Source organism: Pteronotus mesoamericanus, unplaced genomic scaffold (assembly GCF_021234165.1).
Source record: "Pteronotus mesoamericanus isolate MK-2021 breed Mesoamerican mustached bat unplaced genomic scaffold, CSHL_Meso_final contig_173, whole genome shotgun sequence".
Lineage (NCBI taxonomy): Eukaryota > Metazoa > Chordata > Mammalia > Chiroptera > Mormoopidae > Pteronotus > Pteronotus mesoamericanus.
Genome location: NW_026555072.1, coordinates 2,935,073 through 3,511,788, shown reverse-complemented (window position 1 = coordinate 3,511,788; position 576,716 = coordinate 2,935,073). Strand labels below are relative to the sequence as shown.

Sequence of the window (576,716 nt, the reverse complement as noted above, 5' to 3'; positions counted from 1 at the left end):
TCTGCCCCGCCCTGAGCTGTCTAAGGAGGCCTGCTGACTGCAGAGTGACTAGATTAACAGCTGAAGAAGACAGCCACAGACAGTAGACTACTGGAAGTCTTGAACAGACTGCCTAAGGTCAGACAGGGACAACATCTGACATCATCAGAGACAGATCCAGAAAGTAAAAACAGTGGTCTCCTACCATAGAAATTCACATCACAAAGTCAGGAGACCAAGACAGATCAATTTAAGAAACAGAAGCAAAAAGGAAGAGTCTCACAAATAATGGGAAGACAAATACACCCTACTGGAAGGGAAAGGAGAAATCCCCAGGAAGAGTACTAAATGAAATAGAGGCAAATCAAGGATCAGATATTGAGTTCCAAACAACGGTTCTAAGGAAGCTTCATGAGCTCAGTGAGCTCTGAGACAATAACAAAAAACTACAGGGAAACTATGAGGAACTTACTGCAAACTATATCAGCATGATAAAGTACACAGAAATTATCAATGAGAGACAAGAGGAAATGAAGAATACAATTTCTGAATTGAAGAACACAGTAAAAGGAATCAAAAGCAGGCTAGATGAAGCTGAGGACCAAATCAGCAAGCTGGAGGATAAAGTAGAAAAAAAGCTCCCAGAAAGAGCAAGAAAATGAAAAAAGACTCAAAAAGAATGAAGAGGTATTTAGGGAAATGCAGGACAACCTGAAATGTAATAATATCCGTATAATAGGGATACCAGAAGGAGAAGAAGAGGAAGAAGAGATAGAGAACCTGTTTGAAAATGTAATGATGGAAGACTTCCCTAATTTGGAGAAAAAGCCACAAAAGTCCAGGAAGCACAGAGGGTCCCATTCAAGAGGAACCCAATGAGGTCCACTCCAAAACACATCATCATTAAATTGCAAATATGAAAGACAAGGAGAGAATCCTAAAGGAAGCAAGGGAGAGAGAGGTAGTAACATATAAGGGAGCCCCAATATGGCTAGCTGCTGACTTCTCAACAGAAACATTGCAAGCCAGAAGGGAATGGCAAGAAATATTCCAAGTCATGAAAAGCAAAGGCCTGCTACCAAGACTGCTCTACCCAGAAAGGGTCTCAATTAAAATGGAAGGCAAAATGAGAACTATCCCAGACAAAAGACGGCTAAAAGAATACACCTCCACCAAACCAGCACTACAAAATATGCTAAAGGGACTGCTTTAAGATGAAGAAAGAGTCTATGAATACCCAGTTTCTTTCAGAGTTGCCAAAGCTTGATATTACCAATATTTTTAATACTCATTAATCTGATTGTGACAATGATGTTATTTTAATTGTTCCTTTACTATTTGTTGAAACTCAACCTGTCTTTGTATATTTCTTGCCTCTTTCTATTATTTTTACAAAGCTTTAAATGACTTTTTGGTATTCTTTATCCGTTTATTGATTAAAGGTTTGTAGAACTTTTTTCCCTAAAAAAAAAAAAATCCCTATTAACCATGTTTTAGATGTGTTGCAAATACTTTCCTATTCTATTCCTGTCCTTTAACTTTTTTATATGTATAGTTAAAAGTTTAATATAGTCATATTGTCAATATTTACTTTATAGCTTCTGGATTTGAATATTTTACTTCAGGTCATGAAAAATATTAGTTCTATTTTCTTCTAAAACTCCTTTGATTGTACATATTGATTTTTAACTCATCTGAATATTTCTTGTATAATGTGTGAAATAGGACTCTATATTTGTTTTATTTTAATAGTGGTCCATGCACCTTATTTACTGAATAAGCCTTATTTTACCTATTGATTTGAAGTATCAACATAATCATATATTATATTGTTAGACAGATATATATGTTTGTCTCTGACTCTATTCAACAAAATAAACTAATGAACGAAATAAACCTCAGGCATGGAAACATGGAGCAGAGTGAAAGTGACCAGAGGGGATGGGGAAAGAGGACAATGGTGGAAAGAAGGGGAAGGGACTAGACAAAGAACATGTATGAATGACCCATGGACATGGACAACGGAGTGGGAATTGACTGTGGGATTGGGGGGTGGGGGTGGGATGGGTGGAGGGGGGGAAAGGGGTAAAAATTGAGACAACAGTAATAGAATAAACATGATTTATAAATTTAAAAAATTAAAAATTAAAAAATTAAAATTATAATTTAAAAAAAAGAACAAAACAAAATGAAAAATAAAAATAAAAAATAAAATATATTGACTAGTGTTCTATACATTACATTTACATAATGATGTTGATTTTACCTTCCCCAGAGCAGTTGCCCATAAAGGAGGAAAGGCAACCTGTAGAGTTCCTGGGGCTCGCACTGCCTGTGGGTTCCCTGGCAGAGCAAAGAATCAAGAGCAGAAGCAAGCATCCCCTCCCCACCCCTCTCACCTTTGTTTTTATTTAAAACATTTCTGAATAATGAATGCAAAAATTAGATTTGGATATAAAAAGCTAGATGACCGTCCCAGTTTGGGATTGTTTCATTAGGATACCTGGTACAGAAAGGACATGAATGACCCCCTATCACAAGGACATGGTGACAGAAGGCAAAGGTCACATATAAGTCATTTGTGATCTCTGAGCAAAGGCGTAGTGAGGATAAACTCATCTGTAAAATGAGGGGACTTGACCAGGTGGCCTGCCGTGTCCCATGTGATCTAAGCTCAGATGGTCTGTGCTGGGAGGACTTCCCTATCTGCTGTAGTGGATGCCAGAAGGAAGATCTGTTATACTGTGGCACCAACCTTCCAATATCCTTACCATGCTTGTGGGATGAATTCACAGTCAATAGTGTGAAATTTCTCTATGCTGTTAAACTGGCAAACTACAACCTTAAACAAATAAGCCAAAGGCCTTTCTGTGGCATATACAGTTTGAGAGTGAGTCCTGCAAGCTCCTATCCAAGTCCTGGGCCTGCACCCATGACAGCTTGTTCAAGGTCAGCTGGATGAGGGCATTTCTTATCCCATGGAGGATCTGAAATGCCTTTTTAATAAAAATCATCAAGAAATTATGATTCAAGGATCTGAAACCCTAACATTATATAGGCAAAGCCTCATTTTTACGGAATACAAAACACTGTTTCTTCCACTTCTAATAGGTTGTTAAGAGAAGACACCACTAAATCATGGTCCTGCAGCATTTCCAGGTAGTGGGACACTGCTTGCTTGATCCTTGCCCAATGCTGTACAGGAGTGATTGGCTTCATGTCCTGCACTTCCAGCATTCCACTTATTCTGGATGTTGGAGTGACCTGTAGTTTGATACCAGGGTGATGATCCTGTTCTGCTCTAGTTATTTGGGGTGTTGCTGGAAACTCTTCTCTGTTTCTTGGAGAAAGACAAGACTTTCTTCCAGATTCTATGTCCCTAGCCAGCTCTTCTGTGGATGTTATATTAGTTTCAGCAACCAAATACTCAGAGGTAATTCTATTTTGAGTTCTGTTTGGGTCTTGCAAAATATTAAGAACAGCCTCCGTAATTCTTGTATTGGTGTAGTCCTATTTCTAATGGCTTCTTTGTACAGTCCGATAACGTCAAATGTGCCTTTACTTGCCAAGAGCTTTGCTTTGCAGATCCAGAATTTAGCAAATTTTTCAGCCTCAGGAATATTAGACAATATGGTACATACTTCATTAGAAAGCATACCCTCTTTGATGAACTATAGACACTCGGTCAGAGTACTGTTAATTTTATTGGACAGTTCAAGTTGTGCTTTCCTTTCTTCCTTTTCTTTTTCCATGCTTTTCCAGAATGAAATATTCATTCCTCTATTATTTTTCTTTTTGTTTTAAGTTCCATCGGAGGCTGCTTATACATTTTCCCCTTAGATTTCTGCCATTCTTCCAGCTGTTTCCTTCAATCCTCTGCTGTGATCTTCTTAATATCTGGGTTAGTCTGGGTTCTATTTAGGGCTCCTCTTCCATTTATGGCTGTGCCACCAGCTTGAGTTTTGGGAGCTGTCTTGTTTAGAAAATGATTCTGGAGAAGAGTCCCTTTCCACTTGGAGTCTAGAGTCTGTGCTTTCTGTTAACAGCTGCTGCTGTATTTATTCCCCTTGGCTCTACTTGCTCTTATGCTTGGGGTGTTGGGAATGACTGAAGTAAAGCTGCCAACTGCCACGTTAGGCCTTTGGCTCACAGTTTTGGATTTCTGATGCACACATGATGTCTGGGGTCTAGAACAAGGTTGAGTGTGTTTCTGGTCTTGCTTACTGTTGAGACATATGTGCTTGAGTCCTCCCTAAAGTAGACTGGGGCATGTCCTCGGTCTGGTATATCCTACTTTTTGTTTAGTAACAGCATGTGACTGTAACTTAGCTCCACCTGGTCTTTCATATTTACCATTATTAACCTTTATATCCTTCATGTCTTTGACCCTTGGTTTCTCTGATGCTTGATTCCTATTAGGGGCTTGAACAAAGTGAGAGTGAACTATTTTGGACGCTTTTCTCCTGGTTTTGCGAGAGATGATCATTTAGGCAGCTGCTGTGACTTTACTGGTTGAATCCTGGTTTGTGTTTCCCCAACAAACTGTTTATTCTGTCTTTCAGAACAGCATGATTCAATGAACTTTTACCCAAAGCTTGCTTAGGAGCCAAACTGCTTTTGGTTTGATTAAAAGAGCTAGTTTTTGTTTTACTTTTGGCCCATACTTTAGAATGTGGCATCTCCTTGGAGTAAGGTTTTCACCAGTAAGGTTTGGGGCAAATTCTCTTTGTTCACCTGTTTTAGAAAGTTGTGTAAGGACTCACCCTCACTACAGACATTGTCCACAGAGTCTGTATGTGCATCATTTCCTTGATCTGTCACCTGCTGCTTTGCAGCTTTCAGTTCCTGTATATTAAGTGACCCCACAGTCTTCCTTGACAGCTCTCCAGGGCAAGATCCAGCTTTGTGCTGCCGTTGATGACTGCTGGAAGGCTTACAGTTTGAGTTAGAAGAAACATATCCTGAAGTCAGCCTTTTGTCCAGAAGTTTTGGTGGCTCCAATTTTGGCTTCTGGGACTATGGGATATTGTCAGGTCTGGGCTGAAGTTTAATGCTGATGGATCTTGTAGCTTTGACAGGCAAAGCAACATTTTTGGGGGTCCAATAATAGATTTCGAAGGCAGAGGATTTGAGCAATTATTCTTGGCTTTTCGATAAGGCTTGCTGTTTTGGCACTTCAGTTTTCCCTTGGCTGCCAGATAATCTTGGAGCTTTCTCTGCCACTCTTCTGCAGCGAAAGTGAGCGCAGACCGCACCATGATGGCTCTTCTGCGACAGTTGATCTTCCTTTTTTAATTTTTTTTAAAAATCATATTTGTTCTATTACAGTTATCTCACATTTTCCCCCTTTTACCTCCTCCACCTATCCCATCCCATTCCCTCCTCCCACAGTCAATTCCCACACTGCTGTCCATGTCCATAGGTCATTCATACATGTTCTTTGTCTAGTCCCTTCTCCTTCTTTCCACCATTGTCCTCCTTCACATCCCCTCTGGTCACTTTCAGGCTGCTCCATGTTTCCATGCCTGTGGTTTATTTTGTTTGTTAGTTTATTTTATTGAATACATTCCATTTATTGTTGAGATCATATAGTATTTGTCTTTCACCAATTGGCTTATTTCACTTAGCATAATATTCTCCAGTTCCATCCATGTTGGCACAAAAGGTAGGAGTTCCTTCTTCCTTCATTCTTTTCTTTATAATGCAGATTGATTTTATTTATCTAATCTTTAAATGTCAAAATCCATTATAAAATATTAAAAAATTTAAATCCATTATAAATTCTCAGCAATCATGACATCTGCACAGAAATAATCAAGTAGATCAATGAAATAAAATGAACATTCTAGAAACATTCTTTGACAGAAAGATATATGTATATACATATACAAGATATATATACATATATCTTTCTGTCAAAGTAATATATGATTAAATTGATATTTCAAATCAATGGGGAAAATAAGGCTTATTCAACATAGAAGGTGCATGGACCACTATTACTTGAAATAAAAGAAATATAGAGCCCTATTTCACACATTATACAAAAAATATTCAGGTGAGTTAAAAATCAATATGTACAATCAAAGGAGTTTTAGGAGAAAATACACGATAATATTTTTCTTACCCTGAAGTAACATATTCAAACCCAGAAGCTATAAAGTAAAATATTGACAATATGACTATATTAAACATTTAACACTATATAGTAATATACATATAAAAGTCAAAGGACAAGTAATAGAGTAAGAAAGTTTTTGCAACACATCTAAAATTGGGTTAATAGGGTTTTTTGTTTAATTTTAGGGAAAAAATTCTACAAACATTTAATCAAAAAATGCATGAAGATTACTAGTCATGTAAAACTTTTTTAAAATAACAGAAATAGGCAAGAAATATACAAAAACAACTTTAGTTTCAGCAAATAAAAAAGAAACAATTAAAATAACACGTTGTCACAATCAGATTAATAAGTATTAAAAATATTGGTAATATCAAGCATTGGTGACTGTGAAAGAAACTGGGTATTCACAGGCTCTTTTTCTTCATCTTAAAGCAGTCCATTTAGCATACGTTGCAATGCTGGTTTACAAGAGGTGTATTCTTTTAGCCTTCTTTTGTCTGGGAAATTCCTTGTTTCACCTTCCATTTTAATTGAGAGCCTTGCTGGGTAGAGCAGTCTTGGTTGCAAGCCTTTGTTTTGAATACTTGGAGTATTTCCTGCCATTCCCTTCTGGCTTGTAGTGCTTCTGTTGAGAAGTCAGCTGCTATCTGTACTGGGGCTCCCTTGTATGTTACTACTGTTTTCTCCCTTGCTTCCTTTAGGATTCTCTGTTTTTCTTTGATATTTGCCATTTTAATGATGATGTGTCTTGGAGTGGGCCTCACTGAGTTCCTCTTGAATGGGACCCTCCATGCTTCCTGGACTTGTGTGAATTTTTCTCTCCTCACATTAGGGAATTTTTTCATCATTACTTTTTCAAACAGGTTCTCTATCCCTTGCTCCTCTTCTTCTCCTTCTGGTATCCTTATTATATGGATATGATTACGTTTCAGGTTGTCCTGCATTTCCCTAAATGCCTCTTCATTCTTTTTGAGTCTTTTTTTCATTTTCTTGCTCTTTCTGGGAGCTTTTTTCTACCTTATCCTCCAGCTTGCTGATTTGTTCCTCTACTTCATCTAGTCAGCTTTTGATTCCTTCTATTGTGTTATTCAATTCAGAAATTGTATTCTTCATTTCCTCTTGTCTCTTAATGATCTCTTAATGATTGTTTCTATGTCCTTTTTCATACTTATATGGTTTGCAGTAAGTTCCTCATAATTTCCCTGTAGTTTTTGGTAATTCTCTCTGAGCTCACTGATCTCATTGAGCTTCTTTAGAACCATTGTTTTGAACTCAGTATCTGATAGTTTACTTGCCTCTATTTCATTGAGTTCTCTTTCTGGGGATTCGTCCTTTCCCTTGCAGTGGGGCGTATTTCTTCGTCTTCCCATTATTTGTAAGACTCTTCTTTTTTGCTTTTGCCTCTTAGGTTTATCTGTCTTGATATTCTGACTTTGTGGTGTGAACTTCTATGGTAGGAGACCGCTGTTTTTTCTTTCTGGTTCTGCCTCTGTTGATGTCAGATGTCGTCCTTGTCTGACATTAGGCTGTCTGTTCGAGTCTTCCAGGAATGTACTGTCTGTGGCTGTGTCCTTCAGTTGTTACTCTAGTCACTTGCACTCAATAGGCCTGCTTAGACACCACCGGGTGGGGTAGGGTCCCTCCTGGGGGTGGGGATATTCGTTCCTCTTACACTGCTGCCACTCAGGGGAGTGGTCTGCCTGAGCCAGATGGCTGCTGCCTCATGCACCAGGTTTCCATCAGCTACTCTTTCTGTTCTCTCTCCAAAGCCTCCCTCCCTAGCCTCTCCTCAGGCGTCTCTAGCTCACTCTGCCCCTACCTTTGCCGGAGCCCAGGGGAAGTGGCTGCCAATAAAAATTTATGCGTTGGCCCTTTAAATGCCTCTCTGCATCTCCAGCCACCCATCTCTAGCAGAGAGCAACTTTGCCACTTTTCACAGCTGGCTGTTATCTTTGTAATTTTTGGGCTCTGGGGCTGTAGCCTGGAGATAACCGCTTATGGTTTAGACCCTGCTCATCTCAGGGGGATCCAATTGGCCATTTCAATATCACTCTAGTTCTGCCACGTGTGGGCACCCCACCCCCCCTTCTTGAGTCTCTACCATAGTCCTTACCAGTTAGGTTGTGCTAAAGCTGATTCTTCTATCTCCGAGGTTACAAGGCTCTTCTCTTGCTATTTTTCAGTTGTTTCTTCCACGTGATTTCTCCACAATTTAGTTGTAATTCCAGATTTGTCCTGAGAGGAGGTCATTGTGACTTCCACTCACTCCTCTGCCACCTTGATTCTACCTATCTAACATTCTTGAAATGACAAAATTATATAAATGAAGAGACTAGTTGTTGCCATGAGTCAGGCTGAAGGATGAAGCTGTGACTATATAAGGGCAACACAAGGGACTTCTATGGTGATGCAATTGTTCCTTATCTTGACTATTGATGTCACTATACTGATAGCAATATTGTACCATAAATTTGTGTTAGTCTGCTTGGGCCTATATAACAAAATACTACAGACCAGTGTTTAAGCAACAGTCATTTATTTTCCATGGTTCTGGAGGCTGGGAAGTTCAAAATCAAGGTGCTGGCTGATTTAGCCCCTCCTTCTGGCTTTCTGATGGGTGCCTTCTTGTATCTTCACACGATAAAGAAAGCTCTGTTGTCTCTTCCACTTCTTATAAGGTCAGCAATTTCACTACAGGAGCCTCACTCTTACGACCTCATCTAAACCTAATTAACTCATAAAGGCCCACCTCCAAATGCCACCACATTGGGTGGTAGTGTTTCAACATAGGAATTTTGGGAGGACACAACTATTCGGTCCATGACAAAGTTTTCTGTCTTTTTTTAAAGATGTTATTTATTTATTTTTTAGACAGAGGGGAAGGGAGGGAGAAAGAAAGGGAAAGAAATATCAATGTGTGGTTGCCTCTTGTGTGCCCCCTTCTGGAGACATGGGCTGTAACCCAGGCATGTGGCCTGACTGGGAATCAAACCCGCGACCTTTTGGTTAGCAAGCCAGTGCTCAATCCACTGAGCCACACCAGCCAGAGCCAAGGCATTCTTTATTATTGTGATAAAATATACATAGCATGAAGTTTATGATTTTGATCATTTTAAGTGCACAATTAAGTGGCATTAAGCATATTCACAACATGGTATAACCATCACCAATATCTATTTCCAAAACTTTTGCAATGGTCAAAACAAAAACTTTATAACTGTTAAGTTATAACTCCCTTTACCCCTCCCCCTCACTCAGCCCCTGGTAACCTCCCTTCTATTCGGTCTCCATAAGTGTGCCTATTTAGTCTTTTCACTGTCTCTCATTACCACTTTCTACCCCTTGACCATTTTAGTTAATGTACCCAGGAGATAGTATATCTTTGAAGGAAAGATAGAAATTGCCACAGCCGCAAAAAAAACCATAACACTAATAAATATCAACTACAATGACAATGTTAAGAAAAAACAATGATTTACTGACTTCTAGGAGTTTTAAGTAATTATATGATTTAATGTTTATATCAAGATTGCAGGAAAGAAATTATTAGTACCGCATTATAAATGAAAAAATTTAATCTTGGAGAGGTTAAATACCTAAGCCAAAATCATGCTTTTATTAAAATTATGGAGTAGCTATAATAGTGCAACTACATTTGGCACTAGAACTTATGCACTTTCCTGTATGAAAAACTGAATTAAATTCAGGAACTCTCATTTATAAAGAGGTAAAACATTCCCTTGGCCCAGGCCTTTTCTTGTCCCAGGTCCAAGAAATAAAATATCAGACTCTAGTCCTGTATTAGTTTCCTAGGACTGCCACAAAAAGTGCCACAAACTGGGTGGCTTATAAAAGAAATTCATTTTCTCACACTTCCGGGGACCAGAATTCTAAGATCAAGATATCAGTAGGTTTGATTTCTCCTGAGGCTCCTTTCCTCATCTTGCATGTCTGCCATTTCCCTGTGTCCTCACATTGTCTGTCATCTGTGAATGAACATCCCAGGTGTCTCTTTTCATGTTAAAATTTTCCTCTGACACCAGTCAGATTAGATTAGGGCCCACCCTAATGGACACATTTCAACTTAATCACCTCCTTAAAGGCCCTATCTCCAAATTCAGCCACATTCTGAGGTGCTGGGGATTAGGGATTCAATATGTGAATTTTGAGGGGGGGGACACACAATTTAGCCCATAACAGGTCCTGAGACTGGGAAAAAAGGAAGTTTATAACCAAGATAGACACCTCCACAAAATCATATGTGATTCAAGTAGGTACATTCCATCTGCCCACTTATGTTTCATCTTGTACAGTGTCTTTCAAATTTTTTAGACCACACCCATGAAAAAAATTTTAAATACATTTTTATAAAACCAAACAAGTTTCATAAATTAATACTGATCTTACTATGTGAAGTGCATTCTGGCATTTTCTGTTTTGTAATTTTCTATTTTATTCTGTTCTTTTTAATTTAAAAAAATGCTAGTTGCCCCTCACTGCATTGATTTTAGATTCTTTACAGGATCTTTACAACCTGCTGTTTGAAAATTAATATTCTAATTTGTGCTATCCGCTGTGATTATCAATTTTTTGTTCTATCACTGCTGTCAAAGCTCTGATTCCCTTCTCCCACCACACCACACATGTATTAGATCAATTGGAATTCGTGTTTTTCAAAGTCTTTATCCACTCATTCATTAGTTTCAGTCTCTTATTCCTTCGTTTCTGTCAACTGCCCAGGAAATGGGTGCATTTTTCTCTAACAGATAGAAAATTGCCATCTAATGGTGGAGGAAAGACAATGCAGGTCTACATTTAGCATCCTTCCTCCAAATTCTTTCTTTCTTTCTTTCTCTGTTCTCCTCCATCCCTCTTTTCTGATATAATTTTCACAAACACTTAACAGCACTTTAGCAGGAATTCTACCCTTTCAGACAAGATTAATATATCTTCCTGAAATGATATTGCATTCTGTAAATTTAGCTACTCCTTTCATAGAAGTTTGAGGATCTAGGTGCTAGATGCAGCTCTATTGTATACTAGCTGTGTGACCTTGAACATGCCACCTACCTCTCTGAGTCTCAGTTGTCTTAACCACAAAATGAACCTGATAAAACCTGCCCTGACAACTTCCTTGTGTGGTCTTGTGGTTTAGCAAAGAAAATACAGCTTGTTTCTGCTCCTTTTCCCTTCTGTATATTCTCAACTCACCAGTTAGATCCTGTAAAAACTAAATCAGGTCACATCACTCCCTCTTCAAAACCCTCTGCTAGTTTCTCAGAGTAAAAACCCAAGTCCTTAGAATCACCAAAAAGGTCCTACATTATTGTAATCTGCTCAACTCCCTAGCACCATAGGGTAGGGGCATTGGAATACCATTGCCAGCTTCCATGGGGCTTGGGATGGAATGGAAGGTCAGCATCTCGCTTGGCCCTCTTGGAACCTTGGTGGGAGTTACGATGTGATTGGCTGTAGTAGGGTGGGTATTTTCTAAAAAATTTTGTGCCCCATAAGGCCACTTGTTTTCTGTTCCTTTGACTAGGGGAAATAACCTTTCTCGAGGCATTTTGTTTTCCTATCTGTGCCTGTTGACAGTGCCAGGTTGGAGGATCCTACAGCCCATTGTTCAAGATGTATGGGAGGCAATAAAGAAGCAGAGTAAATTTACTACCATGTTATCCCTCAAGTTCTGAGATCCCTGGGCTGTCTGCCTTTTTTTTTTCTACCTTCCTGTGCTTATTTATATGTTACTTCCTAGTTTTGCTTTTTTTTTATTGTAAGAGGTAGGACCTCGAGGAATGGGGCTACTCCATCTTGCACAGAGCTGAAGGTGAATATTAGATTTGAGAGCCTTTGAGAAGGGCCTCGATGTTAAAAACAGAATGTTTTTATGTGCTGCCTTAGAGAACCCTTTCCACACAGCACTGAAGAACCACCTTCTCTAGGAAGGGCAGAGGAACTACTTTATACCTATCTTGCAAAAGAACTAAAAAAGAAAAAAAGCAGGGCAACCAGCTAAAGTTGTGAAGGTATAACCCTGAACAGAGGTATCCCACTGAGCTAGTGAGCAGGGCTGAAATTCAGTCACATATCCCTTTCAAAGCTCTGTGTCCTGGTATGGGCAAATTCATGAGGAAGATATGTCATTTTGTAATTCACTTTCTAAAAAGAGGGCACTATTTTCTATGCACAAAGGTGCTATATGAACTAGGAGGCACTGAATATGCTAGTTATATCTTCACTAGAATACCTCCCTACTACAATAATGAACCCACTCTTCCTCTACTGTGCTTGTGGACTCAAAGCTTGGTCTTTGGGTTTCTGAGAAAAAAGAGGGTTTCTTTCAGGCATCTGTCCTCTTTTGATTTCCACACCAGTATGAACCTTTCCACTTTCCATCTTCCAAAATGTACTTTAATTTTTTCATCCACATCCAGCACCCTTCTTTTTTCAGAGCTTTTATGGATATTTTTAAAAATATCTATTTGAGCAGTAGACTATGATTTGGAAGAAAGGCAAGGCAAATACAAGTGTTGGTTTCTCATCTTGTCCTTGAAATCTGATAGTGACCTTTGAAAAACTTGTCCAGCATGCATGTGACCTATCAATCCTAAAATAATAAAAAAATCAGCACAATAAAGTGAAAAAATTTACAATGTAACTTAATTCTAAACAATACTGATATCAGCAGTTTATAAAAGAGGAAACAATAGAAAAAGACTTTGTAGCTCTCCTCCCATATTGCCTAGCAACCAAAATGGAACAGAAAACTAAACACGTAAATGACTACAATACAATCTGGGGTATTATTACTATAATTTCAGTCTGTCCCTACCCATTTCCTCTCTTTCTCTACACACACATACACATACCATACTATGGAGTTTTAGTGAAAAGTTAACTATTTTTTTAATAGAAGAAAAATTCAGGTTTCTGAATGTGAACTGATATAATGCATTACAAAATATTAAGTTTTTTATTGTATAGTAAAGAGTTAACCTCACCCAAAGAGAAGTCTGGCTTGTGTCCTTGGTTCCTAGACTAGATAGTCTAACAGTCTGATTTATGGTTGGGGTTTTGTCATGTAGTTTCAGCTCTCCCACATAGGCAGTCAACCACGTCTATGTGACTGAGCCCCAATAAAACCTCTGGATACTAAGGCTCGGGTGAAGTTCCCTAGTTGGCAATACTCCGTGTATTATTACACATCATTGCCAGAGGAGTTAGCTCCGTCCATAATTGGACTGGGAGAGGACAACTGGAAGATTATCACCTGGAATTCCCATGGACTCTGCCTTATACACCTCTTCCTTAGATTGATTTTCAAGTGCATCATTTACTGTAATAAATTATAACCATGAGTTTTAAGTTCTGAACCCTTATAGTAAACTATTGAACATAAGGGTAGTCTTAGGGACCCCCCTAACAATAATACCAAACACTGTAAAGGATACAGAGTAATCCTTTACAGTATTTGGATTGTATCCAGAGTAACAGGAATCTCATTTATTGTTAGTGAAAATGCAAATGGTACAGCCACTTTGAAAGAGAATTTGAAAAAAAGAAAATCAATTTGGTATTTTCTTATAAATGTAAACATATGTAATAGACTTATATGACCCAGCAATCCTGTTCCTAGGTATTTCAATGAACTACGTCAACACACACACACACACACACACACACACACACACACACACACAAATCCTATATGCTAACGTTTAAAGCTGTTTTGCTTATAATCACTTCAAACTGGAAACAGCCAAGATGTCTGTCAAACAGATGATTGTTAAAAAAAAAAAGAAAAACACTTATATTTATACAATGGAATACTACCTGGCAATGAAAAGAGCATACTTGATTCACGCAACAATATGGATGAATCACAAATGTATTTTGACAAGTGAGAGAAGCCAGATCCAAAAAGCTACGTATTATCTAATTCTACCTATATGACATTATGCAAAAGGTAAAACACTAGGGATGGAAAACAGATCAATAGTTACCAAAGGCTGGGGTACAGGACTAGTTAACTACCGATGGATTGCACAGAATTTTTGTATGATGAGACCGACTATTCAGAATGGTACTGGGGTGATTAATATATGATTTTATGTATTTTTAAAAACCCACAGAATTGTATAACACAGAGAGTGAACTTTATTTACTATATGCAAATTTTCAAAAGGTGACCAAGATGTCAGGGCATTTCAGGATGGAATGGAATCTGTGACAAATGAATTTCTGTATATTAAAAAAGTATGACATAAACTCACTGAAGGTTGAGAGGAAAAAAGTAATTGACCTTATTAACTTATTTCAGGGGCTGGGTGAAGGCTGGCAAAAGGAGGGAAAGTGGGGGCAATAGTAAGAGCATAAATAATAAAATACAATTTTAAAGAGAATGTTCAAAAGGAAAAAATAAAAATTAAAAAAAAATTATTTTGGAACAATTTTATGTTTGCATAAAAGTTATAAAAATAGTACAGAGAGTGCCTATATAGCCTTCACTCAATTTTCCCCATAATTTACATCTTTCATATCCATGGTGCCCTTGTCAATTAAGAAACCAACATTAGTACGTTACTATTAACATAACTCCAGAATTTTTTTTGATATCACTAGCTTTTCCCTTAACATTCTTTTTCCTGATACAGGATCCAATCTAGGATACTGCAGTGCATTTAGTTGTTATGTCTCCCCAGTTATTCCTGGCCTGTGATGGTTTCTCAGTCTTTCCTTGTTTTCATGACCTTGACATGCTTGAGGAATGCTGGCTTTATATCCTATACAATGTTCCTCAGTCTGGGTTTGTCTGATGTTCTTCTCAGGATTATACTGGTGTTATGAGTTTTGGGGGAAAATACCACATAGGTGGAGAGCCCTTCTTATCACATCATATCTGGTAGCATACGTTATCAACATCACTTATTACTAATGATGTTAACCTTTATTACTTGGTTAATGTAGCGTTTGCCAGGTCTCTCCACTGTAAAGTCACTATTTTTCCTTTTTTTCTACTCTACTTTGAATATGAGTCACTAAACTAGCTGGTCCTAGGGGAGGGAAGATTAGGCTCTACCTCCTGGAGTACAAAGTATCTACATGTATTATTTAGAATTCTTTTGTAACCAAAATTTGTCTCTTCTCCCATATTTTACTTATTTAAGCACTTCTGATTAACTTGTGAAACAGTGTTTTGTCTGGATAATCTAAGACTAAATACAAAATAACTGTACATAAACAACTCTATTCTAGTTGATAAATTTGTTTCTCATAAGGGTTTAGCATTTCTTCCAATTTTATATAGAATTAATAGATATACATAATTGTATAAGTTTATGTACTGCATGATGGCTTGATTTACATATATTATAAATTAATTACCACAATATGTTTAGATACAATGAAAAGAAAAATCCTTTATCCTTGTGACTAAAAAGAGGTTTAGTGATTCTAAAACTACTTTACACGTATATACTGGTGTTGAACAAGTAAGTAAACAAGATGTGGATAATAGGACCCAGATTTCTCCCTATCAGAGAGAATATACAAATAAGAATGAATTCTGAAATGCTGGATTAGAATCAGAATGAGTGTATAGATATGGATAGATAGATAAATAATTGTAGATATTTGTCTATGCAAGAGTTAATACACACACATATATTAACATTTTCTTGCTCTCCCTGCTGAGTGTGGAATCAATGACACCTAGTACGAATGAGCACACCCTATTTCCAGATTTCAGTTTTTAAATACTATTTTCTTTTTTTAATTGTTGTTTAATTACAGTTGCCCCCACTCGCCCCCATTACTCTCCCCTCCCTTACCCACTTCCACCACCCACATTCAATCCTCCCCCTGCCCCATTGTCTCTATCCATGTGTCCTTTATACATGTTCCTTGAACAATCCTTCCCCTTCTACTATTTTCTAATAAAAAGAACCAGGGTTCCTTTGAGAAATGGCCAAATCTAGTACTGGATTCTGCTACTAGTGAACAGTAATATGCTGATATCCAGATTATTATGTGAAATCTGATGTTAAATACTGGTAACAAATTCATTGGAAAAATACTCTCCATGCAAGCCATTGGCATAAGTACTAAATACCACTAGTAGCTGAATAGAGACTATGGTTCATAGCCTTTGTATATCGTTGTATAGGCTGTATACTGCAGAAACCTATAAGCATCATTCATATAGACCACAATAAATTTCAAAATAACAATGAATCTCAAATTGACCCATTCTTTCCCAACATACAATAAAATTAGACATTAACCACAAAAGCCAAAAGTCTTAAGCATTTAGAAACTATAAATAATTTTTTTATTTTTAAATCATGTTTATTCTATTACAGTTGTCTCAATTTTCCCTCTTTGCTCTTCCCACACATCCCACCCCGCCCCCTTCTCCCATAGTCAATTCCCACACTGCTGTCCATGTCCATAGGTCATTCATACATGTTCTTTCTTTAGTCCCTTCTCCTTCTTTCCACCATTGTCTTACTTCGCCATCCCCTCTGGTCACTATCAGTCTACTCCAAGTTTCCAGGCCTGTGGTTTATTTTGTTCGTTATTTTGTTGAATAGATTCCACTTATAGTTGAGATCATATGGTATTTGTCTTTCACCAACTGGCTTATTTCACTTAGCATAGTATTCTCAAGTTCCATCCATGTTGTCGTAAAAGGTAGGAGTTCGTTCTTTCTTTCATTCTTTTTTTTTTTTGCAGATTGATTTTATTTATCTATTTTTAATAACAAAATCCATTATAAAATATTAAAAAATTTCAATCCCTTATAAAATCTCAGCGATAAAAACAACATGACACCAGCACAGAAATAATCAAGTACATCAGTGAAATATAATGAGCATTCTAGAAACAAATGTATATATCTTTCTATCAAAGTAATATATGATTAAATTGATATTTCAAATCAATGGGGAAAATAAGTCTTATTCAACGTATAAGGTGCATGGACTACTATTACTTGAAATGAAAGAAATATAGAGCTCTATTTCACACATTATACAAAAAATATTCAGGTGAGTTAAAAATCAATATGTACAATCAAAGGAGTTTTAGGGGAAAATACACAATATTTTTCTTACCCTGAAGTAAAATATTCAAACCTAGAAGCTATCAAGTAAAATATTAACAATATGATTATATTAAACATTTAACACTATACAGTAATATACATATAAAAAAGTTAAAGGACAAGTAATAGAATAGGAAAGCATTTGCAACACATCTAAAAAACTGTTAATGGTCAGTTTTGCTGTTTATGGGGGAAAAATTCTACAAACATTTAATCAAAAAATAGATGAAAAATACTAGTCATTTAAAACTTATTAAAAATAACAGAAATAGGCAAGAAATATACAAAAACAAGTTTAGTTTCAACAAATAGTAAAGGGACAATTAAAATAACACATCATTGACACAATCAGATAATTAAGTATTAAAAATATTGGTAATATCCAGTATTGGTGATTGTGAAAGGAACTGGGTAATCATAGACTGTTCATCTTCTTGAAGCAGTCTCCAGCCGCCAATCTCTGGCAGAGAGTAACCCTGCCACCTTTAGCAGCTGGCTGTTCTCTGTGTACATTTTGGGCTCTGGAGCTGTAGGCTAGAGAGCCCTGCTCTTCTCAGGGGGATCCTACTGGCTGTTTCAACATCCTTATGGTGCTACAGGCTGTGGGTGCCCTGCCCACCTTCTCGAGTCTCTACCACACTCCTTACCAGTTAGATTGTGTTAAGGCTGATTCTTCTGTCTCCGAGATTACAAGACTCCTCTCTCGCTCTTGTTCAGTTATTTGTTCCAGGTGATTCTCCACAATTTAGTTGTAATTCCAGATTGGTCTTAGGAGGAGGTCAATGTGACTTCCACTCACTCCTCCGCCATCTTGATTCGGTCTCCATAATAATCATTATTTTAAAAATTCCTGACATTCATAGGAATCCTTATAACATTTATTCCACCACTAATTGCAATGCTTACTGTTGCTTTCTTATATAAACTTTTTCTTTAAGTTGAGGAAGTTTCTCTTTATTATTTGCTAATAAGTTTAACAAAAATGAGCATTGAATTTTACTATATGCTTTTTGGTAACTTTTAATGCCAACATAAGATTTTTTTCTCATTTAATCTCTTTATGTGGACTATTAGGTTAATTTTTTGATGCTGAGAACACTCCCACTTTCATGGGATAAGTCCTTTTTGGTCAGAGTGGATTAATTCTGGAATGTATTTGGTAATGTGATCTACATTGTTGTCTATATTTATTAGTAAAGTTGGTGCATAATTTGTGTGTATGTTATGTGCTCACCTTAACTGGTTTTCATGTCAGAGTTATAATAACCACAGAAAATGAGTTATACAACTTTCGGTGTGTTTCTTTCCAGATTTAAATTGGAGACTTAAATAACTCTTGAAGTTTTGATAGAACTTTACCCAAAAATCATTTTTGTGTTGCTCTTGTTTTAAAGAAGGTAGCACTTTCAGTAACTTCAAATTTTCTTTTTTCTTTTTAAATTTTAAATTTATTTTATTTTTAAATGATTTTATTTATTTATTTTTAGAGAGAGGGGAAGAGAGGGAGAAAGAGAAGGAGAGAAACATCAATGTGTGGTTGTCCCTTGTGCACCCCCCATGGGGTACCTGGCCTGCAACCCAGGTATGTGACCTGACTGGGAATCAAACCCATGATGTTTTCCTTTGCAGTCCAGCACTCAATCCACTGAGCCTCACCAGCCAGGGCCAATTTTCTTATAGTCATTAGATAATGTGTTCTGCCTCATCTTCAGTGAATATTTGTGATACGAATGGGAAAGAATATTTGTAAGCATATAAAATAGAAAAAAAGATTGGTAGCTAAAATATATAAAGAATGCTTATTTTCTTGAATAAAGTTTTTTTAAAGACTTTATTTAGTTTTAGAGAGGGGGGAAGGGAAGGAGAAAGAAACAGAAACATCAATGTGTGGTTGTGTGTTGCGTGCCCCCTACTGGGGACCTGGCATGTAACCCAGGCATGTGCCCAGACTGGGAATTGCACTGGTGACCTATTGGTTCTCAGGCTGGCACTCAATCCACTGAGCCACACCAGCCAGGACAATTTCTTCTTTAGCCTGAGTTATTTAGTAGAGTTTTAAAATTATATATAGTTTCTAGAGGAATCAAGATGGCGGAGGAGTGAGTGGAAGTCACACTGGCCTCCTCTCAGGACTAATCTGAAATTACAACGAAATTGCAGAGAAATCATCTGGAACAAACAACTGAACAATAGCGAGAGAGGAGCCTTATAATCTCGGATAGACAAAAGAATCAGCTTTAGCACAACCTAACTGGTAAGGACTGTGGTAGAGACTCGAGAACGTTGGTGGGGCACCCACATTGGGAGCACCGAGGGATACTGAAACAGCCGGTTGGATCCCACTGAGGTGAGCCGGGGGGTGGGGTCTAAATCATAAGTGGGGATCTCCAGCCTACAGCACCAGAGCCCCAAAACTACACAGATAACAGCCCGCTTCCAAAAGTGGCAGGGTTGCTCTGTGCCAGAGATGGGTCACTGGAGATGCAAAGAGCCGTTTAAAGTGCCAACGCATAAATTTTTATTTGAAGTCACTTACCCTGGGCTTTGGCAAAGGCAGGGGCAGAGTGGGCTAGAGACACCTGAGGAGAGACTGGGGAAGGAGACTTTGGGGAGAGAACTGAGAGAGTAGCCGGCGGGATCTCAGTGCTGACTCATCCCCCATGTGGCAGCAGCCATCTTACTCAGGCAGAGACCACGGCCCCTGAGCAGCAGAAGTGTCAAATGACCCAATAGCCCCACCCCCAGGTAGGATTCCACTCCTCCCTGTGCTGTTTAAGCTGCCTGCTGACTGCAAAGTGTCAGCTTCAGATAGTAGATCCCTAGATAAAGGGGGCACTGAGAGGTCTGGAGACACTTGGAGAGAGACTCTGGACGTAAGCTTTGAGGAGAGACCAGAGACAGTTTTCCGTGGGATCCCAGTGCTGATTCCTCCCCCATACGGAAGCAGCATCGGAGGACCCAATAAACCCACCACCAGGAGGGACTCTGCCCCATCCTGAGCTGTCTAAGGCAGCCTGCTGAATGCAGAGCGACTATGTTAACAGCTGAAGGAGACAGCCACAGACAGTAGATTCCTGGAAATCTCGAACAGACTGCCAAAGGTCAGACAGGGACAACATCTGACATCATCAGACACAGATCCACAAAGTAAAAACAGCTGTCTCCTACCATAGAAGTTCACACCACAAAATCAGGAAATCAAGACAGATCAACTTAAGAAGCAGAAGCAAAAGAGAAGAGTCTCACAAATAATGGGAAGACAAAGAACACCCTGCCAGTCGAAGGGAAAGGAGGAATCCCCAGAAAGAGAACTCAATGAAATAGAGCCAAGTATACTATCAGATATTGAGTTCCAAACTATGGTTCTAAGGAAGCTCAATGAGCTTAGTGAGCTCAGAGAGAATTACCAAATTACAGGGAAACTCCAAGGAACTTAATGCAAACTATATCAGCATGAAAAAGAATATAGAAACTATCCATAAGAGAGAAGAAGAAATGAAGACTACAATTTCTGAATTGAAGAACACAGTAGAAGGAATCAAAAGCAGGCTAGACGAAGCTGAGGATCGATTCAGTGAGCTGTAGGATAAGGTAAAAGAAACCTCCCAGAAAGAGCAAGAAAATGAAAAAAAGACTCAAAGAGAATGAAGAGGCATTTAGGGAAATGCAGGAGAACCTGAACAAACATAATATCCATATAATGATACCAAAAGGAGAAGAGGATGAGGAAAGGATAGTGAACCTTTTTGAAAAAGTAATGATGGAAAACTTCCCTAATTGGAGAAGAGAGACATTCACAGAAGTCCAGGAAGCATAGAGGGTCCCACTCAAGAGGAACCCATTGAGGCCCACTCCAAGACACATCACAATCAAAATGGCAAATAGCAAAGACAAACAGATAATGCTAAAGGCAGCAAGGGAGAAAGAGGTGGTAACATATAAGGGAGCCCCAATATGGCTAGCAGCTGACTTCTCAACAGAAACACTGCAAGCCAGAAGGTAATGGCAAGAAATATTCCAAGTCATGAAAAGCAAAGGCCTGAAACCAAGGCTGCTCTACCCAGCAAGGTTCTCAATTAAAATGGAAGGTCAAATAAGGAGTTTCCCAGACAAAAGAAGGCTAAAAGGATATACCTCCACCAAACCAACACTGCCAAATATGCAAAAGGGACTGCTTTAAGAAGAAAAAGAGTCTATGAATACCCAGTTCCTTTCAGTCACCAATACTTGATATTATCAATATTTTTAATACCTATTAATCTAATTGTGACAATGATGCATTATTTTAATTGCTCCTTTACTATTTGTTGAAACTAAAGTTGTTTTTGTATATTTCTTGCTTATTTCTATTATTTTTAAAAGCTCTAATGACTTTTTGTATTCTTTATCCATTTTTTGAATAATGTTTCTAGATTTTTTCTCCAAAAAAAAATAACCCAACAAACCATTAACCCTTTTTTGATGTGTTCCAAGTGCTTTCCTATTCTATTACTTGTCCTTTAACTCTTTTTATATGTATATTACTCTATTGTCTTAAATGTTTAATATCATCATATTGTCAATATTTTTCTTGATAGCTTCTATGTTTGAATATTTTACTTCAGGGTAAGAAAAATATTAGTTTGTATTTTGTCCTAAAACTCTTTAGATTCTACATATTGATTTTTAACTCACCTGAATATTTCTAGTATAGTGTGTGAAATTGGGCTCTATATATTTTTAATTCAAGTACTAGTGATCCATGCACCTTGTTTGTTGAATAAACCTTATTTTACCCATTGAGTTGAAGAATCAACTTAATCATATATTACATTGTTAGAAAGATATATACCTTTGTCTCTGGAATGCTCATTATATTTCATTGATCTACTTGATTATTTCTGTGCTGGTATCATGTTGGTTTAATTGCTAAGAGTTGATAATGGTTTTAAATTTTCGAATGTATTATAATTAACTTTGACATTTAAAAAATAAAAATCAATCTGCATTAGAAGGAAGGAAGGAAGGAGGGAAGGAAGGAAAGAAAGAAAGAAGGAAGAAAAGAAAGAAAGAAAGATAGAAAGAAAGGAAGGAAGGAAGAAAGAAAGAAAGAAAGAAAGAAAGAAAGAAAGAAAGAAAGAAAGAAAGAAAGAAAGAGAGAGAGAGAGGGAGGGAAAGAGAGAAAGAGAGAGAAGTCCTACCTTTTGCAACAACATGGATGAAACTGGAAAATACTAAGCTAAGTGAAATATACCAATTGATGAAAGACAAATACCATATGATCTTCAAAATAAGCTAATGAACATAATAAACCACAGGCATGGAAACATGGAGCAGACTGAAAGTGACCAAAGAGGATGAGGAAAGTGGACAATGGTGGAAAGAAGGGGAAGGGACTAGACAAAGAACATGTATGAATGACCCATGGACATGGACAACAGAGTGGGAATTGACTGTGGGAGCAGGGTGTGGGGATGGGATGGATGGAAGAGGTAAAGGGAGAAAAATTGAGACAACTGTAATAGAATAAACATGATTTATAAATTTAAAAAAATTTTAAAAGATTAAAAATAATGATTATTTTGACTGGCATTATTCCATATTGCCCTAGAGGACATAGCTAACGCAATTTTTATTTTATTTTTTTATTGCTGTCCAGTTAAAGTTGTCCCAATTTTCCCTCCATTGCTCTCCTTTGCTCCATCCTACCCCTTCCCCCAAAGACAACCCCCACCCCATTGTCCTTGTCCATAGGTCATTTCTACAAGTTCCTTGACCTTTACCCTTCTTTCCTCCATTATCCCTCTCCCCCCTCTCCTCTGGTCACTGTACATTTGCTCTTTATTTCCATGTCTCTGATTCTATTTTGCTCATTTGTTTGTTTTGTTGATTATGTTCCACTTATAGTTGAGATTTTATGGTATTTGTCTTTCACCCCCTGGCTTGTTTCACTTAGTAGAATGCTCTCCAGTTCCATCCATGCTGTTGAGAAAGGTAGTAGCTCCTTCTTTCTTTCTTCTGCATAGTATTACATTGTGTAAATGTACCACAGTTTTTTGATCTACTCATCTACTGATGGGCACTTACGCTCTTTCAAGTACTTGGCTATTGTAAATAATGCTGCTATGAACATAGGGGTGCATGGGTTCTTTTGAATTGGTGCTAACAGTTTTTTAAAATAAAGTGAGTCCTGGCTGGTGTAGCTCAGTGGATTGAGTGCTGGCCTGTGAACCAAAGGGTCACTGGTTTGATTCCCAGTCAGGTCACAAGCCTGGGTTGCAAGCTAAGTCCCCAGTGGGTGGAGCGCATGAGAGACAAACACACTCTGATGCTTCTCTCTCTCTCTCTTTCTCCTTCCTTTCCCCTCTCTCTAAAAATATATAAATAAAATCTTTAAAAAGTTAAAAATAAAAAGAAGTGATATGATTGTCTCTTCCCAAAACAGACCTAATAAGTTCAGTATCTTGTATAAGATATATGATACAAGATAAACATAAAAATTATTAATAGCTTTCCTATGCTAACTATAATCAGACATAAACTAATGACAAAACATTCCATTTATAATGGAAGCAAACCTATTTTTAAAACCTAAGAATAATTTTCACAAGAAATAGATTAAGACCTATATGAAAGTATGAAACTTCACTGAAAAAAATACGATTGAGTGTCATGATGTACTAAGTTACTGGAGGGGAGTATTAAAATGCTTTGGCCCTCCACAATATGATCATGAAATGTTCAATAAAAGTTTCATAATTCTATGTCGTCCATGTCAAATGTAACCACTTCAAAGAAGTGTTCCCTCACCTCCCTATCAAATATTATCCTTTCCCCCTCTTTTGTAAAATACTCTACCCCCTCAATTTTATCTAGTGTTTATAAAGAAATAATATAAAGTTCTAACCTTATATTACATACATATTGGCTTTCTCTTTTACTTGTCTCTAGTAGATGTAAGCTTCATGAGAGTACATTCTTTTTCTTATTCACCACTATTTCCCCAGATCCAAGAACAGTTCCTTGCACGTACTAAGTGCTCAATAAACATTTGTTGGTGAAATGAATAAATGAACAAATGAAAGACAGGACATATTACTTTCAAGTAATTTAGCTATATTAACAAAGTGTTGAGTAAGAAAATCTTTAGGGGCTCTACTTCAAGGATTAGATAATATATATTTGTAATTTCAACATCCCTAATAAGCAATTAAAATATTCGACATTTTTCATTCTCTTGAGTATTCAATCTCTCACTCTCTAGTATCATAAAAATTTTAATAGTGGCATCCAATTTAATAAAATTGTATTCTACATGTATAAAACCCATAACTATTTACTTTCAGATTTTTCAAAGATGAATGAATTTATGGCTCAATTCATGTTGCCAAATCTACATAGCGATTTCATTAACTTAGTGATTGCAAAATTATTGATTCAAAGAATGGCTAAATTTTTCAAACCCCATGTTTCTCCTAATCCTACAATGCATAAGTGTTAACTATTCTAAACAGTCCATCGGCATTCTTCATCATGGTGCTCAAGGCAAGAGGAAAATAAAACTTCATGCCCTCTTTTGATACTATGAAAACTCTTATTTTCCCAGTAGGAATGGATGGAAGAGATTGTTTACTGGTCAATAATTGTTTCTATGTTCTGTGTGCTTTTAACTAGAACTTGACACCTCTTCTAGGATATGTTATTCAAAGGACTTTTTATCATCATGAGAGGGTCATTTCTAGTTTTTCCTGTGGTAAAATGGTAGAACTTTAAATCTCTTATCTAATAGTTTAAGTAAATCTCTTACCTAATGGTTTAAGTAGATAATCCTTTAAATCAGGACAGGGAAAAAAGTTAGGGAAAAAGGTATGTACCAGAAAAGTTAAATAGAGCAGAGCCTGTCTTATAAGAAGAAAATCAGTTAATGAGAAATAGATGCATGGGACATCACTTGTTCTGCACCATTTTTGGATGGTTAAATATTCTACAGTGTGCTTCAGGGGCTAATACACCAGTATGCTTTATAACTCATCCATCTCCTTGACAAGCTTTAACAGTTTCAAGTGCATATACATTTCTGTTTGATGCATTCTAAGTCCTCAATTTCACTCATACTTGCCCTCCAATCAATACCCTTTTGAAATATGATCTTCACCATCTCTCTTTACCTAAATCTTGTCTACTCTTTTAAGTACAGATCAAATCTCACCTCCTTGAACTCTTCTCTGACATCCCTAGAGATCACCATCTTCCCTGAATTCTTAAATAACTTCTCAAGAGCAATGCACTTCGAGTAAGTTGCTGTGAAGAATATAAATATAAGGCATTGTCCTTGTCCTTCACTTCACACTGCCCAAGGAGATTGTTATTTATTTAGGCAAATGAAACAAAACAAAAATATACCACAGTGGAAGATATGTTGCCAGTAATTAATTAATTGCTCAAGAATTTAGAGAAAGGATAAATTACTGAGCCCTGAAGTAGTTTAGGAATGATTTGGCAAGAACACACTTGACCTAGGTCTGCAGGGATGGGTAGGATATAGATATATAGAGAAGCGGGCATTATAGGTGGTCAGGACAGAAGTAAATGAAGAATTGAGACAGAAAAGAACAGGAGGAAGAAACAAGAAAAACTTCTGAACTGTATTATTTTTTTAAAGATTTTATTTATTTATTTTCAGAGAAAAGGAGGGAGAAAGAGAGGGAGAGAAACATCAATGTGTGATTGTCTCTTGTGCGCCCCCAACTGGGTACCTGGCCTGCAACCCAGGCATGTGCCCTGCACTGGGAAACAAACCAGCAACCGTTTGGTTTGCAGGCCGGTACTCAATCCACTGAGCCACACCAGCCAGGACTGAACTGTATTCTTTAATGTACTGACTATAGTAGGTGCTCAGAAAGTATCATTGATTGATGAAATGAACTGAGAAAGGTACTAATATTTTTGCCAGGTAATAATCTGTCATTCTGTGAATACATGATTGAAGATAATTTCGTTTCAAGGAAGTATAAGAGCATTAAGTTCCCATGAATATAAAATATTAATTATCTGGTTATCACATCTTACTGATAGACAGTATTATTAAGATAAGCTAAAGAGAACTCATCTTTAAAAATTTAGTTAAAATTAATAATAGAAATATAAATATGATCTCAATTAATAATATTGCCAATGGTTGTTCTCTATATGTGGTCATCCAAAATGTTAATATTTAAGTTAAATATCTATAAAAATATGTGCAAGGGATTTTAGCATAGTTCCCTTTTATTACATAGTTAACCTTTTCTATTTTTGAAAATACCTCTTTTGAGAGAATGCTTCATGATGTCTTCTGCAAATAAAGACTTATGTACTCAAGTAAATATTGAATGTATTGTTTCTGTAGAGCAATAAATGACTACAAAAAGGAACATATCTATTTCTGGTTCCCAGAACAACCATTCCACAGTTGCTTGAGGCATTATCACAGTCCTTGAGGAAAGGCTTTCTCTTGCTGAAATCTGCAACATGTATCAACAGGAGTTAGGATGTCTGATATGGACTTGTAGGACCTGCTCTCTCATGCCTAGCTTTGAGCAACAAACTAATCACATAACTGCTTTTCCCCACTAAGCGTCAGACAACCTGACTCAACTTTGAAAAACCTAACTGTCCAATTGCTTAATTTCATTAACCAAATAAACTGTTTTGTGTTCTGTGAGTGTGTACATATATGTGTTATGTATGCGTGAGCTGAGATGGTCTTTTACAGAATGTAAAAATTCAAACTTAAAAGCAAAACAAGAAAACTAGGTCTTAGGGCACATAAACCAATATATCTAAACCATAACTACATGTGGGGAAGATGTCACATTTCCTCCATCAAAGAATCTTTGACAAGGTCAGTTTTTTCACTCCCATGAATAACTTTTTGTGGGTCATTAATTAGGCTCTTACATAATAACAAAGAAATTAATAGAAAAGTTTAATTAAGTCAAAGAGATGAGAAAAGAATTATTCCTCACTAAGAAAGAGAAACCTATTTTCATACAGCTAGACAAATGAACTGGAGTGTTTTGTTGAGTTAAACACAGGTTTAGTTCATTTATACAAAGCTACCTGGGAAGATAAGGAGTTTTTAGTAGAGACGTTATTCTCAAAGAATACTCATAAGAGAGAAAAAAGGAAATGAAATCAAGTTGGAAGAGAAAATTACTACATACAATTGTTACAATAGACCAGCTAATGTTGGTCTTAAAATTCAGTTATGAGAATAATATAAAAGTTGAACAAACCTTTATTAATACAAGTGAGAATGGACAGTTACTTTCTGTCCCTAGCTGTACCAATAATTCCTAGTTTTTAAAAGATTTTATTTATTTATCTTTTTCAGAGAGGGGAGAAGAAGGAGAAAGAAAGGGAGAGAAACATCAATTTGTGGTTGCCTCTCCTGCGCCCCCTACTGGAGACCTGGCCCGCAACCCAGGCATGTTCCCTGACTGGGAATTAAACACTTAGTCCTTTGGTTCACAGGCCCACACTCAATCCAATGAGCTACACCAGACAGGGCACATCTGGAAGAGCATGCTCAAAATAATAGAGTTAAGACATGGGCAGGAAGCAGTTTACAACTTCCCCCTCATAGCTAACATCCTCAAACATACTGAGTTCTAAATTCAAAGTAGGCAAGAGACATGAAAATTCCTCTAGTCTTACTTTAGACACATCTTTGTATTTATCACAAAGGCTGATGTTCCCCAGAATGGTAGAATTTGCCATTTCTCTGAAAACGTGATGAGGAGAACACATAGGTAACAACTTTGGTCTGAGAGTCAACTGACACATAGATGGATTGTTCATGTCAATTATTTCTCCAATTCTGGAAAAATGATTAATGATTAATTTTAGTGGAAGATATAGTTCTGGCATTCAGAGTCATTTTGTTCTTTTAATTTTTTGTCTTGGACCAGAGTTATCCAGCATTCAATGACATGACTTGCAGGACTGCAGTCCTTGATCTGCTCTCCCACACTCCTCATATGATAAGGCCAAGAATACAAGTTACCTGCCCATAGCAAATAGCTCGAACATGTTTGCTCACAAGTCCTTAAATACCATGGAAACCAGGTCACAAGAACCCAGGAAAGTAGAAGAGAATGCATTCTAAAACAACTTAACAAAACAGATTCCTTTTTCTTACATATTTTACCGCCACTTTTCTTGCACTGATGGAAGTAGTGAGGGGATGACAAAAGGCCTTATTTTCTATATTGACAATTAGCTACTTGGTTTAAGGAAAATCTTGCTCAAAAAACACACTGAAAGTGGACAATCCTTCACATAGATGGCCAATTGTGATAGTTAATTTGGTGTCATCTTGACTGGGCTTAGGGATGCCCAGATACCTGGCGAAACATTATTTCTGGGTGTGTCTGTGAAGGTGTTTCCAAAGAGGCTAAAGTTTGAACCAGTAGTCTGAGTAAAGAAAATCACCCTCACCAATGTAGGTGAGTTTCATCCAATTGTTGAGGTTCAGGGTTAGAATGAAAAGGTGGAGGAAAGGCAAGTATGCTCTTTGCTTGAGCAGAGACATCTATCTTCTACTGCCCTTGGACATCAGTGCTCCTGGTTCTCAGGCCTTTTTACTCAGACTGAATTGCACCACTAGCTCTCCTGGTTCTCCAGCTTGCAAACTGCAGGTCATGGGACTTCTTGGCTTCCATAACCATAGAGCCAATTCCAGCAATAAGACTCCCCATATATATTTATATACATATACCTATTCAATAAGTTTTTGTGAAATTTGGAAAGCATGCCTTTTTGTATCACCTGGTGATATAAATACTCTTAGAAGGTTAACCCCAAACTTCCAAGGTAGAAAGTGACATTGGGATGGGATGACCATATTCAAACTGTTAAAATATCCATAGGGAAGCATATAAGCTCGCCACAGAGTGTTATGAAGCATCAGTCATTAGCTATCTCATCCTGACAGTAGCCTCAAATTCACTATCTGAATACCTGGGCTTAAGCAACAGTAATTAGCTATACTTGGAAATATGGAAACAGAATCCTCCTGGGAAGTAAAAATCATAGTTGTCAAGAAAAAAAACAACTTTTCTTAACATACCTAAACACTTTCCCCAAAAGAAACAAAAGAATTAAGAGTATCCTTAAAAGAGGAAATGAGAATATAAAGGATAACATCTCTAAAAGGAATTTTCCACTTGCACACTAAGATTCTGCTTCATTACACTAATGATGTGCAGAAAACAAAAATAGGAATCCTCTGTGTTCACTGAGCAGAAAGAGGTACACAGGGTACCAGTCTTCATCAAAAGCAGCCCTGCTCATGGACCAAGGGCTCAGCATACCCCATAGAAATATACCATAGCTGATGTTGACTATAGGCCAGGCTCAACATCAGCTGCTTTACCTGCATTTTATCATTTAATTCTCATGGCAACCATCTGAGATAGGTATCTTTACTTCTATTTTAAAATAAGGAGACAAAGGCACCAAGGGGGTAACTAACCTGCCAAGTTAACTGTATAGAGGCTAACATGACTAGCAACTTACAGAGTCAGGAGTTAGCCTATGTCTTCCTGAGTCCTTCCTTTAAGCAACTCTGACTCTTTACGCCCAAGCTTTCACAGCCTAGCCTCTTCTTTCACAGATATTCAAAAGACAACATCATGGCAGCATCCAGCTCATCCAGTACGGAAAATGTCATAAAAATCACAGAGGCTCTCTCTGAGCTAGAGAAAGCCAAAATATCAGTATGAAAAATAAAATTAAGTCAATCCAACATTAATTTACCAAGTCTTAAAAACTGAGTGCTACATTTTTTATTTGCTAATCTATCCCATTCTTAAAAGTGTGTTGTATAGCTGATATTTCTGTTTTAAATTAAAATGGAAAAATATAGGTTTCAAAACTATTAAAGATATCATGACAGTGCTTAAAATTATTTTTTTTGACTGTGAAGTTTCAAAACCAGAGCTGAGAACAGCTGATTTGAATCATTTAAAAAGTAATTATTTTAACAGACTTACCCAGATGAAGATCACACCTTGGAACTGTGAAGTCCTGGACTGTCTCTTGGCAGAGGGAAGCAGGGAAGTAATCTATTATAACCCACACCTCAACTTCCCCCTTCCATGCTTCCAGTCTGCCTAAAAGCAGAGCTTCCCAAAAGAACTAAATTGTAATAAATCCCTCCCCAGGAGCAACTTTAATCTTCACTTCTCTAGGAAAGAAGTTGATACCACACCCAAACACACATTATCAGAAAAGTATCATAACTCCCATTTATTCTCCTAAGGACCCATTTATATTTCCAAAATGCCATTTGTGTTTTCATTAGTGCTCTCTCTCCTTCCCCTTCTAAGAGGTCATTTGTCTTCCCAGAAATACCCCTCTGCCCTTCCCCATTCCCTATTGAAATGATATATAAGCTCCAAGTTCTAACCCCCTGCTTTGGCCACATTTTTCTGTGAACTACTGAATACCTATGTGAATAAAAATCTCTTTTTTCTTGCTAATCTGTCTTTTGTCAGTTTAATTTGCAGGCCTCCAAGCACTGGACATAAGAGAGTAGAGAAAAACGGTTTTTTTCCTCCCCAAAAGTTGGATTTGGCCCAAGGGGCATAGTTTTCTAACCCTGTATTGAATCATAACATCAAATTAGTAGGAACAATGGCTACTGTGTTTCTTCAGCTTCTCCTTTCACTGAGGCAGACAAAACTCTGTTTCCAATTAGGATCAAAACACACTCATTCCTATACTTCAATGAAAGGCTTCTCAGAGCTGATGTCTACTTTCCTACTCGATGGATGCAAAAATAAGTGTGTGAAAATTCACTTATGAAGGTCCAGTAGAGAAATATTTGGCCTTTTATAGTATCATTTTCTTTCTTTTTTTAAAAAAACATTTGGTATGTGTTTGAATTGTTTTTTTCAATTGCTTTTTCCAGTTGTTTTATTTTTTTTAAGATTTTATTTATTTTTAGCCCTGGCTGGTGTGGCTCAGTGGCTTGAGTACCGGCCTGCTTCCCCTCTCTAAAGATAGATTTTAAAATCTTTAAAAATAATTTAAGATTTTATTTATTTTGAGACAGAAGGGAAAGGCAGAAGACAGGGAAAGAAACATCTATATGTGGTTGCCTCTCGCATGCCCCCTACTGTGGACCTGGCCCTCAACCAAGGCATGTGCCCTGACTGGCAATCGAACTGGTGACCCTTGGTTCCCAGGCTGGTGCTCAATCCATAGAGCCACACCAGCCAAGGCTCATTTCCTTTCTATTTTCCAGTTTATATCCTGTTGATTTTTAAAATTCGCTAATACTTTGCATTGAAAATAGATTATGTTTTCAAAATGATGTACCATTCTCCACATATATAACATTTTTCCCTTCTAAAGAATTCCTTTTCAGCCCCAGCTGGTATGGCTCAGTGGATTGAGTGCCAGCCTGCGAACCAAATGGTCACCGGTTTGATTCCCAGTGTAGGACACAAGCCTGCGTTGTGGGCCAGGTACCCACCAGGGGCGTGGGAAATGCAACCACACATTGGTGTTTCTCTTGCTCTTTATCCCTCCCTTCTCCTCTCTAAAAATAAATAAAATCTTTAAAAAAAGAATTCCGAGGGATAGAAGATGGCAGACGAGTGAATGGGAGTCACGTTGACCTCCTCCCAAAACCAAACTGGAATTGCAACTAAATAAGGGAGTAATCACCTGGAAAGCAGTGGAGCGATAGTGGGAGAGGAGCCTCGGTGCTGCGGACAGTGGATTCTACTCTCACACATCCCAACGGGTAAGAAGAGCAGTGGAGGCTCGAGAGGGTGGGCTGGATGCCTACGGGCACTGGCACCAGAGGGACATTGAAACGGCCAGTTAGCTTCCCTTGAGAAGAACAGAGTCTGAATCATAAACAGGAACCCCTAAACTACAGCAGCTAAAGCCAAGAAAATACAGACAAAACGCAACCCCAAAAAGCTTAGGGGTGCTCTCTGCCAGAGACAGGTGGCTGGGGATGCAAAGAGACATTTAAAGGGCAAACGCAAAAGTTGCAGCGGCAGCCACCCTCCTTGATCGCTGGGTAGAGGCGGCAGCAGGGTGGGCTGGTGCCTGGGAAAAGACTGGTGAGGAAAACTTTGTGAAGATAACTGACACAGCGGCCGGTGGAGCCCGGGTGATAACGCACCTCCCACTCTGCAGCTACCATCTCACTCAGGCATAAGGGAATCAATTAACCTGCCTTTTGTGCACTCCGCACACAGCTTGTACGCCTGTGAGCTGCGGGGCTGAGTGCAGACTGGCTGGGAGAGCCTTGAAGAGACACTGGAGATGGAGGAGTTGAAGAAAGAACGGGAGGAGGAACCGGGGAGTCCTGACTCCCTCCCCGTCCTGTAGTCTCCATTGTGGGCTGGAAAGGCGCGACCCCAAAGAGGCAGAAGCGGGGCGCGCATGAACCAGACTGCCTGCGATTGAAACGCAGTCTGCACAGGGGGTGGATCCTTGGCCAAAGGGGTCAAAGAACTGCCCAGAGACCCCTGAGAAGAGACTAAAAACTGAGGCGTTGGGGAAAGAACAGGAGGAGGAACCGGGGAGTCCCGACTCCTTCTCCTTTCCGTAGTCTCCATTGCGCGGGAAGAAGCCACACACCCAAAGAGCCAAAAGCCAAAAAGCACACACAGACACTCCCAAAACACCCAGTGCAGGCACTCACACTTGCTCCGAGTGACCGGCAAGGGTTGGCGAGCATGTGTGTGACCCGCGCGGGCTGGCGAATGCTTGCACCAGCCGGCAAGGCCTCCCACAGATTGGCACTGATCTGGCCTGCAAGGGAGTGCACAGAACGGCAAGGGCAGGCGTAAATTGACCGGCCCACCCACGATTGCGGAGCAGCCCACAAAATTAGTAGAGCTGCCCAGAGTCCCTAGAGGAGAGAACAGAGACAAGATTAACTGGAGAGTCCTGGAGCTGACTTCCTCCCATTCCTGTAGTCCCCATTAGGCGAGTGCAAGCAATGCACCCAAAGAGCCAAAAGCGGGGAAAATACACAGTAGAAGACCCTAAACTGACCAGAGCCGCGGAGCTCGCCGGCCAGGGGGGCCAGATGAGTACACGAGGTTGCGAATAAGCCCCCTGATCTGGGGCAAGCACATGCGAGCTCAGGCAGGCGGGGGATCCAGCCACGCCGAGAGCGCACTCAAGGAGCTCGCGTGACAGTGCAGAGAGATCCAAAAAAATAGCCCAGCCCTGACCGAAGGGGTCACAGAGCTGCCCCCAAGCAGGAGTCAGACACAGGCATTAGACTCCTGGAAGGCTCAACAAACAACCCAAGGTCCTATAGGGTCAACAACTGACATCATCAGAGGCAGGTCCAGAAAGAAAAGTAAAGGACAAAAATACTTAACAGACTCTCACAAAAATGGGAAGAAAAAGAAGTTCCCCCCAAATGAGTGGAAAAGGGGACTCTCCACAGAGAGAGCTAAATGAAATAGAGGCCAGGGAACTATCAGATACTGAATTCAAAACAATGGTTCTAAGGAAGCTCAATGAGCTCAGCCAGCTCAAAGAGAACTATGAGAAACTGCAGAGAAACGATCAGGATCTTACAGCAAACTATATCAGCCTGGAAAAGCACATAGAAACTATCAAGAAGACACAAGAGGATATGAAGAATACCATTTCTGAATTGAAGAACACAGTAGAAGAAATCCAAAGCAGGCTGGATGAAGCTGAGGATCAAATCACTGAGATGGAGGACAAAGTAGAAAGAAGCTCCCAGAAAGAACAAGAAATGGAAAAACGGCTCAAAAAAAGGAAGAGGCATTTAGGGAAATGCAGGACAACCTGAAATGCAATAATATCCGCATAATAGGGATCCCAGAAGGAGAAGAAGAGGAGCAAGGGATAGAGAACCTCCTCGAAGAAGTAATGATGGAAAATTTCCCTAATTTGAGGAGAGAAAGGCTCTCATGGATCCAGGAGGCACGGAGGACCCCACTCAAGAGGGACTCAAGGAAGTCCACTCCAAGACACATCATCATTAAAATGGCAAATGTCAAAGACAAAGAGAGAATCCTCAAGGCATCAAGGGAGAAGGAGAAAGTAACATACATGGGGGCCCCGATACGCCTAGGAGCTGACTTCTCAACAGAAACACTACAAGCCAGAAGGGAATGGCAACAAATATTACAAGCCATGAAAAGCAAGGGCCTACAGCCAAGGCTGCTCTACCCAGCTAGGCTCTCCATTAAAATACAAGGGGAAATACGGAGTTTCCCAGACAAAACAAGACTAAAAGAATACGTCTCTACCAAACCAGCACTCCAAGATATGCTAAGGGGACTGGTTTAAGCAGATGAAGGAAAAGAATGAGAGAGAGAGGAACACAGGTACAAAGAGAAAAGATGAGTAAGTTTCTATCAGTAATATCTCTCAATGTGAATGGACTAAATGCCTCAATCAAAAGATACAGGGTAGCTGAATGGATAAGAAAACATGACCCACACATATGCTGCCTACAAGAGACCCACCTCAGAGCAAAAGACCTACACAGATTGAAAGTAAAGGGATGGAAAATAATATTCCAAGCAAATGGGCATGAGAAAAAGGCCGGCGTTGCCATACTTGTATCAGACAAAGTAGATTTCAAAACAAAGGCCAAAAAGAGAGACCCAAAGGGGCACTTTATAATACTTAAAGGAAGAGTCTATCAAGAAGACATCAACATTGTAAACTTACATGTTCCCAATATAGGAGCCCCCAAGTTTACAGGGAATTGTTGGATGACTTCAAAAAAGATATAGACAGCAACACACTGATAGTAGGGGATTTCAACACCCCACTGTCAAAAATGGACAGATCTTCCAAACAAAACATTAATAAACATATTGTGGCGCTGAATGACACACTGAATCAAACAGACTTAACGGACATATATAGAACCTTACATCCCAAAGAAGAAAAATACACATTCTTTTCAAATGCTCATGGCAGTTTTTCAAAGATAGACCACATGATACGAAACAAAGCAAGCCTCAGTAAATTCAGGAAAACTGAAATATTACCAAACTTTTTCTCAGACCACAAGGCCTTGAAACACGAAATCAACCTCAAACAGAAACTTCAAAAACTTGCAGATTCATGGAGACTGAACAGTAGACTATTAAACAATGAATGGGTCAATAATGAGATAAGAGAAGACATAAAAAATTTCTGGAAACAAATGAAAATGAACAGACAACTGTCCAAAACCTGTGGGACACAGCAAAGTCGGGCCTGAGAAGGAAGTTCATAACAATACAGGCTTACCTAAAAAAGATAGAAACATTTCAAATAAAAGATCTAACACTACAACTTCAAGAACTGGAGAAACAACAACAAAAATCCCAGAGCAAGTAGAAGGAAGGAAATAGTCAAGATTAGAGCAGAACTGAATGACATAGAGATAAAAAGAACAATTCAGAGGATCAACCAATCCAGAAGCTGGTTCTTTCAAAAGATAAATAAAATTGACAAGCCTTTAGGCAGACTCATCAAGAATAAAAGGGAGAGGACCCAAATTAATAATATCAGAAATGAAAGAGGAGAAATAACAGCTGATACCACAGAAATACAAAGGATCACCAGAAACTATTATGAACAATTATATGGCAAGGAATTTGAAAATCTTGATGAAATGGACAAATTTTTAGAAAAGTATAATCTTCCAACACTGAAGGAGGAAGAAACAGAAAGCCTGAACAGACCGATAACAGCTGGGGACATTGAAGCAGTAATCAAGAAACTCCCAGCACACAAAAGCCCAGGGCTGGATGGTTTCCCAGGAGAATTTTACAAAACATTTAAGGAAGAGCTAACCCCTGTCCTTCTCAGACTATTCCAAAAAATGCAAGAGGAGGGAAGACTCCCAGACTCTTTCTATGAGGCCAGCATCACCCTGATCCCAAAACCAGATAAAGACCCTACAAAGAAAGAAAACTACAGGCCAATTTTGCTGATGAACATAGATGCTAAAATCCTCAACAAAATACTGGCAAACCGCATCCAGCAATACATTCAAAAGATTATCCACCATGATCAAGTGGGATTCATCCCAGGCATGCAGGGATGGTTCAATATACGCAAATCAGTAAACGTGATACATCACATAAATCAAAGAAAAGACAAAAACTACATGACCATCTCGATAGATGCAGAAAAAGCATTCGATGTGGTGCAGCACCCATTTATGATCAAAACACTCAGCAAAATGAGAATAAATGGGGCATTCCTCAACGTAATAAAGGCCATATATGAAAAACCTACAGCCGATGTCATACTCAACGGGCAAAAACTGAAAGCTTTCCCACTAAGATCGGGAACACAACAAGGATGTCCGCTCTCACCGCTTCTTTTCATCATCATATTGGAAGTCCTGGCCACAGCGGTCAGACACGAGAAACAGATAAAAGGCATCCAAATAGGAAAGGGGGAAGTAAAGCTATCGTTGTTTGCAGATTACATGATACTGTACATAGAAAACCCTGTAGACTCTACCAAAAAACTGCTCAACGTAATAGGTGAATTTGGCAAAACAGCAGGATACAAAGTCAACATTCAGAAATCAAAGGCATTTTTGTACACCAGCAATGCAATAGAAGAAGAAGAAATCAGAGAAAAATTACCATTCGATATAGCAAGAAGCAAAATAAAGTACCTGGGCATAAATTTAACCAAAGACATAAAAGACCTGTACGCAGAGAACTATACAACATTGAAAAAAGAAATTAAGGAAGACACAAATAAATGGAAGCATATACCGTGCTCATGGATTGGAAGAATTAATATCATCAAAATGTCCATACTACCCAAAGCAATTTATAGATTCAATGCAATCCCTATTAAGATACCAATGACGTATTTCACAGAAATAGAAAGACATTTCAAAAATTTATATGGAACCATAAACGACCCCGAATAGCCGCAGCAATTTTGAGAAAGAAATACAAAGTAGGAGGGATCACAATACCGGACATCAAACTCTACTACAAAGCCACTATACTCAAAACAATCTGGTACTGGCAGAAGAACAGACCCATAGACCATTGGAACAGAATAGAAAGCCCAGAAATAAGCCCAGGTCTCTATGGACATCTAATATTTGACAAAGAGGGCAGAAGCATAAAATAGAGCAATAATAGCCTCTTCAACAAATGGTGTGGTGAGAGCTGGACGGCTACATGCAAAAAATTTAAAATTGGATCATCAGCTGACACCATACACAAAGATAAACTAAGATGGATAAAAGACTGAATTATAAGTTGCAACAACATCAAACTCCTAGAGGAGAACATTGGCAGGAAACTCTCAGATATCCCATGCAGCAATTTTTTCACCGATATGTCTCCTAAAGCAAGGAACATAAAGGAAAGAATAAACAAGTGGGACCTCATCAAAATAAGAAGCTTCTGCACGGCTAAAGAAAACATCAGCAAAATGAAAAGGGAGCCAACAATATGGGAAAATATATTCGCTAATGATACATCAGATAGAGGTTTGATCTCCAAGATATATAAAGAACTCACTCGACTCCACTGCAAGAAGACAAACGATCCAATCAAAAAATGGGCAAAGGACCTGGTCAGATGCTTTTCCAAGGAGGAGATACAGAGACAAACTCTGTATTATAATCTCTGTATGCTCAGAGGCATTTGAAAGGATGCTCAGCATCACTAGCCATCAGAGAAATGCAGATCAAAACCACAATGAAATACCACCTCACACCAGTCAGAATGGCCATCATAAACAGATCAACAAACAACAGGTGCTGGTGAGGCTGTGGAGGAAAGGGAACCCTAGTACACTGTTGGTGGGAATGCAGACTGGTGCAGCCACTGTGGAAAGCAGTGTGGAATGTCCTCAAAAAGCTGAAAATGGAACTGCCTTTTGATCCAGGGATACCCCTGCTGGGACTATACTCTAAGAACACCAAAACGCCAATACAAAAGAACCTATGCACCCCAATGTTCATAGCAGCACAATTCAAAATAGCCAAGTGTTGGAAGCAACGTAAATGCCCATCCGTAGATGATTGGATCAAAAAACCATGGTACATATACACAATGGAATACTACGCAGCAGAAAGAAAAAAAGAACTACTGAACTTCGCGACAGCATGGATGGAACTGGAGAACATTATGCTAAGCGAAATAAGCCAGTGGGCGAAAGACAAATACCATATGATCTCACCTAGAAGCGGAACCTAACCAACAATACAAAGATGCAAGGAAAATATGACCAGCAACACTGAAAGGAAAAGAAATCAACAGAGACAAGAGGGAAGTGGGGGGGCAGGGAAAGGGAAGGGAAGGGGAAAGTCAAGGAACATATAGCAAAGACTCATGGACAAAACCAAAGGGGAAGAGCTGAGGGAGGGAAGGAGGGAGGGGGCAAGGGAAAGTGGTGGGGGTGAGGCAGAGACAAATGTATTTTAAAAAGAAATAAATAAATAAAGGGGGAAAAAGAGAATTCCTTTTCAATTGAGGGGGAAATCACATAAAAATAAATCAGAGTATTGAATTGAATGTTCAGTATAATCTCAGCTACATAACAAATGTTCACAGTGTTCGTAAGTGAATACGTTTGAGTATTGCAGAGAAAAATTTTGCTTCAGTGGAGAACTCTGATTGTTTTATAGCACACCCTTCTGGGTTATCAGTTTCTGATCCTGTTCAATGTCTTTGAACTATGTTACATTTCTTTATAAATTTCAGGTAACTGATACATATACAAACTCTACTTGTCTGACTGAGATTTGATTGACTTCCACTCCCTCTGGAAAAACCAGTTTTGGTTCCTTCCTGCAAATTAGACTGGATCCTGTTACTTTGTCCAGATTGTTTATTCTTCTCAAATTGTTGATTCTTCCAGTTTATTTAATATTAATATTTGGAGGGTCCTCAACAATCCTCCAAGCTACCATATCTAATTTTCTCCCTGTTGCCTTACTCAGCATCACCAAGAACTAAAACCTAACTGTTCGTATCCTTGTTGAGATTCTGGGCTCTCTTGCAGCTGGACTTTTCCCCCAGGACCTGAATAAATCTTGTAAGCTGAGTCTCATAGACTTAATATAAACATTGAAGAACTCACTACGGCAGCAGACCAGACATGGGCTGGAATTCAGCTGGGGCAAACTACTGTGTGGACCACTATGGAAATCCAGTGAAATGCTCAAGTCATGCATCCCGTATATGAGAGGTAGTCAAGGCTGTGGACAACATGACCAAGAGCACGCACATACTAACTTGAGAGCTTCAAGAAAGTCAATGCGCTGTGCTACCTCGCCAACTCATGCTAACATAATTCTGGCCTCCAGAGAAGGTGAATGCTCAGTGATCAGAAGCAACTGCTATACATTTTCTTCCCCAAAACTTCTGTTACATCTTTAAGTCAATAATCACAGACAAGATGCCAAGAAAAAAATTTGTCAAATATTTACAATTCTCCTTATTCCTGAGCTGAAGATTTTTCTCCCCATTTTGTGGAATCTAGTAGATGGTTTACCCTCCTTGTTAACCTCCTGGGTCTTAAGTAATTTTTATTTTTATATCAATATTTCTCTTTTTCACTCCAGGCATCCCTTTTTTGAAATGCTTGATCTCTGGGATCCTAAAACAACTTACCTTGCCAGCAAATCTCAACAGATGGTTTAACTGGTTTTACAGGTAAAATGCCAACAAGAGTCCTAGGGAAACTATTTCTAGACCCAATTTCCTCCACTCGGAAGGTTTATGATCACCTCAGATTTGTTAAATGACTCATGATCTTTGTCTTGAACAAAAAGAGGGACTGAATATATTGACTTGCATCTGAGCCCTGTGTTCCTAGAAAACAACAATGGTTAAGAAACCCCCCAGCCCTTTCCAGGAAAGATTAGATGCAAAGAATCACTCTGCCCTTGGTACATAGGGATAAGACCCACCTCCACCCTTCGCTGGGGTTCCTCTAGATTCCCTGTCCACCCTACCCCATGACTCTCTTGTTTACTTACCTCTATAAAACCTCAGGGGTTCTCTTTCTTCTTTGAGGTGTTCCTCATTAATGAACGTTGTCTTTATTTCAAAAGCCTGAACAAAATCATCTCCTTAATTGTGCAGCGCATTTTATCTTTGATAGAATTTTTACAATCAACATTTATCATTATAGGGGAGGAAAAATTTAAGTTTTTTCTCTACCCTTCTAAGTTCTCCAGTTGGTCCCCTACAAATTACCTTGACAAAAGACAAATTAACAAGAGATAAACAGAATTTATTAACATATTCATTGTGCATAAACACAGGAATACTCAGAGATGAATAATTCAAAGGGGTGGTTAAAACTTGGACTTATATATCATCTTAACAAAAAAAACAATAAATTTTAGAGAAGTGACAAGACACAGAACAAGGACTTTGAGTTTTGATGGCTGGGAAATTGTGGGAAGGCAAACATATGGAGAAACTAATGGAAAATAAGAGCTAGTTAGTAAAATTTGTTATATAGATTCCTCTGGTGTCTACAGTTGTCTCCAGTAATTAAGAATCTTTTTGCCTTTCTGGTAGAAATGGAGAGGGCAGAGATTTTCTAGTGTCTCCTTTTCAATTGCCTTCAGCTCAAAATATTCCTTATGCCAGAGTAACATTTTTGTGGTGGCATACACTGAATTTTATTTTTTTATTGTTGCTCAAACACAGTTGTTCCCCCTTTTTGCCCATTACTCTCCCCCATTACTCTCCCCTGCCCTGCCCACCCCCCTCCCATGTTAGCACAACAGTTCAAAAACGTATTTTGGTTTTCCATGATTGATAATTGTTTAGTGGGAGAAAACGTTTTTGAACTTTGTGGGCAGTTACTTTGCATACATTATTTTGGTGATATCTGTAGTTGTGGATATTATCATCTCTACTTCACTGATGATGTCAGAGGCTCAATGATATAATGCTTTGTTGTGTCAGACATAGACTGCACTGGCATTCAGCATTCTTGCACCTCCTTCTATGCTTCTCCTGGTTTTCAGAGGTTAGAAGTCTGGGAACCAAATTTCCAAGACTTCCTTGCCAACAGGATTCTGGATTCATTTTATATTCTCCTAATAAAATAAATATGAACAAAATTTGGAAGGTAAAAAAAAAGCACCCGTAGATAAACCTAGATATGTCAAGAGATACGAATTTTTTTCATTAGCCTCCAGGTATTTCTCTGTTAATCACCCTCCCTGATGCTGCTGGCAGCTGTGACCATTGATGGCAGTCCCTGCAATTCCTTCTCTGGAGATTCGAAGCAATGAAGCAACTTCCTGAGTCTCTGAAAGCTAGCAGTAAACCTGAGAGCTAGCAGTGGCTTTCCCTGACCTTAGCTTCTCCAGCCTTTCCAACAAGTCATATAAATGTCTAAGTCTTTGTATTGTCTGTCACCCTTTTTGACTGCAATACCAAAAGCAGTTTCTGTTTTGTTGTCCTAATCTTGACTGATACGGGGCACCTAACATTACAGACCTTTTAAGCACAGACCTAAAGTTTGTGATCTAGCTGTATTTGATTCTGTTGACCAACTTCTTGTCTACTAACCTCCCTGGTTTGCCAGCAATACCTGCATTGCAAATTTTTCACCCTGGGATGACCTCTTTCATGGAGGCAGACTTGATGAAGTTTTGAGAGAAGGCAAGGAGAGGAGGCATGAAGAGAATGAGTCCTCCAGTACAATGTCCTAGAGAGGGAAAAAACACATTCGGTAGCTGTTGAACACATGAGAGAAATGTTAATAAAACATATTAGGAAGGTATTTATTCTATAGAGTGCAAAACAAACAAAAAAATTGTTTCATCAAGATGGCACCACAATGAAGCCAGTTGCTAGCCTAAGTAACCTGAATTATACCCAAAACTCTGTCTAAAAATAAATAAATGAAATCTTTTTTAAAAAAAGAACAAAAGAAGAGCGAACTTTTTTTACACCCAAGCATTTATTTATTTATTTATTTATTTATTTATTTATTTATTAAATACATTTGTCTCTGCCTCCCCCCCGCCCCGACCACTTTCCCTTGCCCCCTCCCACTTTTCCTCCGTCAGCTCTTCCCCTTTGGTTTTGTCCATGAGTCCTGGCTATATGTTCCTTGACTTTCCCCTTCCCTTCCCTTTCCCTGCCCCCCTCCCCCCTTCCCTCTTATCTGTGTTGATTTCTTTTCCTTTCAGTGTTGCTGGTCATATTTTCCTTGCATCTTTGTATTGTTGGTTAGGTTCCGCTTCTAGGTGAGATCATATGGTATTTGTCTTTTGCCCCCTGGCTTATTTCGCTTAGCATAATGCTCTCCAGTTCCATGATGCTGTCGCGAAGTTTAGTAGTTCTTTTTTTCTTTCTGCTGCATAGTATTCCACTGTGTATATGTACCATGACGTTTTGATCCAATCATCTACGGATGGGCATTTACGTTGCTTCTAACACTTGGCTATTGTAAATTGTGCTGCTATGAACATTGGGGTGCATAGGTTCTTTTGTATTGGCGTTTTGGTGTTCTCAGGGTATAGTCCCAGCAGGGGTATCCCTGGATCAAAAGGCAGTTCCATTTTCAGCTTTTTGAGGACATTCCACACTGCTTTCCACAGTGGCTGCACCAGTCTGCATTCCCACCAACAGTGTACTAGGGTTCCCTTTTCTCCACAGCCTTGCCAGCACCTGTTGTTTGTTGATCTGTTTATGATGGCCATTCTGACTGGTGTGAGGTGGTATTTCATTGTGGTTTTGACCTGCATTTCTCTGATGGCTAGTGATGCTGAGCATCCTTTCAAATGCCTCTGGGCCCTCTGTATCTCCTCCTTGGAAAAGCATCTGCCCAGATCCTTTGCCCATTTTTTGATTGGATCATTTGTCTTCTTGCAGTGGAGTCGAGTGAGTTCTTTATATATCTTGGAGAGCAAACCTCTATCTGATGTATCATTAGCAAATATATTTTCCCATATTGTTGGCTCCCTTTTCATTTTGCTGATGTTTTCTTTAGCCGTGCAGAAGCTTCTTATTTTGATGAGGTCCCACTTGTTTATTCTTTCCTTTATGTCCCTTGAGAAGAGCGAACTTTTATTCTTGCAGGGAGTGCAAAGAGGTTCCACACTTGAGATAGAAAAACGTTTCTGTGATAAATTTGTATGTGATCCTGGATTGAGAAAGATGGTGGAGGAGTGAATGGGAGTCACGCCAACCTCCTCCCAAGACCATACTGGAATTGTGACTAAATAGTGGAGAAATCATCTGGAAAACAACAGAACAATAGAGGGAGAAGAGCTTTGGAGCTGCGGACAGGCAGTGGAATCGACTTTCACACATCCTAATGGGCGAGAAATGTGGTAGAGGCTCGAGAGGGTGGGCTGGGAGCCCACGGGGACCAGCACCAGAGGGACATTGAAACGGACAGTTGGATCCCCTTGAGAAGAACATCGTCTGAATCATAAACAGGGACCCCTAGACTACAGCAGCTGAAACCAGGAAAACACACAGACAAAACGCAACCTTGAAAAGCTTAGGGGCACTCTCTGCCAGAGACAAGTGGCTGGAGATGCAAAGAAACATTTAAAGGGCCAACGCAAAAATTCGCAGTGGCAGCTGTCTTCCTTGATCTCTGGGTAGAGGCGGCAGGAGAGTGGGCCAGTGCCTGAGGAAAGATTGGTGAGGACAACTTTGTGAAGATAACAGATGGTAGCCAGTGGGACCCTGGTGATTACTCACCTCCCACTCTGCAGCTACTACCTCGCCCAGGCATAAAAGAATCAATTAATCTGCCTTTTGCATGCCCTGCACACAGCTTGAGCGTGTGTGGGCTGGGGGCTGAGTGTAGACTGGCTGGAAGAAATAGAGGATCCCTGGCCAAAGGGGACACATAGCTGTCTAGAGACCCTTGAGGAGACACTGGAGATGGAGGCCTTGGGGAAACAACTGAAGGATTAGCCGGAATTCTTGGGGCTGACTCCCTCCTCGTTCCGTGGTCTCCATTTTGCTCAGATAGCCCACGCCCCCAAAGAGGCAAAAGCGGGCATCAGAGCCGGTTGGTGCGCGATTGCGACGCAGGCCACAGAAATCATGGAGCACTGGCTGAAGGGGTCAAAGAGCTGCCCAGAGACCCTAAAGAAGAGACTGGAGACAGAGGCCTTGGGGAAAGAACTGGAGGACTAAACGGAGAGTCCCAGTGCTGAATCCTACCCCAGTCCACATTCTCCATCTTGATCAGGCGGATTAATCCCGTGAGTGCCAGCAGACTATAAGGACATGATAGGCCTGCCAACAGGAGGCACTACTCCGCCCTGTGGTGCCTAAGCCTGACTGATGAGGCAGGGTGACCAGACTGACAGTTACAGGAGACAGACACAGACAGTAGATTCCTGGAAGACTCAAACAAATGACCTATGGTCAGATAGGGTGAACAACTGACATTATCAGAGGCAGACACAGAAAAAAAAGAAAAGAAAAAATAAATAAATGAAAATACCTGCCTACTAACATAGAAGTTTAATCCACAAAGGAAATCTGGATGGATCAATTGTAGCAGAAGCCAAAAAAAAAAAAAGGCTCTCACAAAAATGGGGAGAAAAAGAAGTACTCCCCAAGCAAGGGAAAAGTATGAATCCCCACTGAGAAAGGTAAATGAAATAGAGGCAAGAGAACTATCAGATATTGAATTCAAAACAATTGCTCTAAGGAAGCTCAATGAGCTCAGCCAGCTCACAGATAACTATGAGAAACTGCAGGGAAACTATCAGGATCTTATGGCAAACTATATCCACCTGGAAAAGGACGTAGAAAATATCAAGAAGACACAGAGGTTATGAAAAATACCATTTCTGAATTGAAGAACACAGTAGAAGGAATCAAAATAAGACTAGATGAGGCAGAGGATCGAATCAGTGATCTGGATGACAAGATAGAAAAAAGCTCCCAGAAAGAAGAAATGGAAAAAACACTCAAAAAGAATGAAGAGGCATTGAGGGAAATGCAGGACAACCTGAAACGCAATAATATCTGCATAATAGGGATACCAGAAAGAGAAGAAGAGAGGCACATGATAAAGAAACTCTTTGAAAAACTAAGGATGGAAAATTTCCTCAATTTGAGGAGAGAAAAGGTCTCACAGGTCCAGGAAGCACAGAGGTCCCCATTCAAAAGGAACCCAAGGAGGCTGACTCCAAGACACATCATTATTAAAATGGCAAATATCAAAGACAAAGAAAGAATCCTAAAGGCAGCAAGGGAGAAACAGGTAGTAAAATATAAGGGAGCACCGATAAGACTAGCAGCTGACTTCTCAACAGAAACACTACAAGCCAGAAGGGAATGGCAAGTAATATTCCAAGTAATGAAAAGCAAGGGCCTACAACCAAGGCTGCTCTACCCAGCAAGGCTCTCAATTAAAAGAGAAGGGGAAATAAGGAATTTCCCAGACAAAAGAAGGCTAAAAGAATATGTCTCTAATAAACCAGCACTACAAGATATGCTAAAGCAACTGGTTTAAGAGGATTAAGAAAAAGAATAAGAGAAAAACACAGGTATAAAGGGAAAAAAATGAATAAGTTTCTATCAATAATAACTTTCAATGTAAATGGACTAAATGCCACAATTAAAAGACACAGGATAGCTGAATGGATAAGAAAACATGACCTACACATATGCTGCCTACAAGAGACCCATCTCAGAACAAAAGACATACACAGATTGGAAGTAAAGGGATGGAAAAAAAATATTCCAGGCAAATGGGCAAGAAAAAAAGGCATGGGTAGCAATACTTATATCAGACAAAAGAGATTTAAAAACAAGGCCATATAAAAGGACCCAGAGGGACATTTTATAATACTTAAATAGAAGAATCCATCAAGAAGACATAAACATTGTAAACTTATATGCACTCAACATAGGAGCACCCAAACATATAAGGACAATCTTGGACGACTTCATAAAAGTTATAGACAGCAACACACTAATAATAGGGGATTTTAACGCCCCACTGTCAAAAATGGACAGATCTTCCAAACAAAACATCAACTAGGATATTGAGGAGCTGAATGACGCACTGAGTCAAATGGGCTTAACTGACATATATAGAACCTTACAGCCCAAAGAAGCAAAATACAGATTATTTTCAAATGCACATGGAACTTTCTCAAATATAGACCACATGATAGGACACAAAGCAAGCCTGAGTAAACTCAGGAAAATTGAAGTAATACCAAGCATTTTCTCGCGACAATGGCTAGAAACTGGAAATCAACCTCAAAGAGAAACCTCAAAAACTGGCAAACTCATGGAGACTGAAGAGTACACTACTAAACAATGAATGGGTCAATAATGAGATAAGAGAATAAATCAAAAAATTTGTGGAAACAAATGAAAATGAACAGACAACATATGGGACACAGCAAAGGCGGGCCTGAGAGGGAAGTTCATAGCAATACAGGCTTACCTAAAAAAGATAGAAACATTTCAAATAAAAGACCTAACACTACAACTTCAAGAATAAGAGAAACAACAACAAATAAATCCCAGAGCAAGTAGAAGGAAGGAAATAGTCAAGATTAGAGCAGAACTGAATGACAGAGAGACAAAAAGAACAATTCAGAGGATCAACCAATCCAGAAGCTGGTTCTTTGAAAAGATAAATAAAATCTACAAGCCTTTAAGCAGACTCATCAATAAAAAAAGGGAGAGGACCCAAATAAAGAATATCAGAAATGAGGAGGAGAGATAACAAATGATACAACAGAAATACAAAGGTTGTAGGAAACAACTATGCACAATTATATGCCAAGAAATTTGAACACCTTGATGAAATGGACAAATTTCTTTCAGCACTGAAGGAGGAAGAAGTAGAAAGCTTGAAGAGACCAATAATAGTCGGGGAAATTGATGCAGTAATCAAGAAACTTCCGGCACAAAAAAGTCTTGGGCCGGACGGTTTCACAGGAGAGTTTTACAAAATATTTAAGGAAGAGCTAACCCGTGACCTTCTCAGACTATTCCAAAAAATCCCAGAGGAGGGAAGACTCCCAGACTCTTTCTATGAGGCCAGCATCACCCTGATCCCAAAACCAGATAAAGACCCTACAAAGAAAGAAAACTACAGGCCAATATCACTGATGAACATAGATGCTAAAATCCTCAACAAAATATTGTCAAACTGCATCCAGCAATACATTCAAAAGATTATCCACCATGATCAAGTGGGATTCATCCAAGGCATGCAGGGATGGTTCAATATACGCAGATCAATAAACATAATACATCACATAAACAAAAGGAAAGACAAAAACAACATGATCACCTCAATAGATGCAGAATAAATATTCAGTAAGGTGCAGCACCAATTTATCATAAAACCCTCAGCAAAATGGGAAAAAATGGGGCATTCCTCAATGTAATGAAGGCCACATATAAAAAAACCTACAGCCAATATCATACTCAATGGGTAAAAACTAAAGGCTTTCCCACTAATATTGGGAACACAACAAGGATGTCCGCTTTCACTTCTATTCAACATTGTATTGTGACTCCTAGCCACAGAGGTCAGACAAGAAAAAGAAATAAAAGGCATCCAAACAGGAAAGGAGGAAGTAAAACTATCATTGTTTGCAGATGACATAATAGTGTACATAGAAAACCCTGTAGTCTCCACCAAAAAACTACTCAACCGAATAAGTGAATTTGGCGAAACAGTGGGCTATAAAGTCAGTATTTTGAAATCAAAGGCATTTTTCTACACCAGCAATGCAATAGAAGAAGAGGAAATCAGAAAAAAATAATAACATTCAATATAGCAAGAAGAAAAATAAAGTACCCAGTAATAAATTTAACCTAGGAGGTAAAAGACCTGTATGCAGAAAACTATACAACATTGAGGAAAGTAATTCAGGAATACACAAATAAGTGGAAGCATACAATGTGTTCATGGATTGGAAGAATTAATATCATCAAAATGTCCATACTACCCAAAGCAATTTATAAATTCAACGCAATCCCTATAAAAATACCAGTGATGTATTTCACAGACATAGAAGTGACATTTCAAATATTTATATGGAACCATAAATGACCCTGAATAGGCGCAGCAACTTTGAGAAAGAAAAACAAAGCAGGAGGGATCACAGTACCCAATATCAAACTATATTACAAAGCCAGTATACTCAAAACAATCTGGTACTGGCACAAAAACAGACCCATAGACCATTGGAACAGAATAGAAAGCCCAGAAATAAGCCCAGGTCTATATGGGCAACTAATATTTGACAAAGGGGGCAGAGGCATAAAGTGGAGTAAAAATAGCCTCTTCAACAAATGTGGTTGTGAGAGCTGGACACCTACATGCAAAAAATTGAAATTGGATCATCAGCTGACACCATACACAAAAATAAACTCAAGATGGATAAAAGACTTAAATATTAGTCTCAACACCATCACAGTCTTACTGGAGAACATTGGCAGGAAACTCTCAGATATCCCATGTAGCAATTTTTTCACTGATATGTCACCTAAAGCAAGGGCCATGAAAGAAAGAATAAACAAGTGGGACCTCATCAAAGTAAGAAGCTTCTCCACGGCAAAAGAAAACATCAGCAAAATGAAAAGGGAGCCAACCGTATGGGAAAATACATTTTCTAATGATACATCAGATAGAAGTTTGATCTCCAAAATATATAAAGAACTCATACGACTCCACTCCAAGAAGAGAAATTATCTCATCAAAAAATGGGCGAAGGACCTGGGCAGATGCTTTTTCAAGTAAGAGTTACAGAGGGCCCAGAGGCATTTGAAAGGATGCTCAGCATCACTAACCATCAGAGAAATGCAGATCAAAACCACAATGAAATTCCACATCACATCGGTCCGAATGGCCATCATCAACAAATCAACAAACAACAGGTGCTGGTGAAGCTGTGGAGAAAAGGGAACCCTAGTACACTGTTGGTGGGAATGCAGACTGGTACAGCCATTGTGGAAAGCAGTGTGGAATGTCCTCAAAAAGCTGAAAATGGAACTGCCTTTTGATCCAGTGATTCCTCTGTTGGGACTATACCCTAAGAATCCCAAAACGCCAATACAAAAGAACCTATGCACCCCAATGTTCATAGCAGCACAATTTACAATAGCCAAGTGTTCTTGGAAGTAACCTAAATGCCCATCAGTAGATGATTAGATCAAAAAATTATGCTACATTTACAAAGTGGAATACTATTTAGAAGAAAGAAAAAAGGAACTACTACACTTCGCTACAGCATGGATGGAACTAGAGAGCATTATGCAAAGCGAAATAAGCCAGGGGGTGAAAGACAAATACGATATGATCTCACCTATAAGCGGAACCTAACCAACAAAACAAAGATGCAAGGAAAATAAGACCAGCAACACTGAAAGAAAAAAGAAACCAACAGAGACACGAGGGAAGGAGGGAGGGGTGTGCGGGGTAAAAGGAATGGAAGGGGCAAGTGAAGGAACATATAGCTAGGACTCATGGAGAAAGCTAAGTTGGGGAAGGATTGAAGGAGGGAGAAGGGAGAGGGGGCATGGGAAAGTGGTGGGGAGAAGGTGGAGATAAATATATTTGAAAAAGTAAATCAATTAATAAAAATAGTATATTTAAAAAAAGAACAGATCAAAACTCCAGAAAAAGTGCATAATGAAATGGAGATAAGCAATCTATCAGATGCAGAGTTCAAAACACTGTTTATAAGGCCCTGGCTGGTGTAGCTTAGTGGATTGAGTGCTGGCCTGTGAACTAAAGGGTCACCGGTTCGATTCCCAGTCAGGGCACAAGCATGGGTTATGGGTCAGGTCCTCAGTAGTGGGTGCTCAAGAGACAACTGCACATTGATGTTTCTCTAAAGCTCTTTCTTCTTCCCTTCCCCTCTTTCAAAAATAAATAAACAAATAAATATGTAAATATCTTTAAAAAATCACAGTGTTTATAAGGACACTAAAGGAACTTAGTGAGGACCTCAACAGCATAAAAAAGACTCAGTCAGAAATGAAGGACAGTTTTTGAAGTAAAGGACAATTTACAGGGAAACAACAATAGAATGGATAAAGCCGAGAATCAAATCAATTTGTAATATAAGGAACTAAATAACAACCACACAAAACAAGAAGAAAAAAGAATCCAAAGAAAAATAAAGATAGTATAAACAGCCTCTGGGACAACTTCAAGAGGTCCAACATTCATATTATAGGGGTGCCAGAAGGACAAGAGAAAGAGCAAGAAATGGAAATCTATCTGAAAAAATAGTGAAAGAAAACTTCCCTAATTCAGCAAAGGAAATAGACATGCAAGTCCAGGAATCTCAGAGAGTCCCAATTATGATGGATGCAAAGAGGCCCAGGCCAAGACACATCATTATTAGAAGACTAAAGGTCAAAGATAAAGAGAGACTCTTAAAAGCAAGAGAAAGAAGTTAGTTATTAGAAGGTTGCCAGATGGGAAGGGGGGAGAATGGGTGGAGGTGAGGAGATTAAGAAATACAAATAGGTAGTTACAGAATAGCATTGCAGATATAAAGTACAGTGTAGGAACCTGAAAGCCAAAGAACTTATACGCATAACCCATGGACATGAACAAGGGTGGGGGCATTGCCTGAGGGAGTGTTGGGTGCTCAGTGGAGGGGGCAAAGGGGGAAAATAAGGACAACTATAATAGCATAATCAATAAAATATAATTAAAAAATAAAAACTACCTAGGGTGTTAAATAATCTCATATATGTGCTAGAACTGGGAAAATTTTAAGTCTTATGATTGTTAACAAAGATTACATTTATGGATTTTCAAAAATGGATACCCCAAATACAGTTGTGGATGTAGTAAGTGAAAAGACACAAGTAAAGAAGGAGGAGGCATGGAGAGTTGCAGGCAAATACTATTTTTAAAAATTAAATTGAAGTTTAAAATTTGTTAAATTGAGATCCAACATAGGCCAATGTTTAGATTTTTAGAATGAACTTGAATACCTTAATTTTTAATTCATTTATCTGTGGAATTGTGACTTTGATCTTTTAAGAAATAAAACATTCCGTTAAAGCCTCAAAAGACTTTTGTCAGAGGAGACTAGTAAGCAAACTTATAATCTTTTTGAAGGGGAAATGATTCGAACCTCCCATTGGGGAGAGGGTTTGGTGAGGCTCATCCGAGGGCTGTCTTTGACTATACCCTTAATGCTGATAACAGCTAAGAATTTAATCAAAAGGCATTTAAACATAATGTGTGTTTTTGAGAAGAGTCAATACTTAGTTGTTGATAACACAACTGGGGAAGGGGTGGAATAGAGGTAGGTGTGGAATGTGTGTGTGTGTGTGTGTGTGTGTGTGTGTGTGTGTTTACATTTATGCAGGATTCTTTTGTTTCCAGTCTGATACCAGTCAGAAGAAATCTACTTAATCTATAGAGAAGTGGAAGAAGAGGGTGATAGTGAAAGCACTCCTGTTTTCTTAAATGCCATGAGGACACCAATCCTCACGCATTCCAGAGACAGAGAAAGACCAACAACCTTACAGTTTTATCTTTAGGAAATCCTTCTCTGTCTTGATTTGGTAGGAGCTTAGTAGTAACTTCTGAGTGTTTTATATTTGAACTGTTTGAATCTATAACTTGATAGCAAAGGGACTTTGTCTGAAGATTTCTAAGGAAAGGGTAAACTATCTTATAGGGATAGTGTCCATATCATGCTTTGTGGATGTGGGCTAAATCAAGGTTTCAGGATATATCCAAAGTGACCTGTCAAATCCTCCTCTACTCATGTTCTCAAGAGAAGGGACAGGGTTAGGGAGGGAGAAAGAGAGGGAAAGAGACATCAATGTATGGTTGTATCTCGTGCATCCCTGCTGGGGACCTGGCTGCAACTCAGGCACGTGCCCTACACTGGGAATTGAACTGACGATCCTTTCATTCTCCCCCTAGTGCTCAATCCACTGAGCCACACCATCTGGGGCTGTTCTTTCATTTGTGACATGTTTCTTAGTTCCTCATTTTGGCAGCCTCCCTGTTTTTGTTTCTATGTATTATGTAAAGCTACTTTGACTCCGTGTCTTGGTAGTGTGGCCTAATGTAATAGGTGCCCTGTAGTGTACAGTGGCACAGCTTCCCCTATCACCCAAGCTTGGTCCTCAAGGAGTGCCCTTCATGTGGGCTTAGTACACCCTCCTCTTGTAGTTGAGACTCGGTCACTATGGGCAGATCAATGGGAGGGATTTACCCAGGCCAGTCAGCTGCAAGAACTGGCTGTGACCACTTAGCACCAACCTCCACCTTCCGTGGAATATCAGCTATGCAGGGGTAGGTTGGTGGTTCTACAATGTGCTCTGTAGCTGTCCACTGGGTATGCTGGCCCTAGGGTTTCCCAGGTGTGCAGGCCAAGGTCAGCCTCCACCTATGTTTTGCCTGGGTCACCCTGCCTGTGCTGTAAAGCAATCTAAGATGGCTGCTCCTTGTGCTGAGCTTGGAGATTCCCAGGTGAAGCCAGGTCGTGACTCTAATCTGGCTGCCACTAGGACTCACTGAAGAAAGCTGCTGCTTGTTTGATAGAATTTAGGAGCCAAGACAGGCCACTCTTATGAAAAAGCAACTTGGGTGGGCCAGTAAGTTGGGTGGGGTGGAGCCTCTGTGGATCTCCTAGGTGGGTCATACATTGTTAGCGACGTTGATGGAGCCTCAGATATCACATCAGCCTTCCAGCTTTGTAGGGGGAGGGCTCAGCCAAAGGACAATGACCTCTACTTGCCCCGATGCCAGACACTTCAGTCTCTTTGGGTATACCATTGGTGCCCTTCAAGCTGCCACCCTGGTGCTGGAGCTTAGAGGGAATGAGTCAGTAGGTGAGTCCATGTGTGCGTTTCCCAAGAGGAACTCTTAGGGCTCCAGCAGCCTCTTCTGCCGACTCAATCCCCACTGGTTTTCACAGCTAGAAGTTATGGGGACTTATCTTCCTGGCACTGGAACCCTCGGCTGGGGAGCCTGGTGTGGGGCTGGGACTCCTCACTCCCAAGATACCCCTTCTGAATTTTTATCCATGTGGATGTGGGACCAGCCCATTTTGCATCCATGCCCCTCAAAGCAGTCCGCATGGTTGTTGTTTATTCAATTCTGTAATTGTCAGACTTCTATTCAACTCGATTTCTGACATTCCTGAGTGATGGCTGTTCTATATTTTAGTTGTAATTTTGATGTGGTTGCGCAAAGAGGCGAGCCACATCTGCCTACATCGCCATTTTGACTGGAAGTGGAAGTTTTTATGTTGAATATTCAAGTAAGAAATTGAAGCTCAGTGACATTAATGGTTTCATTCAAGTAGTAGCAATGTAGGATAAGAACTCAGATCATTCCAAGATGCAAATTCTTGGATCCACTCCAAATCCCCAGAATCGGAACCTCCAGGAATGGGTTCCAAGAAGCTATACTTCAACAGACCCTTCAGCTGATTCTCAAGTTTGGAAACTATTGGCCTGTAAGATCCCACACAGTCTGGCCCTTCTCAACATTTCTGACCTCATCTAGTTCAACTCTTTCCTTTGTCCATTCTGTTCCAGCCACCCTGGCCTCCTTTCTGTCTGTTGAATACTCCAGGCTATCTAACTCAGGAATTTTTTACTTGCTATTCTCTCTGCTTGCAATGCATTTCATGAGATGTTGGTATGGTCTGTGTCTTTTTATCTTACTAAAATGTCATCTGCTCAGCAGAGCCTTCCCTAACTACCTTATCAAAGTCACCTTCCTCAATTCCCTATCTTATTACTTTCTTTTATTTTCTTCATAATACTTACTATCACTATAGAGGAAAAAACTTTTCCTCTCCCCTTTTAGGTTCAGTACCTGGAGCCTGTGAATTGAACAGACAAAAGGCAGTGTACAAGAGAAACAGCTGCGCACATTTAATTGATATATTTAATTTTACGTGTGGCAGGAGAAGCTATACCAAAAAACAAATAAATAAATAAGTGAAAAATCCTAAGTGGTGGTTAGACCCAGGACTTATATACCATTTTAACAACAAAAAAATGTGGTAAATTGTGGGAAAGTGACTAGACAAAGGAAAAGGGATTTGGGCTTCTAGGGCCAGTAAACTACGGGACATGTTACCTTCCCAAATTATGGGAAGGTAAGTATATGGGGGGAAATAATGGTAGATAAGGGTTGTTTAATAAGATTTATTATGCAGGTTTAAGTCAGTGTCATCTACAGTGATAAGAGTCATCTCTGTTAATGAGGTCATTCTCCTGCTCTGTAAACTAGTATAGTACCTTCCTCACTTCTCCTTAGCAGAATCAGCAAAAAAACATTGTCTTCACTATTTCTGAGCCAGCCCTCCAGAGTGAAGAACCTAATATCAGTTTTCTATTGTTGGGTAAGAAATTACTACAAATGTAGTAGCTTGAAACTACACAAATTTAGTATCTCATAGTTCTGTAGCTAAGAAGTCAGGCACAGCATGGCTAATTCTCTGCTCAGGGTATATCGTTATTGCAATCAAGGTGTTGGCCTGGCTGGGTTTTTGTCTAAAGGTTCTAGGGAGAAAATTCACTCCAAGCTCACTCAAACTGTTGGAAGAACTCAGTTCCTTACAGATGTAGGACTTGGGTCCCCATTTTTTGTTGGTTCTCAATCAGGGGCTATGCTCTGCTCTTAGAAATGCATTCACATTCTTTCTCACGCCTCCCCCTTGATCTCCAAGTTAACAACAGTGCATTGAATCTTTTTTGTGCTTCAAATCTCTGTCCTCCTCTTCTGCAGCCAGCCAGAGGATACACTTTGCTTTTAAAGGGCTCAACTGATTATGTCAGGCCCACCCAGGATAATCTTCCTTTTGCTATATAACATAACATCAGCACAAGAATAATATCTTGTCATATTTGCAGGTTCCAACCACACTCACAGGGAGAGGATTATATAAAGGTGAGGCTCATTGGGAGCCATCTTAGGATTCTTCCTACCATAGCCAAAGGGATAAAAGTGACAGAAACAGCAAATATAATCAAATAGAAGTTATAGCAGGCCTCCACAGTCATTTCAAAGGCACAAAACCTTCAGCCCCCTCATTCTTCCAAGCCTGCATACCACCCATTTTAGAGGACAAATTTGACTCAGAGCGCAGTGTAGTTACCAATACTTTCTCTAAAAATTATGCTTCCTATGAAAGCTTCCCCAAGCTCCCAAAATTCAGGATATCTTCTCATGTTTACCTTGTCACACAGAGTATCTCAAGGGACTCTGATAGGCTTTTGTTGTGTTCTGTACAAGATTCCAACTTACAGGTAAGACTGTGTCTTATTCACTGCCGTATCCCCACAGTGCCTGTAGACAGTAAGTTCTAAATGCATGCCTGCTTAATGGATCACGTAAGATAATGATAAAACTGTCTTGAGATTCCTCCATGACATAGTGCTGATTGATTATGTTTGTTGGCTTCAATAAGCATTGTTTTTGCCAATCTGCATGGTATTTATAAAACTCCATTCAGGTCAACCAGCATGTATCAAATGTCTATTATGTGTAAAGCATAATGGAAGATACCAAAAATAATGAAAATAAAATCCCTCACAAGGAACTTGATCTTAGATAGAAAAGACTGACATATGAACAAGTAGAATATCCCTGGCTGGCTAGCTAAGTTGGTTAGAGCATTGTCCTGATACACCAACATTGCAGGTTCAATCGCCAGTCAGGGCACATACAAGAAACAAGCAATGAATGCACAAATAAGTGGAACAACAAATCTCTCTCTCTCTCTCTCTCTCTCTAATAAATGAAAATTTAAAAAAAAAACAACTAGAATAATAATACAAATCTGACCCTTCCATTGTCCTGACTAAAACCCCCAGATAGCCTGCAGGCACATTTAAGTTAAAATTCAAAATCCTTATTGTGATCTTCAAGGTCCTGTCTGGCTCGGCCTGGACTTATCCTCAAGCCACACTTTATTATGGCCCAACCATACTAGACACATCTCTTTTTGGACTCAAGACCTTCAAACCAGTGGTGTGTTGGTGGAATGTTTAACAATTGTTTTTCCAGAAGAAATATAGACAAACCTGATTTGTACCATTTGCCAATTTCATGGTATAAATAGTCCCATCATGGCCAATTTCAAGCTACCAGTGTAAAGTTAACCATATAGCAAAATTGCTGAAAATTTAATAATTGGTTCCTGAGAATAGGTTCAAGCAAGTTCCAGAACACCACTGCTTCAAACATAGTATTTCTTCTGCTCATCCCCGGTAGTGGGTTAAATAGTGTCCCCCCAAAATTCAAACCATCTCATAACCTTAGAATGTGAGCTTATTTGAAAATAGGGTCTTTGCAGATCTAATTAGTTAAGAACCTTGAGATAAAACCATTGTTAGATTTAGGGTGGGTGAGGTCAGTGGGACCTAAATTCAGTGACTAGGGTCTTTATAAGAAGAGAGGACACAGGCACATACACACAAAGAAGAAGGCCATGTAAATACTGGGACAAATATTGAAGTAATGCAACCACAAGCCAATAAACACTTGGGCTACTAGAAGCTGGAAGAGACAAGAAAGTGTTCTTCCCTAGAGCCTTCAGAAGGAACATGGCCTTGTTGTAAATATATAATTTTTTTAAAAATATAATATCATTATTTCTCAATAATGAAAAAGCCATGGGGATACATAAAGAAAAACTAATAGAACATGGAGAACTGGAAAAATCCACTCTTGGTGGGAGCTTTGAGTACATTTCTCATGGTAACTAGGATAATAAAGAGACTGTGAAAATTCAAATATACAATATATGAAAGGCACAATTAACAACATTAGCCACACTACAGAGCCACACCTGCCTGGACTAACTATGGCAGCCAAGTAAGGACTTCTTTTTCACTGTTTTTAGAGAGGAAAGGAGAGAGAGAAGAGCATTGATGCGAGAGAGTAACATTGATCAGTTGTCTACTGCATGCACATGAACCTGGGATCATATGTGTCAGGACCAGGGATCAAACCCACAACCCAGAGTGGGGGAAAACCACAATAGAGCAATAGCAAGAGAGGAGCGTTAAAACCTTGGACAGACAAAGGAATTGGCTTTCGAACAACCTAACTGGTAAGAAGTGCAGTGGAGGCTCAAGAAGGTGGGCTGGGTGTCCACGGGTGGCAGCGCCAGAAGGATACTGAAACAGCCAGTTGGATCCCCTGAAAAGAACAGGGTCTGAATCATAAGCAGGGATCTCCAGCCTACAGCACCAAAGCCCAAAAAGTGCACGGACAACAGACAGCTGCAAAAAGCATAGTGGTGTTCTCTGCCAGAGACAGGCAGCTGGAGAGAGGCAGCAAAGAGCCATTTAAAGGGCCAACACAAAAATTTGCAGTGGCAGCCACTTACCTTGGTCTCAGGGCAAAGGCGGGGGCAGAGTGAGCTGGAGTCGCCTGAGGAGAGATTGGTGAGGAAACCTATGGGGAGAGAACTGAGACAGTGGCCAGCAGGGCCCCAGTGCTGACTCACCTCCCACTCTGCAGCTTCCATCTTGCTCAGGCATAAAGGACACAATAGCCTAGCCCCTAGGACGCTCTTCCCCAGCCAGGTGATGCACACAGGCCTGGGTGCAGAGTACCGAGGGGCAGTCACAGATAGAAGATCCCTGGCTACAGGGGATGCAGAGTGGTCTAGAGACACTTGAGGAGAGACTGCAGACAGTAACACTGGGGAGAGAAATGAGGGAGTAGTGTGGTGGGGAGATCCCAGTGCTGACTCCTCCCCCACTCCTCAGCATCCATGTTGCTCAGACAGACAACTCCCCTGAGGACAGCAGCCTGAAAGGACACAATAGCCCCGCCCTAAGGAGACCCTGCCCTGCCATGTGGTGCCTAAACCTTACAGCTGAGGACAGAGTGACAGTAGACTAAAAATTGCAGGAGACAGACACACACAGTAGATTCCTGGAAGTCTCAAACAGAATGCCGAAGGTCAGACAGGGTCAATATCTGACATCATCAAAGGCAAACCCTGAAAGAAACAAAAAGAGCCGACTATTACCATATAAGTAAACACCACAAAATCAGGAAATCAAGGCAGATAAATTTAAGAAGCAGAAGCAAAAAAGAAGAGTCTCACAAATAATGGGAACACAAAGAAACACCCCGCAATCGAAGGCAAAGGAGGAATCCCCCACAAAGAGAACTAAATGAAATAGAGTCAAGTAAACTATCAGATATTGAATTCAAATAATGGTTCTAAGGAAACTCAATGAACTTAATGAACTCAATGAGAATTACCAAATATTACAGGGAAACTATGAGGAACTTACTGCAAACTATATCAGCATGAAAAAGGACATACAAACTATCAATAAGAGAGAAGAGGAAATGAAAACAACAATGCCTGAATTGAAGAACACAGTAGAAGGAAACAAAAGCAGGCTAGATGAAGGTAAGGACAGAATCAGTGAGCTGGAGGACAAGATAGAAAAAAGCTAACAAAAAGAGCAAGAAATTGAAAGAAGACTCAAAATGAATGAAGAGGCATTGAGGGAAATGCAGGACAACCTGAACCATAATAATATCCATGTAATAGGGATACCAGAAGGAGAAGAAGAGGAACAAGGGTTAGAGAACCTCTTTGAAAAAGTAATGATGGAAATCTTCCCTAACTGGAGAAGAGGAAAACGTCACACAAGTCCAGGAAGCACAGAGGGTCCTATTCAAGAAGAACCCAAAAAGGCCCACTCCAAGACACATCATAATTAAAATGGCAAATATCAAAGACAGGGAGAGAATCCTAAAGGCAGCAAGGGAGAGAGAGGTAGTAACATACAAGGGAGCCCCATACAGCCAGCAGATTACTTTTCAACAGAAACACTGCAAGCTAGAAGGGAATGGCAAGAAATACTCCAAGTAATGAAAAGCAAATGCATAAAACCAAGACTACTCTACCCAGCAAGGCTCTCAATTAAAATGAAGGGTGAAATAAGGATTTTGCCATACAAAAGAAGGCTAAGAGAATACATCTCCACTAACCAACACAACAAGATATGTTATAGGGACTGGTTTAGGAATATGAGAAAGAGAAGAACACAGGTACAAAGGTAAAAAATGAATAAGTCCCTATCAATAATAACTTTAAATGTAAAGGGACTTAAGTCACAATCAAAAGACACAGGATAGTTGAATGGATAAGAAAACATGACTAACACATATGCTGCATACAAGAGACCCACCTAAGAACAAAGGACCTACACAGACTGAAATAAAGGGATGGAAAAAAATATTCCAAGCAAATGGACTAGAAAAAAAAAGCAGGGGTAGCAATACTTATATCAGAAAAATAGATTTCAAAACAAAGGACATTCAAAGAGTCACCGAAGGACACTTCAAAATACTCAAGGGAAGAATCCATCAAGAAGACATAAACATTGTAAACTTATATGCACCCAACATAGGAGCACCCAGATATATAAGGAAAATTTTGGAGAACTTCAAGAAAGATATAGAGGAGAATCAAGATGGCGGAGGAGAGAGTGGAAGTTACACTGACCTCCTCCCAGGACCAACTTGGAATTACAACTAAATTGTGGAGAAATCACCTGGAACAAACAACTGAACAAGAGCAAGAGAGGAGCCTTGTAACCTCGGAGACAGAAGAATCAGCTTTAGAGCAATCTAACTGGTAAGGAGTGCAGCACAGACTTGAGAAGGCACACGGGGCACCCAAGGGCCACAGTACCAGAAGGATATTGAAATGGCCAGTTGTATTCCCCTGAGAAGAGCGGGGTCTAAACTAAAAGTGGGGATATCTAGCCCACAACACCACAGCCCAAAAAGTACACAAAAAACAACCAGCTTAGAAAAGCAGTAGGGTTACTCTCTACCAGAAGCAGGTGGCTGAAGACGCAAAGAACTGTTTAAAGAGCCAACGCATACATTTTCATTTGCAGCCACATACCGTAGTCTCAGAAAAGGTGGCAGCAGAGTGTGCTAGGGATGCCTAAGGGGAGACTGGGAAAGGAGGCTTTGGGGAGAGAACTGAGAGAGTGGCCAGCGGGATCCTGGTGCTGACTCTTCTGCCATGCAGCAGCAGCCATCTTACTCAGGCAGAGATCACACCCCCTGATTGGCTCCAGCAGTCAAAGGACCCAATAGCCCCACCCCAAGTTAAATTCCACCCTACCCTGTGCTGTCTAAGCCACCTGCTGAGTGCAGAGTGGCAGCCACAGACAGTAGATCTCTGGCTAAAGGGGGTGCAGAGAGGGCTGGTGGAGGAGACACTGGGGACGGAGGCTTTGCAGAGAGAACAGAGAGAGTAGCTAGCAAAATCCCAGAGCAGACTCCTCCTCCATAGGCAGCAGTGTGAGAAGACCCAATAACCCCACCCCCGGAAAGACTCTGCCCCGCCCTGAGCTGTCTAAGGTGCCCTGCTCAGTGCAAAGTGAATAGATTAACAGCTGAAGGAGACAGCCACAAACAGTAGATTACCGGAAGCCTCTAACAGACTGCCTAAGGTCAGAAAGAGTCAACATCTGATATTATCAGAGGCAGATCCAGAAAATTAAACAGCAGTCTCCAACCATAGAAGTTCATACCACTAAGTCAGGAAATCAAGACAGATCAACTTAAGAAGCAGAAGCAAAAGACAAGAGTCTCACAAAAGATGGGAGGACAAAGAAATACACCCCACTCGAAGGGAAAGGAAGAATCCCCACTAAAAGAACTTAATGAAATAGAGGCAAGTAAACTATCAGATATTGACTTCCAAACAAGGGTTCTAAGGAAGCTCAATGAGCTCAGTGAGCTCAAAATGAATTACAAAAAACTACAGGGAAACTACGGGGAACGTACTGCAAACTATATCAGAATGAAAAAGGACATAGAACTATCCATAAGAGACAAGAGGAAATGAAGAATACAATTTCTGAATTGAAGAACACAGGAGAAGGAATCAAAAGCAGGCTAGACGAAGCTGAGGACCAAATCAGTGAGGTGGAGGATAAGGTAGAAAAAAGCTCCAAGAAAGAGCAAGGAAATGAGAAAAGACTCAAAAAGAATGAAGAGGCATTTAGGGAAATGCAGGACAACTTGAAACGTAATAATATCCATATAATATGGATACCAGAAGGAGAGGAGGAAGAGGAAGGAATAGAGAACCTAGAAAAAGTAATGATGGAAGACTTCCCTAATGTGAGGAGAGAAAAAGTCACACAAGTCCAGGAAGCACAGAGAGTCCTATTCAAGAGGAACCCAATGAGGCCCACTCTAAGACACATCATTAAAAAGACAAATATCAAAGACAAACAGAGAATCTTAAAGCAAGAGATAAAGAGGTAATAACATATAAGGGAGTCCCGATACGGCTAGCATCTGACTTCTCAACAGAAAGACTGCAAGCCAGAAGGGAATTACAAGAAATATTCCAAGTCATGAAAAGCAAAGGCCTGCAACCAAGACTGCTCTACCCAGCAAGGATCTCAATTAAAATGGAAGGCAAAATAAGGAGTTTCCCAGACAAAAGAAGGCTGAAAGAATACACCTCCAGCAAACCAGCACTGCAAAATATGCTAAAGGGACTGCTTTAAAATGAAGAAAAAGTTTCTATGAATACCCAGTTCCTTTCAGTTTCCAATACTTGATATTACCAATATTTTTAATACTCATTAATCTGATTGTGACAATGAACTTATTTTAATTGTTCCTTTACTATTTGTTGAAACTAAACTTGTTTTAATGTACTTCTTGCCTATTTCTATTATTTCTTTAAAGAAAACTTTTAAATGACTTTTTGGTATTCTTTATCCATTTATTGATTAAAGGTTTGTAGAACTTTTTTCCCTAAAAAAAAAACAAAAAACCTATTAACCATGTTTTAGATGTGTTGCAAATACTTTTCTATTCTATTCCTTGTCCTTTAACTTTTTTTATATGTATATTATGATATAGTTAAATGTTTAATATAGTCATATTGTCAGTATTTATTTTATAGCTTCTGGGTTCGAATACTTTACTTCAGGTCATGAAAAATATTAGTTCTATTTTCTTCTAAAACTCCTTAGATTCTACATATTGATTTTTAACTCACCTGAATATTTCTTGTATAATGTGTGAAATAGGGCTCTATATTTTTTTAATTTCAAATAATACTGGTCCATGCACTTCATTTGTTGAATAATCCTTATTTTACCCATTATTTGAAATATCAACTTAATCATATATTACATTGTTAGACAGATATATACATTTGTCTCTAGAATGTTCATTATATTTCATTGATCTACTTGATTATTTCTGTGCTGGTGTCATGTTGGCATAATTGCAGAGACTTTATAATGGTTTTAAATTTTTTTAATATTTCATAATTAACACTGACATTTTATAAAATCAATAAAATCCATCTGCATTTAAGAAGGAAAGAAAGAGAGAGAGATGGAACTCCTACCTTTTGCAACGACATGGATGGAACTGGAGAATATTAAGCTAAGTGAAATAAGCCAGCTGATGAAAGACAAATACCATATGATCTCAACTATAAGTGGACTCTATTCAACAAAATAAACTAACAAACAAAATAAACCACAGGCACGGAAACATGGAGCAGGCTGAAAGTGACAAGAGGGGAGGGGAAAGAGAACAATGGTGGAAAGAAGAAAAAGGGACTAGACAAAAAATATGTATGAATGACCCATGGACATGGACAAAGAGTAGGAATTTACTGTGGGAGGGGGGTAGGGACAGGATGGGTGGAGGGGGATAAAGGGGTAAAAGTTGAGAAAACTTTAATAGAATAAGCATGATTTATAAATTTTTTTAAAAAGTTAAAAAAAGAAAAGAAAAGAAAGATATAGACAGCAACACACTGATGGTAGGGGATTTTAACACCCCACTGTAACAGTTGATAGATCTTCAAAACAAAACATCAACAAGGATATTGTGGAACTGAACCATGCATTAGATCAAATTGACTTAACTAACTTATATAGAACCTTCCATCCCAAAGAAGAAAAATACACATTCTTTTCAAATGCACATGGAACACTTTCAAAGTTAGACAAAATGATAAGACACAAAACAAGCTCAACAAATAAGAAAATTGAAATAATACCAAGCATTTTCTCGGACCACAACTTGAAACTGGAGAGCAACTTCAAGGAAAAACCTCAAAAACATTCAAACTCATGGTGACTGAATAGCACACTATTAAACAATGAATGGGTCAATAATGAGATAAGAGAAGAAATCAAAAAGTTTCTGGAAAGAAATGAAAATAAACACACAACAGTCCAAAACCTATGTGACACAAGAAAGGGAGTCCTGAGAGGGAAGTTCATAGCAACACAGTCCTACCTAAAAAAGATAGAAACATTTCAAAAAATGACCTAACCCTAGAGCTTCAAATGGGAGAAACAAAAACAAACAAATCCCCAAGCAAGTAGAAGGAAGAAAATAATAAAGATCAGAGCAGAATGGAACGACTAAAAGACAAAAAATACAATTCAAAAGATCAACCAATCCCATCGCTAGTTCTTTGAAACAATAAACAAAATTGACAAGCCTTTAAGCAGACTCATCAAGAAAAAAACGGAGAGGACCAAATAAATAATGTCCGAAATAAAAGAGGAGAAATAACAACAGATATGACAGAAATACAAAGGATTGTAAGAAATTCTATGAAAAACTGTATGCCAAGAAATTCAAAAATGTCAATAAAATGGACAAATTTCTGGAAAAGTATAACCTTCCAACACTGAATGAAGAAGAAGCAGAAAGCCTGAACAGACTGATAACAGCTGGTGAAATTGAAGCAGTAATCAAAAAACTTCCAGCACACAAAATCCCTGGACTGGACAGTTTCACAGGAGAATTTTACAAAACCATTTAAGGAAGAGCTAACCCCTGTCCTTCTCAGACTCTTCCAAAAAATCCAAGAAGAGGAAAGACCCCCAAACTCTTTGTATGAGGCCAGCATCATCCTAATCCCCAAACCAGTTAAAGACACAACAAAGAAAACTATAGGCCAATATCAGTGATGAACATAGACTCTCAAATCCTGAACAAAATATTGGCAAACCACATCCACCAGTACATTAAAAAAATCATCCATCATGATCAAATGGGATTCATCCCAGGGATGCAAGGGTGGTTCAATATTAGCAAATCAATAAACGTGATACATCACATAAATAAAAGGAAAGACAAAAACCACAGGATCATCTCAATAGATGAGGAAAAAGCATTTGATAAGGTACAGCACCCATTTATGTTAAAAACACTCAGCAAAATGTGAATAAAGGGGTCATACCTCAACATAATAAAGGTTGTATATGAAAAACCTACAGCCAACATCATACTCAATGGGTAAAAACTAAAAGCTTTCCCACTAAGATTGGGGACAAGACAAGGATGTCTGCTTTCACGCTTCTATTCAACATAGTATTGGAAATCGTAGCCACAGCGGTCAGACAAGGAAAAGAAATAAAAGGCATCGAAATTGGAAATGAGGAAGTAAAACTATCCTTCTTTGCAGATGACATAATAGTGTACATAGAAAACCCTATAGACTCCACCAGAAAACTACTTGACCTAATAAGTAAATTTGGCAAAACAACAGAACACAAAGTCAATATTCAGACATCGAAGGCATTTTTGTACCAAACAATGAAATAGCAGACGCAGAAATCAGGAAAAAAATCCCATTTGCTATAGCAACAAGAAAAATAAAGTACCTAGGAATAAATTTAACCAAGGAGGTAAAAGACTCATATGCAGAAAACTGCACAATACTGAAGAAAGAAATTAAGGAAGACACAAATAAATGGAAGCAGATACCATGTTCATGGATTGGAAGAATTAACATCATTAAAATGTCCTTACTACCCAAAGCAATTTATACATTCAATGCAATTGTATTAAAATACCAGTGACATATTTCACAGAAATAGAACAGACATCTCAAAAAAATTATATGGAACCATAGACAACCCCCAATAGCCTCAACAATTTTGAAAAAAAAGAACAAAGTAGGAGGGATCACAATACCAGATATCAAACTATATTACAAGGCCACTGCCATCAAAGCAGTCTGGTACTGACACAAGAACAGATACATAAATCAGTGGAACAGAATAGAAAGCCCAGAAATAAACCCATGTCTCTATGGTCCATTAGTATTTGACAAAGGAGGCAGAAGCATAAAGTGGAGTAAAAATAGCCTCTTCAACAAATGCTGTTGGAAGAGCTGGACAGCTACATGCAAACAATTGAAATTTGACCACCAACTGAAACCATACACAAAAATAAACTCAAAATGGATAAAAGACTTAAATATAAGTCACAACTCCATAAAAGTCCTAGAGAAGAACATAGGAAGGAAAATTCCAGATATTCCATGCAGCAATATTTTCACTCAAATGTCCCCTAGAGCAAGTGACATAAAGGAAAGAATAAACAAGTGGGACCTCATCAAAGTAAGATGCTTCTGCATGGCTAAAGAAAACATCAACAAAATGAAAAGGGAATCAACCGTATGGGAAAATATATTTGCCAAAGATACATCAGATAGGGGTTTGATCTCCAAAATACATAAAGAACTCATAGGACTCCACTGCAAGAAGACAAAAAATTCAATTTAAAAAATGGGCAAAGGACATCAACAGACCTATCTCCAAGAAGGACATACACATGGCCCAGAGACAGAGAAAGGATGCTCAGCATCACTAGTCATCAGAGAAATGCAAATTAAAACCACAATGAGATACCACTTCACACCGGTCAGAATCGCCATCATAAACAGATCAACAAACAACAGGTGCTGGCAAGGCTGTGGAGAAAAGGAAACCCTAGTACACTGTTGGTGGGAATGCAGACTGGTGCAGCCACTGTGGAAAACAGTGTGGAATTTCCTCAAAAAGCTAAAAATGGAACTGCGTTTTGACCCAGCAATTCCACTGCTGGGATTATACTGTAAGAATCCCAAAACACCAATTCAAAAGAACCTATGCACCCCAATGTTCACAGCAGCACAATTTACAATATCCAAGTACTGGAAGCAACCAAAGTGCCCTTCAGTAAATGAGTGGATTAAAAAACTGGTACATTTACACAATGGAATACTATGCAGCAGAAAAAAGAAATATCTACTACCCTTCGCAACAGCATGGATGGAACTCGAGAACATTATGCTAAGTGAAATAAGCCAGGGGACAAAAGCCAAATACTACATGATATCACCTACAAGTGGAACCTAATCAACAAAATAAAGAAGCAAGTAAAATATAACCAGCAACATTGAAAGAAAAAGGAAACCAATAGAATCAAGGGGGAAGGAAGGAGGGGGGCAGGGAAAGGGAAAGGAAGGGTCATGTGAAGGAACATGCATAAAGGATCCATGGACAAAGCAAAAGAATTCAGGGAGGGAGGTGGGAGGAGGGCAGGGGAAAGTGGTGGCAGGAAAATGGAGACAGATGTATTTGATCAATTAAAAAAAAAACAATATTAACTTGACATATATAGAAGATTACATTCATTACTTGCAGAGAACATATCCTTTGCATGAACTCAAGGAAATTGTGCAAAATTTGCTCATTTACTGAGCCATAACTGTTTATGGCACTTTTTCATGGCAGCCCTAACAAATTATACGACCCTCAATTTTTATCTTGGAAAAATCCCTTTTCGTCCTTCAAGCTTCAACTTAAGTATCTCTTCCTCCAAAAAATCATTCCTAAATAAATCAGTTCCCCCCATAACTATTTTAATTATGTTTTTCCTTTACAGCCTATATTTTACTTCATATTGAGATATGTGATATATAGATGATGATGATAGTTGATAGATTAGATAGATGATAGATAGATAGATGATAGATTTTTGTTTATCTGTCTGTATACCCCACTTGACATAAGCTCAGGAGGCTAGAGACATGGTTGATCCTGTTAGCTGTTTTATTCCCAATACTTAGCAGAGTTCCTATACTTAGTAGGTGATCTTTCTTTCTTCTCATTCTCTTGGGTTTCCTCCTACTTCATTGTCTGCTCCTTCTCAATCTCCTTTGCTGTATCCTCTTCATCTTTCCAGTCATTAAATGTTAAGAGTTCCCCCAGACCTCTTCTCCATTCACAAGTAGTTCCTATGTGATTTCATCTCATCTTATGGTTTTTAACAACCATGTATATGCTGACAAGTTTCAAATTTATATCTCCTCTGAAGTACAGACTTGTATATTCAAATGCCTACTTAAAATTTCTACCTCTGTGTCTGATACAGTGTTTAATTTTTTGAGCTTGATGCAGGTTACAGGTGTGGTCACTATGAGAAAATTTAATGAGCATTTTTCTGTTAGAATATGATATTTAAATTTAACCTTATTTTTATTTTTTAACTTTTTTATTGTATTTTTTCCATTACCATTTTGAGCCCTTATACCTCCAACCCCCTAATCCCCACACTGTTGACCATGCCCACAGTGAAAAATAGTTAACAAGTCCAAAACAAAATTTCTGATCTTGTCTCCCTTACCTGCTCCTTGTTCCATCTCCCTCACTTTGGTATATGACAACTCCATTTTCCAGCTGTTAAAGGGAGAAACATTGAAGTCATCCCCAATTTCTGATATCCCCATGTCTAATCCATTAATTCTGCAATTCTGTTCTACCTTTAAAATATATCCAGAATATGACCACTTCTCACTACTTCCAGTACAAGCCAACATGATCTCCTCTTCTCCCCTTGCCTGCTAATGGTCTATTCTAAATACTGCAGCCCTGTCACTCCTCAGCTCAACACCTTCCAGTGACTTTACCTCCCACCCAACGTAAAAATGCAAGTCCTTTTCAAAGCCATATCTTATCTCCTTCTGCTTTCTCCCTCACTTACTCCATATCACCATACTAGTTGCTATTCCTCAAACATGCCAAATACAATCCTACCTTAGGGCCTTTGTACTTGTTCTTCCCTCTGCTTGGAATGCTCTTCCCCACAATATCTGCTTAGCTCACTCCCTCCCTTGCTAAAGATTTTGCTCAAATTTTGCTCACATTCCCAGCAAAGCATTCCTCCTCCTCAACCACCCAATTAAAAATAGAAACCCATCTCTCCCCAGCACTCTCTAACTCCCTTAACTTGTTTTCTCTTCCTCTCAATACTTATTGATTCATTGTCTGTCTACATCTACAAGAATATAATCTCCACGAGACTGGAAACTTTGTCTGTTTAGCTGACGCCTTTATCCCCAAGTCTTGACCAGCGCCAGGCACATGCAGGTGCTTCACAAATAAATTCAGAAAGCAGATTTAAATTAAATGCTGGAATAGATGTATAATGAAACAGCTTTGAGAATTTTAAAAAAGGGATTTATTCTTTTATCTGTGGAGGGGTAGAAATCAATAATGTCTCACAAAAGAACTAATATTCAGCCTAGTCAGGGAACATGAGTAGAATATCCATTCTCTGTGAAAAGATATAGGGCATTACACAATTCCTATACAATGAAAAACAAAATATTATTACTTGAAAATAAAATTCAAAAATAAATTTAAAAAGTAAAAGGGACTGTTTTATATTATAAATCAGGAACTTTTCCTATCAATTATGAGACCCGTTAGAAAACATAGGGCAAAACTTATGCTGGAATAAACAATCTCATGTAACATATCATTCTTAATAGAATCTGTTTAAGGATAAAGAGTTCATTAACTTCACTGTCAAAATAGAAACTTGTTAAAATCAGATCTACAATGCCTCTTGAACTTTCGTTGATAAGTCTGCCTCAATCTGGTTTCAGCTTATTATAGGCCAATGCCTATAGGAAAAGAAATTTTTTTGACTACTGACTTGAATAGTAGTATCTTATAATAAAACTAGATTTATTCAACAAATTCAAGAATGTTTATAAACATGTCTATTTTTACTAAGATTTCTAAACCTCACACTATAAAATCACACAAAAGTAACATTTTCAATTTTGCATTTGTTTCATGTGATGTAACATGTATATAAAGCAGAAAGTGCAATATCAACATTTCTTTGCTGTACTACTATTTGTGAGTAAAGGAGTAAAATTTAAGACTGAATAAGTCTGAAATAGAATCCATTGGATAAATGTATCACCTCAAATAGCACTGTTTGGGTGGCCAAAGGTAAAATAAAGGGAATCTTGCTCAGAAAACAAAGCCCTGTATTCTGATATTCTGGTTTTGGTTTTGTCCCTTATTAGCTTGGGCAAGTCACTAAATCCCATTTGATTTATACTATTTACAAAGTCAATTCCTGCTCTCGTGTTCTATCTGTAGGAGGAAATGCATTTGGAATTAAATCAAGGAGGCATTAAGGAAGCTTAAATGTTTTGAAATACTGGTACAGAAAATCATACACTTTCCCAAGGTAATCTAAGATTCAAGGGGGAGTTATTTTAATTGATATGTATTCTGATTTTGATGTGCCTATGGCCTTAGACCACAGGTCTTTGTTTCCTCTTCTAAATTCTCTGCACAATGAATCATGGAATGTTACCAGTAATGATCAAGTTTTAAAATAATCAATTCACAAAACAGGTAAGTCAGTTGTGAATTTGAGAAGCCCTATCAGATCTAAATAAATTAAATGATACCAGCCTACACTCAATAAAGTTAAGTAAAATTATGACCTTTTCTATTTTTCTCCTAGTTTATTCTCATGTGACAGAAGAAAGGGGAAAAAAGTTTCATCTTATGCCCCTACAAATTCCTTCTTAACTGGTGTTTAATCGTGGATGGGGGTTTATTCAATTTGACACTTACCACTTTGCTTTCTGTCTGCTTAAAGACAGCACATGTAGCAGACTGAAACCTGACCTGAGACACTGGTCTCTATGTGACCCCATGAACCTTGCCTGGGACAATTTGGTTATACACATTCATGAATCATGTGGCTATCACTTTCCCCTGTCACAGCTGGTTAACCTCAGGGAATTACCATGGGAATCCATCAAGCACTAACGAGATCCAATGTAGATATTATGTACCTGCCCGACCTGAGTTTCCTGAAAAGTGCTTCTCTTTTCTTCCCTGGCCTCTGTCTCAGTGAGAGAAGGACTTTATGTGGCCCCATATACCCCAAGACTTGCACATCTGTAATGAATTCTAAACCCAGAAGACTTATTTCCTACATTTCCCAATGTTTAGATTTGAACTGGGATCTTTAAAACTTAGAGGTTTCCTCATTATTATATTAGCTTAGGAATTCTAAATATTTTAGCCAAGGGGTATTACAGGGATAACTTCAGCATAGAGAAAATTACTTTCCTGGATGTCAGTGAACGTAGGGCCATGCTAGTGGCTTCAGTATGCTGAGGCCTCATTCTGGAAAGCCTTGTGGTGCTTCTGGAAAGCTGCTAGTGTTAGAGAACATCCCAAAGACCTAGAGTTCACTGACAAATTGCCTCGGTCTGGAAATACTCAGTACACTTGCAGTCTTTTGTTGTTAGAGTTAAGAATATGCTTGGAAAAGTGCATCATTCAACTTTCAAACAGAATGAATGTAGGCTCTGAATAGCTCCCATGTCAGTCTGTCTCATAAAAGAATGTATTTCACAGACATCTTCAGGGATTTCCATTTAAAAGACTTATTTTAAGCCAGTAAGAACTGCACACATAAGATGTTAGCAAGAAAAAAATACGTGGACAAAGTTCCTTTAAAATGCACTCCTAAGAAACACAATTTGAGATTCTTAAAAAAAAAATCACCATCATCATTGCAACAAGAGGTTTGCTGGAGAAGAGATCAGGCTTAGGAGGAAATTCAATCAACTTTATAAACATAACACAATCATCAATATCAGTAACACAGGTATTTGCTTAAGCTCACAGGCATCAATTGGTGTAACCATTACTGAGAATTAAATGCTCACAACAAATGTTCAGTGGCAACTTTTTCAGCAAGTGGGACCAAATAAGATCCTTGGGATCCAGCTACCATTCTCACACTCAGGACAATTCCAAAAAGACTCAGCCAAAAGTTCAGGCAATTGCTGAATTCATAGACTTTCAGTTCTACCTGGATCAACAAGGCTTTTTGATAACCAGAAAAATAAAAGCCAAGTCAGTGGAGAGGTCTTTGTCTACAGACAAGTGTCCAATTTCTACTATAGATCACCAGGGATGGTAGATGGTGAAGGACTATGAACTTCTCTGTTCACAGAGAAGACAGCAAACATAATCATTTTTCTTCCCCCATGATGCAGACTTTAAGAACAATAACTTGCAGTCACGCTTAAAATGCCAGTGAAAAACTAGTAATTCAAGTTCATAGGTAAGGATGAGGTTTGAGGTGAGAAAAAGAAGATATGAATACAGATACCAGAACAAGAAAACAAAGAAGCATTACATATTCCAGAAACTTTTTCACTTTTGTCAAGTTTCTTAACTCCAAAGGTAGGCATGTGAGAATTCATTTAAAAGTAGAAAACGACCTATTCTCCACCTTATCATAAATTCCAGGAAATGCCCAGTGCTTTGATTATTATGGCCCATATGCCACGAATTCATTAAAACACAGACCTATTTAAGTTACAGGAAGTACCGCTTTGTGGAATGAGCACCGGAGTGTGTCCTGACTTGACTGTTCTCTTTTAAGTGATGCTGCATAATTTGCTTAGGTCTTTTTCTGTGTTCTAACTCTGCAACTGGAAAAAGCAAAAGGAGGGGAGGGGAGACGGACAGAGGGGTAAGAAAGGAAAGAAAGAAATTCTCCATTTCTTCTGCTTATCATTCAGAAATGCTGTGAGAATCAACAAACAGCACCCTTAGAACATTGAGAGGCTTCTGAAAGCCAAACATGGGGCACCTCCCAGCATTGTATGCCCCAAGCTTAGCCCATAACCCTGTGGAACTTCACAGTGGGATGTTGAGAGGTTCATACTATAAATGTCCTCCTTCAGCAAGTCCCACTTGTAAATTTTCTAAGAAGGATCTTTTTAAAGAATGTCAAGACATTTTGATTGGGGAAAGGAAGTTAAAGGAAACATCTCATTCAGTGACAAATGATTGATTCATTTAATCATTTCACAAACATGTATGGAGAAGCTCCAGTGGGCCAGAAACTCTGCTAGATTCTGGGAATGCAAAGCCAAATGAGGCAGGGCTCTGGCCTCAGGGAGCTTATGATCTCATAGGAGAGGAAGACAAATGAGCCTTTGTACTAGTACTGTGCTAAGGGTAAGACTGGGTGCTAGCACAGTCCTTTGAGGTCATATCTAAATTGCACTATGGTTTCCAGAACAGGGCATGCCTTGGGCTGGACTGTAAATACACATAGGAATTAGATTGAAAACAAGGAAAGGGTATTCTGGGCAGAAAGAGTAGCACCTGCAAAAATAGGCATGTACCAGCTTTCCTACAATGTAGAGAAATACTAAATGAGATATGTGTGAGGAGCACCTAAGGAAGAGTAGACATTGAACAAACTGGTGAAAAAATGAAACAAATAGGGTAACAATGTGAAACAATGAAACAAATAGGGTAGAGCCAGTGAAAGAGCTAAAGTGCTTATGGTGGTGTTGGCATAAGTGCCTCACCTCATCCATGAGGCTCTGGAATTAATGGCTGGTAGGGGAAACAGACTGGACAATCAAAGTGGTACACACAGGATCCCAACCTTGACCCTACCACCCTGATCTTCCACCCTCAAACCTCCAACTGTAGTTCATGTACTGACACCATGTAAAGAGAAAGTTACCATGTCAGATTAAATTTTCTCAGAATCACTAATTTTATAAGGTGCCTTGAGATGCTGGGGACTAAATCATATCTAGGTTCATGACTGTAGAATTGTAGAAAATATGCAGATCTGCTAGCCAGTGTGAACAACCTTAATATGCAGCTCTCTCTGGATGCAGTGATCTGAGAGCTTAAAGATTATGTTTTGATGTGTTGGACCAATTATCTTCTAAAATCACTATTGACAACCAACATTTATTGAGCTCTCACTAGATGCCAGGCAAGAAACAATCAAAAAACAAACTCTAGCCCAATCCCTACAACCTCTAATTAACACATGAGGTTTCTGTTGTTCATATTTTAATGATAGTCATTCTCTCAATTCGGCAGTCTGGAAGAATTTTGGTGTCAAAGAGAATCATAAAGTCTCCATTTATCGCAGTTCCAGGAGAGAAAGCTAGAAAAGCCAAGTGTCTGCTGCCCCCATGTGGCCATAGTTCATATATTGCTTTCAGCAATTGAGGAAAATACATTTCATACACAATCAGTAGAGGTGTGAAATTAAGAATTTGGGAGAATAAGGCTACAGCCTTGTGTAAAAGGTTTCTCCTTTTCTGTGTCCCAAGGAAAATCCAATGATAAAAACTGAAAAATATTTAAACCTCTTCAGGACAGCTTAAAAGACCCAGGTAGTAAATTCTGGTTTATCCTTTTTAAAACATTTTTTAAATTATAGTTGGCATACAATATTATATTAGTTCCAGGTGTATGATATAGTGATTCAATGTTTATATATCTTACAATGTGACTACCACAATAAGTCTAGTAATCATCTGTCACTGTGCAAATTATCACACTATTATTGATATTCCTTGTGCTGTGTACTACATACCCATGGTTTCTTTATTTTATAAATGGAAGTTTGTACCTCTTAATCCCCTTCACCTTTTCCATCAGTCCTCCCACGGCCCCCTCTGGCAACCCTCAGTTTGTTTCCGTGCATCTGTTTCTGTTTTCTTTTGTTTGTTTCTTTAGTTCTTTAAATTCCACATATAAGTGAAATCATACAATATATGTATTTCTCTGTATGACTTATTTCATTTAGCATAATACCCTCTAGATCCACCCATTTTGTTGCAAATGGCAAGATTTCATTCTTTTTCATTGCTTATTCTGGTATTCTAAATTCCATAAGTTTCTGTAATGTCCTAACTGTTAAAAAAACAAAAAACAGTTTATGTCCAAGAATTCAGTAAAAAAAAAAAAAATCTGGAAGCTATTTCAAAGAATGCCTTAACTATGTGCTATAAGACTTATGAAGAATTTCAACAAGATTTCAAATGTATTACTTTCAGGTCTTCTTCAACTAACCTCTCCGTCCTACAGCTACTCCTTAGAAATCTTTTATGGAATAAATTTAACAAGCAAATACATTTGTTCTTCTCCACACATAGGCCAACAACTTTTGAATCAAATTGTTCTCCCATATTTATTTCCCTTTTGTGAAATACTTACTTTATTCTTTACACCACATCGATTCCTTCCACTTTAGGAAATTTCTACCCATAAATTCAGCTTTTCTTCAAAATGTTCCAAGGCTCCACTCAGAATATTTAGTCAAGCCAATAATTTCAGCATCTTTCACCTGGAGGAAAACACAGATGAAGACAAAGAAAGAATGACTAGGAAACCTTTGTTGATTGTGTACTTAACATGCAAACTACTCAAAAATAAGGACTGCCTCTAGTCTTTCTATTTTGTCTTTTTCTGCACTATTACAATGGTAGGTAGGTAGGTAGATAAAGATGATAGATATAGATAGATAGATGATAGATAGATAGATGATAGATATATAGATAGATAGATACATAGATATATGAAGGAAGAGAGGCTTAATAATGAGAAGAGAGTTCAGGATATTACTTAAACTCACATTTTCCAAGAAGAATTTTGGACTTTGAGGTCAGGTGTGAAATATAATGAGAAATAAAAACATAGTACATTGAATACAGTTCTATAAATAAAATTACCTCAAATTATTATATTTGCAGATATGTCTGCCTCCTCTGTTAAATGTCAGGCACCTTGCATCTTGTGGGTAAGAACCATGGTTGCTTTGACGCTTTTTATTTTTTAACTTTTTAAAAAAAGATTTTTATTAAAATAGCTTTATTGATGAATAATTTATGTGCCACAAAATTCTTTCATTTTGAATGAACAGTTCAACGATTATTTGGAAATTTATGGAGCTGGGAGACCATCAGCAGAATCCAATTTAAGAGCATATCCATCACTCCAAAAAGATCCTGCATGATGTTTGCAATCCCACTCCCACTGCCAGCCTCAGGCAATCATTAAACTGCTTTCTATCCCTACAGATTTATCTTTTCTAGACATTTTATATAAATGGAATCAAACAATATGTGTCTACTGTTTCTGGCTTCTTAGCATAATGTTTTTGAGATTCATCCATGTTATACCATGTATCAGTATTTCATTTCTTTTTATTGTCAATAGAGTGAATATAACACATTTTGTTTATTCATATATCATTTGATGGACATTTTAATTCTTTCTGCTATTTGGCTGTTATGAACAATGTTGCATGAACATTGGCATGTAAGTTTTTGTGTGTTATGTTTTCATTTCTATTGAGTAAGGTACATTAAGAATTGATAGATTTTATTGAAACTTTATTTGAGAAACTGCCAAACTGCTTTTCCAAAGTGGCTGTCCCACTTTACCTTCCCACCAGCAATACATGAGGATTTCAATTTCTCAACAATTTCACCAACATTATAATGGATATGAAGTGGGTTTTTTTTTTCCATTGTTGTTCAACTATAGCTGTCTCCATTTTCTCCCTACCACTCCCCCATCCCACTGATCCCTACCTCCAACCTCAAAGTGGTTTCTGGTAGTTTATATTTCCATTTCCCTAAAGATAAATGATATAGAGCATATTTTCATGTGCTTATTGATCATTTATACATTGTCTTTGTTAAAATATGTATTCAAAATTTTGCCCATTTTTATTTTATTTTTTGAAGTCTGAAGTATTTTTTCTTTCTCCACTTTTTATTGTTATTTTATTGCAGTTGTCCCAATTTTCCCCCTTTTCCTCCTCCACCAAGCCCACCCCCACTCCCACAGTCAATCTCCATGGCATTGTCCATGTCCATGGGTCATTCACACATGTTCTTTGACTAGTCCCTTTCCCCTCTTTCCACCATTATGCCACTCCTGCCTCTCCTCTGGTCACTGTCAGTCTGTTCCTTATTTCCATGTCTCTGGTTCTATTTTGCTCATTAGTTCATTTTATTCATTAGACTCCTCTATTTTTATTTTTTTTATTGTTCAAATACATTTGCCTCCACCTTCCCGCCACCACTTTCCCCTGCTTCCCTCCCACACCTCCCTCCCTCAATCCTTTCCCACTTTGGCTTTGTCCATGGATCCTTTATGCATATTCTTTCACTTGACTCTTCCCTTCCCTTTCCCCACCCCCCATTCTCTCTTGATTCTAGTGGTTTCTTTTTTCTTTCATTGTTGCTGGTTATATTTTCCTTGCTTGTTTGTTTTGTTGGTTAGGTTACACTTGTACGTGAGATCATACAGTATTTGTCTTTCACCACCTGGCTCATTTCACTTAGCATAAGACTATCCAGTTCCATCCATGCTGTCACAAAAGGTAGGAACTCCTTCTTTCTTTCTGCTGTGTAGAATTCCATTGTGAAAATGGATCACAGTTTTTTGATCCACTCATTTACTGATGGGCACTTAGTGGGTTTCCAGCACTCAGCTATTGTAAATAGCACTGCTATAAACACAGTGGTGCATTAGTTCTTTTATTAGTGATTCAGGATTCTTAGGGTATAGGGTGGAATCGCTGGGTCAAAACACAGTTACATTTTTAATTTTTTGAGGAAATTCCGTACTGTTTTTCACAGTAGCTGCACCCATCTGCATTCCCACCAACAGTGCACTAGGGTTCCCTTTTCTCCACATCCTTGCCAGCACTTGTTACTTTATTAGTAATAGCCATTCGGACAGGAGTGAGGTGATATCTCATAGTGATTTTAATTTGCATATCTCTGATGGCTAGTGATGTTGGGCACCTTTTCATATGTCTATGGGCCCTCTGTATGTATCCCGAGGAGAAGTGTGTATTCAGGTCCTTCGCCCATTTTTATTGGATTTTTGTCTTCCTGGTGATGAGTCATAAGAGCTCTTTATATAATTTGGAGATTAAACCATTGTCCAATGTATCATTGGCAAATATGTCCTCCCATATCGTCAGTTTCCTTTTCATTTCAATGATGGTTTCTTTAGCCATGCAGAAGCTTTCTAATTTGATGTAGTCTCATTTATTTTTTTTTCCTTTATTTCCCTTGCCCTAGGAAATATATTGGCAAAAGACTACTAAGTAGGATATCTGAAATTTTACTGCCTATGTTTTCTGCTAGAACTTTCATGGTATCATGACTTATATTTAAGTATTTTATCAATTTTGAGTTTATTCTGGTATATAGTGTGAGTTGGTGGTCTAATTTCATTTTTTTTGTATGTACCAGTTCAGTTCTCCCAACACTACTTATTGAAGAGACTATTTTTACTCCATTGTATACTCATTCCCCCTTTGTCAAATATTAATTGACCATAGAGACATGGGTTTATTTCTGGGCTCTATATTCTGTTCCATTGATCTCTGTGTCTGTTCTTAGCCAGTACCAGGCTGTTTTGATTACAGTGGCATTGTAGTAGTTTGATATCAGGTATTGTGATCCTTCTAACTTTGTTCTTCTTTCTCAAGATTGCTGTGGTTATTTGGGATCTCTTTTGGTTCCACATAAATTTTGGAGGTACTTCTTCTAGATCAGTGAATTATGCAATTGGTGTTTTAAGAGGATTATGTTGACTCTATAGATTGCTTTGCACAGTATAGACATTTGAATGATGTTAATTCTTCTAATCCATGAACACGGTATATGCTTCCATTGATTTGTATGTTTCTCAATTTCTTTCTTGAGTGTTCTATCATTTTCTGAGTATAGGATGGTTAACATCACTAGCCATCAGAGAAATGCCAATTAAAACCACAATGAGATACCACTTCACACCAGTCAGAATGGTCATCACAAACAAATTAACAAACCACAAGTGCAGGCAAGGTTGTGGAGAAAAGGGAACCCTAGTACACTGTTGGTGGGAATGCAGACTGGTGCAACCACTGTGGAAAACTATGGAATTTTCTTTAAAAAAAAACTAGTAATGGAATTGCCCTTTGACCTGGCAATTCCACTCCTGGGATTTTACCCTAAGAATCCTGAAGCACCAATTCAAAAGAGCCTGTGCACCCTTATAGCCAAGTGCTGGAAACAGCCTTAGTGCCCATCAATAAATGAGTGGATCAAAAATGGTGGAACATTTATACAATGGAATGCTATGCAGCAGAAAGAAAGAAGGAACTCCTACCCTTCGTGACACCATGCATAGAACTGGAGAGAATTATGCTAAGTGAAATAAGCCAGGGTATGAAAGACTAATACCATATGATCTTACCTATGAGTGGAACTTAATCAACAAAACAAACAAACAAGCAAAACAGAACCAGAGACATCGAAATAGAGAACAAGCTGACAGTAACCCGAGGGGAGCAGAGAGGGCGATAATGGGGGAAAAAAGTGGAAGGGTCAAGACTAGGAGCAGGTATAAAGGACCCATGGACAAAGATAATGGGGGGATTGAATGTAGGAAATGGGGTTGGGCAGGGCAGGGGAGAGTAATGGCAGAAAATGGGAACAAGTGTAATTGAACAATAAAACAATTAAAAATTAAAAAATTATAAAGAAAGTGTTTGAGATTCTTCCCTCTTCTTAAAATTTTTGGAATAGTTTGAGAAGAGTAGGAGTTAGTTCTTGTTTGAATGTTTGGTAAAATTCACCTGTGAAGCCACCTGTCCAGGGCCGTTGTGTGCCGGGAGTTTTTTGATTATTGCTTCAATTTCACTAGTTATCAGTCTTCAGGCTTTCTGCTTCTTCTTGATTCAGTTTTGGAAAATTGTATGTTTCTAGACATTTTTCCATATATCCCAGGTTGTCCGATTTCTTGGCATATGGTTTTTCGTAATAATTTCTTACAATCCTTTGTATTTCTGTAGTATCACTTATTACTTCTCCTTTTTTGTTTTTGAGTTTACTTATTTGTGTTTTCTACCTCTCTTTCTTGATGAATCTGGTTAAAGGTTTGTCAGTTTTTTTTTTATCTTTTCAAAGAACCAGCTCCAGGATTCATTGATCCTTTGAATTGTTGTTTTTCTTTTAAGTCTCCATATCATTTAATTCTGCCCTGACCTTGTTTATTTTCTGCCTTCTACTCATTCTGGGCTTCATTTTTTGTTGGTTTTTGTTGTTGTTGGGATTTTGTTGTTGTTGTTGTTTTTCTCTTGTTCTTTCAGATGTAGGCTTACGTTATTTATTTGAGATTTTTCTATCTTCTTTATGTGGGCCTGTATTGGCATGAATTTTCCTCTTAGGACTGCCTTCACTGTGTCCCATAAGTTTTGGATGATTGTGTGTTGATTTTCATTTGTTTCGAGGTACTTTTCAATTTCTTCCTTGATTTCATTGTTAACCCATTCATTATTTAATAACATGTTATTCAGTCTCCATGTATTTGAGTGTTTTTTACTTTTTTCCTTGAGGTTGGTTTCTAGTTTCAAGCCATTGTGATCCAAGATACTTGATATGATTTCTTGAGTTTGTTAATATGATTTCTCAATTTTCTTGAGTTTGCTGAGGCTTGTTTTGTGTCCTACCATGTGCCCTATCTTTGAAAATGATCCATGTGCATTTGAAAAATATATATATACTTTGCTTCTTTGGGGTGAAATGCTCTGTAAATATCAATAAAGTCCAGTTCACTTGATCCAAGGAGTCATTCAATGCCACAATATCCTTGTTGAGTATTTTTATTTGGACTATCTATTGTTGACAGCAGGGTGTTAAAATCCTGTTCAAAGACTAAATTTCTGTTGATCTCCTTTTTAAAGTCTTCCAAGATTTTCCTTATGTATTTAGGTGCTCCTATGTTGGATGCATATATGAGGTCTGTCCAGAAGGTATCCAGCCATGTGCTATGAAAAATAGAGATATTTATTGAAGAAGATACAAGATACAAGAAATACTGTACGTAAGACAATGATGCCTCACTCCTCTTCAAAGTAGACACCTTGGAACCTTACACAGTTTTTCCAGTTCCCATCAGTTGCCTTATTGTATTTTCTTGAATCTCATCAACAGTATGAAATCTCTTTCCTTTCAAAGGTGATTTTAGTTTTGGGAAAAGCCAAAAGTCACATAGCACCTAATCTGGGCTGTAGCAGGGCTGAGTCACCTGGGTGATTTGATGTTTTGCCAAAAAAATCCTGCAGAGACATGGTGCATGAGCAGATGCATTGTCATAATGAAGCTGCCTATCATCAGTTGCCCATAACTGTGGCCTTCTGATACAACCAAATAGTTTCCATGGAGGAATGTTCAAGCTTAACCAAAATTTTATACAGATTCATTGCTCTACTTGCTCAGCCATTTTTTTTTATTTTATTTATTGACTTTCAGAGAGAGGGGAAGAGAGGGAAAGAGAGGGAGAGAAACATCAATGTGTGGTTGCCTCTCATGCACCCCCTATTGGGGACCTGGCCCACAACCCAGGCATGTGCCCTGATTAGGAATCAAACAAGTGACATTTTGGTTACAGGGTGGTGCTCAATCCACTGAGCCACAGCAGCCAGGGCCAGTTATTTTTTTTATTGTTGTCTAATTACAGTTGTCCCCATTTTCTCTCCATTACTCTCCTCTGCCCTACCTGCCCCCACCTGCCACATTTAATCCTCACCCACCCACGTTGTCTTTGTCCATGAGTCCTTTATACATGTTCCTTGATGACCTTTCCCCTTCTTTCCCCCATTATCCCCTCCATCTCCCCTCTGGTCACTGTCAGTTTGTTCTTTATTTCCATGTCTTTGGTCCTATTTTGCTCGCTTGTTTGTTTTGTTGATTAGGTTCCACTTATAGGTGAGATCATATGGTATTTGTCTTTCACCAAATGGCTTATTTCACTTAGCATAATACTGTCCAATTCCATCCATGCTGTTACAAAGGGTTGGAGTTTCTTCTTTCTTTCTGCATCATAGTATTCCATTGTGTAAATATACCACAGTTGTGTGTGTTTTTTAATGTAATGGCCACACAGTACACATCCTCAGTCAATGGCATCTACTGCTTCTACTGATTAGTACAGAGAAGTCATCATTGTTCATGCACATGTATTCCAATCCACTCCTTGACTGCCAGGTCACATCGATTTCGCACACACCGTTCTCATTGTATTAACAATGGCTGAACTTTTTCCAGACAGATCTCGTGTGTTTGCAATGGTTATATCCTCTTTTTGGGCAATTCCCTTAATATTACGTAGTGGTCTTCTTTGTTTCCTGTTAATGGCCTTTGTTTTGAAGTCTATTTTGTCTGCTCTAAGTATTGCTACCCCAGCTTTTTTTTATGCCCATTTTCCTGGAATAGTTTTTCCATCCTTTCACTTTCAGCTTGTGAAATCTTTTATCCTGAGGTGAGATATTGTAGATAGCATATATGCAGGTCATGTTTTCTTATCCATTCAGGTATCCTATGTATTTTGATTGGAGCATTTAATCCACCTACATTTAAGGGTACTCTTGATAAGTGTTTGTTCATTACCATTCTTTCCCCTTTGTGCCTGTGTTTTCCTCTCTCTTTCCCTCTCTTTTTCTTCATCTTCTTAAAGCAGTCCCTTTAGCATCTCCTGCAATGCTGGAGATGTACTATTTTAGCCTTTTTTTTTGTTGAGAAGCTCCTTAGTTCACCTTCCATTTTAAGTGAAAGCCTTGCTGGGTAAAGTAGTCCTGGTTGCAGATCCTTACTTTCATTACTTGGGATATTCCACGCCATTCCCTTCTGGCTTGCAGTGTTTCTGTTGAGAAACCAGGTGATTGTTTTTTGGAGCTCCCTTGTATGTTACTATCTCTTTCTCCCTTGCTGCCTTTAAGATTCTCTCTTTGTCTTTAAATTTTGCCATTTTAATTATATGTCTTGGGGTGGGCCTCTTTGGGTTCATCTTGATTGGGGCCTTTTGTGCTTCCTTAATTTGCATGACTATTTCCCTCACCAAGTTAAGGAAGTTTTCTGTCTTTATTTTTTCAAACAGGTTTTCTATCCCTTGCTCCTTTTCTCCTCCTGGAATCCCTAAATGCAAACATTGTTACTTTTCATGTTGTCCTGCAGCTCCCTTAAACCATCTTTGTTCTTTTTGAGTCTTTTTAAATTTTTTTCCAGTCGGTGGTTTGTTTTACCATGTTTCCCAACTCATTTATTCAATCTTTTCCTTCATCTAGCCTGCTTTTAATTCCTTCTAGTTTATTCTTCATTTCAGATATTGTATTCTTCATTTCCTCCTGGTTGTTATTCATAGTTTCTATGGTTTCTATATCATTTTTCATGCTGATGTACTTCCCACTAAGTTCCTTGTAGTTCTCATTGAGTTTCTTTAGAATCCTTATAACCATTACTTTGAAATCTATGTCTGATAGATCGCTTGCCTCAATTTCATTTAGTATGATTTCTGGAGATTCTTCCTTTCCTTTCCATTGGAGCTTGTTTCTTTGTCTCCTCATTTTTGGCAGCTCTTTTTGTTTGTTTCTTCATATTAAATTGGTCTGCTTTGACTCCCTGTCTTCATGGGGTAGTCTTCTGTGGTAGGAGTCCTGTGGGACAGAGTGGTGCAGTCTCCCTGAACTTCTGAGCTGGATACTCTAGGGAAGCCCTTCATGCAGTTTTTGTGGGTTCTCTTGTTGTAATTTTGTCTTGGGTTTGTTTTTTTCCTGGTCCTCCTTTGTGGGTTATCCCCCTTTGGCCAGCCTACCTATAGTCAAAACCCCAACCACATCTTATATGCTGTTGTACAGGGTATGCCAGAACAAAACAAAATAGCCCAGCAAACAAAACCCGCACCAGAAAAAATACTCCCCAACTACTTCCATGATATCAACAAGAAATGAGCTAAGATTTATAAAAGTGTAAAGAGAATAACAATATTACATGAAAGGAAAAAAGATTATGAGCTTACTAATGGGAAGAAAAATGATTTTGAAAAGGTAGGAAGAGGAGAAATAATAAGCATCAGGAAGAAAAACAAGGTGAAGAAAAGGAGAACATAAAACTTACCACATAAATAAAATAGGGAGGGTATAAGGCAAACTGAAATAAGAGAAGGGAATAGTATGATATGAGGTTTGGGGAAAAAATAATGAAAAAATAAGAACCAAACTGCAGTAAAACAACCACCTTAGTGATATCCACAACAAAGGAGAAAATATTGGTAAAGGTAGAAAGAGAATAATAATATTACAAGAAAGAAAAAAGGAGAAAAGGATTGTGAGATGTCTAAAGAAAAGAAAACTAATTTTGATAGGATAGAAAGAGAAGAAATGTAAGTATAAGTGTTAGATATCAGGCTAAGAAAGGAAGAAGATAAAATTTAAAACAAAAATAAGACAGAGGAGAAGGAAGGCAAAATAGGGTAAGACAGGGGAACAGTAAAATATGAGATTTAAAAATAAAAATTAAAAATAGTGAACACCTAGAGATAGAATTGAGGAAATGCAACAACTCCAATATGAATGACAATTGAGCAAATATTAATAAAGATGGAACAATGACAAATATAAGAAAGGGAAAAAAAGGATGTGAGATGACTAATGCAAAGAAAGATGGTTTTAGAGGATGGAGGGAGAAGAAATAGTAAGAGTGAGAAATGGAAACAAAGCATAGAAAGAGAAAAAATAAAATTTAAAACAGCAATAAGAGAAAGATGAAGGGAAAATGGAGTAAGGGAAGGGAAGAGTAAAATATGAGATTGGAATTGAAACTAAAATAAAAATATATAAAAAATAAAATAAAAAATAGTAGGAACAAAGTTGAAGACAAAGAAATAATGTTTAAAAGCTATGCAGGAAAAAAAAGATAGTGCAAATAATAAAAAAAAATGGGGTGTAATTCATCTCAGCAGAGCCTATTGTTTGTTGGCCTACTGTCTTCTCCTTCAGTATCCATCCCTGATGTCAGCTGGTGTCCCAGTTTAGCTTTAGGCAGCCTGTTCAAGACTATAAGCAATCCACAGTCTGTGGCTGTCTCCTTCAGGCTTGGCTGGTCGCCACCGTTCTGACTGTTCTTGGTTGGTCCCCACCGTTCTGACTGTTCTTGGCTGGTCCCCACCGTTCTGACTTCATCAGCACAAGGTCCAGGCGTGGTTCATCTAATGTCCAACAGCATCGCATGTACCACCTCCACCTGCTTCCAGAAGTGTGATGGGGAGGATGTAGTTCCTGAATCACCCCTATGAGTCGCTGTTCAGTCTTCAGGGAAGACAGTGAGTGAGTTCCCCACCCCTGCATGACCTGTCTTGGTCTCTTCCAGATTATTTCTGCTAATGTATAGTTTCTGATGAACCAGCTGTGTTTCTTTTTTTTAATTTTATTTATTTATTTTTATTTTTAAATCATGTTTATTCTATTACAGTTGTTTCACTTTTTCCCCCTTTGCCCTCCGCCACCTATCCCACCCCACCCCCCTCTCTCACAGTCAATTCCCACTCTTGTCCATGTTCATGGTTCTTTCATACATGTTATTTGCCTGGTACCTTCTCCTTCTTTCCACAATTGTCTTCTTTCACCATCTCCTGTGGTCACTTTCAATCTGCTCCACGTTTCTATGCCTGTGGTTTATTTTGTTTGTTAGTTATTTTGTTGAATAGATTCCACTTATAGGTGAGATCATATGGTATTTGTCTTTCACCAACTGGCTTATTTCACTTAGCATAATATTCTCCAGTTCCATCCATGATGTCACAAAAGGTAGGAGATCCTTCTTTCTTCCATTCTTTTTTTAAAATGCAGATTGATTTTATTTTCTTTAAATGTCAAGATCCAATATAAAATATTAAAAAATGTAAAACCATTATAGAGTCTCAGCAATTAAAACAACATGGCACCAGTAAAGAAATAATCAAGTACATCAGTGAAATAAAATGAGCATTGTAGAAACAAATGTGTGTGTGTGTGTGTGTGTGTATAGATATATATATATATATCTATATATATATATCTGTCTTACAATATAATATATGATTAATTTGATATTTCAAATCAATGGCTAAAATAAGGCTTATTCAGCAAATAAGGTGCATGTACCACTATTACTTGAAATAAAACAAATATAGAGCCCTATTTCACACATTATACAAGAAATATTCAAGTGAGTTAAAAATCAATATGTAAAATCTAAGGAGTTTTTGGAAAAATTCAAAATAATATTTTTTTTACCCTGAAGTCACATATTCAAACCCAGAAGCTATAAAGTAAAATATTGACAATGTGACTATATTAAGTGTTTAAGAATACATAGTAATATACATATAAAAAAGTTAAAGGACAAGTAATAGAATAGGAAGATATTTGCAACACATCTAAAAAAGGGTTAATAGGTTTTTTTTTTATTTTACAGCAAAAAATTCTACAAACATTTAATAAAAAAAATGGATAAAGAATACCAAAAAATCATTTAAAAGTTTTTAAAAAATAATAGAAATAGGCAAAAAATATACAAAAACAGGTTTAGTTTCAAAAAATAATAAAGGAACACTTAAAATAATACATCATTGTCACAATCAGATTAATAAGTACTAAAAATATTGGTAATATCAAGGTATTGATGACTGTGAAAGGAACTAAGTATTCATAAAGTCTTTTTATCTTCTTAAAGCAGTCCCTTTAGGATATTTTGCAATGCTGCTTTGTAGGAGATGAATACTTTTAGCCTTCTTTTGTCAGGGAACCTCCTTATTTCGTCTTCCATTTTAATTGAGAACCTTGCTGAGTAGAGCAGTCTTGGTTGCAGGCCTTTGCTTTTCATAACTTGGAAAATTTCTTGCCATTTCCTTCTGGCTTGTAGTGTTTCTGTTGAGAATTCAGCTGCTAGCTGGGGCTCCTTTATATGTTACTACTTCTTTCTCCCTTGCTGCCTTGAGGATTCTCTGCTTGTCTTTGCCATTTGCCATTTTAATGTCGATGTGTCTTGGGATGGGCCTCATTGGGTTCCTCTTGAATGAGACCCTCTGTGCTTCCTGGATTTGTGTGACTTTCTCTTCAAATTAGAAAACTTTTTCATCATTACTTTTTCAGACAGGTTTTCTATCCCTTCCTCCTCTTCTCCTTCTGGTATACCTATTATACGGATACTATTACATTTCAAGTTGTCTTGCATTTCCCTCAATGCCTCTTCATTCTTTTTGAGTCTTTTCTCATTTTCTTGCACTTTCTGGGAGCTTTTTTCTACCTTATCTTCCAGCTCCAGCTCACTGATTAGATTCTCTGCTTCATTGAGTCTGCTTTTGATTCCTTCTACTGTGCCTTTCAGTTCAGAAATTGTATTCTTCATTTCCTCTTGTCTCTTACTGATAGTTTCTCTGTCCTTTTCATGCTGATATAGTTTGCAGTCAGTTCCTGGTAGTTTCTCTGTAGTTTTTGGTAATTCTCTCTGAGCTCACTGAGCTCATTGAGCTTCTTCGGAACTGCTGTTTTGTACTCAATATCTGATAGTTTACCTGCCTCTATTTCATTTAATTCTCTTTCTGGGGATTCCTCCTTTCCCTTCAACTGGGTGATATTTCTTTGCATTCCCATTATTTGTGAGGTTCTTGTTTTTTGCTTCTGCTTCTTAAATTGATCTGCCTTGATATCCTGATTTGTGGTGTGAACTTCTATGGTAGGAGACCGCTGTGGTTTTTTTTTTTTTCTTTCTGGATCTGCCTCTGATGATGTCAGATGTTTACTCTGTCTGACCTTAGGCAATCTGTTCAAGACTTCCAGGAATATCCTCTCTCCTTCAGCTGTTAATCCAGTCCCTGTGCACTCAGCAAGCTGGCTTAGAGACACCACAGGGCAGGGCCAAGGGCCTCCTAGGAGCAGAGTTATTGGGTCCCCTCACGCTGCTGCTGCTCAGGGGAGTGGTCTGCCTGAGCCAGATGGCTGCTGCTGTATGGGAGAGGAGTCAGCACTGGGATCACGCCAGCTACTCTTTCAGTTCTTTTCCCAAAGCCTCCTTCCCCAATCTCTCCTCAGGCATCTCCAGCCCACTCTACCCGCCCCCTTTGCCAGAGACCAGGGTAAGTGGCTGCAAATAAAAATTTTGCATTGGCCCTTTAAATGGTTCTTTGCATCTCCAGCTGCCTGTCTCTGGCAGAGAGCAACCCTGCTGCTTTTCACAGCTGGCTGTTATCTGTGTACTTTTTGGGATCTGGTGCTGTAGGCTGGATATCCCCACTTATGGTTTAGACCCCACTCTTCTCAGGGGGATCCAACTGGTCATTTCAATATCCCTCTGGTGCTCCCACCTTTGGGCACCCTGCCCCCCTTCTCGAGTCTCTACCACAATCTTACCAATTAGGTTGTGCTAAAGCTTATTCTTCTGTCTGTCCGAGGTTATAAGGCTCCTCTCTCACTATTGTTCAGTTGTTTGTTCCAGGTGATTTCTCCACAATTTAGTTGTAATTGCAGGTTGGTCCTGGGAGGAGGTCAGTGTGACTTCCACTCACTCCTCCGCCATTTGATTCTCCACCAGCTGTATTTCATGTGTGGGACCAATCTAAAAGTGTCAGGTCTTTTCTTCTTGCTGGTGATGGTAGTTCTGTGTGAGAGCCAAGGCTGGGAGGGGTCCTGAAACCACATTTTGCTGTGTATAACATATACCCACGTTTTTGGCCCAAACTTGCAGGAAAAAAATCTTCTGTTTTAATTTTTAATTCCATTTTTATTTATTTATATTTAAATATTTGTTTTTGCATTATAAAGGAATTTTAGCATTTATTTTTAACATATTATAGTACAAGAAATTTCATGTAACAAATAATTACAAAACACAAGAAGAGATACAAGGTACAAGAAATTTTGTGTACAGGAACAAATTTACGACATGTATGCATCTTAGAAGGCCAAGAACTCTTTGTCACTGTCAATATCAGAAGTATTAAGAAGTATCAAAGTGATCACTGTTCTGCACATGTTACAAGTGAGAGCTGTGGCTAAGAGATTTCAGCAGTCTTATGTGGTCACAGAAAGTTCAGAACATGCCAATGCAGAGAGCCCTTTATAAACACCTCAATATTTTAACTGGAGTGTGAACTGAGATAGTTCATTCCCAGGAATGAAACACAGGTTTAAATTAGCTCAATACCTGATTGTATTAAGGTGACAAGTCACAAATAAATTAATATCAAGAGTGAAAAATGACACATGACCATAGACCTCATAGACACTAAAAGCTCATTAGAAAACAGTATGAAAAACTTTTACTAAAAAATATGAAACTAAGATGCATTGAACTAAATCTAAGGAAAGTGGTAATAAACTGACATATGAGTAGAAAAATCTAAATTGTCCTGTATGTATTATAAATGTTTAACCCATAATTTTAAACTTTTCCATAAAGCAAACTCAAGGTGCACTTGACTTACCTGATTAATTTTATCAAGTAGCTGAGACATAACTAACAGCAATATTACACAAACTATTCCAAAGAAAAGAAGGAAACCTTTTCCATCTTGTTTTATGAGGTCAGCATTAATTTGATCCAAAAGCTGACAGAAACATTACAAGAAAGGAAAATTCAGTTCACAACCTTTGCTGTGGCATTATGAATGAAACATTAGTACATTTAATCCATATATATATTAAAAGATAATAGGTTATTGCTAAAGTGGACTTATACTGGAAATGCAGTATTTGTAAATCAATGAATACAACACGTTGCATTGATAGACTAAAGGAGAAGATCACATTTCAATAGAAATTGAAAATCACATTTCTGTATCTAAGAAAAGGCATTTAATGAATGTAACATTCATTCATATTAAAGCCTCTTTGCAGACCAGGGATAGAAGCAACCTTTCTTAAACTGATAACTGATATATATAGAAGTTCTACAACAAAGATTTCTTCCAAATATGTCAGGTTATCTTCTCTCATACGAATTCTGGTGGATAGAAACTATAAAAACTAGATAAAATATCAAAAGAGCACAGATTTTTAAAGACATAAGAGATAAACTAAGGAAACCAGCATTAGGGAGTTCTAGATGATTAAGTAAAGGGAAACACACTGAGGTGAGCTCCTTCTTTTTCCCTTCAGGCATTTGTCAATTTGTAAGCTGTGCAGTGCCAAGGTGAAGAGCAGGAAATGGTGATTCAGACATTTGAGAAACTCATAAAGTAGGGAACAAAACCTGGATTCACTGCTTGCTACTAAGACAGCCAGGACTGGAAGGTCAAGATCCAGCAAAAAATGAACCACAGAAAACTGAGCTGCAAATTGCAGGAATAGTTCAATTTCCAAACTACACAAGACAAGATGTCAAGAAGTCAGGCAGAAAGCAGCAACTAAGAGGCTAAAAATTCAAATAGAGCTTTTAGAAATCCCTAGTGATAGACAAAAATTAGAGATCAGGGTTTGTCAGGCTTTCAGATAAAAATCCTGAATGACTTCGTCCTAGGAGGACTAAACCAGATATAGATCAGTCCTCATGAAAATGAAATAAAGCCTCAAATCATCTTAATCCTCGATGGGGTCAAAGTTATCTACTTCTACTATATCTGGCTGCCAGAAGAAAAATAAATTATTTCTGGGGGACGATTACATCATCCAGAGAAAAATTTTTAACTTTTCATATACAATTTCTGGCATTTGAAAAAAGCTCAGGTTGTCATGAAGGAAACCAAGATAAAAAGAGATGATCCAAATAAACCCAACAGATATACAAATATTTGAGTTATCTGACACAAATTGTTTTAAAACTATGATTACTATGTTCAAGAAATTAGGTGACAAAATGATTGATATACATATTAGAAAGAATCAAATGGAAATTCAAGAACTGAAAAAAAAACACAGCTTAAATTAAGCACTACATAGATGTTAGGTACATCATAACAAACTTAGTAAACTAGAAAAGAGTTAGTAGAGAATGTCCAAGCTGAGGAATTGTGGAGAAAAAAAAAGAAGAAAAATAATGAAAAGAATGGAAGGGACATGGAACATGGTAGAAAGGTTCAGTATGTTTAATTGGAAGGGATATCTATTTCGAGAGATATCAAAATTGACAAAAGATATCAAGCACTGATTTAAGAAGCTCTACTAATCTCAAGCAGAATGAATACAAATGACATCAGTTGGCACATCACAAACTGCTGAAAACAAAAGAAAAGGAAAATTTAATTGCAACCAGAAAAAAAAAGGCACATTACCTTCAAAGGAAAAATAATAACAATGACAGCTGACTTTTCAAAAACATATAATAAAAACCTGAACACAATGAAATAATATCTTTAAAGGGCTGAAATGAAATCACTGAAAACCTAGAAGTTTACTCTTAGGGAAAACATACTTTTAAATGAAGATGAAATTAAGTTGGTTCAGAAAAAACAAAACTGATATAATTAAATGCCAGCAGACCTATACTAAAATAAATACTAAAGAGATTTCTTAAAGTTAGGAAATAATGATCTAAACAAAATAAAAGTGCAAAATGGAATGAAGAGTACTAAAAAAGGTGAATATGTGGGAAACTCTATATGAACACTTGGTTGTATTAAGCAATTATAACATCATTTTAGTATTGAAGAACCTTAAAATAAATGTAGAATTAAAATTCATATCAACAATAGTACAAAAGGTAAGAGGGGATTGAGCTACAGTATTTCATACCCATTGAATTGTGGAGGAAGCAGTAAAAGTACTAATCTGAATGAAACTGATAAATCAAGGATGTATGTCTTAATTTCTTGGATAACAACTAAAACAATAAATAAAGACTGCCAAACTAACAAGGTGATTGGGGGGATGGAATAATAAAAGTTAATTTATTGATCTAAAAGAAGATAGGAGACAAAATAATAAGAGACAAAATAGATAACAAATAGTTCAAATTAAGAAGCACAAATATGTAGTTACAGAATAGTCATGGAGACATAAAGTACAGCATAGAGAATAGAATAGTCAAAGAACTTATACACATGACCCATGGACATGGACAATGGTGTGGGATTTCCTGAGGGAGTGGGGAAAGTGGGTGGAAGGGGGCAAAGGGGGGAAAATTTGTACAACTGTAATAGTATAAACAATAAAATATAATTAAAAACAAATAAATAGTATGTTGAAACACAGATATATCAGGAGCAGGCTGGCTTGCGAGTACAACGCGGTCGGCAGAAATAGTGTATCCCTGGCCAAAAGGGTCAGAGAGCTGCCCAGAGACCCTCAAGGAGAGACTGGAGACAGAGGAGTTAGGGAAAGAATTGAAGGAGTAACCGTGGAGTCCCAGAGCTGACTCCTTCCCCATTCCGTAGTCTCCATTTTGCTCAGGCAGACCATGACCCAAAGAGGCAGCAGCTGGAAAAGAAATAATAGCCCTGCCCTCAGGACAGTCTGGCCCCAACAGGAGTTGCCTGCTGGCCTTGGTGCTGAGTGCAGAGCTACCTGCAGAGATAGTAGACCCCATGCTAACGGGGCACAAATATGCCTAGAGACTCTTGAGGAGAGACTGGAGGCGGAGGCATTGGGGAGAGAACTAAGGCAGTAGCCGGGGCGGGGTGGGGGTCGGGATCCCGGTGCTGAATCCTTCCCCAGTCCACGTTCTCCATCTTGCTCAGGCAGATTACTCCCGTGAGTGACAGCAGTCTATAAGGACAAGATAGTCCCACCATCAGGAGCCACTGCTCTGCCCTGAGGTGCCGAAGCTTGACAGATGAGGACAGAGTGACCAGATTGACAATTGCAAGAGACAGACACAGACAGTAGGTTCCTGGAAGGCTCAAACAAACAGACCAAGGTCATACAGGGTCAACAAGTGACATCATCAGAGGCAGATCCAGAAAAAAAGAAAAGAAAAAATAAATAAATATAAAGACCCGCCTACTAACATAGAAGTTTAATCCACAAAGTCAGGAAATCTAGACAGAACAATTGAAGCAGAAGCAAAAAAAAGACTCTCACAAATAATGGGAAGGAAAAGAAGTTCCCCCCAAAGGAGGGGAAAGGAGGAATCCCCACAGAGAGAACTAAATGAAATAGAGGCAAGTGAACTATCAGATATTGAATTCAAAACAACAGTTCTAAGGAAGCTCAATGAGCTCAGCCAGCTCAAAGATAACTATGAGAAACTACATGGAAACTATCAGGATCTTACCGCAAACTATATCAACCTGGAAAAGGACATAGAAACTATCAAGAAGACACAAGAGGATATAAAGAATACCATTTCTGAATTGAAGAACACAGTAGAAGGAATCAAAAGGAGGCTAGATGAAGCAGAGAATCGAATCAGCGAGCTGGAGGGCAAGACAGAAGAAAGCTCCCAGAAAGAACAAGAAATGGAAAAGACTCAAAAAGAATGAAGAGGCATTTAGGGAAATGCAGGACAACCTGAAACGCAATAATATCCATACAATAAGGATACCAGAAGGAGAAGAAGAGGAACAAGGGAAAGATAACCTCTTTGAAAAAGTAATGATGGAAAATTTCCTCAATTTGAGGAGAGAAAAGGTCTCACTGGTCCAGGAAGGACAGAGGGCCCCATTCAAGAGGAAACCAATGAGGCCCACTCCAAGACACGCCATCATTAAAATGGCAGCTATCAAACACAAAAAGAGAATCCTAAAGGCAGCAAGGGAGAAACAGGGAGTAACATACAAGAGAGCCCCGATGCGGCTAGCGGCTCACTTCTCAACTGAAACACTGTAAACCAGAAGGGAATGGCAAGATATATTCCAAGTAATGAAAAGCAAAAGCCTACAACGAAGGCTGCTCTACCCAGCAAGGATCTCAATTAAAAGAGAAGGGGAAATAAGGGCTTCCCCAGACAAAAGAAGACTAAAGAATATGTCTCCACTAAACCAGCACTACAAGATATGCTAAAGGGACTGGTTTAAGAAGATGAAGAAAAAGAGTGAGAAAAAGAAAAACACAGGTACAAAGAGAAAAAAGGAATAAGTTTCTATCAATAATAACTCTCAATGTAAATAGACTAAATACCCCAATCAAAAGACACAGGACAAATACCATATGATCTCACCTATAAGTGGAACCTAACCAACAATACAAAGATGCAAGGAAAATAAGACCAGCAACACTGAAATGAAAACAAAACCAACAGAGACAAGAGGGAAGGAGGGAGGGGGGGCAGGGAAAAAGAAGGGAAGGGGAAAGTCAAGGAACATATAGCAAGGACTCATGGACAAAACCAAAGGGGAAGAGCTGAGGGAGGGAAGGAGGGAGGGGGCAAGGGAAAGTGGTGGGGGGTAGGCAGAGACAAATGTATTTGGAAAAATAAAGAAAAGTTTAAAAAAAGACACAGGATAGCTGAATGGATAAGAAAACATGACCCACATATATGCTGCCTACAAGACACCCACCTCAGAACAAAGGACCTACAGAGATCGAAAATAAAGGGACGGAACAAACAATATTCCAAGCAAATGGGCAAGAAAAGAAAGCAGGGGTAGCAATACTTACATCAGACAAAATAGACTTCAAAACAAAGGCCATAAAAAGACCCCCCCCCCCAGAGGGACACTTTATAATACTTAAATGGAGGAATCCTTCAAGAAGACATAAACATTGTAAATGTCCCAACATAGGAGCACACAAATATATAAGGACAATCTTGGACGACTTCAAAAAAGACAGCAACACACTGATAGTAGGGGATTTTAACACCTCACTGTCAAAAATGGATAGATCTTCCAAACAAAACATCAACAAGGATATTGAGGAGCTGAATAACGCACTGAATCAAATGGACTTAACTGATATATATAGAACCTTAAATCCCAAAGAAGAAAAATACACATTCTTTTCAAATGTGCATGGATCTTTGTCAAAGATAGACCACATGATAGGACACAAGGCAAGCCTCAGCAAATTCAAGAAAATTGAAATAATACCAAGTATTTTCTCAGACCACAAGGGCTTGAAACTGGAAACCAACCTCAAAGAGAAACTTCAAAAACTTGCAAACTCATGGAGACTGAACAGTAGACTATTAAACAATGAATGGGTCAATAATCAGATAAGAGAAGAAATCAAAAAAATTCTGGGAACAAATGAAAATGAACAGACAACAGTGCAAAACCTATGGGACATAGCAAAGGCAGTTCTGAGAAGGAAGTTCATAGCAATATAGGCCTTCCTAAAAAAAATAGAAACATGTCAAATAAAAGAACAAACACTACAACTTCAAGAACTGGAGAAACAACAGCAAATAAATCCCAGAGCAAGTAGAAGGAAGGAAATAATCAAGATCAGAACAGAACTTAATGACATAGGGATGAAAAGAACAATTCAAAGGATCAACCAATCCAGGAGCTGGTTCTCTGAAAAGATAAATAAAATCGACAAGCCTTTAAGCGGACTCATCAAGAATAAAAGGGAGAGGACCCAAACAAATAATATCAGAACTGAAAGAGGGGAAATAACAACAGATACCAGAGAAATACAAAGGATTGTAAGAAATTATTACGAACAATTATATGCCACAAAATTTGAAAACCTCGATGAAATGGACAAATTTCTAAAAAAGTAAAACCTTCCAACACTAAATGAAGAAGAAGAAGGAGAAAGCCTGTACAGACTGTTAACAGCTGGGGAAATTGAAGCAGTCATCAAGAAACTCCCGGCACACAAAAGACCTGGGCCTGACGGTTTCACAGGAGAATTTTACAGAACATTTAAGGAAGAGCTAACCCCTGTCCTTCTCAGACTATTCCAAAAAATCCAAGAGGAGGGAAGACTCCTAGACTCTCTTTAGGAGGCCAGCATCACCCTAATCCCAAAAACAGATAAAGACCCTACAAAGAAAGAAAACTACAGGTCAATATAGCTGATGAATTTAGACGCTAAAATCCTCAACAAAATATTGTCAAACCGCATCCAGCAATACATTCAAAAGATTATGCACCATGATCAAGTGGGATTGATCCCAGGGACACAGGGATGGTTCAATATACATAAGTAAATAAACGTAATACATCACATAAACAAAAGGAAAGACAAAAACCACATGTTCATCTCAATAGATGCAGAAAAAGCATTCAATAAGGTGCAGCACCAATTTATGATCAAAACACTTAGGAAAATGGGAATAAGTAGAGCATACCTCAATGTAATAAAGGTCGTATATGAAAAACCTACAGCCAACACCATACTGAACATGCAAAAACTAAAAGCTTTCCCACTAAGATCAGAAACACAACAGGGATGTCCGCTTGCACCACTTCTATTCAACATAGTATTGGAAGTCCTAGCCACAGAGATCAGACAAGAAAAAGAAATAAAAAGCATCCAAATAGGAAATGAGGAAGTAAAAATGTCATTGTTTGCAGATGACAGGATAGTGTACATAGAAAACTCTCTAGACTCCACTAAAAAACTCAACCTAATAAGTGAATTTGGCAAAACAGCAGGATACAAAGTCAATATTCAGAAATCAAAGGCATTTTTGTACACCAACAATGAAATAGAAGAAGAAGAAATCAGAAAGAAAAATACCATTCAATATAGCAACAAGAAAAATAAAGTACCCAGGAATAAATTTAACCAAGGAGGTAAAAGATCTATATGCAGAAAACTATACAACATTGAAGAAAGAAATTAAGGAAGACACAAATAAATGGAAGCATATACCATGCTCATGGATTGGAAGAATTAATATCATCAAAATGTCCATACTACCCAAAGCAATTTATACATTCAATGGAATCCCTATTAAGATACCCATGACATATTTCACAGAAATAGAATAGACATTTCAAAAATGTATGGAACCACAAATGACATGAATAGCTGCAGCAATGTTGAGGGAAAAAAAACAAAGTAGGAGGGATCACAATACCGGACATTAAAATATACTACAAAGCCACTATACTCAAAACAATCTGGCCCTAGCACAAGAACAGATCCATAGACCAGCGGAACAGAATAGAAAGCTCCAAAATGAGCCCAGGTCTATATGGGCAACTAATATTTGATAAAGGGGGCAGAACCATAAAGTGGAGTAAAAATAGCCTCTTCAACAAATGGTGTCGGGAGAGCTGGACAGATACATGCAAAAAATTGAAATTTGATCATCAGCTGACACCATACACAAAAATAAACTCAATATGGGTAAAAGACTTAAATATAAGTCTCAACACCATAAAAGTCTTAGAGCGAACAGTGGCAGCAAACTCTCAGATATCCCCTACAGCAATTTTTTCACCGATATGTCTCCTAAAGCAAGGGACATAAAGGAAAGAATAAACAAGTGGGACCTCATCAAAATAAGAAGCTTCTGCATGGCTAAAGAAAACATCAGCAAAATGAAAAGAGAGCCAACTGTATGGGAAAATATATTTGCTAATAATACGTCAGATAGATGTTTGATTTCCAAAATGTATAAAGAACTCACTCGACTCCACTCCAAGAAGACAAACGATCCAATCAAAAAATGGGCAAAAGACCTGGGAAGACGCTTTTCCAAGGAAGAGATACAGAAGGTCCAGAGACATTTGAAAGGATGCACAGCATCACTAGCCATCAGAGAAATGCTGATCAAAACCACCATGAGATACCATATCACATCGGTCATAATGGCCATCATAAGCAGATCAACAAACTACAGGTGCTGGCGAGGCTGTGGAGAAAAGGGAACCCTAGTACACTGTTGGTGGGAATGCAGACAGGTGCAGCCATTGTGGAAAGCAGTGTGGAATGTCCTCAAAAAGCTGAAAATGGAACTGCCTTTTGATCCAGTGATTCTCCTGCTGGGACTATACCCTAAGAATCCCAAAACACCAATCAAAAGAACCTATGCACCCCAATGTTCATAGCAGCACTCTTTACAATATCCAAGTGTAGGAAGCAACCTAAATGCCCATCAGTAGATGATTAGATCAAAAAACTATGGTACATTTACACAATGGAATACTACACAGCAGAAAGAAAAAAAGAACTACTACCCTTCGCAACAGCATGGATGGAACTAGAGAGCATTATGCTAAGTGAAATAAGCCAGGGGGTGAAAGACAAACACCATATGATCTCACCTATAAGTGGAACCTAACCAACAAAACAAAGATGCAAGGAAAATAAGACCAGCAACACTGAAAGAAAAAGGAAACCAACAGAGACAAGAGGGAAGGATAGAGGGTTGGGTGGGGGAAAAGGAAGGGAAGGGGCAAGTATAGGAACATATAGGAAGGAGTCATGGACAAAGTCATAGTGGGGAAGGATTGAGGGAGGGAGAGTGGGGAGGGGGCAAGGGACAGTGGTGCGGGGTAGGCGCAGAGAAATGTATTTGAAAAATAAATAAATAAATATTTTTTTTAAAAAAAAAAACCTCAGAGTTATGCTCTGGATGTGGCAGCTATTACTAGGCATCTTTTAATACCTATTCTCCATTTTAAAAAAAGGAAAGAAACATAGATATATCAGTAATTACATTAAATTCAAATTGTCAGGATTTTAAAAAGCAGACTATCAGTGGTTTTCAATAAATATAAGGACATGGGTAAGAAGGAAACTGATGAAATATGATATATGATGAAATACTAGTTAACAGAAAACTGATGTGGCTGTATTAATGTAGTGGGTTGAATGGTGGTCCAAAAAAGGATATGTCCATATCTTAACCCCCAAAACCCATGAATGTGACCTTATTTGGGAAAGGGGTCTTTGCAGATGTAATTAAATTAAGGATTTTGAGATGAGATTATTCTGGATTACCCGGGTGGGCCCTAATTTCAGTGACAAGTGTCTTTATATGAGGCAGAAGTGGATAATACAGACAAGAGAAGGCCATGTGAAGATGGAAGCAGAGACTAGACTTATGCAGCCATGAGCCAAGGAATGCTTCGAGCCACCAGAAGCTGGAAGAGGAGGAAATATTCTCCCTTAGAACTTTTCTGGAAGGATTGCAGCCCTGCCAACACCTTATTTTTGGATTTCTGCCATCCAAAACTGTGAAAGAATAAATTTCTCTTCTTTTAAGCCACTCAATTAGTGATAGCTTGTTACAGTAGTCCGAGGAAATATAGATTTTGGTAATGGGCAGTGGGTTTACTTGTGTAGCAAATATCTAAAAATGTGGAAGTTTCTGTGGAATTGGGTAATGGGCAGAAGATGGAAGAATTTTGCAAAGCTTGATAGATAAAGTCCAGATTTCCTTCAATAGGCTGTTAGTAGAAATATGAACATCAGACACAATTCTGGTGGGAGCTCAGAAGGAAATAACAAGCATAATAAGTAAACTCTATATCATTTTAGATAATATATATATTATCATGGACAGAATATAGGTAGAAATATGAACAAGTCACTTCTAGTGAGAACTTAGGAGGAAACGGAGAGCATGTTATTCTTAAAGGGAGGAAAGGCAATCCTTGCTGTACAGTGACAGAAAATGGATGAATTTGCATTCTACAGTTGTATGGAAACCAGGACATGTAAGCAATAAACTTGTATATTTAGTTGAGGAGATTTCCAAGCAAAGTATTAAAGATGTGGCCTGATCTCTTCTTGCTGTTTATTGAAAAATGCAAGAGGAAAGAGATAAATTGAGGAAAGAAATGCTAAGCAAAAAGGAACCAGTATTTGATAATTTGGGAGGTTCTTAACCTACCCAGATTACAAAGGACACTAAAATTAGGAAATCTGCTGGAGGAACAACATGCTCTGGAGAAAGGGCCAAGGGTATAGCTGGATAAACTTTTGCTGAAGAGTTTGTGTGATTCATTGATCCACTCAATCATTTCAGCAGAAACCAGGAGTCAAGGTGTGGAAATGGTAGTAGCACCTCTGGTCCTTAGTAACCCAGCAAGATTTTTAATTCCTGTCCCTACAACCTTATGTTGTACTGGTCTAGAGATCTTAGTTCTGAAGGAAAGAATGCTTCCACCAAGAAACACAACAGTGATGCCACTGAACTGGAAGTTAAGTCTTAATTGGGTGGCAGTCTTAACTTAATAATATCTAACTTAACATCACAGTATTTAAGTAGCTAACTTAACATAACAGTATTTAAGTTACAGACTTATCAAGAAATGTGAATATCACCCAAGGACGTTGCATCCTCTTCTGGGGAAATGGGTTAGTGTATTTCTGGTTGTACACTGGATAGTTATATCATGTTAAATAAAAGTATACTTCATTATTGTTTTACTTTTGATATTAAGTATGGTTTATGGAGATGTGTATGTTACCAAGTTGACCAGGGGCGAACTGTGATGGTTAATTTTGTGTGTCAACTTAGCTAGGCAATAACATCCAGTTATTCAAACACTAACCTAGGTGTTGCTGCGAAGACATTCTGTAGATGTGGTTAACAAATACTGATTATTGACTTTAAGTAAATAAAATTTTTTTCAGTAATCTGTGTGTGTATCATCCAGTCAGTTGAAAGAACTTAAAAACAAAACTGAGCTTTCCCTGAGAAAGAAGAAATTCCACCTGTGGACTGCAATATCACCTCTTGTTCAAGGATTTCCAGCCTGCTGACCAGCCCTAAAAATTTGAGACTTGCTTAGCCAGCCCCAAAACACATAAGCCAATTCCTTATATATATCCTACTGAACTCTGATACCATTAATACTAGACAAACTAGATTTCAAAGCAAGAAGAATGTAGATAAAGATCAGTGTTTCAATAGAATAAAAGATCATTTTATCAGGATAATGTTACTAATATACACACACACATACACACTACAGGATAATATTATTTTAAATATATAAAGATACATATCTTTGAGCAGGAAGAAGCCATGTTGAAATCATGTTTAGGGAACATTGTGAGGGAAGCAATAATGCTCTCTACAACAAAAAAAATATACTCTGTACAACAGTAACAAAAATACATAGAACAGACACATGTCTGTTTTTGTCTCTAACTTCAGAGCAGGCTGTTCTGAAAGAAGCTTTTAAAAATTGTAACCATGCTTGCTGTTTGATCAAGGAAAGAAGAGAGCTTTCTTGGGTTGATGATATTTGTGCCCAACCAAACACTCTTTGTCATTCCACTTGGAAGAGCTAGGCTCTATTCTTTTCTCAGAGAAATAAGTTTCAGAGAGACCTAGGAGTTACCATTTCATCACCAAAGATGACTTCAGAAGATGTGTAATGTGGCTGCTAATGCAATGGATTTAAAACCAGATTGTAAATTCATGTCCTTAATCTAAGCAACATGAACCATTCTTCCCCCACACGCAGATGAGCATCCACTGGCCTGCTGTCAGGATAAATCTGGGCACATGATGGCAGCTTTAAGTGAAGAATAAGGCAGGGCTGACAGTGATGCACTTCAGAAGGGATACCAGACCTCCATCTGCCCTGCTAGCTTCAGGATGCAAGGACACCTCTTTGGGTGCCTCAGGCCCTTAGATTTTACACTGTCCCTGTAATTGACCTCTGCATGTGTGCCTCATCATATGGGGTTATGTGAGGCAGAAAAGGGTGAGATTTGGCTTCATCCTGACTCAGTGGGTACAGAGAGAAAGTCTTTGGGAATCCATGTAAGATGTGGGGGATAGGCACGATGGAGAGGGGAGTTTTGTTCCCCTTCCCCACCCTCTGACTCCTGTACCCCATGAGCTTTCCAAGAACAGAGAGGCCAGGAGTCACAACTGTTCCTTTGGCGGAATTTTAATCAACATTTCTGCCTGCAGTAAGTCACAAACCATCATAGAGGCCATTATCACAGGTCTAAATAAATGAGTCTAGTCTAGCCATACCTGGGTCAATTTTGGGGACCATATATCTTTTATTGCCCCCTAAGGCAGAGTATATGGACCAGCATAATGATTCCTGGTTCAAACAGCAAAGTTAGGAGCATCTTCCACTTAGAATGGCGCACCATATTCCAATTTACCATTCTGAGTCAAAGCGTATCATTAGATTCACAGGAACATTGACTCCCAGAATTCTCATTTAACTAGGATAAGATGGCAAGCTGTTTCAAAGCAATTCCAAACTCAATAGGAATATTCCCTTTATATTCAGGGATTCAGGAATGTCTCTCCTCCTTCTTCCTCCTCCTCCTCCTTATCAGTATTCTCTCTCTCTTTCTCTCTCTCTCTCTCTCTCTCTCTCTCTCTCTCTCTCTCTCTCATGTATGCACACGATTCCTCTGAGCCCTCATTTCAGGAATGCATTAGATATATCTCCTTCTTCCTGTTTGGTCAATGCCAACCAGAGTCCTTCTGCTACAGATTCCTGTATTGATCATCTATTATTCACCACTCACTTCACTCAACTGCACAAGATATTACACCTTTGTCATATAGACAAATAATCCAATCTCTCAGATTTCTGCCACCCTCATTGCATCAGTCTTAGGGGAAGCCTTATTATTATATCCATGCATTGTCACATTTTTACATGTACCTGACTTTCTCCAAAAGTCCTCTGTCTGGTACATTGTATAATAAAATGTGAGGAGTTGGGCTGTGTTAGTTGCCACAATGGTAACTGAATTTGGAGGGGCCCTCTCTTGCCTCTTTCTCTTCATCTTTAAAGCTGAAAAATAGAGTAGCTGAGAGAACTAACAATGAGCAGCCTTGTTTCTGAGCCTCATTTTTTCATAATGATACAGCCCAGTTATATGCCCATTCAGGTATGCATCTGTGGCCTCCAGATATTTTGACTACCCAGTGACTAGCCACTTTGAACCAAGTGAAATGCCAATTTGACAGTGTTTCTGGGACCAACAGACATTCTGGTCATACAATTATAAGGCCATAGGTTGACATGGCCTTCCAGTTCAGGAGCACTTGTGGCCCACAGAAAATGAGGCCATTCGATCATGAGCACTACTGGTGATTTGTCTTCAACCCCAGAGAGGATGCTGCCCACCACTCAAGTTAACTAGTTCAACTTTCCTGTAATGTTCACTCCATATTAAGCACCACAATCAAGCAAAGGGCTCAGTTAATCAACAGCAAGTATCATTGAAGCAGGCTAGGCCACAGACACATGGATCAGCAAAAAGCACAGGTCTCCCATTCTTTCATTATCCTGCAGGGAGACATGCTTGGGTTCCTTGCAGCTGGATGCACCAGGAAAGGGACTGCACCTCCTGCTGCTCTTTCTTTGCATAGCATGAGCATGAAAGTGCCATTGCAAGTGAGGGATAAATATTTGAATTTGGGTGCCAGTTGTTCAGGAGAATGGTGAAAATGATACCTGCCCAACAACTTTGTGGAAAGTTAAGATTATTACCAACCCTTCGCCTTATTTGGGGGATCAGGGAGCCACTTGGCCCACCTAGCTCATTGTCAGGCAACCTAGAGGAAGCCTCTCATTATTCAGTAAAAATCTTTTTTGTCTTTCTACATTTCTTTGGAAAGAGTTCTGTGGTGAAATGCATTTGGAAAATGCTGTATTCAGACCCGCTGGGAGATCTATAGAGCAAATTAGTATTCTAGGGGTTCTAGAAGTCCTGCCATAAAAAACATTCTAAACAGTGTTTCATGGAACATAGTCTGTGAAATGGTGACCTCAGGCAGGCATGGCAAGAATGTTTAAACACAACTGTCAACTCTTATTGGTAGAGGAAGGATTCTAAGAGACCTTAACTAGAAATAGTACAACTATTGACAAGCAATAGTTACCATCAACGTGGAAGAATATAACAGCACCAGAAAGGCAACAGGTATGCCAGTTTTGATCTAGGTCCTTTAGCTTCATTTTCTCTAGCAAAAGATTCTTGTAGGTCAGAATTGGTGACTTGAGAATTCCTCCAACAGGAACCTAATTTGGGAATGTGTTGAGTCATTATGATTTGCTCATGTTCACTGAGTCGTCACTGAGTAGACTGGTCCATAGGAGGGTAAAGAGGTTCTTTCTATGGACGGGAATGCACTCAGGGGTGCTATAGAAAATAAACCCTGAAAGCCATCTCCAAGCTCAGGACACAGGAAGATGCTCCATGCCAAAATGCCCCCAAAATAACTACAACTTTAGCCTCTGAAACCAGGGGCATTGAGGCAGAATCTAGAAATTTCTCCCAACTCATCTGAAGCCTCCTTTGCCCCATAGCCTGTGACTATTTTTGGCTCCTCCACAGTGAAGATGCTCAGGGCTTTGGAACCCAGTGCTCTGAATCAGGGGATTTGCTGCCTGAGATATGGGTTTATGTCTGTATGTACATGTACAGGTATAAGTACATACATGTACAAGGGTGTACAAAAATATTAGAGAGCACAAATTAGAGCTCACTTGATATCCAGAAGGCATAGGTACTAGAGAAGAAAAACATTCCATGACAGAAACCACTGTTGCTTCCTTCAGCAGCTGATACCTCAGTTTACAGAGTGACACTGGAAATTTATGCAGGTCTCAACTTCAGTCTGGAATAAAGGAAAAAGGGAGACAAATTTTTCTATTTCAATGAGATTTTCAAAGACATATCATGCAACTGTCTGTTGGCATTTTACAACATTCCCATTCCCATTTTCTGCCCTGTATTGCAGAGGTGGAAGTACTGAGACTATGTTTCTCAGACTCCTTTGCCAATGTGATCTCTTTGCATGAAATTTGGAAGGGAGAAGGAAGACACCATTTTTTTTTCCTTTAGCAGGGAGAGTAGACAAGTATCTTTTAACAGATGTGAGTTTTTGCAGCACCTGCTATGCCCATGGAGGGAACAGATGCTTCATGGAGTTGTTAGCAGGCTGGGACTAGGATTCATTCCACTCAACTGTTTCTCCCTCCCCTTTGCCTCCCACTTTGTACAGGGGGTTTTGGTGGAGGCAAATAATTGGATTAGTTATCCAACCACCCTGAGGCCATAGAACACCTATGCTGTCAACCATGGTTTTCTGACCTCTGTGTAGCAGAAAAAACTTCCTAACTTTCTGTACCATGGTGATCCTGAAAGCCAGCGGTGTCTGCTGACCTGTGCTCCATCATTTTCTTTTTGATTTCCAGTAATGATGGTGACCACAGTGTCTTGGAAACTATTTTGAAGAGGGCAGAGATGCCAACAACCTGGGTCTATATGACGGAATGCCACCTACCAATATGGAATACCCATGTTGATTCTTAGTTGAGCAAGAAAGAGATGGTGTCTAAGCCTTTATATTTCAGGTCTAATTATTCCAGTAGTTTGGCCAACTCAGACTAATATAAGTTATAGCATGTATCTGGTTACTAGTAGTACCTGGAATTTGTGGGCAGGCAACTGGACTTACAATTAGTGTCTAGGGATCTGAGAGGTCCCCGTGGCTCTGTTTTCCCCAGGGTGGTGCATGCATAGACATGTAGACATACGAAGGGAGCTGTTTTGACCTTTCTCCTGGGCTCAGTACAGACTGGGTCCTCCTGGGCAACTGAGTCTTTTATTTAGTACAGCATGGAGGACAAGGAGGCCTGGAATGAAAATAATCCTGGTTTTCCCTGTAAAAACTTAAATAATCTCACACCAAACAATACCCATTTCTTTACTCTTTGCCTCCACCAGAACCCCCTATACAAAGTGGGAGGCAAAGGGGAGGGAGAAACAGTTGAGTGGAATGAATCCTAGTCCCAGCCTGCTAACAACTCCATGAAGCATCTGTTCCCTCCATGGGCCTCAGAATCTTCAACCCCAGAAGGGAGTTGTTGAAGGGTCTCTGTACTGAGATTCAGACAGCAGCCCAGTCCTATTTCTCATTCCTTACTATCTGTGTCTCTGTGTATGTGTGTTTAAGGAACTTTTCCTGCTTGGAAGTCACAACTGCTAAACCAGAGGGTCCCTAGAACATCGTTTTGACTCAAAGTGGAGTCTGAGAATCAGCTCCACCTTTGTAATGCCTTTGAGCTTATTAGAAATGCACAATCTCAGGCCTACCACAGAACTACTGAATCAGAATATGTAACTTAACAACATAACTAGGAGACCTTTATGCAATTCAAGTTTGAGATGTACTGCTCCAGAGAACCAGAGATTAGAGAAATGTCAGCTTGAAAAAAGAATGGAATTTGGAATCAGAAGACCTAGGTTCTAGTTTGAGTTCTGCCACTTACTGGCTGTACAAAATTGACCAAATCATGTAACCACTGGATTCTTAAATGAGGGTGCTCTAATAATTGCAGAATGGCACAGAGGTCAATGGTGTGTGTCATCTAGCTAATTTGCCTAATCGTAAATCTTGATTTCCTTTACCAGCTGTGAAGTATATCATGGTGCACACACTTCTCAACTAATGGCCACAGTCACTCAAACACTGGAGTTCTAACCTCTGAGCCACCTGACAACCAAGGGATTGGCTTCAAGCTAGCAGTTTAGTTTATTTTTTAAAGATTTTATTTATTTTTTTCTAGGGAGAGGGGAAGGGTGGGAGAAAGAAAAACATCAATGTGTAGTTGGCTCTCATGTGCCCCCAGCTGGGGACCTGATCCGCAACCCAGGCATGTGCCCTGATTGGGAATCAAACCAGCGAGACTTTTGCTTGCAGGCTGGCACTCAATCCACTGAACCACACCAGCCAGGGCTCAAGCTAACATTTTAGAACCATCCACCAGTTCTCTGAGGCAGATTCCCATACCACCTATTTCAGTTCCACTTAACTCTGATTACTTTCCAGCCTGTGAAAGTCTTCAGGGGCAGCAGCAGAGAGAGCAATGCAGTCCAGCCAGGAGGATGCTTGCAACTGGCCTCTTCTTCCCTACAGGCGCTCACACAGTTCAAAGAGCAGAACTTCATCAAGGTATCAGTTGATAGGCTTGTCACCACAGTCATTGCAGGCAATGTCTCCAGGAAGAGGCAATACTCAAGACCCTCAAAAGAACACAACACCACAGCAGGAAAGTAAGCTCTCTCGGCTCCTGCCCACAGCAAGCACTCAGGACCTCTGGTCCTCAAAGGTGGGAGAAGCAAAGTTGTTCTCTCTGAGTTCTGCTGCTCAGGCCTGCAACTTCCTTACAAACACCAAGCAAGTACATTGCTGAGGGTAGAGTCAAAGTGGACTCAGAAAACCCACTCACTGGGATAGTTGAAACAAACTGTAGACTGTGTACCAATATGAGAATCTGTAGCAACAGTGTGTTAGGTATCCCCAAGTCTACCCTCAGGTGTGACAAGTCCCTAAGGACTCAGGACTCAGGAAACCTGCTATAATTTTCAAAGTCCAGGGAGTCCTTCTGAGCTATTCTATATGTGGTTATGATTTATTATAGTGAAAGTGTGCAGAGTAATATCAACAAATACAAAAGTTCATGAGTGAGGTCCAGTGGAAACCAGTTGTGAGATACCAATGATCCTCTCTCAAAGGAGTCACACAGACAATGTTTAATTCTCCCAGAAACAATGTGTAACAACACAAGCAAAGTGTTGCCAGCCAGGAGAAGCTCTCCCAAGCCTTGGTGTCCAGGGTTTTTATTGGAGGTCATCAGGCAGTCATGCAGCATCCATGTGACTGGCTCCAGTTACTTGCTCCAGTTACTCTGTTTACAGCCCCCAGATGTCAAACTAATAGAGTATGGCCCAGGGCAAACAGATGTTTGCCACAAGTCACACTGTTAGCATAAACTAGTTTGTCAAACTGGAACAATGATGCCTGGATACAAAACACTCCATTAGGCAAAATATGCCAGGGGCATAGTCGTGGTCTACCAGTAGCTGGAAAGGACTAGTCCCCTAGAGACAGAATTTTCTTTAGAATGTACAGGGCTTGAGCAACCTGGGCTTTCTGGGATTACCCTTTACAAGGAATTTAAACTTAATCAGAAGCCTAACTGCCATTTAAAAAATATTTTTGGTTGGATATGAATGGTGATCCTAGGCAAGGTTGGTGGTAGCCATAGGCACGAATGTGCAAGGAGTTGACAGAGAGGAAGCCCACAGAAAGGAAAGGGACAGCAATGGCATCAGTTTGTTCCTAATCTGGGAGAGGACAATGAAAAGTGCCACTCTTTACCAGGTATTTACAGTGAGCCCAGTCCTGGGCTTTGGAATCTAGAAATGTTCCTTTGAACAATCACGACAGCTGTTTGGACAGGTAGTCCTCAGCTATGACATGGAAGAGGGACTGAGGCCCAAGGGGTCAGTAAGTGGTGGAGCTGAGTGAGCCCTCTCAGTTTCCAAAAACCCAGGCAGAGTATGGGCTAGAAAAATACTTGACATGATTCTTGGTTCCTAGATGTCAAAGTCGTGATAGGAAATGTGGGTATTGCATAGGAAATGTGGGTATTGCATGGGCCCATCTGAACAATCAGCCCCTTCTCTTTCTGCGCAAGCACTTGTTCCTATAGAATCAGGATATGGAAAGAGTCTGACAAGGGCTGAAGACCAGGTCTTTCTGCAGCTGGGATTTCTCAACTATCCTCAAAACATTGTCATACTAATCTATTAACCTTTTCCTGCTTCCTGATAGTCATGACAGAAAAGAAGGTTATCTGGTCACCTCTCCTCTAGAAATAGATTAGTATCTCTGAACCTGGCCATCATTTAAAAATGCACGATTTCACAGTGGGGGGTAATTTCCCACTCACATTTCTGACAGAAAACTGATTCTTCTCCTGGGACTTCTACAGAAGGCTTGGGTAGTCACTTCCCAGGAGAACTCTGGGTTTCAGATTTGGTCTGAGTCATCCAAACCACCTGGGGAATGTTAGCTAACTGGTAGAGGGAAAAGGGAAAGAGAAAGAAAGCAGTGTGTTCAAACATAAGGTTAAATAAATGTATGATGAATCCCATGATTGGTTTTTGACAAATGCTTCTTTCAACAGTGCCTGGCACATGTTGGCTCTAGCACAGAAAGAATTGGGGTGTCTCTGAGCTGGGACCCTGTCGTGCCCCACCCAAGGAGTTCTTGGTGAACAGGTAGGTACAAGCACAAAGCATACAGCTGGTCTCTTTCCAGCAGACCCTGACAGGAAACAAAAAACTTTTTCCTCAAGGGCACTACAGGCCTTTTTAGCAGGCCATGGTGCCACAGACTGGCATTAGAGAGAATAGCTCTCTGGTACTTTATGCTGAGTTTTTGAAAGAGCAAAAGCCAGATTCCCCAGGATCCCGGGAATTGGGGCTGCTCGATTTATTTCAGGAGATCAGGCACAGAGTTTCTCCTTCATTTGTGCATGTTGCTGGCACTGGCGTCCAGGACACTTTCCGGTCTGACCCTGATCCCTGCCCTATGACCCCTGAGCCTGAGAGGACAGTCCAACTCTGACAGACCAGCCACACACCTATGCACACTGTGGACAACAGGTGCCGCTATTCTTATTCCGAGTAGCTTAACGAAGTGGAAAGCGTGGCTTGGGGAGGATAGAGGGACACACACTCCCCAGAGTGCACAGTGATGAGGAGGGCCAGCCGGTTAGGAGAAGGAAAAGGGAGAGAGAGCTTTGACCTCAGAGCAATGGGAAGGAGCAGCGGAAATAGCCCGCTTGCCTCATGCAGCCCGGGGGGGGGGGCCCTCCCCAACCTTTCGTGAGAGTCGCGGAAAATGGTCGCACGCTCTTGTCGCTCCATCTCTCCTCAGGCAGAATCACGTCAGACTCTTTGTCAGACTCATTGGCGCTATGTTGGTCATTGGTGGAGGGGGAAGAGGGAAGCACTGCTCCTGCGCGTGCGCCGCGCTCCGACCTCAGGCTCCGGCTTGACAGGGTAACGGAGCGGAAGTGCTCTGTTGCTCCCGAGGGCGGTGGGAGTCCCGCTGCTTGTTGTTCTCTGCCGTAAGATGTCGGTTCCTGGGAACAAAGTAAGGGAAGGCAGAGTTGGAGAAGCGTTCGATGGGGACAGTTTGAGGGTTATGGGGTGATAGGTTTGCGTTCCTGGGGGTAACAGGGAAGGGATGGGGTGACAGTGGCCGGGCGGTCTGCGGAGTTCAGCGAGTGATTGAAGGATTCATCGAGCGACTCTTACTGAGTACCTAGTAAATGCTAGGCACCACTGAGTTTCACATTAATTCTCATAATAATCCTGTGAGTAGATACTACAATTATCTTCATTTTATAGAGAAAAAGGAAAAAACAGAAAAGCTTGGGAACCTGTCCATAGTCACACAGCTAGTAAACCGGAGGACTCTTTTTTATCTCTTTTTTACTGTCTAGCACTTTGCCTTTCTAATATACCTAAATCTGTTTATCAAATTTGTTACTCTCTTGTCTCCTCTTCTAGAATATAGTTCCACAAGATCAGGAAACTCTGATACTTTGTTCTCTGATGTATCTCCAACATGAAGAAAGTAGAACAGGCACATAGTAGGCACTCGCCTTTTTAGTTAAATAAAAGTGGCAGAGCACGCAGTCAGTTTGGTTCCAGAGCCCAGACTGTTCTGAAGTAAGGCAGTGTTTAGCTCCTGGTCTGGTGATAATTGAGCGCTTACCAAATGTTAATACCTAAAACTAGAATGAGGTACTGTGCCTCCTGGTTTCCAGTAAAACACTTGGGTTTTCCTCAACTTTACTCCATCACAGAGGTTACTAATTGCATCTCTTGTGTGGTTGTCTTTCCAGGGTCAGGGTACATAAGTGAGACCACTGCTCACCAACTTCAGACTCCAATTTATCTGACCTGAGCTTCTTTAGTCTGAGGCCTTAGGAGTTGAGTTCCCCAGGTCAGAGACAGATAGATAATATGCTGCTGAAGTGATGGTCCCAGCTAAGATGTATTTGTCTTTGAACCCTTTGGTCCTGCCTCCTCAGGAACCAGAGAGGTCCTGTGAGGGGAATTAGAAGAGAAGCACCAGCAGAGAGCCCAGACCCAAATGCTCAGGGAAGAGAGAGGAGTCTCACAGGACAGCAGGTGGCCTCTGCCCCTCCCTCCAGCTGAGAGAGCATGATTGGCATTCTGGATCAACTTCCAGCCATACTGAAGGACTGGGCCATTGGACCGCTATTGGAGAGATAAAAGTTGGAGATGAATGGAGGGGTGCTGCCATAAAGGAGGTACCTTGCTGTAGTGCCTGTGAGGTCAGAATTAAGCTAGGAAGGATCACTACCAGCTTTACAGGGCTTTCTCCTCTCCTGACACACCTGTGCACACAGCATTATGCTCCCCTCTTTTGCCTTTCGCTATTTCTGGATTTGAGTCAGTCTGGTGGTATGAACATCCCACCTACCTCTAGCAGAAATGTTGATTCTCTTCTACCCTGCCTAAAGTGCAGAATAGGTTTTTTAAAATTTGTTTTCAATTCCTTTTTGCTTTCAATTTCAGACTCCTTGCTAGGTATGCTATCACCCAGTTCTGCTGCCTTCTGTTGATGCTACTGTATCTGAGCCTGACAACATGGCTTGTTAAACTACAGGTGCTAAACCCTTTTGTCTCAATGCTGCCACAGGGATTGCTACAGTAATAATGGTTACTCTGCACAAAAGTTCCTTTCCAAAACTTTCTTTTCAAAACTGCCCAACAAGGAAGAACATGGCAACCAAATGGAAATCACGGGAAAGGGGGAAAGGATGGGACGGGAACAGAACAGTGGTGGGCCAGTGAAGGGCAAGGTCAGTGGTTTCCAGCTCCATTGGAACTGACTGGTGCTGAGCTCCTCACTTCCTAGCCTTCTCAGCCCCGGTTTTTCTCTTTCCTCCAAACCACAACAAGATGTCCCTGTCCTCCAGACTTTTCTCAGGGTCTATCACCTATAGGGCTCAGTGTAATAATCAGTGATTTGTAATAATTTTAAATTTTTATTTGACTAGTAATTAATACTCATTGTCAAAAATGAGAAAATACAAGTAAACAAAAAGGAAAGGTGAGGTCACTGAAAGGTAACTGTCAACATTTTAGCAAATGCTCTTCCTGACTGATCTCCCTTAGAACATACATACTGTCTAACAAATGGGATCACACTGCAGTTGCTTTTTTGTATTCTGCTTTTAAACATGTTAAGAAGTGAAAACAAGATGCCACAGCATTTTTTAAACCCATGTGGTATTCCTATTTGTTTTTCTTACTTTTGAGTGGAGTCCCCTTTGCTAGAGGTTTATTTAGTTGATTCCAAATTTTTGAATGGTAGAAACACTTGTCTTTGCTTTTTTATGATAAGTTTCCAGGAATAGAATTATTGAGAGAAAGGAGGTACCAGATTATTAACAGCTTCTGAGTAGATGTTTTTAAGCACAAGTTATACATCTATCCAAGAAGCAAAATAAATAAATAAATAAAAATTCATGTACAAAACCCACATGTGCTTAGCAGCACCTCAAGGAAATAGGCTGGCATTACCAGACCATGTTTCCAGATCATTCTACCCAGGGTGCAAGGTGATTATTGTTATGTTGGTGATGATGGTCTCATGACTGTATGCATTGATCTTGACTCCTAATTCTGCCTTTGTAGATCTTCAGTCTTTGTCCAGGGAAGAACAGGATGGCCATGTCCCAGGTGAGTTCCTCATTTACCCCCTACTTTGTTTCTAGTGAGATTGAGGCAGCTTTGGTGAAACTATAATGTAACCTTGAAACATCTGTTAATACCCTCTGCTGTGGCTGTTTTCTGTTCAATCTATAATCCACCTCAGGTTTCTCCAATCCTTACCCTCCCCACAAAAAATGAATAAGAAAAGATAGCCCTGACTGGTGTGGCTCAGTGGGTTGGGTGTCACTCTGTGGACCAAAAGGTCACAGGTTTGACTCCCCATCAGGGCACATGCCTGGGCTGCAGGCCATGTCCCTAGTTGGAGTGTGCACAGGTAACCCATTGATGTTTCTCTCCTGCTCTTTCACCAACTTTCCCCTTTCTCTAAAAAGAAATAAGTAGATCTTTTAAAAAATAATAATAAAAAATAGAAAGACAGACTTTTCTCATCTGCTTCTTCTCTGGGAAATTCACCTCATCTTTGTTCTTTTTCTTTTCTAAGGACATTGTTTAAATACATAGACTCATCTTGCTTCTTCCATCTCCTCATTTCCCGTTCACTTTTGCTTTTTCATTATGTTTAAAATAATGAAAGTAGCCCCGGCTAGTGTCCCTCAGTGGAATGAGCGCCGGCCTGTGAACCAAAGGGTCACCGGTTCGATTCCCAGTCAGGGGACATGCCTGGGTTGTGGGCCAGGCCCCAGTAGGGGATGTACGTGAGGCACCCACACATTGATGTTTTCTCCCTTCCTTTCTCCCTCCCTTCCCCTCCTCTAAAACTAAATAAAATCTTTTTTAAAAAGTAATTAAAGTAAATTCATGCTTAATGTTTTAATATTCATGTAAAATTGTAGCCAAAGCATCCCCATTTCTTTTCCCTCACCCCCAGTACCACGTTCTTCCTCAAGATGCCCACTGTTAACAATTTGGTGATAGCATGGTGTGGATGCATTTTAACAGTTAAATTAACTAAAAACAGATACATATGTAATGTTGTCTGTGTTTTTGCACCAATGCCATCCTGCCACCATACCCATCTCGCTTTTTCCACCAGATTATATTCTGAGTGGTGCACCTCATCAGTACAGAAAGATTATTTCAGTTCCTATTTTGTGGCATGAATGTATCACTTAACCTTTTTTCTATTCATAGATACTTAGATTTTTAATTCTCTTTTTCTATTAGAAACAGTGCCTCTTGAACAACTTTCTATGTATCTATTTGTCCATTAGTGCAGGTATTTATGGAGAATACTCCTGGAAGTTGGAATTTTAAGACAAAGGTATTCACCCTTCAAGTACACCCTCCCAAATCGTAGATAATTACTACTTTCACAAAATTTTAAAGGCCAGGTCATTTGTATGTTCAACTTTTCCAGACTCTTGAAAGATGAAAAGGAATCCAATTCATTGTATGAAGCCACTTAACCTTAAATTTGAAGGAGATACTACGACATAAATTATAGGCTATTTTTCAGTTAAGAATATGCATACTAAAATTCTAAAAAACGTATTCTGAATAGAGCCTTAATAAGTTGAATTGAACATTTTAAAAAGTAATTTGTACACGATAAAAATTCATACAAAAATGTTGTTCAACAAATGGTGAAATATAATTCTCCCTCTCACCAATTGTCCCCGTCTCCTTCATTTTTATACATTCTTCCAGGGATCAAGTATGCATGTCTATCTATCTTGATATAAGAATCCCTTTTCCTTTTTATTTCTTTTTCACAGATTATAGCACATTCTGGTCCTTTTTATGATCATTCCTCTTCTCTGTGTATTTGGTCAGCCCCAGGTTTTCCCAAGTCAGGACTCTTGACATTTTAGGCCAGATAATGCTGTGTTGTGGAGGGCTTTCATGTACATTGGAGGATACTTAGCAACATCACTGGCTGCTATCCTCTTGATGTCAGCATCCCCACCATGTTCCCCTTGTCATGACAATGAAAATTTTTCGCAGACATTGCCAAAATATTCCCTGGAGGACGAAATCACTCAAGATTGTATCCCATTTACAAAGTGGCTGATTGATATCCCACTGGTTGGAAATACCATTATATGTGTATTTTCTTCCAGGGATGTACATTTAGGATATTTCTAGCCTTTTGATGCCATAAACAATATAGCAATACATATCCATGTACATTTCAGTTTGTATTCATATCTTATCTGGAAGATAACTTTTTAGAGGTGAGAATTCTAGGTGAAAGGCTGTGCATCTTGAATTTTGACAGCTTAGGGCTTCTAAGCCAGGTGGCTCCTTGTCCTTACCAGTATGATCATGATCCCTAGCACCTGAGCTGTCATTTGGGAGGGGTAAGAGAAAGGGGTCAGCTGCTCTGAGAACTCCTGCTGGCAATACATGCCAGTCAGTGCCCTTCTACACACTGTTTTCTGTCTCATAGCCTTCTGCAAAGCTGAGTAAAACTGATGTCATTTAATGCCTATTGCGTCTTTGTGAGTGCAAAATGTGTCCTTGAATTCAAGACCACCCAATGTCTGTGTGGCAAGATCAGATCCAGAGTGTAAATAAGTAGGTCATTGGTCTTTGATAGGAATTTCAGCACTTAAAAAGCAAATTTTTGTTTGATGGTGACAAGCCAAACATAGATTTTCCTTTTTTACCTCAATCTGCTGACCAGGCCAGACACATACCCTCTGGCTTCCTGTTGTGTGTCTCATGATTGATTAGGTAAGATTAGAACAATTGGTCGTTGTAAAGGAAAAACCCAGTTCAGTCTCCCTCTGTGTAGGGGAAAACCCAGTTCTTCCCCACTGTGTCTTTTTTTCCTATGTTTCTCCTATGTGTATTATTCACTACTCACACACAATACTTTACTTCTGACACTTCTGGTCACCAAATGGGTGGAGGTTTTTCCCCAAGCAAGCAATTCTCTGTCATTGTGTATCTTACAATTTAACTCAATTTTAACACTAGCTACCTGGAGATACTGTCCAATCCCACAAGTTAAGGGCTCAGTCCCATAAGACTGTCCCCTACATGTGTGCTTCTGACCAACTAGCTGTATATCCTGGAGGTTCCAGTAACTCCCCATCTTGGTTAATTTGCTAGAGTGGCTCACAGAACTCAGGTCAACATATAAAGGATATGATAAAGAGTACAGACGAACGTTCAAATGAAAAGATACATGCATTGAGGTCTGGTAGAGTCCTGAGTACAGAAGCTTCTGTCCTCATGGAGTTAGGGTGTGGCACTCTGCTGGTATATGGATATGTTCACTCACCTGGAAGCTTCCTGAATACTACTGTAGGAATTTCTTCAAAGCTTCCTCACATACGTATGATCAATTATTAGCACTATTTCCAACCCTGCTTCTCTCTCTGGATGATGATGGTTGGGGCTGAAAATTTCAAGCATCTAATCACGGCTTGGTCTTTCTGGTGACCAGCCCCCATTCAGGAGCCAATGAAAAGTAACCTCATTAAAACAAAAGATGTTCCTAGTGCTCTTATCACTTGGGAATTTACAAGGGTTGTAGGAGCTCTGTGCCAGGAATCAGGGGCAGAGACCAATATATATATATTTTCTCTTATGTCACAGTCATGATTGAGTAGCTGTGTTTAGAACTGTTTATTCTAGTTTTATATCTTCTGCAAAGTCTTCTTTGTCAACCCAAAGGAGAATTGACTTTTTCTTCCCCTCTATTCCTAGTCCTACCTCTGTCATTGCTGTCTGAAGATAGGCAGCCCTCCCTCTTTTCCTCCCTCCCTCCCTCTCATATATGAGTTCTAAGTGTTCTTTTGCCTCTGCTATTCTGAAGCTCCTTCAGTTCAGGAGGTCTTTGTTTTTATTAATCTTTACATCCTCAGAATTTAGCTTGGTCACTCTTCAATGAATATGTGTTGAAAGAATGAATTTCCAGGGTAAGATATTTCTAACACTTGATCAGATTTTTTCATAAAATTTAAAATAATTTTGATACATAAACAGTCTGGGTAATGAACAGTATAAGAACAATTATATAGAGAAAGGCAATGCAGTATCGTGTTTAAAAATGTGGGTGTGGATACCAAACCACATGGATTTTAATCCCTAATTTCTTGGTGTATGACCTTGGGTGAGTAACTTTACACTCTGTGTACCTTACTGTCTTCATCTGTCAGGGCTCTGGGTAGGGGCAAGAATCGAAATACTTAGGACGGACACAGAGTAGGCACTTGATATACATTACATATGTCCATTCCCCTGAGCCTATCACTTTGGGCTAAAGAAGAATGTGCTGTTGTAGGAATCATTGACCTTCAGGGATGTGTTTGTGGACTTCACCCTGGAGGAGTGGCAGCAACTGGACTTTACTCAGAAGAACCTTTACAGGGATGTCATGCTGGAGAACTACAGCCACCTAGTCTCTGTGGGTGAGGGACCGCTCCATGGTATGACTAGAACACCTCCCTTTCATGTCTCTCCCTTGGCTGCTGCACGCTCAGGGGTGTTTGAAGCCCTAAATTAGTTTGGGCCTAAGGCTCACTGTCAAGAATTCATAATCCCATTTGCCCCCTGTACAGTATGTTTGTGCTTTCACCTTCAATGTGAATATTCTACATGAGTGGCAAATAGCTGTGCACAGGGGACAGTCACTGAGGCCTGACTATCTTTAGCCTGCAAGGATGGGCCTCGGCTCTGGAATGCCTTCATCATTAATAAAGAAGTCCTGTGTCATTTTCCCTCCATAGGATACCTGATGGCTAAACCAGATGTGATCTTCAGGTTGGGACAAGGAGAAGAGGGCAAGAGGGCAGATGGAAGACCCACAATGCAGAGCGATCCAGGTGAGCATGTGCCAGCCAGCCAGGACAGGACAGAGGGAATCCAGCAGAGCAGTGAGAGCTTGGCATTGGGGGCATGCCCAGGAGCTTTTCTCAGAATCCCAACATGAAGGACACAACTCAGGTCTAGTGAAACAAGTTTCTGTGATATACATAGGATATCCCCACTTAATGCCCTTGTATAGGCCCCTTGTTCTTGTTGGGGGTTCAGACAGAGTGAAGTCACTGCTGTTTCTTAGAACCCATCTCTACCTCTGGCATCCTGGTTTGCTAGTGAGAAGTGCCAAGCCTTTTCTCCTGCCTTTTCCTTCCTTTCTGAAAGCTAGGGCTTTCCCCTTTCTTGGGTGTTTGCATTTTCATCAGAAGTGAAGTAGATGCAGGCATGATGTTTCCTGTTTATTTGCTATATGGTGAGCCCTTTAAGTCAAAACTTGGAGTCTTGTCTTCAAGCTCAAGGAAATGGTCCTATCTGGTTTATTAGAGTTGACGTGGACAAAAAAAGCTTTGTGAGTGACATTCAACTCTACCAGGCCCAGTACCCACATGTCCCTGTCTCCCCTCACAGTGTGAATGAACAGTGTCAGTATTCACACAGGTCTCTTTTCTCATTTCCTCTCAGACTCTTCCAAAGCTGACTTGATGCTGCCTGGTTTCAGATTCCTCCTCTTAGTACTTCCTTCCCATCAAATCTTTTTTTTTGTACTATCCATTTATTAAAAAAATAAATAAAAATAAATAATTCAGTGAGCCATCCCTCAGTCCTAGGCAGAGCTGTTCTTTTCCTTGTCTGTTTGGGGTTTTTTGTTCGTTTGTTTTTTGTTTTTGCTCTGTGCCCCTTATGGGTATTCAGACACTCTTTAGATGTTAGTCTTCCTCTTTTTCTCACCCACTCACAGTGGTTACTCAATGTGCCCATGCCAAAGAAGTCTATCTAGAATGTTGCTATTATTCTGTGTGGTTCATAGACCAGCAACATGAGCATGGCCCAAGCTCTAAGTAGAAATGCAGACTCCTGGGACAACCTCAGATTGAATGAACCGGAATCTGTTTTTCAACAGCTGTTAAAATTAGTGTCAGAGCTCCAGCTGTAGCCAGACACTGGCCCAGCTGATGCCAGGTGATTCCTAGGTGCCTTCCCCAGAGCCCGCGCCTACTGGGCAGAGGCATCCTCTCTCTCAGAGCCTCCCTGTGCAGGTGTGCACCCACCTTCCTGTAGCTACTCCCAGGGACATTTTGGACTTCAATTTCCTGTTTATTGCTCATTTATTCCCATATTTGCTGCCTTGTAAAGATCCGCCAGGATTTCTGGTCTGCTAGTGGCATGATTTTCCCTACTTCCAGTGTTTCCAGGGATTTTAAATGACCGTGAATCTCATTGTCATTTCAGTGGTATCCTGGAAGGAGGAAAAGCAAACTAGAGGCACAGTCCAGCTTTGGAGTCCCACTTCCCCTGTACAAAAACTACGATATTAAAAGTAATAGGGGCTCACGTTATGTAGTAGTGCAGAACAATATATTATTCAGAGTCATTCTACTGCATTCACAGTCACACCTCCAAGTGCAGCCTCTTCTCATGGTTTCTGTTTTTTAATTCTTCTGATGAGCCCCTCTCTAGGTTCGGGGAATACCGTCACACCTGGATTTCTGGAGCTTTCAGTTTTAGCTCCCTTCTATGAAAGATAAGGATTTAGCTCAAACATTGGCCCTCTGTTCCCCAGCTCTTTCACAATTTTTGTTAAATTTTTATTTTTATTGTCTTTATTTTACTGATTCTTTGTTATTCTGAATGATTATGGATTATATCCTAGATACTGGTGATTGTTTTGGTTTTTTTTTAATATTTGTTTATCATGAAATAAACCTGGTTAGATTCAAACTACTAGTCTTGTCTCACCTGTGGATGTTGATTCCAGTCAGTTTAGTTTTCAAAGCCTTTGCTCTGTTCCTTTGGATCTGTGTTGAGTATGTACCACTCAAGGGTTAATGGGACACTTGGGCGGTGGTTTAAGTCTTTGTGCACTTTTCAAAGCCTTTACTGTCCTGCTTCAGGTTTATCTCATGCACATGTCACTCAGATGTTACTCTCAGACATCATCTGTGGTTCGAATCTTAGTTAAGTTCAGTTCTTAAAGGTTTGTATGACCCTTTGCTTTCCTTGTATGCATAGCCCTGGATGAGCTCATATCTTATAGAGGTTCATATGCAATTGGGAGGTTCAGATTTCAATTTTCTTGAATTTTTTGAGGTTTGTTTTGTGTCCTATCATGTAGTCTATCTTTGAGAATGTTCCATATGCATTTGAACAAAATGTATGTTTTGCTTCTTTGGTGTGAGAGGATACACACACACACACACACATATGTATATGTGTATATATGTGTATACACACACACACACATATATATATCAGTTAAGCCCATTTAATCTAGTGTGTTGTTCAGTGACACAATATCTTTGTTGATATTTTGTTTGGAAGATCTATCCATTGTTGACAGTGGAGTGCTAAAATCCCCTACACTATATGTGCTGCTGTCTATCTCTTTCTTGAAATCCTCCAAGACTTTCCTTATATATTTGGGTGCTCCTATGTTGGGTGCATATAGGTTTACAATGTTTATGTCTTCTTGATGGATTCTTCCCTTGAGTATTTTGAAGTGTCCTTTGGTGACTCTTTTTATGGACTTTGTTTTGAAATCTATTTTGTCTGATATAAGTATCGCTGCCCCGGGGGCTTTTTCCTGTCCGTTTGCTTGCAATATTTTTTCCAACCCTTCACTTACAGTCTGTGTAGGTCTTTTGTTCTGAGTTGGGTCTTTTGTAGGCAGCATATATACGGATCATGTTTTCTTATCCATTCAGCTACCCTATGTCTTTTGATAGAAGCATTTAATCCATTTACATTTAAGGTTATCATTGATAGGAACTTATTCACTGCCATTTTCCCCCTTTGTGTCTGTGTTCCTCTCTCTCACTCTTTTTCTTCATCTTAAAGCAGTCCCTTTAGCGTATCTTGCACTGCTGGTTTGGTGGAGGTGTATTCTTTTAGCCTTCTTTTGTCTGGGAAACTCCTTATTTCACCTTCCATTTTAATTAAGAGCCTTGCTGGGTAGAGTAGTCTTGGTTGCAGGCCTTTGCATTCATTTCTTGCCATTCCTTTCTGGCTTGTAGTGTTTCTGTTGAGAAGTCAAATGCTAGCCTCATTGGAGCTCCCTTGTATGTTACTTCCTGTTTTTCCCTTGCTGCCTTTAAGATTCTCTTTTTGTATTTCAGTTTTGCCATTTTAATTATGATGTGTCTTGGAGTGGACCTCATTGGGTTCCTCGTGAATGGGACCCTCTGTGCTTCCTGGACTTGTGTGACTTTTTCACTCCTCAAATTAGGAAAGTTTTCCATCATTACTTTTTCAAACAGGTTTTCTATCCCTTGCTCCTCTTCTTCTCCTTCTGGTATCCCTATTATCCAGATATTATTACGTTTCATGTTGTCCTTCAGCTCCCTTAATGCATCTTCATTTTTTTTTCCTTTTCTTGCTCTTTCTGGGAATTTTTTTCTACCTTGTCCTCTAGCTTGCTGATTCAATGCTCTGCTTCATCTAGCCTGCTTTTAATTCCTTCTACTATGTTCTTTAATTCAGAAATTGTATTCTTCATTTCCTTCTGGCTCTTTTAAATAGTTTCTATGTTCTTTTTCATGCTGATGGAGTTCTCAGCAAGTTCCTTGTAGCTTCCCTGTAGTTTTTGGTAATTCTCACTGAACTCATTGAGCTTCCTTATAACCATTGTTTTGACTTCAATATCTGATAGTTTACTTTCATCTACTTAATTTAGCACTCTTTCTGAGGATTCCTCCTTTCCTTTTGATTGAGGGTTATTTCTTTGCCCTCCTATTTTTTGGGAGACTCTTCTTTTCTTCTTCTTTTTAAATTGATCTGCTTTGACTCCCTGTATTTGTGGTGTGAACTTCTATGGTAGGAGACCTGTGTGATTCAGTGGTGCAGTCTCCTTGATCTCCTGAACTTGATGCTCCTGGGATGTCCTTTATGCCATTTATGTTGTCTCTCTGGATGTAATTGGGTTTTGATTGGTGTTGGGTCTTTCTTTGAGGGGTCCTTCCCTCCAACTAGCTGACTGTGCACCAATCCGCCCACCATGTCTTATATGCTGTTGTGCAGGTGCTGCCAGAACAAAGCCCAGGAAACAAACTCACACTTGCAAAAATAACTCCCACCCACAATCCCAATATCAACAGCAAGTGAACCAGTATTAATAAAGGTGTAAAGAGATTAAGATGATTAAAAGAAAGGAGAGGGAATATGAGATGACCTACTGAAAGAAAAAATGATTTTGAGAGGATACAGGGAAGAGCACTAGTAAGAGTTGGGAATCAGAGAAAAGCAAACAGAGTAAGTAAAATTTACATCATTAATAAGAAAGGGAATGAAGAAGGCAAAATGGAGTAAGAGAAGGGAAGCATTAGGTTTAAACAGAAAACAAAATAAAATGAGAGAAAGAAAACATTAAAAAAGTAAATAAAAATAAAAAATAGGAACCAAATTGGAGAGAAAGATCCACTACAGCACTATCAACAACAAACAAGCTAAAATTAATATATGTGGGATGGGAATAAGAGGGGGGAAAAGAAAGAAAAGCTTAAGAAATGTCTAGAGGAAAGGGAAGTGATTTTGAGATGATAGAGGGAGAGAGAATACTAAGAGTGAGGAACGAAAACCAGGCTAAGACAGGGAAAAATTAAAATTTGAAGTTAAAAAAGAAAAAAGAAAAAAATGAGAAAAAGGGTAAAGTGAAAGATAAAAAAATAAGAAACAGGCTAAGACAGGGCAAAATTAAATTTTGAGACAAAAAGAGGGTAGAAGAGGGGAACAGTAAAATTTGAGATTCGAAATACAAAATTAGCAAAGATCTAGAGATAAAATTGAAAAAACACAACAACTACCCTACCTACAACCAATGAGTACAAATTGCTAAAGGTGGAGAGATAATACAGGTATTTTAAGAGCGGGAAAAAGAATGTGAGATGACTATTGTCAAGAAAATTAGTTCTGACAGGCTGGACAGGGGAGAAATAGTAAGAGTGCTGAATAGAAACAAGTTGTAGCAAGAGAGAAAACAAAATTTAAAATGAAAATAATAAGAGGAAAGAAGAAGGTGGGAGAAGAGAAAGGAGGGGCAAAATATGTGAATTGAAATAAACTATAGTATAAAATCTAGTGACTTAATATCCACAAAGTTGAAGAACAAGAATGTTAGAAAGCTTTACAGGAAAGAAAATATCGCAAATCATGGAGACCATGGTGGATTTCATCTCGGTAGCATCTAGTATTTACCACTGATTTTTCTTTCTTGATCTATCTCTGGTGATGTCAAATGATGACCACGTCTTACCTTAGGCAGTCTGTTATAGACTACCAGGGACCTACTGTCTGTGGCTAACTCTTTCAGTTGTTAATGTAGTCACTCTGCTCTCAGCAGTTAGGCTTATGCACAACAGGGTGGGGCAGAACCCCTCCTGGGGTCAAGGCTATTGTTTCCCCTCTGGCTGCTGCCACTCAGAGGGGAATAGTCTGCCTGAACAAGATGGCTCCTACAGTATGGGTGATGACTCAACACTGGGATCCTGGTGGCTACTGTCTCAGTTCTCTCCTCAAGCATCTCTAGTCCACTCTGACCGTCCCCTATTGCTGGAGCCCAGAGTAAGTGGCTGCAAGTGAAAATTTATGCATTGGCCTTTTAAATGTCTCTTTGTGACTCCAGCTGTCCACCTCTGGCAGAGAGCAGTGCTGCCATTTTTCACAGCTGGATGTTACCTGTGAACTTTTTTGATCTCTGGTATAATAGGCTGGGGATCCCAGCTTAGGATTGTGTGTGTGTGTGTGTGTGTGTGTGTGTGTTTATGAAATGCGTGTATTTTATTTTTTTTATTTTTCATTTTGTTTTTTATTTTTTCAAATACATTTGTCTCTGCCTACCCCCCACCACTTTCCCTTACCCCCTTCCCCCAACCCTTCCCCTTTGGTTTTATTCATGAGACCTTGCTATATGTTCCTTGACTTGCCCCTTCCCTTCCTTTTCCCCCACCCCCGCTCCTTCCCTGTTGGTTTCTTTTCCTTTCAGTGTTGCTGGTCTTATTTTCCTTGCCTCTTTATATTGTTGGTTAGGTTCCACTTATAGGTGAGATCATATGGAAATAAGCCAGGGGGCAAAAGACAAATACCAGCTTAGGATTTAAATCCTACACTTCTTGGGAGATCCAGCTGGCCACTTAAATATCCCTCCAGTTCTTCAGCTGCCGCCTGTAGGCACCCAACCAGCCCTCTTGCATTTCCACCACACTCCTACCAGTCACATTGTGCTGAAGCTAATTCTTCTGTCTGTCCGTGGTTATAAGGCTTCTCTTTCGCTATTGTTCAGTTGTTTGTTCCAGGTGATTTCTCCACAATTTAATTGTAATTCCAGATTGGTCCTGGGAGGAGGTTAGTGTGACTTCCCTTCACTTCTCCACCATCTTGGATGCCTAAAAGTATATTTTCGTTGTTTTCAGAGGGAAGAGGGTTTACTAATGTCCCCACTCCACTGTTCCAGAAGTCCTGCCTTAAGGCATTTCTCTTAAAATTACAGAAATGTACAGAAAATCATAACCATAACAAAAACACTATACTTACCTCCCCGAATTAACAAATATTAACACGTATATTTGGTGGTGGTGTTTGTTTTTAATAAAGGAAATAGAGGTTTGCAGATAAAAGTGAAGCCCTCTTTTTGCCCTCTTGAGTCCCACTCCCCTCATTCACTCCCCAGACAAACAATATCAAGAATGTGGTAAGTATGCTTCTAATTCTTGTTTTTATACATATATTTGTATCTGTAATGAATATAACATTTTTATTAATTTACCAAATTAGTGTCCTCAAACAGTAGGGGTATTTCCACAACTTGCTTTCTGCATTGAGCATTGCACTTTGAGATTTACCTATGCTGATATGTTACATTTAGTTCATTCATTTTAACTCTTGTATAGCATTCTAATGTCTGAGTTTCACAATTCATCAATCCATACCTCTATTGGTGAGCATTTGGTTGTTTCTAATACTTTGTTGCTGTTCTTGTGCATGTAACATGATTCACATTTGCAGAATTTCTCTATGATATAACTATAGTTGGAATACCTAGTAAGGTATGTACTAGTAATGTTGAAAATACATTAGTATAATGTATTTTATAGTATTATATTAGTAAAATTCATAACGTATTAGTATAATACAACTAGATGTATTATCTTTTCTCTCTCATAAATAGGATCAGTTTTCCTTGCATGTTTAAGTTTTGCATCTATGTAAGTGAAATTGCTTTATAATATTCTCACATTCTATCCTTACTTACTTTTGACATTTAGTGTGTTCTGTTTTGGATAACATTAAGCCTTGTTTTACCTTTTTTTTTTTTTTTTTTTTTTTTTTGGTTATTGAGTGTCAGGTATATGTTTTCCATAATTTTACTTTCAACATTTCTCTCTCATTTTCCTCTAATTGTTTTTTGAAAACAAAAAGCTGATTTTTAAAAAATATATAATCTTTATTATACATATTTATTTCCCATTACCATTTAGTCCCCTTATGTACTCCTACACCCAGCAATTATCACACCTTTGTCCATGTCCATGAGTCCTTTTTCTTTTTTGCTCACTCCCTCCATCCTCTAACCTCCCTTCCACTAGCTGTCATCTGTTCTCCATCTATGAGTCTGTCTCTGTTTTGTTTGTTACTTCAATTTGTTCATTATATTCCACATATGAGTGATATCATATGGTATTCATCCTTCTCTGACTGGCTTATTTCACTTAGCATAATGTTTTCCAGGTCCATCCATACTGTTGCAAAGGGTAAAATTTTCTCCTTTTTTTATGACCTAACAGAATTCCACTGTATAAATGTCCCATAGTTGTTTCATCCACTCACCTATCAATGGACACTCGGGCTGCTTCCATATCTTGGTGACTGTAAATAATGCTGCAATGAACATAGGGGTGCTTATGTTCTTTTGATTTAGTGTCTTGGCTTCCTTCGAACATACTGCCAGAAGTGGGATTGCAGGGTCAAAAGCCAGATCCATTTTTAATTTTCTGAGGAATCTCCATACTGCTTTGCACAGTGGCTGCACCAGTCTGTATTCCCACCAACAGTGCACAAGGGTTCCCCTTTCTCCACACCCTCACCAGGACTTGTTTTTTGATTTATTGATAATAGCCATGCTGACAGGTATGAGATGGTATCCCATCGTGGTTTTAATTTGCATTTCTCTGAGGATTTGTGGTGTTGAGCATCTCTATTGGCCATTTGTATGTCCTTTATGGAGAAGTGTCTGTTAAGGTCCTTTGCCCATTTTTTAATTGGCTTGTTTGATTTTGGTGTTGAGTTTTGTAATTTCTTTATAAATTTGTATATTAACCCCTTATCAGATATATCAGCAAATATGTTCTCCTATTCTGTGGGTTGTTTTTTTATTTTGTTGATGATTTCCTTTGCTGCAAAAAACTTTTTAATTTGATGAAGTCCCATTTGTTTCTTGTTTTTCTTTTGTTTCCCCTCTGTATGGAGATATATCTGATAAAAAATTTCTACGAGCAATGTCTGAGATTTTGCTGCCTATGTTTTCTTCTACAATTTTTACGGTTTCAGGTCTAACATTTAAGTCTGTGATCCATTTTTAATGTATTCTTCTGTGTGGTGTAAGAAGGTGGTATAGTTTCATTTTTCTGCATGCATCTGTCCAATTTTCCCAACACCATTTATTGAATAAACTATCCTTAGCCCATTGTATGTGCTTGCTTCCTCTGTCAAATATTAATTAATTGACTATAAAGGTGGAGATTTATTTGTGGGCTCTCTGTTCTGCTTCATTGATCTATGTGTTTGTTTTTATGCCAGTGCCAGGCTTTTTTGAGTACTATGGCCTTGTAGTATAGTTTGATATTAGGTAGCATGGTTGCTGTTGCTCTGTGGGGCCTTTTGTTGTTCCATATACATTTTTGAAATATTTGTTTTAGCTCCGTGAAATATGTCATTGGAATCTTGATAGGAATTGCATTGAATCTATAGATTGCTTTTGATAGCATGGACATTTTAATGATGTTAATTCTTCCTATGCAAGAACACAGTATGTGCTTCCACTTATTTGTATCTTCTTCAGTTTCTTTCTTCAGTGTCAAAATTTTCTGAATATAGGTTTTTTACATCCTTGATTAGGTTTATTCTAGATATTTTATTCTTTTTGAAGCAATTGTGAATGGGATTGTTTTCTTAATTTCCCTTCCCGTTAGTTCACTATCAGCATATAAAATGCAACTGAGTCTGAATATTAATTTCGTGTCCTACTACTTTGCGGAATTCATTGATCAGTTATAGCAGTTTCTTGGTGAGATCTTTGGGGTTCTCTACATACAGTATCATGTCATCTGCAAATAAAGATACTTTTCATTCTTCCTTTCCAATTTCAATGCCTTTTATTTCTTCTTCTTGTCTGATTGCTATGGCTAGGACTTCCAGTACTATGTTGAATAACAGAGATGAAAGCAGACATCCTTACCTTGTTCCCAATCTTAAAGGAAATGCTTGTAGTTTTTGCCCATTAAGTACAATGCTGGCAGTGGGTTTGTCATATGTGGCCTTTATTATGTTTAGGTGTGTTCCCTCTATTTCCCCTTTGTTGAGAGTTTTTAACATAAATGAGTGCTGGATTTTATGAAAAGCTTTTTCTGCTTCTATTGATATAATCATGTGGTTTTTATCCTTCATTTTGTTTATGTGGTGAATCACATTTATTGATTTGCAAATGTTGCATCATCCTTGAATTCCCCAAATAAATCCCCCTTGATGATGGTATATGATCTTTTAGATGTGGTTTGCTAATAGTTTGTTGAGAATTTTAGCATCTATGTTCATCAGTGATATTGGCCTATAATATTCTTCTTTGTAGAGTCTTTATCTGGTTTTGGAATTAGGATAATGCTGGCCTCATAAAATGAGTTTGGGGGTCTTTCCTCCTTTTGAATTTCATGAAATACTTTGAGAATGAGAGGTGTTAGTTCTTCTCAGAATCTTTGGTAAAATTCACCTGTGAAGCTATCTGGTCCAGGGCTTTTGTTTGTTAGGAGTCTTTTTATTACTGCTTCAATTTCACTAGGTGTAGTCTGTCTATTCAGATTCCCTGATTCTCCCTCATTTAGTTTTAGAAGGTTGTTTGTTTCTAGTAATTAATCCTTCATCCAGGTGGTCCAGTTTGTTGGCATATAGTTGTTCATAATATTTTCTTACAGTCCTTTGTATTTCCTTTTTGCCAGTTGTTATTTCTCCTCTTTAATTTCTGATTTTATTATTTATTTGGGTCTTTTACTTTTTTTCTTGATGAGTCTAGTTAAAGGTTTGTCCATCTTGTTTATCTTTTCAAAGAACCAGCTCTGGGATTCATTGATCTTTTGTATTGGTGTTTTAGACTCCATTTCATTTATTTCTGTTCTGATCTTGATTTCTTTCCTTATACTCACATTGGGCTGCCATTTTGTTCCTTTTCAAGTTCCTTTAAGTGTGAAGTTAGATTGTTTATTTGAGCTTTTTCTTGTTTTTCTGAGATAGGCTTGTAATGCTATGACTTTCCCTCTTAGGATTGCTTTCCCAATGTGGAATTGCTTTCCACAAATTTTGGATTGTTGTGTCCTCATTTTCATTTGTTTCAAAGTATCTTTTGATTTTTTCCCCTACTCTCATTGTTCATCCATTCATTGTTTAATAACATGTTGTTTAGCTTCCATGTCTTTGCATGGTTTTCAGTGTTCTTGTGGTTTATTTCTAGTTTCATGACATTGTGGTCAGAGAAGATGCTTGATATGAGTTCAGTCTTCTTAAATTTATTGGGATTTGTTTTGTTACCTAGCATGTGGTCTGTCCTAGAAAATGTTCCATGGGCACTTGAAAAGTATGTATATTCTGCTGCTTTTTTAAAATCCATTTGATCTAGTGTGTCATTTAAGGCTGCTGTCTTCCTGTTGATTTTCTGTCTAGAAGATATGTCCATTGATGTCAGTGGGGTGTTAAAATCCCCAACTATGACTGTGTTTCTGTCTGTCTCTCCTTTTAAATCCATCAATATTTGCTTTACATATTTAGGTGCTCCTATGTTGGGTGCATAAATGTTTATTAGGGTTATAGTCTTTTGTTGGATTGTTTCCTTTATCATTATGTGGTGTTCTTTGTCTCTTACTATAGCTTTGGTTTTAAAGTCTATTTTTTCAGATATAAGTACTGCTACCCCAGTTTTTTTCTTTTCCATTTCCCTGAAATATCTTTTTCCATCCCTTTACTTTTAGTCTGTGTGTATCTTTCAGTCTGAGGTGGGTCTCTTGGAGGCAGCATATATATAGGTCTTGTTTTCTTATCCGTTCAGCTACCCTCTGTCATTTGGTTGGAGCATTTAAGTCATTTCTATTTTAGGTGATTATTGTTAGATATGTATATAGTGCCATCTTTTTGTTAGGCTGTTTTCCTCTTTTTTTCCCCCCTCTTTTTCTTCTTCTTAAAGCCAGCCCTTTAATATTTGTTGCAGTGTCAGTGTGGTATTAACAAACTCATCTAGTTTTTTCTTGTCTGGGGAGCTCCTTATTTCTCCTTCAATTTTAAATGATAGCCCTGCTGGGTAAAGTAGCCTTGGTTGTAGGTCCTGGCTTTTCATCACCTTGAGTATTTTACGCCACTCCTTTTTAGCCTGAAGTGTTTCTGATGAGAAATCAGATGATAGTCTAATTGGTGCTCCCTTGTAGGTAACTACCTGCTTTTCTCTTGGGGCAGTTAGGATTCTCTCCTTATCTTTAAGCCTTGTCATTTTATTTTATTTTATAAATCATGTTTATTCTATTACAGTTGTCTCAATTTTTCCCTCTTTACCCCCTCCACCCATCCCACCCCCACCCCCCACTGCCACAGACAATTCCCACTCTGTTGTCCATGTCCATAGGTCATTCATACATGTTCTTTGTCTAGTCCTTTCCCCTTCTTTCCACCATTGTCCTCTTTCCCCCTCCCCTCTGGTCACTTTCAGTCGGCTCCATGTTTCCATGCCTATGGTTTGTTTTGTCCGTTAGTTTATTTTGTTGAATAGAGTCCACTCATAGGTGAGATCATATGGTATTTGTCTTTCATCAACTGGCTTATTTCGATTAGCTTAATATTCTCCAGTTCCATCCATCTTGTCACAAAAAGTAGGAGTTCCATCTCTCTTTCTTTCTTTCTTAAAGGCAGATTGATTTTATTTATTTTTTAAATGTCAAAGTTAATTATAAAATATTAAGAAAATTTAAAACCATTATAAAGTTTCAGCAATTAAACCAACATGACACCAGCACAGAAATAATCAAGTAGATCAATGAAATATAATGAGCATTCTAGAGACAAATGTATGTATCTGTCTAACAATATATGATTAAGTTGATATTTCAAATCAGTGGCTAAAATAAGGCTTATTCAACAAATAAAGTGCATGGACCATTATTACTTGAAATAAAAAAAAATAGAGAGAGCCCTATTTCACATATTACACAAGAAATACTCAGATGAGTTAAAAATCAATATGTAGAATCTAAGGAGTTTTAGAAGAAAATAGAACTAATATTTTTCATGACCTGAAGTAAAATATTCAAACCCAGAATCTATAAAGTAAATATTAACAATATGACTATATTAAACATTTACCTACATAGTAATATACATATAAAAAAAGTTAAATGACAAGGAATAAAATAGAAAAGTATTTGCAACACATCTAAAACATGGTTAATAGTATTTTGGGGGGTTTTCTTTTTTGGACAAAGTTCTACAAATCTTTACTCAATAAATGGATAAAGTCTACCAAAAAGTCGTTTAAAGTGTTTTCTAAATAATAGAAATAGGCAAGAAATATTCTAAAACACGTTTAGTTTCAAGAAATAGTAAAGGAACAATTAAATATCATCATTGTCACAATCAGATTAATGACTATTAAAAATACTGGTAATAGCAAGTATTGGCAACTCTGAAAGGAGCTGGGTATTCACAGAAACTTTTTCTTTATCTTAAAGCAGTCCCTTTTAGCATATTTTGCACTGCTGGTTTGGTGGAGGTGTATTCTTTTAGCCTTCTTTTGTCAGGGAAACTCCTTATTTCACCTTCCATTTTAATTAAGAGCCTTGCTGGGTAGAGTAGTCTTGGTTGCAGGCCTTTGCTTTCCATGACTTGGAATATTTCTTGCCACTCCCTTCTGGCTTGCAGTGTTTCTGTTGAGAAGTCAGATACTAGCCGTATTGGAGCTGCCTTATATGTTATTATCTCTTTCTCCCTTGCTTGCTTTAGGATTCTGTTTGTCTTTGATATTTGCCATTTTAATTATGATGTGTCTTGGAGTGGACCTCATTGGGTTCCTCGTGAATGGGACCCTCTGTGCTTCCTGGACTTGTGTGACTTTTTCTCTCCTCAAATTAGGGAAGTTTTCCATCATTATTTTTTCAAACAGGTTCTCTATCCCTTCCTCATCCTCTTCTCCTTCTGGTATCCCTATTATACGGACAGTATTATGTTTCATGTTGTCCTCCATTTTACTAAATGCCTCTTCATTCTTTTGGAGTCTTTTTTCGTTTTCTTGCTCTTTCTGGGAGCTTTTTTCTACCTTGTCCTCCAGCTTGCTGATTCGGCCCTCAGCTTCATCTAGCCTGCTTTTGGTTCCTTCTACTGTGTTTTTCAATTCAGAAATTGTATTCTTCATTTCCTCTTGTCTCTTATGGATAGTTTCTATGTCCTTTTTCATGCTGATATAGTTTGTAATAAGGTCCTCATAGTTTCTCTGTAGCTTTTTGTAATTTTCTCTGAGGTCACTGAGCTCATTAAGCTTTCTTAGAACCATTGTTTGGAGCTCAATATCTGATAGTTTACTTGCCTCTATTTCTTTTAGTTCTCTTTGTGGGGATTCCTCCTTTGCCCTGAGTGGGGCATATTTCTTTGTCTTCCCTTTATTTGTGAGACTCTTCTTTTTTGCTTGTGCTTCTTTAATTGATCTGTCTTGATTTCCTGATTTTGTGGTGTGAACTTATGTGGTTGGAGACTGCTGTTTTTACTTTCTGGATCTGCCCTCTGATCATGTCAGATGTTGACCCTGTCTAACCTTAGGCAGTTTGTTCAAGACTTCTGGTAATCTACTGTCTGTGCTATCTCCTTCAGCTGTTAATCTAGTCAATCTGCACTCAGCTGGCCTCCTTAGACAGCTCATGGCGGGGCGTAGTCCCTCCTGGGGACAGGGTTTTTGGGTCCTTTGACACTGGTGCGTATGGGGGAGGAATCCGCACTGGGATCTCGCCGGCTATTCTCTCAGTTCTCTCCCCAAAGCCTCCCTCCCCAGCCTCTCCTCAGGTACCTCTAGCCCACTCTGCCTCTGACTTTGCCGGAGACCAGCGCAAGTGGCTGCAGATAAAAATTTATGTGTTGGCCCTTTAAACAGTTCTTTGTGTCTCCAGCTGCCTGTCTCTGGCAGAGAGAAACCTTGCTGCTTTTCACAGCTGGCTGTTATCTGTGTACTTTTTGGGCTCTGGTGTTGTAGGCTAGATATCCCCACTTTTGGTTTAGACCCCGCTCTTCTCAGGGGGATCCAACTGGCCATTTCAATATCCTTCTGGTGCTGCCGCCCATGGGCGCCCCGCCTGCCTTCTCAGGTCTGTACTGCACTCCTTACCAGTTAGGTAAGAAGAATTTCGCTAAAGCTGATTCTTCTGTCTCCGAGGTTACAAGGCTCCTCTCTCGATCTTGTTCAGTTGTTTATTCCAGGTGATTTCTCCACAATTTAGTTGTAATTCCAGGTTGGTCCTGGGAGGAGGTCAGTGTGACTTCCATTCTCTCCTCTGCCATCTTGGTTCCTCAACCTTGTCATTTTAATTTTGATGTGTCTCGATGTAGGCCTCTTTGGGTCCAGCTTGTTTGGGACTCTCTGAGCTTCCTGGACTTGTGCAACTTTTTCCTTCACCAGATTATGGAAATGTTCAGTTATTATTTCTTTAAATAGGTTCTCCATCGCTTGCTCACTCTCTTCTTCTGGTATTCTCATGATGCAGATGTTATTATGCGTCATGTTGTCCAAGATATTTCTTAAGCTCTCCTCATTTTTTAAAATTCTTTTTTCTTTTTGTTGTTCTGCCTGATTGTTTTTTTCTACCTTGTCTTCCACAACACTGATTCGATCTTCTGCTTTATCTAACCTACTGTTTATTCCTTCCAGTGTATTATTTATCTCAGATATTGAGTTATTTATTTCTGACTGGTCCTTCTTTATGGTTTCTATGTCTTTTTTCATACTGTTGAGTATCCTTATACTCATTATTCTGAACGTTGTACCTGATAAATTGCTTGTCTCCATTTTATTTAGCTCTTTTTACGGAAAATTCTCTTGTTCTTTTATTTGGGGTCTGTTTGTTTGTCTTCCCATTTTGACTGCTTCTTTGTATTTACCACCTTAGATATTAAGCTAGTCAGCTTAAACTGATCAGTTGCTAATCTCATCAAACTGTAATCAGCAGTCAGGCTTAAGGACCACAGGGTATACCAGAGTATTTCCTGCAGGCAGGACTATTGCTTCCCCTCAGGCTGATACCATTCAGTGAGGAGTGCTCTGCCTGAGAGGGATATCTCCTGCAGTATGGGGAATTACTCAGCACGTGGACCCTGGAGGCTGTTCCCTCAATTCCCTCCCCAGAGCCACCAACCCCAGAGTCTCCATAACCTTCTGTAGTCCACTCTGCCCTCCCCTTGCCATCACCCAGGGTAAGTTATTGCAAACAAAATTTTGTGCTTTGGCTCTTTAAAAGGCTCTTGGCATCTCTAGTCATCTCTCCCTGGTCAACAGAACCCCTGCTGCTTTCACAGATGGATGTTATCTGGATTCCTTTCTAGCTCTGGTGCTGTAGGCTGGGAGCCCAGCTTGGGTTTTAGACCCCATACTGCTCAGAGGGAACCAAATGCTGAAATATCCCTCTGGCCTTCAAATGCCACCTGTGGGATCCCAGCCAGCCCTTTTGTGTCTTCTCCACACTCTCTACCAGTCACTTCGTGCTGAAGCATTTTCTTCTATCTGTCTATGGTTGTAAGGTTTCTCTCCGTCTAGTGTTCACTTGGTTATTCAAGATCATTTCTGTACAATTTAGTTGTAATTCCAGATTGGTCCTGGGAGGAGGTTAGCATAGCTTCCACTTATTCCTCTGCCATCATGGACCCAAGAGCTGACTTTTTAAAAATGTAATTTAATATGGTTGGCCTTTAGTTAATATTTATTTACTGTGCTATTACTATATTTGTATTTCTTCTTTTACTGTGTTTTGTATATATCCTGCTTTTTCTTTACCTCTTACCTCTTTTTTTGTCCTGCCTTTGTTGGATTTTCTTTTCTTCCTTTTTCCCCTTTGGCCATTTTCCTTGTGAATATTTCAGATACCAAGCATTATTCTTAGCCAGGCTGTAGAAAATTTTCTGTCTTTTCTTGTAAAAAAAAAAAAGTCTTCATTTGGCATCTTTCTTTGCAATTATTTATCTAGGGACAGAGTTTTAAGATGACAACTTCTCTCAGGCCTTTGAAAATATTCTTTTATCTTTTGGCTTTTTTTTTTTTTGCCTAGATCAGGGGTCCCCAAGGTCACTACCAGATTCAGAGATTCTTGAGGAGGAGTCAAGGGAATTAGCATAGAGTTGTATTTACCGCTAATATTTATTACAGTGATATAGTGAGTGTATACAACTAGATCATAAGGGAAAAAGACACACTAGGAAGTCATGCACAGGATTCCTTATGCTTTCCCCTCCCATAAAGGGTCACAATAGGGCACACTTCTCTTAACAGTGAAAATTCAACAACCTGTGTGATGTTTATGCCCAGGGAAGCCCTTTAGACTTACCACCATCAGTTTTTGTTGGAGGCTGGTCAGATAGACAAACTTGACCTAGCACATACCAAAATACCAGTCTCCCAGAAGGAAAGAAAATGTTCAGCATAAATCACATTGTTTGTACAAACAGCCATATCAGTTAGGGAATAAATGGGGACATTTCTGAACTCCAAATTCCCAGATGTCAGCCAAGGGCCAAACTTTCAAGCATGTCTTTCTAAGTGTAGCACTCTCAAGGCTTCTCTGTTAATCTATTTCTTGGCATATTGCCCCTCTCCTTTTTTCTCTATTCTTCCATTTGGATTTTACATTAAACCTATGTTGGAACTCATCATTTCTCTATTTCTCTTACCATATTTCCATTTTGTTCATTTTTATACTACATTTTGTGTGATTTCTCAAGATCTACGATCTAATTCATTAAATCTGTATGTATCTGTGACTAGTTTAACCTCTCTAGTGTTTTTAAACACCTGTATATTCACTTACATTTATATTTGCTTTTTCCAAAAACTTCCTGTTTTACATTCATACTCCAGTTCTTATCTGATTTCTTTGTATGCTTCAAATGTATTTATTTTAAAGTCCATATGGTTCTACTAGCTACACTTCTATGAATGTATGAGTATCTTTAAGTGTATCTGCTAATTCTGTCCCATGATGATTTATTTCCTTGTGAGGTTTTTAATTTCTTACTGGAGCTCTTCAGTGAGAATTGGTTTTTCATAGATGTTCTGTGAGCCCTAAGCTGTAAAAACATAAGAATATACCTTTTGGAAAGTTTACCATTGCTAGGAACATACCAATAATATTACCAACTTTTAGGTTAACTTTTCAGCTTGTTATCTCTGTACTACACTGACAATCATTTGGGTTGGGTAACAGAACTAGGTTTACAATCATATATATACATATATATATATATATGATTGCATATATTTATATATAATATAAATATATTATAATATATTATAATATATAATATAATATATTATATATTATATAATATATAATATAATATATATTATATATATTACAATCATATATATATATTATGATTATATATATTTCCAATTTCCTTGACTAATGGGGAGTCTTTCTAGTTCCTCTTAAACAAGCATGGGAACCTCTTGTGATTCCAGCTTTAAGTGTAATTTACATTACTGAACATTTGTGCCCTGTGCTCTGTATTTCTCTGCAAATTCTCAAGCTTCAGTTTTTGTTCATATCACCACGTTGAATGCCCAGTTCACATTTGGCACATAATGAATTTATTTTCTTGATTTTGAGCTTGACTATGTTTTAAATTATTTTTATTAAATATGAGCCAGCATTTCTTCTTATTTTCAGTTAGGGAAGGTGGTAGTGGTGGTGGTGGTTGTGGTGGTGGTGGTGGAGCATAAACAGGGTCCATCCACATCAGCTCATGTTTATTGATAGGAAGGAATTCTCAACAGGATGTTTGCGAATTAATTTTATCCCAGAACATTATAGTAAAAACATTTACAAGTTTGATGATTTATTTCTTTTTTCCCCTCTAGCATTCTGGCAACTTGATAACCAAAAAGATAGCCACAAGGAAAGCCAAGATAAACCTCTTTGGCAAGCTACATTTATAGACAAGGAAATACTGAAGGATGAAAGTGACCAAGAATTAAGAACATGCAGAAAAATTGTCTATCCCAGCACAGACTTTGTTTCAATAAAACAAAGACTTCTTAAATATTATTCATTTGAAAGATGTTCAAAACATAATTTAAACTTTCTTAGTCAAAATAAAAGCTATTTGAGAAAGAAACATCATGAATGTCACACATTGTGGAAATTATGCTTCCATTCTAATCTTGATAAAGCTCAACCTGGAGAAAAATTCTTTGAACCTAATCAATGTGGAAAAGCCATCCACCATAAGCAAGCCATTAAAAGTCAGAGAATTCAAATCAGGGAAAATCCCTATAAATGTTCTGACTGTGGAAAAGAATTTATCCAGAAAGCAAACCTTGTTGTACACCAGAGAACTCACACTGGACAGAAACCTTATGAATGCTGTGAATGTGCAAAAGCCTTCAGCCAGAAGTCAACCCTCATTGCACACCAGAGAACTCATACAGGGGAGAAGCCCTATGAATGCAATGAATGTGGGAAAACCTTTATCCAAAAGTCAACTCTGATAAAACATCAACGAACTCATACAGGAGAGAAACCATTTGTATGTGGTGAATGTTCAAGAGCTTTCAGGAGTTCATACCAACTTATTCGACATGAAAAAACACATATTAGACAAGCTTTTTATGATAGTATCAAATGCGGTAAGTCCAGCCTTATGCATCAAAGGACTCATATGGGTGAGAAACCTGAGTACAGTAAACATGGGAAGGCCTCTGATGAGAAGCCCACCCCCATTAAACATCAGAGAATGCATACAAAAGAGAAACCTTATGAGTGCAGTGAATGTGGAAAAAGCTTTAGGGGAAAGTCACACCTCTCTGTTCATCAGAAAATTCACACAGGAGAAAAACCTTATGAATGTAGCATATGTGGGAAGACTTTCAGTGGAAAATCACACCTCTCTGTCCATCATAGAACTCATACTGGAGAGAAACCTTATGAATGCAGAAGATGTGGGAAAGCCTTTGGTGAGAAATCAACCCTTATTGTACATCAGAGAACTCATACAGGAGAAAAACCCTACAAATGCAATGAATGTGAGAAAGCCTTCAGTGAGAAGTCTCCACTGATTAAACATCAGAGAATCCATACAGGAGAGAGACCCTATGCTTGCAGTGACTGTAGGAAAGCCTTCAGTAGGAAGTCAACTCTCATTAAACATCAGAGAATTCACACAGGGGAAAAACCCTATGAATGTAGTGAATGTGGGAAAGCCTTCAGTGTGAAATCAACTCTCATTGTTCATCATAGAACTCATACAGGAGAAAAACCCTATGAATGCAGAGAATGTGGCAAAGCCTTCAGTGGGAAATCAACTCTTATTAAACATCAGAGAAGTCACTCAGGAGATAAAACCTCTTAATACACTTGAGAGTGGAATGATATCACTAGTAGTTTGTACCTATCAATTCATCTTGGTAAGTAACACTTAAAGGCCAACAATGTCAGAAATTCTTAATATATTATTTAATGTTCATTTAACTTAAAGCACAAAAGTAGAATTGCAAAAGCATATAATAAATGTGATCAGAAATCTGATCACATTTATTATATGCTTTTGCACAGAAGTCTTACACGTGCATGGCAAATTGTATATAAAAGAATTCAAAAGGGACAGAACTGCAAATGTCTTGATTTGGGAAAACCTTTACAGAGAATTTAACATTGCTTATCAGAGTATTTATGCTGAGGAAAAACTAACAATTTAATGAGTTTATAAAACTGTATTATAAAGTATGAGAGAAATATGTTCCATGTTCTGTACCAAACATTTTGTGGGAAAGGTGCAGAGGTTACAAAGAAGCAGTCATTAATAACATTAAGATATATTTATTGTGGAATAGAATATGGCATTTTTAAAAGAAAAGTATAATAACACATAAAATATTAATCCTAGCTAGAGCAACTCCCAGTTTATTTCTTAAATAGAGAGAAGACAAATCAGCATGATCCCTGAAAGGAGCTCAAACAGGAGATCTCCAACATATGTATCATCTTCAGAGCAGAATTGCACCCCTTACAGAAAAGACATATATAGTAAGCTGTAACACAACTTGCTTAGGAACAGTGCTTACAACTTAATATTTTGTCTTTTAAGAAAGGATAATCATTTTATGGTTACATTTTATGCCTCATTGCATAAGGCAATAAAAGATTTTTAATTTTCAGTGTATCACAGCAATATTATTTAAAATAGCAAAACAAACAAAATTGAATATCCAATAATAGACCATTGATTAAAACTATATCAAAAAGGTGGAATAGTATGCACCAATTAAGAGTTATCCTTTTTTGGGTGGGAAATGTCATGGAAATCTGTTAAGTGAGGGGAAAAAAGATTATACAACAATGTACATTAGTTACATTGTAAAAAAAATACAGAGAGGATGGATATCAGTAATCCTGGATAATAGAAATATAACAGTTTTATGATGAGTAAAATTATATGCACATATATAAGTAAACATATTTGTATTATATGTATATCTACTTTTAGGGCTCTGTGTGTGTGTGTGTGTGTGTGTGTGTGTGTGTGTGTGTGTGTGTGTTTATGTAGGTAGACACAGAGAAAAAAAATCCAGGAAGGAAATACACCAAATTATTAAGCAAGTTATCATTTGGGTATTGGGATTATTGATGATTTTTAAATGTAGTCCCCAGAAACTACCAATAAAATTACCTGCTTAATTTTGTTTATACTTTATTCTACTTTCCATTGATTTTCCCATGTATCTTTGTCTTTTTAAAAGATTTTACTTACTTAATTTTAGAGAGAGAGGAAGGGAGGGAGAAAGAGAGAAACATCAATGTAAGAGAGAAACTGATCAGCTTCCTCTTGTATGATGCCTCTCCTATATGCCCTGACCAGGAACCAACCTGCAACCCAGGCATGTGCCCTAATCAATAATCAAACTGGCAACCTTTCGCTTTGTGGGATGACGCCCACCCAACTAAGGCACCTCGGTCAGGGTTCATCTTTGTCTTTAATATATGACATCATTCTCTTTAAAATGACTTCATTTTCATATACATGTATAAGAAGATGCATATATATATATATGTGTGTGTGTGTGTGTGTATATACACACACACACACACACACACACACACACACACACTCTATTCATTTTCCATGTGATTGTCTTAGCCTATGGTTTTAAGCATGTACTTTTGCATCTTGAGAATAGGTTTCCTGTGATTTTAGTATATGAGTGTTACTTTCTTGATAAAAATAAAAGCATCTCCATAGTTCTTTAATCTGTAACCACCAAATCCTGTGACATAGTTATCAGCTAACAAATTTTACAGGTGAGGAGAGATGTAGTGAATGGTCAAAAGTACCACAAAGTAATGAATCAAAACTGACTTCTGACACCAAATAGAAAGCTCTTTTCACTGTGATATTTGTGAATGCTTATATTCCCCTCTTCTCCTTGTCCTGTTGTCAGCAGTTGTACCAGGCACACCCTAGGTAACTCCAGTGATTTATGCCCTATATAATTCTATCTCCTTGAGTGTAGGCAGAGCTGACTTGCTCCTAGCCAATGGATTATAGGAAAGGTGACGGAATATGACTCCAATGACTATTTTACATTCTATGACTCCATCATATTAGACTGGAAAGAAAATTTCCTTGCTATCCTGATGAAGAAAGCTTGCCATGTTGAGGAAGCCTATGTGGCAAGAAACTGCAGCTGGCTTCTAGGACCCAAGGGAACCCTGAGCTAAGACAGTGGGACTTGAGTGGCAAGATTGTGGAGACAAGAGAAGTGAAGAGAAATAAGCCCAATAGGTGGAGTTAATTTTTCCCAGAAGGAGCTCACTTACTTGTAGAAGGCATGGGACAGATTCGGAGATGCACAGCAGCCAAGTGCCTCAGCTACTAAGCAGAGCTTTCAGAAGCTCTGTCAAGGAGATCAAAAAGTTCAGATCCCACAAGTGATGAAATACCACTGACTTTCTGTTGGAACCTCTAAAGACCTTTACTTAGGAAGTTTTAGGGAAGTAAATCTTTAAAAGAGTGATATCCCATTTTGAATTAGCTCATTAGCTAACTGAGTTAAGGTTATTTGCCCATACTATAATTTCAGGTCAGAAACTACAAGTCATCTAGAGCCTTTACAATTTCTCATGCACAGTAGTATTCAATCAAAAATTACTAGGCACACCCAGAGTCAAAACTAAAGGAAAAGTGGATGGTAGAAGCAGACCCACAGGTAATTCAAACATAGAAGTTAAAAGTCATGGTCTTGAAACTAACTGAATAATATGAACAAGACAATTTATAAAATGAGGAAATTCATAAGAAAGCAAATTATTTCCAATAATTATTTACTTTTTTACTTAGCTTTTTATTTTCCTGGAGTTTCAAATTGCCCCTTTTTTCTTGTTTGTTTTCCCATGGTCACACACATACCATCTAATCTATGGAATTCTCCTCTCTGATATTAGAATTCATGATAGTTATTAACTTTGAGGGGGAGGACTCAGAAAAGACCAAGTGAGGACCCTTAATTAGGGTCAATAGCAAGCTAGAAACTTTATCCAAAGACTAGTGATCTGCAGAAGGTGGTATAGCTATGCTCCAAAATGCTCATGGACTGTATACTATGACCCACAGACAAGGACCTTCCGAAGACTCCATGCATCATTTCTGTCTGCCACAGACTCTTCAAGCATCATATGATATGCTGAGGAGACAGTGTGTATGGTAGACCAGAGATATTTTAAAGGGTATTCTTGCTCTGGGAAAAAACTGACAGTTGGCAGTTGTGTGGGCTATTCAGTAATGGTCTGGAGCAGCATGTCAAAATGAGGTTAATGGTGCCTAACAGGGTCCTGTAACTCACCAATAATGTTTTGTTATTTTTTTTTTAAGTAATATAATTCTCTGTCTCAGATTCCATGGCCTTACTCTCAAATCCCAGAGACCTGATTCTCACACTGCATCCTTTCCCACCACAGACACCTTGGATGCCATAGATGAGACATCATATGGTCCAAGCAACAAGGCTGCTCACACAATAGCCTGGTATTGCTGCAGAGCCTTTCCTGCCCTAGGCCTCTTTCTAAGCTTGTTGCCTTCTCTGTCACCCTGTATATGGGACAGAGAAGTATTTCTAGGTGTGGAATATGTTACCTCCAGATCCCTAAGAGGTTCACGAAGTGCTGTTTCTCTTTCATGTGAAGTTAAACTTTGTGTGGTTGAGTTTGCAGAGATGTAAATTCATTCCCCAGGATCCAGCTGGTGTCTGCAGGGGCCGGAATGATGAATTAAACAGATATGATGAGGACCACCACTTCTTATCCCCTGCATATTTTAAGTCTTTAATGGTGCACTAACTCCATCATCCCCTAGGGTACTATTTGACTTTGATAACAGCCATCCCAGTGGGAATGAATTGGTATTCCGTTGGATTTTATTTCCCTGAGGGATAATGAGGTTGAGCATCTTTTCATGTGCTTATTGGACATTTCTATATCTTCTTTGGATGAACATCCATTCACATCCTTTATTCATTGCCTTTATTTTTGAAAGATAGTTTTGCTAAATATAGAATTGTTGTTGACATATTCTTTTCTTCTGGCACTTCGAATACATTCTTGGCACTCCTTACTCCTATAACTGTTTTCTGGCCTCCATTGTTTCTGATGAGAAGTCACTGTGATTCTTTTGTGTATAATGTGGTTCCCTTGTACCTGGTAAGTCATTTTTCTTTTGTGGCTTTTAGTATTTTCTTTGTGGCTTTCAATAGTTTGAATATGATATGTTTAGGTATAGATATCTTTGTGTTTATCCTAGAGGGAATTCATTAAAGTTATTGTATGTGTACATTAATGTTTTTCATCGTTTGTGATTGTTTTCACCATTATTTTCAATTTTTTTTCCTTCCCCTTTCTCTCTTTCTTTCTGGCCAATATCCAGAGTCCTGAAGTGATTTTTTTTTTGCAATTTTGTTCGTTTTGCCATTGCTTTTTTGAGGAAGGTATTTGTGGAGCTTCTCACTAAGCCATTTTGTAATTTCTACCTGTATAGTACCTAACACCTTTTAATACCTAATACTTCCATATCAAGGGCCAATTACAAATAGCTGAAAACAGGGGTAAGTGGTCCTGGGAAATGGCTCCTTGTTAAACCATTTTAAAGAATAGTTGATTTGAATTGCCCATTGGAAAAAGCATGCCGTCAAACAAAGCAGAGTAGTGAGTAATATTTGCCTATGTGATCTGGTAATTCTTCACTAGCTGAATAGTATAATTATCATGCTAAAAGTTCTATAGTTCTAAGTAGTTACACATGTTGACTAGAAAATATAACACTTCACACAAAGTTGAATTGTACATACTTTTTTTCTCCAGCAGGTGGTGACATTTTATACAATATGGATAAATTGTTCAGCTAGACTGGTAAGCTAAGTGACTAAAATAGAATTGTCTCTAGTTTTTTTATCTACATATTTTTAAAACATTTTTATTTATTGATTGTAGAGAGAGAAAGGAAGGAAGGAAGGGAGAAAGAAAGAGAGAGACATTGATTTGTTGTTCCACTTATTTATGCATTCCTTCTTTGATTCTTATTTGTGCCCTGACCAGAGATCAAACCAGCAACCTTGGTGAATCAGGACAATGCTCTAACCAACTGAGATATCCGGCCGGGGACCCTGTACATGTTGAAATTATTTTTAAAAAGGCATTCATTAGGAAGTTACATTTCTAAAAGAAGACTAATAACAAAAAAATCGTGACTAATATAGACAATAAAATTTTTCAATTTCTTCAATGCTTAGTTGCGTAGTATTTTTACCATATATTTTCTCATTTGGTATCATGTCATATCAGGCTGCGTATATACAAAAACAGAACAAGGACAAAATGCTAAAGTGGGCAAATTTGTCTTTCAATAATGTCCACATCTGATATATCTTCATTTTTTTCCCTTCCATGCAAGCTTCTCATTCCTCTCTGTTTCCCAAATTAGTTGTTTAGAATTACTTCTCCCTCCCTTTAAGCTCAACACATTAAAGTTTGTCTCCCTCATTTCTAAACTAAAGTACAGCATCTAATTAAAATTTATTCTTAGGTGTATGTAATCAATACTTTCAGCTTAACATGCTAACTATACCAGGGGTAGTAAATTCACTAGTTCAAACCAAATATCAAACATCTATTATACTTCAAGTTTTCTCCCTGAGCTCAGAGTCCATCTGGGTAGGGAAACATTCAAACAGTATGTAAAAGTTATTTTAATGCAGGTGTGCACAAGATTTCATGAGAACTCAGGAAAGGAATCATTACTTCTGTTGAAGGAACTTTATATGTGAGTTTCAAATCCAAGTGGGATTATAGACTGAGATGTGGGCAAAGGGCATTTCAGGCAGAGGAAACACTGTAAACTCAGATTTAGAAACATAAAACTATTTGGCATTTTTGCCAGACCCCAAACAGTCTGGCTAGAACACACAGCATCAAACACACAGTGTGCCAACTGAGCTAGATTGGAGGATACAAGATAAAGAGGAAGGAAGTGGTGTGAAATGAGGCTGTAGAGATAGGTTGGGGAAAGACTGTGAAAGCCTTAGAAGGCATGCTAAGGGGAAAGGGAAACACTGAAAAACCTTATGAGGTGTTCTAAAGAGTGTGGAGTTGACCTTGTGGGCTTCAAAGAGCTGTCTTATAAAGGTGTGAACACAGTAAAAGATGGAAGCAGGGAGACCAATTAAAAGATGATGGATCACACAATGCTGGAAAAGAAAAAAACAGTGTGGGTTGATGAAAGGTGACATTTTGCATGGAAAAGGGTTGACAATGGAAGCATATTTAAGAGGCATTTATATGGTAGATTTTATAAGCTAAGGCAAATGGCTGGATGTGATGCCTGAGAAAAGGGGAGGCATGCGCAAAGATGACTGTGAAGTTTCCAATTCCAACATGTTGTGTAATAATAGTATCATGTGAAACAAGAAATTCATGAGGAATATGAGATTCATAGAGTGTTGTAAAGGATTTGGTTTGGTATGAAATGAATTTGAGTTGTCTGGGGGACATACAGGTGGAGTTGCTGAGATAGAAATTGAATTATGAAACAAATTAGAATTTAAGAGAGAAATCTGGAAATGATATTTGAGTGAACAATGTAAACTTGCCAGGAAAGGCCATGGTAATTGAGTATGAGGTGGTTGAGTAAAATGAGAAGAGGGGCCCAAAGATGCAACTTTGGGGTTCCCAATATTTTTAGATTAGGTGGAGACTATGAAGAAGATTAAGAAGGAGCAGCTTGAGATGTAGTAAGGGAACCACAGGGAATGGGGCCATGTATGAAGAGGAAAGATTGTAAGTAACTTTCCTCCCTCATTCATGGGAAATGGAGTGATATATGGTAATATTGTAACAATATTTCTAGAATAATCCCTGCCTCACTTTAGCCAGAGCTTGGAAGCCTCTCCAGTCCTCAGCATGGTGGAAAGTCATCCTCTGAGGGATGTAAAAAAGTGGCAGTATTATGAAAGATGCCCTGACCTATATCATGTAATTAATTAACTTTTCCTTTTGTATGAGAAAAAGTTAAAATGAACAAACAACTAATTTCCATTTTACTTTATACCTCCTTCTCACAAAATAATTTATACATATTGTAACAAGGATGGAAAATGTGTAAAATTGGAAAAATTCCTGTGAGAAGACACTCTTTGCCCAGAAAATATGTATGTTTTCTGATTTATGTTCCTTTCAGAAAATACAAAGGGACCTGGTAAGTGAGTTGTAATTAAATTTTGACAGGAAATCACCATTTCTGCCCTTTTGGGAGGTATTAAAGAGGTTTGAAACATCTCCTCCTTTGAAGATGTCAGAGAGTTTAGTGGAAGCTGTCCAGATTCTCCCTCAGGAATAAAGGAAATGCTCCCCAGTTGTTGGGAGTAATGCCTGCAGAAAGCTGTCAGCTGTCAGCCTCTTCAAGGATTGCCTTGGGTGAAGGGAAAGTCACATATTTCTATGAGTCACTCTACATCTAATAACTAAATGACAGGGGGCCTGTTCCCTCAACTTGGAACAACTCAGAATAGCCATTCCATCTTCAAAGTCACTATGTCGTAGACCAAAAAGCTTCCTAATACAACCCATCTTCTCCCTCTGCCAAATCCTGCATCAATCCCTTCCCTTCAACAGGTGTTGATCCCAAGGGTTCTCTCTAATAAGTCTACATGCTGATATCCATTTCAGAGTCTGATTCAACAGAGAACTCAACCTAACAGTGGTGAAATCACACAGCTTAGGCATGGGTTGCAGGCAAAGCCTAAATCCAACTTTTCATCCATTTGTGCTCAGGAGCTCTGTTTCTTCATTGAAAGAAAGTAAGGCCAGGAATATCTGGAACTTTTAGTTTTTATTTTTTAAGTAACTACAAGAAAATTCACTCTTTTTGGTATACAGTTCCATGAGTTTTGACAAATGTACCAAGTCATGTAATTACCACCCCAGACAAGATATAGAATAGTCATAATTACTCCCCCGCCAATTTCCTCATTCTTCCCTTGATAGTCCATTTCTCTACTCTATCCTCAATCCCTGGCAATGACTCATCTGTTCTCTGTCAATATACTTATGCACATTCCAGAGTGTCACAGAAATAGAATCAAATATATTGTTGACTTCGGAGCCTGGTTTCTTTAATACAGAATACTTGTATTTGAGATTCATCCATGTTGTGTGTATCAATAGTGTGTTCCTTTTTATTGCTGAGTAGTACTTCATTTTATAGATCACCAAAGTTGTTTTTCCACCCACCAGTTGAATGACATTTAGGTTGTTTCCAATTTTTAGCAACTATAATAAAGCTGCTACAAACATTCACATATAGGATTTTGTTTGAACATACGTTTTCATTCTTTTTTTAAAAGATTTTTTTTAAAGAGGGCAAAGGACCTGAACAGATACTTCTCCAAGGAGGACATAAACAGGGCCCAAAGACATATGAAAGGATGCTCAGCAACACTAGCCATCAAAGAAATGCAAATTAAAATCACAATGAGATACCACTTTACACCGGTCAGAATGGCCATCATAAACAGATCAACAAACAACGGGTGCTTGGGAGGTTGTGGAGAAAAGGGAACCCTAGTACACTGTTGGTGGGAATGCAGACTGGTGCAGCCACTGTGGAAAACAGTATGGAATTTCCTCAGAAAACTACAAATGGAACTGCCTTTTGACCCAGTGATCCCACTGCTGGGAGTATACCCTGAGAATCCCAAAACACCAATTCAAAAGAACCTATGCACCCCAATGTTCATAGCAGCACAATTTACAATAGCCAAGTGGTGGAAGCAACCTAAATGCCCATCAGTAGATGAGTGGATCAAAAAATTATGGTACATTTACACATTGGAATACTACGCAGCAGAAAGAAAGGAAGAGCTACTACCCTTCACGATAGCATGGATGGAACTGGAGAGTCTTATGCTAAGTGAAATAAGCCAGGTGGTGAAAGACAAATACCATATGATCTCACCTATAAGTGGAACCTAATCAGCAAAGCAAGCAGGAAAGGAAAATATGACCAGCAACATTGAAAGAAAGAAGAAACCAACAGGGATGGGAGGGAGGGAGGGAGGGAGGGAGGGAGGGAGGGAGGGAGGGAGGGAGTGGGTATCCGGGAGGGGAAGGGGAAGGATCAGATCAAGGTACAGGTATGAAGGACAGATGGACAAAGCCAAGGTGCAGAAGGCTTGAGGGGGAGAGGTGGGTGTGGATGGGGCAGGATAAAGTGGTGGCAGGTAAATGGAGACAAGTGTATTTGAAAAATTTTTTTAAAAAAGAAAAAACAATAAAAAGATTTTTTTTTTAGATTTTATTTATTTACTTTTAGAGAGGGGGAGAGAGGGAGAAAAAGAGGGAGAGAAACATCAATGTGTGGTTGCCTCTTGCACGCCACCTATGGGGACCTGGCCTGAAAACCAAGCATGTGCCCTGACTGAGAATCAAACCAGCAAACCTTTGGGTCACAGGCTGGTGCTCAATCCACTGATCCACACCAACCAGAGCAGTTTTCATTCCTTTTGGATAAATACGTAGGCATGGAATTGATGGGTCATGTGGTAAGTGTATTTTTAACTTTATAAGAAACTGCCAGTTTTTCCAAAGTGACTGAACTATTTTTACATTCTCATCAGTAATATATTAGAGTCCCAATTGTGCTGCAACCTTGCCAGCAGCTGGTATTGTCAGATTATTTTAATCCATAGTAATCGGTGTTCAGTTGTATCTCATGGTTTTAATTTGCATTTTACTATGGACATCGAGCATCTTTTCTATAGGCATTGCAGTGGCATATTTTCTTTGGTGCAGTTTCTGTTCAAATCTTTTGCCCATTTTTATATTGGGTCATTTGTTTCTTTATTGTTGAGTTTTGAGAGTCCTTTGTACTCCTTGAGAGTTCTTTTCTCCCAGTATATACCTTGTATTTTTATCCTCCTAACAGTATCTTTTGCTGAGCAAAAACATTTATTTTTCATGAAATCCAACTTATCAATTTCTTCTTTTATAGATGGTGCTTTTGGTGTCATACGTAAGAATCATTTTCCTAACCCAAGGACACAAGGATTTTCTTTTCTTTTCTTCAAGAAGTTTTACATCTTACATTTAGGTCTATGATTGATTTTGAGGACATTTTTGTCAAAAGTGTCAGGCATGTGTCAAGGGCCAATTTTTATGTTTTTTATTTTTTTTAATTTTATTTTAATTTATTTTTCAAATACATTTGTCTCTGCCTACCCCCCACCACTTTCCCTTGCCCCCTCCCTCCTTCCCTCCCTCAGCTCTTCCCCTTTGGTTTTGTCCATGAGTCCTTGCTATATGTTCCTTGACTTTCCCCTTCCCTTCCTTTTCCCCTGCCCGCCCCCATCCCACCATCCCTTTTGTCTCTGTTGGTTTCTTTTCCTTTCAGTGTTGCTGGTCATATTTTCCTTGCATCTTTGTATTGTTGGTTAGGTTCCACTTACAGGTGAGATCATATGGTATTTGTCTTTCGCCCCCTGGCTTATTTCGCTTAGCATAATGCTCTCCAGTTCCATCCATGCTGTCGCGAAGTATAGTAGTTCTTTTTTTCTTTCTGCTGCATAGTATTCCATTGTGTATATGTACCATTCATCTACTGATGGGCATTTAGGTTGCTTCCAACACTTGGCTCTTGTAAATTGTGCTGCTATGAACACTGGGGTGCATAGGTTCTTTTGCATTGGCGTTTTGGTGTTCTTAGGGTATAGTCCCAGCAGGGGAATCACTGGATCAAAAGGCAGTTCCATTTTCAGCTTTTTGAGGCCATTCCACACTGCTTTCCACAGTGGCTGCACCAGTCTGCATTCCCACCAATAGTGAACTAGGGTTCCCTTTTCTCCACAGCCTCACCAGCACCTGTTATTTGTTGATCTGTTTATGATGGCCATTCTGACCGGTGTGAGGTGGTACCTCATGGTGGTTTTGATCTGCATTTCTCTGATGGCTAGTGATGCTGAGCATCCTTTCAAATGCCTCTGGGCCCTCTGTATCTCCTCCTTGGAAAAGCATCTGCCCAGATCCTTTGCCCATTTTTTGATTGGATCATTTGTCTTCTTGGAGCGGAGTCGAGTGAGTTCTTTATATATCTTGGAGATCAAACCTCTATCTGATGTATCATTAGCGAATATATTTTCCCATAGGGTTGGCTCCCTTTTCATTTTGCTGATGTTTTCTTTAGCCGTGCAGAAGCTTCTTATTTTGATGAGGTCCCACTTGTTTATTCTTTCCTTTATATCCCTTGCTTTAGGAGACATATCAGTGAAAAAATTGCTGCGTGGGGTATCTGAGAGTTTCCCACCAATGTTCTCCTCTAGGACTTTGATGGTGTTGAGACTTATATTTCAGTCTTTATCCATCTTGAGTTTATTTTTGTGTATGGTGTCAGCTGATGATCCAATTTCAATTTTTTGATGTAGCCATTCAGCTCTCCCAACACCATTTGTTGAAGAGGCTATTATTGCTCCATTTTATGTCAAATATTAGATGCCCATATAGACCTGGGCTTATTTCTGGGCTTTCTATTCTGTTCCACTGCTCTATGGGTCTGTTCTTGTGCCAGTACCAGATTGTTTTGAGTATAGTGGCTTTGTAGTAGAGTTTGATGTCCGGTATTGTGATCCCTCCTACTTTCTGTTTCTTTCTCAAAATTGCTGACACTATTCGGGGTGGTTTATGGTTCCATATAAAATTTTGAAATGTCTGTTATATTTCTGTGAAATACATCATTGGTATCTTAATAGGGATTGCGTTGAATCTATAAATTGCTTTGGGTAGTATGGACATTTTGATGATATTAATTCTTCCAATCCATGAGCATGGTATATGCTTCCATTTATTTGTGTCTTCCTTAATTTCTTTTTTCAATGTTGTTTAGTTTTCTGTGTACAGGTCTTTTACGTCTTTGGTTAAATTTATGCCTAGGTACTTTATTTTGCTTCTTGCTATATCGAATGGTATTTTTCCTGATTTCTTCTTCGTCTATTGCATTGCTGGTGTACAAAAATGCCTTTGATTTCTGAATGTTGACTTTGTATCCTGCTGTTTTGCCAAATTCACTTATTAGGTGGAGGAGGTTTTTGGTAGAGTCCACAGGGTTCTCTGTGTACACTATCATGTCATCTGCAAACAATGCTAGCTTTACTTCCTCCTTTCCTATTTGGATGCCTTTTATCTCTTTCTCTTGTCTTGTCTTTATCTCTTTCTTTTATCTCTTTCTCTAGGACTTCCAATATGATGTTGAAAAGAAGCGGTGAGAGCGGACATCCTTGTCATGTTCCCGATCTTAGTGGGAAAGCTTTCAGTTTTTGCCTGTTGAGTATGATATCGGCTGTAGGTGTTTCATATATGGCCTTTATTACTTTGAGGAATGCCCCATTTATTCCCATTTTGCTGAGTGTTTTGATCATAAATGGGTGCTGTACCTTATCAAATGCTTTTTCTGCATCTATCAAGATGATCATGTGGTTTTTGTCTTTTCTTTTATTTATGTGATGTATCACGTTTACTGATTTGCGTATATTGAACCATCCCTGCATGCCTGGGATGAATCCCACTTGATCATGGTGGATAATCTTTTGAATGTATTGCTGGATGCGGTTTGCCAATATTTTGTTGAGGATTTTAGCATCTTTGTTCATCAGCGAAATTGGCCTGTAGTTTTCTTTCTTTGTAGGGTCTTTATCTGGTTTTGGGATCAGGGTGATGCTGGCCTCATAGAAGGAGTCTGGGAGTCTTCCCTCCTCTTGAATTTTTTGGAAGAGTCTGAGAAGGACAGGGGTTAGCTCTTCCTTAAATGTTTTGTTAAATTCTCCTGTGAAACCGTCCGGCCTTGGGCTTTTGTGTGCCAGGAGTTTCTTGATGACTGCTTCAATTTCCCCAGCTGTTATCGGTCTGTTCAAGCTTTCTGTTTATTCCTCCTTCAGTGTTGGAAGATTATATGTTTCTAGAAATTTGTCCATTTCATCCAGGTTTTCAAATTTCTTGGCATATAATTGTTCATTGTAGTTTCTGACAATCATTTGTATTTCTGTGGTATCAGTTGTTATTTCTCCTCTTTCATTTCTGATATTATTAATATGGGTCCTCTCCCTTTTTGTCTTGATGAGTCTGCTTAAAGGCTTGTCAATTTTATTTATCTTTTCAAAGAACCAGCTTCTGGATTGGTTGATCCTCTGAATTGTTCTTTTTTTCTCTATGTTATTCAGTTCTGCTCTCATCTTGACTATTTCCTTCCTTCTCCTTGCTCTGGGATTTATTTCCTGTTGTTTCTCCAGTTCTTGAAGTTGCTGTGTTAGGTCTTTTATTTGAAATGTTTCTATCTTTTTTAGGTAAGCCTGTATTGCTATGAACTTCCTTCTCAGGACCGCCTTTGCTGTGTCTCATAGATTTTGGACTGTTGTCTGTTCATTTTCATTTGTTTCCAGGAATTTTTTGATTTATTCTCCTATGTCATTATTGACCCATTCATTGTTGAATAGTCTACTGTTCAGTCTCCATGAGTTTGCAAGTTTTTGAAGTTTCTCTTTGAGGTTGATTTCCCATTTCAATCCTCAAGGGCCATTTTTTACATGTGCATGTCCAATTGTTTCAGTACCATTTGTAGAGGAAATGATATTTTCTTCATTAAAGTACCTTGTACCTTGGTCAAAAATCTGTTTATAATATTTGTGTTGGTCAATTTCTGGACTCTCTATTCTATTCTATGTTTATCCTTTCACCAATACCACACTCTATAGCTAGTTTCAAAATAAAGTTGTTAAATCTTCCAATTCTGTTCTTTTTGAAAACTGTTTTAAATATTCTAATTCTTTTTTTTAAATAAATTTTCGAATCACCTTGCTGTTACCTACAAAGAACTCTGCTGGGACTTGGATTGGGATTGGGATCGGTATCTAGATAAATTTGCAGAAGATTTCCATTTTTACAATATTCAGTTATGGACAGACCTGGGGAATATTATGGTAAATGAAATAAGCCAGTCAGAGAAAGACAAGTAACATATGATTTCTCTTATATGTGGAATCCAATAAATAAAATAAACTAATAAAGTGGAGACACACATGGATATGGAGAACAGACTGACAATTGTCAGAGGGGAGAGGGTTGGGGGTGGGCAAGAAGGATGAAGAAATTAAGCAAAGAAGAAGAAAGACTCATGGCTCAGGGACACAGACAACAATGTGGTGATTACCAGAGAAAAGAGGGGTGGGCGGAGGTAGATGAGAGTAAAGGGGCTTCTATCATCATCTAATGGTGATAGAAGGAGACTAGACTTCGGGTGGTAAACACACAATACAATATACAGATGATGCAGAATTCCATACCTGTATATATTAACCAATGTCACCCCAATAAATTCAATTTTAAAATTAAAAAATAAAATAACATAGTAATTTGGAAAATACTGGGTTAAACAATATTGCATACATTTATTCACTGTACAATTTCTTCATTTCTCTGTATTTTATATATTCATATTTGTTTGAATGTCCAAGAAGGGAGTAAAATAGACAATATCCCCCCCCCAAGGAAAAACAATATTCAATCTTTCAACCTATGAACACAAGCTATCTCTCCATTCACTCAGATCTTTTGATTTCTTTCAGCATTGTTCTGTAGTTTTCAATACACAGATCCAGTATATATTTGTTAAATTTACACCTGAGTAATTCATATTTGGTGTTATTATAAATGGTGCTTGTGGTAGGCCCCTAAAGATATTCATGTCCTGATCCCTGCAACCTATGAATGTTACTTTATGTGGTAAAGTGTTTGCAGATCTTGAGATGAGATTATCCTGTATTATCTGTGTGGGCTCTAAATGACATCACATGAATCCTTATAGAGACACACATGGAGAGAGAGAGAGAGAGAGAGAGAGAGAGAGAGAGAGAGAGAGAGAGATGCAATCACAAGCCAAGGAAGGCCAATAGCCGCCAAGAGATGGAAGAGAAAAAGATTCCCCCTAGACCCTACAGAGACAGTGTGTCTTGCCTTTTGCGGGTGGAAGCTCCACTCAGTTCAGTTTTCAAAGCTTTTGCCATGCCTTTTTGTTGTGTTCTGTGTGTGCAGCTTGAGGTTGAACCTAGGACTCTGTGGTTTATAAACAGCATTAGGAGATTCCTTTCTCTGGCTCTCTTCATTTTGGGAGTTTTCCCACATTCTCTGGCCTTCATGGGCCTCCCAAAAGATGTGGTTATCTCAGAACTTATGCCCCCTTCATTGTCCAGCAGCTCCTCATGATTGGTGTTGTGTTCTTTTTGGTGTAAGAAAAAAAGTAAGAGGGATACCCTCATCATCTTCAGACAACAAGTTACGTAGGAGGGAAAAAAATATCTTTTGTAGACCCAAGCAAGATACAGTGCAAACAGCCACTCCCTGCTATGGTCTTTGACAATAGTAACCTAATTCAGCTGGGACAACTGCTCCAAGTGTTAAACATTGGCTTGAGAATTTACTTTCTAAAAGTAGTGATGTGGGGTCAATGCTATGATAATTCTATGCATTACTAGTCCTTTGAACTCTTTACTGCACCCTGTCACCTGGCAGACTTCAGATATTACCCTGCAGGAGTTTTATGAAGTAGCCTTCTCAGGATCAATACCAGTGAAAGGAAAGCAATGGGAAGGAAGCAGTATTGGGTCACAAGACAGGTGGAGCTATGATGCAGTCTCAGTTGTGTCTTGGCTGATCCTTCAGGCAGCTTTGAAGATGGCATGTCCATTTAGAGCTGTCTAAAGTTGAGATAAGGTTTGGTGTCTTACAATCCTGCATTGATCTGGCATTTGATGTAGGCCACCCCTGATAGAAGCATGGCTTTAGGCAAGGCCAGTCTGTTCAGTTTAGACAATCCTAAAGAGTGCTAGTATCTGAGGGCTATTTGCCAAAGATATTCTTAGCAGCTGAAGTAAAAAGTGTCTTGAAGAGGATATATGTGGGTCCTTATTATATCCACCATACTCCTTAAAAAGTGAGTAACCACAGCAATCCCCTTTTTGAAGCAAAAATTGCAGAACATGCAAGAAGAAATCTATATAAACTCAGTAAAGATAGCAAGATTTTAACAACACTTTCAATATAAGACAGATAAAATGGACAGAAAATAAATAAGAATATAAAAGTCCTGAGGTTGAAGATAGCAGCTGAGTAGGTGCAAGCTGAATCCACTTGCTTTTGCCCCCAACTTGGTTTTTTGGCTGATCTTCTGGCAATTAACCCCAACAGTCAACAGAATCTTAGCTGATATGAATTTTTGAGCCAAAGAGTACAGAAAACACTCTGTACCATCTCGTAAGGAGATATTATAAGTTAAAGGGGAAATACCCTGGTGTGTGGTGCCTGCAGCAGAGGAAAGAGCAGACAGAAATCGCAGCTTAGGAACTCCCTCCTGTCTCAGAGCAGGGGGCCCTAGTCCCACACAGGGATCCCTAACCCTAACCGGGAGAGACTTGGGAGGCGATATGAAGTCTGGGAGACCCAGGCTATACACACAGTAGTCCATAATGGTAGTGCCAAGCTGGAGAATTCCAAACAAGGACTCAGTCTCCTAAAATGATCAGGTTGCAACAACCTGGGTCTGTCAAAGACACTGGCAGGCTGCAGCCAGCCAGGACTGTAAGAGACACTGTTTTTTTGGAGAAAGAGAATACACTGAGAACCGTACAGCCACTCAATATTGCAGTATGGCTACTGCATAGAGTCTTTTTAAAAAGGAGCTGAAAAGTGGCTGGGCAAAGACCCCACACGCAGCTGCTCTTCTAGCAAAGAGAACAGATTTAAAGTGCAATTCATTCCCACTGAATCCATCTGGGTACAGAATTCAGAGTTGCACAACAGAAGATTTGCTGGACCCTGCCTAGCTTGGCTAGCAGGCTGGGGGCTTAGCAGAACACAGAGTTCTGGACTGCATCTCCTGTAAAGGCAGTGGACTAGGAATTAGAAGGGCAAGAGTTGAACACCAGATTTTTTTTTTTTTTTTTTTTTTTTTGCAGCCAGGCAGACTACCACCCCACGCCGAGTAAAAACAGGATGAGAAAGGTATGCCCATCGCCCTCCTGTGGAACATCCCAGCCAGGCCCAGGAGCCCCCTGCTCAATGCATATTAGCAGAGGGAAAAAAAGGAAATGCCAACGGGGGCCTTTATGAATTTTTCTCAGCCACAACACCCTGGCTCCTTGAGCCCTATTCCACTGAAACTAGCTGGGTAGAGAGTGCAGAAATTAGCACAAGGGGCATTCAGGGCCCCTCCCAGCCTCAGATCTTACACAGAGTTGACATCAGCACCATGTAGGAAAGAGCTGATCCTTTTACACGGATTGGCCTCGCACATTAAACTGACAGCTAACTGATCAGAAACTATACATTATTGGAAATAATCTGGGACAGACCAAGATGTGTGGCACAGGGGCAGGGGAACACACCCACCATCTTCCCTGAAGTCCGAACAATGTTTCCAAGGGGAGATTCAGGGGGCCCCATCCTCCTGATTGCACAAGAAGCCCTCTCAGAAACAGAGAGATCAGCAGCAAGGCTAAGACTAACAGCAGGACTGCAGATAGAGTCAAGTGGTGGTAGTACTTTCAGATGTTGGATGACCCACCCCTGGGTTTTACGCTGATGAAAAGCCAGCAGGGCAGAGAAGTGTGGAGCATCTCAGACACAGCCAAGCCTGAAGGAGACAACCACAGACTGTGGATCTCTTCTAGCCTCAAGCTGGCTGTCTGGAGCTAGATGGGGATAGCATCTGACATTGCCAGAGTCGGACCCAGAAGAAAAGGCCTGCAGCCAAGCACTGGACACTGCTGAGACAAATTGCACCTTATTCATTTTCATTGTTTGCATGTTTTTTTCTTTCATATAGCTTTTTAGCATTTTTTGTTTTTCTTCAAAATTTTTTTCCTATTAATTCACTACATTTTTATTTCAAAACTCATATTTTACTCTTCTCTGTTCAGATTTCATTTTGCCTTCTTCTTTCCCTTTCTTATGTTCTTATTTTAATTTTAAAATTTATTTCTCTTTTTCTTAACCTCATTCCTGTTCCTTACTCCAATTGTTTCTATCCCTCTATCCTCTCAAAATCATTTTTCTTTCCTTTAATCATCTCATATTCTTCTTCTCTTTCTTATAATAATCACATTCTCTTTCCTCCTTGATTAATCTTTGGTCATTTGTCATTGATGTTGTTGTAGATGATTATTCTTTATGTTTGTTCCTGTTTGTTCAATATATTTTTATATCAAATATCATATTTTGCTCTTCCCTTATCTTACTCCATTTTGCCTTCTTCCTTCCCTTCCTTACTTTTGCTTTAAATTTTACTTTTTCCCTTTCTTTGCCTTGTTTTTATTCCTTAATCTTGCTGTTTCTCCTCACTTTATCCTCAAAATCAATTTTTCTTTCCTTTGATCATCATATTCTTTTTTTTTTCTGTGTTATACTATTCCTATACTCTTTCCACCTCTGTGGACCTTTGTTCATTCGTCATTGATATTGCTGTGACTGTTGCTTTCCCTCAATTTTGTTCCTATTTTTCACTATTTTATTCTTAGTTATTATTATTTCAAACCTTTCCCTGGCTGGTGTGGCTCAGTGGACTGAGTGCTGGCCTGTGAACCAAAGGGTCACTGGTTCACTTCCCAGTCAGAGCACATGCCTGGATTGTGGGCCAAGTCCCCAGTAAGGAGCATGCAAGAGGCAACCAGACATTGATATTTCCCTTCCTCTCTATCTCCCTCCCTTCCCCTCTCTAAAAATAAATAAACAAAATCTTTTTTAAAAAACTCATTATTTTACTCTTCCCTTTTCTTGCTCTATTTTGTCTTCTTCCTTCCCTTTCTTATTTATGATTTAATTTTTTTATTTTTCCCTTACTTTGCCTTGTTTCTACTCCCTACTCTTATTATTGCTCCTCCCTCTATCCTCCCAAAATTTTTTTTCTTTCCTTTCATCATCTCATATTCTTTCTTACCTTTCTTAAAATATTCTTATTCATTTTCCACATTTATTAATCTCTGCTCATTTGTCATTGATACTGCTGTTGTTGCAGGAAGTGGTATTTGTGCTGGTGTGGGTTTTGTTTTCTGTGTTGTTTTGTTTTGTTCTCTCAGCACCTGTACAACACCATAGGAGATCAAAGAGATTGCACCACTGAATCCCACAGGACTCTTACCAAAGAAGGCCACCTCATGAAGCCAGGGAGTAAAAGAATATCAATCTAATATGTAGTAACAAATAAAAAGAGACAACCAAAATGAGGAGATAAATAAACAATCCCCAATCAAAAGGAAATGAGGAATCCCCAGGAAAAAAAGCAAAAACAACAGAAATTGAGGCAAGCAATTTATCACAGATAGACTCCAAAGTAATGGTTATAAGGATGCCCAAAGAACTTGGTGAGAACTACAAGGAACTTGGAACCACATCAGCATGAAAAAGACATAGAAACTATGAACAAGAACAAGGTGGAGATGAAGAATACAGTATCTGAAATAAATACACTACAAGGAATTAAAAGCAGGGTATACAAAGCAGAATCAGTGAATTGGAAGACAACTTATTAAAAAAGCACTGAACAGAGCAACAAAATAAATATTCACAAAGAACAAAGATAGTTTAAGGGAGCTTCAGAACAACATGAAATGTAACAATGTTCACATCATAGGGATATGAGAAGGAGAAGAAAATTCACAAGGGGTAGAAAACTGTCTGAAAAAATAATGACAGAAAACTCCCCTAACTTGGTAAGAGAAAAAGTCACGCAAGTTCAGGAAGCATAGAATATCCCATTCAAGATGAACCTAAAGAGGCCCGCTCCAAATCACATCACAATAAAAATGCAAAATGTAAAGACAAAAAGAGAATCTTAAAGGCATCAAGGGAGAAACAGCTAGTAATATACAAGGGAGCCCTGATAAGACTATAAACTGATTTTACAACAGAAACACTACAAGCCAGAAAGGAATGGCACAAAATAATCCAAGTAATGAGAAGCAAGGACCTGCAACCAAGACTACTGTACTCAGCAAGGCTCTCATTCAAAATGAAAGAAGAAATAGAGTTTTCCAAAAAAAAAAAAAAAAAAAAAAAGGCTAAAAGAGTACATCTCCACCAAGCCAGCAGTGCAAGAAGTGCTAAAGGGACTGCTTTAAGAAGATGAAGAAAAAGAGAGGTAGGGAACACAGACACGAAGGGAAAAAATAACAATGAACAAACACCTATCAATAATACCCTTAAATGTAAATGAATTAAATGTTCCAGTCAAAAGACATAGCGTAGCTTAATGGATAGGAAAACACGACCTGCATATATGCTGTCTACAAGAGATCCACCTCAGAACAAAATATTCACACAGGCTAAAAGTGAAGGGAGGAAAAAAAATATTCCACGCAAATGGACATGAAAAAAGTGGTGGGGAAACATTTCCTATATCAGACAACATAGACTTCAAAACAAGGACCAAAACAAGAGACAAAGAAGTTCCCTATATAATACTTAAGGGAGTAGTCCAACAGGAAGACATAACTCTTACAAACATTAATGCACCCAATATAGGAGCACCAGAATATATAAAGAAAATCCTGGAAGATTTTAAGAAAGGGATTGACAGCAATACACTATTGTAGGGGACTTTAACACCCGACTGTAAACAATGGATAGCTTTTCCAAACAAAAGATCAACAAGAATATTGTGGCATTGAACGACACTCTAGATCAAATGAACCTAATTGACATTTACAGAACATTTCATCCCAAAGAAGCAAAATACACATTCTTTTCAAACACACATGGATCATTTTCAGAAATAGACCATATGGTAGGACACAAAACAAACCTCACCAAAATCAAGAAAATTGAAATTACATCAAGTATCTTTGTGGATCACAAGGGCTTGAAATTAGAAACCAACCTCAAGGAAAAAAACTCAAACACATTCAAATACATTGAGGCTGAATAACATGTTAGTAATTAATGAATGGGTTAACAATGAGATCAAGGAATAAATCAAAAAAGTATCTGGAAACAAATAAAAATGAATGCACAACAACCCAAAACCTGTGGGACACAGCAAAGGCAGTCCTGAGAGGGAAAATTAGGGCAATTCAGGCCTCCTTAAAGAAGATAGAAAATTCTCAAATAAACAACCTAACCTTACATCTACAGGAACTAGGGAAACAACAACAAGCAAGGCTGAGAGCAAGTAGGAGAGAGGAAAAAAATCAAGATAAGAGCAGAATTAAATGACACAGAGGCATATATATATATATATATATATATATATATATATATATATGAATCGAGGAGCTGGATCTTTGGAAAAAATAAACAAAATAGACAAATTAAAAGAGAAATAACAAGTGGTACCACAGAAATACAAAAGATGGCAAGAAATTACTATGAACAATTAATTATATGCCAAGAAATTGGACAACCTGGGTGAAACTGATAAATTTCTAGAATCACACCATCTTCCAAAACTGAATCAAGAAGAAACAGAAAGCCTGAATAGACTGATAACAACCAGCAAAATTGAAGCAGCCATCAAAACACACCTGACACACAAAAGCCCTGGACCAGAAGCCATAAGAGGTGAATTTGAGCAATCATTCAAAGAACTAACACCTGTCTTTCTCAAAATATTCCAAAAAAATTCAAAAAGGGGAAAGATTCCCAAACTCATTTTATAAGGCCAATATTAATCATAATTCCAAAACCTGGTAAAGACACATCAAAGAAAGAAAATTACAGGTCAATACCTCTGATTAATATAGGCGCTAAAATCCTCAACAAAATATTAGCAAATTGGATTCAGCAATAGATTAAAAAGATCATACACCATGATCAAGTGGGTTATTCCAGGGATACAAGGATGGTACATTTGCAAATCAATAAACGTAATACATCACATAAACAAAATGAAGGAAAAAATTACACGATCATATCAATAGATGCTGAAAACATATTTGATAAAATCTAGCACCCATTTATGATAAAAACACTCAGCAAAGTGGGACTAGAGCGATCACACCTCAACATAAAAAAGGCCATATACAAAAAAACCTACTGCCAACATCATGTGTAATGGGCAAAAACTGAAAGTATTTCCATTAAGATCAAGAACAAGAAGAGAAGGTCCGCTTTCACCACTCTTTTCAACATAGTACTGAAATCTCTAGCCACAGTGATCAGACAAAAAGAAAAAATAAATGATATCCGAATCAGAAAAGAGTCAGTAAAACTGTCATTAGTTGTAGACAACATGATAGTATACATATAAAACCCTATAGACTCCACCAAAACACTACTCAACCTAATAAATGAATTCAACAAAGTAGCAGGATACAAAGTCAATATTCAGAAATCAATGACATTTTTGTACACCAACAATGAACTACCAGAAAGAGAAACTAAGAAAAAAATCCCACTTATCATAGCAACAACAACAACAACAAAATAATAAAGTACCTAGGAATAAGTTTAACCAAGGAGGTAAAAGATCTGTACTCAGAAAACTATAGGACACTGAAGAAAAAAATTGAGGAAGATACAAATAAGTGGAAGCATATACCATGTTCATGGATTGGAAGAATTAACATCATCAAAATGTCCATACTACCCAAAGCAATTTACAGATTCAATGCAATCCCTATTAAATACCAATGACGTATTTCACAGACATAGAACAAACATTTAAAAAATTTATATGGAACCATAAATGACCCCAAATACCAGCAGCAATTTTGAGAAAGAAAAACAAAGTAGGAGGGATCACAATACCTGACATCAAACTATATTACAAGGCCACTGTAATCAAAACAGCCTGGCACTGGCATAAGAACAGACACATAGATCAATGGAAAAGAACAGAGAGCTGAGAAATAAACCCATGTCTCTATGACAAATGGGTCATCAACATACAATGGAGTAAAAATAGTCTCTTCAATAAATGGTGTTGGGAGAACTGGACTAGTACATGCAAAAAAATCTAACAAGACCATCAACTGATACCATATACCAATAAATTCAAACTGGATAAGAGACTTAAATATAATTCATGATACCACAAAAATCCTAGCAGAAAACATACACTGTACAATCTTACATATCTCATGTAGCAATGTTTTTGCTGAGATATCTCTCAGGATAAGGGGAATAAAGGAAAAAAATAAACAAATTGCACTACATCAAATTAAAAAGCTTCTGTACTGCTAAGGAAGCCATCATCAAACTGAAAAGGAAAGAGACTGTATGGGAGAATATATTTGCCAATGATACATCAGACAAGGGTTTAATCTCCAAAATACATAAAGAACTCATACGACTCAAACCAGGAAAACAGACAATCCAATTAAAAAATGGGCAAAGGACCTGAATAGTCACTTCTCCAAAGAGGACATACAGATGGCCCATAGACATATGAAGAGATTCTCAACATCACTACCCATCAGAGAAATGCAAATTAAAACCACAATGACATACCACTTCACACCTGCCAAAATGGCTATCATTAATAAATCAACAAACAAGTACTGGCGAGGATGTGGAGAAAAGGGAACCCTAGTGTACTGCTGGAAGGAATGTAGACCAGTGCAGCCACTGTGGAAAACAGTATGGAATTTCCTCAAAAAACTAAAGATGGAACTGCCTTTTGACCTGGCAATTCCACTCTTGGGAATATACCCTAAGAATCCAGAAACACCAATTCAGAAAAACTTATGCACTCCTACATTCTTAGCAGCACCATTTACAATAGCCAAGAGTTAGAAAAAGTCTAAGTGCCCATCAATAGATGAGTTGATTAAAAAACTGTGGTATATTTACACAACAGAATAATATGCAGCAGAAAGAAAGAATTCCTGCCATTTGCGACAGTATGGATAGAACTGGAGACTATCATGCTAAGTGAAATAAGCCAGTCAGTGAAAGACAGATACAATATGATTTCACTTATGAGAGGAATCTAATGAACAAAATAAACTAATCATCGAAATAGAACCAGATGCATAGAATCACAGAATAGATTGACAGCAGTAAGAGGGAAGTCAGGAGGGGGGTACTGTTTTAAAGAAGGTAAAGGAATAAGTCAAGGAACATACACGAAGGACCCATGGATATTGATAATGGGGTGGGGATTGACTGTGGAAGTGGGACTGGGCTGGATTGGGGGGTAAAGGGGGAAATAATTGGAACATCTATAAAATATTTTTTAAAAATTTAAAAAGAATATAGAAGACCTAAATGACAAATGAATAAGGTAGAAAAGTATGGATGTATCAAGCTTTACACAAAGATTTCTTCTCAAGTGCACATGACACATACTAGTAGACATCGCTCATATATTAATTTACAAAGTGATCAGACAAAAAGAAAAAATAAGTGGTATCCAAATCAGAAAGGAGGCAGTAAAACTGTCATTAGTTGTAGGCATTCTCTGATCACTATACAATAAAACCGGAAATTGTACTTGGGAATTTAAAAATATTCTATTAAATAATTCTTGGGAGAGCCCTGGATGGTGTGGCTCAGTGGATTGCGCACTGGCCTATGAACCACAAGGTTGCCAGTTCGATACCCAGTCTGGGCACATGCCTGGGATTGGGCTAGGTTCCCAGTGGGGGACACACGAGAGACAACCACACATTGATATTTCTGTCACTCTCTTTCTATCTCTCTCCCTTTTGTCTACAAATAAATAAATAGGAATCAAGATGGTGGATGAGTTAGTGGAAGTCACACTAACCTCGACCCAGGACCAACCTGGAATTACAACTAAATTGTGGAGAAATCACCTGGAACAAACAACTGAACAATAGCGAGAGAGGAGCCTTGTAACCTCAGAGACAGAAGAATCAGCTTTAGCGCAATCTAACTGGTAAGAAGTGCGGTAGAGACTCGAGAAGGCGGGCAGGGCATCCACAGGCAGCAGCACAAGAAGGATATTGAAACAGCCAGTTGAATCCCCAGGAGAAGAGCAGGGTCTAAACCAAAAGTGGGGATATCTAGCTTATAGCACGATAGCCCAAAAAGTACACAGAAAACAGCCAGCTGTGAAAAGAAGCAGGGTTGCTCTCTGCCAGAGACAGGCAGCTGGAGACGCAAAGAACCGTTTAAAGGGCCAATGCATACACTTTTATTTGCAGCCATTTACCCTGGTCTCCGGCAAAGACAGGGGCAGAGTGGGCTAGAGACACCTGAGGAGACACTGGGGAAGGAGGCTTTGGGGAGACAACTGGGAGAGTAGCCAGTGAGATCTCGGTGCTGACTCATCCTCCATGCGGCAGCAGCCACCTTGCTCAGGCAGAGACCACTCCCCCTGACTGGCATCAGTGTCAGAGGACCCAATAACCCCACCCCCAGGTGGGATTCCACCCTGCCCTGTGCTGCCTAAGCCTCCTGCTGGGTACAGAGTGGCAGCCACAGAGAGTAGATCCCTGGCTAAAGGGGGTGCAGAGAGGTCTGGAGACACTTGAGGAGAGACTGGGGATGAAGGCTTTGAGGAGAGAATGGAGAGAGTAGCCGACGGGATCCCAGTGCTGACTCCTCCCCCATACGGCAGCAGCATGAGAGGACCCAATAACCCTGCCCCAGGAGGGACTCCACCCCACACTTAGCTGTCTAAGGCAGCCTGCTGAGTGCAGAGTGACTAGATTAAGAGCTGAAGGAGACAGCCACAGACAGTAGATTCCTGGAAATCTCGAACAAACTGCCTAAGGTCAGATGGGGATGACATATGACATCATTGGAGGCAGACCCAAAAGTAAAAACACTGGCCTCCTACCATAGAAGTTCACATCACAAAGTCAGGAAATCAAGACAGATCAATTAAACAAGCAGAAGGAAAAAAATAAGAGTATCACAAATAATCGAAAGACAAAGAAATACCCCCCAGTCAAAGAGAAAGGAGGAATCCCCAGAAAGTAAACTCAATGAAATAGAGGCAAGTAAACTATCAGATATTGAGTTCAAAATGACAGTTCCAAGCAAGCTCAATGAGCTCAGTGAGCTCAATGAGAATTACCAAAAACTTCAGGGAAACTATGAGGAACTTACTACAAACTTTATCAGCATGAAAAAGGACATAGAAACTATCAATAAAACAAAAGAGGAAATGAAGAATACAATTTCTGAATTGAAAAACACAGTAGGAGGAATCAAAAGCAGGCTAGATGAAGCCAAGGATCGAATCAGCAAGCTGGAGGACAAGGTAGGAAAAAGCTCCAAGAAAGAGCAAGAAAGTGAAAAAGGACTCAAACAGAATGAAGAGGCGTTTAGGGAAATGCAGGACAACCTAAAATGTAATAATATCTGTATAATAGGGATACCAGAAGGCGAAGAAGAGGAGGAAGGGATAGAGAACCTGTTTGAAAAAGTAATAATGGAAAATATCCCTATTTGGAGGACAGAACAAGTCACACAAGTCTAGGAAGCACAGAGGGTCCCACTCAAGTGGAACCCAATGAGGCCCACTCCAAGTCACATCATCATTAAAATGACAAACATCAAAGACCTACAGAGAATCCTAAAGCAAGCAAGAGAGAAAGAGGTAATAACATATAAGAGAGCCCCAACATGGCTAGCAGCTGACTTCTCAACAGAAACACTACACGTCAGAAGGGACTGGCAAGAAATATTCCAAGTCATGAAAAGCAAAGGCCTGCAACCAAGACTGCTCTACCCAGCAAGGCTCTCTATTAAAATGGAAGGCGAAATAAGGAGTTTCCCAGACGAAAGTAGGCTAAAAGAATACACCTCAACCAAAGCAGCACTGCAAAATATGCTAAAGGGACTGCTTTAAGATGAAGAAAAAGAGTCTATGAGTACCCAGTTCCTTTCGCAGTTGCCAATACTTGATATTACCAATATTTTTAATATGTATTAATCTGATTGTGACAATGATGTGTTATTTTAATTGTTCCTTTATTATTTGTTGAAACTAAACCTGTTTTTGTATGTTTCTTGCCTATTTCTATTATTTTCAAAAAGCTTTAATTGACTTTTTGTTATTCTTTATCCAATATTTGATTAAATGTTTGTATCTTTTTTTCCCTAAAAAAACAAAGCAAACCATTAACCCTTTTTAGATCTGTTGCAAATAATTTCCTATTCTATTCCTTGTCCTTTAACTTTTCTTATATGTATATTACTGTGTAGTCTTAAATGATTAATATAGTCATATTGTCAATAATTTACTTGATAGCTTCTGGGTTTGAATATTTTACTTCAGGGTAAGAAAAATATTAGTTTGTATTTTCTCCTAAACTCCTTATATTCTACATATTGATTTTTTAACTCTCCTGAATATTTCTTGTATAATGTGTGAAATAGGGCTCTATATTTGTTTTATTTCAAATAATAGTGGTCCATGCACCTTATTTGTTGAATAAACCTTATTTTAGCCATTGATTTGAAATATCAACTTAATCATATATTACATTGTTAGACAGATATATACATTTGTCTCTAGAATGCTCATTATATTTCACTGATGTACTTGATTATTTCTGTGCTGGTATCATGTTGTTTTAATTTCTGAGACATTATAACAGTTTTAAATTTTTTAATATTTTATAATTAACTTTGACATTTATAAAAATAAATAAAATCAATCTGCATTTAAGAAAGGAAGAAAGAAAGAAAGAAAGAAAGAAAGAAAGAAAGAAAGAAAGAAAGAAAGAAAGAAAGATGAAAGAAACTGAAGGAAGGAAGGAAGGAAGGAAGGAAAGAAGGAAGATGGAACTTCTACTTTTTGTGACAACATTGATGGAACTGGAGAATATTAAGCTAAGTGAAATAAGCCAGTTGGTGAAAGACAAATACCATATGATCTCACCTGTAAGTGGACCCTATTCAACAAAATAAACTAATGAACATAATAAACCACAGGCATGGAAACCTGGAGCAGACTGAAAGGGACCAGAGGGGATGGGGAAGGAGGATAATGGTGGAAAGAAGGAGAAGGGACTAGACAAAGAACATGTATGAATGACCCATGGACATGGACAACAGATTGGGAATTGACTGTGGGGGGGGGGGTTGGGGGTGGGATGGGTGGAGGAGGGTAAAGGGGGAAAAATAGAACTGTAAGAGAATAAACATAATTTATAAATTATAAATAAATAAATCTTTAAAAAATAATTCTTGGGAGAAAGGCAAAATAATGAAATTATGGAATTTTAAAAATATTTCTAATGAAAACACTACATGTCAGAAATTATTGGCTATAATATGTGATCAAAGGAAACTCCATACCTTTAATGTCAACAAATGAATAACATTAATATCAATAAAATTAAAAATAAAAGTGTGTGAATTAAATTCCCAATTCAGGAAATTAGAAACAGAACAACAAAGAAAATAAAAGCACAGGAGGAAAGAATATGTTGGGAACCATCCTGCCTGGTTTTAGGGACTGTAGCCTTGCCGGCAGGCAAGAGGGCCCCAAGTCTGGAAATAATCAAGGAAGCCTTGGGAGAACAAGCCACTGAGGAGACAAAACCTGTCCCCCTGGCAGGGGCACAGCCCCTGCCTCCCAGTCATCACCCTGCTTGGCCCTGTGATGGTCGGTTAGTCAGACGGGTAAGATTGCTCAGGAGGAGAGACAACCTAAGTCAGATACAGCCGGTATGGGCAGCAGACAAGGAGTTGAGGGACACGGAGAAAGCGCAAAAAGGACCGCACCCCTCAGCTCAGCTTGGACATGGCCTGGGTCCTCATTTTATCTGAAAGAAGTCTCCGTATCTTTTGGTCATTCTGTCCCACCCATCTGGCTCAGGCTTGAAACAAAACTAAAGGCAGGCACAGCCCTAAACTGGATCAGGTGGTTCCCAGGGGGAAATCAGGCCTAGAAGTAAGTTCCTCGAAGCATGCTTTGTTTTTCCCTCAAAAGCTATAATAACCGGCTCATACTGGGAAGGAGATTTACATTATTCATAGACCCAGACCTGAGGCAGATCTCTTGTGTTCCTTCAATTGTAATCTATGATATCTATTTGTTTTCTATAAACACAGCCTTTTGACATTGATTGATGAGCTTTGCTATATACCCCTGTGCATATGGCTCTCCATAAAAGCCTTTGGACCAAGGCACTTGGGGCCTTCTCCACTAGAGGGAAGAGCCATGTCCCCACTCCTGGCAAACAGAGAAGTGTTTGCAATGACTCGTGTTTATTCCCCCATCCAGGACAACCCCGGGACAGGCTCTGAGGGATTCAGAGCCCTGCTCCCTCCTCAGCTGGCTCCAGAAAACAACTCTCAGATCCAGGATCACCCCATGCAGCGCTCCCTGTGAGAAGAATACAGATAAATGCAGAAATTAATGAGATAAAAAATAGAAAACAGTATATTTTTACATCTAATCATAAATTAAAATCCTATTATCTTGAAAAAATTAATAAAATATACAAACTACTATTTACTAATACAACCAGTGTAATGTTAAACACTTGTGGAATGGGTATCATTACCTTGTTCCTGATGTTAGCAGAAATTTCTCTGGTGTTTCAAGAATGAAAGGAGTGGCAAACACGTACAAAATTGAAAATGACATGAGGGAAATAACCATTGGAACAATAATTTTTTTTAAATTATAAGATTTTTTGTAGGCCACTACACAAATAAATTTAAAACATATAGCAAGGACTCATGGACAAAACCAAAGGGGAAGAGCTGAGGGAGGGAAGGAGGAAGGGCACAAGGGAAAGTGGTGGGGGGTAGGCAGAGACAAATGTATTTGAAAAAATAAATTGAAATAAAATAAAATAAAAATAAAAATTATTTAAAAAATACATGGATAATTTCCTAGTAAAATAGATTTGTTAAAATTGACTACAGTCGAGAGATAAAGCTTAAACAAATCAATTTCTTTAAAGTTATAAAAGAACTATCCCACAAAAACACAGTTGGCCCAGGTGGTTTCACAGGAAAGTTTTGCCAAACATCCACAGAAAAGATTGTCTAAATGCTACCTAAAGTATTCCATAGCATGGAAATTGAAGGAAAACATTTACTTTCTATTTATAAAGTAAGTATAATCTTGATACCCAAACCTTATAAAGGCAGCACAAAAAAGAAAATTACAAAGTAAATTACTAATGAATATTTATGTAAAAATGGTAAATAAAAAGCAAACAGTACCTAACATGACATTAGGTAAATCATACTCCATGTCTCATTGGGATTTACTCCTAAAATGGAAGGTTCATTCAATATTATGAAATTCATTAATATAACAATATTAATACATCTGAGGAGAAAAGCCATATGGTGATTTCAACTGATGCTAAAAAAGCCTTTGACAAAATTTAATTTCCTTTCCTCATTTTAAAAACATTCAAGAAAATATAAAGTGATGGATACTTGCTTTATGTGATAACATATCTGTAGGTACATATATGAGTACTGACACCTTAATCCTCAACCCAGCATCTTACTTAATGGGAAACACTGAATGAATTTCTGCCAAGATCAGGAACAAGGTAAGGATAATCATCATCTCCACAAGTATTTAACATTACACTGGAGATATTAGCCAATAGAATTCGATAAGGAAAATTAATTAGAGGCATAAGAGTTTGAAAAACAAAAGTAAAACTATTTCTCTTTGCAGATGACAAGATAATAAATGTGGAGGTTCCTACAGAATCAATAACAAAAACTAACAAACAATCAAAGAATTCAGTAAGTTAGCAGGATATAAAATTAACATACAGGAATCAACTGCTCTGAGTACACAGTAACCAGTTAACAGGAGTAATCTCAGAAAAATCCATTTACAGTAGCAATAAAGAGGATGAAATACTTAAGAATAAATTGAAGAAATATGCTAATCTATAAATGAAAAATTTAAAACACTCCTAAAAGACATAAAAGTAATCTTGGACAAATGGAAAGACATTTCTTTTTTTCTTTTTCATTCTTTTTTTTTTTTTAGCATTTCTTTCTTCCTTTATTTTTCTTTTAAATACATTTGTCTCTGCCTCCCCCTCCACCACTATCCCTTGCCCCCTCCCTCCTTCCCTCCCTCAGCTCTTCCCCTTTGGTTTTGTCCATGAGTCCTGGCTATATGTTCCTTGACTTTCCCCTTCCCTTCCCTTTCCCTGCCCCCCCTCCCTCCTTCCCTCTTGTCTCTGTAGATTTCTTTTCCTTTCAGTGTTGCTGGTCTTATTTTCCTTGCATCTTTGTATTGTTGGTTAGGTTCCGCTTATAGGTGAGATCATATGGTATTTGTCTTTCGCCCACTGGCTTATTTCGCTTAGCATAATGCTCTCCAGTTCCATCCATGCTGTCGTGAAGTTTAGTAGTTCTTTTTTTCTTTCTGCTGCATAGTATTCCATTGTGTATATGTACCATGACTTTTTGATCCAATCATCTACTGATGGGCATTTAGGTTGCTTCCAACACTTGGCTATTGTAAATTGTGCTGCTATGAACATTGGGGTGCATAGGTTCTTTTGTATTGGCATTTTTGTGTTCTTAGGGTATACTCCCAGCAGGGCAATCACTGGATCAAAAGGCAATAACACTGCAAGGTAGATACTATTAGGATTACTATTTTTACAGTGCCCAGTCTCTTGAATACTGTGCTTTGGAAGGTGCAGCTCTGAAATAGAAGGAGAACCAGTGAGTGAGATGTCATAAATGTTTAATGAGTTTGAAGGCAGGAGCTGTCAACAGTGTTAAATGTTATTGAAAGGTCAAATAAGATGAGACGTTATAACGTCTTCCAGAAGCCATTGATAAGCTTAGAAAGAACTGCTTATGTAGCGATATGGGGATGGAATACACACTGGAGTGTGCTAAGGAATAAGTAGATGAGATCAGAGAGAAAACAAGTACAGACAACTACACCAAGAAGCTGGGCTGTGAGGAGTGGGCAGAGAAACCAGTGGCAGCAGAACAAGTGAGTGGCAAGGGTCCTAGCAGAGGGCTTAAAATATAGGCTGGAATCCAGCCAGGCTGTGCACTCAAGCTGTAAACTGTGGCCTGGAGTTGTGGCCTAAAGGAAGGAGTACTGCTTTCAATGTGGTCAGTCCACTTTCTGCAATTTATCTAGCTAGTGGGGGCACTTTCTGATTCCCATGAAAGCACTGTATGTGTAAGCAGGAGCTGTGCCAGAGGAGGATGTGAATCAATGAGGCTTTTTTAAAGAGAGAGACATATAAGTATGTTTAATTCTCACACTGGAGAGAACAATCTGGTTAAGAGGGTGTGGTTGGGTTCACAGAGGGAGAAGTAGTAAGCAGTAGAAAGAACTAGGCCTACTCTATTGTACCAGAACAAAAAAAAATGGGGGTAGGGGGCAGGAGGTAGGAAGTCCACTAACTTAAAAAAGTGATAAAAATCACTTTTATAGAAAACAACTTATATCTGATTAAGCTCTCTTTCTGCTGGGCTGACAATTTACCTTGGAGATTCCTTAGGTGTCTCTACTCCCAGGGCTACACCGTTGATCTGGAGTCTTCAGATCACTGGGTTTTGGTCCACATAGTTGCCCCTGAAATGACACCACCACTTTCTGTGACTCTTGTGCTGCCCTCAAGCTGTACCTGGGGCTTAGGAAGGTTTGGGACAGTGTCTCTGCTCAGATCACCTCTGTCAAGATGAATCATACAGACACTCCCCCTTGAGTCCTGCTCTTCCCTGATGCATTGAAAGAAAGAAGAGCTTAGATGGTCTCTGCTATGGAGCCCACAGAATTTTCTCTCTTCTTTCACCCACCTCTAGCTTAGAGGAAGAGCCAATGGATAGCTGCTCTTCCCCTGCTTCTCTAAGACATTTTGCCTAAGCCCTCACACCTTGCCTCTATCAGCTAGCTTTTCCTGCATAACACTCCCCAACTTAGTATCTTACAACCCACATCTCTTATTTCTCATAATTCTGTGGGCCAGCTAGGTGGTTCTTTTGGTTTGGGTCAACTCAATTGGGATGGAGGGAGTAGCATCTTTCTTTTCAAAGTGTGGTCCTGAGACTGGCAGCACCCAGAAACTTACTAGAAATGTAGACTCTCTGGCTCCACCCTAGACCTAAGGAGCCAACTTCTGCATTTTGACAGATCCCCAGGAGGTTTATGTATACATTAAAGTTTGACACACACTGGTCTAGGATTTCCCTTCTTACCTGTCTGATGGTTAGGAGGCTAGGTGGGCTGAGAAGCTTCAGCTGGGAAGGCTTATTCTCTGATTTATGTGGCTAGCCCAGGCTTCCTCACACAGCGACGTCAGGGTTCCCAAGAGTAGTAAGAGGGCAATCCCCACAGTGGAAGATTTTTTTCGAGCCTCTGCTTGTGTCATATTTGCTACTGTCCCACTGGTCGGTGTAACTCATGAGGCCATTCCAGAGTCACTGTGAGTAGGTATTGCCAAAGGGCATGAAGAGAGGAGGAAAAAACTTTGTCATTATTTTTACTTTTTTATTGGGTTTTTTCCATTACCATTTATCCCCCCTTATACCCTCCTCCCTCCTGCAATCACCACACTATTGTCCATGTCCCTGAGTCATTTTCCCTTTTTGCTCAATCCCTCCACCTCCTAACCACCTCCCCAGAGCTGTCAGCCTGCTCTCTATCTATGAGTCAGTCTCTATTTTGCTTGTTAGTTCAATTTGTTCATTAGATTCCACATATGAGTGGAATCATATGGTATTTGTCTTTCTCTGACTGGCTCATTTCACTTAGCATAATGTTCTCCAGATCCCTCATGTGGTTATATTTTAAAACCTACCACACTCTACTGGAGTTTAGGCTTTTGGAATAAAACACTAATGACGTTTTGCACTCTGCCCAGCCATATCTCTCCACTCAGTTGAGCACAGAGTCACCTACCTGCTTAAAAAAGGAGAGCAGGATGGAAGTGAAAACATAGGAAAATAAGTTATACATCAATATTAGAAAATAATATTCTTGCCACAAAGAGAAGCTAGATACGGACAAAAGTGGATATATGGGCCTGGTAATAGAAAAGTGAGAGATTGTTTATCAGTTTCAGTTTCTCTATGAAATTGGAGGTAAGGTCATCTGTTGAGATGGGGAGGGGTGATGGAGGGCAAAGAAGGGTATGAAAGGTCTAAATAGAGTAGACCTTTCCTCATAGAAAGTTTGAAATATCATAAATGAACTTGAGCCTGGAAGTTGACTTAGAAAGTATAGGACCTTAGGGACCATGTGAGATTGATGATTATGACTTTATCTTGATGACAATTTGTCCTGTGAGGAAACTTTTTGCAACAGTGTTTGCAGGCACAAAGAAAGCCAAAAGCAGGGTTTGAGAGATCTAGCTAAATAAGTGATGAAAAGGTAAAGGGCCACAGAGTGTAGGTTATTGGCAAAAGTGTTACTAAAATAATGATCTGGGGCCTCTTCCCTTCTCATATGAAAATGAGAACAAAGGTAGTAGTGGTCAATGAGGCTAGAGAGTAGACATAATTTGAGCAAGTGATTGAAAGGAGAGGGAATTGTGGACAGAAAGTCGGTGTTTGATTTCATAGGTGGAGTAGTTTCGGAAGAAAAAGACCAGAGGCAATCTTTGGAGATGTTCTGAGGTTTCCAATTTGAATACCATCCCCTAGTGATGAGATTTGCTCTATATCTTCCATTAACCTTACAACAACTTCTCTAAAGGGGTGTTTATATTTCTTGTTAATTATCCTGCTAAAACAAAGCAAAAATTATTCTTTTTAGTTTTCTTTTGCATTTCAGGAACTCTGAGCTTTATCTGCGTCTTGGACTTCCTGTCACTTTTTCATACATCCCTGAGTACATGTCTCTCCTTATGGGACCTTGTAAACACTGAGCTCCTGAGAAACTCCACCATCTTCCCACTCGGATTTTGTAAATGACTTTGCTCACATGTGTATGAACAGACTAGGTAATGCTGTAGTAACAAATGACCCTCAAATCTCACAACACCAGGAAGTAGAGGCACTAAAAAAATCATGGCATTTTAAAAATGAGTAAACAAATCCTCAGGATATCTGTAAGATGTGCATGCCCCTCGGGGGCAAAACCCTAAGGAATACAACACTTGACATTTCGCAAAGACTGCATCCTAATAACTAAATGTGTGACGTAAATGCAGTAGTGCCTGATTCTTCTGGACTGCCATGCAATGTGCAATTGTATTTATCTCAGTGAAGAAGTTCTCCATCCAAAACTCAGTATCACTCGTCCTGGGACTGATGGGGACACTGGATGTAGATAGTGACCAGGACCCCAATCTAAATAGTGTGGAAGCGAGTCTGCCTATGATACAGATGGCCAGGCAAGGGACATGTAACAAGAGAGGCAGTGAAGATTGGGTGGAGTCCACATCTCATCACTTGGGTACATTCCGTACACACGAACCCATCCCCTTGCCTGAAGTTAATTCATGAAGATTTGACTTCATTACGGAGTGATTGGGGAAAGGTGGAGTCTGGCTCGATGCGCCCTGGCCGGCGTCTTCACCCAGCTGCAACTCCGCCCAATCTGGCAGATCCGTGGGCGAACCCGGATGGGTAGAGAGGCGGGAAGAAGCTGTGAGGTTGAAGGCGGGGCAGGCGGCTGCTTCGGCGGCCAATAAGCGACTATTCAGCCGCTGAGCCGAGAAAGGGCGGTGGCGCCGCCACTTGCACCACCGCCTCCCAAGTTTCTACTTGTAGATGCACAGCCCTAGTGGCTTTGCCCCTCCCGGCGCAGAGGGGCCCAGAGGAGCCGGGGAAGCGGATTCGGGACGGGATTTCTAAGGAAAGGGAGAAGACGGGAGCCGCACCCTCTCTACTGGGTGTCGGTTAACGATGAAGGGCCGGCGGCGGCGGCGCCGGGAGTACTGCAAGTTCGCGCTGCTCTTGTTGCTGTACACACTGGTGCTGTTGCTGGTCCCCTCCGTACTGGACGGCAGCCGCGACAGGGACAAGGGCGCCGGGCACTGCCCGGGCCTGCAGCGCAGCCTGGGACTGTGGAGTCTGGAGGCGGCGGCGGCGGGAGAACGGGAGCAGGGCGCGGAGGCGCGGCCCGCCGCTGAGGGGCGCGCAGGCCAGTCCCCGGGACTCCCGAGCAACCTCAGCAGCGCTGTCGGGGAGACTGTGTCTGGTGAAAAGCAGCATATATATGTGCACGCCACCTGGCGCACCGGTTCGTCGTTCCTCGGCGAGCTCTTTAACCAGCACCCGGACGTTTTCTACTTGTATGAACCCATGTGGCATCTCTGGCAGGCGCTGTATCCAGGAGATGCTGAGAGCCTGCAAGGCGCGCTGCGTGACATGCTGCGCTCGCTTTTCCGTTGTGACTTCTCCGTGCTGCGTCTGTACACGCCGCCAGGAGACCCCGCCGCGCGCGCCCCGGACTCTGCCAATCTCACCACGGCCACTCTCTTTCGCTGGCGGACCAACAAGGTCATCTGCTCGCCGCCCTTGTGCCCCGGCGCGGCCCGTGCCCGGGCAGAGGTTGGCCTTGTCGAGGACGCCGCCTGCGAGCGCAGCTGCCCACCAGTGGCTCTGCGCGCCCTTGAGGCCGAGTGCCGCAAGTATCCGGTTGTGGTCATTAAGGATGTGCGCCTTCTCGATCTGGGCGTACTGGTGCCTCTGCTACGTGACCCGGGCCTCAACCTAAAGGTGGTGCAGCTTTTTCGAGACCCGCGGGCCGTTCACAATTCGCGCCTTAAATCCAGGCAGGGGCTGCTGCGCGAAAGCATCCAAGTGCTGCGCACCCGCCAGAGAGGAGACCGGTTCCACCGTGTGCTGCTGGCGCACGGCGTGGGCGCTCGCCCTGGGGTCCAGTCCCGTGCGCTGCCCGCTGCGCCGCGCACCGACTTCTTCCTGACCGGTGCGCTGGAGGTGATCTGTGAAGCCTGGCTGCGCGACCTGCTCTTCGCGCATGGGGCGCCCGCCTGGCTGCGGCGCCGCTACCTGAGGCTTCGCTATGAGGACCTGGTGCGGCAGCCGCGCGCCCAGCTGCGCCGCCTGCTGCGCTTCGCCGGGCTGCGCGCGCTGGCGGCGCTCGACACCTTCGCGCTCAACATGACGCGTGGCACAGCCTATGGCGCGGACCGGCCCTTCCACCTGTCGGCGCGCGACGCCCGCGAAGCCGTGCACGCCTGGCGCGAGCGCCTGAGCCAAGAGCAGGTGCGTCAGGTGGAGGCTGCCTGCGCTCCGGCCATGCGTCTGCTTGCCTATCCCCGCAGCGGAGAAGAGGGAGACGCAGAGCTGACCCTGGACGAGGAGACACCGCTGGAAATGGAGGCTGTCGGCGCCACGTAGCTTCCCACCCGCGTCCCAGGAGCAGATCTGGGTAAGGTGGCCCGGGGCAGGGAGGGGCAAGGAAGGGTCTTCAGGGAGCTTGGACCAGCCTGCAAGGAGAGTGGTAGGAATGCACTACAGGCAGAATTTTGGGAGTCGTCGGGATCACCAGCTTAGCCACCTGCCTCCTCAAGGGAAGACACTGAGATGAGAAAGGTTTAAGTATGGCTAAGTATGGGGAACCCAGGTCTCCATACTCCCAGTCCCGTCCGTGAAGTAGGAAGTATGGTCATCTGTTGAGAATTGGGAGGGGCGGGGAGAGAGATATCAGGTCTGGGGAGAGAAAAGATTTATTTCAAAGTCGTAATGGAACTTGAGACGGAATTGACATGAAAAGCATAGGATTTCGGAGACTACTTGAGGTTCATGATTATGACTTTATCTTGACGCCAATCTGTCCTATGAGGAAACTTTTTGCAACAGTGACTGCCTGCACAGAAAAAGCCAAAAGTAGGGTTTGGTGGAAAGTTATTGACTCTTACCTTACCCCCCCATCTGTTTCTTTTCTTCTGTGCTTCGGTTTCTCTGACGTGCAGACTCCAGGGCTTTCCTTTTGAGTTCCCAAGCGCACAGGCATAGTCAGGCCTCTCTTGAAACAGTTTTTGCACATGTGTGTCTCAGGCTCTGCTATAGTGGTGTAGAATGGACTTAGCTTTCCTCCTGGCTCATGTGGAGTCTCCCCCACCCCCATGACTGGTGTTTGCAGGGTATTTGACCATATCCCATTTACATCAGTTCCCAAAAGCTGCCTGGTCAGCTTCCTCCAGTGCTGACAAGACCTCAAGGCTGGGCTTCCCCCAACTTTGCCCCATGTGTTTGAGAGATGGAACCTTAGATTTGCAGTAGCAGCTTTGGCTGTAACTGCAAAAGGAGCTTTGTGAGAGGACACCATCCCATTATTTTGTTCTTTCTCTGTAAAGCATGTATCCTGAGATGCTAAAATTGTGCTTAAATGATCTCAAAATGTGTTGAGTGCCTAGGTTAGTGTATGGCCTGTACATTGGCTGAGGGGAAGACTTTGTTCTGCATGATGCAAACTAGTTAGTGGATGGGGATGGGTTTCCCCAAGCTCTGTGCGAGGTGGAAGGGTGCAAGCTTTCTGCACTGTGCAGTCCAGCAGAGGAGGAAAAGCAGTGCTGGGTGGGTGGAAGTGACTTAAGTTTCCATTCATTATTTTATAGAGTAACTCATGATTCCCCTGGGATGAAGCTCTGAAGACAAAGTTGAAGATGTTAATGAAGGTGGACTTTGTTGTTAATAGAGCTGTTTCAGAGAGATTTCAGAAGTTGGTTGATTTTTCTACCAGTGATCAAGTGTGTTTTTTTGGTCAGTTTCTATAATTACTAGGAAGTCTGTGTTCTTTCCTGATTTCTAGAGTAAAGGAAGGTAAAGCATAGAGTGAATTGTCACATCTCAACAAAAACATCCTTTCATCTGTTAATCTTGTATTTACAGATAGAAGTTAACGTAATGGCCCCTAACCCTCCTTCAGAGGCCAGAGGGAACCCCTCTCTAGGGAAATGCTACAGCATTTTATGGCTTTAGGAACAGACAATTTCCCAGAAACTTTCACATTTTTCTCATTTTCATTAATGTTTACTGAGTGCTGACTGGGATGGGGTAAGAAGAGAGAGGAGTCTTAGAAGGCAAGGCTTAGTCCTCTAGGAAGTTAGAGTCTGTGGGGGTGACTGTGGAGGAAGGCACTGGTGCTGCTGTTTGTAAGGCCTATAGGGCTTTCTCTGAAGGGCTGCAAGGACATCTAGTAGCCAGTTTTAGGGTCTTTCATACTTTGTTGACTAATCCCTTCCTCCCACATTTCTGCTGGAATTATTGGGCACTTACAATGTCATCACCAACCCGTGGATTTATTAAAATGTTGTATTTGTGAGTTTCTAAAAGTCTGTCACACTCTAGGGAAGGAAAGAGACTGGGAACGGAAGGTTAGAGGCCATTATGTGCCATGTGTTGAATTAAGCATTGTACATGTATCATTATTTTGACATATTATCAATTTTACAAATGAGGAACTGGAGACTTAGACAAGTCACATAATTTGCTCAAATACACACCTGGGTTGGTTACGGTGGAGCAGCTTTGGTGTTCAACTCCAGAGCTCTCCAATATGACACACTCTTACATGCGCCCCCCCCCCCATCCACTTAGCATGCCCTGGCAGCACCTTTGGTACTCCAGCCAGGTGGGAATTACATTTAACTTTATTACTAATATGCTCCAGCCACTGAACAAATCAATAAAATATCCCTGAGCGGCCAACCTACACAGAAAAGCTGGTAACTCTACAGCCATCTACCCCATGGCTGTCCTCACAGGGCATCTGAGCATGTCCTCAGCTCATCAGTGAAGAAGGGCTACACCTGAATTGACCCGAGTAACCTCTAGATGGTCCATACCTGACAACCAGGATTTGCCAGGGAGTCACTGCGATTTTTTTTTTAGGGTTAGCTGGTGACCTCAGCATCCTGAACCAAGTCACCAAGACCCAAGTCATTTCCATCTTTTATATCTTTTTGGATTTCATTCACTGTCACAAGATGGTAGCCTCAGCAGCAAACAGCACTTTCTCACGCAACTACGCAGGGTTATTAAAATGCAGAAAGGAAGGAAACTGGTTAGCAGGTAAAGAGTGGTGGAGTTTTCCCTTATGAGTGTGTGGCTCTCTTTCCTTCAGTCTGCTTATAGAAACCTTTCCCAGAACCCCCTGCCCCCAGCCTACTTCTTTTATGTTTCACTGGGTCACATGGTCTGCTCTAGCCAAAAAGTTGGTGAAAGGCACTAGGATTGTCATGATCGGCTCAGACCACATCACATTCATCTGAGGGGCTTTTATTTTTCATGTCAATACCTGAGTTCCACTCCTAGAGATACTGATGTAATTGATCTGGGGTGGGGTCCAGGCACTGGGATGGTTTAAAAGGCTCCCCAGGTGACTGTACTATAAGGTAAATTGAGGACCCCTGATTTGGACCAGTCATGATTCATCCCCTGACCTCAGTTGTTGCCACTTGGACAAGATCAGGATGGGGGCTGTTAATGAGCAGCAAACTGTGCTACAATAATTTATGTGAAATAACTTGGAACTGTGAAATTCCAAGCAGCTATAGGATGTTAATAAGGAAAGGGAAAAATGCCTTAAATTATTTACGGATCCACTTATCACCCTCTCACATTCCTTCAAATGCTTTGTTGTCTGTACTCCTTATCTAGTAATCCATCCTTTTACACTATCTATTGGAGTTCTGAGCAGACTGATATGCTGTCCTATCCTTTTCAGCATGTCTCCCTTTGACCTCTACCCTTGGCAGGACCCAGGGTTTCATTTCCATAGGCATTTCAGACACTCTGGCCTTTCTTTATTTGACAGTATGGATGGACTCTTTGAATGAAATTAGGAAAAGAGGTAAATGAACTGTGACCTAAGCCGCAGCAGTCAAAAAGATTTCTTTCTGCGGAAGTCATCCAAACAGAAAAATAAATGACCAGGCACCACCAAGTCCCTAACAAAGCATTTTGAAAGTCAAAGCACATCCACATCCAAATTCCTATTGCTCCCCTGTGAAGTTAGTGCTGCCTTTGACCAGGACATTCTTGGAGCTGCCTTCCCAGAGGACCCCATCATTTCACAGTGGATTTGGTGTTTAGGAAAAATCAAGATTCATGAAGTCTGGTGACCGGGCAGAGGAGGAAGCTCATCCTGCATAGTGATTTGTGGCCATAACGCAGTAACAGGGCCATTCCTTGGCTCATATGAAATCAGTTTTTATATTGGGATGGCAGGAACCCAGGCATCAGGGCCTGGCTTACCTGGTTACTACTTGATCTACCTTGGGCAAGTCCCTAAGCCTTTTTTTCTAAAGGTTTTATTTATTTATTTCTGGAGAGAGGGGAAGGGAGGGAGAAAGAGAGGGAAAGAAACATCAATGTCAGAGAGAAACATTGATTGCTTGCCTTTCATAGTTGCCCCGACAGGGCACACGCTCTGACCGGGAATGAAACTCAAGCAGCTATAGCAAGACCTTTTGCTTGCGGGATGACGCCCAACCAATTGAGCCACACTGGTCAGAGCCCTCAGCCTTTTTGGCGTTAGTGTTTTTCATAATAATAAGAGGTGGTTGAATTAAGAGGATTCGCAAGGTTTCTTACTTCTAAGGGGAGATGACATTTATTGAGTGCCTATTTTGTGCACTGTTACTTGTGTCTGAATTAGCTCTATCTTAGCTTTAAGAGGTAGACAGTACCCCATTTTATGAATGGTGAAACAAGCTGAGACAGTTTGGGCAATTGTCAAGGATAACACAGCCAGAGAGTAAAAATCAGGTGCTATGTTGGAAGTAGTGTTTTACAAATATTATAAAATACATGCATGTGGTGAAAAAAAGTTCAACATATGCAAAGATACAAAATACCTGCCAATCTCACTTCCTAGAAGCAACCACTACATTTCTTGTAATAAATGTCTAGAAATGTTTTATGCAAATTTAAACAGAAATATATAGCCTTTTAGGTAGCTAAATCTTTTTCTTTTTAATTCCTTAAAATTTAAAAAATTGAGATACAGGTAGGATGACCGTATGTAGAAAGGCTATATGCTTTGTACATTTTGAAGAAGTAAAGTCTTCAGAGTCGCACCAACTTTCACTCCCACAGGCTCTTTTTGGGGTGTCTGTTTCATACACTTTCAGCAGCATGGACTTTATCTAATTTTTTTCATACTGGCTAGTATGATGGATAGAAAATCCTTCTTCCCAGTACCCTGGTGCTGACCCTACAGTTCATCTCAGACAATGCATGATTGCTTCACATCTAAGGTTATTTGTGGGAACCAGGATGCAGAGATATCATCAACTTCTTAGTCCTTCTGCAGTCCACGTGTATTTGGAAAGTCATTTTTTTGTGATTCTTTTGAAGGACTGGATACATTTTGAAATATAAATGATCATCCCTTTTTAAAACCACAGTTATATATGCAGTTAGGTTTTAGCAAGGTTCTTGTTAAGATGCTCTTCTGGTACTTTTGCATTGGATTATACCTATTCACTTGAATTTCAACAATTGCAGGACACTATATGGGGAAAATTAGGCTGATTTTAAATAAGGTTTACCTCTTCATACATTTTCTCTCTGCTCTAGAGAGCTCTCCTTGTAGTCTAGGGGAGGGCAGAAGTGTCCATTTGCAGTTGCTGAGGCAGGATTTATAGAGTTTTCAAAGAGGGTTTTTTTGTTTGTTTTGTTTTTATCTAGGCAGAGATTTTCTTCCCATGAATACAAATGTAATATAAATAGTTGGGAAAGATGCTCTTAAAAAACTTATAAGCAGCTGGCTTAAAATTCCTCAGTATGTCTTTTCTCAGCCTGCTCACAGCATGAGCAACACAGAAAAGAATGAAACTAAAAAAACCTAAATTGGTCTTGCTTTCTTGTGTCTGACATTCTAGTCAAACAAGGTGACTTAACAAATGAACCTCTCTCTGTGTGAGGGCTTCCTGGCTCCTCATTCTCTTACTTCATAGTGGAAGTGAGGGAACTTGCTCTACTGAAAGAAACATTTCTGTTTAGGTGCAGTATAGAGGAAGAACAGTAAGGACTAAGAAACAACCCTGGCCCAAGTTCAAGAACACAGGGAAGTGAACTGTTTTGGAACTGAATAGGAAGCAGTTTCAATTGGAGAAAAGTTGCAGGGCTCAGTGATGTCTTTGTGAGAATTGGGGTCCTTCAGTTTTGCTCCCTGCCTGCCTTGGCCCATTGGTTTGGCGGGCCAGTTTGACATTTTTGTACCTGGCCTTGTTCACATTAAAGACCGTCATGCTGGATACTAAGAAGAAATTGGAGCATCATCTGATAGTGAATATTTAAAATTAGGAGATTAAGAGGCAGTGAAAAACAGCCATCATGTTTAACTTCCATGCTGACCCTTTTTGGAACAAATAGATTCTCCTCCCTGAAGAGTCACATGCCAAAAATAACCACTGAAGGAGACTTGTTTTTACTCATTGAATGAAAGCCCTTTCTGTTAACACTCCTATCACAGGAGTGTTAAAAGGAGCCCTAGAAGGCACAGGGAGAGTTGTGAGGGCCCAGGGAAGTCTCTGGGCCCTGCCATCAGGAAGCTTCTCATCTGACCTGAAATCCAAATGCCTAGTGGGATGCTTTGGAGAAATTAATATTCAGCAGACTGGAAGCAGAGAAAGTAGCCTAACTGAAGGTGATACAGACCATTACAGAAACTATTGTAAAGGATGGGGAGTCGGTAGGGGTGCAAGACTGAGTTCTTTTGTGAAGATGATAAACTGAAGAGAGCTGTGAGAAACCCCCAGCATGAACTGAGAAGCTAACTAAAGCAGTGCCTACATACATACAAATACAGTGACCATTAGGGAAAAATGTCCCAGGGCTTAGAAGTCACCTTCTCCATGATTAAGACCAGACTTTACCAAAAGGAATGTATTATTGCCTCAGAATTATGGGAACAGTGAGCCAAAAATACTAAGATGAAGATAATGTTTTAAAAATAGGACTTCCTTTCAGACACTGTGGAGTTTGACATATGGTAAATAGACAGATATTAGAAGCAATAAAAGCAGATGCTGTCTCTTGCTCTAATAAATCACCAACACAGATGTAATAAAGGGAAAAAAATACACATTCAGGTTCTGCAAACTACAAAAACGTTACATGTTTTTGCCTAAGGACAGCTAAGGATAGCAGAGGGGGCTATTTTGCAAAAATGAGATGGTTGGATGAAAATAAACACCCTTCCAAAGAACAACAAAACTCTTAACATGATTGAATGCCTTTTAAATTAATTCTATTTTTATTTCTCAATAGTCAAAGGGAAAGAGAAGTACTTTTAACCTCAGGAAAAAATCCATGTCCTGCTTCTAAGTATGGCAATCTCTGGCAATCCTACAGGCCCTGAGGAGGACTGGTTTACATGCTCCTCTGTCCTGTGCCAACATAAACCTACTCTCAGCCACGGGACCATTTTATCCCCACCAGCCTGTGGGCAGGTCTAAGAAAGGGTGGAACAGACACAGCTCCTCACTCTATAGGGAGAGCTATTTGAAGTGCTTGGCCTAGACTTGAGCTGATGCATAGAGTCTGTCCAGGGGTGTCCAACCTTTTGCCATCCCTGCACCACACTGTAAGAAGAGTTGTCTTGGGCCACACATTAAATACATTGCGACACGTAATCACAAAATATCTCATAATGTTTTAAGTAAATTTACGATTTTGTGTTAGGCCGCAATCACAGCCATCCTGAGCTGCATGCGCCCTGCAGGCCACAGATTGGACACCCCTGCCACTGACCAACCATCCTAAACTGTTAATCCTAAAGCTGATGAGGGCAGCAGCCTCAGTGCTCCCACCCCACCTTCAGCCACTCCATTGGCTGTCAGCTCCAGTGGAGGCCAAAGAGCTGCCTGAGGGGCAGGTGCAAGCTCTGGTCACTCCCTAGTCCCATTCTCTTGTTACATAGGATAGGTAATAGACTAAGGCAGGGAGGAGGTGGGAGAAATGTCTCACCTGTTGACTCAGCAGTCCTGAGCCTGGTCCAATAAGATTACTGGACATTCTGAACATCACAAGCAGGGATAGTACAGAAGGAGACTCGTGCTGGGAAAGGGAGCCTCTGTAGCAATTCCACTAAGACAAAGAGCCTTTACTAGCTGAGAAAGAGAGCTTTTGTTGCTGTACATTCTTCTCATAGGTCTAGAAGGGGAATACAGAGGGGGAACCTAGAAGCTGGCTAAGGTATATAACCCCTGAACCCCAATAGCCTGGGCACTCAGATTAGCTGAGTGCCCTCTAGTAGCCTCTGCTCAAGTGTATCGAACAAACTTACTAACAAATTTATTTCCACTATATGTGGGGCACCTAGACTAGCTGGGTGCCTGCTTGCATCTTCGTGCTCGTATGTGTTTCATAAATGAAGTTGCTATCTCGTTTCCACAATACCCATTTGTCTCTTGCTTGAATTCATCTTGCAAGTGAGGCAAGAACAGAGGAACAAGCTGGTGAGGGAAGGGCCCTGGCTCAGGTCTCAGCCTGGTAACATCCTCACTAACCCCTGCCACCCCCACTTGGTAGATGACAAACATGTGTCAGGTGGGAGATCAAATATGTATTATAAAATACTGACTCAGTTCCCTTATTTGACCTGGGAATGACCTTACTCACAAAAGCAATTATGTATGCCAATTAAAATTATATCTTGGAGCAGTTCAATGAAAGGAAAAAACAAAAGTCAAGTAGGCAAACTAGTTGTTTGCAAATTTTATTAATGATGATTTTGAGTGCATTATTTATTTTGTCCTCAAGAGAACTCAAGAACTTGGGAAATTTTTAGTTGGGGATGAGTATGATCAAATTGAAAACATTATTTAATTCTATAGGGGAAATATAATGGCCATTTAACTTTTGCACTGACCGACTGTGGGGCTTGACTAATGACTCATATGCATTGAGGTTTCACTCTGATTTCTGGAGCAGAAAAGTGGGTCTTTTCTTCCCACTGTGGGCAGGGAAGATGATAGGGAGGCAGCTCACCACTTAACATGGGCTGCCCATGTCCAAGCAAGTGATTTCCCCACAAAGTCCTAAGGCAAGAGTTTTGTTTGTTTATATCTTTGTATGTGTTTCCCTCAGTCCCTGTTTTCACTTGAAGCAAGAGTTGTTTCAGGTATTAAATACAACTGAAGCTATTATTGACTATTGATAAGTATTATAGCACCTTCTACAACTTAATTTTTCAGATTGAAAGACTGAAAATGATTTATTACATTTATGCTGTTTAAAGTGCATTTCTTGCTATTGGGCTATTGGGTGCACTTAGATTTTAACAAACTAAATATCCTATTACATTTTGCTTTAGAGTCACAATGAAAGAATGCTTGCACTTTGATATTTCTGATACTTCAGGTATTATTTTACCATTATCCCTCAACAGCCCCCATTTTAAAAAATCAGTAACTAAATGGCTCTATTGTTGTAAACATTGTCAGTCATTTCCGTTTTCCTCTGCACTGGGTTCCACTGATTGGAGGTGAAAACAGGAAGGTTATGAAAGCTTAACCCATGTTAACAGATAAGCTTTAGATGGTAACATCATCCACAGAAGGTGGTTCCAGGGTTAGATGCTTAGAGAAGGCACTACAGGAACACTTATCCATTGAAAAGGAGGCTAACAACGTCCTCAGCCCATTTGTTCTGGAGTGGGTTCAGGAGGAAGGCTGTTACAATGGGCTGGAAAATAATTCACCAGTGATAATGGGACCTGCTGAATACCCGGAAATCTCAGATCCCTCAGCCCAAGTGCCAAGTCCCAGCACCAACTTTCAGCATCTGTCAGGTCACTTTTGGTGGTAAATGCAGGATGCTGCACCTGGCACAAGCAAGTGGGCTGGGACAGGTGACCACTTCCTTAGGCAAAACCAAGAAAAACTTGAAGCGTGGGTAAACATCTACAAGTGCAGTTTAAGGAGGGAAGTAAGGTGCCCATGCAAGTTCCAGATCCAATCTGGAGGCCTAGGGCTCAGTACCTGATTTGAAAGGGGACAGGAAGGCCACAGAGAGGCAGAGCGGCAAGTTCATATGCTTGAATCTTCTCTTCTCAAACTTTAAAGCTAGCAGGAAGTTGCCTCTTCCTCCTCCCCCATCCCAGCTGAAAAAGTATGATTAAAATGCTGAGAGCGTGTCTTCCTGAGTTACTCTGCTGTTGCCCCCAGGAGGTTCAGCACAGCCAACTGCTTGCAATTGCAGTCCAGGCTCCTTAACCCAGAAAGAAGTTTCCCTTTGATGGCAGTGAGGCTATTAGTAGGTCAACCAACTGCATTTAGAGCCGCTCTGGCCATTTAAATACTCAGGGGAACTGTAGCAAAGGTGACAAAATGCACCCAGCTCATTAGAGTATGACCTTGAATCTTCAAGTAAACAAACCATTTTGTAAGAAGTGCAAGCAAATTTGTGAATTTAGTATTAAGGAAATGACTTCACATTTCAGTGCCATAAATTAAAAAACCCTTTTATGCATGATTTACAGAAATTGTTAAAGAATTCAGGGTGTTCCACAGCTTGGGGTACTCTATTGAAAAATGCAGCAGATTGTTGCAAGGTGGTTTTATTTACTTGCAGCAAGTAAAGGAGACAGGAGATTCATATCCAAAGCCCTGCCTTGCTGAAGCCAGGTTTAGCCATTGCTTTTGTGCACTGTTTGGTCAGTTACATGTTGATTCATCCTTTGCAGTTGGCTACTTTCATCAGTTGAGTTCCTGTCAGCTCATCCTGTTTACAGCTGTATCTGCAAAATACTGTGCTACTTTGCAACATTTAGTAAGAAATAACATTTAGAACTGCCTGGACCTTGAGATCTTTGTTCTAGCTTCACAAAATTTCTATGAATCTAAAAGTTAATTTTACTAAGACAATTTTTGAATTATCTATTTTTATTATCATACAAGGTAGGTTTTTAAATACTTTTGACTTAGGAATTACCAGAAGTATCTAGTGTCTACACTTGTTTCAGGTGGTTCAGGTGTAACAAACATTTTCATTCTCCCCAAATTCTAGGTAAGTAGAAATAGTTTGAACCAAAAAGTTCAGTAGTTTAACAGTTAATTCTTCATTGTCAAACATCTAATATTTAGAAGAAAGGGCAAGGCTAGCTCCTCGGGCACTGCAGCTGGCTGATAAACTGAGTATTTGGTTTTTAAATATGCACCCTAAGTTGAATATTTCTTAGCTCCAACTGAATAGGGCCCCCACAGCATTAAGAAGAGTAGGATCTGGAGTGAATTTCATTCTTAATCCTATGCCCAAAGCACTGGGGGCTTAAGAATTTGGGGGATCATCACACTAAGAATTCATGGGCATGTTTATATTCTAAATAAAACAGAAATACTGAAAATGTTAGGTGTTGGGAAACACCCAGCCTGGTTTCAGAAGCTGTAACCCTGCTGACACGCTGGAGGCCCCCAAGGCTGGAGATAATCAGGAGGCCTTGAAGAAACAGGCTCCTGAGGAGACTTGGCCTGTCCCCCACTGACAGGGGCATAGCCCCTGCCTCTCTGCTTTGCCATGGATGGTCAATTAGCCCATGACGGGTAAGGGACTTCACACTGAGGTTTTCAACCTAAGACAGGCGTTGGCCTGATTTTGGCAGCAGATGAGAAATTGGGGGACATGGAGAAGGGGCGAAAAGGCCCCCACACCCCTCGGCTTGGCTTGGACATGGCTGGAGTCCTCATTGCAGCTGAGAAGCAGTCTCCTTATCTCTTGGTGGTTCCTTCCCCCGCCTGGCTCAGGCTTGAAAAAATGCGTGCGGGGTGGGGGAAAGCAGCCCTAAATCAGATCTGGCAGATGCCGGGTAATCAGGCCTGAAAATAAATTCTATAGAGTGTGCTCTGTTCCTCCCTCAAATCTCTGGTCAGCTTATGCTGTGAAGGACATTCACATTATTTACATCCCTTTCCTTGTCAAGACATTTGCTTTATTTACACCTTTTACCCTATATCTTTAAGACACCTTTAAGTCTACTTCCCCCTTATCGATAGTCTCTATTGTTGATTCTTGTTCCCTCTCAGACCCATGTAAATCACTGATTTCCTGTCACTTGTTTTCCTAAAGGTATTCTCTGTGAAACTTACCTTGCGCATGTAATGAGTATTATACTTATGCTTTCCTGTTATACCCCACTGATAAGATTTTCAGTAAAAGCCTTGGAAGAAGGGGCAACGGGGCCTTTCCCATTAGGAGGATGTGCCAGGGCCTTCTCTGGTAGGAGAGAAGTGCCCCTGTCTGCTCTCCCAGCAAACAGAGAAGCGTTTGTACCTTTGTGTTTGTCCCCCTCATCCGTGACAACCCCGGGACGGGCTCTGCGGGTTTCAGAGCCCTGCTCCCACCTCAACTAGCCCCAGACGGTTTCCCTCAGGTTTCAGGGAGCGCTGTGCTCTCTGCGGCGCCCCACCACGCGGTGGTGTGTCCCCTATAGCCGGCCGTGCAAGTGCGACACTTAGGAAATTTGCTGATAGTTTTTTAGAGTCAACTTGGGAGCTACAGGCTCCATGGAGATATAAATCAGAACTGGAAGGTATAAGAAGATCCCTGTCCTGGTTCAGTGACATTCAGGAAATAGAGATTAAACTGGGAGGATAGGAACCCATTTCTATTCTGAAGAAAGGGCCTTGTGAGGTTCCCACCTGTACACTGCAGGCTTCCTAAACTGGATTACCAGGACTTTAGAACAGTACTTCAAATATCCCATAGGCAGTGATAGATCTTTCAGAGCTCCTGACTCTCTTCTCCTCTCATGTTATAATGCTAGAGATTTTATTTAAAAAATGAACTTGAGTGGAAAGAAGCTTTCCAGGTAGATTTTAAAATGGCAACTATCAAAGACAAAGAGAGAATCCTCAAGGCAGCAAGGGAGAAGGAAAACAAGGGGGCCCCTGATACGGCTAGGAGCTGACTTCTCAACAGAAACACTACAAGCCAGAAGGGATTGGCAACAAATATTCAAAGTCATGAAAAGCAAGGGCCTAGAGCCAAGGCTGCTCTAACCAGCAAGGCTCTCAATTAAAAAAGAAGGGGAAATACGGAGTTTCCCAGACAAGAGAGGGCTAAAAGAATACATCTCTACCAAACCAGCACTCCAAGATATGCTAAGGGGACTGGTTTAAGCAGATGAAGGAAAAGAATGAGAGAGACGAACACAGGTACAAGGAGAAAAGATGAGTAAGTTTCTATCAGTAATATCTCTCAATGTGAATGGACTAAATAGCCCAATCAAAAGACACAGGGTAGCTGAATGGATAAGAAAACATGACCCACACATATACTGCCTACAAGAGACCCACCTCAGAGCAAGAGACCTACACAGATTGAAAGCAAAGGGACGGAAAAAAATATTCCAAGCAAATGGGCATGAGAAAAAGGCCAGATTTGCCATACTTGTATCAGACAAAGTAGATTTCAAAACAAAGGCCATAAAAAGAGACCCAGAGGGGCACTTTATCATACTTAAAGGAAGAATCTATCAAGAAGACATCAACATTGTAACCTTATATGCTCCCAACATAGGAGCCCCCAAGTTTATGAGGAAATTGTTGGACGACATCAAAAAAGATACAGACAGCAACACACTGATAGTAGGGGATTTCAACACCGCACTGTCAAAAATGGACAGATCTTCCAAACAAAACATTAATAAACATATTCTGGTGCTGAATGATACACTGAATCAAAGAGACTTAACTGACATTTTTAGAACCTTACATCCCAAAGAAGAAAAATACATATTCTTTTTCAAATGCTCATGGCAGTTTTTCAAAGATAGACCACATGATAGGACACAAAGCAAACCTCAGCAAATTCAGGAAAATTGAAATAATGCCAAATTTTTTCTCAGAACACAAGGGATTGAAACTGGAAATCAACCTCAAAGAGAAACTTCAAAAACCTGCAAACTCATGGAGACTGAGCAGTACACTATTGAACAATGAATGGATCAATAATGAGATAAGAGAAGAAATCAAAAAATTTCTGGAAACAAATGAAAATGAAGAGACAACAGTCCAAAACCTATGGGACACAGCAAAGGCAGTCCTGAGAAGGAAGTTCATAACAATAAAGGCCTTTCTAAAAAAGATAGAAACATTTCAAATAAAAGACCTAACACTACAACTTCAAGAACTGGAGAAACAACAGCAAATAAATCCCAGAGCAAGGAGAAGGAAGGAAATAGTCAAGATGAGAGCAGAACTGAATGACATAGAGACGAAAAGAACAATTCAGAGGATCAACCAATCCAGAAGCTGGTTCTTTGAAAAGATAAATAAAATTGACAAGCCTTTAAGCAGACTCACCAAGAAAAAAAGAGAGAGGACCCAAACAAATAATATCAGAAATGAAAGTGGAGAAATAGCAACTGATACGACAGAAATACAAAGGATTATAAAAAACACTATGAACACGTATATGCCAAGAAACTTGAAAACCTGGATGAAATGGACAAATTTCTAGAAACATATAATCTTCCAACACTGAAGGAGGAATAAACAAAGCTTGAACAGACCGATAACAGCTGGGGAAATTGAAGCAGTCATCAAGAAACTCCCGGCACACAAAAGCCCAGGGCCGGACGGTTTCACAGGAGAATTTTACAAAACATTTAAGGAAGAGCTAACCCCTGTCCTTCTCAGACTATTCCAAAAAATCCAAGAGGAGGAAAGACTCCCAGACTCTTTCTATGAGGCCAGCATCACCCTCACCCCAAAACCAGATAAAGACCCTACAAAGAAAAAAAACTACAGGCCAATTTCGCTGATGAACATAGATGCTAAAATCCTCAACAAATATTGGCAAACATCATCCAGCAATACATTAAAAAGATTATCCACCATGATCAAGTGGGATTCATCTGAGGCATGCAGGGATGGTTCAATATACGCAAATCAGTAAATGTGATACATCACATGAATAAAAGAAAAGACAAAAAACACATGATCATCTCGATAGATACAGAAAAGCATTCGATAAGGTACAGCACCCATTTATAATCAAAACACTCAGAAAAATGGGAATAAATGGGGCATTCCTCAACGTAATAAAGGCCATATATGAAACACCTACAGCCGATATCATACTCAACAGGCAAAAACTGAAAGCTTTCCCACTAAGATGGGGAACACGAAAAGGATGTCCGCTCTCACCGATTCTTTTCATCATCGTATTGGAGGTCCTAGCCACAGCGGTCAGACAAGAGAAAGAGATAAAAGGCATCCAAATAGGAAAGGAGGAAATAAAGCTATCGTTGTTTGGAGATGACATTATAGTGTACATAGAGAACCCTGTAGACTCTACCAAAAAACTCCTCAACCTAATAAGTGAATTTGGCAAAACGGCAGGATACAAAGTCAACATTCAGAAATCAAAGGCATTTTTGTACACCAGCAATGCAATAGAAGAAGAAGAAATCAGAGAAAAAATACCATTCGATATAGCAGGAAGAAAACTAAAGTACCTAGGCATAAATTTAACCAAAGATGTAAAAGACCTGTACGCAGAAAACTATACAACATTGAAAAAGAAATTAAGGAAGCCACAAATAAATGGAAGCATATACCGTGCTCATGGATTGGAAGAATTAATATCATCAAAATGTCCATACTACCCAAAGCAATTTATAGATTCAACGCAATCCCTATTAAGATACCAATGACATATTTCACAGAAATAGAACAGACATTTCAAAAATTTATATGGAACCATAAACGACCCCAAATAGCCTCAGCAATTTAGAGAAAGAAATACAAAGTAGGAGGGATCACAATACCGGACATCAAACTCTACTACAAAGCCACTATACTCAAAACAATCTGGTACTGGCACAAGAACAGACCCATAGACCAGTGGAAGAGAATAGAAAGCCCAGAAATAAGCCCAGGTCTGTATGGGTAACTAATATTTGACAAAGGGGGCAGAAGCATAAAATGGAGCAGTAATAGCCTCTTCAACAAATGGTGTTGGGAGAACTGGATGGCTACATGCAAAAAATTGAAATTGGATCATCAGCTGACACCATACACAAAAATAAACTCAAGATGGATAAAATACTGAAATATAAGTCGCAACACCATCAAAGTCCTAGAGGAGAACATTGGCAGGAAACTCTCAGATAGCCTACACAGCAATTTTTTCACTGATCTTTCTCCTAGAGCAAGGGACATATAAGAAAGAATAAACAAGTGGGACCTCATCAAAATAAGAAGTTTCTGCACGGCCAAAGAAAACATCAGCAAAATGAAAAGGGAGCCAACTGTATGGGAAAATATATTCGCTAATGATACGTCAGATAGAGGTTTGATCTCCAAGATATATAAAGAACTCACTCGACTCCACTCCAAGAAGACAAACGATCCAATCAAAACATGGGCAAAGGACCTGGGCAGACGCTTTTCCAAGGAGGAGATACAGAGGGCCCAGAGACATTTGAAAGGATGCTCAGCATCACTAGCAATTAGAGAAATGCAGATCAAAACCACCATGAGGTACCACCTCACACCAGTCCGAATGGTCATTGTAAACAGATCAACAAACAACAGGTGCTGGCGAGGGTGTGGAGAAAAGGGAACCCTAGTCCACTGTTGTTGGGAATGCAGATTGGTGCAGCCACTGTGGAAAGCAGTGTGGAATTTCCTCAAAAAGCTGAAATGGAACTTCCTTTTGATCCAGTGATTCCCCTGCTGGGAGTATACCCTAAGAATACCAGAACGCCAATACAAAAGAACCTATGCACCCCAGTGTTCATAGCAGCAGAATTTACAATAGCCAAGTCTTGGAAGCAACCTAAATGCCCATCAGTAGATGATTTGGATCAAAAAACAATGGTACATATACACATTGGAATACTACGCAGCAGAAAGAAAAACAGAACTACTAAACTTCGCGACACATGGATGGAACTGGAGAGCATTATGCTAAGCGAAATAAGCCAGTGGGCGAAAGACAAATACCATATGATCTCACCTATAAGTGGAACCTAACTGACAATACAAAGTTGCAAGGAAAATAAGACCAGCAACACGAAAGGAAAAGAAATCAACAGAGACAAGAGGGAAGGAGGGAGGGCGGCGGGGAAAAGGAAGGGAAGGGGAAAGTCAAGGAACATATAACAAGGACTCATGGACAAAACCAAAGGGGAAGAGCTGAGGGAGGGAAGGAAGGGGAGGGGGCAAGGGAAAGTGGTGTGGGGGAGGCAGAGACAAATATATTTGAAAAAATAAAATAAAATTTAAAAAAAATTCTGTTTTCTTTTTCCTGCTCTGGCTGGGTGTTTTTTTCTACCTTGTCTTCCAAATCACTGATTCCATCCTCCACTTAACCTAACCTACTGTTTATTCCTTCCACTTTATTATTTACTTCAGATACTGCATTATTTATTTCTGACCAGTCCCTTTTTATGGTTTTTATGTCTTTTTTCGGGCTGTTTAGTATCCTTATAATCATTACTCTTAACTCTCTATCTGATGAATTGCTTGCCTCCATTTCATCTAGTTCTTCTGGAGAATTCTCCTGCATTTTCATTTGGGATCTGTTTCTTTGTCTTTGCGTTTTGGCCGCTTCTTTATATTTGCTTCTTTTTATTAGGTAGATCTGCAAAGATTCTGGTGTGTGCCTTTGTGAGACACTTCTTGTGACTGGCCCTGGTCTACCCGTATGGAGCTGTCAGCGATCTATAGCATGTGGCTCTCTCTGCTGGTATTCTTTATGTGCAGAAAGAACAAGACTGTGCCCAAAGGCTGGATTTTATCAGCACCAGGCCCTAGGGAGGGTCGGCTGAAGTCTCATAGAGCTCCCAGAGATCTGCCTTATTTGTTAAACTAATCAGTATATATCCTCCAGCTGTATTCAGCAGCCTTGCTTATGCTCCACAGGGTGGGGCAGAGTAATTCCTGCATTCAGGGCTATTGCTTCCCCTCAGGCTGATGCCATTCAGAGAGGAGTGTTTGGCCTGAGAGAGATAGCTCCTGCAGTATGGGAAATGACTCAGCACAGGGATCCTGGTGGCTGTTCCTTCATTTCTCTTCCCAGAGCCATCGTCCCCAGACTGTCCTCAAGCATCTCTAGTCCACTCTGCCCTCCCTCTGCCAGAACCCTGGGTAAGTGGCTGAAAACGAAATTTTGTGTGTTGGACTATTAAAGAGGCTTTCTGAGTCTCCAGTGGTCTCTCCCTGGCGGACAGAAACCCTGCTGTTTTTCACAGCTGCATGTTAACTGCATTCCTTTCTAGCTCTGGTGCCCATAGGCTGCAGAGCCCAGCTTGGGGTTTAGATTGTACACTTCTCAGGGAAAACCCTCAGGCCACTGAAATATCCCTCCAGGTCTTTAGCTGCCACTGGTGGGAGCCCAGCCAGCCCTTTTGTGTCTTCTCTGCACGCCATACCACTCACTTTGTGCTGAAGTGTTTTTTCTTCTGTCTGTCCGTGGTTGTAAGGCTTCTCTCCATCTAGTGTTCACTTGATCATTCAAGATGATTTCTCTACAGTTTAGTTGTAATTCCAGATTGGTCCTGTGAGGAGGTTAGTGTAGTTTCTACTTACTCCTCCACCATCTTATCTCTCTCCTAACTCCTATGTTTTCTTGTAATAGTTTAGTATTTTTTATTTTGTCTTACAAATTTTAAGATAAGCCTGTCTGTGACTTCATTTAATTCTATGCTTTATTTTGAGTTAATTTTCATACAAAGTGTGAGATTTCGGTAAAGGTTTATTTATTTATTTATTTTTGCCAGTGTGCGTGTAAAGACTGTTCTTTCTCCAATGAATTGCTTTTCCCCCTATGTCAATAATCAGCTGTTCACATAAGTATATCTGTTTTGAGGGATTTTCCTTCTCCATTGATCTATGAATCTGTCCTTCTAATACCACACTGTTTTAATTAATGTAGTTACATGTAGTTTAACAAGCATTTAATAGTGTAATTATTTACTACTTTATTCTTTTTTAAAAAAGATTTTAGCTATTCTAGTTTCTTTGATTTTCCATGTAAATTTTAGAATAACCTTGTCTCTACAAAAGGCATTGATGGACTTACATAGGAATTTCATTAAAGCTATAGATCAATTTGGGGAAAATTGACACCTTTACTATGTTGAGTCGTCTAATCCATGAACATATTTCTGTCTTTCTACTGTTTTATATCTTGTTTGATTTCTTTTATTGGTGTTTTGTAGTGTTCAATGTATCAGTCCTTTACTTGTTCAATTTATACCCAAATATTTAATTTCTTTTCAATGATTATACACAGTATAAGTTTTAAAATTTAGTTTCAAGATATTCATTTACAGTATATATAAATAATATTGATTTTTAAATATTAATTTTGTGTCCTGAAAACTTTCTCAATTCACGTGGGTTTTTGCTACATTTATCCTTGGGATTTCTATGTATATAATCATATCATCTGCAAACAGGGATTTTTTTTTAGTTAGATATATTTTAATTTTTAAATTTATTTTTTCAAATACATTTGTCTCCGCCTACCTCCCACCACATTCCCCCGCCCTACATTCTACCTCTCCCTCCCTGAATCCTTCCCCACTTTGGGTTTGTCCATGAGTCCTTGCTATATGTTCCTTGAATGGCCCCTTTGCTTCATTTTCCCTGCCTACCCCGTCTCCTTCCCTCTTTGTTGTTTTTTTTTTTTTTTCAGTGTTGCTGGTCTTCTTTTCCTTGCATCTTTTGTTGGTTAGGTTCCGCTTATAGGTGAGGTCATATGGTATTTGTCCTTCACCTCGTGACTTATTTCGCTTAGCATAATGCTCTCTAGTTTGGTACATGCTGTTATGAAGTGCAATACTTCTTTTTTCTTTCTGCTGCGTACTATTCCATTCTGTAAATATACCATAATTTTTGATCCGATCGTCTACTGATGGACATTTAGGTTGCTTCCAACACTGGGCTATTGTAAATTGTGCTGCTATGAATATTGAGGTGCATAGGTTCTTTTGAATTGGCATTTTGGGATTCTTAGGGTATAGTCCCAGCAGGGGAGTCACTGGGTCAAAGGGCAGTTCCATTTTTAGCTTTTTGAGGATGTTCCACACTGCTTTCCACAGTGGCTGCACCAGTCTGCATTCCCACCAAGAGTGGACTAGGGTTCCCTTTTCTCCACAGCCTCCCCAGCACCTGTTGTTTGTGGATCTGTTTATGGTGGCCATTCTGACCAGTATGAGGTGGTACCTCATGGTGGTTTTGATCTGCATTTCTCTGATGGCTAGTGATGCTGAGCATCCTTTCAAATGTCTATGGGCCCTCTGTATCTCCTCCTTGGAAAAGCGTCTGCCCAGGTCCTTTGCCCATGTTTTGATTGGATCGTTTGTCTTCTTGGAGTGGAGTCGAGTGAGTTCTTTATATATCTTGGAGATCAAACCTCTATCTGACGTATCATTAGCGAATATATTTTCCCATACAGTTGGCTCCCTTTTCATTTTGCTGATGTTTTCTTTTGCCGTGCAGAAACTTCTTATTTTGATGAGGTCCCACTTGTTTATTCTTTCTTATATGTCCCTTGCTCTAGGAGAAAGATCAGTGAAAAAATTGCTGCGTGGGATATCTGAGAGTTTCCTGCCAATGTTCTCCTCTAGGACTTTGATGGTGTTGCGACTTATATTTCAGTATTTTATCCATCTTGAGTTTATTTTTGTGTATGGTGTCAGCTGATGATCCAATTTCAATTTTTTGCATGAAGCCATCCAGTTCTCCCAACACCATTTGTTGAAGAGGCTATTACTGCTCCATTTTATGCTTCTGCCCCCTTTGTCAAATATTAGTTACCCATACAGACCTGGGCTTATTTCTGGGCTTCCTATTCTCTTCCACTGGTCTATGGGTCTGTTCTTGTGCCAGTACCAGATTGTTTTGAGTATAGTGGCTTTGTAGTAGAGTTTGATGTCCGGTATTGTGATCCCTCCTACTTTGTATTTCTTTCTCTAAATTGCTGAGGCTATTTGGGGTCGTTTATGGTTCCATATAAATTTTTAAAATGTCTCTTCTATTTCTGTGAGATATGTCATTGGTATCTTAATAGGGATTGCGTTGAATCTATAAATTGCTTTGGGTAGTATGGACATTTTGTTGATTTTAATTTTTCCAATCCATGAGCATGATATATGCTTCCATTTATTTGTGTCTTCCTTAATTTCTTTCTTCAATGTTGTACAGTTTTCTTCATATAGGTCTTTTACCTCTTTGTTAAGTTTATTCCTAGGTACTTCATTTTCTTCTTGCTATATCGAATGGTATATTTTTCCTGATTTCTTCTTCTATTTCATTGCTGGTGTACAAAAATGCCTTTGATTTCTGAATATTGACTTTGTATCCTGCTGTTTTGCCAAAATCACTTATTAGGTTGAGTAATTTTTTGGTAGAGTCTACAGGGTTTTCTATGTACACTATCATGTCATCTGCAAACAATGATAGCTTTATTTCCTCCTTTCCTATTTGGATGCTTTTTATTTCATTTTCTTGTCTGACCGCTGTGGCTAGGACTTCCAATACCATGTTGAAAAGAAGTGGTGAAAGCGGACATCCTTGTTGTGTTCCCAATCTAACTGGGAAAGCTTTTAGTTTTTGCCCGTTGAATATGAAGTTGGCTGTAGGTTTTTCATATATGGCCTTTATTATGTTGAGGAATGCCCCATTTATTCCCATTTTGCTGGGTGTTTTAATCATAAATGGGTGCTGTACCTTATCAAATGCTTTTTCTGTGTCTATCGATATGATCATGTGGTTTTTGTCTTGTCTTTTGTTTATGTGATGTATCACGTTTACTGATTTGTGTATATTGAACCATCCCTGCATCCCTGGGATGAATCCCACTTGATCATGGTGGATAATCTTTTTAATGTATTGCTGGATGCAGTTTGCCATTATTTTGTTGAGGATATTAGCGTCTATGTTCATGAGCGAATTTGGCCTGTAGTTTTCTTTCTTTGTAGGGTCTTTTTCTGGTTTTGGGGTGAGGGTGATGCTGGCCTCATAGAAAGAGTCTGGGAGTCTTCCCTCCTCTTGAATATTTTGGAAGAGTCTGAGAAGGACAGGGGTTAGCTCTTCCTTAAATGTTTTGTAAAATTCTCCTGTGAAACCGTCCGGCCCTGGGCTTTTGTGTGCCGGGAGTTTCTTGATGACTGCTTCAATTTCCCCAGCTGTTATCGGTCTGTTCAAGCTTTCTGTTTATTCCTCCTTCAGTGTTGGAAGATTATATGTTTCTAGAAATTTGTCCATTTCATCCAGGTTTTCAAGTGTCTTGGCATATACGTGTTCATAGTAGTTTTTTACAATCCTTTGTATTTCTGTCGTATCAGTTGCTATTTCTCCACTTTCATTTCTGATATTATTTGTTTGGGTCCTCTCTCTTTTTTTCTTGGTGAGTCTGCTTAAAGGCTTGTCAATTTTATTTATCTTTTCAAAGAACCAGCTTCTGGATTGGTTGATCCTCTGAATTGTTCTTTTCGTCTCTATGTCATTCAGTTCTGCTCTAATCTTGACTATTTCCTTCCTTCTACTTGCTCTGGGATTTATTTGCTGTTGTTTCTCCAGTTCTTGAAGTTGTAGTGTTAGGTCTTTTATTTGAAATGTTTCTATCTTTTTTAGAAAGGCCTTTATTGTTATGAACTTCCTTCTCAGGACTGCCTTTGCTGTGTCCCATAGATTTTGGATTGTTGTCTGTTCATTTTCATTTGTTTCGAGAAGCTTTTTGATTTCTTCTCTTATCTCATTATTGAACCTTTCATTGTTTAATAGTGTACTGCTTAGTCTCCATGAGTTTGCAGGTTTTTGAGGTTTCTCTTTGAGGTTGATTTCCTATTTCAAGCCATTGTGGTCTGAGGAAAAGCTTGGTATTATTTCAATTTTCCTGAATTTGTTGAGGCTTGCTTTGTGTCCTATCATGTGGTCTATCTTTGAAAAAGTTTCATGTGCATTTAAAAACAATGTGTATTTGGCTTCTTTGTGACATAAGGTTCTATATATGTCAGTGAAGTCCATATGATTCAGTGTGTCATTCAGCTCCACAATATCCTTGTTGATTTTTTGTTTGGAAGATCTGTCCATTTTTGACAGTGGGGTGTTGAAATCCCCTACTATCAGTGTGTTGCTGTCTATATCTTTTTTGAAGTTGTCCAAGATTTTCCTTATTTGGGTGCTCCTATGTTGGATGCATATAAGTTTACAATGTTTATGTCTTCTTGATGGACTCTTCCTTTAAGTATTATAAAGTGTCACTCTAGGTCTCTTTTTATGGCCTTTGTTTTGAAATCTATTTTGTCTGATATAAATATTGATACTCCTGCTTTCTTTTCTTGCCCGTTTGCCTGGAATATTATTTTCCATCCCTTTACTTTCAATCTGTGTATGTTTTTGCTCTGAGATGGGTCTCTTGTAGGCAGCTTATGTGTGGACTATGTTTTCTCATCCGTTTAGCTATCCTGCGTCTTTTGATTGGGGCATTTAGTCTATTTACATTGAGAGTTATTATTGATAGAAACTTATTCCTTTTTTCTTTTTGTACCTGTGTTTTTCTCTTTCTCTTTTCCTTTGTCTTCTTAAAGCAGTCCCTTTAGCATATCTTATAGTGCTAGTTTAGTGGAGATGTATTCTTTTTGCCTTCTCTTGTCTGGGAAAGTCCTTATTTCCCCTTCTCTTTTAATTGAGAGACTTGCTGGGTAGAGCAGCCTTCGTTGTAGGCTTTTGCTTTTCATTACTTGGAATATATCTTGCCATTCTCTTCTGGCTTGTAATGTTTCTGTTGAGAAATCAGCTGCTGGCCATATCAGGGCTCCCTTGTATGTTACTACTTGTTTCTCCCTTGCTGCCTTTAGGATTCTCTCTTTGTCTTTGATAGTTGCCATTTTAATGATGATGTATCTTCGAGTGGGCCTCATTGCGTTTCTCTTGAATGGGGCCCTCTATGCTTCCTGCCCCATGAGACCTTTTCTTTCCTCAGATTGGTGAAGTTTTCCATCATTACTTTTTCAAAGAGTTTCTCTATCCCTTGCTCCTCTTCTTCTCCTTCTGGTATCCCTATTATGCGGATATTATTGCATTTCAGGTTGTCCTGCATTTCCCTAAATGCCTCTTCATTATTTTTGAGTCTCTTTTCCATTTCTTACTCTTTCTGAGAGTTTTTTCTACCTTATCCTCTAGTTCCCTGATTCGATCTCCGGCTTCATCTAGCCTGATTTTGATTCCTTCTACTGTCTTCTTCAATTCAGAAGTGGTGTTCTTCATATCATCTTATGTCTTCTTGATAGTTTCTGTGTCCTTTTCAGGTTGATATTGTTTGCCATAGGTTCCTGATAGTTTCTCATAGTTATCTTTGAGCTGGCTGAGCTCATTGAGCTTCTTTAGAGCCATTGTTTTGAATTCAATATCTGATAGTTCCCTTTCCCCTATTTCATTTAGCTCTCTCTGTGAGGATTCCTCCTTTCCCCTCATTTGGGGGGAACTTCTTTTTCTTCCCATTTTTATGAGAGTCTATTTTTTTTTTTTTTACGTCTGTTTCAATTCATCCGTCTATATGTCCTGGCTTTGTAGATTAAACTTCTATGGTAGTAGGCAGGTCTTTTTATTTATTTGTTTTTTCTTTACTCTTATTTCTGGGTCTGCCTATGATGGTGTCAGTTGTTGACCGTATCTGACCTTGGACCATTTTTTTGAGCCGTCCAGGCATCTACTCTCTGTGTCTGTCTCCTGTGATTGTCAATCTGGTCACTCTGTCCTCATCTATCAGGCTTAGGTACCACAGGGTGGAGTAGTGTCTCCTGATGGTGGGACTATCGTCCCCTTACACTCAGAGAAGTGGTCCACCTGAAGAAGATTAAGATAGTGCAGTGGGGAAAGTCAATACCAGGACTCCCTAATGCCTCTGTCTCCAGTCTCTCCTCAAGGGTCTCTGGGCAGCTCGGTGACCCCTTTGGCCAGGGATCCACTATTTCTGCAGACTGCTCTGCACTCGCCGGCCTACCAGTCCGACCGCGCCCCGGCTGGCCCGCATTAGCCCTCACCCGCTCTGGTACCCTTACTGGCCTCTGGAGAGTGCACCCCTGCACTGGGTGGTTTTGGGCCATCTATTGTGTACTTACCTGCTTTTGGCTCTTTGGGGGCATGGCCTGCCTGTACACAATGGAGACTAAGGAAAGGGGAAGGAGTTGGGACTTCCCGGTTCCTCCTCCCTTTCCCCAACGCCTCCATCTCCAGTCTCTCCGCAGCTGTGTGTCCCCTTTGGCCAGGGATCCTCTATTTCTTCCAGCCAGTCTACACTCAGCCCTCAGCTCAGACACGCACAAGCTGGGTGCGGAGCAACAAAAGGCAGGTTTATTAATTCACTTATGCCTGAGCCAGACGGTAGCTGCAGAGTGGGAGGTGAGTTGTCACTGGGGTTCCTCTGGCCACCATCTCAGTTCTCTTCACAAAGTTTTCCTCACCAATCTTTCCTCAGGCACCGGCCCACTCAGCTGCCACCTCTACCCAGAGATCGACGAAGGTGGCTGCCACTGCAAATTTTTGCGTTGGCCCTTTAAATGTCTCTTTGCATCTTCAGCCGCCTGTCTCTGGCAGAGAGCACCCCTAAGCTTTTTGGGGTTGCATTTTTGTCTGTGTGTTTTTCTGGTTTCAGCTGCTGTAGTCTAGGGGTCCCTGTTTATGGGTCAGACCCTATTCTTCTCAAAGGGATCCATCTGGCCGTTTCAATGTCCCTCTGTTGTTGGTGCCCACGGGCGCCCCGCCCACCCTCTCGAGCCTCTACCACACTTCTCACCCGTTCAGATGTGTGAAAGTTGGTTCCACTGTCTGTCCGCAGCTCCAAGGCTCCTCTCCCTCTATCATTCTGTTGTTTTCCAGGTGATTTCTCCACTATTTAGTTGCAATTCCAGTTTGTTCTTGGGAGGAGGTCAGGATGACTCCCATTCACTCGTCCACCATATTTTTTCTCTCCTCGGGACAATTTTATATATTACTTTCTAATCAGTGTGGGTTTTATTTCCTTTTCTTGTCTTATTTAATTGGTTAGGACTTTTAGTACTATATTGAATAAGAATGGCAAGTGCAGACATTTTTGTCTTCCTGATATTCGAGGGAAAGCTTTCAGTCTTTCCATAAACAATGAGGTTTATATAGATTTTTAAAATCAAATTAAGGAAGTTCCCCTCTATTCTTAGTTGGCTGAGAATTTTTTTTTTATCATGAAGAGGTATGAAATTTTGTCAGATGCCTTTTCTGCATTGATTGATTTGATCATGTGGGGTTTTTTTTGTTAGCCTGTTAATATGATGGATTGCATGGATTGATTATTGAATATTGATCCTAAAATAAACCCCTCTTAGGACACTTAAATCTTTTCCTATATTGTTGAATTTGATATACAAATACTTTGTTGAGGATTTTGTACCTAAACTCATGAGAGATAGTAGTCAGTAGTTTTCTTTTTTCTACTTTATCTGGTTTTGGTAACAAGGTAATAATGGTGTCATAATTTCATGGAAGAGATTATGTAGAACTGGTGTTAATTCTACTTAAATGTTTGGTGGAATTATGCATTGAAAGTAGATGGGCCTGAAGATTTCCTTTTTTGGAAGTCTTAATGATTAATTCGATTTTTTAGTAATTTTGACTTTTCAAATTACCTACTTCATTTTGGCTGAATTATGGTTGTTTATGCTTTTTGAGGAATTGGTCCATTTCTTCTAAATTGTCAAGTTTATGTGTAGAATTCTATATTTTATCCTTTTACTGTCTTGAGTCTGTAGTGAGATACCCTATTTCAATGCTGATATTAGTAATTCGTGTATCTTTTTTTTGTTAATTTTGATAGAGGTTTATCAAATATTTAAACTTTTCAAAGAACCAGCTTCTTGTTTCATTGGTTTTCTTTATTGTTTTCCTGTTTTCAGTTTTACTAATTTCTGCTTGTATCTTAATTCTTTCTTTCTACTTGTTTTGTGTTTATTTTGATCTTCTAGTTTGTCAAGGTGGGTGCTTAGATTACTGATTTTAGACTTCTTTTCTAATGTATATATGTAATATACTATAAATATCCTTCTGAACACTGGTTTAGCTGTGTCATAAATTTTGATATGTTGCATTTTCATTTTCATTCAGTATATTTTTTAAATTTCCATGGATTATTTTGAAGTGTATTCTTTAATTTTGGAGATTATGGAGAATTTCCCTTTATGTTTCTGTCATAAATATCTAGTTTGTTTCCATTATGTATAGAGAACACACTATATTATTATTTCAATTCTTTTAAATTTGTTCAGGTTTATTTTAGGAACCAGGTTATGGTCTAGGTTGTGAATGTTCCATGTATACTTCAAAAGAGTGTGTTTCTGCTATTATTTAAGTAGAGTGTACTATATGTCAGTTCAATTTTATTTGTTTGATTGCATTGTTTAGTTAGCTCTCCTATATCATCATTGATTTTCTGCCTAGTAATTCTGTCAATTGTTAAGAGGAGGTATTGAAGTTTCCAACTCTAAAAGTGGACGTGACTATTTCTCGTTTTTGTTATTTCAGTTTTTCTTTAAGAAAATTTAGGTTCTGTGGTTGGCCTTTGGTTTGCAGGTCAGCACTCAGTCCACTGAGCCACACCAGCCAGAGCAAGTTTATTCTGGTATATGGTGTAAGAAGGTGCTCTAGTTTCATTTTTGCATGTAACTGTCCAATTTTCCCAACACCATTTATTGAATAGACTGTCTTTACCACATTGTATGTTCTTGCCTCTTTTATCAAATATTAATTGACTATATAGGCATGGGTTTATTTTTGGGCTCTGTATTCTGTTCCTTTGATCTGTATCTCAGAACCATGCTGTTTTGATTACTATGGATTCATAATGTTTGAAATCAGGTAGCATGATTCCTCCAACTGTGTTCTTTCTAAAGATGTCTGTGCCTATTTAGGGTCTTTTGTGGTTCCATGTAACTTTTTGGAGTATTTGTTATAGTTCTGTGAAAACACCATTTTTATTTTGATAGAAATTGCATTGAATCTATAGGTTGCTTTGGGTAGTATGGACACTTAACAATGCTAATCCTTGCTATCCATGAGCATGGTGTAAGCTTCCGTTTATTTGTATCTTCTTCAATTTCTTTCTTCAGCATCTTACAATTTTTTAAGTGCAGGTCTTTCACCTCCTTGGTTAAATGTATTTCTGGCTATTTTATTTTATTCGATGCAATTGTAAATTGGATTGTTTTCGTCTTTTCCCTTTGTGACAGTTCAGTATTGGTGTATGAAAGGCTATTGGTTTCTGGATATTCATTTTGTATCATGCTACTTTATTGAATTTATTCATTGTTTTAGTAGTTTTTTGGTGGAAAATTAGGACTGTCTATATACAGTATCATGTTATCTGCAAATAATGACAGTTTTACTTTTTCCTTTCCAATTTCGATGACTTTTATTTCTTCTTTTTGTTTGATTGCTGTACTAGGACTTCCAGTACTACGTTGAATAAGAGAGGTGAAAGTGGGCATTGCTTTCTTGTTTATGATGTTAAAGGAAATGCTTCTAGTTTTTTACCTATTGAATATGATGTTGGCTGTGGTTTTGTCAAATATGGCCTTCATTAGGTTGAGATATATTTCTTCTATTCCCACTTTGCTGAGAGTTTTTATCACAAATGGGTGGTGGGTTTTATAAAATACATTTTCTTTCTTATTTGATATGATTATATGATTTTTATCCTTCATTTTGTTTATGTGGTGTATTATTTTCATTGATTTATGGGATATTGCACTAACCTTGCATCCCAGGAACGATTCCCACTTGATCATGGTGTATGATGTTTTTAATGTATTGCTGAATTTGGGTTGCTAATATTTTCTTGAGGATTTTTGTATCTATGTTGATCAGGGATATAATTATAATTTTTGTAGTGTCTTTATCTGGTTTTTGAAATAGGATAATGCTGGCCTTGTAAAATTACATTAGGGTTATTCTTGAATGTTTGGTAAAATTTACCTGTGAAGCCATCTGGACCAGGACTTTTGTTTGTTCAAAGATTTTTGGTTACTGCTCTAATTTCATTAGTTGTAACCTGTTCAGATTTTGTTTTTTCACGATTCAGTTTTGGGAGATTGTATGTTTCTAGGAATTTATCCATTTCATCTACATTGTTCTATTTTTTGGCATATAAATGTTTATAATGTTTTCTTACAGTCCTTTGTATTTCTGTGGTGTCAGTTGTTATTTCTCCTCTTTCATTTCTGATTTTATTTATTTGGATTCTCTTTTTTTCTTGATAGTCTGATTAAAGATTTGTCACTCTTGTTTATGTTTTTGTTGCAGGAGATAGCATAGGAAGAATCCTGAGACTGCTCTGCTGTTGCTGGCCAGCATCCATAACCCAAGAGTAGTCCTGAGCCTGGTTTCATAAGGCTTCCAGGCATTCCAAACAACAAGTGAAACTATGATAGTGTAGGGGAGGTGGGGAGCCCTTGAAAGTCTGTGTGTATCAACTCCACTAGCTGGGAAAAGGAAAACCTTGAGACTGTGTGTTCATCCCAAGGCCTGGAAGGGGTAAAAAGGGAGGGGTCTACAGTGACCAGAGAAAAAGCCCATAAACAACTTTGGTTAACTGCCTGCCTCATGTCACATATGCAAAGTGAGTAAATAGTGTCTGGAGCAAGATAAGGATTTGGGCTAACAGACCCCCACCCATACCTACATTTAGGCAGTCACATCTTCCCCAGAAGAAAGCTGGCACCACCTTTACCCATCAGTCAAAATGTAACTCCCTCACCCCCATCCCACCAACTATACAAGTCCTCAGAACAGAGAACTCTCACTTTTCTCTTGGCTCATTGCTCTCTTGCCACATGCGGGGGGGCCTCTGGTCACCTGGGTGCTGGCCACCCTTGCTCTAGTCACTCTTGATTTTGCTCTCCCATTCACTAATAAACTTTGCTTACACACCAATAGGCTCACTGACTGACCTGTAATTCCTTACTACATCAGAGGGAAAAAGCAGGGTTTCTCTGGTAATGTTTTCAAAGAACCAGCACCTGGTTTCATTGATCTTTTATGTTTTATTTTCAGATTTTATTTCATTTGTTTATGCTTTGATCTTTATTAATTCCTTTCTTCTACTCACTTTGGGCTTAATTTGTTGTGCCTTTTCTAGTTACTTTAAGTGTACAGTTAGATTGTTTATTTGAGATCTTGTTTCTTGAGGTAGGTCTATAATGCTTTTACTTTCCCTCTTAGGACTGCTTTCACTGTGTTCCATAGATTTTGGGTTGCTGTGTCATTTGTCTCAAGGTATCTTTTGATTTCTTCTTTGATCTCATTGTTAACCCATTCATTGTTTAGTAACGTGATTTAGCCTCCATGTCTTTGTTTGCTTTTTTAGTTTGTTTCTTGTGATTGATTTTAAGTTTCATAGCATTATGGTCAGAGAAGATGCTTGATATGATTTCAAACTTCTTAAATTAATTGAGACCTGGTTTGTGTCCTAGTATGTGGTCTATCCTAGAAAATGTTCCATGTGCACTTGAAAAGAGTATATTTGCTGCTTTGGAGTGAAATACTCTGAAGATATCAATTAAATCCACTGGATCTGGCATGCTATTTAAGGCCGCTCTCTTCTTGTTGCTCTCTGTCTAGATGTATCGATGTCAATGAGATGTTAAAATCCCCTACTATGTGCCCTGGCTGGTGTGGCTCAGTGGATTTAGTGCCAGCCTGTGAACCAAAGGGTCTCAGGTTGGGTTCCCAGTCTACAGCACATACCTGGATTGTGGGCCAGGTCCCCAGTAAGGAGTGTGTGAGAAGCAGCCACACATTGATGTTTCTCTCCTCTTTCTCCCTCTATTCCCCTCTCTAAAAATAAATAAATAAAATCTTAAAAATTAAAAACAAATCCCCTACTATGTCTGCATTACTGTTAACCTCTCCCTTTATATCCATCAAAATTTGCCTTATATATTTAGATGCCCCTATGTTGGGTGCATAAATGTTTACAAGGTTTATATCCCTTGTTGGATTGATCACTTTATCATTATGTAATGTCCTTTGTCTCTTATTACATCCTTACTTTAGAGTCTAGTTTGTTAGATAAGTATTGGTACCCCAGCTTTTTTTCAATTCCAGTTCCATGAAATATCTTTTTCCATCTATTTACTTTTAGTCTGTATCTTTCGATCTGAGGTGAGTCTCTTGGAGGTGCATACATATGGATGGGTCTTGTTTTCTTATCCATTCAGCTACCCTATGTCTTTTGGTTGGAGCATTAAAGCCATTTACATTTAAAGTGATTACTGATTGGTATGTATTTATTGCAATTTTATTCTCTATTACTATGTTCCTTTTTTTTCTTCTTCTGAAGGAAGACTCTTTAACATTTCTTGTAATACTGGTTTGGTGGTAAGGAACTCCTTTTTTATTTTATTTATTTATTTATTTGACCTGGGAAGCTCTTTATTTCTCCTTCAGTTTTAAATGATAGCTTTCCTGGGTAAAATAGTCTTGGTTGTTGGCCCTTGCTTTTCATCATTTTGAATATTGTGTGCCAGTCCCTCTTGGGCTGAAATGTTTCTTTTGAGAAATCAGCTGATGGTCTTATGGGAGCTCCCTTTTATATAACTGTCTTTCTGGCTGCTTTTATAATTCTGTTTTTAATATTTCCTATTTTACTTATGACGAGTTTCGGTGTGGGCCTCTTCGGGTTCATCTTGTTTGGGACTCTGTGTTTCCTGGACTTATATGTCTCTTACTTTTACCAGGTTAAGGGAGTTTTCAGTCATTATTTATTCAAATAGTTTCTCAATCTCTGGCTGTCTCTCTTCTTCTGGGAGCCCTATGATGTGGATGTTGTTACACTTTATATTGTCCCAAAGGTCCCTTAAACAATCCGCATTTTTAAAATTGTGTGTTCTTTTTGCTGCTCTGATTGGGTATTTTCTGCAACCTTGTCTTCCAAATTACTGATTTGTTCCTCTGCTTCATCTAACCTACTGTTTATTCCTTCTAGTATAATCTCCATTTCAGGTATTCTTCATTTCTGACTGTTTCTTTTTTTTTATAGTTTCTATGTTCTTTTTTATGCTTGCTCTTTCTTTTTTGAAGATCTCTCTTTGAGCATCCTTAAGACCATTTTTTTTGAGCTCTATACCTGGTAGATTGCTTGCTTTCATTTCACTTATTAAATAATTCTTTGAGATTTCTCCTGTTTCCTTTGGGGCATGTTTCTTTGCCTCCCCATTTTGGCTACCTTCTGTGTTTGTTTGTGCGTATTAGGTAGATTTGCTGTGTCTCCCAGTCTTGGTAGGGTAGCCTTATGTAGTGGGTGTCCTGTGGGACCCAGTGGTATAGTCTACTTTATTACCTGAGCTGGGTGCTCCAGAAATGTCCTTTGTGTGAGCCTGCTTTTTGTAGTTGATTCTTGATTGCTCTTTGTGACCATGTGTGAGAACAACCCTCAAGCTGGCTGATTGTGAGGATCAACACCGACCCCACTGTACAAGTTGATGTGTTGGTGCTGACCACCCAAAATGGAATTTTCCCCTGCACGGTTTGGTGCTTGCCAAGATCTCCTTTTGGATGTGCCATTTGTGGAGATAATTGGATTCTGCTTTTATGTTGTCTGAAGCTTCACTGGATATGTTTGTTTATGGCGTCTTGGGAGGGACTCAGGTACAGGTCAATATCAGACATTGCCTGTGACTGGCCCTGGGTAACCTGTTTGGAGCTACAAAATTATTCAGTTTGTGGCTGCCTCTGCTGGGCCTGAATGTGTGTGAGAAGGCCAAGGTGCACACCAAGGTCACCTCGTACAAGCACCAAGCACAGGAGCAAGTCAGCGAAAGACCCATGCACCCTGGATTCACCTTTGCCTGCTGGCTACCTGTTCAACTCAGTCACTGAAAGAGCCTCTGGTGGTATGAGTTGCATGAGGTAGGTTCTCAGTGAGTCACCAGGCAGGTGTGAGTGGTATTGACCAGACTGATACAGATTCAAACCTGGTGGCAGTGCTGGGTGTGAGGCCACTCAGCAAAAGTCTCAGGGTAAACCAAGGCTCACTGCCACCCATTAGGTGCCTGCTGAACTTTGTGGTGGGGCAGGGTCTCAGGGAGTCTTCAGAGGGAGGCCAGCCAAGTTTTATCGGACCCAAACAAATCACAACTTGGCAGTGTGAGGGGAGGGCATGTGGGGAGTGGGATGGTAATGCCCCCCCCAGAGCCACAGAACTCAGTATGTCCTATATTCTGCTTGGACCTCCTGGAGAGCCCAATATTGGCAAGGTGAGGCCATCAGGAGCGGGGAGGTTGTGTCTAGTGGATATCCCATGAAGGGGAGGCACCTGTCAGGTTGGGAGAAAGTGGGGGAATGGTCCCTGCCTCCAAGCCACACAACTCAGTCACTGATACCCTCTGAGTCTGCCAGGATCTCTACACCTCAGCGCCAGGCATCTAACTCTTCCACAGGGCATGAGCTCCACAGGGCAGGGCAACATGGAGTTGTGGGGTTGTTCTATTGCATTCTCCCAGGTGTATGTCATATGGAGGGACATGATTGACCCCAGAAAGGCATTGCAGTGTGGGAGGAGGATTTAGCACAGGGACCCTGGAGGCTGTCCCTTGACCTCTCTCCCTGGACTTAAAAACTCCCAGTCTCTCCTCACAGGACTCTAGTCCACACTGCCCTCCTTCTGCTGGAGCCCAGGGTGAGTGGCTGTAAAGAAATTTTGTGTTGAACATTTAAGAGGGCTCCCGAGTTTCTAGAAGATGGCTGTCTCTCCCTGGCTGTCAGAATCACCACTGATTTTCACAGCCAGATGTTATGTGGCTGTCTCATGCTGGATCTCATGCTTTGGGCTGGGGAGTCTGGCTGCCCGTGAGGAGCCTTTGCAGCTGAGATACCCCTCCAGATCCTCAGCCTCTGCATGTGTGTGCTGGGCCAGCCCTTTTCCCATCTCCATCTTTCCTACTAGCCTCAATGTGGCTTCTTCTGTTAATCCTTGATTATAAGATTTATGTTCTGTTAGTGTTCAGTTGGTTTTTCTGGTTGATCTGTATTTTAGTTGTCATTGTAGTTTGGTCCTGGGAGGAGATGAGCGTAACTTCCACCTACTCTACTGCCATCTTAGATCTATTACTGAGCATGTTTTGATTTCACCTTCATTCCTAAAGGATATCAAGGAATATGTAAGCCTGAGGTGACAGTTATTTTCTTTCAGCACTTAAAAAATTTTGTGCCACTTTTTTTTCTAGTCTCTGTGGTTTCAGATATGAAATTTACTGACATTCAGATCACTTCAATAAGTAACATTATGTCAAAATTTATAAGACATACTTCCCATACAGTAACACAGAAATTTGTCTTAAAGCTGTATGGTGGTATAGATTTCTTTCGGTTTTTGTTTGGAGTTCCCTCAGCTTCTTGAACCTGGATGTTTATGTCTTTTTCTGAATTTGGGAACTTCTCAGCCATATTTATTCAAGTACCTCCCCATCCTCTGTTTTATCTCTTTCTGGAACTCCGAGGAAACGAAGAGTAGATCATTTATTGTAGTACCAGAGGTCTTGGAAGCTCTGTTCAACTTTTTTTTTACTCTATTTTCTCTCTGTTGCTCAGATTAGGTAATTTCTATAGTTTTAAGATTCACTAATTCTTCACTCTGTAATCTCTACTCTGCCATTGAACTTACTCAGTGAGCTTTTAAAATTCTGGTTATTTTATAGTTGTAAAATTTTACAGTTTTAAAATTTCCATTTGGCTCTTTTTTAATATTTATTTGCCAAGAAATTCTTTTCATTCATTTGTTCGTTTCAAGTGTATTTGTAATTGCTAATTGAAGCATTTTTTTTATGATAGTGGCTTAAAATCATTTTTGGGTATTTTCATTATTCAGTGTTTATACCTGTCAGTTGTTTTCTCATTCAAGTTGAAATTTCCCTTTTTCTTAGTTTGACAGGTTTTTTTTTTCATTGTAACCTGAACATTTGACCATATGGATCTCTTAATTTATCAGGCCTCCACTGACACTACACTGGTGAAGGAGGAGGTGCACCATCTGATTACTGACAGGTGGGGATGGTAATCCAGAAGTCCTGGCTTCCCCCTAGGCCTCTGCTGACAGGAGGGGGAATAATTTCTGTGGTGCTTGGTTTCTGTCTTTCTAGACTAGCCCTTTCCCTGCCTTTTGGCTAGAGATAACAGGATTTTCTTGAGGCTTTTTGATCTTTTACCATTGGCATTTCTGGCCTGCTGGCTTCCTTAGCACCCATTCCAGGATACAGAGGAGGTCAAAGGAAAACTCGGAACTCATAGCTATGTTTTTCCTCATTACCCAGGATCTCTAGTCAGTCCACCCCCCTTTCCCCACCCTTCAGAATCTTATCTTTGTTTTATATATTGTGTTTGACAATTTCAGTTACACTTTGTGGGGGAGTAAGGAGAAATGTATTTACTCCATCTTATCTGGAACCAGAGTTAGCCCATCTGGAAATTGATTTTTATTAAACTAAATTATAGTGTCATGGTAGCTCTCTTTATGCAAATAACCAGTACTGATAAAATACCAAAGGTTCATAGAAAGGCCTTTATGAAATTAGCTTTTCCTTAATGCTTAATTTGAATCTTTATTGCACTTTTTAAATCATGTTGAAAGTACTTCCTTCCAAAACTCGCATCAGTAGTTACATTGAGGTGATGAATAGTTTCAACACATTAGAAAATAATGTCAGATTTGGCATACATCCAGGATCAGAGGAAAGATCATAAACTGATAGTAGAACTGGTACGAACATACCCAGAGTCAGTCCATTCTCTGCTGTTCCCATACAGTCACACAAACAATGTGTTTTATTTTATTTTATTTTTTTAGATAGAGGGTAAGAGAGGGAGGAAGAGAAGGAAACATCAATGTGTGGTTGCCTCTCGTGTGCCCCCTACTGGGGACCTGGCCCCAAACCTAGGCATACTCCAAAACCAGGAATCAAACCTGCGACCCTTTGCTTCGCAGGCCGGACCTCAATCCACTGAGTCACACCAGCCATGGCAATGTGTTTTAATGAAAGAAGAAGAAAGTTCAGAGGAAGCTGAATCTGTTGCTTATGTAACATTCAATTGTTAGAATTTTTTTGAACATATGAACCAGTACACAAGTGAAGGATGGATAGTTACATGGTTGGTGCCTAAAGCTACAGCTTCAGTCCCAGCTCTTTCCCTGACTCTACGTAATAGGTCTCAGGAAATTCTATTCTCAATAGGGGCCCCACAATAATAGCTGCAGAAAGCATAGTCATACTAACAGAGGTGCCCCTGTCGTTTCCCTGCCTTCATTCTCACCAGACACCTCTTGGATCACATTTATCCCTAGCCTGCCTTCACAAAGTATAAATGATAGATACTGGTTTGGTAATGTATTTCCAGCATTGGATAATGCAACTTAGATAAGGAAGATTTTAAAAGTTCCATATTTAAGAGGTCTTACATTGCCTGGGTTCAGCAGGCTTTCTATTTGTGAATTTCTATGTTCTAACGTTCAAACGCACTTTGTTCCTTTCCTTCCAGGTCAGTCATCATGAACCGGGCACTCAGCATGTTGCCCCAGCACTGGAGAAGCCACACTGTGGAGGCAATCTATCACACTGACAGAGACTGGGACTTGATTTGGTACCAACTGCTGTGCAATTCTGCAGAGCAGGAATATCATGAGCTTATTAAATAATGACCAACGCATTGGATGAAGCAAAGTTTCCAGTGAGGAAGTGACAGTGCAATGTGGTAATTATGGCAATAAAGTAGGAAGAGCTTTAGTTTCCAGCCTGAACCTGCCTCAGCTGGAGTCATTTCAACAAGGCGTCCTCAAAACAAAGAAGAGACATGACTTGGTACCATTTCTCATCAGCAGATGTCTGGACAAAACATTAGTGTAAATAAGGACCAAGTGCAGTCCTGTGTATCTTGATTAAATTACTTAATATTAAGTGAAAGGTCTGGGTGATATTGTTTTAAACCTGACTCATCCAGCTCTTCTGATTTTTTAAAAAGTACTTTCTCTCTGTATGGTGGGAGAACTCTAATGAGCTGAAACAAATTTTTACTTTTAAATGGTTCTGGTTCTGGTGTTTTTGTAATTACACCATTAAATGACTGAAGTCATGCTAATGACAGGATTTGTTTTGTTTTGCTAGGAAGCTTCAGATTTTATGATGTGGTTCTGAGAAGAGCTAGTCTACATACAAAGAAATATGAAGACTGTAAAGGAAGCTGTATGATGGGTTCAAGATTCTTAGCATTATCCAGCATTCAAAACCTGTTAAAGACTGTTGCGAGCCAGGAAAAGTCACAGGCAGAGATCAAGTTTAAAGTGGTTCTTTAAACCCAAAATTTAATTTTTTTAAAAAAAATCTGTTGCTATGATTTTTAGACCCTGTTTAAAGCTGAAGTTTTTCCAGTATCTAAATCAGGGGTCTGCAAAAACAATTTCTGTAAAGAGCCAGACAGTAAATAGTTCAGGCTTTTTAAGCAAATAGTTGCTCATTTCTGTCACAACTCCTCAGTTCTGCATTAAATTAGTCACAGACAATATGCAAATGATGAGCATAGTATATGCCAATAAAACTTTATTTACAAATCAGGCAGTGGGCCAGATTTAATCCAAAAGCTGGCTGTAATTTGTCAACTCCTGGCCTTAAGCCAGAGAAGAATAGCTTCCACCCAAAAAAATAACCTCTAAGTGAGGGAAAGAGGCAAAGAATAAGATCATATTATACTCTTCTACTAACAGACAATATTTTTAACATACAAAACAAGATTAGTTCAGCCAATTAATCTTTTTATTTTGAATTTTATAAAAAAAATACAGAAAAAGCTTTGAGAAAAATGTGTTAGATATCAGCAAAGGCAGGAAAACGTGGCTAGCTTTACAATATCAATCTAAACATACACACAAAGGCAAACATTAAGTAGGATGCTAGGGAAAGAGAGCACTTTGGGGTCTTAACTTGTTTTCCTTATTGCACATAAAGGTTGCTGATAATTCCAAGTCTTCACTTTTTCACAGTTAAACATATTTTAACATTTTATATAACATACTATAATGTTAATTTTAGAAAACCACCAGTTTGCCACTGTTGAATATAGAAGACAAAATTCTCCTCAATTACAGTGTGTAAGCACTCTATAAAAAGAGGTCACATCATCCATGTTAAATTCATCTTAATTCTATTAAAAAATTTGCTTTTCAGCTATTAAATGAATATTGGTGGCCTTCCCATTTAATAATTTTAATGAACATAAAACTTGTAAGAAGTGCCAGATGTATTTTATGGAAAAAATAAAAAGACAACCTAGGAGGAAGTGACCCTATTATGAAGTCACACGTTGAATGAGTGGTTTCAGTAATAAATTCCAAATCTATAGACTTAACACCCACACACCCGAAAACCATTCCTTTGTTTCTCCAAAGCCCACAACTGGAATAATCACAACAAAAGTCAGCCTCCAAATGTCCATGTAGTTAGTCACCCAGTAACATTGGGATGTTAACTTTTTTTAAGTGCTTCAGACAGAGATGCAATGTTCTTCATGCTATTTACATGTCCTTTTCTATCTGAGCTCCTCCAACATATACAGGCCCAGATCATTTTCAACTGGCCAAGAATTGAGCTGATCATGATATTTGGCAATTCTCTTAACCCTTTTTAAAAGGTGGCCATCAGAATGAGACGGTCACGTCTCCCAAGCTCTCATGTCTGTTTCAGACCTTTTCAAAAGGCAGCAGAAAAGCAGACTTTCCTTCTCTCATTTTCTCCAAGGCTCAAGTAGCAGAAAACAGGCTGCATGTAGGCCATAGTTACAGTGTACCCTGTTTTACAAAAATAAAACCTACATCAAAAACTTTGGTTTTGCTCTTTACAATTTCTGCTAGCATTGGGTAACAATACAAGATGTGTTTGTTAATTTTTAAAATATTCTACTTCTGAAAATTGAAACTGGAAAATATGGTTTATTTCTAAATCCTGTTTTGAAAAGATTGTCAAAAATCCTACTTGACTTTCCTGGTTAGACACTCACATTGGCTTCTAGAGTGTTTCTCTATATTTTTTTATTTTGTTTTAGAAAGGGGGAAGGTCTTTTTGGGTACCAAGGTATTGGGTAAAAGTAGCATTCAGATGGGTTGTTTCGAAATTCTAACTCTTGGCCACTGGATTCCTTCAACTTTTACTGTCTCAGAACGTAGCAAATGACACAGGCAAATCAGATTCCCTCTTTAAAAACAACAGAAGAGATCAGAACTCAATTATACCAGTCTAAAATTTCTGACAGACTAGCTCTTACACTAACTCACCTACAGAATCAACACCAAAGGCAGGCACTAAACTTGTTCCCCATTTCTAAAGTGGAATAAGAAGTCCATTCACTGAATGAGCAAGCTAACTTTAACACTCATTCCAGATTATGTTTGACAACAGATGGTAAAATCAGCTTTCCGATTCACCTCTTAGAACTCACAATGGGTACTAAGGTAGATTTCCAATCAGATGATTTCCCCACTGATGAGTTGCTCAGCTGCCCTGCCACCAATCTCTTAAGTGTATCAGTGGTGTTTCTACATTTAGAAATGATGGTTCACATTAAATATCTGACGAATACAGTAACGACTATGGGCAGAGAAGGCGAGAGATGATGGAGGTAGGGGAAGGGCATGAAACAGACCTCTATTTTGGAAGGAACTGTTACTTCTTTGTCCTGGACTGAAAAGTTCCTAGATAGCTAAGAAAGCATTTTTGGTGTTTTCTAAAATTTCATTTGTCAACCAAACCACAGGGGACAATCTCTGGTGTAAGGGATAATAGCCTAAAGAGCTCCTTGCTGTTTATTTGGTGAAACACTTGATGTCACAGTGTGGTTTCTGGCTGCAAGGCATTAATGCTTATTTGGTCAACTCAGTATTCTAAATGGTCAGTGTCCATTTAATTACATGTGCCTTCCCTATACTTGCTTCTTGGCAGAAATGCAGCTTTATTTAAATTCTAAAGTTTCTTCTATAGAAATGAAATTTCAGTCTCCTGTTAGTTCCCAAAATGAATATTAAAAGGAATGGCAGAAGTTTGTATCTTCCCCTCTGTTGGTACTACACAGAAGTTTGCATGTCCCTAATTACCAGCTACCAACACCACCACCACCATGACAGCAAAGTGATCACAACCTTCCATTTAATGTGGGGCCTCTGCTCTGGCAGTATACAGACCCAGCCTTATTCTAAAGAATCCAGCATGGATTCAGGCTTGGGGACAAGCAAAGTGTGAAGAGAAAATTCACTTGACTGCAAAGGGGACTATTAATTTAATCCCAGGTTAAATTGAAAAGACACCTTCTTGAGAAACCTTCACATTTGGTTAATAAGCAGCTCAGTTAAGACAAAACCTCCCTTTTCCCGCAAAGGTGACAGGTTTTTAATCCTCTCTCCATACATAGACTCAAGTCATTCTTCTCTCCATTTCACACTCTTAAGGTTTTCAAATGGGACCTTTATTTCAGTTGTACTTTGTGGAGTAGTACATACTTGCATTCTGCAAACAGCATGAAATTCCCTCATAGCTATCCAATCAACACTCTGTTCCACATGACTAATAATTTTTAAAAAACTAAATTTGCTAGGCCATTCTTTAAGGTTTCAAGTAGGGTCCACTGCAAGTTCTAGACCAAAGGCTCTCAACCCTAGCTGCAGATTAGAATCCCTGAGGATACAAAACACAGCATGAAAGCCACGCCCCACTCTAAACCCACTGAATCTGGATCTTTGAGGGTAGGCCCTTATGTTGAAATTTTTTAATGAGCCAGGGATTTATAATGTGCATCCAAGGTTGAGAACCTCTGCTCTAAAACACCCAACTCTGCTGAACTGTAACCACTCCACCCCCCAACCTGAAACAAATATGTTCATAAAATGACTTGGGATTACCCTCTGAGAGGAACTTTGTTTAGTTGGGTTAAGTGTTACTCAGCAGTTTCAATCTGGTTTATGCCAGATTGACAGCAGATAGTCTTCAGTTACATAGTTTCTGGCCCTCATGGGACCCTATTTTTAACCACTCACCATAGGAATAATACTTCTAGAAGTGGAAGCATAGGATTATGTGTGTTTGGCTTTTTTTCCAAATTTAGAAAGCCCATGGATGACCATCAAATCAAAATGGACTTTAGATGAAAGACGAGGAGAAAAATTACTCAGTTCTATTATACTGAACCACATTAAGTTATGTCTCTTAAAAATGAATACCAGCAATTTCGTATGACTAATAAATTTTTCTTGGTTTACATAAATTATAGACTGAAAATCAAAGTGTGAAAGAGACAATGCTTTACTTAAAATGAACCATTAAAAATATGAGTTAAAAGGTTAAATGGCTGATTCATGATGGGAGCACTGGACTGGGTCACTACTTTGCCAAAATAAGAAAAATACCAACATTTAATTAAAGCACTTTTTAGAAATTGGGCTTTCAAATATAATAGCACTGAGGCATAGAGACACGGGGAGAATTTCAAACTTGGTGTCCAAGAGTTCCCTCAGTATTTCAGTTACTACAGGTATGGGCAGGTAGAATATCTCACTCACAAAAGAACCCATACTAAAAACCTAAATTGGAGACCACACTCCCACACTAAGCTGATGCAACCCTCCCCAAATACCAAGAAAATGACCTTTCTCTACATGGCACTCAGTGTCAAGACATCTAGATTCTTAATCTTAGAGTAGGCAGAACCTTCTACTGCACTGAATAAAGCTTAACTTTCCACTGGTTCACCTCTGATTCTTCAGGTGGCCACTGAAATCTCATGCATTTCTTAGCTTGAAGTTTGGAATTCTACTCAGTCTTTAGAATACTACCTTGTTTTTTCTTTGTAGCTATTTTTTTCACAGTGAGATTTCTTCCCTCTGAATACTAACCTATTGCCCTTAGGCTTCTTACTGCCTTTGCTTCCCCAGACCAAAGCAGTCCACAAATTTTGCTGTCATTTCTAAACCCACAGTAGATATCTCAGTGCTGTTCATCATTTTCCAGGCAGTCAGCTCATATGGCAGCTCTCAAGAATTGATTGATTTTTGTAGTGATATCATCATCATTTTCTAAACAGTTTCTCTTGCCTTCAGGTTAATTAAAAGACAACAGTATAACACTATTTTGCCTTTGGTTTTTAACATTTCAGTAACTTCTTTATGGAGCTTTCCAAAGAAGGAATTAAAATTCTTTTCCCCATGTTGAAATGTTGGTGGATATATTTTCCAATCTTCAGTCTAGAGGAAACAGGCAGCAAAAGAAGTCAGGAATCCTGAGATGAGGTTGGTATCACACAGCCCTCGTTGCCAGAGCCTCCACTCAAATTGCCTTCTCATGTTTTCTCTCCCATTTAACACCAGCTTCCCCTAAATCCTTGGACTTCTGATCTCACTTGCCTTCCTCCACAATCATTCTTCTGGTCTGTTCGCCCTTCCTGATATTCCTACATCCAACTGGACTCTCACTTTCGGGTGTGGATATGAAGCCTCTCCTGGGAGGGATACCCAGCACCTACCACACCTTGTTCAGGTACTGCAGGTGAATGAATTAAGAGACCAGTAAAGCATGCGATTGTTTTTTGTTCATTTAACTCTGAATAGCACACTACTATGTGAAGAAGTGGGAATAGGCCTGCATTTGTGTTGATTTAAGAGACACTTGAGCCCCACCATCTGTATCTTGGGTTAAATTTTAAATGTTAAGATATAGTCAGACCTCAATAAAATAGAAGCGTTAGTTCCAGTCAGTCACTGTCCCACCTGAAACAACACTGGAGCATGCAGCCAGCCCCACACCACTGGAGAGTCTACCCTATCGCTTCAGGGCTTGGAGGGAAAAGTCATGCATTATCCTCCAGGGGAAACACTAGGCGGGTGCCCCGGCTTGAGACCTTTTGTTCTCCCATTCCAAGGTCTCGTTCAAGCACCTCCTCGGAGCTGCCCTTTGTTCTCTGACTGCCATCAAGGCTCATGGAGGCCATGTGGGAGCCTGAGGAGCCATTGGCAGTCACTGTGCTGTCCCCGTAGGTCAAGGTGAGGTCACCCTCAGTCAGGATGAAATCAGAGTCTTCTTCTCTCAGTGGCTCTTGGTTCTGAAAAGTGCAACAAACAACAGTAACAACAAACAAGATTGGAATCTTCCAGAGTTCCAGCCAACCCCAACCTCAACTCCACATCAGAAACGGAGGATCATGAAACTTGCCTGCCTTGAGCCTCTGGCATGATAACTGGATGTAAACCATAGAGTGCGCTATTCAATGTATAGCACTGTTGCCTGAACTAGGACTTGGAAAATCAGAAAGCAGCTGTGATTTTAAATGCCCGACAGTTCATGACAAAAATGGAAGAAGGGGAAACCAGCCTGGATTTTCAGCTTCTCAACCCACAAAGAAAGGAAAGACTAACTTCATTGGGCAAACCTGCAAACAGGTTTCAGTTCCTCTCTTCTCTGAGAAGGTCTTCTGCGGGGGCGGGGGGGGGGTGCAGGCTCCTGCTCTACACAAACCATCCTAAACCCACCTGGTTTACATCTGAACTACTTCTTGCCCTAGTCAGCAATGGAGGGAAGAGGACAAACCATTATTAGGATTTCTTTTCTGTCCCCATAGAAAAACCCTGATGGGAAGTCCTCAAGTAGATAAAGCAAGTGATACAGAGGGAGGGTACATTTTCTTGAGCATATGTTATATGCCTGCCAGGAATCTCACATAAGCTCTCATTTGGTCCTTACCCCTCTCCTGTGAAGGGCGCAAACACATGTGTCACAAAGCAGAAAATCTGAGCTAAGAGAACCTATGAAATTTGCCCAAAGTCATCTAGCTGGTAAGAAGCAAGGTTTGGATTTATGCTGCCTCCAGACTGGTTGTACCCACATAAAGTATATGAAAAGTCACTCCACCAGGAAGAAGACTGGCATGGCATCTTATACTAAGCAGCAGTTGTAGCAAAACAGATCAGGCTGAGCAAGGCAGGCGTCAGCCAAGTGGCAGCCATTTGAAACTAAAAGATTGTTGGGGGCCACTTTGTGTGGTATCGGGAATTGTAGCCCTGTGCTAGCCAGGCCTTGAAAAGGGGCCTGTAAGTCTTGACCAGGAAACTGGGAATGCTGGGAGGCAGACATGATCTGATGCTAACACCGAGGGTTCCCATGGGAAATCTGGCCTAAAGAATGCATTGTATCTACTGAAGCTTGATGTGCTTTGCACTGCACTGATAAGGAAAAACCAGATGTTTAAGCTCCAAACAGAAGGAATGAATTCCTGAATTCAAGAGCCATACCTTAACACCATCAGACATCAACTTGACTAACAGACCCTGACCTGAGGCAAATCTCTGTGTTTCTTCAATTGCTATCTATTATCTCTATATGTTTTCTGTAAATACAGCTTTTAGGCATTGACTGATAAGCTTTGCATGCATGCTGTATATCCGCATATCACATATCGTTCTCAATAAAAGCCATTTCAGAGAAGGGCTCATTGTATTCTCCTCTAGAGAGAATTGCCTCCGCGGGGTCAGGGTCCACTACAAAAGATGGCAGGGAAAGAGAGTGTCAGGAAGCAGTGTGAGGTCAGAAACAACCTTTCACTTTCCAATGTGTTCAACGAGCCAAAAAACAAGGGGTGGTGTGCTCCCCAACTCTCCTACTGCATGGCTACCAAAAACTGTGGACTTCTTTCTAAAATGGCAAACAGTTTTAAAACTGCTCTTTCTCCTCTATTTCCTATCTATCCTTCAAAGCATATTTGAAGTCCTGCATCCTGTCTTCTACACAACAAGGTTTCCTTGGTGCAGGACCTGAACCTGCCTCCCTGACAGACTCAAGGCCTCCGCTCAGTCATGCTTCCCAAGGTCACAGGCAGATTCTCTGTGTCCATGCCTGGAATCCCCATCTAGATGAGGAATCACCAAAGGATACCGATCTCCTTCTCCTTATCTTGGCACATATTTCATTCTTTCAAACTTTGGAGCCTCACAGGGAAAGAGAAGAATCTGAGAAAACTGCATCTGAGGGTAATTCTGCAAGTATAGCCAAGCGTTCCCACCCCATCTCACACACGGCAGCACAGAGGAAACAGATGGAGCCCTGTGTGGCCCCCTCTGACCCCTTGCAGTGGGAAGCAGGGCAAAAATTCATCAACAGGAGAAAAGATAACATCAATTCATTCCATTACAAAATTCACAGGCCCATACAAATGGTACCCAAGGAAAGGTCATTCAGAAACAAAGACATAGTAAAATCCAGTGGAGAGGGATTTTCAAGAGCTGAATGAATTTTATATGCAGATGATGAAATCAGTCCACTCCCTCAAATTCTAGATAACAGGATCAACAAAAGTTTGGTTAAGCTGAAGGTTTGTAAAATTGTATAATTAGCTGTCCACTGCAGGCTGCTATGAAAATGCAGCCTGCAAACAAGTATATTGCGGGAACATACATTTTAAATAACCAGAGATTATTTTAGTAAGTGGATTACATTTTCTATGCAGATAACAAACCTAAGCAGTTTGGAGTTAGTGGAAATGGTGAATAATAAACATCTCAGATAGCTCCCAAATAAACTTGATGTACAAACACCATATAGATGATAAGTGAGGACCACACAACAGTAGGTCAAACAGCCATTACAGTGGCCCAGTCCAAAACAATCACCCAGCATTAAACTCTGCGGGGAGGCCCTCCACTATCTCCCCTTTGGGTTTCTTTTAAGTTTTTAAAGATCCTTTGTTCCCACTCTCTTTTTGGAGCTAACTGAGACTCTGGTTAGGACTCTAGGCACAAAGCAGCAGCAATAGTGTGAAGGGTAATTCTGGCTTGTAGCACAAGTCACTCCATTTTGGGCTGCTTGTGGGGAGTCACAGCCCAAACATTACCCCAGGAAGCAAACCTCAAGCAGATTCTCAAACTGGTGAGGGAAGTACTTTCAGTTTAAGTTTCTGAAAGATTACTGAGCTTATGATGAATTTAAACTAGAACAGATGTCCCTAATCAATGAGCAAAGGAATAGTTGGTAAGCTTCAGATTAAACAAGGTTTTTAGAAAGCTTTAATAGTGGGTTAGTTCTCATACTATTACATAGACATGAAAAGTGATCATTATAAAACCTAATTAAGATGGAAGGCTTTGGAAACTGTTTAAAAGAGACTAGAGCCAGGAGGCAAAGAAACATGCAAACCCAATGAAACAAGGTTGAAGGGTGCAATCAGTTGGAGCTTCAATAGTGCGACAAGTGGTGATTCCAGTTAATGCCCTTTGTTTCTGAAGATTTAAAAAAAAATCCAGATGACCCACAATGTCACTTTAGACACAGGTCCAAACTGAGCAAATTATTAGCACTCAGAAAAAAAACAGCTTTATTAAATAAGCTATCAGCAGGATTGGAAATAATTATACTAACTTTTAAATCTACTGATCTAATTGTTCTGATTCCAAATCCAGTGTTCTTTCTACCATATATTAGCTGCCGATGTTTAGGAGTCCCATAACCCTGGTAAAAGTTTTCTCTGTTGGTGTGAAAAATGTATTAAGCATATGTAAGCTGGGAATTTGTAATCATCTTATTGGATAAGCAAAGTCTGTGAAATTTGGAGACTGAACAGGAATGCAGCCCTGAATGTACTTACATCATACACTTGGGGACTGGTCAGACATCGAGCCAGCAAACCACACCATGCTGGGAGAGTAGTGGTTAATGGGGGGCCACTGTGTGTGAGGATGGGCTTCAAGTAACTTTAAAAAGAGAATTAAGGAAAAATGTCTGCAAAGAAAACAACACACCCAGCAAAATGTGTTTAGAAATCCCAACAACTAAATCACCTGACATTCTACCCACAGAAAGCCTCTTTCCCCCATTTTACCAGTACAATACAAAAAATATAGGCATACCTCAATCTATTACGCTTCTCTTTATTGCACTTCACAGACGTTGCACTTTTTACAAACTGAAGGCAAGTCCTTCCGCTGGCAAAAATATTATGACTTGCTTTATTGTAGTGGTCTGGAACTACAATATTTCTGAGGTATGAAAGTACTTGTAGTCTACAACAGTCTGAATCAAAGATTATTTTATTTATTTATTTATTTTAGAGAGAGGAAAATAGAGGGACAAAGAGAGGAACAGTAACATCAATGTGAGAGAGAAACATTGAACGGTTGTCTCTCATACATGCGCTGATCGGAAACAAACCCACAACCCAGGCATGTGCTCTGACCAGGAATTGGACCCAGGACCTTTCACTTTGCCAGTCAATGCCCAACCAACTGAGCCACATCAGTCAGGACCTGAATCACAGATTAAATTATACTCCATCAGCCTTTAGAGTTAACTGTTAATTCTCAGGTTGGTGATACCCAATTTTCAGTTAAAAAGAATATTTGATTAATTAAAATACCGCTCTCCCTTCTTTTATGTTCAATGAGAATTTTGGTTTCAATCAGCATTCCAGCTTTTGACACACAACCAGCTCCCATCTTTAAAACAGGAGATAGGTCACCTGGAATGAAGGAAGATGTTACAGCCCCTGTGTCCTCTCTGCCTGGGTTCTCTGTAAGGACTTTTGTTAAACCACTCTGCTCTGAAGTCACATGATGGAAACGGTCAAGGTGGATAGGACCTTAGATGTAACCTGGAGCTATACTACAAAGAAGGAAACTGAGACTTGGCAAAGTGAAATGATTTCACTAAGGGTGCGCAGACCTTAACTCCCAACTTCCGATACAGGACTATTCTTCACCATTGACATTTTGGGCCAGATCATTCTTTGTTATAAAGCGCTGTCCTGCATTGCAGGATGTCTAGCAGCATCCCTGGCCTCTACCCACAAGATACCAGTAGCACCCTCTCCAAGGTGTGACAATAAAAATGTCCCCAGACATTTCCAAATACCCCCTGAGAAGCAAACTCGCCCTTGGTTGAGATGCCTACTCTAACATGAAGGTCAGCTGTTATGCAGAGAGCTCAGGGTTTGTAAGTGTGTAGATATTCGTACTGCCAAATTCATGGCACTGGGTTGGAAGCACCGTGAAGCTGTGTCATATTTTGATAGAGCCAGGACCATTTCTGATACCGACAGCCTAAGCAATATATAGAAAAGGTGGAGACTCACATGGCCACCTCAAATGCAAGAATAGCCAAAAGACTTTAAAGGAAGGTGAGACTGTCTCACAACCATCCGTACCCAAGAGAATTACTACTTCAAGCACCATCGCTTCTTTCCTTCGTTTAGAACAGTACAAGAAAGAAAAGGCTTCTTGGGAGAGGAAAGATGGCGGAGGAGTGAATGGGAGTCACTCTGACCTCCTCCTCCCAAGACTAAACTGGAATTGCGACTAAATAGTGGAGTAATCACCTGGAAAACAATGGAACATAGTGGGAGAGGAGCCTTGGAGCCGCGGACAGACAGTGGATTCAACTCTCACACATCCCAACGGGTGAGAAGTGTGGTGGAGGCTCGAGAGGGTGGGCTGGGTGCCCACGGGCACTAGCACCAAAGGGACATTGAAACAGCCAGTTAGCTCCCGCCCCGGGGAAGAACGGGGTCTGAATCATAAACAGGGACCTCTAAACTACAGCAGCTAAAACCAGGAAAATACAGACAAAACGCAACCCCGAAAAGGTTAGGGGTGCTCTCTGCCAGAGACAGGTGGCTGGGGATGCAAAGAGACATTTAAAGGGCCAACGCAAAAATTGCAGTAGCAGCCACCCTCCTTGATCTCTGGGTAGAGGCGGCAGCGGGGTGGGCTGGTGCCTGGGAAAAGATTGGTGAGGAAAACTTTGTGAAGAGAACTGAGACGGCAGCCTGTGGAGCCCTGGTGATAACTCACCTCCCACTCTGCAGCTACCATCTCGCTCAGGCATAAGGGAATCAATTAACCTGCCTTTTGTGCCCTCCGCACACAGCTTGTGCACCTGTGAACTGGGGGGCTAAGTGCAGACTGGCTGGGAGAGCCTTGAGGAGAAACTGGAGACGGAGGAGTTGGGGAAAGAACGGGAGCAGGAACCGAGGAGTCCCGACTTCCTCCCCATTCTGTAGTCTCCATTTTGGGCAGGCAAAGCACACCCCCAAAGAGAAAGAAGCGGGGCACGCACAACCAGACTGCCCGCGATTGAAACACAGTCCGCACAGGTTGTGGATCCTTGGCCGAAGGGGTCACAGAACTGCCCAGAGACCCCTGAGGAGAGACTGGAAAAGGAGGCGTTGGGGAAAGAACGGGAGGAGGAACCGGGGAGTCCCGACTCCTTCTCCTTTCCCTAGTCTCCATTGTGCGGGAAAAGGACACACCCCCAAAGAGCCAAAAGCCGAAAAGCACACAATAGACACCCCAAAACCACCCAGTGCAGGCACGCACAATCGTGCAGAGTGGCCGGCGAGGCTTGGCAAGTGTGTGTATGTACCCGCGCGGGCTGGCGAGGGCTCACGCAGGCTGGCAAGGCCTCCCACAGGTTAGCACCAATGGGGCCTGCGAGGGAGTGCACAGATCGGCGAGGGCAGGTGTAAATCGACCCGCGTGGACCTACGCGTGCAGAGCAGTCCTCAGAAATAGTGGATCCCGGGAGGAAGGGGTCACAGATCTGCCCAGAGTCCCTGGAGGAGAGACTGGAGATAGGATTAACCAGAGAGTACTGTAGCTGACTTCCTCCCATTTCCATAGTCTCCATTTGGCAAGGGCAGGCAACGTATCCAAAGAGCCAAAAGCGGAGAACGCACACAATAGAAGACCCTAAAGGGACCAGTGCCGGGGTGCCCACCGGCCAAGGGGGCCAGACGAGTACACGAGGTCGCGAAGAAGCCCCCTGGGCTGGGGCAAGCACATGCGAGCCCAGGCGGGCGTGGGATCCTACCACGCCGGGGAGCACGACCAAGGAGCCCGCGTGAGAGTGCAGAGCGATTCACAGAAATACTGAATTCCTGGATGAAGGGGTCACACAGCTGCCCAAAGCAGGAGTCAGACACAGACAGTAGACTCCTGGAAGGTTCAAACAAACGACCCAAGGTCATATAGGCTCAACAAATGACAACATCAGAGGCAGGCCCAGAAATAAAAGTAAAGGAAATAAATACATATATACATACATACATAAATACATACATAAAAAGACCTGCCCACTAACATAGAAGTTTAACCCACAAAGTGAGGAAATCTAGACAGCCCAATTGAAGCAGAAGCAAAAATAAATAAATAAATTACTTAACAGACTCTCACAAAAATGGGAAGAAAAAGAAGTTCCCCCCAAATGAGTGGAAAAGGGGACTCCACACAGACAGAGCTAAATGAAATAGAGGCAAGGGAACTATCAGATATTGAATGCAAAACAATGGTTCTAAGGAAGCTCAATGAGCTCAGCCACCTCAAAGAGAACTATGAGAAACTGCAGAGAATCTATCAGGATCTTACAACAAACTATATCAACCTGGAAAAGGGCCTAGAAACTATCAAGAAGACACAAGAGGATGTGAAGAATACCATTTCTGAATTGAAGAACACAGTAGAAGGAATCCAAAGCAGGCTGGATGAAGCCAAGTATCTAATCAGTTAGATGGAGGATAAGGTAGAAAAAAGCTCCCAGAAAGAACAAGAAATGGAAAAAAGACTCAAAAAGAAGGAAGAGGCATTTAGGGAAATGCAGGACAACCTGAAACATAATAATATCCATACAATAGGGATACCAGAAGGAGAAGAGGATGAGCAAGGGATAGAGAACCTCCTCAAAAAAGAAATGATGGAAAATTTCCCTAATTTGAGGAGAGAAAAGGTCTCATGGATCCAGGAGGCACAGAGGACCCCACTCAAGAGGGACTCAGGAGGTCCACTCCAAGACACATCATCATTAAAATGGCAACTATCAAAGACAAAGAGAGAATCCTCAAGGCAGCAAGGGAGAAGGAGAAACTAACATACAAGGGGGCCCCGATACAGCTAGGAGCTGACTTCTCAACAGAAACACTACAAGCCAGAAGGGAATGGCAAGATATATTCCAAGTTATGAAAAGCAAAGTCCTACAACGAAGGCTGCTCTACACAGCAAGGTTCTCATTAAAATAGAAGGGGAAATAAGGAGTTTCCCAGAGAAAAAAAAAGGCTAAAAGAATTCGTCTCCACCAAACCAGCACTACAAAATATGTTTAAGGGACTTATTAAGAAGGTGAAGGAAAAGAGTGAGAAAGAGAAAAACACAGGTACAAAGAGAAGAAATGAATAGCTTTCTATCAGTAATAACTCTAAATGTAAATGGACTAAATGCCCCAATCAAAAGACACAGGATAGCGGAACAGATAAGAAAACAAGACCCACACATACGCTGTCTACAAGAGACCCACCTCAGCACAAAAGACCTACACAGATTGAAAGAAAAGGGATGGAAAAAAACATTCCAGGCAAATGGGCAAGAAAAGAAAGGAGGGGTAGCAATACTTACATAAGACAAAATAGATTTCAAAACAAAGGCCATAAAAAGAGACCCAGAGGGACATTTTATACTACTTAAAGGAAGACTCTATCAAGAAGACATAAACATTGTAAACTTATATGCACCCAACACAGAAGCACCGAAATATATAAGGAAAATTTTGGACGACTTCATAAAAGATATAGACACTAACACACTGATAGTAGGGGATTTCAACACCCCACTGTCAAAAATGGACAGATCTTCCAAACAAAACATTAATAAACATATTGTGGAGCTGAATGACACACTGAATCAAAGATACTTAACTGACATATATAGAACCTTGCATCCCAAAGAAGAAAAATACATATTCTTTTCAAATGCTCATGACAGTTTTTCAAAGATAGACCACATGATAGGACACAAAGCAAGCCTCAGCAAATTCAGGAAAATTGAAATAATACCAAACTTTTTCTCGGACCACAAGGGCTTGAAACTGGAAATCAACCTCAAAGAGAAACTTCAAAAACTTGCAAACTCATGGAGACTGAACAGTAGACTATTGAACAATGAGTGGGTTAATAATGAGATAAGAGAAGAAATAAAAAAATTTCTGGAAACAAATGAAAACGAACAGACAACAGTCCAAAACCTGTGGGACACAGCAAAGGCAGTTCTGAGAGGGAAGTACATAGCAATACAGGCTTACCTAAAAAAGATAGAAACATTTCAAATAAAAGACCTAACACTACAACTTCAAGAATTGGAGAAACCACAACAAATAAATCCCAGAGCAAGTAGAAGGAAGGAAATAGTCAAGATTAGAACAGAACTGAATGACATAGAGAAGAAAAGAACAATTCAAAGGATCAACCAATCCAGAAGCTGGTTCTTTGAAAAGATAAATAAAATTGACAAGCCTTTAAGCAGACTCATCAAGAAAAAAAGGGACAGGACCCAAATAAATGATATTGGAAATAAAAGAGGAGAAATAACAACTGATACCACAGAAATACAAAGGATTGTAAGAAAACATGGATGAAATGAACAAGTTTCTAGAAAAGAATAATCTTCCAACATGAAGGAGGAAGAAACAGAAAGCTTGAACAGACCAATAACAGCTGGGGAAATTGAAGCAGTCATCAAGAAACTCCCAGCACACAAAAGACCAGGGCCGGACGGTTTCACAGGAGAATTTAACAAAACATTTAAGGAAGAGCTAACCCCTGTCCTTCTCAGACTATTCCAAAAAATTCAAGAGGAGGGAAGACTCCCAGACTCTTTGTATGAGGCCAGCATCACCCTGATCCCAAAACCAGATAAAGACCCTACAAAGAAAGAAAACTACAGGCCAATTTCACTGATGAACATAGATGCTAAAATCCTCAACAAAATATTGGCAAACCTCATCCAGCGATACACTCAAAAGATTATCCACCAGGATCAAGTGGGATTCATCTGAGGCATGCAGGGATGGTTCAATATACGCAAATCAGTAAACGTGATACATCACATAAATAAAAGACAAGAGAAAAAACACATGATCATCTCGATAGATGCAGAAAAAGCATTCGATAAGGTACAGCACACATTTATGATCAAAACACTCAGCAAAATGGGAATAAATGGGGCATTCCTCAACGTAATAAAGGCCATATATGAAAAACCTACAGCCAACATCATACTCAACGGGCAAAAATTAAAAGCTTTCCCACTAAGATGGGGAACACGACAAGGATGTCCACTTTCACCGCTTCTTTTCAACATCATATTGGAAGTCTTAGCCAGAGTGGTCAGACAAGAAAAAGAAATAAAGGGCATCCAAATAGGAAAGGAGGAAATAAAGATATCATTGTTTGCAGATGACATGATAGTGTACATAGAAAACCCTGTAGACTCTACCACAAAACTCCTCAACCTAATAAGTGAATTTGGCAAAACAGCAGGATACAAAGTCAACATTCAGAAATCAAAGCCATTTTTGTACACCAACAATCAAATAGAAGAAGAAGAAATCAGAAAAAAAATACCATTCAATATAGGAGGAAGAAAAATAAAGTACCTAGGAATAAATTTAACCAAAGAGGTAAAAGACTTGTATGCATAAAACTACACAACACTAATGAAAGAAATTAAGGAAGACACAAATAAATGGAAGCATATATCATGCTCATGGATTGGAAGAATTAATATCATCAAAATGTCCATACTACCGAAAGCAATTTATAGATTCAACGCAATCCCTATTAAGATACCAATGACGTATTTCACAGAGATAGAACAGACATTGCAAAAATTTATATGGAACCATAAACCACCCCGAATAGCCTCAGCAATTTTGAGAAAGAAATACAAAGTAGGTGGGATCACAATACCGGACATCAAACTCTACTACAAAGCCACTATACTCAAAACAATCTGGTACTGGCACAAGAACAGACCCATAGACCAGTGGAACAGAATAGAAAGCCCAGAAATAAGCCCAGGTCTATATGGGCATCTAATATTTGACAAAAGGGGCAGAAGCATAAAATGGAGCAATAATAGCCTCATCAACAAATGGTGTTGGGAGAGCTGGACGGCTACATGCTAAAAATTGAAATTGGATCATCACCTGATACCATACACAAAAATAAATTAAAGATGGATAAAAAGACTTATATATAAGTCGCAACACCATCAAAGTCCTAGAGGAGTACATTGGCGGAAACTCTCAGATATCCCACGCAGCAATTTTTTCACTGATATGTCTCCTAAAGCAAGGGACATAAAGGAAAGAATAAACAAGTGGGACCTCATCAAAATAAGAAGCTTCTCCACGGCAAAAGAAAACATCAGCAAAATGAAAAGGGAGCCAACCGTATGGGAAAATGTATTCGCTAACAATACATCAGATAGAGGTTTAATCTCCAAGATATATAAAGAACTCACTCGACTCCACTCCAAGAAGACAAATGATCCAATCCAAAAATGAGCAAAGGACCTGGGCAGACGCTTTTCCAAGGAGGGGATACAGAGAGCCCAGGGACATTTGAAAGGATGCTCAGCATCACTAGCCATCAGAGAAATGCAGATCAAAACCACCATGAGGTACCATTTCACACCGGTCAGAATGGCCATCATAAACAGATCAACAAACAACAGGTGTTGGCGAGGCTGTGGAGAAAAGGGAATCCTAGTACACTGTTGGTGGGAATGCAGACTGGTGCAGCCATTGTGGAAAGCAGTGTGGAATTTCCTCAAAAAGCTGAAAATGGAACTTCCTTTTGATCCAGTGATTCCCCTGCTGGGACTATACCCTAAGAATCCCAAAACTCCAATTCAAAAGAACCTATGCACCGCAATGTTCTTAGCGGCACAATTAACAATAGCCAAGTGTTGGAAGTAACCTAAATGCCCATTAGTAGATGATTGGATCAAAAAACAATGGTACATATACACAATGGAGTACTATGCAGCAGAAAGAAGAAAAGAACTACTAAACTTCGCGACAGCATGGATGGAACTAGAGAGCATTATGCTAAGCGAAATAAGCCAGGGGGCGAAAGACAAATACCATATGATCTCACCTATAAGTGGAACCGAACTGACAATACAAAGATGCAAGGAAAATAAGACCAGCAACACTGAAAGGAAAGGAAACCAACAGAGACAAGAAGGAAGGAGGGAGGGGGGGCAGGGGAAAACGAAGGGTAGGGGAAAGTCAAGGAACATATAGCCAGGACTCATGGACAAAACCAAAGGGGAAGAGTTTAGGGAGGGAGGGAGGGACCGAGGGGGCAAGGGAAAGTGTTTGCGGGTAGGCAGAGACAAATGTATTTGAAAAAATAAATTAATTAATTAAAAAAAAGAAAAAAAGAAAAAGAAAAGGCTTCTTTACAGGAGGAGCTAGAAGGGAGACCCAGGGACACACTTCTAGTTGGGAATTACTCAACAAAGAAGGGTATGTGGGCTCTGGTGAAATTCTTTTTTTTTTTTTTTTTGATCCTCACCCAAGGATTTTATTGAATTTAGAGAGAGAAGAAAGGGGGGAGTGAGCGAGAGAGAGAGAAACATTGATTGGTTGCCTTCCATACGTGCCCCGACTGGAGACTGAACCCATAACTTTTAGTGTACAGTGTACAGGAAGATCCTCCAACCAACTGAACCACCCAGCCTGACGGCTGAAATTCTTTACAAACAGAAGAAACTCCCTTTGGCCTCTATCCTCTAACCGAATTCTTGGGAACAGCCTCTACAGGTCTATCAGTTCTCCTGTACCTTTCATTCAGAAGCTGATAAGCAGGTGGATTTCTAGAATGACTAATGCAAGAGTCACAGGGGAATTCAGAGGCTACCTTTCAGTTTCTTGCCTCAGGCAGTTCAAAGACAAGCTCTCTCTTCCCCAAATACAGAAAGGTCTCTAATAATACCTTTAAAAGAGAAAAAATATTTACATATAACTTTTTAAATGTTCAGATTTTTGGAAGACAAAAATGAAATACCAAGTCTCTCTCCCACTCAATGCTTTTGGTAATTACCATTACAGCTGTATAGAATACATTTTTCTCCTATTTCTTGATTTATAAACTTTAGTCAGGTGCTTTTAACTGCCTCCTGTGAAGGGTGGCAAATTTGATTAATTTACACTTCTGCTTCTTCAACTTTTATCCTTTCTAATTTTTATTATAATTAATTTTATACGGCAGATATATAAAATTTGCGTTCTATTTTCTAACTAATAAGTAAATCTTCTATGCTTTGTGTATGGATTGAGTCTAAGTGTTAAAAACCAATAAGCAGCATTTATAATAAGGTGGTTAGAACACTATTAAAGGAAGTGTAATATAATATCATTTAAGCTTTGTTGGTCAGAATAGAACATTTGAGTGTCTTCCTAAATAAAAGAACTTCTTTTAATTTCTTTTTGATCTTGCTCACTTCTTCTAGGTTATAACAAATCACTGCTTCTTCAACATTGTCCCCTTAGTTGGATTTTGTTTTGTTTGAACTTTGTTGTTTTTTCCTCCTTCTTACACTGTCTGCATGGTGCTAAACTTTCTGAATTCTTGCATGCCAAAAAGCCACCCTACTTTTTTTGGTTGTTGTTGCTCATTTTAGATTAGCAGTTTGGGCATAGAATTCCAGACTCAAACTTTCTCTTTTCATCCTAGAACTCTGATAATGCATGACAGTATGCTAACATTCAATTTTGCTATCCAAAATTGCAGTTCCCTTTCATTTTTAAACCTGAATAATACCCATTGTATTTACACACATTTTCTCTATCCATTCATGCATTGACTGACAGTTTGTTTTCCTGTCTTGATTACTATGAGTAATATTGCTATGAACATGTGAGTGCATGTAACAAAAGCAATTTATCCATGTCTTCTAGGTTGTCAGATTTTTTGGTGTATAATTACTTATAGCAGTCTCTTTTGACCCTTTGTATTTCTGTGGTATCAGTTGTAATGCCTCTTCTTTCATTTCGTATTTATTTATTTATTTATTTAATATGTTATTGATTATGCTATTTCAGTTGTCCCAAAATTCCCCCTTTCCCCCCCTCCACTCAGTACCTTCCATTCCCTCCAGCAATAACCCCCTTAGTTCATGTCTATGGGTCATGCATATAAGTTCTTTGGCTTCTCCATTTCCTATACTGTTGTTAACACCCCCATGGCTATTCTGTAGCTATCTATTTGTACTTCTTAATCCCTGCACCTGTCCTCCCATTCTCCCCTTTTCCTCTCTCAACTGATACCCTTCCAAATGATCTCTATATCTATGATTCTGTTTCTGTTCTGCTTATTTTCTCAGTTTGATTTTTAGATTCAATTGTTAGTAGTTGTGGATTTATTGCCATTTTAATGTTCATAGTTTTGATCATCTTCTTTTTCTTAAATATATCCTATGAACATTTCCTATAATAATGGCTTGGTGATGATGAACTCCTTTAGTTTTACCTTGTCTGGGAAGCACTTTACCTACCCTTCCACTCTAAATGATAGCTTTGCTGGGTAGAGTAATCTAAGTTGTAGGTCCTTGCTTTTCATCACCTTGAATGTTTCTTGCCAGTCCCTTCTTGTCCTGCAAAGTTCCTTTTGCGAAAGCAGCCAACAGTCTTATGCAGACTCTTTTGTAGATAACACTTTGCTCTCCTCATGCTGCTTTTAAGGTTCTCTCTTCCCCCCCCCCCAGCTTATACTGTTTTATTTCTGAGAATATATTGTCAAGACTTTATACTTTTTTTAAATTAATTAATTATTTTCAAATACGTTTGTCTCCGCCTTCCCCGCACCACTTTCCCCTCCCCTCCCTCTCCCTCCCTCAATCCTTCCCCACTTTGGCTTTGTCCATGAGTCCTTGCTATATGTTCCTTGATTTGCCTCTTCCCTTCCTTTTCCCCCACCCACCCCTCCCTCCTTCCGCCTTGTCTCTGTTGTTTTCTTTTTTTTTTCAGTGTTGCTGGTCTTATTTTCCTTGCATCTTTGTTTTGTTGGTTAGGTTCTGCTTATAGGTGAGATCATATGGTATCCGTCTTTTGGCCCCTGGCTTATTTCGCTTAGCATAATGCTCTCTAGTTCCATCCATGCTGTCGCGAAGGGTAGTAGTTCTTTTTATCTTTCTGCTGCGTAGTATTCCATTATGTAAATGTACCATAACTTTTTGATCCAATCATCCACTGATGGGCATTTAGGCTGCTTCCAGCACTTGGCTATTGTAAATTGTGCTGCTATGAACATTGGGGTGCATAGTATATTTAACCTTTGGCATTTTAATTATGATGTGTCTTGCTGTGGTCTTCTTTGTGCCCAAATCTTGTTTGGGACTCTATGCTTCCTGGACTTGTATGTCTTTTTACTTCAACAAATTAGGAAATTTTTTTTCATTATTTTTTTCAAATAAGTTTTCAATTTCTTGGTCTTTCTCTTCTTCTGGCAACCCTATGATTCGAATGTTGGTATGTTTGAAGTTGTCCCAGAGGCTTATTCTATCCCCGGTTTTTTGGATTCTTTTTCTTCTTGCTCTTCTGATTGAAGATTTTTTTTCTTGCTTAAGTTCCAAATCATTGATTTGATTCTTGGCTTCATCGACTCCACTGTTGGTTCCCTGTAAAATTTTCTTTATTTCACTTAGTGTAACCTTCATTTATGCCTGGGTCTTTTTTATGCTGTTGAAGACCCAATGAGTTCCTTGAGCATCCTAATAACCAGCATTTTGGCTTATCTCCATTTTGTTTAGTTCTTTTTCTTGAGTTTTGTTCTGTTCTTTCACTTGGGCCATAATTTTTTTTGTCTCCTCATTTTGGCAGCCTCCCCGTGTTTGTTTCTATGTATTAGGTAGAGCTGCTTTGACTCCCTGTGTTAGTAGTGTGGTCTATTGTGAAAAGTGTACTGCTAAGTTGGATGGGGCAGAGCCTTAGGTAATTACCAGGGCAGGGCAACCCATGTTAACCAGGCTGATGGAGTCTCAGACACAGTATCACTGCTCTGTATTGGGGAGGGTTCAGAAAGGGGACAATGTCGCTGCCTGGCCTCTGGAGTTTCGTCTGGGAGAGCTATCCCCCACTATGTGCTCTGATGCCAGATACTTTAGATTCTCCCCATATGCCAGCTGCTGCCCCAGTACTGAAGCCCAGAGGGAGTGAGTCTGCTTAAGTCCTAAATCCATCGTAGGCCCTTTAAGAGGAGATGCCTGAGAATCCTGCAGTTTCTTCTGCCTCCCCAATCCCCACTGGTTTTTACTGCCAGAAGTTATGGGGACCTAACTTCATGGAGGTGAAACTCTGGGGTGGGTGGTCTGGCGTGGGGCTGGGATCCCTTGCTCCCAAAGTATCCCTCCCGATTTTTATTTGCCACATGTGGGTATGGGACCACCTCTTCCACATCCCCGTGCATTTCTGCAGGTTTCTGCCCCTCCCACACATCTGGATGAATGTGACTTACTTAATTCCTTGGTTGTTGGACTTCCATACAGCTCAGTTTTCTGATGATTCTGCATGATATTTGTTTTTAGCCTAGTTGTAATTTTTGCTGTGGTTGTGCAAGGAGATGAGGCGTGTTTACCTACATCTCCATTTTGACTGGAAGTCTTCATTTCTGATTATTGAAGTCTTCTTTTTCTTCTTAAAGTCTTTTCAATTTCATTTATCTTTTCAAAAAACTCAGTATCATTGGTCTTTTCTATTGTATTCTAGTATGTTTCACTTATTTCTGATCTAATCTTTATTTCCTTCTGCTAACTTTGGGCTTAGTTTAAATTAGGCTGTTTATTTGGGATCTTTCTTTTTTAATGTAGTACTTAACACTATTAACTTCTCTCTTAGACCTGCTTTTGCTGTATCACATATTTTGTTATGTCATGTCTCCATTTTCATTTATCTCAAGATATTTTTTTTGATTTCCCATCTGATTTCTTCATTGATCCATTGATTACTGAAGAATGTACTGCTTAATGTTCATGATGGTTTTGTTCAGGAATGTGTTATTTAATGTACACGTATTTGTAAAGTTTCCAGTTTTCATGTTGTTAGTCGATTCTATTTTCATACCATTGTGGCCAGAAAAGATACTTGATATGACTTCAAACTTCTTAAATTTTCTAAGACTTGTTTTTTGATCTGACATACAGATCTATCCTGGAGAATGTTCCATGAGCACTTGAGAAGAATATACATTTTGCTGCTATTAGATGGAATGTTCTGAGAATGGCTGTTAGGTTAACTTGATCAAAAAAAGACTTCAAGTGAAGTGTTTCCTTATTGATTTTCTGTCTGGATATTCTTTCAACTGTTGAAAGTGGAATATTAAATGTTGACAGGAATCAACTTCTTATCACTTTAGCATTTTGTCATTCTCCTGTGAACTCTCTCCAATTTTCCCTACATCCTTTCTAAGCCCAGTGAGTAACATGCACTCTGGACTACAATGTAGATGAAGTTCACATGGCTTTAAGACATCCCTGTGGGTTCTCTTTCAGTTAATAGAAAATAATAGCAAACAGTAATTTAAACCACCCTTCCAACTGAGAACAAATAGAAAAACTGGGCAAAATAAAACAAGAAAGAACACAACAAAATCTTCTGCTTGTTGGCATGAGAAAGCTACCATGGCAATGAAGAGAGCCAGAATCGAGGAAGAAACTGAACAAGTGACACTGGCACTTGGTAAGCCACATTTTCCCTACGGGTACCTCAGCAGCTGAGCAGAGCATCTGGATGACTCAAAAAAGATAGTGCATCAAACAAAGACTGGTGTCCAGGGCCTTCTGAGGACAACTACGTAAACATCCTAGGCTCTAGGTCAGAAACCAAGAAAAAAGGCTAAACAAACAAACAAAAAAAAAACAGACTAACTCTTCTCAGAAACTGAAGCCCAGCTTCTAACCACCTGTTTCCTCACTGGCCTAAAGTGATCTGCAATTGTTAATGCCCCTAACCTAGTCGCTGACCCCATGTAAGTTAAATTATCACTAAAGAATGATGACCTCATCTTGAGCATCTCAAACTATATCTATACTTTTTCATTGTCCATGTCTGTCACAAAAAAAAAAAAAAAAACCCAGATGCAAAGAAAAAAGTAAGGCTTCTAAAAGATAACATAGGAAATTGGTTTCATGATTTTGGAGTAAACAAAGATTTCTAAAACAGGACACAAAAAGTACTAACCAGAACAAAAAAGATCAATAAATTGGGCGAAGATCTTTTGTTCATTAAAAAATTCTATTTAAAGTGAAAATTTGAGGAGTTTCAAGATGCTGGAGGAGTGAATAAAAGTCACACTGACCTCCTCCCAGGACGAATCTGGAATTACAACTAAATTGTGGAGAACTCACCCGGAATAAACAACTGAACAATAGCGAGACAGAAGACTTATAACCTCAGAAACACAGAAGAATCAGCTTCAGCACAACCTGACTGGTAAGGATTGCGGTAGAGACTTGAGAAGGTTGGCTGGGCACCCACAAGTGGCAAAGCCAGAGGGATATTTAAATGGCCAGTTGGATCTCCTGAGAGGAGTGGAGTCTGAACCATAAGCGGGGATCCCCAGCCTATAGAACCAGAGCTGAAAAAGTACACAGATAACAGATAGCTGCGAAAAGCGGCAGGATTGCTCTCTACCAGAGATGGGTGGCTGGAGACACAAAGAGACATTTAAAGGGCCAAAGCACAGATTTTTGTTTGCAGCCATTACCATAGTCTCTGGCAAAGGTAGGAGCACAGTGGGCTAGAGATACCTGAGGAGAGACTGGGGACAGAGGCTTTGCGGAGAGAACTGAGAGAGTAGCCGGGGGGATCCCGGTGCTAAATCATCCCGCATACAGCAGCAGCCATCTTGCTCAGGCAGACCACTCCGCTGAGCGGTGGCACCAAGACAGGAAATAATAGCCCTGCCTCAGGAGGGACTTTGCCCTGGCCCTGTAGTGCCTAATCCTGTCTGCTGAGTGCAGAGTGACTACATTACAACTTAAAGAGACAGCCACACACAGTAGACTCTGGAAAGTCTCAAACAGACTGCCTAAGGTGAGACGGGGTCAACATCTGTCAATATCAGAAGCACATCCAGAAAGAAAAAAAAACAGCGGTAAACACTAGACGATGTCAAGATGAAACCCACTGTGGTCTTCTCCATGACTGCTATATTTTCTTTACTACATAGCTTTTTACTGTCCATTTCAGATCCATCAAGTTTGCACGTATTAAAAAATTAGATTTTATACTAATAGTTTATTCAAGTTTATTCCTCTCTTTTTTTATAATAGTTCTAATTTCTTTATAGCCTTATGAATACTGGTTCATTTGCTGTTGATAGTGGGATTGAAAGGGAGAGTTATTTTTCCAGATATGGGTTGGTTCCCTGGAATTTGTGGTTTTGTTCTGGCAGAACCTGCACAAAAACACACAAGATGGGGTGGGCTGAGTGACCCTCAGTCAACCAGCTAGAGTGTAGGATCCACGAAAAAATGACCAAACAACAATCAAAACCCAATTACTTCCAGAGAGTCAACACAAAAGGCATAAAAGGCATCCAACCAGAGAGCTCAGGAGATCAAGGAGACTGCACCACTGAGTCTCACAGGTCTACTACCATCAAAGTTCACACCACAAAGTCAGTAAGTCAAGACAGATCAATTAAAGAAGCAGAAGCAAAAATAAGAGTCTCACAAATAATGGGAAGACAAAGAAACACCCCCCAATCAAAGGGAAAGGGGGAATCCCCAGAAAGAGAACTAAGTGAAACAGAGGCAAGTAACTATCAGATACTGAGTTCAAAACAATGGCTATAAGGAAGATCAATGAGCTCAGTGAGCTCAGAGAGAATTACAAAAAACTACAGGGAAACTATGAGGAGCTTACTGCAAACTTTATCAGCATGAAAAAGGACATAAAAACTATCAATAAGAGACAAGAGGAAATGAAGAATACAATCTCTGAATTGAAGAACACAGTAGAAGGAATCAAAAGCAGGCTCGATGAAGCAGAGGATCAAATCAGCGAGCTGGAGGACAAGGTAGAAAAAAGCTCCCAGAAAGAGCAAGAAAATGCAAGAAGACTCAAAAAGAATGAAGAGGAATTGAGAGAAATTCAGGACAACCTGAAATGTAATAATATCTGTAAAATAGGAATACCAGACGGAGAAGAGGATGAGCAAGGGATAGAGAAATTGTTTCAAAAAGTCATGGTGGAAAACTTCCCTAATTGGAGGAAAGAAAAAGTCACACAAGTCCAGGAAGCACAGAGGGTCCCATACAAGAGAAACCCAATGAGGCCCACTCCAAGACACATCATCATTCAAATGGCAAATATCAAAGACAAACAGAGACTCTTAAAGGCAGCAAGCAAGAAACAGGTAGTAACATACAAGGGAGCCCCCATACAGCTAAGCGGCTGACTTCTCAACAGAAACAGTACAAGTCAGAATGGAATGGCCAGAAATATTCTAAGTAATGGGAAGCAAAGGGCTGCAACCAAGACTGCTCTACTCAGCAAGGCCCTCCATTAAAATGGAAGGCAAAATAAGGAGTTTGGCAGACAAAAGAAGGCTAAAAGAATACACCTCCACCAAACCAGCACTGCAAGATATGCTAAAGGGACTGTTTTAAGAAGATGAAGAAAAAGAGTGAGAAAGAGAGAAACAGAAGTACAAAGGGAAAAAATGAATAAGTACCTATCAATAATAACTTTAAATGGAAATGGATTAAATGCCTCAATCAAGAGACATAGGGTGGCTGAATCGATTAGAAAACATGACCCTCCTCATATGCTGCCTACAAGAGGCCCCCCTAAGAACAAAGGACCTACACAGACTGAAGGTAAAGGGATGTAAAAAAATATTCCAAGAAAAGGGACAGGAAAAAAAGCCGGGATAGCAATACCTGTATCAGACAAAATAGATCTCAAAACAAAGGCCATAAAAAGAGACACAGAGGGACACTTTAAAATACTCAAGGGAACAACCCATTAAGAAGACAAAAATATTGTAAACATATATGCACCCAACATAGGAGCACCCAAATATATAAGGAAAATGTTAAAGGACTTTAGGGAAGATATAGACAGGAAGACGCTGTTAGTAGGGGATTTTAACATGACACTGTCAACAACGGATAGATCTTCCAAACAAAATATCAATAAGGGTATTGTGGAACTAAATGACACATTACATGAAATGGACTTGAATATATACAGAACCTTTCATCCCAAAGAAGCAAAATACGCATTCTTTTCAAATGCACATGGAACATTTTCAAAAATAGACCACATGAGAGCCACAGAAAAAACCTCAACAAATTCAAGAAAATTGAAATAATAACTAGCATTTTCTCAGAACACAAGAGCTTAAACTAGAAACCAATCTCAATGAAAAAACTTAAAAACATTCAAACTTATGGAGACTGAATAGCATGCTATTAAATAACAAATGGGTCAATAATGAAACCAAAAAGGAAATAAAAATTTCTCAAAACAAATGAAAATGAACAGACAACAATCCAAAACCTATGGGACACAGCAAAGGCAGTCCTGAGAGGGAGGTTGATAGCAACACAGGCTTACCTAAAAAAGATAGAAACATTTCAAATAAAAGACCTAACCCTACACCTTCAAGAACTGGAGAAATAACAACAAACAAAGCCCAGAGCAAGTAGAAGGGAGAAAATAATCAAGATCAGAGCAGAACTGAATAATTAAGAGACTAAAAGAACAATTCAAAGGATCAATAAATTCAGGATCTGGTTCTTTGAAAAGACAAACAAAATCAACAAGCCTTTAAGCAGACTCATGAAGAAAAAAAGGGAGAGGACCCAAATAAACAATATCAGAAATGAAAGAGGAGAAATATGAACTGATACCACAGAAATACAAAGAATTCTAAGAAACTACTATGAATAATTATATGCCAAGAAATTTGAAAACCTCAGTGAAATGGACAAATTTGTAGAAAAATATAACCTTCCAACACTGAAGGAAGAAGCAGCAGAAAGCCTGAACAGACTGAAAACAGCTGGTGACATTGAAACCATAATCAAAAAACACCCGGGACATCCTGGGCTGAATGATTTCAAAGGAGAATTTTACAAAACATTTAAGGAAGAGCTCACTCTATCCTTCTCAGACTATTCAAAAAAAAAAATCCAAGAAGAGGGAATACTCCCAAACTCCTTTTCTGAAGCCAGCATCATCCTAATCCCAAAACCAGATGAAGACACAAGAAAGAAAGAAAACTACAGGCCAATATTGCTGATGAACACAGATGCTGAAATCCTCAATTAAATATTAGCAAATTGCATCCATCAATACATTAAAAAGATCATCCACCATTATCAAGTGGGATTCATACAGGGATGCAACTATGGTTCAATATTTGTATATTAATAAACGTGATATATCACATAAACAAAAGGAAGGACAAAAATCACATGACCATATCAATTGATGCCCAAAAAGCATTTGATAAGGTACAGCATCCATTTATGATAAAAACACTCACTAAAGTGCAAATAAAGGGGGCATACCTCAACATAAGAAAGGCCATATATGCATTGTTGGTTAGGTTCCGCTTATAGGTGAGATCATATGGTATTTGTCTTTCGCCCCCTGGCTTATTTCGCTTAGCATGATGCTCTCCAGTTCCATCCATGCTGTCGCAAAGTTTAGTACTTCTTTTTTTCTTTCTGCTGCGTAGTATTCCATTGTGTATAAATTAATTTAAAAAAAAGTAAATAAATTAATAAAAAAAAAAAGAAAGAAACACATATTTACCTACAAGGGAGTTCCTCTAAGGCTATCAACTGATTTCTCAACAGAAACACTTCATTCCAGAAAGAAAAAAAAAAAAAAAAGAAAGGCCATATATGAAAAACCTACAGCCAACATCATAATCAATGGGCAAAAACTAAAAGCTTTCCCACTAAGATCAGGAATAACACAAGGTTGTCCACTTTCACCACTTCTTTTCAACATAGTATTGGAAGCCCTAGTCACAGCGATCAGACAATAAAAAGAAATAAAAGGAATCCAAACTGGAAAGGAGGAAGTACAACTATCATTGTTTGCAGATGTCATGATAGTGTACAGGGAAAACCCCATAGGCTCAACCAGAAAACTACTCGACCTAATCAGTGAATTTGGCAAAGCAGCAGGATACGAAGTCAATATTTAGAAATTGAAGACATTTTTGTGCATCAACAATGAAATATCAGAAGCAGAAATCAGAAAAAAAAATACCATTTGTTATAGCAACAAGAAAAATAAAGTAACTGGGAATAAACTTAACCAAGGAGTTAAAACACCTGTATTCAGAAAACTACACAACACTGAAGAAAGCAATTAAGGAAGACACAAATAAATGGAAGCACATACCATGTTCATGGATTGGAAGAAGTAACATCATCAAAATGTCCATATTACCCAAAGAAATGTATAGATTCAAGGCAATTCCTATTAAAATACTAATGACGTATTTCACAGACATAGAACAGACATTTCAAAAATGTATATGGAACCATAAACGAGCAAAATTGCTGCAGCAATATTGAGGAAGAGAAACAAAGTAGAAGGGATCACAATACTTGACATGAAACTATATTACAAAGCCACTATACTCAAAACAATCTGGTACTGGCACAAGAACAGACTCATAGAGCAGTGGAACAGAATAGAAAGCCCAGAAATAAGCCCAGGTCTCTATGGGCATCTAATATTTGACAAAGGGGGCAGAAGCATAAAATGGAGCAATAATAGCCTCTTCAACAAATGGTGTTGGGAGAGCTGGACGGCTACATGCAAAAAATTGAAATTTGATCACCAGCTGACACCACACACAAAAATAAACTCAAGATGGATAAAAAGACTTAAATATAAGTCACAACACCATCAAAGTCCTAGAGGAGAACATTGGCAGCAAACTCTCAGATATCCCACGCAGCAATATTTTCACCAATATGTCCCATAAAGCAAGAGATATAAAGGAAAGAATAAACAAGTGGGACCTCATCAAAATAAGAAGCTTCTTCACGGCTAAAGAAAACAGCAGCAAAATAAAAAGAGAGCCAACCGTATGGAAAAGTATATTTGCCAATGATATATCAGATAGAGGTTTGATCTCCAAAATATACAGAGAACTCACACGACTCCCCCCCAAGAAGACAAACAATCCAATTAAAAAATGGGCAAAGAACCTGGGCAGACACTTCTCCAAGGAAGAGATACAGAGGGCCCAGAAACATATGAAAGGATGCTCAGCATCAGTAGCCATCAGAGAAATGTAAATTAAAACAACCATGAGATACCACTTCACACTGGTCAGAATGGTCATCATAAACAGATCTACAAACAACAGATGCTGGCGAGGCTGTGAGAAAAGGGAACCCTAGTCCACTGTTGGTGGGAATGCAGACTGGTGCAGCCATTGTGGAAAGAAAGCAGTGTGGAATTTCCTCAGAAAGCTGAAAATGGAACTGCCTTTTGACCCAGTGATTTCACTGCTGGGATTATACCCTAAGAATCCCAAAACGCCAATTCAAAAGAACCTATGCCCCCAAATGTCCATAGCAGCAGTATTTACAGTAGCCTAGTGCTGGAAGCAACCTAAGTGCCCATCAGTAAATTAGTGGATCAAAAACTATAGTACATTTACACAATGAAATACACGCTGCAGAAATAAAGAAAAAGCTACTACTCTTGGAAACAGCATGGATGGAACTGGAGAGCATTATGCTAAGTGAAATAAGCCAGAAGGTGAAAGACAAATACCATATGATCTCACCTGTAAGTGGAACCTAATCAACAAAACAAACAAGCAACGAAAATATAACCAGCCACATTGAAAGAAAAAACTGTCAGTAAGGAGAGGGGAGGGGGGAGGGGGGTTAATGGGGAAAAGAAGGGGAAGGGTCAAACAAGGAACATGTATAAAGTACCCATGGACAAAGCCAAAGTGGGGAAGGATTGAGAGAGGGAGGTGGGGGTGGTTGTAGCAGGGGAAAGTGGTGGCGGGAAAATGGAAACAAATGTATTTCAACAGTAAAATAAATTAAAAACTATTAAAAAGGTGAAAACGCAAGAAAGAAAGTGAAAATTCAAGTCACAACTAGAGAAGTTATCTTTATCATATATAATTTGCAAAATACTAAGCCCAGCGAATATGATATATATATACCGAAAGACATGTACAAGAATGTTCATAGCATTATTTTTCAGTAGCTCCAAAGCAGAAACAATCTACATGTTCATCAACAATAGATACATAAATTATTATATACTCATACAATGAAATACCATATACCAATAAAAATAGATGAACTAGGGGTACATGTGACAGCATGGGTCAATCACACAAATGACATCAAGTTAAATAAACCAGACACTAATATATATTGTACATGCACACACATTCTATAATCCCATATGTAAAATTCAAAAAACAGGTAAAACTATTAAGTGTTGCTGGAAGTAAGGAGAGTGGCTACATTTAGGGAAGAGAACGGGGTAGTATCTGAGTAATGGCATGAGGGGACATGGTAATTTTGTGTTTCTTGACCTGTCTGGGGCTAAATAAGTGTTTATTTTGTGACAATTTACTGACATGATTTGTGTGCTTTTCTACATGTATCTTATACTTCAATAAAAAATATGAAACATTTTCCAAGTCTCCAAAGACCATGTGTAAGCTAGCTACATGTCCATTTGATCACTATGTTAACTTAAGAAACCATGAAAGTTTACCTTTTTGGTTTTTAATTCTCATCTGGGACCAAGCAAGTCTACTATAAGAGTCTGTCCTGCATGTTAAGACCTGGATCAGACCTGGCCAGAGTTGGTTCAGTCATTAAAAATTAGCCTCCCCACATTCTCCAAGCTCCACTTTCCTTCCTGACCACACCAATTCACATACAAAGGCATATTCCTCTTGTACACAAACCTCTGAAGAGCCACATGAGTCTACCAGGCTATGGGTTGACTAACTTAATGATGTACAGACATTCCTCTTGGACAGAGAGATGTTCACCAGGACTACCTGTGGTTGAATGGTCACTGCATGAGACCCAAGGGAGGACTGGTTACATTGTAGCAAACACATGTCTTTCCTTATCAGAAGTCATTCACTGGCAACTCAACAGGAGAGTTTCATCATCAATGTTTCAGGGAAACCACATAAAAGGATACTTGTGGTCAAAGCTGTACCACAGCCTGAATAGCCATGCACTCTCCTGCTTTGTCCGGTTTCCTCCAGTGGAATCTGGACCATCCTAGGAACAAACAAGAAGACGTGCTTAGTTGTACAACATGATTGAAATAAGATGGAAAATCTTTTTTTAAAACCATAGCTTTAAATTTTCAGCTCAGAATCAAAGATCCTGTATCCCTAGAGTATCATATTTATGAGGACCCCTCAAAAAATGGAATTTATTTATAAAAAATTGTGTATTTGTTCTTACATGTTTAAACTTCAGTCACCTTCAAAATACTCTCCATTTGATGCAATAACATATCAAGATGTTTTTCCCACTGCTCAAAACAGTTTTTGAACTTGCTAATTTTGATGCCTTTTAGTGCTTCTGCTGTTTTTTTTTTTTATTTGTTTCACCTCTTTTATATCTGCATTTTTCATCCAGGGAAACAAAAAAAGTCACTCAGGGCAAGATCAGGTGAATAGAGTGGGTGGGGCACAGAGTCATGCAGTTTTTGGTCAAAAAGTTTTGAATACTCAGTGCAGTGTGGGCAGGGGTGTGTAAACCACCCACCATGAAATGAACAAATGTATTGAAAGAGTCTTCAAAAAAATTTACAGAGGCCAAACGCAGCCTCTCACAACAATGCCAGCTGGTACACTGATACAGATGGGTTTCTAGAACACTCACCTAGCGGGGGGAGCCTGTACTACAAGGGGCCCATTCTCCAGAAGATAATTCCAGTTTTTGGGGGGGTCCTTCCTCGTATATTGAGAGGTAATATTTTTAAAGGAAATTGAATAAATCCAAAAGGCAGGCAAATCAATACCCAAAGTGAAACAGTTTGGTTATATCTGTGGGTAGATCAATTCAAAGTAATAAAATATTTCTTTTTTTTTTAAAGATTTTATTTATTTACTTTTAGAGAGGGGAAGGGAAGGAGAAAGAGAGGAAGAGAAACATCAATGTGTGATTGCATCTTATGCATCCCCTGCTGGGGACCTGGCCCGCAACCCAGGCATGTGCCCTGACTGGGAATCAAACCGACGACCCTTTGGTTTGCAGGCCAGTGCTCAGTCCACTGAGCCACACCAGCCAGGGCCAGAGTAATAAAAAATTTCTTTTGGCATTCTTATTGTAATTTTTCCCAAAGTCCCTTTCAGCAGATTAATTACCCTAAAGTAGTCTAGACCCTAACAGGACAAAATTGATTTATAGAGAATATTAAAGAAAGTTGGCTTCTGTAAAACCAACTTTCCATGTCCCCCAAAGCTGGTCTGGGGAAACCGCACTAGGTAGAGTTTCCTGACAAACCAGCCAAAGGCTCTTGGTGGTCCTGACCCAGGCACCTGCATTATGTTTCAGGTGGTGCAGTAACTTGTTGCCCTACCACCTTTAGGAAGATGGGGGTGATGAGTAGGGGAAATGGAACCAGAACTAGCATTTCTGTTCTTTTATCTATCCTCAAGTACTAGCTCCTTTACTCCTCCTCTCATGCCTCTTCAACTCAAACATCCCCATCACTTAGTTTTGAAAATAACTGGCAAAATCAAACATTCGCTTGAGGTTTAAGAAATCTGTTCTGTGCAAGTATTATAAGCAACACAATTAATACAAAAAGTGGGTTAATTGCAGCAATTTGAGAGCACTGCTGGGATTCTATATTGCTGGATGACAACCTCTGAGAGTACAGACTGCTTGGGAAGCTCAGTCATTTTTATCATCATCTTCTTGAATGGTACATGGAGAGGCAACTCTGCAAGTGAAAGACGATCAGCAATAACGAAATAAAAGTTGAGCCACAACTTTAAGTAGTTCTAAATCATAGTGTGTGTAAATTCCACCTGTAACAGAAATACATGTTCTAGGACTAGTTAGAGACCTCTGAGAAGCTAAAGCATATAGGCAAGTAGAGGGAGGGATATCAGCATGAACTATTTAAATTCCTATATTTCCAATGGTGAAGATTATTTTTAAAAATGAAGTCCTCATGTTATTTGAGGAATGTTTAGTGACAAATACATATGAACAGTTGTTCATATGAAAAATAATACAACAATTACTAATGCAAGAATATACTCTGTTTCACATACTCACAACTCTAAAGCTACTTTTGCCCCACCCTGTATGGAAATGGTTTAGTTAAATGGGACCTTCTGCGGTTGAGGAAATAAAAACAACAGATTCCACAGACTAACTTTATTTCACATTTTTATAACTTGTATGGAAGAAAGAGGGCACAGAAATGTCTCCATTTGCAGATAACAATCATTCCGTTCAGGTAATTAACTGCTAGCCCAATGACAACACTAGGGAAAGTGATAGGTTTTAAGCTCTTAGTTCTAAGTGCCTATAGAATGTTACTGAAGAAAAATGAAAAAGGTGATAAACATCATCAGGAAGGGTACCCTAAAATATCAGGCACAAGACAAATCTCCCCAAGGCCAGTTTCATCTGCTCCTCTGAAACAAGAAAAATGACAAACCCCTACTCTGTCATTCTCACCTCTATAAAACCAAAATTCATTGTCCATCAACTGGAACACTTAAGTTCTTGCCATCTCATGTCAAGAAAGCTACAGAAGACTTATATAAGCCCCAAGAGGGACAATTAAAATGAGTAAAGCAACTGAAATGCTTCTTTTTTGAAAGCAAACTAACAAAAGTTCTTCTTGGGCTACAAAGAGATATGCCTGGAGTCCACAAATAAGATCCAGTGACCTCAGAAATGTAAGAAACCAAGAGATAACCCTGAGTTATATGGGGGTAAATTCAGGGCAAATAAAAAGTGCAACATTGTAAGAGGGGTGTTGAGAGGTGGTGCCAGAAGCATGATTAGGTATAGGAAGAGCTTAGATAAATCCACATAGAGTGGCTTTGGGGAAATCGGGGAGGGTCTGTGAATAGGACTAATTTTGTAAGTTGACCCAGAGGACAACCCACTGCTTCACAACTGATTTAGGCTGTTATTTATCACAAACAAGCCAGTGGAGTCCTTCCTGTGGGATCTGAACAGCACAGGACTGAGCAGGTGTCAGTGTGGGTGCAGGCTGATTCTACAATCGCAGGGCCCCCCTTCCTGGCTACATTTGCAGAGTCGGATTTCCATTCAAGTGGTACCCACAGGAAAAGCAGGAGCTTGCTTTGTCACCATATCCCTTCTCAAAACCTGCATTCCCACCAGGAGGGTTCACACCCCCATATCTTTAGCTCAGGCTGTTTCTAGAACCTGGAACACCCTGTCATATTCTCACCTTCTGCCCACAACACCTACCTGGCTGATCCTATTCACTTTTTAAGGCTGTGCACAAGTCTGTCTTTTCTGAGAAATGTTTCAAAGGCAAGAGCACTCCAAGAGGTGTAAGTGTAAAAATCGCATTCTTTCTCAACAGATTGCCTGGTTCCAAATCCTAGCTCTGTCCATGAGTGTGTCAGTGCCTTGCTGTGTGACTCAGGACAAATTTAAATTGAAATATAATTGAAAGACAAATACCATATGACCTCACTTATAAGAGGAATCTAATGAACTAATAAACTAATAACTAATAAAGAAATAAACTAATAAGCAAAATAAAAGCGGAGGCATAGAATCATGGAAGAGACTGATAGCTGTATGAGGGGGGGGAGGAGGTGGGAACTAACTGAAAGAAGGTGAAAAGATTAGTTATAGAATATACATGTATGACTCATAGACATAGACAACGGTGAGAGAACTGATTATGGAAGTGGGGGGCAGGCTGGGTCCAGGGGGGCAAAGGGAGAAAATTGGGACAACTGTAACAGCATAAACAATAAAATATTTTTTAAAGTAAATTAAATCAAAATAAAGAAAGATAATTGATATATAACATCAGGTAAGTTTAAGGTATACAATGTGTTGATTTCATGTATTTGTATATTGCAGTATAATTACCACTGCAGTGTTATTTAATACCTATATCAACCCAATAATTATTTTTTTGTGGTAAGAACAATTAATACCTAGTCTCTTAGCAACTTTGTAGTTTATAATACAGTGTTGTTGATACTCACTATGCTGTGCATTAGATCTCCAGATGTTACTCACCTTTTAGCTACAAGTTTAAACCCTTAAACATCTCCCCAATTCCCCAAGACTCTGGTAACCACCATTCTATTCTCTGTTCTTATGAGTTACATGAGGTATTTTTTAAAACTTTTTACTGACAATATTAATGGGAAAACCCCTTCAAGAAAAAAAATACCACCAACTCTGTTTATTACGATTTTTCAGCATATAATATTGAGTATCTATTTATTCTTCATTTATTAAGCACTGACTGTGTGCCTGCCAGGCAACATGCTGGGTACTAGAAGCATAAAGAGGAATAAGACCCAGCTCATGCACCTTGAGCACATTTCCAGAGGGGGAGACAGAGAGATACCTATATGGTGACATATGTGATGAAGAAAAAGAAAGCAGATTAAAGAACTGAGGGGTGGCAAAAGGTTCTATTTTCAAAATAATTTTTCTAGAACTAGTGAATTTCTGGGTAGAACTGAACCTTATTCTATTCTTATTGTTGAAAGATTTTTTAAGTTAAGGTCATTACAATAATAAGAATGGCTTATGCTTTTCTCAGAGATAGAGCAGAATACCAGTTCCTGAAAGATTTTTCCATCCTAATCACTGGAGCCTGTGAGTATGTTATGTTACATAGCAAAAGGGGTTTTGTAGATGGACTGAAGGTTTTCCAGGTGGGTCCAATATAATCACATGGACCCTCAAAAGTGGACAAGGCAGGCAAAAGAGTTAGATGCAATAGAAGAAGATGCAGGAGAGATTCAAAGTGTGACAGGGACCTGCTTCACTATTCTTGGCTTTGAAGTTGGATGGGACTATGAACCAGAAAATGCAGGTGCTTCTAAGAGCTGAGCTTGACCCCCTGGCCAACAGCCAGTGAGGAAATGGGGCTTCAGCCCTACAAAAGCATGAATTCTGCCAATGACCTGGATGACCCTGGAAGTGGCAAAACCCAACCCTGAAGATAACTTGATTTCAGCTTTGAGGGACCTGAAAAAGAGAAATCAGTGGAGCCCCCTAGACATGTGACCTACGGGACTGTAAGATCGTCGTTTTAAGCTGCTAAATTTATGCTAATTTGTTACAGCAGGAAAACAGAACTAATGCAGAGCAAAAGAGTAAATAAATGATGCAACCAGATTTGGATCTTTTTCATGTTCCTGGGATGATGGGGCCAAGATTTCTCAAAAGGGAGTAATAAAAGGTCATGAAAACAGGGACTCAAAAGCTCCCCAGTGCTTACTGCAGTGTGTACACAAAACCCCTTAGGAGCCCTGTTCAAATGAAGATTCTGATTCAGTGGGTCAAAGTGGGACCTGAGAGTCTGCATTTCTAATGAACTCTGGTCATGCCCAGGCTGCTGGTCTGTGGGGGCCATTGGAGTAGTAGGAGGACAGGCCTACAGTCCATAGAATAAAAGCAGATGAGGCCCTCCAGAAGCTCACTTCTGCCACTCTCCACCCTTACCCTTCCATCACACTGTCACCAAACCCTTGAGGACAAAGATTCATCTGACTTGTTTGCAGATGTATTCGCAGAGCCCAAAAGAATGTCTGAAATATAACAGATGCTCAATAACAGGACAAAAGCCACTTTCTGAGACTCTCTTTCCCAGAGCTGGCTAGACCCCCAAGCATGACTGACCCTAATTTTTTTATGAGCCTTAATCCTCAGGACTAGAAAATTACAGGAAGCTCCCTGAAGGCATAGAGGCTCCAGGAACCCATGAAACAAGACATACCAGACCACAATGACCTGACAACAATGACCAGACCCCAGACCACAACAACTGGACGACTGGACCCTGCACCAAAGATACCATCGAAACAAGTTGCAGCATAACTGAAATGTCCTGCTCTACAACCACCCCATTACCTAATAAAAACTCATGGCCTGAACCCCTCAGAGCTGGTGCTGGCGCTGGTGCACATCTCCACACCTAGCCCTTTCCCTCTCTTGGGAAAGTAAAAATAAAACCTTTACTCTTTGTACTTTCTTCTCTTTGTGAATTCTTTCACAGTCCCTGTCACTGACCACCCTAACACTCAATAAATATTTGTTAAATGAATGAATAAATTAATGTTAATTTTGAACTTTAAGGAAAAAAAGAATAGCAGAAAGGGAAAACAGGGGGCCCAAGGCAGGCAAAAGGAACAAAAAGAAAAGCTTGGTGGTATGAGGATGAGAAAGTCAGCATTTGAGGAACAACATTTCAGCAACTGATGTTAAAGATATAAGTGACTGGGTATCAGATATCAGCCTAGGGGAACGCTGGAGGAGAACCTAGAAACAAACAAATCCAACTTGCCCAGAAACTTATATGTCAATGCAAGTAAGAACAGCTGATTTTCTGCAGTTTTCACACTTGTGTGCATGCACACACATACATACACACACAGGCACTGCAAGCACAGTGGTTTCCTTTCCTCCACATTCCACTAATATCCTGCTTGTGACCTTGTCCTGCTGAGATGATAAAGCCAGGAAAAATTCAGATTCGGGCTCCTAGCTAAGGCTCATCAATGAGTGCCCTACTATAAACTTGTGGAAGGAAGTGAATGATATGTCTGCATGTCCGGCCAACACAAATCTCAGCTGGGTCTGGCATGAAAAGTCCCCACTTGAATGGGGTGTGAGGCCATCTCCAGGCCTGGGCAGTTTGCCTCCAGCTGCGCTTGTTTTTGTTTTGGTTGCAAAGTCACCAGGACCTCCGAGAAACAAAGCAACGGAGGTTTTTGTTTTGTTTTGTTTTGTTCTAATGAGTCAAACCTGCCAGGAACATGAAGCTAAATTCTGCCCACAATATTCTTATACTTCCGTCACATAAAGCCAAAAAAGTTCTAGCCAACAGCTCCTTTCCTTCATCCACATAAGCTAATATTCTGTGGCCCTGTAGCCATGACTCTGATTATAACCTTGATCTTCTAGAACCAGAAAGGAAAATTGTGCTCTCTATAAAATATGCATTCCCATCAAATATCACTTTTTTGTTTGTTTTTAGAAAGATCATTTAGAAAATGAGGTAAAGAGAACTGCCCTTTCTTTTCTAATGGAGAACAAACATCTGGACTTTTTCCACCTCTGATTTCACTTTCATGACAACACTGTGTGTGATCTGGATCCATTTCAGGGGAAACTGCAAGAACCCAGGGTTTCACCCAAAAATGAGAAGCCCACTTATTTCTCTGTTTTACTGTTTCTCATGACCACTGAGTAATCACAGCACTGCTGATAGTGGTTCACTGTACCAAAAAGGTCAGGCCAGGAAGATTTAGAGAAATAAGGCCCTTTCTGCAGAAGGGCATGAGCCATTTTTAAGAAGGTATCCTGGGGAACCAAACTTGAAGTTCGTCTTTTTGTTTCCAGTCTGACAGAAATCTTGAAATGCCAATGGAACTGACTTTGGGGGCCCTTTGCATGCCTGTGTCTGAGACTTGGAAAAAGGGAAGTTAAAGGGAAGCTGTGACACAGTTCCTAGGTAGGTCTGGCCAACTGGGCACAACTGGGAGTGCAGCAAAAGTGGCTGTGAGTTTTTACAATTGGTCCAAAGTGTCCTCCAGGGAGCTGCCAGGAACACTGAGTCACTGAGTTTACCCATCCAGGAAGGTTTACCCACCTGGAGCAGGAGGCACTATCTTAGCTGTCACTACATGAAATAAATGCACTGTCAGAACCCTCAGCACTTAGGACCCACTGCTTTCTAAAACATTTCCATGCAAAAGTGACAGCAAGTGTGTTACTAAGTTTGGTTACAAGCCAACTGTGTCCATGTGCAGTTCCTATGAGATGTATAATAAGTTCAGCTGCATGAAACCTACCAATCTATTTCCTGTATTTGCTTTTATAGATGCTTGTGTCCAAAGGCAAGAGCAATGGCAAACAGCAAAAAGGGCTGGGAGGTGTGTGATTTTTAAGAACTGTCAAAATGAAATCTCTCTAAACCCTGGTTATCCAGTTGGAATTAGACTGTTTTTCTTATAAAATTTATTTTGATTGGCTGTTAGTCTGTGGAGAATACACTGGAATGGGGTAGTCATATCCTACCAGAGCCATTATTTTCCTCTCAGTGAAATGAAGACACCCATCACAATTTTCACCCAGGTTTGTCTTGGAGGTGAGTCTTAAGATCTCCCAAACTGTTATACTCTAAATTAGCTTCCAAGTGCACAATTTCTGAACCCTGTTTACTAAAGTCCTTAATCAAAGCTAGGGTCAAAGAGCAACTTTTCAAAAAAAGAACTCATTGAAACCACATGTTCCCAACTGGCATAATGGCCAATTCTATTATAATCACAAAGGTCTTCTGGAGCACCACTGAAGTGGGTACCAAATATCCAATGTAGTTCATTGAAAGCTCTTCCCAAAATACCCAGAACTTGCAGAGGGCATGGCTTTGTGTCCCTTAAGGGGCATCAACACCAAAAATGCCTTATCAGGCTGTGACCACCCTCAAAGAGAAAAAAATCAGAAAAGTATCCCCTGGGCCCCACACAGCACCACATTTTGCAACACTTGTTACATGTGATTTGGTAGATGAACTCATTTAGAAGATCCTATGGAATGTGAAATATGTAGACTGGATTTAGGATGAAGTGCAATGATGAGTATAATTCAAAGCTGGCTGGAAGAAAAAGAAACAATCAACATGGTTTAGCGGACAACACATGCATGTGGTCAGTGAAGCTTTCTTCTGCACTGGTGCATCATGCTTGCATCTGCCCATCAAATACCTATTGAGCTCCCCAGGTGCTAGACACTATGCTGAGCACTGGATATTCAATGCTGATCAAAATTGTTCTTGACTCCCGAGGGCAAAAAATAACATTTTGGAAAAAATTTCTGCTCTTATCAAAACTCTCCTTTCTACCACTTGGCCTGCCCAGGAAATGCCAGCCTGGAAAAAGAGCAAAACCTGGAGACAAAATCATCCTGCCATTTCCACAACAGGGGTGGTACGGCAGCATAAAAGCATGACATGTCTACCACTTTGACATGACATGTCCAGCTCCCTGAGGCCACATGGAGAAGCCACAAAGCAGCATTCTAATTGACTGTCCTTGTGTGAATCCTCCCAGCCCAGGAGCCAGACAGGAGCAAATCAACCTTCAGATGATTCCAGCCCCAGCTTCACGTTACCCCTGGCCTTCTTTATGGTGCAAAAGCAAGCCATGGTACTAGGCCCTTTCCAAATTCCTGACCTAGAGAATCCATGAGTAGAAGAAATCATTGTTCACTCTTCTACATTTGGGACAGTTTATTGTGCAACAATAGTAACTGGTGCAGATGGACATAACAACAACCATTAACATTCTCTGCTGGAACAGCCAGTCTTCCCTGTGGTCACTTTAAATGTTGCAATAGGGCTCTTCCACTCACTGTCTCTACAGCTTCCCTCCCCCGCCAATTACTGCTACTGCCCTGCCCAAGCCTTAACTGTTAACCTTGCTGTGACCTTCAGCCTATGTAGGGATAAGGGCTGCTGCTCTGCCATCAGTGGGCTGGAGGAAAACTCAGAGAGCTTTGAGGACCCCAGGCCCTAGAAGAACAGGAGAGCCTGCAATCACATACCTTTCCTTCCTTTGCCTGGGCACCACTGAGAGATCAGAACCAGTTACAATGAACCAATCACCAGTTTATCAAATATATCCATTGATGGAAGGTAGGGAGTTGGGGACTTAGCTTAAGCACTCTTTCTGGCTAGCCCACCCCCTTAATATGTTGTTTAAGAACACTATCTCTGTGATCAAATCCTGGCTCCATCACTTTCTAATTCTCTGGCCTTGTATAATTCACTGACACTCTCAAACTTCAGTTTCTAATTCATAAAATGGGATAATAGCAAATACCTCATTAAGTTCTTGTCAAGATCACAATGACAGAATTCATTTAAAGTGCCTGGTATATAGTAAATACTTAATAAATTTTAGCTATTTTTAATAATGTTTTCCCTGGGAAGAAGCATGTCTTGTGACTTACCCCTTGTAAGACTTGAAAGCTGTCGTTGTTGGGTGGTGGGTCTTGATCTGGGTCAACACCAACTCTGTAAGTCACCAGGTAAAAAGACAAGGAGAATAATGGAGAGTATTAGCTTGGGCCATGGCAACATTTCTGGCTGAAAGTTGGCAAGAGCTTGACCATCTTCCCAAAGCGGAAGGAATGGGTAGCTAAAAGAAGAGGAAGGCTGTCATGCAAAAGTTGTGTGAAAGAGGTTATATACCACATCAGATCCCAGGGGGTAGGAGAGGCAATAAATCCTGTGTGCTTATACCCTGAGCAAGGCCTCTAGGGAATAGCACCAGCTGGCAACTGTTGATCTGCTTTCCTGCAGCAGACTGTCCATAATAAAAATGTGGGTCCCACTGCACCAGGCCTTTTCCTCTCTATTGCTTCTCACTTCTGCCCTGACATCCATTTATTTCCTTGACCTTTTGTTATGAAACTTTTTATACATCCAAGGAAGTGCTGAAAGGATTTATAGTGAACACCTATATATCCACCACCTAGATCCTACCATTAACATTTTGCTGTATTTTCTGTTTTAAAAAATTTATATATTTTTTAATTTTTCAAATACATTTGTCTCATTTACCTACCACCACTTTCTCCTGTCCCAACCCCCACCAACCCCCCATCCTTCCCCACCTTGGATTCATCCATGTGTCTTTCACACCTGTTCCTTAATCTGACCCTTCCCCTTCCCCTCCCTGTATTTTCTTTATTACACATCTATACATCTCTCTATCACCCATATTATTTTTTGGATGAGTTCAAATAAAGTTGCAGGAATCAGTACATTTCCTCTAAATACTTCAGCATGCATATATCTTTAATTTTTTATCCTGGTGCCCCCATGTCCTCCTGTAGCAGAGATGACCTGAGAAGTCACACATCTGAGGTGAACTGAACACAAAAAACAAAAGCAAAGTGGCAAAATCCATTTATAACAAATTCCATAAAAGTGCTTTCTTGGCTCAGTAATATACCAATGGTTGCCATCTGTTAATTCTTTATTCCTGTGTTTTCCTGATTCTGATATAGGTGACATGGATAACATGGGACAATGAGGGAAAAAGCAAAGATGTCAGGAAAATTCTCTATCTTCCCTCACTCCTTCCAGTATCACAAAGAACATATGGTATTACACAAAGTAAACCAAGAACAGCATTCAGCAGATCTGATTTTAGCCTGAAGAGAGCTGCTGAATGGCCTTAGCAGGGTGTTATCTGCAGTCTGCTACCAGGGTTCTTACTCCAACGAGCAGACCAGCAGAAGCACAAATCCCTGTGTGTGCATACCTTACTTTTCCTCCTCTCCTTTCCTCTCCCTCACCTATGATGCCCAGGATATTTCTTGGGAAAAGATACTAATGGAAAACAGGAATAGAAGACAACATAGATGCACTTCTACCTCCAAAACCAACCTCTCCTCTTATTCCAGGTTTGTCAAGCACTAACCAAAAGTGCATGCCCCTGGACAGGGTGGGGTTATAGAAGGAAAGGGAGCAATTACCCCATATTTTGCCAGGCACTGTTCTGAGCACTTAGTTAAAACCCACAGTGTACCCAGTGCCCAATTTCCTCCCCATGGGCCTGAGGTTTAATGAGACCTTTGCGGTAAATTAGATAAACTTTCCTACGTGTCCATAAGCTGCTTCTAGGCAGGAGTTTCTGAGGGCTGGAGGCTTATCCTCACAACTGGACATGATCCAGGGGCTTTTAAGCAACATATTTCACAGATATTTTTTGACAGGAATTCCATATAATTCAGGGGCCCCAGTACTGCCCACAAAAGTCACACCAGAGCATCAGTGCACCCAAAGTGTCTAATGTACCAAAGTGGTAGAGAAGAGGTCACAAATTGAATTCCTCGATGTTGATCCTGAACACTCACCTGTTTTGAGAGTCTCTTAATGTGTATTACACAGAGAAAAGTCTTCTACAGGGCAGTTTTGAGAGCATTTGTAAAATCAGCAGCTAGGAGTCCAATGTTAGGCCTTGTTCTGTGGATTCTGTAACAGCTCAAAGCCACTTCATGACAGACTAATTGACTCAGATGAGCTCCCGGTGCACAGTTAGAGGCGGCACAGTGCCAGTTACCCCAACATCTCCCAGACAGCCTACCAGAATTCCAGGTGACCTGAAAGCCCTCAGCCTAAACACAGAGAGGCTATTGTAGGGCAGCAGCAACAAGTATATGAGATCTGAAGGATATAAAGTACATTATGGCCAAGAATATGGCCATTCAGATCTGGCACTAATAATCTCTCCTTTCTGTACCGTGAATTTTGAAACAGGTGTATTAGCCTTTGCATGTGGCTTTCATGTCAGTAGAGATAAAACCAATTGACTTTATCAGCCTAGGTGAAACAGCAAGCCTAAGGGTAAGAAAAAAGGCTGAAGAGTGTCCTGTACTACAATGAAGAAAATTAAGTCAAATACAGTAAAACCTGCCAAGTGAAATGTAGCACCTCTATTCTTTTAACTAATCTCTACTGGGAGGGAAAAATTGTTAAGCAAAAATTAAAATAAATTCCGTCTAACAAGAACTGCTTATAAACACTAGGTTTTGACTATTTTCACTCAAGTCCTGGCAACATCAGTGGAACACATCTATTCAGCCTGGGGCCACATGGCCAGGCTAGAATCAAAAGAACAAAACATGAAACAATGAAATAATTGGATAAACTCACAAAATTAGAGCCATCCAAACCTCATCCCCAACTCGGGATGTTCAACATTTTGTTTGGGGGAACTTAAGAGTGATTCTAGATCTATACTGTCCAATGGAACTTTTCTGCAATGATGGCAGTGTTCTAAATCTGTGCTGTTCAGAATGGTAGCCACTAGCCACATGTGGCCACTCAGCACTAGAAATGTGGTTAAGATGGCTGAGGAACTGCATTTTAAATTTTGTTTTTAATTTTTTTTTATTTTTAAAGCATGTTTATTCTATTACAGTTGTCTCAATTTTCCCCCTTTGTCCTCCTCCACTCATCCCACCCCACCCCCCACTCCCACAGTCAGTTCCCACTCTGTTGTCCATGTCCATGGGTCACTCATACATGTTCTTTGTTTAGTCCCTTCTCCTTCCTTCCACCATTGTCCTCTTTCCCCATTCCTTCTGGACACGTTCAGTCTGCTGCATGTTTTCACGCCTGTGGTTTATTTTGTTAGTTAGTTTACAAATTTTATTTAGTTTTAATTAATTAAAATTAAACTTAAATAACTACATGTGGCTGGTGGCTACCAAATTGGGCAGTGAAGTTTTTAGAAAGTACTCACTCCAGCCACATCTCTCTAGCATCATTCTTTTCTCAACTAAAAAAGTGACAACTGTCTCCTACTTTCTGCCTTCTCAGTAATAACACCCAAGATGCCTGCTGAGATCCTGCAGAGACACAATCCCAAGTGCCACAAACATGAAGTAACAGTTTGCTCAAACGGACACTTGGAGGGACTCCTGATTTCATCAATATATAAAATAAATTTTAAAACCCTCTGAAAGCTCCTCTTTACAGATAAATGTCATCTTATAAACATGAAAGGAATGACAGAATTAGAGAATCACTATTTTCCACTCCTAGTAAAATAACTATTTCAAGCAAGGGTCATCAGTGGATGATTTACAGTAGGTAAAATGTTGTTTGGAGTCTGGCTATTCATATGATGTCAAAGGATCACTCTATAGATAGTTTTTCTTTAAATTTTTGTTCTATGTGAAATAAGACAGGAAGTGAAAGACAAATACCATATAATCTCATGTATAACAGGAACCTAATGAACAAAACAAACAAAGGAGCAGAATAGAACCAGAGGCATGGAAACAAGGAACAGACTGAGTGACCAGAGAGGAGGTGGGGGAGCTAAGGGGGAAAAGAAGGCAAAGGATCACTAATCGTATGGGAAAATATATTTGCCAATGATACCTCGGATAAGGATTTGATCTCCAAAATACATAAAGAACTCACATGACTCCACTCCAGGAGGACAAACAATCCAATTAAAAAATGGGCAGCCCTGGCTGGTGTGGCTCAGTGGATTGAGCGCTGGTCTGCAAACCAAAGGGTCACCAGTTCAATTCCCAGTCAGAGTACATGCCTGGATTGCGGGCCAGATCCCCAGTAGGGGGCGCATGAGAGGCAACCACACATTGATGTTTCCCTCTTTCTCCCTCCCTTCCCCTCTCTCTAAAAATAAATAAATAAAATCTTTAAAAAATGGGCAAAGGACCTGAACAGACACTCCTCCAAGGAGGACATCCACAGGGCCCAAAGACCTATGAAAGGATGTTCAGCAACACGAGCCATCAGAGAAATGCAAATTAAAACCACAATGAGGTACCACTTCACACTGGTCAGAATAGCCATCATAAACAAATCAACAAACAACGCGTGCTGGCGAGGCTGTGGAGAAAAGGGAACCCTAGTGCACTGTTGGTGGGACTGCAGACTGGTGCAGCTACTGTGGAAAAGTTTGGAATTTCCTCAGAAGCTAAAATGGAACTGCCTTTTGACCCAGCAATTCCACTTCTGGGATTACACCCTAAGAATCCCAAAACACCAATTCAAAACAACCCATGCACCCCAGTGTTCACAGCAGCACAATTTACAATAGCCAAGTGCTGGAAGCAATCTAAGTGCCCATCAGTAAATGAGTGGATCAAAAACTATAGTACATTTATACAATGGAATACTATGCAGCAGAAAGAAGAGCTACTACCCTTGGCGACATCATGGATGGAACTGGAGAGCATTATGCTAAGTGAAGTAAGCCAGGTGGTGAAAGACAAATACCATATGATCTCACCTATAAGTGGAACCTAATCAACGAAACAAACAAGCAAGAAAAATACAACCAGCAACATTGAAAGAAAAAACAAACCTATAGTAACAAGAGGGAAGGAGGGAGGAGGGTAATGGGAAAAAGAAGAGGAAGGTTCAAATCAAGGAATATGTATAAAGGACCCATGGACAAAGTCAAAGTGGGAAAGGATGGAGGGTGGGAGGTGGGGCTGGGTGGGGCAGGGGAAAGTGGTGGCGGGAAAATGGAGACAAGTGTATTTGAACAATAAAATATATATATGTAAAATAAAAGAAAAGAAAGCAGGCTGACAGCTCTGGGGCAAGATGGGGAGAGCAAACAAGAAAGAAAAGAAAAAGAGAAAAAAGTCATGCACGCAAGCAACCATGTGGTGATTATTGGTGGGAGGGAGTGGGTGGAGCTGGAAGAGAGTATAGTGGGGAGAAATGATGATGGAAAAAATAAAATAAATATATATATATAGCTATTGAAAAAAAAGAAGGCAAAAGGTCCAGTCAAGGAACAGATATACAGATTATTTTTTAATTATGTAGGAAAAATGACACCTTTACAGGGGAGAGACCTAGGGTCTAAAGTGATCAAGTTTAGCATCATTAATAAAGGTCAGTCTGGCAATAAGCACCACATGATAAAGTGAAACAAGAAATGTGTGACATCAGCCCTGGCTGGTGTGGCCCAGTGAATTGAGTGCCGGCCTGCAAACCAAAGGGTCACTGGTTGGATTCCCAGTCAGAGTACATTCCTGGGTTGCAGGCTAGGCCCCCAGTAGGAGGCACGTGCAAGGCAACCACACACTGATGTTTCTCTCCATCTTTCCCTCCTTTCTTCTCTCTAAAATGAATAAATAAAATTAAGAAAAATTTATAACATCACCTCTACAGTTTTTTTTTTCTAAAAAAAAAATGATTACCTCAAGTCATGAGGAAAACAAATCATAAAAATTCAAATTGTGGAAACTTTGTAAGACAATTGTCCTGAGAACTTAAAAACACACAAAAAGGGAGGTTGAGTATTGTTGTAGACTAAAAGAGATTAGAGAGACATAACAACCAAAATAAACTTTGATTGTATCCTGGATCCAGTGTGTGTGTAAAATTCATGTTACTTTTTCTCAGGTGTGATAAAGGTATTGTGATTATGTCACAGACTGGATTCCTAGGAGATATATGTGAAATATTTAGGGTTAGAAAGTCATGATATCTGCAATGTACTATGAAGTACTCTGAAATGGCTGAGAGAGAGTGACAGAGTGAAAATGACCAGACAAATATGATAAAATGTTAACAATTGACTTATCCAGGTTAGAGCTTGGGTATTCATTGTCCCATCATTTCAATTTTTTTTACAGATAAAAATTTTTTTCACAACTAAAAAAGGCTATTTAATTATATCCTTGGTGAAAATGAAACAGGAATATTTAATTACATCCTTGTTGAAAATGTTTCAAAAACACATCACTATATTTTCTTGGCTCTCTAATGTACTATTATTGATGATTCAGTATCTTATATTATTTCAGGGTCTGAAAACCACAAATTGTTAAGATTCATGGACACAGGTGCTATAATAGGTAAATACAGGTAATAGATGAATAGGTAGATATAGATTCTAATAATTATGTAGTGTTCTTTTCCAGATAAATCCTGGAATATTTTGTTGAGATTCTCCTAAAAGGAAAGAGCAAGGGGAAAAATGCTAGTTAATCAAATTCCAACAAATACATCCATATTCTGATCTCATTGTACCCATCCCCAGGAAATCATCATTTCTAAGGTCATTGTTACCCAGCATCCACTTTTCTTGCTTTTATGTACCTCTGCTGTAGAAGTTCTGATCCTTGCTGTTACCACTTGCTATGAGCTACCTGTCTAAGATGCAGTTCAAACTCGACAGCATGGAGCCTAAAAGGACCTCCTGGGCCCTCCCACAGGCAGAGAAATGTGGGAGGACCCTGCTCCTGGTATAAGTGCTGATAGGAGATTTCTGAGCATGGAAACAAAGACCTACTTCCCAGATTGCTACTGATTTTTAAATAACAAAAGAAAACAGTCCAGGGGCCATGAGATTCTAATGGTGCTCTGTGATTTCTTTCCCCATTGAAGGCTGTTTACTTTAGGACAATTTAATCATTAATTTTCTGGCAGGGGTGAGGGCCCCTCTGACCAATCTCCAAGGATGACAGGACCACCACAAGGAATCTTGTTCTTGGGGCATAGCCCAGAATCAACCTGGTCTCCGGAGACAGGAGGTTAAGCAATGGGCCAGGGTGTTTGGTGGTGTTCTGGGCAGCAAGAAAGACTAGGCACAGTATTTTGGTATAATGCCTCAGAAGACTTAGGAGTTCCCTGACTTTTTGAAATTCCTAGTTTTAGGCAACTGTCCATAATACACATTTCTCTTCTGACTCACTGTAATGCTCTGAATCAATCTGGAACCTTGTGTGCTGTTTTACTCTATCATATTTTAACATTTCCCTGATACATCAGAGTTGAGCTCATCAGAGCACATACAACAGTCTTTTCTTCTGGAATAAACTGAATTATCCTTATTTTCATTAAGAATGAAACAAACATGAAAATCCCATACCAAATGAGAAAACGAAGCAATCAAACAGATGTGCTCATTGTGGAATGATTAAATACAAAAAAAAAAATGAATAATTTCCTTTCTGGTATAATATGTACATTCTGATTTAACTGCTATATAAAATGTCATAAAATTGAAGAAATTTTAGAACTTCTGAAACTTACAAATTTAGAACTATCTAGTTTAATTGATAGTTTTTTTTTAATTTGAATGGCAGAGGTCCTAAATAATTTGAGTACTATTAGACACACACATTCATACAAAACCTTGAACAACAGATCAGAATCTGAATCCTCTCATGTCCCAAGTTTAATAATCTGTGCTTTACCTGAAGAAACTTCCTTCTTGGAGTTGGAATATTTCAAAGGAGAGGGTTTCCTCTGCAACTTAACCAGTATCTAAAGTCAGATCTCCAAAAATGAATGTGTATGTGTGTATTTTAAACAGTAGAAAAAAGTTAAAACCTAGAAAACTTGCATGCTTCAATTAATTGTATGTGTGTCATTACAGAATGCATCTAGGGCCTACTGATATCCCAAGATACAGCTGCTTTCACACTGTGCTCAAAGAGTGAAATACTTTCACAATGCCAAGAACAAAGTTCAAGCCTATTTTGCACTTGAATTATTGACCAGAACCCAAAATCAGACCAGGAAGAAAGCATGCGAGTTAAAGATACAGAAAGGAAAGAACATTAAAGTCTTTATTCTGATTGCCCAACATCACCACCATTAAGCATAATCAAATCAAAAACTTGGATGTGCACTGAGGGAAAAAAATGCATTAGAAGTGCCTTTAATTATCTTCTGGCTTAAAAATGCCTGTTTTTTGTATCTTTTGATTCACCATGATAATGTGCAAATGCACAAAAACATATTTTAAAAACTAAAACTGTACTTAATTAAGATGGTGTGAGCCATACCCCAACCATGTCTGAAATATGAAATTCTAGTTCTCTTCATGAGTTGGAAGTCTTGTTTATTAGAAAATTAGCAGGATTTTGTAGGGAAAGTATTTGTGGCTCTGCAAATATGATGCTCTTAAGTTCAGTTGTACAAGAAGATATACGCCAGCATTGTCCAAAATGCAGGGTAATGGGACAGAATCTCAGGAACATTGATATATCAAGCAGCCCAGAGAAAGAGTGGAAGAATGATTAGAGTTGACCTGACCTCTTGCCTCTTTGCTAAAAGGGGCAAGGGGTTGGCACATGCAGGAAGAAAGAGACAAATAGCATAAAGAGAAACATCTCAGGTTAAAAAGCTGAGAAAAGCCAGGCCCAGTTAATTTGTTTCGGAGGATGCCCTTGTGTCACCTGAAGTATTGCCAGCGGTGTTCATTCTGGTCCTCCTCGAAGGGCTCTTCAACACCAACTCTGGGCAGCAGAAGAAGGGAACATGAGTGTGACAGGGACAATACGGGAGCCAGGAACTCTGGACATAAGGCCTGAACCATGTCCATCAAAGAACAGACTGTCTCACTTTAAACATAAATCCATACTCTCTCTTAAACTATTCCTACTCTCTAAAAGTCAGAGAGGCGGAGAGACTGCTAAATTCGCATTTAAAGCAACAATGTTAGGAGCCAGGTCAAAATCAGGCTCAATTAGGAATGAAGATAAGCCTCTCAAATATATAATGAAATGAAATCCAAGGAATAAATGCAACTCGCAGGAAATGAATTTATACATTTTTTTCAGGAATACATCTGTTTCATAGAGTAAGACACAGCGAAACAAAAATAGAAAACAAAGTTGTTACTGAACACATATTTGAAATGTTCACACACATTTTTACACACATTTAACAGAAAGAGCAAAAAGCACTATATTACTGAAAACAACAACAATACCTAAGATGCAAAGATGGCTTTTTTTCCCCCTAAACAAGCATATCACATTGTCCATGCGTTCAACCTGAAGGTCAGGAATCCAACTTCTGCTATTTTCTTTACCTTGTGGCCTTAAGAGTTCACGCTCATTTTTACCTTTCTTAATAATCGCTGGGACAAACTGACATTTCGAGCACTGGCCTCTATTCACATGATACCAGTAAGCACCCACCCACCCGAGTGCAATAAAAAATGTCTCCAGACATTGCCAAATGTCCCTTGGGAGGCAAAATTGCCCTCAGTTAGGAACAACTGCATTAAATCATGTATTCTCAATGGGGGGTGATATCGTCCCCATGGGTGTGAAAAAATGGTTCTTGTAGGACAAAAAATATATGGTTAGGTATTACAATGGTTTGTAGCTTCTAAAGCACCATAGTACATAAATAGACACATAGTAGGTCTTTGCTGTTTAAAGTTCTTAAAAAGAAAAATAACTGTAGTATTAAAATTTTACTGTGGTATTACAATTGGGGAAACATTTTTAAAAATATTTTTATTTATTTTATATATATATATATATATAATTGATAATGCTATTACAGTTGTCCCATTTTTTTCTCCCCTTTATTCCCCTCTGCCCTGTACTCCCCATCTCACCAGCATTCCCCCTCTTACTTCATGTCCATAGGTCATATATATAAGTTCTTTGGCTTCTCCATTTCCTATACTATTCTTCTATTTTGTACCTACCAATTATGCTGCTTATTCCGTGTACTTCCCCCCCCAATCTCCCTGCTCCCCCTCCCCTCTGATCTCCATTTCTGTGGTTCTGTTCCTGTTTTAGTTGTTTGCTTAGTTTGTTTTTGTTTAGGTTCAGTTGTTGACAATTGTGAGTTTGTTGTCATTTTATTGTTCATAGTTTTTGATCTTTTTTTAAGATAAATCCCCCTAACATTTCATATAATAAGGGCTTGGTGATGATGAACTCCTTTAACTTGACCTTATCTGGGAAGTACTTTATCTGCCCTTCCATTCTAAATGATAACTTTGCTGGATAGAGTAATCTTGGGTGTAGGGCCTTGTCTTTCATGACTTTGAATACTTCTTTCCAGCTCCTTCTTGCCTACAAGGTTTCTCCTGAGAAATCAGCTGACAGTCCCGTGGGCACTCTTCTGTAAGTAACTGTCCCCTTTACTCTTGCTGCTTGTAAGATGCTCTCCTTATCTTTAATCTTGGGTAAATTAATTATGATGTGCCTTGGTGTGTGCTTCCTTGGATCCAACTTGTTTGGGACTCTCTTAGCTTCCTGGATCTCCTGGAGTCTATTTCTTTTGCCAGGTTGAGGAAGTTCCTCCTTCATTATTTTTTCAAATAAATTTTCAAGTTCTTGCTCTTCCTCTTCTCCTTCTGGCACCCCTAAGATTTAGATGTTGGAACATTTAAAGTTGTCCCAGAGGTTCCTAAGCCTCTCCTCATTTTTTGAATTCTTGTTTCTTCATTCTGTACTGGTTGAATGTTTATCTCTTCCTTCTGCTCCAAATCATTGATTTGAGTCCTGGTTTCCTTCGCTTTACTGTTGGTTCCCAGTGTATTTTTCTCTATTTCACTTTGCATAGCCTTCACTTTTTCCTCCATTTTGCAACCATACTCAACCGTTTTTGTGAGCGTCCTGATTACCAGTGTTTCGAACTCTCCATCTAATAGGTTGGCTATCTCCTCGTCACTTAGTTATATTTTTGGAGCTTTGATCTGTTCTTTCATTTGGGCCATATTTCTTTGTCTCAGTGCACCTGTTACGTTGGAACAGGCAAAGCCTTAGGTTATCGCCAGGGCGGGGCAACCCAGGTCACTGAGTTCTGACGGATGTGGGGGAGGAGTCCGAGAGGGAACACTGCTGCTTGCTTGCTCTGGGCGGCTTTCAGTCACCTCCCCCACTAGCCACAAGCAAATTGGGCCCTTCTGGTGCTGATTCCCAGGTGGGTGGTTGAGTGTATGTTCTAGGACCCTGTGGGTCTCTCCAACAAACTCTCTTGTGAGGCTGGGAGTTTCTTCTGCCACCATATCCCCCACCGGTATTTACAGTCAGAATTTTTGAGGCTTTCTTTTCCCGCACTGGAACCCTGGATTGCGCGATCCATCTCATGCCCCAGCTATTCCTCCTGGTTTATCCACAGGGAAATGTGGGATCGCCCGGTCCACCAGCCATCACCTTGCTTCACATCCTCTTTTCCCTGGCTGCCTGCCTCTGTCCCTCTTACCGACCTGGATGAATGTTTCTTCTTTAACTCCTTGGTTGTGGGACTTCTATACAGTTCGATTTTCAGGCAGTTCTGGTTATTTTTTGTTTTTAAATTTGTTGTTGTCCTTCTTTTGGTTGTGCTAGGAGGCAAAGTGTACCTACAATGGACTATTTTAGGTGTTAAAGAAAGGGCAGTCAGTCATGTGACTTTATTATATGATGGTACATTTGCAGTAACTTTTCTGCCCCCAATTTTGGAGTGCCTTCCCTGGAGCTGTGGGGGATGACACAAAGGGTAGTAAAGGGGGGCGTGGAGGAGGAGGGACGGAAGAGGAGAGTGGGGAAGTGGCTGCTCTTGGGTGTAGTGAGATGTCTTCAGACAGGGCCAAGCAGCAACAGCAGCAGCAGCAGAGAAGGGTCTGTGTTGCTAAGAAATTTTTGGTCTCTTTCTCTCCTTTCTTGGCCAAAGAGGAGAGGGGTAGAGGAGACTTGGGAGGGGGGCTACTGGAGGAGTGAAGGGGTAGGAGTCATGGATGAGGGTTTTTGAAGAAGAAACCCCTTCTCCTCTCTCTCAGGTTCAATCCCCCTTTCAGGTCTCAGGGATAGAGGGTGGGGGAAGGAACTCAGCCTCCTTTCCCAACCCCCCTCATTTCAAGGTTGAAGTGGGGTAAAACTAGTGTCCTGTCCCTTTAAAAACAGAAATAAAAGGTGCCCCTCCTCTGCCACTGTCTCTCTCTTCATCAGCTGCTGCTACTGCTGCTTGGTCTCTCTAAAATTGGGGAAAACATTTTTAAAGGCTCCTTAGGGGGGAAATAATGAAAAAGTGATCAAGAAACACTGGGGTAGACATCCATAAATTCTCATGCTACTAATATCCCCTGAAATATGCAAGTGAGAAGGTGATGCTTCTTAAAGTGGTACTTTTAATTAGTCATGCATTCAGACCGTGATTTATCCAGACTCTATATTACCATAGTATTAAAAAGTTATAACAAATTCCAGAAAAGCAAGCTACATTCTGTTAATGTAAGATCCACTAATAATAATAATAGTAATTGTAGTAGTAGTGGTACTATGATTAGTAATGATAATATACTAGCTAAAATATACTAAATGTTTACCATGTGCCAGATGGTACATTTAATGAGAAAGTTCTTTATCACATTTATTAATTATCACATTTTGTCCTCACACTATGGTCATCCCTATTTAACCAGTGAGGAGACTGGGAGTTACAGAGGTTAAATAAGTTGTCCAAGATCACAAAGTTAGAAAACGGTGGAACCAATATTGCAACTGAGTCTGTTAGACATCAGAGCCCCAGCTCTTCATCTTCCAGGATACTGCCTTTGATTACAAAGTGCCATATTGAACCTATTTTAAAATATCAGTTACAAATGAAATTACATAAAGAGCTCAGGGCTTCTTATAGCTTTCATCCCTTAAGTTATCTTACAAAGAGCTTTATCATCAATTCTCAGCCTAATAGGATTATACAGCACAAAGTGTCCTAACTTGTCCTTGGGTGATTGTATTACTGCACTCTGGGGTAGGAAGGTTACCTGTTCATTTATCTATCTGGGTGTGCACCATTCCACCCTCTACCATAACCACTACTTCATCTGTGTGCCACTTAATCTGGGGACTGCAAGAAGACAGCTACCATGCCATGAGTTGTGCTCAGGACATATATAAGGCTTATCTGATGAAATAATCCTGTCATATTTTTAAGTTGCTCAACAATTTGCCCTTTGTGAATAACAACACTTGCTCAAGAGACTAAGAAAAATATTATGTAGTTTGTGCATTCACAGAAAACAATACGAGCCATCACGTTTTAAAATATCAATCACAAAATACCAAATTAAAAAGATAAGTTGGATTTCTGGAAAGCAATGACTTGGCTTTGGATTTGTGGTTATATTCATTTTTATTTTATACACAGGCCAGAAATCAGCCATCGTTAAAAATCACAGATAACTCCTCATTATTTATGGTGGAACGTTCAGTCATACCCTAGGCTTCTGACTTCTGATCGGGGCCACTGTCAGTAGCCTGAAGAAGTAAAAGACAAGCAGGTATTGATCCTACTGAGGTCACAGAGGTCAAAACACCATGCTGAATTTTAGGAAGTTTCTAAATCAATTTAGAATAAAAACCTGGTTTCTATAAATGATTTGTGATCCTTAAGTAACACAACAAGCCACAAGCCAGAAGAACCAATCAGTTTCATTACCTTATTTAGGAGGGAATTTCTTTTGTGTAATCTCTGTAAATGTCAGTTTCTACACTTACTATTTATATTTATTTATATATATATATATATATATATGCAGTGAACTGACACCATTTGTATTTTTTGTCGATAGCACACTTCATTTCATTATGTTGTCTGGGTAGGAGATAATAAAGATAGGAGCAGAAATCAATGAAATTGAAAACAAAAACAATACAGAAAATCAATGAAATAAAAAGCTAGTTCTTTAAAAAGATCAGTAAAATTGACAAACCTCTAGGAAGACAAAGAAAATCAGAGAAAAGGTACAAATTACAAATTAATAATATCAGAAATTACTAATTACCAAATTACCTATATCAGCGATATCCAGGGATAGCACCACACTCTCACAGACATCAAAAAGATAATAAGGTAATGTTATGAACAACATAAACATGACAACTTAGATAAAACAGACCAATCTCAGAAACTACCATAACTCACACAATGTGAAATAGATAATCTTAATAGGTATATTGAAAATATTGGCTTCAAAATTCTAAAATCCTTGGAAAGGAAGTCTCCAGGACCAGATGGTTTTACTGGAGAATTCTATAAAACTTTCAAGAGGAATTAACACCACTTCTACACAGTCTCTTCCAGAAAACAGAAGAGTAGGGAACATGTCTCACCTCATTTTGTGATGCCAGATACCCTGATACCAAAAACAGACACAGGCAGTATGAAAAAAGAAAACTATAGACCAGTATCTTTCATGAATACAGACACAAAAATCCTTAACAAAATATTAGCTAATAGAGTTCAGCAATATGTATAAAATTTAGACACAACAACCAAGTGGGGTTTATCTTAAAGAAGCGAGGCTGGTTTGATATTTGAAAATTAATCAATGTAACCCACCATATTAACAGGGTAAATGAGAAAAATAATATGATCATATCAATTTATACAGAAAAATCATTTGATAAAATTCAACATCTGTTTGTTATTTTTAAAAATCACAGAAAGCTAGCAATAGAGAGAAACTTCCTCAACTTGATGACAAACATCTACAAAAACCCTACAGATAACGTCTTACTTATAAGTGAAAGACAGAATGCTTTCCCTTTAAGAACAGGAACAGGGCAAAGATGTCCACTCACATCACTCTTATTCAACATAGTGCTGGAAGTCCTAGCCAGAGCAATAAATCAACAAAAGAAAATAAAAGACACACTGGTTGGTAAAAAAAAATAATAAAACTGTCTCTATTTGCAAATGACATGATGGCCTACATAGAAAATCTCAAATAATCTACAAAAAATAACAATAAAAACCCAAAATGAAGACAAACCTTCCTAGAACTAATAAGTGAGTTTGGCAATGTCACAGGATATCAGATCAATATACAAAAGCCAACTATATTTCTGTATCTTAGCAATGAACACATGGAAACTGAAATTAAAAATAGAATAACCTTTACAGTTACTCAGAAAAGGAGAAGAAACACTTAGGCATAAATATAACAAAACATTACAGGCATTGTATATTGAAAACTATAAAATACTGATGGAAGAAATCAAAGAAGATCTAAATAAATAGAGAAAAATGCCATGTTCATAGATTTGAAGACTCAACAAAGTAAAGATGTCAGTTCTTCCCAAATTGATACACAGGTTTAACACAATTCCTATGAAAATCCTAGCAAAATTCTTAAAAAGATACATACAAGCATAGTCTAAAATGTATATAGAAAGGAACTGGAAGAACTATAACAGTTTTTTAAAAAGAATAAAATGGAAGGACTTGCTCTACCTGATATATAATGATAGTTATCAGGATGAGGTGGTACTGGCGGAGAGATAGATGCATGAATCAATGGAGCAGAATAGAAACAGACCCACATGCACACAGCCAATTGATTTTTGGCAAAGGAGCAATAGTAATTCAATGGAGTAAGGACAGTCTTTCTAACAAATTGTGCTGACAACTGGATAGCCATAGCCACATAGTCACAATAAAATAAAATATACCCCAGTTCTTATATAAAAATTAAGTAAAAATGGATCATAGAGCTTAAAAGTAAAGCACTTTTATAAGATAGTACAGAAAGAAATCTTGGAGACATGACATCAAAAGCACAACCCATGAAAGAAAAAAAATGATAAATTGCACTTCATCAAAATTAACTTCTGCTCTGTGCCAGACACTTTTAAAATGATGAAAAGACAAGCTATAGACTAGGAGAAAATATCTGCAAACCACACACCTGACAAAAGACTGGTATCTAGAATAAATAAAAAACTCTCAAAACTCAATAATTAATAAAAATCCAATTAGAAAATGGATAAAAGGCAAAAGATTTATACGATCTGAAGAGAAATGGAATACTACGCAGCAGAAAGAAAAAAAGAACTACTAAACTTCGCGACAGCATGGATGGAACTGGAGAGCATTATGCTAAGCGAAATAAGCCAGGCGGCGAAAGACAAATACCATATGATCTCACCTATAAGCGGAACCTAACCAACAATACAAAGATGCAAGGCAAATAAGACCAGCAACTCTGAAAGGAAAAGAAATCAACAGAGACAAGAGGGAAGGGGAGGGCGGGGAAAAGGAAGGGAAGGGGCAAGTCAAGGAACATATAGCAAGGACTCATGGACAAAACCAAAGGGGAAGAGCTGAGGGAGGGAAAGAGGGAGGGGGCAAGGGAAAGTGGTGGCGGGGAGGCAGAGACAAATGTATTTGAAAAAATAAATTAAAATAAAATTTTTAAAAAACCAAAAAAAAGAAAAAGAAAAGAAAATGGATAAAAGACTAAAACAGATATTTTAGCATAAGAGATGTATCAGTGGCAAATAAGCACACAAAGAGACGTTCAACATCATTGGCCATGAGAGAAATGCAAATTAAGACCACAATTGAGGTATCCCACATACCTATTAGAATAGCTGAATTGAAAAAATTGTGATAACACCAAATGCTGGCAATAATGTAGACAAATTGAATCTCTCATACACACAGTCATGCACATAGTCATTTCTGACCCCTCACTATGTGCTAGCTACTATGTTCTAAGTGCTATCTATATATTACATTAATATTTTCACAGAAATCCAATTATTATATTATATTCATAGACATACAGCTTGTGTGCCTCAGGGAAAGCTGCCCATGCTCTCAGCTCTCGGCAGCATTATTTTAATGGCCCACTTCTTGAAAAGGGTTATGAGAAGTGCAAAATGTCACAAGTCAATTATCTACTCTCAGTGGAAAATTATTTGATCCTGCATATGTTGAGGGGGGCCACAAAGGATTTCTAAAATAGCATTAAACATAAACATGATTTAATCAGCTTCTAAGCATCCAGAGTACCAATGGGTGACCAAGTAGAAGCAGGAAACAATCTCAGAGGTCACTGAATGCAAAGATTCTCAACTATGCAATTCTTATTCTGCTACACAAAACAAAGATGGTGCCATCTTATGTCTCAGGTTTCAAGCCAAAAATCTGTATATTTTCTTCTTCAGGTTTATATTGCCACAGATTAATTGATTTTCTTAACATAACTCTTAAGTCATGCCAAGAAATTGAAATTCTAGTCCCAAAAAGACCCTACCACAGCAAGCCTTCTTACAGGCAATACAGCACAGTAGTAATTAAGAGTGTGGATTCTGTGGCAAGACTGCCTGGATTCATATCCCAACTTGTCCACTTAAAGGTTTGTGATCTTGGGCAAGTTATTGCTTTGTGCTTCAGTTTCCCCAACTCTAAAATAAAGACAATAGTGGTAACTCCCTTATAGGAACGTTATAAGAATTAGCTTAATATACATATGGCGTTTTAAACACCACCTGCAGCATATGTGTTAGCTGTTACATGACCATCACTGATAAGCCCCACATAGATTCTGCAGACCCACCCACTCTGAGGCTGAGACATGCCAGCCCAGAAATGGTAGAGTTGGCAGTGGTCAAATCCAGGAATCCCTGCCTGCTATCAATATAAAAGTTTTGAGGCTATTCTTTCCGATGACAGTTTTCTTCTTGACTCCAAGGATGACTGTGAGATCCTTGTTCATTTTTTCTCCTCTAAACTAGGTATGCTTTGCAGCTGTTAGTACCCACGTACTCTACACTCTAGAGAAGGAACTATAACCCAAAAGCCAACAGAGAATGGAACCAAAAGTATTGCCACCCTTTGGCTTTTCAGAGAATTCTTCACGTCTCTTGTACTATTGAAGTGTCTTCTCATTCTGATCACTTTCACCCTCTGCAGACCCAAAACTGACGCAAGTGACAAGAGCATCTCCAAGATGCAGGGTGCTCACTCACAGCTGAAGGTTACCTGGAGAAAATCTGACAATGTGCTTTTATTTATCATTGAGAGAAACTGAGGCCCAAAGGCATGAGGGGCTTGCATTAAACCAGAGCCAGAGTTGGGCTGTAGGTCTCTTGACCCCTGTTCCAAAGTCTTTTTTGCCGTAGGGTGTTGGAGCTCACAAGCCCAGTTCACAATTTAAATATTATTTAGAAAATGAAAATAAGGGCAGTGCACCTTCATTCTGACACAGCTGCAAAACCCCAGCCTGGGGACATCCATGAGGCTGCAACAAATGAGGGTTATGCAGGAAATGTCACCTATTTTGTGCACTCAAGCAAGAAGAGGCACAGCAGTTTCCTCCTGAAATAGAACTGTAATTGTGGAAAGCAAAACTTGTTTGTGAAATACCACACATTGCCGACAGCTATGTGTATTCTCTCTCCTGCAGCTTTAAGACTTTTTGGATTCTTGCCCTGAGGTCACAGCTCTAGCAAGGTGCAGGTGTTTCTAATTCCTTGTGATTTTGTAGCAATAAAAATTTTAACGACAACATTTTTCGTCTAGAAAATTCAACACTCTGAATTTTTATTGTTTCTTTTTGTTTCAATCTCTCCCCAGAACAACAACAACAAAACAGTAAAAACCTTCCATGCACTAAAGTATAGCATACCCTGCATGGGCATAGTGGTATAGGCACATAACTGGCCTCAGTTTCAAACCGACCTTATATTAAGCCATGACAACATGGGCGTTGTGCCTCCACCAACTATCCAGACAGTGAAGAAGACAATGAGGAGGGTAGTCGTGAACATCATCTGGCGAGCATAGGACGCCGTGTCTCTGATGGCGAGTGCAAATGCCATTGCTCCCCTGAGCCCTGCAGGGACCAAAGAGGAAGATCTCCTGGTTATAATGACAAATGGCAATGTGTCCTCAAATGCACTGCTACCTCTGGGGGCTCATAAACCATATCCACTTATGCTTCTGGAGTCAAGTTCTTTTATTCAGAAAGAAGAACTTGAAAGGAATGTAATTTTCTCCTATTTAAAGTTCTCTTTTGCAAAATGTACAAATGCAATGATAAAAACACTGTACAACTTTGTACAGTGTATTTTTCAACTAATAACAATATTGCTCTTTTATTGCTGAAATAATTCTCCTGCTAGTAATATGAAATTAAAAATAAATATAAATAAGAAATAATTTTAGCTTTTCAAGTCTGTGATCCAAGCATAACCCATGTTCTACATAGTCATTATAAATTTAAGAATCAGGCTATATATCAGTATGTTAAATGTATATTTGTGGTTCATGCATTATAAACCACAAAACAGTTCAGCATTTCCTTAGCAAGGCCACACAGAGAAGTAACAATATAACCTGATCTACATCAGGGGTTGGCAACTTTTTCTGTAAAAGATGACAAACAGTTTATGCTTTGTGAACCATGAGGAAAAATCAAGGCTATCATGTAGGTACTTATATAAAAGACATAAAACAAATTTTCACAACTTATATAAAAGAAATAAAACAAATTTTCACAAAATTTGATTAACAAAAAACAAGAGTACAATAATAATGAGTAAAATTTGTTGTAATACAGGTCTACTATTGAAAAGAAAGGAATTTTTGGCGGAGGTGATGTTTATCTGGCTTTCAAAGTTAATGTTCCCAATTATCAAATAGATTATAAATATTCATCTGTAAAAGCCATTCTGAACACTCAGGGTATATGAACACAGGCAGCACCCAAATTTGGCTCAGGCACCATAGTTTGCTAACCCTGATGGTCTATATTAACAGGTGTTAAGATTAAGCACCAACATTTCAATGTTTATCTTTCCAAGCTTTTTTGTTCCTTCCCCATACCATGCTCATAATTAGTTCTATAGTGAAGACTGAATCCATGGTCTTTAATACATATCTAGTTTAAATTTCTATTTATCATGAGCAAGATTGTGTGTATGGGAAAAGAAACTTATGCTAACTATATCTGTTTGTATATTTCCCCACCCTTCCCAACAATTTCCCAATTAATCTGAGAATTTCACTATGATTTACTAAAGAAGAATGACTCAACAAAAGTTACATTAAAAAACAGAGCAAAGTTAATGTTTTCTATTAATCTGTCCTAGGGAAATATTTATACATATCTAGATTACCCTACAAGCCAGTTATGGCTATTGACCAATCAATCAATATTTAAGCCTCTAAAGAGATGTTATCCCAAAGAGGAAAACTTGGGGGTCAGAAAAAGACAATGTTTGCTATATTTTTATTCATTTTATTAGTTAAATATTTAAGCAATATGAAAGGGAAACCTCAGGTAGTTCATGGCCTTGAAGAATGAGTTCTCCCAGCAGAAAATAATTTTTTATAAGAGATATCTTTAAACTACATTATGTACTTCTCAGTCTTTTAGTACAGAACATAGTGAACATATTTTAAGTTTATCTAGGTGACTGAGTTATGTCTTATTTATCTCTTTTTTCTGTCATCATTTTCCTAATACATAAGGAGGATCTTACCACTGTCCTCATAAATCTCTAATGCTTCCCAACTGTGTCTAAATAAAACCCAAACCGGTACAGGACTGAAGCTTCCCTGTGGTCTAAACTCCAGCATTGGTCCTCAAAGTGTGGTCCTCAAACCAGTAGCAGCAGAGAACATGTTAGAAATGCCCATTCTCGAGGCCACCCTTTACCCTCTCTTTAACCAGCCCAACAGGTGATTCCAATGCAACCTGAAGGTTCACACCACTTTACATGTAACTTTCCGTTCCAACTTCACCATGTTTCAGCATTACCCCATGAGTCTTACATGTCAACCAGACTGCTTACCTTTCCCTGAAAAAGCCACATGGGGCAATGCTTCCCTGACTTTCTAACCTGCTGACTCCTGAAATCCATTTCTTCCAATCTCAGTTCAAATGTTACTTATCCCTTTGCAAAGATGGCCCTGACCCCTCCTCTCCTCTGCATTTATTCTATACCTCTTTTGTGCAATTCAGCCCCCTCTCTTCAGAGAAAGCACTTTGTACACCTGTCTCCCTGCAGTAGACTGTGAGCTCCTTGAAGGAGGCTGGTTTCTCTATCCTCTACAACCTAGAACCATGGCTTATAAAAAGAGAATACTCAATAAATGTTTGTTAGAGTGAAAGGCAATCATGGCAGGTTGTACGTTTAGGGGCAGATGCAAATAAGTACTAGACAGTGACTACTTTGCTGAACGGTGCCAGTTAGTGTGGTTTCAGTATGACTCTCTGGGGCCCCCAAGAATTACTTCATGGCAGTAAAGAGTAGCTACTCACTTTCCCTCTTGTACAGCCCCTCCCCATCCCCCACGCAGGACAGAAGTAACTTTAACGGTCACAGTAGCCTTTTGTGCCACCATTTCCTCCCTCTTCTCTGCAGAGATGCTCTAAGTTAGGCCTCATTTATCAAATCTGATGCTTACCACCCTTTACTGCACTTCTATTCATGTCGATTGTTCTCTCCTTTTTTTATCTCCACATATTTCCTTATTTTTCTTTATTCCCTCAGTGGCTTCTCCACATTTCCTAGCTTTATAGTGGAGAGGGGGCATCTGGGAGACAGAGTAAATCAAGTGTAAATCACCAGAACTGTCACTGTTATTTTCCAGTTTGGGGTCATCTTTCTTAAGAGTGTATTTTATTTCTTTTGCTCCGTAGAAAGTTAGAGCTAGGAGAGACCTCAACTAATTAGCTCAATTTCATTATTTTACAAGAGATGATACTGCAGCTGGGGGAGGGGTGTTGAGTGGCACGGCCCATGTTCTTTCTCATTAAAGACCTATTTTACTTCTAATTTTAGATCTGAAGCCCTTCTTGAACATAAAGTGTTATGAATAATCTAGAGGACAATTAAGCACTTTCAATATATACCTCCAGGCCCTTGAGTGGTAGGGATGAAATAAAGATGCAAATATTTTAGGAGAGAATGTTCACCTTTGGTAGTAGAATTTGCAAAATCAACATAAAGTCAGTTTACAATGTACATCTGTCTACTCAGCCCTGCAGGGGATACAAAAGAACCAGAAACTTGAATTGTTCTCTTTTTATGAACTTCATTGATACTTTAATCATATATATTAACACTGCCTCCGGAAAAACACTCATTTTCTATATATTTATACTGTTTTACCTGAAAACATCATCATATGTTGAAAATTCCAGCCAATCTTATGTCTTCTGCCCAAGTTGAGGAAGAAGGAGAGCGGGTAGATATGTGCAGCTCTGCCCAGGAAGATGGCAACCTGAGCACCAGATGGAGGTTAAGGGCCCAAAAGGTTTCCAGAATGCCACTGTCACAACCTCTGGCTGAACAGAGAATTTTAGGAATGTCATGACATCTCATATAATCAGGAGAGTTGCACCAAAAAAGCCAGGCTGTCTAGTTTCCCTCTAAACAAGTCTCAGCAACACGTAGTATTCAATTGACCAATTTTCCTAAGCTGCTGGCCCACAGAGGTAACTTCTAGCTCATTATGTGCAACATTGTAGCTTCCTGATTTAATGAAACTGGTATGACCCGTCCAATCTATCTTAAAATGAGCCTGGAAACAAGGTAAGGTACCATAGCAGGGGTGGGGAGCTGAGAGAAGCAAACAGTACGTTGGGGTATTTTGGAAGAAAAACTACAAGAAGAAAAGAGATTACTAACTCCCAAGTCAAATTATGAAGAGAAAGCTGGGCAAGAAGCTCATAAGCTTTGGTTGGAAGTAAACACCCGGGGCTTGAATGAGCAGCAAGAGTCTACAATTAAGAGGTAGGGAAACTAAAAGTATTCATAATACTAAGCCACATTCATGTTCCTCACAAGAATCAGCCTGGGAAGACTTCTCTACCTAAGTGGCTAAAATGTCTTTCAGAGATATAAGAAATGAAAAACGAAAGAGTGTGGAAGAGTAACTGTACTGTGGAAACCAAAGAATTCAGGGAAACCAGTCATTCATCACTTGCTGAATTTAGAACAGAGCCTAACAGAAAGCCGCACATGCCCTGCTCTCAGAAGGAAAGCCTGGTGAGAGCCAGAGGAACAGGGAGCTTCCGTTCCGGTAAAGCACCAGCTGCCAGAGCTGCAGCTGTTTCAGATACAAGTGAGGGCAAAACTGTCTTCTTCCTTTTCCAGGGGAATGCACTAACTAAAATTTTCTTCTTTTATCTTCCTTTTTTGTTTTTTTTTAACAAAAGGAAACAGGTAGTGCAAATAAAGCCCATTCTACCCCAGGAGCCATGCAGAGGTCCTCCGTGGTAAGCAGCCTTCAGGATTCTCAGAGGATCTGGCTGGCCCTTCTCCAGGGTCCTCATTTGTAAACAAGAGCTGTGTTCTCACTATCTCTCACAGGATGCCATGCTAGGAATACAAATCAAAATGACATGCAAGGTCTTTCCTAATCAAGAATAAAAACACTGATCTTTCAGCTGTTATTTTGTCAATCCAAGAAATAAGAGCCAGTTGAAACAGATAACACTCTAAGTGGAAGGATTCTGACATGGCATTAGACCATTGTCACTAGCTAGCGGCTCGGTGAGTATCACTTATTCCTGCACAGGAAATGAAAAAAAACCAGAAGAGAAAAACACTCCTTTTTTTTCAGCATCCCAAGACCTAAAGATACCCATGAGTCCTTGGAAAAGGCAATAGTGAATGCCCAGCAATATAGAACTCCTGCTCAGAATTTTGAAATCCAGGCTGAACTGGAGTGCTACAGTTCCAAGCCTCAGCAAAGTTCACTTGAATGAAAACAATACAATCTGAGGCCAACTGAGCAAAACACTCAGCTGTTGCTCCACTGCTAGGTATTTACATCCCTCCTCACTTGAAAGAAGCCAACCCTTAAAACTGTCTCTTTTCCAAAAATTGCGCTCCCAGTGGGACTAAATTATAGAACCAAATGTTTTTCCATTTGATATTTTCTACATTTCCTTCTTCTTCTTCTTCTTTTTTTTTTTTTTTTTTTTTTGGTGGGGGAAAGAGTTGTTTCCACCATGATATGTTAAGTTTGAGTGAAAGTGCACTTATTGCCTGCAAGCTTCCCTGGGAAGTCAGGGAGGGCTGCCCGTACCAGTGTGCAGTCAAGAGTAGGAGTAACAGAGCCTTCGAGTATTCCAAATGAGGACCCTCCTGGATTGGCATTCATGCAACAATGAAATAACAAAAGTTCTGGGAACTGACATGGTTGCCTACTCTTAGATCTGCTAAGAAGGGCTCTTCACAAAACAAACTGCCACCTGCTAGCACTAGCATAACAGAAAGGCCATCTTACACAGAAAATGCAGAAAGGACAACCTCAGAATCAATGGCAGTCTTTTAAATCGAATACATTTAACTTGAACCACTTAAGCCTTCTTTTTCTCCTCATAAAAACATTATGAATAAATGCTGGCTTAGTCATGCACTCAAAACAGAAATTATTATTACTATAGCTTCCTCAGCAATCATCACCTCTCCATGTAGAAAATAGTGGAACCCAAAAAGGATACAAAAGCTCCAATGATGAAAATGGGACTGAAAACATGCTTCTGGAAGGTAAACAGTGCCAGGCCCATGTAGGAGAAGATGAAGTTTTCTGCCAGGAAGTGTAACACCTCAAAGAGCTGCAAGGAAAGGAAAAAAAGGAAGCATGAAACCCAGCGTCAGTCACAGGTAACTCATGAGGACCCAGGGCTCTTGCTCACCTGCTTCGTTCGACTTCTTGATTCTACTGACAGATTGTTGTAGGTATAATGAGCTTGCGTGATTCCACAGAAAAGGACAGCTACAACACCTGGCATGAGAGTTTTGTTTTTTTAAAAATCAGTGGAATAAAAAAGCAGCAGGAAAAATCCCTGTGAAACAGAAAGTTAAGATAGGCAAGCCCAGCATATCCACATTCTAGAATATTTTTGAGTTTCCTATTACTGAAAGCTCCCCTGTCCCCACCTGTCATATTAACCTTTCTTTGCCCCAACCCTGCTTTCCTTCAAACCCAAGGTCCAGGATCTCCTCCCTTACTCCAGTTTTAAGGATATCCTCCCTCGTCCTCTAAACTCCTACTGTATTACCGTCTGTATTTTGCATTTAGCATTCATAGAGACTGTGAGGGCCTGACATACACTTTTATCATATTCCTCTCTGTTCTTAGAACAAATGAGTTTAATTTCAAACCAATGGTTTATATTTTTGCATGGTCTATGGATTCAGACAAAATGGAGCCAGAGTACTATTCCATTTATCCAAGCCCTGATGATCTAGACATCTGGTTAATGGTAACCAATTTGTTGTGTAAGACAATTGACGCACCTGGGAATGTGCCTATATATTTACAGATAATGGTCAAGTTTTAAGGACGTGGGACATTTTATAATGCTTCATTTAAAGACAGGTTGCAATATTTTGAAAAGATGATAAAAGAACTTCCTCACTACCTGGATTATGTATGGTAATTAATTTTTATAATGGAAAAAAAATCAGTGATTTGGTTTTTTGTTTGTTTCTGTAATGAGGGAATGTGTGGAACTAAAATCACATATCACTCACACTAATAATACATGAAACTGGCACCATAAAAACATGGTATTGAAAAACAATGATTAAACAGAACGGAGAAGAAACAATACCTGTGCTCCCATTCATCTGAGTAGATATAACATTACCTTTAAAAGGATACATATTTTGCTTATTATTGTTGCTGTTTGTAAACTAATATAGCAATCTAAAGAAGGATACAAATAAGATGTTAATATGTTCAGTAACCCTTACAGCTACACATATAGTCAGAATGAACACTCAAAGACATAAGTTTGAAATAACAAACTTTATCCTTTAAATTTATGTAGCTTTGGGAAACAATTATTCATAAGGCAGAACATCAGCCTTGCTCAGCAATCCACCACATGGACATGGGAACTTCGGTGAGCTGTTAATCAACTCAATGCAGCTGCTATATAAGAATTCTTCCTTCCCCTCAAACTCCCACAGCCCCTGATACAGTGATGGGAATGGTGGCCTAAGGGTAGAGAAAACCCACCTGTAAACCCACAGGCTTCTGCCAAGAGGAATGTGCTCCAGGACATCAGGAAGAAGAGTGCTGTTTCCAGCAGTGGGAAGCAGTGCAGCTTGGTAAACTTGGTCACGTCAGCCCCTGTCAAGGAATTCATCTCCAAGAACAACTACCAGAGTCACCAAGAACCACATTCTATTAGCCCAGGATCCCCTCCCTAAGGGCCATCCTTTCCCCTCTACTTCTCTACTTTTCTTTGGGGGTCCCAAAGGTGCTGTTTGCTTTTTAAAGTAATAAAAACTAAGCTTTCCAGAATAATAGAGATTATCAAGGGCTGGGAAAGGGGAGATATTGTTTAATAAGTGCAGAGTTCTGTTTGGAATGATGAAAAAGTGCTGGAAACAGATAGTAGGGACAGTTACACAACATTGTGGTTGTACTTAATTCCACTTAAATGTACACTTAAAATGGTTATAAGGGCAAATTTTATGTTATATACATTTCACTGCAATTTTAAAAAAATGAATAATGTCAAATATCAAAAACCATCAAATTGTACACTTTAAAAGGTTGAATTGTACAGTGTGAATTTTATGTCAATAAAGCTGTTTTTTTTAAAATTAGGCTTTATGAAGAGACTGGAACTGGGTTTTCTGTGCTCCTTGCAATACCCATGGTTCTGAAAGGCACAGTCTTGGCATGGGGTATGACTGTCAGGTTAGTTCTGGCAGTGCTGGAAGTGCCTAGAGCTGGCCTGGGAAGATGAGGCTGTGAGACCTTGACCTCTGTAGGCCACTGAAGCCTAAGTCCATTGCAGGTGCCTAAATGATGGCATGAGAAAGAAAGAAATGTGCAACTCCAGGGGCAACTACAGGGTGCGGGTATCACTTTTTGGAATCAGAGATTGTTCTCCTAACATTGATATTCCATGGAAGGCCAGCATGGAACCATTTCATGGATGGTTTTGTTGAATATAAATCTGTGGCACATCAAAAGGGACTTTGTTAAGAAAATAATAAAAACCTGTGCTGTCTAGTATGGTAGCCACTAGCGACATGTAGCTACTGAACACTTAAAATGTGCCTAGTCTGAATTTAGATGTGCTGTAAGAATGAAATACACACCATATTCCAAAGATTGCATATAAAAATTGAGTGTATAACAATCTTATTAATAATTTTTGTGTTTTGTTAATTTGTGTATTGATTACAGACTGAAATGTGGCTCACATTTGTGGCTCCCATTATATTTGTATTGATTGGACAGCAGTGATCTAAATGCCACTGAAAGAAGATATGATGAAGGACTCAGCAAACCTGTAGAGGGGCTGCCTGCTCATTGCACACTTCTATGTTTGTCTGTTTGTTCATTGGCTGGTTGGTTGGTTTTAAACTAAATATTGTGCAGCCCACTTAAGGAAGACCACCTCACAGTAATTCCCACTGGTGGCCCCCAGCTAGTTATGGCCACGTTAGCCCTCTATGGCCTGGAAGAGCTGACAGTATCAACAAGCCTGGGGCTAAAGCACTTCCCAGCCCTCTTCCTCCTGGCCTCCTGTGAGGTGATCCCTTATTCCCAGCCTCCTCTTGGTTCTTTGGCTCCTTTCATCCCTCTAAAACTAATTCTCCTTAGCTCCCATCTCCAACCAGTTCATAGGAGGGAGAGAAAAATGCAAAGATGAGGAGAGAGCTAAGCCTAAAGTTACACCCCAAACATTTCTCAGACACTTAGCTAGGCACTCAACTGCCATGTTTTTACCACAGGGACATGTCAGAAGTCCCAAAACCCCAGTGGACCAATAAATTTAAGATTCACTACTGAAAGGAAGAAAAGGCAACTTTCTTTTGGCAAGTGTAATGTCATATAATCATACCCACACAGGGCCAGAAACTACAAAAAGGATATTAGAGCAGTCACAACACCAGTCACAGCTCCCATGGTAAAAGAGCCACTAAATATACCTAGAAAAATGCCAACTGATTTAAAAAACGCAGCAGCATCAAATGCATGAGTGTTCATCCCTGCTGGCTGGTAGGCAACAATCGACCTGGAATTTTAAAAAAAGAGAAAGTTTAAAAGACTGTGCTGGTTTTACACCATGGTACCAAAAACTATCAACAAACATAGGTATCTACAGTCCACCAGGCACTTCCCATGATGCTGTCATTTAACTTAATCTGCAGTCACCATGTTATGCTGGTACAGCATTCTGATTGCTGCTGACTGGACAAGGCAATATAACATTATCAATAAAATTGAGAAACCTCATTTAGAAAAACATCCAATTCAATATTTAATACTTGTAAGATACACCTCTGAATTTAGCCCAGAGAATTTAGGAAGCAAGAGTCTCTCTTCCCCAGGCAGAAATATTATTACTTACGAGGACAGCACAATGGCAACAGCATCATTTAGGACACTTTCTCCAAACAGAAGTGCATAAAGGTCCACATCTGCATGTAACTCATTAAATATCGCGAGGACAGTCACTAAAAAGTGAGTCAAAAGCATATAAATTAGTTTCCGTTTCTAGCCTTAAGCCATGCATGACAAATATATAGAAACAATTCTTATCTTCAGTGGGTGGTTTGGGAAACAGGGAGTCAAAGGTGGATTGTTTGTCTATGGCAGAAATGAAAATGGCAATCTTCTTAATCAGAATGAGTTGTGAGATGATGCTTGATTCTAATAACACTACACTGAAACACTGCCCTTTCCACTGTAATTCCATCACAAATTTGAAAACACTCTTTAAAAAGATTTAATTAATTTATTTTTGGAGAGAGGGGAAAGGAGAGATAAAGAGGGAGAGAAACATCAATGTGAGAGAGAATCATCCATCAGTTGCCTCTCATATGCCCCCCGACCAGGGACAGAACCCACAATCTCGATATGTGCCCTGACTGGGAATTGAACACACAACCTCGTGCTGTATGGGAGAAAGCCCAATCAACTGAGCCACACTGATCAGGGCTATTACTGAACTTTAAAAAATAATCACAGTTAACATGATTTGGTTCTATTAGTAGGCACAAACCCTATTCTGTTGACCACGGTGTTCCCAGAACCCAGCAAAATGGTAGGGCATAGAGGAGGCTCTAGTAACAGTTTATGAAATAAGTCTTTGTTTATGACAGACTATACATAATTACACTCCTCATAGTCTCCATATTTCTTAGGCATTAAAAAATCAGCTAGTCTGCAGACCAATGGTTCTCAAACTTTTGTCTTCAGGACTCCTTTTACACTCTAAAAACTTATTGAGGCCCCCAAAAGAGCTTTAGTTTTGTGCACTATAGCTATCAATATTTACTGCATTGAGTAAATCAGGAAAAAAATAAATTATTTACTCATTTAAAATTGCTAATGCCAAAACACGCAGTGCAGGCGCACACTTGCGCCAAGTGACCAGCGAGGGTTGGCGAGTGTGTGTGTGACCCGTGCGGGCAGGCGAATGCTTGCACCGGCGGGCAAGGCCTCCCACAGATTGGCACTGATATGGCCTGCGAGGGAGTGCACAGAGTGGCAAAGGAAGGCGTAAATTGACCCACCCGCCAGCGATTGCGGAGCAGCCCACAAAATTAGGAGAGCTCCCCAGAGTCCCTGGAGGAGAGACCAGAGACAGGATTAACTGCAGAGTCCTGGAGCTGACTTCCTCCCATTTCTGTAGTCCCCATTTGGCGAGGGCAAGCAACGCACCCAAAGAGCCAAAAGCGGGGAAAACACACAATAGAAGACCCTAAACTCCAGTGCCGCGGAGCTCACCGGCCAGGGGGGCCAGATGAGTACGCGAGGTCGTGAATAAACCCCCTGGTCTGGGGCAAGCACATGCGAGCCCAGGCAGGCGGGGGATCCTGCCGTGCTGAGATCCCGCTCAAGGAGCCTGCGTGAGAGCGCAGAGAGATCCCAAAAAATAGACCAGCCCTGACAGAAGGGGTCACAGAGCTGCCCCAAGCAGGAGTCAGACACAGGCATTAGACTCCTGGAATGCTCAAACGAACAACCCAAGGTCCTATAGGGTCAAAAACTGACATCATCAGAGGCAGGCCCAGAAAGAAAAGTAAAGGACAAAAATACTTAACAGACTCTCACAAAAATGGGAAGAAAAAGAAGTTCCCCTCAAATGAGTGGAAAAGGGGACTCCCCACAGAGAGAGCTAAATGAAATAGAGGCAAGGGAACTATCAGATACTGAATTCAAAACAATGATTCTAAGGAAGCTCAATGAGCTCAGCCAGCTCAAAGAGAACTATGAAAAACTGCAGAGAAACTATCAGGATCTTACAGCAAACTATATCAACCTGGAAAAGGACATAGAAACTCTCAAGAAGACACAAGAGGATATGAAGAATACCATTTCTGAATTGAAGAACACAGTAGAAGGAATCCAAAGCAGGCTGGATGAAGCCGAGGATCGAATCAGTGAGATGGAGGACAAGATAGAAAGAAGCTCCCAGAAAGAACAAGAAATGGAAAAACGGCTCAAAAAGAAGGAAGAGGCATTTAGGGAAATGCAGGACAACCTGAAACGCAATAATATCCGTGTAATAGGGATACCAGAAGGAGAAGAGGAGCAAGGGATAGAGAACCTCCTCGAAAAAGTAATGATGGAAAATTTCTCTAATTGGAGGAGAGAAAGGCTCTCGTGGATCCAGGAGGCACAGAGGACCCCACTCAAGAGGGACTCAAAGAGGTCCACTCCAAGACACATCATCATTAAAATGGCGACTATCAAAGACAAAGAGAGAATCCTCAAGGCAGCAAGGGAGAAGGAGAAAGTAACATACAAGGGGGCCCCGATATGCCTAGGAGCTGAGTTCTCAACAGAAACTCTACAAGCCAGAAGGGAATGGCAACACATATTCCAAGCCATGAAAAGCAAGGGCCTACAGCCAAGGCTGCCCTACCCAGCGAGGCTCTCCATTAAAATACAAGGGGAAATACGGAGTTTCCCAGACAAGAGAAGACTAAAAGAATACATCTCTACCAAACCAGCACTCCAAGATATGCTAAGGGGACTCGTTTAAGCAGATGAAGGAAAAGAATGAGAGAGAGAAGAACACAGGTACAAAGAGAAAAGATGAGTACGTTTCTATCAGTCATATCTCTCAATGTGAATGGACTAAATGCCCCAATCAAAAGACACAGGGTAGCTGAATGGATAAGAAAACATGACCCACACATATGCTGCCTACAAGAGACCCACCTCAGAGCAAGAGACCTACACAGATTGAAAGTAAAAGGATGGAAAAAGATATTCCAAGCAAATGGGCAAGAGAAAAAGGCCAGGATTGCCACACTTTTATCAGACAAAGTAGATTTCAAAACAAAGGCCATAAAAAGAGACCCAGAGGGGCACTTTATTATACTTAAAGGAAGAATCTATCAAGAAGACATCAACATTGTAAACTTATATGTTCCCAATATAGGAGGCCCCAAGTTTATAAGGAAATTGTTGGATGACTTCAAAAAAAGATATAAACAGCAACACACTGATAGTAGGGGATTTCAACACCCCACTGTCAAAAATGGACAGATCTTCCAAACAAAATATTAATAAACATATTGTGGTGCTGAATGACATACTGAATCAAAGAGACTTAACGGACATATATAGAACCTTACATCCCAAAGAAGAAAAATACACATTCTTTTCAAATGCTCATGGCAGTTTTTCAAAGACAGACCACATGATAGGACACAAAGCAAGCCTCAGCATATTCAGGAAAATTGAAATAATACCAAACTTTTTCTCGGACCACAAGGCCTTGAAACTGGAAATCAACCTCAAAGAGAAACTTCAAAAACTTGCAAACTCATGGAGACTGAACAGTATACTATTAAACAATGAATGGGTCAATAATGAGATAAGAGAAGATATCAAAAAATTTCTGGAAACAAATGAAAATGAACAGACAACTGTCCAAAACCTATGGGACACAGCAAAGTCGGTCCTGAGAGGCAAGTTCATAGCAATACAGGGTTACCTTAAAAAGATAGAAACATTTCAAATAAAAGACCTAACACTACAACTTCAAGAACTGGAGAAACAACAACAAATTAATCCCAGAGCAAGTTGAAGGAAGGAAATAGTCAAGATTAGAGCAGAACTGAATGACATAGAGACAAAAAGAACAATTCAGAGAATCAACCAATCCAGAAGCTGGTTCTTTGAAAAGATAAATAAAATGGACAAGCCTTTAAGCAGACTCATCAGGAATAAAAGGGAGAGGACCCAAATTAATAATATCAGAAATGAAAGAGGGGAAATAACAACTGATACCACAGAAATACAAACGATCATCAGAAACTATTATGAACAATTATATGCCAAGAAATTTGAAAATCTTGATGAAATGGACACATTTTTAGAAAAGTATAATCTTCCAACACTGAAGGAGGAAGAAACAGAAAGCTTGAACAGACCAATAACAGCTGGGGAAATTGAAGCTGTAATCAAGAAACTCCCAGCACACAAAAGCACAGGGCAGGACGGTTTCACAGGAGAATTTTACAAAACATTTAAGGAAGAGCTAACCCCTGTCCTGCTCAGACTATTCCAAAAAATTCAAGAGGAGGGAAGACTCCCAGACTCTTTGTATGAGGCCAGCATCACCCTGATCCCAAAACCAGATAAAGACCCTACAAAGAGAAAACTACAGGCCAATTTCGCTGATGAACAAAGATGCTAAAATCCTCAACAAAATATTGGCAAACTGCATCCAGCAATTTATTAAAAAGATTATCCACCACGATCAAGTGGGATTCATCCCAGGCATGCAGGGATGGTTCAATATATGCAAATCAGTAAATGTGATACATCACATAAATAAAAGACAAAAACCACATGATTATCTCGATAGATGCAGAAAAAGCATTCGATAAGGTACAGCACCCATTTATGATCAAAACACTCAGCAAAATGGGAATAAATGGGGCATTTCTCAACGTAATAAAGGCCATATATGAAAAACCTACAGCCAATATCATACTCAATGGGCAAAAACTGAAAGCTTTCCCACTAAGATCGGGAACATGACAAGGATGTCCGCTCTCACCGCTTCTTTTCAACATCGTATTGGAGGTCCTAGCCACAGCGGTCAGACAAGAGAAAGAGATAAAAGGCATCCAAATAGGAAAAGAGGAAGTAAAGCTATCATTGATTGCAGATGACATGATAGTGTACACAGAGAACCCTGTAGACTCTACCACAAAACTCCTCAACCTAATAAGTGAATTTGGCAAAACAGCAGGATACAAAGTCAACATTCAGAAATCAAAGGCATTTTTGTACACCAGCAATGCAATAGAAGAAGAAGAAATCAGAGAAAAAATACCAGTCGATATAGCAAGAAGAAAAATAAAGTACCTAGGCATAAATTTAACCAAAGACGTAAAAGACCTGTATGCAGAAAACTATACAACATTGAAAAAAGAAATTAAGGAAGACACAAATAAATGGAAGCATATACCGTGCTCATGGATTGGAAGAATTATTATCATCAAAATGTCCATACTACCCAAAGCAATTTATAGATTCAACGCAATCCCTATTAAGATACCAATGACGTATTTCACAGAGATAGAACAGACATTGCAAAAATTTATAGGGAACCATAAACGACCCCGAATAGCCGCAGCAATTTAGAGAAAGAAATACAAAGTAGGAGGGATCACAATACCGGACATCAAACTCTACTACAAAGCCACTATACTCAAAACAATCTGGTACTGGCACAAGAACAGACCCATAGACCAGTGGAACAGAATAGAAAGCCCAGAAATAAGCCCAGGTCTCTATGGACATCTAATATTTGACAAAGGGGGAAGAAGCATAAAATGGAGTAAAAATAGCCTCTTCAACAAATGGTGTTGGGAGAGCTGGACGGCTACATGCAGAAAATTGAAATTGGATCATCAGCTGACACCATACACAAAAATAAACTCAAGATGGATAAAAGACTTAAATATAAGTTGCAACACCATCAAAGTCCTAGAGGAGAACATTGGCAGGAAACTCTCAGATTTCCCACGCAGCAATTTTTTCACTGATATGTCTCCTAAAGCAAGGGACATAAAGGAAAGAATAAACAAGTGGGACCTCATCAAAATAAGAAGCTTCTGCACGGCAAAAGAAAACATCAGCACAATGAAAAGGGAGCCAACCATATGGGAAAATATATTTGCTAACGATACATCAGATAGAGGTTTGATCTCCAAGATATATAAAGAACTCACTCGACTCCACTCGAAGAAGACAAATGATCCAATCAAAAAATGGGCAAAGGACCTGGGCAGATGCTTTTCCAAGGAGGAGATACAGAGGGCCCAGAGGCATTTGAAAGGATGCTCAGCATCACTAGCCATCAGAGAAATGCAGATCAAAACCACCATGAGGTACCACCTCACACCGGTCAGAATGGCCATCATAAACAGATCCACAAACAATAGGTGCTGGCGAGGATGTGGAGAAAAGGGAACCCTAGTCCACTGTTGGTGGGAATGCAGACTGGTGCAGCCACTGTGGAAAGCAGTGTGGAATGTCCTCAAAAAGCTGAAAATGGAACTGCCTTTTGATCCAGTGATTCCCCTGCTGGGACTATACCCTAAGAACACCAAAACGCCAATACAAAAGAACCTATGCACCCCAATGTTCATAGCAGCACAATTTACAATAGCCAAGTGTTGGAAGCAACCTAAATGCCCATCAGTAGATGATTTGGATCAAAAAACAAAGGTATACCCACACAATGGAATACTACGGAGCAGAAAGAAAAAAAGAACTACTAAACTTCGCAACACATCGATGGAACTAGAGAGCATCATGCTAAGCGAAATAAGCCAGGGGGTGAAAGACAAATACCATATGATCTCACCTATAAGCGGAACCTAACCAACAATACAAAGATGCAAGGAAAAGAAGACCAGCAACACTGAAAGGAAAAGAAATCAACAGAGACAAGAGGGAAGCGGGGGCAGGGAAAGGGAAGGAAAGGGGAAAGTCAAGGAACATATAGCAAGGACTCATGGACAAAACCAAAGGGGAAGAGCTGAGGGAGGGAAGGAAGGAGGGAGCAAGGGAAAGTGGTCGGGGGGAGGCAGAGATAAATGTAATAAAAAATAAAATAAAAAATAAAATAAAATTGCTAATAAACCAATTATATAACATACTTTAATAGAAAACAATATTTTCCAAAACAAAAAATAGAAGAGAGCCATCACTTTTATATTTTTTTCAAGTTTTTAAAAATCTTGATTAATGTAAGATAGATGATAATATAACTCTATTATCAGATGGTGTCCATTTTGTTTCTGCATTTGATCAACAGATAGTCAACATCACACATTATGCAGGCACCGGAAAACCCCACCCCACTGTATACTTGTTAAAGAATGAAAGTAAGTAAGGTCTGGCCAAGATGGAGGCCTAGGTAGAAATTCTCCACTTCCTCGCACAACCAAAAGAAGGATAACAACCAATTAAAAAGAAAACAACTAGAACTGTCAGAAAATCAAACTGAAAGGAAGTCCAACAACCAAGAAGTTTAAGAAACACTCATCCAGGCTGGTAGAAGGAGCAGAGACGGGCACCTTAGGCAGAGAGGATGCAAGGCAAGGCAGCGGACTGAGTGGGCAAGGCGGGGACTGGCTGACCTTGGGCCGATAAGCGGGGAGGAACAACTGGGGAGAGAAACAGACCGCAAAACCCAGGTTTTCAGCATGGGAAACTAAAGACTCAAATCCTCTGTCTGTAAAAACCTGTGGGGGTTGTGGTGGTGGGAGAAGCCCCCAGTCTCACAGGAGAGTCCTTTGGAGAGACCCACAGGGTCCTAGAACGTACACAAACACATGCACCTGGGAATCAGCACCTGAAAGGGTACAATCCGCCTGTGGGAAGTGAGGGACATGATGGAAAGTGGGGCAAGAGCTGAGCGAGCTGCATAGTTCCCACTCTGAACTCTCCCCAACATACTAGCACCACAACACAGCCAAGAGGGTTGCCCCACCCTGGATAATACCTAAGGTGCTGCCCCTTACAATGTAACAGGTGTGCAAAGACAAAGAAATATGTCCCAAATGAAAGAACAGATCAAAACTCCAGAGAAAGAACTAAGCAAAGAGGAGATAGCTAACCTATCAGATGCAGAGTGCAAAACACTGGTAATCAGAATGCACACAGAACTGATTGAGTTTGGTCACAAAATGAAGGAAAAAATGAAGGCTATACAATGTGAAAGAAAGGAAAATATACAGGAAACCAACAGTGAAGGGAAGAAAACTGGGATTCAAATCAACTATTTGGAACAAAAGGAAGAAATAAACATCCAACCGGAACAGAATGAAGAAACAAGAATTCAAAAAAATAAGGAAAGGCTGAGAAACCTCTGGGACAACTTTAAATGTTCCAACATTGGAATCATAGGGGTGCTGGAAGAAGAGGAAGAGCAGGAAATTGAAAATTTATTTAAACAAATAATGAAGGAGAACTCCCCAATCTGGCAAAGAAAATAGACTTCCAGGAAGTCCAGGAAACTCAGAGAGTTGCAAAGAAATTGGATCCAAGAAGAAACACACCAAGACACATCATAATAACATTCCCCAAGATTAAAAATGAGAGAATCTTAAAAGTAGCAAGAGAAAATGAGACAGTTAACTACAAAGGAGTTCCTGTAAGACCATCAGCTGATTTCTCAAAAGAAACCTTGCAGGCAAGAAGGGGCTGGAAAGAAGTATTCAAAGTCATGAAAGGCAAGGACTTAAATCCAAGATTACACTATCCAGCAAAGCTATCATTTGAAATGGAAGGGCAGATAAAGTGCTTCCCAGATAAGGTCAAGTTAAAGGAGTTCATCATCACCAAACCCTTATTATATGAAGTGTTAAAGGGATTTATCTAAGAAAAAGAAGATCAAAATGATGAACAGTAAAATGACAACAAACTGCCAACTATTAACAACTGAACCTAAAAAAACAAAAACTAAGCAAACATCTAGAACAGGAACAGAATCACAGAAATGGAGATCACATGGAGGGTTATCAGATGGGAGGGGGGAGGATGGGGAAAAACGTGCAGGGAATAAAGAAGCATAACTGGTAGGCACAAAATAGACAGGGGGAGGTTAAGAATAGTATAGGAAATGGAGAAGCTAAAGAACTTATATGTACAAGCCACGGACATGAACTAAGTGGGGGAATGCTGGCTGGTAGGGGTATACAGGGCAGAGGGGGATAAAGGGAAGAAAAAATGGGACAAATGTAATAGCATAATCAATAAAATATACTTTAAAAAAACACTCCCAAAAATGCACAGGATGGAAAAAAAAGAATGAAAGTAGGAATGACAAATAATGTATTACTATCATTATTAAATCAGTTTTGACCTTATGGTCCCCCTGAAACATTTTTGGAGTTTCTCAACTTTGGCTCCATTGCAATTTGGGACCAGGAAATTCTTAGTTGTGGAGGACTATCCTGTGCATGGTAGGATATTTAGCAGCATTCCTTACCTCTCCCCACAAGATACCAGCAGCACTGTACACTGGGCATCTGGATTCCTGATTGTAGCAGTAGCTGTGGCACCAGCTCAGGACTGCTAGCCAGGATAAGCAGCTATTTGTTTTAGCTAGTATTGCCAGGTTTTTCTGTTATTTGCAGCCAAATGCATTACAAACTGATATAATTAGAAAAATAAACCAAATATTTACCGTAGTGAGTTATAAGACAACCACTCTTGTAATCATCATCCAGTTCAAGAAATTGAAATAGGCCAGCCTCCACAGAACTCCCCCAATATGTTCCCAATATCAAACCCCTTCCTTCACTCAAAAGTAACCACTAATTTAACTTTATAATAATTGATTCCTTGCATTTCCTTGTAGTTTGACCACTCAATGTATATTCCCTGCCACTATCATTTGGTTTTGCACATATTAACACTTATTTTTAAATGCTTTTTTACATCCTTTACTTCACGGGCCCCCTTTCGATTCATTTCTGTCAGCTCCCTTTTCATAAACTGTATTGTTTAGTCCTCTAACTTATCAATTTTCCAATACTGATATATATATATAGTTCTTTCATAATTTCTATCATTTTTAAAAATTTCCTTTAGGTTCTGTTGCAATTAAGTTTCGTCTGCCTTTGGGACCCTATTTTTCAGGTACAACTTCATCATCTGTAACTTTATTATTCAGAAGGATTGACTTCATTTTTCTTATAATACGTTTACATGAAGTTCAACCTCAATCCATTTCTGCTCCTCACTAAGTCAGGGGTAGAAGGCCTAGAATAGACTTCCTAGTTTCATGTCTCTGGGGCTCCCTCTTCTGGTTTTACATTGAAGTATTAAAAACATGGCCTCTGGGTGCAGACACCTCCCCAGCACTCTGAGCTCTATTTCCTCTGGTCTCCTCCTCCACAGTATCTGAGCTTTCTTTCTCCTTTACTGCCCCATCAACTAAAGTCTGTGGTCCTAGAAGTTCATGTATGGGGAGTGGATTCCAGATAGATCCTCCCTGGATTTTCTGAAAGTCCTGTGTGCCTGGGTCACTCCAGAAGTCTCACACCTCCTCTTGTCTCCTGGCCCTCACTCACCCATTGAAGCCTGTAACACCCCTCCCAGTTTTATCTTGTTGTTATCCAACATGCCTTTGAAGTCTACTCCCAATGGGGACCCCTCATTTTGAGTGTGAATACTTGTGGGAAATTTCTGGGTTTCCTGACAGTCAAAATGATCTTTCCCCCACCAGCTCCTTAGCACAGTTGCTGTTTCTAATACTAAGTCTCAGTGCTGCTCGTGGTTTTACCCCACCAGCTGATAACTGGGGATCCATGAGGATACTCTGCTAGCTAGTTGTATCTCTATGTTGTTTCTTTTGCTGTCTTGCTTTCTCTATTTTTGTTAGGGATTAAGGGAGATTCCAAAACTACACTACCCCCATCATGCATTCCTCTTCAAAACATTTATTTTATGTATTGGTAGTAAGCAAAGAATAAATTAGATTTGAAAAATGCCCACTATATCATGAGGCTGCTCCAGATAATTAAAAATCTTGACTGTAAAATCACTACTCTAAAGCATTCAGATGCTAACCAGACATCAACAGGGGGCACTGTCAGCAGCTTTAGTTACTAAAGGACATGTCACCTTCAGAACACAAAACACATACAGTCAATCTCTTTTATTCACTCTTAAATACAGTTTATCAGGTTCCACAAGAGGAAAAACCCTTAAGGATTATACTAAAAAGTTCTTATTTTCTGGATCATTTATTATATGAACAATATCTGTGGCTCCTTACATACAACCTGTAATGGTTAATTTTATGTGTCGACTTGGCTGGGCCATGGGGTGCCCAAATATTAGATTAAACATTATTCCAGATGTGTCTATGAGATTATGGATGAGATTGACATTTGAATCAGTAGAATAAAGCAGATGGTCCTCCCCAATGCGGGTGGAACTCACCCAAACTGTTAAAGGCTTGACTAGAACAAAGACAGAGTAAAGAACTTAATCTTTCTGCCTCGTTGTCTTTGAGCTTGAATATCAGTCTCCTCCTACCTTTGGACTTGGACCGAAACTACACCATTGGTTTTCCTGGTTCATAGGATTTTGGACTGCCAATCTTGGGATTTCTCAGCTTCCAAAACCGCATGAGTGAATTCCTTACTATCTATCTATCTATGTATCTATGTATCTATCTATCATCATCATCTATCTCTCTATCTCTATCTCTATCTTCTTCCCTCCCCTCTCTCTCTCTACACACACACACACCTCTTATTGGTTCTGTTTCCCTGAAGAACCACAATTAATACAAAACCTTTACTAGTTTATTACTACGGTTGACCCTTAAACAACATGAAAGTTAGGGCTGCTGACTGCCTTGCATGGTTGAAAATCCACATATAATTTTTGTCTTCCCCTAAACTTAGTTGTCCCTCAGTACCCACAGGGCATTGGTTGCAAGACCCCCTGCAGATACCAAAATCCTCAGATGCTCAAGCCCCCTATATGAAGTGAGGTAAATCAATGCATACATTTGGCCCTCCACATCCACAAACTCCCAACTGTGGATGGAAAACAGTAAAAAAGTACAAGCATTTATTTAAAAAAAAAAACACATATAAGTGGACCCATGCAGTTCAAACCCTTGTTCAAGAGTCAACTGTATATGACATAAGAATTGTCTTATCTTTAACCCAATGTTGAAAAAATTAACAATGATAATAACAACTATGCTAAACATTTTACAATCTCATCCAGTACTCATAAAAGCCTGTGAATAGCACTATCATTTCCCCCAACTTAGAGAAAAGAAACCAGGTTCTGTATGATGGGCTGCTTTCTACTGCAGTATCAAAATTCCCAAAATCTCAGCGGTTAAACCCAAGAATAGTTTTATCTGTTACTCATACAACATGTCCACTGAGGGTTGGCACCAGAGGCCTCTGTTCACATCAGTCACTCAGGGACTCAAGACTGATGGAGGCTGATCTCCACAAACAGAGCACAAAGCTGGTAGCCCAGGAGATCTGGGTCTCAGGACTTTATCAGTCAGGGTCCTGGCAGGAAACATATGGCATCCTCAAACTGAGCAATTTGAGGAGTGTTTAATAATGGATTATTTATAGAAGTGTGGTAAGGATACAGGAAAGCCACAAGGGAGACGGTAGTACTTGAGGCTGAAACAGGGAGATTTATACCATCCTTAGGCCCAAACGGACTAAGTTTAGGGAAGGAGTGATAGTCAGAACCAGGAACTATATTGAGAGTCACTTGATAGGAGCTATGACCTTTGATTAAGGGACACAGCTAGCCCTCAGGGGCCCTGTGTCTCTACCCTCTTTCTTTTGCTTCCACTCAAATAAATTCTATGGGAAACCAGAAAGCAAAGTAACATCTGAAATCGTCCATACAAATCAGCCTCTTGGAAAGGAAAGGAGAGTGAAGAAGGGTGGTGAGTAAATCTGGAGGGGCACACAGAAGCATCCAACACAGCCACCAACTAGCTATGAGAACGTAGCACACAGCAAAGTCTAAAGATTTCAGTAAAGCAACGGTTTGAGTTACTTCATTTTCAAAAGCTCTTCTGACTTTAAATACTATTTTCCTAAAATTCTACAGTTATAAGTAGTAAAAATAAATGTATAGTCAATTCATTTATCCATGACAATGAAGGCTAGCTTACCTAATTAATAATAATAACAATTAGCATTTATACAGCAGTGGTCTGAATTTGACTGCTCTGAATTTCAATTTCTCATACTTCCTGCCCATCACCTTATAAAACAAGGCAGGAATACTTTCATTCCCCTCCTGAGCAAGGCTGTACCCAGCCACAATGAGAAATATGGGTGCCAACACCAGGAAGATAATGGGGGGTGGCAGACAGGGTAAGTAGCTTCTAAAACTGGGGAGAAAACAGGCTGTCCCACCTGCAGAAGAACCTTTGCAATCAGAAAGAACAGGGTCACAACAGCTGTTTCCAACTGTATTATGAACAGAGGAATTACAGTGAACTGACTGAAGACTGCTGGTACAGGTATCTAAAAAGCAGTGAGAAAAAAAAAAGAATAGTAGATAGGGGAAGAAGGAAAGATGAAGAGCCTTAATTTCTTAATTCAACTAACTTTTCCTGAACATTCACCTATGTATTAAATAGCACTTTCAAACACTCAGTACAAAGCAGCAAGTATTGCTGTGCACAAAATAGATGACTCAAGGACCATGGGAACAAGTAACTGAAGGACTGAAGGAAGAAGAAGTAGGTAGGTGGCAGATCTGAACTGAGTCTCAAAGTATAAGCGAAATACTAACCAGCTAGAATCATGCCACTAGGGAATTACTTTTTGACAACACTGATCGCAGATTTTGAAACCTGTAAGTAGGCTGGATTATCCTGAGGGGTATAAAAGTGACAGAATTAAAAAGAGAGGAGTCACTTCATAATGGTGCACAGGAAGGAATAGCACTCATTTTCTCTGGTAGCTTCCGAGGAATGCACTACAGGTTGGAAATTTCATTTTATGTCCTGAATTGTGGAACCTAAAGTAGAAGTCCACAAAGACAGTACATGGCAACCATGACACATATCCAACAGAGTGGAGCAGGCTGCTGGTCACAGAGCTGCCTCTATCATTCCACACATATGGTGTCCTCTTCTATAGGACACCATAACAGTGTCTCAAGCCAAGTATAGTGTAATCATGGACAAAGACTTTTAGTCTTTCATATCAGTCAATATCACTATGTATCCTAATACCAGCATTTTTGTTTGATGTACCAGGCACAAGAAATCAATTTTGTCTTATGGTCCCCTCTAACTCTATACTTAAGTTTTTATTTCTTTGATGGCCCAAGTTTCAAACAACAGATTTTTTGAGAGCTGATAAAACACTTTTAATTTTTAAAAAGTTCTACACTTCACAAAGCTCCATTAAAAAAGCAGTTAAAGTTAACATCCTGATGTTTATTAATATTAAACTCTTAATTTTCTAGAACTTTCAATTTATATCAAACCCATACAATGCCAGTCTTCACAGGCCAAAAAAAAATGATGTATCATGAAAATGCCTTCTATTATTTTCCACCACAGGATGGACACAGTAAAACTGAAGCAAACAATAACAAAGATAATCTGGAAAAAAAATAAGCCTTTTTATCCAATTAAATGAAGCAATACTAATAGCCCAGAAAATATATAATATCAGTAATCTTTGTTACACTAACCTCCCTTTGCTTCTTGGTGGTACTAATAAGAAGTTAGTTAAGCAGAGGCAAGATGGTGGAGAAGTGAATGGAAGTCACACTGACCTCATCCCGGGACCAATTTGGAATTACAACAAAGTTGTGGAAAAATCACCTGGAACAAACGACTGAACAGTAGTGACAGACAAGCCTTATAACCTCGGACAGACAGAAGAATCAGCTTTAGTACAATGTGACTGCACCTGCACAAAAACACACAAGACGTGGTGGGCATAGTTACCCTCAGTCAACCAGCTGGAGGATAGGACCCACAAAAGAATGACCAAACAACAATCAAAACCCAATTACTTCCAGAGTGCCAACATAAAAGTCATAAAAGGCATCCAAACACCAGCAAGTCCAGGAGATCAAGGAGACTGCACCACTGAATCTCACAGGTCCCCTACCATAGAGGTTCACACCACAAAGTCAGTAAGTCAATACAGATCAATTTAAAAAGCAGAAGAAAAAAAAAAGAAGAGTCTCACAAATAATGGGAAGACAAAGAAACGCCCCCCAATCAAAGGGAAAGGAGGAATCCCCACAAAGAGAATTAAATGAAATAAAGGCAAGTAAACTATCAGATACTGAGTTCAAAACAATGATTCTAAGGAAGATCAATGAGCTCAGAGAGCTCAGAGACAACTACCAAAAACCAGAGGGAAACTACAAGGAACTTACTGTAAACTATATCAGCATCAAAAAGGACATAGAAAATATCAACAAGAGCCAAAAGGAAATGAAGAACACAATCCCTGAATTGAAGAACACAGTAGAAGGAATCAAAAGCAGGCTCGATGAAGCAGAGGATCAAATCAGCAAGCTGGAGGACAAGGTAGAAAAAATCTCCCAGAAAGAGCAAGAAAATGAAAAAAAGACTCAAGAAAGAATGAAGAGCAGTTGAGGGAAATGCAGGACAACCTGAAACGTAATACTATCCATATAATAAAGATACCAGAAGGAGAAGAGGAGGAGGAAGGAATAGAGAACCTTTTGGAAAAGTAATGATGGAAAACTTCCCTAATTGAGGAGAGAAAAAGTCATGCAAGTCCAGGAAGCACAGAGAGTCCCATTCAAGAGGAACCCAAGAGGGCCCACTCCAAGATACATCATCATTAAAATGGCAAATATGAAGGACAAAGAGAGGATCTTAAAGATAGCAAGTGAGAAAAAGGTAGTAACATACGAGGGATCTCTGATACAGCTAGCAGCTGACTCATCAATATAAACACTACAAGCCAAAAGGGAATGGCAAGAAATATTCCAAGTCATGAAAAGCAAAGGCCTGCAACCAAGACTGCTCTACCCAGCAAGGTTCTCAATTAAAATGGAAGGAAAAATAAGGAGTTTCCCAGAAAAAAAGAAGGCTAAAAGAATACACCTCCACCAAACCAGCACTGCAAGATATGCTAAAGGAACTCCTTTAAGAAGATGAAGAAAAAAAAAGAGTGAGAAAGAGAGAAACATAGGCACAAAGGGAGAAAATGAGTAAGTACCTATCGATAATAACTTTAAATGGATAAAATGCTGCAATCAAAAGACATAGGGTAGCTGAAGGGATAAGAAAGCATGACTTGCACATATGCTGCCTACAAGAGAGCCACCTCAGAAAAAAGGACCTACACAGACTGAAAGCAAAGGGATGGGAAAAAATATTCCAAGAAACGGGACAAGAAAAAAACCCCGGCGTAGCAATACTTATATCAGAAAATAATAGATTTCAAAACAAAGGCCATAAAAGGAAACACAGAAGGACACTTTATGATACTCAAGGGAAGAAACCATCAAATCAATAAATGTAATACATCACAAAAACAAAAGGAAGGACAAAAATCACATGATCACATCAATATATGCGGAAAAGTGTTTGATAAGTTACAGCATCCATTTATAAAAATACTCACCAAAGTGGGAGTAAAGACGGCATACCTCAACATCTTAAAAACCATATATGAAAAACATACAGCCAACATCATACTCAATGGGAAAAATTAAAAGCTTTCCCACTAAGATCAGGAACAAGACAAGGTTGTCCACTTTCACCACTTCTTTTTTTTTTTTTTTTGCTTTTATTTATTTATTTTTAAAATTTTATTTTAATTTATTTTTTCAAATACATTTGTCTCTGCCTACCCCCCACCACTTTCCCTTGCCCCCTCCCTCCTTCCCTCCCTCAGCTCTTCCCCTTTAGTTTTGTCCATGAGTCCTTGCTATATGTTCCTTGACTTTCCCCTTCCCTTCTTGTCCCCGCCCCCCTTCCCTCTTGCCTCTGTTGATTTCTTTTCCTTTCAGTGTTGCTGGTCTTATTTTCCTTGCATCCCTGTATTGTTGGTTAGGTTCCACTTATAGGTGAGATCATATGGTATTTCTCTTTCGTCCCCTGGCTTATTTCGCTTAGCATAATGCTCTCCAGTTCCATCCATGCTGTCGCGAAGTTTAGTAGTTCTGTTTTTCTTTCTGCTGCATAGTATTCCATTGTGAATATGTACCATTACTTTTTCATCCAATCCTCTACTGATGGGCATTTAGGTTGCTTCCAACACTTGGCTATTGTAAATTGTGCTGCCATGAACACTGGGGTGCATAGGTTCTTTTGTATTGGCGTTTTGGTATTCTTAGGGTATAGTCCCAGCAGGAGAATCACTGGATGAAAAGGCAGTTCCATTTTCACTTTTTGAGGAAATTCCACACTGCTTTCCACAGTGGCTGCACCAGTATGCATTCCTACCAACAGTGTACTAGGGTTCCCTTTTCTCCACAGCCTTGCCAGCACCTATTGTTTGTGGATCTGTTTATGATGGCCATTCTGACCGGTCACTTTCACCACTTCTACTCAACATACTATTGAAAGTCCTAGCCACAGCAATCAGACAAGAAAAAGAAATAAAAAGCACCAATTGGAAAGGAGGAACTAAAACTGTCATTGATTGCAGATGACATGATAGTGTACATAGAAAACCCCATAGACTCCACCAGAAAACTACTCGACCTAATAAGTGAATTTGGCAAAACAGCGGGATACAAAATCAATATTCAGAAATCAAAGCCATTTTGTACACTGACAGTGAAATATCAGAAGCAGAAATCAGGGGGGGGAAATCCCACTTGCAAGAGCAACAAGAAAAATAAATACCTAGGAATAAACTTAGCCAAGGAGGTAAAAGACCTGTATTCAGAAAACTACACAACACTGAAGAAAGAAATTAAGGAAGCCACAAACAAATGGAAGCATATACCATGTTCACGGATTGGAAGAATTAACATCATCAAAATGTCCATACTACCCAAAGTGATTTATAGATTCAATGCAATTCCTATTAAAATGTCAATGACATATTTCACAGACATAGAATAGACATTTCAAAAATTTATATGGAAACATAAACGACCCCGAATAGCCACAGCAATTTTGAGAAAGAAGAACAAAGTAGGAGGGATCACAACACCTGACATCAAACTATATTACAAGGCCACTGTAATCAAAACAGTCTGGTACTGGCACAAGAACAGACACATATATCAATGGAATGGAATAGAGAGCCCAGAAATAAACCCATGTCTCCACGGTCAGTTAATATTTGACAACGGGGCAAAAGCACAAAATGGAATAAAAATAGCCTCTTCAACAAATGGTGTTGGGAGAGCTGGACAGCTACATGCAAAAAATTGAAATTTGACCACCAACTTACACCATACACAAACATAAACTCAAGATGGATAAAGGACCTAAACATAAGTCACGACACCATAAAAGTCCTAGAAGAGAACATAGGCAGGAAACTCTCAGATATTCCACACAGCAATATTTTCACTGATATGTCCCCTAGAGCAAGGGACATAAAGGAAAGAATAAACATATGGGACTTCATCAAAATAAGAAGCTTCCACACAGCTAAAGGAAACATCAGCTAAATGAAAAGGGAACCAACTGTATGGGAAAATATATTTGCCAATGACACATCAGACAGGGGTCTGATCTCCAAAATATATAAAGAACTCACACGACTACACTCTAGGGAGACAAAAAATCCAATTAAAAAATGGGCACAGGACCTGAACAGACACTTGTCCAAGGAGGACATACACAGGGCCCACAGACATACGAGAGGATGCTCAGCATCACTAGCCATCAGAGTAATGCAAATGAAAACCACAATGACATACTACTCACATGGGTCAGAATGGCCATCATAAACAGATCCACAAACAACAAGTGCTGGCGAGGCTGTGGAGAAAAGGGAACCCTAGTCCACTGTTGGTGGGAATGCAGACTGCTGCAGCCACTGTGGAAAACAGCGTGGAATTTTCTCATAAAGCTAAAAATGGAACTGCTTTTTGACACAGCAATTCCACTGCTGGGATTATACCCTAGGAATCCCAAAACACCAATTTAAAAGAGCCTGTGCACCCCAATGTTCATAGCAACACAATTTACAAAAGCCAAGTGCTGGAAACAACCTAAGTGCCCATCGGTAAATGAGTGGATCAAAAAACTATGATACATTTACACAATGGAATACTGTACAGCAGAAGAAAGAAAGAGCTACTACCCTTTGCAACAGCATCGACTGAACTGGAAAACATTAAGCTAAGGGAAATAAGCCAGGGGGTGAAAGACAAATACCATATGATCTCACCTATAAGTGGAACCTAATCAACAATACAAACAATCAAGGAAAATATAACCAGCAAGTTTGAAAGAGAAAAGAAACCGACAATAATGAGAGCGAAGGAGGGAGGGAGGTAACGGGGAAAAGAAAGGGAAGGGTCAAGTCAAGGAACATGTATGAAGGACCGATGGACAACGCCAAAGTGGGGAAGAATTGAGGTAGGGAGGGGGGGCGTGGAGCAGGGGAACATGGTGGCAGAAAATGGAGACAAATGTAGTTGAAGAATAAAAAAAAGATGTTAGTAATACAATTATAGATGAGTATAGTTAATAATTTATTTTCATAAAAACAAAACACCTTTCCTAGACTTATGAAGAATCAATTTCTCAATAGACACACATTTGGAGATAGTCAGAGTCATTGCAGTATTGAAATAATAAAGCCACTTTTAGAGTATTCTTTCGAAACATGCTGGGGTTAAGTGATGTCCTGGTATTTATTTATTTATTTTTAATTTTATATTTTTATTGTTCAAATACATTTGTCTCCACCTCCCCCCCACCACTTTCCCCTTCCCCCTCCCCCACCTCCCTCCCTCAATCCTGCTCCACTTTGGCTTTGTCCATGGGTCCTTTATACATGTTCCTTGACTTGACCCTTCCCTTTCCTTTCCCTGCCCCGCCTCCCTCCTTCCCTCTTGATTCTGTTGGTTTCTTTTTTCTTTCAATGTTGCTGGTTATATATTTAAAAATAAAAAAGAACACTAGGAAGACAGAGAAATCTGTGCCTGTGTCAGATGTTATGCTCAATTCTTGACATGTGTTATTTAATTTAATCTTCACAATAGCACTAGGGAATAGGTACCATTATTCCTACTTCACAAATGAGGAAACTGATACCAGCTCAGTGACTAGCAGGGCTAGAATGAAAACCTCTGCCTACAACTAACTCCACATCCCACATTCTTTTCACAAACCAGCATGCTCCAACCAATCAAATCTTCAATATCAACTTACTTAGAGTGTTTGGAATAAAATATGGGGGTAAGAAGGTCAATGGTTTTTGGGCCACTGAGATTTTTTTAGAACCACGTAATTGTCTGGAGCGGTGCAATCCACATGTGGCCATTTAAATTTAAATTACTTAACATAAAATAAAATTTAAAATTCCCTTCTTCAGTTGCACTATCCCACATTTCAAAAAGCCATGTGTGACTATTGGCTACCATAATGGACTGGGAAGGTTACAGAACATTTCTACCATCACACAAAGATCTATGGGATAGCTCTGATCTAGAGGATCCCCAAGAGGCATGGAAAGTGGGAGGGAATCTTAGTATCTTTAAGATCATTGCTGTCCAGAATGTTAGAGGACCTCATAGACCTTTCCATCTCCACTATTAAGACAGGATCAGCTTTTTCTCTGTAAATTCTTTCCCTGAGTTGTACGCTCAGTAGTTGACATTTGAGGAAAGAAGAGGAAGGGATACTTATAACTACTTAATGCAAACTTTTTAAATTATGGGTTCCAACTTGCAGAAGACAGTTTTTTGTTTTGTTTTGTTTTGTTTGCTTGCTTTTGAACTGCAGGGGAGGAAAGACATATAAAAACAACTGGTTTAACTTTAAAGAATTGGTTCAACTAATACCCGAAAAATACAAGGTAAAAAATTTATGTATAAGAACCACATCACAATGCACAGTCATGTAAGAACATTGCACAAAAGGAGTTTATGAATTAAATTATACTCACTACAGGTACCAGTGTGCATTTCCACTAAGACAAAGTATTATTTAAACCAAATAATGATACATTTCCTGAAAGAAGGTAAAAGCACAACACTGAAAAAGAAGACAGTCTATGTGTAAAAATTATGAACAAATTAGACATTCACAAATGAAAGACAAATAGGAAATACAGGTGGAAGCAACCTAAGTGTCCACTGGCAGATGGAAGGATAAATAAAAATGCAGTATGTATATATATTGGAATATTAGTCAGGCTTAAAAAGGAAGGAAATTCTGACACATGCTATAACATGGATGGAACTTGAGTATATTATACGAGGTGAAATAAGCCAGTCACAAAAAAACAAATACTATATTCCTGATTCCACTCATATGAGGTATCTAGAGTAGTAAAACTCAAGACAAAAAACAGAATGGTGGTTGCCAGGGGTTGGAGGAAGAGGAAATTGGGAATTGTTCAATGGGTATAGAGTTTCAGTTTTACAAGATGAAAAAATTCTGGGGGTTGGTAGAACAATAATGTGAATACATGTAATACTACTGAACTGTACACTTAAAAATCGTTAAAATGGTAAATTTTGTTATGTGTTTTGCCACAGTTAATAATAATAATAATAGGGAAATGAATGCATGCCTTTCTTAGAAAAGCCATCTAAATCTATTAGACCACTTACTGGTCTCTTCCTCCACCATTCCATGTTAATCCTACAGTCTGCCTACTGCAACGAAAATTAATGATTGCTCTGATGTTTTTAAGATTTAAATAATGAAATATCATAATGATAATGTAAAATATGCAAATACCTGGGTCAGTGGCAGAGATAATTGCTCCAAAAAAGAGACAATCCGTGTAGTAAAATTTATCCGAGAGCTGCCCCACTATCTTCATGAGCTTCACCACACCATACATGAGATTTCTGTAAGGAGGGAAGACAAACTACGTCAGAAGAGAAAAATAAAAGAAAACTCTCCTAATTAAGTAAATTAGCAAATTTGCAAGCAGAGTAGTACTACAATAGTCTACTTCAAGAGAATGTCATGAAAACATCAGGCAGCTGCTGTGGTTGAACACTTACCAGGAACATGTGCAATCAGACTTTGGCACCAAGTAATAGTTTGCAATTAATGTCGTCTTGCTGAAACATCTGAATATTCCATTTTTAAAGGTTTTGCTTACTTATAACTATAAAGAATGATCCTCAATTAGCAACAATGGTGTCTTAAGCAGCTGGGTAATAGAGAAGAAAAAAAGAGAAAGAACCCTCCATAATGTGTAATAAATTGCTATTAAACTCACAGGGTTCTGAGATAGTGTGTTTAAAGTCATGGAAATGAGTGGACTGGATAAAGCTGGAGAGGAAATACACAGGTTAGGCACAAAGCTCAAGTAATTAACCTTTCCTGCCAAGAATCATTTCAAAAAAGGGAAGAGGCAAAATTCTCTAAACATCCAATTAAAATATTAGTGTGCCCATTGACAAATCTGGCCTCTTGTTCTTTGTATGGATTTGGCAGGCTAGTAGCAGTCTTCCTTATGCTGTGCACAATACGATGTAGTCCAAGAGGGACCATGAAGTTCAATATTTGAACTTGGACAGAACACATTTCCTCAACTAACATATTAGGAAGAGTGAGGAGTGTTAAAAGGCCTAGTACATGTTACTAAGGTTGTGTGTGTATATGTGCATGTGTGTGTCCATGTGTGTCCATGTGTGTACAGGCAGTAGCTGCAGGGATTGAGGGAATAAAAATAACCACAAAATAGACTCTTTGCACCCTAAATTCAATCCTCTGATAGTAACATTCTTGATGGACAGAATGAGGTCCTTGCTACCCTTTGTATCCTGGGTGCCTAGAAGAAGTAGACTGATTAAGATAGGAGCTCAAGAATTATTTGCAGAATAATATCAACCTCAACATCTTAAAGACCATATATGAAAAACCAACAACCAACATCATACTCAATGGGAAAAATTAAAAGCTTTCTCACTAAGATCAGGAAGAAGACAAGGTTGTCCACTTTCACCACTTTTACTCAACATACTATTGAAAGTCCTAGCCACAGCAATCAGACAAGAAAAAGAAATAAAAAGCACCAATTGGAAAGGAGGAACTAAAACTGTCATTGATTGCAGATGACATGATAGTGTACATAGAAAACCCCATAGACTCCACCAGAAAACTACTCGACCTAATAAGTGAATTTGGCAAAACAGCGGGATACAAAATCAATATTCAGAAATCAAAGCCATTTTGTACACTGACAGTGAAATATCAGAAGCAGAAATCAGGGGGGGAAATCCCACTTGCAAGAGCAACAAGAAAAATAAATACCTAGGAATAAACTTAGCCAAGGAGGTAAAAGACCTGTATTCAGAAAACTACACAACACTGAAGAAAGAAATTAAGGAAGCCACAAACAAATGGAAGCATATACCATGTTCACGGATTGGAAGAATTAACATCATCAAAATGTCCATAACTACCCAAAGTGATTTATAGATTCAATGCAATTCCTATTAAAATGTCAATGACATATTTCACAGACATAGAATAGACATTTCAAAAATTTATATGGAAACATAAACGACCCCGAATAGCCACAGCAATTTTGAGAAAGAAGAACAAAGTAGGAGGGATCACAACACCTGACATCAAACTATATTACAAGGCCACTGTAATCAAAACAGTCTGGTACTGGCACAAGAACAGACACATATATCAATGGAATGGAATAGAGAGCCCAGAAATAAACCCATGTCTCCACGGTCAGTTAATATTTGACAAAGGGGCAAAAGCACAAAATGGAATAAAAATAGCCTCTTCAACAAATGGTGTTGGGAGAGCTGGACAGCTACATGCAAAAAATTGAAATTTGACCACCAACTTACACCATACACAAACATAAACTCAAGATGGATAAAGGACCTAAACATAAGTCACGACACCATAAAAGTCCTAGAAGAGAACATAGGCAGGAAACTCTCAGATATTCCACACAGCAATATTTTCACTGATATGTCCCCTAGAGCAAGGGACATAAAGGAAAGAATAAACATATGGGACTTCATCAAAATAAGAAGCTTCCACACAGCTAAAGGAAACATCAGCTAAATGAAAAGGGAACCAACTGTATGGGAAAATATATTTGCCAATGACACATCAGACAGGGGTCTGATCTCCAAAATATATAAAGAACTCACACGACTACACTCTAGGGAGACAAAAAATCCAATTAAAAAATGGGCACAGGACCTGAACAGACACTTGTCCAAGGAGGACATACACAGGGCCCACAGACATACGAGAGGATGCTCAGCATCACTAGCCATCAGAGTAATGCAAATGAAAACCACAATGACATACTACTCACATGGGTCAGAATGGCCATCATAAACAGATCCACAAACAACAAGTGCTGGCGAGGCTGTGGAGAAAAGGGAACCCTAGTCCACTGTTGGTGGGAATGCAGACTGCTGCAGCCACTGTGGAAAACAGCGTGGAATTTTCTCATAAAGCTAAAAATGGAACTGCTTTTTGACACAGCAATTCCACTGCTGGGATTATACCCTAGGAATCCCAAAACACCAATTTAAAAGAGCCTGTGCACCCCAATGTTCATAGCAACACAATTTACAAAAGCCAAGTGCTGGAAACAACCTAAGTGCCCATCGGTAAATGAGTGGATCAAAAAACTATGATACATTTACACAATGGAATACTGCACAGCAGAAGAAAGAAAGAGCTACTACCCTTTGCAACAGCATCGACTGAACTGGAAAACATTAAGCTAAGGGAAATAAGCCAGGGGGTGAAAGACAAATACCATATGATCTCACCTATAAGTGGAACCTAATCAACAATACAAACAATCAAGGAAAATATAACCAGCAAGTTTGAAAGAGAAAAGAAACCGACAATAATGAGAGCGAAGGAGGGAGGGAGGTAACGGGGAAAAGAAAGGGAAGGGTCAAGTCAAGGAACATGTATGAAGGACCGATGGACAACGCCAAAGTGGGGAAGGATTGACGGTGGGAGTTGGTGGTGAGTGGAGCAGGGGAAACTTGTGGCGGAAAAGGTAGAGAAATGTATTTTAACAATTAAAAAAAAATCTCAAAAACTAGAAAAGGAACTATTTGTAGAATGTAATCCTTTTGAGAATAAATAACTATAGATTAATGCTTGCTTACTGTGTGTAAGGCATTGTTCCAGACACCTGAGCATTTCCATTTCAATTTAGAGTAATTCTATGATACAGATTTGATTTGTCCTTTGTTGTTTGCCAAAGCCTTTTTTCATTTACCTTTTAAATATTTCCTAAAACCACACCTTCCTCTTCATTTCCTTCTATCACAAATTTAGACATCATTACTAGACTTCTTTATAGCAGTTTTTCCCCATCTTGCCTCCATCATCACCAATGTTTGTCTTATGAGCACTTCTTTACTTTTTGGCATTATATGGTTCTCCATTCTCATCTTGTGTATATGCTGCCCTAGCCCCAGACTCAGCCATTTCTGTGAAGGACCATGATTCTTTTTATTGGAGAATGATTTTAGAAACCAAGATCTGGGGACTATGTATAATTTTATTTCATTTTAATTAATCTTAATTTAATTGAAATAGCCACATATGGATACACTGGACAATGTAGCTATAGATCTTAACTGCTGTCACCATAAACGTCAAAATACTGGACTCTGGTGATTGCCAGGGGCTAAGGAGTGGGGAAATGGGGACACATTGCTCCAAGAGTACAACTTCCAGTAATAAAATTAACAGGTGTTTTTTTGCCCTCGCTGGTGTAGCTCAGTTGATTGAGTGCCGGCCTGCAAACCAAAGGGTCTCTGATTCGATTCCCAGTCAGGGCACATGCCTGGGTGACAGGTTGGGTCCCCAGTGGGGGGGGCGTGCGAGAGGCAACCACACATCAATGTTTCTCTCCCTTTCTTTCTCCTTCCCTTCCCCTCTGTCTAAAAATAAATAAATAAATAAATTTTATAAAAAAGATTAACAGGGTTTTGAGACGTATCGCATGGTGATTATAGCTAATAATGCTGTGTCATATTCTTGAATTTTGACAAGAGAGTAGGTCTCAGATGTTCTTACCACAAAAAAGAAATTGTAACTATATGACAGGATGAAGTGTTAGCTAAGGCTATGGTGGAAATCATTTTGTAATTTATAAATGTATGAAATCAACACATTGTACATCTTAAACTTACACAGTGTTATGTGTCAATTATATCTCAATAAAGCAGGGGGAAAATACTGGACTCTGTGGACCTATGTGGGTTTCATCTCTCTGAAAAATGTGTTAATTAGGTCATATGATAAAGAGTTCCTTACCCGATAATGAAGCAGGAAACAGCAGTCCCCAAAAAGGCGTAGGCCAGAATAGACCCAAGATTTCTGAAAAAGTGTCTCTGAATAAAAGAAAAAAATAGGAATCACATTGCGATTTTTGACAGTGAGCATTAGAAACACATTAAAAATCTCTAAAAAGTAAAACTTTACTTACTGCTTCCATTATATCAAGTCATAACTGAAGTTACTCCTAAATAATGCTATCTAGCCTTAAACATGATGGTTTTAAAACATCCTTTGTCTTACCAATCACTGAGGAAGCAACCAAGGGCTCAGTAAATTTCAGGCAAAACTACTGTAGCTAGTTTTATTAAATTACATTAAGTGTTTGTGTGTGTATGTGTGCACACATGCACTTGTGTAAGTAGACCAATAATTTTCATAGATTGAACCCAAACCATTTTACTCTAGTGATTCAGCTAGTCACTTTCAGTTCTGGCGGAACCTTAGAAATCCATTACAGATATAAGTTTGAAAGTAATAAAGTATGAAAGTGCTATTAAGGAGATTTCTGCCTAATTCAGTTTCAGAAAACAGAATGTCCTAAGTATCTGCTCATGGCATCTGTGGTGTCTCCTGATATTCATCTGGATTAACTTTTAGAGCCTGGGAAAGATACATGAGAAGAAATGAGAAACAAGCAGTTCCACTTAAGATGGGCAATTTTTAAGTATATATGTATATAAGTTCATATACTTACACCAATACAAAATGTAGCAATTATTCAGAAAGAGGTGGCAAAACTGTAATCCTCTAAATGCCTCTGTACATTTATTGGCTACATTAAAACGCATGCACACACATATACACACATGCACAGATTTACTTCTCATAAATCATTGTGCCTGTGGGATATTCTGTTGGGGAAAACCCCTGTTCTTGGGATCCTGAGCCACAGTTCTTATTCAAGGCATTAGCTGTTTTTATTGGACAATCAGAACTATTTACCAAAAACAAACAAAATCCCCCAAACACCCTAATTAAACAGGGGCCAGGAACACTTTATCTCAAAATTTAAAAAGGAAGGAGAACCCCAGCATGCCAGCTGAGCAACATTAAGGACAGACAAGGCACAAGAAGAACTCAGCCTGGATCAAGTAGCCACCATGAAGTATGTCCAGACAAAAGGCTGCAGGTATCCTCTGGTCTGCGTTCCAGACAGAGGATCTGAGTACTTGGTTTTGGCCTTCCCCAATGTTTGCCCCTCACTGAGGCTGAAGAAGGTATCAAGGAATGCCTTCTGTCCCTAAGCCACCTGCTCAGAAGAAGAACCTTCAAGGGCTTGCCACACCATAGTCACCAAGTGAGGATGTTGATTGTACATATTGTGGACACACTATGTTTGCATCTTAAACCAGTCATTTTTAAAGCTAATGCATTTATACACCAATGTTTTGAAAAAATTAGATTTCAAAAAAGTCAACGATTGTGATCCTGTTTGCTTCTAAAAGCCCCATGAAGGGCTTAAATCAGAGAGGGCTTGGAGTGCATCAAGGATGAAACATGAGACCAATGAAATTCATGGGAAGTGTTCAGGAACAAATTTTAATACCAGATGTGCTTTCCCTTGCCACTCAGCTTTCTTCTGGATAACCATTCCTATGGTTAGTTTGAATATACTAAGTAAATTCATATTAAAGATATTAGTCAAAGCAAAACTTAGGAGTGTAAATCTGCCACCAAAAATACATTTATAATATATTCTAAACTCACACATACACACAATTAGGAATCCCCATTTATATCTGCTGATATAAACTGAAATTTTATTATACCTTGAAAAGGTATAACATGCCTCTTATTTATGTATTATTACACCTAGTATTTAACTGTATACTTCATGGTTTACAAAAGTACAGTTGACCCTTAAACAATTTAGAGGTTAGGAGCATCCACACACCGCAGTCAAAAATCTGCATATAACTTTTGACTCCCCGAAAACTTAACTACTTATACCCTACTTTTGACCGGCCTTACTGATAACATAAATAGTCAATTAACATATTTTGTATGTTGTATGTATTATATACTGTATTCTGAGAATAAAGTAAGCTAGAGAAAAGAAAATGTTATTAAGAAAATCATAAGGAAGGGAAATAGATTTACAATATTTATTGAAAGAAAATCCACATATTAAGTGGGCACATGCAGTTCAAATCCATGGTGTTCAACAATCAACTGTAAACTGTACTTTTACATATATTAGCCCATCCAATTCTCACAACAACCCCATCAGAAAGGTGTTATTTAAACCATTTTATTATATGAGACATCTAGATTCAAAAGTTCACGTGATGAGAGCTGCCTGAAGTCACACAGCCACCAAACTGAAGAACCAGAACTGGGAAGCAGATACTCTGACTCCAGGGCACTGCATTCTCACCATATAAGCTACCTTTCTCAATTCCCACCACACCCTTTTAGGGAAGGAAAAACAGGTGTCTACTGGAATCCTGTATCTTTCATTTTCTTTGGCCACGACGGTACACAAATCAGGTGCTGTTTAAATGGCCACTCTGAAGTCTCCCCTGCTTTTCCTTCTCCATTATAGAATGGAACAAAGACACAAAAGGAGATGTCATGCCCTAATACAGCCTTCAAGAATATAAGCCTAAGAGAGATCAGTACAAGAAAATTTGCTTACCATGAAAACCCACCTGACATACCAATTCCTACCATTCTAAGTCTTATATTCCTACTCTTTGGGAAACCCCATCTTCTGCTACTGACAAATTTTAAAGTGTGTGTGCATCTGTGTATGTGTGTGTTTGGTGAGGAGACCTCACCAAAAATGAAGGCTTCTATAGATGAATTCTTTCTCTGCCAATGCCCTGAAAGCAAACCATGAGCAGCAGCACAGAGTCAAAACCAATTTCAGTGATGCTTTTTTCAAGTTAGCAATAAAAGGCCATGTCTGCATGAGAACTATATGTGCATAGATCAAAGGGTCTGAATATATCTGTTTATAACCTGCAGTAAATGGAGAAATATTTATTACACATTCAGTTGACAGCGGGTTTAATCAGAGATGGCAACCATGTAAAAACCAACTATTTAAGGGCCTTTATAAGGGCCTATATAAAAAGGAAAGAGGCTAAACTAAATAGTTGATAACCTGAAAGACTAGCGCTTCAAAAACAATTTAAATTGGTAAATGGCAAAGCCTGTTATTTGTTTTTCTTCTGAGAAAATGAAGCTGACAAAGACAAGGCTGGGGAAAAAATAAAATATTTTCACTCATTAGAGTGGACGTCACAAGCATTGATTTGGTTCCAGTTGAAAGCAACCTTGACCATGGTTATACATTAAGATTCGTTATTTAAATACCAAGTTATTCATTACATAATTTTATCTTTTTTAAAAAATAATTTTATTTTTATTAAATATATTTTATTGAAAATGTTGTTACAGTTGTCCTGATTTTTTCCCTTTGTCCCCCTCTATCTGGTACACCCCATTTCCTCCAGCAATCCCCCCACCTTAGTCAATGTCCATGGGTCACGCATATAAGTTCTTTGGCTATCTATTTCCTATACTGTTCTTAACATCCCCCTGTTTATCTTGTACCTATCAATTTGTACTTCTTATTCCCTGCACCTTTTCTCCCATTCTCCCCCTTCCTCCTCCCAGCTCATAACTCTCCTTGTAATCTCCATTTCTGTGATTCTGTTTCTGTTGTGCTTGTTTCCTAGGTTTATTTTTTAGATTCAATTGTTGATAGTTGTACATTTATTGCTATTTTAATGTTCACAGTTTTGATCTTCTTTTAGGGCAAGGGATATAAAGGAAAGAATAAACAAATGGTACTACATCAAATTAAAAAGCTTCTACACGGCTAAAGAAAATATCAGCAAAATGAAAAGGGAACCAACTGTATGGGAAAACATATTTTCCAATGATACCTTGGACAAGGCTTTGATCTCCAGAATATAGAAAGAAATCATACAACTCCCCACCAGGAACACAAACAATCCAATTAAAAAAATGGACAAAGGACCTGAACAGACACTTCTCCAAGGACGACATACAGACGGCTCAGAGACATATGAAAGGATGCTCAGCATCACTAGCCATCAGAGAGATGCAAATTAAAACCACAGTGAGATACCACTTCACACTGGTCAGAATGGCCATCATTATCAAATTAACAAGCAAGTGCTGTCAAGAAGAACTCCAGTGCACTGCTGGTGGGAATGCAGACTGATAGAGCCACTGTAGAAAACAGTTTGGAATTTCCTCAGAAAACTAAAAATGGAACTGCCTTTTGACCCAGCAATTTTCCTGTTGGGATTATACCCTAAGAATCCCAAAACACCAATTCAAAAGAACCTATGCACCCAAATGTTCACAACAGTGTTATTTACAGTAGTCAAGTGCTGGAAACAGCCAAAGTGCCCATCAGTAAATGAGTGGATCAAAAAATGGTGGTACATTTACACAATGGAATACTATGCAGCAGAAAGAAAGAAGGAACTGCTACCCTTCATGACAGCATAAATGGAACTGGAGAGCATTATGCTAGGTGAAATAAGGCAGGCAGTGAAAGACAAATACCATATGATCTCACTTATAAGTGAAACCTAATCAACAAAATAAACAAGCAAATAGAACCAGAAACATGAAAATAAGGAACAAACTGACAGTGACCAGAGGGGACAGGGAGAGAGAAATGGGGGAAAGAAGGGAATAGGCCTAGTCAAGGAACATGTATAAAGGACCCATGGTAATGGACAACAGGGCAGGGACTGACTGAGGGAGCAGGGGGTGGGCAGGACAGGGGAGAACAGTGGGGGGAAAATTTGGACAACTCTAATTAAACAACAATAAAAGATAGGAAAAAATACCTTTTAACATTTCATATAATAATGACTTGATGATGAACTCCTTTAGTTTTACCTTGTCTAGGAAGCACTTTATCTGCCCTTCAATTCTAAATGATAACTTTGCTGGATAGAGTAACTTAAGTTGTAGGTCCTTACTTTTCATCACCTTGAATATTTCTTGCCAGCCCCTTCTAATCTGCAAAGAGAAATCAGCTGACAGTCTTATGGGAACTCCTTTGTAGGTAACTATCTGCTTTTCTCTTGCTATTTTAAGATTCTCTCTTTCCCTTTAACCTTTGGCATTTTTATTATGATATGTCTTGGTGTGGGCCTCTTTGTGTCCATCTTGTTTGGAGCTCTCTGTGTTTCCTGGGCTTGTATGTCTTTTTCCTTCACTAAATTAGGGAAGTTTTCTTTCATTATTTTTTCAAATAAGGTTTCAATTTCTTGCTCTTCGTCTTCTCCTTCTGGCACCTCTATGATTCAGATGTTGGTACATTTAGAGATGACCCAGAAACTCCTTAGCCTATCCTCAGGTTTTTTTCATTCTTTTTTCTTCTTGCTGTTCTGATAGAATGCTTTTTTCTTCCTTGTGTTCCAAATCGTTGATTTGATTTTTGGTTTCATCCCCTCCACTGTTGGATCCCTGTAAATATTTCTTTATTTCACTTAGTGTAAACTTTATTTCTGCCTGGGTCTTTTTTATGCTGCTGAAGTATCCAATGAGTTCCTTGAACATCCTAATAACCAGTATTTTGAACTCTGCATCTGATAGATTGCTTACCTTCATTTTATTTAGTTCTTTTTCTGGAGTTTTGTTCTGTTCTTTCACTTGGGCCATATTTTTTGGCAGCCTTCTTGTGTTTGTTTCTACGTATTAGGTAGAACTGCTTTGATTCCCTGTGTTAATAGTGAGGCCTATTGTAGAAAAGTGCACTGGTAAGGTGGGTGGGGTGGAGCCTTAGGTCATCACCAGGGCAGGGCAACTCTTGTGAACCAGGTTGATGGAGTCTCAGATATGGTGTCGCAGCTCTGTGGTTCTGTGTGGGGGAGGGCTCCGAAAGGGGACAATGCCACTTCCTGGCCTCTGGAGTTTTGTCTGAGAGGAAGCTGTCCCCTGGCATGTGACCTGGTGCCAGAAACTTCAATTTCACCGATGCCCTTCCAGTTGCTGCCCTGGTGCTGTAGCCCAGAGGGAGTGAGTCTGCGTAAGTCCTAAGTCTGTTATGGGCCCTTTAAGTGGAGACTCCTGAGAATTCAGCAGCTTCTTCTGCTGCCCCAACTCCTACTGGTTTTTACAGCCAAAAGATATGGGAACTTATCTTCCTGGAGGTGGAACCCTGGGCTGGGCGACCTGGTGTGGAGCTGGGATCCCTCACTCCCAAGATATACCTCTCAATTTTTATCCACCACATGTGAGTGTGGGGCCAACCATTCCATGTCTCCATGGTTTGGTACCTCTCCGCACATCTCCATGTCTCTGCCCCTCCTGCCTATCTGGATGAATGTGGCTTCTTTAATTCCTTGGTTGTCAGACTTCCATACAGCTCATATTTCTGATGATTTTGGGTGATATTTGCTTTGTAGTCTAGTTGTAATATTTTCTGTGATTGTGTGTGGAGGCAGGCCACATTTACCTATGCCTCCACCTTGACCAGAAGTCCACTCATTTGATCTTAAGAGGATTTCCCAAATTCTTCATTTAGATAAAGAATAACATTATTCATATCCATAAAAATCATCTCGTATCTGTTATCTGTCAATAGACATATAGATTCAGATGACTTTGGCAACCCAATAGATTAGTCAGAAAAAAAATCAATTTTTTTGTACAGAAAACATAAATCCAGAGGGAGTATAACACAGATGAACACCCTGGACCCTGACATCAGACAAACAGGCTAAACCTCATAGATGTCACTTAATAATTCTGAGTTTAGGTTGATTTTCAGTAAAATTCAAGACACTCTTTACATGTCTGGAAGTGCAAAACGTGTGCTGGGCTTGTGTGCAGAAATGCAGCCTCCTGCTCCTCAAGCATCCATCATGGAGAGGGGACTTATGTTTCATCCCCCTCCCCCAAAGGTCATACAGTAAGGAAAAATCATTTGATCTCTGAAGGGAGAGACTGGATTGACCCTGACTTACAGTCTTGAACCTCTTGTGCAAGCTGGGAAATTGTTCTTGCTCTTCTAGACTCCATTCTGTTAGAAAAAGAGGCAGCCTTCAGTGGGCCCAGCAATTTCTAGGATCTCTCCATTTCAGCTTCTCTACCTGTCACTGTGACTGACCTGGCAGCCTAAGGGCATCTGCCTTCAATTCATGATGTGTAGCAAGGACCCCCAAAACTAAGGACTAAATTCCATCATCCGATATGCATTACCAGAGACTTTGGATCATAAATGGATCATTCAATTGCCAGTTAGCTTCTTGTGTCTATTTATCAATGAGTTGGAAACCTGAGGGAGAAGGGGTGGAAGCTAATCTACTACCCTCACATTCTTAATAGAGTTTGTGTCAGATGCTCCATAAAGTATAACTATATTTATGTTGGTTGGAAATAGTTAAAAAATCCTCTGACAACTCCTGAGTTGCTGTGACAAAAGAACCAGCCTAATGGGCAGGCATACTCTTATAAAATGAGTTGGAAGTATTCTCTCCTCTATCTTTTGAAAGAGTTTGTATAAAACTAGTATTATTTCTTCCTTAATTGCTAGATAAAATTCACCAGTGAAGCCATCTGGGTGTGTGGAAGGGTTTTAAATTATGACTTCCATTTCTTTAATTAATATAGGGCTGTTCAAGTTTTCCATCTCAGTCAGTTTTGGTAATTTGTATCATTCGAGGAATCTGTCCATTTCACCTGGGTTGTCAAATTTAATTCTACAAAGTTGTTTGCAGTCTTCCGCTACTGTCCTTTTAATGTCTAAAGGGCCTATAGTGATGTCCCCACTTTCATTCCTGATATAGGTAATTTGTTTTTTTCTGGATTGATATATCTAGAGGTTTATCAATTTAAAAGACACTATAGTTCATAAGGGTGTTATTGAGTTTTACTGGCAGCCAAAATCTCCCTTCTTTAGGTTCGCTGAAAAAGATTCCCTGGAAATCCTTTGGGGGAAAGTGGTGGTGGGAAGGTGGAGACAAGTGTATTTGAACAATAAAAAAGTTTTAAAAAATTCCTTTAGTCCCTATTCAGAAAGACAACTGAAACAAGTTCCTCGCTTTAGGAGACTATATTTTCACAGAATACCCCCTACAATGGGGGAGAAAGGGAGCCACCAACGCTATTTGAGAAGGTATTTAGTATTTTAAAAAATTAGGGGCTTAGGCCCCACCTTGATGCTGGGCACAATGACCCTCAATAATCAGGATAAATTTCTTAAAACTTTTAATTTTGAGTTCTTATAGATTGACAGATGTTGTAAAGCTAGTATAGAGAGGTTCCCTGTACCTTCACTCAGTTTTCTCCACTGGTTATCTCTGTAGTACAACATCAAAACCAGGAAGATGACACTGGTACAATGTGTGTGTATATGTCCTTTTTTTGCATGTGTAGATTCATGTAAGCACCACTGCAATAAAGATATAGAACAGTTTGCTTTGGCCAGTGTGACTCAGTTGGTTAGAGCATTGTCCCATAAACTAAAAGGTCATGGGTTCAATTCCCGGTCAGGGTGCATGCAAGAGACAACCAATTGATGTTTCTCTCTTACACTGATGTTTCTCTCCATCTCTCTTTCCCTCCCTCCTCCCTCTCTAGAATCAATGAGCATACCCTTGGGTGAGGATAAAAAAAAAGATACAGAACAGTTCTATCAACACAAAAAATCTCCCTTGTGCTACCTGTTTACAGTCATAGTCATCCCCCTCTTACTCCCACATACCTAATCTCTGGAAACCACTAATCTGTTCTCTATCCCTATAATTTTATATAAATTATATAATACAGCATGTGATTTTTTGTGATTGGACTTTTTCACTTAGCATAATGTCTTTGAGATCCATCCAGACTGTTGTGTATATCAATAGTTTGTTGCACTTTATTAGTGAGTAGTATTTTATGGTATGGATGTTCATTTAGCCATTCCCCTATCATAAGACATTTTAGTTGTTTCCAGTTTGGGGCTTTTACAAATAAAGTTGCTATGAACAATCATGTACAAGCTTTGGGGTAAACCTAAGTTTTCATTTCTCTGGGATAAATACTCAGGAATAAGATTGCTGGGTCACATGGGAATTTCAACTTCAGTTTTATAAGAAACTGAGAATCCCAAAACACCAATTCAAAAGAACCTATGCACCCCAATGTTCATAGCAGCACAATTTACAATAGCCAAATGCTAGAAGCAACCTAAGTGCCCATCAATAAATGAGTGGGTCAAAAAACTATGGTACATTTACACAACAGAATACTACACAGCAGAAAGAAAGAGCTACTACCCTTTGTGACAGCATGGATGGAACTGGAGAGCATTATGCTAAGGGAAATGAGCCACGGGGTGAAAGACAAATACCATACGATCTCACCTATAAGTGGAACCTAATCAACAAAACAAACAAGCAAGAAAAATATAACCAGCAACATTGAAAGAAAAAACAAACCGACTGCAACGAGGGGGGCGGAGGGAGAGGGGTAATGGGGAAAAGAAGGGGACGGGTCAAATCAAGGAACATGTATAAAGAACCTATGGACAAAGCCAAAGTGGGGAAGGTTTGAGGGTGGGAGGTGGGGATAGGTGGGGCAGGGGAAAGTAGTGGCGGGAAAATCGAGACAAACGTATTTGAACAATAAAAAAAGAATTATTTTTAGAAATAAATTTTATTTATTTATTAAAAAAAAGAAACTGAGATTTTCAGAGTGGCTGTGCCATCTTATATTCTCACTGGCAATGTAGAGAGTTCCAGATTTTAAAACATAAATGAATTATGATTATGAGTCAACTATAGTCTGTACAGAACACTGTAATAAGCAATCTTGGACATGGAAAAAATTAGAAAATTATGCAGGTAAATTAACACAGAGATTCCTATGCTTTAAGAAATACTAGTTAAAAAGTCATACTGCTCACCTAATTTAAACCCTTTCTTCATCTCAAGAGAAAATAAAACTTTAAACCAAGCAATAACACTATTATAAGGTCAACCAGCAAGAAATCTGTTTGCCATGGGAACTCATTCCATTGTTTCCATAGGGTTATTGGTAAAGTTAGACCCAGTTATGGCATTACCTGTATATACCACACACACGTACTGTCATGAGCACTATTATGAGTACTATCTTGGATCCCTCAGACTTTATTTTGGAATATGCTTATATTTCTTTTCTTTTTTTTAGTATTTTTAATTTTTTATTTTTTTTAATTTTATTTTAATTTATTTTTTCAAATACATTTGTCTCTGCCTACCCCCCCACCACTTTCCCTTGCCCCCTCCCTCCTTCCCTCCCTCAGCTCTTTTTCAACTATACAAAGTTTTTGTTTTATGGTAATTCACCCCAAGAATGTCATTATATGGTTATTATCTGTGGATAATTTAGGATTATTTTTAAGCTTGAAGAAAAAGAAATATTGGCAAGACTTTCTTACCTTCTTTAAACTGTACCCAGCATGGAAAATAATTGGAGGCAGCAGAATGTTGAAAAAGACCTCTGGATCAAACGTTACCTAAAAATTTAAAAGGGAAAAAAAAAAGCCCATTTTTAGTTTAATACCAATTGGTGCTATAATATTTGCTTAATATTTTAAGCCATTAGCTAAAGATGGAATATTTAATGGACATAATATAAATGTGAAAAATCATGAGCTCATCACAAAGAGAAGTCACAGCTCCCCTGTGGAATGACAAGTTCTTTTCCACAGAGCACTTCTCAGTTCTGCTTTCGGTGTGCCGTTTAATCCGTATTAAGACGCAACAGTGCAATGCAATTTTGAGAACTCATAGGAAGTTTCTGGCCAATGTTTTTAAACAAGAAATAAAAACATCTTGATTTTTTATCAAACCTTTTTGAAGGCTCAGCTGCAATGAAAGATGCAGTCATAATTCTTTATTAATTTTCTAGATATTCCCACAGAATCATTTATAGACATAATTCTACCAAATTTAAGTCTCTTTTTAGTAGCCAACCTTTTGTGATAATGGCTTCCTAAACACCAAAGTAAATTCAGCATCTCTAAGGGGACTAAAATCACCTGTAGTTTTAATACAGGGAAATGATTGTGAAACTATTAGACAGCAAAGTCTTATCATATCCAGAAAACACAACCATTCTATAAACCTCCTAACCTTTTAAAAGAATTTGTTCATGTTAGTAGATTAATTGGCTCTTATTTCAATTAATTACTTTAAATCTTCATTCTGATTATTAAGAGTAAAGTTAGCATTTTTCTTTAGAACCTCGAAATGTTAACTAGTCTAATTAAAAGTAGAAAGGTTCTCTCCAAATTATGCTTTATTCTATCTTCTTGCTGAAGATAAGAGTAGTCTAAAAAGCAGGGACTCTCAGAATGAGAAGGGAATTTGGACAATACCTATACATATGAAGACACTGGGGGCAAAGAGAGTGAGATTTGCTGGAAGTCACCTAACCCAGTAATGTATAAAGCAGCACAAGAATTTCCTGACACCCACGCCATCCCATGCATGCTTATGAAGGGTTGAAAACAAAGAGCTGACTAGAACTGCCATTCAGGACATGGAGAATGTAGGCATGTTGAATACTCCAGGTTGAGAATAATTTCTTTAAGGATTACAATAGACATTAATATCAATAATAATTTAATTTTGGGGGCAAGGGCTACATTATATCTTTGACTGCAAGTCTTTACACACATTAATTTTGTTCCATATTAAAAGGGGATCCCACAACTTGGATCCCTCAGACTTTATCCAGAAGCCTTCCTGCTGATAACACCAGATCTATAAGGTAATAGAATATATGAGGATAAATATGAATCTCTTGCTTATGCTGGAAATCACCCAAGTAAGGAGACATATAATCCTTTTTTCCTGTGGAGTATTTTAGCTACCTTCAACATCAAATGAAAACCAATATTTGGACTCACATTCCAAGACAATAAGACATCCTTCCTCTGAAGAATAGGCCTTTGTTATCAATCACCAATGAGAAGGGACACTCAACAAAGATTTATAGAATAGGGGGAAAAAAAAACAACCCATGAAGAACTAAGAATTATACTTCTGGACACTGAATAAACAATCTGAAAGTGAAACCAATCTTAAGAAAGAAATAACCTCATCCCATCACAAAAGACACAGTAAAGACAAGACAGAGATTAGAGAAACAAGCTCAGTGGGGATGCACAAACCCACTGCACCATCAGTGGCCCAAGTCAGATACTGTTCCTAGCAAAGCTAAAAGGTTCAAATTCAAATCTGGTTCCTTCTCCGCATCATATCCCAAAAGCTTCCTAGCAAAACTGAGGAGCAGAAATGTTATCTATGCTCCAGGAGTTTGAAATAATTTCTCTTCATAAGATCAAAACCAAATAAGAAATCAAAAACCACATCAGGACAAGAGCCACTGAGTGTCCCAGCTCACCTTCCTCAGCATGTCATTCTGCTCTACACTGTTGATCTTGCCAGGGCTGATTTCTCCTTTCAAGGTGTATTCAAAGAATTTCCCACTGACATTGACTAATAATGTGCTGAAGGCCCTGTCTTCCTGAGTGCAGCTGAGTGACTTGTCATGGCCACTGGTGGCAGGGGTGCTGTACCTCAGGATCACCCCGACGATGAGCCCTGAAACAGAGTGGAAAAAAAAAAACACATCAGGCCTGTGGAAGGACAGAGAGAGCATGGACATAAAGGCATGGATGATTTGCAACAACTAAGAAACTCAGAGGTTATCTTAGAGCCCAGGTACAGGGTGCATACTTTGGAGCAACTGCACATTCCTTCTAAAGGGTTAAGTATTCGTCCACTTTTAAGTCCCTCATCCATTAGGAAGACAAGGAAGGACAGTATGTTTCATGGTTATTATGGCATTGAATACTTTCAACAACTAATCACATCTTGTTTCTCAGGCTTTTAGTGAAGGAAGATGGGATGATAAGAAACAATTTTGTTCCTGCCAAGGGCAGAACCTTGGAGCTCTTTGATTTGCACCAGCAGCAGCCCTGAAGCCAGTCCTGCTGCCATCTGCCAACAAGGAGCAGGGTTTCGGGAATTTCTAGTTGCAACAAATGCAATTTGCTTTGCCACATACCAGAGGAAGAAGATAAAAAGAAATGCTTTTGTTTAGTTCATTTCAAGGACTGGGTCTCATGGAGAAAGTAATTACATCCCTTGGGGAACTAAACACCACAGTGCACATTTTTGCAGTCACTGTGGAGCCAACTTATTGTGCCTGTGGCTATGACAGGACTAAAATAATTATCTGCAAGTCTTTAAGACTCATTTCTTCTTAGTAGGATTTTCCCATTAGGAACCCCCTCCCCCCCCAAAAAAAAGTTGTGTATAAGCTTTCAATTACATGAGTGAGGAAGGAGTCCTGGACAAGTCACACATGCTCAGGACAATAGCCACTGAGTGTTCCAGCTCACCTTCCTCAGCATGTCATTCTGCTCTACACTGTTGATCTTGCCAGGAAAAGTGAATGAAATGTGAAAAATACATAAATCACTACCAGTTTCTACACTTCTCCCTGTTTCTCTACATTCAATTCTTTGCTAGCAATAGTAAAAGATAGAAGGGTAAAATGTTTCCTATCTCATTTTGCCATTGAAGGAGAAAGTTACATGAGAAAAAGAATGAATAATGTTTACTATATTCTGTGTATATGTTCTAAAATTGTTTCTTATCACCAAGATATATAAGAACTCACAAGACATTGTCGAAGAACAAATAATATATAATATCTAGGAAAAAGTTTAAGTTCTTTAAGCCAAACTCTGTTTTGCTTTATTATTATTATTATTATTATTGACTTGTATTAATAAATACTTGCAGTTTCCTGCCTTTCATGGAAAAAAAATCAAGTTATAAAATTTTGTTACAAATTAAAAATCAGGTTCTTAATAGCATCAAATTGACTAGATACGAAACAATTTCCAAATCCTTAAAGGTATATGAAAAACACCAGTCTGTAAAAAAAAAAAAAAAAAGTTGGTCATTACCAAAAAGGGTTTTTAAAGAAAAATAATAAAAACCCCATAATGCAGATAGTTCTATTTATCTGCTTGATGGGCACAAAGCAAACACTCATGGTCTTCAGCACCAATAGTTTGTTCAGGTCTTATTGCTGAAATTTCATATTCATTTCTTTTTGTTGTGCATCTAACCCAAATGATGGTAAAGATTGCAAGTCCTCATTTACTCATCCTCTTTCTGCTCAGCCTTGGTGCTGAGTTTCCAAATGTGGTCTCTTTGCCATCTTGTGGTTTAGGGGTTTGGGGATGTCTATGTTGGTAACTGAAGTTTTGGGGGCACCTATGTTGAGGTACCTGCTGACCTTGCGTCTCTTCTTGATTTTCCTGTTCCTCTTCATTGATGTCCTCCGTGAGAAAGGGCTCTGAGTTGTGGTCTGTAATCCCAATAGGTGATCTCTCTCCCTGGTCTAATTTGTTCTCCTTCATCCTGATCATTAGCACCCCCATCATTTCTCCTTGCACAGGATTGGAATACTCTCAACAATACTCATAGCGCGGTCTCCATATGGGGAAAGGTGTGCATGCAGTTGGGTCTGGCATTTAGGAGCACTCTCTACAATCTCTCCTTCTTTTCCCCACTCTCTTATTCAAGTAATTTTGCTGATAAACACACAGAGGACCTCCATAACTTTGATAATGTTTATAATGGTTATATTCTGCTGTTTATTTACTGCCTGGCACTGGAAATACACCAGGGCCTACAACATTTGCTGCCTTTGCACGCTTTCCTCCTTCAATAACATCAAATTCTATAGTTTCTCTACCTCCTATACTGGAGTGGTGTATCCTGGGGGTAACACTTCTTTATGGCAGGCTGGTGTACAGATGCATATTGTTTGGTGTCATTCCTATGGATGACACCATACCTGCTTCTGCCACTGAACCATTTTACTATTCCCCAAACCTTCATTGTGATGACCAGTGGGCTGCCACTGCCTCCACCTCTGGCAATGGAATCACACCGATTGGTGGCAGGGCTGAGGAAATGTATCAGACAGCTGCTGAGTCTCAGACCCATTGTTCATGGTTGCAGTAATTAGGGTGGTGACTAGAGCTGACTGTATCAGCCATGGATACAGTTGTGATGGTAATGGATGCTGGTAGTAGGAGGGCTGCTAAGGGCTCTCTGGGGTTTACTCTCCACTCCAGATCAAACTTAATATTGTTTTTTATTCTTATTTCACTCTCTAGTTAGGCATGTGGATGAAAAATGGGTTCTACAGAAAGCAACCTCATGGGGGATCTAATCACAAATTCCTTACTGGACAGGTCATGATGGGTAGTCAGGCCCCAGGCATGTAACTTATTTAGTAAAAGGCTTATGTTTGCCTTAAGCAAGCCCCCATACTTCCAGTTTGGTAAACAAGTGGACGTGCTGTGCTGGGAGAGTAGTGCACTCAGAGAGCATACAACTCAGTGTCCCCACATGCCTTGCCCTATGCTTCCCTTCCATATGGTTGTTCCTGAGTTATATCTTTTCATAATAAATTAGTAAACCATTTTCCTGAGTACTTTGAGATATTCTATCAAATGATCAAACCCAAGCAGGGGATTTTGGGAAATCTCTGATTTATAGACTATTGGTCAGAAGCACAGGTGAGAACCTGGACTTGCGTCTGGCCTCTGAAGTGGGAGGGGCAGCATTCTTGTAGAACTCAGTCCTTAACTAAAGGATCTGATACCATTTCCAGGTAGATAGTATTAGAAATGAGTAAAATTGTGAGATACCCAGTCGGTATCCAGCAGAGAGTTGGAGAATTGCTTGGTGTGGGAAAACTCCCAAACATCTGATCATAGGAGTGTCCACTGTGAGTATGGGGAGCAAAGGAGAAACAGGAGTTTATTTTCCTTATAGGAGGTTTATATTTGCACACAAATTTCTCAATTACAGAAAATGCCTTCACACTCTCCCCCATTAACCATCACCATCATATCTATAAGCATTATTAGGTGATAGATTATAGATAGATAGATAGATAGATAGATAGATAGATAGATAGATAGATAGATAGATAGTTTTTATATACTCCTTTTAAAATCTTTCCCTCACTACTTGGGCTCAATGCATCCATATTAAAAATAAAATGGACACAATGAAGGTGATGATGCTGCCCATTGTGGTAAAAGATGGCAAAAAAAAAAAACCACCTCGACAAAGATACAAGTTAACACTGGCCCTGATAGTTTTGACCAAAAATATATTCTGTTGCTGGTATACCAACCAACAGGGTATATGCTGCTAATTCAAGGTAGAGTTTAAGTAACTCCTCAAACATTTTAGATTCTTATTTATTACCACTGTAGTCCATGAAGCAAATGGACAGTCATTACTATAGTCTTAAGTTCATGTTTAGCATTTTCCACTTCTAGAAAGAATAAGATATCAGGACAAAGGCATGGAGCAAGCATGAATGGCATATATTCATCTGCCAACCTGTAAAGAGGTCATAACTGTAAGGAATTAAAACATGACACTACATATTTTTTAAAGCTCAGAATGCTCGATATTCAGTTAAAAAAAAAACCCAATGGAAAGCAACAGAGGCATTAATGGTTTTCCTGGATCAACATCATAGAGTTCCAGATAACAAAGAGAAATAATCTACTATCTATGTGAGCCAGAAAAATAGCACATAGATATCATCTCATAAAGAGAAGATCACTGATTACACAGGTGTGTGACTAATGTTAGGGAAGAATTTAGTTTCGACCATGTATAAAAAGCAAATATGGATGAAATTCCTTTGACATTTGATGTAGCTTAAAACAAAGCTACAAAAATTCAAGAATTTTTCAGTCAAGACTGTTTCAAATTGTGGGTATAGAAAAACTCCCTTTATAACTGTATTTGGCAAGTTTTGCTCATGATACACAATACTAACTTTTCTAACTTTTAAAATAGATAACCAAAAATCCCCTACATACAGTTTATGTATGTGCCCATCCAAGAATTGTTGGTATGAGGAAGGAATTTAATTATGGACAAATTGTGGCTCAGAAATCCCATGAAGTCATGAAAGAAACAAGCCCCCATTAGTCCAGTGCCAGTTTCCACTTCTGTGACTGAAGTTGTTGTGAGAACAGTTGAACAAGTGGACACTCAGCTGTAATCCTAGATAGCCATCCACCATCTGCAATATATAGATGTCTCTATTAATAAGCCTTTGTTAAGGATTTGGGGAACAGGTGCATGGATGCACTCTTCTCTACTAAGACCTCACCTTCCCTTGGAGGAAATACTGGGAGTAGATAATCACCAGTTAGGTTTGGCCACCACTGGGGACTTGTTTATAGCACTGGTGGGATTGTTCTGAGTTCTAAAGCTTCACCTGAAAGCATCCAATTCTATACCCAGTTACACAGCATTTGAAGATAGTGATAACATTTTCTTGATTCAATGAATAAAGAGAATGCAATAGATCCATCCCAGCAGTGACAATGACTTTTCAGGTTTGGGGGTCATTTAAGTGACTCTATTTTTTAGAATGAGTGTTACAGTCTTTTCAATATTTTTTACTTGTTTTGCTACTTATTATGCACGTGGGCTATTCATAGATATATTAGTTTCAAGGAGAATTCATCTAACTATGTTACTTGTTTAAATACATAGTGAAATACTGTTTAAAAATTTATTGAAGTACAATTTGCATAATATAAAATTCATCAATTTTAAGTGTACAATTTAATTATTTTTAGTATATTCACAGAATTGTACAAATGTCGCTACCATCTAATTCTGGAACATTTCCATTTGCAGTCACTCCCTGTTTCCTATTCCCAGCCCCAGACAACTACTGATCTACTTTCTGTCTCTATAGATGTATCTTTCCTGGACTTTTCATATAAAATGGAATCATACAATATACAGTATTTTGTTCCTGGCCTCTTTAACCAAGCATAATGTTTTCATGTGGAAGGAAGGTATCAGTACTTCATTACTCTGTTGCCAAATAGTATTCTATTGTATGGATATACCATATTTTGTTTATACATTCACCAGTTGATAAGCATTTGAACTGCTTCCACTTTTTTGCTATTATTAATAATGTTGTTACAAACATTCATATACAAGTCTACACTGACATATGTTTTCATTTCTCTAGGGTAGATACCCAGGAGTGGAACTACTATGTCACATGTAAATCCATGTTTACTATTTTTTCCCTTTTAATTGAATTTATTGGGGTGACCAAACTGTTTTCCGTTTGGGAAAGAACACCATTTTATATCCCCACCAGCAATGTATGAGAGTTATAGTTTACTTACATGCTCAACAACACTTGTTACGTTTTTTGATTATACCTATTTTAAAGAGTGTTCAGTGGTATGTCACTGTGGTTTTAATTTGCACTTCCCTAGTGCTTAATGAGGTTGAACATCTTTTTATATGCTTAGGGGCCATTCATATATCTTCTTTGGTGAAATGTCCATTGATTCAAATCTCTTGCCATGCTTAAACTGTCTTATTGAATTTTAAGAGGTCTTTATGTAAGAAACACAAGTTTCTTATTGAATATATGATTTGAAAATATTTCCTCCTAGTCCGTGGCTTATTTCTTCCTTTTGTTTCTTTTTTAAACTTTCTTGATGCTGTCTTATTTTTTACTTTTTAAATTGTCTTAAATACAATGGATTATTTTCTTTTGGTGTACATTTCTATGATTTTTTAAAAGAAATTTTATTGCTCCAATACATTTCTCTCCATTTACCTGCCACCACTCTTCCCTGCCCCACCCAACTCCACCTCCCCCCTTCAGTCTTTCCCCACTTTAGCTTCAACCATGTGTCCTTCACACCTGTTCCTTGATCTGACCCTTCCACTACCCCTCCCTGCTACTCCCCTCCTTCCCTCTCTCCTGTCCCTGATGGTTTCTTCTTTCTTTCAAGGTTGCTAGTCATATTTTCCTTGCCTGCTTGCTTTGTTGGCTAGGTTCCACTTATAGGTGAGATCATACGGTACTTGACTTTCGCCGCCTGGCTTATTTCATTTAGCATAATGCTCTCCAGTTCCACCCATGCTATTGTGAAGGGTAGTAACTCTTTCTTTCTGCTGCATAGTATTCAATTGTGTAAATGCACCATAGTTTTTTGATCCACTCATGTACTAATGGACACTTACGTTGTTTCCAGCACTTAACTACTGTGAGTTGTGCTGCTATGAACATCGGGGTGCATGGGTTCTTTTGAATTGGTGTTTTCGGATTCTTAGGTTATAATCTCAGCAGTGGAATCGCTGGGTCAAAAGTCAGTTCCATTTTTAGGATTTGAGGAAATTCCACACTGTTTTCCATAGTGGCTGCACCAGTCTGCATTCCCACCAATGGTGTACTAGGGTTCCCTTTACTCCTCAACCTCGCCAGCTCCCATTGTTTGTTGATTTATTTGGGTGGCCATTCTGACCAGTGTGAAGTGGTATCTCATTGTTTTAATTTGCATTTAATTTGCATTCCTCTGATGGCTAGTGATGATGAGCATCCTTTCATAGGTCTCTGGGCCCTGTGTATGTCCTCCTTGGAAAAGTGTCTGTTCAAGTCCTTTGCCCATTTTTTAATTGGATTGTGTCTTCCTGGAGAGGAGTCGTCTGAGTTCTTCATATATTTTGGAGATCAAACCCTTGTCTGAGGTATCATTGGCAAATATATTATCCCATACGGTTGGCTCACTTTGCATTTTGCTAATGTTTCCTTTAGCCGTGCAGAAGCTTCTTATTTTGATGAAGTCCCATTTGTTTATTCTTTCCTTTATGTCCCTTGCTCTAAGGGACATATCAGTGAAAATACTGCTGCATGGAATATCTGACAGTTTCCTGTCTATGTTCTCCTCTAGGACTTTTATGGTGTCGTGACTTACATTTAAGTCCTTTATCCATCTTGAGTTTATGCTTGCGTATGATGTAAGTTGGTGGTCAAATTTCAATTTTTTGCATGTAGCTGTCCAGCTCTCCCAACACCATTTGTTGAAGAGGCAATTTTTATGCCATTTCCAACACTGACCCCTTTGTCGAATATTAATTGACCATAGAGACAGGGGTTTATTTCTGAGCTCTCTATTCGGTTCCATTGATCTATGTGTTTGTTCTTATGCCAGTACTAGACTGTTTTGATTATAGTGGCCTTGTAATATAGTTTGACGTCCAGCATTGTGATCCGTCCAGCTTTGTTTCTCTTTCTCAAAATTGCTGCAGCTATTCGGGGTAGTTTATGAATCCATATAAATTTTTGAAGTGTTTGTTCCATGTCTGAGAAATACATCATTGGTATTTTAATAGGGATAGCATTGAATTTATAAATTGCTTTGGGTACTATGGACATTTAGATGATGTTAATTTTTTCAATCCATGAGCACGGTATATGCTTCCATTGATTTGTGTCTTCCTTAATTTCTTTATTCAGTGTTGTATAGCTTTCTGTGTACAGGTCTTTTACCTCCTTGGTTAAATTTATTCCTAGGTACTTTATTTTTCTTGCTACTATAGCAAATGGGATTTTTTTTCCTGATTTCTGCTTCTGATATTTCATTTTCAGTGTACAAAAACACCTTCAATTTCTGAAGATAGACCTTGTATCCTGCTGTTTTGCCAAATTCACTTATTAAGTTGAGTAGTTTTTTGATAGAGTCTACAGGGTTTTCTATGTACACCATCATGTCACCTGCAAACAATGATAGTTCTACTTCCTCCTTTCCAATTTGGAGGCCTTTTATTTCTTTTTCTTGTCTGATCACTGTGGCTAGGGCTTCCAATACTATGTTGAATAGAAGTAGTGAAAGCGGACATCCTTGTTGTGTTCCCGATCTTAGTGGGAAAGCTTTTAATTGTTGCCCATTGTGTATGAGGTTGGCAGTACGTTTTTCATATATTGCCTTTATTGTGGTAGGTATGCACCCTTTATTCCAACTCTGCTGACTGTTTTTTTTTTATAATAAATGGGTGCTGTACCTTACTAAATGCTTTTTCTGCATCTACCAATATGATCATATGATTTTTGTCTTTCTTTTTGTTTATGTGATGTATCACATTTATTGATTTGTGAATATTGAAAACCATTGCATCCCTGGGATGATTCCCACTTGATCATGGTGAATGATCTTTTTAATGTTTTGCTGGATGCGGTTTGCCAATATTTTGTTGAGGATTTTAGTGTCTATGTTCATCAATGATGTTGGTCTGTAGTTTTCTTTCTTGGTTGTGTCTTTGTCTGGTTTTGGGATTAGGATGATGCTGGCTTCATAAAAATAGTTTGGGAGTCTTTCCTCTTTTTGGATTTTTTGGAGTAGTCTGAGAAGGGCAGGGGTTAGCTCTTCTGTAAATGTTTTGTAAAATTCTCCTGTGAAACTGTCCGGTCCAGGGCTTTTGTGTGCTGGGAGTTTTTTGATTAGTGATTCAATTTCACCAGCTGTTATCGGTCTGTTCAAGCTTTCTTCTTCATTCAATGTGGGAAGGTTGTATTTTTCTAGAAATTTGTACATTTCATCAAGGTTTTCAAATTTCTTGGCATATAATTGTTCATAGTAGTTTCTTACAATCCTTTGTATTTCTGTGGTATCAGTTGCTATTTCTCCTCTTTCATTTCTGATATTATTTATTTGGGTCCTTGCCCTTTTTTTTCTGATGAGTCTGCTTAAAGGTTTGTCGATTTTGTACATCTTTTCAAAGAACCAGCTTCTGGATTGGTTGATCCTTTGAATTGTTCTTTTCATTTCTATGTCATTCAGTTCTGCTCTGATCTTTATTATGTCCTTTTCTACTCACTCAGGGCTTTTTTTGTTGTTTCTTCAGTTCTTGAAGCTGAAGGGTGAGGTTGTTTATTTGAAATGTTTCTATCTTTTTAGGTAGTCCTATATTGCTATGAACTTCCCTCTCAGGACTGCCTTTGCTGTGTCCCATTGGTTTTGGACTGTTGTGTGTTCATTCTCATTTGTTTCCAGAAATCTTTTTATTTCTTTTTTGGTCTCATCATTGACCCATTCATTGTTTAATAGAGTGCTATTCAGTCTCCATGAGTTTGAATGTTTTTGAGTTTTTTCCTAGAGGTTTGTTTCTAGTTTCAAGCTCTTGTGGTCCGAGAAAATGCTTAAGATTTCGATTTTCCTGAATGTGTTGAGGCTTGTTTTATGTCCTATCATGTGGCTTATCTTTGAAAATGTTCTGTGTACATTTGAGAAGAATATGTATTTTTCTTCTTTGGGATCAAAAGTTCTATACATGTCAGTTAATTCCATTTGATCTAATGCTTCATTCAGTTCCACAATATCCTCGTTGATGTTTTATTTGGAAGATCTATCCATTGCTGATAGTGGGGTGTTAAAATCCCCTACTATCAGTGTGTTACTGTCTATGTATTTCTTGAAGTCCTCCAAGATTTTCCTTGTATATTTGTGTGCTCCTATGTTGGATGCATATATGTTTACAATGTTTATGTCTTCTTGGTGGATTCTTCCTTTGAATATTATAAAGTGTCCTTCTGGGTCTCTTTTTATGGCCTTTGTTTTGAAATCTATTTTGTCTGATATAAATATTGCTACCCCTGCTTTTTTTCCAATCCATTTGCTTAGAATATTTTTTTCCATCCCTTCACTTTCAGTCTGTGTTGGACCTTTGTTCTGAGGTGCGTCTCTTGTAGGGAGCATATGTGTGGGTCATGTTTTCTTATCCATTTAGCTATCCTATGTCTTTTGATTGGGGCATTTAAATCATTTATATTTAAAGTTGTTATTGATAGGTACTTATTCATTTTTCCCCTTTGTACTTCTGTTTCTCTCTTTTTCTTCATCTTCTTAAAGCAGATCCCTTTAGCATATTTTGCAGTTCTGGTTTGGTGGAGGTGAATTCTTTTAGCCTCCTTTTGCTACTCTCTACTGAGTACCTCGGCCTGTGCAACACCGGCCTGGGGCTATGCCTCCTGAGGGCGTGCTTATTGAGTCCTTTCACACTGCTGTTACTCGGGGGAGTGGCATCTGCCTGAGAAAGATGGCAGCTGGGGAATAGGGGGGTTGAGTCAGCACCAGGATCCCGTTGGCCACTTTCTCAGTCCACTCCCCAAAGTCTCCTTCCCTAATCTCTCCCCAGGCGACTCCAGCCCCCTCTGCTCCTGACTCCGCCAGAGGCCAGGGTAAGTGGCTGCCACTACAAATTTACGTGTTGGCCCTTTGAATGGCTCTTTGTGTCTCCAGCCGCCTTTCTCTGACAGAGAACAGCCCTGCTGCTTTTAGCATCTGGCTGTTATCTGTGTACTTTTTGGGCTCTGGTGCTGTAGGCTGGAGATCCCTTATGGTTTAGACCCCGCTCTTCTCAGGGGTATCCAACTGGCTGTTTCTATGTCCTTCTGGTGGTGCTGCCTGTGGGCACCGCACCCACCTTCTCGAGTCTCTGCCGCACTCCTTACCAGTTAAGTTGTACTAACGCTGATTTCTCTGTCTGTCCAAGGTTTTAAGGTTCCTCTCTCACTATTGTTCAGTTGTTTTCCATGTGATTTCTCCACACTTTAACTGTAATTCCAGACTGGTCCTAGGAGGAGGTCAAGGTGGCTTCCATTCACTCCTCCACCATCTTGAGTCCTCTATCCATTTCTATGAATTTGAACTAGTTATAAATTCTTGTAAGTACCATTACAATCAAGATACTGAACAGTTCTATCACTCCCAAGATAATTCCGTCATACTATTCCTTAACAGTTATACCTTGCCCTTATCTAACTCCAGAAACCACTGATTTGTTTCCTATTACTAGAGTTTTGTCTTTTCAACATTAAATAAATGGAACAATGAAGTATATGTATGACCCTTTCAGACTGGTTTCTCTCACTCAGCACAATGTCTTTGAGATTCACCCAAGTAATGTGTGAGTTAACACTCCATTCCTTTTTACTACTGAGTAGTATTCCATTGTATGACTATACCGAAGGTTGTCCATTCATTTACCTGTTGATGGAAATTTGGCTTGTTTCCAGATTTTGGCTATCACAAATAAAGCTGCTATGAACATCAATGAACAAGTTTTTATGTGAACGTATTTCCATTTCTCTAGGGTAAATACCCAGAATAGGATTGCTCAGTCATATGACAAATGTATGTTTAACTTTGTAACAATCTGCCAAACCATTTTCCAGAGTTGCTATACCATTTTGCATCAACACCCCTAACCCCAAGCAATGTATGAGAGTTCAAATTGTTCCAAATCTCATAACTCTCAATAATACAATAGAAATCTGTGAATCACCAAAAAGCCAGTCCTGATAAATGGTGTCTTTAATTAAAGAAATAAATTGATTTCTTAGCTCTTCAAGACAAAATTTCTGTCATATATAAGAAATTAAAATAATGAAAATAAAGTCCATCAGCCAAGAGTTCAACCTCCAATCCAATGCCCCTCTTCTTCAACAGCTGAAATTCCAGAGATTTGATTAAAAGCAATATGTAACAAGTTTATGTAAATTAAAAACACCACAAATTCTAAGTAGCTTCCCCAAATATGGAATGTGGTAGGAATAAGAGGGAGAAAATGATTCTAGGTCTTAGATAACTATTTGGGAAAGCTAGACATGGAAAAATCATTTTACTATCCCATGAAGCTTTGGGATGAAACACTAGCACAAACTTCCCATCACTGCTGTGCTGTACAGCATTTCTCTATGGGTAACTGTTACAAACCACATACCATCTGACAGTTTTCACAAAATCAAGATGCCCATTCTAGTGTATTATAGAACGAAAGAGCAGAAGTCTTTCATTGAAAACTAGGACCATGGAGGCAGACTTGGGCTCAATGACTGAACTTTTTACTAGAGGTGTCCTATGGTGCCCAAGTGTAGGTTGATTGCACTTGCCTTATTCTAGGTGTAGGCCTATGCTGGCTCAACATTTCCAGGACTTAGAGGGATTATTTCTACCTCATCTAGGGCTACAGTCTCAGAAAATCCACTATTGCCACATACATAAACCAGGGCTTTCCAAGCCCTGTCACTGATTAAAAAAAAATTGATCTCTCTCCACCTGGCTCCTGTACCTCCCAACTGGTTCCAAATTAGGGAACAGGAGATTATCATTAATTTAACCCCTTGAAACAAAAAAGAAAAAAGGATGACCCATATTAAATGCAATCTTAAGTACATTTATTTAAAATGTTTTAAAAATAAAATTCACAGATATACTTAAGTAGAAGATAATGGGAGTTCAGATTCCTGGACCAGTCTAAGGACACTTCAAAATATAGCACTGGTTTTCTCTTTTAGATCAAGTATATGATTTATTTGTTTCTGCCTCATACTCTGCCATTTCCCTGAATCAATTACAGTGTACCTGCGGCTGAGTCATCAATTACAACATTTTAATTGCTGTTTTATGTATTTCCCCTTTAATTAAACTTAATCAAATTTAAGTCAATTGCCAAAGGACTAGACTACAAAGTTAGACTGTTGCACAATTTCCTAACCTGTTTCCCACTATTTAAAGGCACAGGCAAAGACTTTCCACTGAGCACCAGCTATTCTTTGGAATAAATTAATCTTTCCTCTGAGCCTCTTCCTGGAACTCTCTTCCCACTCTCTCCTCCCTAACCATCTTCACTGGATTAAAACCTTCTCATCCTTTAAATCACAAAGTAGACATTACTTCTTACAGGCAGGGAAGTCCTTCCTGATCCCTCACGACTGGATTGGATTCTCCACAACCAGGATGGCCCTCACAGACTACAACAGGAAAGATGCTCCCTGGAATTGTTCTAGGCATAACCTATACAACCTTATGGCAGCCCGGCTCATCATGCATCTCCAGAACAGAGTCTCTGATAGTGACTATGTTTATCAGAACAACAATTGCACTGCACTATGGCTGCCTTTTAACTGCCTGTTCCTCTCACCCCCAGGGCTAATTTTCCTGAGGGCAATGCTCAAGGTACTTGCCAGCAATCCCTACATCTGACCCATCATAGCCACTCCATAAATGACAGTAGACTATACAGACATTAGCCAGTGGTCATCTGTTACAAGGAATTACCTCATTTGAGTTCTAGGAAAAGAATCTTAATTCTGACTCCTAAGGCAGCAATGACATATTTTCAACCTCTTACCAGCTATAAAATCCAAGGATATCCCCATTTATCAGACTTTAGAATTTGGCCTAAATCAATTAATAAAATTTAAGTACTCTTTTTTTCTTGATTGCTTCTTCCTTTAATTTATTAAAAAATGGCAGTTGGAGTGGGGTGTGGGCCAAGGGAAACTTGGTGGGGGGAGCTTTTCACAAGGTAAAATGAAGGTTTTAATTATTTTATCATCAAGCTAGCATGTATCCACTAAAATGTTTTCAATTAAGAAATGCATTTTGTAGAATTGTAATATATTGGGTTGGCCAAAAAGTCCATTTAGTTTTTTCAGTACAGTGAAAGACACACTTTTCATTTTCACCAGTAATTATTTTTCAGAGGTTAAATAAAATCTTTTATTTTTTTATTTTTTTCATTTTTTTATTTATTTTTTCGAATACATTTGTCTCTGCCTTCCCCTGACGGCTTTCCCCTGCCCCCCTCATCCCTCTCCTTCCCTCAATATTTCCTCACTTTCGCTTTGTCCATGAGTCCTTCCTATATGTTCCTTGACTTGTCCCTTCCCTTCCTTTTCCCCCGTCCACCCCTCCCTCCTTCCCTCTTGTCTCTGTTGGTTTATTTCCCTTCCAGTGTTGTTGATCTTATTTTCCTTGCATCTTTGTATTGTTGGTTAGGTTCCGCTTATAGGTGAGATCTTATGGTATTTGTCTTTCACCCCCTGGCTTATTTTGCTTAGCATAATGCTCCCTAGTTCCATCCATACTCTTACAGATTAAAACTCTTCCAATGGTTTTATGAGGTATGATACAGAATCTACCTTCCTAGAAAATCTGAAGTTAAATGACAAATACACAAATATATCAATCACAGTTACCTTAGAGGGCCATGAAACTGGAACATACAATGGCAACTACATTTATTGCTCTAGTTATTTGAATTATTAAGGGATGGTTAAGTCTTAAACTGGAATAAATGCAAATATACAGATACACACAAGTGAAAAGGAAGGGATTTGAGAACACATAATAAAATAAATGAATAAAACAGCTTATATTACCTCAATTTTAACTTATGATAATATTTTTTAAAAACTAAAGAAAATAAGCTGTATTTTAACCCACCTAAATTTAAAGATTATCCACCAAAATAAACTATCTATCTACCATGTGCTGAATTGTGTTCTCTCAATCTTTATATGTTGAAGTCCTAACTCCCAATATGACCCCAGTATTTGGAGATAGGGCTTTTAGGAGGTAATCAAGGTTAAATGAGGTAACAAGTGTGAGGTCCTAATCCAATAGAATTGGTGACCTTATAAGAAGAGAAACAGGATTCGAAGATGGCAGAGGAGTGAATGGGAGTCATGCTGACCTCCTCCCAAGACCAAACTGGAATTGCAACTAAATAGTGGAGAAATCACCTGGAACACAATGGAACGATAGTGGGAGAGGAGCCTTGGAGCTGCGGACAGACAGTGCATTGGACTCTCACACATCCCAACGGGTGAGAAGTGCGGTGGAGGCTCAAGAGGGTGGGCTGGGTGCCCACAGGCACCAGCACCAGAGGGACATTGAAACGGCCAGTTGGATCCCCCTGAGAAGAACAGGGTCTGAACCATAAACAGGGACCCCTAGACTACAGCAGCTGAAACCAGGAAAATGCACAGACAAAACGCAACCCCGAAAAGCTTACGGGCGCTCTCTGCTAGAGACAGGCAGCTGGGGATGCAAAGAGACATTTAAAGGGCCAACGCAAAAATTTGCAGTGGCAGCCGCCTTCCTTGATCTCTGGATACAGGCGGCAGGGGAGTGGGCTGGTGCCTGGGAAAACATTGGTGAGGAAAACTTCGTGAAGAGAACTGAGACGGTGACCATAGCAGCCCCGGTGATAACTCACCTCCCACTCTGCAGCTACCATCTCGCTCAGGCATAAGGGAATCAATTAACCTGCCTTTTGGGTGCTCCGCACACAGCTTGTGCACGTGTGAGCTGGGGGGCTAAGTGCCCACAAGCTGGAAGAAATAGACGATCCCTGGCCAAAGGGGTCACACAGCTGCATAGAGAGCCTTGAGGAGAGACTGGAGACAGAGGCATTGGGGAAAGAACGAGAGGAGAAACCAGGGAGTCCCGACTCCCTCCCCATTCGGTAGTCTCCATCTTGAACAGGCAGGATGCACCCCCAAAGAGGCAGAAGCAGGGCGCCCGCAAGCCAGACGGCCGGCGATTACAACGCAGTCTGCAGAAATAGTGGATCCTTGGCCAAAGGGGTCATAAAACTGCCCAGACACCCCTGAGGAGAGACTGGAAACGGAAGCATTGGGTAACGAACAGGAGGAGGAACCCGGGAAACCCAACTCCTTCTCTTTTCCATAATCTACATTGTGCGCGGTCAGGCCACGCCCCCAAAGAGCCAAAAGCTGAAAAGTACACAATAGACAGCCCAAAACCACCCAGTGCAGGCATGCACACACGCCCGTGGAGTGTGCCCAGAGACCCTGAAGGAGAGATTGGAGACAGGAATAAATGGAGAGTCCTGGAGCTGACTTCCTCCCATTTCTATAGTCTCCATTTTGCACGGGAAGCCGATGCCCCCAAAGAGCCAAAAGCGGGAAAAGCACACAATAGAAGACCCTAAACTGACCAATCCTGGGCCACCCACCTGGTGCGGGTGCCAGACGAGTGAGCGAAGTCGGGCGAATAAGTGTCCAAGCGGGCGGGGGATCCTGCCTGGCCGGGGAGCGTGCTGAAGGAGCTGGCCTGAGAGTGCAGAGCAATCCACAGAAATAGTGGATCCCTGGCCAAAGGGGTCACGGAGCTGCCCAAAGCAGGAGTCAGACACAGACAATAGACTCCTGGAGAGTTCAAATGACACAAGGTCAATATAGGGTCAAAAACTGACATCATCAGAGGCGGGCCCAGAAAGAAGAGTAAAGAAAAAATAAATAAATAAATAAATAAATAAACGAACTAATGAATAAAAAGGTCGGCCTGCTACCATAGAAGTTTAATACACAAACACAGGAAATCTAGACGAATCAATTGAAGCAGAAGCAAAAATAAATAAATAAATAATTTAATAGACTCTCACAAAAATGGGAAGAAAAAGAAGATCCCCCCAAAGAAGTGGAAAAGGGGAATCCCCACAGAGAGAGGTAAATGAAATAGAGGCACGGGAACTATCAGATATTGATTTCAAAACAATGGCTCTAAGGAAGCTCAATGAACTCAGCCAACTGAAAGATAACTATGAGAAACTGCAGAGAAACTATCAGGATCTTACAGCAAACTATATCAGCCTGGAAAAGGACATAGAAACTATCAAAAAGACACAAGAGGATATGAAGAATACCATTTCTGAATTGAAGAACACAGTAGAAGGAATCCAAAGCAGGCTGCATGAAGCCGAGGATCGAATCAGTGAGATGGAAGATAAGGTAGAGAAAAGCTCCCAGAAAGAAAAAGAAATAGAAAAAACTCAAAAGAATTAAGAGGCATTTAGGGAAATGCAGGACAACCTGAAACGCAATAATATCCGCATAATAGTGATACCAGAAGGAGAAGAAGAGGAGCAAGGGATAGAGAACCTCTTTGAAAAAGTAATGATGGAAAATTTCCCAAATTTGAAGAGAGAAAAGGTCTCACGGATCCAGGAGGCACAGAGGGGCCCACTCAAGAGGGACCCAAGGAGGCCCACTCCAAGACACATCATCATTAAAATGGCAACTATTAAAGACAAAGGAGAATCCCCAAGGCAGCAATGGAGAAGGAGAAAGTAACATACAAGGGGGCCCTGATACAGCTAGGAGCTGACTTCTCAACAGAAACAAAACAAGCCAGAAGGGAATGGCAACAAATATTCCAAGGCTGTCAATTAAAACAGACGGGGAATCTAAGGAGTTTCCCAGACAAGAGAAGACTAAAAGAATACATCTCTACCAATCCAGCATGCCATATATGCTAAAGGGACTGGTTTAAGAAGATGAAGGAAAAGACTTAGAAAGAGAAAAACACAGGTACAAAGAGAAAAAATGAATAGGTTTCTATCAGTAATAACTCTCAATGTAAACGGACTAAATGCTCCAATCAAAAAACACAGGATAGCTGAATGGAATAAAAAACATGACCCACACATATACTGCCTACAAGAGACCGACCTCAGAACAAAGGACCCACACAGATTGAAAGTAAAGGGATGGAAAAAAATATTCCAAGCAAATGGGCAAGAGAAGAAAGCAGGGGTAGCAATACTTATATCAGACAAAATAGATGTCAAAACAAGGCCATAAAAAGACACCCAGAGGGACACTTTATAATACTTAAAGGAAGAATCTATTAAGAAGACATACATTGTAAACTTATATGCACACAACATAGGGGCACCCAAATATATAAGGAAAATCTTGGACAACTTCAAAAAAGATATACAGCAACACACTGATAGTAGGGGATTTCAACACCCCACTGTCAAAAATGGACAAATCTTTCAAACAAAATATCAACAAGGATATTGTGGAGCTGAATGACACACTGAATCAATAAGACTTAACTGAAATGTATAGAACCTTACATCCCAAAGAAGCCAAATACACTTTCTTTTCAAATGCACATGGAAGTTTTTCAAAGATAGACCACATGATAGGACACAAAGCAAGCCTCATCATATTCAGGAAAACTGAAATAATACCAAAATTTTTCTTGGACCACAAGGGTTTGAAACTGGAAATCAACCTCAAAGAGAAACTTCAAAAACTTACAAACTCATGGAGACTGAACAGCAGACTATTAAACAATGAATGGGTCAATAATGAGATAAGAGAAGAAATAAAAAAGTTTCTGGAAGGAAATGAAAATGAACATACAACAGTGCAAAACCTATGGGACACAGCAAGGCAGTCCTGAGAGGGAAGTTCATAGTAATACAGGCTTACCTAAAAAAGATAGAAACATTTCAAAGGAAAGACCTAACACTACAACTTCAAGAACTGGAGAAACAACAACAAATAAATCCCAGAGCAAGTAGAGGGAAGGAAATAATCAAGATCAGAGCATAACTGAATGACATAGAAATGAAAAGAACAATTCAAAGGATCAACCAATCCAGAAGTTGGTTCTTTGAAAAGATGTACAAAATCGACAAGCCTTTAAGCAGACTCATCAAGAAAAAAAGGGAGAGGACCCAAATAAATAATATCAGAAAGGAAAGAGAAGAAATAACAACTGATACCACAGAAATGCAAAGGATTGTAAGAAACTACTATGAACAATTATATGCCAAGAAATTTGAAAACCTCGATGAAATGGACAAATTTCTAGAAAAGTACAATCTTCCAACACGGAAGGAGGAAGAAACAGAAGCTTGAACAGACCAATAACAGCTGGGGAAATTGAAGCAGTCATCAAGAAACTCCTGACACACAAAAGCCCAGGGCTGGACGATTTCGCAGCAGAATTTTACGAAACATTTACGGAAGAGCTAACCCCTGCCCTTCTCAGACTACTCCAAAAAATCCAAGAGGAGGGAAGACTCCCAGACTCTTTTTATGAGGTCAGCATCACCCTAATCCCAAAACCAGATAAAAACCCTACAAGGACTCATGGACAAATCCAAAGGGGAAGGATTGAGGGAGGGAGGGGGGAGGGGGCAGAGGACGGTGGTGGGGGAAAGGCAGAGACAAGTGTATTTGAAAAAATAAAGAAAATAAATTAAATGAAAAAAAAGACCCTACAAAGAAAGAAAACTATAGGCCAATTTTGCTGATGAACATAGATGCTAAGTCCTCAAGAAAATATTGGCATACCGCATCAAGCAATACATTGAAAAGATTATCCACCACAATCAAGTAGGATTCATCCCAGGGATTCAGGGATGGTTCAATATATGCAAATCAATAAACGTTAATACATCACATAAATAAAAGGAAAGACAAAAACCACATGATTATCTCGATAGACGCAGAAAAAGCATTCGATAAGGTACAGCACCCATTTATGATCAAAACACTCAGCAAAATGGGAATAAATGGGTCTTTCCTCAATGTAATAAAGGCCATATATGAAAAACCTACAGCCAACATCATACTCGATGGGTAAAAACTAAAAGCTTTCCCATGAAGATCAGAAACACGACAAGGATGTCCAGTTTCACCACTTCTCTTCAACATATTATTGGAAGTCCTAGACACAGCGGTCAGACCAGAAATAGAAATAAAATGCATCTAAATAGGAAAGGAGGAAATAAAACTATCACTGTTTGCAGATGACATGATAGTGTACATAGAAAACCCTGTAGACTCCACCAAAAAACTACTCACCTAATAAGTGAATTTGGCAAAACAGCAGGATACAAAGTCAATATTCAGAAATCAAAGACATTTTTGTACACCAACAATGAAATAGAAGAAGAATAAATCAGGGGAAAAAAGTACCATTCAATATAGCCACAAGAAAAATAAAGTACTAAGGAACAAATTTAACCAAGGAGGTAAAAGACCTGAACGCAGAAAACTATACAACATTGAAGAAAGAAATTAAGGAAGACACAAATCAATGGAAGCATATACCGTGCTCATGGACTGGAAGAATTAATATCATCAAAATGTCCATACTACCCAAAGCAATTTATAGATTCAACGCAATCCCTATTAAGATACCAATGACGTATTTCACAGAAATAGAACAGACATTTCAAATATTTATATGGAACCATATACAAGCCCTAATAGCCTCAGCAATTTTGTGAAAGAAAAACAAAGCAGGAGGGGTCACAATACTGGACATCAAACTGTATTACAACAAAGCCACTATACTCAAAACAATCTGGTACTGGCACAAGAACAGACCCATAGACCAGAGGAACAGAATAGAAAGTCCAGAAATGAGCCCAGGTCTACATGGGCATCTAATATTTGACAAAGGAGGCAGAAGCATAAAATGGAGCAATAATAGCCTCTTCAACAAAGTGTTGGGAGAGCTGGACGGCTACATGCAAACACTTGAAATTGGATCATCAGCTGACAGCATACACAAAAATAAATTAAAGATGGATAAAAGACTTAAAAATACGTCGCAACATCATGAAAGTGCTAGAGGAGAACATTGGCAGGAAACTCTCAGATATCCCACGCAGCCAGTTTTTCACCGATACGTCTCCTAGAGCAAGGGACATAAAGGAGAGAATAAAGAAGTGGGACCTCATCAAAATAAGAAGCTTCTGCACGGTGAAAGGAAACATCAGCAAAATGAAAAGGGAGTCAACCGCATGGAAAAATATATTTGCTAATGATACATCAGATAGAGGTTTGATCTCCAAGATATATAAAGAACTCACTCGACTCGACTCGAAGAAGACAAACGATCCAATCTAAAAATGGGCAAAGGACCTGGGCAGACGCTTTTCCAAGGAAGTGCTACAGAGGGCCCAGCGACATTTGAAAGGACGCTCAGTATCACTAGCCATCAGAGAAATGCAGATCAAAACCACCATGAGGTACCACCTCACACCAGTCAGAATCACCATCATAAACAGATCCACAAACAACAGGTGCTGGGGAGGCTGTGGAGAAAAGGGAACCCTAGTACACTGTTGGTGGGAATGCAGACTGGTGCAGCCACTATGGAAAGCAGTGTGGAGTTTCCTCAAAAAGCTGAAAATGGAACTGCCTTTTGATCCAGTGATTCCCCTGCTGGGACTATGCCCTAAGAACACCAAAACGCCAATACAAAAGAACCCATGCACCCCAATGTTCATAGCCGCACAATTTACAACAGCCAAGTGTTGGAAGCAACCTAAGTGCCCATCAGTAGGTGATTGGATCAAAAAGTATGGTACATATACACAATGGAATACTATGCAGCAGGAAGAAAAAAAGAACTACTAAACTTCTCAACAGCATGGATGGAACTGGAGAGCATTATGCTAAGCGAAGTAAGCCAGGGGGCGAAAGACAAATACCATATGATCTCACCTATAAGTGGAACCTAACTAACAATACAAAGATGCAAGGAAAATAAGACCAGCAACACTGAAAGGGAAAGAAATCAACAGAGACAAGAGGGAAGGAGGGAGGCGGGGCAGGGAAAAGGAAGGGAAGGGGAAAGTCAAGGAACATATAGCAAGGACTCATGGACAAAACCAAAGGGGAAGAGCTGAGGGAGGGAAGGTGGGAGGGGGCAAGGGAAAGTGGTCGGGGGGAGGCAGAGACAAATGTATTTGAAAAAATAAATTAAAATAAAATTTTTTAAGAAAAGCTGAAAATCGAACTGCCTTTTGATCCAGTGATTCCCCTGCTGGGACTATATCCTAATAACAGCAAAACGCCAATTTGAAAGAACTTATGCACTCCAATGTTCATAGCAGCACAATTGACAATAGCCAAATGTTGGACGCAACCTAAATGCCCATCAGTAGATGATTGGATCAAAAAACTATGGTACATTTACACAATGGAATACTATGCAGCAGAAAGAAAAAAAAGAACTACTAAACTTCGTGACAGCATGGATGGAACTAGAGAGCATTATGCTGAGCGAAACAAGCCAGGGGGCGAAAAACAAATACCATATGATCTCACCTACAAGCGGAACCTAACCAACAATACAAAGATTTAAGGAAAATAAGACCAGCAACACTGAAAGGAAAATAAACCAACAGAGACAAGAGGGAAGGAGGGAGGGGTCAACGGGGAAAAGGAAGGGAAGGGGCAAGTCAAGGAACATATAGCAAGGACTCAGGGACAAAACCAAATGGAAAGGATTGAGGGAGGGAGGCGGGGAGGGGTCAAGGGAAAGTGGTGGGGGCTGCAGAGACAATGTATTTGAAAAAGTAAATTAAAAAACAAAATAAATTTGAAAAACTAAAAATAAAGTTAATTAAGAGATATATCAGATACCTAAAAGTATAGGCATAGTACATATAACGGATAAAGAATAACATAATTTAGAAGGAATATACAGGGGATTTCAATGGTACTGGTAATTTTCTGTTTCTTAAGCTGGACAGTGAGTACAGAGATGTTTATTTCATTTTTTATATGTACATAAATTATATATACTATTTTATATACAGACATAGTTTGTTTTATTGTGATTCACCTTATTGTACTTGAGAGATGTTACATTTTTTATAAACTAAAGGCAAGACCCTACCCCAGTAAAAAGATTATGACCCACTTCACTGCAATACTGATTTTATTACAATGTTCTGGAATTGAACATGCAATGTCTTCAAGGTATGCCTGTGGTATTTAATATATTTCACAAATATTAATCAGGATAAGAATGGCCTATCAGACATCTATGTGGCTATCACTCAAGTTAATCAACAGCACCTTCCCAAGAAAGCTAAGCATCCTTTGTAACATTCCCAATCAAGTCTCCCACTGCCCCGAATTCTACACCTGGAATCCACTAGTCTGAATTTGGTGTTTATTATGCCCTTAGAGTTTAATTGCAGATATATACAGCAGGATCTGTCCAGACAGTATCCAGCCATGTGCTATGAAAAATAGAGACATTTACTGAAGAAGATACAAGATACAAGAAACATTGTATATAGGACAATGATGCCTCAGTCTCCTTCAAAATAGACACCTTAGGAACTCGCATTGTTCTCCCAGCATTATTAGCAACTGCAGCATGATGTTCCTTCTGCTCTGGGAGCAAGAAGCCAGAGAACAAATTTTGCTATGACATGTTTCATGCCGAGATCCTGCATCAAAATCTCGGACACAGTAGTTTTTGCAATCCCAAGATCAGCTTCTAGTTCTTGCACTGTTGGTCGCTGATCTCTGTTGATTGCAGCCCATACACGTTCAACATTCTCAGGTGTTCTGCTTGTTGCAGGGCTTCCAAAGTATGGATCACTTTCAACAGATTCTCGACCATCTTTGAAGCATTTATTCCACACTTTTGTTTGAGCTACATTCATTGCATCATCCCCGAAAGCCGTCTGAATCATCAAAATAGTTTCTATGAAGGAATGTTCAAGTTTAATGCAAAATTTGATGCAGATTCATTGCTCTACTTGCTCAGTTGTTTTGAATGCAATGGCCACATGGCACACATGCTCACTCAGTGGTGTCTACCGCCCCCACTGACTAGCACACTGAAGTTGTTGTTCAGGTGTGCACATTCCAGTCCACTATCCTTGGCTGCCAGGTTACATCGATGTCACACAAACTGTTCTCACTATATTAACAATGGCTGGACTTTTTCCAGAGAGACCTTATACATTAATTTCATATGGTTTTGAATTATATATGGTGTGACTTATTCTGTAACTTGCTTTCTTTCACTCTCCAATATGCTTGGGAGTGTCATCCATATTGACATGTGGATCTGATTCCTGTGGTCTCAATGCTGAATTGCACTTCAGCATATAGATATATTTTCCTTCTGCTTCTCTGGGCCACTTCCTGAATAATTGCTTCAGATTCATCATCTGGTTCGCCAGTTCTCTCTTCAGCTCTTTACCCTATCCATTGAGTTTGTAATTTCAATGACTATTTTTAATTCCTTGAATTTCTATTTGGTTATTTTCCAAATGTCTGACTTTTTGTTTGTTAACAGAACCTGAAGTAAGGGTTGAATATATTTACAACCCTCAGCTCTGCTCTCTATGGCTGCAACTCACTTGATTGATAACAACACATTATTATAGAAGGCCTAAATATCTCTTCCAAAGGGTACTGGCTAAATAAATTGTGGTCCCTCACATAACAGAGTCTGTAGCCATTACATTAAAAAGAATGCAGCAACACTACATGCCCAATACTTTAAGTTAAAAAAAAAAGCAAGGTGCAGAACAAGTTGTATAGCATGTTACCTTTTGCACAGATAAAAAGAAAATCTATCTGAGGTTGATAAATTCAGCAAAACTCTGTGGAAAGATTTACACAAGAAAGTGTAACAGTGGCTGTCTCTAGGGAGGGGACTTTCATGGCTGTGGGGGTGAGAGGAAAGATAGAACTTAATTTTCATTGTTGAGCCATTTAGATTTTATACAATGTGCAATATATATATTTCTTATTAAAAATTAAAACAATAGCTAAACAGGCCTTTTCCTACCTCTCTGCTTTTAGCACTGTCCTTGCTATCAGGTTTGTCCCCCTAGTCCCTCACGGCCCTCCCAGCCCCTCCACCTCTATCCCCCACAATCTACCTGGTCAGTTCCTATTCACCTACAGTATGCCACTGAAACAGCACCACCTTTGTCACAAAGTTAATCATTCCTTCCTCTGTGCTGTCAGTGCCCACATAGCTGTTACTGTGTATCTGTCCTCCCCACAAGATTGCAAGCTCCACTGAACCCAGTACAATATCTGGAATATGGTCATCAATCAAATAATGGTTGCTGAAAGAATGAAAATTAAAAACTATAATTTGACTACAAATCATATTAACAGGTTACACACATATGGAAGTGTCAGTTCCCTAAATTATAAACATAATGCCTTCCCCCTTCCAATCTATATCTGGGTTTTGGCAGGCAACAAAGCAGTATCTGGAAAGATTAGAGCTTTGTTCTTTTGTTGCATTTTGGGGGGGTCATGAAACTGGTATCTGGGAAGTATCCTAATTCAACAATTAGAATCACCATTAATGAAACCCTTAAACAGAAACCCTTACACCATATACCCAGCAAAATCTTTTATGTGTTTATGAGGGCAGAATAAAACAATTACTCACTGGTTTTAACCCATCTCAGCTCAAAACTATATTATATTTAACAGCCTACTTGATAAAACATACGGTAGAGCTGGTATAATAGCCATCGGTGAAAGACAAACACTATATGATCTCATTTATAAGAGGAATGTAGTGAACAAAATAAACTAATGAGCAAAATAGACCCAGAGACATGGAAACTTAGAACAGAGTGACAGAGGCCAGAGGGGTAGAGGCATAATGGTGGATAGAAGGGGAATGGACTAGACAAAGAATATGTGTGAATGACCCATGGACATGGACAACAGTGTAGGGATTGACTGTGGGAGCGGGGGGTGGACTGAGCGGAGGAGGGCAGAAATTGGGACTACTGTAATAGAATAATAAAAAACTAAAATATATATATATATATATACACACACACACACACACACACAAAAGTGAGAAGTACCTATGGCCACCACACTGTGAAGCCATGTATAACCTCACAAATGATCAAATAAATGAATATAAAATTAAAAAAAAAGAAAATCTGCCCTAGCTGGTGTGGCTCAGTGGATTGAGTGCTGGTCTGTGAACCAAAGGGTTGACAGTTTGATTCCCAGTGTAAGGAACATCCCTGGGTTACAGGCCAGGTCCCCAGTAGCGGGCGTGTGAGATGCAACCACACATTAATGTTTCTCTCCCTCTCTTTCTCCATCCTTTCCCTTCTCTAAAAATAAATATTTTTTTTAAAAGAAGAAAGTATTATTTAAAAAAAAGAAAAAAATCTTTTGTTCATCCTTCTAAGAGTTAGTACCAAACCCATACACTGTGCATTCCAGGAGGGAGGACTCTGAGCTGGGTGCTGAGGAAACGTGATCTTGGCCAGGTCACACCACTTGCCCTCCTGAGCCTCCATACACATACCCCTGACTTCCCAGGGAACACATAACTAACAAAAAAGCCAAATTGTGATAAGCATCACAAAACAGAGGCATAAAAAGGTGGCAAAGTGAAGAACAGAACGAATAATTCTTTACAGTGAAAAAGTAGCTGAGGAAAACTTCACAGAAAAGGTGACTCATCAGTTGTACCTTTCTTTCAAGATGAGTCAGACTTTTATGGATGAAAGAAGAGGGGGTGTGAACTATAATATAGATAAAGCTGTCAGCATGAGGTGGGAAAGTGATTATTAACCACAGCAGCATGGCTAGAGAGCATAGCCCATGTTGGGAGAAAGAGATAGTGTGTCAAGGAGTGAAGTTGGTACAAAGAAGATGATGAGCTGCCTCTTTAAGCCAAGCTCCTGAGAGCAGACATTTCCCACAGGAACGGAGGCCACAGAGACTTCTGGGTTAAGAAGGCACATAATCAGGCCTGACACTTAGAAGATACTATAGCAGCAGTACAGAGAATTAACTGCAGGAGATAGAGGCTACAAGAACTTTACCAAGCTTTCCTAAAAGCATCATGCCTCTCAGGAGGAAAAAAAAAATCAAAATTATTCCTTCAGTTAACAGGATCCCCACATTATCCTATTGTGGGTGAAAAAAGGGTTCTAGCAAGTAACCTCACAGGACGATCTGATCATAAATTCCTATCTGGGCAGCTCATGGTGGCTAGACACACCCCAGACATTAGTAAAAAGTTACCTTTGCCTTAAGCAAGCCCTGTCCATTGTTTCTGTGCATCTAGGTTAACACACCTTTGAAATCCCGCTTTTTAGAGGCTAAACACCCTCAAGAGTGGTATAATTTTGTTAACTATCCTGTAATCCAATCCCCACCTTGCTTTCTCCCACCTCCATGTAATCTTCCTTACTTCCCTCCTTAATTTCAATGCCTAAAGGAAATTGTAAAACTGTCATTCTTGGGAGCATTGAAGATCTTGCTTCCTAGCAATGTTGTAAGTTTGGCTCAGATAAATTCTTCTAAAAATTCTCTACAGGTTTGTATGTTTCTTACATCAACTCTATCTTCTTCCACCTAGTTCTTTTGTTTAAGTACTGGTTATCATTTAGGTTCACACAAATAGGACCCAGAATGCTCTGAAAAGTTACCCATCCAAACCTACAGATTAAGATAGATTTATAAGACATAGAGACATATCAACAAAACACAGTTGTAAGGAACTTATTTATATCCTAAAGCAAACAAAAATGTTAGTTGGAGAAATGTGAACTCACTGGATATTTGACAAATATTATGCAATTACTGTTACTTTCAGGAGTTATGTATTATAGCTATATTTTTTAAAGATTCCTGATCTTCTGCAGATAGATAATGAAATATATACAAATAAAATTTTGGATTTTTTTTGTCATAGGAAGGGGTAGCTGTGAGGGATATAGGTAAAACAAGACAGACTATAAACTGGCAATTAACAATGCTGGGTAATGGGTACATGGAATTTGGTTTATTACACTTATGTGTGTGTGTGTTTTTCACACTGCAAAGTAATTCTCTACAACACCAGCTGGGTGTCCTATAATTCAACTCAATTTTGACAGTATCTACCTGGAGATGGTGTTATATTCCACAGGTTAAGGGTACAGTCCCACAAGACTGTTCATTCCACCCAACCCCACCCGTAACTTCATATACCAGTCACAAATCCAGAATTGTCACCGTTATCTCTGACCAACTAGCTATAGATCAGAGGTCCCAAAGACTCCCGCCTTGGTTCAATTGCTTTGCTAGAGCAGCTCACCTGACTCAGAAACATTTTACTTACTAGATCACCAATTTATTATAAAAGCATAAAACTCAGGAACAGCCAGATGGAAGAGATGCTTAGGGCAAGTATGGGGAAGGGGTGCAAAGCTTCCATGTATTCTCTGGGCACAACACTCTCCCAGCACCTCCATGTGTTCACCAACCTGGCAACTTTACCACCTCATCACTTTGGGTTTTTATGGAGGCTTTATTACATAGGCATGACTGATTAAATCATTAACCATTGCTGACTTAACTAAATTTCCAACCCCTTCCTTCTCTCCCCATCCTTAGGTGCTTTCCAAAAGTCCCTCATTAACATATACTCAGGTGTGGTTGAATGGGGATTATTATGAATATTAATATACCTTTACTGTTCTTATCACTTAGGAAATTCCCAACTTTTTAGGAACTATGTGACCAAATACACATTTTTTAGATAAATCACAGTATCACAATATTATTGTCTTGACTTTTCTCTTTGAAATTTTCCATAATAAAAAATTTTCTTGCTAGCAGTGAATGAAGGTTCCCTTTTCTCTACAACCTCTGGGAAGGGGGTGTAAAGGGGACTTAATGTCAAGCTGGTTTGACTTTGGGTGGTGGGCACACAATGCAATATACAGATCATATATCATAAAAATGTACCCTTTAAACCTATATGATCCTATTAACCAATGTCACTCCAATAAATTTAATAAAATTATTATTTTTTCATTTCTTTAAAAGTCATCCACCCAACATGAAGCTTTAAATCAGTGATTCCATCAGTCTTCTCCTCGATGATCCAGAACCCCACATCCAAATTTCCGCTTGATATCTCCCTAACACCTCTAAGTCAACGGGTCCAAGAGGCAGGTAACTCTCAGTCCCCGCTGTGCACATTGTTTCTCTTCCCCATTTCCTGACCCTTTGAGAATGAGATACCTGTAAATTATCCTTATTTCATTTACCCCCAAAGCAGTCATCTAGTTCTGCACAGGGGTAACAATTTTTCTCACATGAACTTCTTTATATAACAGCCTCCTGTCTTCCCTGCACCCATCTCACACTCCTCAGCAGTATATCTCAACAGCATTGAAAGGATAGTAATTCTAAAATAAACATCTCTCCCTAGCTTAAAGTCTTCCAGTGACTCTTTGCAACCCATAGGACAGGAGCCTCCACTCCTCAGCAAAACACAATCTGTTGACCTCTTTCTGTTCATAAGGTCCTGAGGTTTTTCTAATGCCATCTTCGTGAATGGAGCTCTCACAAAGGACATGAAAATCCATTTAGAGTTGCTTATCTGACTAGTGAGCAGCATGCCCAGTTCACATGCTGTCCACAGTCACAGTAGGGGATCACTTCCTCAGGCAGCGTGGCCAGGCAGCCCTTACTGGACAGTCCAAGTCACCGATCAGCCAGCACCCTCTCAGTTCCATATAAATGCCAAGGCCTACCTGACTGCACCCACAGGATAAGGAACCCAAAGCTCATACATTCACAATGGCTAGCTGACTTGGATAGGCAAAATGTGGCCACAAACAGAATTTGTGTCTGTGAAACTAAATGATCTATTTAAGGCTCAAACTCAAATCCAATCAACTGGCTGCCTCCTTTAAAACAGAGTGACTATGCCTAAGCAGAGGAGTACAAAGAGATATTAACCATGAAAGGAGGAGAAATTAAACCATGCAAAAGGACATACTTTATGTTCAGAATAACAAAAAGGGACATATCACCTTTATTAAAGGTTTGGACAATATGTTAGCCACTGGAAAGCACAGCCCAAGGTGTCTTTTTCGAACACCATTAACTAGGTTTTCTGTTTCTTCCTTCCACATGCCTCTCAGTCACTCAGTCTCAAACTATGGCTTTTGTTTTCAGGGAGATGAAAAATGTGTCCCTGACCTCGAAGCACTGACACTAAGTAACACTGAACAGAACAAAGAAAGTAGTATCCTAGGATTGGTAAGAGTAATCAACTTAATGGCAACACACAATTTGTACCTCACCAGGTTATGATACAGGGAGATCTGATCATATCACTGGGGAAGAGTAGGAAGGGGCTGTAAAAGGAGACTGCCCAAAGCCATGGTAAACAGCCTAGGACAGGACTGGCTGAGAAGTTGAATGCTCCAGAGCACATGGAATTATAGGCGAAAAGATCTGAAATAAAAGAAGTGTTCTCAGGCTCTCAGAGGGCATTGGCTGGCTTTGGCTCTCAGGCTCTCTTCTTCCTTGAGGAGACCTGGATCGTGCTGTAGCTGCCTCCATTTCCTAACGGAGAAACGTATTTTGGATGGGAATAAACTGCAAACGCAGCTTAGGATCAGGCTGGCCTACAGAGAATACTCAGGTTTACTCTTCTGGTGTTCCAGAAGGGACAACCTCTGAGGCAGAAGCCTGACATTCTTCAAAATTGTGTAGCTTTTGTATCTTACCTTGTTTTGGTTTGTAAACTAACCCTATAGAAATAAGATAATTAAAACTAATGGGGAACAGATAGGAGAACTCAGGTGTTAAAGAGTTTAGCCTTAATTGATAGGCTTACATGATTAAAGCTGTAACTAGAGTTAGAGTTTAGCCTTAATTGATAGGCTTAAGTGACTAATGCATGTGAAAAGCTGTTATTCCAAAATTGTGAACTTTTTAAATAAACACTCCTTTCCTTTATCACCAAAACTTTGCCTCTGGAATTTTGCCTAGAGAGTGGCAGCAGGCAGCAAGATCCCAATTGCTGTTCAGTAACAGTTATATATTCAACAAATATTTATTGAGCAGTTTACCACATTCCAGGCACTGGGAATACAGTGGTCAACAGAGTGGCAAAAATCCTAATCTCATAGGGCTTATTTTATAGTAGGGGAAATAACATTTTAAAAACAAGATATATAAATTACATAGTACTTTCTAAGTATTAAGGAAGAAAATAAAGAAGGGAAGGAGCACAGGTGGAAGGTCCTAAAGTAGGACAGTGGTACAATATTATAGAGCAAGAAAAGAGAAGGTTTCAATGAAAAGAAACTGATAAACCATCATAAATACAGCAACTTATCTGCTTGTCTGCTTGACATTATATTCTCTGCTAGTTATTTTCCCATGTTTTTAAAAACAAAATATCCACATTTTAATTACTTAAACCAGTGGTACCCAACCTTTTTGGCACCACAGACAGGTTTTGTGGAAGACAATTTTTCCATGGATGGGGAGGGTGGCGAGGGGTGGATGGCTTCGGGATGATTCAAGCACATTACTTGCAAGCTCACCTCCTGCTGCGCAGCCTGGTTCCTAACAGGCCTGGACTAATACCAGTCTGCAACCTGAGGTTGGGGGCCCCTGACTTAAACTATCAAAAAAGCAATGTTCATCTCATCACATGACAAATATATGTTGAGATCCCACTGTATGTATAAGACTATGTAAAGCACTAAAGGGTATATACCACATATAGTGCACATTGATTCCTGTCCCCTGAGAATCCATAATCCAATTGAAGGTAAATTGTAGAAAAGAAAAAAAAAAGCATTGGGTACAGAATTCATTGATCATCCTCCTAGTTATATTACTGCAATGGGGTCTCATAGATCTCAGTGAGTCATCAGGCAGTTGAATGCTGTGTGGGCAGGAAGGTCACCTCATTATCTAGATGGGTGCTGACAATCTAGTGTAACAGGAAGGAAAATATACCATGAATAAGTTCATGGAATATGGTGATTAAGATATGAATGAGGAAAAGAACAAAGAGAAGTAAAAGAAAACACCAAAGCTTTGAACTCAGGTGGCTAATAACATGTGGATACCATTTACAGAAGTGAGAATGTCCAGTGGCAAAGCTGGCATTAAAAACAGAAGGTGCTATGTCATCACATACACTCATTTCATAGCATAGGACCTTCAGGGGGAAATGGCCCAAATGATGACAGCATTTGCTTCCAAGGAAGAGAATGGGACATATTTCTGTCCAGGGACAAAGGGAAGCCTATTTTTCAGTTGTCTTCTCCTGGAACTTTTTAATTCTGTACCATGGTGTATTATCTTATTAAAAAATAACTTTCAAAAGTAGAGAGTTTCAAGACTGTGTTGTAGAAATTACATACAGGACTTAAAATAAAGACCTGTAAAGCCAGCTATGTAAAAATGATATCTGAAACCACAGAAAATTATCAGAACAAGGAGTGGCCCTTCAGTAACTCCACATTTAAGCAAGTTGAGTGAAAGAAGGGACAACTGGGCAGACAGAAAATCCTCCTATGCGATGGGAAGAGCCTCATTCAAAAATACGTCTAAAAGTATCATGAAATGTACCTGGAATAGGGGAGCAGCAGTGAGGACCTCCATAGATTTAAAGGTAATAGGATGAAGGATTTCATCAGAGTTAGCCAGAAAATTTGACATATGTTAGATGTGATTGTCAAATTGTGGGAGTAAACCAGGGGATTAGCTATTTGTGTACTCTCAAAAGCCTGGGAATCCCCAAACCACAAGTGACCCACCTGGAATGTACCGGAGATTCATTTAGGGAAAATCCAGTCCATTCTATGGTATCATCTTGGAAAAAATACTGTGAAAAAGAGGAAGAAAAGCAAACCTCCAAAAATCAGATGGTGAGACCATCCATGTGACCACTGGCTGACGGAAAGGATAGAATGCCTTATCTGGGCCAACAGTGGGGAAGGGACAAGGCTATCCCTTACCAAGGAGATGGACCCATCAGCCTTTTCCAGTTTATATATGAACATATCATAACCAATTGCCTCTGTCCTTATCGTCCTCTCTAAGCAAACTTCTGATGACAACCCAGGGGGTCTGATGACAACCCAGGGGGTTGTCTATTTGTCCACACAGAGAAAATGCTCTGCTTTACCAAAATATACATTCTGCTAGGTTTAACAGTCAACTCTCTTATCCTAAATAAGGATAGGTTTGGGTTCTCTGAGCCTGATTAACATTAGCCTAGCTCTGAGAGTCACTGAGGCTGCTGATAATTTCAGCTTAGGGGCAAACAATGTCATTGCTAGAGTCTGGGCCAAGGTACATGCTATCTGTGTGGGTCTTGCAGCCTGCAAGCCTTCTCTGGAAACATCTGTGCCACAGGTCTTAATATCAAACTACAAAAGCATCTGTTTTCCCAGTTCTATTTCACAGCTCACTCCTGTAATGACAACTATGTCTGTGTCCTCCATGCCTGTTTTAAGGGTGACCAGATAATACCAGTATTTTCTGCTAATCTAGTCACTTCAAACAGGGGTAAAAATCATTGTTAAAAGCCACCAGAAAGCAGCTTGGCATAAAGCAATCACAAAAATCTCAAACATACAGACCCTTCATCATTCATTACTGAATTAACTGTCCTACTCGAACGTGGTTGACTGAGCAATACACACAGAAGAGAATCCCTATGGTTTAGTGCATAGAGAAAGAACAGGCTGTATTCTTTCCCTTCCGGTCCCATTCCCTCCCTTCTGACTCATTATAGTCTATATCCAGTCCAAGGTTTACTAAATATACATATCCAAAAATATAAAATATTCTTTTTCTGTTCTTATGTAAATAGTATCATACAGAATTAAGAAACAGGTTTAGCTGCTGGAACAAAGACCAAATAATAGTGGCTTAAACGAGACAGGAGTTTATATTTCTCTCATGTGAAGGTCAGAGCATAAATATTCCTAAGACAAAACAGTGGTCCCCCTGTCTTACTGCTCTACCATCCACAGGGTGTTGCCCTCACTATCAGGCCCACATTTCAGGGAAAGAGAGTTGAGAACAGAATAAGGGAAGGCCCTCCCCGGCCCTCCCCTCCCCTCCCCTCCCCTCCCGTCCCCTCCCCTTCCCTTCCCTTCCCTTCCCTTTCCTTTATGGGCACAGCCTCTAAACTGCACACACTACTTCCACTCACACCCTGCTGGCCAGAATCTGGTCACATGGTCATATCTGGCTGCAAGAGAGGCTAGAAAAGAATGTCTTCTTCATAGGAAAACATTTCTCCTTCTAAAATTTCATTACTGTGGAAGAATACAAAGCAGATACTGGGGGACAAGTAGCATTGTCCACCATATTTACCAGATGGATTTTGCTGCATCTCCCTTTTTTTCAATATTATGTTTTTGAGAGTTACCCATGTTCAAAACATAGAAGTTCATGCATGTTCATTGCTGTTCACTTGTGTGATGTACATCTTATAAGAGCTCATGTGAACGATCTGGTTTAGAACTTAGAATCTAAATTCTAAATGTAGTGTATGTAAATATAGCATATATTTACAAAATGTTGGGAAATGTGAAATTAGTTAAATGGTAAACTGTATGGATCAGCCTCAGTTACAGTCTGATTGTTTTATAAAGCTTTACAGCACCCTACAGCAAGCAAGCCAATTAAAATAGAAACCAGTAATACTAAACTATAAAAAGGAGGAATTAAATGTTTCTCCTCAACTTTCTGTTACTGTAGTCAAGCATGACATGGTGTTCGGGGTTTCATGACAACTGAAACAAAAAGAAAACATTGTGTGCCATTTGACTTGCATCATTTTGATAAAAGGAAATAAACCGGTTAAGAGAAATAAATTTTTGCTTAATCCTAATTATAAAACAAATCTGTCACATGAGCCCTTACCAAGGTTCAATTAGCAAGAAAGGATAACATCTTTAACAACCAGTTATACAGAAAATGTGCAAGGCTTCTCCAATAGAATGTTTACTTGGTTGACCCTTAACAAGTAGAGAATTTAATATTAAAAATTTATGTGCAGCCCTGGCTGGTGTAGCTCAGTGGATTGAGTGTCGGTCTGCAAATTGAAAGGTTGCAAGGTTTGATTCCCAGTCAGAGCATATTGCTGGGTTGCGGATTTGATCCCTGGTCAGGGCACATACAAGAGGCAACTGCTCGATGTTTCTCTTGTACATCGATGTTTATCTCCCCCTCTTTCTCCCTCCCTTCTCTTTTCTCTAAAAATAAATACACAAAATCTTTTAAAAAATTCATGTGTAGAGGGTCATATTAATGTTCCAGGTTCATGTCAACATGGGATTCCTCCCATGAAGGGAACATCCATGAGGACCTGACCATTCAGGAAAGACCAATTCTCCCTCAGTGCCCAGTGGCTTCCTTTTGGTGTGGTACTTTTGGAAGCCATATTATTAGTGACACTGGTATAATAAGGGAATTTTTCTCTTTCCTGTAATTAACTCAAGTTTTCAAACCATTTTGAAGAAGTGAAAAGTTACTGGTTATTTCTGTGGGTATTTTTCATGACTGTGAAATATCCAAATATAGTATCTTCCTTTTCATTTTTACTCATATTCAGTAGCTATTTTTTCTAAAACACAGCTTAAATACACTACCCCAATGTTCTTTGCTTCTTCCTATTAGTCTAAGTAATTTGCCCCAAACATAAAAGGTACATTTTAGTATGTTAAGAGATAATAGTTTCAAATCAATCAGTGCAGGATAAGAAATACTTATTGAATATCCACTTTGTACAAAGGGTTTTACTTACAACATTATCTCTTAAACATTATGTGGTAGGGATTATTAACACTATCCTATAGTTAAGAAAGCTAGATCTTCTAATAACTTGCCCAAGATCACAAAACTGGTCTGGCCACATAAACTGAGAACCAGGATTCAAATTAATATACTTCAATTCCAAAACCAGAGTTCTTTCTGCTATTTCCTGATGCCTCCCTGGTGACAAGTGAATTATAGGTAAAATTTTGCTCATCTTTATAAGTAATGTATGTGCCAATTGCATAGAACCCCTAAAACTCACCTCAACATAGTCTACTCTCTATAATCTGGCCATAATGAATGTCCCCCGATCTTATTTCATAGTATGCTGTACAAGGTCCTACCTCCTCAATCTGATCTGAAAGGTTTCGTCATTGCCTTTACCATTATGGACCACACACTCATTCAACAAATATTTTTTTGAGCTCCTACTATATCCCAGGCACCGTTCTAGTCTTTGGGGATATAGATCAGTGAATAAAACAAATGGAAATTCCTACTCTCATGGAACTCATTTACATTCTACTAGAGGGAGAAATACAAGAAAAAAATAAGTAAATAACATACATAAAGAATGTGGTAAGTGCTATGGCAAAAAAATAAAGCAGAGAAAGGGTTAAAGAGAGTAATGCGGGGCTGTAAGATTGTAATTTTAGAAAGAACCAATAGAAATGCTTGAACACAAAAATGTGATCTTAGAATTTTATTTTATTTTTAAGTTCAACAGAAGACTGGACACAGTTGGAGAGAGAATTGGCAAGTTGAAGGAGATTCATTCATCAAGCGAATTATTAATTGAGCATCTACAATATATCAGACACTGTGGTAGATGCAATTACTCCACCTTTTACCGTCACAAAATTTTTCACTTGGATTACATTTCCAGGTTTAATCTACTTTCTTCTCATCCTCTACCTATCATCAAAGAGTCAATTGAGATAAAATTATTTAATATTATCTCAAAATTATTGTCAATAACAACAGTCTAATTTTTAAAGTTTAATTGTATATTATTCCAGGTGCATCATGGACTAAACTTATTTGGGGAATGGTTGGAGATTAACCACAGTATAAATTATTTCCAGGTTCTCTTTTTGTCAAAGTATTAATTTCAAGGAGTTAAAAACAAGATTTTCATAAAAATAAATAGTAAGCAAATGTCAAAGATATTTAACTGCTTCATTGAGAACAAGCAGAATGTTCTTAAGTTGGCTTCAAGAACAAAAGGAGACACCAGTAAATATAGTCAATGGAAGAAAGAACACTGGAAAAAGATTGCTAAGTTATATTTTAAAGTACAGATTTCTACGTCTGAATGCCTGTGCAGTCCCCTCCAAATTCATATGTTGAAATCCTAACCCTCAAAGCTGATGGTATAGGAGATGGGGCTTTTGGGAGGTGCTTAAGTCCTCCCCAAAATACAATCTTCATGAATCAGATTAGTCCTTTATAAAAGAGGTTCCAGAGAGATCCCTAGCCCCTTCTTCCATGTGAGGATACAACAAAAACAAAAATGTAATTTGACTGAAGAGTTTGTTCTCTGTAATGGCTCAAGTGCAGTTAGCGCCTGGAAATGGTCACAATATTTTAATAACTATGTTATTATCCATTGCTCCTAAAATTAAAATATGAATCTAGTGACATAAGGTTAAATTCTGGATCTGATCAAAATTTTGTGACGGTGCCATCATCCTTGGCTAGTTAAGAATGAGCCACTGTGGCTCAGCTAGTTGGTCATCATACTGCAAAGCAAAAGGTCACCAATTCGATTCCCAATCAAGGCACATACTTGGGTTGCAGGTTAGGTCCCCGAACAGGGCGTGTAGGAGAGGCAACCAATCGATGTTTCTCACATCAATGTTTCTCTCCTCTCTTTCCCCCCCTCCCTCTCTCTAAAAATAAATAAAATCCTTTAAAAATAAAATTTAAAAAAAAGAATGACAAATGTAACATATATTGTATTTTTCAGCCTTTAGAAGTCTTTATACACACTATTTAATCTTATTCCTGGTGAAAACCCTCTACAGTAGGCAATGGGCATATTAGTCTACTCTTGTAAATCAGGATGCTGGAATCTCGAGATAGTAAATGATCTGCTTAAGTATAAATAGGTACTGAAAGAGTGAAGCAGTGACTCAGACCCAAGACTTCAGACTCCTAAATGAGTGCTCATATGTGTAGAACTAGATGCACAATACATCTTTAAGTGGCTAACTGGGAAAGTGAATGTTTGCAGAACCTTAGAGGGCTCTGCCTTCCAATAACATCTGGTAAAGATATGCTTAGTTTTAGAGTCCTTAAGCTTATAACAAATGAAAATCAACCAAGGAAGAACTCCCTGTTGCCTGCATTACTTGATCTGCAGGTACTGAGAGCTCTGAGATGATTAAGGCAGAATCCTACTCTGTAAGATAAGTAGCTCTAGCACAGAGAAGAAGTGCTACAGTAGAGGCAAATGCTAAAGGAGCACAGAAAAGTAATTACCTTTCTCTAGTATGCTTTCAAACTCCCCACTGACTTATTTGAAAAAATACTTGAAATATACAACGGTAAGAAATCTAAGCCTATATATCATGAAGGTACTCATTCTTCTGGTTCAAAATATACAGCAGCAAATTGGAGGTCTTACTGATTTACACCCAAACAGGAAGAGATGATTCTGATAATCAACAGACAAATAATCCCCAAGTGTCTTTAAAAGCCTATTTGGAGCTACTTTGATAGTAATTTGATTTTTCATTTTCCTTTTGTTTTCTGTGTAATTCCAGTTCCTTGCTGTTTTACAAAGATGAAACCACCCTGTCCTAAGGTCAGTTGGCTTCCACATAAAGGCAGAAGTCTGACCAAAAGGATAAGCGCTGCCCAGGACAAATAAAAATAAAAATACTAGGCCTGGTCCTCCATCCTGCACACCTGGTCACATGAGTTATGCCAACATGCAGTCACCAGAATAATCTAATTGCATGTCCCCAAAGAAATAATAAAATAATTGGGGAGGGGTATAATATTCTTGAACACTGAAGACAGGAGCTTTGTCATAAAAAGCAAAGTTGCAACTGCAGTGTATATTCCTGGAAAATACTCCAATGGTGCTCCAAGTCCTATAAATGGACATATATGTTATAGACTTTAATTATACAAGGGATCAAGTGAATACAAATCCCAGGTAGTACCACAAACATTGCCCTAATACTTCTTTTGGTAATTTCTATTATGTTTGGGTAATAAAGTGTTAAAGTCATTAAGAAAAAATACTGTTCAAGGAAGTCTAATTAGTCCTTTCCTTAAATATCCTAATAAATACTGAAATAGGGTCATCCAAAAATGAGTTAAAGTAAAAATATAAATCCAGTCAGGACATCAGTGGACACAGTAATAAAAAGGACAGAAGAAAAGCCATAACCAATCAAAAAATTATCTGAAGAAAACCATACAAAATAAGCTTAAAATTTTGCACTTTTGAAATGCAAAACAAGAGCAAAATAGGAAACATGAGACTAAATGTGAGTTTCCTATTCTACCTTAAGGCTTGATACAAAAGCAAAAACAAACAAACAAACAAAAAACTTAATTTGTTGTTCCTGTGCTCTAAGAATTCGTGTCAGAGTTTTTGTGGAAATTAGGAGGGGAACCACTCTGATCAACAATAACCTTACAATAACCTTGACATTTTTCTACAAAATGCCAAGGCATTCCACAATATAAGTGGCCCCCAGAGAATACTAAAGACATAATGTTAGTTTGGTTTTATAAGGGCAGTTCTGGGGGTGGAATATTGGAGGGCAAAATAATATAGTCCAATCTGTCATTTCCTGTTGCTTCTGACTGAAATTTTTTTTGAAGAATTAATAATATATTCTTTAAGAACATTTCTCAAATACCAAAATTTTCAGCTGAGTTTCTGACAGGATCCAGATAAATGTCCATGTGCTTAAGGTCATTATTGAGGACCTCAATAAGATGGCAATTTAAAAGCTCTATAAACTACAGTTCCAGGTGTATTGGTAAAAGATATTTATTATAAACAATCAAAGTTCCTGATATGTATATTCTTGCCTGCTGAAGAAAAGTTCTAAAATCACAAACAAGAGTTTCCTCAGAAAGTACTTGAGCAGTTACTTGATTCAAGCACAAAAATATGGTACCACTGAGTAGGCACCTTATCACCCCCACATCTTATCCTTTCCCAGTCCTGACAACTGTGTTGATTATCTTTGTGATCTGATTTGAAGATAAAATTTAACTTCGAGTTGATTGTACAAAATTCCAGGAAATTTTTATCCCTAATAAAGTTTAATATAATAGTCTGCTTAGATTAACAGCTCTAATAGATAAGGCTCTTTCTACTTCTAAAATTAAGTCATTAATGAGAATCACTAGAGACTTTATTAACCATCTCCACAATGGTAGAGAACACACAAGATGTGTCTCCACTTTATCAATTTAATCATCTGCGAGAAGAGTGAAATTTTCAAAGATGCAATAGTTCATTTCAGTCGTGTTAATCTGGATAGAAATCAAAACTTCAAGAGCATAAGAGACTGAGAGAAATGGCACATCCCTCAGCCTCTGGTTTTTCTGGCTTCCAAAGCTAGTAGCAAATGATTCTCTTTTTAAAAATTCATCCATTAAGTTTCCAATAAATAAATAAGTTTGCTTTGAAATTCAGCTTCCTATAGGGACATTGTCAGATGCTGCACTGTTTTAAATTAGTGTAATTATCACAACACAGCCTGGCTTCTGAAGTAAAGGCCCAGGACTGAGAAAAGACCCTCCCTCCATGCTTCCCGACCAAACCACTGAAGACTATGAAGACTCTTGTGCAACTAATCTTTGAGCAATCATGACCCAAGCAATCAAGGACCATGCTTTTACAGACTTTACAGTCCAGTGCAGATAGGGAAGAGTAACTATAAATAAGTAAACAAAAAGAAGAGATGATCATACTCATATATTCTGGTAAATGCAGTTGGTGAAGGCAGTTGGTAACATTCATCAGCAAAAGGCATTTTTTTTTACACTTTGCTTCCTACATCCTTAATTAACATACAACTTCTTAGTTTGAACTATTAATCGTGCAAACACTAGAATAAACATGGGTTTCCTATTCTAGTCTAAGTGTTGATAAACCAAAAATCTATTTTCATGATCCAGTGCTGTAAGAAAAATTTGTCTTTGTTTTTTTTTGTTGGCAGTGGTGACGCCTGAATACCAGGGAAAACCACAGCTTTAATTTTACTTCTATTCAAAATGCAAAAGTGTTCCACACATCAGTAGCCTATGAGTATGGTTTTCAAAATAAACATAAAGCCTTAACTTAGAGTTTCATTATGATTTAGAATTGTCACTGCCTTAATGTCTAACCATTTCTCTTCTTAATAAGGGGAAAATATCACTTTGTTTATAGCTTTTGTAAACATGAATGCAGTGATCTATGGCTTTTTGAAAAAACGCTTTGTTTCTGTGACAATGTTTGTTAATCTAATAGAGATATTTGCAGAAAAAATGGAGCACAATAGCTTTTCCTGTATGACAACTGTTTCCTCCCTAAATCATAGTTACTTGAATTATTCTAAGATTTGTAAACACTAAATTTCAGTGAAGCAAGAGTTTTATCAACCCCATTTATGATGTTTAATTTAAGTAGTACACATAAAGAATTGCAGCATTAAAGAAAGTAATCAAATAAGATATGAATGTGAGAGGGATCGGGGGCCATGGCTCCCAATGTGCCCACAGCTGAACCTCCTCCAGAGAATTCTAAAGGCATCAGGGCCATGCTGCTGGGGCTTCCCAGGGCCAGCAAGGGTACCCAGGCACCCAAGTTGGCCAAATACTTATGTCTGCCATCTCGCTATTGAGGAACCTCTGAGGGCCATGGTAGCTTCTGGCTCAGAGCTGGGAAAAAGCTAAAGGCAACTATGGATGCCAGGAAACTGGTGAGCAATGAAATGGTAGTGGAACTTATTGAAAATTTGGACACCTTTCCATGCAAAGATGTTTTTTTTCTAGATGGCTTCCCTCAGACTGTGAGGCAGGCAGAAATGCTTGATGACCTCAGGGAAAAAAGGATAGAGAAGCTTGATTCTGCAATTGAATTTCACATCCCAGACTCTCTGCTAATCCATATAATCACAGGAAGGATGATTCAATCCCTGAGTGCCCATTCCTCCCAAGAAGAGTTTAAACTCCCAAAGGAGCCCATGAAAGATGACATCTCTGGGGAACTCTTGGTCCACCTCAGATGTTAATGAGAAGGCCTTGAAAATCTGCCTGGAGGTCTACCACACTCAGACCACCCTGTTGTTGGAGTACTACAGGAAATGAGGGATTCACTCTGCCACTGACACATCCCAGACTGTTGAGCTTGTGTTTGCAAAAATCCTACCAAACTTCTCCAAAGCCAAATCCTAGCAACGGAAGGCCAGGCGAGACTACACCACTGCTCATAACTCCAATGCATGATCTCTGCTCTTAGGTGCTGGGCAGAGGGGAGGGGTGGTCAAGGTAAAGATGGGGAGTAAAGAGTAGTGAGGGGCTCAAAAAAATATTGGGAGAACAATAGTGTTGTAGTGATGACATTTATTTTACATACAGGAGTCTTAAAAAGTATGAACAATTAATTTTAAAAAAACTAGGTAGATATACAGACGGCCTTAAACAGCCCAGAGCCTGGAAGCGCTCGTGAGTGGTTGGCGGGTGCGCATGCGGGCTAGAGCCCAGGCTGGCCGGTGGCTGCCTGCGCAGGCCGGAGCCAGGGCGGGCTGGCAGGTACCTGCACCAACCGGAGAGGCTTGAGTGAGCCGGCGGGCGAGTCCAGAGCGGTCCGCAGAAATAGCGGTTCCCTGACATAAGGGGTGACAGAGCTGCCCAGACACCCTCGAGGAGAGACTGGAGAAAGAGGCGTTGGGGAGAGAACTGGAGGTATAACCCGTGAGTCCCGGTGCTGAATCCTCCCCCAGTTCACTTTCTGCATCTTACTCGGGCGGATTACTCCCCTGAGTGACAGCAGCCTATAAGGACACGATAGGCCTGCCATCAGGAGGCACTACTCCGCCCTGTGGTACCTAAGCCTGATGAGGACAGAGTGACCAGATTGACAATTACAGGAGACAGACACAGACAGTAGACTCCTGGAAGGCTCAAACAAATGACCCAAGGTCAGATAAGGTCAACAACTGACATCATCAGAGGCAGATCCAGAAAGAAAAGAAAAAATAAATAAAAAGACTCACCTACTGTCATAGAGGTTTAATCTACAAAGTCAGGAAATCTAGATGGATCAATTGAAGCAAAAGCAAAATAAAACAAAACAAAAGACTCTCACAAATAATGGGAAGAAAAAGAAGTTTCCCACCAATGACGGGAAATGAGGAAGCCTCCCAGACAGAACTAAATGAAATAGAGGCAAGGGAACTATCAGATATTAAATTCAAAACAATAGTTCTAAGGAAGCTCAATGAGCTCAGCCAGCTCAAAGAAAACTATGAGAAACTATCAGAAACTTACGGCAAACTATATCAACCTGGAAAAGGACAGAGAAACTATCAAGAAGAGACAAGAGGATATGAAGATTACCATTTCTGAACTGAAGAACACAGTAGAAGGAATCAAAAGGAGGCTAGATGAAGCAGAATATCGAATTAGCAAGCTGGAGGACAAGGTAGAAAAAAGCTCCCAGAAAGAACAAGAAATGGAAAAAAGATTAAAAAAGATGAAGAGGCATTAAGGGAAATGCAAGACAACCTGAAACACAATAATAACCACAATATAAGGATACCAGAAGGAGAAGAAGAAGACCAAGGGATAGAGAACCTGTTTGAAAAAGTAATGATAAAAAATTTCCCCAATTTGAGGAGAGAAAACGTCTCATGGATCCAGGAAGCACAGAGGACCCCATTCAAGAGGAACCCAATGAGGCCCACTCCAAGACACATCATCATTAAAATGGCAACTTTCAAAGACAAAGAGAGAATCCACAAGGCAGCAAGGGAGAAGGAGAAAGTAATATACAAGGGGGCCCCAATACACCTAGGAGGTGACTTCTCAACAGAAACACTACAAGCCAGAAGGGAATGGCAAGAAATATATGAAGTCATGAAAGGCAAGGGCCTACAACCAAGGCTGCTCTACCCAGCAAGGCTCTCAATTAAAATAGAAGGGGAAATAAGGAGTTTCCCAGACAAAAAAAGGCTAAAAGAATACATCTCTACCAATCCAGAACTCCATATATGCTAAAGGGACTGGTTTAAGAAGATGAAGGAAAAGACTGAGAAAGAGAAAAACACAGGTACAAAGGGAAAAAATAAATGTTTATATCAGTAATAACTCTCAATGTAAATGGACTAAATGCCCCAATCAAAAGACACAGGATAGATGAATGGATAAGAAAACAGGACCCACACATATGCTGCCTACATGAGACCCACCTCAGAATAAAAGACCTACACAGATTGAAAATAAAGGGATGGAAAAAAACATTCCAGGCAAATGGGCAAGAAAAGAAAGCAGGGGTAGCAATACTTACTTATATCAGACAAAATAGATTTCAAAACAAAGGCCATAAAAAGAGACCCAGAGGGACAATTTATACTACTTGAAGAATCAATCAAGAAGACATAAACACTGTACTTATATGCACCCAACATAGGAGCACCCAAATATATAAGGAAAATCTTGGACAACTTCAAAAAAGATATAGAGAGCAACACACTGATAGTAGGGGATTTTAAAACCCTCTTATCAAAAATGGAAAGATCGTCCAAACAAAACATCAACAAGGATATTGTGGAGCTGAATGACGCATTAAATCAAATGGGCTTAACTGACATGTATAGAGAACCTTACATCCCAAAGAAGCGAAATACACATACTTTTCAAATGCACATGGAAGTTTTTCAAAGATACACCACATGATAGGACACAAAGCAAGCCTCGGTAAATTCAGGAAAATTGAAATAATACCAAGCATTTTCTCGGACCACAAGGGCTTGAGGCTGGAGATCAACCTCAAAGAGAAACCTCAAAAATTTGCAAACTCCTGGAGACTGGACATTACACTATTAAACAATGAATGGGTCAATAATGAGATAAGAGAAGAAATAAAAAAAATTCTGGAAACAACTGAAAATGAACACACAACAGTCCAAAACCTATGGGACACAGCAAAGGCAGTGCTGAGAGGGAAGTTCGTAGCAATAGAAGCCTACCTAAAAAAGATAGAAACATTTCAAATAAAAGACCTAACCCTCCAACTTCAAGAACTGGAGAAACCACAACAAATAAATCCCAGAGCAAGCAGAAAGAAGGAAATAATCAAGATCAGAGCAGAACTAAATGACTTAGAGACGAAAAGAACAATTCAAAGGATTAACCAATCCAGGAGCTGGTTCTTTGAAAAGATACATAAAATTGACAAGCCTTAAGCAAACTCATCAAGGAAAAAAGGGAGAGGACCCAAATAAATAATATCAGAAATGAAAGAGGAGAAACAACAACTGATACCACAGAAATACAAAGGATTGTAAGAAACTACTATGAACAATTATATGCAAAGAGACTTGAAAATCTTGATGAAATGAACAAATTTCTAGAAAAGTAAAACCTTCCAATACCAAAGGAGGAAGAAGCAGAAAGCTCGAACAGACCGATAACAGCTGGGGAAAGTGAAGCGGTAATCAAGAAACTCCCAGCACACAAAAGCCCAGGGCCGGATGGTTTCACAGGAGACTTTTACAAAACATTTAAGGAAGAGCTAACTCCTGTTCTTCTCCAACACTTCTGAAAAATGCAAGAGAAGGGAAGACTCCCAGGCTCTTTTTATGAGGCCAGCATCACCCTAATCCGAAAACCAGATAAAAACCCTGCAAAGAAAGAAAACTACAGGCCAATTTCGCTGATGAATATAGATGCTAAAATCCTCAACGAAATATTGGCAAACCACATCCAGCAATACATTAAAAAGATTATCCACCGTGATCAAGTGGGATTCATCCCAGGGATTCGGGATGGTACAATATACGCAAATCAATAAACATAATACATCACATAAACAAAATGATATACAAAAATGACATGATCATCTCGATAGATGCAGAAAAAGCATTCAGTAAGGTACAGCACCCTTTTATGATCAAAACACTCAGCAAAATGGGAATAAATGGGAATTTCCTCAACATAATAAAGGCCATATATGAAAAACCTACAGCCAACATCATACTCAATGGGTAAAAACTAAAAGCTTTCCCACTAAGATCAGAAACACAACATGGATGTCCGCTTTCACCACTTCTCTTCAACATAGTATTGGAAGTCCTAGCCACAGCACTAAGACAAGACAAAAAAAAAGGCATCCAAATAGGAAAGGAGGAAATAAAACTATCATTGTTTGCAGATGACATGATAGTGTACATAGAAACCCCTGTAGATTCCACCAAAAAACTCCTCAACCTAATAAGTGAATTTGGCAAAACAGCAGAATACAAAGTCAATATTCAGAATTCAAAGGCATTTTTGAACACCAGCAAGGAAATAAAGAAGAAGAAATAAGGGGAAAAAATACCATTTGATATAGCAATAAGAAGAATAAAGTGCCTAGGAATAAATTTAACCAAGGAGGTAAAAGATCTGTACGCAGAAAATTATACAACTTTCAATAAATTAAGTAAGACAGAAATAAGTGGGAGCATATACCATGCTCATGAATTGAAAGAATTAATATCATCAAAATGTCCATACTACCCAAAGCAATTTATAGATTCAAAGCTATCCCTATTAAAATACCAATGACGTATTTCACAGACATAGAACAGACATTTCAAAAATTTATAGGGAACCATACACAACCCCGAATACCCGCAGCAATTTTGAGAAAGGAAAACAAAGTAGGAGGGATCACAATACCGGACATCACACTATATTACAAAGCCGCTCTACTCTAAACAATCTGGTACTGGCACAAGAACAGACCCATAGACCAGTGGAACAGAATAGAAAGCCCAGAAATAAGTCCAGGTCTATATGGGCAACTAATATTTGACAAAGGGGGCAGAAGCATAAAATGGAGCAATAATAGCCTCTTCAACAAATGGTGTTGGGAGAGCTTGACAGCTACATGCAAACACTTGAAATTGGATCATCAGCTGATACCATACACAAAAATAAACTCAAGATGGATAAAAGACTTAAATATAAGTCGCAACACCATAAAAGTCCTAGAGGAGAACATTGGCAGGAAACTCTCAGATATCCCACGCAGCCAGTTTTTCACCGATACGTCTCCTAAAGCAAGGGACATAAAGGAAAGAATAAACAAGTGAGACGTCATCAAAATAAGAAGCTTCTGCACGGCAAAAGAAAATATCAGCAAAATGAAGAGGGAGCCAACCGTATGGAAAAATATATTTGCTAATGATACATCAGATAGAGGTTTGATCTCCAAGATACATAAAGAACTCACTCGACTCCTCTCCAAGAAGACAAATGATCCAATCAAAAGATGGGCAAATGACCTGGGCAGATGCTTTTCCAAGGAAGAGCTACAGAGGGCCCAGAGACATTTGAAAGGATGCTTGGCATCACTAGCCATCAGAGAAATGCAGATCAAAACCACCATGAGGTACCACCTCACACCGGTCAGAATGGCCATCATAAACAGATCCACAAACAACAGGTGCTGGCGAGGCTGTGGAATAAAGGGAACACTAGTACACTATTGGTGGGAATGTAGACCAGTGCAGCCATTGTGGAAAGCAGTGTGGAATTTCCTCAAAAAGCTGCAAATGGAACTGCTTTTTGATCCAGTGATTCCCCTGCTGAGACTATACCTCTAGGTATACCCCTTAGGGGACTATTCCCCTAAGAATCCCAAAACTCCAATTCAAAAGAACTTATGCACTCCAATGTTCATAGCAGCACAATTTGCAATAGCCAAGTGTTGGAAGCAACCTAAATGCCCATCAGTAGATGATTGGATGAAAAAACAATGGTACATCTACACAATGGAATACTACGCAGGAGAAAGGAAAAAAACAACTACTAAACTTCGCAACAGCATGGATGGAACTGTAGAGCATTATGCTGAGCGAAACAAGCCAGGGGACAAAAGACAAATACCATATGATCTCACCTATAAGCGGATCCTAACCAACAAAAGAAAGATGCAAGGAAAATAAGACCAGTAACACTGAAAGAAAAAGAAACCAACATAAACAAGAGGGAAGGAGGGAGGGGTGGGCGGGGGTAAAGGAAGGGAAGGGGCAAGTCAGGGAACATATAGCAAGGACTCATGGACCAAGCCAAAGTGGGAAAGATTGAGGGAGGGAAAAGGTGGAGGGGGGCAGGGGAAAATGGTGGGGGGAAAGCAGAGACAACTGTATTTGAAAAAAAAAGAAAAATATAATTAATTAAAAATTATATGTAGGAATAAATTTACAATAACTAAGAACCGCCATGACCATTAATTGTTTTGAATTCAAATCTTTTAAGATGTTTTATTAACCTACCTCTGTGTGGCAAAAAACAAAAACAAAAACAAAAAAACAACAAACTAATTAAAGGGTATAAGTAGAAATACAGAGGTGCAGTACTATTTCTAAGAAATCAAGACTTCATTTACTCTGAACTGGTGACAATATTTAAAAAAAAAATTTTAACCCATTAAAGTCTCAGCCATTAAAATAACATGACACCAGCACAGAAATAATCAAGTAGATCAATGAAATAAAATAAACATTCTAGAAACAAATGTATATATCTGTCTAACAATGTAGTATATGTTTACATTGATATTTCAAATCAATGGGGAAAATAAGGTTTATTCAACAAATAAGGTGCATGGCCACTATTACTTGAAATAAAACAAATATAGAGCCCTATTTCACACATTATACAAAAAATATTCAGGTGAGTTAAAAATAAATATGTAACATCTAAAGAGTTTTAGGAGAAAATACAAAATAATATTTTTCTTGCCCCAAAGTAAAATATTCAAGCCCAGAAGCTATAAAGTAAAATATTGGCAATATGACTATGTTAAACATTTAAGACTATATAATAATATACATACTAATAAAGATAAAGGACAAGTATAGAATGAGGAAGTGTTTGTCACACATCTAAAAAAAGGGTTAATAGGGTTTTTTTAGGGAAGAAAATTCTACAAACACTAATCAAAAATGGATAAAAAAATCAAAAAGTCATTTAAAGCTTTTAAAAAATAATAGAAATAGGCAAGAAATATACCAAAACAGGTTTAGTTTCAACAAGTAATAAGTAACAATTAAATTAACACATCATTGTCACAATCAGAATAGTAAGTACTAAAAATATTCGTAATATCAAGTATTGATGACTGTGAAAGGAACTGGATAGGCATAGACTCTTTTTCTTCATCTTCTTAAAGGAGTCCCTTTAGCATATCTTGCAATGTTGGTTGGCTGGAGGTGTATTCTTTTAGCCTTCTTCTGTCTGGGAAACTCCTTATTTCGCCTTCCATTTTAATAGAGAGCCTTGCTGGGTAGAGCAGTCTTGGTTGCAGCATTATTTGGAGCATTTCTTGCCGTTATTTGCTTTTCATTATTTGGAGCATTTCTTGCCGTTACCTTCTGGCTTGCAGTGTTTCTGTTGAGAAGTCAGCTCCTAGTTGTATCAGGGCCCCCTCGTATGTTACTGCCTCTTTCTCCCTTGCTTGCCTTAGGATTCTCTGTTTGTCTTTGATATTTACCGTTTTAATGATGATGTGTCTTGGAGTGGGCCTCATTGGATTCCTCTTGAATGCGACCCTCTCTGCTTCCCGGACTTGGGTGACTTTTTCATTCCTCAATGAGGGATGTCTTCCATCATTACTTTTTCAAACAGGTTCTCTATCCCTTCCTCCTCTTCTTCTCCTTCTGGTATCCCTATTATATGGATATGATTACATTTCAGGTTGTCCTGCATTTCCCTCAATGTCTCTTCATTCTTTTTGAGTCTTTTTTCATTTTCTTGCTCTTTCTGGGAGCTTTTTTATACCTTATCCTCCAGCTTGCTGATTCAGTCCTCATCTTCATAGAGCTTGCTTTTGATTCCTTCTACTGTCTTCTTCAATTCAGAAATTGTATTCTTCATTGTATCATTCTCTTATTGATAGTTTCTATGTCCTTTTTCATGCTGATAGAGTTTGCAGTAAGTTCCTCATAGTATCCCTGTAGTTTTTTGTAATTCTCTCTGAGCTCACTGAGCTCATTGATCTTCCTTAGAACTGTTGTTTTGAACTCAAAATCTGATAGTTTACCCGTCTCTATTTCATTGAGTTCTCTTTCTGGGGATTCTTCCTTTCCCTTCGACTGGGGGGTGTTTCTCTGTCTTCCCATTATTTGTAAGGCTCTTCTCTTTTGCTTCTGTGTCTTAAATTGATCTTTCTTGATTTCCTGACTTTGTTGTATGAACTTCTATGGTAGGAGACTAATGTTTTTTCTTTATGGATCTGCCTCTGATGATGTCAGACGTTGACCCTGTCTGACCTTAGGCAGTCTGAGACTTCCAGGAATCCACTGTCTGTCTAAATTTTTTAAATATATGTTTTATTAATTATGCTGTTAACAGTTGTCCCATTTTTTTCCCCTTTATTCCCCTCCACCCTACACTGCCCCACCCCCCAGACCGTCCCCCTTAGTTCATGTCCATGGGTTGTACATATAAGTTTTTGGCTTCTCCATTTCCTATACTATTCTTAACCTCTCCCTGTCTATTTTGTACCTACTATTTATGCTGCTTATTCCCTGTACCTTTCCCCCTGATTCTTCTCTCTGTTTTACTGCTCATAAGTTTTGATATCCTTTTTCTTAGATAAGTCCTTTTAACATTTCATATAATAAGGGCTTGGAGATGACGAACTCCTTTAACTTGACCTTATCTGGGAAGCACTTTATCTGCCCTTCCATTCTAAATGATAACTTTTCTGGATAGAGTAATCTTGGATGTACATCTTTGCTTTTCATGACTTTGAAAACTTCTTTCCAGCCTCTTCTCGCCTGCAAGGTTTCTTTTGAGAAATCAGCTGACAGTCTTATGGGAACTCCTTTGTAGGAAACTGTCTCTTTTTCTCTCTTGCTTCTTTTAAGATTCTCTCCTTATCTTTAATCTTGGTAACTTAATTATAATGTGCCTTGCTGTGTGCTTCCTTGGGTCCAACTTCTTTGGGACTCTCTGAACTACCTGTATCTCCTGGAAGTCTATTTCCTTTGCCAGATTGGGGGAGTTCTCCTTCGTTATTTTTTCAAATATGTTTTCAATTTCTTGCTCTTCCTCTTCTTTTGGCACCCCACGATATGGATGTTGGATCATTTAAAGTTGTCCCAGAGGCTCCTAAGCCTCTCATTTTTTTTGAATTCTTGTTCCTTCATTCTGTCTGGTTGAATGTTTTATCTCTTCCTTCTGCTCCAAATCATTGATCTGAGTCCCAGTTTCCTTCCCATTACTGTTGGTTCCCAGTATATTTTTCTCTATTTCACTTTGCATAGCCTTCACTTTTTCCTCCATTTTGTGACCATACTCAATCAATTCAGTGAGCATCCAGATGACCAGTGTTTTGAACTGTACATCTGATAGATTGGCTATCTATTCATTGCTTAGTTCTATTTTTGGAGCTTTGAGCTGTTCTTTCCTTTGGGCCAAATTTCTTTGACTCAGTGTGCCTGTTACATTGGAAGGAGCAGAGCCTTAGATATTTCCCAGGGCAGGGCAACCCATGTCGCTGAGTTGTGACGCTGTCTGTTGGGTAGGGGTCTGAGAGGGCACAATGTCACTTGCTCGGCTTTCAGCCAGCTTTCACTTCCCCTGCTACCCACAAGCAAATTGGTCCCTTCTGGTGCTGATTCTCAGGTGGGTGGATTTCTGTACATTCTAGGATTCCATGGGCCTCTCCAACAGACTCTCCTGTGGGACTTTGTAGTTTCTCCTGCCACTGCAAGCCCCACAGGTGTTTACCTCCAGAGGTTTTGAAGGTTTCTTTTCCCGCACTGGAACCAAGGATTGCACAGTCTGTCTCACTCCCCAGCTGTTGCTCTGGTTTATCTGCACACAAATGTGGGACTGCCTGGTCCTCCAGCCACTGCCTTGCTGTGCATCCTCTCCACCGTGGCTACCCATCTCCACCCCTCTTACCTGTCTGGAGGAATGATTCTTCTTTAACTCTTTGGTTGTGGGACTTCCATACAGTTCAATTTTCTGGCAGTTCTGGTTATTTTTTTTATTTTAAATTTGTTGTTGTTTTTTTGGTTGTGTGAGGAGGCAAAGCATATCTACCTATGTCTTCATCTTGGCCCTTAAATTTTTTTATTTTTGTTTAATTGCAGTTGTTCCCCCTTTTCCCCCTTTACTCTCCCCTGCCCTGCCCACGCTCCCTCTCCCACATTCAATCCTCCCCATCCCCATTGTCTTTGTCCATGGGTTCTTTATACATGTTCCTTGACTTGACCCTTCCCCTTCTTTCCCCCATTATCCCTTCCCGCCTCCCCTCTGGTCACTGTCAGGTTTTTTATTATCATATTAGAATCATATCTGGTTCTATTTTGCTCACTTGTTTGTTTCATAGAACAGGTTCCACTTATAGGTGAAATCATAAGGTATTTGTCTTTCACCCCCTGGCTTACTTGACTTAGCATAATGCTCTCCAGTTCCATCCATGCTGCCACAAAGGGCAGGAGTTCCTTCTTTCTTTCTCCTACATAGTTAGAGCCAGAGCCCTGAGCTCTTGGCTTTTATCTCAGAACCTCATCAGTTGCCAGGCCTGGAATGAAGAAAATCAAACTGTTGTCCTATAATTTGGGACAGTGAGAGTTTGCCTACTGACCTACACCATCAGATAAAAAAGTCAACTCCACATTTGAAAGAGATACAGGGTGTGGTCATAGGGGCAGTGGCTCAGCAAATCAAATTTACAGGAGTCATAGGGAGAGTGGGGCAGGCTGGTCTCACTCCTTCCCTGACTTACCACTGATTTAGTAGTCCACCTGACCTCATGGGTAAGCACTTAGCAACCACCCAATGTGTGCCACAATCCTAAGCTCTTGACTTCTTTCATCCATGATGTGTGAAGGGACCTCTTAAATAAGTGAGCAAGTGGCCTCAGCAACATTATCCAAAGATTGTCCTTCCTGTACTCAAATCATATGACTGGTATCACTTGACAGCACTGATGTATTTTCAATGGGGTGCTTTTGACTCACCAAATGCTACTCTGTTTGGCCCTTAAATCAATAAAGTATGTAAAAGTTTGGAGAAAGAGAAGGGAGGGGAGGGGAAGATAGATATGAATGCTGATCACAAAGTCTTTTCACAAGTATGTATACCAATGAAACCATTAAGAATGATGTTAAGTAGGTGGTTTGAGAGCTCTAAAACTGAAAAAATTATTCCTTCTTTGTGCCTGCAGGTCATCATAACAATGGGGATGAAATTTACTAGATGCTATGCAAGGGCTCTGCTGTGGGCTCAAAGAAGAGTTGTAAGGGAAACCTCCAGAAGATTCTTCCTTAGTAAGTACATATTCTTCTGTCACGTTAGGCCACTGCATGGAAACAACTGTCACTGAGAGCTTCATTCACAGCATGCTTCATTCAATGAAGCATGAAATGAAAATACCAACAACTTAATTCATATATTTCAGTAGCTTCTGCTCAGCTAGCAGTGTGAGGAAGCTGGATTCCTGTGATAAAACATCAGGTGGCTTGCTGACAATGTCAACCTAGAAACCGAGTCACTGCTTTCTGGCAAAGACTAAAAATCATAATGAAAAACTACATTTGGTCTACCCACCTAGCAAAAAAAAATCTGAATAAATATATAAATCACCACCACACATAACTGGTGGACTTGATGATGTAAGAAGTAATATAATAATTCATTTACTATAATACAATTTGCTTTCTTTGCTATAAGTAAAAGGCCTGGGTAGAAAGCTCATATTTTAACAATCAGATTACTTCCAAGAAAAGGCAAAAAACTACAACAGAAGCAATGTCTGAACCCCTAATAGGCATGACTTGAAGCCTCAAGTGCATGCCTATTGCTCAGACCTTGCTTGGGTTCTCACCCAAAGCAAATTCACTCCCTCCCTCATGAAGTGGCAAAGAAGGAAACTTCTGGAGCATCCAAGCTGCAAGCCCTGCAAAGAATGCTAAGAGGAAGGGAAGATACAACTTCTAATCCTAAGAATTTTAAGGAAGAGGCTGTCTCAGTAGCAAAGAGGTCAAACAGATGTTCAGTGAGGCCCTATACCTGTAGCACAGGCCTTTTCTTGGTAGTAGCACTGGGCTACAAGCCATCCTCACTTACATACTATGTAAGGAGCCTGTGCTCTCTAGAAACTGCCCAGTGACATAACCTTGTGCAGCTGTAACCTGCATGAGCATTCTGACTCAGTCATCAACAACGGCATTTTAAAAAACTATTGATTCCACTCATTTCCTGTGAAGAAGAATGTAAAAAATAAGCTAGAGCAATTAGAAGGGTTCAGGGCAAGGATTCTGGAGCCAGATTGCCTGGGTTCAAACTAGACAACATTGAGCAAGTTATTTTACTTCTTTGTATCACAATTTTCTTATCAGTAAAGTATAAAAGGTATTGAGTTATGAGGAATTAAATTACTTAATATTTATAAAGTGTCCAGAATAGTGCTTGGCAAATATCATGCTCTGTTTATTAAATTGCTTTTAAATTAGAAAAAATAAAAATATTTATACACTAGGAAGAGCCCCTGGCACCACTCAGACCTCTGACAAGAGCTGTAGTTAGAGTTTTTTTGTTGTTGTTGTTGTTGTTGTTTGGTCTAGAATTGCACTTTATGTTTAGTTGTCATACACTGAGAGTAATTTTCATGATATTTATTAGCTGTTTCAATGGTCATGATAGTCAATATTTTATACAATGCCTATGATTGATTTTTTTCAAATACATTTGTCTCTGCCTACCCCCCACCATCTTCCCTTCCCCCCCTCAGCTCTTCCCCTTTGGTTTTGTCCACAAGTCCTTGCTATATGTTCCTTGACTTTCCCCTTCCCTTCCTTTACCCCGCCCCTCCTCCCTCCTTCCCTCTTGTCTCTGTTGGTTTCTTTTCCTTTCAGTGTTGCTGGTCTTATTTTCCTTGCATCTTTGTATTGTTGGTTAGGTTCCACTTATAGGTGAGATCATATGGTATTTGTCTTTTGCTCCCTGGCTTATTTCGCTTAGCATAATGCTCTCCAGTTCCATCCATGCTGTCGCAAAGTTTAGTAGTTCTTTTTTTCTTTCTGCTGCGTAGTATTCCAGTGATTCCCCTGCTGGGACTATACCCTAAGAATCCCAAAACGCCAATACAAAAGAACCCTTGCACCCCAATGTTCATAGCAGCACAATTTACAATAGCCAAGTGTTGGAAGCAACCTAAATGCCCATCAGTATTTTGAGTGGGGCCTGTGTCTCTGTATAATAAATTATGGTACATGTGGTTAGAGTTTTAATCTCCTCCCTGCCCCAGACCATTTAGCCTGAACTTCTGATAGGAATCTCAGCACTTGTCATAGGTGCATACGTTCACCATTCTCACCTTCTTATTGCTATAACACCAGTTCAGGTCCCCCTCATCCTCAACACAACCACTCTAAAAACATCTCCCCACTTCGTACTGCTTACCTTTTTTTAAAAAAACTTTTATTTATTTACTTTTAGAGAGAGAGGAACGGAGGAAGAAAGATAGGGGGAGAAATATCAGTGTGTGAGAGATATCCGTTGCCTCTCACAAGGTCCCAAACTGGGTACCTGGCCTGCAACTCAGGCATGTGCCCTGACTCGGAATTGAACTGGCAGCCTTTCAGTTCACAGGCCAGTGCTCAATCCACTGAGCCACACCAGCTAGGGCTCATACTGTTAACTTTTCATTCAACGCATCAATGCAGCTGCAAAGCTACAGTAATGGGTTCAAGCCAACAACCAGACTTCCAGGATCCAAACAGGTTTTCAGTTAATACATTTGCTTAGCTTTAGAGAATAATACAGGACAGGAAATACATTAGAGACAGAAGGTCCATGTCCATGGGATACCCAGTAGCCACCCAAGTACATAGCTTCTTCTGCCCCCTCACCCACACAGGTGCTATATGACTGCTAAGAGAGCCAAGATGTTTGTGGGTTTTACTGATACACAAAAGCCACAGCCCCTTTTGCCACCAACCTTCTATACCAACCTCACATAGGCGAACAGTCCACATGCCAATTCACAGCTCCCAGGCTAGGTGCAGCTCCATACAACAACTGAAGCAGACACTATATCCTCCAATTATCTTTACTGCTTTCAAAGACACATAATATAGGAGACAAAGGTTATTCTCAGGCAGGCCTAAATTGACCCAAGCCTTTACTCACAACTGCCAACCCGTATTTTTATAGAATGGAGACTCAAGCTTCAAACGAGCAACTGAGGCCCACAACCTGTTCCCTAAATATATTTCCTGTATTATGTCTACAATTGATCCCATGTGCCCTAACCACAGCCACATAGCCTCACCTGGCTTTTGGTTCACTGTACACAGTTGTGTTCCACTCACATAATAAACCTTTTCTTTATTTCCTCTTCCCACCACCTGGCATCCCAGCATAGTCTCTTAAACACTAAAAACTCAGCAAAACATTAACTGCATTTAATAAACTAAGAAAGCTAGATCAACAATTAATCTGAAAGTTATGTTAATTTTAAAAAGTCTCAATGTCTGGATGACAGTGAGGACGCCCTTGAAATATTAAAGACCACCCACCTCATCCAAATCTAAGAGGAAAAGAAGCCCCAAAAGGATTATAAAGCTAATCTATTAACAACCCCCTCTATAGAGTGTTTCCATAGACGTCCTTTTGAGTGGGGTCTGTGTCTCTGTATAATAAATAGTCACAAATGCTTGGGTATTCAATATATGACTTAACTTTGTGAAAATCATGATTGGGCTTACTAGGGTCTCTTTATGGAAAGACTGAAATCTGTAATTAATAGACAATACCAAAATAAATACAAGAAACCAACATATAAATTAGGAATGTCCTAAAGCTTGACTTAGGAAAAATCAGATTTCAGTCTTCAAAAGTAACTAAATGTCTCGCTCAGTGTCATTTCTGGTGTTCTTTAACTGTTTGTGAGCAATAACCATGTGATGGAATATCTTGTCACCACATGTGACCAGCATAACAACATGAGTAACAAAAACAAAGCATGTCATTTGTATTTTTTGCTAAGTCTATTTGTAACTTGGAGTACAGACAGCCTTATGGGCTTCACATATAGAAATTATATCAGTCTCTTAAGCAATATATTCACCTTTATTATTGTAAGGATAAAGTGCTAATTAACAACTGCAAGAACTGTTAAGTTTATGTACAAAACAGTTAACTTACTAAGAATGTATTAAGATGGACACAAAAAGTGCAAACCATGAAGGGAAAAACTGACAAATTAGGCTTTATCAAAATCTAAAGGTTCTACCTTTCAAAAGACACTATTAAGGAAATGAAAAGACAAGCCACGGACAGGGAGAAAATATTTTAAACCACTTACTAATAAAGGATTTATACTCAGAAAATATTAAAAATATAAATCAAGAAGACAAAAAAAGATTAAAATAGGCCAAAAATATGAACAATGCTGAAGAAGATATATGAATAGCGTAAGAAAAGATGCTCCACATCATTAGTCATTAGGAAAATGCAAACTAAAACAAGATGCTACTTCACACTAGAATGTCTAAAATTAAAAATTCCTAAATAAGAAAAGTTGATAAAGATTTGGAACAATTGGAAATCTCACACACTGCTACTGAGAATGCAAATGTTCAGTCCTTCTGAAAAATGTTGCCAGGTTTTCGTAAAGTTAAAATACACTTACCACACATCCCAGAAAGCTCACTCTTGGTATTTATCCAACAGAAATGAAAACACCTGCCCACACAAACACATGTAGGCAAATGTTCACAGGAGCTTTATTTATAATACCCAAAACTGAAAACAACCCAAGTGTTCAAGAATGGTGAATGTGTAAGTAAACTGTGATACAGTCATGCAATGGACTACTGCTCAGCATTAAAAAGGAACTATTGATACACATGACATGGATGAATTGCAAAAGTAATATACTGAGAGAAACTAGACACCAAAGTTTACTTAATATATGATTTAATTCACATGAAGTTCTGGAAAAGGCAAATGTGTAGGGACAGAAAACAGATCAGTAGTTGCCAGGTAGGATGAGGATATGATCTGCAAAAGTGCATGAGGACTTTGGTTGGGGGGGCAGGACAGAAATGTTCTGTTTGATTTTGGTAGTGGTCATGCAAGTGTATACATGTCAAAACTCTGAACTGTATACTTATAAGAAATGAATTTTATTGTACGTAAATTATAATTCAATAAACCTGACTTTTAAAAAGAAATACGTTAAGAAATAAAAAAGGTAAACAGTGAATATTTGTTGATTGAATTAGTGAATGAAGAATACTCTCACTAACTTAAGAAAAAAACAATATATCTGTTTAAGTCAACAAATAACTATAGTTTTAAGTAACAACAAAAGATAGAATAATAGATATTAAATTATAACATAATTCTAATCTTTATAGACTTGTTTCATGTATAAGCATTCATAGCATTACAAAACAATCTTTTAGAGTTGCATTTAATTTCTAATTATCTCTTTGGTATCACACCCATACAACCTAGTGAATTCCCATGCAACCTAGCAGCTGGCAGTGCTGAGAAATTACACTTTGCAATGTCAAACTTTAAAAATATGACTTCTAACATTTTTAATAAAATCACAATAATTAACTATTCTTGGATGAAATTTCAGATTTATTTAACTCAGAGTTCCAGTCTAAGTTAGTGATATTGTGGTTTAGTCTTCTCCAAATATTGATTTTTAACACTTGTCATTCAACAATCAGCCAAAATAGTTATTCACTGTATCCCTGATACATGTGACCAATCTGTTAACTTTCAGAATTTCAAGTTGTGGTTCATGATTAGCCAGCCTCCACTAAACCAATACCTTCTGAGTTCAGCCTTTTCTGCCTTCAAGCATTTATGATAGATCAATCACTACCAACATTCACACTAGAAACTCTAACCCATTGTCAGTACTTTGATTTTTTTACATTAATTTTCAAGATACTTCATTACAAGACAAAAATATAGTAAAAAGCATTTGACAATTTACAGGAACTACCCTTGGCTATTAAAATGAGAGTAAAAAAATAAAAAAAAATAATGTGGCTAAGCCAATTTAAAAGAAAAGAAATCCAGAACAACAATACAGTTTAAAGATATAATATACAAGAAGATATCATATATAATGGTAACAAAAATATAAAATATGTAGGAATAAGGTTAAGAAGAAACATGATAAACTTAAGAGGAAAACAAAAACACATCTGAAGAACACAAGTCTTAAAAAATGACAAGGTCATTATATAGGAAGAATCAACACAGTAAAAATGATTATTCCCACACCGATTCATAAATTTGATGCTATCCCTATAACAATACCAATAGGCATTTGGGGAGGATCTAGACAAGCTGATTCTAGAGTAATATGCAAAACTAAACCCACAAGAAGACCCATGAAAACTCAGGGGGAAAATAGGGCAATGAGTGGGCAGTAGCTCTACCAGATTTTAAAACACTCTAAGGGCCTCAAGCATTGGTACTAATTAATATTGGTACAATATTAATATTGGTGGCATTAATTTATGAATATAAACATACAAATGTACCAGAAGAGAAAGTTCAGAAATACACACAGGTATTTAGTGTATTAGAGAATTGGCATCTCAAATCAGCTGTGACTTTACTGTAATTGGTATTGGGACAACTAGGTAAATGTTTGGGGAACACCATTCTAATGATGAAGTCCATACATCTTAAAATTTAAAGAAATGAAAACTTCAACTACTTCATAGAAACAATAACAAAATTCTAAGAGGAGAAACACAAAATCGAAGTTTAAAAAAGACAAACAGAAGACTAATTTGCAACTTATCACAGATAAAGGACTAATCTCCCTAATGTATAAAAAGCTCCTGGGATTAAAATAAAGACAAGTCTGTAAAAAAAAAAAAAAAAAAAACAGGCAAAGAATATAAATAGACAACTCACAGAAACAATACAAATGGTTCTGAAGCTTTTAAATATTTTTTAATGATTTTAGAGAGGGGAAAGGGAGACAGATGAGGGAGAGAGAGAGTGAGACATCAATTTGATGTTCCACTTATTTATGCATTTATTGATTGATTCTTGTATGTGTCCTGACCAGGGATTGAACCTGCAACCTTAATGCATTGGGAAGATGCTCTAACCAACTGAGCTACCCAGAAAGGGTGGCTCTTTTTAAAGGATATTCATTGTTATCTATAAAAAGAAATATAAATTTAAATGATGCTTAGACAGCACTCTTATCTCTCAAACTGATGAAAATTCAAGTTTATCAACACACCCTGTTGGCAAGACGGTAGGAAAACAGGCATTTTTATATATTGCTGGTAAGAATGAAAATTTCTAAAAAGAAGAATCTGGCAATATCATCCAAAATTGCAAATATATTTATCTTTTCTTTAATTAGTTTTGGGGCTGACACTGGTTGACAAAATCAAACAGGTTTCAAATGTACAACTCAACAAAACATCAAATGCACACTGCACTGTCCCCAAGCAAACTCTCTTTTTGTCCCATTCCCCCCCTACTTTGCTCACCTCCACTTACCACCCACCCCCCGGTTTCCATCTGGCTTTCACTACACTGTTGTCTGTGTCTATATGTTATAGATATATGTTTTTGCTTAATCCCTTCACCTGCTTTCACCCAGTCCCTCAACTCCCCTCCCCTCTCACAGTTATCAGTCTGTTCCATGTATCCATGCCTGTTTCTATTCTGTTTGTCATTTTCTTTTGTTCATTAGATTCCACATATAAGTGAGATCTTATGGTATTTGTTTTTCTCTGGCTTATTTCACTTAGCATAATAATCTCCAGGTCCATCCATGCTGTTGCAAAAGGTAAGGTTTCCTTTTTTATGACCAAATAGCATTCCACTGTATAAATGTAACATAGCTATTTTATCCACTCATCTACTGTTGGGTACTTGGGCTGTTTTCAGATCTTGATTATTGTAAATAACGCTGCAATGAACATAGGGGTGCATATGTACTTTCAAATTAGTGTTTCAGTTTTCTTTGGATATATTTCTAAAAGTAGAATCGCTAGGTCAAAAGCCAGTTCCATTTTTAATTCTTTAAGGAAACTCCGCATTGTTTTCCACAGTAGCTGCACCAATCTGCATTCCCACCAGCAGTGCAAAAAGGTCCTCCTTTCTCCACATCTTTGCCAGCACTTGTTTGTTAATTTATTGATGATAGCATTCTGACTGGTGTGAGATGATATCTCATTGTGGTTTTAATTTGCATTTCTCTGATGATTAGTGACATTGAGCATTTTTTCATTTATCTCTTGGCCATCTGTATGTCCTCTTTGGAGATGTGTTTATTCCGGTCTTTGCCCATTTTTAATTGGCTTGTCTTCTTGGTATTGAGTAGTATAAGTACTTTATATATTTTAGAAATTAACCCCTTATCAGGTGTCATTGGGAAATATCTTCCTCCATTCAGTGGATTCCCTTTTCATTTTGTTGATGATCTCTTTTGCTGTGCAAAAGCTTTTTAGTTTGATATAATCCCATCTGTTTATCCTTTCCTTTGTTTCCCTTGTCCAAAGAGATACGCCTGCAAAAATATTACTACAAGAAATGTCTGAAATTTTACTGCCTATGTTTTCTTCTAGGAGTTTTATGGTTTCATGACTTACATTTAGGTCTTTAATCCATTTTAAGTTTATTTTTCTGCATGATGTAAATTGGTGGTCTAGTTTCATTTTTTGGATGTATTTGTCCAGTTTTCCCAACACCATTTATTGAAGAGACTGGCTTTACCCCATTATAGCTTCTTGCCTCCTCTGTCAAATATTAATTGACCATAAAGGTATGGGTTTACTTCTGTGCTCTCTATTCTGTACCATTGATCTATATGCCTGTTCTTGTGCCAATATTGTGTTATTTTTATTCTTATGGTATTATAGTTTGATATCAGGTAGTATGATTCCTCCGACATTGTTCTTTCTCATGATCACTGTTGCTATTCAGGGCCTTTTGTGGTTCCATATAAATTTTTCTCAGTGTAGATTTTGTCTTCAATTATCTTTTTAAAAATTATTTGTCATTGATTATGCTATTACATTTGTCCCAATTTTTCCCCCTTCTCTCCCCTCCACCCAGCAACCCTACTCCCTCAACCCCTCTGCACACCATTGTCCACATCCATGGCCCAAACATAAAACTTCTTTGGCTACTCCATTTCCTACACTGTACTTTGCATCCCCATGGTTATTCTGTAACGACCTATTTGTACTTCCTTATCCCATCACCCCTTCACCCATTCCCCCACACTCCCTTCCCATCTGGCAACGAACAAAACGTTCTCTGTATACATGATTCTGTCTCTGTTCTTCTTGTTTGCTTAGCTTGTTTTTTTAGATGCAGTTGTTAATAGATATGTATTTTTTGCCATTTTATTGTTCAAGTTTCAATTCTCTTTTTTTTAAATAAATTCCTTTAACATTTCACATAATAATGATTTGGTAATGATGAACTCCTTTAGTTTTTTCTTATCAGGGAAACCCTTTATCTGCCCTTTGATTCTAAATGATAGCTTTGCCGGGTAGAGCAATATTGGATCTGGGTTCCTGCATTTCATGACTTTGAATATTTTTTTATTTATTGTTGTTCAGTTACAGTTGATCCATCTTTTTCCCCATTGCTCACCCCTACCCAGCCCCTCCCCACTCCCACAGTCAATTCCCTACATTATCAGTGTCCATGAGTCCTCCATTCGTGTTCCTTTGTTTGCCCCTTCCTCCTTTTTCCCCCATTACGCCCCTCCCCACTCCCTTCTGGTCACTGTCCATTTGTTCTTTATTTCCAAGTCTGTGGTTCTATTTTGCTCATTTGTTTGTTTTGTTGATTAGGTTCCACTTATAGGCGAGATCGTATGGTATTTGTCTTTCACCACCTGGCTTAATCACTCAGCATAATGCTCTCCAGTTCCATCCATGCTGTTACGAAGAGTAGGAGTTCCTTCTTTCTTTCTGCTGTGTAGTATTCCATTGTGTAAATGTACTACCGTTTTTTGATCCACTCATTTACTGAGGGGCACTTAGGCTGTTTCCAACTCTTGGCCATCGTAAATAATGCTGCTATGAACATTGGGATGCACAGGTTCTTTTGAATTGGTGATTCAGGATTCTTAGGATATAGTCCCAGCAGGGGAATCACTGGATCAAAAGGCAGTTCCATCTTTAGTTTTTTGAGGAAATTCCATACACTTTTCCACAGTTCCTGCACCAGTCTGCATTCTCACCAACAGTGTACTAGGGTTCCCTTTTCTCTACAACCTCGCCTGCACTTGTTCTTTGTTGATTTATTAATGATAGCCATTCTGACCGGTGTGAAGTGGTATCTCATTGTGGTTTTAATTTCCAGCTCTCTGATGGCTAGTGATGTTGAGTATTTTTTTTCATGTGTCTATGGGCCCTTTGTCCTCCTTAGAAAAGTGTCTGTTCAGGTCATTTGCCCATTTTTTAATTGGATTGTTTATCTTCTTGGTGTGGAGTCATGTGAGTTCTTTATATATTTTGGAGATCAACCTGTTGTCCAAGGTATCATTGGCAAATATATTTTTGCATACAGTTGGTTCCCTTCCCATTTTATTGATGTTTTCTTTAGCCATGCAGAAGCTTTTTAGTTTGATTTGGTTCCATTTGTTTATTCATTCCTTTATATCCCTTGCCCTAGGGGATGTATCAGTGAAAATATTGCTACGTGGGATATCTGATATTTTCTTGCCTGTTTTCCTCTAGGACTTTTATGGTGTAACAACTTATATTTAAGTCTTTTATCTATCTTGAGTATATTTTTGTGTATAGTGTAAGTTGGTGGTCTTGCTAATCCCTTCTAGCTGGCAGAGTTTCTTTTGAGAAGTCAGCTGACAGTTATGGGGATCCCCCTCTAGGTAACTAACTGCTTTTCTCTTCCTGCTCTTAATATTCTCTCTTTATCTTTAAACTTTGGCATTTTAATTATGATGTGCTTTGGAGTGGGCCTCTTGACGTCCATATTATTTGGGACTCTCTTCCTGGACTTGCATGTCTATTTCCTTCACCAAATTAGGGAAGTTTTCTTTCATTATTTTTTTCAAATAGATTTCCAATTTCTTCCTCTTTTTCTTCACCTTCTGGCACCACTTTGGTGCAAAAGTTGCTGTGCTTGAAGTTGGCCCACAGGCTTCTTACAGTATCCTCATCTTTTTTTTTTATTCTTTTTTTTTCTTGCTGTTCTGATTGGTTGTTTTTGCTTCCTTATGTTCCAAATCACTGATGTGATTCTCAGCTTTAACCACTCTACTGCTTTTTCCCTGTAAATTGTCCTTTATGTCAGTTAGTGTATCCTTTGTTTCTGAATGGATCTTTTTTTATGCTGTTGAGGTCCTCACTAGTTCCTTGAGCATCCTTATAACCTGTGTTTTGAACTTTGCATCTAATGGATTTCTTATCTCCTTTTTGTTTAGTTCTTTTTCTGGAGTTCTGATCTGTATTTTCTTTTGGGCTGTATTTGTCTCCCCATTTTGGCAGCCTCCATGATGTGTTTCTATGTATTAGGTAGGCTGCTATGACTCCTTGCCTTGATCATGTGGCCTAATGTAGTAGGTGTCCTGTAGGGTCCAATGGCATAGCCTCCCATGTCACCAAAGTTGGGTACTCAAGGTGTACCATCTGTGTGAGCTGAATACACCCTCCATTCGTAGTTGTGCCTTCATTGCCGTGTGTAGGTCAAATGGGAGGTATTTATCCAGGACAGTTACCTGCAAAAACTGGCTGTGACTACTGACTATCAACCTCCACCCTCCATGGAGTATCAGCTGTTCAGGGGCATGGTGGTGGTGGTGCTTCAACATGGTCCATAATTGTATTGGATGTGCAGGCTCTAGGATTCCCAGGTGGTGCAGGCCAAGGTCATCCCCCACCTGTGTTCTGCCTGGGCTACCCTGAATGAGCTATAAAGCAGTCTGAGAAGTCTTCTATTTGTACTGGGCTTAGAGATTCTCAGGTAAAGCCAAACTGTTAATCTAGGCTGGCTGCTGCTAGTGCTGGGCCTGGCGCCACTTAGCAAGAGGTACGAGGACTGGGGGGAGGGAGCTCACTGAGACCAGTTGTTGCTTGTTTGATAGGATTTAGGAAGCTGTGAAGCATGAGCCAATTCATTCATATGGAAAAATCAGGGTTAACATTTTGGGTGGGCCCATAATTTGGATGCATCGGAGTCTCAGGGGATCTCCAGGGTGGGACAAACAGTGTTAGCCAAGTTGACGGAGTCAGACATGGCACTGGCCTCCTGGCTCTGTGGTTCTGTGGGAGGCAGGCTCAGAAAGGGACAATGCCTCTGTTCGTCCTTCTGAGAGAAAACTGTCCCTCAGATTTGCCTTGACGGTAGACACTTCAGTTCCTCCCTGTATGCCACTGGTGCCTTTCAAGCTGCTACCCCAGTGCTAGAGCTCAGAAAGAGTGAATCTGAGTAAGCCCATGTGTGGGTTATTTACAGGAAACTGCTTGGAAGTCCAGAAGTTTCTTCCACCACCTCAATACCTGCTGGTTTTTGCAGCCAGAAGTTATTGGGACTTATCTTCCAGGCACTGGAACCCTGGGCTTGGAACCTCGTGTAGGGCTGGGTCTCCTCTCTCCCAAGATATCCCTCCCAAATTTTTATCCACCACCTGTGACTGTGGGACCAACCCATTCTGCATCTTCGCCCCTCCTACCAGTATGGATGGATATGGTTTCTTTAATTCCATAGTTCTCAGACTTCCCTTCAACTAGATTTCTGATGGTCTGAGTGATGATTGTCCTATATTTTAGTTGTAATTTTGGTGTGGTTATGCAAGGAGGCAAGCTGTGTTTGCCTATGCCGCCATCCTGAACGGAAGTTCATTTTTCTTTCCTCATATAAACTTTTGGATCACTTCATAAATTATATAAATGTCTAACGACTACATTTTATACCTGAAACTAATATAAAATAATATTGAATGTCAACTGTACTTTAAAGTTAAATAAAGAAATGTCTCAATAAACAAATAAGCTTGTCTCTTTTTTGTTTCTTCAGTTTAGTTTAGGTTTTTCCTGTCACCATTTATCCCTCCTATACCCTCTTCTTAGCATACAGTTGAATCTCAGGATTTTCTTCTTAGTGTGATAATTTCTGCCTTTTGATTGCAGTGTTTAGTCTAGTCACATTTAATGGCTGGATTTATGATTGCCATATTTGCTACTTATTTACTGTTTCATGTCATTTTGGCTTACTTTTTCACTGTTTCCTTGTGTGTATGTGCATACCTATGCATGCGCGCACATGCACTCTCTCTCTACATATGTGTATGTATATGTGCATATATACATATATATATGTGTGTTTTTAATTTTAATTATTTGATTTTTCTCACTATATTTTTTAAGTTTTAAAAAATTTTCATAGTGATTACTATAGTAATTAGTCATCTTCATCACAATCTACTTCAGTGTGGTGCTAATTTAATTCCAGTAAAATATCAAAACCTTCTTTGATTTTAGTTCCATTTCCACATATCTCCTTCATGCTAGTACCTTTAAATATGTCATCTGTATATGCTACAAACCCAACAATACAGCATTATTATTTAATTCAATTTTATGTCTTTTTAAAAGTTTAGTGAGGAAAATATATATTTATATAGTTTTTTCAAAGTTGCTCATATGTACATTTTCATTAGTCTTTATTTCCTTGTATGGATTTGTTTTATTGTCCAGTGTCATTTCCTCTTAGCCTAAAAGACTTCCTTTAGTATTTTTTGTAAGATTGAGCTGATAAAAACAAATTCTTTCAGTCTTTATTCATCTGAGAATATCATTTCACCTTCATTTTTAAGAAGAAACAACTTCATTAAGATATAATATAAATTGCATAAAATCCACCCAATTTAAGTGTATAATGAAATATTTTTTAGTAAATTTACCAAGTTATGCAAACAGCACCACAATCCGCTTAATAAGATCCCTGGTACCTGCTTACAGTTAATACCTGTTTCCACCCCCAGCTCTAGGCAACCACCAATCTACTTTTTTCTTACATTTGCCTTTCCTAAATATTTCATATAAATGGAATCCCATAGTAGATGACCTTTTGTGCATGGCTTTTTTTTCATTTAGCATAGTGTTTTTGAGGTTCATCCATGTTTCAGCATGAATCAGTATTTCATTCTTTTTAATCACTGAATAGTATAGACAAACTTGCAAGGTAGTGGAAACCACAGAAATGATTGTACAAGCTGAAATGATGAAAAGCAATCCTAATAATCAATGGAAAAATATAATGGTTTCATGATCTTTAAAATTTTTGTCAAAAACACTGAAGTCTCATACTCTTGGCTATAGGTGTAAAGGGAAATGAAAAGATAGTAAAACTAATATTTATGTAGTATACTGTAATTTAAAATATCAAAAATATTGAGAATTAAAGTTAATTTTTTTAATTCAAAAGATTAACATATTTAATATTTACAATGTTTCTAAAACTTATTCATAGTTGAGATGAGTAGTAGACTCAGCACACTTTCTCAAGGCAAGCCAGGCAAAACCTTAGATGTGGTCTCTAAAGCTAAATTTCCAAAATGTACAAGCAAATTAAGTGACTTTTTTCCTTGTTGAAACTGCAATTAGAAACAACCCAAAAGTCCCTCAGTAAATGAATACATACATACATACATATATATACATATATATGTATATATATATACATATATATGTGTGTGTATATATATATATATGTATATATATATATATCCATACAATGGAATGCTATTCCATGATAAAAAGGAATATAGTCCTGAAATATAATACAACATGGATGAACCTTGAAAACATTATGCTAAGTCAAAGAAGTCAGTCATGAAAGACCACGTATTGTATGATTCCATTCATATGAAATGTCCAGAGCAGACAAACTTAACTCTGCCTCTGATAGACTGCTTTTCTCCACTTCATTTAGCTCTTTTTCTGGACTTTTGATCTGTTCTTTTCATTTAGGCCATTTTTCTTTGTGTCCTTGTTTTGGTAGCCTCCCTCTGTTTTTTACTATGTATTAGGTAGAGCTGCTTTCACTCTCTGTCTTGGTGTTGTGGCCTATTGTAGTATCATGTAGGGTCCAGTGGCCCATTCTTCCCTATCACTCAAGCTGAGTAGTGAAGGTGCACCCTTCTTGTGGGCTAAGTACATCCTCCTTGTGTAGTTCAGCCTTGGTTGCTGTTGGCAGGTCAATGGAAGGGATTTATTTACCCAGGGTAGTCAGCTGCAAGGACTAGCTATGATCACTGACCACCAACCTTCGCCCTTTGTGAAGAATCAGCCCTGCCAGGGCAGGGTGGTAGTGCTCCAATGTGGGCTTTAGCTGTCCACTGGGGTTTCCCTGGGTGGTGCAGGCCAATGTCAGCCCTCACCTTTGTTCTGCCTGGGGCACCCTGCCTGAGCTATAAAGCAATCTGAGATGGCTGCTACTTGTGCTGGGCTTGGAGGTTTCCAGGCTAAGCCAAGCTGTGAATCTAACCTGGCTGCCACTAGGGCTCACAGAACCCAGCTGTTGCTTGTTTGATAAGATTTAGGAGCCAAGGCCAGCCATTTTTATAGAAAAGCAGCTTGGGTGGGCCTATAAGTTTGGTTGGGCAGAGCCTCTGAGGATTTCCAAGGCAGGTCAAACAGTGTTAGCCAGGTTTATGGGGTCTTAGATATGGCACCAGCTTCCTTGCTCTGTCGGGGGAGGGTTTAGCAAAAGAACAATGGCCTCCTCTCACCTTGATGCCAGACACTTCATTTTCTCCCTGTATACCACTGGTACCTTTTAAGCTGCTACCCTGGTGCTGGAGCTCAGAGCAAGTGAGTCTGAGTAGGTGAGTCCATGTGTGGGTTAAGAGGAAATGCTTGGAGCGCCAAAAGTTTCTTCCACTGATTCAATCCTCTCTGATTTTTGCAGCCAGAAGTTGTAGGGAATTATCTTCCTGGCACTGGATCCTGGGCTGGGGGACCTACCTGGTGTGGGGCTGGGACTTCTTGCTTCCAAGTTATCCCTCCCAAATATTTATTAGTGTGGGTGTAGGACCAGCCCATTCCATGTCTGCACCCCTCCTTCCAGTCTGTATGGATGTGGTTTTTTCAATTCCATAGTTATCAGACTTCCATTCAGCTCTATTTCTAACGTCCCTGAGTGATGTTTATTCTATATTTAGTTGTAATTTTGATGTGGTTGTGCAAAGAGGCGAGCCATGTCTGTTTATGCTGCCATCTTGACCGGAAGTATTTTTATTACTTTTTTAAAAGTTTATTAAGAGCAGTTGAACAGCACTAGCTTTCTTTTGCTCATTGTGTAACTTACAGTACAGAGCTAGCATTTTTCTATGCCTTGGTAAACAGTCACACTTCTTTCTAAGTTTAGGATCACCTTCTACATTATATCCTTAGTACTTTCAATGCCTTGAAATATCTCAAAGAGTTCCTTCGATCTAAGGTTTTGTGCGTATGTCTTTGTGTGTTTTTGCTGGAATAACTTCCTTGAATATCTCATTGTTTTCATTTACATCACTTTACTCATTTATGACAGTAAGTTCCCTTTTACTAAGTTCCTCTGGCTGTATATGTAGAGTTTCTCAAATGGCGACAGTATCAACATTCCTGCTTTAGCTATTTCTTATATAATTATGTTTGATAAAAATTTCTCTTCTAGTGTTATCACTTTTCATTTCTTTGCTGCACTTTCATCTTTGTTGGCCCATTCCCTCTTACGCTTATCTATTGTTGTAAAATGCTACATGGGTTTATCACTGAGATACAAGGAGACAACACAACTATATGCTTTCTGTCTGTGCATGAACTAAGTAACAGATGAATGGTGACCAATCACAAACAGACTTTGAAGGAAATAACATGATTGGTCTCTGATCTTGATATGCATTTGTTACTTATGTAGTAATTTCTGGAACAAAGAGCTAGTAGTAAAGTTGGCACTTTGTGCAATCACCCACAGTTAAAATATATCATGGTACCAGAAATTTAAACTATATTGCTATGGAACTGGTGTTATTTAACTAAGTCATGGTAACAGAAATCTGTACATATCAGACTGATTCAAACTGAGGTCTACCCATATTTTAGGTGCATGGGACTTCTAACTTGCTTCTAATCAAATAGGAAAGGTGGTGGGATATCACTTCTGTAATTATGTTACATTATATGGCAAAACTTAAATGATTTTGCAGATATAATTAAAGTCCTCCCTTATCTCCCTTGTTATAAAGTCTACCTCATTTTAAATTAATATGGCTATAACGCTTTCTTTTGTTTAGTGTTTGCATTGTGTATCATGACCCTCTTACTTTTAATTATATTGGGTTGGCCAAAAAGATCATTTGGGTTTTTTTCCATAAGATGGCTCTAGTAGGGCTTAGTTGCCTTTCATTCTAAACAATTTTGTTAGATTGTATTGTGACAGCAGTCATATCAGCGTGCATTAAAAAAAAAAAAAACTATTGGATCCAAAATGTCAGAGGAGTAACTGGAAGCTACACTACCCTCCTCCCAGGACCAATCTGGAATTACGACTAAATTGTAGAGAAATCATCCTGGAAAACCAAATGAACCGTAACTGGAGAGAAGCATTAGAACCAAGAACAGACAGAAGAAAACACTTCACTGTGAGACTGGTGGGGAGTACAAAGGAGGTGTGAGAGAGCTGGCTGGGCTTCCACAGGTGGCAGCTGAAGTGCTGGAAGGATATTTCAGTGGAAAGGGGTTCCCCCTAAGAAGTGTGGGGTCTAAATCCGAAGCTGGGCTTCCCAACCTGCAGCAACAGACTGGGACAGGAACCAAGGTAACATCCAGCTGTGAAAAGCAGCAGGGTTTCTGTCTGCCAGGGAGAGATGGCTAGAGATGCCAAGAGCCTCTTAAAAGGCCAATGCACAAAATTTTGTTTGCAGCCACTTACCCTGGCCTACAGCAGAAGGAGGGCAGACTGGACTAGAGACACTTAAGGAGAGTCCGGGGCTGGTGGCTTTGGAGAGAGAACAGAGGGAACAGTCACCAGGATCCCTGTGCTGAGTCATTCCCTACACTGCAGGAGCCATCTTCCTCAGGTAGAGCACTCCCCTCTAAATGGGATCAATCTGAGGGGAAGAAATAGCCCTGCACCCAGGAATTTCTCTGCCCCCATCCTGTGTAGCTTAAGATGGGCTGCTAATTATACTTTGAGTCTATATCACTGATTAGTTTAACTGCTAACATGGATCTCTGTGAATTAATTCTATGATTTCAGCTGACCAGACCCCAGCTCCAGTACTGACAAAAGCCGGCCTTTGGGCACAGCCTTTTCTTTCTGCACAGAAAGAGTACAAGCAGAGGGAGCTACATGCTATGGATTACTGATACTTCAAAATAGGTAGACCAGAGCCAGTCACATGCAGTGTCAAAGGACTACTACATCAGAGTCTTCACAGATCTATCTAATACATAGAAACAAATACAAAGGAGCAGTCAATTTGGGATACCAAAGAAACAGACCCAAAAAGAAAGAACAAGAGAATTCTCCAGAAAAAAAGAGCTAGATAAAATGGAGACAAGGAATTTATCAGGTACAGCATTTAGAGTAATTATTATAAGGATACTCAACAGCATGAAAAATGACATTGAAACATAAAAAAAGACCAGTCATAAATAAAGAACGAAATATCTGTAATAAATAATACACTGGCAGCAATAAAGAGTACATTAGATGAAGCAGAGGACTGAATGAGAGGTACAGAAAAAACACCCTAGCAGAACAACAAAAAGAAAACAGAATTTATAAAAGAGGAGAGCTTAAGAAACATTTTGGACAACATGAAGCATAACAACAGCTGCATCATAGGAATACCAGAAGGAGAAGACAGTGAGCAAGGGATCGAGAATCTATTTGAAGAAATAATGACCAAGAACTTCAGTAATCTGGCGAAGGAAAAAGAAACAAGTCCAGGAAGTTTAAAGAGTCCCAAACAACTTGGACCCAAAGAGGAACACAACAAGACACATCATAACTAAAATGGCAAGGCTTAAAGGCAAAGAGAGAATCCTAACAGCCACACACACACACACACAAAAAAGGCAGGTAGTTACATAAAGGGTAGCTCCAATTAGACTGTCATCTGATTTTGCAACAGAAACATTTCAGGCCAGGAGAGAGAGGCATGAAATATTCAAGGTGATGAAAAGCCAGGACCTAAAACCAAGGCTAATTTACCCAGCAAGGACATCTTTTAAAATGGATGGAGAGAGGGAAAAAGATGGCGGAGGAGTGGATGGGACCAAACTGGAATTGCGACTAAATAGTGGAGAAATCACCTGGAACACAATGGAACGATAGAGGGAGAGGAGCCTTAGAGCCGCAGACAGACAGTGGATTGGACTCTTACACATCCCAACGGGTGAAAAGTGCGGTGGAGGCTCAAGAGGGTGGGCTGGGCACCCACGGGCACCAGCACCAGAGGGACATTGAAACGGCCAGTTGGATCCCCCTGAGAACAGGGTCTGAACCATAAACAGGGACCCCTAGACTACAGCAGCTGAAACCAGGAAAACGCACAGACAAAACGCAACCCTAAAAAGCATAGGGGCGCTCTCTGCCAGAGACAGGCGGCTGGGGATGCAAAGAGACATTTAAAGGGCCAACACAAAAATTTGCAGTGGCAGCCGCCTTCCTTGGTCTCTGAATAGAGGCGACAGGGGAGTGGGCTGGTGCCTGAGGAAAGATTGACGAGGAAAACTTTGTGAAGAGAACAGAGACAGTGGCCAGCGGAACCCCAGTGATAACTCACCTCCCACTCTGCAGCTACCACCTCGCCCAGGCAAAACAGAATCAATTAACCTGCCTTTTGCCCGCCCTGCACACAGCTTGTGCGTGTGTGGGCTGAGTACAGACTGGCTGGAAGAAATAGAGGATCCCTGGCCAAATAGAACACACAGCAGCATAGAGACCCTTGAGGAGAGACTGGAGATGGAGAGTTTGGGGAAAGAACTGGAGGATTATCTGAGATCCCCAAGCAGAGTCCCTCCCCATTCTGTAGTACTCATTTGTGCAGGCAGGCCACACCCCCAAAGAGGCAGAAGCGGCGCATGATTACGGTCTGCAGAAATAGTAGATCCCTGGCTGAAGCAGTCACAGAGCTGCCCAGAGAACTTTAGGGAGAGACTGGAGACAGGATTAACCAGAGAGTCCCGGAGCTGACTACTTCCCTTTTCCATAGTCTCCATTTTGCTTGGGCAGGCCATGCCCCCAAAGAGCCAAAAGAGGGAAAAGCACACAATAGAAAACCTTAAACTGACCAGTGCCGGGGCCTGCGCCTGGCAGCAGGCAAGCGCACGAGGTCGGGCAATACGCTGCCCAGGCCGGGGCAGGCGCGCTCAAAGAGCTGGCATGAGAGTGCTGAGCGATCCACAGAAATAGTGGATCCCTGGCCAAAGGGGTCACAGAGCTGCCCAAAGCAAAAATCAGAAACAGACAGTAGATTCCTGGAAGACTCAAACAAACAACCCAAGGTCAGATAGGGTCAACAAATGACATCATCAGAGGCAGACCCAGAAAGAAAAGTAAAAATAAATAAATAAATAAAAGACCTGCCTATTATCATATAAGTTTAATCCACAAAGTCAGGAAATCTAGATGGATCAACTGAAGCAGAAGCATGCATGCATGCATAAATAAATAAATAAATAAATAAATAAATAAATAAATAAAAATTAATAATAGACTCTCACAAAAATGGGAAGACAAAAAAGTTCCCCCCAAATGAGGGGAAAGGAGGAATCCCCACAGAGAGAGCTAAATGAAATAGAGGCAAGGGAACTATCAGATACTGAATTCAAAACAATGGTTCTAAGGAAGCTCAATGAGCTCAGCCAGCTCAAAGAGAACTATGAGAAACTGCAGAGAAGCTATCGGGATCTTACAGCAAACTATAGCAACCCGGAAAAGGACATAGAAACTATCAAGAAGACACAAGAGGATATGAAGAATACCATTTCTGAATTGAAGAACACAGTAGAAGGAATCCGAAGCAGGCTAGGTGAAGCTGAGGATCGAATCAGCGAGATGGAGGATAAGGTAGAAAAAAGCTCCCAGAAAGAAAAAGAAATGGAAAAAAGACACAAAAAGAATGAAGAGGCATTGAGGGAAATGCAGAACAACCTGAAACACAATAATATCTGCATAATAGGGATACCAGAAGGAGAAGAAGAGGAGCAAGGGATAGAGAACCTCTTTGAAAAAGTAATGATGGAAAATTTCCCCAATTTGAGGAGAGAAAAGGTCTCATGGATCCAGGAAGCAGAGAGAGCCTCATTCAAGAGGGACCCAAGGAGGCCCACTCCAAGACACATCATCATTAAAATGGCAACTATCAAAGACAAAGAGAGAATCCTCAAGGCAGCAAGGGAGAAACTGGCAGTAACATACAAGGGAGCCCCGATTCGGCTCCGAGCTGACTTCTCAACAGAAACACTACAAGCCAGAAGGGAATGGCAAGATATATTCCAAGTTATGAAAAGCAAAGGCCTACAGCGAAGGCTGCTCTACCCAGCAAGGCTCTCAATTAAAATAGAAGGGGAAATAAGGAGTTTCCCAGACAAAACAAGGCTAAAGGAATTCGTCTCCACCAAACCAGCACGACAAGATATGCTTAAGGGACTGATTAAGAAGATGAAGGAAAAGAGTGAGAAAGAGAAAAACACAGGTACAAAGAGAAGAAATGAATAGCTTTCTATCAGTAATAACTCTCAATGTAAATGGACTAAATGCCCCAATCAAAAGACACAGGATAGCAGAACAGATAAGAAAACAAGATCCACACATATGCTGTCTACAAGAGACCCACCTCAGCGCAAAAGACCTACACAGATTGAAAGTAAAGGGGTGGAAAAAATATTCCAGGCAAATGGGCAAGAAAAGAAAGCAGGGGTAGCAATACTTATATCAGACAAAATAGATTTCAAAACAAAGGCCGTAAAAAGAGACCCAGAGGGACATTTTATACTAAAGGAAGACTCTATCAAGAAGACATAAACATTGTAAGCTTATATGCACCCAACACAGGAGCACCGAAATATATAAGGAAAATTTTGGAAGACTTCAAAAAAATATAGACAGCAACACACTGATAGTAGGGGACTTTAAAACCCCACTGTCAAAAATGGACAGATCTCCCAAACAAAACATCAACAAGGATATTGTGGAGCTGAATGATGCACTGAATCAATGGACTTAACTGACATATATAGAACATTACATCCCAAAGAAGCAAAATACACATACTTTTCAAATGCTCATGGAACTTTCTCAAAGATAGACCACAAGATAGGACACAAAGCAAGCCTCAGCATATTCAGGAAAACTGAAATAATAGTGAACTTTCTCTCAGACCACAAGGGCTTGAAACTGGAAACCAACCTCAAAGAGAAACCTCAAAAACTTGCAAACTCATGGAGACTGAACAGTAGACTATTCAACAATGAATGGGTCAATAATGAGATAAGAGAAGAAATCAAAAAATTTCTGGAAACAAATTAAAATGAACACACAGCAGTCCAAAACCTAAGGGACACAGCAAGGACTCATGGAGAAAATCAAAGTGGGGAAGGATTGAGGGAAGGAGAGGGTGGAGGGGGGCAGGGGAAAGTGGTGGGGGGGAAGCAGAGACAAATGTATTTGGAAAAATAAATTAATTACTTAAAAAATAAAATAAAATAAAATTGATGGACAAATAAGGAGCTTACCAGACAAAAAATGTCAAAGGAGTTTGTTAACACCAAGCCAGTACTGCAACAAATGTTAAATGGCTTGTTTTAAGAAGAAGAGAAAAAAGAGAAAGAAAAAAAACAGAGGAAAATTATCTAACAATAAAATGGTACTAAATATGTATCTATCAATAATCACCTTAATAATGACTTAAATGCTCCCACCAAAAGACATAGGATAGCTGAACGGGTAAGAAAACAAGACCCGAATATATGCTGCGTCGAAGAGACACATCTCAGATCAAGATACATACAGACTAAAAATAAAGGGATGGAAAAAGATACTTCATGCAAATGGAAAGGAAAAAAAAAGCTGTGGTAGTAGTACTTATATCCAACAAAAAAGACTTTAAAGCATATGCTTAAAATAAAGTTAAAAATTACAAAGGAAGAGACAAAAAACACTACCTAATGATAAAAGAAACCAGCCAACAAGAGGATATAACCCTAGTAAATATTTACACACCCAACATGGGACACCTACTTATGTAAAGCAAATCTTGATGAATATAAAGGGAGAGATCGACAGAAAAGTCATAGTCAGGGATTTTAACACACCACTGACTCCAATGGATAGATCTTCCAGGCAGAAAATCAACAAGAAGGCAGCAGACTTAAACAACACACTTGATCGAATAGACTTAATTGATATCTTCAGAGCATTTCACCCCAACACAATAGAGCATACATACTTTTCAAGTACACATGGAATGTTTTCTAGGATACACCACATGCTAGGACACAAAACAAGTCTCAATCAATTTAAGAAGATTGAAATAATATCAAGCATCTTCTCTAAACACAATTCTATGTAACTAGAAATCAATCACAAGAAGAATGCTAAAAAACATGCAAAGACATGGAAGTTAAATAGCATGTTATTAAACAATGAATGGGACAACAATGAGATCAAGGAATAAATCAAAAGATATGTTGAAACAAATGAAAATGAGGATACAATAATCCAAAAACTGTGGGACACTGGGAAAGCAATCCTAAGAGGGGAATTCACAGCATTAAAGGCCTATCTCGAGAAACAAGAAAAAAGCTCAAATAAACAATCTAACTTTACACTTAAAGGAACTTGAAAAAGAGCAACAAAGCCCAAAATGAGTAGAAGGAACGACATAATAAAGATCAGAGCAGAAACAAATGAAATATAATATAAAAAAAGATAAAAAATATCAATGAATCCAAGAGCTGCTTCTAGGAAAAACATAAACAAGAATGACAAACCGTTAACCAGACTCATCAAGGAAAAAAGAGAGATAACCCAAATAAATAAAATCAGAAATGCAAGAGGAGCAATAACAACTGACACCAAATAAACACAAAGGACTTTAAGAAAATAGTATGAACAGCTATATGCCAACAAATGGGACAACCTAGACAAAATGTGTAAATTCCTAGAACATACAATCTTCCAAAACAAGATCAGGAAGAATCAGAGAATCTGAGTAGGCAGATTACACCTAGTGAAATTGAAGCAGTAATCAAAAAACTCCCAACAAACAAAAGCCCTGGACTGGATGGCTTCACAGGTGAATTTTACCAAACATTCCGAGAAGAACTGACACCTCCTTCTCAAACTATTTCATAAAATTCAAGAGGAGGGAAGGCTCCAAAACTCATTTTATGAGACCAGCATTATTGTAATTCCAAAACCAGATAAAGACACTACAAAAAAGAAAATTATAGGCCAATACCCAAGATGAACATAGATGCTAAAATTTTCATCAAAATATTAGCAAACTGAATATAACAATGCATCAAAAACAACATACACCATGATCAAGTGGAATTTATTCCAAGAATGCAAGTTTGGTACAACATTTGCAAATCAATAAATGTAATACACCACATAAACAAAATTAAGGATAAAAACCACATGATCATATCAATAGATGCAGGAAAAGCATTTGATAAAATCCAGCATCCATTTATGATAAAAAAAATTCTCAGAAAAGTGGGATTACAGAGAATATACCTAAACATAATAAAGGCCATATATGACAAACTCACTGCCAGTATCATACTCAACATACAAAACTACAAGCATTCCCCTTAAGATCAGGAACAAGACAGAAATGTCTGCTTTCACCTCTCTTATTCAACATAGTACTTGAAGTCCTAGCCACAGCAATCAGACAAGAGGAAGAAATAAAACACATCCAAATTGGAAAGAAAGAAGTAAAATTGTCATTATTTCCAGAAACATGATACTGTACATAGAGAACCCCAAAGATTCCACCAAGAAACTACTAGAACTGACAAGTGAATTCAGCCAAGTAGCAGGATACAAAATTTATATCCATAAATAAGTTGCATTTTATATGCCAATAATGAACTAAGAAAAGGGGAAATTAAGAAAACAACCTCATTTAAAATTGCTACAAAAAGAATAAAATACCTAGGAATAAACCTAACAAAGGATGCAAAAGACCTACACTCAGAAAATTATAAGACACTGGAGAAAGAATTTGAAGAAGATACAAATAAGCAGAAGGATATACCATGTTCATGGATAGGAAGAGTTAACATCATTAAAATGTTCATACTACCCAAAGCAATCTATAGATTCAATGCAATTCCTATCATGATTCCAATGATGTATTTCACAGACCTAGAACAAATATATCAAAAATTTATATGGAACCACAAAAGGACCCACATAGGTACAGTGATCCTGAGAAAGAAGGAGAAAGTTGGAGAAATCATGCTACCTAATATCAAACTATACTACAAGGCCATAATAATCAGAACAGCCTGGTACTGGCATAAAAACAGACACATGGGTCAATGAACAGAACAGAGAGCCCAGAAATAAACCCAGACCTTTATTGTCAACTAATATTTGACAGAGGAAGCAAGCACATGAAATGGGCTAAAGATACTTCATTCAGTAAATGGTGTTGGGAAATTGAACAGATACATGCAGAAAAATGAAACCAAACCACCTTTTTACACCACACACAAGAATAAATTTAGCCTGTAAAATGGATCAAAGCCTTAAATGTTAAACCCGAAAATCATAGGAAAAAGTCATAGAACAAAACATAGGCAGCAAAATCTTGGACACTGCTCATAGCAATATTTTATCAGATATATCTCCCCAAGCAAGGGAATCAAAAGAAAAAATGAACAAATGGGACTTTATCAAACTAAAAGTTTTTGCACAGCAAAGGAAATCATCACCAACATAAAAAGGCAAACCACAGAATGGGAGAATACAGTCACCCAATAGATCTGATAAGGGGTTAATATCCAAAATTTATAAAGAATTTACAAAACTCAGCACCAAAAAAACAAATAACCCAATTAAAATATGGGCAAAGGACCTGAATAGACAATTCTCCAAAGAGGACATATAGATGGCCAATAGACATATGAAGAGATGCTCAATGTCACTAATCATCAAAGAAATGCAAATTAAAACCACAATGAAATACTACTTCACACCTGTCAGAATGGTATCATCAATAAATCAACCAAATACAAGTGCTGACAAGGATGTAGAGAAAGGGGAACCCTTTTGCACTGTTGGTGGGAATGCAGATTGGTGCAGCCCCTGTGGGAAGCAGTATGGAGATGCAAGGAAAATAAGACCAGCAACACTGAAAGGAAAAGAAACCAACAGAAACAAGAGGGAAGGGGGGACGGGGGGAAAGGAAGGGGAGGGGAAAGTCAAGGAACATATTGCAAGGACTCATGGACAAAACCAAAGGGGAAGAGTTGAGGGAGGGAGGGAGGGGGCAAGGGAAAGTGGTGGGAGGAAGGCAGAGACAAATGTATTTGAAAAAAAATAAATAATTTTTAAAAAAATTAAAAATGGATCTACCTTTCAACCCAGCCATCCGACTTCTGAGAATATATCTCAAGGAACCCAAACACTAATTCAAAAGAACCTGAGCACCCACTACATTCATTGCAGCATTATTTACAATCACCAAGATATGGAAGCAGTCCAAGTGTCCATCAGTAGATGAGTAGATAAAACAACTATAGGCCCTGGCTGGTGTGGCTCAGTGGATTGAGTGCTGGACTGTGAACCAAAGGGTCGTCAGTTCAATTCCCAGTCAGGGCACATGCCTGAGTTGCAGGCCAGGTTCCCCAGTACAAGGGTGCCGAAGAGGCAACCACACATCGATGTTTTGCTCCCTCTCGTTCTCCCTCCCTTCCCCTCTATCTAAAAATAAATAAATAGGGGGTTGAAAAAGATGGCGGATGAGTGAAAGGGAGTCACGCTGACCTCCTCCCAAAACCAAACTGGAATTGCAACTAAATAATGGAGTAATCACCTGGAAAGCAGTGGAGCGATAGTGGGAGAGGAGCCTTGGTGCCGCGGACAGCGGATTCGACTCTCACACATCCCAACGGGTGAGAATTGCGGTGGAGGCTCGAGAGGGTGGGCTGGGTGCGCACGGGCACTGGCACCAGAGGGCCATTGAAACGGCCAGTTAGAGTCCCCCCGGGAAGAACGGGGTCTGAATCATAAACAGGAACCCCTAAACTACAGCCGCTAAAGCCGAGAAAATACAGACAAAACACAACCCCAAAAAGCTTAGGGGGCACTCTCTGCCAGAGACAAGTGGCTGGGGTTGCAAAAAGACATTTAAAGGGCAAACGCAAAAGTTGCAGCGGCAGCCACCCTCCTTGATCGCTGGGTACAGGCGGCAGCAGGGTGGGCTGGTGCCTGGGAAAAGACTGGTGAGGAAAACTTTGTGAAGAGAACTGACACTGGGGCCGGTGGAGCCCGGGTGATAACGCACTTCCCACTCTGCAGCTACCATCTCGCTCAGGCATAAGGGAATCAATTAACCTGCCTTTTGTGCGCTCCGCACACAGCTTGTGCGCGTGTGAGCTGCGGGGCTGAGTGCAGACTGTCTGGGAGAGCCTTGAGGAGAGACTGGAGACAGTGGCGTTGGGGAAAGAACGGGAGGAGGAACCGGGGAGTCCCGACTCCCTCCCCGTTCGGTAGTCTCCATTGTGGGCTGGAAAGGCGCGACCCCAAAGAGGCAGAAGCGGGGCGCGCATGAACCAGACTGCCTGCGATTGAAACGCAGTCCGCACAGGGGTTGGATCCTCGGCCGAAGGGGTCACAGAACTGCCCAGAGGCCCCTGAGGGGAGACTAGAAACGGAGGCATTGGGGAAAGAACGGGAGGAGGAACCGGGGAGTCCTGACTCCTTCTCCTTGCCGAAGTCTCCATTGCGCGGGAAGAGGCCACACCCCCAAAGAGCCAAAAGCCGAAAAGCAAACATAGACACCCCCAAAACACCCAGAGCAGGCGCACACTTGCGCCGAGTGACTGGCGAGGGTTGGCGAGCGTGTGTGTGACCCACGCGGGCTGGCGAACGCTTGCACCTGCCGGCAAGGCCTCACACAGACTGGCACCCATACGGCCTGCGAGGGATTACACAGAGGGGCAAGGGCAGGCGTAAATTGACCTACCCGCCGCGATTGCGGAGCAGCCCACAAAATAAGTAGAGCTGCCCAGAGTCCCTGGAGGAGAGACCAGAAACAGGATTAACCGGAGAGCTGATTTCCTCCCATTTCCGTAGTCCCCATTTGGCGAGGGCAAGCAACGCACCCAAAGAGCCAAAAGCGGGGAAAACACACAATAGAAGACTCTAAACTGACCAGTGCCGCGAAGCTCGCGTGCCAGGGAGGTCAGATGAGCATGGGAGGTCGCGAATAAGCCCCCTGTCTGGGGCAAACACATGCGAGCCCAGGCAGGTGGGGGACCCTGCCGCGCTGGGAACGCGCTCAAGGAGCTCTCCTGAGAGCGCAGAGAGATCCCAAAAAATAGCCCAGCCCTGACCGAAGGGGTCACAGAGCTGCTCCAAGCAGGAGTCAGACACAGGCATTAGACTCCTGAAAGGCTCAAACAAACAACCCAAGGCCCTATAGGGTCAACAACTGACATCATCAGAGGCAAGCCCAGAAAGAAAAGTAAAGGACAAAAATACTTAACAGACTCTCACAAAAATGGGAAGAAAAAGAAGTTCCCCCCAAAATGAGTGGAAAAGGGGACTCCCCACAGAGAGAGCTCAATGAAATAGAGGCAAGGGAACTATCAGATACGGAATTTAAAACAATGGTTCTAAGGAAGCTCAATGAGCTCAGCCAGCTCAAAGAGAACTATGAGAAACTGCAGAGAAACGATCAGGATCTTACAGCAAACTATATCAGCCTGGAAAAGGACATAGAAACTATCAAGAAGACACAAGAGGATATGAAGAATACCATTTCTGAATTGAAGAACACAGTAGAAGGAATCCAAAGCAGGCTGGATGAAGCTGAGGATCGAATCAGTGAGATGGAGGATAAGGTAGAAAAAAGATCCCAGAAAGAGCAAGAAATGGAAAAACGGCTCAAAAAGAATGAAGAAGCATTTAGGGAAATGCAGGACAACCTGAAACGCAATAATATCCGTATAATAGGGATACCAGAAGGAGAAGAAGAGGAGCAAGGAATAGAGAACCTCCTCGAAAAAGTAATGATGGAAAATTTCCCTAATTTGAGGAGAGAAAGGCTCTCATGGATCCAGGAGGCACAGAGGACCCCACTCAAGAAGGACCCAAGGAGGTCCACTCCAAGACACAGCATCATTAAAATGGCAAATGTCAAAGACAAAGAGAGAATCCTGAAGGCAGCAAGGGAGAAGGAGAAAGTAACATACAAGGGGGCCCCGATACGCCTAGGAGCTGACTTCTCAACAGAAACACTCCAAGCCAGAAGGGAATGGCAACAAATATTCCAAGCCATGAAAAGCAAGGGATTACAGCCAAGGCTGCTCTACCCAGCTAGGCTCTCCATTAAAATAGAAGGAGAAATACGGAGTTTCCCAGACAAAAGAAAGCTAAAAGAATACATCTCTACCAAACCAGCACTCCAAGATATGCTAAGGAGACTGGTTTAAGCAGATGAAGGAAAAGAATGAGACAGAGAGGAACACAAGTACAAAGAGAAAAGATGAGTAAGTTTCTATCAGTAATATCTCTCAATGTGAATGGACTAAATGCCCCAATCAAAAGACACAGGGTAGCTGAATGGATAAGAAAACATGACCCACACATATGCTGCCTACAAGAGACCCACCTCAGAGCAAAAGACCTACACAGATTGAAAGTAAAGGGATGGAAAATAATATTCCAAGCAAATGGACATGAGAAAAAGGCTGGCGTTGCCATACTTGTATCAGACAAAGTAGATTTCAAAGCAAAGGCCATAAAGAGAGACCCAGAGGGGCACTTTATCATACTTAAAGGAAGAATCTATCAAGAAGACATCAACATTGTAAACTTATATGCTCCCAATATAGGAGCCCCCAAGTTTATAAGGAAATTGTTGGATGACTTCAAAAAAGATATAGATAGCAACACACTGATAGTAGGGGATTTCAACACCCCACTGTCAAAAATGGACAGATCTTCCAAACAAAACATTAATAAACATATCGTGGCGCTGAATGAAACACTGAATCAAAGAGACTTAACTGACATATATAGAATCTTACATCCCAAAGAAGAAAAATACACATTCTTTTCAAATGCTCACGGCAGTTTTTCAAAGATAGACCACATGATAGGACACAAAGCAAGCCTCAGTAAATTCAGGAAAATTGAAATAATACCAAACTTTTTCTCAGACCACAAGGCCTTGAAACTCGAAATCAAACTCAAAGAGAAACTTCAAAAACTTGGAAACTCATGGAGACTGAACAGTACACTTTTAAACAATGAATGGGTCAATAATGAGATAAGAGAAGATATCAAAAAATTTCTGGAAACAAATGAAAATGAACAGACAACTGTCCAAAACCTATGGGACACAGCAAAGGCGGTCCTGAGAGGGAAGTTCATAGCAATACAGGCTTACCTTAAAAAGATAGAAACATTTCAAATAAAAGACCTAACACTACAACTTGAAGAACTGGAGAAACAACAACAAATAAATCCCAGAGCAAGTAGAAGGAAGGAAATAGTCAAGATTAGAGCAGAACTGAATGACATAGAGACAACAAGAACAATTCAGAGGATCAACCAATCCAGAAGCTGGTTCTTTGAAAAGATTCATAAAGTGGACAAACCTTTGAGCAGACTCATCAAGAAAAAAAGGGAGAGGACCCAAATTAATAATATCAGAAATGAAAGAGGAGAAATAACAACTGATACCACAGAAATACAAATGATCATCAGAAACTATTATGAACAATTATATGCCAAGAAATTTGAAAATCTGGATGAAATGGACAAATTTTTAGAAAAGTATAATCTTCCAACACTGAAGGAGGAAGAAACAGAAAGCTTGAACAGACCGATAACAGTTGGGGAAATTGAAGCAGTAATCAAGAAACTCCCAGCACACAAAAGTCCAGGGCCAGACGGTTTCCCAGGAGAATTTTACAAAATATTTAAGGAAGAGCTAACCCCTGTCCTTCTCAGACTATTCCAAAAAATCCAAGAGGAGGGAAGACTCCCAGACTCCTTCTATGAGGCCAGCATCACCCTGATCCCAAAACCAGATAAAGACCCTACAAAGAAAGAAAACTACAAGCCAATTTCGCTGATGAACATAGATGCTAAAATCCTCAACAAAATATTGGCAAACCGCATCCAGCAATACATTCAAAAGATTATCCATCACGATCAAGTGGGATTCATCCCAGGGATGCAGGGATGGTTCAATATACGCAAATCAGTAAACGTGATACACCACATAAATCAAAGAAAAGACAAAAACCACATGATCATCTCGATAGATGCAGAAAAAGCATTTGACAATGTACAGCACCCATTTATGATCAAAACACTCAGCAAAATGGGAATCAATGGGGCATTCCTCAACGTAATAAAGGCCATATATGAAAAACCTACAGCCAATATCATACTCAACGGGCAAAAACTGAAAGCTTTCCCACTAAGATCGGGAACACGACAAGGATGTCCGCTCTCACCGCTTCTTTTCAACATCGTATTGGAAGTCCTAGCCACAGCGGTCAGACAAGAGAAAGAGATAAAAGGCATCCAAATAGGAAAGGAGGAAATAAAGCTATCATTGTTTGCAGATGACATGATAGTGTACATAGAGAACCCTGTAGACTCTACCAAAAAACTCCTCATCCTAATAAGTGAATTTGGCAAAACAGCAGGATACAAAGTCAACATTCAGAAATCAAAGGCGTTTTTGTACACCAGCAATGCAACAGAAGAAGAAGAAATCAGGAAAAATATACCATTCGATATAGCACGAAAAAAGATAAAGTACCTAGGGATAAATTTAACCAAAGACACAAAAGACCTGTATGCAGAAAACTATACAACATTGAAAAAAGAAATTAAGGAAGACACAAATAAATGGAAGCATATACCGTGCACATGGATTGGAAGAATTAATATCCTTAAAATGTCCATACTACCAAAAGCAATTTATAGATTCAACGCAATCCCTATTAAGATACCAATGACATATTTCACAGAAATAGAACAGACATTTCAAAAATTTATATGGAACCATAAACGACCTCGAATAGCTGCAGCAATTTTAAGAAAGAAACACAAAGTAGGAGGGATCACAATACCGGACATCAAACTCTACTACAAAGCCACTATACTCAAAACAATCTGGTACTGGCACAAGAACAGACCCATAGACCAGTGGAACAGAATAGAAAGCCCAGAAATAAGCCCAGGTCTCTATGGACATCTAATATTTGACAAAGGGGGCAGAAGCATAAAATGGAGCAATAACAGCCTCTTCAACAAATGGTGTTGGGAGAGCTGGATGGCTACATGCAAAAAATTGAAATTGGATCATCAGCTGACACCATACACAAAAATAAACTCAAGATGGATAAAAGACTTAAATATAAGTCGCAACACCATCAAAGTCCTAGAGGAGAACATTGGCAGGAAACTCTCAGATATCCCACGCAGCAATTTTTTCACTGATATGTCTCCTAAAGCAAGGGACATAAAGGAAAGAATAAACAAGTGGGACCTCATCAAAATAAGAAGCTTCTGCACGGCTAAAGAAAACATCAGCCAACTGAAAAGGGAGCCAACCATTTGGGAAAATATATTTGCTAATGATACATCAGATAGAGGTTTGATCTCCAAGATATACAAAGAACTCACTCGACTTTACTCCAAGAAGACAAACGATCCAATCAAAAAATGGGCGAAGGACCTGGGCAGATGCTTTTCTAAGGAGGAGATACAGAGGGCCCAGAGGCATTTGAAAGGATGCTCAGCATCACTAGCCATCAGAGAAATGCAGATCAAAACCACCATGAGGTACCACCTCACACCGGTCAGAATGGCCATCATAAACAGATCCACAAACAACAGGTGCTGGCGAGGCTGTGGAGAAAAGGGAACTCTAGTCCACTGTTGGTGGGAATGCAGACTGGTGCAGCCACTGTGGAAAGCAGTGTGGAATGTCCTCAAAAAGCTGAAAATGGAACTGCCTTTTGATCCAGCGATTCCCCTGCTGGGACTATACCCTGAGAACACCAAAACGCCAATACAAAAGAACCTATGCACCCCAATGTTCATAGCAGCACAATTTACAATAGCCAAGTGTTGGAAGCAACTTAAATGCCCATCAGTAGATGATTGGATCAAAAAATTATGGTACATATACACAATGGAATACTACGCAGCAGAAAGAAAAAAAGAAGTACTAAACTTTGCGACAGAATGGATGGAACTGGAGAGCATCATGCTAAGCGAAATAAGCCAGGGGGCGAAAGACAAATACCATATGATCTCACCTATAAGCGGAACCTAACCAACAATGCAAAGAAGCAAGGCAAATATGACCAGCAACACTGAAAGGAAAAGAAATCAACAGAGACAAGAGTGAAGGGGGGGCAGGGAAAGGGAAGGGAAGGGGAAAGTCAAGGAACATATAGCAAGGACTCATGGACAAAACCAAAGGGGAAGAGCTGAGGGAGGGAAGGTGGGAGGGGGCAAGGGAAAGAGAGGGGGGAAGGCAGAGACAAATGTATTTAAAAAGTAAATAAATTAATTAAAAAAATTAAAAAAAATAAATTAAAAATAAAAATAAATAAATAAATAATCTTAAAAAGAAAACAACTAGGGGACATTTACACAATGGAATATTACTCAGCTGTATAAAAGAAAAAAATTTTCCCTTTGCAACAGTATGTATGGACCTTGAGAACATTACGCTAAGTGAAATAAGCCAGTCAGAGAAAGACAAATACCATATGATTTGACTCATATGTGGAATCTAATGAGCAAACTGAACTAACAAGGAAAATAGGGACAGACTCACAGATGGAGAGCAGGATAACAGTTGGGGGTGGGGGAGGTTAGGCAGTGGTGGGATGAAGCAAAAAGGAAAAAGGACTCATGGACATGAACCAGTGTGGTAATTGCTGGGAGGAGGATGGTATAAGGGGATAAAATGGTAATGGAAAAAATACAATAAAGGTTAAATAAAAAATATTTAAAAAATTTTAAATAAAGAAACGTCAAAATTGGTGAATTTTTGTGTAGCCACTTTAATATTGAAGATGGAAGAAAATATGCAAGATTTTTGGCATATTACACTTTATTATTTCAAGAAAGGTAGAAATGCAACTGAAACACAAAGATCTGTACAGTGTATGGAGAAGGTGCTGTGACTAATCTAATGTGTCAAAGCAGTTTGTGAAGTTTTATGCTGGAGATTTCTCACTGGACAATGCTTCACAGTAGGATAGAGCACTTGAAGTTGATAGCGATCAAATCAAGACATTAACTGAGAAGAATCAATGTTATACCATGTGGGAGATAAGCCAACATACACAGAATCTCCAAATCAATAAAGTTATTGGTGAAAATGAAAAATATATTTTATTTTACAGAAAAAACTAAAAGGACTTTTGGCCCTGGCTGGTGTGGCTCAGTGGATTGAGTGCCAGCCTGCGAACCAAAGGGTTCCTGGTTCAATTCCCAGTCAGGTCACATGCCTGGGTTGTAGGCCAGGTCCCCTCGGTGGTCGCACCACAGGCAACCACAGAATGATGTTTCTCTCCCTCTCTTTCTCCCTCCCTTCCTCTCTGTCTAAAAATAAATAAATAAAATGTTTAAAAAAATAAAAGGACTTTTGGCCAACCCAATATATGTCTTTATATTTAAAGTAGGTTTCTCAGGGGTGGCGGGAAAATGAAGATAAATGTATTTGCACAATAAAATAAATAAATAAAGTTGGTTTCTCATCAACAGTATGCAGTTGTGTCTTCTTTTTTTATCCAGTCCAACTATCTCTGTCTTTTAGACCATTCACTTCACATTTAAAGTGGTAACTGATATGGTAGGATTAAAATCTACTATCTTGTTAGCTATTTTTTAATTGTTCCATTTGTTCTTTGCTTCTTTTTTTCCTCTTTTTATGCTTTCTCTAAGTTTTATTGAACATTTTTATTATTGCATTTTATCACTTCTATTTCTATTTTTATTTGATGCTCGTTAGCTTGGTAGTGGGGAAGTGGGAGATGGAGGCATTCTCTGGTGTTAGGTAGGCACTGTGACCCGTGGTCCTGTGATTGCGGTCTTCATAAGCATTCCTGATTCTCCTCCAACATAATTCTGGGCCCCACAGATATTCATTTCCTCCCCCCAAAGTAGAGCTTCTTTGTTTTCCTGTTCCTCTTCCCCAGCTGCAATGGGTTTCCACCTGTGTCCTCAGTTGTTATCCTTATCCTTGAAGATTAAGACTTTTTTTGCCTAGCTACTGTAGTTCAGTGGATTGAGTGCTGGCCTGTGAACCAAAGGGTCACTAATTCAATTCCCAGTGTAGGGCACATGCCTGGGGTGGAGGCCAGGTCCCCAGCAGCAGGCACGAGAGATGCAACCATACATTCATATTTCTCTCCCTCTCTTCCCTCCTCTCTTCCCCTTTCTAAAAATAAATAAATAAATTTTTTTAAATACTTTTCTTCCTTAGGGAGATGGGGAGAAATTTCTGGGCAGATTTTTGGCAGTGGCTATTGTTCACACAGCCCAACCAGCACATGGTAGAGACTTTCTTAGGACCCTTCCTGATCCCCGTGAGCACCTGGTACAGTCCTGAAGGAAAAAAAATTTATAAGATGGTAAGAACCCTTGTTCCCCAACCTTCAGCAATTCATTAAAAACTTCTAGTTTAATCTTACTGGCTTATATAACATTCAGCAGTGTTTGTTCCAGGTAAGCACATGGTTAGGTCTGTATTTCCCTGCCCTGGCACCTGTATCTCTCCTGATTTGGGGCTAGCCATTTGCCTTTAATCTCAGTTTTCTGCTGGGTTGAATAAAAGTCATTAATTTGCAATTTGTCCAGCTTTTTTCTTGTTTTAAGGAGGAGCGCTCTACAGTGTATATCACTGAGCTAAAACCAGAAGGCTGTTTATTGGTTTTTCAAGTGTACCAAGAAGTGAGTGAAGAAAACGAGATGAAGTCAGTATAGCTAAGCTGCCTTAAAATGGAGTCCATATAGTCAAGCTGACAAAACTGATTGGGACCAAATGGGCTAATGCATGAGGAATATATTTTATTTTACTTTAGCCTAAGGACTTAAACTTTTGAACTTTTTGGTTGTGCATCAATGCCTAAAGACATAGATAAATCACACAGATAACCCTCTGAAGAACTTAAGGAATAATGTTCACATGTACAGACCACGTTACATCCATTATCCAGACCACCAGACATCTGGAAGACTTATCATCTCAGACCAACCCAGAGGCTAAGAACGCAGGACTGATTTTTCTCAAGAATGTGCTTTGCACTATAAGAACTCTCAGCTTTTCTTTCTTCTTTTGAATACTCTTGGGTATTGCCTAGTTGTGTTTTTGATTTGCAAATCCTAAAACCCTCAAATAAATCTTTATCATTTATTCTTAGACAAAACCTCCTGATTCATTTATACTCGGTCAACAGTACTTATATATTATATTCAGCTTTTTTACACAAATAAGAAATATTTGAAATATTGAAAGAACTGTAGCCCGGGCCAGGTCCTCCTTTGGTTAGAGCATTGTCCCAATATGCCAAGGTTGCAGGTTCACTTCTTGGTCAGGGCACATGCCTAGGTTGCAACCCAGGCCCCCAGTTGAAGGAGTGCAAAAGGCAACCAATTGATGTTTCTCTCACACATTGATGTTTCTTTCTGTCTCTTTCTACCTCCCTTCCTCCCTCTCTAAAAGTAAATAAATAAAATCTTTTAAAAAAAGAAAAAATAAACAACCAATTAATGCATAATTAAGTAGAACAACAAATCGATGTTTTTCTCTCTCTCCCCGCTTCCTCCCTGACTCTAAAATCTATTTTAAAAAAATTTTTTAAAAAGACCACGTAAATCAAATTACAACTTACTAAGTAACAGTTCATTGAACATTTTCTTAGAAAAAGATAGAAAGATTGGAAATTCCTATAGTTTTAATATCTAATCAAGGTTTCTGATCAGTTTGAAATAACTGATATTCTTACTTCAGTTGCCATAATTCCAATTAAAGAAAGAACTTGTTTTTATTAACTTTTTGTTCTTGTAACATATAAATGCTTGATGTCCATTTGGCTTTTTGAGTAGAAGAAACTGCTCAAATCTGTGTCATACCTTTGACTTTATATTATTGGCCCTCCATACCAGTGAGGGAGACTGAGAACAAAGCGAGTGCTTAACTGACATACTCCCCTGGAGATGTCCTCTTTTACAGATTCCCCAACTCTAATTAGGAATTTTCTAAACACTAGCTCAATTGTAGAAATTGAAGAAATGCTGCTATAAAATTAAGTAACATGGATTCAGAGAGATCAGTATGTTCTGCAGGCACAGTTTCCCTGGCTGAACTCATCAGAAAAGGCTTAGAGATGTTAGGGTATCATTGTTACGGTGGCCCTGTAAAAAAAAAACAAAAACAAAAAAAAAGGACATTGTTACAGAAATTTTTACCATTTTTCTGGTAAAATAATTATTGTGCACATCAAATTATAATGTTAGTTACACTATAAAAAAGAGTCCTTCCCTTTCATCTTTCAGCTCAGTGGAGGCGAAAGGTGCAATTTTCTTCAGTCGTCCCAAATCCAGGTTCATCCGACATCAGCCACCTCTACCATGCCGCCAAAGTTCGACCTCAATGAGATCAAAGTCATACTCGAGGTGCACCGGTGGGGAAGTTGGTGCCGCATCTGCCCTGGTCCCCAAGATCGCCCCCCTGGGCCTGTTTTCAAAAAAGACTGGTGATGACATCACCAAAGCAACCAGTGATTGGAAGGGTCTGAGGATTACAGTGAAACTAACCATCAGAACAGGCCCAGATTGAGGTAGTACCTTCTGCCTCTGCCCTGATCATCAAAGCCATCAAAGAACCTCCAGGAGGCAGAAAAAAGTAAAAAACATTAAGCATTGTGGAAATGTCACTTTTGATGAGATTGTCAACATTGTCTGACAGATGAGGAACTGATCTTTAGCTAGAGAATGTTCTGGAACCATTAAAGAGATCCCCGGGACTGCCCACTCTGTGGTCTGCAGTGTTGATGACCACCACCCTCGTGACATCAGAGACAACATCAGCAGTGGTGCAGCAGAATGCCCAGCTAGTTAAGAACTACAAAGGAAATATTTCAATTAAAGATCATTTAACAACAGCAACAACAAAAAAAGTCCTTCCTTCTCTCCTCATATCTACCACCACTTCCTCTGCCCAAATGATATATAATAATAAAAACAGCATTGATAATCTTACAAAATAGTTGATGTGGGGTTTTTAATGTACATACTTAAAATTTCAAATGCGAACAATTGTTTATCATAGTCACCTCCGCCCATCTTTTAGGCAGACATTACCACAGCAAATCAGGCTTGTGCCTCAACACCTAGCTTCCTTTCTCCCAGAGTCTTCTGATAGAGATACTGGTTCTTTTGACCCTGACCACGCAGCTTTTCTCCTCCCTTCTGGGCCATATCTAGGTATTGGATACACCGCACACCAAAATAGGTATTCAATTAGAGGAAAGGTCCTCAAGCCAGTCCTAAGCTAATGGGCCCTCACATCCATTTGCTGCCCTTTCTGGCTCTGCTACATGTTGTGGGAAGGCAGGGAATGAAGAGGAGAGGGGTGACCCCTATAAAGTACATTTCCAGGCCCCCTTCCAAGTGACTTCCAGTTAGATATATCCAATGGGTGGCACTGGTGAGAGATTAGGAGGTAAGAAGAAAGAAGCCAAGGTACCTCTACTTTTCAGCTGTGTGTGCACACACTCATACTCTCTCCCTTTTCCCTCTTCTCCTGTCTCTCTCTTTCTCTCAGGCAATGACTATGTGATCTCTATAGCTGAAGCTCCCAGCAGATAGCCCTACCCTCCAACTCCTACACCTCACTAGGCAGCCCCACAGTTGGTTCCAGTTCCTGCCAAAAGACCTCATTCCTGGGCTCTGGTAATGCCACCTTCTCCCCATGTCATCCCTAGGAGTGACAGTGGCTTCCTGCTGTTGCTTATCACTAAATTGCTTCAATGCATGCTGTTTGGCTTCTCAGTTCTTCCAACACCTTGTTGCACAGTTGCCTCCTACTAAACTATTTGCCTCTTTTTCTCCTGAGTGGACTGGAAGGATTTCATCTGACATATCAGAGTTTTACCCTTTACCACATTTCCCCACAATAGATAAAAATCACTACAGTATTACCATGTTGTCTGCATCTCTCTTCAGTGTCATCATAAACACTCTGCACAACACTGCCATTGAAAATACACAATTCTCTTACTCATACAACTTAAGAGAATCACCCTGGCTCATCCATAGCCTACTCTGTTAATGAATGCCAATTTCTTTCCCTAGTTCTTTCAGCAGCAAAAATGTACAGTGGCCAACAGATTCCTAGACTAGAATAAGATAGTCCATGGTAGGCTTGTTTTAAACATATGTCTGTGTGTATATAAACATGTATAACTACATAAAAACACACCTCAAGTCAACAGTTCAAGAAAAATAAATACCAAAAGACAGAGTGTGTGTGTATGGGGGTTACAATGCCAAGAAAAGAAGGCCAAAACACCTTTATGGAATTAAGGCTCCCAATTCCAGACAAGACAGATAAACAGGGACTGGATTTGGATTATCTTTATGACTGAAACAAAAACAAAATAATACATGAGATAATGGTTTTCAGGACCTTGGACATCAGGCAATGAAGAACAATAATCCCTGAGAGATAGGGGGGAGGGGAAATGAGGTGAGCCCCATGATTGTTCCAGCTTACTGCCTTTAGAGAGTTTCCAAGCTACAAAACATGGAAGGGAAACTCTAGCATTCTCTTTATATTAATAAAGCTTAGAGTCTGGATATAAAAGCAGCTGAAGTCATAGGACAGAATACTAGAGAGGAGACATGAACAGAAAGAGAACCCTGGTGATCCACAGAGGGTCTCTTCCTTGGGTATTCAACAGAGATCAGCATATGCACATAGGGGGAAAGAATAATTTGAAAAAAATGAGAGAGAACAATACTTGGCTACTGGAATAATACCTGTCCGCATGAGCCAGAGTGGAAAAACTCACAATTTATAGGGCACTGGGTAGAACAGTCAGGATAGTCTTGCCTCAATAGTTGGAATAACTAGACCTAGACCTAGTATTGCTCCAGACCTACCTAATAAATCATAAAAGCAGGGCTCATAAGGATCAAATTATTTCCAAGAAATTTAGCAGCATCTAGGAACAAAGCTCAAGATGATTTATAGTAACATATACAAAAACATCCAGCACCTAACAAGGTAAAATTCACAATGTCTGTCATCCAACTAAAGATTAGCAGGCACACAAAGAGGTGGGAAAATGCAGTCAATAAGGACGATAACCAATCAAGTGAAACACTCAAATTTTAAAAGTACCAGAAAAAGGTTTTAAAACAATCGTAACATATATATGGTCAAAAAGTTAGACAGAGACATGGAAAATACAAAGAAAAGATGCAAATGGAACTTCTGAGCATAAAAACTATAATGTCTGAGATGAAAAAAAATACACTGGATAGAATTAATGGCAGATTAGATAATATGGAAGAAAAGGCAAGTTAAGAAGGGCACAGGAAAAAGAATCCAAGGTAAGACACAGAAAAAAAAATATGAAAATGCACCAGTGAGCTGTAGAATAACTTGAAATGGTCTAATGTACAGGTAACTGATGCCCATAAATATGGAAAGGAATATAGAAATAATATATGAAGAAATAATTGCCAAAATTTTTCCAAATGTAATAAAAATTATAAAACCACAGACCTAGGAAACCAAATTAATCCAAAGGAAAAGAAACATGAAGAAAACTACACCAAGGTAAGCTATATTTAAATTGCTCAAAACCAGAAATAAACAAAAACTCTTAAAAGCACCTGGAAGAGAAAGACATGTAACATACAGAGAAACAAAGAAAAGAATGAGAAACAACATAAGCAAAAAGATGATGGAGCAAGAAATGGAGAAAGGGGAGAACAGCCTAGAATTCCATACCCAGCAAAAACATCTTTCAAAATGAAGGTGAAAATAAAGATATATTCACACACACAGAAGCTGAAAGAATTCATCATCAGCAACCCACTACAAGAAAGGTTAAAGCATATCCTCCTGGCAGAAGGAAACTAACACCAGATGGAAATAAGAATCAATGGTCTGAAAAGCACTGGAAATAGTATATAGATATCAATAATATATTAGTCTTTAAAAATTATTTCTTATTATTTAAATGTCTTTAAAATATAAGTGTTTAAACAAAAGTAGTAACAATGGATTGTGAGGTTTATACCCTGTGAAAGTAAAGCACATAGAAAAATATCAAAGGTTTAGAGGGAAGAAATGTAAATATCCTATTGTAACATCCTCATTAAATCTGAAGTTGCATAACATCATTTCAAGGTAGACTGTGACAAGTTAAAGATGTATACTATAAATCTTGAAGTAACAACTGAAATAACAAAACAATGAGTTATGGTCCATAAGCTACAAGGAAAAAAATGGAATTTTAAAATACTTGAGTAAGTAATAAGAAGGCAGAAAAATAGGAAAAAGGAACAAAAACAAATGGGACAAATTGAAAACAAATAGCAAGATCACAAATTCAAAATAACCGTATCAATACTCACATCAAAGTAAATGGACAAAATATCCCAATAAAAGGCAGAGATGATCACATCACATTTTTTTTGAAAAAGCAAGACCCAACTACATGCTGCCTACAAAAAGTCACTTTAAATATAAGGACATAAATGTGTCAAACATAAAAATATGCCCAATAATTCCACATGTAGGTATATACCCAAGAGGAATGGCCACACAAAAACTTGTTCACAAATGTTTGTAGAAGCATTATATATAATAACCATAAAGTAAAAATAGCCAAAATTTTCATCAACTGAAGGGATAAATAAAATATTCAGTGGAAGAGTATTCAGTAAATATTTATAAATTTATTTATAAAGTAAAATGAAGTAATGACACATGCTACAACATGAATAAACCTTGAAAACAGTATGCTAAGTGAAAGAAGTCAGTCACAAAGGACCACATATTGTATAATTCCTCTTACATAAAATGTCCAAAATAAGCAACTCCATGGAAACAGAAAATAAACTGATGGTTGTCTAGGGCGGGAGGTGTTGGGACAAAACAAGCTGTGACTACTAACGGAGACAGGGTGGCTTGTCGGGATTATGAAAAATATTCTAAAATTGACTGTGGTGAAAAATTGATAGAACTACATAGAATATCATTAAGAATATAGAATATTTGTCCTAGCTGGTGTGGCTTGGTGAGTTGAGTGCCAGCCTGGGAGCAGGGGGTCGCGGGGTCGATTTCCGGTTGGGGCACGTGCCTGGGTTGCAGATGGGGTCCTCAGTTGGGGGCATGTGGGAGGCGGCCAATCGATGTTTCTCTCCCCTCCTTCCTCTCTCTCTAGAAATTAATAAAGCCTTTAAAAGAAAAATAATATAGAATATTCGAACTAGAAGAACTAGAACAATTTTGAAAAAGAATTAAGTTGGAGGAACTCAATTTTAAGTCCCACTTGAAAGCCTCAGAAAGCAAGGTGGTGTGGTATTGGCTAAAAGCTAGATACAGAGATAAGTGGAACATAACAGAAAGGCCAGAAATATATCCACACAAATATCAGCAACTGATTTTGGACAAAGTTGCAAAAGTAATCTTTTAGGAAAGATCATATTCTTAACAAAAATGTTGGAAAAATTAAACACCCATACATCAAGAAATTAACCTCAATGTAAACCTCATATCTCTTACAAAAACTAACTCAAAATAAATCACAGATCTAAATGTGAAATGCAAAACCATAAGACTTTTAGAAGAAAACATATGAGACCGCCTTCTTGACCTGTGGTTAAGCAATGAGTTTTTAGACATGACAACCAAGAGCACAATCAATAAAAAGGAAAAGTTAAGGAATTGGATTGCATTAAAATTTAAAATGTTTGCTCTGCAAAAGACACTGTTAAGATAATGAAAACACAAGCTACAAAAGGGGAAAGAATATTTGCAAATGACATATCTAACAAAGGAGTTGCACCCAGACTAAATAAAGAACTCTCAAAATTCAAAGAAAACAAACAATACAGTTAGAAAATGGGCAAAATACTTGAACAGTCACTTGAAAAAAGATATGTGAATATATGTGAATGGCAAATAAACATGAAAACATGCTCAACCTTAGGGAAATGTAAATTAAAACTGCAGTAAGATACCACTACACATCTATTAGAATGACTAAAATAAAAAATACTAACAATACTACGTGCTGGAGACAACAAGGAGCAACTGGAACTCTTACACATTGCTAGTTGGAATGTACGGCCACCACAGAAAATGGTTTGGCAGTTTCCTTATGAAGTTAAACTTACTCTCACCCTATTACCCAGAAACCCTATTCCTGGTTATTTACCACAGAAAAATGGAAATGTACATTCACAGAAAAACCCATAAACCTAATATTTATAGCAGCTCTATTCATAATCACAAAAATCTGGAAACAACCCAATTCCCCTTCAACTGGCAAACAAATAAACAAACTGTTATATCCATAAAATGAAATCTAACTTGGCAATAAAAATGAGCTAACTATAAATACATGAAACAACATGGGTGAATCTCAAAGGCATTATGCTGAGTGAAAAAGCTAATTTCAAAAGGTTACATACTGAAAGTTTCCATTTATACACCATATTTGAAAACACAAAAGTACAATGACAGAGAATAGGTCAGGGGTTGTCGGAGTGAGGTGGTAGCATGAGAAAGTATTTTAGAATGATGGAACTAGTGTATATCTCAATTGTGGTGGCAGTTGCACATTATCTATGCAAATATTAAAATTCATAAGACTGTACATCTAAAGTCAATTTTACTTGTGATAATTTAAAAAATCAATAAATCTAAAAAAGTAATAATTTTAAAAATAAAAGAGTGTTGATATAACAAAATAAAAGAGTGTGCTCTCGGGAACACAAAAAGCTAACAGTCAATTGATACCACATGTTACTCTGCAGGAAAAAGTTAACATAATAGGCCTGATGTTGCTATATCCAGGATGGCCTGCTTGCATGATTGATCCTTGAAATAGCTCCTGGGAACTTGGCCTATAAAATATTCCATGTGCTCCTAATTGATAAGGTTGTTTTGTGTACCTAGAACACTGAATTCTGCCATACCAGCCTGGCCAGATTAATTGTTTCTGCAAATATGATTTATGGTGAACACCTGCTTTCCTTCTGGGAGTCTGAAATTTCAGTAATAGTGACTGATGAGCCCCCAATAAAAAAAGTCTGAGTCTTAAGCAAGCTTCCCTAGGCAGTGCATGTGTTGCTGCTGGAGGAAGAAGCCTGCTCAGTGAAACTCCACCCTAATCCCCTAAGGGAGAATTTTAGAAGCCCACATCTAGACTCTCCCAGACTCCACCCATTACATCTTTTTCCTGCTGCATGTCCTATTACTGTAATAAATCGTTAGTGTGACTACATATGTCTCTGAATCTCATGAGTCTTTCTAACAAATCACCAAATGTGTGGGTGATTGTCAAATGCCCAAACAGTTACCAAATAGAAGTGGTACTTTAAATCTTAACCCTTTCCTCAAACCCTTTCTCTAGAACTGTACTGCCTATTTTTCAGCCTTCTTTAGAATCCCAAGCAGTGCCATATCCATTGTAGTCACAAACATCTGCCTCAGGTCCTCAAAACAGCCCCATATGTCATACCTGAGTTTCAAGTGGACATGAGAGCCTGATATAAGTAAAAGTTACAATTAGGTTAAGTAGCAAATAACAAAGACGATTTTTCTCTCACATATAAGGAGTCTAGAAGTATGCAGACCTGGCAAGGCAACTCTATGCTATCAGAGATCCCAGTTCCATCTATCTCTTATTGTATTGCTAGAAGTGCCTTCCACTCCCAAGATTACCTCTTCATCCAATATGGCTGCTAGAGTTCTAGCCATAATATCCACATCCAAGAGGACAGATAGCATGGCAGAAGAAGGGCATGCTACCTTCCTTTTAAGGATAATTTGTATAAATCTCACACAATACTTCTTCTAATCTTTAGCCAGAACTTGGTCACATGACCACACTTAACGGCAAGAGAGGCCAGGAAATGCAGTGGTTTCATTGCACAGTCCCACTCTGAGACATTCTAAGTAAGTATGGGACCAGACCTGCTATTTCCAACAAGCTCCCAAGTGATACTGATATGTCTATTGAAATAACTTCATAAACTCAAGATGAAGGTGCTCTTCAAACTGTTACTTAAAATAAAAAATTAGTTTATCAACATCCAAAAACAGCAACTAAAAAAAAATGCAAATCCTACTATACTTCTCATTTCTGGATTATGTATGACAAAGTACTCATCAAATACTGTAACAGGAATTACCAATTGCTTTCCAAACCTGTTCTTCTTCCTCCAGCTAGAGTACATTTCCCTGCCTCCCTTCCAGTTAGATGTAGCCTCATGACCAAGTTCTGTCCAACAGAAGTGAATAAAACAATATCCAACACTTCTAGGCTTAGCACATAAGTCTTCCCCGTATGATCCTCATTTTTCTGTCCTCATTCATTGGTGAAAGGGGAGGATCCCAGAACCCTAAGGGATGGGGAAGCCACAAGATAGAAGGCACCTGGTGCCAGAGTCACCACATGGAGCAGCCACTGCCAGACCCTTGCACTGGCCCATTACATGAGTAAAAAGTGAAATTTTCTTATGTTAGACCACTGAAATTTGTTGGGTTTTTTTAAAATATTATTTTGTTTTTATTTGAATGAAAATTATTTGGTAAAACATACAAAATTCAGTTTCCAGATTACAAAACATACCTGCAAGATAATATTTTAGGCTATGGTGCCAAAACGATGTCCTCCTCCCCTCAACTGAGGCAACTCACACTGTAAACAGTAGAGTTCTAGAAGCACTAACTAAAATCCATCTCTGTCTATAAAAAATTGTACATACAAAATTTAATGTATCAACAGACAAAATAAAATGTTTTAGATATAAATACCATTGAATTTATTATTCTGTTTCTGTAAATGTCTTTTAAGACAAGCCAATTGATCTCTGATATTTTTGAAACTCCACGAGCTAAAAACTCTTCTGCTATTATTACTTTTAATAGTAATATATTGTTATAATCTTGAACACAACACATTTTTAAACACAAATATTCAGGAAAAATCCTTGAACTACTTTTGGGCTATGTTTCATGTAGTAAGTCACTCCATTAAGAATCTTTAGACCACTGAAATTTGGAGTTGGTCTGTTATAATAGCTAGCATTACCCTAATACAAATATCCACATTGATTAAAAGCCAGGTAGCATGCTTTAGCCAAAAGAGGAAAGTCTCCTAAAATATATTTTCTTGAAGGTAAAATAGAGACATTTTTTCAAAAGACATGTGAACTTAAAAATCAAACAAAAATTGAAATTAAAAAGGAGTTACTGATTCTCAAGTCATGTAAGCTTATCACAATCACATGCAAACTAATGGCAAACAACATTACTCAGTGTCAGAAAGAGTTTAATGAAAGTAACAAAGAAGATATATACAGCCTTACCTGTATAATCTTTCAGGCGGGAAGGTTAACAGACTAATAGGGAGGTTAATGTCTTCCCCAATCTTCTATTTTAATGAAAATTTCAAAACATACTAAATAGTTGAAAGAAGAGTATAAAGCTCACCTTTTTACTCACCACCCAGGTTTAACGATTGCTAGTATTTTGCAGTATTTTTCTCTATGCTATATGTGGCATGTGTATTTTTTGACTGAAATTTTTGAAAGTAAGTTGCATACATTAGGACACATACACTTACTTCACCCCTAAATACTTCAGCTTACATCTCCAAAGACTAAGTACATTCTCATATATAACCTCAATTTTCATACCTAAGAAAAATAACAGTAATTCCCTAATATCATCAAATACCAAGCCCACATTCAAAGATCCCTGATTGTCCCCAAAACACTTTTATACCTTTTCCATGAACCAGAAACCAGTCAAGTTTTCTGTGCTACATTTGGTTATGTCTCTTTGTCTCTATTAACTTAGAACACTGTCTTATTCTGCTTAAGCTACCAGAAAATAAAAATTCTAGGCTGGCTGGTTTAAACAACAAACATCTTTTTCTGCCCTGGCTGGATGGGTTGATTGGTTGGAGCATCGTTCATGCACCAAAAGGTTGCAGGCTGGGTCCCTGGTCAGGCACATGCCTAGGTTGCGGGTTCGATCCCCAGTCAGGACGTATATGAAAGACAACCAATCAATGTTTCTCTCTCTCCCTTCCATTCTCTCTAAAATCAATTAACATATCCTTGAGTGAGGATTAAAAAAACATTTATTTCTCACAGTTCTGGATGCTGGGAAGTCGAAGATCAAGGTGCTAGAAGATTTAGCGTCTGGTTAAGGCACTCTTTTTGGCTTATAGATGGCTGCCTTCTTGCTGTTATCTTCATGTGGTAGAGAAAGGGGAAGCTCTGGTTTCGTCCTCTTCTTATAAAGGCACTAATCTCATCACGGAGACCCACCTTCACGACTTCATCTAACCTGAATCACCTCCCAAAGGCCCCACATGCAAGTACCATCACATTAGGGATTAGGGCTTCACTGTATGAATTTGCAGGGGAGGCACAATTCAGTCCATAACAAACACTTATCTGCCTTTTTGTTTCCCTCGACAAAGGCTTTTTGAAAAAACCAAGGTGACTGTTTTAACTGTCTTGCAAATTGTCCCATATCTCAGATATGTTTGTTTTTGCATGGTATTTTAAAATTTGTTTCTCTGTTTCCTACAAACTGAAAGATATGCCTAAAACCTCAACTAGATTAAGAAAAACATTTGGAAGATGAATACTACATAGATAAAGCTGTACGTTTCCTATTACATCACATCAGGATACACATAGTACTAGAGTTCTACAAGAAGCAAGGATAAATTTCATAACTAGGTTTGAAGATTGTGATTGCCATACCTTTCCACTGTAAAGGTACCTTTCCTTTGCAATAGTCAACTAATCTGTGAGGTGATGCTCAGCACCATGCAACTACCATGTTCTCCAACAACATCTCACCTACAACTCCTCAATTCACTGAAAATCCTTGCCTAAATCAATTATCATTGGGAGTTGTAAAATGGTGATTTTTCTAATTACATTATTCTAAAAAGGTTAACTTCTGAAAATTCTAAGAAACACTTTCAGGAAATGTCATTTTTCCCACTTTAACACACATTTTAGTTCCATTTATAACTTTTAAATAATGCTACTTTACCACATAACAATAATCTGTTTCTAACATATTTTTTACTACATGAAAGTAATTTGTTTTATTTTAAAACAATGTTTCAGTTGCAAAAGTAATGTGTCAGTGTCATAGGAATTTCAGGCCATTCAGAAGAGTATGGAGAGAAAAGTAACATCTCCCTCCTCTCCCAAGAACTGGTCCCAATGCCAAAATATAACCACTGCTAAGGTTGTGTATCTTTCCAGAGAAGCACACTTGTCATATACAAATGTCTACATGTCATATTTATGTACATATAATACATTACATAATTTTAAAGACTAAATGAGATTATACTACACATAACTGATCTGTGCCTAGTTTTTACCACAACAGTATGTATGGACACGTACCTTAAAATGAGACCCCAAAATACCTCTTTTTATCAGCTGCATATTATTCCTTAGCAGGAATGTGCTAAAATGTAACCAGTCTCTTCTTGATGAGTATTGCAACTTGTTTCTGCTGCAACAAATACTGCAGTGCAAGCAATGTAACATACTAATGCAAGTATTTCTGAAGAATAAAGTCTAAGAATTGAGACTGCTGGATAAAAGGGTAGGGTAGATACATCGCACCTCTTTTTCCTAAGTATTAACAAATAGCCCACAAAAAAATTACAGTTCTCCTCACCCCCCCTAACTGCATCCTAATGTACTGTTGAATTACAGCAGGCCTCCACTGAACCAGTCTCAGGTAGCAACGCTGGCCAAAGAATCACAAAGTCTAGAGTGAGAATGAAAACTAATATTTACCAAGTGTTTAAGTACCAGAAACTGCACTTGACCTTTAGAGTATCTCATTCATACAATAATCCTGTAAGGTAAGTAACACTGTCTGCATTTTTTAAAAGAGTAAACTAAGGCCCAGAGAGTGTACCCAATATTATATACAGCTTTATAAGTAACCAAGCCACCATTTGAACCCAGGCAATCTGGTATCAAAGTGAGACCCTGTGGAGCTGCCCCAAACTAGGGCCAAAGTAATGAGTTCTTTAAAAAATGAGGGCTTTTGATTAACCAGGAAGAGAAGGTGGTCCCGAAATGGTTGCTCACAGGCTTGAATGTTGATTTCATGCTACTGCGAAAAGTCATATTTTCCCCTTTCAGGTTTTGCCTGTAAACCCACTCTCAGTCTGTGCTTAGTAATCCAGCTCCAACAAAGCAACAGTGAGCCCACAAGCCACCGAACCTGCAGGGGCTTGGAAAAGTTGATAGGTACAAAGTGGGGGGAAACAAGAAGCAGGTGGTAGACTAGCATGGCCAAGTGTGGTATTTTGGACCCGTATCAGTTGTCACAAAAACATCATGGGGGAAGTGGAACTACTGTACACATGAGAGAGAACCACAATCAACTGACACAGTCTGTTTATACCAGCCTTCCCTGCCTCAAACACTTGCTATTTCTGCTGCACAGACATGCTGTGCCCAGTAACTTTAGGATGGCACTTAATCACTACAGAATCAGGCAGCTGGGGGAGCTCCCTGCCCTGACAAAACAGGTTAGACGGGTGGCTTTGCCTGTTGCCACGCAGCTCCCAACACAGGGTCTGGGGTGCTGCTTTCAACTTCCCTGGAGTCTGGTCTGTGGTCACCTTCCCTTGTAGCTGACTGGAGCTGTTGTCAAGGAGGAGTGCTTATAACTCTCTCTTGGTAGAAGGGGAAGTTCTTTTCCATTTAAATGGTAAGCATTCACAGTATATCTGTCTCTTACTGTCCTTAGGTCCTTTGCACCAAAGTAAGTGCTAGCTGTTGGATCTATTTGTCCACACTGCTCCTACTGTAACTATTCATTGGGAATAATGGGATAAAAAGAAGAGGGATAAGATAGAAAATATCTCCCCCTTTCTCCATATTGTCTCAATTCCAGAAGCTCCACAGGTATAGACAACAATTGAAAGCTCACAGAAAATTGACAACATAATGTGATTTAAATAAGGAGAAGTGGGCAACAAATTGGATGATCTGAGGAGCACCTTAAAATACCATCACAAATGCCACAAAATGAAGGCAGAGACACACTTCCATAGTTCAAAAATTAAATAGCACAAAAGTAAACAGAGTGATGTCTCCCTCCCACCCCTATGTCACAGCTACCTAGTTCTTACCACTGCCCCTGCTCCAGGGAAACAATTTGACAGTCTATTGCATGTTCCTCCAGATATATTTTATGACTATACTAGCAAATATATGTATTATCACAATTTATTTTAATATATTTATATATAAAATCCTTCCCACTCAGATTAAAGTACCTCTTCGATATTTTAAAAGTGGCAGAAATTAGATTTTTTTAAAGTTCAAAGTAAAGAGTTTTAAAATTCACAGCTGAACCCTTTTACTCATAAAAATTTGCTCATATTTAAAAGTTAAATTGTTTACCTCCAGAAATGAAGCGGGGCACCCAGCATGCAGCAGATACTGAAGTGTTTCCTTGTGTCGTTTGTCCTTTATTACTCAGAGGCAACAGGACAATTACTCACTTCCTCTATTGATCTCAACAAATGCAATCTGATTTCTTACTATTAAAAAAGAGAAGCCCTGAAAACCTGTATTCCATTCACTTAAGTGTTCAAAGATTTTCATACTGCATTTTTTAATCAGAATTTCAATAGTCTTCAGTATATAATGAATAATTAGCTAATCAAATAACATTAGAATTCAGGTTGGGGAGGGGGTTCTTGAAACAGAAGAGAATATCTCTGAGAGAGAGAACTGTTTTTTCACCATTATAAGCAACCCACATCAAAATATTAGTATTTGGCATAACCTAGGACACTACATATTGACAAACTAAATTTCTTAATACATTTTAAAGTAGCACTAAAACCCGAAGACACAGTACAAAAATTACATGGAATGCTATGAAATGATGTTGCCATTTTTGAACAATCACCGATTAAACCAGATTTCAGTGACACAAAATAAAACACTGTAGCACAACCCCAATGACTAAAAGCTTGTGATGAGTCTAAAAAGTATGTATCAGCAAAGGAAAATTCCACTGCTGTTTTTAAGCCTTAAAATAAAGGTAATTGAGCTCCCAAGAACATCGAGTACTCCTCAGAAAATGTATTTTTAAACCCCCCATTTAGTTTCCATGCACTTGAGCATGTATTTATGAGTCTGTCAAAGCTACCTTCTAAAATATTTTACATTGTACTTTAATAAATTGGATATAAGGGCTATAAAATAAAAATATTTTCAAGGCTGTCTATATAATATAAAGGCAATCTTCATCTGCATTATGGCTCAGAGTCAATCACCAGAAATGACAATGTGCTTTAACTCCCCACTCTGCTCTCTCCTCAGGAAACCTCCTAGCTTACATGCAGCCCTGACATCAAACATTTATCACCAACTGACACAAACCACAGAACTCAAGAATGACCAAGTATCAAGGCCAAAGTTTGTATTTACACCTGTAATTTGCAAGAACCATACTCAGTTTTGGACCTGGTCCTATTTCAATTCAAGACCTGTCGCGGCCACTATCCCCTGAAAACTTGAGGCCTCCTGAAAGCACTTCATAACATTTGTGGCCATGAGCCTGGGCTGTCAACAACCAATCAAGAACCATGAGAAGCAAGGCCCAGGGCCAGGGGTAATTTTCACATTAAAGATTAAGGTGTCTTCTTTCCATTCTCTATCAGGGAACCGTGAATGGAAATTGAATGGAGCAATCTCTCCAGTATAAGTGATAAAGTAAAATGCTGCCTCTTGGGACTGGTCATGAGGTGGGCTCCTCTATTTCAAATAAGCGTGCCAATGTGGGCCCTAACTCTACTGAATTAAATTTAAAAAATAGAATACTTGTTTCCAGTTTGGAGTGATAGAGTGGGATTCAGAGGGCATGGTGGGGGAGAAAGGATGATTCAGATTATGGCTAAATGACACATGGAATGACAGAAGATTTGTACTGACCACTGTGCATGTGGCACACCATGTGCCATTAAATCCAGAAAAGGATGGCGGCAACAGTCCACCCTTTACAACAAAAGAAGGCTGACTCCAGAATTAAAACCATTACTTTTCCTCTTCATACATTCACAAATGCATCTTCAAAGTCGTGTCCACGTTACAATCTGAGGAATATAAAAACTCTCCACTTGGAGAAGGCAAGTTACTGGGCATAACTTCCCACCTGGACACAAGGATGGAAGATGTGCCCATCTCCTGGACTAGGTCCAACATGGCTGGGTACCACTCTAGGTCCTGAACCACATTCACCTTTCACAGTGCTTCATGCTCTGACATTATTAACTAGAGACCACAAATACATCTCAGAAGTGGACATCCAGACAGATTGACCATGGATGTGGCATCCACCAGGCCACCCCAGCCCATACCCAAGTCAAGAAACCCTCAACTCTCGCCCCGGCCTTCACTGTGGCCTGCCTCCTGGGATGGCGCAGTTCCCCGGGAAGTCACCCTACAGGGCACACACACCCTGTTGAGCTGAACTGGGGCAGGGGCCCGGGGGGCGTGATGGGGTGAGGGGCAAGTCAGAACCCGATGGACAGAACCGGGCCACCTTTGTGTCTTTCATTTTCCTGGTTCCCCATTGAGAAACGTCGAAATGGAGTGGAATTCTTTTCAACAGTAATAGAAAAACAGAAAATGCAGATACTTGACCTTGGGAACCAACACCGTCCCAGCGGGAAAAGAAAAAGGCACAAAACACGTTGCAAGTGAAGGGGGAGTACAGTGAAGCGCGGCGAGGGGGAAGGGGAACGCAGTGGCCCAGCTGCCGGAAAGGTGTCGGGGTGGTGGGCGCGGGCGGGGTGCTCACCATAGATCATGGCCAGCCCAGTCTCGTGCAGGAAGCGCACCCGGCGGTGCTTGAAGAGCCAGATGGTGAGGATAGTGAGCGTGAGCAGCAAGATGAAAGTGAGCAGGCTCACGCTGTCTTGCCTGTGGCTCTCCTCCGCCTCCTTCTCAGTGGCGAGCTCCTCCATGGCGCTGCTGTCCTCAGCCGCCGCCCCAGAGGAGGAGGCCGCGGCCACGACACGTAGCCCCCGACCGAGAAACAGCGGCAGCAGCAACAGTAGTAGCAGCCGCGGTGGCAGCGCATGGGCTGCCCACCCCAGGCCAAAGCGTGCCGCGTCACCACCACCAGGCTCCATAGCCCCAGAGCCGCCTGCGCCTCCTGCGTGCAGACCAGCAGCCCGCGCTGTCAGCGAGATGACTGGGAGCAGCAGACCTGCCGGAGCGGTGGTGGCAGCCGCAGCTCCTCCTCCTGCTGGAGCCCGATCGGGGGAGGGGCGCGCGCATTGCGCAAGATCCCCAAGCACCGCCCCGCCAAGCCCGCGCACCTGTTCGGCCCCCCGCCGCGCCCTGCCCACCTTCAGCCGGGCCACCGAACCAGGCTTGGCTTTCACCCGACTCACGGACCCGGCCGCCAGCCCCTGGCCTCTCTGTGCTCCTCCCCGGTCCTGGTGCCTGGCCAGGCCGACTGGGGTCGTGGGGTCGGGTTTCCGAGCCCTCGCCGCCACGTATCCTAAACCGGACGCCAGAGGTCGCCTGCCTGGCAGAAGCTTCAGCTTGGATTGTGCCCCCGAGGGGTCTTCAGTCTTGTTTCTGGGGCCACTGCGGAATGTTTCATCTCAGACACTGTGTAGCCCCCCTGGGCTCAGTAAAGTGGGGACCCTGGAGGAAGCGAGGTACCCCTACAGCTCTCTTTCCACATCTCTCATAGTGCCTGCCAACTCTCGGGGCTTCCCAGAGTCTGCAAGGTTTCATTCAAACCTCTGCTCTACTCTGTCCCTAAGTGAAGACCCACAAGGGGTCGGAATGAGCAGAGAGCATTAAAATATATTCTTCGCCACTTGAGAAATAGACTCACTTCTTATTCTGGGAAGAGGGCTGAAGGAACTGAACACTTGCCATTCCAGGTAGATGAATGGTGGTGCTGGGGGTGGGGGTGTCGTGTTACTTTTACATTGACATTACGGTAGCCCAGGAAGTCTTCTTGGATGATTCTTAGGACAAGGCTCAGCTCTGGAAAAAAATATAAAGTGGACTCTGGAGAATAAAACCTCTTGGAACAAATTTTCAGGAACTAGAATTTTCAATCTACCTTGTTCAAGAAAGAAAAGAGAAACTAAATTATAATCACTGAATTCCCAGGGCCTAGCACTGTACTCTTAAAGTGTCTGTTGAACCACTCTGAAATCAGTACCAACTGCCCAGATTTCTCTCCCAGAGGTGTTTGCATTTTTAAGAGGATTCATTAAAGAAAGCAATGCTTAACTAAGGAGTAATGGTAGGGTAGAGATGGCAGTAGGTAGGAAAGATATTTGGACCACTGCAGCCTTCCTGGCTCCCTTCTAGGTGAACACCCTGGCAAGCCCATTTAGGCCCTTCTTTAAGCAAAAGAATCTCATCTAGATTTTAGGTAGTTTCCTGTTCCTCCAGACAGTCACCCTGCGGCTGAAAAATCCATATACCAGTCATTCCTCGGTATTCATCAGCTTTAGAACGTGCCAAACCCTGTACTCGTCACATTTTGATGAGGAAAAAAATGTTTCAGCACTTGGTGCTTGCTTGGGACTTGTCGCACTTGCTAGAACTTGTATGAGTCATGATGCCATCGCGCAAGAGAAAATGCTTCATAGTTTGGTACTTGTCGTTTTTGGCACTTGTCATAAGTTTTGGAAGGAATTAATGAGGATTACCAAGGTACCACTGTACCTTGTAGTTCCATGCAGGTTTCCAATGAAATTGCAAACACTAAAAACCTGGATGGTCATAGGGAAAGTTATACAACAACAGGAAAACTTTATCTAATTCTGGAGACTCATTAAAATCCATGTTTGCTGAAAACTGGCCATATTGATCATAATATTTAATATTATACCCCTTTGGGTCTCCAGAAATCAAAAACAGAACTTCTTTCTAGAGTGCACACTGAGGGCAACTCAGGAGCTACATTAAAAGTACTTGTAGCAGATTGTATTTTCTAAAAATGCCCATACGCGTATTTCCAATCCCACATGCTCTTCCAGAACCATGCTACTCACCCATCAATAAGGGGCATCTATGTCCCCACACCCTTGAACTTCAGTGGACCCTTGTGACTGCCTCAAGGAATAGAATGTGGCAGTGGAGACTGCATAACTTGTCATAAGCTAAGAAGCTAAGTCATAAAAAGCATCCTAGTTTCTACCTGACTCACTCTCACTCTCTTGCTCTCCACTCACTTTGGAGCCCTGAGCTTCCATGTAATAAATGTAGACCATGATGAGATATCACCTCATACCTGTTATAATGGCTATGATAAAAAAAGACAAGAGCTAACAAATGCCAATGACAATGTGGAGAAAAATAAACTTTTGTGCACTGTTGTTGGTTGGAATGTAAATTGGTGCAGTCACTATGAAAAACAGTATAAATGTTCCTCAAAAAATTAAAATTAGAACTACCACATGATCCAGCATTCCCACTTCTAGGTATATATCCAAAGGAAAATAAAATAGTATTTCTAAGAGATGTTTGCACTCCCATGTTTATTGCAGCATTACTCACAATAACCAAGATACAGAAAATGTCCATCAGTGGATGAAAGTATAAAGAAGATGTCACACACACACACACAGTGGAATATTTGGTCATGAGAAAGAAGGCAATCCTGCCATTTGGAACAGATGGATGGACCTTGAGGGCATTATGCTAAGTGAAATAAGTCAGAGAAAGACAAGTACTGTATAACCTGACTTATATGTGGAATGTAAAGAAGCTAAATTAGTAGAAATAGAGAGTAGAATGATGGTTACCAGGGCCCAGGGTAGGGGAAATGAGGAGTTGTTGGTCAAAGAGTACAAACTTCCAGTTATAAGATGAATAAGTTCTGAGGAACTAATGCACAGCATTGCGATTATAGATAAGAATACTATACTGTATATTTGAAAATTTCTGATAGAGAAAATCTTAAATGTTCTCACCACAGAAAATAAAATGCTAATTCTTTGACTTGATGGAGGTGTTAGCTAACATTATGATGTAATCATATTGCAATATATAAGTGTATCAAATCAATACATTGTACACCTTAAACTTACAATGTTATATATCAGTTATATCTCAATAAGTGTAGAAAATAAATAAACATATATATACACACCTTGAAGTTGCCATGCTGGAGAAACTATATAACAATAGAGACAGACATCACAGGAACTCCTCCTTTTGTTAGTGTTCCTAGACTATATGCCACACGCATGAGTGAGTGAACCTTCAAATTATTTCATTCTCAGCCACCATCCTACTGTAAACATATGAAAGACCACAAGAAAGAAACACCTAGATTCCCCTAATCAATGCCTGGATCTATGCAATAATAAAATGATTTATGCAATTTTAAGGTACTAACTTTGAGGGTGTCTTCCATAGTGATGGATATCCAGAAGAGTATATATAGTATAAAAATGTTGCCTCAGGTAGTGTATGAAAAGATTAATCCTAACACAAATATACACCAAAGAAAATACTGCATTATCTATACATATTTATGTATGAAAACTAGCCTATACAATACAAGGGTTATGATTCCAGGTAACAAAGAATAATAACACTCAGCCTGTTTTCTCCCACTGAATGCAGCTATAAAACCTGAACAGAATGCATGGAGCAACTATATAAGGATTCTAAAACATATATTGTGTCAGGTAAATTGGGAATGAACACCAGAATTTGAAGTATAACAACTGGCAATGAGTTTACCATTTTTTCCCTCGACTAGTCACTACGTTGGAGTTAAAACAGCCCAAAGCCCAGAAGGAGGCACTGACATGGACAGAGAATACCGGTAAGAGTAGAAAATAGATCTCTTAAAATTTAGAGAGAGTGGGGAAGTACACCATTCTTTTCTTTTTTTCAATTTTCTCACACCCTGACCAAAAGGCAATCTCCCTTTGACAGTGTCAATGGAGGAAGTAGTGCTATCAAGTGCTTAAAATGCTAAGGGAGAGAAGAACCTTCTTCTATGGTTGGAGTAGCTATGGTTCCAAGATAATCAGGGGAAAACCCCACTGACATTTTTTTATCTCTCTCTGTCCTCCTGCCTCTTAGCCCCAGACTTGGGCAAAGTTGCAGGAATTGCAAAGCAGAGAGGAGTAAACAAAGACTCAGATTTCTTGTCAAAGGATCAAAATGGGGAACTTCAAGAAACTGCAAAGTATCAGGCAGGAAGACTGTGAAGAGTGAAGAGTTTGGGGAAAAGAATACTGTAAAGTCAGTATGAACTCCTAGACCCACCTTGACCTACCTCCGTGTAGATCTGATCTTAAAGAAAATACCAAAGGCTGTGATAACTGAACTAAGAAACAGATCACCCAGATCCTAGACTCGCCACTGGATAAAACACCTGTGGTACAGATCTAAATAACACTGCAAAAGTTTTGAAAACCGAATTGACTTTGGAGCCATGATCCACAGAAAGCAGGTCAAAACTTGTGACCTGAACCCAGCCATGTTGACTACAAGCTAAAACAAATATATCAATATTTCCCCTTAAGATTAAAGCAAGATATAAGACCTGACAGCATAATATTAAATATATCCAGGATACAACCTGAAATTTTTCAGCACATAAAGAAACATAAAATTCTCAACACCAGTGCTGAAATATGGGACACGAATGTTTGAATTATCTAAAAAAGAATTTAAAGCAGATATTATAAACATCTTTCAATAAATAAGAACAAACAATTTTGAAATTAATGGAGAGATAAAAAGTCTCAGCAAAGGAGTAAAAAAAAGAAGAACCAAATTGAAATGTTATAACTGAAAAATAAAATAACTGAAATTTTGAAGATGACTAGGTGGGCTAAATAACAAAATGAAGATGAGAGTCAGTAAATATGAAGAAAGATGAAGAGAAATATTCCAACCTTAACAACAAAGATGAAAATTTGAGAAGTAAATGAACATAGCCACAAGGACCTGTAAGATAATAACAAAAGGTCTAACTTTGATGCCTTTGGAATTTCAGGACAAGGAAAAGAGTGTCATGCAGAAAAAAATATATACGTGACACTGAAAACATTCCAAATTTAACAAACAACACAAACCTGTAGATTCAAGAACCTCAGCAAACTCCAAACAGTATAAACTATTAATTAATGCCCAGACACATTATATTTAAACTATTGAAAAGAAAGACAAAATATATTTAAAGCAGAAAGAGGAAAAATGACACATTACATTTGGGATAATAATCCAAATGACTATGAATTTCTCATTAGAAACCAAGGAGGTCATAAAGAAGTGCACAACATTTTTAAAGTGCTGAAAGAATTGTCAACCCAAAATAATATGACCAGCAAAAGTAACTTTCAGGAATGACAGTGAAATAAAAATATTCTCCACAGAATGAAGAATGAGAGAATCCATTGCCAGCAGACCTATAAAAGCTATAAAAGGATGACTGAGAGAAGTTTTTCTTCTCACCAGTTCTTTAAAATGTGCTCTTTGAAAACAAAAATTATAACATGGTCTAATGGGATTTTGAAAGTATGCAGATATAATACACAAACAAGAACACAAAAGAAGGAAAATAAACAGTCCTAGAAGTTAGGATGGTTTCTGTATTCTACTTGAATTAGTAAATATTGATTATAGGTAGATTGTAAAAACTTGAGTATATATATTGTATTCCATAGAATATACAAAGAGATAAATCAAATGGAATACTTAAAATGCTCAAGGAAACTCAAAAAGACATGGGAAAGGGCAAATTGAGGAATGAAAACAGAGGGTACAAAGAGAAAACAAATAATAAAATGATAGGATTAAATCCAAATATATTAATAACTACATTCAATATAAATGATCTCAATAAATCAATTAAAAGAGAGATTGTCATAATGAATAAAAAATAGAATGAGTGCCTACAAGAAACTCATTTCAAATATTCTGACTTAGGTAGGTTTAAAGTAAAATTATGGAAACATATATACCATGCAAATATTAATAATAGAGAACTGGAGTGGCCTTATTAACATCAAAGAGGTTTGACTTCCCAGGAAAGAAAATTAGAAAGGCTAAAGAGGGGTGCTGCACCATAATAACTTATCTATCCACCAAGAAGACATTACAATCTGTATTTATTTTCTATTGCTGCATAACAAATCACTACAAACTGAGTACTTAAAACAATGTGCAATACATTTATTATCTCATAGTTTCTGTAGGACAGTAGTTAGGGCACAGCTTAACTGTGTTCTCTACTTCAGGGTATCTGCAATCCAGGGTCTTCTAGGGCTGTAGTCTCATCATAAGTTTGACTGAGGAAAGATCCACTTCCAAACTGATTCAGGTTTTGGCATAATTCATTTCCTTGCAGCAGTATGACTAAGGGCCTTGACTCGTTTCTGGCTGTACATTGGCAGCCACCTTCAGGCATGAGGGGTCACCTGCTGTTCCTAGGGGCTGATTGAAGTTTCTTGCTACATGGGTTTCCGCAACATGGCTGCTTACTTCATCAAAGCAACAAAGATAATCTCTCACTTCAGTTTACTAAGATGGGTCCTTACATAATGTGAAATAATTATGGGAGTGACATTTCATCTTTACCATATAACATGACTTAATCAAGAGAAAGACATCCCATCACCTTTGTCATATTCTGCTGGTTAGAAACAAGTCCCAAGTCCTGTCCCCACTCAATGGGAGGGGATTACACAAAGGCATGAACATCAAGAGGTCATCTCATTGGGACTCTCCTTCTTAGGGACAGTTCATCACACAGTCCTGTATGCATTTAATACCAGAGCTTTAAAATACCTGAAGCAAAAGCTGACAGAACTGAAAAGAGAAATGAAATATGTCCACAATCAGAGTTGGAGATCTCAATACTCCTCTGTCAGTAATAGTACTAGTAGACTTAAAACAAACAAGGGTATAGAAGATGTGAACAATACTATCAACCAACTAGGTCTAATTGATATTTTAGAACACTCCTCCTAACAACAGCAGAATACACATATTCTTTAAGTGCACATGGAACAGAGCCTGAAATCAGTGTCACTGGGCTGGAGTCAAGGTATCAGCAGGGCTGGTTTCTTTTGGAGGCTCTAGAGAAGAGTCCATTTCCTTGCCTTTTCCAGCTTACGAAGCTGCATTACTTGCATCATGGCCCCTCTTTCCATCTTCAGAGCCAGGAGTGCAGCATCTTGTTTTCATTGTCACATCTCCTACTTCCTCTTTTTACCTTCTTACTTCTCATTTTTAAGGCTCTGGTGATTAGACTTAGAGCCAATTTAGACAATCCAGGTAATCTCCCCATCTCAAGATCCTTAATCACCTTGTGTGGATTCTTGATCATCTACTTTATTTATAATTCATACCTTCTTAGTTATCATTTGCTTCTGTCTAATATATTTTCTGCCCCCTTCTTACTTTTGTTGTTCTAATTCTATGGAATATCAACTGGCAAGATCCACTTACTTGTTCTCTGTTAGTAAATATGTGTAGTTAAAATTCAGTGCAGTCCTAGAAAACTGAAAGGGTTTACATACCTTTTATATATTTAATGCTATCACATACTTGTAACATGTTCCAAATTACATAAAAGGTATTTATAAATATAAAATAAGAGGTTTGTGGGGGTACTTACTTTATCATCCCCAAATCATAGCTCTTTATTTTTTGTTCTGTTTCCAAAGACCCAAATCCCTCCCTACTCAATTTCAAAATATAATCTCAGTTTAAATTCTTTAGAACAAAAGCAAAGTCATTTCTAGGCACTCATAGTTTTGTATTATGCTTCTCATTATACACATTGAGATTTCTCTAAATGTGAGTCATTTAAGCAAAGCCTTGGGAAATCTCCAGATTCTTTTTTTAATTATCTTAAAGTAATCTAAAAATATTAGAGCAAATAGTAGAGAGAATGTCCTTATTGGCAAGATGTTTTAAAATTAAAAAAGAGTTTATTATGATCTCAAGATACTTCTTAAAGTTTTTATTAACAATTCAGATTTGGCCCTTCTATCTGCCTGCTCCCATCTCACTACATTAAGTCAAAAGTAGGTATTACATGTTTTAGCTCCTTTTAGCATCCTCCAAATGTGGGCTTTCATCCAGGGCTCCCACTACAGTGCACCACTCTGTGAGTTGATGACAGCTAAGGTCGAAAAGCCCCTGGGGAACCTTCGTGAATGTGTTGACTACCACAGGTATAAATAGATGATTCTTTTCTTAATACAAGAAGGGCAGAAAGACACAGGACGACCCAGGCACTGTTACCTTCATGCCTGTACAAATTCACATAGACTATATATTTGTAATTCAGTAGTCATGTTAGGAAAGTGCTGCCTTAGACTGTAGTCAGAGGTTAGCCACAATGTACCATAGGAGTACCTTCCACAGATATCTTGCTTTGCATAGCAGCTGTAAACCCCTGCCTCTGACATATATGGGAAAACCAATCAGTTGTCTATTAGAAAAAGTAGCAGAAAACTAGTCTCTCAATGGCTGAAACAAATAGGAGTTTATTTTATTCATAAAACAAGAGTTCTCTGCACAGGAAGGTGGTAGTACATGTTCAATGCCTCAAGGATGTAAGGCTTGCATCTCCACGTAGCCAAGTCTTTATGACTGAGAGACAAATACTGCAGCTCCAGACATCAATTCTAGGTTTAGAGCAGAAAGATGGGAGAAAGGCCTCTATGACTTTTATCCTCCCCTACTTTTTTTTACTTTGTTAACATTTTAATTTATATATTTTTTTCTTTTGCAGCCTCTCCACTTTTATCAAGAAAGCAAAAGATTTGCTAGATGTATCTTCCTGAGGTCCAGCAGACTTTTGCTTGGGTCTCATTGCCCAGAGCCACCTCTGGCTGCAAGAGACCAAGAAAACAAGGAACAGGTTTGTCATGGCTGGTTCAGTGCAGTTGTGAGCCTGCTGCTTCAGAAACAATCAAGGATCCATTAGCTATGGAGAGGGTACTTACACCCAAATCTTGGTACTTGTACCAATGTCTGCCTCGGCAAGACTGTTCAGGAACATTACACCCAATTACAAGGCAACCAATTTTTGCTGGAGCCTTTGTTTAGAATGTGGCATGGAGGGCTGGCACTGTACCTGCTAAGAGGATTTTCATCCTGTATTCAGCTATTAAAAAAGGAATGAAATTCAGTCATGTGCCACTTAATCATGGGGATATGTTCTGAATGCATTGTTAAGCAATTTCATCATTGAGAGAACATCATAGAATGCACTTACACAAACCTAGACTGTATAGCCTACTGCACACCTAGGCTATATGGTATAGCCTATTGCTCCCAGGCTACAAGTCTGTACAGTATGTTACTGTTCAAAACAATATGAGATTAAATCAAGCACAAGAGAAAATGATGCAATCAAGAGATGCCGAACATCCAAGATGTATGTGACCGCTGCCAGCATAGCACAACATAATGTTTTATGGCAACAAACTTGTTCATAAATAGAAAGAGTACACTTTTCTATTTTTCTATTTATAAAAGAGCAAAACAATGATAAAAAGTATATATTAGTAAATACATAAACCAGTAACACAGTCATTTATTATTATCAAGTATTATGTGCTGTATATAACTGTATTTGCTATATTTCTTTATGACTGGCAGTGCAGGTTTCTCCACATCAAGCATCACCACACCAGCATCACCACAAGCAAGTTAGTAATGACTTTCACTACATCAAAACATCTAGGACATCACTAACTGATAGGAATTTTTTCACTTCATTGTAATCTTACGGGACCACCAGTGTGTATGCAATCAATCATTGACTAAAATGTTATTATGCAGCTCATGATTGTACTGATACATGCTACAATGAGGATGAACTTTGAAAACTTTATGCCAAGTGAAAGAAGCCAAACACAAACATTACTTATTATCTATTCCATTCATATGAATTAAGAAGAACAGGTTAAACTATAGAGACAGAACACAGATTGATGGTTACCAGGGTCTGGGGGAAAAGGACAATTGGAAATAACTGCTTAATGAATTTCGGTTTTTCTTTTTGGATATTGAAAATGTTTTGTAATTGGATAGAGGTGACAGTTGCACAACATTGTGAACATACTAAATGCCACTGAATTGATCATTTTAAAATAGTTAAATTTTTTTGCCCTTGGGGGTGTGGCTCAGTGGATTGACTGCCAACTTGTGAACCAAAAGGTCACCAGTTTGATTCCCAGTCACAGCACATGCCTCGGTTGCAGGCCAGGTCCCCAGTTGCAGGTATGTGAGAGGCAACCAATTGATATATCTCTCTCACATCAATGTTTCTCTTCCTCTCTTTCTCGCTTCCCCTCCTTTAAAAATAAATAAATAAAATCTTTAAAAAATAGTTAATTTTATGTTATGTGAATTTCTCTTGCCTTCTTCTGAAACAAATAAGGCCAGCCTTATGCAAATAATCTACATAGAGCATTTATTCTTCAGGTCCTACAAACTCACATCCTACCGCCAGATTTCCTTTAGCTGAGAGAAATGGGAGAGAAAATTCTCTCTTGTTATTTGTTAAGGGAGGGGGTTGTTGTTTGCAGCCAAACTTAATTGTAATGGATACAGCAGTATAATCTCCTTCAGATAATTCTTCAACATTTAATTTATTTAAAATAATATGGACCACTTGCGCCGAGTGACTGGCGAGGGTTGGCGAGCGTGTGTGTGACCCACGCGGGCTGGCGAACGCTTGCACCTGCCGGCAAGGCCTCACACAGACTGGCACCCATACGGCCTGCGAGGGAGTACACAGAGGGGCAAGGGCAGGCATAAATTGACCTACCCGCCGCGATTGCGGAGCGGCCCACAAAATAAGTAGAGCTGCCCAGAGTCCCTGGAGGAGAGACCAGAAACAGGATTAACTGGAGAGTCCTAGAGCTGATTTCCTCCCATTTCCGTAGTCCCCATTTGGCGAGGGCAAGCAACGCACCCAAAGAGCCAAAAGTGGGGAAAACACACAATAGAAGACCCTAAACTGACCAGTGTCGCGAAGCTCGCGTGCCAGGGAGGCCAGGTGAGCACAGGAGGTCGCGAATAAGCCCCCTGTCTGGGGCAAACACATGCGAGCCCAGGCAGGTGGGGGACCCTGCCGCGCTGGGAACGCGCTCAAGGAGCTCTCCTGAGAGCGCAGAGAGATCCCAAAAAATAGCCCAGCCCTGACCGAAGGGGTCACAGAGCTGCTCCAAGCAGGACTCAGACACAGGCATTAGACTCCTGAAAGGCTCAAACAAACAACCCAAGGCCCTATAGGGTCAACAACTGACATCATCAGAGGCAAGCCCAGAAAGAAAAGTAAAGGACAAAAATACTTAACAGACTCTCACAAAAATGGGAAGAAAAAGAAGTTCCCCCCAAAATGAGTGGAAAAGGGGACTCCCCACAGAGAGAGCTCAATGAAATAGAGGCAAGGGAACTATCAGATATGGAATTTAAAACAATGGTTCTAAGGAAGCTCAATGAGCTCAGCCAGCTCAAAGAGAACTATGAGAAACTGCAGAGAAACTATCAGGATCTTACAGCAAACTATATCAGCCTGGAAAAGGACATAGAAACTATCAAGAAGACACAAGAGGATATGAAGAATACCATTTCTGAATTGAAGAACACAGTAGAAGGAATCCAAAGCCGGCTGGATGAAGCTGAGGATCGAATCAGTGAGATGGAAGACAAGGTAGAAAAAAGCTCCCAGAAAGAACAAGAAATGGAAAAACGGCTCAAAAAGAATGAAGAAGCATTTAGGGAAATGCAGGACAACCTGAAATGCAATAATATCCGTAAAATAGGGATACCAGAAGGAGAAGAAGAGGAGCAAGGAATAGAGAACCTCCTCGAAAAAGTAATGATGGAAAATTTCCCTAATTTGAGGAGAGAAAGGCTCTCATGGATCCAGGAGTCACAGAGGACCCCACTCAAGAAGGACCCAAGGAGGTCCACTCCAAGACACAGCATCATTAAAATGGCAAATGTCAAAGACAAAGAGAGAATCCTGAAGGCAGCAAGGGAGAAGGAGAAAGTAACATACAAGGGGGCCCCGATACGCCTAGGAGCTGACTTCTCAACAGAAACACTCCAAGCCAGAAGGGAATGGCAACAAATATTCCAAGCCATGAAAAGCAAGGGCTTACAGCCAAGGCTGCTCTACCCAGCTAGGCGCTCCATTAATATAGAAGGAGAAATACGGAGTTTCCCAGACAAAAGAAAGCTAAAAGAATACATCTCTACCAAACCAGAACTCCAAGATATGCTAAGGAGACTGGTTTAAGCAGATGAAGGAAAAGAATGAGACAGAGAGGAACACAAGTACAAAGAGAAAAGATGAGTACGTTTCTATCAGTAATATCTCTCAATGTGAATGGACTAAATGCCCCAATCAAAAGACACAGGGTAGCTGAATGGAAAAGAAAACATGACCCACACATATGCTGCCTACAAGACACCCACCTCAGAGCAAAAGACCTACACAGATTGAAAGTAAAGGGATGGAAAATAATATTCCAAGCAAATGGACATGAGAAAAAGGCTGGCGTTGCCATACTTGTATCAGACAAAGTAGATTTCAAAGCAAAGGCCATAAAGAGAGACCCAGAGGGGCACTTTATCATACTTAAAGGAAGAATCTATCAAGAAGACATCAACATTGTAAACTTATATGCTCCCAATATAGGAGCCCCCAAGTTTATAAGGAAATTGTTGGATGACTTCAAAAAAGATATAGATAGCAACACGCTGATAGTAGGGGATTTCAACACCCCACTGTCAAAAATGGACAGATCTTCCAAACAAAACATTAATCAACATATCGTGGCGCTGAATGACACACTGAATAAAGAGACTTAACTGACACATATAGAACCTTACATCCCAAAGAAGAAAAATACACATTCTTTTCAAATGCTCATGGCAGTTTTTCAAAGATAGACCACATGATAGGACACAAAGCAAGCCTCAGTAAATTCAGGAAAATTGAAATAATACCAAACTTTTTCTCAGACCACAAGGCCTTGAAACTCGAAATCAAACTCAAAGAGAAACTTCAAAAACTTGGAAACTCATGGAGACTGAACAGTACACTTTTAAACAATGAATGGGTCAATAATGAGATAAGAGAAGATATCAAAAAATTTCTGGAAACAAATGAAAATGAACAGACAACTGTCCAAAACCTATGGGACACAGCAAAGGCGGTCCTGAGAGGGAAGTTCATAGCAATACAGGCTTACCTTAAAAAGATAGAAACATTTCAAATAAAAGACCTAACACTACAACTTGAAGAACTGGAGAAACAACAACAAATAAATCCCAGAGCAAGTAGAAGGAAGGAAATAGTCAAGATTAGAGCAGAACTGAATGACATAGAGACAACAAGAACAATTCAGAGGATCAACCAATCCAGAAGCTGGTTCTTTGAAAAGATTCATAAAGTTGACAAGCCTTTAAGCAGACTCATCAAGAAAAAAAGGGAGAGGACCCAAATTAATAATATCAGAAATGAAAGAGGAGAAATAACAACTGATACCACAGAAATACAAATGATCATCAGAAACTATTATGAACAATTATATGCCAAGAAATTTGAAAATCTGGATGAAATGGACAAATTTTTAGAAAAGTATAATCTTCCAACACTGAAGGAGGAAGAAACAGAGAGCTTGAACAGACCGATAACAGTTGGGGAAATTGAAGCAGTAATCAAGAAACTCCCAGCACACAAAAGCCCAGGGCCAGACGGTTTCCCAGGAGAATTTTACAAAACATTTAAGGAAGAGCTAACCCCTGTCCTTCTCAGACTATTCCAAAAAATCCAAGAGGAGGGAAGACTCCCAGACTCCTTCTATGAGGCCAGCATCACCCTGATCCCAAAACCAGATAAAGACCCTACAAAGAAAGAAAACTACAGGCCAATTTCGCTGATGAACATAGATGCTAAAATCCTCAACAAAATATTGGCAAACCGCATCCAGCAATACATTCAAAAGATTATCCATCACGATCAAGTGGGATTCATCCCAGGGATGCAGAGATGGTTCAATATACGCAAATCAGTAAACGTGATACACCACATAAATCAAAGAAAAGACAAAAACCACATGATCATCTCGATAGATGCAGAAAAAGCATTTGACAAGGTGCAGCACCCATTTATGATCAAAACACTCAGCAAAATGGGAATCAATGGGGCATTCCTCAACGTAATAAAGGCCATATATGAAAAACCTACAGCCAATATCATACTCAACGGGCAAAAACTGAAAGCTTTCCCACTAAGATCGGGAACACGACAAGGATGTCCGCTCTCACCGCTTCTTTTCAACATCGTATTGGAAGTCCTAGCCACAGCGGTCAGACAAGAGAAAGAGATAAAAGGCATCCAAATAGGAAAGGAGGAAATAAAGCTATCATTGTTTGCAGATGACATGATAGTGTACATAGAGAACCCTGTAGACTCTACCAAAAAACTCCTCATCCTAATAAGTGAATTTGGCAAAACAGCAGGATACAAAGTCAACATTCAGAAATCAAAGGCGTTTTTGTACACCAGCAATGCAATAGAAGAAGAAGAAATCAGGAAAAATATACCATTCGATATAGCACGAAAAAAGATAAAGTACCTAGGGATAAATTTAACCAAAGACACAAAAGACCTGTATGCAGAAAACTATACAACATTGAAAAAAGAAATTAAGGAAGACACAAATAAATGGAAGCATATACCGTGCACATGGATTGGAAGAATTAATATCCTTAAAATGTCCATACTACCAAAAGCAATTTATAGATTCAACGCAATCCCTATTAAGATACCAATGACATATTTCACAGAAATAGAACAGACATTTCAAAAATTTATATGGAACCATAAACGACCTCGAATAGCCGCAGCAATTTTGAGAAAGAAACACAAAGTAGGAGGGATCACAATACCGGACATCAAACTCTACTACAAAGCCACTATACTCAAAACAATCTGGTACTGGCACAAGAACAGACCCATAGACCAGTGGAACAGAATAGAAAGCCCAGAAATAAGCCCAGGTCTCTATGGACATCTAATATTCGACAAAGGGGGCAGAAGCATAAAATGGAGCAATAACAGCCTCTTCAACAAATGGTGTTGGGAGAGCTGGATGGCTACATGCAAAAAATTGAAATTGGATCATCAGCTGACACCATACACAAAAATAAACTCAAGATGGATAAAAGACTTAAATATAAGTCGCAACACCATCAAAGTCCTAGAGGAGAACATTGGCAGGAAACTCTCAGATATCCCACGCAGCAATTTTTTCACTGATATGTCTCCTAAAGCAAGGGACATAAAGGAAAGAATAAACAAGTGAGACCTCATCAAAATAAGAAGCTTCTGCACGGCTAAAGAAAACATCAGCAAAATGAAAAGGGAGCCAACCATTTGGGAAAATATATTTGCTAATGATACATCAGATAGAGGTTTGATCTCCAAGATATACAAAGAACTCACTCGACTCCACTCCAAGAAGACAAACGATCCAATCAAAAAATGGGCAAAGGCCCTGGGCAGATGCTTTTCTAAGGAGGAGATACAGAGGGCCCAGAGGCATTTGAAAGGATGCTCTGCATCACTAGCCATCAGAGAAATGCAGGTCAAAACCACCATGAGGTACCACCTCACACCGGTCAGAATGGCCATCATAAACAGATCCACAAACAACAGGTGCTGGCGAGGCTGTGGAGAAAAGGGAACCTTAGTCCACTGTTGTTGGGAATGCAGACTGGTGCAGCCACTATGGAAAGCAGTGTGGAATTTCCTCAGAAAGCTGAAAATGGAACTGCCTTTTGATCCAGCGATTCCCCTGCTGGGACTATACCCTGAGAACACGAAAATGCCAATACAAAAGAACCTATGCACCCCAATGTTCATAGCAGCACAATTTACAATAGCCAAGTGTTGGAAGAAACCTAAATGCCCATCTGTAGATGACTGGATCAAAAAATTATGGTACATAATCACAATGGAATACTACGCAGCAGAAAGAAAAAAAGAAGTACTAAACTTTGCGACAGCATGGATGGAACTGGAGAGCATCATGCTAAGCGAAATAAGCCAGGGGGCGAAAGACAAATACCATATGATCTCACCTATAAGCGGAACCTAACCAACAATGCAAAGAAGCAAGGAAAATATGACCAGCTCACTGAAAGGAAAAGAAATCAACAGAGACAAGAGGGAAGGGGGGGGGGCAGGGAAAAGGAAGGGAAGGGGAAAGTCAAGGAACATATAGCAAGGACTCATGGACAAAACCAAAGGGGAAGAGCTGAGGGAGGGAAGGTGGGAGGGGGCAAGGGAAAGAGGTGGGGGGAAGGCAGAGACAAATGTATTTAAAAAGTAAATAAATTAATTAAAAAAAAAAGAATAAGAGTTTACTAAAAAATACAAAAACACTCTACTGAAAGTAGTTTTCACCCAGATTAATTAGTTACTTAATTTTGTAGCCCTATTTGTTGAGCAAATCAAACCATCTCCTTTTAGACTTGACACACTCATGCATCCAATTTTGCATAAAATTTATTAGGAAACAACCTTGACTATTATTGTGATTTGTCTGCATTGTGTTGACATGACATTTTCACTTTTATAACTTTATTATACATTTTACTATCTGATTGTATAATATCTTAGTTTTCTCATTTCTAAAACCAGGAAATTAATATCTACTCACTGTATTGCTGTAGGACTACAGTTAAATTATATTTATAAGCCACTAGTTGATATTCAAGCCACAGAAATAAAAATAAATAAATAAAAAATAATATAGACCAGAGTATGAGTCACATATTCCACTTCAAGGTAAAAATGGACCTATGTACAGAGCTATAACCTTCTCTGTAACAGGTCCCACTGCCCCCTACCTAGTCTGTATGATGTGTGTACCACATATACACTTCTATCAACAGACCTCAGAGGTCACAGATGGGCCAAACCCATTGCATAAGCAAGTTTTGTTTGGCTAGCACATTTATTTATTTTATTGTTAATACTGTTGTCACTATTATTTTATTATTTATTTGTTATACTTGAACAGTTACAGGGCATGCACTCTTTTTTCCCCCGTATCCCTCTAGTCTGTATTTTCTCACACTGAGTGTTTCATGTGTGTGCAGAATCTACTGAGCTCCTGAATGAGAACTGGAAGTGATTCTTTCAACATGGGACTTCATAAATAAAGTAAAAAGAATTCATCAAGAATGTCTCAGCTTGCACTATGAAATGACTTACTAACAATGAATTGAAGTATGAATGTATTGATAACAATATACCCAGTAGCTGAAATGTTAATCTCTTATTTCTCTCCATTAAACAAAGCCTAAGGATGTGATTAAGGGAAGTGTTTCTGTCTTAGTCCTGTTGGACTTCAGTTCCAACAGTGTCAAAGTCAGTGTTTTCATATTATATCTGGACTTTAAGGATTTTCAGTGTCTTTGTCAACTGAAGACAGTTTACATATCAACTATGTGTCCATATTTCTAAATACTGTTATTTCCCAGTTGCTGCTGAATAGATCATTCATGTCTGAAATGTAAATTGGTCTCACTTGACTGTAAGCTCTCTGAGGTCAGAAATCATGTCTGCTTTTCTCACCATAATTTCACCAGCACCTAGCACAAAGGTGCATAGCAGTCACCTAGCAATCAGGTCTGGTTGTGCAGGTTATTTTCAAGCATGCTTGCAAAGGATTAGCCAAGACTAACCCCCAGCCCATCCTGCACCCTGGTGGCAGCTGCTTCCACATGAGAAAGTGCATTTTTTTTGTTCTAATTTGCAGAAAAGTCCTCTGGGTTCCTCAAGCTGAGTGAGAAGAATTATGCCTACCCAAAGGGTGAACACTTTTGTAATTCACACAAAAGTTTCTTATGGAGAGGCAGCAGCTCTGAAGGCTCTCAGAAATAATTGTGAAACAAATAAATGTCCTCCTTCTATGAGCACTTTCTAATTCTGGCCACAACCCCAGGCTGCCCCAGGAAGGACAGCATTGTGTCCTCTCAGCATTGTGTTTCTGCTCATTCCCATGTGATCTGCTGACTGGTGGGGCAATTTTTAGACTACTTTATGTGGATCTGCAATTGATAAACTTGTAAAATGAAAAAGAAAACTTTTTAAAAACCATGCCCCTCAAATAATAATAATAATAATGCTTCATTCTTTTGTTTCCATTACCATTTATCCCTCTTATACACGCCTCCCCCGAAATCACCACACTGTTGTCCACGTCCATGAGTCCTTTTATCTTTTTGCTCAATCCTTCCAACCCTAACCGTCCCCCCATAGCTGTCACCCTGCTCTCTATTAGCCTGTCTCTGTTTTGCTTCTTACTTCAGTTTGTTCATTAGATTCCACATATGACTGGCTTATTTCACTTAGCATAATATTCTCTGGGTCCACCCATGCTGTCACAAGGGGTAAAATTTTCTTCTTTTTTATACCTGACTAGGAGTCCGTTGCGTAAATGTCCCATAGTTGTTTATACACTCATCTGCTGATGGACACCTGGGCTGCTCCCATATCTTAATGATTGTAAATAACACTGCAATGAGCATAAGGGTGCTTATGGTTGTTGTATTTTTTTTTTTTGAATTACTGTTTTTGGGTTCCTCTGGATATATTCCCAGAAGTGGGATGTCTGAGTTGAAAGGCAAATTTATTTTTAATTTTTTGAGGTAACTATATTGCTTTCCACAGTGGCTGCACCAATCTGCATTCCCACCAACAGTGCAAAAAGTTTCCCTTTCTCCACATCCTCGCCAGCAACCATTTTTTAATTGGATTGTTTATTTGCTTGTTTTTTGGTCTTGAGTTTAAGTTCTTTATAAATTTCAGATGTTAACCCCTTATCAGATGTATCAGCAAACATGTTCCCCCATTTCATGGGTTGTCTTTTTATTCTGTTGATGAATTCCTTTGCTGTGCAAAAACTTTTTAGTTTGTGTAGTCCCATTTGTTGATTTTTTTTTCTTTTGATTCCCTTGCCAGAGGAAATATATCAGATAAAATATTGCTATAAGTAATGTCCAGGATTTTACTTTCCGTGTTTTCTCCTATGATTTTCATGGTTTTGGGTCTAACATTTAAGTCTTTAATCCATTTTCAATGTATTCCTGTGTGTGGCATAAGAAAGTGGTCTAAGTTTCATTTTTCTGCATGTATCTGTCCAATTTTCCCAGCACCACTTATTGAATAAACTGTGTTTAGCCCATTGTATGTGCTTGCATCCTCTGTTAAATATTAATGGCTATGAAGCTGTGGGTTTATTTCTGGGCTCTCTATTCTGTTCCATTGAGCTATGTGTTTGTTTTTATACCAGTATCATGCTGTTTTGATTACTATGGCCTTACAATATACTTTGATATTAGGCAGTATGATTCCTCCAACTTTGTTCTTCTTTTTCAGGGGATTGCTGTTGCTATGAGGGACCTTTTGTGGTTCCATATAGATATTTAAAATATTTGTTCTAGTTCTGTGAAATATGTCATTGGAATGTTGATAGAAATTTAGTTGAATCTATAGATCTCTTTAGGTAGCATGGACATTTTAATGGTGTTATTTCTTCCTATCCATGACACAGTAAGTGCTTCCATGTATTTGTATCTTCTTCAGTTTCTTTCTTCAGTACCTTATAATTTTCTAAGTATAGGTCTTTCACATCCTTGGTTTGATTTATTCCTAGGAATTCATTATTTTTGAAGTGATCATGAATGGAATTGTTTCCTTAATTTCCCTCTCTGTTAGTTCATTACTGGCATATAAAATGCAGCTTATTTCTGGATATTAATTTTGTATCCTGCTACTTTGTTGAATTCATTTATCAGTTCTAATAGTTCCTTGGTATAATCTTTGGGGTTTTCCATGTACAGTATAATGTCATTTGCAAATAAAGACAATTTTATTTCTTCATTTCCAATTTGGATCCTTTTTACTTCTTCTTGTGTGATTGCTATGGCTAGAACTTCCAGTATGATGTTAAAAAAGAGAGGTGAAAGCAAACATCCCTGACTTGTTCCCGATGTTTTTTAAAAAAGATTTTATTTATTCATTTTCAGAGAGAGGGTAAGGAAGGGAGAAAGAGAGGGAGAGAAACATCAATGTATGGTTGCCTCTCGTATGCCCCCTACTGGGAACATGGCCTGCAGGCCAAGTATGTGCCCTAAGTGGAAATTGAACAGGCGACCCCCTTTGGTTCTCAAGCTGGCACTCAATCTACTGAGCTATGCCAGCCAGGTCATTGTTCCCAATCTTGAGGCGAATGCTTATAGTTTTCCCTCATTGAGTACGATGTTAGCTGTGGGTTTGTCATGTATGATCTTTATTATGTTTAAGCATGTTTTCTCTATTCCCACATTGCTGAGAGTTTTTACCACAAATGGGTGTTGGGTTTTATCAAATGCTTTTTCTGCATCTATTGATATGATCATGTGGTTTTTATCTTTCATTTTTTTTCATGTGGTGAAACACATTTACTGACTTGTGAATATTGTACCAATCTTGCATTTCCAGGATAAATCTCACTTGATCATGATGTATGATCTTCTTGATGCATTGCTGTATTCAGTTTGCTAATATTTTGTGGAGGATTTTAGCATCTGTTTTCATCAGGGATATTGGCATATAATTTTCTTTCTTTGTAGTGTCTTTATCTGGTTTTGGAATTAGGATAATGCTGGTCTCGTAAAATGAGATTATGGGTCTTCCCTCATCTTCAATTTTTTGAAACAGTTTGAGAAAGAGATGTGTTAGGTCTTCTCAGAATGCTTGGTCAAATTCATCTGCGAAGCCATCTGGTCCAGGGCTTTTGTTTGTTGCGAGTTTTTTGACTACTGCTTAAATTTCACTAGGTATAATATGTCTATTCAGAATCCTTGATTCTTCCTGATTTGGAAAAATCAGCTTTGGAAGATTATGTGTTTCTAGGAATTTATCCATTTCATCCAGGTTGTCCAATTTGGTGGCATATAGTCGTGCATAATATTTTCTTACAATCCTTTGTATTTCTTTGGTGTCCATTGTTGTTTCTCCTCCTTCATTTCTGATATTATTTATTTGGGGCCTCTCTTTTTTTTTTCTTGATGAGTCTGGTTAAAAGTTTGACCATTTTAAAATGGTTATCTTTTCGAAGAACCATTCTTGGATTCATTGTGGTTTTTTATCATTTTTAAACTCTATTTCATGTATTTCTGCTCTGATCTTTATTATTTCCTTCCTTCTACTCACTTTGGGCTTTGTTTATTGTTCATTTTCAAGTTTCTTTAAGTGTAAAGTGAGATTGTTTATTTGATCTTTTTCTTGTTTATTGAGACAGGAGACATGCCTATAATGTTATGAATTTTTTTTTCCTTAGGATTGATTTCCCTGTGTCCCACAGAATTTGGGTTGTTTTGCTCTCATTTTTATTTGTTTCAAGGTATCTTTTGATTTTTTTCTTGATATTATTGTTGACCATTCATCTTTAATAGTATGTTTTTTAGCCTCCATGTTTGTGTGTATCTTTCAGTGTTCTTGTTGTGATTGATTTCTAGTTTCATAGCATTGTGGTCAGAAAAGATGATAGATATTATTTCAGTCTTCTTAAACTTATTGAGACTTGTTTTGTGTCCTAGCATATGATTTATCTTAGAAAATGCTCCATGTGCACTTGAAAAGTATGTATATTCTGTTGTTTTGGGGTAAATGTTCTGATGATATCAATTAAATCTACTTGATCTAGTGTGTCATTTAAGGCCACTGTCTCATTGTTGATTTTCTGCCTGGAAGTTCTATCCATTGAAGTCAATGGGGTGTTAAAATCCCCAACTCTGACTGTATTTCTGTTTATCTCTTCCTTTATGCACATCAAGATTTACTTTATATATTTAGGTGCTCCTATATTGGGTATGTAAATGTTTACGAGGCTTATACCTTCTTGTTGGATTGTTCCCTTTATTATTAGGTAGTGTCCTCTTTTGTCTCTTACTATAACCTTGGTTTTGAAGTCTGTTTTGTTGGATGTAAAAATTGCTACCACAGCCTTTTTTCCTTTTCATTTTCATGTAATATCTTTTTCCCTTTACTTTTAGTCTGTGTGTATCATTTGATCTGAGGTTGGTCTCTTGGAGACAGCATATACAATATGTGTCTTGTTTTGTTATCCATTCAGCTACCTTATGTCTTTGGTTGGAGCATTTAAGCCATTTATATTTAAGGTGACTATTTATAGATATGTATTTATTGGCATTTTATTTTTAACTATTTTCCTCTATTTTTTTCTTTTTCTTTTTCTTCTTGTTCTTCTTCAAGCAAGCCCTTTAACATTTGTTGCAGTACTGGTTTGGTGTTAACAAACTCCTTAGCTTTTTCTTGTCTGGGAAGCTCCTTATTTCTCCTTCAATTTTAAATGAGAGCTTTGTTGTGTAAAGTAGCCTTGGTTGTAGGTCCTTGCTTTTCATCACCTTGATATTTTATGCCAATCCCTTCTGGCCTGAAATGCTTCTGTTGAGGAATCAGATGACAGTCTAATTGGAGCTCTCTTGTAGGAAACTAACTGCTTTTCTCTTGTGGCTTTTAGGATTATCTCTTTGTATTTAAGCTTTGCCAGTTTAATTATGATGTATCTTGGTGTAGGCTTCTTTGGATCCATCTTGTTTGGAATTCTCTGCCCTCCCTGGACTTGTATGTCTTTCCTTCATCAAATTAGGGAAGTTTTAAGTCATTATTTCTTCAAATAGTTTCTCAATCCCTTGCTCACTCTCTTTTCCTTCTGTTATTCACATGATGTGGATGTTGTGGCACTTCATGTTGTCACAAAGATTTCTTAAGCTTTTCTCATTTATTTATTATTTTTATCTATATTTATTATTTATTTATTTATTGCTGCTGCTCTGCATGGGTGTTTTTTTTTCTACCTTGTCTTCCAAATCACTGATTCAATCCTCTGTTTCATTTAACCTACTGTTTATTCCTTCCGGTGTATTATTTATTTCAGATATTATTTCTGACTGGTCCTTTTTTATGATTTTTATGTCTTTTTTCATGCTGGTGGGTATCCTTATAATCATCACATTAAATCCTGTTTCTGATAAATTGCTTGCCTCCATTTCACTTGGTCCTTCTGGAGAATTCTCTTGTTCTTTCAATCTCTTGTTTCTTTTTCTTCCCATTTTGGCTACTTCTTTGTGTTTGTTTCTATGTATCAGGTAGATCTGAAGGGACTCCGGTGCAGACCTATGTCAGATAGTGCCTATGATTGGCCCTGGGTATTCTGTTTGGAGCTATCAGTGATCCATCGCTTGTGGCTCCCTCTGCTAGGCCTGGGTATGTGTAGAAAGAACCAGGCTGTGCACCAAGGCCAGCTTTCACCAGCACCAGCCCGGTGGAGGGTCAGCTAAAGTCTTAGAGCCTCCAGGTATATCCACTTTTGCTGTTATGCTTAATGACTGAAACAGCCTCCAGCTGTACTCAGCAGCCTGGCTTAAGCTTTACATGGTGGAGTTAGAGGGATCCCTGCTCGTGGGGCTATTGCTTCCCCTTGGGCTGATGCCACTTGGAGGGGAGTGCTCTGCCCAAGAAAGATGGCTTCTGCAATATGGGGAATGACTGAGCACAGGGATCCTGGAGGCTGGCACTTTAGCTCTCTCCCCAGCCACCAATCTCAGACTCTCCTCATGTGTCCCTAGTCCACTCTGCCCTCCCTCTGCTGGAGTCCAGGGTAAGTGGTTGCTAATGAAAATTTGTGCATTGGCCCTTTAAGAGACTCTCTACATTTCTTGCTTTCTCTCCCTGGTGGACAGAAACATGCTGCTTTTTACAGCCAAATGTTATTTTGGTTTCTTTTCCAGTTCTGGTACTGTAGGCTCGGGAGCCCAGCTTGTGGTCTAGACCCCACACTTCCTAGGAGGAACACCCCGGCCACTGAAATCTTTCTAGTACTTTAGCTGCTGCCTGTGGGAGCCCAGCCAGCCCTCTCATACCTCCACATTCCCTACCAGTCTCATTGTAGTGAAATGGTTTCTTCCATATGTCCTTGGTTATGAGGCCTCTCTCCAACTGGTGTTCAGTTGGTTACTCAGGATGATTTTTCTTTAATTTAGTTGTAATTCCAGTTTGGTCCTGGGAGGAGGGTAGTGTAGCTTCCATTAGCTTCTCCACCATCTAGGTCCTTCCTAGAAAATCCTAAAATTTTTAAAAAAATAAATAAAAACCATATACCAAGGGAACTTTCTGGGAGTGATGATAATGTTCTGTACCTTGTGCAGAGTTCGGGTTTCACAAGTATATGCATTTGTCAAAACTCATGGAATGATACACTTAAGATTTGTGCATTTTATCTATATAAATGTTACCTCAAATGAAAAAAAACCATAAACAGTATTAAACTATAGTTAAGTTTGTGTATACTTAATTACTTATGGAGAAATGTCACTGATGTATGCAAGTTATAGTGAAATCCATCAAAAATAAGGTTGATTGATGAATAGATAAAAAGATAGAGACAGAGATAATGTGATAAATCAAGTGGAGTAAAATATTAATTATAGAATCTATGTGGAGAATACATGGGTGTTCACTAAAATTCTTTCCAATTTTATGGTTTGAAAAATTGTCATCATAAAACATTGAGGAGAAAAAAAACTATTCCACATTGCAACAGATTGAATTATTATCCCTACTCTTTACTCCTTCCCCTTATTAAAATTATATCTCCACACCCTTTGCTATGTGAATTTGCAGGGACTCCCAGTAAAGTAAGTAGAGCATTTTCCTTGCTCTATGAGCTTCAGCCTTGCTCACATGACTTGCTTTGGTCAATAGGACAATAGTGGGCACAACATGAGCAGAGGCTCTAAATGTGCTTGCTTGGTTTATCTTGATGTCTTGTATCTCTGCCATTGCCATGTAAAAAACATGAACCATGTAGCTGCTGTTACTAGAATTAAAGAGCAGATCTGAACTTTACATACAGCCTTAGACAGAGTTGCCCAAGCAAATTTTAAGTCCTTGAGTGAGAAATATATACTTGCATAAGCCATTGAAATTTGGGATTGTTTGTTATATAGCATTATCATAGCAGAAACCTAATTATCCATTATATTAATTCTGTCACAGAGGTTAAATATTTTGATTGGAGAAATGATTGTCCTTATAAAAATTCAGTGTCTGAGAGACCTATGGCTGTACTAACATGGTGACATGATGTGGTGGAAGAGGATTAAGGATGACTTTGAAGGGTCCTGGCCAGGAGTGAGGCTGGGGCACTTGCTCCTACTGAGGCAATGGACACACCTGAAAGAGGAAGGCAAACCATAATGAATTACCTCAGGATATGCTATCTTGTCTCTTTGGTTATACTTTCGAGACAAACTCACTTTCAGTGGAACAAGAGTAACCACTCTGAAACTGGATGGTGGAGCTAGTTTGAGCTATACAAGACCTTATGGAAGATCTGTATTTACCTGATTTTACAGATAAGAAAACTGAGGGGTAAAGGTAATTTACCTATGCTTGTGCAGGTAATTGATGGCAAAGTCAGAATCAGAACCCAGGTCTCACTGTGATTCAGGACCCAGGCTGTCCAGGAAAAGCACTCAGTTAAATGATAGAGACCACTCAAGAAAACCATAAGTTCTTGATGAAAACTCAATTACTGTTTCTTTGCTCACCACTTGAGTCTGATTTGGTAATTTGATCTCTTTTGGGCAAGTCAATAGCTTTCTTTTACAACTCTTATTACTTATTACACATACACTGTCAAAGGCAGTGAGCACTGGATTCTGACAGGTGTGGGACAGTCAGAAAGACACAGCTGACTAGCTTGAGTTTTGAATCCTCTTACACTCTTGCTACTGAAAGTGTGGTTCAAGGGCCAGCAACATTGTTGAACCCCTATAGAATCTTGGGCTCCATTCAAGAACTGAATCCAAATGTGCATTTTAATAGGAACCTATGGGACTCAAATGCACTTCAAAGTTTGAAAACCACTGCTCTGTGACAGCCTGTGGTGGTTTAAAAACATTCCCTCAAATTATCTGACTTTCTTGCCATTGAGACTTGTGGGAGGGGGGTGCTATGGTCTGAATGTTTGTGTCCCTCCAAAGTTGTATGTTGAAATCCTAATACCAAAAAACAATGCAATTAAGAGGTAGGGCCTTTGGGAGGTGCTTAAGTCATGAGGGTGGAAATCTCATGAATGGGATTAGTGCCTTATAAAAGATTTCAGAGAGCTCCCTCACCCCTTTCACCTTGTGATGATACAACCAGAAGGCACTGGCTATGAATCAGGGAGCCCTTACCAGAATGTAACTACGCTGGTGACTTGATCTTGAATTTCCCAGCCTCCAGAACTGTGAGAAATACATTTCTGTTTTCATAAGCTACCCAGTCTGTGATATTTTGTTATAGCATGCTGAATGGACTGGGTGAGCTAATGACTGATTTGACCAATAAAGTATAACACAAGTGACACTATGTGATTTCCAAGGCTGGATCACAGTCTACCTTATGCAGTAGAATATTCTCTCTTAGGCTCCCAAGCTATCATGTAAGAAGTCCAACTATCTTTAGGCCACAATGTTGAAGAAGCCACATATAGATACTCTAGTCAATAGTTCCAAATGAACCCAGGCTCTGAAGAGCATTTCTGTCAAGGTGCCAGGCATATGGGTGGGTCCATCTTGGAACCTCTACCAGCCCATCTGCTCACTGAACAGCATGGAGTGATTGCTGTCAACACCATATGGAAGAGAAGGATCATGAAAGAAAACCATTAGAAAATGGTAGTTGTTTAAAGGTACAAAGTCTTGGGGTACTTTGTCATGCAGCAATAGGTAGCCACAATACAGTCTTCATTCTTACCTGCAATCTACCCACCCCCACCCTTGAAACTTGATTCCCTGGTTATGGGTGCAGCCCAGCATTTGGGAGTTTTAAAACCTCCCCAGGTAATTCCACTCTTCAACTAAGGTTGAGAACCCCTACTCTTTAAGATATTATCTGTATGATCTTAGACATAAGATCACAATCTTTCTGAACTTAAATCTCTTGGATTTCATAAAGTGAAAATGCACATAATTACTTTTACACTGGGATCACCTATGTAGCTGCCAGCTGTCTTCCTGCCCCATTGCCATGCAGGTACCTAATCAGCTATTTTTTTCTGTAAAGCGTGTGTTTAGTTCCTTAGTAATCCATGAGGGTCTAATAAGTGTTGGTGTACAGACAGACATTTTAGATTGGCTGACCCAACCTCTGTTTTCTCTTTGCATACCTCTACAATAGAGGCTATAAAAACTAACAGCTCCACTTTCCAACCTACCTTACAGCTAATAGTAGCTATGTGATATATACAGATGATTCCTAGTGTCTTTTCCTCCTTTTTCCTGCTGAAATACAGATATGATGGTTGGAGGCATAGCAGTCATTTGCAGCCACAAGGCAGTGAGCATGAGGATGAATCCTGAATGCTAAGGATATCAAGGCAAAAATATGGAAAGAAATGCATCTTGATAATATAACCCCATGGCTTTATCATCCCTGGGCTAGTTACTAGGTAAATGATATAGTAGCCATGTGTAGATATTTAAATTTTAATTTTAATTAAAAGTAGATAAAATTAAAATTTAAGTCCCTCAATTGCACTAGCCAAATTTCAAGTCCTCAATAGCCACATGTAACTAATGGCTAATGTATTGAACAGCCATAATTTTAGAACATTTCTCTCATCAAGAAAGCTCTATGTGACAGCACTGGTCTAAAGGATTCCTAACTGATACAGAGTATTTTGAAAGGAGCTCAGATAAAGAAAAGGTGGTTTTACAATCAACTTTCAAAGGCAAAATCATATGCATTTTCCTGTAAGAGCTGAGTTTGCTTCTGACTAAAATGAAAGCTAGATAGCTTTATTCTGTTCCTCTTTTTTATTTATTTATTTATTTTTGCCAAAAACTAGCAAAGAGAATAAAACCATGCTGAATTCTTCTGAACCAATCACGTTCCATGATCTCTCAAAGCTAGGAAAGAAAAATGGGTCTGCAATTATTTAAAGCATCAGCCAGATCTGGAAAAAGAAGGAAGTGCTGCAGGGATGCAAGCGAAAAACAGAAAATAATGAGCCAGAACAAAACAGAGATGGTCTCTATTCTATTTTCTAATAACTATCATTGAATCACATATAATGGGCTCTCAGAGCCACCTGATTTCAGGTGAAAATAGGTAATTAGAGGATTTTTATAGCTTAGATGCTTCAGAAAAGTTTCTGCATAATAGGCATAGACTAAAACAACTGCTGTAGCTTTGAATTTTTATGAGTGTCCTCTGAATGCTTTTTCTTACTATAATATTATAAAAATAAATAAACAAGAAAAACAGGAAATTTCATATCCAAGTTATTATTTGTGTGAATCTTTTCATTATTCAGTTTTGTATAAAATTGATGGAGATAAACTTCTTCTGCCATCTGTACATTGAAGTCAATGTATATTCTCTGGGTGGGATAAAGCCATGTTTATAATCAAATGCATGCACACAGGTTTACATATAACCTCATTTCTTCATGTGTAACCTTCTACTTGGTTATGAATGGGTGACTATAAGATTAGCCCTGGAAAAAGTGTGCTTCTGCCCATGTTTCCTCCTTTCCCATATTCAGCTGCACAAATCATAGAAGAACTGTTATCAAAGTACTTCTCTCAATTCTCCATTTTTATCAAATAATGAAATACCTGAGATCGATCACATATAAGCACAAAAATGTATAGTGGGCATTATAGTTTAATGAAATCAACTACAGTAATTAAAGCCTTTTCTCTGAATATGGAGTGTGTTGAAGATATCCATGTATCCAGGAAAATTGATATTGGTGAAAAACACAAAAAGCTAACAAACAGAAAAGAAAGCTATAAATAACAAGTTTCCCTATATACGGTAGTTACTATTTTTTTCATTGACTTATAAAAGGCAAGGAATTTCTCCAACATATAAACCTCTGTGATCAAGTTAGTGAATTCACAAAGCCAGAGCCCTAGCCTGAAGGACCTTGCCATTCTTTACAAGACAGGGCTCTTCTGCTCTAGCCACAGATGCAAGCTTCTCATAGAATCATTGGCAAGGCTGAAACATCACACTCAGAAAATGAGCAGGTATCAGGGGAGGCAAGGCAGCCAGAAGAACAGGCTAAACTATGCCCCAAAACCAATTCTGGCAGGAACACCTCTGCTGCTTCCTATGACTCCTGGAGGACGCAGTTTAGAATGTGAGCATGGCATACTGGCATCTCATTAACACTGCTGCACTAGAGGCTGGGTGTTGCTGCTATTTATCATCACCACCACCAGCCAAGTTTCTCACTGTTGTTAATTCTTTACTTCTTCAGTGTTCAACACAAAGTAAAAAGCAGGTGTGTTTCATTGGGTCAGCCTAGGTCATGTGCTAGCCCGCTGGCTGCAAGGAAGCAAGCAAAGCAAGCACTGGCTTTTCAGATTTTGTAGTGGATGTTAAGGTCTGTCAAAAGTGTACAGGATGAGCAAAAGAGGTAGGAGGTTCACATGCTTGGCAATGTGACAACCAAAAATCCATTAAGTAACCTACTTATCAAATACAATGGACATTCAAAGGAAAGAAAGATTACTTCTAGCTGGTGGAATCAGAGAAAGTTTGCTGTGGAAAAAATGATTTTTATGGTGAATTATATAAGATGGTATAATGTGGACTTGGGAATATGTGGAGAAAAGCATTACAAGTGAGGGAACAGCATAAGCAAATGAATATACAAAGTTGAGAACAAGTGGAGACAGGAAATGACAGGATATTATTACAAGCACCCTCTATGCTCGGCACCCTCTTTGCTGTTAGGTGTTCAGAGTCTAGGGGACAGAGACCACAACAAATTAAAAAGCTTCTGCACAGCAAAAGAAACCATCAACAAAATGAAGAGGAAGCATATAGAATGGGACAAAATATTTGTAAGCCACTCATCTGATAAGAGGTTATTATCTAAGGTAGACATAAGATTTTTAAAAATGTATGCCAAAACCCCCCAAACAATCTGATTTTTAAAATGAACAGAGGGATCGAAGAGACATTTTTCCAAAGAATACATACAGATGGCCATCGGGTACATGCAAAAATGCTCAACATCACTAATCATCAGGGAAACGCAAATCAAAACCACAATGAGGTATTGCCACACATCTGGTAGAATGGGGCTATTATCAAAAAGACAAGAGAGGCTTCCAGTCAAGATAGCAAGGTAGATAAATGAAGTACTTGCATCCTCCCACAACCACATCAGAATTACAAGTAAACTAAGAATCATTCAGAATCACCTGAAATCTAGCTGAACAGAAGCCCTACAACTAAGGATATTAAAAGGAAGTCACATCAAGGCTGGTATGAGGGGCCAAGATGAAGAAGGCTGGACCCAAACTTGTCTGTGATGAACAAAATTGGGAGGACTATCTTGGCTGCAGATGTCCCCCCTGAAGAATGAGGAGTCTCAGCCCCATACCAGTCCCCCAAGCCCAGAGTTCCAGTGCCAGAAAAAGAAGTCCTCATAACTTCTATCTGTAAAAACCATCAAAAATTGTGGCTGAGTGAGACAGAGGGCTTCTAGAGTCCCAGGTGTTCCTCTTCACTGGCTCATATATGGACTTACTTGGCACTTGCTCTGAGCTCCACCACTAGGGCAGTAGCTCAAAAGGCACCAGGGACATACAAGGGGGAACTGAATTGTTTGGCATCAGGGAGAGAGGTGGAGGGGTGGCTTTTTCCCAGACAGAGGTGCTGGCAGAGGCCATTGTTCCTTTGCTGAACTCTCCTGCTACAGAGCCAGCAGGTGGGTGCCATATCTGAGACTCCATCAACCTGGCTTACATTGTTTGCCCCATCATGGTGATTCCCTGAGACCGCACTCCCCCAACTTCCAGGCCCACCCAAGGCATTTTCAGTGTTTTTTTTTCCATACAAATGGCCTTTTTTGGCTCATGCTTCAGATTTTCCTAAAATCCCTGAAAGGCCCACAAACCCCAAACAAGAAACATCTGACCTCAATGTGCCCAGTACCTCTCACTAAGCAGACCCAAGCCCAGCACTAGCAGCGGCTGGCCTTGGTTCATAGCTTGGCATCTCCCAGGCACCTCCAAGCCCCGCCCAAGAGTCAACCGTCTGCAGATCACTTTGTAGCTCATTCCATGTGGCCCAAGACACAATGCAAGTGGAAGCTGACCTTAACCTGCACCTTCCAGTGGGGCCCCAGAGCCAGCTGCAGGCCATGTCAAGACACCACCGAACCACCTCGACAAGTGACACACTCAAGGGGTAACTCATCAGGCACCAGAGTCCTGCTGAAGTAAGTCCTGCTCCATGGGGTGGGCTCTTGCACAGCTGATCCTCCACAGTAGTCAAAGCCAGTCTTTGAAGCTGATCAGGCTGGGCATTAATCCCTTCCATTGACATGCACACAGCATTCAAGGCTCAACTACAATAGGAGGGTATACAAAGCCTACACAGGCTGGGGTGGTACCTGAAGTGCCCAGCTCAGGTGATCGGAGAGCCTGCACCACTGGGTCCTAAAGGGCACCTACTTCTTAAAGCCACTCTACCAAGCCTGGGAGACATAGAAGCTCTGCTTAATACATAGAAACAAACACAGGGAGGCAGCCAAAATGAGGAGATGAAGAAACATGTTCCAAATGAAAGAGCAGAACAAAACTCCAGAAAAGAACTAAACAAAATGAAGATAAGCAATTTCCTAGATGCAGTGTCCAAAACGCTGGTTATAAAGATGCTCAATGAACTCAGGGGAAGAGCAGATGAACTCAATGAGAACAACAAAGAGATTGTAAACTTAAAAACGAAACTAGAAAACATAAAAAAGAACCAGTCAGAAATGAATAATACATTAAGTGAAATGAAGAATATATTACAGACTTGCAGCCAAGATGGAGGCATAGGTAGACATGCTTTGTCTCCTTGCACAACAATAAGAAGGATCACAACTAACCTCAATACAAAAAACACTCAAAACTGTCAGAAAATCGAACTGTATGGAAGTCCAACAGCCAAGGATTTAAAGAAACCATATTCACCCAGACGAGTAGGAGGGGTGGAGACAGGGAGCCAGGATGGAGAGGATGTGATATGGTAGCAGCAAGGTGGTGATGGCGAGGTGGCAGTGGCAGGTGGAATGGGGGCTTCCACATTCACATGGGGTGGATAAAGATTGGAAAGGATACCTTGGTAGCAAATGATCCCAGCCACAGGCCAGGCTGTGCATCCCACGGTTCAAGCTCTGGGGAAAAAAAGCCTCATAACTTATGGCTGCAAAATCCAGTGGGAGTTAGGGTAGTGGAAGAAACTGCTGGTTACATGGGAGATTCTGTTTAAAGGGTCCACATGGATCCAGAACATCTGCAAACCCATCCACTCAGGGAACCACGACCTGGACAACAGCTACAGAGGTTCCAGTCACATAAAGAAAGAGGGTGAAGTGACTGGAAATGGGGACAGTGCTGAGCAAGCCTCAAGCAGCCAGACAGTGGCATTGTCCCCTCTTCGACCCTTCTCCCACATACAGGGCAACAAAGTGATAAAGGTTGCCCCACTCTGGTGAATACCTAAAGCTCTGCCCCATATAACATAACAGGTGCACTAAGACAGGAAGTCAAAGCAGTTCTACTTAATACACAGAAACAAACACAGGCAGGCTGCCAAGTAGAGGAGACAAAGACATATGGCCCAAATGAAAAAACAGAAAAGACAATGGTTTGATCTCCAAAAGAGATAAAGAACTCACATGACTCCACACCAGGAAAACAAACAACCCAATTAAAAACTGGGCAAAGGACCTGAACAGACACTTCTCCAAGGAGGACATACAGAGGGTCCAGAGATATATGAAAGGGTGCTCAGCATCACGAGCCATCAGAGAGATGCCAATTAAAACCACAATGAGATACCACTTCACATCGGTTAGAATGGTCATCATAAACAAATTAACAAACAACAAGTGCTGTCAAGGTTGTGGAAAAAAAGGAACCCTAGTGCAGTGTTGGTGGGAATGCAGACTGGTGCAGCCACCTTGGAAAACACTATGGAATTTCCTCAAACTAAAGGTGGAACTGCCTTTTGACCCAGCAATTCCACTGCTGAGATTATACCTTAAGAATCCTGAAACACCAATTTGAAAGAACATATGTACCCCAAAGTTCATAGCAGCACAATTTACAGTAGACAAGTGCTGGAAGGAACCTGAGTACCCATCATAAAATGAGCAAATAAAAAAATCTACGGTATATTTACACAATGGAATACTTCACAGCAGAAAGAAAGAAGGAGCTTCTACTCTTCGTGACAGCATGGTTGGATATGGAGAGCATTATTCTAAGTGAAATAAGCCAGGGTGAAAGACAAATACCATATGATCTCACCTATAAGTGGAACCTAATCAACAAAATAGACAAGCTACCAAACTATAACTAGAGACGTGGAAATAAAGAACAAACTGACAGGAACCAGAGGGGACGGGGGAGAGGAATAATGGGGGAAAATAAGGTAAGGTTCATCAAGGAACATGTATAAAGGACACATGGACAAAGCCAAAGGGAATTGGTTTGAGGATGGGAGGCAGGTATGGGTGAGGCAGGGGGAAAGTGGTGTGGGAAAACAGGGACAACTGTACTTGAACAACAATTAAAAAAAGAACAGAGCAGAAAAAAACAGAAAAAGAACTAAGCACAACAGAGATGGTCAACTAATCATATGCAGAGTTCAAAACACTGGTGATAAGAAACTCAGGGAGAGGGGCAAGATGGCGGAGGAGTGAATGAAAGTCACACTGACCTCCTCCCAGTACCAATTTGGAATTACAGCTAAATTGTGGAGGAGGCACCCAGAACAAACAATGGAACAATAACGAGAGAGAAGACTTACAACCTCAGAGAGACAAAAGAATCAGTTTTGGCACAAACTGACTGTAAGAAGTGTGGTGAAGACTCCAGAAAGCTGGGTGTATGGCTCACGTGCAGCAGTGCCAGAGAGATATTTAAACAGCCAGTTGGATCCCCCTAAGCAGAGCAGGGTCTAAACCATAAGTGGGGATCCCCAGCATACAGTACCAGAGCCCAAACGGTACACAGATAATAGCCAGCTGCAAAAAGTGGCAGGGTTGCTCTCTGCCAGAGATGGTTGGCTGAAGATGCAAAGAGCCTTTTAAAGGGCCAATGGATAAATTTTTATTTGTAGCCTATTACTCTGGGCTCCAGCAAAAGCAGGGGCAGAGTAGACTACAGACAATTGAGGAGAGAATGTGGACGGAGACTTTGAGGAGAGAACTGAGGGAGTAGCTGGCAAGATCCCAGTGCTGAGTGATACCCTGTGTGGCAGTAGTCATCTTGCCCAGGCAGACCACTCCACTGAGCAACAGCAGCGTGAGAGGAAACAATAGCCCCAACCCCAGGAGGGACTCTGTGCCACCCTGTGAGGCCTCAGCCTGACTGCTGAGTGCAGAGTGACTAGATCAACAACTGAACGAGACAGCCACAGAGAGTAGATTCCTGGAAGTCTCAAACAGACTGTCTAAGGTCAGATGGGGTCAACATCTGACGTCATCAGAGGCAGATTCTGAAAGAAAAAACAGTGGTAAATACTAGAGGCTACCAAGATGAAATCCACTGTGGTCTTCTCCATGATTTGCAATATTTTCTTTACTACATAGCTTTTTAACATCCATTTTAGATCCATCAAGTTTGTGCATATGAAGTCATTAGATTTTATACTAATAGTTTATTTCTCTCCTTTCTTATAATGGTCCTAATCTCATTATAGCCTTAGTAATGCTGGCTCATTTGCTGTTGATAGTGGGATCGCAGGGGGGGAGTTATTTTGGCAGATGTGGGTTTGTTTCCTGGGTTTTGTGGTTTTGTTCTGTCAGTCCCTGAACAAAAACACACAAGATGTGGTGGGCACAGTGACCCTCAGTCAACCAGCTGGAGGGTACGACCCACCAAAGAACAACCAAAAAACAATCAAAACCCAATTACTTCCAGAGAGCTGACATAAATGGCAGAAAAGGCATCCAAATACAAGCAAGTTCAGGATATCCAGAAGACTGCACCACTGAATCTCACAGGTCTCCTACCATAGAAGTTCACACCACAAAGTCAGGAAGTCAAGACAGATCAATTTAAAAAGCGAAGAAGAAGGAAGAAGAAGAAGAAGAAGAAGAAGAAGAAGAAGAAGAAGAAGAAGAAGAAGAAGAAGAAGAAGAAGGAGGAGGAGGAGGAGGAGGAGGAGGAGGAGGAGGAGGAGGAGGAGGAGGAGGAGGAGGAGGAGGAGGAGGAGGAGGAGGAGGAGGAGGAGGAAGAAGAAGAAGAAGAAGAAGAAGAAGAAGAAGAAGAAGAAGAAGAAGAAGAAGGAGAAGAAGGAGAAGGAGGAGGAGGAGGAGGAAGAGGAAGGGGAAGAGGTAGGGGGAGAAGAGGAGGAGGAGGAGAGGAAGAAGAAGGAGGAGGAGGAGGAGGAAGAAGAGGAAGAGGAAGGGGAAGAGGTAGGGGGAGAAGAGGAGGAGGAGGAGAAGAAGAAGAAGGAGAAGGAGAAAAGAAGAAGAAGGAGAAGGAAAAGAAAGGTCTCACAAATAATGGGAAGACAAAGAAACACCCCCCAGTCAAAAAGAAAGAAGGAATCTCCACAAAGAGAACAAAATGAAATAGAGGCAAGAAAACTGTCAGATATTGAATTCAAAACAATGATTCTAAGGAAGATCAATGAGCTCAGTGAGCTCAGAGACAATTACCAAAAACCAGAGGGAAACTATGAGGAACTTATTGTACACTATATCCGCATGAAAAAGAACATAGAAACTATCAACAAGAGCCAAGAGGAAATGAAGAACACAATCTCTGAATTGAAGAACACAGTAGAAGGAATCCAAAGCAGGCTGGACGAAGCAGAGGATCAAATTATGACCTGGAGAACAAGGTAGAAAAAAGCTCCCAGAAAGAGCAAGAAAATGAAAAAAAGACTCAAAAAAATGAAGAGGAGTTGAGGGAAATGCAGGACAACCTGAAATGTAATAATATCCATACAATAAGGACACCAGAAGGAGAAGAAGAGCAAAGGATAGAGAACATGTCTGTAAAAGTAATGATGGAAAACTTCCCTAATTTGAAGAGAGTAAAGGTCACACAAGTCCAAGAATCACAGGGGTCCTATTCAAGAGGAACCCATGGGGGTCCACTCCAAGATGCATCATAATTAAAATGGCATATATGAAGGACAAAGAGAATCTTAAAGACAGCAAGGGAAAAAAGGGTAGTAATATACAAGGGATCTCTGATACAGCTATCAGCTGAACTCTCAACAGAAACAATAGAAGCCAGAAGGGAATGGGAAGAAACATTTGAAGTAATGAAAAGAAAGGCCTGCAACCAAGACACCTCTACCCAGTTAAGCTCTCAATTAAAATGGGAGGTGAGATAAAGACTTTCCCAGACAAAAGAAGGCTAGAGGAATACACCTCCACAAAGCCAGCACTACAAGATATGGTAAAGGGACTGCTTTAAGCAGACAAAGAAAAAGAGTGAGAAAGAGAGGAACACAGGTACAAAGAGAAAAAATGAATAAGTACCTATCAATAATATCTTTAAATGTAAATGAATTAAATGCTCCAATCAAGAGACATAGGGTGGCTAAATGGATTAGAAAACATGACCTGCACATATGCTGCCTACAAGAGATGCACCTCAGAACAAAGGACTTACAGAGACAGAAAATAAAAGGGTAGACAAATATATTTCAAGCAAAGGGACAGGAAAAAAAAGCTGGGGTAGCAATTATTATATCAGACAAAATAGAATTCAAAACAAAGGCCATAAAAAGAGACACAGAAGGACACTTCATAATACTCAAAGGAAGAATCCATCAAGAAGATATAAACATTGTAAACATATATGCACCCAACATAGGAGCACCCAAATATATAAGAAAAATCTTGTAGGACTTCAAGAAAGATATAGACAGCAACAAACTGATAGTAGGGGATTCTAACAACCCACTGTCAAAAATTGATAGATCTTCCAAACAAAACATCAACAAGGATATTGTGGAACTGAATGATGCATTAGATCAAATGGATTTAACCAACATATATAGAATCTTTCATCTCAAAGAAGCAAAATACACATTCTTTTCAAATGCATATAAAACATTTTCAAATACAGACGACATGATAGGACACAAAAGAAGCCTTAACAAATTCAAAAAAATTAAAATCATAACAAGCATTTTCTCGGACCACAAGGGCTTGAAACTAGAAACCAACCTCAAGAACAAAACTCAGAAACACTCAGATTCATAGAGTCTTAATAAGATACTATTAAACAATGAATGGGTCAATAATGAGATCAAAGAAGAAATCAAAAGTTTATGGAAACAAGTGAAAAGGAACACACAATAGTCCAAAACCTATGGGACACAAGGAAGCCAGTCCTGAGAGGGAAGTTCATAGCAGTACAGGCCTACCTAAAAAATATAGAAACATTTCAAATAAATGACCTAACCCTACAGCTTCAAGAACTGGAGAGACAACAACAAACAAAGCCCAGAGCGAGTAGAAGGAAGGAAATAATCAAGATCAGAGCAGAACTGAAAGACATAGAGACTAAAAGAACAATTGAAAGGATCAAAAAATCCAGGAGCTAGTTCTTTGAAAAGATGTACAAAATCGACAAGCCTTTAAGCAGTCTCATAAAGAAAAAAAGGGAGAGGACCCAAATAAATAATAACAGAAATAAAAGAGGAAAAATTACAATTGATACCACAGAGATACAAAGGATTGTAATGAATTACTATGAACCATTATATGGCAAGAAATTTGAAAACCTGGGTGAAATGGACAAATTTCTTGAGAAATGTAACCTTTCAACACTGAATGACTAACAGCCGGTGAAATTGAAGCAGTAATCAAAAAACTCCCAGCACACAAAAGCCCTGGACCAGACAGTTTCACAGGAGAATTTTACAAAACATTTAAGGAAGAGCTAACCCCTGTCCTTCTCAGACTATTCCAAAAAATCCAAAAATAGGGAAGACTCCCAAACTCTTTTTCTGAGGACAGCATCATCCTAATCCCAAAACCAGATAAAGACACAACAAAGAAAGAAAACTACAGGCCAATATCACTGATGAACATAGACACTAAAATCCTCAACAAACTATTGGCAAACCACATCCAGCAATACATTAAAAAGATCATCCACCATGATCAAGTGGAATCCATTCCAAGGATGTAAGGATGTTTCAATCATAAATCAATAAACATAATACATCACATAAACAAAAGGAAAGACAAAAATCACATGATCATATCGATAGATGCAGAAAAAGCATTTGATAAGGTACAGCATCCATTTATGATAAAAAACACTCAGCAAAGTGGGAGTAAAGGGGGCATACCTCAACATCTTAAAGGCCATATATGAAAAACCTACAGCCAACATCATACTCAATGGGTAAAAACTAAAAGCTTTCCCACTACGATCGGGAGCAAGACAAGGTTATCCACTTTCAGCACTTCTATTCAACATAGTATTGGAAGTCCTAGCCACAGTGATTGTAGAAGAAAAAGAAATAAAAGGCATCCAAACTGGAAAGGAGGAAGTAAAACTGTCATTGTTTGCATATGACATGATAGTGTACATAGAAATCCCTAAAGACTCCACCAAAAAAACTACTCGACCTAATAAGTGAATTTGGCAAAACAGTGGGATACAAAGTCAATATTCAGAAATCAAAGGCATTTTTGTACACCAACAATGAAATGTCAGAATCAGAAATCAGGAAAAAAAAATCCCATTTGCTATAGCAACATGGAAAATAAAGTACCTAGGAATACACTTAACCAAGGAAGTAAAAGACCTGTACTCAAGAAACTACACAACACTGAAGAAAGAAACTAAGGAAGACACAAATAAATGGAAGTTTATACCATGTTCATGAATTGGAAAAATTAACATCATCGAAATGTCCTTAATCCCCTAAGCAATTTATACATTCAATGCAATCCCTATTAAAATACCAATGATGTATTTCACAGATACAAAATAAACATTTCAAAAATTTATATGGGACCACAAACAACTCCAAATAGCTGCAGCAATTTTGAGAAAGAAGAGCAAAGTAGAAGGGATCACAATACCTGACATCAAACTATATTACAAGGCCACTGTAATCAAAACAGACTTATATTGGCATAAGAACAGACACATGGATCAATGGAACAGAATGGAGAGCCCAGAAATAAACCCACGTCTCCATGCTCAGTTAATATTCAACAATGGGGGCAGAAGCATAAAATGCAGTAAAAATAGCTTCTTCTACAAATAGTGTTGGGAGAGCTGGACAGCTACATGCAAAAAATTGAAATTTGACCACCAACCTACACCATACACAAAAATAAACTCAAGATGGATAAAAGACTTAAACATAAGTCATGACACCAGCAACACTGAAAGGAAAAAGAAACCAACAGTAATGAGAGGGGAGGAGGGAGGAGGGTAATGGGGTAAAGAAGGGGAAGGATCAAATCAAGGAACATGTATAAAGGACCCATGAACAAAGCCAAAGTGGGGAAGGATTGAGGGTGGGTGGTGGGGGTGGGTAGGGCAGGGGAAAGTGGTGGCCGGAAAATGGAGATAAATGTATTTGAACAATAAAAAATTGTTTTAAAAGATTAAAAAATTAAAAATTTTTTAAAAGAGAAACAAAAGGATACTCAGAGAACTCCCTGAGTATGGCAAAAGCATAAGGGAATAAATGAAGAATACACTATGTGAAATTTAAAAAAAAATCCACAGGGAACCAACAGTGAAGGGAAGGAATCCAGGATTCATATCAACAATTTGGAACATAAAAAAGAAATAAACAATCAACCAGAACAGAATGAAAGAAATTTCAAGAAGGAGGAGAGGATAAGAAGACTCTGGGATATCTCCAGAAGTGCCAATATCAGAATCATAGATGCCAGAAGGAGAAGAGAAAGAGCAAGAAATTGAAAACTTACTTGGAAAAAATGTTTTAAAAAAATCCTTAATTTAGCAAAGGAAATAAACCTACAAGTCCAAGAAGCACAAGGAGTCCCAAACAAGTTGGACCCAAAGAGGCCCATACCAAAACATCTCATATTTTAAATGCAAAACATTAAAGACAAAGAGAGAATCTTAAAAACAGGAAGAGAAAAGCAGTTAGTTACCTACAAAAGAGCTACCATAAGACTGTCAGCTGATTCCTTAACAGAAACTTTGCAGGCCAGAAGAGATTGGCAAGAAATATTCAAAGTGATAAAAAGCAAAGACCTACGACCAAGATTACCTAATCATTAAAAATTGAAGGACAGATAAAGATCTTTGCAGACAAGAAAAAGCTAAAGGAATTTATCACCACCAAACTAGTATTATATGAAATGTTAAAGAGTCTTCTTTAAGAAGAAGAATAAAAAATATTTAAAAATATGAATAATAAATAAATACATATCTATCAACAATTAAATCTAAAAATCAAAATAAACAAGCAGAATAGAAATGAACTCAGATCCGGAGAACATTTTGATGGTTGTCAGATGTGAGGGGGTTTGGAGGGGTGGGTGAAAAAGTGAAGGGATTAAGAAGTACAAATTGGTAGTTACAGAATAGTTACAAGGATGTAAAGTACAGCATAGCAAACAATATCGTCAACAATACTTTAAGAACTATGTATGGTGTTAGATATTAGATTTAGCAGGATGATTGTGTTATATGTCTAATCACTGGGTTGTACCTCTGAAACTAATATTGTATGACAGCTATATTTGAAAAATAAAAGATAAAAGATAGGAGCTAAGAAAATAAATGCAAAAAAAATAAGACAAGAGATATCAAGTGTTTTCAAGGATATGGAGAAAAGGGAACCCTTGTGCACTGTTGGTGGAGTGTAAATTGGTTCAGCCAGTATAAAAAACAGTATGGAGATTCCTGAGAAAATTAAGGAACAGAACTACCATACGATCCAGCAATCCTACTTCTGGGCATATATCTAGGGAAACTAAACCATTATGCCAAAGAGGTGTCTGTACTCCTATGTTCATCGCAACATTATTCACAATAGCCAAGATATGGAAAGAACCTGTGTTTGTCAATGGGTAAATGAATAACAAAGATGTGATATACAATGGAATATTTTTTTAACCTGCTATTTGGGACCATATGGATGGACCTTGAAGACATTATTCTAAGTGAGATAAATCAGATAGAGAAAGACAAGTACTGTATGAGGTCACTTAAATGTGGAATCTAAAAAAGCCGAACTCATAAAAACAGAAATTAGAATGGTGGTTATGAGGGGCTGGAGTGAGGGAAATGGGGAGATGTTGGTCAAACAGTACAAACTTTCAGTTAGTTATAAGATGAATAAGTTCTGGGGATCTAATATACAGCATGGTGACTATAGTTAACAATATTGTACTATATACTCTAATGTTGCTGAAAAAGTATATCTTAAATATCCTCACAACACACACATACACAGGAGTGATAATTATGTGAGGTGATGGAGATATTAACTAATCCTATAATAGTAATCATTTTGCAATACGCCCATGTATCAAATCATCACATTGTTTACTTTAAACTTACACAATGTTAAATATCAGTTACATCTCAATAAACCTGGGGAAAATTATTCCTATTTAAGATGCTATTATGAATATAAATTATTTTTAAAAGGAAATATACTATAAACCATAATCAAAATAAGCTGATTTTCTTAATTTTCCTGTGTCCACACCATCAATGAATAAAGAAAAATGTTTATTCCTTTTGAGAAACAAACCTTGTCAGATGGGCTTGTATCAGTTATCTGTTGAGTTGGAACAAACCACCTCAAAACTGTAGCTTAAAATAATTATTTATTCAATATGGATAAACCTTGCTGACATTATGCTAAGTGAAATAAGCCAGTCACAAAAGAAATACTGTATGATTCCATTTATATGAGGTATTATGGATCATCAAATTCATAGAAACAGAAAATAGAATGGTGATTGCCAGACCTGGGTAGGAGAGGGGAAAGTGTAGATGCTGTTTACTGGGTACAAAGTTTCAGTTTTGCAAAATGAAAAGTTTCTGGTGATCAGTTTCACAACACTATCAATATACTTAACACTGCTGAACTGTATAGTTTAAGATGTTAAATTACATGTTCTTGTTTTTTTACCACAATTAAAATTACTATTATTATCTATTTTTCAAAATTCTGTGGGATGGCTGGAATTCAACTGGCAGTTCTTCTGCAGGTCTTACTTATGATCTTTCATGCAACTTTTTCTCAGTTGGGATCTTTAACCTCTAAGGGGGCTGGAGCTACAACCTGTAAGATAGTCTCTCAGCCTCCAAGCCTGTAATCTATTCAGTAGTCTAGCTTAGGCTTCTTCATGGCATGGAAGCTGGGCTCAAAGAGGAAAACAGCAGAAGCTGCCATCCTCTTTTAAGGCCTGGGTTCAGAAATCCCATAATATCACTCTCACTTTATTCCATTGGTCCAAGCAAGTCACAGACAAATCCAGGTTCAAGGCATAGGAAGATAGACTTCAGCACTTGATGAGAGAACTGGCAAAGAATTTATGTCCATTTTTAATATACCATAATGCCCAGCCATCAGATTATCTGGGTCCTTGAAAAAGTCATTGTTTCATCCCTTAGTTATGTGGAAAACACAGACTCCACTCCAAATTATAAGAATAGTGACAGAGGGCTCCACTTTTTACACGCTGAAGCCAGGTGTGGGCATAGAAGCATAAAAGGAGGATGCACTGGGACCAGTTAAGCAAGAGCAACTTCATCAGTTCTTAAATCCTAATGCCAAATCAAGCTTCTGTGCTTATGTCTGCCCAAGATCTTAAACTAGAATATTTAAATCCAAGTACTATTTGGATCTGAGAGAACTGACTCTGTCAAATCACAGTGGGGCTTTAGCTATCAAAATAATCATTGTCTTAATTTGAACTCTTTTGGCTGCAAGTGGCAGAAAATCCTGCTCAAACTAGTTTAGCATAAAATAATAACAATAATAATAACATTTATTTAACTTGCTAAATACAGAGATACACCCCCGCCATGTCCCCCTTAAAGGATTTGCTTTGCAGCTGCAGGGAACACAGTCACCAGATAGTTTCCAGTTGCCAGCTCCTTCCTGGGCTGCTTGAGATGAAAAGAGTAACCTCTCTCAAGGTCACAACTTTCTGAGCCCACATCCAATGGCAGAACAAGGCAAGTTTAAAAGCCCACCCTGAGACTTGAACTCCGACAGGAAATACTTGTTCCAGAGATCTCTGCTAGATTGGCTAAGTGTCTGTCAGAACTCCTTCACTATCACTCTGCCCAATCCTCCCTCGTCCTCCTTTCACAGGTGTTCATCCTTTATAAACATCTTGCATCCCAAACTGCAGCTCAATGTCTGCTTCTGGAAAACTCAACCTGCAACAGTAACTTAATTGACCACTGGTAGATTTGGCTTCAGGTATAGCCACACACAGGAATACAGAAGTTCAAAGATGTAATCAAGCCCTGTTTTTGTCACTCAATACGGCTCTGCTCACGTTTGTACAAATAAGTACCCATTTTATAAAAGGCAACCTCATGACTGAAAAGTGGTTGCCAGGAACACCTGAGGTGATCTCCTTCAACTTTTGCATCCAGCAATAAGGAACTAGCACCTGTATTTATTCCAGCTTTCCCAGAAGTCCTGAAATTCACACTAACTAGGTCTAGTTGGTTTATGTGCTCAATTCTGAACCAATCACTGTGGCTGAGAAGTGGTGCTGATTGTTTCAGGCCCGGATTACATGTTTCATGAAGGAATTAGGGCAGGAGAGGAATAATTTGCCATATGAAAGCCAGGGTATATGGCTAGAAATTGAGTAAAAGGATGCTCAAAGATGTCCCCCACAATCACTCCTTGAATCACTCTTAACCTTATTCAGATTAAAGCTTGGTAAAATGTAAACTTTGATAAAGATAAAACATATCAGTAAAATTGAGTCTGGATTAAAACTAGGAATATCTCAATTGAATTCTCTTCACCAAAAAAATTTTGGAGTGCCTACGATGTGTGGTGCATAATATAAAGTATTGTAGAAGATAGTCCCTACCCTCAAGATGATTAAAATCTAATTGAACATATACTCAGTCAATGACAAAAGGTACTTGCAGAATAGTATCAACACATTTAAGGTAAGAGTAGACTCTGGAAATCACTGGGATGAAGCAGGAAAACCAAGAAATCTGATGATGAACCAAAACAGCAATCTCAAAGCCCACATATCTGATTCGTGATGTGAGCTGCAAACTTTCCTGAAGAGCCCATTCATTGCTATCTTTACCTACAATTCTAATAATCACAGTAAACTTGTTCCCCAGCGTACAAATTAGAAGTCACCCATTTAAAGTACTATCTGGCTCCCAAGATCGAGGATGAAGAAGGATCTTAGGTGCTTCCAAAGTCCAAGAAAAAAAAACAGCTAAGCCCTTTGATAACTGCTTCTGAGATTCCAACATGCCCTTAACAGTCTCTTCTGTTACCAAATTTGTACCTGAGTACATATGTAGATAATGTTCTCTGTAAATAACCTATTTTTTCCCTCATTCTCTACAATTTAAAAGATAGCCTCAAGTCAAATCTGGTCTTATTAACCTAGAACTACTTCTGCCTTACCTAGAAATACTCTTTAGGATTTTTATAACAAAGGGTTTTAACTATTAATGCAGCTTTAAGAATTGTTTTCAATTTAAATAAAAGTTACTTGAATTTCAAACATCACAGGACAGTGCCTTCATTTTTTAACAAAGGCAGTTGAAAGTATCCTAGCAAATTCACAGCTAATGCTATCTTGTATAAATGTTTCCTCCCCCTCCCCCCAGTCTAGAGCAGCCAGGTATAAATACATTAGGGCCATGAAAAGTACTTCAAATGCAGTGGGTGACAAGATATTTTGGAGGATTCATTTGCCAAACTTACTTTTGTATTCTTGAGCTCAAGAATTGAACGGGAGAATACAACAAATTCTATGTATTTCATTATGTTGTCGTTCTGTTGGCAAAACCTATACTTAAAAGTTGTATGGGCTTTATAAGACTAGCATTGTTACAGGGCAGTGTTTCTTTGGCCTAGGGATCCTTTTACAAGAATCTTTAAGTTTTACTACATCTGAGAAAGCCCAAGGAGTATATGCAAAAAAAAAAAAAAAAAAAAAAACTTCAGTAGAAACAGACATATTTGGGACTTAATCCCTTAAAGGGTGAAGATGGCTTAAATCCCATGGATGGTGGAATCAACTAAATGAAAAGGCCTAGCAGTTGTGAAACAAAAGCTGTTGAAACGTCCCCAGTAATTGTGCTGCGAGGTCACAAATTGGCATTTTACATACTGAGAATTGCTTTATTACAGTTGATTTTCCCATTGCGTTTTGTGTTCAGTGGAGTGAATGACTAGTTTCTTTGTTATACCAGGATTGAGTTCTAGTTATTGTACTTTAGAAATCACTGTACCCACTGGGTAACTTTTCATTACCTTCTGTGAGCCTGGGAGGAAGGAAATGGGCAGCAAAGAAGCCTGATGGAATTTTGGAGGTAATGAAAATATTTCATCTAGACTGGTGATGGTTCCAAGACTGTATTTCTTAAACTTCACCCAATTGTACTTTATTGTATGTAAATTATACTTCAATAAATCTTACATTAAAAAAAAGAAGTCACCAATTACAGAAGGTAGGAGGTTGGCCAGTGTGACCCTACAGGCAGTGAGAAGGGATGACTAACAGGCCAAAAGATAGAGGAGACAGAACCACTTGTGGAAGCTGTAAGAGGCTGCAACTAAGTTGAAGAAATAAGCTATATGTAGAAAAATGTCTTAAGGAAGTTGGAAAGAAAACGGGAAGAAAACACACCTAAATGTTTTTAGGTCTGGAAGAGTACGTTTCTTTCTTTTTTCTAGTTTTTAAATTTTCTGTAATAAAGAGGCAATACATTTATATAAGGGAAAAAGAAAATGTTACTTTAAAACCTCAGCTGGTAGAACTATAGAAGTACACTAGTGCGGGACATACAACAAACAGTTCCACACATCTTGATAATAATGGGACAGCAAGGAAAGGTTAAATTATATTTAAATTCAACATGAAATATGGCAGATAATTCAACAATTTATTTTATTTTTTTATTTTAATTTATTTTTTTCAAATACATTTCTCTCTGCCTCCCCCACACCACTTTCCCTTGCACCCTCCCTTCTTCCCTCCCTCAGCTCTTCCCCTTTGGTTTTGTCCATGAGTCCTTGCTATATGTTCCTTGACTTTCCCCTTCCCTTCTTTTTCCCCGCCCCCCTCCCTTCTTCCCTCTTGTCTCTGTTGATTTCTTTTCCTTTCAGTGTTGCTGGTCTTATTTTCCTTGCATCTTTGTATTGTTGGTTAGGTTCCGCTTATAGGTGAGATCATATGATATTTGTCTTTCGCCCCCGGGCTTACTTCGCTTAGCATAATGCTCTCCAGTTCCATCCATGCTGTCACGAAGTATAGTAGTTCTTTTTTTCTTTCTGCTGCGTAGTATTCCATTGTGTATATGTACTATAACTTTTGATCCAATCATCTACTGATGGGCATTTAGGTTGCTTCCAACACTTGGCTCTTGTAAATTGTGCTGCTATGAACATTGGGGTGCATAGGTTCTTTTGTATTGGCGTTTTCGTGTTCTTAGGGTATAGTCCCAGCAGGGGAATCACTGGATCGAAAGGCAGTTCCATTTTCATCTTTTTGAGGAAATTCCACACTGCTTTCCACAGTGGCTGCACCAGTGTGCATTCCCACCAACAGTGGACTAGGGTTCCCTTTTCTCCACAGCCTCGCCAGCACCTGTTGTTTGTGGATCTGTTTATGATGGCCATTCTGACCGGTGTGAGGTGGTACCTCATGGTGGTTTTGACCTGCATTTCTCTGATGGCTAGTGATGCTGAGTATCCTTTCAAATGCCTCTGGGCCCTCTGTATCTCCTCCTTGGAAAAGCGTCTGCCCAGGTCCTTTGCCCATGTTTTGATTGGATCGTTTGTCTTCTTCGAGTGGAGTCGAGTGAGTTCCTTATATATCTTGGAGATCAAACCTCTATCTGATGTATCATTAGCGAATATATTTTCCCAAATGGTTGGCTCCCTTTTCATTTTGCTGATGTTTTCTTTAGCCGTGCAGAAGCTTCTTATTTTGATGAGGTCCCACTTGTTTATTCTTTCCTTTATGTCCCTTGCTTTAGGAGACATATCGGTGAAAAAATTGCTGCGTGGGATATCTGAGAGTTTCCCGCCAATGTTCTCCTCTAGGACTTTGATGGTGTTGCGACTTATATTTCAGTATTTTATTCATCTTTGATTTATTTTTGTGTATGGTGTCAGCTGATGATCCAATTTCAATTTTTTGCATGTAGCCGTCCAGCTCTCCCAACACCATTTGTTGAAGAGGCTATTATTGCTCCATTTTATGCTTCTGCCCCTTTTGTCAAATATTAGATGCCCATATAGACCTGGGCTTATTTCTGGGCTTTCTATTCTGTTCCACTGCTCTATGGGTCTGTTCTTGTGCCAGTACCAGATTGTTTTGAGTATAGTGGCTTTGTAGTAGAGTTTGATGTCCGGTATTGTGATCCCTCCTACTTCGTTTTTCTTTCTCAAAATTGCTGAGGCTCTTCAGGGTCGTTTATGGTTCCATATAAATTTTTGAAATGTCTGTTCTATTTCTGTGAAATATGTCATTGGTATCTTAATAAGGATTGCGTTGAATCTATAAATTGCTTTGGGTAGTATGGACATTTTGATGATATCAATTCTTCCAATCCATGAGCACGGTATATGCTTCCATTGATTTGTGTCTTCCTTAATTTCTTTTTTCAATGTTGTATAGTTTTCTGCATACAGGTCTTTTACGTCTTTGGTTAAATTTATTCCTAGGTACTTTATTTTTCTTCTTGCTATATCGAATGGTATTTTTTTCTGATTTCTTCTTCTTCTATTGCATTGCTGGTGTACAAAAATGCCTTTGATTTCTGAATGTTGACTGTGTATCCTGCTGTTTTGCCAAATTCACTTATTAGGTTGAGGAGTTTTTTGGTAGAGTCTACAGGGTTCTCTATGTACACTATCATGTCATCTGCAAACAAGGGTAGCTTTACTTCCTTCTTTCCTATTTGGATGTTTTTTATCTCTTTCTCTTGTCTGACAGCTGTGGCTAGGACTTCCAATACTATTCAACAACTTATTTTAATAATTTTTCTGTTAAAAGTGTTAAATTTAAGGAAAAAATGGCACTAAAAGGGTTAAGTTGAGTTATATGGGAAATTATCTTACGTAGAACAGCTCCTTCCCAGGAATCCTGTTCACTTGGGTAAAGATGTTGGGAGGACCATGGTGAAGGAACAACCCTCATTAGACGTGCTCCATCTTTGGCCTTTAGAGTGAGCATCAGTGTGGAGTTGGGGATAACAGAGGCCACAGCACACAAAGGCCTCAAGGAAGGACCTAGAAGCACCAGAGTGGTGCTGCGGCAGGCTGCAGACAAACCCAGAATAAGCAGACCTTCATTTCTGAGCTATCACCTTAGACCCCCAATACATATATACTTCCAAGTTCTCAAACCCCAGAAAGGCACAGTTCTGAGACAGAAGGTGAGCCCAGGCCTGGCCTGAAAGTACATGTCTGAATGAATAGTCTTATTGGTGATCTAAAAATGGTGGTTGAGATAATGCTCTGCAAGCTTGCTGATTGCATTAAATGTTTGCATTGTTAACACCTTAGGAGGAAGGAGGAGACTAGGAGCACATGCAAAGGGAAAGTACATTTAAGGAAATACTTAATGGTGTGCAATAAGGCCTTTGTGCCATGATGGAGTCCTATCTTTATAACTAGAGGAAATATAGTAACAGAAACGTTATGTGAACAAGCCCATATTTGCTATATTTGGCTTTGGTCAGGCATCTTGATTTAAGTGGTACCCAAATTTTTTTTTAGGGAGATGAATATAAATAATCTAATTATAACATTGGATGTGGGCCACCAGGAGGGGTGTGACCTTCGGCAAGTGGCTCTGCAACTGAAGCCATCTCTATGAGGGCTGACAGCTGAAGGCTGCCTACCACCTAGGAAATGGGCCAACAAGTTCTTCCCTAAGGGGAGATCTGGGAGGTGAATGACAGTGCCCGTCACCAACAGCAATTCATAGACCCTCACATTCCTTTAAGAGGGGTAAGTCCCTGCTCCTACAGGTTTACTCAAGTCAATCATAAACACAGGGCCTCTAAGCCCAGTATTTAATTGCAATTCTACTGTGTTCCTTTTATTCATCTCTGTGATTAGAGTTCATTTTTGTCATCATTTTTATCCAGTCTGATGTATTGCTTGAAAATCATGATATAGTTATTCAGCATTAAACATATAGAGCTTAACATATTGTGGCAATTTTAAAACATGTATTTGTCAAGGTTCTCCACAGAAACAGAACCAATAGGATATTAGATAGATAGATAGATAGATAGATAGATAGATAGATAATACATATAAGTTTCTTCATATAAATATATAAATGGACTTATTATTAGGAATTGACTCACACAATTCTGCAGGCTAAGAAGTCCCATGATTTGTTGTCTGCAAGCTGGAGACCCAGGGAAGCCAGTGATGTGATTCAATCTAACTCCAAAGGTCTAAGAACCAGGAGCGCTGAGAGAGGAGGTCAATGTCTCAGCTCAAGCAATCAGGCAGGACCAGCTTAATTCTTCCTTCCTCTACCCTTTTGTTATCTTCAGGCCTTCAAAGGGTTGGGTGATACCCATCCACGGTAGAGAAGTCAAACCACTTTACTGAGTTCACTAATTCAAATGGTATTTTTATATGAAAATATCCTCACAGACACACCCAGAAATGATGTTTAGACAAATATCTTGGTATCCTGTGATCCAGTCAAGCTGACACATAATATTAACCATTCTATATGTCCACAAATTCTTCGATTCTCCTTCCATCAGGAAGTGTGGCCTAGGTCCCCTTTCTTTGAACTAGGGTAGGCTTGTGATTGACTTATAACCAATGAAATGAAGCAAAGGGGATGCTGTGTGTTCCTGAAGCTAGGTCAGAAAAAAAGTGATGCAACTTCTCCCTTGCTCCCAATGACACTAGCTTTAAGGCCCTGACTCACCATGTATAAACACCTACTATCCTGAGGCCACCATGCTGTGAGAAAACCCAGGCCAAGTAGAAAGAATAAAAACCTCAAGGGGGTATTCCCTATCACCTCAGTCAGTGATCAGTGTTCTCCCGAGGTTACAGGACTGAAAAAAATGAAAGTAGGAAATATGCACTGAAGGCTTAGGAATTATAGGAACTATTGATATCAAAGAGAAAACTGAAGTCAAGAGAGATAAGATCACATAATGAGGAAGGGCCAGGGTCAAAATTTGAACAGAGGCACCTTTAATTATGAAGTGGTACTGCTGCGTGGAACAGAGTTTGTGAAAAATGGAGCCTAGAAACAGTAGAAAACATTTGAATATACAAGCTGTGTTCCCACCTATCTTTTCTGAGGATAAACAGAGGAATCAAATAGATCATGAGCTTCTTACTCTGCCTCTTTTCTTCCATTTTTTCCACCTGTTTCTGTCCACCAATTCTAGCATTTGTCCCTCTACTCTTTCTTAACCCATTTTCTCCTCATTTTCCTACTCACCCTTCATGTAACCCATCCATTTACTTTTAACACAGAGGCCAACACCACTTCATACTTGTTGTTGGGAAGAGTTGACAAAGTAACATATTTTCACACTAGAACTATGTAAATTACAATGTGCCATTTAAATGTGAGGTATTATTATCTTTTATACTAACGATGTCACATCCTATACTACCACTATGTCTGGAATGACCTATGACTCCTTAAGGATCAGAACGATGGAACCTTGTTTATCATCTTAATCATTTTTAAGTGTACAGTTCAGGAGTGTTAAGTATATTCACTTGTTATGCAACCAATTTCCAGAAATTTATCTTGCAAAACCAAAATGCTATACCCATTAAACAACTCCCCATTCTCCCTTCCATCTGCCCCAGGAAACCACCATTATACCTTTTGTCTCTATGAATTTGACTACTCTAGATACTTTATATAAGTGGAACCATACAGTATTGGTCATTTTGTGACTGGCCTCTTTCACTTAGCATTATGACCTCAAGGTTTATCCATGTGTAGCATGTGTCAGAATTTTCTTCCTTTTTATAGCTGAGTAATATTCGATTGTACATACATACCACATTTTGTTTATCCATTCCTCCATTGATGGACATTTGGGTTGATTCAACTTATTTTTAGAGCTTTTAAAATGAATGCCACCACCAGAAACACAAAAAGAAATGACCTCCGCCTTTTCTGACCGGCTTCCTACTCTGCGCTGTCATCTATGTGTTAGAAGCTGACCCTCCTCCCATTCACTCTCCTATGTCCTCCTCCTTGACTTGGGGATAGTTTCACTCTTAGTCTTGTATACACCACAGTCTGTACAGAAAGTATCCAGCCATGTAATATGAAAAATAGACACACTTAATGAAGAAGATATGAGATACAAGAAACATTGTGTATAGGACAATGACACCTCAGTCCCCTTCAAAGTAGGCACCTTGGGACCTCACACAGTTCTCTGATCTTTGTTGATTGCAGCCCATACATGTTCAACATGCTCAGGTGTTCTGCTTGTTGCAGGCCTTCCAGAATGTGGATCACTTTCAAAGGATTCTCAACCATCTATGAAGCATTTGTGCCACAGTTTTACTTGCACTACACTCATTGCATCGTCTCCGAAAGCCTTCTGAATCATCCAAATATTTTCTGCAGAGGAATATTCAAGCTTAACACCAAATTTGATGCTGATTTGTCACTCTACTCCCTCCATTATTTTTAATTCAATGGCCACACAATACACATGCTCACTCAACAGTGTCTACCACTCCCACTGACTAGTACAGTGAAGTTGTTGTTCATGCATACACATTCCAGTCCACTCTCCTTGGCTTCCAGGTTACATCGATGTTATGGAAACCATTCTCATTATAGTGACAATGGCTGGACATTTTCCGGAAAGACCTCATGTGTCATTATTCCCAAACACCTAGAGCTCTGGGCCCTTCATTTATTACTTTTTAATTTTTGTTGACATATAATTGACATATGACATTGTGAATGTTTAAGGTATACAATGTATTGATTCAATAAACATATATTGCAATATGATTACCACCATGGCAGTAGCTAAAACCTCTGTTATATCATGGAATTATCATTTCTTTTTTCTGGTGAGAAAAATTCAGATCTAGTGTCTTAGCAACTTTGAAATTTACAATACAGTATTTTTGCCTATAATCACTATATTGTGTGATCTCTTCATTATATACACTAATTTCTAACCCTGGGCTTCTGAAAGACCTTGTCACCATTTCTTTCTCTGCTCGGAAACACATCATACCCTCTGCCAACTCCCAGAAAATGCTGGTTCTTAGGCCCAAAAGTCTATCCTGAGCCTTTCCAAGTAAATTCTCCTGACATGGTCCCCTGCTGCCACCATCTGGTTGTTGTCATCAATGCTTCTATGAATTTTTTTTTTAATTTTTAAAGATTTTATTTAGTTATTTTTAGAGAGGGAAGGGAGGGACAGAAATATCACTGTTTTGTTGCATCTAACGCACCCCCTACTGGGGACCTAGCCAACAACCCAGGTATGTGCCCTACACTGAGAATCGGCCCTTTGGTTCGCAGGCCATTGCTCAATCCAAAGAGCGACACCAGCTAGGGCTGGAAATTTTAAAAAAAAAAAAAACAAACTTTTTTTTTCAATTACAGTTGACACACAATATTAGTTTCAGGTATATAACCCAATGATGAGAAATTTACATAACCTATGATGTGATAACCCTGAAAAATCTAGCACCCATCTGACATCATACCTAGTTGTTAAAATATTGAGATAGGAGCTAAGATGGTGGAGGAGTGAATGGGAGTCACACTGACCTCCTCCCAAGACCAAACTCGAATTGTGACTAAATAGTGGAGAAATCACCTGGAAAACAATGGAACGATAGAGGGAGAGGAGCCTTGGAGCCGCAGACAGACAGTGGATTCAACCCTCACACATCCCAACTGGTGGGAAGTGCGGTGGAGGCTCCAGAGGGTAGGCTGGGTGCCCACGGGCACTGGCACCAGAGGGACATTGAAACAGCCAGTTGGATCCCCCTGAGAACAGGGTCTGAACCATAAACAGGGACCCCTAGACTACAGCAGCTGAAACCAGAAAAACGCACAGACAAAACGAATCCCAAAAAGCTTAGGGGCGTTCTCTGCCAGACACAGGCAGCTGGAGATGCAAAGAGACAATTAAAGGGCCAAAGCAAAAATTTGCAGTGGTAGCCGCCTTCCTTGATCTCTGGGTAGAGGCAGCAGCAGAGTGGGCTGGTGCCTGGGAAAAGATTGGTGAGGAAAACTTTGTGAAGAGAACTGAGACAGTGTCTGGTGGAGCCCCGGTGATAACTCACCTCCCACTCTGCAGCTACCATCTCGCTCAGGCATAAGGGAATCAATTAACCTGCCTTTTGTGTGCATGTGAGCTGGGGGGCTAAGTGCAAACAATCTGGAAGAAATAAGATTCCTAGCCAAAGGGGTCACACAGCTACATAGAGAGCCTTGAGGAGAGACTAGAGACGGAGGCATTGGGGAAAGAATGGGAGGAAGAACCGGAGAGTCCCAACTCCCTCGCCATTCGGTAGTCTCCATTTTGGTGCTGGAGGAAGTGCCCCCAAAGAGGCAGAAGTAGGGCGCGGATGAGCCAGATGCCCTGCAACTACAACGTGGTCCGCAGAAATAATGGATCCCTGGACGAAGGGGTCACAGAACTGCCCAGAGACCCCTGAGGAAAGACTGAAGACAGAGGCGTTGGGGAAAGAAAGGGAGGAGGAACGGGGAGTCCAGACTCCTCCTTTCCATAGTCACCACTGTGTGGGAACAAACCACACCCCCAAGGAGCCAAAAGCTGAAAGCCACACAACAGACAGCCCATAACCACCCAGTGCAGGCACTCACACTCACGCCCAGTGGCTGGCGAGGGTTGGCGAGTGTCTGTGTGGTCGCGTGCAGGCTGGCAAGGACTCCCGCAGTTTGGTGCCGCCGATGGGGCCTGCGAGGGAGTGTGTAGATCGGCGGGGGCAGGTGGAAACTGACCCACGCAGGCCCGAGTGCAGAGTGGCCTGCAGAAACAGTGGATCCTGGGCCAAAGGGGTCACAGAGCTGCCCAGAGTCCCTGGAGGAGAGACTGGAGACAGAATTACCCGGAGAGTCCTGGAGCTGACTTCCTCCCATTTCCGTAGTCCCCATTTGGCGAGGGCAAACAACCCACCCAAAGAGCCAAAAGCGGGGAAAGCACACAATAGAAGACCCTAAACTGACCAGAGCCAGGGTGCCCACCGGCCTGGGGGGTCAGACGAGTACGCGAGGTCACAAATAAGCCCCCTGGGCTGGGGGAAGCACGTGCGAGCCCAGGCGGGTGGGGGATCCTGCCAGGCCAGGGAGCGCACTCAAGGAGCTGGCGTGAGAGTGCAGAGTGATCCACAGAAATAGTGGATCCCTGGCTTAAGGGGTCACAGAGCTGCCCAAAGCAGGAGTCAGACACAGGCAATAGACTCCAGGAAAGCTCAAACAAACGACCCAAGGTCATATAGGGCGACAACTGACATCATCAGAGACAGGCCCAGAAAGAAAAGTAAAGGGAAAAAAATTAAATAAATAAATACATACATAAATAAAAAAATAAATAAAAAGACCCGCCTACTACCATAGAAGATTAATCCACAAAGTTAGGAAATCTAGATGGACCAATTGAAGCAGAAGGAAAAATAAATAAATTCATTCATTAATTACTTAATAGACTCTCACAAAAATTGGAAGAAAGAGAAGTTCCCCCCAAATAAGTGGAAAAGGGGGATCCCCACAGAGAGAGCTAAATGAAATAGTGGCAAGGGAACTATCAGATATTGAATTCAAAACAATGGTTCTAAGGAAGCTCAATGAGCTCAGCCAGCTCAAAGAGAACTATGAGAAACTGCAGAGAAACTATCAGGATCTTACAGCAAACTATAGCAACCTGGAAAAGGACATAGAAACTATCAAAAAGACACAAGAGGATATGAAGATTACCATTTATGAATTGAAGAACACAGTAGAAGGAATCCAAAGCAGGCTGGATGAAGCCGAGGATCGAATCAGTGAGATGGAGGACAAGGTAGAAAAAATCTCCCAGAAAGAACAAGAAATGGAAAAGACTCAAAAGAATGAAGAGGCATTTAGAAAAATGAAGGACAACCTGAAACGCAATAATATCCGTATAATAGGGATACCAGAAGGAGAAGAAGAGGAGCAAATGATGGAGAACCTCTTTGAAAAAGTAATGATGAAAAATTTCCCCAATTTGAGGAGAGAAAAGGTCTCATGGATCCAGGAGGCATAGAGAGCCTCACTCAAGAGGGATCCAAGGAGGCCCACTCCAAGACACATCATCATTAAAATGGCAACTATCAAAGACAAAGAATCCTTAAGGCAGCAAGGGAGAAACAGGGAGAAACATACAAGGGGGCTCCTATGCAGCTAGGAGCTGACTTCTCAACAGAAACACTACAAGCCAGAAGGGAACAGCAACAAATATTCCAAGTCATGAAAAGCAAGGGCCTACAACCAAGGCTGCTCTATCCAGCAAGGCTATCAATTAAAATAGAAGGGGAAATAAGGACTTTCCCAGACAAAAGGAGTTTAAAAGAATACATCTCTACCAAACCAGCACTCCAAGATATGCTAAGGGGACTGGTTTAAGAAGATGAAGGAAAAGACTGAGAAAGAGAAAAACACAGGTACAAAGAGAAAAAATGAATAAGTTTCTATCAGTAATAACTCTCAATGTAAATGGAGTAAATGCCCCAATCAAAAGACACAGGATAGCTGAATGGATAAGAAAACATGACCCACACATATGCTGCCTACAAGAGACCCACCTCACAGCAAAAGATCCACACAGATTGAAAGTAAAGGGATGGAAAAAAAATATTCCAAGAAAATGGGCAAGAGAAGAAAGCAGGGGTAGAAATACTTATATCAGACAAAATAGATTTCAAAACAGGCCATAAAAAGACACCCAGAGGGACACTTTATAATACTTAAATGAAGAATCCATCAAGAAGACATAAGCATTATAAACTTATATGCACCCAACATAGGGGCACCCAAGAATATAAGGAAAATCTTGGACTTCAAAAAAGATATAGATAGCAACACAGAGATAGTAGGGGATTTCAACACCCCAATGACAAAAATGGACAGATCTTCCAAACAAAACATCAATAAGGATATTGTGGTGCTGAATGATGCACTGAATCAATAAGACTTAACTGAAATATATAGAACCTTACATCCCAAAGAAGCAAAATACACTTTCTTTCTAAATGCTCATGGAAGTTTTTCAAAGACAGACCACGTGATAGGGCACAAAGCAAGCCTCAGCAAATTCAGGAAAATCGAAATATACCAAACTTTTTCTTGAACCACAAGGGCTTGAAGCTGGAAATCAACCTCAAAGAGAAACTTCAAAAGCTTGCAAACTCATGGAGACTGAACAGTAGACTATTAAACAATAAATTGGTCAATAATGAGATAAGAAATCAAAAAATTTCTGGAAACAAATGAAAATGAGCACGCAACAGTCCAAAACCTATGGGACACAGCAAAGGCGTTCCTGAGAGGGAAGTTCATAGCAATACAGTCTTACCTAAAAAAGATAGTAACATTTCAAATAAAAGACCTAACACTACAACGTCATGAACTGGAGAAACAACAACAAATAAATCCCGGAGCAAGTAGAGGGAAGGAAATAGTCAAGATTAGCACAGAACTAAATGACTTAGAGACAAAAAGAACAATTCAAAGGCTCAACCAATCCAGGAGCTAGTTCTTTGAAAAGATAAATAAAATCTACAAGCCTTTAAGCAGACTCATCAAGGAAAAAAGGGAGAGGACCCAAATTAATAATATCAGAAATGAAAGAGGAGAAATAACAACTGATACCACAGAAATACAAAGGATTGTCAGAAACTACTATGAACAATTATATGCCAAGAAATTTGAAAACCTGGATGAAATGAACAAATTTTTAGAAAAGTATAATCTTCCAACACTGAAGGAGGAAGAAACAGAAAGCTTGAACAGACCGATAACAGCTGGGGAAATTGAAGCAGTCATCAAGAAACTCCCAGCACACAAAAGCCCAGGGCCGGACGGTTTCACAGGAGAACTTTACAGAACATATGAGGAGCTAACCCCTGTCCTTATCAGACTCTTCCAAAAAATCCAAGAGGAGGGAAGACTCCCAGACTCTTTTTATGAGGCCAGCATCACCCTAATCCTAAAACCAGATAAAGACCCTACAAAGAAAGAAAACTACAGGCCAATTCCGCTGATGAACATAGATGCAAAAATCCTGAACAAAATATTGGCAAACCGCATCCAGAAATACAGTAAAATGATTATCCACCACGGTCAAGTGGGATTCATCCCAGAGATGCAGGGATAGTTCAATATATGCAAGTCAATAAACGTAATACATCACATAAATGAAAGAAAAGACAAAAATCACATGATCATATCGATAGATGCAGAGAAAGCATTTGATAAGGTACAGCATCCATTTATCATAAAAAAAAAACACTCAGCAAAGTGGGAATAAAGGGGGCATACCTCAACATCTTAAAGGCCATATATGAAAAACCTACGGCCAACATCATACTCAAAGAACAAAAACTAAAAGCTTTCCCACTAAGATCGGGAACAGGACAAGGATGTCCGTTTTCACCGCTTCTTTTCAACATCATATTGGAAGTCCTAGCCACAGCTGTCAGACAAAAAAAAAAAAAGAGATAAAAGGCATCCAAATTAGAAAGGAGGAAGTAAAACTACCCTTGTTTGCAGATGACATGATAGTGTACATAGAAAACCCTGTAGACTCTACCAAAAATCTCCTCAACCTACTAAGTGAATTTGGCAAAACAGCAGGATACACAGTCAATATTCAGAAATCAAAGGCATTTTTGTACACCAGCAATGAAATACAAGAAGAAGAAATCAGGAAAAAAATACCATTCGATATAGCAACAAGAAAAATAAAGTACCTAGAAATAAGTTTAACCAAGGAGGTAAAAAACCTGTACGCAGAAAACTATACAACATTGAAGAAAGAAATTAAGGAAGACACAAATAAATGGAAGCATATACTGTGCTCATGGATTGGAAGAATTGATATCATCAAAATGTCCATACTACCCAAAGCAATTTATAGATTCAACGCAATCCGTATTAAAATACCAATGACATATTTCACAGACATAGAATAGACATTTCAAAAATTTATATGGAACCATAAGTGACCCCGAATAGCCGCAGCAATTTTGAGAAAGAAACACAAAGTAGGAGGGATCACAATACCGGACATCAAACTATACTACAAAGCCACTGTACTCAAAACAATCTGGTACTGGCACAAGAACAGACCTATAGAGCAGTGGAACAGAATAGAAAGCCCAGGTCTATATGGATAACTAATATTTGACAAAGGGGGCAGAAGCATAAAAATGGAGCAATAATAGCCTCTTCAACAAATGGTGTTGGGAGAGCTGGATGGCTACATGCAAAAAATTGAAATTGGATCATCAGCTGACACCATACACAAAAATAAATCAAAGATGAATAAAATACTGAAATATAAGTCGCAACACCATCAAAGTCCTAGAGGAGAACATTGGCGGGAAACTCTCAGATATCCCACGCAGCAATTTTTTCACCGATATGTCTCCTAAAGCAAGGGACATAAAGGAAAGAATAAACAAGTGGGACCTCATCAAAATAAGAAGCTTCTGCACGGCTAAAGAAAACATCAGCAAAATGAAAAGGGAGCCAACCCTTATGGGAAAATATATTCGCTAATGATACATCAGATAGAGGTTTGATCTCCAAGATATATAAAGAACTCACTCGACTCCACTCGAAGAAGACAAACGATCCAATCAAAACATGGGCAAAGGACCTGGGCAGACGCTTTTCCAAGGAGGAGATACAGAGGGCCCAGAGGCATTTGAAAGGATGCTCAGCATCACTAGCCATCAGAGAAATGCAGGTCAAAACCACCATGAGGTACCACCTCACACCGGTCAGAATGGCCATCATAAACAGATCCACAAACAACAGGTGCTGGCGAGGCTGTGGAGAAAAGGGAACCCTAGTCCACTGTTGGTGGGAATGCACACTGGTGCAGCCACTGTGGAAAGCAGTGTGGAATGTCCTCAAAAAGATGAAAATGGAACTGCCTTTCGATCCAGTGATTCCCCTGCTGGGACTATACCCTAAGAACACGAAAACGCCAATACAAAAGAACCTATGCACCCCAATGTTCATAGCAGCACAATTTACAAGAGCCAAGTGTTGGAAGCAACCTTAATGCCCATCAGTAGATGATTGGATCAAAAGTTATAGTACATATACACAATAGAATACTATGCAGCAGAAAGAAAAAAAGAACTACTATACTTCGTGACAGCATGGATGGAACTGGAGAGCGTTATGCTAAGCGAAGTAAGCCCGGGGGCGAAAGACAAATACCATATGATCTCACCTATAAGCGGAACCTAACCAACAATACAAAGATGCAAGGAAAATAAGACCAGCAACACTGAAAGGAAAAGAAATCAACAGAGACAAGAGTGAAGGAGGGAGGGGGGCGGGGAAAAGGAAGGGAAGGGGAAAGTCAAGGAACATATAACAAGGACCCATGGACAAAACCAAAGGGGAAGAGCTGAGGGAGGGAAGGAGGGAGGGGGCAAGGGAAAGTGGTGGGGCTTAGGCAGAGACAAATGTATTTGAAAAGATAAATTTTTAAAAAAATTTTAAAAATTTTTAAAAAAAGAAGAAAAACGAAGTAAAGGGCTATAGAAAAATGAATAACCAATAAACTATCTGACAAAGATTGACAGATGGATATGTGGGCCACCTGTTTAAAAAAAAAAGAAGAAGAAGAAAAAACAATGGTGGTACATTTACACAATGGAATGCTATGCAGCAGAAAGAAAGAAGGAACTCCCATCATTCTCAACAGCATGGATGGGACTGGAGAGTATTATGCTATGTGAAATAAGCCTGGCAGCGAAAGACAAACACCATATGATCTCACCTATAAGTGGAATCTAATCAACAAAACAAGCAAACAAAATATAACCAGAGACATGGAAATCAAGAACAAATTGACAGTAACCATAGCGGAGGGGGGAGGGGATAACTGGGAAAAGGAGGGGAAGGGTCCCCTCCTTCCCCTCCTTTAGTTATACAAGTAAAGGAACATGTATAAAAGACCCATGGACAAACACAACAGGATGAGGGAGGTTCGAATGTGGGAGGTGGTGGTGGGTAGTGCAGGGGAGAGCAATGGGGGAAAAATGGTGGCAACTGGTATTGAACAACAATAAAAAAATAAAAAGTAATAATACATATAGCTAAAAAATCTATTGCTATAACATACTGCATAGTATTATTTGTATGAAATCCTAAATATTGCAAGGTAGTTTATAATGACAGCAGATCAGTGGTTGCTTGCAGAGTGGAGATGGAAATATGAGGACATGACATATGTCAAAGTTCACTGAATTATGCATTTTAGATAGGTGAAGTTTATTGTACCTAAATTACACCTCAATAAAGTTAGTTGCATTTTAACACATCTATTGCTATCACAAGTAATACTGTAATAAATAATCTTTACATATGGGTTCATTCCTTCCATCTCTACCTGTTTTCTCATTTATGTATTATGATTTCACACCATTTAATTTTATTTCCTTTTCAAGAGAATAATTATGGTATGAAAATCCCCAAACATACTTATTTGTTTATTTAGTTGTTTATTTATTTTTTGGTCTGTCTCCCCCACATCATTCCCTGCTCTCAGGAGAGAACAGGACCCTCATCTATTTCATTCACCACTTCATCCCCAAAGCAGAAAATTGTACCTAGCACAAAGTAGATGTTCAATAAAATGTCGAAAGAAAGAACATTAAAATTTATATTTTCAGTCTTTTGTCCTAAGGATTCTGACTTAGTATGTCTGTGATAGGTTCTGGGAATCTGTATTTTTAATAAGCTCCCCCAGCTATTTCTGGTTATCAGCTAGGTTTAGAACAATGCTTTAATTCAGGCCACCCAACTGCTCACCTAGGTAACTGCAACAGTCTTTTTCCTCCTTTCTGCATGTTATACCCTTCTTAAAACATTGCAATGTTGTGCTAAGTTGTTTCCAAAGATTGCCACAACAATCCCTTTCATTCTGGACACCTTTTTCAATGTGATTTTCAGCTCCTCCTATCAAGAGGTGGAGCCTATTTCTCTCCCCTTGAATCTTGTCTGGTTTTGTAACTAACTTTGACCGATAGAATATGATGGGGTGTGATGCTGTGCCAATTCAAGGCCTAGGCCTTAAGAGGCCATGCGGACTCCATTTTTGCTCTATTGGAAGCTATGTGGAGGAGAGCTGAGGCACCCAGCCAAAAGCCTCCACCAAGGCCCCAGACATATGAGTGAGGCAATCTAGTATCATTCAACCCTCATGGAGTCATCCTAGCTGACACCACCCAAAGAGGAGTCCAGCTGCCTTTGTTAAGCCTTGTTTCAATTCCTAATCAACAGAATTGTGCTGCTTGTTTTAAGTCCCTAGATTTTGGAGTGGATTGTTACAGTTACAGATAACTAAAAAAGATGTTATTACATTACTTTCAGGATAAAGTCCTAAGTCCTTAAAGGGCTTGAAAGGCCTGTAATGATCTGGCCTCTGGTCATCTTTATAACCTCACTTTTTGCTTACGCTCCTCAGTCCTGCAAATCTTACCTAAGCCCCCAGGCTTCAGATGCCATTTCACTGTGCTCCTGACTTTGGAGTTAAGATAGCCCTAGGATTGTTCAAATTGTATGACCTTGGTTAGGTTATCAAAACTCTTTTGGTCTCATTTTTTCTCATCTTTGAAATAAGAATAATAGCACCTAACCTCAAAGGGCACATGACTGTTATGTGAATTTACCAAGAAAATGTGTGATGAGCCTTTAGATAGCACCAGGCACATAAACAGCACATAATGTTAGTAATAATAATAGTTGCATTGTCTTGTAACTGTCTGTTTTCCCTCTAGTCTACAAGCTTTGTGAAGACAGCAGAGACCATATTTTGTCCATTCTTGTATCTCCAGTGTCAATAAATAATTGTTGGATATATGAATGAATCAGCAAGAGAGTAAATAAACAAATTTATTCCTGATATGATATAAATGAACAGAAATTCTAAGCATATGTAAATTGGTGTTGACCTCTTTTTTCTCAGGAATAGAACTTCAAGTGTTAGCTAATATTACAGTGGTAATCATTTTGCAATATATAAGTGTATCAAATGAATACATTTTCTAGCTTAAATTTACAGACTCTTATACATCAATTATACCTTGATAAAGCTGGAAAAAGGAAAAGAAAGAACAGGGTTTTAGGCATTTGTTAGCTCCACTTATAAAAGTGTGGTAAAGTCTCAAGATCCTGATTAAATAGAATCATAAAGAGTGTTGAACATAAATCTTTGATTATGGTTTTTTCCTTTTTACTTTTTTCTTCCAACATAGATGCTTGTAGTTGGGATCTCAGTTAATTCTTTCTCTGAAAGAGCCACATAAATCTCTTAATTTTATTTGTAAGGGCCTTGTCTTTAGTGTGTATCATTCATTCATCTGTTGAAAATAAATTGTATTATTGTGATTGTAAGAAAAGCATTGCAGGTGGGTTTTGTTTGTTTTTGCAAAGGAAAGGCAATTTTCTTTTTTTTTTATTTACTTTTTAAATACATTTGTCTCTGCCTCCACCCCACCACTTTCCCTTGCCCCCTCCCACCTTCCCTCCCTCAGCTCTTCCCCTTTGGTTTTGTCCATGAGTCCTTGCTATATGTTCCTTGACTTTCCCCTTCCCTCCCCTTCCCTGCCCCCCCCTTCTCTCTTGTCTCTGTTGATTTCTTTTCGGAAAGGCAATTTTCTGTTTACCATTTCCACTTTAAGTTTGTGCACGGCTCTTCATTTTTGGTTTTGATGACAAGCATGAACAATTTCTGGTAGTCAAGGAAATGGGATCATTACTGCAGTCTGGTAGCAGAAAACATTCAGATGTGTCACATTGTTAATTAATCTGCTGCATTATTTTTCCATCCTCTCTTCATGGGCAGTCCCTTGCTACCATGGTTATTTACAAGTTGTATAATTTATCCCCCAGAGGTGCTCAGAGTGACACAATTGTATTTTAAAAACAGAATTACAGAACAAGGCAGGAAAATGTCATATATTTAATAACACCAGAACCTACCTGTAAAGTCAAATAATCAGGTGTTTTTTTGACAAGTTAATGGTGACTCACAACTTATGAAACATGAAAAAACCCCTATGAGATAGAAATTATTGAGTTCATTTTTTTTTTTACAAAAAGAATCTTAACTTTTTCCACACTATACTCATTGTTCCCATGTCCTCTCCTTCCAATCTCTCTTGAACAGTCTCCAGTTAGGCTTTTGTGTCCACTTCTATACCCGAACTGCTCTTGTCTAAGTCCCTAGTGACCTCCATATAACCAAATCCAGAAGTCACTTCATTCTACATGAAAGACTTTCTTCCTTTGACCTCTTGTCTCTTATCTTATCTCGCTGGTTATCCTTTACTAGTTTTCTTAATTTTTTTTTATTTTGGAATAATTTAGGATTCCCATAAAGTTGGAAAAATACTACAGAGAGGTCCCCTGTACCCTTCACCTAGCTTTCCCCAAAGATGGCATCTGACATAACCATAGTATATACTCAAAACCAAGAAATTGACATTGAAACTACAGACTTTATTTGGATTTCACCTGTTTTACATGTGTTTACTTTGAGGGGGATGTATAGTAGAGATTCATGTACTCACTATCATGATCGGGACAGAGAACAGTTTCACCACCACAAAGAAACTTCCTGTTTATAATCATACCTTATCCCTAGCCCCTGGCAGCCACTAATCTGTTCTCATCAGTAAAATTTTGCCATTTCAAGAGTATTATATAAATGGAATCTTTTGAGATTGGCTTTTTCCCCACTCACCATAATATCTTTATAACATGAGAGAAAGAAACACAATTCAAGTTGTTATGTATATTAAGAGAAACTCCTTCTTGTGGCTGAGTAGCATTCCATTTTATGGATGTACTAGTTTGTTTATCTATTTGCTCTTAAAGGACATTTGGTCTGTTTAGAGTTTTGAACAATTACAAATAAAGCTTCTATGGACACTACCTGTAGGTACTGTATCATTTCTCTTTGCTTTCAATATTTTTTCGTTGTCTTACAGTTTTTAGAAATTTGATTATGATGTGTCTAATTTGTGGATTTCTCTGGGTTTCTCCTGTTAGGATTTGCTCAGTGTCATGAATTTTTAAATTTATGTCTTTTACTAGATGTTGCTATTGTCCTAGAGGTCCCTGAGGCTCTGTTCATTATTTTTCAATCTATTTTCTCTCTCTTTTGTTCATCTTGGATAATTTCCTTTGAACTGTCTTTAAATTCACTGGTTTATTTCTCTGGCATTTCCATTCTGCCCTTTAGCCCTTCAAGTGCAGTTTTTTAATTTCAGTTATTGTAGTTTACAGCTCTAAACTTTCTAGCAGATTCATTTTTATAGCTTTTATTTATTTGCTGAGACTTTCTATTTTTTATTTGTTTCAACAATGTTCATGATTGGTGATTAGAGTACTTTTATTTATTCACTTATTTATTTTTTGTTGTTCAAGTACAGTTGTCTCCATTCCCCTCTCCCCACTGTACTTTTATCATAACTGCTTAAAATTGTTGTCAAATAATTCTAACATCTGTATTATTTAAATTTTAGCAACTGTTAATTGTGTTTTCTCATTCAAGTTGAAACTTTTGTGATTCTTAGTAGTATAAGTAATTTTTATTGTATCATAGACACTTTGAGCATTATTTTATGAGATTCTGTTCAAATCTTCTATCACAGCAAGCAGTAAACTTGTTTAGGTTAAGAACACACATCTTGGCTCACTTTTGTAGGCTATGATACAAATATCCATTTAGTTTCAAAGCCTTTGCAGTACTGATTTTTTCTGTTCATGTGTGTGCTACTCAGAGGTCAATCTGAAACTTGGGTAGAATTCTAGACCAATGTTTAATTCTGAAGCTTTTTGCTGTGTTGTTTCCACTCAGTTGTATATATGGTGTCATGAGCAAGAGAGCATCCCTGAAAGAAGCCACTCACACATGTTTGTGTCTTTCCACAATGCCAGATTTATTGGGGGAGACCTCCACAATAAACCAATAGAGTTAACATGCAGGTTACATACAGAGAGGGGGAGCTTACAACGAAAGCAAGCAGAGCAAGTGTCCAGTGCAAATTCCCAGTCACTGGCAGTGGAGAAGTGTGCACTGGTCTCAAGCCAGGTAGCTACGGTGACAGCACGCACCACTGGAGTGGAAGTCCCACTGTGCTCCAAGTGTGACGCATGGTACAGCCAAGCTCCAGCATCAAATAGTCAGAGCTCTGAGTTATGATAACCCACAATGGGCAGTGGTCCCACTTATATCAGTATCTAAATGGAGTCATTATCCAAGTGTCCAGACTTGTGGTTTTGGAGGTTCTGGGCCCCTCCTAAAGGCATCCTTGTTATAACTCATTACCTCAGTCTTGCTCATATTGCCACTTGATGTGGCTTACAGTGACTCCATACTGGATTGTCAACGGTGTCCAAAAAGTCTGCTCTGCTCTTACTCTATATACCTGGGCTACTCAGCGGTCTACCCATGGTTTTATAATTTTAAAAATCATTGTCTTTAGCTCCTTTCCCTTAGTAATTCTCCTCCCACTTTCTATTTGGGAGGCAATAGGGTGTGACTTTACTCATGATGTTCACCTGAAACTGAGCAGGTATTACAGTAATCAAAATGTATTTGTTCTGCAGAGCCACCAGTTTTTTAGTCCTTGGCAATAGAGAGGGACTTTCTTTGGGGCATTTTTGTCTGTGCCCATTGACATCCTGGATTTGCGGCCTCTCCAGTGCCTAGGCCTTGATATATAAAAGACAAAAAATAAAAAATAAAACACACAGAACTCACCACTGGTTTGTTTCTTAAGTCCTAAGTTCCCCCCAACCAGTCCACCTTTTTTCTTCACCTTTCAGAGTCTTCTCATTGTTATTTTATCAATTTTATCCAGGTTTTTTGTTATTAATAGGTTTAATAGGGTAGAATGTGCTTACTCCATCTTGTCTGGAACTGAAAGACCATTATCAGTTTTCGTTGCTCGTTCTTCATATTCCCAAGGCTACTTCTTCAGACCCTTATTCTTCTCTAGCTACATTCATCCTTAACTATTATCATCAAATACTGTGACTTTAATTACTATCACAGGTAGCTCTCAATAAATATCTTCAGCCATGATCACTTTTCTGAACCCCAGACTCACATATTCAGCCACCTTAGATGTCTAATAGACACCTCAAACTAGATACTTCCAGAAACAAATTCATGACTTTGCTGCCTAAGCTAGCTCCTTACTCATTCTTCCCCATCTCAGTAAATGGCAACTTTATTCTGCTAGGTGCTTAGGTCACCTTTAATTTCTCTCTTTTTCTCTACCCCAATCCAGTCCATTAGCATATATTGTTGGCTCTACCTTCAAAATAAAAACAAAATCCAACTCATCATTTCCACAGCTACTTTCCTGGTTCAACCCAATATCATCTCTTACCTGGATTATTGGAATAGGTTTCTAACTGGTTGCCTTGCTTCCACTCTTGCCTTCTCTACATTCTGTTCTCCACTCCAAAGTGGCCCTTTCTACATGTAAATCAGATAATGTCAAACTCCAAGTCCTTATCATATCCTTACCTGACCTTGTGCTTCACCTCTTCTCCCTAGATTTCCTGTCCATCTCCTCCTTGCTCACCATGTTCTACTCACACTGGCCTTTATGCTGTTTGTAGAACATTCCAAACATATCCTGCCTTTTGGTGCCAGCATTTGCTGTTTCCTTGGCCTGGAATGCACTTGTTCCAGATACCCACATGATCTGGTCCCTCACTGTCCTCAGCTTCCTGCTCAAATGTCCCCTTATCAGAGAGGCCCTCCTTGACCACCCTCTCTAACATAATACTCCTGCATCTCTCTGTGTCTTTGTCTTGAGCATTTGACCCAATTATCTATTATTATGTAACAAACCATCCCTAAAGCATAGTAACTTAAAACAACCATTTTATTTACTCATAGTTTCGTGACATGGAAATTCAGATATTCTGAAGCCTCCGCTGGGATGGATTTAATGGCTGGAGCTGACATTGTATGTTTTGGGCCTCCCTTCTTAGTGTTATCTCAGTTCCTCAGCCTTCCTTCATGATGGATTCGCCATGTGGCCAGCTTCAGAATTTCTCATAGTCAAGTGGTCCCAGGGTAGCTGGATTTCTTACATGGTGGCTGGCTTTTCCCTAGGAAAGTGCCAGGCATTTTATTTTTTTTAATTAATTAACTAATTAATTAATTACTTTTTTAATCCTCACCCAAGGACATTTTTTCATTGCTTTTTAGAAAGAGAGGAAGGGAGAGAGAAACATCAGTTTGAGAGTCAGACATTGATTGTTGCACCTGGACCAGGGATTTTATGTGAGCAGACTACGGACCAAACCCACAACCTGGCCATATGCCCTGCTCAGGAATTGAACCCATAACTGTTCAGTTACAAGCTGACACTCCAACTGAGTCATACTGGACAGGACTGCTAGGTGTTTTTCTCAAATTTTTTATTGTATTTTTTCCATTACCATTTAGTCCCCTTATATGACCTCCCTGCCCCCTACGATCACCACACTGTTGCCCATGTCCATGAATCCTTTTTCATTTTTATTGAATTCTTCCACACCCAAACCTCCCCCTCCCTTAGCTATCATCCTGCTTTCTATCTATGTCTCTATCTCTATTTTGTTAGTTCAGTCTGTTTTTAGATTCCACATATGAGTGAAATAATATGGTATTTGTCTTTCTCTGGCAGGCTTATTTCACTTAGCATAATGTTCTCCAGGTCCATCCATACTGTTATAAAGGGTAAATTTTTTTCTTCTTTTTTATAGCTGAATAGAATTCCATTGTGTAAATGTCCAAGAGTTGTTTATCCACTCATCTTTTGATGGATACTTGAACTGCTTCCATATCTTGGTGATTGTCAATAACATTGCAATGAACATAGATGCACTTGTGTTCTTTCATATTAGTGTTATGGATTCCTTGGGATACATTCCCAGAAGTGGGACTGCTGGATCAAAAAGCAGATCCACTTTTAATTTTTTAAGGTCTCTCCATACTGCTTTCCACAGTGGCTGCACAAATCTGCATTCCCGCCAACAATGCAAAAGGGTTCTCCTTTCTCCACATTCTTGTCAGCACTTGTTGTTTGTGGATTTATTGATGATAAACATTCTGACAGGGGTGAGATGATATCTCATTGTGGTTTTAATTTGCATTTCTTGTTTGTTTGTTTTTTGTTTTTTGAGTGTTGAGTTTTGTAAGTTCTTGATCAATTCTGGATATTAACTCCTTATCAGATGTAGCAACGAATATATTCTCCCATTCTGTGGGTTGTCTTTTTATTTTGTTGTGTTTTTCCTTTGCTGTACAAAAACTTCTCAGTTTGATATAGTCCCATTAGTTTACTGTTCCTTTTCTTTCCCTTGCCTGGGGAGATATAGCTGATAAAATATTGCTAGCAGCAATGTCCTGGATTTTGCTGCCTGTGTGTTCTACAATTTTTATGGTTTGGGGCCTAACATTTAATTCTTTGATCCATTTTGAATTTATTATTGTGTGAGGTGTAAGAGGGTGGTCTGGTTTCACTTTCCTGCACGTATCTGTCCAATTTTCCCAACACCATTTATTGAATGAACTATCTTTATCTCATTGTGTGTGCTTGCTTCCTCTGTCAAATAGTAATTGACTATTAAGGTGGGGGATTATTTCTAGAGTCTCTATTCTGTTCCATTGAGCTATGTGTCTATTTTTATGCCAGTACTATCCTGTTCTGATTACTGTGGACTTGTAGTATCGTTTGATATTGGGTAGTGTGATTCCTCCAACTTTGTTCTTTTTCAGGATCACTGTTGCTATATGAGGCCTTTTGTGGTTCCATATAAATTTTTGAAACGTTTGTTCTAGTTTTGTGAAATACATCTTTGGAATCTTGATAGGAATTGTGTTGAATCTATAGATTGTTTTGGGTAGTATGGACATTTTAATGAGGTTAATTCTTCCTATGCATGAGCATGGTATGTGCTTCCACTTATTTGTATCTTCTTCAATTTCTTTCCTCAGAGTCTTATAATTTTCTGAGAACAGGTCTTTTACTTCCTTGGTTAGGTTTATTCCTAGGTATTTTATTCCTTTTGAAGCAATTGTGAGTGGGATTGCTTTCTTAATTTCCTTTTCTATTAGTTCATTATTGGCATATAAAAATGCAGTTTATTTCTGGATATTAATTTTGTATCCTGCTACTTTGCTGAATTCATTGATCAGTTCTAGCAGTTTCTTGGTGAGATCTTTGGGGTTCTCTATGTAGAGTATCATGTCATCTGCAAATAAAGACAGTTTTAATTCTTCCTTTCCAAAGTGGGTGCCTTTTAATTCTTCTTGCCTGATTAATGTGTCTAGGACTTCCAGTACTATATTGAACAAGAGAGGTGAAAGCGGACATCACTGCCTTGTAAGAGGAAGCTTGTAGTTTTTGCCCATTGAGTATGATGCTGGCAGTGAGTCTGTTATATATGACCTTTATTGTGTTTAGGTACGTTCCCTCGATTCCAACTTTGCTGAGAGTTTTTATCGCAAATGGGTGCTGGATTTTATCAAAAACTTTTTCTGCATCTATTGATATGATCATGTGGTTTTTATCCTTCACTTTGTTTATGTGGTGAATCACATTTCTTGATTTGCAAATATTGTACCAACCTTGCATTCCGAGAATAAATCCCACTAAATTATGTTGTATGATTTTTTGTTGAGGATTTTAGCGTCTATGTTCATCAGGGATATTGACCTATAATATTATCTTTAAAAAAATTTTTTTTATTGTTCAGATACATTTGTCTCAATTTTCCTGCCACCACTTTCCCCTGCCCCACCCACTCCCACCTCCCACCCTCAATCCTTCCCAACTTTGGCTTTGTCCTTGGATCCTTCATACATGTTTCTTGACTTGACCCTCCCCTTCTTTTCCCCATTTCCCCCTCTCTCCTCCCCTCTCGTTACTGTTGGTTTGTTTTTTCCTTCAGTGTTGCTGGTTATATTTTTCTTGCTTGTTTGTCTTCTTGATTAGGTTCCACTTATAGGTAAGATCATATGGTATTTGTTTTTCACCCCTGGCTTATTTCCACTTAGCATAATGCTCTCCAGTTCCACCCATGTTGTTGCAAAGGGTAGGGGTTCCTTCTTTCTTTTAGCTGCATAGTGTTCTATTGTGTAAATGTACCATAGTTTTTTGATCCACTCATTTATTGATGGGCACTTAGGTTGCTTCTAGCACTTGGCTATTGTAAATTGTCCTGCTATGAATATTGGGGTGCATATGTTCTTTTGAATTGATGTTTCAGCGTTCTTAGGGTATAATCCCAGCAGTGGAATTGCTGGGTCAAAAAGCAGTTCCATTTTCAGCTTTTTGAGGAAATTTCATACTGTTTTCCACAGTGGCTGCACCAGTCTGCATTCCCACTAACAGTGTACTAGAGTTCCCTTTTCTCTACAACCTCACAAGCACTTGTTGTTTGTTGATTTGTTTATGATGGCCATTCTGACCGGTGTGAAGTGGTGTCTCATTGTGGTTTTCATTTGCAATTCTCTGATGGCTAGTGATGCTGAGCATCCTTTCATATGTCTCTGGGTCCTGTATATGTCCTCCTTAGAGAAATGCCTGTTCATGTTCTTTGCCCATCTTTTAATCAGATTGTTTGTCTTCCTAGGGTGGAGTCATGTGAGTTCTTATATAGGTTTTTGTAGTCTCTTTATCTGGTTTTGGAATTAGGCTAATGATGGCCGCATAAAATGAGCTAGGGAACATTCCCTCCTCTTGAATTTTAAAAAATAGTTTCTGGAGATGTGTTAATTCTTCCAGGAATGTTTGGTAAAATTCACCTGTGAGGTCATCTGGTCAAGGGCTTTTGTTTGTTGGGAGTTCTTTGATTATTGCTTCAATTTCACCAGGTGCAATCTGTCTGTTCAGATTCTCTGATTTTTTTTTTAATTTAGTTTTGGAAGACTGTATATTTTTAGAAATTTATCCATTTTGTCCAGGTTGTCCCATTTGCTGGCATATAGTTGTTCATGATATTTTCTTACAACCATTTGTATTTCTTTGGTGTCAGTTGTTATTTCTCCTTGTTCATTTCTGACTTTTATTCATTTGCATTGTCTCTCTTTTTTTCTTGATGAGTCTGGTTAAGGGTTTGTCAACCTGTTTATCTTTTCAAAGAACCAGCTCTTGGATTCATTGATCTTTTGCATAGTTATTTTTAGACTCTACTTCATTTATTTCTGCTCTGATAATTATTATTTCCTTCCTTCTACTCACTTTGGGCTGTGTTTGTTGTTCTTTTTCAAGTTCCTTTAAGTGTACAGTTAGATTGTTTATCTGAGCTTTTTCTTGTTTTTTGTTTGTTTTTGTTTTTGAGATAGATCTGTAATGCTATGAATTTCCCTCTTAGGATTGCTTTCCCTTGTAGGTAACTACCTGCTTTTCTCTTGTGGCTTTTAGGATTTCCTCTTTATATTTAAGCCTTGCCATTTTTATTATGATGTGTCTTGGGGTAGGCCTCTTTGGGTAAAAATTGTTTGGGACTCTCTGAGCTTCCTGGACTTGTGAGTCTTTTCCTTTCACCACATTAAGGAAGTTTTTGGTCATTATTTCTTCAAATATGTTCTCCATCCTTTGCTCACCTTCTTCTCCTTCCGGTATTCCCATGATATGGATGTTTTTATGGTTCATGTTGTCCAAAATGTTTCTTAAGCTCTCCTTACTTTTATTTATTTTTCTTTTAGCTGCTCTTCTTGGGTGTTTTTTCAACCTTGTCTTCAGACTCACAGATTTAATCCTCTGCTTCATCTTACTGTTTATTCCTTCCAGTGTATTATTTATTTCAGATATTGCATTCTTTATTTCTGACTGGGTTTTTTTTTAATAGTTTGTATGTATTTTTTCATGTTGTTGACTATCCTTATAATCATTACTCTAAATTCTCTCTATCTGATAAATTGCTTGCCTCCATTTCATCCAGTTCTTCTTCTGGAGAGTTCTCTGGTATTTTCCATCTAGGGTCTGTTTCTTTGTCTTCCCATTTTGGCTGCTACTTTGTATATGTTTCTATGTATCAGGTAGATTTGCAAAGTCTGTAATGCAGACCTTTGTGAAACGCTGCTTTTGACTGGCCCTGGGCAACCGGTTTGGAGCTATCAGCTATCTACTGTGTATGGCTCCCTCTGCTGGGCCTGGTATATGTGGAAAGAACCAGACTGTACACCAAAGCTGGCTTTCACCAACACCAGGCCCTGAGGTGTGTCAGCTAAAATCTCAGAGCTCCCAGAAATCACCTTACTTGTCAAACTTAATGAGTGATATAGCCTCAAGCTGTACTCAGCAGCCCAGCTTAAGCTCCACAGTGTAGTGCAGAGTAATTTCTGTCAGTGGTGCTAAGCTTCCCCTCGGGTTGATGCCCCAGTAGAGGGGAGTGCTCTGCCTTAGATAGATGGCTTCTGCAATATGGGAAATGATTCAGCACTCAGAAATCCTGTTGGCTGTTCCTTCAGTTCTCTTCCCAGAGCCACTAGCCCCAGACTCACCTCACATGTCTCTTGTCCACTCTGTTCTCCCTCTGTTGCAGCCCAGGGTAAGTGGCTGCCAAAATTTTGTGCATTGGCTCTTTAAGAGGCTCTCTGAGTCTCCAGCTGTCTTTCCCTGGCAGACAGAAACCCTGCTGCTTTACACAGCTGGATGTTATCTGGGTTCCTTTCTGACTCTGGCAATATAGGCTGGGGAGCCCAGCTTGGGGTTAAGACCCCAAACTTCTGAGGGGGAACCCTGTGCCTCCTGAAATATCCCTCTGGATCTTCAGCTGCCACCTGAGGGTGCCCAGCTAGTGCTGTTGCACCTATTCCACACTCCCTACCAGTCATCTTGTGGTGAAGTGGTTTCTTCTGTCTGTTCTTGGTTCTAAGGCTGCTCTCCAACTAATGTTCAGCTGGTTATTCAGAATGATTTCTTTACAATTTAGTTGAAATTTCAGACTGGTCCTGGGAGGATATTAGTGTAGCTTCCACTCAATCCTCTGTCATCTTGGGTCTCTTTGTCAGGCTTTTTAAAAGCTAGACCCAGAACTGATGTGGCAACACTTCTGTGGCAAACTCTTGGTCGAGGAAAGTAATAAAGCCAGCCCAGGTAGAGAGAGAAAATAAATTCCACCACTTAGTGGGAAGAACAGCACACATGCACAAGAGGGGAAGGAATGGATGTTGGCCATGGCTACCTTTGAAGATTATTGACCACAGCAATATCACCACCAGATATTATTCATATTTGTTTATATCACTAGGCTGTAAGCTCCATGAGATCAAGAGGTTGTCTGTTTAGTTCACTATTATATCCCAGTGCCCAGAACAGCACCTGGAACATAGTAGATACTCAATAATTATTTTATTAAATCTGTTCAAAAGCTAAAGTTAGATGACTACTTACTAGAAAAAAAAACCCTGAATTACTATCCTTATAATTGTTAGGTCTGTTGTTAAGGTCCAAGATTTTACTATCTATCTTTAATTACAAACTCACAACGCAAAGGAAAACTTGCAGATTTTACATGTGAGAAAAACATACCTTGGAAAAATAGAGATGGAATCCTCAGAGGTCCGTGAACCTGGAAAGAGGCACACTACTGTTTTTTAGGATATTACATGGTTGTTATATAAGCCTCCTCTTCAGCAAAGTCATATCCAGAGTCAATTGGGAATTTTTCCTAACTTAGCAGATAAATCAGTTACAGTCTCTACTTATTAACCTTTCAAGAGGTCCCAAAATTTCTGACACTTGAAGCCAAGAGAAGAAGATACATATGCTATTTGTGTGACCTTAGGTAAACAGTAAGTGAGTCTGCCAGTTAATTGAGTGCTCAGAGGCATGGGACTTTGTATCCACATGTCAAGTGTACCATAGGTCCCGTCCAAAGCTCCCATACAGGGGAAGTCCTTGGGCATGCATGGTTCAGCCCTATGATGTCCTACTAGTCACATATGTTTAGACTAAAGGTCAGGTACTTGTCTGATCCAAAAGCAACAAATCTATAGTCAAGCCAGCAACCTAGAAAGTATCCTGCCAAGAAAAGATAAGCTTGATCATATTCCACCAGGAAATACGAAAATAATTAGAGGGCCATGTGTAAGGAGAAATTATGAAAGAATAATAATTATTTCTAATAATGAAAGAAATAATAATAAAGATAGATAGTAAAATGTTGGACCTTATGAATAAAAGAGGCTATGAGGTATAAAATATAGAGTGAGGAGGTAAACTTGGAGTCAGAAATAAGCAGACATATGTAGAATAGCTTAAACATAATAAGAACAGAGCACTAGGATGAAAGGCCACAAACTCCTGCTGTCCCTCTTGCCATCTTAGATTCCTCTCTTTGAACCCCCAATAGAAGCCCAAGGCAAATGCTTCAATACTGTGTGTGGAAGGAGCTTTTCCTATGTTCATAAACAATACATGAAGGAACTTTTCGTTATTATGCCCATAATATTTAATCCAGTGATCTTTTCTGCTGATTGTCTAACCCTGCTAAGAACCAGAAGAGAAGGGAAAAAAATTGCCCTTTTGATACAGTTCCAAACAGTAAGGAAAAGAAGTGCAAGTCAGATTGGATCCCCTAAACTTCAAGCCAGTACAGATAAATATGGAGTGTAAATTAAGTTTATGTTATTTTGATTATAGGCAATTGCATTTACTTGACTCAGTTCTTCTCTTTTACTGACTCCCAGTAACAATACCCCCACAGAGCTATAAAGGGAAGAAATACACTCCTTTCCTAGATTTTATGAGGGGAGTTTTCCTGGTCACCCCATGAAGGAACTCTGACGACCATCATAACTGCTTTGCCAGCTGCCTGGAGGCCAAATGGAGTCACTTGTACATGATTCACAGAAGAGCTGAGTCTGGGCTGGGATATGCTGGCTCAGCTCTCCCTTCAAACTGTCATTCTGCAGGCACCTCAGAGAGATTGGGACACATGTGACTATTAATCAGTGATGAACCCTGAGCTGGCCCACCCAAGTCTCCTGGGTCTTACACTCTGAATAACAACATATTCTGCCTTTTGTCAATGTCAAAAATAAATTGACAAAGGTTCAAAAGTTCAATATCATTTTCAGAGCTCAGCTTAGAAAACTGAGCAGAACAAATTCTGTATTTTATATATACTAGAGAATGCTGCAATAGTATGAAACAGAAATATTAGTTAATGGATCAATATACACCAGAAATTCAGGATTCTCTAAACTTAGCAAGGCAAAGATGGAGGCAAGACAAGGCTGTCAACAAATTTACACACACACACACACACACACACACACATACACACACACACACACACAGAGCCTATAAAACTAATGTTGGAAAAAGGCATCTGTGGGATAACTCAAAATGAGGCTGTTGTCACAGGCCTTCCATTGTCTCCGTCCACCTCTGAGACCTAGTTGAAGGTAGGGGGAAAGGAAGTATCTGCAAGAACACAGGCATGGGCTGCCCAACTCCACTGCTCTCTCCCTATTTCTACTCATACTGCTCCTTAGGAATATATGCCATCTGCTTATAGTACCATCATCTATTTTTTCTTCTTGGACATTAGTTTTCCAGGGCAGCCATAATAGAATGCTACAGATTAGGTGGTTTACACAAGAGAAATTTATTTCCTCACAGTCCTGGGGGCTAGAATTCCAAAATCAAGGTGTTGGATTTCTTCTGAGACCTTCTTCCTTGGCTTGCAGATGACAATCTTCTCACTGTGTCTTCACATGGCCTTTCCTCTGTATGGGAGCATGTCCGTGTCTTAATCTCCTCTTCTTACTTGAACACCAGACATATTGGGTTAGCACCCACTCATATGACCACATTTTACCTTAATTACATCTCTAAAGGCTCTATCTTCAAATACGGTCAAACTCTGAGGTACTAGGAGTTAAGAATTTAATATGTGAATTTGGGGAGGACATAATTCAGCCCATAACACCTTGCAAGAAAATGTATTTTATATAAGAGAATGTCAGAAGCCTCCTGTTATCCCCTTATTGACTCAAGATCAGTAGCTTCCCAAAATTATGCCAGTGTTGGAAAGGTCATGCTAGCTGCCAATTACCCTGAGACAAGGATAGGAGGGACTTTTTTGTGGTTTGTCAAAATTCAAACCCTCTTAGTAATCTTTTGTGTGCAGATTCAGATCAGCTTTGGCTCCCTGACAATGATGGTTAGAGAATCTTGTCACTCTGAAAGTGGGTGAATCCAGTTAAGAACTGATAATGGGAAAGGACACCAATGATCCCCAGAAGGAACTCATCAGAAATAAAGAAATTAAGGTGAAACCTGGGCACAGTACTACAGGGTAAGTGTTGTTGAGACTTAGGCTGGAGATATCCCAGCACAAAGCCATCTGACATGGTGTTCCACTGGGGAGAGTTGTTTAGCATGTGAATGTGAACTATACAGCCATACCCTTTGAGCCTGTGCTAGGGACATCACCAAGGTCTATACAGGGACCCATCCAAAACATGAACATCTGTGCAAACAGGATAAACGTTCACATGACCAAGCAAAGCCAAATTTCAAAAGTCACTCTGGGGGACTTTGGAAACAAGAGCAGTAGAGAATGGACCCCGTTTTTCAATTCTTTCTGAAAACATATGGGGGGAACTCAAAAACCCAAAATTTATATAAATCTGTGTATTTATTCTTATGTGTTTAAACTTCAGTCAACTTCAAAATACTCTCAATCTGATGCAATACACCTATCAAGACATTTTTCCCACTGCTCAAAACAGTTATGAATTTGTCTATTTTGACTTTTAGTGCTTCTGCCTTTTTTTTGTTTCATCTCTTTCACATCAGCAAAATGTTTCTCTTTGAGGACTTTTTTCATCAGGAGAAACAAAGAATAAGTCGCTGGGAGTGAGATCAGATGACTAGGGAGGGTGGGGCATGGGGGTCATGCAGTTTTTGGTCAAAAACTGCTGAACACTCAGCGCAATGTGGGCAGGTGTGCTCATAAATCACACATCATGAAATGGGCAAATGCAATGGAAGAGTCTTCAAAACCATTCACTGAAGCTGAATGCAGCCTCTCACAACACCACCAGCTGGTACACTGATAGAGGTGGGTTCCTAGAACACTCACCTAACAGGGGAAACCTGTCTACAAAGGGCTCACCCTTCAGAAGACAATTCTGGTTTTTCTTGGGGGGGGGAGGTCTCCCTTCATACTATGCAGGCTTAGGGCAAGATCAGAGTCATCCTGCCAAGGTTCAAAGTTCAGTTTAGCCACTTACTATGTAACCTTGGGCATGTTGTTTTCTGTGCTTCTATTTCCTTATCAGCAAAACAGGGATAAGAGTCCTTCCTCACAGAGTTTTGAGGAGGATTAAATGATTTAATAACTTGGAATTATGTTTGGCACATTAGGAGTTCAACAAATAGCCCTGGCTGGTGTGGCTTAGTTGGTTGGAGCATTGCCCATATCAGTAATGTTACCGGTTTGATTCCTGGTCAGGGCACCTTGATCCCCAGTTGGGGCACGTGCAGGAGGCAGCCAGTCAGTGTTTCTCTTTCACATCAATGTCTCTCTCTCTTTCTTTCCCTTCTTCCATCTCTCAAATAAGAATAAAATAAATCTTAAAAAGGAGTTTAATAAATAATAGTTCTTGTTATTTCTATACCTAGTTTCAAAATTGTTATTTCATCTAGGTTTTTGCAGAGAGGACTGATGCTCTTTGACTTGAGTAAACCTCAGAATTCTTGAAAGGGTGAGAGCTGGAGTAGGAAAACCTATAGGGGAATATACTGGATTGCATGCTTATAAGTTATAAGTATAGAGAAAAGTTTGATAGAATAGCTGGGAATTTTTTAAAGATGTGATTTTTTTACTTCATTTAGTGAAGCAGATTATACTTATAAAACATGACCATTTTTGTTTGGACAATACAAATAATAACATAATAACCACTATATCCTCACCACCTACAGACAACCAATTAATATTTTGATGTAGTTTCTTGCATATTTTTCAATGTCTATATAAATTTTACATTGATTTTTTCATATCAATAGGCAAGTTGTGTTGTATTTTCACCATATCATATACAATAAGTATTTTCACACATATTTTAAAATTTTTGTTAGTATAATTTTAAATGCTTATATAATATTCTATCAAATGACTGTGCCCTAATTTCCCAATGATCTCAACCTAATGAATATTTAGTGTATTCATTTTAAGTTATTATTTAAAACATCACAATAAAAATCTCTGGTCATAATCTTTATCCCTATTTCTAGTAATTTCCTCAAATCAGATGCCTATAAAAATGAAGTTACTGAATTAAAGGGATTAGACATTTTAATTTTTTTAATTTTATTTTTCAATTACACTTTACATTCACTATTATCTTGTATTAGTTTCAGGTGTACAACATAGTGGTTAGGCAATCATATACTTTACAAAGTGGTCCCCTGATGTTTCAAGTACCCACCTGACACTGTACATAGTTATTACAACATTATTGACTACATTTTCTATGATGTAGTTTACAGCCCCAGAACTATTTTGTGACTGCCAATCTGTACTTTTCAATCCCTTCATCTCTTTCACCCAGTCCTCTCTGGTAACCATCAGTCTGTTCTCTGTATCTAGAAGTTTGTTTCTATTTTGTTCATTTATTCTGTTCTTTAGATTGCACATATAATTTAAACCATATGGTGTTTGTCTTTCTCTGTATGACTTATTTCACTTAGTATAATACCCTCTAGGTCCACCTATGCTGTAACAAATGGTAAGATTTTACTTTTTATGGTCGAGTGATATTCCATTGTATATATGTACCACCGCATTTTTAAATCCACTCTTCTATTGATGTCTTCAATCTCTTGGCCATTTTAAATAACACCACAATGAACATAGGGGTCCCTATATTCTTTTGAATTAGTGTTTGGGGTTTCTTAAAGTGTATTCCCTGAAGTGTAATCATTGGGTCATAAGGCAGTTCCATTTTTAATTTTTTGAGGAAATTCCATACTGCTTTCCACAGTGGCTGCACCACTGTGCACTAACTGTGCACTAGGGTTCCCTTTTTTCCACATCCTCACCAGAACTTGTTGTTTGTTGTTTTATTGATGAAAGCCATTCTGACAGGTGTGAGGTGATATCTGATTATGGCTTTAATTTGATTTCTCTGTAGATTAGTGATGTCGAGCATCATTTCATTTGTCTAGGCTATTGTTACATATTGCCAATGTGCTTTACAGAAAGTTGATACCTACTTACGAGTTTTGGGGGAACACAAACCAACCCATAACACAGCAGAAGATGTCCCTGCTTGTTCTGTTACCAGTTGCTCAGTTTGGCTAATTTGGTGGTACACTCTTTGACTATAAGGTTAAAAAAATAAATCATGAAGGAACACATTGTGTTGGCAATTTTGAAACCCCAAGAAGAGAATCAAGTTTGTTCTTCAAACTCCAGACCAAAATTCTTGAGGAGCACATTAATGCCAAAGTTCAAATGTTATGATTTTAGCTGTAGATTACTGGAAAATAATAGCAATTATGTTCCCCAGGGATAATATTAAGAAAAATTAGACAAAACATGGAAATAAGCAAGATTATTACATAGTCTCTTAATTCTGGAGCACTGTCCAACAAGCCTGACTGGTTCAACTAACTCCCTAAGGGACTGTAATTTGTTTGACATATGATTTACTATTGATTAGGACTCAGATCTTTTATAAATCTGTAAAGTTAGAGATCAACTTATAGAAAATTGGTCAAATAACATGATTTTCTTCTCTGCCCAGTAGAAAAGATCCCAAACCTTATGGTTTTGTTGCTCTTTGGACATTGACCAATTTTGTATCCATGGTTTGATCTTATTTCAACTTTCCTTTTTCTCTACACTGAATACATAAAGCCCCACTTTTCATATCCTCTTTGAAACAGCTTGCTGACCTTTTGACTTCCTCATTAATGTGTTAAGTCAATTTTTGATACTGGTTCACTTGTGTATACAAATTTTTCTTCTAATATTTTGAAAATTATTCTTTGGTAGTATCCTTTTCAAGCAAAGATTACCAACTAGGAGCCAATAGGGTAAGTAACTACAAAATAGAATGTTTTCATTGTTAAAATAAAAAGCTGGAGAAGAAATATAAGAGTTTATTTCTACTAGCAAAGAAGAACAAGACGACAGGTTTGATAAGAACTTATACTGTTCAACAGGAAGTATAAGCATCAGTTTTATAATCAGCTTGAGAAAAAGGAAAATTTATAGTGATACTAATTTAAAATTGAAATACTGGGCCCACATATAAATTTCAAGACTCTACCTTATTTTTCTCACTGGACATTTTTTAAAGAATTTGACCAAATTTTTACCTCTTGTCATCGGAATGTCTGATTCCATAGTAAATTTGCATTAGGAATTTTGTACTTTGCGTATCTGACTCCAGCAGCTGATTTTTAATTGGTTTTCATCAGCCTGCACCTATGGGTTTCTCTGGTCTCATGGAGGTTTTCCATAAATTGCGGCAGATCAGCAACATAGAAAAAAATCGTCTTCTTAGTCCTTTGTCTATATAATGTCATATATACATTCTGAAGCCATCTGATATATAAAAAATTTGTAGTATGTGTAAATTTAGATCCTTACCCCCTAAGAAATAATATATATCCTTTCTACCTTTGAATGAGCTATAGTACAACTAATGAAACATAAACTTTAGGGACCCTCATTTGCCCAGGTCCTATACATACCCCAGGAGGAGCCCTAGAAATTTTGTATTCATAATTTGGATAATTTTTCTTAAAAAGGAACAAATTCAAGTTATGTTAACTGCAAACCCTACAAATCCCAGATTTCTCTTTTAGAGTGAATTGTTTATTAGATGCCATTCTTAGCACCATGAGAATTAATGAATGCATGAAAGAAGTGCTCAAGAGATGTTTTGCTCTCTGATTCACTTTCTTGGGCACTGTGTACCTGGGTATTTGTCAAGATTGGCAGTAAGGAGGTGGGAATCATACAAAGCGTAGCAGAGCAGCTCTTAGGGAAGATTTGGTTTAGAATGAGCCCTGACTTTTGTTTACTTATGTCTACTTTTGTCAGGGACCAGGGACAGGGAGAGGGGAGAGTAGAGAAGAAACTTACTCTTAATAGCCCAGGGACTGTCATGTGTTAAGACTTAGGAACTGTTACTAAATACCCTTTTACTAAAACCTTTGCCTTGTGGCACTAGTTACTTTGCCCAAATCTTTCTTTTTCACTATTTTTTGGAACTTTATATATGCAAATGTTGCCGAGTAATAATTATGTGGATCGGGATCTTCTTGATATTAAATTGAGCTTATTTTTGGTCTGCATGCATAAAGGAAACTAGGAAATACAGTCTTTCATTTACCTTGGGTGAAATTGGAAGTAGTCCTCTTTTATTAATAAAATACCAAGGATAAGAACGATTTTATGAACAAACACACTTTGACTAGCTCTGTGGTTTTAGTTTTATCACAGTTTGTGCCTTTCCTGAAAAGAATTAAAATGAATATTTGGAAGATGGAAATTCCACTAGGAAAAGATTATTTTAGTCCAGAAACTATTTTTTAAAATAGTTTCCATTGGAACTGCTTTGCTGTATAAAGTTACTAGAATTATTTTTAAATTTATGCTGCTAAAACCATTCACTTCTGAGAAATCTTTCTTGACTCTTCTGCCCTCCCCACCCCCATCTAAGTTAGAAGTCTGTTTTGCCTGGTATTCCAAATACTTCTGTAGCAACTTCCAAATATTTTTAGTTGGCTTACTTTAAGAATTTTACCAACAACAGTGAATAAGATACCCTATGCTAAAAGCAGTCAGAAAAATATACAGTGTTATTGTATAACGTGATTACACACAATTTTTTATGCTTTTCAAAATAATTGGAACCGGTCAATAAGATAGTGAAAGAAAATTGGTAAAAACTACTTAAGCTAAAGTACAAGAAGAGATGTTGGCCCAGAAATCTATTAAAAGAAAAAAGTTATCTGCCTGTATAATTTTTTAACCTTTCAATCTTCTTCTTGAGCACATATGTAGTACTATTGACAGAATTGACTCCTGCTGTGGTAGCCAGCCTCTGAGATGATACCCCAAAGTTCTGTCTCTCCCAGTATTCATTCCTTTGTTTAGTCCCCTCCCTTAGTGAATCAGGGCCAGCCCTGTGTGAGCAATATAACCCAGTGGAAGTGATGTTGTGTGACTTCTGAGGCTACATCGTAAGAAGCCCTGCAGCTTCTGTCTTGGTCTCTTGGAACAACTATTTTTGAAGCCCTTAGCACAATATATGAAGCCCTACTACCCTAAGACCACCTTTTTCAAGAGAGCACATGGAGAGGTCCTGAGATTTCATATAGAATGATTTCTAGCCAGTTTCCCAGCCATTAGAGTCATCCCAGCTGAGGCTCTGGATATAGCATGGAACAGAGTTGTCCCCACAGAGCCCTGCCTAAATTGCAGATTCATAAGCAAAATAAATAACCATCATTTTAAACCACGGTTTCTTTTTTATTGTTGTTCAATTGCAGTTGTCCCAATTTCCACCCCCGCTTGCTCTCCTCTGCCCTGCCCAACCCTCTCCCTCAGTCAATCCCCATCCTGTTGTCCATTACCATTAGTCCTTTACACATTTCCCTCGACTAGAACTTTTATTTTCTTTCCCCCATTATCCCTCCCCTCTCCCATCTGGTCATTGTCCCTTTGTCCCTTATAAACCATTAAGTTTCAAGTGGTTTTTTATGCAGCAATAGATAATGGAAAAGCTCCACTCCTCTATTCTCCTTCATTTCTACAGTGTTTCCTTAGGTGAGTGGAGAGTGACCAAGCGTGTGTCAGGTCAACTCAAGAATAGGGATTTTTCCAGCTGTTGTTGCTGGGCAATTGACTTACTCATGTTGTGGAGACAAACCTCTTCAGCACTTCCTTCTAAGAGTAACTATGTCACTTTTGCGGTCAAGAGACACAAGGGGACCCAGTACAACTCCAGGGTTTGTGGCCAGGTGCAAACCCACAATGTAACTGTTTAATATACATGAATATATCTATTAAGCTGAACATAAAGGGCAGCTTTATACAGAAAAGAAGTCATAAAAGTATCAGCAGCAAGAGGGGTATAGGCAGAAAGAGCAACCAATATCTGTCTGGACTCTGCAGAGTTAGAGCTGCCAAGACACATTTCCTTTTCAGGACCTTCTCTCCACCTGTGTTTGTAATACGGTACAAGTGTACATCCCTGCACCTAAAGGGGTGTACACTTGACCAGTGGGTGACCATTCTATTATTGATTAGCCAGGAATTTATTTGGTTATCTCCCCTGAGAATCTGAACTAAGATATAAAGAGATTGTAGCATGCACTCGGACAGAAAGACCATTAGGAATCAGGGAGGCATGACTATTAGCCATGTATACATCAATGAGTAAATAAAGAGAGCTAGTTGTCAGGAAAAAAAAGTAGTGGTGAGACTCCATTAGAGAGAAGGAAAGAGAAAAGAAAGAAAAGGGAGGGAGGGAGGGAGGGAGGGAGGGAGGGAGGGAGGAAGGGAGGGAGAGAGGGAGGGAGGGAGGAAAGAAAAGAAAAGAAGGAAGGAAGGAGGGAGGGAGGAGAGATCGAGCATGAGAGAGCTCTTGCACTAGATCTGTTCATTGCCTTTCTACTTCCCAGTTTTAAATACTTAATTTAATTTTCCTTTATTTTATTTTTGGTCAGGCAGGGGTGATGGTGGGATGGCATTTAACAGAAAGGGGACTTTATGTTTACTTTTGTTTAAGGGTACCTGAAGAGATCACTGTTAGAACCTCTCTTTCCTCCACTGTACTACGTGGTGGTCACAATTTTAACATTCTATGAATATAAAATATATCTAAGGATATTAACTAAAACATCTTCACATAGACCTTTCATCTCACTCGGCAGGAGAAAAAGTATGCACCGGATAAAGACCTTATTGCCTAAGAACTGCAACTTAAATTTGCAGTAATTTCTAATACTTGAGCACATGCACTTTTCTTCCTGATTGTGCAATAAAGTACAGGAAGTGAAAAAGGGAACATTCTTAATATTCAGTTTAAGTCAGAGACTCATGTAAGATGTATGCTTCATGTGAATAAGTGTGGGAAAGTAAAATGATTACCAAATTGGAACCTGAACTGATCTGCATTTGATGTCCTACCAAGATGTCAAAATACTGTGCTCAGAGAATTACACCAACAACTCACCTTTTCTATTACATAAGCAACACATGTGTATTGTAGTAAATTTAGCCCAGGTATAACTAATGTTAATATTTAGTGTATATATTTTATGTCCATATTACCCAAAGCAATCTATAGACTGAACACAATCCCATCAAGATACCAATGACATATTTCACAGGTATAGAAAAAATATTTAAAAATTTTATATGGGACCACAAACGATCCCAAATAGCCTCAGCAGCTTTGAGAAAGAAGAACAAAGTAGGAGAGATCACAACACCTGATATCAAACTACATTATAAGGCCACTGTAATCAAAACAGCCTGGTACTGGCATAAGAACAGACACATAGACCAATGGAACAGGACAGAGAGCCCAGAAATAAACCCATGTCAATATGGTCAGTTAATATTTTACAAAGGGGGCAGGAACATAAAATGGAATAAAAATAGCCTCTTCAATAAATGGTGTTGGGAGATCTGGACAAGTACATGCAAAAAATGAAATTAGACCACCAACTAACACCATATGCCAAAATAAACTCAAGATGGATAAAAGACTTAAATATAAGTCATGATATCATAAAAGTCCTAGAGGAAAACATAGGCAGAAAAATTTCAGATATCCCACACAGCAATATTTTCACTGATACATCCCATAAGGCAAGGGATATAAAGGAAAGAATAAACAAATGGTACTACATCAAACTAAAAAGCTTCTGCATAGCTAAAGAAACCATCAACAAAATGGAAAGGTAACCAAACCATAGGGGAAAATATATTTGCCAATGATACCTCAGACAAGGGTTTGATCTCCAAAATATATAAGGAGCTCACGTGACTCCACATCAGGAAGACAAACAATCTAATTAAAAAATGGGCAAAGGACCTGAACAGACACTTCTCCAAGGAGGACATACCCAGGGCCCAGAGACATATGAAAGGATGCTCATCATCACTAGCCATCAGATACATGTAATTAAAACCACAACGAGACACCACTTCACACAGGTCAGAATGGCCATCATAAACAAATTAACAAACAAATGATGGGGAGAATATGGAGAAAAGGGAACCCTAGTACACTGCTGGTGGGAATGCAGACTGGTGCAGCCACTGTGGAAAACAGTATAGAATTCCCTCAGAAAACTAAAGATGGAACTGCCTTTCAGTCCAGTGATTCCACTGCTAAGATTACACCCTAAGAATCCTGAAACACCAATTCAAAAGAACCTATGCACCCTAATGTTCATAGAAGCACAATTTAAAATAGCCAAGTGCTGGAAACAGCCTGAGTGCCCATCAGTAAATGAGTGGATCAAAAAACTGTGGTACATTTACGCAATTGAATACTACGCAGCAGGAAGAAGGAACTCCTCCTACCCTTTGTGACAGCATGGATGGAACTGGAGGGCATTGTGCTAACTGAAATAAGCCTACTGGTGAAAGACAAATACCATATGAACTGACCTATAAGTGGAACCTAATCAACAAAACAAACAAATGAGCAAAATAGAACCACAGACTTGGAAATAAAGAACAAACTGACAGTGACCGGAGCGGAGTGGGAGGGGGATAAGAGAGGAAAGAATTGGAAGGGGCAAACAAAGGAACACAAATAGAAGACTCATAGAGGGGGGGAATTGACTGTGGGAGTGGGAGGGACAGGGTAAGGGAGAGCAATGGGGAAAAAGATGGGACAACTGCAACTGAACAATTAAAAAATAAAATAAATATTTAATGTATGTTTTTAATATCTTCAGACAAAACCTATACCATTTGTCCAGAAGAGATGTGATTGTTTATATGGCAATGCTTATGTCCACAGGTAGGCTATAATCTCCATGAAGAAAACCACTTTACCATAACTCTATCCCCCTCAACACACACACTTCGGTCACTTTCTTTGGGAAGGAATATGGGGAGAGTTATAAATACTTCCTTCAGTCGCATGCAGGCATTCGTTCATACATTCATTTGACAGATGTTTTATTGAGCACCTAGTACGGAGTTGGGCAAGGGGTAGGGAATTCAAAGGTACATGCCCTTAGGAAAAGTTTGCTTCTCAAGAAATTTGCAGGTCTGATACACAAATAACTATTGTACTTGTGCAATTTTAGAGTGATACGTGGAAGTGTTAAAAAAATAAAAAGTACGGAAGAGTGGGCAAAGAGAGTTAGGAGGTTGTTGGGGGAAGTTTCCTGCGGCAAGTGACACGAGAATGGGTGATGAGGAGAGAAGAGGAGTGAGAAATACAAATTTCAGGGCCCCTTCCTGTGTCAGCAGCAATTCTTGTTCCCTCACCGCTTGCATCATAAAACTGAAGTTCAGCGTTCCACTAGGGATCCCTCCCATACCCTCGAACTTGGAAACTGAGAACCAAGGGCAAAAAGACTGGGTAACGGACCCGAGACTCCCAGCAGCTAGAGAGCCCCACTGAGTCTTAGGAGCACTTGGCAGAGTTGGGGGCGGGGCCAGCATTGCGGGTGTCGGTGCTAGCTGGGCCCGCCCCTGGGGGCTGGCGCAGGAGTCGGGCGTTGTTTGGCTGTGTGTGTGAATCGACGTCTTTTGATAGGCCGCGCAGGACTGCTCATGGGGCTTTGATTGGCTCACCAGGCTCAGAGCGGACATAGCTGGTGGCGGGTCGTCTGGGCGACTGAGAAAAAAAAGAAAAAAAAAAGGAAGGGGTGTTAGGCCTCGCGGGCAGACGGGGGCTGCGGGCTACTGGGCGGTTCCGTGGGGCGGTGTCGGGAGAGCTGCGGGTCCCGGGCGACAGCGGTTCACGCCACACTCCAGGAGGTGCCTGAGCGAGCGGGCTGGCAAAGAGGTACGGCCGGGAGACCCACGGGCCGGGACCATGGGCTGCTGCTTCTCCAAGAGGCGGAATTCTGAGAAAGAGTCGCAGCCCGAGGGCGAGGAGGAGCGACCGAAACAGTACAGCTGGGACCAGCGCGAGAAGGTAACCAGAGTCTTGAAGCCACTGGTCTTAGTCCTCCCGATTCTCTCCTGGAGTGTGTCCTTTGTGGCCCAGGGGGGATAAGGGGACAGACCCAATAGCTGACCCTCTTCGTCGCCCTTCCCCTCCCTCTGTCTCCAGCTCTCGCCCACTGCCTCCTTCTCTCTGTCTCTCCCCCCTTCTTTGCGTTTCTCTGCGTCGCCCTCTCGCCCCCCCTCCCTGTCGTATTTGAAATCGGGGTGAATGACTTTTGGGAGAACCAAGAAATAAAGCACTAAAGAGGGCGCTACAGGGGACTGTGAAGCGCTGGAAGGGGCCTTACACATTGTTCAGTTAGATGCCCAAGTTAAATCCCTGGTGACTTTCCCTCCGCTCCGCACCCTGATCTCCAGTCCTAGGATGGAATAGAGAGAAGGAGAGCCGGCAATGCCCCGAATTTCAAATCTGCTCATTTCTCCAGCAGCACCGAGCGGGGTTTTGTCCAGTCCTCGAGTTACACATGGGACTGATTCTCATCTCTTTCGCGGCTTATGTTCTTCCTGGGGCTGTTTTCCCTTTTGTGTGCCCGAGCCAGTAAATCTCTTTGGTACCTAATTGTATACTCCACTGCTGAATTTTCTCACAAAAGTGGACTATTCAACGTACAGTTTTCTTTTCCCCCTCTTGCAGTTACTCCAAAGGAATAATGAAAATCTAATCCGTTTTGGAATGTGTATTAAGACTGTATAATGAAAGTAACCAGCATATACCAGGGAGTATTTACTATTGCTTTAAATGAATGAAAACGCTCTATTTTTTACTTTTATATATAGTCAGAAACGAAAAAGCTTTGAAAATGTCCATTACTCTTACACAAAACACAGTCATAAATTTCATAATGCTTCCTCTTTCGACATAGTTCTCCATTTGTATTTAGTAAAATTCTTTGATAAATTTATCAATTTTTTTCCTTCCAAACAAAATGAGAGATTTTTTAAATGGGTGTTATAAAGTTAACTCCTTGGTTAATGTAACATATCTTTATCCATGAATGCTTTATAGTAAATTTCTTGATAATGTTTTGATTTCATAGACCTGCCTGTATGATTTCCAATCCCCAGAAGAATTTATTCATGTGAACTCAGTTCTCCAAGTTTGAGATTTAAGAAAGTGGATCCTTTTTGCAGACTTCTCAGCCCCATCTTTCTGCCTGTTTCTCAGAGCATATCATTTCCTACTAGTAGCAGAGTTTTACAATGTAGGAATGGAAAGTACTGTGCTTTCTGTTGTACAAGAAGATTGTACTTCTGTTTTAACATTATCTGGTGGCTGCTTTTTTAAAAGATCATTTAGTCAGCCTTAGTATTTTTAACAATGCCCTGTAAGCTTCAACTGTATGCCATAGAGAAGGTTGTGTATTTATTTTTATTTTGGCTTTCTGTTTTGAAATCATAGGCCAAAACTAAAGTGCTTTTTTTTTTATTTAGAGTAATCTTGGTTGCCCTCAGAGTCATTACTTCATAATAAATTGTTTTACAATTAACTTTCACTAATATATTTGGGTTAGTTGGAGTCTCACATGTTAATCTTGCTCCTTTTAAATAAATGAGTATGTTCTGTGACTTTTTTTCTTTTGGTCTTTGTCTAAGTAAGTAAGTAAATTCACTGAAAAATAGAAGAGTGGACACCCAACATCTAAGCTTTTCCCCTCAAATGAGCATATAGTAAACTTTCAATTGTAGACATTGTTTTGAGCTTACAGGAAACAGTCTTTGAGACCACTACTAGGTACGTTAGTAGTAGAGATGTATAAGAGATGTTACTGGGTATGTAAAATAAGCTCATGCTTTGGGGTATGTGTATAATAAAAGTTCAAATCTTGATCAACTCAACTAATCAAAATTTTCCTAAATGAGCATTACATTCTGAAAACAGCCCTTTTGGACTATTACAGAAAGAGAATTGCCAGCTTATCTTTCAAGACAATGGCGACACCTCATTTCTCATCATAGCTTTTTCTTTTTGGAATTTTTTTTTCTTTCGGAATTACTAGGAATTCACTCAAGGGTGCCTCATTTATGATAGCCTGCTAAATTTTATATGATTTAAATATTTTTTCCAGTTTCTTTCTTCATGAGGCCAATTTGAGCTAGTGTACATTTCTGTATTAGTCTGATGATGCTTTTACTGAGGTTAACATGGTCTTCATTCTCAGATTTTAACTGTACCCTAAAAGCAACAGAATGCAAACACAGCCCATAGAACATGAATGAGACAAGCTGCATGTATATTAGCAGTTTGTGTGAAAAGTCTTCTATAACGTGATTGTGGAGTATAGCATATACAATTGTAAAGTTATAGCATACAGTCATAAGACTTGAGGTATAAAAACAAAATGTTGCCTGTAAAGTTTCCTCACAACTTGGAAAAATCATGTTTACATTTTTTCTTAGGTTGTGTAATCAGTGCATCTTTTTTGAGAGGCACCCTCTGGGTTTTGGGTTTTGAGTTGTGTAATTGGGTCTGTCTTAAGGGACTGGAGCTAGGAGAAATTGTCTCAATTAGAAAGAATGTTTGGGGACTAAGTGTTGTCATGGCAACTGATACTGTAATCCAAATTATAAGAAGTTCATTTTTCATTGCTGCTGACTTTGAAAAAGAAAAAAGCTTACTGTACAATTACTACATTGATGTGATGAGAAATATTTTTGGATTGTAAGATCTGTGCTTAAATCATTTGGAAAGAAATGCTTTTATACTTGTTATCTGTATTTTGCCTTCCATAGAAAGGCAGATTATTCAGTATGTGTATGTACTCAAATGCCAAGGAAAAATCAAAATGATAAGAATTATCCCTGCCCTTGAAGATCTGACTAGCTTTTTGAGTTGAAATATTTAAGTACAAACAGAGGGAAAATGAGTGGAGTGGTAGAGAAAAGTAGTTTTCATTTTCCAGTTAGTCATACCAGTACACCTCCTAGATGATAGAAATGATGGCTTAAGTATGAAAATTGTGAGTTTGAGTATGGACAGCAAATCTTGTATCCATTACATTGGTCTCATAGTCAATGGGAAAAATACTAAACAAAAATCTTACATCAGAGGTTCAAGCTACTGCATTTTATTCAGTGTCTGTTGTGGAACTTTGGATAAAGCACCCAATTTGTGTATTTCAGGTTCCTTGGCTATAACATGGGGCAGTGCTAAAGGTTTCTCCACTATTTAATAAGGTAAAAGCTTGTCCTATAGAAGAGGAATTAGATAATAATGGTTACCTCTGAGGACAGAACATGGACCAGACTGTGGGAAGGATAGAATTGGTCTCAACATAAGGCAGATCATAATTCCCAGAGTTGTTCATTAGTGAAAGTGTGGCCTTGTGAGGAATTGATCTCCATGTTAGTGAAAACATTCAGACTAGAAGTGTCTGCATTGAATAAAAGAATAGGTGCTGTTTTTAGCCTTTTAAGTATGTAAGATATTCTTGTTATCCATTGCTGCATACCAAACCACCTCAAAACTTAATGGCATAGAATAATAGCAAGTACTTTTTTCCCACAACTCTGCAATTTGTGTAGGGCTTCCCAGGGTTGGCTCTCTGCTCTATGTGGCATTAGCTAGGACAGCTTGACTAGGGGCTGGAGGGTCTGATTTCAATATGGCTTAGTCACAGAGCTGACTGGCAAGTTGATGCTGGCTTTCGGCTTGGACCTCAGCTGGGACTGAGGACCAGGGGTCTCTTCAGGTAACCCAGCCTTCCACACAGCATCATGGATGGGTTTCAAGGCCAAGTGTCCTAAGAGAAACTAGTAGAAGCTGCATGCTTTGTCTCACTAGCCTCTTAAGTGATATAACGTTACTTCTGACACTTTGTTGGTTGAGGCAGTCACAAATGTCCACCCGCGTCCAAGGGGAGGGGACCTCTTGATGGGAGGAGTGTCAAAGAATTTGTCAACACATTTTAAATCCATTACATAAAGTTGTTGTTTTTAAAAGGAAATAAATATTTCTTTGTTTATTCATTTAAAAATAGCTTTATTGATATATATATATATATATATATAAATTCATATACCATACAGTTCACTCATTAAAGTGTACAATTTAATAATTTTAATAAGTTCACAGGGTTATGTTAGCATCACTATGATCTAATTTTAGACCATTTTTATTCTCCAGAAAAGAAACTTAAACATACTCCCCAATTCTCCAGCTCCTGGAAACCACCCTTTTACTTTCTATCTCTATAGCTTTTCCTATTTTCAACATTTATTGGTGGAATAATACATATATGGTCTTTTGTTACTGGCTTCTTTCACTTAGCATTTTTAAAATATTTATTTATTTATTTTTTAAAAATTTTTCACATACATTTGTCTCCATTTACCTGCCACCACTTTCCTCTGCCCCACCCACTCCCAACTCCCCCCCTCAATCCTTCCCCACCTTGGCTTCACTTAGCATGTTTTTAAGAATCATCATATTATAGCATGTATCAGTATTTTATTCCTTTTTATTGCTGAGTAACACTTAATTGAATAGATATTTTATTTATCCATTGATCAGTTGATAGGTATTCAGGTTGTTTCTACGTTTTAGCCATTACAAATAATATTGCTATGAATATTGGTATACAAGTTTTTGTGTAGACATGTGTTTTAATTTCTGTTGGGTATATACCTACCTAAGAATGGAATTCTTGAGTTATATAGTAACTCTATGTTTCACTTTTTGAGGATCTGCCCAAACTTTTTTCAAAGTGTCTGCACCATTTTGCATTTCCACCAGCAATGTATGAGGCTTCCAATTTCTTCATTCATATAATGTTTTGATAAAGGGGAAAAGCACAGGGAGTGGAAAGTGTGTGGAACTAGGTTTTAATTTGTATTCTGAACTCCACCACACTTCACTGATAAAATACTTTAGCTTCTCCAGCCCTTAGTTTCCTAAGATTCCTTCCAGTTCTCTAATTTGAGCATCTCATAAGGGGAGGTAACTATTGCTAGAAGCACTCAGGTAAATCTAGGTGAACAAAGGGAATGTGATAGATGTAAAATTAGCTTAAGAAGTTAGATGATAGTGGAGAATCCTTTCCAGCTCTATAATTTCATAATTCTATTTTGTGTTTACGTATTTGGTAACACTGGTGAGCTAATATAAATATAATACTTCACCTTCTCTCATCATCAGTGTATAAAGGTCAAAGTATTGGTATTTATTATTTTTGTAATTATGTGGCACTGCTCTTTTTTTTAAAATGTTCCCCTCCCTCTCTTACTCCCTCCCTTCCCCTCTCTAAAAATATTTACTCTAAAAATATTGAGTAAAAAAAATATTTACTCAAAGACATGTTTACTGCTTTTAGAGAGAGAAGAAGGGAGGGAGAGAGGGAGAGAAATATCAATGTGAGAGAGAAACATCAATTGGTTGCTTTATGTACACAGACTGGGGACTGAACCTGCAACTTAGACATGTGCCCTGACCAGGAATTGAACCTGTAACCTTGGGGTTTATGGGATGACACTCCAAATGAGCCACACCGGCCAGGGCAACTGCCATTTTTATTTGTGAAATAACCTTTCAGCTACATAGCTATGTGAACCTGAAACTGACTTTATGTTTAGATTTTAAATAATTTGTTTATTTTAAAGTACAATTTAAATACATAAAAATTTATCTTTTTAAGTGTACAATAACTACCACCACAATCAAGATATAGAACAGTTCCATCATCCCCCCAAATTGCCTCATGCTCCTTTGTAGTCAACCCTGCCTCCAGCCTCTGATCAGTTTTTTATCCCTATAGTTTTATCTTTTTAAGAATGTCATATAAATGGAATCATATAGTATATAACCTTTGGAGTCTGGGTTCTTTCCCGTAGCATGAAACGTTTTAAGATTCATGCATGTCGTTGCATGTGTCAGGACTTCCTTTGTACTGCAGAGTATATGGATGGTACCACATTTGTTTATCTCTTCACCAGTTGAAGGACATTTTGGTAGTTTCCAGTTTTGTTAATCATAAATAAAGCTGCCATAAACCTTTGCATACAGCTTTCTGAGTGAACCTGTTTTCATTTTACTTGGGTAAATACCTAGAAGAGGGATTGCTGTGTCATATGGAACTTGTGTATTAAACTGCCAACCTATTTTCTAAAGTTGCTATGCCATTTTTGCATTCCTACCAGCAATGTATGAGAGTCTAAGTTGCTCTTCATCCTCATCAGCCCTTGGTATGGTGAGTGTAAAAAAAAACAACACAAAACTTTTAGCCATTCTAATAGGAGTATAATGGTTATTTCATTGTGGTTTCAATCTGCATTTCTAATGACTAGTAATATTGAGCATTTTTCCATGTACTTATTTACCATCTGTGTATTTTCTTTGGTGAAGTCTTTATTAAAATCTTTTTACCACTTTTACTGGGTTATTTGTTTTCTCATTGAATTTTGAGAGTTCTTTATATATCATAGATACAAGTCCATTGCCATAAATGTTTTGCAAAATTTTTTCCCAATTAATGATTTGTGTCTAAAAACAATGTCTTTTGAAGAACATAAATTTTCAATTTTCATGAAAGTCCAATTTTCAATTTTTTCCTTTTTGGATTGTGTTTTTGGTTTCACATCTGGGAAATCTTTGCCTAAGTTTACAAAAATTTTTTCTACTCTGTTTTCTTCTAGAAGATTTACACTTTTAGGTTTTATATGTAGGTACTATGATCCATTTTGAGTTAATTGTTTTAAATCTTTTTGAAAAAGATTTTATTTATTTATTTTTAGAGAGGGGAAGGGAGGGACTAAGAGAGGGAGAGGAACATCAATGTGTGGTTGTCTCTCACGTGCCCCCTACTGGGGACCTGGCCTGCAACCCAGGCATGTGCCCTAAACTGAATTGAACCAGCGACCCTTTGGTTCACAGGCCAGTGCTCAATCCACTGGGCCACACCAGCCAGGGCTTTTTTGAGTTAATTTCTATATTTGGGACAAGGTATGGGAGGTTTTTTTAATTTTTTACATGTAGCTGTCCAGTTGTTCCAGCATCACTTGTTGAAAAGACTATCCTTTCCCTATTGAATTGCCTTTGCACCTTTGTCAGTATATGTCTGATTTTTTATTTATTTTATTTTATTTTTTTATTGTTCAAATACATTTGTCTCCACCTTCCTGCCACCACTTTCCCCTGCCCCCCTCCCCCACCTCCCTCCCTCAGACCTTTCCCACTTTGGCTTTGTCCATGGGTCCTTTATACATGTTCCTTGACTTGACCCTCCTTCCCTTCCTTTTCCCCAACCCCCCTCCTTCCCTCTTGATTCTGTTGGTTTCTTTCTTCTTTCAGTGTTGCTGGTTATATTTTCCTTGGTTTGTTTTGTTGGTTAGGTTCCACTTATAGGTGAGATCATATGGTATTTGTCTTTGGCCCCTGGCTTATTTCACTTAGCATAATGCTCTCCGGTTCCATCCGTAAGTCTATTTTTGAACTCTCTATCCTGTTCCATTGATTTATGCACCTAGTAAACAATGGTTTCTGTTTGAATATGGTTGTGTACTTAGGAGCCAGACTGCCTAGGTCTGAGACTGAGCTTAAGTACTTACCCCTTGACCTTGGGCAAGTTATTTAGCCTCTGAGGGCCTCGATATTCTCATCTATAAAATAGAGATAATTATAGCACACAACCCTCATAGGGATTTTTATGAGGATTGAGTGAATAATTATAAAGCACTTACAATGGTGGCTGGTACCTACATAGTGCTTCTTATATTCCTGCGTTTTATTTTGAACTTCTATCCAGACTGGATTTCCATTGAAATTAACAAATCCCATTATTTCATCTCAGATTATCATTATGGAAGTTTAACTATGGGAATGAATTTTTTAAAAGATCTTATTTATTTATCTTTAGAGAGAGAAGGGAAGAAGAAGAAGAAGAAGAAAAAGAAGAAGAAGAAGAGGGAAAGAAAAATTGATATGCAAGAGATACATCGATTGGGTTGCTTCTCACATGCCCCCAACTGGGGACCTGGCCCACAACCCAGGCATGTGCCCTGACTGGGAATTGAACTGGCAAACTTTCAGTTTGCCGGCCGGTGCTTAATCCACTGAGCCATGCCAGCCAGGACCTATGGGGATGAATTTTAATGAAAATTTTGCATCCTGTTCAGTAAAAGAATAAGATGTTCACTTTTGCTTTCTGTTCGGAAAATAATGTTTAACTTAGTTTAATAGCTGTATCAGGTGAATTAAAACTCCTGAAACATTTCTTTGACTTTTCAAAGAAAAGTCACCACCACCTTTTATGGATTGTATTAAGAAATGTAGCCTAAGAAAAAAAAAAAAAAGGAAAGAAAAAAGAAAGGGAAGGGGGGGGAGGGGGGGGAGGAAACCAAGCTCACTTCATAAGTGGCTCTTGTGAAAAAGGTGGTTTAAAACATGACCTTTCCATCCATGACTGTGATTTTAGGCACTTTGAGGACTAGTGACTTTTGCAAAATTATTATGGTACTAAGCTTCAGGTTATTATTTTTGTTTTAAAGAACTTAGAGGAATTGTTCAGAAAGTACAATATAAATCCTAAGTTTCTGCTTTGTATACCATATTGACAGTCCAGATAATTTTATACTACAGAATTCTTTAGCTATAGGATCTTGAGCTATAGGATTAATTTCTCCCCATGAACTAGGAGAATTGAGGTGTCCAGAGAAAATACTTAGGAGAATAGTAAATGACATCGAACTCCTCAGCATTGAAGATATTATGGACTGAATGTTTGTGCTTCCACCCTCAAAATTAATGTGTTGAAACCCTGATTATCAGTGTGGAGTTGAGAAAGTAATTAAGGTTAAATGAGGTCCTAAGGGTAGGGATCTGATAGGATTAGGGTCCTTATAACAATAGGCATTAGAGAACTTACCCTGTATCCATAAAGGAAAGGCCATGTGAGGATATAGCAAGAAGGCAGTCATCTTCAAGCCAGGAAGAGAGTCCTCACCAGAATCCAACCCTGGTGGTTGCTATGGCAACTGGTCTTAGGGGACTTGGGCTGTTAAAACAAAATGTAATAGACTGGGTGGCTTAAACAACAGAAACTTATTTCTCACAGTTCTAGAGGCTAGGAAGTCCAGGATCAAGATGCCAGTAGATCAAGTGTCTGGTGTCAAAGATTAAATACACCTATACATTAGTTAAAGTGGTGAAAACATTTTATCCAGTAACGACTGATAATGAGGGAAGGAGCTGATCTTTGTTCCAATTTGGGGGATTTAAAGGGAGAATAATGGGTTCCGTGGTGGGGTGGGAAGCAGGGGCTCAGTAGAGCGGGAGAAGTGAAAATTACAAAGTTGGTCAGTGTAAATGTGATTTGGCCAGCTGTGTTTGTTAATTGGCCTTCATCAAAGTTAGAATTCTATCCTTCCACAGAACCTAGTAGACAGAGGTCCTATCCTTCCAGATAATTATATTTCAAAGGAATGGCTCTCAGATCCTTGAGAAGGATATTTCTGAGTTGTAAGAGGTACATATTCACAATCATAAGCCCTTTTTAGTAAATGCTTTAAGTAAGAGAGGTCAGGGACCTGTCTTCAGGTGTTGGCTACAACAAATAGTAAATTCTCCTGGCAGGGTTGAGCTTTCTCAAGCAGGCATTTTAATGAGGGGCTGGGGTCATCCTAGGGACGTGGTTTTGTGTTGCTAGAAGCTATGCTAGAGTTTGATCAAGTCTCTTAGTGTAGGGCTTTGTATGGAGTTGCCATATACCGAGAGTTCTGCAGTTCTCACTGGTGAAGGCCCACTTCCTATAGTTAGTCACCTTCTTGCTGTGTGCTCACATAGCCTTTCCTGGGTGCTTGTACAGAGAGAGAGAGGGAGAAGGATGGAGGAGGAAGGAGGGAGAATATTCTTTCTCCTCATTCTCCTCATGAGGCTCCCACCCCCATGGCTTCATATAAACCTAATTACCTCCAAAAGATCCCACCTGCAAATACTACCACATTGTGGGGTTGGGACTTCAACATATAAATTTTGAAGAGATACAAACATTCAGTCCATAACACAGCTCAAGCAGACTCAGTAATTTTAAAGTTAAGAATAAATTTTATTTCTGCATTTATAACAAGTCTTAACTACAACTACTGATATAGTACTAACTATAACATTATAATTAATGTGGTTGAAATTTCTGTTAAATACTATATATCTTATAATATTCAAAAATCATTTCCGATGCAAAAAAAATTAGCTAAGTTCCTTTAAGTAACAGGTTTTAACTGTTCTGTTTTTTACCCAAATGTCGGTTTGTTACCTACCTAATTTTCATAGTCTTGCAAATGTTTGAACTTGTTATCTGTGTCTTAGGCAGAGATAGTTTAGCCAGAATTTTGAACCCCAAATCAATTTCCCAGGAAAATCCACACAAAACTTTACATAAACGTTTTCAGGAGTATCTGGTATAGTGAGATAAACCATAAACTGAAGCTTAAATATTCCTCTAGCCCATTGAGTTTGACAGGCCAACTCCTGAACTCCTTTTCCCCACACCTATTGGTGGCACTTTTGAGCTTCTTGCCCGCACTGTGGGAGGTGGATCAGTACCAAGAAAACAAGCTGAAGAAGACCAGAGACTGTTTTACCCTCCTGGAGGCCTAAATCAGGGCTCATTTAAACCACTTTTCCCACTTTTAGACCTGGACTAGATCAAGATCCCATTAGACTGCTCCATGTCCACCTTTGCATCCTCTTCCACTGGCTCTTCGAAGTAGAAGGCAGCCTCACGTTCCTTTTGCTACAGGCATGGGAGAGAAGAGAATGTAAACAGGAGAGACCAAGGATTGGCATTAAAAGGAATGCCTCTGCTGGGCTTTGTGTATAATTATCTTATCTTCCTACTCAGAAGTTGACCAACTTGAACAGTGACCTAACTGAATGTCACAAAGAATACCATGTTCTTGATTAGTATCAGAGTCTCTCTTCTTTGGGGATGGAATGGAAAATGGCCTGTGGAGGAGTGTGTGATTATCAAATTCAGTTACCCTTCACTTTTGTTTATTCAAGAGATACCTGGAGACCACCTACCTCAGGTTACACTGTAAGGTAATGAAGATTAATTAATTAAAATGGATTCAACAAGGATGTGTGGAGTGCCTCTCTGGTATCAGGCACTGTTCTAAGTGTGTGTGTGTGTGTAGCGGGGTGGATAGGTAAACAAAACAGATAATCTCTTCCCTCATGGAGCTTCTGTTCTAATGGAGGGCAGGGGGAAAACAAAAAATAAGTATAATTCACATATGTGCATTAAAAGGAAGCTAAGTGTTTCAGAGAAAAATAAAGATGGGTAAAAATGTAGTATTGGAGGAGCTGTTTCAGATTTAAATAGATTGGTTGCAGGATTCTAGCCCAAAGCTTACATACAATATAGTAGGTGACATAGACTGGTATTTAATATAATATAGGTGCTCAGAAAAGGAGTGCTGGCTTCTGGTTGAGGGAACTGAAAAGGTTCACAGAAAAAGTTGGACATGTAGGCAAATAGAACTAGAAGAGAGCCTTCTGGACAAAGGAGAACCAGAGGGCATAGACAAGTCACAGCAAGTGCTTCAGATCTACTGAAGAATAAAGTTCCCATAGGAGGATGATAAGAGTTAGGACTAAAATGTAAGTTGATATCACATAGTGGTGACTTACAATGAAAGATTTTCCAATACTGAACCATTCTCACATAACCTGGGATAAATCAATCCAACTCGATTGAGGTACTTTCTCTTTTATAGGGTTGGTTTGATTTTTTTACATCTATAGGCATGAGTGAAATGGACCTGTGCTTTTCTTCTATTGTTAGTCTTTGTCTGATTTTCTTAGTAGGGTCTTGCTGGACAGGCTAGTAGTTTGAGTTAGGACTGTTCCTTCTTTTTCTCTTGTCTTTAAGGGTTTGCTTAAAACTGGGATGAATAAAATTGGAATCTACTTATAAAACCTTCAGGGCCTGGTGTTTTCTTTGTGGGAACACTTTACCCACTGCTTCTATTTCTTTAGTAGTAGCTTTTTATTTAAGCTTTTAACTTCTTGAATTAGTTGTGGTAAATTATTTTTAAGAGATTTGTCCATTTCCTAGACAAAATCTGTTTTAAATTGTGGGTTTATAGTTGTTGATATTCTTTTTAACTTCAACTTTGTTTATAGTTATATTAACCTTTTCATTAACCTTTTGTTGCTGATTTCATTTTTTCTTGATCATTTTTGCCAGAAGTTTGCCTGCTTTTTAGTTTTCCCCCCCCAAAAACTTTTTTTTGGCTTTGCTGATGTTTTCTGTCATATATTCTATTTCTAAATCATTAATCTTTGTGATTATTTTCATATTTTTCCCTCCTCTTTCTGTAGGTTGATTCTGTTGTGTATTGTCAAATTTCTTAAGATGGGCATTTAACTAATTAATTTTGAGAATTTTTATTGTAGTTACTTACAATTATAGAACTCCCTCAAAGCAGCATTTTTGCTACATCCTATATGTGGTGTCTTAACATTTAATTCTAAGTATTTTTAGATTTTTTATTATTTCTTCAACCAATGAGTTTAGCAGTGTGTTTTTAAATTTTCATATAGGCAAAGATTTTTTAAAAGTATCTTTTGTTATTGAGCCCTGGCTGGTGTAGCTCAGTGGACTGAGTGCCACCCTGTGAACAGAAAGGTCGCTGGTTTGATTCCCAGTCAGGGTACATGCCTGGGTTGGCAGGCCAGGTCCCCTGTGGGGGGCGTGCGAGAGGCAACCACACGTTAATGTTTCTCTCCTTCTCCCTCCCTTCCCCTCTCTGAAAATAAATAAATAAAACCTGTAAAAAATAATTTTTTAAAGTATCTTTTAACTTCTAACTTAATTGGTTCCATATCATGGCCAGTAAGTTATCTATTATTTGTTGAGGCTTTTTTTATGATCTAGTACATGATTTTTTTAAAATCTTTAATGCATGCTTAAAAAAAATGTGAGTATACTACTTTTGGTTGCAGAACTCAAGTTTATTCAATGTGTGGTACAGATCTATATTCTTGTTAATTTTATTTTTTCAGTCTACTTGACCAATAAGTAATTGAGAAAAGCAGAATTGGAAGACATGCCTTAGATTTCATTTCACCAGTTCTGAGGGTTTGGAGAGGTCCTGAATAAGAGTCAAAGTTAGTACCCACCTGTTTATTTTTAGCTCTTCACAAGCACAGGGTTTCTACCCTGCCCTTAATTTACTCTGACTGAAGTCTGGACCAGAGGTCTGAATCCCAAGGGGTGTGGGGGATACACTGTTGTCTCAAGATTTGGAAGGGGGAGAAGTAAGAGCAAAAATTGCAACAGTTCCTTTTCTATTTTATCCTAGTGCACACCATCACAGGGGTTTCTCATGGTTTCCCTTCTCTTACTCTATCCCTTTGTTGTTGATCGTTGGCAATAGGGAGCCAGCAGCTATTCTAGTTCAATATCTTGGTGGATACCAAAATGGAACACTGTATTTTTTTTAATACATGTGTGTCACCTGTAAAATCCTAGAAATGGAATTGCTTGAACACCTCTTCCCACATTAAACCTGTGTTGCCTCCTATATTACTTTTTTCTTTCTTTCTTCTTCTTCTTCTTTTTTTTTTTTTTTTTTTTTTTGGTGTGTAGTACTATCCATATCCAATCACAAAAACCAGAGCAGTATTTTTTCAAACCTGTGGGTAGGATAATAGAAAATAATAGAGGGTGTAATACAAAATAAGGGTAAGTAGTATTTTATAAAACTTTTAGTTCGTTGGTATGTGTGCATCATAAATATTCATAAGTACACTGGGCTGTGCTGAAGAATGTACTAATGTGGTTTGTAGTAAAAAAAAATTGAAAAACAAAGGAATAATTTTTAACCCATCTTTCTGCCTTACCTCCTGCAGCCATTGTATTACCAAATCTGCTGATTCTACTTCCTCAGTATTTCTCAAATTCATCTGATCTTGCTCTTCCCTACTAACCATTGCTCTAGTTCCAGCCCTTTCTGGATTACTGCAACAGCCTCTGAGATCCATGTTCCATGTTTTCTTATTCTTACCCAAATAATCTTCCTGATATGTAAATGTAAATTTTGCTTATTTAAATCCTTCTTTAGTACCCTAATGCCCTCAGATAACTTCTAAGCTTTATAATATAGCCCCTGCCTACTTCTCTAGCTTCAGTTGCTCCCATTCCAGTATCACTGGTAACTCTAAACCACTTTCAGTTTTCCTCACACTCTCTAATGGGTTTTATTTTGTTCATTTTTTCACTTTCGCCTGGTGTGAAGGGAGGATCTTTATGCCAACCTCTTTCACCTGGTGAACTGCAGCTTATTCATTCTTGCTTTATACAAGAAGTCTTACACCCCACGTCCAGGTGTCCCTCCTCTGTGTTTCCAGAATATTCTGGGTATTTATCATTTATACAGTCAAGTAGGTTTCAGATCATCTGTTTAGGTTACAGTTTACTTCTCTTATGGAAAGAGTTGGTCATATTCATTTTAGTGCCTAAAACAATGTCTGGCTCATAGTAGAGGTTCAAATGGTTGAATGACTGAAGATCTAGAAAATTAAAGTGCTTTTTTTTTTCAAGATAATGTGGCTTTTAGGTGACAAAATTGAGACCAGAAAATAAGTGCTCCTTTTGTTGCCTCATGCTACAGACCAATGCCCCTTCTAATACATTATGTAAAACTGGATAAGTACCACATTTATTGTGCAGTATTGAGGAAGTCACTTTAACCTAGTTTGCTAATGATTAAGATGATTAAATTATTCAATTTTTACATACTCTATCTATGGTAGCCTGTTTCTGGTACAGGAATAGTTTTGCATAAACTTTATATACCCATAAGGAGGTAAAACAGTGCAAGTAGATTCAGAAGTAACTTGGAAAAATCAGAGTGGCCTTTTAGTGACTGTATTTTGATCAGTCAGTTAAAATTTTAGAAAGTAAACTAACAGGTTCCAGGCATACTGTTTTAAAAATTATGTGAACTTCAGTTTAGAATATCTAAGGATGGAAGTGGTGAAATTTAAAAAATTACATTGTAGGAATAGTTTATTTTGATAAATGTTTGACTCAAACTTATATATCCAAGTTCTGACATATTGTGATTCTTGTACCTTCAGGTTCTTCCATTTTCTGGAGCATAGTGCAGAAATCAGTTAGGGTTTAGAAACTAAGACTCAATTATCAATTTATGGGTGTGTTTCCAATTTCAGAAATTTTTAAAGAAGCAGAAGTTTTAAAAGTGAAGCATCAGAAAAAGAAAAAGGGTCAGAGATAAAATATTTCTTAATATCATCCAGTATTATGTGTGTATGTGTGAGAATTTCCCCAATTGTTTCAAAAAAAGTTTTTATAGTTGGTATGTTGAAACAGGATCCAAACAATGTCCACACATTGTTTGGTTGATATGTCCTTGAGTCTTCTATAACAGGTTCCTCTCCTGTTTTCCCCTCATACTTTTTATTTATTGGGGGAAAAAATTGTCCTATTCATATTTTAACTATGTGGCAAAGTCAGTGAGAGTAGGAATGTATTATTTCAGCACTAAGAATTGCGCCTGTCATGCAACAGATAATATTTGTTGAATAATGTTAATAACACTCAAGATCTGTGTTTTGTCTCTGCAGGTTGATCCAAAAGACTATATGTTCAGTGGACTGAAAAGTGAAACAGTGGGTCGTTTACCTGGGACGGTGGCAGGACAGCAGTTTCTCATTCAAGACTGTGAAAACTGTAACATCTATATTTTTGATCACTCTGCTACCATTACTATTGATGACTGTACTAACTGCGTCATTTTTCTGGGACCCGTGAAAGGCAGTGTGTTTTTCCGGAATTGCAGAGATTGCAAGTGTGCACTAGCCTGCCAACAGTTCCGTGTGCGGGATTGTAGAAAGCTGGAAGTCTTTTTGTGCTGTGCCACTCAACCCATTATTGAGTCCTCCACAAATATCAAGTTTGGCTGTTTCCAATGGTACTACCCTGAATTAGCTTTCCAGTTCAAAGATGCAGGGCTAAGTATCTTCAATAATTCCTGGAGTAATATCCATGACTTTACACCTGTGTCAGGAGAACTCAACTGGAGCCTTCTTCCAGAAAATGCTGTTATTCACCAGCATGTTCCTCTACCTACTACCAAAGAGCTCCAAGCTGTCCGCATTTCCACAGAAGCCAATAGAAGTATTGTTCCTGTAACCCAGGGGCAGAGACAGAAGAACAGTGATGAATCATGCTTAGTGGTATTATTTGCTGGTGATTATACTATCGCAAATGCCATGAAACTAATTGATGAGGTAAGGAGACAGAAAAGAAAAACAGACATGCACCTGAATAGAAACACCACTTTTCAGAGAACTTCCATTCTTTTCAAATTGGCTATTAGAAATATAGACAATCCTTAAATTATAGTCCTTTGTCCCCCACAGATTATCTGTAAGCTGGTTGCTTAGGCCTCAAAATACTATCCCAAAGAAACTTTCAAAAATGTAATTTGATCCATTAAGCATTTATTAAGCACTTATTATGTGCAAGTTACTCTGTTACCATATTTCATTGATTATAGGATGCAAATTTGTTTTTGTACATTCTTGTTATCTGAAATGCATCTTACAACTGATGGCAACTTAGAACTGATGAAATATAGTATATCCTGGGGTTGGAGATACATTGACAAAATTTTCTGCCCTCAAAGAACTTCTGTTCTTTATAATAAATGATTTCTACAGAAGTTTACAAAAGTGTAGTACTACATAGTAAAGCAGGACCTTTTATAATTATTTAGTGGGAAAATTATTTGGAGTTTTAATTGGTTCGAGAGTGGGAAAGACATTTAGGAGTACAACTTTTGGACTCTGTTGTAACCATAAGAGCAACCTTCTTATTACTCTCCTATTGTCCTTTGCCCTATTGCCATGAAGGGGAGGTTGGTGCAGAAGAATGAGGTGGGAGCTAGGAAAGCAGAGGTCATGGGCCCATGAGCACGGGCTTTTGATAAGTTTGAGTAGCAGCTTCCACTTGAAAAATAACTGGGGGTTTGGAAGTTAGGGGCTCCAGAAACAGCAGTCCCTGTGTGGATGGGTGCTCCAGTGGCAAGGCAGCAGTAGGATATCTGATTATCCATTAATCAGATGTTTGTTCTTCAGGAGGAGTCTGTTTGAATTTTAAGATCAAACGTCCAGAAATGGAGAAGTGAATGGAAACCTCAGCAAGTCTCTTTTGATTGGATTTTTTAAAAAGTTGTAACAGTTCTGTCAAGAGGAATAATTTTAGCTGGGGGGTGGGGACTGAAAATGACTACCTCTCTGTAGATATACAGTCTACAGTATAGAAAACCCATGTCTGAAATCTCCAAAGTATATCTGAGGTCTAGTTTTCAAAACAACAGAAGGCAAAGTATAATTTTAAGACTTTGGTATTTTCTTTTTACCAACCAGATGGATACATGCTATGAATCTGGTTAGATATAGAAAAAGTGTTTCTAGCATGAGCAATCTAATAACATGTAAATCCAACACCTGAGAGGAAAATATTTTCATTATATTGTATGGTGATTTTTTAAACATTTATGATACAGTTTTCAACAGATGTAATTATTCAGGCGAAACTCCTTTTTGGTAGGTAATGAAGAATGGACATAAAGAATATATGGTATGTTTAAAGAAAAAAATCATCAAACAAGTATTGTCTTTATGAATCATCTTATGTTCTCAACCATTTAACCTTTGGTATCTGCTGTGTACAACAACAGTGTTGTGTGACCTTGAAAGCAATATGACCAGGAAGAGTGAGGTTCTTTAGATGTCCTTCTGGAATACAAAATAATTTAAAACAAACACAAGTCTAATAATAATGATAATAGCTAACGTTTATATAATATTTACTATATACCAGGCACTGTCATAAGGGATTTAACTCAACTCAGAATAACCTATGAGATAGGTGTCATTGTTTCTCTTTTTACATGTAAGGGAAATGAGCCACTGAGAGGATAAGTAACTTGCAAAAGGTCAGTCAGTCGGTATGTGTAGAGTCATGACTTAAATCCAGGCAGTGTGGCTTTGTAGGCTGCAGCTTTTTTTAAAAGTTTTTTTCTTTATTTTTTATTGTTTATGCTATTATAGTTGTCCCACTTTTTTCCCCTTTGCCTGCCTCCATGCAGCCCCTGCCTCCCGCTCTGGCCATCACCACTGTGTTGTTATGTCTGTGTGTTATGCATATATGTTCTTTGGCTAATCCCTTCACCTTCTTTCATCCAGTTCCCCCTCTCCCCTCCCCTCTGACAGTTTTCAGTCTGTTCCATGTGTCCATGCCTCTGTTTCTGTTTTGTCAGTTTATTTTGTTCATTAGATTCCACATATAAGTAAGATCATATGGTATTTGTCTTTCTCTGACTGGCTTGTTTCACTTGGCATAACAATCTCCAGGTCCATCCATGCTGTCATAAAAGGTAAGATTTCCTTCTTTTTATGGCTGTGTAGTATTATTTTGTAAATGTACCACAGCTTTTTTATCCATTCATCTGTCGATGGGCACTTGGGCTGTTTCTAGATCTTGGCTGTTGTAAATAATGCTGCTGTGAACATAGGGGTGCATGTATTCCTTTGAACTGGTGTTTTGGTATTCTTAAGATATATTCCCAGAAGTGGGATCTCTGGGTCAAAAGGCGGTTCCATTTTTAATTTTTTGAGGAAACTCCAACTGTTTTCTACAGTGTAGACCACACCTTAACACTTAAACCTGACACTATTATGCTTCCTCAGTGTTAAAGGAAAGTTGCTAAATGCCTGGTGGAGGAGGAATGTGATAAAAAAAAAGTTCATGGAGTTAAGGCAGATACTATCATTCAGCCTAGAAGGAAAACCCCTGGGGCCTTTTGGCTAGTTGTCCTATGTAATTCTGAAATCACAAAATTAAGGTATGAAAAGAGAACAAAAAGAAGAAAATGTCAAGTACATCCAAAGAGGAAATCAAAACGTGCTGAAAACCAGTGACTTACATATTAAGAGCGAGACTGCATTTTTTTTTTTAACAAAATGAATCCTGAGGTCCTAGGAAAATATGTGTAGAAGCTAGTTAATTCTGAGAGGGAAAAATAAAACTTAAGTCTTTCTTATATTATATTGTTATATTATATATTGTGTATATTATATGTATATAACATATTATAATATGTTATAACAAATAGCTTAGAACAATCTTAGACCGGAACTGTGATTGCAAAATGTGGTTTTGTTAAACCCTAGGAGTATCACAGAATTTTGTTTCACTTATTCCTATAAATTAAACATATCCTAATAGTTTTTTGAGATAAGAAGTATAAAATTTGAGAGGGTAGAAAGTCCAGAAAAGCTGGGTAAAGCAAAAAGCACATTCCATAGGGAATCAAGAGAAATTATTGGGCCTTGGTTTTCTCACCTAAAAATAAGATTTCTTGCTTGCTCTTGCTTAGATCACAGATATACACAGGATAAATTAGAATAAAAGTAGTTTGAATTGTTTCAAAGTGTTACATAATTCAAGTTGGGTGGTTACCATTATTTTCAAGCCTTTAAAAAGTAGAAGAATTTTCATGAAAAAGAGCCTCTTCAAATATCTACAGTAAAATATCAAAATAAAGTTTCATAGTTCATTATTTGTTTTTAGATAACAGTATTTTGAATTAATCATCTTACTTTCATCAGTTTATGTGTCTGACTGTAAAGTGAGAGGTAAGGAGCAGTCTAGAAAATTAGAAACAGATGTCGGATTGTTTCTAACATTTTAAGTAACTTTGCAATCATCATCTGGCTATGATGTCCATGTAAGTTTCTGCTACTTTTTAATTTATGTTTCTTTTTTCTCTGTTAGCATTGAGGGCTGTGAAAAGGAATTTGAGTTTCAATCCAATTTGATGGAATAGTAAGGAATAATGTATTGATAGGATGAAATACTATCAACCATTAAAAATGACTTTATAGAGTAGAGTATCTGGAAAGTGTTCACAGGTAAGTAAACAGTTATGGTTAATCTTAGGAAATGAATTAAGAAAAGGGTATTCTTTTCTTTTTTGTAGTTTTATGGAGTTTACAATGAACATGTATTATTTCTGTAATGGGGGGAATTAAACTGGGAGTGTAGACAGAATCATACCTATATGGCAGTGGCATCTTTGAGTGTTAACATCGTGGTTGATAATTCTTTTTTATTTTTGTTTTTAAAATGTTCTGTATTGAGCATATGTTACTTTTATATTAAAAACACAGTAGACTTTGCTAAAAAATTGAGTGGTTGAATGACTTTATTTTTAAAAACTAATAATTATTGTAAAAATTAATATGCACTCCTTGTAGAAAACTATAGAAAGAAGAATAGAAATGAGTTTAAAAATCATACCATACTGTACTTTGAATAGTCTTTTTAGGAATAATTTTTAATTTAGTCTATAATCAGATTAATTGGGTTTTATTTTTTAAATTATATTTTATTATGCTATTACAGTTGGCCTGATTTTACCTCCTTTGCCCCCCTTCATCCAGCACCCCCCGCTTCCTCAGGCAATCGTTCATGCCTGTGGGTAATGCATATAAGTTCTTTGGCTACTCCATTTCCTATACTGTATTTTACATTCCCATGGATATTCTGTAACTACCTATTTGTACTTTTTTTTTACTTTATTTTTTTAATTTATAAATCATGTTTATTCTGTTACAGTGGTCTCAATTTTTCCCCCTTTAACCCCCTCAACCCATCCCACCTCAACCCCCCACTCCCACAATCAATTCCCACTCTGTTGTCCATGTCCATGGGTCATTCATACATGTTCCTTGTCTAGTCCCTTCCCCTTCTTTCCACCATTGTCCTCTTTCCCCCTCCCCTCTGGTCACTTTCAGTCGGCTCCATGTTTCCATGCCTGTAGTTTATTTTGTTGAAGAGAGTCCACTCATAGGTGAGATCATACGGTATTTGTCTTTCATCAACTGGCTTAATTGACTTAGCTTAATATTCTCCAGTTTCATCCATGTTGTCACAAAAGGTAGCAGTTCCATCTCTCTTTCTTTCTTTCCTAAATGCAGGTTGATTTTATTGATTTTTTTAAATTTCAAAGTTAATTATAAAAAATTTAAAACTCTTATACAGTCTCAGCACTTAAACCAACATGACACCAGCACAGAAATAATCAAGTAGATCAATGAAATATAATGAACATTCTAGAGACAAACATATATATCTGTCTAACAATATATGATTAAGTTGATATTTCAAATCAATGGGGAAAATAAGGCTTACTCAACAAATAACGTGCACAGACCACTATTACTTGAAATAAAACAAATATAGAGCCCTATTTCACACATTATACAAGAAATATTCAGGTGAGTTAAAAATCAATATGTAGAATCTAAGGAGTTTTCGAAGAAAATAGAACTAATATTTTTCATGACCTGAAGTAAAATATTCAAACCCAGAAGCTATAAAGTAAATATTGACAATACGACTATATTAAACATTTAACTATATAGTAATATACATATAAAAAAGGTAAAGGACAAGGAAAAGAAAAGTGTTTGCAACACATCTAAAACATGGTTAATAGGGTTTTTGGGGTTTTTTGTTTGTTCTTTGAAAAAAGTTCTACAAACCTTTAATCAATAAATGGACAAAGAATAACAGAAAGTCATTTAAAGCTTCTTTTTAAAAAAATAATAGAAATAGGAAAGAAATATACCAAAACAGGTTTAGTTTCAACAAATAATAAAGGAAAAATTAAAATAACATCATTATCACAGATTAATGAGTATTAAAAATATTGGTAATATCAAGTATTGGCAACTCTGAAATGAACTGGGTATTCATAGAAACTTTTTCTTCATGTTAAAGCAGTCCCTTCAGCATATCTTGCAGTGCTGGTTTGGTGGAGGTGTATTCTTTTAGCATTCTTTTGTCTGGGAAACTCCTTATTTCACCTTCCACTTTAATCTGGGTAGAGCAGTCTTGATTGCAGGCCTTTGCTTGGAATATTTCTTGCCATTCCCGTCTGGCTTGCAGTGTTTCTGCTGAGAAGTCAGATGCTAGCCGTATTGGGGCTCCCTTATATGTTACTACCTCTTTCTCCCTTGCTTGCTTTAGGATTCTCTGTTTGTCTTTGATACTTGCCATTTTAATGATGATGTGTCTTGGAGTGGGCCTCATTGGGTTCTTCTTGAATGGGACCCTCTGTGCTTCCTGGACTTGTGTGACTTTTTCTTTCCTCCAGTTAGGGAAGTTTTCCATTTGGCTTTATCAAACAGGTTCTCTATCCCTTCCTCATCCTCTTCTCCTTCTGGTATCTCTATTACACGGATATTATTACGTTTCACGTTGTCCTGCATTTCCCTCAATGCCTCTTCATTCTTTTTGAGTCTTTTTTTCATTTTCTTGCTATTTCTGGGACCTTTTTTCTACCTTGTCCTCCAGCTCGCCGATTTGGTCCTCAGCTTCATCTAGCCTACTTTGGATTCCTTCTGCTGTGTTCTTCAATTCAGAAATGGTATTCTTCATTTCCTCTTGTCTCTTATTGATAGTTTCTATGTCCTTTTTCACGCTGATAGAGTTTGCAGTAAGTTTCTCATAGTTTCCCTGTAGTTTTTGGTAGTTCTTTCTGAGCTCACTGAGCTCATTGAGCTTCCTTAGAAGTGTTGTTTTGAACTCAATATCTGATAGTTTACTTGCCTCTATTTCATTTAGTTCTCTTTCTGGGGATTCCTCCTTTCCATTCGAGTTGGGGGTATTGCTTTGTCTTCCCATTATTTGTGAGACTCTTCTCTTTTGTTTCTGCTTCTTAAATTGATCTGTCTTGATTTCCTGACTTTGTGGTGTGAACTTCTATGGTTGGAGACTGCTGTTTTTACTTTCTGGATATGGCTCTGATTATGTCAGATGTTGACCCTGTCTGACCTTAGGCAGTCTGTTTGAGACTTCCAGTGATCTACTGTCTGTGGCTGTCTCCTTCAGCTGTTAATCTATTCTCTCTGCACTCAGCAGGGCGCCTTAGACAGCTCAGGGCAGGACAGAGTCCCTCCTGGGGGCGGGGTTATTAGGTCCTCTCACGCTGCTGCATATGGGAGAGGAGTCCGCACTGGGATCCCACCAGCTACTCTCCATTCTCTCCGCAAAGCCTCCATCCCCAGTCTCTCCTCAAGTGTCGCTAGATGTCTCTGCACTCTCTTTAGCCAGGGATCTACTGTCTGTGGCTGCCACTCTGCACACAGCAGGCAGCTTAGCACAGGGCAGGGTGGAATCCCACTGGGCGGGGGCAGGGCTATTGGGTCCTTTGACGCTGGTGACACTCAGGGGGCGTGGTTTCTGCCTGAGCAAGATGGCTGCCACCACATGAAGGATGAGTTAGCACTGAGATCCCGCCGGCTACTCTCTCAAATCTCTCCCCAAAGTCTCCTTCCCCACTCTCTCCTCAGGCGTCTCTAGCATAGTCTGCCCCTGCCTTTGCCAGAGGCCAGGGTAAGTGGCTGCAAATAAAAATTTTGTGTTGGCCCTTTAAATGGTTGTTTGCATCTCCAGCTGCCTGTCTCTGGCATAGAGCAACCCTGCCGCTTTTCACAACTGGCTGTTTTCTTTGTACTTTTTGGGCTCTGGTGCTGTGGGCTAGAGATCCCAGCTTTTGGTTTAGACCCTGCTCTTCTCAGGGGGATCCAACTGGCCATTTCAATATCCTTCTGGTGCTGCCACCCATGGGCGCCCCGCCCGCCTTCTCAGGTCTGTACCTCACTCCTTACCAGTTAGATTGTGCTAAAGCCAATTCTTCTGTCTATGACGTTACAAGGCTCCTCTCTCGCTCTTGTTCAGTTGTTTGTTCCAGGTGATTTCTCCACAATTTAGTTGTAATTAGGTTGGTCCTGGGAGGAGGTCAGTGTGGCTTCCACTCATTCCTCCGCCATCTTGATTCCCCCATATTTGTACTTCTTAATCCCCGTACCTCTTCACCAATCCTCCCCCACCCCCTCCCATCTAAAAACCATCAAAACATTCTCCATAGCCATTATTCTGTCCCTGTTCTTCTTCTTTGCTTAGTTGGACTTCTAGATTCAGTTGTTGATAGATACAGTTTTGGGGTGCTTTTTTTGTTGTTGCCATTTTATTGTTCATAGTTTTGTCCTTTTTCTTAAATAAGTCCCTTTAACATTTCATATAATACTGGTTTGGTGATGATGAACTCCTTTATTTTTTTCTTCTCTGGGAAGCTCTTTATCTTCCCTTCAATTCAAAATGATAGCTTTGCTGGGTAGAGCAATCTTGGCTGAAGGACCCTGCTTTTCATGACTTTGAATATTTCTTGCCAACCCTGTCTAGTCTCCAAAGGTTCTTTTGAGAAATTAGCTGAGAGTCTTACGGAAACTCCCCTGTAGATAACGAACTTCTTTTCTCTTGCTGCTTTTAAGATTTACTCTTTATTTTTAACCTTTGGCATTTTAATTATGATGTGTCTTGGAGTGGACCTCTTTGCATTCATCTGTTTTGGGACTTTCTGAGCTTCCTGGACTTGCATGTCTATTTCCTTCACCAAATTAGGGAAGTTTATTTTCCACTATTTTTTCAGACAGATTTCTGATTTCTTGCTCTTTCTCTTCTTCTGGCAGCCCTATGATGGGAATGTTGAACTACCTGAAGTTGTCCCAGAAGCTGCTTATACTCTCCTCATTTTTTGGATTCTTTTTCTTCTTGTTCTCTGCTTCCTTATTTTCCACATCATTGATTTGATTCTCAGTTTCATCCACTCTACTGTTGTTTCCCTGTAAATTGCTCTTTATTTTGATTAGTGTATCCTTCATTTTTGACTGGATTTTTTTATGCTGCTGAGGTTCTCACTAAGTTCCTTGGGAATCCTTAAAGCTAGTGTTTTGAACTTTGCATCTGCTAGATTGCTTATTTCCATTTCATTTAGTTCTTTTTCTGGAGTTTTGATCTGTTCTTTCATTTGGGCCATATTTCTTTGTCTCCTCATTTTGGAAGCTTCCTCTTTTTTTGTTTCATTTTGTTTTTTTCCTGTGTATTAGGTAGAGCTGCTTTGAGTCTGTGTCTTGGTACTGTGACCTAAAGTAGTAGTTGTCCTGTAGGGTCCAGTGGCACAGTCTCCCCTCTCACCCAAGGTGGGTACTCAAGTTGTGCCCTTCCTGTGGGCTGAGTACGCCCTCCTCTTGTAGATGAGACTTGGTTGCTGTTGGCAGATCAATGACCGATGTGAGGGAGTTATGCAGTCCAGTCAGCTGCAGGGATTGGCTCTGACCACTGACCACCATTATCCGCCCTCCATGGAGCATCAGCTGTGTAGGGAAAAGGTGGTGGTTATCCGAGGAGGTTGTAGCTGTCCACTGGGAGCGCTGGCCCAGGGGTTTCCCAGTTGGTGCAGGCCAAAGTCAGGCCCCAACCTGTGTTTTGCCTGGGGCCACCCTGCCTGTGCTATAAAACAATCTGAGATGGCTGGTACTCGTGCTAGGCTGGAGATTCCCAGAGGAAGCCAAGCTGGGACCCTAAGCTGGCTGTTGCTAGTGCCGGGCCTGGAACTCACTGAAGCCAGCTGTTGCTTGTTTGATAGGATTTAGGAAGTTGTGCAGCAGGAACCAAGACCAGCGATTCATATAGAAGAGCAGCTTGGGTACGCCCATAGGCAGGCTGGGGCAGAGTCTCTAGGGATCTCCAAGGCAGGTCAAACAGTGTTAGCCAGGTTGATGGAGTCTCAGATATGGCACCAGTTTACCAGCTCTGTGGAAGGAGGGTTTAGCAAAGGGACAATGGCCTCTGCTAGCCTTGATGCCAGACACTTTAGTATCTCCCTGTATGCCACTCGTGCCTTTCAAGCTGTTACCCCAGTGCTGAAGCTCAGAGGGTGTGAGTCTGAGTAGGTGAGTCTGTGTGTAGGTTCTTTTTTTAAAAAATATTTTATTTATTTATTTTTAGAGAGGGGAAGGGAGGGAGAAAGAGAGGGAGAGAAACATCAATGTGTGGTTGATTCTCATGCAGCCCCTACTGGGGACCTGGCCTGCAATGCAGGCATGTGCCCTGACTGGGAATCGTACTGGCGACCCTTTGGTTTGCAGGTCAGCGCTCAGTCCACTGAACCACAACAGCCAGGGCTGTGTGTAGGTTCTTTAAGAGGAGCTGCTTGGGGTTCCAAGCAGTTTCTTCCGCCAACTCAATCCCCATCTGTTTTTGCAACCAGAAGTTATGGGACTTATCTTCCTGGCACTGGAACCCTGGGCTGAGGGTCCTGTTGTGGGTCTGGGACTCCTTTATCCTGAGATATCCCTCCCAAACTTTTATCTAGTACATATGGGTGTGGGACCAGCCCATTCTGCCTCTGGGCCCTTCCTACCAGTCTGGATGGATGTGGTTTATTTAATTCAGCTTGATTTCATAGTTTTCAGACTTCCACTGAACTCGATTTCTGACAGTTCTGAGAGATTCTTGTTCTATATTTTAGTTGTAATTTTGATGTGGCTGTGCAAAAAGGCGAGCCATGTCTACCTATGCTGCCATATTGACTGGAGGTCAATTAATTGGGTTTTAATCACAACTCTGTTACTTAATAGTTGTGTGCCTTTGGGCAGGTTTCTTAACCACTCAATGCCTTAGTTTTCTTATCTGTAAAATGAGGGTAATAATAGTACCTACCTCATGAGAGGGTTAAGTGTATTATTATACACCTAAAGTGCACAAAACTGCCTGGTGCAAAATCAGTACTCCATAAATGTAATCTATCATTATTGTACTATACTCTATAAATTTGTATCATGCTTTTAAAAATTAACATTGTTACATAAGCTTTCCCCCATTTTATGATTTGTTAGGTTTAGTGAACTATGGTATTTTATGTCAGTGTATCATAATTTACTTAACCATTTTCCTTTTATTAAACATTTTGTAGTATCACCAGACAAAGTTTCCATTGGTTAGTTCCAGTCAAAAAATTTTAATTGTATTTAAAATTTTGAGGGATCATTCACATTTGTTTGACCCCCAATCTTAGCAATAGGCATTGTAGTACTAGTTCTTAACCATAACAATACATTTGGAAGAAAGACTCTTGTGTTTGTGAAAACCTGTTACAGCAAACACTCTGAATTAGAGTTATAACTAAAACAAAAATCAGCAGGCTGTATCACATTTTATATAGAACAATACTAGAAAATATTGTTTTCATCTCAAAAGGTCATTTAAAATCTAAGTGAAATTTTATTTTCCACAGATGGTTCATGCAGGCTTTTTCCTGATTCAGACAAAGGAAGTGTCCATGAAAGCTGAGGATGCTCAAAGAGTTTTTCAGGAAAAAGCACCCGAATTCCTCCTTCTTCTGAACAAAGGTACCTTCTGGATGATTGGTATACTTTTGTGGTTATCCTCTTGACATGTTGATTTCATTTACTCTGGCCTTTAGCTTTTCTCTTGCATTGCCTTTTCTTTCTCATTTTTTAAAAGATATTATTTCTTTTTAGAGAGAGGGGAAGGGAGGGAGAAAGAGAGGGAGAGAAACATCAATGTGTGGTTGCCTCTTGTGTGAACACTACTGGGGACCTGGCCTGCAACCCAGGCATGTGCCCTGACTGGGAATCAAACTGGCGACCCTGTGGTATGCAGGCCAGCACTTAATCCACTGAGCCACACCAGCCAGGGCTCTTTCTCATTTGTTTTATGTTTTTTCCTACTACTATTCAGAAATGTCAAATTATCAATTTAAAAAACCTTACATAACTAGTTAATTAGAAATCAGACATTAAGTTTTTTTCCTATAGTTTTAGTACTTGAAAGTCACATTTATTATGTTTTATTGTTTTTATTTTACTATTGTTATATTATTGTACTATAGTGAATGACCATTTCATTCTCCCTGCCCAGAATTACAAAGCACTTTATAAGGATTCTTTCTGCCTTCAGTGCACTTTGATCATACTAGAAAAGTAAGAGATATAAATAAAATGGTGTACTATTTTATGTATTTAATATGATTGATTAACTTCTCATGCACAATTAGGGTTGTTTTTCCCAGCAGGCAAATGATACCAGTAAATTTCAGATACTGGAAATATGTCTGCAAACAGAGGAGCTAGACTTAGTGTGCCCTTCTGAAGGGTTACTGTCTGCCTATACGTATTGAAGGTCTGCTGATTCTAGAGGACAGAGTACTGTTTTTCTTTGAATGTGGGGACATTGTTTACTTAAGACTCATCAGGCTTTTCTTGATTGAGCTGAGCAAATGTACAGTAATACGTACTGCTGATTTGGTATACCCTGGAAAGAAGGCACATCTACATGTACATGTCCTTTATGTATAAGTAAGTTATAATAAACTACAAGAACTTGTATAAAAATGTTGGAGGATTGTTAGGATAATTTTTTAAAAGATTTCATTTATTTATTTTTAGAGAGGGGAAGGGAGGGAGAAAGAGAGGGAGAGAAACATCAATGTGTGGTTGCTTCCCGAGCGCCCCCCCGACTGGGGACCTGGCCCATAACCCAGGCATGTGCCCTGACTGGGAATCGAACTGATGACCCCTTGGTTCACAGTCCAGCACTCAGTCCACTGAGACGCACTAGCCAAGGCATTAGGATAATTTTAATAACTAATGCTGGGTGTGACTCAGCCCTTAAGTGTTAACACAGTATTTCATATACCTTTGTGGTTACTGTAGTAGTATCAAGAACTTGCTCCAAGCCAGAGCATGAATCTGTCCCAGGTTATATATAAAGAATTAAGACCTGGCTCCTTTTTGACATGGGGGCATTCTGATGGAACCTTGAAAATGAACCTTTAAACTCAGCAGCTTTCAGAAATTTAATCAAGTATTAAGTGTAATGGGCTGCCTAAAGTGTGGGTACTTGGGATGAAGTGAGCATATGAGTAGGCCTAAATTAATGATTTATATGCTCATGTAATGTTAGTAAACTGGTTTCATTGAATTGTCCAAACCCAAATATAATGTCTATGTTTAGTAACACAGCATTCCACATGGAAAAAGAACAGTGTTCTTTTCCTGCAAAAAGTAGAACTAAAACCAGTGGGCAGATGTTATAGGGATTTCAGCAAATAAACATCATATAAACAGCTTTTAAAACCAAAGGTGCCCATACATCCATAGTGATAATAAAAAAGAGGGGGAAAAGGAAATAAAGGAAAACTTCTGCTTTTTACAGAATACTGTGAGGTAATAAATGTAGAAGAAATGATAGATTTTGGAAATTACCATTTTCCAACTGCTGGTTTAATGATTAATTCAGACAAAGATTATCAGTGGATGCTGAAGCTATTGCGTAAAAGGTGATAAGAAATAGGATATTTATACATTTTATTTTATTTTATTTTATTTTTTAAAAGTCATTTATGGAGGGGAAGGGAGGGAGAAAGAAAGGGAGAGAAACATCAATGTGTGGTTTCCTCTCACGTGCACCCTACTGGGGACCTGGCCTGCAACGCAGGGATGTGCTCTGACTGGGAATTGATTGGGCGACCCTTTAGTTCTCAGGCCAGTGCTCAGTCCACTAAACCACACCAGCTGGGGCAGATATTTACACATTTTAATTGAAAGGGTAAGTATACCTTCACGGCAGAGATTTGGTGATCACATTAAGCCAGTGAACAAATAGCATCACTGATGGAAAGGCAGCCTGACATTGTATTTTTTTCTGATGTGAAGCAGTAAGAAATATAATACAATAACCATGAAGTATTCTCATCAAAAATATTTAACCTGAATCTTATTGAGCCAAGACTTAACTTCTAGTTTATAGGAAGGAAAGGAAATCTAGGGAAATGTTAAGTGACACCATGAGGAAACAATGAGACAAATCCAAAATAGAAGACAGTCTACAAGACAACTGGCTAGGACTCTTCAGACAATGTCCTGGAAGACAAGCAAAAATGGTGAAGGACTTCTGTATTAAAAGAAACATAACAACTAAATGCAAGGAATTAACTTTGATTGGCTCTTGTATTGGGGTGGGATGAGCTGTAAAGCTGCACAAGGCATTTTTGGGACAACTGGGGAAATTTGAAGATGATATGGAATTATTGTCAGTATCTGTAAGTATGATGATGGTATTGTGGTTATGTAGGAGATGCATGCTGAAGTGTCATGATGTCTGCTGTTTCCAAATGCTTCAGCAAAACAAAAACAAAGTCTATGTACGCACATGTGTAGCATGTGATAAAGCAAATCAATATATAACCTTGTTCTATGTGTGTCTTTTTAAAGACACCTTTTTAGTGTATATTATTGATTCATTAATATGAACCTAGAGCCAACAGCAATATAAATCCTGCCTGAATGAATCTTACCTAACATATTTTCTCTGTAAGGAACATATCACAGCCTTCCTAAGCTCAGGGGAACATTATAAAGCACTTAAGCACTTTATTTGTGGGCTTTTTTAAAAAGATTTTATTTATTTAGTTTTAGAGAGTGGGGAGGGAAAGAGAAAGAGAGGGAGAAAAACATCAGTGTGTGGGAAAAACATCGACTGGTTGCCTCTTGCAAGCCCCCAACTGAGGACCTGGCCTGCAACCCAGGAATGTGCCCTGATGGGGAATTGAACTGTCAACCTTTTGGTTCACAGGCCAATGCTCAGTCCACTGAGCCACACCAGCCAGGGCCATTTGTGAGCCTTTTTAAAGAGCAAAATCACCAAGAAAAGGTACAAAATGTGGAAAATGTGGCATTAAATATTAGACTATGAAAAGGACAATTGTTCACAGGATAAATGCCGAAACAAGAAGGCAGAGCATCACTTTGTTCATCTTCACCTTGGAACATGTATGTCAGGCAATTCAAAATTTTTGCTACTCTGTGTGTGTCCACAAATGACCATGAACAAAGTGCAAGTATTGATTTGGGGGTTATAAGTAAATTTTACCAAATAGGCAAATATACACAGAATCCACAAATAATGAGGATCAACTATGTAAGTATTTGATGTTAAAAATTTTTCCTTTAAACATTGCTTGAAACATCCTGCAAATTTTGATATGTTTTCATTTAATTCAGGGTTTGGCAAAAATATGGCCTACTGTCTGTTTTGTAAATGAAGTTTTCTTTTTACTTTATTTTTATTGTTGACACTATTACAAATATCCCCATTCCCTTCCTTTTTGCCCATCTTCACCCAGTGCCCCCTGTCCTCTGGCCATCACCACTGTGTTATGTCTGTGTGTTATGCATATATGTTCTTCGGCTAATCCCTTCACCTTCTTTCATCCAGTTCCCCCTCTCCCCTCCCCTCTGACAGCTGTCTGTTCGATGTGTCCATGTTTCTGTTTCTATTTTGTTTGTTCGTTTGCTTGGTTCATTAGAGTCTGCACATAAGTGATATGGTATTTGTCTTTCTCTGACTGGCTTATTTCACCTGGCATAATAATCGCCAGGTCCATCCATGCTGTCGCAAAAGCTAAGATTTTCTTCTTTTTATGGCTGTGTAGTATTCCATTGTGTAAATGTACCACAGCTTTTTTGATCCACTCATCTACTTGGGCTGTTTCCAGATCTTGGCTATTGTAAATAATACTGCTATGAACATAGGGGTGCATATATTCTTTTGAGTTGGTGTTTTGGTATTCTTAAGATATATTCCCAGAAGGGGATTGCTGGGTGAAAAGGCAGTTCCATTTTTAATTTTTTTGAGGAAACTCCATACTGTTTTCCACAGTGGCTGCACCACTCTACATTCCCACCAACAGTGCACTAGGGTTCCCTCTTCTCCACATCCTTGCCAGCACTTGTTGTTTGTTGATTTATTGATCGTAGTCATTCTAGCAGGTGTGAGGTTTTATTTGGTGCACAGCCACACTCATTATATCTAATTGTTTTGCTGATTTCCAATCCGGCCATATACATAAAAAGTAAGTTTTATGACCTCCTATGTAGTTCAGTGTATTTTTTAGTTTCCCCAGAGACTTTTTACTTGATCCATGGATTATTTAGAAGTATGTTGTTTAATTTCCAAACATTTGGAGATTGTCCAGATGTGTTTCTGTAATAGATTTGTAGATTAATGCTCTCATGGTCTGCAAACACATTGTATAGTTTCTATTTTCATTTAAAATTTGTTTTGTTTAAAATTTGACACAGAATGTACTGTATCTTGGTGAATATTCTATATGCATGTGAGAAGAAGAATGTATAATCTGCTTTTGTTTGGTAGAATGTTCTGTAAATGCCCACTAGGTCAATTTAGTTGATAGTGCTATTAAGGCCATCTATATCCTTATTGATTTTCTGCCTACTTGTTCTATGAATTAAAGAGAGAAGAGTGCCGAAGTCCCAAACTATAATAGTGTATTTGTCTATTTCTCTTTTCAGATCCTATCAGGTTTCGCTTTGTGAATTTTGAAACTATGTTGTTAGAGGCACACACATTTAGGATTGTTATGTCTTCTTGGAGAGTCCTGTATGATTATGTGATGTCCCTTTTTGTCTCTAATAATCTTCCTTGTTCTGAAATCTACTTTGTCTGATATATAGCTACTCCAGGTTTTGTTTGATTGTTACTGTTTCATCATATACCTTTATCCCTTTTCTTTTTTTATATATTTTTAAAAGATTTTATTTATTTTTAGAGAGAGGGGAAGGCAGGGAGAAAGAGAGGGAGAGAAGCATCAATGTGTGGTTGCCTCTTGCATGCCCCCAACTGGGGACCTGGCCCGCAACCCAGGCATGTGTCCTGACTGGGATCGAACCTGTGACTCTTTGGTTTGTGAGCCGGCACTCAATCCACTAAGCCACACCAGCCAGGGCTATCCCTTTTCTCTTAACTTATCAAAGTCTATATACCTAAAGTGAATTTTTTGTAGACAACATATAGATGGTTCTTGCTCTTCAATCCTATCTGAATGTCTTTTAACTGGTGTGTTTAGACTATTTACAATGAAAGGGATTGATATAGTTGGATCAACATCTCTCTTGCTAGCTGTTTTTTGTTCCATTTGTTCTGTGTTTCTTGTTACCTCTTTTTGTCTAACTGGCCACTTTTTATGATTCTGTTTTATCTCCTCTACTGAGTTACTGTTTATACCTCTTTTATTTAATGGTTGCCTTAGCTTTTACAGTATACACATTTAAATCACTTGAGTCTACCTTATAGTAATATTATACCACTTCACCTATAATATATAAGGTCCTAATAACGTATACTCAAGTCTTCCCTCCCATCCTTGTGTCATTATTATATATTTTACTGTTGTATATGCTGTAAATATTTAATACATTGTTAATGTTATTAAACTGTCAGTTATTTTTAGAACAATTAAAAATAATAAAAATATAGATAATATTTACTGGAGGCTGTAACTTTTATCATCCTGATTATTCTAAGTGGGAAGCAGAGAGACCATCTGGGAGGCTGTTGCTGTAATCTAATTGAGACATGATAGTGGCTTGTTCCAAAGTCATGGTAGATTACTCAGAAGAGTTTATTAGACAGGACATTCAGGAATCTTCAGTGTTTACATCAAAGTCTCACAATCTTTTATGATAGTTCAAATATTTAGATTCAAAGCTACTGCAAACTATTTAATAAGATGTTCACATTAAAACACTAAAAATATAACTAGTGATCCTTGTTGACTACATAGTTCAGTTTGAAATAATCACAGTAATTGTAATCATCATTATTAGATAGAGAAATAGGACTGCTTAAAAAGTGCATTATCACCATTGTAGTTTTTTAAATTTAGGATTATTCATACATGTTAATCAAAATTAATGCACTTGTCTACCTTTTTTTTTGTTGGTGTTTCTTCGTTGGCAAATTATTAAGTCATGTATTAGAAGTTCATAATACTCTATTCAAAAAATATCAACCAAGTTATATACCTGGGTGATTCTACCAAAATTGGATTTCTTAATTTTAGTTAATGTTGTTTTTGTAGAACACAAGAACTTTCAGTAATAAATGTCTGACTAAAAATATATATCTATCGTATAGCCTTTCACTGATCCTGAATAAAAGCATACCCTATTCTACCTTAATTCAAACTTTCCACTTACTGCAAAACTGGAAGCCCTACATTTATTATCAACTTTTTCTTTTTAGTTCGGTGTTTATTACGTTTAAAATGCTTTTTAAACTCTTTTGGAAATGTCCAAATGTATTATCTCTATTCAAAAGTACAGAGTACAACGACCCTATGTGTACCCATCCCCCAGTTTTATCAAGCTTTTGCCATACTTTAAAAATAATTATAATGTCTTGTCGTTTCCCCCCTAAATATTAGTGTGTTAAACCAAACAAAATAAAAAATGTTTTCCTAAGTAACCACAATATATTATCACATCTATCATGATTAACAATTCCTTAATCTCATCTAATACCCAGTCCATATTCAAATTTCCCTAATTGTCTAAAAACATTCTTTATCTATTTTTACAGTTAATTTGACCCAGATCTAAAATTGTCCTACTCATTGTACATCATTGAATTATATCTTATATCTCTCTTGACCATAAAAGTGTTCCCACTCCCCTTTTTGTTTCATGCCTTTGTCTTGTAAAAGAAACCTGGTCAGTTGTTCTGTAGTAGGCATGGGTTTGTTTGCTTTTTTCCTTTATTGAATTTTGGGGGGTGACATTGGTAACAAAATTATACAGGTTTCAGGTGCACAATTCCACAATGCATCATCTGTACATTTGTGTGTTCACCACTCCAAGTCAAGTCTTCCTCCATTACCATTTATCCCCCCTAAACCCTCCTCCACCTCCCCCTAATTCCCCGTACCCCTGGCAGTCACCACACTCTTGTCCATGTCCATGAGTATTTTTTTTTCTTTTTTTTTGTTTTTTGCTCAAATCTCTCCACCCCCCACCCTCTACAGGTCTTGTAGACTAGAAGTTAGATCAAAGCCCTGTTTACACTCATGTTTAGGATTTGTTTTGGCAAGAATATTTCATAAGTGGTACTATTCCTATATCATTACATGAAAGGGCACATAACGATTGATTATTGCACTTTTAGTGATACTAAGACTGAACATTAAATTCAGGTGGTGACAGTCTTCTAATTGAAATTTCCTGTTTGTCTGCCCTGTGAGATGCTAAAAATATTGATGATTGTTGCTTGATCTAAATATTTTATTAGGAGTTGCAAAATGATCATTTTCTAATCATATCACTACCTCTGTATTTATTAATGGGTCTTAACAGAATTTCTTGTATACCAGAACTGTTTGGTTAATTTGAAATATGCTTCATATCAGAAAAGCAGAATAAATAAAGGGAAAATAATTTTACATCAATTTTCAGAGTAATGATTTGGTGCCCTAGCAACCTACAGTGGTGCCAGTGAATTTTGTTTGTTTCTCTTTTCTAAATATCATGAGCTCATGGATTTTTATATATTCAGTATGTTTTAATAAATTTTAGTCATATTCCTTCTGATCTCACTGTGTCTCCTCTTTGGCCATTGGGAGCTCCTCCAAACTGGCTCCTGTGCCCTTTTGATACAACCCCATTGGCCTTTGATAGCCTCACTGCTTTTTGGCTCAGCAAGATATTCCAGGTTGTCTCACACATAGAATCATCTATTTTTTCTGAGAAAATGTTCCCCAGTTACCTTTTCTTTACTCAGAACCTGTCTTGTTGTACACACTGTGATGCTGAAAAACTCACTTTAATTCGTTCCCTATATCTAATTGTATAATTGACTGTTGATATATCCTTCTTTTTCTGTATTTGTTGCCTGTATTAAATCACAAGCCCTTAATTATTTTGGTGCCCAGTGTAGTGTGATCTTTTCTTTCATTCTTGTACCTTGCTATGTGGCACATGACTACATTCATCTTCGTATTTCATTACTTAGTACTTCATTCTCTGTTGCTCTGTATTTGTTTAATGGGTTTATGTCTTTTTTCCAAGAAATTTGTAATTTTATTGGGGTCAGGACTCTCCATTACTATAGGAGATACAAAGCAAAACTATTAAAAATGTAGTGATAGCTGAATAAATATTAATTGAATTGAAGGGCATATGGGGTTGGCCAAAAGGTTCGTTTAGATTTTTCCGTAAAATAAGAGACACATATTTCATTTTCACCAATAACTGTTGATTTGGATATTTTGCGTATGTCAGCTATCTCCTGCTATTGGCTTCTAGTGGGTAGAGGCCAAGGGTGCTGCTAAACATCTTTCAATGCATAAGATACTTCCACAGCAGTTATTTAGCCAAAATGTCAATAGTACAAAGAAACTTCGCAAACCCCTTTTGACACATTTTATCAGTCAGAGGACCGTCTCCATACACTGCACAAATCTTTTATTGCATTTCATTTGCATTTTTATTTTTCTTGAAATAATAAAGTATAATACTCCAAAAATGTTGCATATTTTCTTTCATCTTCAATATTAAAATGGCTGCACAGAAATTCACCAATTTCAATAAATTTTTTTAAATGCATGCTCACATGACAGCTGTCACAGTAAAATCTAACAAAATTATTTCGAATGAAGTTAAAGGCAACTAGGCACCAGTAGAGCCATCATATGGAAAAAATTAAATGAACTCTTTGGCCAACCCAATATTATGCCTGGCTAACTTATGGACATGTTTGCCCACAGTTTGACACTGGTTATGCCAGTGCTACATTTAAATCCAGAATTTAAAGTACAGATGTCTTAAAAGTATACAAATTAATGTGTGGGAAAGGAAGCATAAATTATTCAGAGAATGAAAAAAATAAACACTTGGTCATTGGATTTAGAATGTAGTTTTTAAGGCACACTCAAGAAAAAAATATTTCACATGGTCATTACTTTGGGTGGCTGGCCTCAATTCCTACTTGGCTTTGCTTCATTATTGGTGGCCCAGAACTTGGCTGGTAAGTAGGAAAGTTGGAAGCAAGGCTGGCTGCCTGGCAAAACCTCCTTATGTTGACCTGAATTGCTTTGATCTTTTTTTTTCTCCATTTTGTCAACTATTTTTTTGTACTGCTGAATGGGTGGGCTTTTTATGGTTTTTATAGATGAATGAAAACCAGAAAAGCCAGACTATTTACAACACTTAAAAATATGATAGTCCTATACTGTTAATAGCACTGAAGTTACTCATCGTGTGATGAGATTCTATGTTAATTTGTTTTATGATTAGAGTAGGAAGAAGTAGCTGAAGTGATGTGTCCCATCTATCTACTTCCTTCTTCCTTTTCTCTTACCTCCAAAGAAGATGCTAGAGATTCTTAAGGGAAGAATAAAAAGATTAATTTTAGAATAGATTCATATTCTTGATAAGACAATACTTCTTCGGTTTGCTTATAGGTCCTGTTATTGCGTTGGAGTTTAATGGAGGTGGTGTTGTAGAAGAATGTCAAATTGTTGTTAACAAGATATTCGGGGAGACCAAGGTACATGATTTCATTGACTATTTTTTTTAGGCCCTTCCTGAGCTGAGTTCGGCATGACTCAGCACTGCTGCTCTCCTGATCACTGGTCCATACCCCCCTTGAAGACCCGAGATACTCACCTGGCCCTGCGTTCTGGTCATGGGGCACCCTGCCTGGGCTGCTTGGAGTGGCTCTACTGCAAAGCAGGCCAACCTCTCCCCTACCCAACAACCCACTGGCAGCCTCCATTAAGGCACTTACATGAGGTCAAGTTCCTGTCCTCCCCCATAGTAACAGGGTTCTCCTTGAAGTCTGAGTCCTGGTTTGAGCCAGCTGCATCTCCCAAACCCCAGCCTGGACCTGGCACACTTTAAAAATGTACTTTGGTTGAAAACAGACATCCCATCCACAGATCCCCAGAATCCAGGGCTCCTCTTTGTAACCTAGAAGGAGCAGATGTCAGTCAAAGCAGGGACAGTTTCAGAGACTGCTTCAGAGCCATAATAAATTTCCAGCATCTCTGATTCCTTTCAAGTCAGTCTCCAGGAAATTCAGCCTCAAAGAGATCCCAGAGCTCACCTCTTCCAGGATCAGCTCCCAGAAAAACAGTGGATCCCTGAAATAGCCACAAGGCATTCCAAAGGTCTCAGATTCTTTCTCAAGGGCTCTCCAAGACCCCCTACCTCTGAAAACAACTCTTAGTAGACGTCCAGAAGCATGCCTCTCCCCCATTCCAAGGGGTGAACTCTAAAGGCTCTAGGTCCTTTTAATCTTGCAAATCTACTCAAGGGCCTAAAGACCTCCCCCAGGAAGTTTCCAGAAAAATAGGGACTTCCATTGTGAACATTAAGGCTACAGAAATGCCCCAACCTCTGAGCAAACCCCAGGGCTCTCTTTCAACCCATCTTCCAGAGACATCCCCAAGGTTCCAGAAATATCTCATTGTTCTCCAAACTTCCCAGTGGTCTGGGGACCCCTCATCTTCCAAAGCAAACCCCAGTAATCTAGGTACCTTTGCACCTTGGAAGAACCCCCAGGGCTCCAGAAAAGCCCATGCTCTCAGGGACAACCTCAGAATCCAGCCTACCCCGAGACATCTCCAGGACCCCAGGATCATCAACTTCCAGGGCTCCTAGTGTCCTCATTAATCTTCAACCTACTAGAGAGACCTCCAGAATCCCTTGGCTAACCAGAATCAGCCCTAGACCCTTGCATTCCCTGAAACCTCCCACTTCCTAAGTCTCCATTTCACAACAGCCTGGAGCTACAGGCTAGACTTCTCCACCTCCTCTGGGGGTGAGGTCTGCAATCAACTGTATTTCAGTCAAACCTTTTCATTTCCTTTTCCTTACTAGCAAATAGTACTTTTTAGCCCCACTGTTGCATGGAATTTTTTTTTAAAAAAATCATGATTTTTAGACCCTTTGGTAAATAATTGGGAGCTAGGCTTTGGTTTTTCTTGCCAAACTAAACTATTAATTGCTTAAAAACTTTCAAAATAAGAATGTACCTATTAAAAACATTCAATAATAAAGTTTCTAAAGTAAAAAGTCTCATCAAATGTGTCTTCAAGGCACTCCTTTTAAAAAAAAATAGAGAATGATAGATTGAAAAAATAGAGAATGACATATTGAATGATATACAGATGATTTGACTTAACAGTTTTTCTGCTTTAAGTGATAGGCATTCAGGAAGAACCATACTTCTGATATGCTGTACCTTACTCTCTCATAAACTGGGCAGCTACAGGGAGCTACAGCTCTCAATCAGCTCTGCCATCATGAGGGTAAACAACCACTCCTCTACAGTGTACTCATTATGTTAGGTGATTTTGCCCAACTGTACGCTAATATAGGTATTTTGAGCACAGTTAAGGTAGGCTAGACTAAGCTATGATGTTCAGTAGAGTAGGTGTATTAAATGCATTTTCAACTTATGATTTTTAATTTATGATGGGTTTATTTATAATCCCATTATAAATCAAGGAGCATCTGTATTTCTAAGATTATATACTTTAGACAGATGACCCCATTGCCTAGTGTTAATTTTTGTTTCAGTAATGCTTTCTCAAAAATTGAACTTGAGATTTATCTAAAAATCATTACGTGTAGGTATTTTCTAGGTATGTTGATGAGGTTGCTGTATTTAAGAATTTCAGGCTTAATATAACTTAAACATATAAGAGGATTAAATCAGTATATATATATAACTGATTATTTTTTTATAAATATATGAGAGGAAATTTTTGATATTATAGTCTGATTTGGCTTGTGGTTCCTTGAATTTACATAATTTAAAGTATTTTGTCTTTTATCTCATTTTATCATCACATACTACTAAGGGTGAGGCCAAATATAATCAGATTGAAAGAAAAGGAAACAGAGACAAAATGGTTATATGATCTGGTGTTTTTAGATCTCAATGAGTTAAGATTATCTAACCCAACTTTCTCATTTTACAGATGTAGAAACTGAGCCCAGAGAGGTTTATTAAATTTTCAGCATCATACAGCTAATTTATGATAAAGCTAGAATAGAACTCAGGTCTCCTCTATTTCCTAGCTGACACTTATAAAAGCTAATTTTGAAAGGTTCTATTGAGTACTGTTTTATTGTTGTTCAGAAAATAGTTCACTTTAAATTAGTAATATGTCTATAGAGCTTTAAAACAAGATTATGTCAAGTTTTGCTTCTCTGCCTATTGAGATTATTTCTAGAAAATAGAAGAAACTAAGAGTTCTTTAAATAAACCTCTTTATTCAGGAGCTTTCATAAAAACTGATTGTTGTATATTGAAAAACAGTGAAATTCCAAGTGTTATAAAATACAAGTGAAGTATTATGAAAACAAAGACCTTATATACATCATAAGTGCTTGTAAAGAAACTCAATTTACATTATAGCTCTTGAAACTATATTGCATGGATTCTACAGAAAATCTACATATTAAATATTATAAATTATGTATTTGAATTCCTTTTAAATAGCAAGCTTGTGACGTTGTTCTGTGGAGAACATGGGCTTTGGAATTTGGGGATTACTAGTATTTATTTTTGTTTCTTTTATGTTTAAAATAGACGTTTGTATCAGAAAACAGGGAGACAGCATCTAGAGATGTAGAAAGCTTCTACAACTTTGCTGATATACAGATGGGAATATGAAGTGCATCGTGGAACCAGGGATTTGGTATTAAGCCCTTTTCAATTTGTGTATTAGCAGTGACTTTTACTAAGGCTAAAATTGTTAAAGCTGATTCTTCAATAAATTGTTGGATACTGCATCATTTACTTAAGGTTAAAAAAAGAGTTCATTTTAAATTAAGTGTTTAATCATCTTAAAACTATTTAACCTACTTCCATAAGCTTACAGTTTTGATTCTCTGCATACAATACTGTTATTAGAAAACAGAAGTGGCTAACAGTTCATGATTTTCATCCTAATTAAACATTCTTTCAAATCTCTAATAATTTAAACTTTCTTCAGCATTCAATGATAATTGTTTAAGCATACATTCCATTGCTTACTTTCTTTTTTAATATAGAGGGATTTGTTACTAGCTGATCAATTAAAATGAACTTGTGTGCATTTTTTCACATACACATATCCAGTTAAAGAATTGCTTCCTATTTGCATAATATAGAAAATGACATTTTGTACAGAGACTTGACAATACTTTGTAAATTGAATTTTTAAATTAATAGGTATTTGATAACTGGTTTTGCAAATAACTCTATGAACTGATGTTGATATAGCTATTTAAAGACTGCTTTTTGAGTAGTATGATTATTTGAATAATTTCCACCCTGTTTAGTTTTTGAACACAACTGCTAAATGACTCTTCTGCTCCTGGTAAAAAAAGGTTTATGTAACACTAAAACTATAAAAGCCCAATCAACAGCAGTTTTCAAGGTGATTATTTAAGTTTTATCAGCTTTTGTGGGATATTAGGAGAATCAGAGCAAAACCTTGTGATATTCAGGCAAGAAGTACTTAGGCATGATAAGTTATGCAGATTAAAAAGCTAGATAAATTTGATTTTCATTAGATATGCCACTCATATGAAGTAATGTTCAAGCATGATAAAATTATTTTGGTTGCTTTAAAGCTTTATTTTCCAAATCAACCTACCATAATGATTTACCAGGAGGCGGGGAACCAGCTACTTGTTTAAAAGTCCAATTCTTGGACTCAATTCCCAGATGTACTAATTCAGTCTCCAAAGAAAACTCTGTTTTAAGGGGTTTGTTGTAATATGAAGTAATCAGTTCAGAAGATATTGAGAGGTTGATACTGTGTAAAGTGACTGAACCCATTTACATCTTATATACAGCTAATAGGAAATTAGCTTTTATAGATATATTTTTAAAAAGAACTTTAAATTTAATTCTATTTTGATAAAACTAAGACTGAAAATAGCCACTTGTAAAAATTCCTCTTATGATTGTTGTTACTAAAAATGTATTTTCATGTTTAAACTGTTTTTTGGATATTTTCATATTAACTTATAACTACTACATTGAATTGTGTGTTGATGTCCAGAAATAATACATTAAAAGTCTTTTCACTTTACATTAGTAATATTGACCACTTACCCTGTGCCTGGCCTTGTCCTAACCATTAATGTTGTATCATTTCAATCTTTTTAAGAGTATTTTATATATATCACATAACCAACCTTTCTTTTAAATCAAAGCAATTTCATAAGATGCAAATTAAAAATGGTAACAGGCTTAATATCATTTTGATCATAATTTACAAATGAGCTTTAGCAGTAGTGGTCAGAGGACATTAATTTTCCCATAGTTAAGCTAAAAAGCTAAACTAAATGTGTTCCTTCTAGTCATGATTACATACATTATTAAACCACGTTATTCACACTTAATCACAGTACTTTTTCTTTTCCAAAAACATAATACAATGGTATGCAAAGCTGTAAATTCAGTTCTTTATTTTATCTATATTTTGGCAAAAACTCAGGAATATAATATATAAGGGAGATGTTAATTTAAAATTTCCACTAAATTTAGTATCAACCAAAGCCTCAAATTTTATATTCTTCAGTTACATAAGAGCTATTACTCAAATCACATTTGTCTTTAAGGACAGTCACTTGGCTTCTGAATGTTTGGAAAGATTTTCAAAAATAAGTAGTGCTATGATTATTGTTTCTATAATTCTAAACTTTGATAGTAATTATAGTATACTACATTTCATTTCTGAATAGCTTTTGAATTCATGAAAAATTAGTAATTTTAAGTTACGCATGTGTAAGCATATTAGCTTATTTCTCTTGTGTTGATAGTACTGCTATATTTTAATACTGTTTTTGCTTCTGTATATTTATGTGTAGCTTTTGTATGTAATTTATCTAATGTTTATAAAATGTGATTTGTAATAAATGTTGTTAAAATGAAAATGGCTTAACACTGATTTTTGAAGAGCATTTCTATAACATACATTTTCTCATACATGCGCCAAAATTTGATCATGACACAAGTTTTTAATGCTAAAAGTGAAATAAAACATAATTTGTGTCTTATGTTGATGAGAAGTGAGCTGAGTATGTGTGTGTACATATACAATGCACTATAGAGAAATGCAAAGAAAGTAGAAAACCTGTTTTGTTTTAGTCTAGGGAATTGTGATTGAATACTTACTAAGATTAGACATCTTTCTCGTACATATTTAAGAAAATAATGAATTGTTTGTGATATACTTTCTTTTTTTTAAGTATTATGTGTTCACCACCCCAAGTCTCCTTCTATCACCATTTATCCCCCCTTTATACTCTACCACTTCCTGTGATACACTTTCTTTCAGCATACAAATGGACCTTATTTTTAAATTGCTACCAAATTTACCAGCTTTTTATACCCAACTTCTCCCTCTCTTAGCCCATAAATCAGAAGTGCTGAAACTGCAGATTGGTTAGTTTTAAAATAATATTTATCATTATTTCTATGTTTAAAGCTTCTACATGTACATGTAGAACATTTTGGAAAAAACAAATGCACAAGGCAATAGCTAAAATTACTCTGTATTTATTGAACAATTCTTGCTGTTCTAAGTTTAAAATTTGCTTTTCTCATTTAAAAGGGGTACATTTAACTCTATTCTCTATAGGAAGAGAAAATAGTATAATTAGGGTGCGATTACTCCTTCAAAGTCCATTCTAGAAAAGACTTTATTTATCCTTTAAAAGTATAACACTTAAAGAGCCAAACTTCATTTGAATGTTAGTAATGGAAACCTTTTTTTTTGTGAAAATGGAGTCATTCACTGTTGAGACTTGGTTTTCTTTTTTGGTAAATAGAGGCATACCTGGGGAATATTGCAGGTTTGGTTCCAGACCACTACAATAAAGCAAGTATCACAAAAAAGTGAGATGTAATCTTTTTGCTGGTGGGCGATCTTGCCTTCATTTTGTAGAAAATGCAACACTTATGAAGCACTGTAAAGCAAAGCAGAATAAATGTCTGCCCGTTAAGTGTTGGAGGAGGTGGTAATCAGTCCTACTTAGATGGGAAGACAAGGAGCCTTTTTACAACTTCATCTCTCTCCTTTGACATTTTGGCTTTTAGTGGCTAACACCAGCAAGATGTTCAGAAATAGAAGTTTCTTCCTTTTCTAGTGTTTTGGTGTTTTCCTGGTGAGAGTGGGTTCTCAATATAAATAGGTGGTGAAGGAACTGGAGCACAGGTAGCACAGAGCCCTGACATTCTCATCTCTGCTCTCTTCCTCCCTTTGGGGCCTGCCTTCCCCATTTCAGTTTAATCTGGTCCATTTGTTATGGGACTAATAAAAAGTCACTTGCAAGTGATGTGACAAGTAATTAACTAATGTTTGTGAGTTGCCTTAATGATGACAAGTGCTTTATGAATGTTAAGTATTATTGTGCCAAGTATGGTGTTCTCTCAAAGTAATTCAACTGTGAAGTCATATGCCGCCTACAAATAGGCAACCGAATAGGAGAAAACTATAAACTGTTAAGGCCTGTATGCTGTTTTCTTATTGATGTATTGTACTTTCATTTGTCAAATGTAGGTCAGTTTGTTAGGGTCAGTGATAAAACCTTTTACACTCTTTCACCCTAACTTCTAAACAGGTCATATATTAAGTGATTTTTAAATTTATCTCATTAGAGTTCATCTAGTTTTAGGACTTTGACAGGTCTGGACCTTATCAATCCTTTATTTTACAAATGTGAAAATTGAGGGTCAGAAAGTTAAGATGAACTGTCCAACTCACACCATAATCATTGCACTACAATGCAGACCTCTTGACTTCTCCCTTTCTCCCTGCCATCACCCTGAGAACAAGACTCAGCTCATCCAGCTCCTCCTATATAAAGCCTTTTCTAACACTCAGGTAGAATGGTGCATTCCCTCCTTGGTGCTCACACAGTACCTTGTAAATGTCCAAATACCTGTAACCCTTTATTCCATTTCTTTATCCATGCTGCCCTTGAGACTCAAAGTGTGGTCTGAGCAGCAGCAGCAGCAGCAGCAGCAGCAGCAGCAGAGGCAGCAGCATCTAGATCTTGTTAGAATCTCAGGTCTCTCTCCAGATGTTAAATAATCTTCTACATCTTAACAAGGTAGGGGATTCATATGCACATTAGAGCTTGAGAACCTAGACCATTAGTTCCTCAAGCACTGGAATCAAGGCTTAGAAATCTTTTTATTCCTAGAGAGTGGCTTAGGGTCCAGTAACGTTATCTGTATTTAATAAATGTTTTTGATTGAATGACACCCTCCAAGTGCTTCTTTCTACTCTAGTCAATTTTGGTATTTTCTGTAATTCCTTTCTTCATGTACTCTCCCTGATTGGCTTTGGAATAAAAAGCATTCTACAGTGTTTAATCCCCCCTCTCCTGTTTTGTGTTCAAATAGTAACAGCAGTCTCTGCCCACTGAAGGCTCTCCCAGGGAGCTTTAAGAATATCAGCATTATTCACTGGAAACAGAGATGAGAGCATAGCAGTTTCTGACTTAAATTTTTCTTCTGATGTGTTTTCATATTCAAGTTTGTTTTATTCAATTAGGAAACATTACATAAAGCCAGAGTGGTGATTTGATGCTAGGGCTGAGTTAAAATTAAAGAGCAGTCAGCTACTTGTTTCAGGCTTGTGGAGAATGTTAGTCACTTAGTCACTCTCATATCTGTTATTCTCCTTCTTTTTAAAAAATTGTTACTGAATTTATTGGGGTGACATTGGTTAATAAAATATAGGTTTCAGGTGTACAACTCTACAGTATGTCATCTATATATTGTATTGTGTGTTCACCATCCCAACTCAAGTCTCCTTCCATCACCATTTATCCCCCCGTTTCCCTCTGGTAATTACCACATTGCTGTCTGTGTCTATAAGGTTGCTTTTTTCTTTTTTTTCCCTCTTTACCTCTTGACATCTCCCACTTCTAGTGTTCAGGGGTGAGCTTGGCTGTCATCAATAAACATGTGCAGGATTGTCCAGGGAAGTGTTGGGTTGCTCCAAATTTTGTCAGGAATGTAGTGACAATGGCTTTTATTTCTTTCCTGGAACAAAGACTTAATTGTAAATCTAAAATATGAAAGAAAAGTAAAATCCTAAATGCACACTCTACCCTTTATTTAAATAGTTTTTCTTTTGGTTTCTTCAGTATAAATATATTGATATCTTCATATGAGACTTAATTATAATCTCTTATTTGGAAGTTACTTCTTTGTCTTCTAAATAGTAATAATGGCAGCATTTAACCATGATTCAGGTGGTATATGATCACTCCCTTTCCATTACTGATTTAAAGATAACAGGAAAAAAGACAAAAACATGTGCATAAATACAGTGCTTTGATTTTAAAAGTGAGACATTTCTGACTTGAACCCAGGCTCAGCTTCCCGAAATTAAAAAAATGCTGACCTCCTTTACACATCTTTGCTCAAATATATAGTATTACCAACCCTTTAGTGCTAACATGTACCTGTAAAACAAACTAAATGACCAAAGGCTATGGCAATAAATAGGGCAGCATTGAGGCCTATATTGTATTCTTCATCTACCCTGTTAAATTTTAGATGAGTGCATTTTTATGGGAATATGTTCTATTCCTTGCTCCACCCCTCAGAAGAGGTACTGCTAAACTCATCTGAAATGGCAGAAATCATTTAAGTGTAGTTGGGTTTGGGTTTTTAAATGCAGTTACATAGGGCAGCTACTTATTATATGTCAGGCTCTGTGTTAAGCACTTTACACATAAAATCTCATCTAAGCAGTTACTTACATCTCAGTTCTACGTTAAGTACTTTACATATGCAGCCTCATTTGATCCCCTCAGCAACCCTAAGAGAGAGGTACTACTATCAGCCCTATGTTTATAATTGAGGAAATTGAAGCTTAGATAGTTTAGCTAATTTACTTAGGGCCAAACAAATGCTAAGTGCAGAGTCTGGACCCCAGGCCAAAAGGAGCAGTTTGACTCCAAAATCCATGCTCTTATCCACTACAGTATACTGCTCAGCAATAATATAAATAGTAAAAATGATAGCAACAATTTATTGAGCACCTGCTATAATAGGCATAATGTTAAATATTTTGCATACTTTAAGCCAGGCGTGTCCAGCCTGTGGCCTGTGAGCCACATGTGGCTCAGGATGGTTATAAATGCAGCCCAACACAAAATCATTGTGACTACATGTTACAATGTATTTAATATGTGGCCCAAGACAACTCTTCTTCCAGTGTGGCCCAGAGATGGCAAAAGGTTAGACACCTCTGCAGCCATTTAATTTCCACATCAAATATATGAAGATCATATCATTGGTCCCATTTTGCCAGATGAAGAAATTGAAACTTAGATCTCGTACCTCCTTTGTTTAGGGTCACATTGAAACCAGAAGAGTTGATGTTTGTGCTGTCACTACCAGAACCAATAAATAAAGGATTGAATCTTTATGGGCACTTTATTCAGATGGCCAGTGATCTGAGAAGATGGTGGGTTACATACCCTTAAGACCATTTTACATCTCAAGTTTGACCTTTTTTATAAGGAGAAGCAGAGGCTAGGTAAGGGTTTGGAATTCAGGAAAAAAGCAGGTAAGGGGTTTGGAATTCAGGGGAAAAGGTTAATCAGATAAAAGTTGCAGTCCTGCGATTTTCCTAGCAGCCTTTCATCTGCTAACCAGTGATTCGTCTGCATCCTAGTCAGCAGACGTTCAGCCCCTGGAGCACAATGGCTCAGATACCATCTTGATTGCTAGCAGTCCTGCTGGAGCACAAAGGTTGAATTGCTTGTGGTCTCCTAGAGTCAGTGTAGGTTTGGTCATACATTCCAGTTCCTGGAACAATAGCTTTCTACATGCATTTCCCACCACGCCTATTAACTATATAACTACAGCTAAAAATTTTGAACTCTTTTGAGTTCCCCCGTCATTCCTCACTGTTAGTCTCAACTATCTTATTTCTGTGAGATTAGTTTCACATAGAAGTAATCATTTTGCTGTTGAGCATATATCTTAGCAGTCGAGTCTCACAGGGGGTTTAGGAATACACTTAATTGCAGATCCATATAAGGGGCACATTGTGTATTAACAACAAGCTATGATACAGAAAAAGATAAAAAAATGAAAACAAATGCCTCTCTAAGACCAGTAATACTAGGCAGTCAGGAGGTTCCTCCTACAAGACAAAATCAGAGATGTTCAGAACGTTTTTTGCTAAATGTACCCAAATATTTTCATCTTGTTTGAAAGGAGTAAGTTCTCCATAACATGGGGGTTAAAAAAAAAGTAATAAAAAGAATATAAGTCATTGTTTTCTAAAGAGGATTTTGAGGTCTTCTTGTGATTTGGTGGTCCATTGTTCCTCTGGTGCTTTCTTTACTCTGGTGTGATGAATCCAAGGTTTTATACCTGCCAGTTTCACCACGGTTGGGGTGGTGAGGAGTATGTCCCAAGGTTCAGTCCACTTTTCTTCTAGTTGGCTTTCTGGGGACCCATCCTGTCTTCCAAGTCTCAAGTAGCACCTTATCTCCAGGTTCAAAGGAATGTAGCAAACCTGTACGGGAGATGAGCAAGATTATTAATTACAGCTAAGGTCTGACTTACCAATGCTATACATAGTTCTTTACCTTCACTTCTTGATCTACACACGTATCTCCCACCCCAATCATAGCCTGAAATGGCCACCCACACGCAATTTCATAAGGGCTCAACTGAATCCCGCTTTGAGGCGCCACCCTTATCCTGAGCAGGGCAATAGGTAAAACTTGATCCCAGTGGAGATGAGTCTCTTGACACAGTTTGGCTGTATTTTTCTTCAAGGTGTGACTCATCTCTGCCTTCCTAGAAGCCTAGGGTCTCTATGCTGTGTGGAGTCTCCACTTGATTCCTAAAAATTTACTAAACTTCTGTGTAATTTCTGAAACAAAAGCAGATCTACTATCACTCTGGATGCTGCCGGGAAGGCCAAAGTGAGGAATTATTTCCTTCAGTAAGGCTTTCGCTATCTCTGAGGATTTCTCAGTTCTTGTAGGCTTCTACCCATCCACACCTAAGGTGTCAACAAAGACTAACAAATACTGGGTTGGCCAAAAAGTCCGTATGTTTTTTTTTTCCTGTAAAATAAAAGACACATTTTTCATTTTCACCAATAACTTTATTGATTTGGATATTTTGACTGTGTTGGCTATGTCCTGCTTGGTATACTGTTGACTGTTCTCACTTCATGTCTTGATTTGATCACTATTAACTTCAACTGGTCTACCCAACTGTAGAGCATCATCCAGCAACAAATCTCCAGCACGAAACTTCACAAACCACTTTTGACACATTCAGTCAGTCACAGCACCTTCTCCCTACACTGCACAAATCTTTTTTATGCATTTCAGTTGTTTTTACCTTTCTTGAAATAATAAAATGTGTATTTTCTTCCATCTTCAATATTAAAATGAAAGAAATTCACCAATTTTGATAAATTTGTAAAAAAATTCCCACTGAAATGACAGTTGTCACAATACAGTCTAACAAAATTGTCTCAAATGAAGTGAAAGACAGCTAAGTGCTACTAATACCATCATACAGAAAAAAACAAACACTTTTTGGCCAGCTCGGTATTTCCACCCTTGGACCCTCAACATCTGGATAAAGTCTATTTGCCAGTCTTAAAATGGGAACTGTCTTTGGTATTGTTTCCCTTCTTTCTTTTGATGGGGCTCTGTCTTGGGGTTGTTCTTCTGGCACACAACACATCTTGCTATTACTTTTTGCATGGCTTTAGAAATTCCAGGACCTGTGAGCCACAGTTTAATATATGTGATTAGTGAGTCCCTTCCATAGTGAGTGGCCTCATGTAAATACTTCATGACTGGCTCTACTAAATGTTCAGGAAGCAGTATAACTCCTTTCTCATTCTTTCTCCATGTACTACCAGTACATTCTTCATAAAACACCCGGCTCTTAGCTTTCTCTAAGTCCATAGTCAAATATTCAGGATTGAATTGTGACAAGTCTAGAACAAAGGCGTTATAAATATAAGTGTTCCTTTAGCAGCCTCTTTGGCTGCTCAATCAGCCAGATTGTTTCCTCTAGCTACTTCTGTGTCCTCTTTCTGATGCCCGTGGCAGTGCATAACTGTCACCTGTAAAGGTACCTGGCCAGCTGTTAATAACTTCAAAATTTCTGCTGCATGCTTAATTTCCTTTTCATTGGAGGTTAGTAGTCCTTTTTCCTTCCAGATTGAACCATGTGATTGCAAAATGAGGAAAGCTTACCTGAGCTGGTATATACATTTATTCTCTCTTCATGCGACCATTCTAGTGCCCTTGTCGGTGCAATCAGTTCAGCTTTCTGAGCAGAGGTTCCCAGTGGTAAGGCCTTGGCCTCTACTGTTCCTTTAAGAGCCACAACTGCATCCAGCCTTTCTGTTTCCTTTGTCCATATAACTGCTTCCATCTGCATAAAGAGTCCAGTATGCCTCTTCTAGGGTATGGTGCTGTAAATCAATTCTGCTAAAATAAACTTCATCCATTTTTTCATCACAGTCATGCATTAGTGCAGCTGAGTCAGGCTCCAGAAGAGAGGCAGGATTTCACTTACAGTTTTCAGGGAGATGTTGGGATTGTCGAGAAGAATGGCATGGTACCTGCCCATTCTTCCAGTAGTGAGCCATAAATTTTCCTTTTTCCTCCAGCAGGCTAAGCACTTGGTGGGGTGCATAAATTCTGATAGGTTATCCCAAGGAAAACTTTTCAGCTTCCTATAAAAACTCGCAGGTGGCTGGCACAGCTCTCAAACAGGCTGGCCACCCCTGGACAGTGTGATTTAGTTTCTCTGACAAGTATGGGATGGGATGTGGAATGTTACTAAGCATTTGGGTGAGGGCTCCTAGGGCAATGCCCTGCCTTTCATGAACATATAATTGAAAGGGCTTTAGTAGACCTGGAAGCCTCAAGGCTGGTGCAGAAGCCAGTTGCAGAAGCCAGGTGTGCCTTCAGAGATTCAAAAGCCTGAGTGTACTCCTCCTTCCTCCATTCTGAAGGGTCCTTTCAGAGCTTCATACAATGGTTTAGCAATAAGCCCAAAGTTTGGAATCCAAATGCAGTTGTAGCCTGCCATTCCCAGGAACCCTCTTAACTGTTTCCTGGTATTGGGAACTCTCATTTGAACTATGGTTTCTTTTCTGTTTCCAATAAAAGCCCTTTTGCCAGGTTCAAGAAGGAACCAAAGAAACCTAGAAACCTTTGCTTGTTGATAAATCTGGGCCTTCTGTGCTGATACTTCATAGCCACAAGATGCCAGATGGTTCAAGGCAGCTACAACATTAGCTGAACATTGCTGAAATGATGTCCCAGCAATTAAGAGGTCATCTACATACAGGGTCTGGCACAAATAACACCCTTTTTATTACAGAATCTTTTATTACAAAATCATAAGCATGTGATTCTGTAACATAACAATATCACATTCAAGCACACCATATGACATTTTAGGTGAAACATTTGAATTAAAACTATAAATTATTACACCCATATTATTAACCTACCAACCACACTCAAGCAGGCGTTACTTCTGCCAGACTCTGTATTGTAAAACTGGAAGTTCCTCCTTCTCGTTTTAGGTCCTTTAAGTCCTTGTTGGAGATCTCACCAAAAATTATGGGGGAGTTCTTGAACGCTTATGGTAAGACTGTCCAGCAGTACTGAGTCTTGACCCAAGATTCTGGGTCCTACCATTCAAAAGCAAACAATGGTTGAGAGTCTTGGTCTACTGGAATGCAAAGAAGGCATCTTTTAAGTCCAATATTGAATACCAGAGGCTGTCCCCGGGTATACTGTTCACCAAATTATAAGGATTCAGAACATTGAAGTGAATGTCCTATATGATGTCATTTATGGCCCTTAAATCTTGTACAAATTGATAATCATTTGAGTGAAGTTTCTTAATGGGCAATATGAGTGTATTGTATGAGGAGCACCAGGGCCAAATAAGTCCATATACCTGAAACTTCTAAATTATTAGGTGTATTCCTTCTAGAGTCTCTTTCCACAAGGGATACTGCCTGTTATTTGGAGTTCCCACCTCTGATTTGATGTTAACAGGGGAGTCTTGCTTAGCCTTCTCTAGCTTTCCAGCAGCCCACACAATGGGGTTTACCTGATTCTCAATTTCTCCTGGCTAGGGTCGCTTTTCTTCTTCCTCCCATGATTTCATAAGGAACTGCCAAGCATGCTCTGGAGGATCTGTAGGTGGAGCTGTTGTTCTTCAGAAGAGAAAGTGATCTGAGCACTAATTTTGGACAACAGGTCCCTTCGTAGAAGAGGAATTGGACACTCAGGTATATGTAAAAATTTATGAGTTAAAACCATATCTTCCATAGCACATTCTAATGGCTTCAAGAAAAATTGGCTTTCAGGCCTTCCACAAATTCCAGTTACATTTACAGCGTGCCACAAAGACTCAGAGCTCTACTGACCATGGAACATGTTGCTGTGGTATCAATCAAAAAGTATACAGTTTGTCCCCTCACTGTTAGTTTTAGCCAAGGTTCCTGGGGGGCAGTGACTTTAATAGGTTATTGTAATAAACTTCTGGGCCCCGTTATTCATCGTCAGAGCTCTTCCCTTTTCCCAGCATAATAACTCTTGAGTTCTCAGACGCTGACCCCCTTTTCCCTCCCTTGGGACACTCATTTTTCCAGTGCCCCTTTCCTTTACAATACACACATTGATCTGTGGCAGGTATTTTAGACAGAGGTTGGTGCCTCTTGCTCGCTGATGACATTGCCCTGAGGACTGTTTCAAGAAAATAGTGACAGCTTGGGCTTTTTTCTATTCTCTGTTATTATAAACTTTGAAGGCAATGTCTACTAATTGGGAAGGATTCATGCCAATTCCTCCCTCTAACGTCTGAAGTTTCCTTCTGATGGCAGGTGCACTTTGAGAGATCAAGTTCATATTCACCATTCTAATACTTTCAGGGGCTTGTGGATCCATATTAGTATATTTTCTATAGACCTGGTAGATTCTTTCAAGAAAACTCAGAAGGGTTCTCTGTGGGCTTTTATTGTACCACCTGTACCATATTCAGACTTTTCTGCTTAGGGGCGCCTTTCTTCAGTCCCTTGAGGTTGCACCTCTTATAATTCTCTAAGAGAGGAAGGCCATTCTCATTAAGGTCCCCAAAGGGCTCAGTTAAAGGTATTGCCTTAGGGTCAGAAGCCTCATCTAGATTTTCTTGGTGCAGTCTTTAAGCCGCTTCATTTGCCTTATCCAATGCCAGCCTTCGCTCATCCCCCATAAGCAAAATATTCACTAAGTCTTGTATGTCTGCCCCAACTCCAGTGTACCGCTGCAAAGAGTAAGGCTGGCTTACAGCAATTTTGCTATGCTAAATAGGCCTGAGGCCCCCAAAGCTCATATTCTAGGCATGGTTCCTTCTTTGCTGATGTGATAAAGCCCCCTACCCAGGGGTGCGAGGCAGAAATACCATTTGTCTTGATGCCTGGGAGCCTCTGCCCCTAGAACATGGCTGCTGCAAAGGGAGGGTGAGCAAAAAGGCACTAACAAAAGATAGATAAAACCTATAAGAACAACTTAACATTTTTAAAGACTCCTCTGAAAATGCCACCAACTGTGACTGCGGTTCAACCTACTGCCCTGGAATCATCCCAATCCAAGTCAGAACTCCTTTGGAGGGGCGGGTGTGAAGAAGGAGAAGACTAACCCTGAGCTTCCTTTCACCTAAAGACCAGCATTACCATAGCAGGTAAGTGGTAGAGCTTGGGTTTAAACTGATGTCTATCTCTTAACCACTATTCCTGAGGGAGGGACATATCAAAATTCATTGCAGGTATTTTCCAAAATATATATGAGGTCAATCCCTAAGGTATCCAGCCAAGTAATAGAAAAAAAGACATTTATTGGAGAAAATACAAGATACAAGAAACATTGTACACAGGACAATGACACCTCAGTCCCCTTCGAAGTAGGCACCCTGGGACCTTACACAGTTCTCCCAGTATCTCTTCTACTGTTCAAAACCCTCTACAAAATCCTTTGCTGGAATTGCCATCAGCTGCCCTGTCGTATTTTCCTCAATCTCATCGACGGTGAGAGGGTACCTTGGGACCTCACACGGTTCTCCCAATTGCCATCAGCTACCCCATCATATTTTCCTGAATCTCATCAACAGTCTCAAATCTCTTCCCTTTCAAAGGTGATTTTAGTTTCGGGAAAAATCCAGAAGTTACAGGGCACCACATCTGAGCTGTAGCGGGGGCTGAGTCACCTGGGTGATTTGATGTTTTGCCAAAAAACTGCACGACACGTGATGCATGAGTGTGCACATTATCATGATGAAGCTGCCAATCACCAGTTGCCCATAGCTCCAGCCTTCTGAATTATCGAAATAGTTTCTGCGGAGGAACATTCAAACTTAAAGCAAAATTTGAGGCAGATTCGTTGCTAAACTGGCTCAGTCATTCTGAACGTGACAGCCACACAGTACACGTGCTCGCTCAATGGCGTCTACTGCCCCCACTGACTACTACAGTGAAGTTGTCGTCTACGCATGTGCATCCCAGTCCACTCTCCTTGGATGCCAGATTACATCGATGTCGCCCAAACCATTCTCATTACATCAAAAATGGCTGGACTTTTTCCATACAGACCTCATATAGCCCTCCAGACAGTCAGAAAACCTTAACTTAATTAAAGCTTAATTAAAGCATTAAAGGTGTGTGTGTGTTGGGGAGGGGAGAGATCCAAGATGGGCAGAGAAGTATTTAAATAGCAAGAAGTAAAAACAAAAAAAGGCAAAGATCTATCTCTAGGTCCTGATAAGGAGAAGTGTTACTTTGTGGTTACAAAACCAAGGTCCAGAACAGTGTACCCAAGATGTTATCTATGTATAAGAAAAGGGGAGATAATAAGTGTGTGTATGCATGCTTAATTTTGCATAAAGGACTACTGAAAGGACAAATAAAAACCAATAAAAGATACCCATAGGAGGTAAGAGGAAAATGGAGGGGGGAATGGCACATCTTTTATTGTTCATGTGCATTACACCTCCTTTTTACCTTATAAGAATGCCATCACTGCCCTGGCTTGTGTGGCTCAGTGGATTGAGTGCTGGCCTGAGAACCAAAGGGTTGCTGGTTCGACTCCCAGTCAGGGAAAATGCCTGGGTTGTGAGGCAGGTCCCTAGTATGGGGTGCGCGAGAGGCAACCACACACTGATGTTTCTCTCCCTCTCTTTCTCCCTCCCTCCCCCTCTTTACAAATAAATAAATAAAATTTTTAAAAAGAATTCTATCACTGGCAATACCACTTATATTTCCTAAGAGCACCTCTAAGTCTTCTTGTCAAGATCCACTGGTGGTTTTTCCTTTATCACACTTTGTTCCCTGTAGCACTTTTCACTGATAACCACTCCTTTGCTTTTTAAAATTTCTACCACCTTGGTTCTTTTGATAATGAATGCAGTTATCCATGATCCATGAATTCACTGAGCACTTACTGGGCCAGGCATTCTGCTAGACTCTATCTTTCCTACTTCTTTGAGACATACTCTCTTTAGCTAGCTCCTTGCTTTGTTTCTCTGCCCTTCCTTTTCCCTCTTCCACCTCAACTGTCATCATGGTACAAGGTTCAGTCTTGAGTCCTCTACTTTATTCCCAGGTTCTTTCCTTTAGGCATGAACTTTTCTCATAGCTTCAAATAGTACCACTAAGCACAGCCGTTCATCTGACTGCCCTTCCTCAAGCTCCAACTCTACCAAATATGTTCACTTGAACAGTTAAAATAATTGTTTTCCTGGTCTCACCGTGTATTAAACTGAACTCATCACATTCCTCCTTCCCAGATGCCCCCCTGTTCTGGCCTCTTCATTTACACTGATGATAAGCAATTATCTCAGTTATACCATTGCTACTTTGGGGTCATCTTAGACTCCTTTTTTTCACTTCCACTAGACAACACTTAACTAGATTTGTTGTTGAAATGTTTCTCTTTTCCATCCTCTCTTCTCACATTCATCCTCATCAACCTAATGTGTGCCACTGGCCCCATGGTTACCACATCAGCCTCCTCTTGGGAGCCCCTACTTAAGATCTCTGCTTGCTTCCTTCCATGCATCCCATACATACACTGCAGGGCAAATGAGCTTAGTAAGTAGTTCAGAGAATATAGCCTTTGAGGATGATTTGGTTATCATTAGTGCCATATCATGTTATAAAACTTTCTGTTTTGGGACTTGTAAATAATTTCATCCTCTCTCAATCTAAATTGTCAGTTTTTTGAGTAATTGATAAGTACCTTTGTTTTGAAGACTGGGAGAATTCTCTTAAAGAAGAAAAACAACATCAAAAACTGAGCAGCAACTACATGCCAGGTATTTTCACAAAATTAACCTTGGTATATCCCACAGTGGCTATCACAGGAAGTTGACATAAGTCAACAGACACTTTTTTGTTTGAAGAACTCAATTCCCTGTTTTAGAAATCATCTGAAGTCCTGACTATTGAATAGGGCACAATAAAAAAAAAAAACTGGTCTTTGCTTATGTTCCTCACCATGCCTGGAATCCCTTACCCCAAAGCTTCATATTCTGCCCTTCCTTCAGGAATGGCCCAAATCTTATCTCCTCCAGTAAGCCACTGACCTTGTTTATTTGGATTAGCCATGTCAGAGTTGCAAAGAACAAGTATGGATTTGTGAACCATCAGACCTGGGTTTGATTTACATTCTGCTACATACAACCTTTGTAAATCTCTACAAGCTATGTTATATCTTTAGTTTTCTCATCTGTAAATTGAGAATTATGCCTGCTTTGCAAGTTAATTTGAGTATTCAGTGAAATAAAGTAAGTGAAACTACTAGCCTCAGTGTTAGTTCTCCTTTAAACAAACAAAACCTTGAAGTATTACTTTCCTTGTATCTCATTTTTCCAAAATGGCACAAAAATCTCTGCAAAGACACCAAGACATCTGTACCTGCCTGCTCTTGGCCTCAGGGAACAAAATACTGCTTAAAGCAAATAAATACCAGTTGAATGAACACAAATACGACCATGACTGAGGGAGCGCTAGTACTCGAATACCACTCAATCAGCAACTCTTACTGAATTCCTGTGACTATTGAACCTATGAGCTGAATACTGTAGGATAGGCGTAGGAGGGTGGAGGAAACTGTTAGTAGAGTATAAAGACAGGGGAGGAAGTGGAGGAGAGGAAGAAGGAGGTAGAGGGGAGAGGAAGGAGGAGTAGGGGAGTGTGAGGGGAACTAGAAATGAGAACAAGAAGGGAAATGAGAAGAACAAGAAGAAAAAAGAACAAGAACAATGCTGGGTCTCATGTAACAAAATCTTGAGGCTTTACAACGCAGCACCTCCACAATGTCTTTAAGGTCCTAGGCTCTTTCCATCTTTCTGAGCTGCTATCCTAAATGTGTAGCTTTCTCTTTACACTGGTAACATGGCTCTCATACCTGTATCATGACTGCATTCTTTGTAGAAAGAGTGAAGGGGTGAATGGCAAAGGGCCAGCTAAGTCCCTTTTGTCAGGAAAGCAATAACCTTCCCAGCAGCCTCCCTCAGTAGACTTCTACTTATATCTCATTTGCCAGAGTTGGATCACATGACCATCCTATCTTCTAGGCTAGGGAGATAAGTATTATTACTGGACACATTGTATCCCTGAAAAATTGATGTTCTAACAGTAAAAATGAAAATAATAGATATTAGGTAAGGAATTATCAGTATTTGCCACATGAAGCTTACGATCTGTTTAGTTTAGAATATACTATAAACAGATGGGAGGGGGAAAGTTTAAGAACAAATGGAACACAAAAGTTTCTTCAGAGCAATAAAGAATGGGATAAGATCCTTTGGGTAAAATCTCCCCAAAAGAAAGAAATTCTCAAGAAATTTGTGAAGAACACCAGAAACAAAATGATTGCTATTGTGATTAAACAAATAAATAACTGGTTCTTGTATCCTATTAGATGTGCAGGATTTATGCATAGGCTTGGATAAAGCCTAGAAGGCCTGGAACAGTTTTCATAGGCTTCTGTCCCAAAAAGTCACGGTGCTTCTAACTTCAGAAACCTGAATACAGAGACTTTTGAGAACTCACTTAGATGATGGTTCCCAAAAGGATAAGCCACACACAGTGCAGTTTACTTCTAATATGGAAAATGGTGGTTAGTCTCTAAAGCTGAGCATTCTCTGGACTCAGACACTTTCTTAATCCCTTTTGAAATTTTATATTTAGAAAAATTCAATCTAGAAAGAATAAAAAGTTCAGGGAAATTTAACTTTTTCATAAGAGCATGTGCATTCTGGATTTATACATAAAAGTAAAGACTGGTAGTATTATTCAGGATTCCACTAAAGAAATAGAATCATTAGGAGATACACACACACACACACACACACACACACACACACACACACAGAGGGGTGGGCAAAAGTAGGTTTATGGTTGTAATACAAATAAATAATACAATAATTAATAAATAATAATGCAAGAATAAACTGTATTTCATGGCCTTACCACTGTAAACCTACTTTTGCCCAGTCTGTATATGAATTTTATTGTAATGAATTGGCTTAGGTGATTATGGGGGCTGGCTAGACAAGTCCAAAATCTGAAATATGTAGAGCAGAGAGTCAGGAATAGCAGGTTGGAATTCTTAGGCACAAGCTGATACTGCCATTCACAGGTGGAATTTTTTCAGGGGAGCCTCAGTTGTGCTCTTAAGGCCTTTGACTGACTACACTAGGCCTACCTAGATTATATAGGATACTCTTCCTTACTTAAAGTCAACTAATTATAGACTTGAATCACATGTGCAAAACACTTCAACTTAAATTAGTGTTTGGTTAAATAACTGGGGACTATAGCCTAGCCATGCTGACACATAACTGACCATTATAGCAATGGTTGGTGTTTCATTTTCCTTTTAATTTCTATCAGTGAATACTTTGTTTCTTGTGAAAATAAAGCACAAGCCCATACAGGCTTCCAATAAGAGAGAGAGTCAATATTATTCAACTGTTTGATCAGCATTAAAACATACCGGGTGGGCGAAAGTAGCTTTACAGTTGTAAGTACACAAAGCAGAGCTTTTTCTTGTATTACTATCTATTAATTATTGTATTATTTTTCCATACAGACAACTGTAAACCTACTTTGCCCCCCTTCCCCGTATTTGGTCTATGAAAGTCATTAACCATCTGGTAAAAAGAAGGGAATCTTCATTGCTTACAACACATCATTGGGTGTAAGCTATTGCCTGATTCCACTGAAATGTTTTCAGTTTATTGCTAAGAAAATAGTTCTCCAGCTCAATTTTTTAAAAAGGAAGTTATTTCAAGAAACAAGTGTGTATTTCTTCATTTGTAAATCATTTCCTCGTGGCACAAATGTTTAATGAGTACTGGGCTAGGTTAGTTGGCTATTTCCATTCTCCCTTGGGATAAAAATGGTGGATGCTTTTTTAAACACTGAAACATACAAAAAAGTAGAAAGCATTTTGTGTTTGAAGTGTACCTACTATCTACTAATGACATAAAGAAAGTTGTTTTCTCTGTGAGCCTCAGTTTGCTTACATGTAAAATGGGAACAATGATTACTATCTTGAGGATTTGGTGTGAAAATATAAGTTAAATACTTGGAATACAGCACATGCTCCACAAATATTAATTTTCTGCCCCATTCCATGAATATAGATTTCACAAGTCTTGTGAATTAAAAGTTCTCTCCAACATGTTCATGGATGGGAAGAATTAACATCGTTAAAATGTCCATATTACCCAAAGCAGTCTATAGATTCAATGCAATTCCTATCAAAATTCTAATGGTGTATTTCATGGTACTAGAACTAATAATCCAAAAATGTATATGACACCACAAAAGGCCCTGAATAGCCTCAGAAATCTTGAGAAAGAAGAATAAAGTTGGAAGAATCATGCTTTCTGATATCAAACTATACTACAAGGCCATAATAATCAAAACAGTATGGTACTGGCACACAAAAAAAACAGAAACAGAGATCAATGGAACAGAATATAGAGCCCAAAAATAAACCCACACCTATATGTTTAATTAACATTGGACAGAGAAGACAAGAATATACAATGGGGTAAAGACAATTAGTTTATTCAATAAATGGTGCTGGGAAAATTGGACAGATATATGCAAAAAAATGAAACTAGACCATGTTCTTATACCATATACAAGAATAAACTCAAAAAGGATTATAGACTTAAATGTAAGACTCGAAACTATAAAACTCCTAAAAGAAAACATAGGCAGGAAAATCTCTGACATTTCTCTTAGCAGTATTTCTTTCTAATATACAGGGTCCAGCAGAAGCAATGCCTGCTTGAGTATGATTGGTAGGGTAATAATATGGGTATAATAATTTATAGTTTTAATTTGAACATTTCACCTAAAATGTCATATAGTATGCTTGAGTGTGATATTGTTATGTTACAGAATTACATGCATATGATTTTGTAATAAAAAAGGAACATTATTTGTGCCGGACCCTGTATATCCTTGGACAAAGGAAACAAAAGGAAAAGGAAACAAACTAACCATCAAACTAAAAAGTTTTGCACAGCAAAGGAAACTATCAACAAAACGAAAAGACAACCTACTGAATGGGAGAAGATATTTGGCAATGATACATCTAATAATCGGTTAATACTCAAAATTTACAAAAAGAAAAAAGAAAAAGAAACAGAAACTCATACTATTCAACACCAAAAAAAAAATATCCAGTTTAAAAATGAGCAGAGGACCAGAATAGACACTTCTACAAAGAAGACATACAGATGGCCAATAGATATATGAGAAGATTCTCAATGTCACTAATCATCAGAGAAATGTAAGTGAAAACCACAATGAGATATTACTTCACACCCATCAGAATGACTATCATCAATAAATCCACAAACAAGTATTGGTGAAGATGTGAAGAAGAGGGAACCTTTGTGTACTGTTGGTGGGAATGCAAATTGGTGTAGCCACTATGGAAAACTGTGGAGTTTCCTCAAAAAATTAAAAATGGAACTGCCTTATGTCCCAGTGATTCCACTTGTGGGTATTTATCCAAAGAAGCCCAAATCACTAATTTTAAAGAGTATGTGCACCCCTATGTTCATTTCATCATTATTTACAATAACCAAGATATGGAAGCAACCCAAATGCCCATCGATAGACAAGTGGATAAAAAAATGTGGTATATACATACAATAGAATACTACTTGGCCTTAAAAAAGAATGAAATTTTACCACTTGCAACAGCATTGATGGACCTGGAGGGTATTATGCTTAGGGACATAAGTCAGAGAAAGACAAATACCGTATGTTTCCATTTATATGTGAAATCTAAAGAACAAAATTGGAACAGGCTCATAGACACAGAGAGCAGATTAGTGGTTGCCAGAGGGGAGGGGCAGTGGGAGACTGGGTGAAAGAGATGAAGGGATTAAGAAGTACCATAACAAAATATACATAGGAATGTAAAGTACAGCATTGGAAATATAGTCGATAATATTGTAATAACTATGTATGGTGCCAAGTGGGTACTGGAAATATCAGGGGGAATATTTTGTAAGGTATATGACTGTTTAACCACTATACCACTAACCACTGTACCTGAAACCAGTACAAAATGAGTGTAAACTGTAATTGAAAAAATAAAAATTTTTAAAAACTGTAAAAAAATAAAAGTAATAAATAAACATTTAAAAATAAAATGAGAAATAATTTTTTAAAAAGTTCTCTCTAATATTTTTTGCACATTGTTCCTATTTGATAGAATTATTTTGGAGGTCAATATGTAGCAAAGCATCAACTGAGTTTACCAGTCAGTGCTCAGGGCCTTATCGCACTGACTATACTCCCTTACTGTAGTTTCCTTTGTATTTACTTACGTGCATTTTTACATGTTATCATTTCAACCATGAGTGTAGATAAAATTGCCACGTGTCTACAATTGCTCTTTTGTTTGAAAAATCAGAAAAATTTCCAAATTTTATGTGAAAATACTCCTGTGAGTCAGTGGTGAACAATGTTTGATAATGCCAGATTTGACAAGTTTAAACTAATTTTGACTGAGGAAAAAGGGAGGATATCTTAAATTTTCTTCAGTATCAAACTCTCTCGTGGCTTGGCAGGTGCACAGGTTGTTTTGCATCATTATTAATTGTTAATTACATAAATAATACCCTTTATTTCCCCTGAAAAAACTGGAGATAAATCTAAAATCCTCTTTGATCCCTACTCCGCATTGGTAACTACAATTATGAATTTTGTCTGTGTTCTTCCAGATCATTTGTCAGGGGATTTACATATTTATTACAGTGCACAGACAGATGAACTATTTTACTTATCTATGGAAAATTGGGCCCATTTTTTTTTTTATCATGTGAAATTTGGTATGATGGGTAAGAGAGAGATTGGGAAGAAAAGAGAAGAAGGGAGGTCTTGCCAAGAGTGCTCACTTATTTCTCTATATTTCTTTGGCCTTTTGATTTTGGTCCCTTGAACCTTTTGCTGCCAAGTTACTCCACCGTTGTGTGTCTGCACAACAGCACAGGCAATTCGAAGATCCTGCTTCCAGTTTCATCAATGGGTAGCTCAACAAAGAAGAGATACACAGTCTCCTATGCCTGCTGAAAGGCTCTCTCCCCTGAAATCCAAGCATCATCAGTTCCATGTACAAATAAACAAAATAAAAAATAAATTAAAAGAATAGTTTTGGATTTCAAGTGCAAACTGAAGTCATGATTCCCAATGTCAAATTCTTTGTTCTACAACTAAACAAAAATCTATTCATTAATAATTTCATTAACTTCTTTTAAAATATGAGGTGACTTCAAGTTCCAGACAAGATGGCATAGACTCATTTCTCCTTGCCTGTCCCTGCTAACTAAAACTAAAATTCCTGGAAATAATATTGAAGTCTATCATAAAGAGATTCAGGTGGTAGAAAGCAGAATGTGAGTGTGCTGGAGTCCTCAGGACTTGATGAAACATATCAGTGAGGTGCCTGGTTTTTCAATATCCCAGACTGGGTGCTGGAGAAATCTGCAACCTAGAATCTCCAATCAGAGCAGACAAAAACCACCACCACCACCAAAGGAAAACCTGTTGTTTCTGGCCAAAGGATCTGGAAGGTAGAGGAACCCAGGCCAGCAGGAGAGAAAACATTTGACGACACCCTACTGAAACTCCGGGTCCTCATGACTTCAATTAACTTTAGCTTTTAAACCTAGCTCTAGCCCTGGCTGGTGTGGCTCAGTGGGTTGAGCACCAGCCTGCAAACTAAAAAGTCACAGGTTCGATTCCCAGTCAGGGCACATGCCTGGGTTGCAGGCCAGGCCCCCACAACCAATGGATGTTTCTCTCCCTTTGTTTATCCCTCTCTTCCCCTCTCTCTAAAAATAAATAAATAAAATCTTAAAAAAAATAAAACCTAGCTCTAGAAATCATTCTCGTTCTCTCTCTTTCTTTCTCCCTGCCTCCCCTCCCCCACCTCCTAATAATCAGCAATGCCTAAGGCAGCAGAAGAGAGTAGCCTGGACCTGACTAATGATCACAAGGTCCAGACCTCCGGCAGCCTAAAGATAATACCCTGACCTAAGATACATTTCAGCTCCTGAGCCCTAAGGTGGAATACTCCCCGGCTACTTTCCCATTAAACCTAACAGAGGGACACCTGGAACAGACCTCCCAACCCTTCTCAAGACCCGAAGAAACGATTTATTACCCTTACTTTGCCT

At 39.1% G+C, this 576,716-nt stretch overlaps 5 protein-coding genes and 2 pseudogenes across 5 annotated transcripts; 5 read left to right on the top strand and 2 right to left on the bottom strand.

The window, feature by feature from the left end:
• Nucleotides 1-5,237, bottom strand: part of LOC129065140 (cytoskeleton-associated protein 2-like) — a 10,496-nt pseudogene extending 5,259 nt beyond the window's left edge.
• Nucleotides 5,238-111,308: 106,071 nt separating this feature from the next.
• Nucleotides 111,309-134,851, top strand: KRBOX4 (KRAB box domain containing 4). The gene is given in 5 exon segments (XM_054566323.1): nucleotides 111,309-111,323; nucleotides 115,552-115,678; nucleotides 115,997-116,092; nucleotides 134,587-134,784; nucleotides 134,787-134,851. Coding segments are annotated over 5 exon segments (501 nt in total).
• On the top strand, nucleotides 134,848-136,076 carry ZNF674 (zinc finger protein 674). The gene is made up of 2 exons (XM_054566322.1): nucleotides 134,848-134,970; nucleotides 135,060-136,076. The coding sequence occupies exons 1-2, from the start codon at nucleotides 134,848-134,850 to the stop codon at nucleotides 136,074-136,076; spliced, it is 1,140 nt and encodes a 379-aa protein (XP_054422297.1).
• Nucleotides 136,077-171,896: 35,820 nt separating this feature from the next.
• CHST7 (carbohydrate sulfotransferase 7) lies at nucleotides 171,897-210,105 on the top strand. Its single transcript, XM_054566515.1, has 2 exons — nucleotides 171,897-173,522; nucleotides 209,620-210,105. Exon 1 carries the CDS (start codon nucleotides 172,031-172,033, stop codon nucleotides 173,489-173,491), a length of 1,461 nt encoding a protein of 486 aa, XP_054422490.1. The 5' UTR covers nucleotides 171,897-172,030; the 3' UTR covers nucleotides 173,492-173,522; nucleotides 209,620-210,105.
• A 714-nt stretch (nucleotides 210,106-210,819) lies between these two features.
• On the bottom strand, nucleotides 210,820-425,569 carry SLC9A7 (solute carrier family 9 member A7). Its single transcript, XM_054566516.1, has 17 exons — nucleotides 425,187-425,569; nucleotides 319,091-319,290; nucleotides 317,118-317,195; nucleotides 306,689-306,765; nucleotides 302,144-302,256; nucleotides 280,613-280,718; nucleotides 280,150-280,276; nucleotides 278,257-278,386; nucleotides 276,926-277,014; nucleotides 276,731-276,844; nucleotides 274,389-274,500; nucleotides 270,949-271,102; nucleotides 260,925-260,984; nucleotides 252,180-252,243; nucleotides 242,158-242,240; nucleotides 219,742-219,847; nucleotides 210,820-216,210 (listed from the first exon to the last, which is right to left on the bottom strand). The coding sequence occupies exons 1-17, from the start codon at nucleotides 425,518-425,520 to the stop codon at nucleotides 215,959-215,961; spliced, it is 2,199 nt and encodes a 732-aa protein (XP_054422491.1). The 5' UTR covers nucleotides 425,521-425,569; the 3' UTR covers nucleotides 210,820-215,958.
• On the top strand, nucleotides 360,310-361,006 carry LOC129065245 (adenylate kinase 2, mitochondrial-like; annotated as a pseudogene).
• Nucleotides 425,570-512,929: 87,360 nt separating the features above from the next.
• RP2 (RP2 activator of ARL3 GTPase) lies at nucleotides 512,930-553,998 on the top strand. Its single transcript, XM_054566387.1, has 5 exons — nucleotides 512,930-513,136; nucleotides 528,752-529,417; nucleotides 540,340-540,454; nucleotides 550,384-550,469; nucleotides 553,524-553,998. Exons 1-5 carry the CDS (start codon nucleotides 513,035-513,037, stop codon nucleotides 553,605-553,607), a joined length of 1,053 nt encoding a protein of 350 aa, XP_054422362.1. The 5' UTR covers nucleotides 512,930-513,034; the 3' UTR covers nucleotides 553,608-553,998.
• The last annotated feature ends 22,718 nt before the right edge of the window (nucleotides 553,999-576,716 follow it).

Excerpts from the sequence above, each read along its gene's own strand:
- SLC9A7 (XM_054566516.1), bottom strand. The coding sequence starts at position 425,520 with ATGGAGCCTGGTGGTGGTGACGCGGCACGCTTTGGCCTGGGGTGGGCA. Across the intron at positions 280,277-280,612 it reads GTTGCCATTGTGCTGTCCTC|GTCGATTGTTGCCTACCAGC; the intron begins GTAAGTAATAAT and ends TTAAAATTCCAG. Across the intron at positions 260,985-270,948 it reads TTGTCATGGCTTAATATAAG|AGTTGGTGTTGAAGAGCCCT; the intron begins GTCGGTTTGAAA and ends TCTGCTGCCCAG.
- CHST7 (XM_054566515.1), top strand. The coding sequence starts at position 172,031 with ATGAAGGGCCGGCGGCGGCGGCGCCGGGAGTACTGCAAGTTCGCGCTG.
- RP2 (XM_054566387.1), top strand. The coding sequence starts at position 513,035 with ATGGGCTGCTGCTTCTCCAAGAGGCGGAATTCTGAGAAAGAGTCGCAG. Across the intron at positions 513,137-528,751 it reads GCTGGGACCAGCGCGAGAAG|GTTGATCCAAAAGACTATAT; the intron begins GTAACCAGAGTC and ends TTGTCTCTGCAG. Across the intron at positions 550,470-553,523 it reads AGATATTCGGGGAGACCAAG|ACGTTTGTATCAGAAAACAG; the intron begins GTACATGATTTC and ends TGTTTAAAATAG.
- ZNF674 (XM_054566322.1), top strand. The coding sequence starts at position 134,848 with ATGAATGTCACACATTGTGGAAATTATGCTTCCATTCTAATCTTGATA. Across the intron at positions 134,971-135,059 it reads CCATAAGCAAGCCATTAAAA|AGAACTCACACTGGACAGAA; the intron begins GTCAGAGAATTC and ends GTTGTACACCAG.